Genomic DNA, 507324 nt, shown 5'->3' with positions numbered 1-507324 from the left:
AGATTATGGCCTTGACTTTGGAGAGTGGCCAAATGTTAATTTAGTTTGTGGATCACCTTTGGTGCATTTGGCAGATATAGATCGTTAATTCCCACAGGTGATTTTAATCAACTCTGCTAATCAGGAGGGAATGTCTTTAAGCAGAGAATTAACATGTTCAGGCTTACAGAAATAGATTTGAAATTCATTGGAGAAAGCTAAGTTTATAGAGCAGAGAGCATTACCTGCTTCTTTGTTGGTTGTCTTGGCTGTCTTACAAGAACATAAGCTCCATGAGGTAAGGGATCTTCTCCATTTAGTTCACTTTTGTATCCCATTACCTAGGTCAGTGTAAGCATAAAGTAGGAGCTCAATAAATATTGAATAAGTGAATGAATGAAACTAACAGGATGAATGGGGCAATGTAACGAACGGCTAGGTTTCTTTTTAAACTCTCAAGGAGCCGGCATGTGCTTAAGACTGTGTGTTAAGGGAAAAGGATTACTGACATCTGAACTGAGATTTTCCTGATATCTGCCTCCTCCATAGACTTCAGGATAGTCATGTGCTCCCCATCCATATTATTATTATTATTAATATTTTTTAGACAGAGTCCCACTCTGTCATTCAGGCTGGAGTGAGTGGTGCTATCTCAGCTCACTGAAACCTCCACCTCCCAGGTTCAAGCGATTCGCCTGCCTCAGCCTCCCAAGTAGTGGGGACTACAGCATGTGCCACCACTTCTGGCTAATTTTTGTATTTTTAGCAGAGATGGGTTTCACCATGTTGGCCAGGCTGGTCTCAAACTTCTGACCTCAAGTGATCCGCCTGCCTCAGCCTCCCAAAGTATGGGAATTACAGGTGTGAGCCACTATGCCCAGCCCCCACCCACATTAGAGAGTGGTTCCTAACACCATGGGGAGGCGAGCTTAGGAAGTGGGGGGTGTCTTTGAATCACCTAAAATTGCCTTTTAATATAAGTACAAATTTGCATATTCTGGAGAAAGGGTCTATGCATCTATGCAGGACTGTCTGATAGAACTTTCTGAGATAAAGAAAAAGGTTCTATACCTGTGCTATCAAATACAGAAGCCCACTAACCACGTGTGGCTGCAACTTGAAATCTAGCTATTGTGACTGAAGAACTGAGTCTTAAATTTTATTTAATTTTAATTATTAATTATTTTTGAGATGGGGTCTCACTGTCACTCAGGCTGGAGTGCAGTGGTATGATCTTGGCTTACTGCAACCTCTGCCTCCTTAGCTCAAGTAATCCTCCCACCTCAGCCTCCTGAGTAGCTGGGACCACAGGTGCATGCCACCACACCCAGCTAATTCCTTGTATTTTTGGTAGTGACAGGATTTTGCCATGTTGCCCAGGCTGGTCTCGACCTCCTGAGCTCAAATGATCCTTCTGCCTCAGCCTTTAATTTAATTTTAAACTTGAATAGCTATAAGTAGCTAGCGCTACCATAGGGGACAGCACAGCTCTGTAGCCTTTGTGAAGATCTCAACGAGGCCAATGATCCTAAGAGGTGAAAAATAAGAATGAGGGTTGTTAGAGAAGTTTTTCCAAAATGTTGGCAGAACACAGTGGCCAATTGTTAGGCCACAGCGCCACAGTGCACTGTTAGGAAAGGAGACAAATTTTAGAGCCTTGGACAAAGAAAACCATTTGGAAAAGGCATATACAAAGTCTTAAATGGGATGTGAACTCAGCCCAAGTTGAAGGAGTGAGACATCCTTCCATTGTCAAGACATCACATTCCATGTTGAATTGGTGGGAGAGTACATGGTGAGGAGGTAGGTTTCTCCCTAAGGGTGGCTAAAGACAGACAAATCCTGGGGACATAGAACCAGCTCCTATGTATGCAATGTCCAGGGTCTGCTGTCTGTTCAAGGCTCAGGGAACAGGAGGCCCCTCTATTTACATAGATACATATAAATTTGGATTTTTTTTTCTTTATTCCTTTTTTTTTTTTGAGATGGAGTTTTACTCTTGTTGCCTAGGCAATGGCATGATGTCGGCTCACTGCAACCTCCACCTCCCGGGTTCAAGTGATTCTCCTGCCTCAGCCTCCCAAGTAGCTAGGATTACAGGCATGCGCCACCATGCCCAGCTAATTTTGTATTTTTAGTAGAGACAGAGTTTCTCCATGTTGGTTAGACTGGTCTCAAATTCCCAACCTCAGGTGATCCGCCCACCTCAGCCTCCCAAAGTGCTGGGATTATAGGCGTGAGCCGCTGCGCCTGGCCATACATTTGGATTTTAGAGACAATCTAAGTCTGGGCTTGACAGAGATAATAAGCTGCTTAGATGAGAGGGAAGGTCAGGGTGGAGAGCAGATCAAACCAGGAATGGCTCAGAACCAGACATCAAACAATGCCTAGTCCTGGCAACTGGCAAGAACACGGGTGGTAAACAGCATTCAGGGAACCGGCCCCTACCAGAGTGGCTGGTAGAAGACTCCAGTTTCCAAAACCTTGAGGGAGGGGGCAAGGAAAGGCTGAGCCTGTAGGAACTGAAGGATGGTGCAGAGAGTCAAGACAGGGACTCAGTTATTGGGACTGTGGGTTTCCAGGCGGGGTTTGGACACAAGGTTTTCAGAGCCAGGTCAGGAGTAGCAGGCAGCGAAATCGAATCCTTAATCTCTGAAGCACTTACCGGTTTGGGATTCCTTAACTTACTGGTTTGGGAACTCCTTAACTATTTGCTGACAAGTGCCAGGCTTGTCTGAGAATCTGGGATGAAGTGGGGCTTCCATAGCTCCTCCTGCAAGGGTTGGAAAGTCACTAAGCAGGGAGCCCAGAGATGATTTCAAAAGCATTGCTTGCTACATCGCGGCATTATGAAAACCATCTGGGTTGTTCTTGGGACACTTAACATAATATGCCTGAGAACAGGTGATAATTTAAATGAGTGGTTTTCAAATTGCTGAGTTGAGAAATCCCTTTTTCCAGTCTTACACAGGCCCTGATATGAAATACAAAGAAACAGAAAGCTTGATTTGGGGTGTGGGTGGAAGGGTCTAGAGCCAATTCATGAATTTTCAGGCAGCTTCTGAGGAACTCGGTGGAAGCCCAAAGCTTTGCAGAGCTACTGGAAAACCACTGACTAAAGCCGTTGTCAGTTCTTTGACTCACTATGCAGGTTGGTACATCTGGGGGAGAAATGAGTCAAACGCAAGGAAGAAAATACTGTGGAAGGCAAAGAAAGCTGAGAAACGTGGTAGATAAACAGGCGTGCTATGGTTAGCAGAGCTGCTTTGAAGTTGGTCAAACAGAACACTCAGTTATTGAAAAAGAAACTAATGGTGTGGAAACTGTAAAGCGTCCTTCCATCCTGTGCAACCTAGATTAGCCCATTCCTGACACAGGTATTGGTTCTGAATCTCAGGACTAAAGAAAAACACAGACGATTCAAAACAAAGCCCCCAAAATGGTTACAAAGAAGAAGAAAAAAATACTTCCCCAAAGTATGTTCTGCAGGATGGTTAGTCTCATGAGATGGTCTACCAAAAAAAAAAAAAAAAAAAAAAAAAAAAAAAAAAAAAATTGAATTTTGTGGTTAACTTTGGGAAATTTTGCATTCTGTTTCTCCCTCTACTATATTCATGACCTACAATATTTAAGGGTCTGTTTGTATTTCTTTTAACCCATGCTATCCTGGGCTTAACTGTGCAGAGAGCTTTTTTTTTTTTTTTTTTTTTAAATCCCACAATGCTATTTAAAGTAACTGGGACTTTTTATTTAACTTCAAGAAGAAAAGACAATGACCATCTTATGTGTCTTATGAAGACAATGACACATCTTATGTGTTTGCTCAAGTAGTTGTAATAGGGCAGGACCTTGGACCAAATCCAGATAGATCTTAGGACAGGTCAGTTTCAACAATCGACCACTGCACAAAGCTGGAATTCGGTTCTTTTGGACACAATGCGATCTCAAAGGTAGTTCCAAACCTAGGACATTGCTTCACAAGAGAAAATCGGGGTAAGTGCAGCCCAGGTATTGGGTTGGTGCAAAAGTAATTGCCAATTTTGCCATTGAAAGTAATAACAAAACCGCAATTACTTTTGCATCAACCTAATAAAACAGTTCGCAAAGCAAACAAGATAGGTCGTGGGAGGGCTTTCCAACAGGATCTCTGCCTATTAGGCACTTGGCGTTACAAATGTGTTATCTAGTATCAGAGGAAGCCATTGGCAGCCTGAGTTTTTTTTGTTTTTGTTTTTGTTTTTGTTTTTTTTGAGACGGAGTCTCGCTCTGTCGTGTCGCTCAGGCTGGAGTGTAGTGGCACGATCTTGGCTCACTGCAACCTCCACCTCCCAGGTTCAAGCAAGTCTCCTGCTTCAGCCTCCCAAGTAGCTGGGACTACAGGCGCATGCCACCACGCTCTGCTAATTTTTGTATTTTTAGGAGTGATGGGGCTTCACCATGTTGGCCAGGCTGGTCTTGAACTCCTGACCTCAGGTGATCCACCCCGCCTTGGCCTCCCAAAGTACTGGGATTACAGGCGTGAACCATGGTGCCCAGCGCGGGAGCCTGGGGTTTAATGACAAGAATTTTAGGGAAGGGGCTGGGACTTAAGACTACAAAGCTGAATTATGGGACAGAGAACCCAGGGACAACCTGATTGTGATAATATTGCCAGATCCTCAGACCTAGATGTTTCATATTCTAGTTATCAATTATCTGCTTAAAAAAAAAAGTGTGCTCTTCTACCCTGGTATAGAGAATCTATTTCAGCTTTTAAATATTCATCTGATGGTCTTATACAAATCTCAAGCCCCAGGCACCTTTCTTGGAAATACGAATTCAGTAAGCCTGTAATGGGATCCAGAGTAAAAATATTTTAAACAAGCATTCTGGCTGGGCACAGTGGCTCATGCCTGTAATCCCAGCACTTTGGGAGGCCAAGGCCAGAGGGTCACTTGAGCCCAGGAGTTCAAAACCAGCTTGTCAATATAGCAAGCCTCCATCTCTACAAAAGAAAAATACGAAAATCAGGAGGGCGTGGTGTTGGGTGCTTTTGGTCCCAGCTACTTGGTAGGCTTAGGTGGGAGGATCGATTGAGCCCAGGAATTCAAGGCTGCAGTAAGCTACGATTGCATCACTACACTCCAGGGTGGGACAGAATGAGACGCTGTCTCAAACAAACAAAGAAACAAACAAAAATTCCCGGGTGATTCTTAGGCAAGTTTGGGAACTAAGACATTTGTTTCTTAAACCTCAAGGCACCCCAAAACTGTTTTAAAATGCAAATTCTGTAGCCCTAGAGTCCGTGAGTCCTAATTTTTAACCAGAGTGTCTCAGTTTGATTCAAATGCTTTGGGTCCAGCAAACTTGCAATTCAATATGCAAGTCCAGGAATTTCAGGTGTTCCCGGCAGGTGGCGCTCTCATTCATTTAGCTATGAACTTGCACCTAAGAAGCCATTTTTTAAAAACTCATGAACAGGATTTAAAGTGAAAAAAAGAAAAAAAAAAAAAAGAAAAAAAACCTTTTAAATCTCCCAAGAGGATAGATCTGGGACCACATAACTATTCCTAATGATAAATTCTTTTAAAAATCTGAAAATGTCTCTTGTCTGCCCTTAAGTAAGGGTGCTTAACATTAGGAATGACTGTACACAGCCCCAGCACAGGGATGGACGGCTGAATTGCAGATGGGACCGGAGGAAGTGGTCTTCAGAGTTCAGACAGTAGCCTTTAAAAAAAATTATTTCCAGCTGGGCGCGCTGGCTCACGCCTGTAATCTCAGCACTTTGGGAGGCCGAGGTGGGTGGATTACCTGAGGTCAGGAGTTCGAGACCAGCCTGGCCAACATGGTGAAACCATGTCTCTACTAAAAACACAAAAATTTGCTGGGCATGGTGGTGTGCACCTGTAATTTCAGCTATTCGGGAGGCTAAGGCAGCAGAATCACTTGAACCTGGGAGGTGGAGGTTGCAGTGAGCTGAGATCACACCACTGCACTCCAACCTGGGCAACAGAATGAGACTCTGTCTCAAAAAACAAAACAAAACAAAACATATTTTTAGTAGAGACGGGGTTTCACCATTTTAGCTAGGATGGTTTCAATCTCCTGACCTTGTACTCTGCCTGCCTGGGCCTCCAAAAGTGCTGGGATTCAGGCATGAGCCACTGTGCCTGGCCATTATTAACATCTTTAAGAAGGATTAGTATTCATTCTTCTTGTTTTAAATTTATTATTATTTTTTTTATTATACATTTAAGTTCTGAGATACACGTGCAGAACGTGCAGTTTTGTTACATAGGTTTACAGGTGCCATGGAGGTTTGCTGTGCCCATCAACCCATCATCTACATTAGTCACTTCTAATGCTATCCCTCCCCTAATCCCCCACCCCCGACAGACCCTGGTGTGATATTCCCCTCCCTATGTCTATGTGTTCTCATTGTTCAACTCCCACTTATGAGTGAGAACATGCATGTTTGGTTTTCTGTTCCTGTGTTAGTTTGCTGAGAATGATGGTTTCCAGCTTCAACCATGTTCCTACAAAAGACATGAACTCATCATTTTTTATGGCTGCATGGTATTCCATGGTGTATATATAAGAAAATGTGGCACATATATACCATTCTTCTTTGAACGTTTAGTATAATTCACTGTGAAGTCATCTGGTTGTAGACTTTTCTTTGTTGGAAGATTTTTTATTACTGATTCAATCTCCTTATTTGTTATTTGTTTGTTCAGCCTGTGTATTTCTTCTTGGTTCAGTTTTTGTAGGTTGCATGTTACTAATAATTTATTGATTTATCGTAGGTTATTCAATTTGTTGGCATATAATTGTTCATAACAGTCTTTTACAATCCTTTTTATTTTTGAGGCACTCTTTGTAACATCTCTTTGATTTCTGGGTTTATCTGAGTCTCTCTCTCTCCCTCTCTCTCCTCTCTTTCTCTTTCTTTGTTAGTCTAAGTAAGGGTTTGTCAATTTTAACTTTTCAAAAACCTGACTCTCAGTGTGTTGATTTTTTCCTATTGTTTTTCTACTCTATTTATTTCTGCTGTAATCTTTACTGTTTCCTTCTGCTCACTTTAGGCTTAGCGTTGCTCTTTTTTTAGTTCCTCAAAGTTTAAAGTTAGGTTAGTTATTCAAGATTTTCTTCATTAACATAGACATTACTCACTATTAACTTCCCTTAAGTTCTGCTATTGCTGCATCTCCTAAGTTTTGGTATGTTGTGTTTTCATTTTCATTTGTCTTGAGATATTTTAAAAATTACCTTTGATTTCCTCTTTGACCTGATGGTTGTTCATGAGTGTATTGTTTAGTTTCCACATATTTGTGAATGTTCCCACTTTCTTTCTGTTACTGATTTCTAGTTTCATTCCATTGTGGTCCAAAAAAAATGCCTGGAATGATTTCAATCTTCTTAAATTTGCTAAGTCTTGTTTTGTAACTCATATGTAATCTATCATGGAGAATGAGCTGTGTATGCCTGAGAAGAATGTATATTCTGCTGTTGGATAGTTCTGTATATATTTCTGTTAGGTCCATTCGGTCTATGGTGTTGTTCAAGTTAGTTTTCTTTTCAAGTTTCTTTATTGATTTTCAGTCTGGATGTTCTATTATTGAACGAAGGATATTAAAGTTTTACTATTATTGTATTGCTGTTAATTTCTCCTTTTGGGTCTGTCAATATGTGCATATATATTTAGGTACTCTGATGTAGAGTATGTACAGTATTTATAATCATTACATCTTGCTGTTAACTGTGCTTTTGTCATCATATAATGACCTCATTTATCTCTAAAAACAGTTTTATCTATCTATCTATCTACCTATCTATCTATCATCTATCTATATCAGTCTATTTTGTCTGATATAAATATAGCCAACCCTCTTCTCTTTTGGTTGCAATTTGCATGGAATATATTTTTCCATCCCTTCACTTTCAGCCCATGTGTGTCCTTAAATCTAAAGTGAGTCTCTTATAGTCCTTTTACATTTAAAGTAAATTAGTAGGTGAGGACTTACTATTGCCATCTTGTTATTTCTGTTTGCTTGTTTTCCAGTTATTTTGTTCTTTTCTTCCTTTCTTTCTACCTTCTTTTGTTATATGGTGATTTTTTTTGTTTTGTTTTGGTAGTGATTTACTTGGATTCTTTTCTTTTTATCTTTTCTGCATCTATTTTTTTTTTTTTTTTGTGGTTACCTCAAAGCTGGAATCAACTATCTTGTAGCTATATCTGCATATTTTATGTTTGTAACAATTTAATTACATACAAAAACTATACACTTTTGCCCCTGCCACATACATACATATTTTTGTTCTTATAGCCGGAGTTTATTTCTTTTTATATTATGTATCCATTAACAGGTATTTGTGGTTATAGTTATTACTTTTTTTTTTTTTTTGAGACAGAATTTTGTTCTGTCACCCAGGCTGGAGTGCAGTGACATGATCTTGGCTCACTGCAACCTTTGCCTCCCAGGTTAAGTGATTCTGTGCCCCAGCCACTTGAGTAGCTGGGATTACAGACATGTGCCACCATATCCGGCTAATTTTTGTAGTTTTAGTAGAGATGGTGTTTCACCATGTTGGCCAGGCTTGTCTTGAACTCCTGGCCTCAAGTGATCTACCCACCTCAGCCTCCTAAAATGCTGGGATTTTAGGCATGAGCCACCATATCTGACCCTGGTTTTATTTATTCTAAATATTTTTGTCTTTTAACTTTGATATTAGGGTTAAAAGTAATTTATGCAATGCCATTACATTGATACATTATTCTGTATTTGTCTATATATTTACCTGAAGTCAATGCCTGGCTTCAAAGCTTCAAAGAACAGGCTGACTCTCTTGTTAGGGGGCTAATACAGCTCATGACTTTAAGGTGAAGCTCATTTACCATTCTGAAAATCCCAGGGCCCTTAAGAGTTATGCTAAATCCACTCTGCCTGTGCTCTATAAATGGAACAATAAATCCTGGATGACAGTACATCTGTTTACAGCATGGTTTACTGAATATATAGACAGTGAGATATGTAGTTTCATATGCTTTAATGTGGCTGTTTAGCATGTTTTCATTTCAATTTTAAATAACTCCCTTAAGCATTTCTTGCAAGACAGATCTAGTGGTGACAAACTCTCTCAATTGTTGTTTGTCTGAAAAAATTTTTATCTCTCTTTCGTTTTTAAGGATAGTTTTGCTAGGTGTAATATTCTTGGTTGACAATTTTTCTCTCGCAGTACTTTAAATATATTATCTCACTCTTTCCTGGCCTGCAAGGTTTCTGCTGAGAAATCCTCAGCATGTGATTCTCCTGCCTCAGCCTCCCGAGTAGCTGGGACTACAGACATGCACCACCATGCCCAGCTAATTTTTGTATTTTTAGTAGAGACGAGGGTTTGCCACGTTGGCCAGGCTTATCTTGAACTTCTGACCTCGGATGATCTGCCCTCCTCAGCCTCCCAAAGTGGAAGGTTACAGGCATGAGCCACAGCAATGTTGTGTATGTTCTGATTGCTCTACCAATCAGCCACTCGCTCATCTCTCTTTCTTCCCTTGGGCTTTCCTATTCCCTGAGACATAGCAATATAGAAATTAGGTCAGTTAATAACCTTACGATGGACTCTCTGTGTTCAAGTGAAGGAAAAATTGCATGTCTCTCACTTTAAATCAAAACCTAGAAGTGATTAAGCCTAGTGAGGAAAGCATGTTAAAAGTCAAGACAGGCCAAAAGCTAGACCTGTAGTGCCAAACAGCAAGCTGTGAATAGAAAGGAAAAGGTTTTTTTTTTTTTTTTAATTTTAGATGGAGTCTCGCTCTGTCACCCAGGCTGGAGTGCAGTGGCACAGTCTTGGCTCACTGAAACCTCTGCCTCCTATGTTCAGGCAATTATCCTGCAATTCATCAGGCAATTCATCCTCCTGAGTAGCTGAAATTACAACATGTACCACCATGCCCAGCTAATTTTGTATTTTTAGTGGAAACGGTGTTCACCATGTTGGTCAGGCTGGTCTCAAACTCCTGACCTCAGGTGATCTGCCTGCCTTGACCTCCCAAACTGCTGGGATTACAGGTGTGAGCCACCATGCCTTGTCCAGAAGAGTTCTTGAGGAAAAGTAAAAGTACTACTCCAGTGAACACACAAAAGATATTTTTAAAAAAGTGAAACAGCCTTTCTGCTGATATGGAGAAAGTTTTAGTGGTCTGGATGGAAGATCAAACCAGGCACAATATTCCCTTATGCCAAAGCATAATCTAGAGCAGTGACTTAACTCTTCTCAATCCTGTGAAGGCAGCGAGAGGTAAGGAAGCTGCAGAAGAAAAGTCTGAAGCTAGCAGAGGATGGCTCATGAGGTTTAAGGAAATAGGCCATCTGTATAACATAAATGTATAAGGTGAAGCAGCAAATGATGATGTCGAAGCTGTAGCAAGTTATCCAGAAGATCTAATTAAGATCACTGATGAAGGTAGCTACAGTAAACAATATATTTTCAGTGTAAATGAAACAGTCTTCTATCAGATGATGTAATCTGGGACTTTCATAGCTAGAGAGGAGACATCAATGCCTGGCTTCAAAGCTTCAAAGAACAGGCTGACTCTCTCGTTAGGGGCTAATGCAGCTTATGACTTTAAGGTGAAGCCAGTGCTCATTTACCATTCTGAAAATCCCAAGACCCTTAAGAGTTATGCTAACTCTGCTCTGCCTGTGCTCTAAAAATGGAAAAACAAAACCTGAATGATAGTACATCTGTTTACCGCCTGATTTACTGAATATTTTAATCCTACTGTTGAGACCTACTTCTCACAATAAAATATTTCTTTCAAAATATTACTGCTCATTGACAATGTGCTTAGTCACCCAAGATCTCTGATGGAGATAGATAAGAAGATTAAAGCTTTTTTTTTTTTTTTTTTTGAGACGGAGTCTCGCTCTGTCGCCGGGGCTGGAGCGCAGTGGCCAGATCTCAGCTCACTGCAAGCTCCACCTCCCGGGTTTATGCCATTCTCCTGCCTCAGCCTCCTGTGTAGCTGGGACTACAGGCGCCCGCCACCTCGCCCGGCTAGTTTTTTGTATTTTTTTAGTAGAGACGGGGTTTCACCGTGTTCGCCAGGATGGTCTCGATCTCCTGACCTCGTGATCCGCCCGTCTCGGCCTCCCAAAGTGCTGGGATTACAGGCTTGAGCCACTGTGCCCGGCCTTTTTTTTTTTTTTTTTAAGATCAAGTTTTGCTCTTGTTGCCCAGGCCAGAGTGCAATGGCGTGATGTCAGCTCACTGCAACCTCTGCCTCCTGGGTTCAAGCGATTCTCCTGCTTCAGCATCCGGAGTAGCTGGGATTACAGTCATGTACCACCATGCCTCACTAATTTTGTATTTTTACTAGAGATGGGGTTTCTCCACGTTGATCAGGCTGGTCTCAAACTCCTGACCTCCGGTGATCCACCCACCTTGACCTCCCAAACTGCTGGGATTATAGGCATAAGCCACCATGCCCAGCCTTAAAGTTGATTTTTGCCTGCTAACACAACATCTATTTTGCAGCCCGTGGATCAAGGAGATGATCATTAGCCTTTTTTTTAGCAATGAGGTATTTTTAAATTAAGGTATGTACACTGTTTTTTGGAAATAATGCTATTGCACACTTTATAGGCTACATTATAATGTCAACATATTTTATATGCACTGGGAAGCCAACAAATTTGTGTGGCTCATTTTATTGCATATTCACTTTATTGCAGTGGTCTGAAACCCAAATCGCAATATCTTTAAGATATGACTCTATTGGTGTCTGTGCATTTGAAGAAGCAGTAACATCTTTCAAACTTTACAGATTGTCTTTGGTAGGGAAAGACCTTTATCTGTGGCTGGCATGAGGCAGTCACTTGATAGGCTCTGGGTGACTCTGGCAGCTGGGGTAACTCTTGGCAAAGATTGCAGGGCCTTAGCACAATGACTGCTGGGGTCCTTGATGATGAAGCCTGCTGAGTCCTTTTGCTCTGTTTTTTTTTTTTTTTTTCCCAACTAGGGGACTCACAGCAGAAGAAATTCTTCACTGTGCTCTGCTGGTCTGGGGAATGAGGTGAATGCAGGCAAAATGCTTCCTACCCTATTCTATGTGGGTGTTCTCAGTTCTTTTAGATTGCTGCATCTTCTTAATTGTACTCCAGAGCTTTCCCAGGGCTATATTTGTCTAGGGATCTTATTAAATTTTTTTTTTTTTTTTTGTGGCAGGACAAGGGCTACAACCTCCTAGAATACCACATTGCTAATGTCACTTAGTACATGCACCTTTGATTAAGTTTAATCTTTAGCAGGTACGACTGAAACCCAAAGCCATGAAAAGCAACTGAGCTGGGAGATATCTATTACAGCCATTGTCTCTAAATCTGACTATGAGAAAAGCATTTCAAATATCACATGACTTCACTTATTGGAATTTGTGGTAAAGAAATAAGAATGAGCGCAAATATTTAGCAACACAAAATCAATTGCAGTATTGTTAGTAATTATAAAAAGATATAAACATCTGTCTAACAATAGCAGATTGTTAAAAATAAGTAATTAAATATCCATATAGAGGAATAATTTGGAGCCATTTAAAGTGATGGAGAAATGTATCTTTTGTCTTAAAATAGGTTTATGATAATTAAATGAAAAAAACAAATCACAGAAATGTTTTTTGTTTGTTTGTTTTTGAGACAGAGTCTCTCTCTGTCGCCCAGGCTCACTGCAACCTCCACCTGCCAAATTCAAGCTATTCTCTTGGCTCAGCCTCCCGAGTAGCTGAGATTACAGGCATGTACCACCACATCCAGCTAATTTTTGTATTTTTAGTAGAGATGGGGTTTCACCATGTTGGTTGACTGGTCTCGAACTCCTGACCTCAAGTGATCTGCCTGCCTCGGCCTCTCAAAGTGCTGGGATTACAGGCGTGAGTCACTGCTCTCAGCCAACCTGTGTGTTTTGATCTAACTTTTGTTTTAAAAAAGTAGAAAACAACTTAATATATGAAAGTGCTAATGGTGACAAGACAGATGGGATTACAGTTTAAAAGTAGCATTCTTTTCTTGTTTGTCTACATTTTCTGATCTTTCTGAAATGAGCATGTATTGCTTTGTTATAAAAAAATAATAAATTTTGAAAATAAAAGTATAGAACTTGGACCTGTTATGTATTATGGAAATAAATGAATGAACCACATAGCAATTTCTGCTATCATGACATGGGATAAAAATGTTTTAATAGCATATTTCCCATTACATTGTGATTTATCTTTTAACCTATCTGCCTCCCTTTAGCTGAATATCCTCTAGGTCAGAGATTATTATTATTCATCTTTGCTTCCCTAGCATGTAGGTCACAAATTCAGTTGGTGATGAGTAAATGTTGAGTAATTGAGCAAGCAGCACATAAAAGTGTGTCAGAAGACTTAGATTTTAGTCAGGGTATGTGTTGACAATCACATCGTCCATCTGATGTGTTGACAATCACAGCATCCATCTTGCTCTAACGCAGGAAAGTAGTCAAGGTATTTCCTTATATCAAAACAAACTTTGATTTGAAAAAAGCATTGGTTCTCAAACCTAACTGATGATCAAAAACTACTCCAAAATAACCAAATCAGAATCTGATACAAAGAATCTCCAGCCATAAAATACATCATGGTAAAAATCCAGATCTCTAGACCATCCTGGCTAACACGGTGAAATCCCATCTCTACTAAAAAATACAAAAAAAATTAGCTGGGCATGGTGGCGGGTGCCTGTAGTCCCAGCTACTTGGGAGGTTGAGGCAGGAGAATGGCGTGAACCAGGGAGGCAGAGCTTGCAGTGAGCCGAGATCATGCCATTGCACTCCAGCCTGGGCGACAGAGCGAGACTCCGTCTCAAAAAAAAAAAAAAAAAAAAAAGGCATGATTTTTGGCCTAGCAATTTTATTTCTGAGAATTTATGCTATGGAAATATTATGAACATGCACTAGAAATTAGCTCTAAAGATGTTCATCACAGTGCTATCTGTAATAACAAAAACAAGCAAACAAAAAGCAACCAAATGAAAACAGAAATAATACCAACGTTCAACAGCAGAAAATTGGCAAGGTAAAGTATGAAATAGTCATTTAATAGAATACTTTGTGATAACCAAAAAGATGTTGTAGAAGTATATTTCTAGATGTGGAAAGATGTCCATAATATATTGCTAAATTTAAAAAAGATATGTTACAGAACACTATTGCTAAAATAAAAATATATAGTTGGGTGAAATATGATAGGTTAGTAGTGGTTTTCCCTCGAGGAAAGAGATTGTGGATTTTTTGCTGTTGTTAAAAATGTTTCTTTTGCTTCCCTGTCTTTTCTGAGTTCTTTGTAGTGAAACTATGTTGTTCTTATATAAGAAAAAGAAGAAAAGGAAGATTTTACCAAAAACATATAAATATGAAAGCATAATACTAATGGGATCACAGGAGAAAGGCCTTATTTTTTGCAGCCAGCTCTTATATAGCACCTACTATACACCATGCATATTTATTTATTTACGTTTATTAACTTGTTTTTCTCATCACAACCCTATGATCTTTTCCACTGATGAGGAAACCAAAGCACAGTGGTGGTCAGTAACTTGATAAGGTCATAGAGCTAGTAGAGCCAGGATTTGGAGCCCAAGAGTCTAGCTAATTCTAGACTCTGCTCTTAACAAGCACTGTACTATGAGGAAAGAAATCTAGGTATGTGCCTTCTGTCATCACATCTCCATGATGCCATTTTTCATGCCTGCTTGATTCCAGGCTGAAAAATGAGTAGTGGGCCAGTTTTGATGGCACATATTAGATAACAATCTGCTATGCCCTTCAGGAGCTGGCTTTGAGGCTGATCCTAGATATAATGCAGTGGGTGAAATGTATTTTAGTGTTTCTTGCCCTGCCTACTTGCTAAATATAATGCCTTCAACTGCTTATTGAAACTAATAAGGTTCACTGATGGTGTCTGGAATTTTCCTGGCATATTTTTACTATGTTGAAGCCTAGTTATCTTATCCTCTTAACACTTGGCTTGGTACTAGGCAAATACTAGCAAATCTTCAGAAATAAATTAATGCTAAAATGATAATGGGCACCAGTGTGTTGTTACATCATTCTTCCAAGAAACATGTACATGTAAATAGATGCTTTCTAAACGTTATTTTTAATGCCAAATAATTCATTTTCATGGTAGATATTTTGGACGTTGCAGGGGAAATATTTGAGGCATTAAAGCTTAGCTGGCTTCGCTAATAGCTGTTTCCAGTTTTCTTATCTCTTGCCAACTTCCCTATAAAGGCTGAAAAAACTAAATATTCACTTTCCCAGCCTCCTTGCAGCTAGGGTAAAATGTTGATAAAAGCAAAATGTTGACACACGTACCTTGCAACGCCTCCTCCTACGTGCCTCTGGTGCCTTAACCTTTATACTTGGAGATGTCTTGGTCATTTGTGATTGGGAGGAAGAGACCAGAAGAACTGCAGAGATGCCAGACCAGAAATTATGGGGTCACTGAATCAATGCCAGCAGTTGCCTACATCACTTTTTCAACAGGTAGAAAAATAATCCCTATGTGTTAAACCAGAGTTAGCCAAAGTGTCTTTCACTTTCAGCCAAAGCATTCCTAATTGATGTGCACATTTTAAAAAACAAACCATAGTTCATTTTCCTGGCTCTAGTTTTATCCAGAATATTGAAGTACAGTTCCAACACTAAAGGAAGGCAAACAAAATCAAAGACCCACCCAACTGTGGGTACCTGTTCGTAGCATTTCTGATCATGTTATATGTCTTTACTTAATTTCTGGTGACTTTAAAAAGAAAGATAATAGGACTAAAAAATGGAGACTGTCATCTAAGATTCATTATAGGTTAAGAAATGCAATATATAGCATTAAAAATGCTATATTATTTTACTGACTTGACAAAAACATTTGATGACATCCATTTATTCAGACTTTTGGTTACTATTTTTCAGTTGATAAATCCATCAGATTCTTACCAGTACATAATGCAGGAACTAATTGGTCGTGTTTATTTTCTTTCCTTTCTATTTGCCTTCTTTTTTAGTTTTCCTCTTTTAGTTCCTTCCTTCCTTCCTTCTTTCCCTCCCTTCTCCCTCCTTCCTTGCTTTTTTCCTTCCTTCCTTCCTTCCTTCTTTCCTTCCTTCCTTCCCTTCTCTCCTTTCTTTTCCTTCTTTCCTTTCTTCCTTCCCTTCTCTCCTTTCTTTTCCTTCTTTCCTTTCTTCCTTCTCTTCCCCCTTTTCTTTTGTATACTATAATCTCTTACAGTAAAAAATGTGTAGTGTAATAATAATGCAGCAAGCATCTCAGTCAAGATCCACGTGCTGGGTATCTTTTATTTGTCCCCTAAATCCATCCACCACCTGCTATTGATCTGGGAGACTGACTTGTGTGGATCTGTGAGCAGTTTTCCCCTCTGACTCCCTCTTGGGCCTGGCTGATGAGGAGACGCAGCAGGAGATTGTAGGGAGGAAAAGAGAGCGGTGTTAAGGCTTATATTCCCTTGGCTCCTAATGTGATATTGCCTCTGGCTGACTGGGTTTCTCCACTAAAGGTCACTGCTCCTCTTAACATGGCAGAATCTACTTCATTTTCTGTCCTTCTAGGAATCACACCTTTTCCTTGTCTCTTCAGGTCTAGGGATGGTTACATTAATGGTTGGCTACCATTAGCCTTAGGTTGCAAAACCATCTCTTGTGTTTCCCCTATACCTGTACCTTTGTGATTAGCTGTCTCATAAATGAAACCTCCTTAAATGACTCTATTTTCTTTTGTTTCTTTTTTCTCTCTGAAACCATTTTAAAAACCATTACTCTATTTTGAGTGAGCCCTCTGTTTCCCTTTGGAACTTTGATTGATACACACTAGATGCTGCATTGTCCAAAACAGCAGCCATTGGGCTATTTATACTTAAATTTCAAAGAACTAAAATGAAATAATATTAATTTTTTTTTCTTGAGACGGAGTCTCACTCTGTCGCCCAGGCTGGAGTGCAATGGCGCGATCTCAGCTCACTGCAGCCTCTGCCTGCTGGGTTCAAGTGATTCTCCTGTCTCAGCCTCCCAAGTAGCTGGCATTACAGGTGCCTGCCACCATACCCAGCTAATTTTTGTATTTTTAGTAGAGATGGGGTTTCACCATGTTGGCCAGGCTGATCTTGAACTCCTGACCTCAGGTGATCCGCCCACCTCAGCCTCCCAAAGTGCTGGGATTACAGGCCTGAGCCACCAATAATATTACAGGCCTGGCCGAAATAATATTAAAATTTATCTCCTCAGTCACACTAGCCACATTTCCAGTTCTCAGTAGCCACATATGACAAGAAGCTGTAGTATTGGACATCTCAGATCTAGACCAGTTTCCTCATTACGGAAAGTCCTGATGAATAGCACTACTGGAAATTGGCAGTCCCTAGATCTCCCTTTGTGTTACTCTTTATGTGATTTCTCCATCATGCTATTTCTTCCTGCCTGCATCCCCTTTTTTTTTCTTCCTTACATTTATAGTAATCACATCCTTGCTTTTCTTTATAATTTTTCCACCTTTGTAAGCATCCTAAACAATGCATTTTGTTTTGCCCATTTTCAATTTTAAGATGTAATTTTGCAGTGTTTTTGTTGTCTTGTTTCTTGACTGTTTTTAACATCCTCTTATGTGGTATGTAGCTATTGTTTGTTCATTTGCATTGCTATATAGCATTCCATTGTATGAAAATATCACACAAAAGTTGCATTCTCCTGTTGCTGGATGTTTGGATTATTTCCAGTTTTTGGTTATTACAAACCATGTACATGTCTCTAAGTATACTCTTGTATACATAGACATACCTATGTTCCTATATGTTATGTATCTGGAGTGAAATTTAATCGCTAGGTCACAGGATATGCATTTCTTCCCCTTTAATAAATAATGCAATCTGTTTCCAAAGTGTTTGAACCCATTTACACTCCCATCAATAGTACAAGAGGACACCCATTGTTTTACACCCTCACCAACACTTGGTATTTCAGATGGTTCACATTTGAACCATTCTGACGAGTGTGTAGTGGTGTCTCACTGTGATTTTTAAATTGCATTTTCCTTCTTACCAATGAGGTCAGCATCTTTTCAAGTCCAATTTTATTTCTTCCTACATATATAATAGTCTCAGCGTTAGTTTTAAAAATACTGTCACTTTCCTCATCCACTGTATTGCCACTCTGTCTAAATCAAGGTCCACGTAAGTGTGAGTCTGTTTTTAGTTTCTCTTTTATGTTAACTCTTGGTTTGTCTATCATTGTATCAATTCTACATTGTTTTAACTACTGTAGCTTTGATATCTATATATCTCGATATCTCTTAGAGCAAATCCTCTGACATTTTTCTACTTATTCAAGATTGTCTTGGATACTTTTGGCCTTTTACATTATTATATATGTTTTAAAACCAGCGTATCAAGTTTTAAAACAAAACATAATCCCAAACCCTGTTGAGTCTTTCAGTCAATGAATATGGTATGCCTTTTCATTTAATTATGTCTCCTTTAATATACTTCAACATAGTTATAAAATTTATAATTACATTTTATAATAATTTTTTTAAAACTTAATTTATAATTAAATTTTATTAAAATTAATTTTTTTTGGAGATGGAGTCTCACTCTGTTGCCCAGGCTGGAGTACAGTGGCACAATCTCAGCTCACTGCAACCTCTGCCTCCTGGGTTCAAGCAATTCTCCTGCCTCAGCCTCCTGAGTAGCTAGAAATACAAGTGCATGCCACCACACCTGACTAATTTTTTGCCTGGCTAATTTTTTGTATTTTAGTAGAGATGGGGTTTCACTGTGTTGCCCAGGCTGGTCTTAAACTCCTGAGCTCAGGCAATCTGCCTGCTTCAGGCTCCCAAAGTGCTGAGATTACAGGTGTGAGCCACTGCGCCTGGCCAAAAAATTTTTTTAAAGGCACAAGACCCCAAAAGAGGTCTTGAACCTTTTAAACATGATTTGTTTCTACATACTTACAATTACTGATTTTATTGTTTATACTATAATTTTAAAAATTTAATTTTCTAATTGTTTATTTTTAGTCTAGAAATGCTGTTGATTTTTGTATATTGTCTTTGTATCCAGCAACCATGCTAAAATTTCTTGTTACTCTAATTTTTGTGTCAGTAGATTCTTTTGGATTTCCTACGTACATAATTATACAATCTAAAAATGATGTTTGGTTACTTCTTTTCAAATTTTTTTTCTCTTTCTTTCTTTCTTTGTTTTATTGCACCATCTACAGCCTTCGGTATAACCAACAATGTTAAGTAAATGTTGTGATCAGAGTAATCTTTGTCCTGTTTTCAGTCTGGAAGGGAAAGCTTTTCAATGATTCACCACTAAGTCAATTATTTGCTGTGGTTTTATTTTTCCAGATACCACCTGTTAGATTAAGAAAGATTCCTTATTTTTCCTACTTTGTTGTTTTTAAAAAATTATTAATGGATATCAAAATTTGAGTTTCTTTTTTGCACCTATTGAAATGGTCATATGCACTTTTTCTCCTTAATCTAATTACATACTACCTTTAGAAGTGAGCTGAATATTTTCTAGGGCTATTTTCTAACATAAATATTTTTTAAAAATGCATCTGAGTATATCAATTCCAGTTCTCTTGACTAATAGTATAAGCCCACAATGGAACTTACTGTCTTGTTTAACCATAGCTTCAGCACAAGTGAATTTAGTCATCAAATTATGTCACCAGGACTATTTCTTTTCATCATTATTTTTCTGTGTTGGCTTTTTCCTTGCTTTTTTTCATGTAAGGCAAAGTAACTGCCAAAAGCTACAGGGCACCCTACTCAAGTTTTGAGTACAACAGAATGAAGTTAGGCTTCTTTCTCTCAGCTTTTTAAGCAAAACTGTCATTGTATCTTATTGGCTGCCATTGGGTCACATTCCCACCTCTAAAGTAATCACCATGCTAGTGGAATACAATAAACTGATCAATGATCAAGTTTTACTTACATCTTTGCTATGGAACCTGGGTTGGTGTCAACTCATCCTGGATCTCATGAATTGAGGACCGGGGAGGGTGTAGGTAGCTTCTCAGAGGAAAACTGAAGTTCAGTTAGCAGCACTAAGATAAAAGGATATCTCCCTACGTTAACCTAGATCTTTACTACTACCAGTACTTCCACTATATCTCTCGCAGGCCAATCCTACATTGCCATTGCCAATTTAATTTAGTTAATTTGGTTTATTAAATTTAGTTTGTTTTATTAAGTGCTAAGCATTGTGCTAAGTGCTTTAGATTAATAACTCCCATAGTTCTCACAAAAACACTAAGAAGTAGGTACAAATACTACTCACACTTATAAATTAAGGCCCAACTGCTATAGTTGAAGGGAAAGAACAGGGACTGGAACCCAAATCTATTTATCACCAGGGTATGGATTTTTTATATTACCCAAAACTGTTTTCCTAAACATCTTTTTATTTTTTATTTTTTGTAGTTTGGAAATGTGTCTTTTTTTTCATAAGTTATTGAGGTACAGGTTGTATTTGGTTACATGAGTAAGTTCTTTAGTGGTGATTTGTGAGATTTTGGTGCACTTATCACCTGAGCAGTATACACTGTGCCATGTTTGTATCACTGCACCACATTTTATCCCTTGCCCCCTCACACTGTTCCCCCGAAGTCCCCAAAGTCTATTGTATCATTCTTATGCCTTTGCATCCTTACAGTTTAGCTACCACATATCAGTGAGACCATACAATGTTTGTTTTTCCATTCATGAGTTACTTCACTTAGAATAATAGTCTCTAATCTCATTCAGGTCACTGCAAATGCTGTTAATTCATTCCTTTTTATGGCTCAGTAGTATTCCATCATATATATACTTACACCACAGTTTCTTTATCCACTTGTTGATTGATGGGAATTTGGATTGATTCCACCATTTTGCAATTGTGAATTGTGCTGCTATAAACCTTCATGTGCAAGTATCTTTTTTGTGTAATGACTTCTTTTTCACTGGGTAGACACCCAGTAGTGGGATTGCTGGATCAAACTACAGTTCTCCTTTTAGTTCTTTAAGGAATCTCCACACTGTTTTCCATAGTGGCCGTACTAGTTTACATTCCCACCAGCAGTGTAGAAGTGTTCCCTGATCACCACATCCACACCAACATCTACTGTTTTTTGATATTTTGATTATGGCCATTCTTGCAGGAGAGGTAGTATCGCATTGTGGTTTTGATTTGCATTTCCCTGATCATTAGTTATGTTGAACATTTTTTCATGTTCGTCGGCCATTTGTGTTTTCTTTTGATAATTGTCTATTCATATCCTTAGCCCACTTTTTGATGGGATTGTTTTTTTTTTTCTTATTGATTTGTTTGAGTTTTTTGTAGATTCTGGATATTAGTCCTTTGTCAGATGTATAGATTGTGAAGATTTTCTCCCACTCTGTGGGTTGTCTGTTTACTCTGCTGGCTGTTCCTTTTGCAGTGCAAAAGTTTTTAGTCTAATTAAGTCCCAACTATTTATCTTTGTTTTTATTGCATTTGTTTTTGGGTTCTTGGTCATGAAATCCTTGCCTAAGCCTATGTCTAGAAGAGTTTTTCCAATGTTATCTTCTAGGATGTTTGTAGTTTTAGGCCTTAAGTTTAAGTCCTTAATCCATCTTGAGTTGATTTTTGTATAAGATGAGGGATGAGGATCCAGTTTCATTCCACTACATGTGGCTAGCCAATTATCCCATCACCATTTGTTGAAAAGGGTGTCCTTTCCCCACTTTATGTTTTTGTTTGCTTTGTCAAAAATCAGTTGGCTGTAAGTATTTGGTTTTATTTCTGGGTTCTCTATTCTGTTCCTATTCTGTGTAGGTCTATGTGCCTATTTTTATACCAGTACCACATTGTTCTTGTGACTATGGCCTTACAGTAGAGTTTGAAATCAGGTAGTGTGATGCCTCCAGATTTGTTCTTTTTGCTTAGTCTTGCTTTGGCTATGCTCGCTCTTTTTTGGTTCCATATACATTTCAGAATTGTTTTTCTAATTCTGTGAAGAATGATGGTAGTATTTTGATGGCAATTGCAGTGAATTTGTAGATTGCTTTCGGCAGTGTGGTCATTTTCACAATATTGATTCTACCTATCCATGAGCATGGGATGTGTTTCCATTTGTTTGTGTCATCTATGATTTCTTTCAGCAGTGTTTTGTAGTTTCTCTTGTAGAGGTCTTTTGACTCGTTGGTTAGGTATATTTTTAAGTATTTTATTTCATTTTTTCAGCTATTGTAAAAGAGTTGAGTTCTTGATTTGATTCTCCACTTGGTCACTATTGGTGTATAGAGCTACTGATTTGTGTACATGAATCTTGTATTCAGAAACTTTGTTGAATTCTTTTATCCATTCTAGGAGCTTTCTGGAGAAGTCTTTAGGGTTTTCAAGGTAAACAATCATATCATCAGCAAACAGTGACAGTCTGACTTCCTCTTTACTGATTTGGATGCCTTTTATCTCTTTCTCTTGTCTGATTGCTTTGGCTAGGACTTCCAGTACTGTGTTGAAGAAGAGTTGTGAGGGTGGGCATCCTTGTCTTACTGCAGTTCTCAGAGGGAATACTTTCAACTTTTCCCCATTTGGTATTATGTTGACTGTGGGTTTGTCATAGATGTCTTTTATTACATTTTTATACATACAAGGTGTGTCCCTTGTATGCTGATTTTGCTGAGAGTTTTAATCATAAAGGGATGCTGGATTTTGTTGAATCCTTTTTCTGCATCTATTGAGATGATCATGTGATTTTTTGTTTTTAATTCTGCTTATGTGGTGTATCACATTTATTCACTTGTGTATTTTAAACTATCCCTCCATCCCTGGTATGAAACCCACTTGATCATGGTGGATTATCTTTTTGATATGTGGTTGGATACAGTTAGGTAGTATTTTGTTAAGGATTTCAGTATCTATATTCATCAAGGATATCGGTCTATAGTTTTCTTTTTTGGTTATGCCCTTTCCTGGTTTTGGTATTAGGGTGATGCTGGCTTCATAGAATGAATTATGGAGGGTTCCTTCTTTCTTTATCTTGTGGAATAGTGTCAAAAGGATTGGTACCAATTCTTCTTTGAATGTCTGGTAGAATTCTGCTGTGAATTCATTTGGTCTTGGACTTTCTTTTGTTGGTAATTTTTAAATTGCCATTTCAATCTCGGTGCTTGTTATTGGTCTGTTCAGGGTATCTAATTCTTTCTGATTCAAGTTAGGAGGGTTGTATTTTTCCAGGAATTTATCCATCTCTTCTAGTTTTCTAGTTTATATGTGTAAAGGTGTTCATAGTAGCCTTGAATGATCTTTTATATTTCAGTGGTGTCAGTTGTAATATCGCCTGTTTCATTTCTTAGTGAGGTTATTTGGATTTTCTCTCTTCTTTTGTTCGTTAATCTTGCTAACAGTCTAGCAATCTTATTTATCTTTTCAAAGAACCAGATTTTTGTTTCATTTATCTTTTGTATTTTTTTGTTTGTTTCAATTTCATTTACTTCTGCTCTGATCTTGGTTATTTCCTTTCTTCTGCTGGGTTTAGGTTTGGTTTGTTCTTGTTTCTCTAGTTCCTTGAGGTGCAACCTTAGATTGTCTGTGTTCTTCCAGACTTTTTGATGTAGGTGTTTAGGGCTATAAACTTTCTTTTAGCACTACCGTTGCTGTATCCCAGAGGTTTTGGGAGGGTGTATCATTATTGTTATTCAGTTCGAATAATATTTTAATTTCCATCTTGATTTCATTTTTGACCCAGTGCTCATTCAGGAGCAGGTTATTTATTTTCCATGTATTTGCATGGTTTTGAAGGTTCCTTTTGAGTTGATTTCTAGTTTTATTCCACTGTGTCTGAGAGAGTGCTTATATAATCTCAATTTGCTTAAATTTATTGAGGTTTGTTTTATGGCCTATCATATGGTCTATCTTGGAGAAGTTTCTATGCACTGTTAAATGGAATGCGTATTCTGCATTTGTTGGATGAAGTGTTCTGTATATATCTGTTAAGTCCATTTGTTCCAAAGTATAGTTTAAATCTATTGTTTCTTTGTTGGCTTTCTGTCTTGATGACCTGTCTAGTGCTGTCAGTGGTGTATTGAAGTCCCCCACTATTATTGTGTTGCTGTCTATCTCATTGCTTCAGTCTATTAGTAATTGTTTTATGAATTTGGGAGCTCCAGTGTTCGGTGCATATATGTTTAGGATTGTGATATTTTCCTGTTGGACAAGGCCTTTTACCATTATATAACATCCCTCTTTGTCTCTCTTAACTGCTGTTAATTTAAAGTTTGTTTTGTCTGACATAAGAGTAACTACTCCTGCACACTTTTGGTGTCCATTTGCATGAAATGCCTTTTTCCACCCCTTTACTTTAAGTTTCTGTGAGTCCTTATATGTTAGATGAGTCCTGAAGACAGTGGATTATTGGTTGATGAGTTCTTATGCATTCTACAGTTCTGTATCTTTTAAGTGGAGCATTTAGGCCATTTACATTAAATGTTAGTATTGAAATGTGAGGTACTGTTGCATTTATTGTGCTATTTGTTTCCTGTGTACTTTGTGGTTTTTGTTTTTGCTTTTAACCTGTATTTTTGTTTTATAGGTCCTGTGTGATTTATGCTTTAAAGAGGTTCTGTATTGATGTGTTTCCAAGATTTGTTTCAAGATTTAGAGTTCCTTTTTAGCAGTTCTTGTAGTGCTGGTTTGGTAGTGGCGAATTCTCTTAACTTGTGTTTGTCTGAAAAAGACTGTATCTTTCCTTCATATGTGATGCTTAGTTTTGCTGGATACAAAATTCTTGGCTGATAATTGTTTTGTTTGAGGAGGCTGAAGATAGGGCCCCAGTCCCTTCCAGCTTGTAAGGTTTCTGCTGAGAAATCTGCTGTTAATCTGAAAGGTTTTTCTTTATAGGTTGCCTGGTGCTTCTGTCTCACAGCTCTTAAGATTATTTCCTTTGTCTTAACTTTGGATAACCTGATGATAATGTGCCTAGGTTATGATCTTTTTGTGATGAATTTCCCAGGCGTTCTTTTTGCTTCTTGTATTTGGATGTCTAGGTCTCTAGCAAGGCTGCGGAATTTTCCTTGATTATTTCCCCAAATATGTTTTCCAAGCTTTTAGAATTCTCTTCTTCCTCAGGAACACCAACTATTCTTAGGTTTGGTCATTTAACATAATCTCAGACCTCTTGGAGGCTTTTTTCATATTTTCTTATTCTTTTCCCCTTGTGTGTGTTGGATTGGGTTAATTCGAAGACCTTGTCTTTGAGCTCTGAATTTCTTTCTTCTACTTGTTCAGTTCTATTGCTGAAACTTTCCAGAGCATTTTGCATTTCTGTAAGTATGTCCAATGTTTCCTGAATTTTTGATTGTTTTTTTCTTTAAGCTATTTATTTCCTTGAATATTTCTCCCTTTACTTCTTGTATCTCTTTTTTTAGATTTCCTTGCACTGGGCTTTGCCTTTCTCTGGTGCCTCCCTGATTAGCTTAATAACTAACCTCCTGAATTCTTTTTCAGGTAAATCAGGGATTTCTTCTTGATTTGAATCCAGTTCTGGTGACCTAGTGTGATTTTGGGGGGATGTTAATGAGCCTTGTTTTGTCATATTATCAGGGTTGGTTTTCTGGTTCCTTTTCTTTTGCTTAGGCTCTGTCAGAGGGAAGGTCTTGAGCTGAAGGCTGTTGTTCAGATTCTTTTGTCCCATGGGGTGTTCCCTTGATGTAGACTCTCCCCCTTTTCCTATGGATGTGGCTTTCTGTGAGCTGAACTGCAGTGATTATTGTTTCTCTTCTGGGTCTAGCCACCTAGCAAGTCTACCTGGCTTTGGGCTGGTACTGGGGGTTGTTTGCAGAGTCCTGTGATATGAACTGTCTCAGCTGTGATGTGGTCTCTCAGCTGTGGCTGCCAGTGCCTGTTCTGGTGGAGGTGGCGGGGTGGTGTAATGGGCTTCATGAAGGTTCTTAGCTTTGGTGGTTTAATGCTCTATTTTGTGCTGGTTGGCTTCCTGCTGGGAGGTGGCGCTTTCCAGAGAGCATCAGCTATGGTAGTATGGAGAGGTACTGGTGGTGGGTGGGGCTCTAGAACTCCCAAGATTATATGTCCTTTGTCTTCTACTTCCAGGGTGGGTAGGGAAGGACCATTAGCTGGGGGCAGGGCTAGACATGTCTGAGCTCAGACTCTCCTCGGGTGGGTCTTGCTGTGACTGCTGTGGCGGATGGGGGTGAGATTCCCAGGTCACTGGAATTGTATACTTAAGAAAAATTACGGCTGCCTCTTACTGAGTCAGGCAGGTTGTCAGGCTAGTTGGGGAAAGCCGGCAGTCACAGGCCTCACCCGGCTCCTACGCAAACCAAAGGGCTGGTCTCACTCCCACTGTGCCCCTACCCCAACCCCAACCCCAAAAGCCCTAAGTCTGTTTCCAGGTGGAGGGCAAGACAGGCTTGAAAACCTGCCCCAGGCTACCCGCTTCCTAGCTGTGAAAGGAAAGGGCTTGGTTCTTCCCCCAGCTGTGAAGTCTGCACACTGGATTTGTACCCTCCCCCAAGTTCTGGCCAGGAGGCTTCTCGCCCCATTCAAATCGTTCCATAGTTCAGCTAGAGATTTCCTTCTCCCTGTGGAGTTTTACCCCCACAACCCCACTCCTCTGGCTGCCCTGCCGATGGATCCCCATGGTGCCAGGCAGGAATGGCTGGCCTGGGGACCCAGTGAGCTACTAGGGCCTTTCTGCTGCTTCCTCTACCCCTATATTTTACTCGGCTCTCTAAATTGACTCAGCTCCAGGTAAAGTTGGAAACTTCTCCTGCAAACAGACCTTCAGCTTCTCCAGTGGGGGTGTGTGTTTGGGAGAGGAGGCTCTCCCTTTCCCACTTCCACAGTTGGGGCACCCACAGTATTTGGGGTGTCTCCCATGTCCTGCAGGAGCAGTCCGCTTTCTTCAGAGAGTCTGTGGGTCCTCTTGGGATTCCTGGTTTGTTCTTACAGTTAATTTGGAGCTAAAATTCACAACGCGCATCTCTGCAAGCTTCTCTGTCTGGAGCTGCAATCTAGTCTGGCCTCCCATCCCAATCTAGTCTGGCCTCCCATGATCCTATTGCCCACTAGACACCGAATTCTAAAATACAAGGATATTAAAATCAGTAAATGTGGCCAGGCACGGTGGCTAACGCCTGTAATCCCAGCACTTTGGGAGGCCGAGGTGGGCAGATCACCTAAGGTCAGGAGCTCGAGATCAGCCCGGCCAATGTGGTGAAACCCCGTCTCTACTAAAAATACAAAAATTAACTAAGCATGGTGTCTCACGCCTATAGTCCTAGCTACTCAGGAGGTTGAGATACAAGAATCGCTTGAGCCCTGAAGGTAGAGTTTGCAATGAGTGAGATCATGCCACTGGACTCCAGTCTGGGTGACAGAGCCAGACCCTGTCTTAAAAAAAAGGAGAAGTTATACACTGATAATTGGATGATAGTAGAGTTTCGTTCTCCAATAATAGTTCTCTGAGGGGATCATTTCTACCAGACACAATCAGAGAAAAGAGAAGGTGGATCACAATGAGACATATAGGGATCTAATTTATGGGGGTCCACAAGACACTAGATGCTGCAAAATCTAGCACTTCAAGCAGCATCATTGAAGTAGTGAAGGCATATATATTTTACATTGCCCATGAGGCCTTTTACCCTCACTATGCCACTGTTGCCAACCAGATAATGCACCAACTTCCTTAATGTGAGGTTCTGGAATTAGGTGGCTATTTACAGGGAAACTAAATTCAGAAATGGCCTCGTGCCACTGTTGAAGGCTGAGCAACCGGGCAAGTTGGTACTAATCCTTGTTTTATTTAGCTTTCTTGCTGACTCACATTCTATGTGACACATTGTACATTCTTCTACTTTTATGTGCCTCTGGGGCATGTTCAATTATAAATCATTACTCAGGGATAACACTTCCAAAGTTCTGCTGGCATTAGATAAAGGAGCTTAAATTTAGGAAATTACATTTACCAATTTCTTTTTTTTTCTTTTTGAGACCAAGCCTCACTCTATCCCCCAGACTGGAGTGCAGTGGCACGATCTCAGCTCACTACAACCTCTGCCTCCTGGGTTCAAGCAATTCTCCTGCCTCAGCCTCCCGAGTAACTAAGATTACAGGTGCCTGCCACCACGCCCAGCTAATTTTTGTATTTTAATAGAGATGGGGGTTTCACCATGTTGGTCAGGCTGATCTCGAGCTCTAGACCTCAGGTGATCCACCCGCCTCGGCTTCCCAAAGTACTGGGATTACAGGCGTGAGCCACCGAGCCTGGCTGCATATTCACATTTGCAATCACTCATCAAATCCAATACCTTACTCCTTTTTTTTTTTTTTTTTAGATGGAGTCTTGCTCTGTCGCCCAGGCTGGAGTGCAGTGGCCGGATCTCAGCTCACTGCAAGCTCCGCCTCCCGGGTTTAGGCCATTCTCCTGCCTCAGCCTCCCGAGTAGCTGGGACTACAGGCGCCCGCCACTGCGCCCGGCTAGTTTTTTGTATTTTTCAGTAGAGACGGGGTTTCACCATGTTAGCCGGGATGGTCTAGATCTCCTGACCTCGTGATTCGCCCGTCTCGGCCTCCCAAAGTGCCGGGATTACAGGCTTGAGCCACCGCGCCCGGCCTCCAATACCTTATTCTATATGTAAAAGAAGGGAAGTAATTTACCCAAAGTCACATAGCGTATTTGTTCATTGTCTACCAAGTGATCATTCCCTCTTCCTCCTTTCTAATCATACCTAGGCTTTTGTTTGAGCACATAAGCCATCCATTGAAGCCAGTGTCCTTTGGAGGAAGCTGAGCAACACCCAACTCAACTTCCAGGGTGTCCCCTGGAGGGCATATTCAATTCCCCAGGAAACAGTAATTGGTTCAGACTCAAATTAATTCAATCAGGGTAAATGTTAGAATTCTCACATGGAATGCTGACATTCAAACACGCTCTCTTTGTAAATGACCTGGGATGGTTTTAAAGCCTGGAACAGTTACAGCCATGTTGCGTACATGAGGGAAGCTGGGTGTAGGATGAAACTCACAGGGCAAAGCAGATAAGACAGGCCATGATGATGCAATTGGGCTGTGGAATGAAGCCAACCTTGAGTTAGACCCTCTTTTTGGACCTGTCTGTTAGTTATGTTGTTGATAATTTACCTTCTTTATTTAAGCCAGTTAATTTGGATTTTCTGTTTTTTGCAACTGAATATGTCCTAACAGATATATTAAGGTGTTCAAAGCCAAAAATTAAAAAAAACTCAGCTCTCTGTGTTTTAGTTGTATCACCAGTAAAATTAATGGATTGGAATATTATACCAGTGGTTTTAAAATCTAGTTTTAGCAGCAAAATACATTTTTCTAGGAGTCTTACCCAGATCATGCAATACATAAAATATGTTTTTAAAAATCAGTAAGTATGCTCCTCATTAATTTTTATAATTAGTGACAAATATTTCATTGTTTGTAGATCCCATGAAAGCCTTTGTTTCTTTGGAGCACAATTTGAAAGCCACTAGTGCAGATAATAAAACATATGTAATATATTATGCATAATAAAAATGAGATATGCATAATATACAGATACAAATATATATGTATGAATATATGTAAAATAGCTAACATTTATTGCTTTTATTATGTACCAGGGATTGTACTGACTACTTTTTTATGCATGGTTTTATTTTAAATTCACAACTTCATGAAGTAGGTGCTTATATTTAATAAAGGAGAATAATAATACTTACCTCATGGGGGCTCTTGGGAAATTAAAACAAGATCCTAGACTTCAGAACAAATAACTGAGAAGGGCAAGTGTCCTCTTTTCTTGAAATTAAACCTAGGAGGAAGTGAACCCCAAAACCTTGCTTATCCATGGACTTTTTAATTCCAACTCAACAAATTATAACTGATACAGATTCCTTCTGAACTCTGGTCTCAATATTATCCCCAGTAGAAATGAGAATTGGTTTATGTGTCCTCTTTTATTCTGTGATATAAATGTCAGTTCTTTTGGTGATAGAAAATAATGCCATTAGCAGCTGTACTGAAAGAGAGAAAATAATAACATACTCATATATCCCACAGAATGTTTATGCCTAAGGCTTCATAATCACATTAATTTAAAGACAAAGGGCTGGGCACAGTGGCTCATGCCTGTAATCCCAACTTTTTGGGAGGCCAAGGCCAGAAGATTGATTGAGGCCAGGAGTTCGAGACCAGCCTGGGCAGCAGATCCAGACCCCCTCCCCACCTCTGCAAAAAAAAAAAAAAAAAAAAAAAAGGTAGTAGCCAGGTATGGGCATGCATGGCTGTAATCTAGTTACTGGGGAGTCTGAGGCGGGAGGATGGCTTGAGCCCAGGAGTTCAAGGCTGCAGTGAACTATGATTGTGCCATTGCATTCCAGCCTGGGCAACAAAGTGAGATCTTGTCTCAAAAAAAATTAAAATAAAATAAACATGAGCCACAGAGAGGTTTAATGGCCTCCCAAGGTCATACAGCTTGTTAGAGTTCAGAGTTGAGACTAACATTCAGGGAGTTTGGCTTCTGTACCAACGCTCTGTACATTGCATGCTTCCCCTAATTAACCTGGCCAAACTTGGTCTCCAATTGCCAGTGAAGTTGACCAATAAGAAAGAAAATCTGATGAGCACTGAAAGCAAGTATGATCTAAATTTGATTGGTCAGGACTTCCTATGACCTTGTGAAGAAAACCTATGGCACTGTGGTTTTCTGTGTACACGGAGGTGTGACTGGTTTCATAATCTCATCTCATCTTAACCCTTTGGGTTGAAAATTCAGGCACAGACCACTGAAATAATATCTGGCAATTCTCTGGTTTTTCCCACTTCTCCATTAGCTGGAAAACTAACACAAGATGTAATACTCTGGATGTTTTAGGTGTTATGTAATTTGCTTGTGTATCAATAGTCCCTCTCATCCTTTAAAATATAAAATAAATTGTTGCTAATGTAGTTTTTGACTTTGTTTCCATGTTCTTTAATTTGATTTTAAGTTTTCTGGGCATGAGGCCATCTTTTTATGGAGTACAGTGTTATCATATTTTGCCTTATCTTATTTTGATATTTTCCAAATATTTAAATGTAACCCAGATGTCAGCTCAAACCACACATTACACAGCCTTGCCAGAATTTCTGCACATTCCTGGTGAGATTTCATTCTGTCCAGTTCCAGCTCCCACAGGACCCTTGATCTCACTTAAGGTTTGTCTTCCTTGTACAGACCTGCCCCTAACATTTGTGGGGCAAGGGTCAGGGCAGTAATATAGAGGCTCACATATCCATTGTCTAAACAGATAATAAACTATTAAATAAAATATGTACTGTTCTTCTGCATTGCAAAATTTGCCTTCATAATAACCTAGAAGGCCAAGTTGAAATTTAGAATTTTGAGACTTCTAGTTTTCCTCCAGAATTTGGCAGTATGGGGAGAGCTGAACTCCCACCTCCAGCCTCTACCCATAGTCCACCCCTTATTTTTTTCCATGCCCCCTCCTCTGTTGTTTCACAATATGAAGGGCGTCACATGCGTCAGTGGACATTGGGCATGTCTAAGTTTTACCCATTTGCTTTCAAGCAGCCATCCCTTAGGCAAACCTTAGTCCTAGTGATATGCCTACCGGCACTGTAGGCTGCAATTAGGAGGATGGACCCAGGGACAAAGCTGGTGTAGCCCTGCACAAGTGCCATTCCTCAAGTCCTAGGGCCCTTAAGAATGATGCTAAAGCTACTCAGCCTGTGCTCTATAAATGGAACAGTCAAGCCTGCATGACAGCACATCTGTTTACAGCATGATTTACTGAATATTTTAGGCCCACCGTTAAGACCTACTGCTCAGAAAAAAGTATTTCTTTTTCAATATACCTAGTCACCCAAGAGCTCTGATGGAGATCCACAAAGATATTGATGTTGTCTTTATGCCTGTTAACACATCTCTTCTGCAGCCCATGGATGAAGAAGTAAATTCAAATTTCAAGTCTTATTATTTAAGAAATACATTTTGTAAGCCTATAATTGCCATAGATAGTGATTCCTCTGCTGAATCTGGGCACAGTAAAATTGGAAACCTTCTGGAAATAATTCACAATTTTAGATGCTGTTAAGAACATTCATGATAGCCTGGGCACAGTGGCTCACAACTGTAATTCCAGCACTTTAGGAGGCCAAGGTGGGTGGATCACCTAAGGTCAGGAGTTTGAGACCACCCTGGCCAACACAGTGGAACCCCATCTCTACTAAAAACACAAAAATTAGTCAGGTGTGGTGGTGCACACCTGTAGTCCCAGCTACTAGGGAGGCTGAGGCAGGAGGATTGCATGAACCTGGGAGGTAGAGGTTGCAGTGAGCTGAGATCATGCTACTGAACTCCAGCCAGGGTGTCAGAGAGAGATCCTGTCTCAAAAAAAAAAAAAAAAAAAAAGAACATTCATGATTCATGGGAGGTGGTCAAAATATCAACATCAGCCAGGGATGGTAGTTCTAGCTACCTGGGAGGCCGAAGCAGGAGGGTCTAAGCCACTGTGCCCGGCCCATAGTCTTTATTTTTTAAACTTTATTTATTTATTTATTTTTGAAACAGAGTCTTGCTCTGTTGCCTAGGCTGGAGTGCAATGGTGTGGTCTCAGCCCACCGCAACCTCTGCCTTCAAGTGATTCTCATGCCTCAGCCTCCCAAGTAACCTGGGATTACAGACGTGTGCCACCATGCCGGGCTTATTTTTGTATTTTTAGTAGAGACAGGATTTCACCATGTTGGCCAGGCTGGTCTCGAACTCCTGGCCTCAGGTGATCTGCCCATCTTGGCCTCCCAAAGTGTTGGTATTACAGGCATGAGCCACCACACCTGGCCTTTATTTTTAATTGCATTTCTAAATACGCTATTTTAAATTGCCATTGGTATAAATGACTTCTTTGCACACATCAGAACCACTTGATTCTCTACCTTCAATATGTGTTTGAAAGACACAGAAAGGACTTATAAAAAAGCACTGATACCTGTTTTCTTATGGAATGAATGTCATTGGCCAATATTGTTTCTTGGCCCTACGGGAGAGACTTCTAAGGACAAAACTTTCGAGGCGTGCTTTATTCTTTATACAATTTTTCCTTGCTATCCAAATGAATTCAGTTCTTGTGTATGGATAGAGTTTGGAGAATGAGTTTAGGTAACCAGGGAATTTGAGTTGTTATAGTTCTAAAGTCAAAAGCTCTATGATAGAAAACTATGACTTTAAGAGTTAAAATCTATACCATTCCTAATCTATTTGGCAGTTCAAAGTCAAGCTGATTTAACTCCTGGAATCAAAGTTCCCTAATTAAGTATCTTTATAGTTTTCAATATTTAAGTTGGGCAATCAGGAAAGGCACAAAGTAACTAGAGCTGAAGAATTGTAAAATGTTCTAGGAGAAAGCTATTTTATTTTAAACAAGTCTTCAAGAAGGACAGAGATTAAATAGTAATTGAGTAATGATCATTTTATTAAAAGTGTTAAAAGCTTATATTGGAAATAGCCATGCTCTGTACAGGACTCCATTTATTTGTAGAAAATTACTCCCTTCCTGTGACTTAAAATGATTAATAATCATAATAATGAGGGAGACCAGGCATGGTGGCTCATGCCTGTAATCCCAGCACTTTGGGAGGCCAAGGCAGGCGGATCACCTGAGGTCGGGTGTTCAAGACCAACCTGGCCAACATGGCAAAATCCCATCTCTATTAAAAATACAAAAAATTAGCTGGGTGTGGTGGTACCTGTAATCCCAGTCATTCAGGAGGCTGAGGTGGGAGAATTGCTTGAACCCAGGAGGCAGAGGTTGCAGTGAGCCCAGATCCTACCACTGCACTTCAGTCTGGATGACAGGGCAAGACTCTGTCTCAAAAATAAATAAGTAAGTAAATAAATAAATAATGAGGGGTTTTTTAAAGAAGTGCTTTGAAGTTTATAAAATATGTTAATAAATATTACATAATCTCAGTTGAGGTCTTGATCATTGGTATCCAACAGAACTTTCTGCAATGATGGGAATGTTCTAATATGCTGTCCAATACAGTATCTGCTAGCCACATGGGCTGCATAAAGGAGGGGTGGATACTCAAATAAACATTAGGGTATTTCTACCTGTAGGTAAAAAGGATACTTGGGCAAAAATACCAAAGTCTAGTGTGACAGACAAGATACTCTAATACACAATAATAGCTATTTTTGGTCACTGCCCATTGATTTATAAAATTTAATAATTACATGAGAATGAAGCCAATAAGACTTAATGAAGTTATAATTTTATAATTTTTTGTTTTTGAGAGAGTCTCACTCTGTTGCCCAGGCTGGAGTACAGTGGCACGACCATGGCTCACTGCAGCCTCAATCTCCTGGGCTCCAGTGATCCTCCTGCCTTAGCTTCCTGAGGAGCTAAGACTAAAGGCAGGAGCCACTACACTTTCCTGACTTTTTATTTTTTTTGTTTTTTTGGTAGAGACAGGGGTCTCCCTATATTGCCTAGGTTGGTCTCAAACTCCTGGGCTCAAGTGATTCTCCTGCCTTGGCCTTCCAGAATGTTGGGATTACAGGCATGAACCTCTGTGCCCAATCTTTTTAGTCATTTTTTAAAACATTACTTTCAATTATCTTTGTGAATTTTTGTGACTGCTGAGACTTCGTATATTGAGCAATCATGTTATCTAATTTTTAGTGCAATGGTTAACCAGGGTAATAGCTTGAATTCAGCTCCCCTTACGACTTTATGCCATGTGATTGTCTAGCACTTTTCTTTTCCATAAGTGCTAGATAGCTGGCGAACTGGTATCTAGGTGCAATGTACAAAGAAACCTAATAGGTATTAGGTACAAATGTGAGAGCATTGCTGTCATTTTGACATGAGGATGTGCCGACCTAATAGCAATCAAACATGTTTGTCAGCACATTAAAAATGAAACATTGTTACCACTAGTATAAATAAACATGAGTAAAAAGCCCACACTGAAACTTGGTTACATTACTTGGCTATTCAAAATAAGCTTCCATTAATTTTTAAGTATTATCTTTAAAATAAAAATATAAAATGTATAAGTTCTTGAAGAGAATGTTCAGGCTTCTAAGAACAGAACTTTTTAAAAACACTAACTGCTTTTTGTTACTGAGTTTCAGAAACCTTTCACAAGACAGTAAAAAACAAACAAACAAAAAACTTTACAACCACAGCTAATGTCATTTTTTCCATTGTTCCTACTCAGCTCCAAACTCATTGTGTGCAAAACCTATTTGTTTCCATACATCTAAATGATAGATACAGGCTATGAGATTCTTTCTTCTATTTGTAGCAGCTTATTCAGGTGTAGCCAAACACAAAGCTTCAGGATAAATTGTACAAACTTTACAATATGGGATTTGAATTTAAAATACGAGACATAAAATCTGCACAAAACTGATAAAAATCAAGCACAGATACCAGGATCAAAACTTATAATCTACATGTGAAAAGGGTCTTATTTCCTTTCAAGTGCTTTATTCTGCTATGGAACAGTTGAAACGAAGATGTGAAGCTTTGTGGTTAGTTTCAATTATACATGCTGTAGATACTATACCAATTTTAAAAGTTACGCAGAGACCAATGGATGTCCATCAGTTCATCTGGATTGATGGGACACACCAGTGGGATCACTGAGAACAAATTACGCAAGTATGGAAGCAAAGTCCTCCTGTGCAATTCATTTGCAGTGTTTGCGGATGGGCAGGCACACCCCTCCGGGAACACGAGTGCTGCTTTCTTCATCAGAGCTATGATTTAGGCTTCACGCCTCTGACCAACTGCTTAGCCTCAAGTGTTACCATATTCCTGAAGCTCTACCGCCACTGTTTCTCCAATTATGTTAGAAACTTCTGATCTAGATGGCAGTGGACCTTCTAGTTGGGAACGTTTGTCTGGGTTGATCCAGTTGTTTTCAAGACATTTCACATCAAACTTTATGTAAAGATCACCTTTTTCAAAGGGATAAGAATACTGCGGCATTTTCTTCACCTCAAATCCCCAGGATTGTTTGGGAAACACTGAAACAACAAAAAGGGCAGAGCTTTGCCCACACTTATTTGCTAAATGCTCTCTCTTTTTACTGTGGGGCCTTATGCAAAATGACCTAACCTCTTCGAGGCAATTTCATAATTTTGAAATTTAGAGTAACATTCATTTTCTGGGGTTGCTGTGAGAATCAAACACAATATTGGATATGCCATTTCTGACACAACTGAAAGAGTAGCCATGCCTGGGTGATAGAAAGCACGTAACATTTATAATTAGGAGAATATGAGTCAGATCGGGCTTTGCATTTCTGGTCACGTGACCTTCAGCAAGTGACAAACGTCAACTTCAGTTTCCTCATCCATGACATAGGACTGATATCAACATCTTCTCCACTGGATTGAGAGAAAACGTGAAAGTAACTTCCTTTTCCCTTCTCTCCCATCTCCTCACTTCTCTCTCCCTCCACCTTCCTATTTCCCCACTTCTCTTTTCCTTCACCCCTATCTCCTTACTTCTCTCTCCCTCCACCCTCCCATCTCTCCATTTCTTTCTCCCTCCACCCTTTCATCTCTCCACTTCTGTCTCCCTCCACCCTCCCATCTCCACTTCTTTCTCCCTCCACCCTTTCATCTCTCCACTTCTCTCTCCCTCCACCCTTTCATCTCTCCACTTCTCTCTCCCTCCACCCTTTCATCTCTCCACTTCTCTCTCCCTCTACCCTCCCAGCTTTCCACTTCTCTCTCCTTCCACCCTCCCATCTCCTTACTTCTCTCTCCCTCCACTCTTCCATCTCTCCACTTCTCTCTCCCTCCACCCCTTCCATCTCTCCACTTCTGTCTCCCTCTACCCTTTCATCTCTCCATTTCTCTCTCCCTCCACCCTCTCATCTCTCCACTTCTCTCTCCCTCCACCCCTTCCATCTCTCTACTTCTCTCTCCCTCCATCCTCCCATCTTTCCACTTCTCTTTCCCTCCAACCCTCCCATCTCTCTACTTCTCCCCCTTCACCCTTCCCCTCACCCCAAACACACTTTCCTGGTGTTGCCTAAATTCCTTATGAGCATTCAGTGTTTTCTATTGATAGTGTTTTCCTTGGGTCTTCTTTTTTTTAAAAAAGGAATCCTTTTGAGACAACTAGAATATTGACTACTTGACGATTTTCTCATGAATTCAACTGCTCTAACTGGTACATTGACTAAAGGGCATTGAGTTCATTGGATCCCTGAAGGGAGAAGAAGGAAAAAAACAGGGAAGTTCAGCCTGTCTTCCTACTCCTAAATATATTTCACAATGTTGTCTTAGCCTAGCACATTTTTAAAAATCTCTAGTACAAAAGTTCTTTTAGTAATCTGATAAGTCAATTTAAAGGAATATTTCATGCATATGAAAGGTAAAATTTGATGAGGCTTTCTTGACATATATAAAAGAATAGAGATTAAAGCTGTTATTTAATATTTGCCCTTTAAGTCTGTCCATCAAATACAATTTTATGTTAAATACTTTCCATGAGTCCAGCTTTCTGTTGGACTTTGGTTTTAGAAATAGAGAAAGTTTCATGAAAAGCAAATTTATGTCACCACTGTGTTTTAGTAGTTGGTAAATATACTAAAAAACATATTGCTTTTTGCCAGAGTCAATAATCATTGACTCCTGCATGTGTCAGCAGACATTTACCAGTGTAAGGACTCTACATGGGAAATTAGGCTTTTTTTGGGAGTGGGTAGAAAGGAGGGTAGAGTATCAACAAACAGGGAAGGTCTGGGAGTCAGTAGACCTGGGTTCTAGTCCTCTCTTTTAATTAGTTTTGAACGCTATATACACAGATATAATCTTTTCAGAGTTATTTTTAAATTGATAAATGAAGGGGATTGGGCAGTTCCTTCCAGCTCAGTCAATTGAGAATAGTTGATTGAATCTTGATCTGGTGATATTCCTAACAGGAGAGCAACTAGATCACAAGATCCATAGCACAGGAATCATGACTGTCTTATTAACTGTTGAGCCTCTGGTGTTTGCCTGTGTAGATACCCAATAGAAACCTGTTGAATGTGGAACAGCTGAAGGTTGGCTAGCCAGCAGAATTTCATTATTTTCAATTCAGAGCTAGATCCTCCTATAGTTCCTAAGCTACGAATTTAAAAGTTAATAATCAGTGTACATTTGGGGAAACCACACGGGGAACGAAATTCTGCCATGACATTCCACTGATGGTAGGAATGAGGATCCTGATACTCCAACCTACTCTCTGAAGGTCAGGTCCTTTTACGACATGCCCAAAGAGCATGACTTATGCTGACAGCTCCATCAGTTCAACAGAGGTCTTTTTTCTCAATGGAACAAATGTCTATTGTGTTGATGTTGCCTGACCTAACAATAACTGACTTCTCCAGTGGATCTTGATACTTTTTCTTCCCACTTACCCTTGGAATTTATCACCATCAACTCCCCCATGTGCCAGTGGTAGTTTTCTGTGGATCCTGAAAGAAGATCAAGGCCCTGGAAAAATTAAGGAAAATCAGGGATTGTGTTGATGCATCCTGTTCTTAAGTTGAAAAAGTGCAACTGTAGCTCCACCCCCCAGCAATCCAGCTTAACTGGATATTCCAGAACAAGGCTGCCCACTGGGCTGAACACATCCCAAGAAGGGTGGGGAGAGTTACAAAAACCAGGTCCGCCCTTAGCCCAATCCAGCCAGCAAACAGCAGAGGGGCTTGTTTTTCCTAAATTCAGTTCTTAAAATAGATGAACTTCTCTCAGCATTTAATAATATTTTTTTGTCCAAAATTACTTTTCTTGTTTAGAGCTCAACACGTTCGTTTCAAGTATCTTTATGATTGGACACATATTTGCAACTCTTTACATTCTTAGCTAATGGAAAGTTGAGAGTCATCACTGTAATTTTCCCAGGATGCTTTAAGATGCTCCATCATAAACACATCCTGTGTTTGAATGACGTTTGGCAATGTTGAGATTGAGAGCTTCAATATGCACATTAATTTCTCAATAACACAAGTCATAGTTAGATACATTATAATATTTTCCTCCTTTATTTTTCTGATAGCTGCCTTCAGAAGTGAAGTTCAACAGTAGGGGAGCACTTGCCTTCCATTAATATTTAGATGGACCATACGGATATCTCATGAACTAACTTACAAAGTGTCACATGTTATTTGTGACAGCATGGATGAACCTGGAGGACATTATGTTAAGTGAAATAAGCCAGGCACGGATTCTCACTTATATGTAGAATCTGAAACTGTTGAACTCACAGAAGCAGCCAGTAGAATGGTGATTGTTAGGGGCTGCAGGTGAAGAGTGTTGGGGAGATATTGGTCAAAGGACACAAAATTTCAGTTCATCAGGAAGAAAAGTTCAATAAATCTATTGTACGATATGGAGACTATAGTTAATGTATTCTTGAGTATTGCTAAGAGAATAGATTTTAAGTGTTCTCACCACAAAAAAATGGTAAGTATGTGAGGTAACACACAGGTTAATGAGTCAATTTAGCCATCCCACAATGTCCATGTATTTCAAAACACATCATTTTTACACAATAAACATATACAATTATTTGTGTCAATTTAAAAAAAAGACTCACAGAGTACAGATTAGGGTGGAGGAGGATGGAGATTAAATCTGGAGGAGCAAGCAGAAAACGTCCAGTTGTCAAGTGAAATAAGCTAAGTGATGACTGGAGACACACGGTAATTGATCCAGCTCACAGTGGAAGCTGGAAAGGATCAAAGGTCCTGGCAGGGAGCAATAGAGGAATGGAGAAAGAAGGGACTTTAATCTAAGGAGAGGCGCAGCAGTGTGTGCAGGAGATAGGGGTTCACATAAAAGCCACTGGAGAAACCTGGTCTGTTACTGGATCCCTGAAGGTTCTCTATGAGCTCTGTTTTTTTCTTTCTTACTTTCTGTTTCTTCTTTAGGGTTTTCTAACAGGTCTGCTGACTTGGCAAAAATGTCTGGTAGCCCTAGCTAGCTCCTTTCACTTATATTTAAACTTGAAATACACATTCTTGTGAAAATGATGATATAAGCAATAGATTTCCAGATCTACCCCTAAAAATCCCTTTTCATACAAATGTGACTGGAGCCTTAACAGGATATTAACATTTCAAAGCCAGCCTCAAGCGTAAAAAGTGATGTTACCCACGAAATCAAAGGAGAAAAGAGTGACAGCCTGTCTGGAGTTAGGCGATCCCTGGCCCCACAACACGGATGGAAATAACTGAGGAGAAGATGAAAATAATTTGCAGCTGGGCATGGTGGCTCATGCCTGTAATCCCAACCCTTCGGAAGGCCAAGGTGGGGGAATCATTTGAGGCCAGGAGTTTGAGACCAGCTAGGCAACATGGCTAAACTGTGATGTCTTTACAAAATATACAAAAATTAGCTGGGTGTTGTGGCATGCGCTCGGGAAGCTGAGGTGGGAGAATCACTTGAGCCTAGGAGGTCAAGTGATCCTCCCAGTGAGCTGCAGTGAACTGTGATGGTGCCACTGCACTCCAGCATGGGTGACAGAGTGAGACTCTATCTCCAAAAAACAAACAAACAAGAATAAATTTGAGGGATGAAGGCTGTGCTCTACTATCGAGTTCACAGAGTGGAAGGAAGAAAGACCCATGCTATGGCGCTTGTAAGAGAAGTTGTAGGAGCACAAACCTCTGTTGAGCTCGAGGAGGCAGAAGTTAGGAGTGGTGATTGTGGGGATTAGAGATTTCGGAGTGTTTTTATAAATGGCACTACGCTCAGATGAGGGAAAAGCAGTGGCACAATACCCACCCAACTTGACAGCATCAAGGACCATTTGATAATATGAGAACACCCTGAGCCGCCTATTTTGTGATAGTCCTGCACCATCTACAGTAGCTGATACTCCAGGGGCAGAGCAGAACTAGCTGCCTACAAGAATCAAATAATTTTGGGAGATGTATTCAAAGTTTCTTCTCCTGAAATCAAGTCATAGTATATTAAAAACAAACAAACAACAACAACAAAAAACACTGGGCCAAACCTTAAAAGATAAAATGGACTTGGAAAGGACAATGTGATGGTTTAGTCTATTTACATTCATTGTCACCCTGTCACATAACACTAATCAGTGAATCAGGTGTCCTCTGTATATGTGACAAAAGGACAAGGTTTCCACTATAGACATGCTTGTCAATGCTCCAGATGTTGAAAAGATGGATATAATGGGACACTTGGTGAGACTAATGGTTTTAGTTCTTTAGATAGTGAAATGTCACTTTAAAAATGCTACTAATATCTGTTTTTGGAAATGAATTTTTGTTTTTTTTTGTTTGTTTGTTTTGTTTTTGAGATGGAGTCTTGCTCTGTGGCCCCGGCTGGAGTGCAGTGGCACAGTCTCAGCTCACTGCAAGCTCTGCCTCCGGGTTCAAGTGATTCTCCTGCCTCAGCCTCCTGAGTAGCTGGGATTACAGGCGTGCACCACCATTCCTGGTTAATTTTTGTATTTTTAGTAGAGATGGGGTTTCACTCTGTTGGCCATGCTGGTCTCAAACTCCTGACCTCAAGTGATCCATCCACCTCGGCCTCCCAAAGTGCTGGGATTACAGGCGTGAGTGACCACGCCTGGCCTGGAAGTGAAAATTTTAACTTACTTTGGGGCAGATGTTTTGAAAAAACTTTTGAATAGATTCCTTTATTTACACAATGACCTGAATGGCGATACTCTGGATTAAGATATCAAATGGTATTGTGATACTGTGTTATAATAAGAAAGATGTATTTGGTCTCTGTTCTTGGTTCCTGGCACACCACTCCTAAAACCCCTGGAACATCTGTAATAACAAGAGTGTCTTTTGTATGCTAATGAGATGACTGTGGCTAGCAGTCCCTACATAGCTTCAGGATGTGGGCTGGTCACTAGAAAGACCACGGTGTGATTAGATGATTGGGACTACCCCACCAACCTCCAGGAAGGGGACGGGGCAAAGGGCGGAAGGTTGAATTGATTACCAATGGCCAGGGATTATAATCAATCATGCCTACATAATGAGGCTTCTGTAAAAATGCCAAAGAACTGGTTTTAGATTGTTGAATACATGGAGCGCAGCATGCCTGTTGAGGACGTGGACTCTGTCTGCACCGCTTCCCATATGCCTTGCTCTGTGCACCTCTTCCATCTGGCTGTTCTCTGTATCCCTTGTAATATCCTTTATGATAACTGGTAAGTGTTAAGTGTTTCCTTGAGTTCTGTGAGTCATCCAGAAAAATAATCAAACCTGAGGAGGAGATCATGGGAACTCTGATTTACAGACAGTTGGTTAGAAGCACAGGTCACAACCTGGAGTTTGCAATTGGCATTTGAAGTGGGGTAGACTTGTGGGACTGAGCCCTTAACCTGTGGGATCTGATGCTGTCTCCAGGTAGGTAGTGTCAGAATTGACTTAAATTGTAGGACACCCAGCTGGTGTTCTTTGGAGAATTGCTTACTATATGGGGGAAACCGTCCCCATACATCTGGTGTCAGAAGTGATATGAGAATGAGAGTGAAAGTAGGAAAAACACTGGTTTTTCTTATCCCAAATAGGTATTTAGGAATATAATTTGGGTCCATCTTTAAAACCATGCCCTATAGACCTATTTTTTATTTCTTATTCTTGAATTTGAATATTCCATGTCTGACAATTATTTGTTCTTAGAGGATGTTAGTATCTTCATGTCTAAATTGACAGGAGATTAAAACCCAGGTTAAAATCTGAAACGAGGCCACGGAAGGAGGGACTATAGTCTGTTTGTTTCCACTTCACATGGCAGGAGAGACCATGACAAAGCTTTGGCTGTACTTTCAAGTTCAACCTGCATTGAACTAAGAATGTTCTGCATGAAGTGTTAGTTAAGACTAAACAGCTTTGGGAAACTCACTCTGGATTGTCACTCACTCTGGACTCATCATTTTCTTGTCTGAGTCATGGGTCAGATTATGCCCCTGTGGGGAGAAGGAAGTGAATTTTCCTCTTAAAGAAATGTTTTCTTTTCTCACCATTGATCATGCGGGAGTAGAAAAGGGGCATTGGATATGGGAGGGAAAGATTTTCTCCCTTTTTTGGGGAACTGGGACATGAAGGGGAAAAGAGATATTCTGCTTGTGTAGGTTGAGCAGTTTTCTTTGTCACATGAAGGAGTGACGGCAGGCCCTTCGGGCCTATTTTAGATCTGTGGCTGCAACTACTAGCGGTATTTGAAATTACTGTTGAGCCAGGGTGTTATGGTAAAAGCCAAAAGCAACTTCATTTTTGTCTCTCGCTGAACTTTCTCAGTGAGGGTGATCCTTTCCCTATTCCTGGTTGAAAACTTGGGTAGTCAATGGTTACAGATAATAAAATGTTATGGGTCAATCGCTGTGGCTCATGCCTGTGATACCAGCGCTTTGGGAGGCCAAGGCTGGCAGATCCCTTGAGCCCAGGAGTTCGAGACCAGCCTGGGCTACATGGTGAAACCCAGTTTCTAAAAAAAGAAGTAATAATAATAATAAAAAAATAATAAGATTAGCCAGGTGTGATGGAGCATCTCTAGTCCCAGCTACTCTGGAGGCTGAGGTGGGAGGATTGCTTGAGCCCGGGAGGTTGAGACTGCAGTGATTGGCAGTGATTGCACTACTTCACTCCAGCCTGGGTGACAGAGTAATACCCTGTCTCAAACAAACAAACAAAAATGTTATGATTACTTTAAGGTGAAACTTCCATCTTAATGTGATATTTGTGTTTTTGCTCTTCTCCCAGTTAGGGTCTGGTGCAGACAAGAACATGCCATCTGGGAAGGAAACACATCATGAGTTCCTTCTCTCTTTTTCTTCTTCCTTTATCCATCCATTGCTCTTGCCTTCCCCATCTGTGTTAAAGCAAGAGGAGGGAGAAAGGAAATGGGGATTAGAAAATTCTTGACCAGAACTATTAAAAGATTGTTCTGGGCTCTCTGGACCTGGCAGGTATTTAAAGACAAATATTTCTCTCATGAACACTTTTACAGGCTCTTTGGGGACTCCCCTACTAATTCTGTTTGATTTTTGCTTCCTTGATGTAGCTATTCCAGATCCCTGTTTAATCCCTCGGATTCATGCACCCCTGTCCTATGGTTGGAGGTGAGTCCATTGCTTCCCAGACGTAGACTCTGCACTGCTATCCCAGGCTACTTTAGCTTTCTCATATGTGAGTCAGACATCTATGAACTTTCGAAATCAGACATCAAGTTCTCTGCATGGTTTCACTGACATCTCTCTCATAGGCTTTATTTGTTGTTTATGCGTTCCTCTCCAAGAGCTCACTTTCTTTTCCTTGCTAAAGTATGTCTTTGAATAGTTCTTTTATCAAGCATCAGTGGAGTTTTGTAGGTTTTAAATGTCTTTATTTTAGTCGGGTATAAAAATACATTGCACTCCAGCCTGGGCGACAGAGCGAGACTCCGTCTCAAAAAAAAAAATACATTTTATTAGTCATTTCTTTTTAGCCCTTTGAAGACCTTACTTCGTTGTCTTTTGGCATGTATTGCTGGGAAAGGGGAGCCTTCTATAAGTATAATTTTTACCTTCTAAGACTTTCTGTCTTTTCTTTCTGTTAGCTTTTATGATATTTTTTATCCTTTTGTTCCACAACTGTGCTACCTTTGCTTTGTCAAACTAGGTTTTATTTCATTTATCCTTACTATCATTTAATAGGCACTTAAAAAAATCTGACATTTTTCTTCAATTCTTAATCCTTCACCAGTCTTTCAACATTGTTCTATTCTTTTGGAGAGCCTCATATATTATACATTTAGTAAAATCTTTAATCTCTATTTCTCTTCATTTCTCATTCGTATTTTAATGTCTTTATTGGTCTGTATTTATCAGCAAACTTTTGTGCTAGTTTCCTGTATTCACTAATTCATTTTTTGATTTTGCCCAGGCCAGAGTATAGGCCATCCTTGGTTTGCATGATGCTGTGTTAACTGAAACCTATGCATATCAGAATCCTGTCCTCAGTTATCACAGAATCATGCAAAGTGAAGACATGGTTGCATGAGGTTTGGCTAGCACAACACTGTGCAAAGTGAGGACCACCTGTATATCCAACTCATTAAATGTTTGTATTTCCATGACTATATTTTTCATTTACAGAATTTGCAATTGGTTATTTTTCATGTCCATTTGTTCTTAATCTAATCTGCCTTTTCCCTACTTTTTTTGTTGATTGTAAAGCATGTTATTGCTTCACTTATTTTCTTGAAGTTCTTAAATGTACATACTTAAAGTGATTTTTTGAGTGCAGTTTACGATTGTATTTTTTTTTTTTTTTTTTGAGACAGAGCCTTGCTGTGTCACCCAGGCTGGAGTACCATGGTGTGATCTTGGCTTACTGCAACCTCCACCTCCTGGGTTGAAGTAATTCTCCTGAGTAGCTGGGATTACAGGCACACACCACACCCAGCTAATTTTTGTTTTCTTAGTAGAGATGGGATTTCACCATGTTTGCCAGGCTGGTCTTGAATCTTGACCTCATGATCCACACACCTTGGCCTCTCAAAGTGCTGGGATTACAGGCGTGAGCCACCGCCCCGGCCTACAATTGTATTTTGAGAGCCATGAATTAATTTCTCCATAATTAAGTTTGTTGGCTGGCTCTTTCTGTTCATTCTCATTACTTGCTCTGAAATTTTTGTTTACATCTTTATCTTGAGTTTTCTTGTTTTCTTCCCTATGTTAATTCTATCTTGTTTGGCATTTTTGAAGTTATCTTCCACTAATCTCAGGACCTGCAATCTAGAACTAGGTGTACAGTTGGAAATTTAGGGTTCCTGTCCTGCAACAGTAGTAGAGACAACAGATCCAGTCATTCAGCTGGCAGGGAGCTTGTCATCTTCTGTCCACATGGCATTCTCTGTCTCCAGCCACCACATACACACAGTTAACAATGCTCCCTTTCCCTGTGGGCAAGTTCTGCCTAAGCTCCATTTCACAGTGTGACATTGGATATGATTCTCTGCTATGCGTGGGGATGATTTTAGTGCCTGTCATCCAGCTCTCCCCTTCCCCTTAAAGAAGACCACCCAAAGTATTATCAAGTAACTCGATTTAACCTTGACATACAGATTCCTCAGTGGTGTTCAGTTCTCTCAGTTGGATCTGAATGTTGCTTTTGTTGCTGTACATGGTTAGATGAATTACTGCTGAATAATGTTTAATTATCCCCATATAGAATGATAGAAAAGGAAAGAGTAACTACAATAAAAATAATTTAAACTCATTTGGAAAAAGGGAACATAGGAAACATTATAAGTGGCCACCATTTTATAGCACATAATCTTAATGAAGAGGAATAATAAGATTCCCTTTTCTTGCCAGAAATGTGAGCTCTGTGGTTAGCCAATCTAGTTTACTTATGGTGTATTTACAGGAGGGTATACTTTGTTCATTGACAAATGTGGCCATGTCTAAAAAGGGCTTTGGGGAAAAAGCTATCATGGGGGCTGTAACAATTACAAGTCTGCTTCATATTTCCTTGGTTTAGGAGTCTATGGATTGCCTTAATGGACAAGTAATCATGGGTTCTTATAGTTTGCCAAGCATGAGTTTCTCTAGAAATATACATTTCTTAAAACAAAATAAATTTCAACCTATTTCTGTTTACTGAACTCCAATACCAAATAACCAATGACTAGTCAATCACTGACTCTATAATCCAACCTGAACATTTCTCTCTCCTAAAAGTAGGATAGAGCTTTGTCCATTGTCCAGCCCTCAGCTGAACTTGGATTCTGCCTCCATGTTCTATTACATGCTGAAAAGGGTGAGCTTTCTGAGGCAAAGATGTATCTTCTTCAGTCTCTACTTTCACAAGGACCAGTTCCAACTTAAACTTTTCTATTTCTTACTGAAATTTTACCAAACGTTGGATGATCCATTCTAACATCCTGCATGTTTACTATCAAAAATAGTAGTGTTGTAGTTTAGGTGGGTTTAATGTATTCCATATCACCTCAGTTCTGCTAATTCTACATCTTAGAACCTGTCATTTGAAAATGCCCTACTTCTGGGCATTTCTGTATTACCTGAGACTTTTACAGTTGCAAGTGACCAGAAGTCCCAGCTCAAATTAGCTTAAAGAAGAAAATGCAGTGGATAATATAAATAATAAATCCAGGCTGAATACCTAGGTAGATAGGATGAAACTAGACTGAGGACCTTCAAACACATCATCAGCATGTCTTGGTTTCTTCCCAGCTCTTGGCTTTATTTTGCATTTCCCCATGTGTTAGTTTTATTCTCAGATTCTATGTGGCAATAAAATAGCTACAGCTGTTCTGGCCTTGCATCCTCTCAGATTCAAGTCTGCTGAGAAAGAAAGTCTGTTTTCCTTTTTTCTTGTTTTCTTTCTTGCTTGCCTTCCTGTCTTTCTTTCTTTCTTTCTTTCTTTCTTTCTTTCTTTCTTTCTTTCTTTCTTTCTTTCTTTCTTTCTTTCTTTCTTTCTTTCTTTCTTTCTCTCTCTCTCTCTTCTTTCTTTCTTTCCTTTCTTGCTTTCTTTTTCTTTCTGTCTTTCTTTTTCTCCTTCCTTCCTTCCTTCTCTTTTTCTCTCTTTTTTTTTTTTTTGAGATGGAGTCTGTCTCACTCTGTCGCCCTGCCTGGAGTGCAGTGGTGCAATCTTGACTCACTGCAACCTCCACCTCCCCGGTTCAAGCGATTCTCCCACCTCAGCCTCCCAAGTAGCTGGGATTACAGGTGCCCGCCACTATGCCCAGCTAATTTTTGTATTTTTAGTAGAGATGGAGTTTCACCATGTTAGCCATGCTGCTTTCGAACTCCTGATCTCAGGTGATCCGCCTGCCTCAGCCTCCCAAAGTGCTGAGATTACAGGGTTGAGCCACTGCGCCCAGCCAGAAAGTCTATTTTCTCATGAAAAGTTACACAAAAGTCCTGTTAATTGAGCCTCTTCATTTCTGATTGGACTGGGTTAGATCACGTGTCTATCTGTAAATGTATTGCTATGGCAGGAGCAACAGAATGCACCCACTGGCTTAGGTTTCATTCCGACTTGGTGCAGATAGACTTCAAGTGTAAATAAAAGGTAGAGTAGAGGAGGGAATAACTCCTACAAAGCAAAATTAGGATGATATTACAAAATGTAGAGTGCATAGAGTTGCAAAACCAGCAACTGTCTATTGCATCACTGGAAAGAGAGAACCTTAATGCCGGAACCAGTAAAGGGAATACATGTGGACATAAAAAATACCATTCTGTCTCAGATCAATCGTATTACCACTCAGTTTCTCCAAGAGGCACTTATAAGGGGAGGGAGCATATGGTAGTTGTTCTTTTTCTTGTCAGTCTCTGTTTATGTATAATAACCAAGAAATTCTTAATATCTTCCTTATAGTTCCTTGTTGGAGCTATCCTTCTTAAATATGTCTAAATCTTTCTGTATATACTTACATTTTGCCAGTATAAATGTTATGACTTTGTAGACTGTGAATCTGAACTCCTCTTATCTTCTATCCTTTTATCTGTCTATAGAGGGGATCTGAATTCCAACAGAAACAAATAAATGCCAATTCGTCTCTAGGGGGCTCTTTCTATGGCCAGTATGCTGTTTTTCTAGTAATTAGAGAAAACTGGTGCTAGGAATATTAAAAACTTAATCCCTAAATCTAGAGCAAACAACTTCAACATTCTCTTCCATTGTAATTTAAAATCAGCTAATTAGAAAACAAAAATAAAGAAGTCACCAACATTGTATCAGAGCAAATAAAATGTTGGGACAGTTAGCCACATGTGAGCAAGCTGAGGAAGAAAATACCATAGCAATGATGCAAAAATATGGCAACTGATTATTAGAAATAAATGCAAAAAACAGACCAAGAATCCAACTCAGAAATAAAATACCATTCTGTCTTTTGGTTCCTTCCTTATCCCGGGGAGGAGGTGCATTAGTAAAAGATTGTTTGATGACTTACCTGGAGAAAGTGGTCTAGGCTAAGACTATGACACTTTTATCAAACAGTGAAAGAAACATGGGCTTTGGCATCGGGGTGACCTGCTTTAGAATCCTGAGACTCATTCAACAGCAGGCAAGGCACCTAATCATCGCTGAGCCTCAGTTACATCACCTACTCCTTCCCAGGAGTGTTTTGAGGATTAAATGAGGTATGGTGTCTATGGTGAATACCTGGTACCAGTCCATCTGTTTCTCCTGGTGAAAACACCAGGAACAAGTTGCTCAATTTAAAAAATTTATCACTTAGAAAAGATAATCTACCAAAACATCTAGAAATTCCTCCTTCTACCCAGTACTCAGCATTTGAAGCAATGAGGCAAAGAATCAAAACAGAGCTAATGGGGACTATATGAAGCCATTTAGTTTACTTTATGGTCTAAAGCTACCCATTTCATTGTCTATTATTTCTCAGTAGCCTATTTCTCGGATCATTGTTTTGAAAGCTGGTTCTATGTTTATGGCACCAATTCTTGCTTCTTTTTGCTCAGCCAGATCCCCTGCACATAAAACTAGTAGACTGTGAAACAAGCTGCCTCAAGCAGGACCAGCTAGTGGCAGCATGCGGAAGAAAGTAAGAGGTGGAGGGTGAGTGGGGAGAGAACTACTGGATGCCTGACATTTAAGGCTGGGACAATTGACATTTGGCCAGTATGGGATCCTGTGGATTAATCAGAATGGTGTCTTGTTCACAAGGGAGGAGAGTTTTGCAATTCAATTTCTAGGAATTTGTCTTACAGGAAGACTTACAGCAGTATACAAAGTTGTCCCTGCAAAGATGTTCAGGGAAGTATTGTTTGTAAAAGTGAAAACTGGAGAAAACCTAAATGTCTGTTAATAATGGAAAGGTTAAGTAAATAGGATGTGTTCACAGTGTAGTATGTTATGTGGAAACTCAAAAGAACAAGGTGGAGCTATATATATTAATAATAAACAGGCTGGGCATGGTGGCCCACACCTGTAATCTCAGCACTTTTGGGAGGCTGAGGTGGGTGGCTTACAAGGTCAGGATATCGAGACCATCCTGGCCAACATGGTGAAACCCCGTCTCTACTAAAATTACAGAAATTAGCCAGGCATGGTGGTGGGTGCCTGTAGTCCCAGCTACTAGGGAGGCTGAGGAAGGAGAATTGCTTGAACCCGGGAGGTGGAAGTTGCAGCGAGCTGAGATCGTGCCACTGCACTCCAACCTAGGCGACAGAGTGAGACTCTGTCTCAAAAACAAAGGCAAAAACAAAAACAAAAACAAACAAAAAAAAAAAGAGAGAGAAGGAGAGAGAAAGAGAAAGGAGTTTGGGGGTGACAGTGGGTACTAAGAAGGAAGTTTTTGCACATTTATATTTTGTTGTATTCTATTTTACAAGAAGCATATTTACCTATAAAAATAAAAGTAAATAAAAAGACCCTTAAAAGACACATTTATTTATAACTCTTAAAGCTCAAAGAAATTAGAAGAATTCCTTCTCCTCCAGTTTGTTACATAGCGGGTCTTCTCACCACGTCATAATCCTGGGACACAGGTTACAGGGATGCTGCCCAGCCAGTGGGCATCAGCTATTCTGTTAATCTTTGGGAATGGCTTTCCAACAGGAGAGATGTACCCCTTGAATGGTGTAATTATTCAGTTTATTGGAGAGACTCCTTCCTTCATCTCCTTTTGGAATCACTTAATTGAAGAATGATTTATTCAATTGATGTATAAATCCCTTTTCTCTGAACTAGGGAAACTGTCATCTCGAAACAGAGCCAGTGGTCATCTTTCAGGAAGATCTGAGGCTTGCCCTCACTCTCAGCCTATTCACAGGGCCCTAGGTCTAACAGCCAGTATATAAAACAATCTCATAGCCTATAATATCATGAAATCCACAGTTCTTACCCCGAGATGTCTCATAAACGTGTGATTAGGGACCTATTTCAACTCCCACTCCAATCCCCAACACATAGAATCTGGAGAAATGACACTTGAGGTCCGACTTCCCAGATTCTTTAGAACAAGACACCTGTATAGTTTTCAGATTTCTCTTCATATGACCAGTGTAGCAATCTGAAGGTCTGGAAAATGGCATATTTTCACCTCTCTTTTAAGGACATTTTTTTTTCCTTTTAAATAAATAAAAAGAAAAAAAAGTAGGACATATATAAAGAAAGTGTTTCTCTTTTAGGGCTTTCATACTCAAGTTATGACAACACTGAAGAATTTAATAGGTTCAGATTTTCCAGGTGTCATTATGGATTCAATTTCAATTGCATAAAATTGCAGAAAGTTTAATATATATTAGCATGTCACAGCATATCATTATTTGGAAACTTTTTTTTTCATTGTGAATGAAATCAGTTATTTGCTCTTTATTTTTAAAAAATAATTTCAACTTTTATTTAAGATTCAGGGGGTACATGTGTAGGTTTGTTACATGGGTATATTATGTGATTGCAAACATTATTTAGTGATGTGTCTGATGTAATGCCAAGTCCTCATCAATTCTACTTCACAGTTGCTCTTGAATCAATTCCATAGCCACTGCCTTTATTTTGGCTGACCTGGACTCTTTTAGAGGTGGTTGAACTTGTTTTCTGATCTTCATTTGCTCTCTCCATTTTATGATCTTTTTTGATCTTGCTGGAAAATTAATCTTCCTAAAACATAGTTTTGAGCATGCCATTGTATGTTAAAACATTTTCAGCACTTCTCCTTTTCCTATTGAATAAGTCTTAAAAGTCCATACCCCTTAGCCTGGCCTTCCAGGTTGGTTGCATAACACCTTAAAGGAACCTATCTTTCATGCCAATAACTTCTCTAATAACTTCCATAGATCCTAAGTTTCAGGCAAAGTGAATTAGCCCTGTTTTCCCCAAACAGCGCATTACTTTTTCTCTAGGTTACATTCTGACATATTATTGTTGTAACTTGAAATTTCCTCAGACCTCACCAGCCTCAAACCACATTGACATCAATACCCAAATTTCACTTCATCAGACACAGAAGTCCAAACCTCTAGCAAGTCTCCTCCCAGATATTCATGAGAATTCCAGCAAGGAAAGGTATTAAAGTGGTATCTAAACTGGCCAGGACTACTGCTACTTTGTTCTTCTGGGTCCCAGGGAGTCTCCCATTGTTTCTGGTCAGTGCCACTGGGCACCCTGTGCACCCCAGCTCCAACTGGTGCCATCATGGGCAGAGTGTGGAAGAATGGCTCTCTCCCTTTTATGTTGCTATCTGTTATGATGGCGTGTCATAGCAGTGTTGCCTGGGCTGCAGTGTGTTACAGAACATAGGAGAAGTCTTCCATCTTTTATTTTATAGCACCGTCTCTCCCTTGGAATTAAACTTGCACCCAACGGTTGCACAGCACAGAATCACCACTTCTCCTTCCTAACTCAGGCTTTATTCCTGACTCCAGCAATTCATGCTCTTTCTAGAATGAGTCGTTTCATAAAAGGATTCTCAGGGCCCTACAAAGAGATTTGTGTTAAACCTTTCTACCAGTTTACTAGACATGTACAGATACATATATATTCAACTCCCAACAGGGCGCCCAGTTTATGTGGTTAATAGGAGACATCTTAGCCTTCAGGCAAGGGAACTTTCCTTTTGCCTCCCCCACCACTTATGACACATACTCAGACATTCTAAATCTTAAAGATGGACTCTGTTCAGGCAGGTTTCCTGTTTACAAAAGAACACATAACATTTATATACATTTATATAAAGTTTAAAAATAGGTCAACTCCCCCCCCATATATTATCTATAGAACACATTTTTTTAAAATTATACTTTAAGCTCTAGGGTACATGTGCACAACCTGCAGGTTTGTTACATATGTACACATGTGCCATGTTGGTGTGCTGCACCCATTAACTCGTCATTTACATTAGGTATATCTCCTAATGCTATCCCTCCCCCGTCCCCCCTCCCCACAATAGGCCCTGACATGTGATGATCCCCTTCCTATGTCCAAGTGATCTCATTGTTCAATTCCCACCTATGAGTGAGAACATGCGGTGTTTGGTTTTCTGTTTTTGTGATAGTCTGCTCAGAATGATGGTTTCCAGTTGCATCCATGTCCCTACAAAGGACATGAACTCATCCTTTTTTATGGCTGCATAGTATTCCGTGGTGTATATTTGCCACATTTTCTTAATCCAGTCTGTCACTGATGAACATTTGGGTTGATTCTAAGTCTTTGCTATTGTGAATAGTGCCGCAATAAACATATGTGTGCATGTAGAACACGTATGTTTGACTAAACCATAAAGAAAGCAAGGGAGAGGAAGGGGAGTATCAGGGAAGGATATGTAAAAGGTTTTACCCATGTTGTTAAGGTTCTATTTAGGCTGAGTGGTGAATCACAGATGTTTGATTTTATTATTCTCTATAATATGTGTATGTATTGCATATATAAAAATTATATCATATTCACATTTTTAGTATGAAATATTTAACAACTAAAAGCCTTGACCGAAAAAGACATTTAAGTATTAGTCTGCACTCCTGCATTTGTTTCCTATACCTTTGTTTCTCTTTTTTCATGCATCTGCTTTGTATTTTTTTTTTGTTTTTTTGAGATGAAATCTCACTCTGTCACCCAGGCTGGAGTGCAGTGACGTGATCTCGGCTCACTGCAACCTCTGCCTCCCAAGTTCAAATGATTCTCCTGCCTCAGCCTTCTGAGTAGCTGGGATTACAGGCACGTGCCACCATGCCTGGCTAATTTTTGTATTTTTAGTAGAGATGGGTTTTCACCATGTTGCCCAGGCGGGTCTTGAACTCCTGACCTCAGGTAATCTGCCCACCTTGGCCTCCCAAAGTGCTGGGATTACAGGCATGAGTCACTGTGCTGGGCTGTGCTTCTGCTATTATCTACAGTGATTTCCAAGTTCTGAAGAACCCTTCTCATGTTTGCCTCGCTTTTCTTATCTCAAGGGCTGCTCTTCTGCTTTCTCTTGTGGTTTCCCCTGTGCTTCCTTCCTGATTGCTAATTTATTTATTCAGCTCTCGTGCATTTGCTTTTCACCTCTTTGGATTGCACTGCCAGTGTTTGGCAGTTCAGTTACTTTCCCGTCTTTGATTTTGTTTTCTGGAATAGTCTACTTACAAGAATCATGGCTATTAGACCAGAGTGCTTCTGGGTTTTCTATTTCCTCTTTTTGGTGATGTTTGATAAAGATGCTATTTCAGATATCTTATTTTATGGGCTACTCTGTAAACAACTGTGGGAATTGGAGTTATGGCAGGCTTTCAAGAGATGTCAACACTGCAGTGAAGTGGAGGCAGCCCTTAAGAAAAATGCTTTCTTAAAAGCTTCTCCTTGGGGAATTTCTGCTGCTATCTACCCCAACTAAGAAGGCCTAGAATAAACATCCATGGAATACTGTGGAATACATGGGATATCATGTAGCCATTAAAAATGATCACAGAGATTTTTATCAACATGGAAAGATGTTTATGACATATTAAGTGAGAAGCACAAGTTATATAGTATGTATATATGTAATATTTGTAAATAATATATATGATCTCATTTTATTTAAAGCCTTCTATATTTAAGTGCATAAACATTCATAGATAAAACTAGAAGAGTATACATCAAATTGTGAAAAAATATTAACAATGGTTATCTTGGGATGGTAAAATTTGTGAGCGATTTTGGGAGGTTAAATTTATACGGTTTTCTCTATTTTCTAAAGCACCTGAAGTGAATATATATGGCTTTATAAAAAACAGCATATTAATATCATTTCAATTTTTTTAAAAAGAGGGTTTTGGTGAGATTAAGAAATTTCTCTTTTAAAGATTTCATTTCTTTCTTTTGAAAAAAACTATCTGAAAGTATTATTTCTCCATCCTTTAGCATTTAGCATAACACTTGGGCAGATTTTACGGTTAAAAATAGCGAGTATTCTATGGATTGTATTGGTGCACACATATAAACAATTGCAGTAAGTTCTAAGTCCAGTTTGCCTTCCTCAGATTGTGTGGTGAAGGTCCTCCTCAGAGATAAGGGGGAGGGAGAGATGGGCAGATTCAGCCTGTAGCCAACATCACTGGGGTGACAGTGGGATGGACACAGAGCTGTCACCGAGAAATGGCCTGAGGGAAGGCAGTGCAGCCTCCTAGGGTTGCATGATTCCATCCAAGGAAATGGAGATGTGTGAATTTCCCCTGAGGGCCTGGCAGGGCACTCAAGCTGGAAGTAAAAGTTGCCCTAGCACTTTTTCATGGGACAGAAGTATGCTCCACTGTTCCCACCTCGACTTCAAAGACACAGTCAGTGGCAGTGGCAGTTGTGGCAACTATGGTGGTAAGGTGACCAACTATCCTGATTTGCTGGGGACTTTTCCCGTTTTAACACTGAAAGTCCCACATCCTAGGAAACCCCTCTGTCCCAGATAAACCAGGATGGTTGGTCTCCCTGTACTGTGGGCACATCAACAGTGATTGGGAAAGGTACCTCACTGGGGCAGCGAAAGCTTGTGGAGGTGATGGCAAGTAAACAAGAGGAGGCAACAGTTGCCATGGCGACGATGGTGTGGCACTAGGAGAGATGCCAGGATGTGGTGGTGCCCCTGGTAGTAGAAACCTGGACTCCAAGTGAAGAGTCGAGCCAACAGCTCTTGCAAGAGTGACTTTTCAGGCCAACCATGCCTGTAATCCTAGCACTTTGGGAGGCCAAGGTGGGCAGATTACCTGAGGTCAGGAGTTGGAGACCAGCCTGGCTAACATGGTGAAGCCCTGTCTCCACTAAAAATACAAAAATTAGCTGGGCGTGGTGGAGGATGCCTGTAATCCCAGCTACATGGGACGCTGAGGCATGAAAATCGCTTGAATCTGGAGGTGGAGGTTGCAGTGAGCCAAGATGGTGTCACTGTATTCCAGCCTGGGCGACAGAGCAAGACTCCATCTCAAAAAAAAAAAAAAAAGAATGAATTTTCAGTTTTCCCACTGCTATTGTAACCAGGAAATCCAAAGCACTGACGGAGGTGGGGGCCAATAGTGGTGGCTGGGACTCCAGGAGTTACATGCAAAGAGGCTCCATATCTCTTCGTGATCCCTTTCTACTCACATCCCTTCCATTGTCCTTGCCTCATGCCTGGGATGGGGAAGCATTAGCTGGCACTTTCCAAACTCTACCTTTCTTTATACAGCTTTTAGGGGCTAGAGTCACCTTTAGCTTTTTACACACGATATCCTTTATCTTTCTTGTTCACTTTCCTCTTTTTTTAAAAAAGATCTTTGATTAAGATCTTTAAATCTAAGACCTGAAACCATAAAAATTCTAGAAGAAAACCTTGAAAAAACATTGGTCTACATAAACATTGGTCTACCTAAAACATTTATGACTATGACCCCAAAAGCAAATGCAACAAAAATGAAAATGCTTCTGTACAGCAATAATAATAATAACAATAATAGAGTAAACATACAATCCACAGAATGGGAGAAAATAGTTGCAAACTATGCATCCAACAAAGGATTTATATCCAGAATTGACAAGGAATTCAAACCAATCAGCAAGAAAAAAGCAAATAATCCCATCAAAAAGTGGACAAAGGACACGAATAGACATTTCTCAAAAGAAGATATACAAATGGTCAACAAACGTATTTTAAAAAAGCTCAACATTAGTAATCATCAGGGGAATGCAAATTAAAACCACAATGAGATATCACCTACCCCAGCCAAAATGGCTATTATTAAAAAGTCAAAAAACAGTAGATGTTGGTATGGATGTGGTGAAAAGGGAATGCTTAGATGCTACTGGTGGGAATGTAAATTAGTACAACCTCTATGGAAAACAGTATGGAAGTTTCTTGAAGAACTAAAAGTAGATCATTCAATCTGGCAATCCCACTACTGGCTATTTACTCAAAGGAAAAAAAAAGTCATTATATCAAAAAGATACGTGCATGTATATGTTTACCACAGCACAATTCACAATTGCAAAGATACCGAATCAACCTAAATGCTCGTCAATTGATGAATGGATAAAGAAAATGTGGTCTATATACACCATTGGAATGCTACTCAGTCATAAAAAAGAAGAAAAGAAAGTCTTCTGCAGCAAACTGGATGAAACTGGAGGCCATTATTCTAAGTGAAGTAACTCAGGAATGGAAAACTAAACAGCACATGTTCTCATTCATAAGTAGAAGCTAAGCTATGTGTATGCAAGGACATACAGAGTGGTATAATGAACACTTGAGACTTAGAAAGGGGAGGGTGGAAGTGAAGTGAGGGATGAAAAACTGCTTATTGGGTACAAAGAACACTACTTGGGTGATTGGTGCACTAAAAATTCAGACTTCACCACTGTACAATTCATCCATGAAACCACAAACCATTTGTACCCCTAAAGTTATTGAAAAAAAATATATTAAAATATATACATAAATATATATAAATATAAATATAAATATATATATATAAAGACCTTCAGTGCTTAAAAAAATTAAGTGTTTTTTTTAAAGTTGCTAGACAATGGAACATATTTTAGAGAAAAAAGTCGATTGAGTAGTTTTGCTGAGGGAGTACAAATCAGGGGTTGTTAAAGGCTACAAATTAAGGATGGAAAATTAGCACTGTGGATAGGGAGGAAAGAGTCCACAGGCCTGTATGTTGGTTAAAACAAGTCCTGTGGTTCATTGGTCAATAAACAGTTTTCAGTTAGATTCTTTGAGGGTCTGGCATACCTGAATCACTCAAAATGTATGGTCCTAAACAGCCACAGCAGGTTAGAGCCAGTTATGATGAAACACAATGTTCAGTTTTACTGTTTCCTGAGTAAGTGTTGCTCTAAAAATACTTCCTTTTATACTTTACAATCAAAAGCTGAATTTGCCAGTTGAGCATGAAGGTTTCTTGTAGCCAGGACTTCCTCCCTCCACCTCTGGATAAATGTGCTTCTACTGAAGCTGCTATTTTTTGTTTATTTGTTGTTTTTGAGACACAGTCTCACTCTGTCACCCAGGCTGGAGTATAGTGGCACAATCACAGCTCACAGCAGGCTCAGCCTCCCAGGTTCAAGCAATCCTCCCACCTTAGCCTCTGGAGTAACTAGGACTACAGGCCTGTGCAATGATGCCTAGCTAATTTTTAATTTTTTTGTGGAGAAGGGGTCTCACTATGTTGCCCAGGCTGGTCTCAAACTCCTGGGCTCAAGCGATCCTCTGGCTTCAGCCTCCCAAAGCGTTGGGACTATAGGAGCAAGCCACCGTGCCTGGCCTGAAGCTATTTTAATCCATGCCTTATCCACTGTTCTTTGGATTTTGCAAATTCCCTCCTTTCATTCTAGACAAATAGTACTTTCCTCAGAATTTCAGAGCTGAGATCTAGTCTTGATTAATATGAGTTTCCTCTAATACCTTTGTTTCTTCTTTTTTAAACTGATGAAGGCGGACTCTCTATCTCAATGCACCCTTATCTCTTTAGTTTCCTTCTAGGCCTTCCTTCGCAGCCAGGTCCCCACAGTGAGATCTGTCCTTAGCCTGACTGTGCCATTTGGGGCTCTCTCAGGGGGACACTGGTTTTGTGCTCCAGGTCATTGTTTCTTTTAGGTGCATAATAGTATAAAATGATAGCACATCTGCATTTAATTATGATTCCGTCTTCCTGGCTCCACGTTCACAAATTTCTAAGCCTTTGGAGAGAAGGAATATTTGCTACAAACATTGGCTGCAGTGATGATGTTGTCATCTGCTTTCAATTTCCTGGATGTAGCCGTAAACAGATGTAAAGTGTGGCTAAATGGTTGGGAGTGGAGTGTTTGGACCATCTGACAGGGTGTAGATAGGACTCTCCACATGTCTGCAGTCATAATTTTGTCCACTTTTTTTTGTTTTTATCTTTAAAAATATGCCTCCTCACTTCTTTTTCTTCCTACACTGAACTGGCACAGAACATTCACAACGTATGTGGTGGATTTCATAGACTTTTGTGTTTCATAATACATAAATTTTTGACCTTTACAAATGATTTCTTTTCATCTTTAGGTCACAGAGCTTTCGTGTTGATATGTTTGAGACAGGCAGAGAGTAATAACACAGGGGAATATGATGTATGGAGGACAAGTGCCTTTTCTGTTACAAACCACACACCTCCTCTGCCCCCAGCCAATGCAATGCTTTTGACCACAAATTTACGTTGAATCTGTCCATGTAGCCTAGGGTCAGCCACTGCTGAATCATTCTCCCAACTATAATGCTCCTTGGAGGGTTCATTACAGCACTGAAGAGTTTTGATGACTGGCACTTTTGGCGTCTTTTTCTTTTGTCGTGGGCTTCAGCTGCCCCAGCTCCTTTCCAACACCCTACTTTCCCTTGCTCAAAAGTTACTTTAGGGTTGATGATTACTGAGGACACTCAAATAACAGAAGCTCAGATGTTTGAGGAATGCAAGTTGTTATAAGATAGGGTGCTTCCTTGCACTTAATTAACTTCAGACATCAAAACTTGTGTTGTTAGGGTTCTTGCTAACAGAACAATACACAGAATAATCTGTAAACTTAACAGCACAAGAGACGGCGTGTTCCAGACATCACCAAAGGCAGTCATAAATCAGGGCCTATTTTGAAAATTGTGACCGATATTTATTAAACTAATATCAACCAATTATACTGTCATAAAAAAGTCAGAAACGATGTTCATTGTCAAGTAATTCCTTATCTCAGGATAATAAAAGACAAGCTTAGAGTACTTTTTGTCAGATGATCTCAGGGTTTTATAAGTATTAACACATTAAATCTCATAATGTATAAGGGTTAAGAAAATAATTTGGTCATTTCTCTGTGTAGCCTGTCTGGTTAACTGTTTATATATTCCTACTTTTTAACTTATTTATTTATTGAGACAGGATCTTGCTGTCTTGCCCAGGTTGGAGTGCAGTGAGCTATCATTAGTGGACTGATCAACCTCCACCTCCTGGGCTCAACTGATCCTCCCATCTCAGCCTCCCGAGTAGCTGGCACTGTAGGTGTGTGTTGGGGTCCGTGCCGGGGGTGGTGGAGAATGAAAGAACACACAAAAGACAAAGACACACAGAGAACATGGCGGCCGCACTCAGAGCCTCCGCCTCACTTTATTTATACTCCATAAACCCCACGTCAGCAGAAAGAATGCAATGCAAAACAAACTTTCTTTTCCCACATGTAACCTTCTACTCAGTTCCTTGTTTCTATGCTCTTCCTTATCTGCCCGCCTTCTTGGCGCCTATGGGAGTTCATTAAAAGTTCAATTGGAGATACTGTCCTTGAGCCCTATCTATTCTCAGCATACTGTTTTCAAAGGCCCCTGCAGGTGTGCACCACCAGGGCAGCTAATTTTTATTTTTTTTGGTAACGATGAGGTCTCACTATGTTGCCCAGGCTGGTCTTGAACTCCTGGGCTCAAGAGATGCTCCTGCTTCAATCTTCCAGAAGTCTGGACTTACAGGCATGAGTCACCACTCCAAGCTGTCTTTCTTTTCTTTTCTTTTCTTCTCTGTTCTTTTCTTTTTTCTTTCTATTTGTTTTCTTCTTTCTTTCTTTCTTTCTTTCTCCTTCCTTCCTTCCTTCCTTCCTTCCTTCCTTCCTTCCTTCCTTCCTTCCTTCCTTCCTTCCTTCCTTCCTTCTTTCTTTCTTTTTTTTCTTTCTTTCTTTTTCTTTCTCTCTTTCTCTCTTTCTTTCTTTTTTTTGACAGAGTCTTGCTCTGTCACCCAAGCTGGAGTGCAGTGGCATGATCTTGGCTCACTGCAACCTCCGCCTCTCAGGTTCAAGAGATTCTCCTGCCTCAGCCTCCTGAGTAGCTGGGGTTACAGGTATGCACCACCATGCATGGCTAATATTTTGTACTTTTAGTAGAGACGGGTTTCACCATGTTGCCCAGGCTGGTCTCGAACTCCTGAGCTCAGGCAATCCACCTGCCTTGGCCTCCCAAAATGCTAGGATTACACGTGTGAGCCACCGTGCCTGGCCTTAAGCCACATTTCTATCTTTTAATCTGTTTAACTTCTCTGTGTCTCAATTTGTTTCTGTAAAAGTCACTGGGTCCAAGGCAAAACGGTGATGTAGGTGAAGTTTGAATTTAATGTCTTCCACCTCTTCCTTATCTTCATATGGGGGTCCTCAGGTTGGGGTGAAGAAGTAACAAAAGCAAGAGTGCCCAATTCTTGCTCTCAGCTACTGAATAACTTGTAATGAAGGTATTACCTGAGATGCTTATGTATGACTCCTCCTAGGAATCTATGTATATTTATTTGTAAATTTTTATTTTGATATAATACTAATTTGCAGAAAGTTACAAAAATAGTATAATTAACTCCAGTTTACTGTTTACACAGATTCTGCTCTATTTATTTTGTCATGTGCTTGCTATCTTTATTTACATGTGTATATGAATATATATGATGCATATTTTTTCTGGCCCATTTGAGAGTAAGTTGCAGACATCATTCCTCTTTACCACTAAATACTTCAATATGTATTTTCTAAGACACAAAAGAAATCTCTGATGTAAGAGATTACATAACTGTAGTCTAATGATTAAAACAAGGAAGTTTAACATTGATACAATATTCTTATTCATATTAAGTTTATGGCCCATATAAAATTTCGTAAATTGTCTCCGCAATATTTCTCAAGCCTTTTCTGTCTGTTCCAAGACCCAATCCAGGAACACTCTTTTTTTTTTTTGAGACGGAGTCTCGCTGTGTCCCCCAGGCTGGAGTGCAGTGGCGCGATCGCGGCTCACTGCAAGCTCCGCCTCCCGGATTCACGCCATTCTCCTGCCTCAGCCTCCTGAGTAGCTGGGACTACAGGCGCCCACTACCGCGCCCGGCTAATTTTTTGTAGTTTTAGTAGAGACGGTGTTTCACCGTAGTCTCAATCTCCTGACCTTGTGATCCGCCCGCCTCGGCCTCCCAAAGTGCTAGGATTACAGGCGTGGGCCACCGCGCCCGGCCTTGGCATGTCTCCTTAGTCTTCTTTAAACTGGAACAGTTCTTTTGTCCTTAACTTTCATGATCTTGGTATTTTGAAAAGGCCAGTTACAGACTGTTCCTCAGTTGGAGTTTGTCTCATGTTTCCTCAAGATTAGATTCAAGGTGGGAATACCACAGAAGCGACGTTGAGTCCTTCCTGGTGTACCATGTCAGAAGGTTCATAATGGGGTTAATAGATCTGTTTTTTTTTTTTTTTTCTTTTGAGACAGAGTTTCACTTTTGTTGCCCAGGCTGGAATGCAATGGTGCGATCTTGGCTCACTGCAACCACTACCTCCCTGGTTCAAGCGATTCTCCTGCCTCAGTCTCCTGAGTAGCAGGGATTACAGGTGCATGTCACCATGCCTGGCTAATTTCGTACTTTTAGTAGAGACGAGGTTTCACCATGTTGCCCAGGCTGGTCTCGAACTCCTGAGCTCAGGCAATCCACCCGCCTCAGCCTCCCAAAGTGCTGGGGTTACAGGTGTGAACCACGGCATCTGGCAATATATCTATTTTTTAAAAGAGAACTCTTTTTGAGAATATGGGAAAGTACTCAAGTCCTAAAGGAAAATATATTTAAAAATGAAATGGGAGGGTATCTGTATTGGAGCCAGGGATCTGATCAACTTCTCTCTCAAATCCCTCAAGGCAAATCATCACTTACTCTGTTTATTTGTAATATGGTTTATCTTGGTGTTACCTCATCTATTAATTCACTTGCTTGTTCACTCATTTAGTCAAATATTGGTTTAACACCTCCTGGATGCCAGAAAACTGTTGCAGGTGCTAAGAATAAGCAGAAAATACAAAACCAGAAACAAAACCCACCAATCCTCATGGGCTTCTATTCTAGTAGGAGAAATACCTAATAAACAAATTAAATCAGTTATATAGTATGTTAAAAGGGGGAAGGCTCATGGAGAAAACATAAAGCAGGGAAGGCATGACAGGAAGTGCCAGAGGAAGCTATCAGGTTAAAAGAGGTGGTCAAGGAAGGTCTTCCTGGGAAGACAACATGATAAACTACAGGCCCCCAAGCTGAGCCATGTGGCTTCTGGCTTCTTTTGAGGATGCAGTGTTTATTGCCTATTTGTCTATGTCCACCTCCTTTGCTGCTGTACTCCCAGAGCCCAATAGGCAGGGAGCCCAGGACGCAGCAGACATTCAGTGTATTGGATGACTCCCATGGGGTAGTGGTTATGGCTGAACATAACACGAGAGGCCTTCTCCCTCAGAAGAATGTGATGAAATACGCAATTGATGAACATCCAGAATCCAGATATTCACCTACTTGAAAATTGCACTTCCAATCCACACTCTCAGTGCCAGTGAGGGTATAAACTAGCTCGAGCATTGCAGAAAACAATCAACAACATGTCACAAGAACCTTAAAATGTTCAAATGACTTGAACCAAAAATGACCTCTGAAAATAGGTCCTAAGGAAATAAATACAAATGTAGAGGAAGGATGTCACTGTACTGTTATAGAAGAAAACAATTTAAATGTTCTCAGTAAAGGAGTATGTAAATAAATGAATAGTCCTTTGATTGTAAATTGTGTAGCCATAGGAGAAAAATATCATATTTTGGAAGATATAATGACTTGCAAAAAGTTTTGTCTGATAATGTTAGGTGGAAAAAGCAGGATGTAAGATTATGTATTCTGTAGGATCCATTGTAAAACTCTCTTCTCTCTCTCTCACACGCACACACACACACACACACTCCTTTACATACATATAAGAGATAAAATATTGGTAAAAATGTTACCTATTTATCATCATCTTTGAATGATTGTTTTTCTGATATTTTATCCTGCATTTTCCAAGCCTCCATTAGTAAGTATAAAAAAATAAGGTAAAAACAAATTCCCAATTCTTATTTCTATGTTTCCTGTTTTTTGTTTTGTTTTGTTTTGTTTTGTTTTTGAGATAGAGTCTTGCTCTGTCACCCGAGCTGGAGTGTAGTGGCATGACCCCGGCTCACTGCAACCTCTGCCTCCTGGGTCAAGCGATTCTCCTGCCTCAGCCTCATGAGTAGCTGGGACTATAGGCAAGCGTCACCACACCCAGCTAATTTTTGTATTTTTAGTAGAGACAGGGTTTCGCCATGTTGACTAGGCTGGTCTTGAACTCCTGACCTCAAGTGATCCACCCACTTTGGCCTCCCAAAGTGCTGGGATTACAGGCGTGAGCCACCAGGCCTGGCCTATGTTTCCTCTTTTTGTAAACACCAGATCAGTAGCATGGCACGTAAGGCCAAGGCGGAAAAAGTCACATCCATGTTCTTCCCCTCAGGATAGCTCATGCTATGGACATCACCAGACACCAGGGGACATCTGGGTTGCCTCCTCCCAAGTAGGTAATTATTCATATTAAAGCGGGAAAGATACGTGCAGCCAAATAGGCAGAGCAAAAGGTATGTGCTGCTACTGCATATACACCACTGCTACTTTTCAAAGCAAATCCCACCTTCTTCTCTTGCTTGCTCAAGCCTGTTCCACAGTGAATAGGAGTCATGGAGCTGTGGTGATGGTTACTCTCTTCTCTTAAAGCCAATAGCCAATACTGAATTGTAACTGTTTTTTTCTTGTTGTGTTCTTTTTCCTTCCTTTTTGCCTAACTCTGAATTTACCTCATGAGGCCACTGTGAAGAGAATGAAACTGAAATATGTAGAACATTCTCGGCCTCTCTGAGGATGGGTGGAATCAGAACAGAATAATTACCCCTTGTGCTGTTTTGTACGCCTGTCACCCAACAAAACATAATGTTCATTCTCTCCATTCTTTTCTTGCAATACTGATGAAATAAAATTTGTCTATAAAGATTCCTAGCTGAGTACTCAAACATTTTTCTTGAACATTTGTTATATGGTCTACTTTGTAAGCTTGTTTCAAATTTGGTGATATCAGGATTAATAACAGTATGTCTTGTGACAGTACATTTTATTTTCATTGAGTTCTGAAAATCAGAGAACAGCATTTTTTAAACAACATTTTTATTCATACCAATAAAAATACCCATGAATTCAAATGACTGAAATATTAAAACCTAGAACCCAATTTGTTCACCTAACCAATCACTTGCAATTATCTTTAGGAGTCAAACAGGTTTGGTTTCAAGTATTTTTAAACTAGGGCTGATTTTTAGAAGTGTTTTTATTTAAACTGTAATTAAAATATAGTCGATAGAACTTCCACCTAATATGTGACTTTTTTTAATTTTTAATTTTTTTGAGATGGGGTCTCACTCTGTCACCCAGGCTCGAGTGCAGTGACACGATCTTGGCTCACTGCAACACTTGGCTCACTGCAACCTCCGCCTCTCGCGTTCAAGCGATTCTCTCGCCTCAGCCTCCTGAGTAGCTGAGATTCAAGATTTTCTACCTGCGCGATCCGTACTGCCAAGACTAAACTCCATGTGGGTCGGAATCCTCCCATCCATAATTTATTGAGCACTTACTGTATACCAGGGACTATTCTAAGCTGTTTGTGTATTTGCTTAGTTAACCCTTTCAACAACCCTATGAGTTAGATACTAATATTATCTTCATTTTACAGATTAGGAAACAGAAGTATAGAGAGGTTAAATAACTTGCCCAAAGTTACACAGTTATTAAGGGATAGAGTATCTGGGATTACAGGTGCGTGCCACTACGCCCAGCTAATTTTTGTATTTTTAGTACAGGTGGGGTTTTGCCAGGCTGGTCTCAAACTCCTGGCCACAAGTGATCTGCCTGCCTTGGCCTCCCAAAGAGATGGGATTACAGGCATGAGCCACCGCACCCAGCCTCCTATGTAACATTATAAATTTATTGTCATTACTTGTAAGCCTGCCCTTTATTTTAAAAAACAAGATATGACAAGATCAGAAACCAGTCTTGTTTCTCCAATTCTTTCTCTAGAAATACTTCTTTAGCAATCCAAACCCAGAGTAACAAAAACAAAGGGGAAAAAGCCACATATGCTGGATAGTGTTTATATAATGAACAAAGGTTAACATATGACTCCAGGTCTCTTCTTATTTATTTTGTTGATATTTGTGTTGGTTAGTTAAGAAGATGACTTGTCTGATTATCTCAACATTTATTTATTCAACAAACTGTGGACTTTGGAGACTTTGGAGCTGAAGCTAGAATCCTGACTCTATCCCTTAATAACTGTGTAACTTTGGGCAAGTTATTTAACCTCCCTATACTTCTGTTTCCTAATCTGTAGAAAAAGACATCAAATTACACAGCCAACAGCATCTTTACAATTGTTTTTAATACAGGAAAAGTATAGGGTGCTAAAGATCAATTTGTGGCTTTCTTTTCCAATGAACTGCTAAAGTTCCACTTTTATGCCCAAGATTCTTATCATACTTTTGTAAGATCAAGAACAACGTGAAGTTTTCACTATTATATATCCACCCATTACATCTAGTTGTACTGGAAAAAAATCAAAAGCTGATAACTTTTAATTTGAAGAGGATGGTATATACTATTTATATATATTAAGGTGCTTAAAGATAAATCCTAGCACCTGAGGTGTAGAAATCATTCAAACTCTTTGATTACAATGACAAACTAGTCAGTAACTTACTAAATATTGTACTAAATGGGACTATTTTACTGTTCAACATAGCTTTTGAAAGACACAGAGCTTTTCTAAATTTCTGCCTACCTGGGAGTAAAATTTGGGGAAGCAGATTTCTCCAGTGTTTAAAGAAGCCAATTTGGCAATGTACCGGAGTGGAATACATTTTTCCCATCACAAGGGAGTACATTTTTCCCATCTAAGTTAAGTTGTTATTCTCTGGTAAAGGAAGAAATCAACACCCATCTGTGCGGAGATAAACGTTTCAGAGTGTTTTTATATTAAATAATTAGTATACTAGTCTAGTAAGTGATAATCCACGAATAAGTTAAGAAAAGCTAAGAGAGAAAAAGAAAAGCATCCATCCATCCTTTGGTTGCAAATAATACTTACATTAGCGGATGGCAAAATTTAATTTCGTACAGAGTAATTTGACCCAAGATTGCTGACTTTTTAAGAGCAGAAAAAGCACAGTTAGAGTGCAAGGCCCCACTCAGCAGGGTCTAGTATTCCCTCTGCAAAACTGGCAGGCCACCAACGGCCGCGTCCTGGGGCGGCCTGAGGGATGCTGATACCGGCCTGAGGGATGCTGATACCTGGGTTCGGCTATTGCGGGCACCCGGGGCCGGCGGGGCGAGGCTCTCCAATCGCTGGACTAGCGCGGGACCCCTCCTTTCCGCACCCTCCCGGGTATCTCCGGGTTCTGGGGCACCGCCTCCCTCGGGGAGCCCTGCTCCACGCCCATTGGGCTTCCAATCTCGGCCTGCCTAGCGCCGAGCAGCCAATCAGAAGGCAGTCCTCCCGAGGGGGCGGGACGAGGGGGGCGGGACGAGGGGGCGGTGCTGATTGGCTGAGCCTGAAGTCGCCGCGGCCGCGGGGTAACAGGCACTTTTGCCTACTGAGGGTGGAAACCCACAAGCGGAGGCTTCCTGCAGTGTTGCGCACCGCCAACCGAACGCCATGGCTGACAGCCGGGATCCCGCCAGCGACCAGATGAAGCACTGGAAGGAGCAGCGGGCCGCGCAGGTACACCCTGTGCTCCCCGAACGGGCCCGAGGGTCCGTTTAGAAAGTAGGGGCGTCGGCGAGTAACGGCCCGGCTTCCCCTGGGACGGCGCTCGGAGGGACTGTACGGCGGCTCACTGGGCGGGGTGGGGGATCCCCTTCGGTGCAAACGGACTCTTACATTCGCCGGAGCAGAGGAGGGGGGTCTGGGTAGTGGGGCGCGGGCCTGCAGGCTTTGTTGTCCGCGACGGGCTCGGGTGGTTGCTTCAGAATTTTGCACTTTTGCCAACTGGGACAGAGGTCGCAGCTTGAGGACAGAATGAGGGCTCATGGGGAAAGAGGCAGAGAGCTGCAGCTGCAAGGAAGTCAGAGAGGGAAGTGGAACCAGGCTCTAACGCTGCCCTTCTTGAAATAGTGTTTACACGCTTTCATAGTTGTGGGGTCCCAGCGGGGCAGGGATTGTGTTTTATCATCTTGATGTCTCCAGCACCAATCACAGTGACTGGTACGTACTATGCACATTATTAAACGACTAAATAAAAGAATTTTTACATCCATTGTCTCATTTGCACTTCAAAATATCAGGCCTAGCGTTTTAGAGCTGGGGTGGGGGGACATTAGGGATTGGTTAATGCATTTATTCTATTCTTTGAGCGCCTGCAGGTGCTAGACACTGTTCGGGGCAAGGTGTATAAATTCCAATGAGGCAAGAACAACACCCTTGAGAAGCTAAGAGTCTAGTCTGGGAGACAAGACACTTAAACAGATGATTACACTCCAGCGTGGTGAGGGCTCTAATATAGGTATTCTGTAGAATGCAGAGGGAGTGACCAGGTGGGCTGGACAAAGCAGGTGACATTTGAACAGGAATTTTTTTAAATGAGTAGGATTTTAACTTGGTGGTGGGGGAGGCATTCCTGGCCTGTGCCCACGGGTGCAGAGGGCATCTATGAGGAGGTTGGATTAGATGAGACCGCATCTGGTCTGAGTCTTCTGTTGGCAGATTGGCCCAGGGAGTCTAAAGGTCTTGCCCTGTTCCCTGGCTGCTGGTTAATGGTAGAGAGAGGACTGCAGCCCTGTTTTCCCCATTCTGCCTAGTGCTGTTGCTCAAAACTCAGGTTCATGAACTGGGGTATTAATGCTAAGTGCTCATGGATTGCTTTAATGGTTCCCTGTTTGGGACAAGGCTGCCATTTTCCTCCAAGGGCCTGGAAAATCTCCCCTCTTGGCCCTGTTCTTTGTTATATACCATTAGGACGGTTCATGAGCTCTTAAAGTGAACCAGAGACACGTGGAGTCTTAGTAAAGGATGTGCCACTACTTAGTGGCAGAGACAAGGTTAGAATCCAGCTTCTTGGACCCAAGACTCTTTCCTTACCCAGTGGGTGCAAATCCTGGTTCACACTGAAGTTTTCATGAATACTTGGTGAATTGAGAAAAGTGTGGACAAAGTAGTGAGATTTTTACAAAACAAAATATTTTCTTTTCTTTTCTTTCTTTCTTTTTTTTTTTTGAGATGAAGTCTCGCTCTGTTGCCCAGGCTGGAGTGCAGTGGTAAGATCTCCACTGACTGTGAACTCTGCCTCCCGGGTTCGAGCAATTCTCCTGCCTCAGCCTCCCAAGTAGCTGGGATTACAGGTCGCCGCCACTACACCCAGCTAATTTTTGTATTTTTAGTAGAGATGGGGTTTCTCCATGTTGGCCAGGCTGGTCTGGAACTCCTGACCTCAGGTGACCCACCCGCCTTGGCCGCTGAAAGTACTGAGATACAGGTGTGAGCTCCCGGGCATGGCCAATATTTTCATTTTTAAAGGACTCCCCTTTATTCTGAGATTAGCTGCCTTCTTCCTTGTTTGGGAGAATCATGAACTGTTGAAGTCCCTGCTGTTGATTTACCTTAACGTAGTTGCCCACGTGAGAAATGGCTGACTCAAAAAGCTCATCCATAGTTGGGAGGCTCTTAATTGAAATACGGCAGTCCCCTTTGTCCATGGCATCTTAGTGCACTGTGTACATCGTCCTGATTAGCAGTCACATTGATGTCTTATTGTTCGTCGATTTTAGCTGCTCTGAGTAAAAACCGCTTACTTCTTTGAGGCACTTCTCCCTCCCCCCAGAGCCCTCCAAAAGGAATTATGCATATGTCTTATAGCCTATATAATTTTCAAACACTTCTTTAAATGAAAAATTTCAAACATTCAGAAAAGTTGAAAAAAATTTGCAGTGTATACCTATATATCTGCCATCTAGATTCTACAAGGAACATTTTGCCTTGTGTCTTTTATTACGTTACTCTGTCTGTCCATCCTTTCATTCATTCAAGTTGTTTCATGTATTAGCAGTTTATTCTTTTCATTGCTGAGTAAGATTCCATTATATGAATGTAGCACCGTTTGAATATCCTGTTGCTGGACACCTGGGCTATTTAATTTTTTTTCTATTGTAAGTAAAGCTGCTGTGGCTGGGCATAAAGGCTCATGCCTGTAATCCTACCACTTTTGGAGGCTAAGGTGGGAGGATTGTTTGAGCTCAGGAGTTTGAGACCAGCCTGGGCAACATGGTGAAACCCCATCTCTACAACAAAAGAAGTAGCCAGACATGGTGACACATGCCTGTAGTCCCAGCTATTGGGGAAGTTGAGGTGGGAGGATTGCTTGAGCTTGGGGTGTGGAGGCTGCAGTGAGCCATGATTAACACCACTGCACTCTAGCCTGGGCGACAGAGGGAGACTCTGTCTTAAAAATGAAAAATAAATAAAGCTGCTATAAAAATTCTTATATAAGTCTTTTTGTGCACAGATGCTTTTATTTCTCTTAGGAAATACCTAAGAGTAGGTCTAGGAGTAGGTTTATTGGGTCATAAGGTAAGTGAATGTGTTATGAGAAACTGCTGAACCTTTTTCCAAAATGGTTGTACCATTTTATACTTCATCAGCAGTGTATGGGAGTTCCAGTTGCTCCACATCCTATCAACTTTTGGTGCTGTCAGTCTTTTGCTTTTAGCTGTTGGACATGCAGTGGTATCTCACTATGGTTTTAATTTGCATTACTCTGATGACTAATGATGAAAAGCATCTTTTTACATGCTTATTGGCCATTGGTATATATTCCTTTGAAGTATATGTTCAAATTTTCTGTCCTTTTAAAAATTGAATTGCTTTAAAATTATTGATTCATAGCCCATATTTTAAGTTAAATCATGTGAAATCATGTATAGGCTAAGAGTTATAAAAATAAATCTCAACATGTATCATGGTATAAACATATTAGAAATTTATGGCCGGGTGCGGTGACTCACGCCTATAATCCAGCACTTTGGGAGGCTGAGGCGGGTGGATTACCTGAGGTCAGGAGTTCGAGACCAGCCTGACCAGTATGGAGAAACCCTGTCTCTACTAAAAATACAAAATTAGCTGGGCGTGGTGGTGCATGCCTGTAATCCCAACTACTGAGGAGGCTGAGGCAGGAGAATCTCTTGAACCTGGGAGGCGGAGGTGACCTGGGAGGCGGAGGTGGCAGTGAGCTGAGATCATGCCATTGCACTACAGCCTGGGCAACAAGAGTGAAACTCCATCTCAAAAAGAAAAAAAAGAAATGTATTCCTTTCCTACATGAATGGCCCAAAGTGGTTTGAAGTTGAAGAAGGCGGGTGGGTGCTCTGCTTCCCACAGTTATTGAGGGTACCAGGCTGAAGGAAGCTCCCCCTTGGTCAACACATGGCTTTTAAGGTTGCCCTGGGCATCACTGTCCAGCACAGAAGGCTCAAGAGCATGGAGAAGGGTATATGAGTGTGGTAAGGTTTGGGGTCCAGGGTTACTGCCACTTACATTCTGTTGGCTAGAACTCTGTTACAGGCCACACCTGGGGTAGTGTACCCGTGTCCAGGAAGCTGACTCTACTACATTATCCAAAGCTTACGTTTCATATTTGGTGAAAATCTGTCCATCCATTTTCTTGTGATGTGGCAATGGACACACAACATAATCTCTTTTTAAAGAATATGTCATTTTTACTTTCTGACATTAAGATATTCTGTTAGAAAATTAAGACAGTAACAGATGGCATTAAAAAAAAAAGTCTCCCTTTGCTTGGTAAATGCCTTTATCTAAGTGGGCAGCTTTGTGCTAATATGCTCTCTTCCACTTCCCAATTAGTTTTGACGCTTTATTCATCTGGGAGAGCTTTACGGTTTGGGACTACTATAGGAGAGCACTCTGTTGCCTCCTCTCTCAAGAATCAGAGTATCCTTTTTTGGAAACACAGTCAACCAATGTGAAAGCAATTTATTGGGCGTATCTTCTGTGGTCAGATTTGGTTTGCTGACAGCTGAATTGGGAGTTTTGTAAACTTTAATAAGTGAGCACTGAGTCAGATGTGTTCATGAGTATGACCTCGATCCACTTAAAAATTCTTATTTCTTTTTCTGTCTTGGCAGGAGGGAGGTGGTTCTGCAGGTATTCCCAGTGACTTTGAAGGGAACTTAAATGGGAACTTTATTGCTGGCTGCTCAGAAAGCCATGGGCTCTTCTTTTGGGATACTTACCTTAACCCATTTCCTGTTTTTTGTTGTTGTTGTTGTTATTGTTTTTCTTTCTTTCTTTTTCTTTTTTAAGTGCAGCTTGCTGCCAGTGCTCTTGGAGGTAAATGGGAAGTATTAATAAGTAACCTCTGATCCCTTTAAAATGGGAGAATTTGAACATTTCAAACCTTACCTTTTTATACAGTTCTCTTATTACCTGGCAGAGGGTTAGGTCTTAGACTGTCCATTTATGTCAGTGAGTTGCCTATGCATTATAGGCTGTGAGGGTCTATGTTTTTTAGGGTAACCCTGGTAATAACTGCATTGCTGTTATACTGCCAACATTTGGGATGGAGAAGGGGTGACTGAGTGACTTAACCCTTGGTTCACATGTGCTTTCATTTCTCCTGAAATATACCTAGGCATGGGATCGCTAAGTCTTAATGTGCAATGGGAGAGACTATGGGAGATGGGATAAAAGTTTTTAAGGTTTCGTTTCTTTTTCTTAGCTTTTCCATGGAGGGTAGGTCTATGCAAACTTACTCCCAAAGTCTGAGGAAGCTGAGAGGCCAAACAAAGAGGCTGACAAATCAAGTTTCTCAGAAAGAAATGTTTAATACACACTTATGACCAGAAGCTATGTCAGTGTCTTGCATGTTGCTGAGACAAGATGGTGGATCCCACACCATTACCCCTCAGACCCAGGGCTTAATAAATACCATAGGGAAGGGTGATTCAGAAGGGAGGTATGGGATGACTGAAGTATGATAATGTCAAGGTTGTTTGACCTCAGGGCAGGATTTATAGTAAATAGGGGCTCTTTCACAAGGAATAATGGATAAACTGGAAATCTTAAAACTGGAGTTAATCAGAAGTCAGCATGGTGGATTAGTGTCTAAGATGGAGTTGCTTTAGCTTCCACAGCCGCCAATATCTAGACCACCCTTATTATTTTCCCACAGAGTAAGAAATTTGAGGATCAGGACAGTCTTTGGTTTCCTGTATTTGGGTATACACGTTGTAGGCACTTGAATCTTTGTTGAATAAATGGAGAATGTTAGGCAGTTACTCGCTAGAAAATGCTAGGCACATTCTTTATCATAGAATGAGAAGACATCATTATGACTCCTCTGGGACTGACAGGGGCAATTTGCATTACCAATCTTTTAATTAAAAGTGGAAGAACATGTTTAGGTTCTTGAGACTTTTGTGAGTGAAGGGAACTAAGTGGAAAGTGTAATATACTGATAAAATATTTCACCAGATGAAGCCAACCTTACTCTTCCCAGGAAAATTTCCTCATTTATGTATTAGCTCTGGCCAAAAGAAGTCTATAAAAGCAGCAAAGTCAAAATGGAATTTTACTTTAAGTCCCTACCTCTAATAATTGTGCCAGTTTTTAGCCAAGCTAATTTCTGCGGCAGTTTTCATAACAAGTTTGTCTAAAGGTATTTGATCAGAATTTATAAATTAAAATATTTCTCTCATTTTTTGGAGGGGAGATGCAGGGAAAGGGATAGGCTGTTGCTGCTTCCTCCTTCTCCTTAGAAAGGCTCTTGGCCATATCATATTGGTCCATGGTTTAGTTTATTTGCATGCTGAATCCACACACATTTGTTTTGTGTTTGTTAGTATATCGAGCAGTGTATTAGGATCAGGGATATAGATGTAAAAGGAGTACACAGTCTAGAGAGGAAAAACAGTGACAGACTGGGCGCGGTGGCTCATGCCTGTAATCCCAGCACTTTGGGAGGCCAAGGCGGGCGGATCGCTTGAGGTCAGGAGTTCGAGACCAGCCTGGCCAAGATGATGGGACTCCGTCTCTACTAAAAATACAAAAATTAGCCGGGCATGGTGGCGGGTGCCTGTAATCCCAACTACTGAGTTGGGAGAATCACTTGAACCCAGGAGGTGGAGGGTACAGTGAGATGAAACCGCGCCACTGTACTCCAGCCTGGGCAACAGAGCGAGACTCTATCTCAGAAAGAAAAACAGTGATGTGAACAGGCAATTACAGTATTTTGTTATAAGGGGCACAAGAAGGTGCTTCCCTTGGCCCTGCTTCATGGGTGGTGTGGGGCAGGATAGAGAGAGCACTTCAGGAGAGAGACATGTGGATGTCATGGGAGCTAGCAGCCAGGAAGATGGAAACATGTTAACAAGAACCAATGCTACTTTCCCAGAGAGAGGTCTTGAAATTGTCCAGCCGTAGAAAAGCTTTTCTGTCTTTAAAAATATTCTGGCTCTAAAGTCATTCATTGAGTTAAAAACAAGAATTGCAAGTTGGAGGAAATCTCTTTGCCTGTCCTTACTTGTTACATGTAACAAGTAAACCTGTGCCACAACACTGACATTTCTGCAAAGTTACTTAAGTTTTCTGAGTTTATAGTTGGGATTAATAACATCCATCTCTGGATTATTGGGAAGCTTAAGTGAGATAACTTGTGTGGTCCATTTTCTAGCCCCACCCTCTCATTTCATCTAGTAAATCTTCATTGCATGAATTATTTTCATCTTAAATACACTGCATCCTACTCCTCACCTTCTAATATTAATAAATGCTCTATCTTTCAGTTTAGATCAGTTCCTCTTACCCAATGTTGCTCTAAACATCCCCTGAAGTTGGGGGATCTTTTCCTTTCTAGTTTTTGCTCCCTGGCTTCCCTTTTCTATTGCTGACTGTTGAAGCTTTCCTGCCCCACTGGCTTTGAAGGTAAATTGTATATACAAGAGCTTGTGCAAGGAAAGCTGTTATATAAATGAGGACAATTGATCTAACTATTAGAGTGGGGAAATGGAAGAGATTCTGAAGCCTCCATTTGTAACTTAAAAACTCAGGTTTCATTTCTTAACAGGATTGATGTTAAGGAGGGGATTCCTTTGTTGGGCAGGAGGGAGGACTGCCATAATTCCAGCATTCTGACTCTTATTAGTCAGTGTCATCAGGAAAGACCACCTCAAGCTTTAGTACTTTATTCGTTTATCCAACTCTGCACCTGCTGCCTTTGGGTGTGATATTTATTCTTGACTATATCACCCTAATTCAGTAACCAGAAGGTAACATGTGATGTGCTCTCATCTCTCCCTTAGGGGCAGCTCCCTCTCCACTTTAAGGATGCTGGCATGTAAATAACACTCTTGCCTGTTTAGCATTCCTTTTACTGAGCTTCTTGGTATCTTTTCTCATACTTTTATCTTTTATTATGGGATGTCCTTTTTTTTTTTTTTTTTTTTTTTTTTTGAGATGGAGTTTCTCTCCTGTTGCCCAGGCTGCAGTGCAATGGCATGATCTCGGCTCACTGCAACCTCCACCTCCTGGGTTCAAGCAATTCTCCTGCCTCAGCCTCCCGAGTAGCTGGGACTACAGGCACCCCCCACTGTACCTGGCTAATTTTGCATTTTTAGTAGAGACAGGGTTGCTCCATGTTGGTCAGGCTGGTCTCAAACTCCCGATCTCAGGTGATCCACTCACTTCAGCCTCCCAAAGTGTTGGGATTACAGGTGTGAGCCACCGCGCCCAGCTTGGATGTCCCTTTATTTTTTAAAGGCTTCCTTAAATACCTTGTTTATATGTTGAAAAGAGCATTTAAAGGACAGATTTGGTTTGCTCTGGCTCTCTAATTATTTTAATTTTGTTATCACTCAGTAGTTCTAGGTCAGTGGTTTTCAATCCTAGCTTCAACAGGAATCATTTAAAAATAGCCCAGGCCTCAGCCAGGGTACTTCTATCAGACATCTCTAGTGGGAATGACCCGCGCATCAGGAGGCTTTAAAAAGCTCCCCAGGTGATTTCAGTGCATTGCCAAGGTTGAAAACCAAGGCTTTAGGTTTAAACTAAAGGTGAAGTTGCTCTTTTTCTGGTTCATTTTCTACTTTAGAAAGTAGAATTTTTTTTTTTTCCTGGTTCATTTTCTACTTTAAAAATAAACCTGCAGAGGGTCACACGTATTAGCAACATACGTATCTTCAAAAGAGTGGTGTGATTGGGTGGTAAGTGTTGATTGGACCCTTAAACTGTGACAGTTTAGAAGGGGCTTTGCTAGATGGGTTTAGGGACAGAGATGGTAGAGTGAGAGAGTGTGGATGGAGGAGTAGGCATCTGTCATGATTACTAGAAAAATAAAACTTCAGATGCTTTGCTTCTTCTGCTGTGAGGTCATGTTCTCACAGTCAGTGAAGTGACAGCATATATGTGCTGAATGTATGGCTTGCATTTTACATTTAACTCTTTTAATTCATGTGTTAACCCTAGGAGGTGGTTATTATTCTGTTTTGCAGATGAAAATGGAGACTCATAAATAAGTAACTTGCCAGCAGCTCCATAGGTGGTAATTGGCAGAACTGGAAGTTGGACCCAGGCTCTAATGCTGGCACTCTTGGTTTCTCCCTGGTGCCGTGTTGGCCTCTTCCCACTTGGATGAAGATAGAACTCTAGTGGCAAGGGCATTTCCTAGTGTGTGAGACAGTCTTGTTTATTAGTTTTGCAAATTGCATGGTCTCCTTTATTCAGTGTCTTTTTTCAGACAGCTCACAGATCTTTTGTGGTTTTTTAAGTGCCTACTCCCCACCCTATTGCCTTCTAGAGAAGAGGCAGGAATTTGTTTTAATATGCAGGACAGACATGCATGGGGAGTAAAACTACATACTCCACTCCAGGTGTGTGGAAATACTAAAAATAGTGCTTTTCTCTGTGTGTGAAGTTGGTCTTTGGGGTTTGTCATAGACACCGTTGAGTTCCTCTCCCAGGTGGGGGTGGCGTAGCTTTGCATCACCTCCATGTCTCTCCTGGTTTCCAGTGACCGGGGGAAGACACTGCAGAGGCACTTATCTGTGGTCAAAAGTATTCTCTGACCATGGAACTAGATGAAGCTGAGAGCTTCCAGGATCACGTGGGGCTAGAAGAAGGCCGCTCTCACTCTAGAGGAGGGACAGCTGAGTGTCTTCTAATGTAACTGAAATTGGAGAATCAGGTGGATTAAAATTAATTCTTTATTACAGTAAAGTAACCTATCCCATTTCAGAGACATTTGCTATCTTTAAAACATTAATACTGTAATCCACCTTACCAGTAACAGTTTACTTTTAGTGACAGTAAAAGCCATTGACTTTTTTTTTTTTAATTGAAAAGAGATGTTGCAAATAGCTGGTGTACATTGTTTGAGATGCACTAAACAGGGTAGCGTACTTGAACATCGTGGCAGTAATAAAGCATCTGTAAGTTCTGAGTAAAGTATTGACCAGCACAGCTTCCCTGGAGACCATCTTCTCATTGTTGGGTGGGACATTTCACTGTTAAATTTGTAGGATGCTTTTAGGCACCTCTCTGGGAGCTTTGCAGAACCCAGTGGCTTTCTCTGGAGCAGGTGCTGGGCACATTTTCAGGCTCCAAAATCATCTTTCTGCTCTTCAGAGCAAGTTTCTTAGCAGATTGGTGTTGAGATTTGTCAAAGGTTTCTGAGGCATGACTGAAAGTTTCAGGCAATGGCCCATCTTGTCGGATTTTAGTACTTTGGACACAGGAAATGTAAAAAGAGGGCAGATGGTATAAACATTGCAAAGCTATGTATCCGTGACAGTGTAAATGAAAGGTTTGCTTGTGCTAACTCTCCTGCACTTTCTTTCTGTGTTCATGTAGAAAGCTGATGTCCTGACCACTGGAGCTGGTAACCCAGTAGGAGACAAACTTAATGTGATTACTGTGGGGCCCCGTGGGCCCCTTCTTGTTCAGGATGTGGTTTTCACTGATGAAATGGCTCACTTTGACCGAGAGAGAATTCCCGAGCGAGTCGTGCATGCTAAAGGAGCAGGTAAGTGCTGTGTTTATTTGCTGTAAAAAGATTGTTTCCCAGCACCTGGGTCAAGTGTTATTTCCCAAAGGATTGGAGGACCTTTAACACAAGTGCCAAATCTCCATTTGTGGGAAAAAGGAGAAATGTCCTGCAGTAGGGAAATTAGTAAATAAATGATGGTTATTTCCTCAGATTAAACATTATGTATAAAATAGTTTCTTTTAAAAATAGCAGTCTTCCATTTTTCCTATCATGCAGTTCATTGAAGGAATAAAAATACAGTAAGTCCTCACTTAATGTCAATAGGTTCTTGGAAACTTTGACTTTAAGCTAAACGACATGTAATGAAACGAATTTTACGATAGGCTAATTGACATAAGCAAGAGTTAAGTTCCTATGGCATATTTCGGACTGATAAAATATCACCAAACTTCTAAATAGAGACTCAAAATACATCTAATATTAAACATTGAAATAAATGTGAGCCATACATACCTTTAAGAAACATTAGTAAAATAAGATCATTATTTACCAGTTTATTCCAGTTCAAGGTGGTGGGAGGCCAGAGCCTGTCCTGACAGGTTGGGGTACAAGGCAAGAGCCAACCGTGGACGGGATGCTGTCCATTGCAGAGTGGACTCACACTGGGACCATTTAGACATGCCAGTTCACCTAATGTGCACATCTGTAGGATGTGGGGGGAAGCTGGAGTACCAGGAGAAAACCTATCTAGACATGGGGAGAACATGCAGACTCCACACAGATAGTGACCTCAGCTAGGAATAGATTTTTTTCTCATCAATGTTATAATGAAACAATGTTGAACCAAACAATGTTACATGAGGACCCGCTGTACAGAAATACAGACACAGACACGACTGCAAATTGCGACTAAGTTTAAATGGTGTACTTATTGGGTAATTACCGGAATGAACTGCAAAATTTGGGATAGTTGTGTTAGGGTGGTGGGTCTGTGATGATTTTTCCTTTCCTTTTTTCCAACAATTTCTGTAAAACTTACTTTATTGGTCTTATGTCAGACACAAAAGATGGGGGTGGTGTTTGAAAGAAAGTGAAATACTCAGTTGGAAAAAGAGCTCCACAGAAAGGGAGTGTTTCTCTTAGCTTGCTGACTGGGACTTCCAGTTAGGACTTCTGCATTTCTTCATCTCTTCTTCCTGGATAAGGTTTCTTCCCATCTTCCCCAGTGGTTTTTGTGTGTTTTTCCATCTTGACTTGTTTAGTGTGTTGCTTGCTTTGTATCTTCCTTGCTAGGTGTTGAAGAGATTCTCTCTTTCTCTGTGGTGTCATCTCCTCTTCTCTCTGTTCTTCTCTTTCTCTCATAGGTCCTACCTGTACTTCAGGCCCCTCTGAGGTCCTGTGTCCTTGAGCCAACCTTGACTACTTCTAGCCCCACTCACCTCCTTCTCTCGGCTCCAGCTATGTGGCATTCAACTTAGCACTGAGTGATAGAATAGGGCTTTGCTTTTCACCCTCTTTATTTTGTGTTTGGACATTTCCCCTTCCCCCATTACACTGGAAGCCCCCAGAAGGCTGGTGCTAACCATCATTTTCTCTTGTTACTCACATGCCTGTTAAGGACCTGAATGTCTGAGTAATGGTCTCATGGTAAGGATTTCTGTGTCTTTCTCGTTAGGGGCCTTTGGCTACTTTGAGGTCACACATGACATTACCAAATATTCCAAGGCAAAGGTATTTGAGCATATTGGAAAGAGGACTCCCATCGCAGTTCGGTTCTCCACTGTTGGTAAGTTGGTTTATTGGCGTGATTGGTGTGGCTTAACTCAACTTCACCTTTTTGGGGACGTTTATAACTTAAAGAAAAAGTTATTAGAAAATAGGAAACAAGCACTTCTCCAAATTATGGCAAGGCTTTACAGTAGAAGACATATTTGGAGACACACAGGAAGTTACTTATATTTCTGTTTGTTGAGGTCTTAGGAAATCACACTTACACAGAGGCTACCTCTGCAATTCTGTGACATTTGGAAAGAGCTTTCCTCAAAGTGGTTGCCTCTAACAGAAGAATAGAGTGGAAATCTTATTTAATAACCATGCCTACAGTGACCTTTATTGAGAATTAACTCTATGCCAACCATGGTTAGGTGCTTTACAGATACAGTCTCTAATTGTAGATCTACTTTGCAGAATGGGATTCTTTTCGTTTTTGAGAGGCTAAGTGATGTTTCTCACGTTACAGAGATAGTATTAGATCTATCATACTATATTTCATCATGCCTACTGCTTGACTAGTTCCATTTCTGTGTCAGTCTCTGCATTTTAAAAATACTGTGGAATGTAAAAATAAATTAAGAACTAAGAACCAGTATTTTAACTCATTTTCTTAATGTTAACCTCATCATTTTGGCAACTCACTCTCTTTGTCACTACTTTAAGCCTCATAATTATTCTCTTCCCTTATTTTAATTAAAAGCTTAATTACCTGTTTGAACAAAGTTATTATGTTAAATGAATAACCTTGTCAGCTGTTATTACATATGTTCTCTTATTGCTCTCAATTAATTCTTTTGTTTGATTTGTGGACTGAATTAGCTGGTGGGTAGAAATAATAACCCGGGCACTTAAATGCCTAATTTAGTTCTTGGAAGTAGATTAGAAAGGATGGATCTAGGTGCTTCTTTATGTCTCCAGGCTTCTTGGATGTCAAGTGCTGTGGCTTATGCTTCCTGTTTCCATTTGAATATTGTAGCTGGAGAATCAGGTTCAGCTGACACAGTTCGGGACCCTCGTGGGTTTGCAGTGAAATTTTACACAGAAGATGGTAACTGGGATCTCGTTGGAAATAACACCCCCATTTTCTTCATCAGGGATCCCATATTGGTAGGTAATAGAGTATTTTGCACTCAACAAATGTTTGTTGATTTAAATTGATTTCAAATAGGTTGGCATTTGAGGAGAAACCATGGGAAAGGCAGAAAGAAAAGAATATGAGTTGTCTGGATTACTTTTTTTCAACACATTTTTCTGTATTTGATAAGATCAAGTAGCAACAGTTACCACTGGCCTTAGATTTGTCATTTTAAGATACATTGACTTAATGGGAAGTGAGTTTAGTTTTCCTTGCAGAACATTGAAGATTAGTAAAAAGAGGGACTTTACTTTGGAAACAAGCAGAGGGTGTCTCTACATGCTCTGAGTCAGCAGGAGGGTGTGTGTGTGTGTGTGTGTGTCCGTGTGTGTGTGTGTGTGTATGCATGCGGGAGGGTGGGTATATTTTTTCCAGGAAGAAATACTATAAATCCCAGCACTTTGAGAGGCCAAGGCAGGCAGATCACTTGAGTCCATGAGTTCAAGACCAGCCTGGGCAACATGGCAAAACCATGTCTCTACAAAAAAATACAAAAATTAGCCAGGTGTGGTGGCTCATGCCTATAGTCCCAGCCACTTGGGAGGCTGAGTTGGGAGGTCTGCTTGAGCCTAGGAGGTCAGTGCTGCAGTGAGCTGTGATCGTGCCACTGCAGTCCAGTCTGTGTGAAAGAGTGAGACCCTGTCTCAAAAAAAAAAAAAAAAAAAAAAAAAAAAGACTAGTTTTGAGTATATTTGAAATACTTTAGGGTATCTTAGATGCCAGTTTTCTATGTTGAGTATATTTCATTTTATGGTTTGGCAGTTTAAAATTCCAGGATTGTATTTAGAGTTATAATCCATAAACCTAGTAATAGGCATGTATAATGCAAGACACCATAATTCCTGTAAACTTAGTTTTTGAATTTTTTTTCTCTCTTTTTTCTATTTAGTTTCCATCTTTTATCCACAGCCAAAAGAGAAATCCTCAGACGCATCTGAAGGATCCGGATATGGTCTGGGACTTCTGGAGCCTACGTCCTGAGTCTCTGCATCAGGTAGGAACCCTTTTTTTCCATTGTCTTCTATCACCTGGGATGCAGTGTTTAATTATGCCTCCTCATAAAGTGTCTCTCCAGTTTTGGCTGTTTTATTGGAATAAGCTTCCTCAGATTTCTTGATCGTGAAGAGTTTTGTAATAACTGGCTTTAATATCCCCCATTCATCAACCTTAAATGGTGATGATAGATAGATAGCAACATTGTCAGTTGATATTTAGCAATAGTAAGGATGAAAGTCTTTAGTACAAGATAAAGCTCTGTATTAGGGAAGTGAGGGGAAAGTAGCACCAAATTTGCTATGAAAATAAATTTTGAATAACAAATTAGGCCAGTTTTCAGGTTGTTTCAGCTTTTTCCTTCATAGAATTTTGAGTCATAGTATTAGTGATTTGCATATCATTTTGGTTTAAAATTTTTCTGTTTGTTATTTTCTACAGGTGAAATAATGGTAACCCTTCCCATGGGAAATAGGCTCGTATGTTTTATGTCATTAAGGGACTTTCTGGAACCTAAGGAGTATCTTAAAAATCTAGGATGTTTTGATTTAAATGAAAACATTTTAGGCTTTATATTTCTGTTCCTTAGGTTTCTTTCTTGTTCAGTGATCGGGGGATTCCAGATGGCCATCGCCACATGAATGGATATGGATCACATACTTTCAAGTTGGTTAACGCAGAAGGAAAGGCGGTTTATTGCAAATTCCATTATAAGGTACGTGTTATACCTTTGGGGCAGAATGTACAAGGCTCCTACCACACACCTCCTTATTTTTCCTGAAGAATTGAGCAAAGATTAAGGCTTCTCCCACTTTTCCCCTCACCTCCCTCCCCAAACATGGGAAGTATTGATCTCACTGATCAGTACTGTGAGTATTTTGTTGGCTTCCACCTGAGGACATAACTTCACACTGTCCTATTAGAACTGTGTGTGGTTCCTCTTTAGTCTCTCTTTTACATGTGGCCAGAGGTGAGGCACATGGCTGCGATCAACAGTTTAAGCTTCCTTTTTCTGGATCCTGTGTCCCTTGTCATAAATATTTAGAAAATGTGCTTCTTTTGTGCTGCTTCTGGTTTAATGTTTCTGGGCTGGCAGCTTCATGTTGAGTACAGCGTTCTCCCTGAAGTGGGAATATCTAAGCTTTTGGTTTGGGCTCAAAGAAGATAGTATAGACCTCTAGGCTAGGCAGAAGGAAATAATTTCCACCTAGTTTAGCCTAGTTTTTTTTTTTTTTTTTTTAAAGATAGGCTCTCGCTCTGTTACTGAGGCTGGAGTGCAGTGGTATGATCGTATCTCACAGTAACTCCTGGGTTGCAGTGAACTCCTGGGCTCAAGGAATCCCCCTGTCTCAGAGTAGCTGAGGCTATAGGCACACACCACCATGCCTGGCTGATTTTAAAATTTTTTTTTTTTTTTTTTTTTTTTGAGACGGAGTCTCGCTCTGTCGCCCGGGCTGGAGTGCAGTGGCCGGATCTCAGCTCACTGCAAGCTCCGCCTCCCGGGTTTACGCCATTCTTCTGCCTCAGCCTCCCAAGTAACTGGGACTACAGGCGCCCGCCATCTCGCCCGGCTAGTTTTTTGTATTTTTTAGTAGAGACGGGGTTTCACCGTGTTCGCCAGGATGGTCTCGATCTCCTGACCTCGTGATCCACCCGTCTCGGCCTCCCAAAGTGCTGGGATTACAGGCTTGAGCCACTGCGCCCGGCCTTAAAATTTCTTTTATAGAGATGGGGTCTTGCTGTGTTGCCCAGGCTGGTCTCAAACTCCTGGCCTCAAGTGCATCCCCAACTTTGGCCTTCCATAGTGTTGGCTTTCCATAGTGTGAGCCACTGTGCCTGGCCCTAGCCTGGCTTTTCTAGAGTTCTTGTTGGAGTTTGGAGTTCAGCTCTAGAAAATAATAAAGTGCCTAGCCCTGAGTCATTATCCTGAGCATAGATACCTTTTAGGGCCCAGAAGAGGGCTAACACCGCTTGGAGCATATCCAAGTCTCACTATCACTTCCAACATCCAATGGCATCTTTCCAGTATCATTTCTTCTAACTTTTTAAGTCATCCATCTATTCACTTAGCATTTATTGAGGTTGTATTATGAACAACGCATATAAGTAAAATCAATTACAAATGTCAGAAAACAAAATTGTACTGTTTTTAAAAATTTGCGTTCATATAGCCAGATCAAATGCGTTACATCTGGGGAGGGTTTTGAGAATGTTTTAATCAACTGAAATATTTTAAAGGGTTCTCTTTTGGTTTAAGCATGGCATTCGTTACAATGAGCAATATTACCAGTGAACCCTGGTGTGTTAGTGATATTCCCAGAGAACTCCCGAGGGCTAGGTAAAAACAAGCCTGAGAACCTCTGTTTCCAAATACTGCTGCTAAGATAAGCAGAAAGAAGTGGGCTCATGACCAGTACTGGACAGTCTCTCTCTTAATGACATCCAAAAGCCCTGTTTTCTTCTATCCTGTTTTCTTCTGTCCTGTTTCCTTCTTTATCTGAACAACTTAATGTAGGCATATCAAACAGGAGAACTATCACCTCTTTTTATCATCATAACTTGAATCTATAATATTTGACAAGGAAACATTTTATGGAACATAAAATTGGCTTGTAATTGCCAAAAGGATCAATGTAGTGTTACTTAGAGTAAGACTAAATGGTTGTCTCTGGGACAGCCAGTCTAGTTGGTAGCTTTGGAGTTATGCCAGCCTGAACTCAGATTTTTACTCTTCTAGATAATTGTGGCCTTGGGCATAGTATTAAAAGTTCTTTGAGCTCCAATTCTTTTCACTGTAAAGTTGGCATAATATTACCAGCTATACAAGTCCTGGAAAGATTGGATTGCTTGTGGGTCTTTTATCCTAGGGCCCTAAGGTAGCCTGAGATCTATGTGGATTCATCAGTCTGGATTATTCTGACCTAAGATGATTATTTTCTAAACCTAAAGGATTCAGTTAAAATCAGAAAAGTATTGCAATATTATTGCACAAGTTAATATATTAGCTCTTTGGGTGATCTGTACATCGTGACCTTCATTTTTTTTAATACTGAAGGTGGCTTTACTTCTGGTTCAGTAGTAAGAGTTCAGACCTTTTCACTGATGAGAGAGTTGGGATTTCTGTGGTAGAAACAGACCAGCGTTCAGAGTTGATTTTTGCTAAGGAAGTCTTTCTGCGGCACTTGGCTTGTTGGGAGGTCTTTCAGAATAAGATCACATGGTCAGTCCATTAAAGAACAGTATGATAGGATGACAGGAGCACTTATGAAGTGACACAGCTTCTCTGGGTTTCAATGGCTTTCTTGGAAAGTCAGAATATTAATTTTGCCTGCTCATAGTCAGAGAACTAGTTCCAGGTAGTTGTACTGAAGTTCTTTTCAGCTCTATGAGCTATGATTCTATAATTTATTTAAAAAAAAAAAAGGAATAGGACAGGGGTGAAGGTATACTAGCCGAGCACAGTCTCAGTAATTGATTTGAGCTATCATGAAGTGGAATTAAAACATTACTTCATGATAAAAGGGAAGTAGTCCTTTAATTTTATTAATCCTTTGCCTACTTTTAAGATATATTTTGATTTTTCTGATTTGGAAAGTAACATGAGTGTAAAAATTCAAATAATAGAATACATAAACAGAAATATAGGACTGATTTTAAATATGAAATGTGTAGCTGGGATTTCCTTGACATTTAAAAGTATTGGGATAATCAAATAGAATTTCTTGTTGATAAATTCATTAGTATCAGATTTGAACAATGGAAGTATTGTTGTAAAGAAAGTTCATTCTTTAGGTGGTGTTACTCATAATCCTTCAATGAATTACTGATTACATTTTGATAACTTTGCCAATAAGTTTCCATTGGAGCTTCTTTCTCTCATTTTGTAGACTGACCAGGGCATCAAAAACCTTTCTGTTGAAGATGCGGCGAGACTTTCCCAGGAAGATCCTGACTATGGCATCCGGGATCTTTTTAACGCCATTGCCACAGGAAACTACCCCTCCTGGACTTTTTACATCCAGGTCATGACATTTAATCAGGCAGAAACTTTTCCATTTAATCCATTTGATCTCACCAAGGTGAGTCAGTAACAGCTATATTGTTTTCTTTTTTAAGTCTCTTCTTACCTAATTAGAAAAAAAATCTAGTCAAACAATTATAATGATGGGGAAGTCATATACAAAATACAGAGGGTACCACTTCAGAGTGTCCTTTACCAGCATCTTGCTTCCACATTCCTGTTCGTCATTTCATTGAGTATGTGTATGTGGCTTCATATATTGTTATTAACAGGGAACAGATTATGAAAAGCTGATGTACTTTTTCCTAGGGAAACTGTCAGTACTTACCACTTCCTACTGTGAAAGATTTAACTAAGGCACTCATCTTAAATTCTTATGTTTTATTGGATTTAAAAATTATTTTCATTGGCTTGATTGTATTTGAAATCTGGTATTTTTGTGGGTAGGTTTAATTTCCTTTGGTTGATTGCCTGTTAATTATGAATATGACATCATTTTCAGGTTTGGCCTCACAAGGACTACCCTCTCATCCCAGTTGGTAAACTGGTCTTAAACCGGAATCCAGTTAATTACTTTGCTGAGGTTGAACAGATAGCCTTCGACCCAAGCAACATGCCCCCTGGCATTGAGAGCAGCCCTGACAAAATGCTTCAGGTGAGCCTGGTGGATTGAGATGTTTGAGGCCGGTGTCCGTGTGAGTGTGCACACACAAAATGTGCAGCTTGGCATGATCCTTATATGAGGAATTAACGAGAACATTACTTAAACTTTAATCTAGGTGCTTGGTTACCTTGTGGGACTCACTGAGGTAAACTATCCTTCAGTGAGCATTCCTTGAAAAAACGAAGTATAAACAAAATTCCATGGTAAAGTCCCTACATATGTGAAGACAAGAATACTTAGTCTCTTAATTAAAAAAAAAGAAAAAGACATAATAGAAATACCTTAAGTATTGATAGAGTGAAACATCATTTTTTCGGCCTGTAACTGAAGTATGGTTAATTAATTATAATACCTTGGTAAGCCTAACTTTATTCATTTTCTTTTTTTTTTTTTTTTTTTTGAGATGGGATCTTGCTCCATTGCCCAGGCTGAAGTGCAGTGGTGTGATCTCGGCTCACTGCAACCTCCGCCTCGCAGGTTCAAGCAATCCTCCTGCCTCAGCCTCTTGATTAGCTGCCATTACAGGCACCCGCCACCATGCCCAGCTAATTTTTGTATTTTTAGTAGAGACGGGGTTTTGCCATGTTGGCCAGGCTGGTCTCAAACTCTTGACCTCAAGTGATCTGCCTGCTTCGGCCTCCCAAAGTGCTGGGATTACAGGCGTGAGCCACTGCTGCCGGCCTCATTTTCTTTTTCACGGTGATGCTTGAATTTTTCCATTTGTAAAAAGAGATCTAGGGATGATTTTTATGAACTACATGTATGCTGCCAGTGATAAAGGCAGTGGATTAACCATTCACCTTGCTAATGTTGTTAAGCTATCAGTATGTTTTACTTTTTAATATGCTCTTTCAAGAGTACCAAGAGTGAAAAATTCTACTTTGGATCAGAATCAGTAGGAAAATAATTGGCTTAATAATTACTGTGTAAATCGATCTCTTGTGGTTTTGGACTGTGACCTTGAAACAAAGGTTAAAGATTGTACCCCAAATCAGACCACAGCGACTGAAGGTTACTTCTTATGTAAAGTATCTGATTCCAGTTCAGGTCTCAGTCTGCATGGAGGACAAGCTTAAGTTTTTTTAAAAGTAATTTTTTTGCTTATGATATTGGGAAGCATCTGAGACTTTTATAGAGAGTAAGTTTTTCATTAGTTTTTAGTTTAGTTCAACTATTATAAATTGAGTACCTGTCTGCTGTGTATGGTGGACTGTCTTGGGTGCCATAACGTAAGTTAGAGTGCCGTGGTGATTCAGGAGGCAAAATTTTGTCTGATAGGAGGTCGGCCACAGAGTTTCATGAATGAGGTAGCATTTGAGATTGTTTTGAAGAATAGATAGGATTTTGATTTTTAGTAGGTAAAATGGGGCAGGAGAAGGACTTGAGTATAGGCACAAAGGTGGAGCATGTTAGGTGTGTTGAAACTATAAACAGTCACTCTTTCCTGAATGAGAAGAATAGAATTTGGATAGGTTCGTTGAGTATATGTCAGAGGGGACCTTAAATGCTTGAGTAGGAGTGAAGAACTTCTTCAGTTTTGAGAAATGTGGTCTGGGATGTATTGAGTAGAATCACTCCTCTTGGTGATAAATAGAAAAAGCGGGAACTAGGGGTTGGGAATAGAAAAAGGAAAGTCAGGCAATTCTCAGAGGAAAAGCAGAAGTTGCATTGAAACCAGGGAGTAGAGGAAGCTAAAACAATGTGACCCTGGGCCCTGAAACTCCCTGCCTGGTGGCTGAACTGTGTGAGGGTGAAGCTAATGGGATTTGCCAAGGCATGAAATTGTCATGGGCAGAGCTAAGGCTGCATAACTCTGGTTAGACAGGGAGGGAATGGGTTGAGGAATACAAGGTTACCTAAACTCTTTTCACAAGAATCCAAGTCACCATGGGTCTTTGGAACCACAGTGGGACCGTGAGGCAGTCAGCAGCACTGAGTTATATAATTTGAAGAACAGTGAAGATTTGAATGGAGAACTAGGCCCCCTAGAAAAGGACTGCAAAGCAAATACATATTCTCTACATCCTAAGAAAGCAAATGTCTAAGGCAGCTATTGAAACAGTGGGGAAGAGAGTCCTGAAAAAGGATGACAAGTAGAAATTAATATAATTTCTGTTAGTATTAATTTCAGTTCGGGCAAATATATCTATTTTAAATTCAGTGTACTCTTTATAGGTTTTTTTTTTTTAAGATGAGTTTTAGAAAGTGTTTGAAAGAGCTTTCGTAAGTTTGTTGAGTTACTGTTTCTAGCCTAGCTTTTCCCCACCCTTCTTAGGTCATTTAGCTATGAGTTCCAATACCATGGAGCCTGTGAGGAGCCATACAGTTGGGGAAGGACTGTTGTACTCATTTAGCCATTTGGTGACCATTAAGGAATGATTTGAGATTTTTTGAGGGGTGAGTAGGGAACATGTAGATTGTCTTGTTGGACCGGAAGTGGAAAGCCAGTTAGGAGGGCTTTGGGGTTATTCTTGCTGAGAGCTCATGAGTATTGTAGCCTAGGCAGTGGCAGTTGGTGTTATTAATGGGCAGTGTTTACAGGTGTCTTTTAACAAGGTCATGTTAATAAGTTTTATAACTTTATCCAAAGTGGTGAGCCACACCATGATGAAATGGACAAATAATATAATACAAGTCATGGAGTGATTGTCCCCGGAATACCTGAGGACACAGGTGCAGCTTTTCTTGCTCTCATTCTCTGTATTTTGCCAAGAGTTGGAGAAGTTGAGCCGGTTGCTTGAGTGGGAAAGGCTTTCCCACTCATGCAGGTCCAGCAAGGGAGTTCAGGCACAGGGCCTTGGGGAAGGCCTAGATTCAAGCTGGTGTCAGGGTATGACCTCACTGTGCCCATTTCCCAACCTTTGCTGGTCTCCACCTATAGGTGGGGTAAGGTTGCCTGATAAACACAGGGTGACACAAAATCAGGATTATGTGATAGAGGCTACATTCAGGAGCTGCCCACGGCAGGATTGTATCTCCTATCCTGTTGATGGAGTCAAGAGCACAACTTTTTGAGCCAGAGGAGACAACCAGCTTCCAACCTATAGCTGAGTTTTGGTTATGACTGCATGGCTGGTCATCTAAATATGACCTTAGGCTATTTGAAATTATGATAAGAGGGAGTCATTCAGCCAAAAGCAAAATATTGACAGAACCCTGGGACTGGATTAAGTCTGTTGGTATCAGTGATTTGGTACAAGGTTATTGCTTAAGTTGCCCTATTCAATTTGGTTTTTATTTTGCCTCATAGAATTAGGGATCTAAAAATACTTTTAAGATTCAAGGCCAGTGATAAATTCAGTGGAAGAAAAATTGCTTATAGAAAAGAAGTATGAATAATGAGAATAGTTCAATCATTAGATGTTAAGATTAATGTGGAATTTATCTTAAAGCTTTTGTTTGAGCATTACCTGGAAGAAATTTCAGAATGCTTGCCATCCTTGCCTTGGTTAATATGGAACATAATTTAATCTTAGATTCATGACTTTTGGCATTGTAGAGCTTTCATTTTGAACCATAGATTTTTTGTTGTTGTTGTTTATATCTAGAAAGTCTCAGAGCTCAAAGTGTATCTGAGATAATTCAGAAGGCAGCATGGGAGGTACTTTTTTTTTCCTGATCTTGCTCTGTTGTCCAGGCTGGAGTACAGTGACACGATTGCAGCTCACTGCTGCCTCAACCCCCTGGGCCAAGCAGTCCTACCACTTCAGCCTCTTGGAGTAGCTGGGACTATAGGCACATGCCACCATGCTTGGCTAATGTTTTAATTTTTTTTTTTTCTTTGTAGAGACAGGTCTCGCTGTGTTGCCCAGGCTGGTCTCAAACAACTGGGCCCAAGTGATCCTCCCACCTTGGCCTCCCAGAGTGCTGAGATTATAATAGGCATGAGCCACTGTGCCCAGTTGAAAGTGCATATTTGAAGAATTTCCCATACTATTGGTTTTGTAGAAATTTGTTGCTTTTTGTTAAGAGCAAATGATTGGTGCCTCCCCTGGAGTGAGGGAATGAGGAGGAATAGAATTAATTCAATATTTCAGTTAGTTAATGTTCTAGCACATTTGTTTTATAATGTGATACTTCCTTGGGAATAGCAAGTAATACAGTATAAGACAAGACACTAACTTGTTATGCAGAAGGGAAAAAAAAAGGTATTATTGCCTAAAACAGACGGGAAGATTTATGGTTGGTCATAGGGCCTGGGGAATTAAGAACTGTTCAGTTAGGGAGAACTCGTAAGAGTAGAGGCTTCACTCTTAAGTAGGGGGAAAGGCAGAATTTTATGGTAACCATGTACAGAGTGCTTTGTACTTCAAATTTCAGAATGAAGTTTACAGCCCATTCCTATGTTATATGTTACTGCCCCTAGTCAGTATCTATTGCATTTATTACTGCAGGGCCGCCTTTTTGCCTATCCTGACACTCACCGCCACCGCCTGGGACCCAATTATCTTCAGATACCTGTGAACTGTCCCTACCGTGCTCGAGTGGCCAACTACCAGCGTGACGGCCCCATGTGCATGCAGGACAATCAGGGTAGGCCTTAAGACATTGGGCTCCCCCTGCGCGGGCAGAGGGCATGTGGAGCAGATGGGCGGGAGGCCAGGCCAGTGGCTCTCAAGGTGGCCCCGCAGGACCTCCTGCTTGGCGAAGGTGCTCTCCAGGTGCTGCTAACTGGGCGTTTTTTTGCCCAGCAGTGAAGATTTAGGCTGCCTGAGGACTCTCCATGCTTTTAATCTATTTTATATATTTTATTGGGAGTTTCCACTTCAGATGTTACTTGTATCCAGTGGTTAAAAGCAGGGAGTAAGATCTTTCACACTGGCTAGAGTATGGTAGCATCCAGCTTGGGAGTTAGGTTTTGAAGACACTTCACCAAAATGGACAGTTCCAGAAATCACTGTGAAATCACCAAGACTTAGACCCTTAGAAGTGCGAAAGCCAAGAGTTGGAGTCTTTTGTTTCTCTCTGCAGTTCTGTTGTGGCCCCAGAGGAGCAGGTCTAGCCGTAGCTAGAATTTGGAAGGGAGCTAGAATTAGCGGGGAAGGCTGGGGAGAAGAGAGTAGGGGAGGCAGAGCAAGTCAAAGGATTCCCCTCCCTTCATTTTTCGCTAAGTGAATAAAGTCATGTGAATCAACTGTACCACTTTTTGTTTTTTTTTGGAACTCATTTATCAAACTTATAATCTTTTTCTTTTAACTACTTTTTTTTTGGTATCGTATACAAACAGCCTCTAGTTCTAATTACTTATTCTAATAAGTCAAGCAGAATGCTTGATTGAAGTTTTTTCCTTTTGCTATTCCACAGTTTAATATAGATCTTAGTTATTTTCTTTTCCCATTTAGGACACGTGTTTTAATAATATGGACTGCATGCCTTGATTGATCTCTTTAGAAATTTTACTGATGATTTATGTTTATAGCCACAGATGTCTATATTTGAAGAAAGTTTATTTTTCTGTAATAAAAATAATACATGTGTCCTAAAGAAAATTTGGGAAACAGGAAAAAGAAGAAAAAAGAAAAATACCCATATAGTCCCAACACCCAAAGGCCACAGCTGTTACATTTTGCTATGTTTATTTATCTATTTATTTATTTTTGAGACAGAGTCTCACTCTGTTGCCCAGGCTGGAGTGCAGTGGCATGATCTTGGCTCACTGCAGCCTCCCCCTCTGGGTTCAAGCGATTCTCATGCCTTAGCCTCCTGAGTAGCTGGAACTATAGGAGTGTGCCACCATGCCAGCTAGTTTTTGTATTTTTAGTAGAGACAGGGTTTCATTGGCCAGGCTGGTCCTGAACTCTTGACCTCAGGTGATCCACCCACTTCGGCCCCCCAAAGTGCTGGGATTACAGGCATGAGCCGCTGCACCTGGCCTGATTTTAAAAGTAGAGCATTTGGGCTATGACCTTGAAGCTCTGTGAAAGAGCTTATTTGTTCTTGTGGTCAGTGCCTTAAAGACAACTCCCACTTTGAGTAAAGGTCAGAGCTCATTTGGAAGCAGGATTTTAAAAATTAACTAGGCACATTTCAAAGAGCTAATTCTTAATGAAGAAGGCACTGTGATGGCTGGTTGTTGGATCATTTTGCTTTTCATGTAGATGTGGCTGATCTGTTGAATTTCTTGAGCTAATAATTGGGCTCCATAATAATATGGTGTTCTTCCTTCCCCTACACACACACTTGGCGTCTTGATGAATGTCATACATAGGCATCTCTTGATTATCTACTGTGGATGATCTGTTATGGCAGTGAGCTGGCTAAAATTCCGATCCCAGATTGGTTTGCTCAAACCACTTAATATGTTTCTGGGCCACTCCTGTTTAGGCAGTGTGTGCTCGGGTAGTGAAAGCTTCTGCTAATGTCAGCCAAAGCAAAGTATAGTTGAGAAAATAAATATGCCAAAATGAAAAAAAAGCCTCATAATTTATTTCAAAAGTCAAAGAAAATATTTTGATTGTATTTGTCACTGTTTCTTATAAGTCCAGATAAGTAAGTGCTGATATACAATTACCACATTTTTTTTAAAATTCTTTTTTTATTGATCTGTGGAGGGTGTGAAAGTGAAGCTACAATGGAACAAAGTCATCATCGTCAGTAAAGGAGAGATACCCTGAGAATCCTAAAAACACTTCAAGGAATAGCAAAGTAGAGTTCTGTAATGGAAATACTGTATATGCTGGGCTGGAGGAGACAAAGAACCCAGAGTTCCAACCCCACATCTACCACTGGCTTCTGTGTGACCTTGCAGCAGTCAGGTCACATCACAGAGCCCCATGCTTGTGTCTGTAGATTCAAGGAGCAGAACCAGAACTTTCAGATTTCCGTCAAGAATTTTGTGATGCAGTGTTTGAATTGAACCCGAGTCCAAATGACACAATTTTTCAAGTCAATTTTGAAATGTGTCTTTGAACCTCATCCCTGTATGGTGGCCAAATCAAGCACACGTGTATAAACTTCTACATGTGCTGTAAGCCTCAGAGGACTTGATAGATGAGACCCTTTGAAGTGTCAAAAGGGACTTTGAGATTCATTCATAAAGTGCGGCAGCCTGTGCAAGCATTTAGCAGATGGCAGCGTTCCCTTAGAATCTTCATACTACCTGTAGCTAAATGCAGGAAATTAAAAATAACATGTGTGTGTTGTGTTTATATCCGTGTATGTGTACATGTGTATTTGATTACCACTTAAATTTATTTCTCATCACAGTGATTATTTGCAGACTTACTTGACTTTTCTTGTTCCTAAGTGCATCTGGGTGGTTTTCTTTTGAAGGTGGTGCTCCAAATTACTACCCTAACAGCTTTGGTGCTCCAGAACAACAGCCTTCTGTCCTGGAGCATAGCACCCAATATTCTGGAGAAGTGCGGAGATTCAACACTGCCAGTGATGATAATGTTACTCAGGTAATGACTTCTTTGTCTGCTATGGAAGTCACCTGCTAATTCTCCTTGTCAATGCCTGCATAATCTGCACCCCCCACCCCCGCAACGACCAAACTGTCTGATGTATCTTAAATTGAATTCAGGGAAGACTCATCTGTGATAGTAAATTGGGCCCCTAACTGGCTGGAGTTGAAGGGTTTTATTCCTCTGGTCTTTTGCCTCAAGGTATGGAGACTCCGTCTCAGTTTCTTCAAACTTTATTGAAGGGATATGGGGAGGGGGACATCGGGGAAACAGTGATTTCGTGGGAATTTAAGAAATGAGCATATACAGCGTATGTGGAGACAAATCTAAGAATCTGGGCAGGACAGCCCAGGGGTTCAAGGACTAGAACTAGAGATCCAAAATAGCTCCAGGAGCCTCGACCACAAGAGTGTGGGCGTTTCCACTGCAGAGCTCGCCCTTCACGTGGCTTATTCTCCATCTGTCTGCTTCTGCTTGCCGGTGCTAATTGATTATTTTTACCACAGCTTCCTGTTTTCTCCTGTCTGCGTCAGAGCTTCTGTTTTATCATTGTTGTGGCTTTTTCACAACGATGGTTTTCCCTTTAAGACATCTTTCTCCACGTATTACTCTTTTTTTTTGGACCACCTTTTACTCCTTCTCTCAACATATCTCAGATTCTAGAGAGATGGAATCCTATTGACTTGGCTAATCTTTTCACCCCAGGTTGCACCATTGGCCTTGGTCAGCCTCTAGTTAACTGCCCCAGGTCAAGTGCTCATCCTCTTTCCAGTCGCTTATAGCTGCCCTAAGGGCTGTTTCAGCACATGCTATGAAGGAGGCCCTCAGACTTGAAAGGGCCTGTGGGTGGGCAGCTGCCTCCTTAATGTGTCCAGTGCAACTTATATCACACACAATAAAATAATAAAGTTAAAAGTATAGTTATTCTAGAGCTCTGTTTGAGCAGTTAGTGTTAAACTTAGTATTTAAATTAGATTAGAACCTATTTCTAGTTTCTCAGTTTGTGAGTGTGGGTTCCAAGTAAAAGATACTTAAATACATGAATTAATTCACTGTGAGGATATCTTTGCTTGAAAAGCATTTACGTATATACATATATATGTATATATAAAAAAGAAATTACATTATCGTAGGATATAAACCATTTTTAGATGAGCTTAAAACATTTCCTGCAAACCTTTTATGTAACTGCATTATTTTTGGTGATGCAGATGACACCAAGTATGTTACAGTACATTCCCTGCCTCTCAAAGAATTTTGCCTATGTAAGGTCAATACAGGTATTAAACCAGCTGATACAACCCTTGCAAAACTTAATTAATGAGGCTATTGCTTACACATGAAAATTTATTATGTGCTCATCCTTATTTATTGAGAGAGTTTCTTATCACTATATAGGATATAGTATGGTTTTTAAGTAATCACAGTACTATTGTTATAGATTCATAGCATAATTCTGTGACGATGTATCACATGGGAAATACATAAGAAGGTCCAGATTTATTCTCTTAAAAATGATTCACTTGGGCTTGCCTCTGTCTATGGCAGACTAGCTTGTATCATACTTACCATTTCATGGAGAACATTGAAAAGGTGGGTAAAATACATAAAGCATTTGTTTGAAGGCTTTGGAGAGCTAACAAAGCAACACAGATTTAAAGGATCAAGATCAAAGATAGAAAAGAAGTGCAGAAAAAAAAGTGCAGAGAAGTAAATTTGACATTTGGTTTCCTTTCCTCTTGAGGTATTTGTTAATTTGTAAGCACTGGTCCAGAAGCTGAGTGGTGTTTACAGCAGTCTTATGAGTCTGAAGGGACAAAAATTGGAATTCAAGGTCTGCAAAGAAGCAGAGCTTCTAGTTACACTCAGGGCTTTCAGTTGAAATCCCTGAAGGGCCATGCCTAGGAATAAGGGCAAACTTGAAATAAACTTGCTCTCACAAAACATGAAACACAACTTTGCCTCTGCTCAGTCTCAGATTGGATTAAGGTGATCTCTCTGTACGCCATCTGTCAGAAGCAAACAAAATTTTCTTTGGTGGAAAATAGAACCTCAAATGATTCTAGACCTTTTTATATGCAAATGTTCAACATTCAACAATAAATGACCAGGCACCTAACACATTAAGACCTTATGACTGAAAATCAAGAGGGAGAGAAAACCCCCTACAAACTGACAGTACAAACAAACCTACTGGAGGCTTAAATAATGGAACTGTCAGATACAGGTTTTAAAATGACTAATTAATAGGTTTAAGAAAATAGATGACAGCATGAAGAATTTAGTAAGAGAACTTTAAGCTATAGAAAAAGAGTTGAATGGACATAACTAGAAAATGTAACAACTGAAATTAGAATTTAGTAGATGGCTTTTAAAGGAGGTTAACATGGCTGAAGAGAAGATTAGTGAATTGGAAGATAGAACAATAGATATTATCAAGGCTACTTCATCCGAGGAGTTCGAGGCCGTAGTGAGCTATGATTGCTCTACTGCATTCCACCCTGGGTGACGGAATATGTACACATACTTTTTTTTTTTTGTTTAATCCTTAAACCTGTAGGCTGGGTATGGTGGCTCACACCTGTAACCCCAGCACTTTGGCAGGCCAAGGCAAGTGGATCGCCTGAGGTCAGGAGTTTGAAACCAGCCTGGCCAACGTGGTGAAACCCCATCTCTACAAAAAATACAAAAAAATTAGCTGGGCATGGTGGCGGGTGCCTGTAATCCCAGCTACTTGGGAGGCTGAGGCAGGAGACTCACTTGAACTTGGGAGGTAGAGGTTGCAGCAAGCTGAGACTGCGCCATTGCACTCCAACCTGGGCAACAAGAACAAAACTGTGTCTCAAAACAACAACAACAACAAAAACCAAAACTAAAACAACAACAACAAAAAATGTTATTTGGTTCTTTTTCAAATCTACCTGTTTTTCTCCTCATATCCTATTGTTTTAATAATACTCCTTTTTTGCATCTCTTTAAATATGTATGTTTATTTAAAAGCCTCTTTCCAATGATCATGTCTATGATTCTTCCATCTATTATTGCATGTGTAATTTCTCATTGGGTTTCCTTGTATGTATTATAATTTTTCACTATGACTCATCTTCAACAGGAGTTATTTTCTGCAAAAGTACCAAATGTATCCTAGTTGTAAAAGTGATTAACTAAATCTCTGAGACAGCAAGGTTTTTTTTTTAAATGGATTTTATTCAGTGGTGTGTTGATAAATATTTAACAGCTGGCTGCCTGGGGAGAAAGCCCTGGTTTGTAGTGTTTATCCATTTTCATGGTGGAAATATTTCATAGGGCTGATTTCAGGCTACTAACGTGATGTCACTAAACCTGTGGCATTGCAAAATGATGTACTATATCACTGTTATGTAGTATTTCCCCCATAGTGATACAGGAGACACAAATGACTTCAAAAATATAGGTAATATTTATTAATTAGGAAATGATGTTTTGAGTATTACTTTTGTTTGTACTATACTTAATTATAAGTTTATGTAATTTAATCTTTATAATGGCTGTGTTTCTACTGTCATAAGCAAGCTGGCTGTAGCATTCCACTGGAATTGCAGGAACAAATTCTTCCACTTCAAGATGTTCAAGATTGTAGATTGAGGTGACAGACTGAGGTGTAGATTGAGGTTCAAGATGGCAAATTGAGCTGACACGGGAGGCCTTTCTTCTACTTCTCACATATAGACATGCTAAATTAAGTTTTTTTATTTGTTTTATTTTTTACTGTCCCAGTTTTCCCATAGAAAGATTAATTTTTTTTTTTAATAATGTAGCTGGGCTAAAAAAACAAGGAAGTTTTAATTTCCAAGTCCCACAAATGAAAAAGGAATCAGAGTAGTGCATGAACATTGAAAGTATATATTGTGTAATGGTAACCAGACCTGATTTGTACCTTATGAAGATTTTATGCCTCTAAGGGGTTAGGAGTTGAGGCCACGGGCTTCACGTTTTTCACAGAACTAGAGCTCAGCTCTTGGCATAATGGTGAGAACCAGGAAAGGGCACCTCAACTACCCATCAGACTGAGGATGCAGCTTGGAAGCATGTGGGCTCTGAATGGAAGCAGTCCACTCCAAGAAATTGGGAGTCCTTCCCCTATGCTGTGCTCAAATGAGGTCCCTGCATTCTTACTCCAGTTGGAACCATGAAAGACCTTAACTGAGAAACAAGTGAATCGGTGAACCCTGTTAGGTCTTTGCAGAGATGAGAAAATCACCACAGGAAGACACTTTTACAACTAGGATACATTTGGTACTTCTGCAGAAGATAACTCCTGTTGAAGATGAGTTATAGTGAAAAATTATAATACATACAAGGAAATCTAATGAGAAATTACACATGCAATAATAGATGGAAGAATCATAGACATGATCATTGGAAAGAGGCTTTAAAATAAACATACATATTTAAAGAGATGCAAAAAGGGAATATTATTAAGACAATAGGATATGAGGAGAAAAACAGGTAAATTTGAAAAAGAACCAAATAATATTTTCTAGAAACAAAAATTACTATCCATGAAATAAAAACTCAACAGATACTTCACGTTTGAAATAGAAACTCAAATGTGACCCAGTTGACGTTTTCACAAAATATGTCAAATACAGCTGAAGAGAGAATTAGTGAATTGGAGATAGGCCTGAGAAAATCCCCAGGATATAGTACTTTGATTAGATTGTGTTATGTCTGATTAACTTCGGTAGCAGGTTTAAACTTTACTCAAAAATTTAAAAACATTATTATAGCCTGATATTTGATGACTTAGGGAAATGATGCATCTCTTAATATGTTATGAAGGTGATACTTTGGATAATTGGATATTATTGGACTTTATAAACATTAATAGAACAGCACATAGAACAGAGTCTGGCACATTATAGATACTCAATATTTGTTGAATGAGTGGAATGAATGAATGAAATGTAAGAATAAAATCATAGCTACAACGTGTTTCAGAATTGGGCAGAGGCTGCTTGGATTCACATACCTGATACTAAGCTCCTATTTTTCATTTTAATTTATGGATATTTATTTTAGAGGCAAACCCAATAATCTAGCAAAATATCACTATTCATATGTTTTGCCTAAGAAATATTGGCTTCTGAATAACTATAGATGCACATGTATAAATGAAGTAGTTTTTAGATATATTATCTCTCTATATATATAATTACATATCTATATATCAAATTATATCTCTAGCTAAATTAGTTTTTATTTTCCTCCATGGTTCTGGGTGAATTGAACAAAGGTTGTATTGTGCTAAGTTTACATTCAAAGGCAGCTTGCACATTTTAGACTTGTCAGTATTAAGCATGTGGTGAGGTTTTAAATTGTAGATCTATTTATAAGAGATTTATAGCAGTTACTATAAAGGATATTATTAGAAAGCAGTTAAGAGCTATTAATAAATGAATTTTACTTATTTTGCTTAAAACGAAAAATGAACACAACCCAAATGACAGTTTTAGTTAGTAATTTAAAATTATTCTTAAATTCTAACTTTTTTTATCATTGATTTCATAAGTGTTGTAGTAGGTGAACTTTGTTGGTGATAAACTGGTGATTCGAGTCTCTGCACTTGCTCTTTTCCCTGAGCAGGTGCGGGCATTCTATGTGAACGTGCTGAATGAGGAACAGAGGAAACGTCTGTGTGAGAACATTGCAGGCCACCTGAAAGATGCACAAATTTTCATCCAAAAGAAAGCGGTGAGTCTTTGTAAGCTGAAGGGTGCCCTCTGCTGGCACGGGAAGACAGTGCAGCTGTGTGGGAGAACCCTAAAAAGAAAGTGCCATTTCTATTGTACTTGACCTAGGAGGACTTAAAAAAAAAAAAAAAAAAAAATACTAGTAATCCCCAACCAACTTCTGATTATTTTCTTTCCGTGTTTTATCTGGTCTGGCATATCCATTGGTCCTTTGCTGTTTGTCCAATGTGTACTAATTTAGTTGTGTTCAGAGTGAATTTTATCCTATGCTGTTTAATTTGGCTGCAGCCAAGTTCTGTGCAAGATAGTAAATGTCCAATATCAAAATTTGAGTCCTGCTGCAATTCTACTTAAACTTTGGATGATAATAAATATATCAGCTGGTGTGATGGCGTGTACCTGTAGTCCTAACTACTTGGGAGCTTGAGGTGGGAGGATCGCTTGAGCCCAGGAGTACAGGGCCAGCCTGGACAACACAGGGAGACCCTGTCTCTAAAATCAGTCAATCAGTCAATCAGTCAATCTGTCTGTCTGTCTTTCTTTTTTGCATTTTTATGGTTTGAAACCTGCCTAAAGGCTTAATGTCATGATACCTCGATCCTCCTTCAGATGCAAACTAGAAATTTGCATGATTTCTGGAATAAGAACTGCAGTGCTTCCAAAAGGCAGGCTGGACTTTCGTGCTAAGGTGCTGGGGTATTTCTGATGGTCGCTCATCGAGCTGCATGAAGCCCTCTCACTTCTGGTTTCCTGGCCTGTCCCAGAGCTAAGCTTTTTGCAAATCTAGAAATCCCCCTTTTTCCTTGGCCCCTAGTTGCTTCTTCTCTGTTCCTAGGGGCAGCTGGGCTAGCAGCTGTCTGGGCTGTGTCCAAGGGCCTGGGTTCAAGTATCAGCAGAGAGCCTGACGGGCTCTCTGTGCAGTAGGCAGGGTGGGATTTATCTTCTTTTACTGGAGAGAATGGATAAGACAGCTTGCAAGTAGCAGAACTGAGCTGGAACCATTGGCATTCTGCTTTCACATATGCTGAAACTGTAAGGCTTTTATGGGTTCCCAGTGCCATGCCTCCTCTTGCTGTCTGCTGGGGAATTCCTGCCTGAAGTATGTGGAATGGCGCTGCCATGTACCAGTGTTCTTGTATCCTTCACATTAACTTTAGGCTGTGTCTGGGCCCGTTTCTCAATATAAATCGCTGTAACTTGTTAAGCGCTTACTCTGAGGTCAGCTGTTTCCATGCAGTAAATGCAGCTCACCTCTCGGCATTTTTCTCACAGCATCCTGTGAGGTAGGTTGTGTGGGTTTTTTGTTTTTTTTTTTTTTTAAGATGAAGTCTTGTTCTGTCACCCAGGCTGGAGTGCAGTGGCATGATCTCAGCTCACTGCAACCTCTGCCTCCTGGGTTCAAGAGATTTTCCTGCCTCAGCCTCCCCAGTAGCTTGGACTACAGGCATGCCCCACCGTGCCCGACTAATTTTTGTGTTTTTAGTAGAGATGGGGTTTTGCCATGTTAGCCAGACTGGTCTTGAACTCCTGACCTCAGGTGATCCGCCCACCTCGGCCTCCCAAAGTGCTGGGATTACAGGTGTGAGCCACTGCGCCTGGCCTAGGTTGTATGCGCATTTTTCTCCAACAATAAGCAATTCTCTAATTCTTTGATAGCAACTGTGTGTCCTATAACTCAATTCAATTCTAACAGTAACTCCTGGAGCTAGAGTCAGAACCCAGAGATTTAGGGGTCAGTTGCCACTTTAGATGACAAATGAGGTACCCTGGCTATACACACTTCTGCAGATTCTGACTGCAAATTAGGGGTTCGCACGCACTTTCCTCAGGTTTGATAATTTGCTGGAAAGACTCATAAAACTCGGGAAAATGATTTACTTATGATTACCGATTTATTTTAAAGAATATAGCCAAATGGAAGGGGGCACGGGGGAAGGCCTCAGAGCTTCTCTGCCTCCCTGGGTGGACCGCCCTTCCAGCTCCTGGAGTGTGCACCAATCCAGACGCTCGCTGACCTTGCCAGTTGCAGGTTTTTCTGGAGGTTTTATGACATAGGCATGATTGATGAAATTATTGGCTATGGGTGATTGAACACAATCTCCAGCCCCTCTCGCCTCCCTGGAGGTTTGGGGGTGGGGCTGGAAGTTCTAACCTTCAGATCGCATGCTTGTTCTTCCTGGTGCCAGCCTCCATCAGGAAGCTATCTAGGCCCCCATGGATCATCTTAGTAGTATATAAAAGACAGTAAATTCGAAGGGTTTTAGATCTGTGTCGGGAATGGGGGACAAAGACCAAATAGTATTTTTTAAATTATACTAGTTAGGTGTCATTTTCTTGCGCATTTCGGCAGAGGGACATAAGCTCAGATAAGTTAAGTGACCTGTCCGAGGTTGCTCAGCCAGTATATGTCAGAGCGTTCACTGGACCTGCGTCTTAACTCTGAGGCTGGCATTGTTAAACACCTGTAGTACTGCCTCCTGCTGAAACATCTTTCCTCCCCTGTAGAGTAAACACTGGGAAACCACAGTCACTGGGGAGTGATATAGTAGGGAGTTAGAGTAATGCTTGCATTTATTTTCTTTTGGCCTTAGGTCAAGAACTTCACTGAGGTCCACCCTGAATACGGGTCCCGCATCCAGACTCTTCTGGACAAGTACAATGCTGAGAAGCCTAAGGTAAGCTGGGAGCAGCCTGGCCACGCAGAGGCCATGTGTGCTAGGTTGGAGTAGGCGCGGCTTAGTTACCACTCAGCATTACAGTCTGCAGGGGCCATTACCTGCCACTGTTAGATTTCTTAAGCAGCTGTGCAGAAATTCATTTGAGAGATGAAAGAAGTCACCAGCAAAACACATACTCTTCATTTTAGCCCTGGGCAATTTAAGACAGTTAAAGTGAATGAATTCTGAATTATTATTTTCATTTGCATACATATTAAAACTAAGTAAATATCACGTTGCTTCATATGACGTGATTAACCTGCCCATCTTGTTCTCTTAAAACAGAATGCGATTCACACCTTTGTGCAGTCTGAGTCTCACTTGGCTGCAAGGGAGAAGGCAAATCTGTGAGGCCGGGGCCCTGCGCCTGTGCAGCGAAGTTTAGCGTTCACCTGTGTAACCCGCTCATCACTGGATGAAGATTCTCCGGTGCTAGATGCGCAAATGCAAGCTAGTGGCTTCAAAATAGAGAATCCCGCTTTCCATAGCCGATCGTGTAACAATTTTAATGCTCTTTCCCCAGGGGAAAATGAAGGTTAGGATTTAACAGTCATTTAAAAAAAATTTTGTTTTGATAGTTGGTTGGATTATTCATTTAAAATGATTAGAAGGAAAGTTTCTAGCTAGAAATATGATTTTATTTGATAAAATTTTTTGAAATTATGTATGTTTACATATCACCTCATGGCCTATTATATTAAAATATGGCTATAATTATATAAAAAGGAAAGATAAAGATGATCCACTCAGAAGTTTTTATTTTTCTAAGGTTCTCATAGGAAAAGCACATTTAATACACCAGTGTTGTCAGAAAATAACTTGAGCACCATCATGGTTTAATGTTTATTCCTGATTATAATTGATCAAATTCATTTTTTTCACTTGAAATTACATTAATGTTAATTTGCACTGATTTCACAACAAATCAATTTGTAATTGCTTACATTTTTACAATAAATAATCCGTATATAAGAATAGAGATGGTATTTGATTTCTTTTGACTCCATGTATAACTGTAAACTGCCACCAGACTCTTAATTTGAACATCATCATTTTCAGATATTTACCCTTAAAAATGGAAATGCCAGTATCTCGAGGACACCATGTTATTTGTTTAAATCGATAGCCTTTGGACAGCCTTCTGAGCCACTGATAAAATAGCAAATGCCGTAACTTTGAAAATTACTTAAATCTCTTGTCCATTCGCTCACTTACCTATGACTGAGTTTTTAAAATATGGGCTCAGAACCACTAGTTACTTTCCTCTTCCTTCTTTTTAAAACCCATATTTGCCTATCATGGTTGAAAATCACATGGAAGACTTTAAAGATGAGTTCTGAATACTAAGTGAAAATTTGTTTTCCTTGAAAATCTTTATTCCATTCATATTCAAAACCAGTTTGTGCCGGGTGTGGTGGCTCATGCCTGTAATCCCAGCACTTTGGGAAGCCAAGACAGAAGGAACACTTGAACTCAGGAGTTTGAGACCAGCCTGGGCAACATGGCAAAGCCCTGTCTGTACAAAAAATAGAAAAATTAGCCGAGTGTGGTAGCTCATGCCTGTAGTCCCAGCTACTAGGGAGGCTGAGGCGGGAGGATCTCTTGAGCCCAGGAGGTTGAGCCTGCAGTGAGCCATGATTGCACCACTGCACTCCAGCCTGGGCAACAGAGTGAGACCTTGTCTCAAAACAACAACAAGAACAACAACTAAAAACAAAACAAAAAACCAAACCAGTTTGTACTTTCAGGAGTTCCTAAGTTACGGGCTTTAGGAAACCATTAGACCACTAACAGACAGATACAAACTCATTCTTGGTCTTTTAGCTCAAATTTCTTTACTCCTCTGTCAAACCCTCCTGCCTGAATTCCCCCTATATTTGAGTATGCTTTGAGACTGTTATATTTGTAGACATAGAAAAATAAATTTATTGGGTTGGGTGCAGCAGCTCATGCCTGTAAACCCAGCACTTTGGGAGGCCAAGGCAGGTGGATCACCTGAGGTCAGGAGTTTGAGATCAGCCTGGCCGACGTGGTGAAACCCCATTTCTACTAAAAATACAAAAATTAGCTGCGTGTGGTGGCGTGCACCTGTAATCCCAGCTACTCGTGAGGCTGAGGCGGGAGAATCGCTTGGACCTGGGAGGCGGTGGTTGCAGTGAGCCGAGATTGCGCCACTGTGCTTTTTATTTGGAAAGGTGAGAACTTCTGGAGATGGTTGGTGGTGATGGTTGCACAACAGTGTGAATGTATTTAATGCTACTGAACTGTACACCTACAAATGGCTAAATGGTAAGTTTTGTGTATATTTTACCACACAAAAAATATCTAGTGGTCCATTCTTAGTCCTTGTCTTACATGGCCTCTCAGCAGTGTTTGACACAGTTGGTCATTCACACTGCCTTCTTCATTATTTATTTATTTTAGAGATGGCGTATCATTATGTTGCCCAGGCTGGCCTCAGCCTCCCGAGTAACTCGGACTACAGGCACACGTCACCATGCCCATACTCCTTCTCCTCCTCCCTTTCTCCTCCTCCCTTTCTCCTCCTCCTCCTCATTCTTCTTCCTCCTCATCCTCTCTCTTCTTCTTGTCCTTCTTGCCCTCATCCTCCTCCTTTTTTTCTTTTCTTTCTTCTTCCTTTTCTCTTCTCTTTTTTAAAATAAGAGCTTTATTGAGATATAATTCACATACCATAAAAACCACCCATTTAAAGTGTACGAGTAAATTTTTTTGTATATTCACAGAATTGTGCAGCTAGCACCACAATCAATTTTAGAGTATTTTCATCACCCCAATTAGCAGCCACTCTACATTTCTTTCTTAACCTTGCCCCCAGCCCTCGGCCATCATGAATCTAAGATTTGCCTGCTCTGCACGTTTCACTTAAATGGAATCATACAGTATGTGGTCTTTTGTGACTGGCTTCTTTCACTTAGCATAATATTTTCAAGATTCTTACACATTGTAGCATCTATGAGTGCTTCATTTTTTAAATTGCCAAATAATATTCTACTGTATGAATTTACTATGTTTTATTTATCCATTTATCATTTGATGGACATTTGGGCTGTTTCTACTTTTTGGCTATTATGAATAGTGCTGGTATGAACATTTATGTACATATTTTTGTGTGGATATAACATTTTCATTTCTTGCATCCTCATCTTAAAAGGTGTTTTTCGGGCCGGCTGTGGTGGCTTCTACCTGTAATCCCAGCACTTTGGGAGGCTGAGGCAGGTGGATCATGAGGTCAGGAGTTCGAGAGCAGCCTGGCCACTATGGTGAAACCCCATCTGTAATAAAAATACAAAAAAAATTAGCTGGGCATGGTGGCGGGTGCCTATAATCCCAGCCACTTGGAGGCTGAGGCAGGAAAATTGCTTGAACCCAGGAGGCGGAGGTTGCAGTGAGCTGAGATTGCGCCACTGCACTCCAGCCTGGGTGACACAGCGAGACTCCGTCTCAAAAAAAAGGGTGTTTTTCACCTATACTCTGCCACACCACTATCTAAAAATGTAAATATTAGACTCCTGATATTTAAAAATCTGTTCTTTTGTTGTGTCAAGCACCCTTGACATAAGTAACTCCATCTTAGAAAGATACTCCATCTTATATTTCACAGGGCACTTTGCCAACAGGGACAAGATGTTTGCTTAATAAATAAAGACTGCATCCAACCAGATGAGGACATCAACAAGCACACTTTTCCACTATCAGTCCTCACCAGAGGACTGTGGCTATAAAAAGAAACAGGACTTGTGCAGCTCTAAGTGACCATCTTAACTAACACCATCTTGCTGTTAATCGTGATAATCACCTGGCATCTGCCACTGAAGGCTCTTGGACTGCCTGGCCCAGTCCAGGAGATTCTTTTTGCCTTAGTCGCTCTCCCTGAACTGATTCATTAACCCTTTTTCCCTATCCTTCTTCTTTCTGTGTTACATGTTACTTTGTTGTGGAATGTTTATAACATTTACATTTTAAGTATACTATTATGTATGGTCTGCCGTATTGACTGACTTGTGGAGCGGCTTGAGCCTGTGTGCCTGCAGCTCTGACTACTGAGTGAATGGGAAGCACTGAGGCAAACTGCCTCCTTGGGAACTCCATGACGCTCCTGGCTTTTGTGATTGAGATTACTTTAATGAAAGTCAGACGTTGTGGAAAGACACAAATGTGCATGGACCTGGTCATCTCTGACCTCATGTTGCTTGTGAGACTTGTTCTTCTAAAAGGAGGACTCGGTCTGGGCTTTTAGAAACACTGTGAAGGATCGCCTAGTTTGTTTCATATTAAATTGTCAGAATTTTGGTTTAAAAACACATTAATTCGACCAGGCATGGTGGTTCATGCCTGTATGCCCAGCACTTTGGGAGGCTGAGGTGGGGAGATCATTTGAAGTCAGGGGTTTGAGACCAGCATGACAAACATGTTGAAACCCCATCTTTAGTAAAAATGCAAAAAATTAGCTAGACGTGGTGGTGCACACCTGTAGTCCCAGCTACTTGGGAGACTGAGGTAGGAGAATTGCTTGAACTTGGGAGGCGGAGGTTGCAGCGAGCCAAGAGTGTGCCACTGCACGCCAGCCTGGGCAACAGAGTGAGACTCAATCACGAAAAACAAAAACAAAACCAATCACATTAATTTTTTCTTTCCTGGATAAAGGGCATCACTCTGATTTGTGATCTGTGCTAAAGAAGTGTTTTAAGAACTTCTTAGCGCTCACTTTTCTGGGAGAAAGCCACAAGCAAGCTACTTGGGCCACTTCTTTGCCTGTTAGTTGATGGCATTACCAAAGCGCAAAGGGCCAGATTCTACTTTAAACTCTCTGGTAAGTCAAGCTGAAGGCCTTAACTTTTTTTTTTTTTTTTTTTTAAATCAGCTCTTTTAAAGATGTGAAGGGTTAGTTAGTGGAAGTCAACTAAAAAAGTTCTGTACAATTTTTTTTTTTTTTTTTTTTTGAGGTGGATTCTCACTTTCCTGCCCAGGTTGGAGTGCAGTGGCACGATCTTGGCTCACTGCAACCTCCGCCTCTGTAATCGCTTGAATCGAGTTCAAGTGATTCTTGTTTCTCAGGCCCCGAGTAGCTGGGATTACAGATACACCCCACCATGTCCAGCTAATTTTTGTATTTTTAGTAGTGACAGAGTTTCCCCATGTTGGCCAGGCTGACCTCGAATTCCTGACCTCAAGTGATCTGCCCGCCTTGGCCTTTCAAAGTACTGGGATTACAGGTGTGAGCCACTGCACCTGGCCAGCTCTGTATAATTTTGAACCTCTGAAAAAGGTAAACAATCACATATTAATATATGGAAAGTTTGCTATGGAAAGCTCTATTGCAGATCCTTTTAACAAAGGAAGTACTTATTCCCTCATTTGACTATTTGATAAGCGAATTTTGCATTATCTATTGCTTTAATTTTTTTTTTTTGTTTTGCTTTGGTATTGTGTGCTCAAAGTGTAGCAGTGTGTTTATTAATTTATTTGAGACAGCATCTCACTCTGTCACTCAGACTTGAGTGCAGTGGCGCAATCACAGCTTACTGCAGCCTCAACCTCCTGGGCTCAAGCTATCCTCCCGCCTCAGCCTCCCTAGTAGCTGGGACTATACGTGCACACCCCATGCCCAGCCAATTTTTGTAATTTTAGTAGATATGGGGTTTCGTCATGTTGGCCAGGCTGGTCTCGAACTCTTAAGCTCAAGTGATCCGCCTGTCTTTGCCTCCCAAAGTTCTGGGATTACAGGTGTGTGCCACAGTGCTAGGCTAAGTGTAGCATTTTAGACAGTCCCTTGTATTTTCTGTCCTTCAATGAATTGTATTATGGAGCTATATGTTTAAGTAAAACTCTTACTTTAAAGAGTGTGGTGAAGTGGACAGTGATCCCCCAAAAGATATATCCATGTTCTAATCCCTGGAACCTGTGAGTGTGACTCATTTGGAAAAAGGATTTTTGCAATGTCATAAGTTACAGATCAAGAGGAGGCTGGGCGTGGTGGCTCATGCTTGTAATCCCAGCACTTTGGGAGGCCTGGGCAGGTGAATCACTTGAGGTCAGGAGTTCGAGATCTGCCTGGCCAACATGGTGAAACCCCATCTCTACTAAAAAATACAAAAAATTAGCTGGGCATGGTGGTGTGTGCCTGGAGCTCCAGGTAGTTGGGAGGCTGAGGCAGGAGAATCGCTTGAACCCGGGAGGCAGAGGATGCAGTGAGCCAAGATTGCACCACTGCACTCCAGCCTGGGTGACAAGAGCGAAACTTTGTCTCAAAAAAAAAATCAAGAGGAAGTTATCCTGATTACTTAGGTGAGGCCTAAATCAAATAATAAGTGTCCTTCTAAGAGACCAAAGGGTAGAAGAAGGAGCAGGTTATGTGAAGACCGAGGCAGAGATTGGAGTTTTGCAGCCACAAGTCACAAAATGGCGTGGAGTCACCAGAAGCAGGAAGAAGAAGGGGAAGGATTCTTTTTTCTTCTTTTTTTCTTTTCTTTTTCTTTTTGGAAGGATTCTTTCTTAGAGCCTATGGCTTCCTTGATTTCAGACTTGTAGCCTCCAGAACGGAGAGAGAAGACATTTCTGTTGTTTTAAGCCACCGATTTTGGTCATTTTTCACAGGCAGCTCTAGAAAGCTAATCCAAAGAGGATGCTAGTTTAATGGTTTCCTAAAATGAAAATTTCTTGAGTAGCAAGGATGAATGTTTTTGTTCTCTGAACTGCTTGGTGTCCGGGGGTGGGAGGGAAAGCGTCCACATCTCCTAGCCAGTGTGTTTCTCTGCAGTCCTGCCCACTTCTGCCTGTTTGCCCCACCCCAGTCCCCGCCATGCCTCTGAGCTGCTTGGCTCTGCTTTATTGTCACTGCCAAGCTCTTGCCTGAAAACTCCCCATTCCCCCCCGCCCCGTTAGCTGATTTCTCTTCTCCTGGACAGTCTTTCCTTTCATCCTGACTGGTCCATTAACATGGTACTTACCTCTTCAGATGGCCAGGACATGGGTCCCACATTCAAAATGTAAAGGCATTCTGCATGCTTTAACAACAACCATCAGTAGTGCAAGAACAAAGCTGAATGACAGTTGACAACCTGTATGTCCAGAAGGCAGTAGAAAGTGACCAAATCCTCTGTGCAAAGGTGCAACTTCAATTTAGCTCCAGGAAATTAACACCGCAAGAGACTGAGAAACTAGTGTTGCCAGATATGATTTTAAAAGAGAAGCTAGAAATCTGGATTTTTAGGTGAATCTTTCGATTTCTAAATAAGGCAATGAAGTCACAGTAAGAAATAAAAGAAAAGCTCAAAAAAACAGACAATGCTGTGTGCACCAAACAAAAACGCATCTGTAGGCTATGCGCGCCAATGAACTCCATTTTGTGATGGGAACCTCTGTCTTACGATATTAAAGGTGGAGGGTAAGATTACCCCATATATTTCTTGCATCTTTTTGGGCTTTTAAAAAATCTCCAGCCTGCTGGGTGTGGTGTGGATGTAGCAAAGGTTCATAGTAATCCAGGTACTTGGGAGGTTGAGATGGGAGGATCACCTGAGCCCAGGAGTTCAAGGCCAGCTTGGGCAACAAGCAAAAACCCATCTCCAAAAATAAAAGATAAATCTCCAACCACAACTGCTAGGAAATGGAAGAGTCACCAAAGGTTTTACAGGTTGTCAGTGTTTTGCTGAGCCTACCATGCTGAATTGAACGATACATAGACAGTTGAACACGTTAAATACTTTATTCACATTGTTTACAAACTATATCCACCTGGAAAACACATGAATCCAAAAACAGATTATTTTACAGTAATTCACATTTTTTAAAACAGGTTACTTTGAAGTTCAACTTTAAGTACGGAGGTCTTCAGCCTGTACAGCGGTTCAGTGCCTCACCAATTGATTCCTGCTCTGGTGAAATAGAAGTCCTAGGGGCAGTCCACCTAGCTGTAAGCCACTAATAACTTACATTCCAGTGATTGATGAGAAAATGTCAGTGCAGACTTTAACCCATGAACATTTATTGGTGTAAATTCACTGTCACTATTTTTGTCAAGGGAGTATGTGTTTCAGCATTTGAATACACATCAGGTAGGAAGACAAAACAAAGACTCGCAATTTAATTGACCATTACAGAGTTGTTAGGACATTTCCGGTTTTATAAATGTTTAACATCTGGACCAGAGATAGAATCAATGAATTATGATTTTATTGTGTTGACAGCTTGAATCATAGAAACAGCAGTGATTTGGTAATTGATGCCAGTGTCTGTTGACTAACTCTGCATATCAGATGTCAGCCATCAGTTAGAAGGGGTAATAAACTCAGCAACAATTAATAATGTGGTTAATGTTAAGTGTTTAAGTCCAGAAAGATGTCTGTGGAAGTTTTGCTGAGTGGTCAAAAAGATGCTCTGGTTAAGAAACTTACTATGAACTTATGCTAAATCCAATTATGTCCCAGTTCGATGGCTCAGCTCTTTCACTAATTAAGATACTTTTCTGCCAGGTGCCGTGGCTCACACGTGTAATCACAGTACTTTGGGAGGCCGAGGTGGGAGGATCGCTTGAGCCTAGGAGTTCAAGACCAGCCCTGGGCAACATAGCGAGAACCCGTCTCAAAAAAAAAAAAAAAAAAGGATACTTTTCTATGGATTTTTGACTTTAATAATTTAAAATCTGAAGTATGTATGTCTTATATCTCACCGTCTCCTACCATAACCTGCAAACTAATCATGCTTTCCCCCACCTTTGGTGAGCTGCCACAGTTATTTGAACACTTTTGAACCTTTGGGATGGGAGTATCGGATGTGTCTCTAATGGCAGAATTGAATAGTTTTTCTCTGATCAGCACCAATGGCATGGGCTGTTGTCATTCCGCAACTCTAGGAAAACAACGTTTGATCAAGGCACCACAAAAGATCATCCCCTCATCCCCTTACGGAGAAGAAAGGATTTCTTAAGAGTCGCTGCTGTCACCCCCCATAGACAACAACTGTGAATCCAAATGTAAGCTGAGATGTGGAGAAATTTTATCAGCATGTTTGCAGGTTAAAAAGAAGAGAGAGAGAAGAAAATGAAGCCTTTCCAATGTCTATTGCAATCTGATTGTTTTAAAAGACAGAAATCCATAAAATGAGCTTGATGCCTGGAGCAGATCATAGCTTATCTTCTTGCCACCCGTGTGCATTTTTTCCAAATTTGTACACTAACCTTCGGTCGACCCGCTCCAGAATTCCTGTTTTGTAGTAGTATCTGAAAAAGCAAGCAGAAGAGAAATTCTGGGAGAGCTTGCACCCTAGGAAAACAACAGAACACAAATACTGCCTCCTCATTCCTCTCAGGTGACAAGGCTGGTCTTTGGTTACCCTGGTATTTTCACGCCCTGTTATCAACTTACACTTAAACCTTTCACAGACATCTTGAAGACTGAAACTCACCATTCTCGGTTCAAAACGTGTGTTTTTTTGTGTGTGTGTGGGTGTGCGAGATGGCCTGGATTCAGAGTGATCCCTGGGGAATACTGCCAAGAATGCTAAGGACGGCGTGTCAAGTTACAAACCATAATCCTACCTGTAACTAACAACCAAAGTTTTGTCTCATGACCTTTCCATTATCAAGTAAAAAACCTGTGAAACAGTGTAATTTTCTACAGCCAGCGATTTTATATAACTCTTCTTGAAGGCTCATGGTATTTTATGCTATTAACTTACCTCAGGGCTCTGCTCAACTTTTCGTATGTCATTCTGTCATTTTTCTTCCTTTGTCCCCACATCTTTGCCAGGGCTTCTGATTTAACCACCCGAAAAATTCCTTGTTCCCTATCTTCCCATTCCAGAATGCCACAGTTTTCTTCAGGAGATAGAAGCAGGTCTCGTACAAATTCCCATAGATGAGAACTTTGGAGGCCTTTGAAAAGGGGAAAACATTAGCTATTTACAATTTTTTTTAAATTTATTATTATTATTTTTTTGAGACAGAGTCTCACTCTGTCACCCAAGCTGGAAAGCAATGGCGTGATCTCGGCTCACTGCAACCTCTACTTCCTGGGTTCAAGTGATTCTCCTGCTTCAGCCTCCCAAGTAGCTGGAATTACAGGCACCTACCATCACGTCTGGCTAATTTTTTGTATTTTTAGTAGAGATGGGGTTTCGCCATGTTGACCAGGCTGGCCTCGAACTCCTGACCTCAGGGGATGTACCCGCCTCAGCCTCCCAAAGTGCTGGGATTACAGGCGTGAGCCACCGTGCCCAGCTTGTTTTTTTAATTTTAAGAGAAGAGATGTACAATTTCTCACTAGCTCATGAGAATTGCTGCTTTGTGGGAATATTTCCCATTGTTATGACTGATTGCTTTACCTGGAAACTTACTGAGCTGTGACATGTCTGTGTCTCCCATCGAAGCAACTGTGAAACACACATTCAGAGACACCCAATTTACATTGACTGGCAACACTATGACTCAGATGTTCTATGGAACTACAGTTTAATTTTTGTGGAATGAATGAAATGACCATCAGATGATCTTTTCATTCGTTTTTCTGACAGGCAGCATGGTTGTACTGATTCCATAGCCACAACTGTCTGGGTGGACAGATCCTGAAATTTCATTTTTCATGAGAGGCTGGTTTTTCTCTTATTCTATGATTGGTGGTTAAGACCAGCTCTGGAGTCCCACTGCCTGGGTCTGGGTCCTGAATTCACCTTTTCGTACCTTTATAACCATAAACTCTTAGAGTTACTTTATCTATAAAATGGGATAATAAGAGTACCTGTCTCCTAGGATAGGTTAGAGGATTTAATGATTTAATACATACCCAGTGGTTAGAATCACATCCAGCATATAGCAATTGTTTTCTTCACACACGTTTGTGAAAGTACAAGCTTGACACTGCTCTGGGCAGATCCCTTAGTGCTGGGGAAGCTAATAGGATTGCCAATTCCCAGTGTTTTCTTTGTTATCCTCCTCTGAGAAGAAGCCACAGTGGACCCAGGATTGGACCTGGCTCCAGATGGTGGAGCCAGAACTTGAACCCAGAGAGTTTGCATTCCAAAGCTAATGTTTACAACTATGATCATGTCTTTCATAGTAGGTGTTCAATAGACATTTAATGGATAATTATTAGCTATGATTTGTTTGCCATTTGCTATTGTCAGATGCTCAATCTCACCCACTCTTATGAGAAGAAATCAATCTGACTTCGATAATACATATAAAAGCAATCATTGATTTCTTTACTACCTTCCTTGGGGAGTAACTGGTCCAACTCAAATGTTTAGTTTCAAAGCTTATTAAAGTAGATGACTTTGTCTTAGGAATGGTTTTAAGAAATTAGAAATGAAAACCGGCATCCTTCACTTACTTGTTCTACTATGACTGTGACCGTCTTGACTTTTGATGCCACTTGTTTTCAAGCAGTTGGAATCAGCATCTGAAATAGAATAATTTAGAGCAGTGGAAAGGGATACAGAGGCCATATTCAGACCTCAAGTCATACCCAAATGAGCAAACACTAATTGAATGCCTTTGTAGTAGAAGACACTACATTAGGCACTTTGGGGGGATTAGTAGGTGGCAGATGTCAAGATGCTTTAAGATGTGGCTTTGAGGAGCACTTGTATTCAATCTCACCCACCCTGATGAGAATAAATAAATCTGATTTTGATCGAGGCCCATGCAGGGCCTTCCTAGGAGACCATGGTAAGGACTTGGGAATTTATATCAAAGTGTAGAGCAAAGATCCTCAATTTAAGAAGATCTCTCTTGCTCCCGTGTGGAGAACAGACTGGAAGAGACACAAGTAGAAGCAAAGAGACTAGAGCTCATGAAGGGTAGAAAGCAAAACGTTAACTCCGTGCTGACTTAAATGATAACTCAGGTTGTCAGTCACAACCTGAGACACCTGGACAAGCATTGTCCCAGAGTAGTATATGAGTTTTTAAAATGGTGGCACCAGATCTGCCCCTCCAGCTCACACTCAGTCTCCACCGCTTCTCTTAGTCCCCTGCTTGCTTTGCCCCAGCCACCCTGGCTTCAGGCTCTCCGGAAATGTGCAGGCACATTCCATATCAGTGGCTTCGCAGTCGCTCTTCCACTTGTCCAGCACGCTCTTCCCTTGGATGCTTGTGCACGCCCTCATCTCAATCCTGGTTCAAAATCACCTTCCAGTGAGGCCTCCTCTGACCGTCAAGTTGGGTCTGCACATTCTCCCCACTGCTCCGCATTTTACATGGAATATTCAAGCATATTCTATGGTGTATTTATTCATGAAGCTCACGGTCTGTGTACACGAGGGGGCAGGGATTTGTGTTTCCAGACGTAACCGTGCAGTATCTAGCACACTGCTGGGCATATAGTAGGTGCTCAGTATCACTGAGCAGCCACTGTGCTATTCTATAGTAACTGTACTGCACCATACTATACTGAGTATACTGTTCTATACCACATCATACTGTATTATACTAACTATACTGTTCTATATCACACTATACTGTACTATACTAACTATACTGTTCTATACCACACTATACTGTACTATACTAACTATACTGTACTATATACCACATCATACTGTACTATACTAACTATACTGTTCTATAACACACTATACTGTACTATACTAACTATACTGTACTATATACCACATCATACTGTACTATACTAACTATACTGTTCTATGCCACACCATACTGTACTATACTAACTATACTGTTCTATGCCACACCATACTGTACTATACTAACTATACTGTTCTATGCCACACCATACTGTACTATACTAACTATACTGTTCTATGCCACACCATACTGTGCTAACTATACTGTACCATACTATAGCAACTATACTGTACTGTACCACACTATATTAACTATGCTATACTGTACTATGCTATACTACACTAACTACATTATACTGTACTATACCAGACCAGCTATACTGACTATACTGTAGTATACCATGCCAACTTACTATATCATACTGCACTGTACTGTACTGCACTATACGAACTATACTATTACTGTACTGTACTAACTACACTATCCTATACTGTACTATACCAACTGTACTGTACTGTACCAACTATACTATATTGCATGACACTATATTATATTTACTACACCACAGTATACTGTACTATACTGTACTATACTATACTAACTGTACTGTACTAACTATACTATATTATATTATACTATAGTATAATATACTAACTATACTGTACTATGCTATACTATACTCTTCTGTATTATATTAACTATACTGTACTGTACCAAGTGTACTATATTGTATTATACTGCAGCATACTATACTAATCATACCATACTGTACTGTACTAACTATACTATGCTGTACTATACTAACTATACTGCACCATATATTACATTCTACTGTACATACTGTACTACACTGTACTGTACTGACTACATTATACTGTACTATGCTAACTATACTGTACCATATATTACATTCTACTATACATACTGTACTATACAAACTAGACTGTACTAACTATGCTATACTCTACTGTACTAACTATACTGCACTATACTATACTAACTATACTGTACTGTGCTATACTATACTGTACTGTATTATACTAACTATACTGTACTGTACCAACTATAATATATTGTATTATACTGCAGCATACTATACCAATCATACCATACTGTACTGTACTAACTATACTGTACATACTATACTATGCTGTACCATATATTACATTCTACTCTACATACTGTACTATACAAACTAGACTGTACTATGCTATACTGTACTATACTAACTATACTGCACTGTACTGTAGTATACTAACTATACTGTACTGTGCTACACTATACCAACTATACTGTACTGTGTTACACTATACTATACTATACTATACTATGCTATGCTATGCTATGCTATGCTATGCTACGCTATGCTATGCTATGCTACATTATACTGTACAACTATCCCTGCTGCATCATCTAGTATGTACATTGCCACTGCTGAATGAAGGAAGGGCAGGAATGACATCCTGTGCCCCACACTGCTGCTTAGGGTGACTTCTCTCAGTGCCACTGGGTCATGCCTGCTCGGCAGCTGAACTTCCTGCAGTGGCTCCCCATTTCTTCCAGGATGAAGGCTGCACAGTAAGTAGGCCTTTCACAGACTGACCCCCACCTAGATCTCCGGCCTTATCTCTTTCTGCTTCCCAACTTTTTCCCTTCCCTTGGGTCAAATGGTTCCATTGGGGGCGTGGCTTCCTCCTGCTTCAGGACCTTTGCACAGACTCCCCACTCTCCACTTCTACACAGCGGACTTCTCACAAGACCTCTTCAGGAAGGCTTCTCTGAACTGACCCTCTGGGTTAGACCCCTTAGGAGCCTTATAGAGAGCACCTGTGTGTTCCTTGGTGTCACAACACTGGGCCCACCTTACTGGAAAGATTCATCTCTTTTTCTCCTCCACTATTAGCTGATACTTATGGAGCACTTATTAAATGCCAAGTGCTTGTTAAAGGCTTCACATAGAGTATCTCATTTCATCCTTATAACAACCCTGTGTGATACTACCATGATTTTCATTTTATTGAGGAGGAATTGGAAGCCCAGAGAGCTTAAGAATTTTATCCAGATGGTGGAACCAGAGAGTTCTCGTTCCAAAGCTAATGTTCATAACTACTACTTTATCATGTCTTTCACAGCAGGTGTTCAATAGACATTTAATGAACCATTATTAGCTAAGATTTGTTAAGCATTTGCTATTGTCAGATGCTCACTTAACCTTCCCCACCCTTTTGAGATGTGTCTATTACTATCCCCAGATCGATCTGTTGTTTTGATTTAATCTTTTAGGAAAAGAGAAAACAAATGGAGTCATAAACAAAGGTGAATTATTAAGTGTGAATAGACAACGAGCTTTCGTTGAAATGCCAAAATGGCAAGAGGTGGGAGGAAAAACATTGCCCTTTTGATTTTGATGATTTCCCCCGTGTTTTGGAGGAAGGGGATCTGGCTTGGTAGGAGGAACACAGTACAGGTCAGCATGAGAGGAGTTTATGAGGCTGGTGGGAGTTTCTTCTGTGGGTCTTGCCGAGATAGCCCTGTTCTCTCTGTTCCTAGTTCTGCAGTGATGGCTTTGAAGGTACTCGTTGGTTGACTAGTCAAGGCCTCGCTTGGCTGGTGGTGGCAGGGGCAGGGGCAGAGGGCTGAAGTCATTACTGCCATGTTAATATTGAGGCAGGTTCCCAAATCAATCTCCACCAGCACTGGGTGGTGGATCTGTAGCACCACCATGGACCCATTATATTTCTCTGTAAATGCCAGTTGTGTTTCAGGGTGCACCTCTCCCTGGCTCACAACTTTCGTCACCTTGACTATGTCCCTGCAGCTGGTGGGGATTGAGGGGAGACATGGCCCAGGCTCTCTGCAGTCTGTGGGATTTGGAGAGGCTTGGTTGGCCTTGAGCCTGGACACTTTTAAAATGTGGCCAAAGGATATATCCTCAATTGTTGATTGCAAGCACTCCAGAAGCTGGGGTGGGGGCCTGAGTTGCAGGGTTTCCAAAACAAGTTTATCATATCCCCATGACATTTGCAGTCCAGCCATGGAGCCCACACCCCATGCCAGGCTGGTGCAGAGAAGCTCTGAGGCTCAGGAGCAGGGAGGTGCCTGGCAGCGAACCCAGGACTGTAGGCTTGGTTCCTGGGCCCAGCATACCCTCTACTGGCATTTCTGCAGTGGAGGTGGGTGGGGAGTGGGGCAGGTGGAGAGAAGAGACCAAGCAGAGAGGGAAGGGGTTGTTTTGCTTTGGCCAGCTCTGACAGTTTTGTAGCTTGTGTGTCCGGGCACCTTCAGTGGGCACTAAGTTAAAAATAGTCCTGTTGTTTGAACTATTGTCAAGCTGGGCCCAGACCTTGAGGAGTTCCTGGGCCTTGGACCTCAACTGAGTGGGCAGCAGAGTGAACAGAAGGGTCTGGGAACATGTGTGCATATGTGCGTGTGTGTGTGTGTGCGTGCATGTGTGAGTGTGCATAGCACAATGTAAAAAGCACAGACTTTGAGGAAATGTGTTGAAATCTCAGCCCTGCACTTACTTGCAAGTTATTACACCTCCAGTTTCCTCAGATGCGAATGGAGAAACTTCTCCCCACCTCTTTCCCATCGCTGGGTCTGGGCTACCATCATCCTCACTCCTCCGGGCAGGAGCCTCCTGGCTAGACTGCTTTCCGACCCAGACAATAGCAGCCTAAGAGATCTTAAAACATAATGTGATCTGACCACTTTCATGCTTATGACCTTTCAGTGGCTTCCCAGCTTGCTCAGAATGAAATCCTAACTCTGTTGCCCACAAAGTGGTGTGTGATCTGGCCCTACCCTGCTCTCAGCCTCAGCTCCCATCCCTCCTTCTGCTAATGCTGCTGAGACTACTGATGCCCTGAGTGTTATGCAAGTTATTATGCCTCCACCATCACAGAATTGAACGGCTCAATAGGATCTGAGCAGTTCAAGATGGCAGCCATCTGTGGCTACTGAGCACTTGAAATTTGGCTATGCAGCTGAGGAGCTGAATTTTAATATAACTTACGTAATTAAACTGGCCCCATGTGGCTAGTGGCTACTGTACTGGCCAAGCTAATGCTGGACTCACTGGCCTTCTTTGGTTCTTTCTCTAAGACACCAAGATTGTTCCTGCCTCTGGGCCTCCGCATTGGCCATTCACTGCTTGGAACCTCTTCTTCTCTCTCTTTTCCTGGCTAACTTCTGCGCATGCTTTAATTCAAATATCTCTCCCTCTAAAGAGCTGTCCTTGGACCCAGTTTAAATGCAATCTTTCCCCATTACACACAAAGCACCCTGATCTTTTGCTTTATAATATCATCATGATGAGCAGTAATGTATTTATAATTTGGGTTATTTGTTTAATATCTCTACCCCGACCTTGCCTCAATGACAGCAAGACTCAAATAGTGCTCATCACCGCAGCTACAGTGCCTAGCTCTGGGTCTGGCATATAGTAAGTGTTCAATAAATGTTTGTTCAAAGAATAAAGGAAACAGGAGAGAAATAAATGGGTAAGGGGAGCAAAGGCACGAAGGGCTTCAGATTTAGACACACCTGGGTCATCTGTTGCCTTCTAAGCATGTCACCTTTAACCTCTAAGCTTCAGTTTCTACCCCTATAAAAAGGTTATAGTACTAGGACTTGTCTCATATTGGGAAGATTACCTGACACAATGTCTATAAAGATTTTAGCACGGGCCTGGTTCACAGGAAGCACTCAATAAACGCTAGCTATCATCTTCATCCTCATCCTTGTCATCATAATCATCACCACACTGAATCTAACTGTGGCTAGTTATATATTCAGGTAACACCTACTTCAAAAGCACTTACTGGGCACACCTTCTCTTTCTATTGCATTAGCTTCCTTTTGTTGTGCGGAAGGCAGGCTGGTAAGTGATTCCCATTTGTAGGTGAAGACACTGACCCCTGGAGAAAGGGTTGGTCAGGTCTGGGTCACTACTACTTAGAGAGTAAAGCAAATGCCTGCCTGTGGCTCAAGCCTTTGGCCATAGTAATGTCTCCCAGGCTTCACAGGCTCATTTCTTCCAGGGGCTTTGCCTGCGTTAAGTGGGGTGGTAAAAGCTGGGATTTATATCCCCCAGGCTGCTGCAGATGGATCACAAGGGATTCTACCAGCACCAGGAAACCGTGTGCGCTTTGTTCACAGGTGGGTGAGATGCTACACCTGAGGGCCCCGAGTGATAAAACCTGGCAGAATGCAGAGCTGCTCGTGCGAGGGCAGCTGCGGTCTGTGGAGCAGGGCGCACCTGCTTAAGCCTGTAGCATGTGATCCACAAACTGGCTATTCCTGTGCTAAAGCACCAAACACAAAACAAAACACAAAATTCCAAAAACTTTTGTTAACTAGGATCCAAGTAACGTGAGTCCTCAGCTGATTGTTTGGGACTTTAAGGAGGAAAAAGTCATAAACCATAAGAATACTCCCTCTGTGTCTGCCCCTCCAGTTTGCACCCTTCAGAGGCCTTGGAAATCACCATGTGCTCTGCTCCCTCTCTGCAGATGACTGAGCTGAAGCCCATGGGGGAATGGGGTTTGCCCAGGACCACATCTCTTCCTGGCTTCTGGACCAGGGACTCAGTAACTAATAAAAATCATCACTGTCATCTTTAAAAAATGAAAGCACCAAAGATCCCTTTCCCAAGCCTTCTTCATGGGCCAAAGTGAAACAGGGAAGGTCAATCATTAGCATCAACAAGGTTATTTGAGATCCTCCATCGTCTTATAATTATAAACTCTACCTACTTAGTGAGCTCAGAGTCTTCTTAAGCATGATGAACCACAAGGCTTCTAATAGTATTAGAAGTAATACATAGACAAACGGATACTGGTTTTGGGAGCATCTACACTGGTGGTGCATCCTGGGCTCTTTGTGTGCATCGTTTCTCAAACTCACCACGACCCACAAGGGTCACACTATTTTACAGATAGGGGAATGGAGTTTCAGAGGATCAGCAATACACAGACCCAAGCTATGGTCCTATAGACACATGCCCACGCTCTTTCTGTCATACTCTTTCCACCACGCTTTTCCCCACTGCCTTCTCCAGGTCTGGGATTGTTTCAGTTCATCAACTTTTCAGCACGATCCTAGAAGAATGGTCAAGCCCATGTGCCAATGACAGTCTTGACAGAGCCTTGGGTGGTTTGCGCTTGGCTACTTACAGTCTTTGATGGTGGCCTTGCTTTCTTCAGCGTCATTAAAAAAGGAGTAACCTGAGAAAGAAAAAAAAAATCCACAAAGCATACCATGCAATCCTGGTTTCCACTGACCAGGCCAGGAGAGGGGGTATTGGAGGGAAGTGGAGTGACTGTCCCTCTTGAGGTTGGTTACATTTTAGAGGGAACCTTGGAGACCATCTGGCCTTAGAGTGCCACCCTGAAGCCATCCCCGAGAGTTGATAATTTCCTCATTTTTAAAGGTCATTTGGAGGAAGCACCCAGAACCAGGCTTCCCAGCAGCCTCTGCAGATTTTCTGAGCAGGCACTTGGGAGTAAGCTCTAGTCTGGGGTCCAGGACTGGGCTCTGAGCTGGGCTGGGCTACTGACTCCTGTGCAGGCTTGCCAAGTCACTCAGTCTCTGGGCTTGTTGGTTTTTCTCACTGACACCACACGATAAAATACCCACTAAGCCCCCCTTTGGCTAAGAGTCTATAGTCTCTGACAAGACCTCTAATCCCTTGGGATTGGAATGCCTGTTATGTGCTGGTCAGTGGGGAGGACGGACATAAGAGGTTGCAAGAAGTGCAAAGGTCTATGTGAATGCCGAGTTTAATGAGGATGTGGAAGATGACGTCAGGGCCTTGGTTCCCTCCTCTGTGGAATGGGGTGGGCTGGGGTTGAAAGGAGTGTCAGATTGTGTTTTCACGTACCAGTGTAGGCTGAAGGATACCAATGTCCTAGCTTGGTCTAACATGAGGACTAATTTCTATTTGCTAAGCAGAGTGGAGCAGGGCACAGTTGTGATTGTTTATTCCTAGTGTCATGTTCTCGTTGGTTTTGGTCAGCCAGGCGCCTCAGTTGACTCTGTCCAAAGGGCCGACTGAGAACAGGATGGGAGACGGAAGAGGGGCTCCTTCCTCTCCTAGGCTGCAGAAGCCACCCTCTGTCCTTGCCCCTCAGCAACCAGTGTCCCCAGGTGTCTGGGCCCTTAAATCCTACTGTAATACCTACAGTGCTAGATGATGCCCAGGCCTTACAGCCCCCTTCCAGCTACTCTCCTCGACAAAACTGCTTTGTTCTGTGTCCTGTTCTGCCAGAGTCCAAACCTATGGGGAGGTATAAGGCATACATGAGGTAATAACCCCCAGTTCACTGCAGAATTTATGATCCAAATGGAGACACTTCTGAGAATGAAAGGTAGTGCTATGGTAACAATAATTACTCCAGGATCACAGGTAGAAATGATGTTTCCTGGGCAAATGGGGACAGCGTGAACTTTGATCACAATATACATATCTCCACAATCTACAATCCACGTATCTGCTTGAGAAATATTAAAAGAGGAATTTCAGAATGGAGTAGATTGGTGGAGTAGACAGTTTTACTGCTCAACATGGAACCCTCCTGGCCTAGAGAGTGCTTGAAATCCTACCATTAAAGGTGGCATTGTGACTGCAGGAATTCCTTAGAATAAGAAGAGATAATGTATGGCCTATTAAAAAGCAGTTGGTTTAGCCTATTAGTTTTGCACAGAGCCCTGGGGTAATAAAACCACGGACAGGTTTTTTGTTTGTTTGTTTTTTTTTTTTTTTTTTTTTTTTTCTGACGGAATTTTGCTCTTTTTGCCCAGGTTGGGGTGCAATGGTGCAATCTCGGCTCACTGCAACCTCCACCTCCTGGGTTCAAGTGATTCTCATGCCTCAGCCTCCTGAGTAACTGGGATTATAGGCACGCACCACTATGCCTGGCTAATTTTGTATTTTTAGTAGAGATGGGTTTCACCATGTTGGCCAGGCTTGTCTGGAATTCCTGACCTTAGGTGATCTGCCTGCCTCAGCCTCCCAAAGTATTGGGATTACAGGCCTGAGCCACTGTGCCCAGCCAACATTTTTTTTTTGTTTTGTTTTGTTTTTTTTTTTGATGCGACCATTGCCAGGGAAGAGAGGTACTTGAGGTGGGAGATGCCAGCACAGGGGCTGCACAATGGCGTGGAGATGAATGAGGTTGACTTGACATTTGACCAAGCTGGCATTGCCAAGCTGCATATTTTTCCAGAATAAAATACACCCCTCTCCGAGGCCCTAGGATTTTTGTGTAAGCCTGTTCCCTTGGGAGGATCCTAAATGGAGTCCCAAGCTCCTTCTTCTGGAGCTGTTGTGACTTGGTCAAACTTGTCCTCTTTCAGGGAGTGCCCTCTCTGAGCACAGGACACAGATCGCTGCTCTTGGCAGGTCATTGTCACTGGAGTTTTGGCTCCCAGAGCCCAAGCCATGTAGTGTCCAAGGGCCACCATTCTTAGCTTTTGTGCCCTCAAGCGCTCATGATGGATGAGGATCAAGAGGAGGGCAAAGAATCACAGAGCAGGAGGGTCCTCTGTGGGTTTTCTGTCCAAACAAGAGTCGCTGTCATAGCCTCCTCTTCAAGCAGGGGGCTATTAGACTACTTGACTATCCACAGTGGTGGGATCGTCCTATCTCCTGTATCTTCTGAATTACCTTTTCAAAAGAAAGTGCTAACTTTAAAAAAGGTCCTTCTTAAAATTGAGCTGAGATATGTTTCCTTTAACATCCTATAATACACCTCTTGGTTATATTAATGATGATGGAAACAGCTGCCATTTACTGCATGCATTTCTATCTTCATATGCTGTGCTAGGTAATATTTCCCTGAATCCTCTCAAAAAGCCCATGGAGGTGTCATTATTCCATTGGACAGGTGAGGCAGTGGGGATTCCGGCAGGTTAAGCCACTCACCAGAGGTTCCATAGCTCGGGAGTATTGGAGCCAGGGTTGGAACACAAGTCTTTCAGATCTCCAAGTCCTCGCTTTGTACTGACTTTCTGTGAATCAGCCCTGTTTGCTGTGTGACCTTGAGGAAGTTACTCAATGTCTCAGGATATCAGTTCCTTTATCTATGTGTGATTTGGAAACATTAGAGCTCAATGTTCTCAAAGAACCTTTCTGGATTGAAAAAATGTCCATCGACATTCTGCATGTGAAAGGCCAGTTGAAGGTTAAATAATGCTATTGGCGCCACCTTCTGGCCACTTGATCCTTGACCATTAGGAATGTGATAATAATTAGCTGGACTCCCATGGAAATGGGGAGTCTATTTATATTCCTCTTCCGCTTAATGAGAGATGAAGCACAAACCTCTTCTTTGTCCATCCTGTGTGGTTTCAAATCATTATGAAGATACTGTATTATTATCAGCCTGGTGCCTGGGCAGTCCCTGAACGTGGTGTTAGTTTTTTTTTTTTTTTTTTAAATGCACTCAACTTGAATTTTTGTAACTTGCTCCCTTTCCCCTAAAATCCCCAATTCTGGCATACTAGCTTCCAGTTATTGAAGGTTTGGGTTAATGAGAACTCCAGTTAGTAAAATTTTGCTGTGCAAGTCACACGATGGGAAAGGACTTCTCAAAGTGGTTTGGTCCTAATCCTGGTCCCTCCCCTGGAGGCCCGGCCCTCTGAACACTGACCTTGTGTGCGGATGTTCTGGAGGATGAAGTACAGGTACTCGCCGCAGAGGCCAGCTGCCTCGACGAACTCCTCCTGCGTCATGCTGCACAGCTGCAGGCCACTGATGTTGAAGTGGCAGAAGGAGATGCAATTGATGTCCAACTTGTACTGATCACAGCAGAACTGGAGCCACTCCCACACGTGACGCTTAGTCCAGTATTCAGGGTGGACTGATGTCCAGTATGAGTCACAGGCTGCACCAAAGGAGAAAGAAGTGAGGGACAACAGTCCCAAGACAGCCTTCGAGAGGGCCCCTGAAGGATCCATCAGTTAAGTGACAACCTCATCCCTCAGCCAATGAGTTGAAAGGGCCTCCAGTCCTGGGTGTTCTGCAGTGCCCAGGTCACCTTCTATTCTGCAGAGAAAACCAGAGGGACTGGATCCTACAAAGATGAACTTTGGCATCGGAGAGGGAATGACAGGGACAAGAAATAACCAGACTTAGCGCTGATGCTTAAAACAAGGCATTTAGTGGAGAAAGAAAGAAAACAGCCCTTCAGTTATTTGATTCCAGATAACATGATATCAAAAAAACAAACTCAGCAGTTTGACAAGCTGGGTTGAAATTCTGATTCTACTACTTTCCACTTGGGCAAGGTCTGTGGGCATTGAAGTCTCAGTTTCCTCATCTGTAAAATGGGGACAATATACTCAACGCCCAGGACTGTTATGGAGTTTGGGGTTAATGTATGTAGAATGGTGCACAGAAACTTACCAACCAATTCGATAGTTACTAAATGCCTACTGTGTGTCAGACACCATTTGAAGCTCGTTTGATCCCCTGTGCTTTAAAGGGCAGCTACCCAATGCTGGCTATTTGTTTCTGCACCGTTACTGGCCATCTTGTGCCAAGAACTTTGGGTTATTAGACATTGCCCAGAGTCTGACCGTCCTTGGGTCACCATGGTAGGCACCTCCAGAGGAAGGTGGTCACAGGACAGTTGGTTGTATTGTTGCTTTTGTGTTTTTGGTGGTGTTCGGAGTAATTTCTATCCTGAGATCAGAGCCCCTCCCTCCTTTAGAGGAGTTGTGTCCATGCCTAGACAGTTGTGAGTGCCATGTGTCTGGGAGGCTGGGATGTGGCTCTGCCTGGCCCAGGGGCAGAGATCTGGTGTTCGACAGTTCTGTCCTACTGTTCTTAGGAGAAATGGAAAGTGGGGTGGACATAAGGTATGGAACAGGTGAGGTATTAGGTACTTGGTCAGGCTCCTTGACATAAACAATTATTGTATCTGCCATGGAATACATTCATTCATTTATTCATTTCCTTCAATAAATAAAAGCTTTAGTGTCCTTACTGGTAAATTTGGAATAATTATAGCACCTATATCATAGTGTTGTTCTGCAGATTAAATGACTTAATATACATAAAAGTACTTGGAACAGAGCCTGGAGGATTTAAATGCTATTACGAACATTATTATTGAATATCTACTATGTGTGCAGGCACACATTGTGTGTTAAAGATTTATGGCGGACAGGTTTGGTCCCTGTCCCCCAGGAGATCACAGAAGAGGAACTTGAAAGTCATGGAGGACTTTCCCAAGAACCCGCGCCAGTGTGTGGCAGAGCTGGATTTGAACCCTCGCCTGAACTGGAAAGCCATTGCTCTCCCCACGCCGCCCTACCGGTCCTCAGAGGGTCAGCACAGAGCAGAGATGGAACATGAAGAGTGGCTGAGGCACGGAGAGAGCTGGAGAGAACACAACACGAGGGCCTGAGAAGAAAGGCAGAGAGCAGAGAGAGGCTAAGGTGACGATGACAGAAAGGGTCCCTCACATGTTAGACTCCACAGCAAATGGCAGTGGTGCCATTTGCAGCATTTAAAGGTGAGTAGAACTCGCACCATTGTCAGTTGCTGATGATTCCAGGCAGGAGGTGGGTCCTGTGCCAGTCAGGTGCTACTACTCACTCAGCACCCTCTGCATGCCAGCCGAGGCGTTACGTGTTTTTGTCATCTCAAGTTTCTCAGGTCCTCTCAACAATCCTATCCAGTAGGTGTAACTGTGCTACACCACAAAAGAGGAGATAGAGGCTCCCCTTAAAACTCAAAGGTCTTCCAGAGATCTCTTTTACCACCGAAGGGGGGTGGAGGGGCAGTTGATTTATTTTAATTTATTTACAAATTTTCAGAATTTTATACGCATTCACATCAAAGCGTCAATATCGTGCCAGGGTGCTTGAGGCTGATGTCGTAGCCTCTACCTGGCAGATAGGAAGAGCCAGGGAGCCGGTGAGACCGATGACTCAGGTCTTGCTCACTGGCCACTGGCTGAAGCCGGCCTACCAGGCCTGTGGGGGCTCTTCAGGGCAGGCAGGGGCTCCTGGTAGAACAAGGGGCCACTCCTGAGTTCGGCCTGAGCTTTCATCTACTGATTTCTGGCTTTAGTAAACCTGAGGGGCCTTTGGACTTCCCTGGCGTCCCGTGAGAGATGTTTATGAGCCTTGACATTTTTCAGCTGCGGGTTCTGCCCGGGCCCTGCCCTAGATGACTATCAGTGTGCGGCCGTGGAAGGCACAGTCGATTTCTTTTCATGGAAAGGTTTCGCCAAGGCTCTGTTCCCCTGTTTCCCTCCCCTCCCCTCTCTGCTTCCACCCCCTTGTTATTTTCTTTGGCACTTGAAGAGGGCCATATTGTTTGCGGAAGCCAAGGGGGCCTCAAGGATTCGGAGAAACGCCCGGGCAGGGAGTCGGCCCCACGCCGGGAAGGTGTTGCTGGCGCTGGCTCCCTGCTCCTCGGCGCTCCGCTTTGAAGCTCACTCACAGAGCGGCTTTGTGTGCGGCCCTGGCCCCTGGAGGGGAGCCAGAGCCTTGCGGAGGCTCCCTCTCCTCATCCACAAACTCCTTCCACAGCCCCAGAGTTGGGAGAAAAATGGCTGCTCTGGGTGCTATGGCAGGCCTCCAGGGGGCGCTTTTCCGGGGGTCCCATCCTCAGGACCGGAGGAGGGCGGCAGAGCAGAGGCTGCCCAGACGAGGGAGGCCGCCGTCAGCCCCTCCTCACCCGCCCCTCTCCTGCTCTCCTCTCTCAGCAGGCTCCATGGCCCAGAGTCTTCTCACAGGGGCTTCTCTTTGGATGGAACGTGGTCCCCATCTGCCTTCTCCCGAGGAATGTCTGCTCATCCTCACTCCCCCTCGCAGAGGGTCTCCCCCTCTCCAGTCAGTGCCCCTCAGGCGTCCTCCTCATCCCTCCCCTCCGGACCTAGAGCTTTTACTCACCCTGAACCAGGAGTGCTTGGAGCCTGGCCTAGCCCACCACAGGCCTACCTCAGTGAGTGTAACTGACCAGGTGACTGACACTCTCTCCACTTTACACACGAGGAGACTGCCGTTCCAGGGACTGACGGGACCCCTGTAAGGTCACATGGCCGGTCAGTAAAGGAGTTAGGCCCCGCCAACTCTTCTTGATTGTGGGCATTTTCCCTCCTACCATGCCCCACTCTTCTTGGTTGAGGAGGACCAAATTGGGCACACATCTCAAGACTGACTAAAGTTAGATTTGGATGAAGGCACATATGTATAATTGTAATTATAAATAATGGATAAGCAGAGCCTGACTAGAAAAAATAAAAAATACAATCTAGGTTTGAAGAATCAGAAAGAGGATGGAGAGACTGAAGATGATAGTGTTTAGAACCTTAATGAAGACATGATGAAGACCCTTTTGCTACTTGGAAGACATGAACTCAGGGGAATAAAATAAGGGGTAATGTACTGGCAGACTATATTATTTTTAATGGGTTGTGTTGTCTGGAAATGTAAAGCGATTTTCTCAATGCTTCTATCATTTATAAAATAATCTCAACATTTTGGGGAAGTTGAGCCATGAGGCCCTTCTCTCTCTGTCGACCGGTAGAGACCCATGCTGGGCCTGGTAGGCTTACTCTGAATGCCCATAGGTCACTATTATTAAGCAGCAGGCTCTGCCAGCTCCTTTGAAGTCTGAAGTGGGTCAGGACACGTGTTTCAGGGCCAGCTGCATTGGATGGAAGAATTGAGCTAGAGGGAGTTTTCAGAAATTCTGGGGGTATTTTCACAAATGATGCTATAACCTGAGATGCATTTAAATTCAGAAGGAGGACTTTAGCTTTCAGCGCTGGGTAGGTGCACCAGATGCCCACAGGCTCAGCAGATAATGTCTATGCCTGAAGTGGCCCCATGTGGAGACAGTGGGGATTGGAAAGTTCACACCAAAGTGGACAATGGTTATCTGATCTCTTGCCTTGTGGAAAGGTGGGCCTTGTGTTGCCAGGACCAGATTACTAACTGAAATCTCCTGATTTCTATTTTCAAGTGTGGCAACTGACTTGATTTTTACAAAACACCACGGGAAGCCCAGTCAAAATGTTTTCATGCGCTGGATCACTCCTGGCCATCACTTTGTGATGAAGAATCTCACAGGCTTTTGGACACTTGTCTCCTTCAAGATTATTGTTTAGAGCGGGCATGCTAAGACTTTGAAGGATTCTTTTATAGTTGAATAATACTTTCTTCAAGTTAAAACGTATCTGGAAAAAAGCAACCCTGTTTTGCTGGGAGTGGAGGTGAAGGTACTAGCTCCAGGAGGCTCCTTGAAAATCACTGTTCTCAAACTTGAAACCAGGATTCCTATATTTTGAATTCCCCTTCAAAGTTGAAAGGGCACATGGTCTCTCACACTTAGTAGTCCTGCCTCCTTGGACTCATCTGCAAAATAAAAATAATAGGACCTACTTATTTGGTCTATTAAAAGGATTATGTAAATTAATACATGGAACGTATTTAGAACAGGGCCAGGCTTATGGCAAGTGCTCATTAAATATCATCCACTTACACTTGTCAATATTAGGGTTACCTCCTGGGCTTCCCATGCCACCACTTTAATTACATTCCTTCAAACACTTCTAATTTTTCTTAAAATGTGTAAGCCAGCAGCTTTGTCCCTTTCTAGACCTTCGGTTTATTTTCTTCATAAAAAAAATAGAAATTATATTAGAAACCAAACTTAGAAACCAAACCTAGCTAATTTGTCTCTGCATTGCCAGCCTGAGTTAGGTGCCTTAATGCTGCCATCTTTGGTTTAAAAGCTGGGGACACAGGCGAGTCTGCGTTTGACTTTGTAAAATGCTTAATCATCAGGACACACACAAGACTCAGACTTCTGAAACTGAGCAGAGGAGAGCGTGGTGATGGTGGTGCTGTATCCCTAGGGTGCGCAGAGCAGTTAATTGAAAGTCACGTAATATTCATTGTGCATCTTCAATAGATAGGCCAGAGGGTGGGTCCGATAATCCCCCGCCTCCATGCTTTGTTATAGATAATTGATGTCTTCTCAACCGTATTAAGCAGTGTTCTTGAAAAATCATTTCCAGGTTGGGTGCAGGGGCTCACGCCTGTAATCCCAGAACTTTGGGAGGCTGAGGCAGGTGTATCACCTGAGATCAGGGGTTTGAGACCAGCCTGGCCAACAAGGTGAAACCCCGTCTCTACTAACAATACAAAAATTATCCGGGCGTGGTGGTGCACGCCTGTAATCCCAGCTACTTGAGAGCCTGAGGCAGGAGAATTGCTTGAACCTGGGAGGTGGGGGTTGCAGCGAGCCAAGATGGCGCCATTGCACTCCAGCCTGGGTGACAGGAGAGAAGAAACTCCATCTCCAAAAAAAAAAAAAAAAAAAAAAAAAAAAAATCCAGACAAGTCCTTTGGCCATCTCTTCCAAATGGATTGTTGTCCCTAAGCCCTTCCTATATAAAGATCCTGGAACCCACACTGTCATTTTCTTGGAGCCTCACTCAAAGCAAAAATTTTGAGGGAAAATTTTAATTTTTTGTTTGTTTTTTTTGAGTCAGGGTCTCACTCTGTCATCCGGGTTGGAGTGCAGTTGCTTGAACATGGCTCACTGCAGGCTCACCCTCCTGGGTTCAAGCAATCCTCCTGCCTCAGTCTCTTGAGTAGCTGGGACCACAGGTGTGCAGCATCATGCACGGCTAATTTTTTAATTTTGTAGAAACGGGGTCTCACCATGTTGCCCAGGCTGGTTGGTCTTGAACTCCTGGGCTCAGGCAATCCTCCTGCTTTAGCCTCCCAAATTGTTGGGATTTCAGGCATGAGCCACTGTGCCTGGTGTGATTTTTATATTACAACAAAATAGATATGAAGCAGAATGCAAACTCTGCAGGTTGTAAAAGAAGTTTGAGCTTAGAGCTTTCAGTTATGTCCCTCTGGAGCAGATCTTGATCTTTCTCCTCTGCTGACTGGGGAGCAGTGATAAGAAAGTTTATGAAGTTAGATGAACCTGCCAGCTACAGGAATTCTGTACAAGAATCCAATTCTTGTTCCCAGCCTCCATTCTAGGATTCTGCCAATGAGCCTCTTGGAGTGGAAGGGAGCTTCCCATAGAAGTCACAGGATTGGGTGTGGCAGCTGAGCCTGGGCTGTGGAGATGGACCTTCCCGATTTGAAATCTTGGCTCTTCGATGGATTAGCTGTGCAACTCTAACAAACTGTCCTAACCTCTCTGGACCTCAACTTCCTTCATTGGTAAAAATAAAAATAACAATAGTACCTATATCTTAGGAGGTTTGTTGTGAAAAGGAAATAATGCATGTAAAGAACTTAGCCCAGTATCTGAACGACAGTAAGTATAAGTCACCTGTTATTGGTTATTATTTGAGGACTACATTTGTTCTCAGGGGAACGGGGCCTTCCTCAATCTCGCTGAGGAACAACTAGAGTAAAGCAAGTTCAGGGCTTGGCTGGGACAAGACAGACAGTCTGGGTCAGAGGAGGCCCGAGTTAGACAACCTTGGACTGTAATTAGCATGATTTACTAGCACAGGGAGTGGGGAAAGGGTTTTGCCCGGGGCAGCACTGAAGAGAGGTGGTGAATGAACTGGGCAGCAGAGGCACCATCAATTGCTGCTTTGTCACTGAAAGGAAGGACTTTACGAGGGAAAACCTGAAGTGATAAATGGCTTTTAAGTTTCCTCCCAGAGCCAGTCCAGCTCCATCCCATACCTCTTCCTGGCTTTCCAGCATAGCCTGTGGAAAGATTTAGACCACGAGATGGAAAAGTGAAGTCCAGTGCAGCGTAGGAAACTGGATAGAGAAAAGAGGAGAAGGGCTGGCTGCAAAGTAGCCATGGCCTTGGGAGCCATGGAGTTAGGAAGGGGCCAAGAGAGCCAAGCCCTGAGCAGTCCTGGGGCCATAGTCACCCAGAAGGCTCAGGTGCATGTCGACTGGGCTAGAGGTGAGTCCTCCTGAGGTGTGGGCGCTGCCACAGGGCTCACCTCAGACTTTCAGATGATTTTGTATTTGTTGATCTGGTTTTGATTTAGAAGTTCTTAGATTCTTTCCTTTGTATCTGCTTTCAAACTTCTGTACATAAAACATGAAGCTTGCTTAGGAAAGCCCATGTGGGGATCCAAATGCCTCTTTCTCTGACCAGTGGGTTTTGCACCTTTCTTCCCTTACAAAAAGTGCTTTCTTCAAATAAAATCTCACATTGTGCAATAATATTATAGCTAACATATTTATCGAGCACTTAGGATGTGCCTGTCATCACGCTAAATGCTTTGTGCTTTCTCATGTTGTCCTCAACGCAATGCGGTGAAGTCCTATATCATGTCACCCATTTTACAAAGGGAGAAAGTAAGGTTCACAGGTGTGACCCTTTCCAAGCTCACATAACCCGTAAGTGGCAGAGCTAGGAATGGGTTATCTGGGTGTATTTGGGCTCCTGCAGCCCAGCCTCACTGTGCTCTACTGTCTTCAGAATTCAAGTGGAGGAGCACGCTTAGGGATGGAGGTGGAGACAGAAGGACCGAAGCCCCATCTTCTCAAATGTCCCTTCCACTGCCTTCTCTGGTGGTCCCTGAGGAACATCTGGGAAACCCCCAAAGCCTCTTGGGAACCTCAGGTTAGAAACGTCTGCAGCTGACAAAGTATAAGCAAGATTCCAAAGCAAACGAGGCGCTGCAATGTGTGCGTGGCACATTGGCTGTCAGGGGAGGGATGTGGGTCCGTGGAGGTTAAGGAAAGAACTCCAGAAAGAAAGTAGCGGCAAGACCAGGGTACTCAATGACTACCGGAGGGTTGGCTATTGGAACTCGACTGGAGAAACCATCTTTTAAAAATATCATATGCATGTGAACTACATGCAGCCTCCCCCCCCCAACCAACCCTCCCGCCCACTTGGATACATTTTCCAGTAGTCATCATTCTTTACTTTGAAAAAGCCACAGGCAAGGCAGGGTGAGTTCATGAAGTTCTAGAGTATTTTGCAATCTGTGACTGTCCACCCTCCAGCCTGCAGTGCAGCCAAGCAGAAGTACTGCTTCAAAGAACAGGTCAGAATCCTTTGTGGTTACCACACCAGGGCACGGATTCCGCGGCACTCTGCTCAAGCCATTTGAAGGGTTTTTGAGAACAGCTGGTTTTCCTAAATAGGCTGAGTGTTCCACCCTTCCTTCTCCCAGACATCATTTGTCTAGAAGGCACATCATTTTTTTTTTTTTCTCCTTTTACTTCCCTACCCTCAGGTCTCAAATATCTAAGCTGCTAAAAATTCTGAACTGGGAAGCTTGAGATGGAGATCTGTTGTTATTTTTGTTCAATATGGACAATGAAGAGAGGAGAGGGAAGGCTGTTTTTCTACCCAACAGGGAGTGGTGAGGAGTACTTGGCTAGGGAGAGCACTTCCCAAGTGCCAGGCATGTGACTAAACACTTTGTACACAAAATCTCATTCAATCTCCCCAGCTCTAGGAGGCAGAGGAAAGCATATCTCAAAAAACTGGCTGCAGGTCACATGGCTGGTAAGCGGCAGTGCCTGCCCATGAACCTGGGTGAACAGGAGGCTGCCATTGGGACAATCTTTAGGGGGGCCCAGAATTCCAGATAGTATTTCCCAGGAGGTGGGTAAGGACCTCAGGGGAGGTGTCTCAGAGCCTGCTGGCCACGGAGCAGGGAAAGTTGGCTGAGCAGTGCCCAGAGGCAAAGCTGGCTGTCTCCTGACCCAGCCCTGGCAGAGGGGGCTTTTGCAGAAACTCCAGACAGATGCAACCTCTCTGGTGGCAACATCCTTGTTGAAAACAGACAGAAGGCTCCTCCTGCTATTCCTCCCACCTGTGGGATGCGGAGGAGAGCAGGGGCTATGAGGCTCACCTGGTGCCCAGGCAGCTCCAAGAGAGGTGTTCACTCCAGGTGAACATTTCGCACTTAACTTTGACCTTTTGGAGGTCAGAGATACTCAGCTTCCCCTGAAATCCCGAGGGCTGGTGGCTACTTGAAAGCCTGGGGGCTCCATCCCTCAGGGAGCCTTAGGAACCTGGGCCAGTCTTGAAGGATATTTTATTTTCACTGGCCGCATGCCTTAATGGGAATTTCTGTTCTCTCAATGGGTCGTGGGAAGAGAAGGCTGTGTCTTCGATATTGCCTGATGCAGGAATCACAGAAGCTTCTGGAAGGAATCCTAGCAATGACCTGGTCTAACCTTTCATGACGCTGATGGAAATACAGAAGCCTCTGGCCGGAGAGCCGTGTCTGAGTATCTAAGACTTGGATGGATTTAAGGAACTCTGGCAACGCCACTGGCGATCACTTCTGTTAACTTCATTCTTTAAAATTGTGGTAAAATATACACAATGTAACACTTAACCATTTTAACTCTTCTTAGGGGTCCAGTTCAGTGGCATTAAGTACATTCACATTGTTGTGCAGTCATCGGTGCTATTCACTTCCAGAACTTATTCATTATCCCAAACTGAAACTAATCCTTGTTGTTGTTGTTTTTTTTTTTTTGACATGGAGTCTCCCCCGTTGCTCAGGCTGGAGTGCAGTGGCACACTCACAGCTCACTGCAGCTTCAACCTTCTGAGCTCAAGGGATCCTCCTGCCTCAGCCTCCCGAGTAGCTGGGACTACAGGTGCGTGCCACCATGCCCAGCTAATTTTTGTATTTTTTCATAGAGACGGGGTTTCTCCATGTTGCCCAGGCTGGTCTCAAATTCCTGACCTCAAGTGATCTGCCTGCCTTGGCCTCCCAAAGTGCTGGGATTGCAGGCAGGAGCCACTGTGCCTGCTCCCTGACCCTTTTTTTTCCTTCTCTGTGACTCAGGCTGGCGTGCAGTGGCATGATTGCAGCTCACTGCAGCCTCGGTCTTCCGGGCTCAAGGGATCCTCCTGCCTCAGCCTTCCAAGTAGCTAGGACTACAGGCATGTGCCACCATGCCCAGCTAATTTTTAAACAATTTTTTATAGATACGAGGTCTCACTATGTTGCCCAGGCTGGTCTCCAATTCCTACGCTCAAGTGATAATCCTGCCTCGGCCTTCCAAAGTGCTAGGATTACAGGTGTGAGCCACCAAGTCCAGCTAATCCTTCAATTTTTTAAACACTTATGTGTGCTTACCAGGTACCAGACTGTGTCCTAAACACTTCCCTTGTAATAACTCATTTCATTCGCATATGAGTCATTGTGTAGCACTGTGGTCATTCCCATTTTACAGATGAGAAAACTAACTGGGACATGAGAGGTTAAGATGACACAGCCAGTGTCAAAGCCAGACTTCCCATTTGGGACACACCAGGTCTTCACAACACAGAGCTGCTGCTTCACTGTCCAGGCCGTTGCCTGGGGCAGGTGGTTGTGGCCCGCCCCTCCCACTGCCACCCCAACTGCTTCCCAGCAGAATAGGCAGAAAGAATGGGCTCCCACAATGGCAGGTCTGGCTTAAGTGAGGCCTGGCATTATGCATAGGTAGAGAGAGAGCCTGGAGCTGGGCCCCACCACTGTGGGACACATAGGGAGGGCAGGGCGACTTGAAAGTTTTCATTTTCCTCCTTCGGATTTAACCTGTTAACCAAATTTCAAGGGAAGGAGATGGAGTACATTTCTCATATCTTTCTGGGAAATAAGGTGCTTCTTACGCCTAAAGGAGAATTGTACAATGTATCTGTTCGATTCAAGTCCAAATGCAATGATCTAGACCTTACAGATGAGGGTAAGAGATTTCACATATGCGTGTGTGCGCGCGCACGCACGTGTGTGTGTGTGTCCTTGTAGGGTGGGGGCAGGTGTGGGATTCCATTATGTAGGTAAGTGCCTCAAGTCTGTGAGTGTGGCCTGGCCCCTGGCCCCAGAGGCAGGGGCTTCTGGTAGTGGACTTTTTGCAGCCCCTGGAGACATAGCCTCTCTTGCACACTGCCTGCCTCCGGATACTGAGTCTGGACTCCTACATGGGGTTAACACTCAGTGAGGACTGACAGCTTCTTTGGCACTTGCAGGACCGCCAAGCAGTGCGTGCTCCTGTGTGCCAGCAGTCAGCCAGGTGTGCTGTGATGTGCGGTCACCCAAGCACCTCAGTGACAGAGGCCCTCAGAGGGTTTCGTGGGGCAAAGCTCGGCTGGCCTCCCTCCGGCATGGGATTTTCTCAAGGTCCCATGCTGCCTTCTCAGGTAGAGAAATCCCAGCTGACAGAGAGGAGGAAGGGTGGGGAGGGGGGCCTGGGGAACAGCGAGGGGCTCATATTTACTGAGCACTTGTTTTGTGCCAGGCTACATATTTACACCCTTTGGCTCCCTTAGTCCTTATAGTAGCTCTCATCACCCCTGGTTTAGGGAAAAAGAAATAGAAGCTCAGAGAATAATGATATATTAATATCAATAACCACAGTGTGATATCAACTATAAGATGGGTCAACTTGCATGGAGCTTAACTGTGAGGCCCAGGGCAAGTCACTTAGCCTCTCTATATCTCAGTTTCTTCATTTATAAGACGGTGATAATAATTGTTCATCTCATCGGGTTTTGGCAAGGATGAGATGGCGCTTGGCACAAGGTTTGGTACACAGCTTGTGTTTGGTAAATGTTGGCTAAAATCACCATGATCAAGCAACCACAGTATACCAGGTCCTGGGCTAAGGGCTTTCTTTCTACTACATTGTTTAAATATCATAATAACTCTAAGAGACGTATGTTTTACTTGGTAGCAAAATGAGGCTCAGAGAGGTTAGCTGAGCCGCGCACGGCCGCAAGGCCACAGGACTAGGGAGTTTGGGGGTGAGGGTTCCAGCACCTTTTATCTGCAAGAGGTTGCCCTTCCTTCCATCCAGGAGCCCTCCAGCCCTCTGCCCTGAACTCTGGTGTTCCTAGGCCCCAGCACAGCCTTGTCTTCCACCTGAGGCCAGCACCACCTCCTGCCCTAGCCCATCCTGGCTGCGCTCAGATGGGCTCCTTCAAATGTACGTACCTGTCTGATGCTCAAAGGCAGGGTAGTACTCTTCATTGCTGAACAGATCAGTCCACGACATCAAGGGATCGCAGAAGGATGCATTCGGCAGGAAGGTGCTGTGTGTCACCGAGTCCAACATCACCCTGCAACAGCGGGAGAGGTCGTGAGGAGGCTGGGGTGAGGGACTCCTAAAGCTACACTGTGCAGGAGCCCCTAGCAGGGCGATACTTGGTTTTTAAAAATGATAACAAACATGTCACTCACTAGGAGCAGGCACCCCCTAATGTCACCTACAAGTGACGTTGTTCCATCCTTGCCACATCCTGTCTATTCCCATTTTAGATGAGAAAACTGAGGCAAAAGGGTTGAGACAATTGCCCAAGTGATATAACTGGGAAGTGGCAAAGAGGGGGACTTGAGCATGGAGGCTCTGAATATGCAATACTGCCTCTTTATTTATGTTTCCTGTTTGCTCACATCTGACCCCTGAACTCTGACTTATGATGTTCAATAATATGCTTCTAGAAACAGGGTAAGATGCAGCCATAAAAAAGAACAAGATCATGCCCTGTGCAGCAATACGGATGCAGCTGGAGGCCATTATCCTAAGCAAATTAAGTCAGGAACAGAAAACCGTATACCTCATATTCTCACTTAGAAGGGGGCACTAAATGTTGAGTAGTCCTGGACATAAAGATGGGAACAACAGATACTGGGGACTACCAGAGGGAGGAGGCAGGGAAGGGGGCCAAGGCTGAAAAACTAACTACTGGCTACTACCCTTGGTACCTGGGTGATGAGATCAATAGCGCCTGAAACCTCAGCATTATGCAATACGCACAGGTAACAAACCTGCACACATACCCCCTGAATCTAAACTAAAAGTTGAAATGATAAAAATAAAATAAAATTGACTTTTTTTTTAGGATGGAACCCCACTCTGTCGCCCAGGCTGAGTGCAGTGGTGTGATCTCAGCTCACTGCAACCTCTGCCTCCCAGGTTCAAGCGATCCTCCCACCTCAGCCTCCCAAGTAGCTGGGATCACAGGTGCCTGCCACCACGCCCAGCTAATTTTTGTATTTTTAGTAGAGATGGAGTTTCACCATGTTGGCCAGGCTGGTCTCGAACTCCTGACCTCAAGTGATCTCCCCTTCTTGGCCTCCCAAAGTGCTGGGATTACAGGTGTGAGCCACAGAAACTGGCCCCCCCCCCAAAAAAATAATAAAAACAAGGTAAGAATTACTGTGTATGATTAATCCATAATTCTGAAATCTGAAAGCTCTGAAAACTGAAAGGAAGTGTGTGTGTGTGTGTGTGTGTGTGTGTGTGTGTGTTTGCTGCAATCTTATTTTCCAGCACAAAATAGTCCTGAATTGATGTTATATAGTTTTATATACTGTTTTATATATACATACTCATACATACAACATATATATGTTATACAGTTTTATAACTATGGTATCAGTTTTATTTATTGCACTGAGTGAATATTCTTATGATGCAGTGCGGAAATATTAATGTTTTGAGCAACCCTAAACCTGAGGGGTAATCTGTACTCCACTATATATATATACTATCTCGCCTTCCTAATCTGTGAAGAATTCAGAATTCTGTAGCGTGTGTGGCCCAAGGTTTTGGAGACGAGTGTGGACCTGCGCTCACTGCAACAAGCACTTTGGGCTTCATACTAAGTACTTTAGCACTTTAACTTCATTATTCCTGGTCTGCTCAGAACAACCACTCTGAGATAGGTACTGGCAAGCAGTTCCATTTCATAGAAGAGGGATGGAGGCTCTGCGATTCCGGATAACACATACAAAGCCAGCGAGACTGGGTGGCGGCTCAGGTGTGTCTGTTTAAAAAGCCCATGATTCTAATTGCCGTGCTCCAGTCCCCACCCACATTGGCGGCGGCAGGGAGCTCTGGGGAAGGGTGTGTGGTTGAGGCTGGAAGCAAGGCAGAAAAGAACAGGCCTGGGGCCCCCGCTTTAACACATTCTTGCCTGTGCCAGTCTCAACTTCACTGCTTCCCATATTCCCACATGCCACTCTCTGCTGAATCCCATCTCCCCACAATTCCGAAAATATAATAATCTGTGTTTGACAGATGAAAAGAATCTGCTCACCCGAATTCTTTTTTCTGATTCTCGAAATAATGTTGAGATAGAGTAGTTCTTTCCTCATTTCGCGAAGGGAACATAGCAGCTCAAAATCACACCACTGGTAAGTGTCTTGCGATATTAAACACATGGAATTTTAAGATTGGCAGGAACGAATTCTTTATCTAGTCCAGTGTTTCCTAAACTTCAGTCATTTGCCTACGACTCTCATAAATTTCACTCAATCCATATACTATAAGCACTATTATTTACTTAAAATACTTAAAAAAAATCATCAACTCCCTTTTTGTTTTAACATAAATATGGTAATTAAAAAGAAAACTTTATATCAGCACTATAAATTGGAAGTCCGGATTTTTAAAACACACATAAAAATAAATATTTAAGCATTTGAATAAAAATGGTGCATGCGCCACCTAAATCAGGGGTTAGCAAACTACATCCTACAGGCAAAATGCAGTCCCTCACCTATTTTTGTAAAGTCTGCAGTTAAAAATAATTTTACTGCTGGGCACAGTGGTTTACGACTGTAATCCTGGCACTTTGGGAGGCTGAGGCGGGTGGATCACCTGAGGTCAGGAGTTCAAGACCAGTCTTGCCAACATGGTGAAACCCCGTCTCTACTAAAAATACAAACATTAGCTGGGCGTGGTGGCACATGCCTGCAATCCCAGCTACTCAGGAGAGTGAGACAGGAGAATCGCTTGAACCCAGGAGGCAGAGGTTGTAGTGAGCTGAGATTGTGCCACTACACTCCAGCCTGAGCAACAGAGCAAGACTACGTCTCACAAAAAAAATAAAAAATAAAAAAAATTCACATTTTTAAGTGGTTACATTTTAAGTGGTTATATAAATATTTACGTCATATCCTTTATTTTGCCTTTTGGCTTGCTAATCCTAAAATACCTGGCCCTTCAAGAAAAAGTTTGCAACCCCTAACCAGATTCATCTGGCATATTGCCAGTTTATGCGAGTACCACGAGTACCACATGTTGGAAAATACTGAGTCCAATTTCCCTCCTCACCTCCACCATTTTACAGTTGAGGAAGCTGAGACTCAGGGAATTTGTGTAACTAGCTCAAGGTCACATAGCTAATGGATGCCAGAGTTAAGTGGCAGGGAGGTCCTTAGTTTTCTGACTCTCAGCCCATCTGCTTCTCTTTCTGAAAACACAGTTGAGCCCAAGGCACACTTATATAGCAAATCAAACCTCAATACTAAGAGGGGCAGGACTGTGTGATTCTGAAACCAAACGTCAATTCTTTACAGATGCTTGAAAATCTCCAATCAACATCATCATCATCATCATCATCATCAAATGTGCATGAGAGGCCAGGTGCAATGGTTCATGCCTGTAATCCCAGCACTTTGGAAGGCCAAGGTGGGTGGTTCACTTGAGGTCAGGAGTTCGAGACCAGCCTGGCCAACATGGCGAAACCCTATCTCCACTAAAAATACAACAATTAGCTGGGCATGGTGGTGCACACCTGTAATCCCAGTTTCTCAGGAGGCTGAGGCATGTGAATTACTCGCACCTGGGAGGCAGAGGTTGCAGTGAGCTGAGATCGTGCCACTGCACTCCAGCCTGGGTGACAGAGCAAGACTCTGTCTCAAAATAACAACAACAACAACAACAACAACAACAACATGTGCATGAGAACTCTTCTCCAGATGTAAATATATAACCGAGTTTGAATTCTGACAGTTAGGCACCTTTTCTGGGCCATCACCTGGGAGTTTCCAGACCCTGCTGGGAAGTCTCTTCTCTGATGCCTGGAGAGGGTTAATGTGCTCTGCAGATTATCGTGGGCATGGATCTCCTCCTGGGAGCCCAATCAAACAGATGTCAAGCCTGCATGGGTTTGGGCTGTGATTTTCCCACGGATTGGCTGGTTTTATATGCTGAATGTGGGGGGCAGGGAGGGGGTAGGATGCTGAGGGATGGGGTGAGAGGTTATGAGGAAGGGAAGGGCCCCAGGAGCTGAAAGCCACTTCTGCTTTCTGGACTGGACTTCAGAAAATTTCCTCTAAGTGAGGGGCTGAAGACAAATATATCCCTTTTCTTCTGGGCCAGAAGGCTCAGAAAACTAAAGAAGAGGATGGCAGGCCTGTGATATGACCTTCACTGGGCTGGGAGAAAGGAGAGCTGAATTCCGTATGGAAGAAAATAGAAAATAGTCCCTAGGTCTTCAATGTCGAATAAAGAATCCACCAAATACAAAATGTGACAATGGAAATGAGGTCTTCCTCATCTATGCCTGACTAATTGCTCTCAAAAGTCATTTGGTGTTAAAAAAAAAAAAAAAAAAGGTCATTTGGTAAATTGAATGGAATTATATAAAAACTAGAAATATTCTTTGATCAATAGGATTTTTACCTCCTTTAATATTGTTATTCTTTCTCCTCTTTACACCGGCCCACTCACTTGATCTGTAATCTCTCTAGTGCTCTGTGTTACACAACGCTGTATCTGATTCCCTTTGGTAATTCCTTCTAAGGCAAATTATATCCATTAAGTTTTTGTTAAGGGCCTTCTCAGATGTAAAACATGCTATTTTTCTTCTGTAATTATTTCTTGCTTTTGGAAAAATATCTCTCATAAAAGTAGAAAAAGGTGTCTTTTTGTTTGTTTGTTTGTTTTTTTCCTATTACAGTAGGAGCAGGTGTTATTAACTCTGGGCTCTCCACAAAAGACCTTGGTTACTTAGCCAGCATGCAGTAGGTGTGAGAGTTCAGGAATAATGGCTGCTTTGTATTTAGCAGCCTCTCTTCTCTAGGCCCTCTAAGGTCTTTGCAATCATTGAACATTTTAGCTCTCAATGGAGGTAGAGCAGGATGGGTGGGAAAAGGCAGGTGGTCGGAGCCTCTTAGCAGTAACACTGAGGCCCAGGGATATGCGAACACAGGTCTGAGGTTAGGCCAGGCCTGCTCAAGGGGGGTGATATTGCCCCCCTCTTTAGGGGACAAAAATGGGTTCTTGGGGGTCAAAAAACTGAGATATTAATTACAGTGTTTTTTCACACTCCAAAGGTCTACAGTAGATGTATAGTGTATCTCTGATATTCACATTTCTGGTGGGGAGATGATTAAGAAAAAAATGACCTAAAAAGGGTCCTTAGGAGAAGTGATAAAGAAAAAAGGTGGAGAAGCGCTGTGATAGATCAACCTAGCGTCAGCGTCAGGACGGACAGCGATCTCCTGGGAGGTCTCTGGGCCTGCTGTTCTGGACACACTTTTCATTTTGTGAGGGACTAGCTGGCTCCTCATGGAAGAAGCCCTGGGCCTGGAGTTATGATTTTGCCTCTTGCCCCTCTCCAAATCTCAGTTCTTCAACTACTAAATAAGAACACAGATAAGACGGCCCCCGAGGTCTGCCCTAACTCGGTGACTTTCTGCAGACATCCATCTGATTGAGCCAACACTTCCAAACCTGGGCATGCACACGCAAATGCATACACATTGATTATATTGGGATTTTTTTGGTCGAGCAAGTCCACCAAATTGGAGGAAAATCCAACCGCTACACACACAGACTGAACTTCTAGTGCTGAAAAAACCCCCTGATTTCCTCTTCTCCCTTTTCTCCTGTGCCCACTGCCTTCTACCCCAGTAGGATGTAGATACCTCAGGACAGCTGGACATTCTTTGCCCAGGCTAGCTGGGTACCTTACACACTCTGGATCCTCACTCACTGCCCACCACTAGATCAATGGAAGTTGGAATCAGTTTTCCCCAAATGTAGTCATCGTGCTAGCTGCCCAGTAAGTAGGAAAGGCTCAGGAATGATTAACACAAGGTGGAGGAATCAGGTGGGCTCACTTCACACGTGAGAAAGTGGGCTGCAGGTACCTGTGGGAGTGAGGCAGCGATGGCATGGAAGCTGAGGTCCCCGGATGCCTCCAGTGGCTTCTGAACCCTTCTCAGAGCCGGCTCACACACCAAATGCACACAGAGAGCGTCCACCCAGTCGGAGGCACAGGCCTGTGGGCTTCTCAGCGTTACACAAATCAGAGGCAGCAATAACAGGTGTGGCGCCATGGCCTGAACAACCTGGCACCCCTGCTCAGCCTCCCAGAGAGAGGGGAAGGAGCAAACCACTCAGCCTTGGCCAGTTTGCCAGAGGAGGAAAATTCCTTCCTGACTCTGGTGGTGATCATCAACTTCACTCTGGGCATGTGACGAAAAATTGACCCAATTAAGCGTCTACACATTGGCAGTTTACGGGCCAAATCGTCACTGGGCAGAAAAAGGCCATAGGGTGCAAAATATAGAAAAAAAGGGGCCAAGAAAGGGCTTCCTCAATCCCACCCTCTGAGTGGTCTCATCGGGAAGAAAATTGGTTTTCCTTCCCCAAAGCCTCAGTGACACCCAAATATCCACTCTGTCCTAAGCCTTGTGAGCAAGGGAGGGTCGATTTCCCAGCCCTTGGACCTCCCTAAGAAGGGGCCCATTGAGGAGAACCCAGTGGAGTATTTCAACACTTACTGCTAAAAAAGATTGAGGGTTGGGTGCTTGAGTGTTTGTTCTTCTGGGAGGAACCCCAGCAGCTATGAGAACCAATTTGCTGACCTCTTGTTAAGTGATTTCTCATCTTTCTTTAGCTTGCATAGGGAGTTTGCATGTTTGTTTGTTTATAGTTGTTTTTCTGTTTATAGCTGTTTTTCTGAAGGTGCAGTGAAGATCCAAAAAGGTATGCCATGTAGTTTGCTGTGGGCTTCGATGCAAAGCTTATCAGTTTTGGATTAAATACATCAGGGGTTAAATCCTACCTCTGCTGCCGCGAACGTGGGGCACATTTACTACCCAGCCTGCTGAAATTCTTAAGCTTTTTTTTTTTTCATATAGATGTAGTATATAAATATTCATGCCCCTCTTTGACCTCCGGTTTCTTCATCTTTAAAATAGGGATTTTTTTTTTTTTTTTAAATCATGCAATCCAATATATGCAAAGGATGGGGCATAACACATATATTCAATCCTGTTTTAGAGGGAAAAATCAGCCATCAACAATGTATGTAAAAATTTGCCACTCTGGTGACTTCTGAAAGAGGAGAACGACCAAACTGAAAACTCTGGCCCGAGAATACCTTAGATGATCAAAAACAGTGTCACAGAGAACACGAAGACAAAAGAATCAAGCGTTCACTTGGACGGGCAAACCACCCCTTTCCCTGGGTCTCTGAACTAGACTGAAACACAGAGCTGCCTCCCTAAGTCATCTAGCCTTTCTGGCCTCAGTTTCCTCATCTGTAACATGAAGCGATTGCACCTAATGATGTCTGACACACTTTCGGGCGTACAAAAGACTCATCCATCCACACACGGGCCCGGCTTCAGCCTGAGGCGAGAGCTTGTGCTACCTGCGGCTGTCAGCAGGGGGCACCCCCACAGAAATCCCACACACTGCAGAGTCTGACAAGGCCTGAGAACACAGTGGAAAAACCCTAACCATTGCTTTTCTGGAAGCATTCTCTTCTGGGGAGATGTCAGAGGGCAAATGGGTTTCTTTTAAAACTATTTTGTACAAATTCCTGAAAATGCCCCATACTATAATAAGGCAGTTCCCTGTATCGAGGGGTGGGGGACCGTGTGCAGGCCGGTGGGGAAAGGAATTCAGTCAGGGGAGAAGGGTAGGTGGGGGCTTTCCTTGAAGCTGAATATTTTTCTGTGTAAAATCCAGCTTCCCTTCCTAAAGAAGCTTTAGGGTGGATACAGAACTGAGTGCCTGGGCACGTTCTCTTAATTCCCCTTGGTTCAGCTAAGAGATCCTGAGGGAGTGGGGGCTGTGAGGAGGGTGGGTGGCCGCACGGCCTGCGGAGGCAAACAGGTCTCTCTCAGGCAAGCCATCACATCCGTGTCAAACAGCTCCCGGGAGGCCCTGGGACTGCACCCAGCGCAGGTGCCGGCCCTGGAGCTGCAGATGGACTAGCAGACCCAGGCCCCAGGCCGAGCCTCTGAGACCTGACACCCCTTACGATTCATCCAAAAAAGCAAAGAAAAGGCGCTTACGTGAGGGCAGCGGTGGCTAGGTCCAAAGAAGAGGCTTTCAAGGCAAGAGAAGGCAGGCGCTCCCAGCACCAGCGTACAGTGGAAATAAAGCACCTGTAGCCTTGTGATATAAGTGACACCTACAGACAGGTCCGTTTGGTTTTTCAGGTTTATGCACAGCCCCTTTGATGACGGTGACATACAGTGTGACACGGCTCCTTGGAAGGGGGGGAAATGGTTCTCATATGCAGAAAGTTTACCTTTATCCTGCTTTTGTGCCAACTCACCCCTGCCCTGCAACCCCCCACTCCCAGCCTAGGGGACTCAGTAAACAAGCAGAAAATTCTTGTCCCTGGGAGCTGTGCGGGATCGTGCGTTTGCTGAGGAATTTTCCTCTGTGCAAGCTGGAGGGGAAACGCAGTTTCCACCCTGGTGCCGGTCTACACTGCCTCTCTCCCAGGCTGCCTGAGCGCAGTGCTTTTGTAAGATCATGTCTTTCTCCGTTTTTCCCATGTGGTGAGAAGGAAGAGCATTATAGGGCCGGTGTTAAGACCTTAGGTTTTGTAGCTAGTTGCCTTTGGATTCAAATTCTGTGTCCATCATTTCCTAGCTGTGCTACCTAGAAAAATGTAGCTAACATCCCTGGGCTTCATGAGTCTAATGTAAGTGATGGGGCCTGTCCTCATGGCTACTATGAGATTCAGAGGAGGCCAGGCAAGCCCTCCGTTAGCTATGATGACTGCAGCATTTTCCTTGATAGGGCACGTTCACCAGGACTCCCCCTTGCTATTTCTTCCAACCTACACCTTCCAACCAGGTGAAGGGAATAGGCAGCTTGGAGAACTACTTTAGGGCCTTTTCTTCTACTTTTTCTCCCTAAGCCCCATCAGGGCATCAGACACATTAACTTATTAAACTTCTAACACTTGGATGTAATGAGCCGTGCAGCGGCTTCCTCCCTTTCCCCTCCTCTGTTTCACAGACAGAGAAATGAAGAGGCTTAGTGGCCCAGTCAGGTGTCCAAAGCTAATAGGCCAGGGGGCCTGTTGTGGATGCCAGCTCTCAGGTGTCTCGCTGAGAACTGACTGCTTTTTAGTACTTCTCGGTGACAACAGAAACTGCCTAATTTAGGCTGTGAGGCAGTGTCCCAGGTCATCTATGAGACAGGTATTTATAATGCTGTGCCTTTTTGCATTCTGCTTCTAGCCATCTTGGGCAGCTGCGATGTTGTATTCAAATGGCAGACTCCAGGTTTTAAGGCGAAAGCAGGGACTGGTTTGTTAGGTTTTCCTGGGATCACCGGGCATGGGTACAGACACACAAATACAAATACACATAGAGTCTGCAGAAACAAAAGGCAGTTCATGAGAGGCTACGGGGTGTCATCATGGAAAAATTGTTGAAGAAAGATAGGTGACTGCCTAGGCCCCTATCTTGGCTGGATAACCTGAACTTCTCTGGTCTTCATTTTCCCCCAGTGGCAAAAGGAGGAAGTGGGATTAAAATAGTGATTTTTTCAAACTGCGACTTGAGGAACCCTGGGGGTTCCCCGGAGCCCTTACAATGACTTTTGTGGGTGAGAGGATGGGAGTGGAGTAGAGTGGGTTAGGCTGTAGACCACCCTGTTCCTTCCTGACTCAATACGAGCATCTCAGCTTTTATATAAATCTTCTGGGTAAGATTTCATTTGAACAAAAGAATCTGCCCTTAGAAAGGATTTGCAAGTAACTGGATTACATGGTCTTTGGGCTTCTTTTACGCTTTAAAATTCTGTACTTCTCTTCCTCTTTGGTTCCCAGGGGACAGTGGACTGTGATAGTCCTACACACTATGTTTTCCATTGTTGGGCACTGGCCTATCTTGTCACTGGTTTCTGAAATGTTACCAATGTTTCTTTCTGAACATATACATTCTTCTCAGTGGAGAGGTTTTTAGGGAAAATATGTTATTCTGATACTTTTTTTAGAAAAGAGTCTTTTGGGCTGGGTGCAGTGGTTTATGCGTGTAATCCTAGCACTTTGGGAGGCCAAGGTGGGCAGATCATGAGGTCAGGAGTTTGAGACCAGCCTGGCCAACATGGTGAAACCCCATCTCTACTAAAAATGCAACAATTAGCCAGGTGTGGTGGTGCATGCCTGTAATCCCAGCTACTCAGGAGGCTGAGGCAGCAGAATCGCTTGAACCCGGGAGGCGGAGGTTGCAGTGAGCCAAGATCGTGCCATTGCACTCCAACCCGGGCAACAGAATGAGACTCCATCTCAAAAAAATAAAAAATAAAAAATAAAAAAATTAAAATAAAAAAAGTAAAGAGTCTTTTGGAGAAATTATGTATTTTTTTTTCTGTACTCTCTTGGCTCAATTTTTTTTCCCCAGGGGCTGTGGCTGCCCAACTGACTCAATTATTTGAGTGTAAAAGTCTTCTGACAATGGATGTATAAGACCATGAACTCTGTCTCATGGTCCCAAATGTATAATATAGCATTTCTGGGTGCCTGTGTGTGAAATTACAGGCTTCTGGACCAGTGGATAAAAGGGATGATTAAGATAAACCCAAAATAAAAGAGGAATTTGACTCTAATTAAGTTTACCTATCACTTTAAACTTAAATTTGATTGGAGTGGAGATCTTGGATGATATTGAACACGAAGCATCTAAGAACTGCATTATGAGTGTTGAATGACAACAAGAATGGGGATTGGGGATGGAAGAGGAAGGTAAAAAAGGACTAGGGTGTGGGGAGGGGGGCAGAAGAAGGAATGAGACATTTTAGAACTCCCAGCCTATCCTGCTTCTGGTGTCCTGGCCATACAGCAATATTAAGTAACACTAATTGGGCTTATAATTGTAACATAGTGGCTAAGAAAACAGATTCTGGAAGGAGACTTCCTAAGTTTGACTCTCTGATCTGCCATTTGCTGTCTGGGTGGGTCTGGGAAGCCTGTTGAACATCTCTGCATCCCAGTTGCCTCATCTGTAAAATGGGGAAAAGGGATTACATTTCTTTTAGGGTGTGAATTAAATGAGTGAAAACTTGGGGAGTAGAGGGAGCCCTAACTAAGTGTGGCTTATCTACATTTTAACCTGTTACATTCTTTACATTAAATTTTCATACATTTTTGACAAGGAAGTTACTGATCATCTCTAATTTACAGATGAGGAAACTGAGGCACAGAGAGGTTAAGTAGAGAGGTTCATGGTTACACAGCTAAGTGGTAGAGCAAGTATTTTAGTCTAGGCTGCCTGCCTCTGGAGCCCATCCTCTTAACTGCTGTGCTAACCAGTTTCTGGGTGCTCCTGGGGCAGTTCTTTGGGAATAGGGAGGAGAGAATCACACCTAAAGAGCATCTATGATGTACCAAGTATTGTGCTAGGAGGACTCACCTGTATTTCCTTGGTTATTTTTCACAATTATCGTGGAAGGTAGCTATCACTACTTTCTTTTTTAAGACAGAGAAACAGAGGTGCCATGATTGCTGGGGCTCACCCAGTTGGTCAGTGGCCAAATCTGTGTTGAACTCAGGCCTGACCAATGTTAAAGGCAAGCTGTGGAAACAGCAGCTTAAGTTGGCCTCTCTTCTTTAGCTCTGGACTCACACCGGCCTAAAAGGTGGTCCATCCCTCTCTATTGGCTCAAGATTTCTAGGATTCCTGGTTATTGCTGGCACAATCTGTCTGTTAGTATACGGTGGAAATTCTGGTACCTCACTGAATCTGGTGCCTAGTATGGTTCTTGGGATCAAGAATGCACTCAATACTTACATGGATCGTAAAATCATGTGTCTTAAAGGGCATGCCATCTGACAGAGGCTGGAGGCTCCCATGCTATTCTTTTCACTACGTATAACAGGCTTCACATCTCAGCTGCTTTTCCTAGAACCTGCTCTTTAATCAAGGTCAACATTTCTTTGTCATTTATTTTTCCCCTCAACCTGCCATCTTCACTACCGACCCAAGAGGCAGCACAGGCTGAAAACAAAAATGAGTTAGAAAAACAAGTTTAGGTAAATTCATAGATAATGCCATTATAAGGAGAGATTTATAGTGTGATGGTGAAACGCACTGGCTTTGGATTAGACCCCTGTCACTATGATTCTCACTTACTATTTTTAGAAAAGAGTCTGTTGGAGAAAATGCAATTTTCTATGCTATATTGGCTCAAATATTTAAGAACAAAAAGATTTCTGTCAGTGGGTGTATATGACAACAAACTCCTAGCACCTGCCATCTGGGAGACATTAGATGAGCTATCAGCTTTTCAGGGTCACAATTTCCTCACCAGTGAAGTACCTACTATGATTCTTGGTGCATGGTAAGTTTCAATAAACGGCAGTTATTGCAATGGGCTATAGAGAGAGACACAGATATTGGTTGAGAGTCCCAATCTTTGGGCATTACCATAATAAGTAGGATAATGTTGCCCTTCCTCTTCCACAATGAATAGTCATAATAGCTACCATTTGCTGAGCATTTACTGGATGCCAAGAACTGTCTAGGCATGCTACAGGTATTAAGTCATTTAATCTTTATATCATTCCTCGGAGGTAGGTACCATTATTATCACCTAAAATTTACTGATGAGGAAACAGGGATAGAGAGTTGAAGTAACTTGCCCAATATCACATAGCACGTGGAACACAAAGCAGGACTGGAGCCTCGGCAGGATACACCAATACACCATATATGGAACCTATGCACCAGACTCCACAAGCTTTACCATTACTCTACCATTTGGTACCTCTCCAGGAGGCACAATCTAGGTTGAAGAGATACCAATTTTCTTAGACATCCCAAATTGCTGGTCGGATCCTTGAAAGCAAGGACAAGAGTTGTAAATATTTTGTCCCCCAAAATGCCTTGCACAGACTCGTGCAGAAGTAGGTGCTTAAGCAATTTTCATTGGTTGATTGTCAATTGGTTGATTGATTGGTCAGATTTCTTTCTTTGCTTTGTTTCCTCTTTGGGTGTTTTCCCCTCATCCTCCTACATCCAGCTCACTCTTTAGCTGTTCATGCTACCATCCTCCTCACCAGAAGCCACGATTCAATTGAGAGCAACAGTTAGATGGCTCCCTCAATAACCCTTCCTTGGCTATGAGCCTCAGGACAGTAAAAGTCTCTGTTATTTCCAGTACTGAAGGCACCCTGGAGGTTAAACAATGGCAAAGTCAATGGGGAATATTGTAATAGAAAATGACAGAATTTGATTTCATTAAAATCTGTAATAAAAATACGATTCTATAGTTATAGGTTTAATTATGATATGTTTGTGAAATAGTTGATGCAACTGCATGACTGCATTGCTGGTCTTTCTTCCTCCAGTAAAGACACTGGAAGTCAACCTATTAGAGGTTTCTATATTTTGGGTGAGCCCAGTGAATCTGAAGCCATAATGCCTCTACAAAGGCACAGATCTGAGAGGCACAGCCAAGGGGATCCTTCTCATAGGAAGGACTCCTGAAGACAGGATTTTCTTTAGATGTTTTCCTACCACACATAGGAAGTGGCAGCTCTGAGAGAGTTGTTTGGGATGGTAGTCTGAGGAATGGATGACTCCTGTGGCCAGCCTATACTGTTGTTAGAGGGTGGACTGGGCTAATGGTGCTGCCATTGGAATCTTGGGTAGTGAATGGGGCAGTCCCTCCTCATCAGGTTAATTAGCTTGATGAATCTGAGAACCATGCTAATGAACGTTATCAATAGATTATCAATCATACAATTATTAAACACTTACTCTTTCTGCAGGCAAGCAAACACTGGCCTTGCTGAGAGAACGTAACTTTCTGAACCTGTTTCCTCACCTGTCCAGTGTGAATGATCACACATGCAGTTTGATAATGTGTGTGACCACACACATTGGCTTCCATAGCTCTAGGCTAAACACCTCACTCCTGCCGATTGTCACCCATAGGCATGTCCTTGGCCAAAAGATGGGGGTGGAAGGATGTGAAGATGGAGCATTGGAGGTGAGAAGGGATGCTGGATCCAGGCAGATCAGCCGCATCAGTCAACCAAGTCTTAATGCTAAGATGTTGTTGGTTATAAGATACGTCATTGATTTAAACAATTGTCTTAGAGGAAATGCTATGTTAAATATGCAGATAGATAATCAAGCTTGTCTTGATTTCAGAAATGTTAAAATGTGAATTTGATAAATATAACAATAAAAAACCCAATAGGGCAGTATTTAATATCAATAAGAAGGATGTGAAAAAGAGTAAGACCTAGCTGTGGCCTTCAAGGAATAGAGATAACCTAACAGAGAATTCAAGAAGAAATATTTAGAAGCATTAATTAACTTCAAGCTAAATTTTGAGTTAGGGGCTGTAGGACTTCAGAGAAGAGGAGCTAATAGTGCTGGAGCAGCCGGAAAAAAATTTTCTGTAGGATTTGGTATTTGAGTTGGGTGATGAAGGATTGGGATGACCTGCTAGAAATTGATGCTTATTATGTGCCAAGCTCCATAGCTGTAGGAATAGGAGCTGTTATTATACCCATTTTACAGAAGAGAAAACAGGCTCAAAGAGCTTTAGTAATGTGCCCAAGGTCACACACCTAAGTAGCAGAGCTGGGATTCAAACCTAGGATAACCTAACTCAAAGCTCAGGCCCATTGGCCACTGTGTTCTGCAGTGTCTCGGGGGCTCTTTCAATCAAGAGGAAACCTGGCCGTGCATGGAAGGAGAAAATAGGCATGGACAGCCCATGACTGCTACTTCCTACTCATGGGAGAAGGAAGTCTTACATGTGTCACTATGTGGCAGTCCGGAGTAAGTTGTGAATCATGTGTCTGGAATATCAGCACCTATGAACAAGGGGACCTCTGACGGCTAATGGGGACCCCAATATTGAAAAGGCCTCTGATTTTGTCTGCTATTTGGGAACAAACTTGTGTGGGGCAGCAAAATGAGACTTCGTCACCAGCTTTGATTCTGCTCTTACTCTTGCCCATAAAAATGAAATATGACTCCTACATTTTTCTGGGAGTTATACTGTTGTGTCTGCCTGCCTTCCTTCCTTCCTTCCTTCCTTCCTTCCTTCCTTCCTTCCTTCCTTCCTTCCTTCCTTCCATCCTTCTTTCCTTCCTTCCTTCATTCCTTCCTTCCTCTCTCTTTTCTTTCTTTCTCTCTCTCTTTTTCTTTTTCTTTCTTTCTTTCTTTCTTTCTTTCTTTCTTTCTTTCTTTCTTTCTTTCTTTCTTTCTTTCTTTCTCTCTCTCTCTCTTTTCTTTTTTTCTCTTTCCTTTTTCTTTACTTTCCTTCCTTTCCCCTTCCCTTCCCTTCCCTTCCCTTCCCTTCCCTTCCCTTCCCTTCTCTTCCTTTCCCTTCCCTTCCTTCCTTGCCTTTCCTCGCCTTTCCTTGCCTTTTTGACAGAGTCTCACTCAGTCGCCCAGCCTGGAGTACAGTGTTGTGATTTTGGCTCACTGCAGCCTCTGCCTCCTGGGTTCAAGCAATTATCATGCCTCAGCCTCCTGAATAGCTGGGATTATAGGCTCACACCACCACGCCTGGCTAATTTTTGTATTTTTAGTAGAGACATGGTTTCACCATGTTGCCCAGGCTGGCTTCTAATTCCTGGCCTCATGTGGTCTGCCCTTCTCAGCTTCCCAAAGTGCTGGGATTACAGGTGTGAGCCACCGCGCCTGGCCAGTACTGTTGTGTCTTATGGATACTTGCTTGATTTTTTAATTCCATCAACTCTGAAATAATCTTGTTTTTTTTTGTTGTTGTTGTTGTTTTGTTTTTTTGTTTTAACCATGTCTTTGCAATCTTTTGCCATCTCCCACAGTTTCATTTGCCATTAAAAACTTTACATGTCCAAATTACACACTGAAATTTCCCGAGTTTGATTCTGTTTGGGAACTTGCTTAGAGAAACAGTCTCTGTTGCAAACACAGAACAGTATAAGAATTTAGGTATTATGCTTTTACAAAACTATTATGAAGTTTTCTGATGTGTCACTTTATTACAGAGTTTAACATCATATCTCAACAGAAACCCAATGATTCTGGTACTGACAAATCTGAAGGGAGAGGCCTCAAAATTGGGAAGCTGCCAAGACTCACCGACAGGTTCCTGTCAACGTGGACTCACTTGTACCCCAAGCCTGTAGGCCTAAGTGGACTCCCCTTAGAACTTGTCTATCCTTAAGGTGAATGTCTGGGATTGGAAATTTTGGAAATTATTGTGAAGCAATTGGAATTAAAGTGAAGACAGGTGTCTTCAATGTCCTGGACATCACTCCTACCCACATCCCTGTTCATGAAACTATGTTTTAATTCTTTCTCAGCATGTGAAGGGAGATGGGCAGGATTCTGTTTCATGTTGCGTGAACAGTGATAGCTCTCTGGTTCCAAAGAACCAGTGAGATGTGGAACTTGGCTGAATATTTTTGAGTGATGCAATAATTTAAAAAGATATCCATGGTTTTGCAAAGAACATAAGCCATATAAGAAGGCAGTTAAAGAAAAACCAGTAACAGAAAGAACACTGGAATTTGAGTCTAATTGATGTGGGTTCAAATCTCATTTCTATCCTGTGGTAGCCAAGTTACTTATCTCCTTGAGACATGGTTTCATCATCTGAAAATAGTCACTTCATACAGTTTTGGTGACAATTAAATGAGATAACATAATATACGTAATATATGAAGCACTTAGCCCAGTGTCTGGCATATATTAAATACTCAATAAATAATTATTACTGTGATGTCTCCATTTCTAAATTAGCAAAATGGAAATAATATTAACTACTCACTAGATCAATTAAAATAATAAAGGTATATGTATCTGGCACATGGTAGATATTCATCCATCCATTTGTTCATTTTCAGTTTATCTGGAATCCATCAAAAGTTTGCAAACTCTGGGAGTTAGGAGAAGGCCACTATATTTGGCCAACAGTCCTCTTTTATCTTAAATGGAGCAGTAGTTTTATAAAATGTTTATTTCCTTACCTAAACTGTTTTTTCCCCCCCTGGGCCCTAATGTGCCCTTCTGGGAGCAAAGAAGCTCCAGGAATTCCAGCAAATCACTGCAGAGTGGCCAACAGGTGTGACATCAGAAGTCCTAATAGTGGGGCTTTGGTGAGTTGGCCTTTTTGCAGTGCCCAAGGGAGAATGGATGCTATCTACCTCTATGGGAAGGAAGCAGACACTTGGTGTTTCTGGTTTTCAGGCTGTATCCACTCCAGGCTTCAGCTGTCATTTTGGGCCAAGTTAAAGGCAGAGGGCAGATTTTGCACAAGGCCCTTTGAAGTGGGGAATAATTTGGGTCACGTATTCCAGCCAGGGTGAGCAGCAAGTTGCATAGTCAGTCAGCAGAAAAAGGCTGTATGTGGAGAGGGCTGGTCCAGGCACTAATGCTTCAGGTAGATTGCTAGGAAGGGCAGAGGCAACCAGGCTGGCTGTGCCTGTTCTACAGACTCTAGGCAGTTTCTTGGCCTTCAGCTTCACTGTAGGGGGGGAACCTAGCCTCCGAGTGTTACTGGATACCTACGTCCCCACTGATGCCTGATCAAGTTTAAATCAAACCTGCAGTTCTGGGCCTTGCAAGTTCATTTCTCCTACCCAGTGTTGAGTGAATTGACTGCAGGCCAGACAAAACAATATTCAGGAGGAGCCCTACCCGTTCAAGATACTTTGCAACTGACACACATTTTGAAGGTGATGGACGTTTAAGACAAACCACGATAGGTCTGGAGATAAGATTTGAAAATCTGGCTGACAGCCGCCACGGACGGCACCTGCAGGTGGAGTTTGCAACTAGGAACTCTATAGACTCTAGCTAATTATTGTACAGATATGGAAAAGCCTCTTTTTTGGGAAAAGGGTGATGACAAATCCGAGGTATAGTGGATAAAACAGGCACAATTTCAAGTCCAGCTGAATAAACCTGGGCAAACAGACACACACATGCATGTGTGCATGCTGTCAGTGCTACCACACACACTCCCATCCCTCATGTATAGAGCTCACCTAGTACCTAGACATACCCCTATGTCCACCACACTCTCCCCACAGACACCTTGTCCTCTCCATCGTACAGATCAACCACACACAGCACAGACCCCTCCCCCTTCTCCCATGCAAACATTATACACACAGCCATCAGATAAACACAGTCCCCTTAGGAAGCTGATTAATAAAACTATTTTATCTATAATTACACTTGACTGATAATAATGTCCTCAGAGCCTGCATGGTTAGATTGGCTCAGATTGTAACATACAGATTACGGCTGAACTCCCTTTGAACTCTGGCCACATTGCTGGTCTCTCCAGCTCAGAGATTACAAATGGCTTTAGGTGGATTCACCCCACGGAACCAAGAAGGTAAGTAGAATTCCAGCTCTCCTTGCTTTTGTTTTCTCTCCAAGCCTGTACAGATGATGCGATCTCTGAAAATACATGGCCAAATACAGGAGGAAGGCCGAAATCAAATAACCTCCTCCAACCCACCCTTGCGTATCCTGGTGGGTCACCTTGCAAACCAGTGTCAACCTCAGATTCCATAGAGGAATTTGCCCGGAATGCTGTCTTGAAGATTGACACTTGAAAATAATCAGTTTAATTTCTGGGTCTTGGGCTCTTGGGGACGAGCTCCAGTGAGCCATAATTAACTCTTTAAAGTCTTCACCGTGTGCTGCAAATAGTAAAATATCTTATTCTTTATGATGTAATGCTGAATGGAGGCAGCAAGGAGGCTTTTCAGGCTAATTACATGTTGGAACGAGGTTAATGACATGCCGGAGATTCTTTGCATGGCTACCCTGACATTGACAAGTCACTCGGTAACATGCTAGGGCTAAAGACAGCGACTGCTTTTAAAGAAGGCAGGGGGGCTGGAAACTCAGCTAGACAGGCCCCTAATCTAGCCCCTCCCCTATCTGCCGTCCCCCGCCCCGACCCTACTTCCCATTTTTTGGGAATTAAGAAATCTTGGTTTTAAACTGGCATTCAATACCAAGGGCCTGGAGACTTGAATCGGCATCCTCGTGGGTCTCAGCTCTATCTTACGCTTTTTACAGCAGCTGAATTTAGCCAAGGATGCAAACAAAAGCCCACTATCTAAGGGGATGTTTTTGGGCTGAGCAGAAGGCCTGTCTGTACAAACAAGCAAGGTATGCATCAATATGAATGACTGGATCTCAGTAAAATGCCCAAGACACAGGAATGAGTTCTGATTCCAGCCAGCTGAAGAGCTCACATTCTGGTCCCCATTCTGCATGTGGGCACACTGGCACCTCAAAATCATGCAAGGAGATCTGACATCCGTTTCCATTCTTCTACCTGGGGCCAGGTTGTATGTTAGCCACATGCAGAGCTGTCTCCAAGAGACTCCAGCCCAAGCTCCAGTGTGCTGTGCACAGCTTTGTGACTCCCGACTTTCTCTATCTGGATGAAATTGGGTAAAAGTAAAAATGCATCTCACAGGCAGACTAAATAGGACAAAGTAGCTATGAAGGATGGTCCTGCTTCCTAGGGAGGGTTGTCTCACCCCTTAGGAGGGCGTTGGGGGCTGACTTGCAGGCTAAGTGTAAGGAAAAGGGCCTTAGTTTCCTTGGCACTTGCTAGGGCAGCCATCTCTTTTTCCTCCCTGGCAGATGGGCTGGGGCAAGGGCAGCTTTGCCCGCTGGACCCCAGCATTTCCTCTCCCCCCAGGTACCCTTTCGTCTCCCTGCACACTCAGATCCACACAGCACCCACCTCAGCTCATTCGTCCCACCAGGCTGGGCTGGACTCGGGTCCTCCAATGTTGTCATCACCCAGCCCTGCGAGGGCCCCGGCTGGATCGGCCCCTCCTCCTCAGTGAGAAGGACACCGCATGGCTGCCTCCAGGCAGGGGATGCCACCCCTGAGTGTCCTGACCCTGAGCAGCCTCCCAGGCGCAGCAGAGTCCTGGAGTGGCAGCTGACAGGTGGCTCTTCCACCTCCACAATGCCCAGGGGTCAGCAGAAGATTAGGCAAGTCCTTCGTTTTGTCATGAGCTACCACGGAGGGAGACAGCCAGAAAGAGACTCTTGCTCTGCCGTGAGTGGCTGAAGTCTCCGCGTGCCGCTGATGGGTCTGTGGTCTCCAGTGGAGGGAAGGTGTGCAGCGTCTGGAGGAGCCAGAAAGAAATGTGTCAGACAGGGCTTGTCAGCACCTCAGCACCCTGCCAAATAGTAATTATCAGAGCCTCGTGCCACTCGGGAGAGGGAGGGCAATATTTGTATCCCCATTTTATAGAAGGGCAAGTGGAGGCCCAGGGAGGTCAGACAACCACTTTAGCCAGTCAGTCAGAGGCTAAACTTGGCCCTGAGCGGGGCTGACTCAGAAGTTACCACTGGAGCTTGGGTGAAGCCAGGCCTGCGGGGACAGCCACAGGCACCTCTGTCCCATGAAACTGTGGGATCCAACCCCTGCCCTCCTTGGGTCTGTGCAGAAGGCACTGAGGTGGCTCCCTTCTCTCTGCTGGCTGCGTCTCCCCCATATCCCTTCCCTGACTCTATTTTATTTTTTACTTTTTGAGACAGAGTCTCGCTCTGTCACCCAGGCTGGAGTGCAGTGGTGTGATCTCCACTCACTGCAAGCTCCGCCTCCCAGGTTCACGCCATTCTCCTGCCTCAGCCTCCCGAGCAGCTGGGACTACAGGTGCCCACCACCATACCTGGCTAATTTTTTGTATTTTTAGTAGAGATGGGGTTTCACCGTGTTAACCAGGATGGTCTTGATCTCCTGACCTCGTGATCCACCCGCCTCAGCCTCCCAAAGTGCTGGGATTACAGGCGTGAGCCACTGCACCTGGCCTCCTGACTCTATTTTTTATTCTGGCCCACCTGACATTTGTCTAGAGCCCAGTATCCCTCCCTGGGAACATGAGCGTCCTGAAATGCCTTGAAAAGAAAAATTTCCTTGGACAGCTAAGTTAGGAGATGCTGACCTCTATATTCTCAACCTCGGGTTCACAAAGCGTATCAGCTTATTAAAAGCTCTAAGAAGCCTTTCAGTAAAGAAACCTGTTTAATTTTGCTTAGCCCAGCATTTTCCAAACTTATTTAGGCAACTCTTTCTTGTAACACCCATTAGCATACCACCCAGCTAGTGTTCTACCAGACGCACATTGGGAAATCCTCATTGAGATAGTCCACTCCCCAAGAGAAGGGACTGTGCCTGTTTCACCAGCCAGCATGTTCCCTGCACCACCCACTTGTGGCAGGCTCGGTATGTTGGGCAGATCTGAGCAGCGCCTTCATTTCCCTAGTTTCTCAGGCATGATGCTTGAGGTCCTCTTGAACACTCATTCCCCAAGCCCTTGCATGAAACCAGCCACCGTGTCACATTGACTGTGATGTTTCTTTCATATTTATCCCTCTTTTCTTACAGTCAGTGTCAGATTATCTACCACCTCCACAGAGAGGTCTTTCCTCACCACCCTCTCTAAAATAGCACCTCCTGTCAGGGTGGCCATGTTGCTCAACCCCAAGGGTACCATTTCCATAGACCACAATGCAATGGGTGCTTTTTGGAATTGCGCACATTGGATGACTGCCTTCATCGTTCTCAGTGCCCCAATTTCACTTTCGTTTTCTTCACGGTACATTCCACTATTTGACATTGTATTTGCTTATATATTTATTTGCTTATTGATCGTCTTCTGGACATCAACTAGTTGCCATGTAGGCTGTTCACTACATATAGGGATAGGTCAGTTATTGCCTTGTGTCTTTCTGTTTCATTCCTGAATCCACACCTGGATTGCAAATCCCATGCACCTGATAAGGGAACGGAGGCAGAAGTGCACACTGAGCTCTGCCTTCCAGGCTGAGCATTCCATAAAAAGGAATTCACTTGATCCACTTTGCACAAGGGGCATATCTACTTGTCCAACTGCACAGCTGTGAGCTATGTCTGCCCAGAGGAAGACCCTCTGTCTAATTTACACGGAGGCACCAGGTGGGCTAGCTTCATGATCTCTTCTATAGAAGGTAAGCTCTACGAGTTGGGTGACGGTTTATTAACTTCACCAAAACACTTTTGAGAATAAATACGGCACTATTTAATAGTTATGTAGGGCCAACAAACAGAAATTGGGACTGTCCTAGGCAAACTAGAACATGTTTTTGCCCTGTCCGTGTGGAGTGGACTTTGTTTTGGTTTTTACACTATCCTCATTGTCTAGAACAGTACCTGGCACATCATGTTTGCAGCTTACTAATTGAGGGAATGACTCCCATTATATTCCCCAAACTGAGCTCCCTGTTTCAAGCCCCTCCCCTTTGCCAGTCTACACTGTCAGGTTAATCCTAACATATCACTGTGTATGCATAAACCTCCCACTCCGGCATTTTTAAAACTTCCCATTTTCTGCAGCTCTCTTTCCCAGAGTGTTATCAGGGAAGCACTAAATCCAGACTGACATATTAAAAAAAAAAAAAAAAAAAAGGGAAAAGGGACTGGGTATGGTGGCTTACTCCTATAATCCCAGCACTTTGGGAGTCTGAGGGGAGTGGATTGCCTGAACCCAGGAGTTCGAGACCAGCCTTGGCAATGTGAGGAAACCCTGTCTCTACTAAAAACACAAAAATTAGCTTGGCGTGGTGGTGTGTGCCTGTATTCCCAGCTACTTGGGAGGCTGAGGCACTAAAATCCTTTGAAAATCCAGGAGCAGAGGTTGCAGTGAGCTGAGATCATGCCACTGCCCTTCACACTGGATGACAGAGTGAGACTTGGTCTCAAAAAAAAAAAAAAAAAAAAAAAAAAAAGGTGCTATGGATTAATACTTGGGCACACTTGGATATCCACAATGATATGGTAAATGTGTATGAAAGAACTATGGAAAAAAAATTTGTTAAACTTTGTTTAGCCCAGTGTTCCCAAAATGTCCTTAAGATGACATTCCTCTTTTTGACCTAGTACATCCCATGGAGCTGGATGGGAATACTCTTCAGTTGGCCAAAGTCCTTAGTTTGATATTCAAAGGCAGTAGCAGTTGAGCCCACATATTTCTCCATCCTGAGCTCCTGCAAGTGCCCCTGCAAGAGTCCTTGGTCCCTTCACACATTCAATGAGTATCTTCTGAGCAGAAGATGGCCCAGGTGCTGGGAGCACTGTGGGGAATGCAATAGACAAGGTCTCTGTCTTGGTGGAGCTCATAGTCTAGATGACCAGGAAGAAAAGCAAAGTCTCTGTTTTAGCTGGACTTGTTGGGGAAGCTTTCTCTGAAGAGGTGACCTTTGGGCAGGAGCCTGAATGACCTTGGTGTTAGCTAAATTGATTTGCTGTCTATTCCTAGAAGACACCCCATGCATTCCTGTCTGTTTCTGAGCTTTAGGTCACACTCTCCTTGAGGTCTGAATTCTTCTCTCCATTTTCCTCCACTCATCTTATTTTATTCTATTATTTATTTATTTTGAGATGGGGTTTCACTCTTGTTGCCCAGGCTGGAGTGCAATGGCACGATCTTGGCTCACTGCAACCTCTGCCTCCTGGGTTCAAGTGATTCTCCTGCCTTAGCCTCGCGAGTAGCTGGGATAAAGGTGCCTGCCACCATGCTCAGCTAATTTTTTGTATTTTTAGTAGACATGGGGTTTCAGTATGTTGGCCAGGCTGGTCTTGAACTCCTGACCTCAGGTGATCCACCCGCCTCAGCCTCCCAAAGTGCTGGGATTACAGGTGTGAGCCACAATGCCTGGCCCATTTTATTTTATTTTTATTTTTGTATTTCTTTTTTTTTTTTTTTTTTGAGACGGAGTCTCTCTCTGTCGCCCAGGCTGGAGTGCAGCGGCGCGATCTCGGCTCACTGCAAGCTCCGCCTCTTGGGTTCACGCCATTCTCCTGCCTCAGCCTCCCGAGTAGCTGGGACTACAGGCGCCCACAACCGCGCCCGGCTAATTTTTTGTATTTTTAGTAGAGATGGGGTTTCACCGTGGTCTCGATCTCCTGACCTTGTGATCCGCCCGCCTCGGCCTCCCAAAGTGCTGGGATTACAGGTGTGAGCCACCGCGCCCGGCTATTTTTGTATTTCAATAGGGTTTTGGGGAACAGGTGGTGTTTGGTTACATGGATAAGTACTTTAGTGGTGATTTCTGAGACTCTGGTGCACCTGTCACTCCCCTCCACTCATCTAAGTCTTATTCCCACACAGCCCCATGGTCTTCTTTAGTCTAACGTTCCCAGCAGCTTTCCTGGAGCCCTCATGGTCTCCACCGACATCTCAATTACTCCAAAACATTGAGTGCATCACATTTTTGGCTCTTAGCTCAGGCCACCTGGCTTGTCTTGTGTCTCTTTTTTTTCGTACATTCCATGAATCCCATTCCCTGAATCCACATCTGGGTTGCAAAACCCTACAAGCATTAGGAGCCCAATCCATTTCTGTTTGTTAATAATGAAGAGATATTCTTCACCAAGGCTAGATGAGGAACGGCAAATGGCTTTTATCTCACATGTCAAATTGGACCAATGGCCATGGATGCCCAAGGAGCTGTGTTTAGAAGGCTCTTGTTGCTGTGTGTAAAGATTGTCACAACCAGTTCGCAATGTGCGTGTGTGTGCATGTGTGTATGTGGCAGGCGGAGCACAGTTGCGTCAATTCATCATTCTTAAACTAGACCCTGTAGAGATTCAGTGCTATTTGCTTAAATGGGATTAAGGGGTATGTAGCGTAGAAGGGGTTCTCAGGTGGGAGACTAGGTAATAAATCTCACTCTCAGATGCTCAGCCCCTGGCTCTGGTGCTCAGCAATGTTCCCAGTGCCAGAAGGGAGAAGAGCAAAATGACAAGAGATCCTGTCTTAAAACATCAGTATTGCCGGGCATGGTGGCTCAAGCCTGTAATCCTAGCACTTTGGGAGGCCGAGACGGGTGGATCACGAGGTCAGGAGATCGAGACCATCCTGGCTAACATGGTGAAACCCCGTCTCTACTAAAAAATACAAAAAACTAGCCGGGCGAGGTGGCGGGCGCCTGTAGTCCCAGCTACTTGGGAGGCTGAGGCAGGAGAATGGCGTGAACCCGGGAGGCGGAGCTTGCAGTGAGCTGAGATCCGGCCACTGTACTCCAGCCTGGGCGACAGAGCGAGACTCTGTCTCAAAAAAACAAACAAACAAACAAACAAACAAAACATCAGTATCTGGCTTCACGTTGCTGTGAAGTGGCTGCAGAAATGAAACTGGGCAGGAGGGCACCGAGAGTGAGAATTCTTCATGTATTTACCCTCTTTGGATGGAGACAGACCAATAAAACTGAAACCCCCTCCTGTGCTATAATATTGGACTCTAGGAAAGTGTTAGCTTCCTAGCTTTAAAAGGAGAAGAAAGTATCTTTTTTGGCATCTGAAAACAGTAGTAATAAAAAATAACAAAGAACAATTAAACAGGAAAGAAGCCACTTATAATTTCTCACCCTGAACACAGTGCCTACTCTGGGCAGTTTATTCATTCTTTCAACAAATATTTACTTTGTGTCTATCATGAGCCAGGCAGTGGGGATTCCAGCTAAAATCATGTGGGAACTAGTGAGTCCTTAAAAGGAAAACATGAAGTTTCTTTTTGTTGATTATAAGGTGAATTGGGCTGAAAGATGGATCCTCAAAAGATCTGTCCATGTCCTAATCCCCTGGAACCTGTGAATATTACATTATGTGGTCAGGAGTAAGTAAGATGTGTTTAAATTCAGGATCTTGAGAAAAAGAATTTATCCTGGATGATATGGGTGGGTCCTAAACGCAGTCACATGTATCTTTATAAGAGTGAGGCAGAGGGAGTTTAGAGACAGACCCTTGGAAGAAGAGAAGGTGAGGAGAAGCCATATGATGTGGAGGTAGAGATTGGAGTATGTGGACACAAGCCAAGGAATGCTGGCAGCCACCAGAAACGGAAGAGGCAAGGAAGGGGCTCCCAGCTAGAGACTTTGGAGGGATCATGGCCATGTTGATATCTTGTTTTGGGACTTCTGGCCTCCAGAACTGTGAGAAAATAAATTTCTGTTTTTGTAAGCCACTAAATTTGTGATAATTTGTTATGGAAGCCCTGGGAATCTAACACAAAAAATGCAGACAAGGCCAAAGAAGACAAGAAAAGTCACAGTAATTCTGCTTCATATAGTGAAGGTTCACACACATGCACACTCACATTCACACACGCACAATGGGATTATTCTGAATACCTTTCCATGCCTTTTTGCTCTTCACCCTAATTGTAACAGCTTCCAGGCTATTCTGTTGTATCAGTGTGTTTCCATTTATTTAACAAATTTCTTAGTGTTAGATGTTTAGGTTGCTTCGACTTTCCACTATTACAAGCAACACTGCACCATCTTTTCCATGATAGCTCCTGGGGGCAGGGTGGGGTAGGAGTACAGGGTGAACCTCCCAAAGCCCAGCCGGTGAGCCTCCCAAACCCAGCCAGTGAACAGTGATGGATGAGTCTCTGGGGTTGGGGTGGAGGTGGTGGGCAGGCAAGGCCAAGCTCATTAGCATGACAGAGGGGTTTCAAACCCCACAACAATATCTATTTTAAAAAATTAATAGGATCAAGGAAATATTTATGTCCCAAAGGAGCAGAGCAATAGGGTGTTTTCAGCTTTGGATCCAGAGGAAGATAGGTGATGCAGTGAATGTAGATTTGTGGATATGCGATGGTGTTGCTTGGAATAAACATTGGTTAGAAGCTGCCTGTTGCTTCAGCCCTGCCCCACCCTATGGGAAGAAAAACTAACAAAGCCATTCCCTGCAAGAAACACATTCGTCGTCCAAGGGGCCATGGGTGATGATGATGTGGCCTTCAGAGGAATTTAGAACTGTCATCAAATGCTCCATAGGAAAGAATATGCATTACTTTTGTAGTCAGGAAAAAGACAGTTTGTGTTTTGTTTGCACACAGATACTGTCTTGTGTGTTATTATGCCTCCATATTTCCAGTTGGCAGAGGGGTGGCCTGAGTTGGAGGAGGGAACAACAAATGGACTTGAACTTGAAAAGAAATGGTCGGCAAACAAAATTTGGACACATGCTACAACATGCATGAACCTTGAAGACATTACGCTAAGTGAAAAAGGCAGCCACAAAAAGCAAATACTGTATGATTACACCTATATGAGATGCTGAGAAGAGTCGAAATAGAGAATAGAATGGTCGTTGCTGGTGTGGGATAGTGGAGGAGGAATGTGATGGCAGGGGGTGTTGGTGTTGTTTAATAGATACACAGTGTCAGTTTGGGATGATTAAAATGTTCTAGAGAGGGGTGGTGGTGATGGTTGCACAGCATTGTGAATATACGCCATGTTGCTGAAGTGCATACCTAAGAAGGGTTAACATGGAAAATTGTGCATTATATATGTTTTATCACAATTAAAAAAGAAAAAAGGAAATGGTCAGAGCTCATCTAGGAATCCCAGACCAGAAGATGGGAAAAAAACATGAGATAATAGCAAGAGCCACATGGCCATGTAGACAGGAAAAACAGAGCAATGACTCACCTTTATGTGCTAAGTGTTTTATATATTTATTCAATGAATCTCATAACAACTCCATGAGGCAGATCATTGTTTTCCCTACTTTATGAGGGGGGAACTGAGCTTTAGTGAGGTCTAGTAGCTTCCCAAGGTGGCATTGAGCAGAGCTGGAATTCAAACCCAGGTCTGCTATGTCCAAAATCTGCTTTCATGACATTTATAAATGTCCTTTTCTACTACAGGATGTGCTTTGTGTATTTGTTTCACCCAATCCACTGGGTCAATTTGTTATTATTATCCCATTTTACAGATGAAGAAACTAAGACTTAAATAAAGATTAGGAGATTTCCCTAACTGCACATAGTTAATGAGTAGTAGAGTCTGTATCTGAACCGAGGCTTGCCTGGATTTGAAACCCATGTGAGGTTTTTCTATGATTTGCTGGCTTAGACCAAGCTTCAAGATAGTGTCTCAAGCATACTCTTTTCAGTCTGGCTCTCTGCCATACCAGGAGCAGGGAGATTATTTGCTGGAATTCTCTTGTATTATAGTTTGATGTTTTTTTTGGGATGTGGAGTCTCACTCTATTGCCTAGGCTGGAGTGCAGTTGTGTGATTACCGCTCACTGCAGCCTCAACCTCCAGAGCTCAAGCAATCCTCCCACCCCAGCCTCCCAAGTAGCTGGAACCACAGACAGGCACCACCAAGACTAGCTAATTTATTTTTATATTTTGTAGAGATGGAGTCTTGCCATGATGTCCAGGCAGGTCTCAAACTCTTGGGCTCAAATGGCGTCCCCCACTTGGATACCCAAAGTGCTGAGATTACAGTTGTGAACCATCATGCCTGACCTATAGTTTGATGTTTTAAGATGGTCTCTGGCTTATAGGGTCTCTTCTTCAACTTCTTAGAAGTCATTCAAGTCCTTGCCTTAGAAGGCAAGTCCTGCCTTCATTGATTTTCTGAGGACTCCTGACTCCAAAACAATCTTTACTTGAGAAATAAGTGCTCCCTGAGACATTGCATTACAAGGATCTATTGACTCATCTGTCTTGTTTACCAGGTTGTAAGTTCTAAGAGGGTGTAGGTTCTGCCTGATTTATCTCAATGCCTAGCAGTATGCTCGACTCATAGGAAGGAATCATTAAATAGTTGTCGAGAGAATGAATAAGCCAGAGGGACAAATAAAAGCTTCTTTATTAACGCTTCAAGATGAGCCTTCTCTGGTTCAAAAATGAAATGATCCAGGAAGAACACCAGTCAGCTTTTCCTCTGATCTTGGTGTTCACCTCTATTGGTCTGAGAGCTATTGATTGGGCCCCTGCTGGGTGGGCTGGAGAAACAGAAATAATAGGTTCAGGCCAGGAGCAGTGGCTCATGCCTGTAATCCCAGCACTTTGGGAGGCCGAGGCAGGTGGATTGTTTGAGGTCAGGAGTTTGAGACCAGCCTGGCCAACATGGTGAAACCCTGTCTCTATATACAAATACAAAATTAGCCAGGCATGGAGGTTCACGCCTGTAACTCTAGCTACACAGGTGGCGGAGGCAGGAGAATCCCTTGAACCCGGGAGGTGGAGGTTGCAGTGAGTTGAGATCCCACCACTGCACTCTAGCCTGGGTGACAGAGTCAGTGAGACTCCATTTCAAAAAAAGAAAAAAAAGAAAGAAAATAAACAATGGGTTCAACCCCTGTTTTTAAAGAGATTTATGGTCTAGACGGGTGAAGCAAAATTATACACGAATCCTGTAAACAGTGTCCTGTTGAGTCTGTTGAGTGTCCTGAAGAGAGGTGAAATTTCTGGAGAAAAACACGAACAGAGACATAGTGAAGTTGTTAAGACCCCCAGGCCTTAGCATCTAGGGTGCCTACTGGCTTTGTGGCCCTGGAAGATTACCTAAATCCCCTTACTCAGTTTCCTCATGTGGAGAAAAAAAGGGGGGCTTAGTAGATTGAGTCACATGCCTCCCAAAAGATGTTGAAGTTCTAACCGTCAGTACCTGTGAATGTGAAACAGGGTCTTTGCAGATGATCAAGTTAAGGTGGAGTCCTTAAGGTGAGTTCTAATCCAATATCAGTGTTGTCCTTAAAAAAGGGGAAATTTGGAAACAGAGACAGAGAGAAGACGAAGTGAAGACACAGGGAGAAGGTGGTCATCTCCAAGCCAAGGAAGGCCTAGGGCTTGGGGAGTGGCCTGGAACAGACTTTCCCTCACAGCCTTCAGGAGGAACCAGCCAGACTGATACCTTGACTTTGGACTTCTTGCCTCCAGAACAGCAAGAGAATAAATGACTGCTGTTTAAGCTACCTAGTTTTTATGGGTCTTCGTTATGGCAGCCTTAGCCATCAAATGCAGGGGGCAATAACCGTACTTATTTCCTGGAGATGTGAGGATCTGGGAGATGATGTAAGAGTCCAGCACCATCATTGGCCCCTGTATGTCCTTGACAGTGGGGACAGGATGACTACTTTTGATCTTAGGGAATCAGGCAAGGCCTCACAGAAGTGTTTGCATTTGGATTGAGGCATGAAGGCTGGGTAGGGTGTCAGGATTGGGCGGATGCAGAGGAGGGCTTCATCACACTGTCATTTGCAATGCCATCTTGGTCCCAGAGAGGACATAGGCCCAGAGGCAAGTAGCCACTGGGTGATGCAGGGGATCTCAGTAATTTTTACCTGGCCGGTATTCCTTTTCTCTTCTTCTGGCAACAGACACTCATTTTTCCCTTATCAAAGCCACTTCCAATCACTTCTTGGCCCTCCCTAGGCTGGCCAATGAGAGTTCTCCAATTTCCTGGGTCTCATGATGGGCCCAGAAGGGAGCATATGCCCCATCCAGGCCAACCCGAGTTCTCACTAGGGACAGATAGAGGTCCTGAGAAAAGGAGGGTTTCTCTTCCTCTGGGAGAAGAAACAGGGAGGACAATAAACTTGGTGATTCTCAGGGACATTTTCCCTGACTACCTGGAGGAAGCTATCATCAGATGAGGGAAGGAGGCTAATGTGCAAAGAGAAGTAAATCTGAGAGAAGGAGAGTGATGGAGATGTGGAGATGTGGAGATGGATGAATGGAGAGAGGGTGAGAGATTGAGAGGGAGATTGAGAGAGAGAGAGAGAGTTTTCTGGTCTCTACTTATAAGGGCACTAATCCCATCATGAGGGCCCCACCTTCATGACCTCATCTAAATCTAGTTACCTCAAGTCCCATCTCCAAATACCATCACGCTGGAAGTCAGGGTTTCAATATTTGAGTTTTGGGGAACACAATTCAGTCCATAGCAGGGATGTATTAAGCTTACAGAATTCACTGTGACAGTGCCTTTGCAAACTGGTTTTGACTACATGTTCATATAAAATCTATTTATTGATTGAAACCTAGTGATGAATTCTGCCCTTTTTTTGAACACTCAAAATGTATGCCCAGAACAGTGCCTGGCACATAGTAGACATCCAATAAGTAGTTGGCGAATACATGATTGGATTATTTGGAGTGGACTCTATTTTCTGTCTCCTTCAACATTCTGGCTTTGCTGGACTTCTCCTTTTAGTTCCACACTCTGTCTCTCAAATCCTGTGCACATGATAGTCCCCCTTCCAGGAACCCTCTGCGTCCACCTAAAAAATATTAATTGAGTGCTTTTTATGTGCTGGGCACTTGCATAGGTACTGGGGATACCACAGTGACAGAGACAAATTTCCACCCTCATGGAGCTTATATCCTGGTAGGGTTAGAAAGACAATAAAGAAAAATAAATGCATGAACTATATGCTATGTTAGATGAAAAAAAAAAAGAGATATAGAGAAAGCTAAAGCCAGGAAGGGGGATGGGGTATGTGGGTAGGTGGGGGCCAGTTGTGAGAATTTTAATAAGAAGGTGACAGTTGGCCGGGCGCGGTGGCTCACCCCTGTAATCCCAGCACTTTGGGAGGCTGGGGCGGGCGGATCACGAGGTCCGGAGATCCAGACCATCCCGGCCAACATGGTGAAACCCCGTCTCTACTAAAAATACAAAAAATTAGCAAGGCATGTTGGCGGGATTCTGTAGTCCCAGTTGCTTGGGAGGCTGAGGCGGGAGAATGGCGTGAACCCGGGAGGTGGAGCTTGCAGTGAGCCGAGATCGCGCCACTGCACTCCAGCCTGGGAGATAGCGAGACTCCGTCTCAAAAAAAAAAAAAAAAAAAAAAAAAAAAAAAAAAAAGAAGGTGATAGCTGACCAGTAACTCCCATTCATCTTTCAGGTCCTCCTTGAACCCCAAGACAAGGTGAATCCTCCCTGTTTCAGGTTCCATGGTATATTCATTTCCTTTGTCATTACAATCATTATAGCTGCAATTACCCTACAAAAACTGTCTTTCCTGCTGGACTGGAGCTTCACAAGACCAGGGACCATGTCATCTTGTTTATCACTCTATCCTAGCACCTGGGACTGTGCCTTGTCCATGTAAGTGACACTCTACAAATATTTACTGAGTGAACAGATAAGTGAAAAATGGAGATTACTTTAAAAAATATCCTGTTTCCCTACTTACTATGTGTACACAGAGGGGGAATTTGCAATATAAATAATCTCCACTATGTTTCTTTGGTTGTACATATTAGGAAATTTGGAAAGCAGAGTGTCAAATAAACAATGAGCCCAACATTATTGTAGTGCAGGGCTTCTTAAAGTGGAATGTGCACACTAGTCGCTGGCAGATTGTATTTTTCTCTTTCTTTTCTTTTCTTTTCTTTTCTTTTTTTGGAGATGGAGTCTTGCTCTGTAGCCAGGCTGGAGTGCAGTGGTGTGATCTCGGCTCACTGCAACGTCTGCCTCCCGGGTTCAAGCAATTCTCCTACCCCAGCCTCCTGAGTAGCTGGGACTACAGAGACATGCCACCACGCCAGCTAATTTTTGTATTTTTAGTAGAGATGGGGTTTCACCATGTTGGCCAGGATGGTCTCCATCTCTTGAGCTCATGATCCGCCCACCTCGGTCTCCCAAAGTGCTGGGACAGATTGTATTTTTCAAAGATGGCTGCAGCAATATGTCTTTCCCCATGTACTCTTCTTTGACATGCCAACCATTGAAAGCTGGGGTTTACCTCCCTCACCTCCCCTGAGTCTGAATGGGACCATGACTACAGTGGAAGTGACATTTTATAGCTTTTTAGAGATGTTTGCTTTGGAACTCAGCCACCAGGCTGTGCAGAGACTTGATCTTGGGATCTTTCTTGGAGCTATTTAAAATAATTTCTCTTTCTCTTGGATTTGAAGCAGGGAAGGTGAAAGCCTGGAGCTGCTGGGAATGTAAAATGTGGTAGGAGGATGCTCAAGAGTGACACCCACACAGGAAAGCAGAGCTGACACACAGAAAGACCAAATCTTGTTGATTGTTTGAGATCCTTGACCCAGCCATGCCTGAAGTCACCTTAGAATTTTCACTTGGATGAGTCTTCCTTCCTTTCTTTCTTTCCTTCTTTCTTTCTTTCTCTTTCTCTTTCTCTTTTTTCTTTCTTTCTTTCTTTCTTTCTTTCTTTCTTTCTTTCTTTCTTTCTTTCTTTCTTTCGTTCGTTCGTTCTTTCTTTCTTTCTTTCTCTTTCTCTCTTTCTTTCTTTCTTTCTTTCTTTCTTTCTTTCTTTCTTTCTTTCTTTCTTTCTTTCTTCTTATTTTCTTAAAGCTAGCTTGAGTTGGGTCTCTTACCTGTATTATAAGAGTCATGACCAATAGAATGGACAATATTCTTGGCAGCACAAAGTTTACAAACCTAGTCTTTGAAACTGTTCTGTGCTATAAAGAAACAAGGATCTTGTTAATCCTCCTTCCCTAAGAATATCCTTGAGGAGCCTCGTCTGCCAATTACTATTAATGAGCACATCCAAAATGCCAGCCTTTTGATGATCCAGGAGCCCTCATCAATTATTTCCACCCTCTTCCCTCTGTGACCTCTGCAGTTTCTCTGGCTGCCCCGTCTGGAGGATAAACACCTTACACCTGTTCCCAGCATCCCCTGCTGGGGACAGGACTGGCTCAACCCAGAGGAACACCTTGGAGATCTCGAGTGACTCATCTTAAACAGAGCCCCAGGTTTGCCTGGGGACTCAGGGAGTTGTTGGGTGAGAAATTCTAGAATACGCATGAATAGATAAACTGGAACTCACTGCTAGTTTGAAGCAATTAAAGGATCCCGTGAAAGCTGAACCTCCGGGGAGATGTATAAGCTTCTACAGTATAACTTCCTAAATTCAAAAGGGCAGAGGTGTAGCCTCTTCTGACCTGAGTGCCTGTGCATACCCACTCTTGACCCTAGGGTTCCCGGCTTGAGCTAAACTTCTCATCATGGTGGCCGGTCCCAGGCTCTCTCCTGTCACCCTTTAAATGCCTTCATAAAAGTTCCTCCAGAGATTGGGTGCTGGGCTTGTGACGATTACTCTTAGTAGGTTGAGGTCTGGCCCCTGGCTCTTAACAGCAGGAATGAGAAGGCAGAAGAGTGAAATTCTTCCTTCGAGATGGTTCTTCCCGCTCCTTTGTTTTACAATGGCAAAAATTGCAATTACTTTTGCACCAACCTAATAGCCAGGAAGTAGTATGTTGGAGGCTGGGGATTTCAACATGCTGGTCCCTCTGTCTGGAATGTTCTCCTCCACATGGCTCCCCTCACTCCCCAAATCCCATTATCTTCCAGGGCTGTCAGATGCTACCATCTCAGGGAATCCATCCCTGATCCTACTCCCTCTCAGGCCTGTTTAGTTCTTATAGCCGTGGGGTTTCTGGAGCTCTTTATCCATCTTTTGGTTCTTTTTTTTTTTTTTTTTTTTGAGACGGAGTCTTGCTCTGTAGCCCGGGCTGGAGTGCAGTGGCCGGATCTCAGCTCACTGCAAGCTCCGCCTCCCGGGTTTACGCCATTCTCCTGCCTCAGCCTCCGGAGTAGCGGGGACTACAGGCGCCCGCCACCTCGCCCGGCTAGTTTTTTTTTTTTTTTGTATTTTTAGTAGAGACGGGGTTTCACCGTGTTAGCCAGGATGGTCTCGATCTCCTGACCTCGTGATCCGCCCGTCTCGGCCTCCCAAAGTGCTGGGATTACAGGCTTGAGCCACCGCGCCCGGCCCATCTTTTGGTTCTTAATGAGTTTTGGGCACACTGCCTGCCACCGTGCTCCTCAAGTATATGGTAGTGATGCTTCAGGCTTCAGAATTAACTTCTTCAACTCCCATTTCTCTGGGATAGCCTGTAAAAACCATGGAATGAGGCATGTTGAAATCCTATGGGCTTCAGCTAATTGGAAGGCAGTAACTCCCCTTTCTCCCTTCCCAGAGGGCAGAGTGGCTAAATTCTAGAGACGAGCAATCAGGATTGAAAACCTGTTCCATCACTTTCTAGCCATAGGATCTTGGGCATGTAGGTTAACTCCTCATTACCTCCTCATTTTTCTTATCTGTACAGCAGGGATAACAATGAACCCTACTGCTTAATATTGCTGTGAAGATTAAAAATAATGATAGAGAATTAGTACAGCGCTTGGCATGTAAGAAAAACTTAGTAACAGTTAGCTGTGGTTGCTATTATAAATCAATAAAAATCTATTGAATATTTAGTAGGAGATAGGGCAGAGTTTTAGGAATTGACTTCTAGGTGGCTTGAGGCAGCATCCAGACCTCACCTTGACCCAGTGTATGTTGTTTCATCATTTTATTCATTCACTCAACACATATTCATTGCCTGTCTACTATATAGAGGCTACTGCAGCTTTCATAGTCCTGATGTGGGAATCAGGATTAATGCTGGGAAAATAGTCTATAGTTTTGGCTGCCTGATGGATTAGCATTCTAGACTGTTTATTTCTTCACTAGAATTTACTTTGCTAGCTCCCAGCCCTGTGGACAAGAGATCCTTTGCTTCACTTTAGGGGAATGCTAAAGGTGAAAATAATACTTCTGTTTCTGCTATTTCTTAAACAGAGCGACTGTAAAGGAAGCTTAAGAGAGAGGTATATGGGTTCAGACAATACTTTCTGGCTGGTAAGAAAAGAAACCACAAGGATTAGGAGGTACACTGCACTTAGCACGTGCACACACACACACACACACACATACCAAGAACAAGCCAGGAACTTAACACTTTATGTACTGGGCTGAAATTCAGTATTCATGATCCACAGTCTTTGGTTGGTAGTAGCAGAGTGTTCAGTAAACACACATATATTTTTGGATTTGTAGGTATTTTGTTCAGAATATAGCACCTTTTGCCTGACTCCAGGTGGAGAAGCATTGGTTATATGCAACACTTGGTCTGACTGTAAAGTAGGATTCTGTAAATAGAACTTTTCCTCATTAAGTTCTTTTTGCCCCTTTGATTCTTAGAACTTTTTGCCCTGTGGATTCTGCCCAATTTTTGAATGGCGAGCATCCTAAAAACTCTGGCAGGTGGTGGTTCAACATGCAGAACATTTTGTTGAATAGCAGTTTAATGTTGATTGATTCTAATTTTTTCTCTAGTAAACCTGAGTGCTATTAGCATTTTGGGAAGGACAACTTTTCTTTTTGTGAGACTGTCTTTTGCATTTCCAGTGAAAGCCGGTAGCACCCTCTAGTTATTACAACAGCTGAAAATGCCTCCCCCTTTTCTAGAAGCCCTGGAGAGGGACTGTACCAGCCCCAGTTGAGAATCACTAGCTAATATTGTATGTCTCTAGTAGGTTTCCTTGTTTGGCAATGGTGTGGGGTCCAGCCTAGAACTTACCCCACCAGAGGGGAAGTTCCACAAACCCTGCACAGATCCATGTCAGATTTTATTCGCTGTTGTTTTTGGTGCTTGAGGACAGGGCTTGAGCCTTGTAGATTCTCAATAGATAATTTGTACCGGGTTGGTGGAAAGAGTATACATATAGTAATTATAGCACTAATGTCACATAACTTACTCAAACTGAACTGCAGAGTTTTTTGTAAGCAGAGGTGATATTCAAAATATTTGACAAATAGTACTCACACAAGCATGGACCAATCAGAACGTATCCTGGAGATTCTGGAAGCCCCCTGACGGAACAGGCAACCTTTACCTGCTGGCTTGTGGGAGAGTCCAGGGGGTTCCAGGGATAGAAGTCAGGGAAGCAGGGCACAGTGAGAGATGGCATGTCTTTGTTAACAAAATTTTAGCAGCTAGCAAGGCAATCCTAGAACATGCTTCTGAATATTAGAAGACCATTTTGCAGAGTGCAGTAATGTTTTCAGGACACCCTGGTGAAATTTCCTTAGAAAGGGTTCTCTTCTGGTTTCTAGGCTTTCACCACTTATTTTTCTAGAATTCCCTTCCCCTTGCTCAGTCAATGGGAGTCCAGATTATTCAAGAAAAGCTTGAGAAAGAATTGGGATTTATCCGGTACTTCATGGGAGTAATCCACAAATGCCTGTTCCTCATGAGCTCAACCGAGGTTTGACACGCTCACAAAGCCTTCTACCCTCTCTGCTCCTGCCCTTGAAGCCGTGATCTTTGGAAGAGTAGTTCTCCCTGTGAGCATCCTAAACTTCAGTCTCCAGAACTTGGCTGAGCAATTGCTCCTGTGGGAAGGAAGGGCTAGTGACAAACATTCAGATGGCAGGAGATCAGGAGCTCTAGAGTTTCATTCTGCTTCTTCTCTTACCAGTTGAGTAATTTCAGGCAGACAGAGAAAAAAGCACATATTAGTGTTGGGTGTCTGTGGGCAAATCTCATAGCTTCTCTCAGTTTCATCTTCTATAGAATGATGGATCTGCGCTGACTGCTCTTTAGAGCTCATCCAGCCAGGAGTTCTCGAGTCCCATCTCCTTTGACTGTCTCTGGGTCATGGAGGTGGAAGGCTCATTCTTGTTTCAGCCTTATGCCCACCGCTCTGGCTGCTGGTCAGCTCCTCCCTCACTTACATGGTTGGCACCTTCGGGCTCTACATATGGGAATCTGGGGCTTGGTCCCCTCTCCTTTGGTGTTTGCCAAAGGGTCTACTGGGCGGTGGGGTCTCCAGCCCTAGGCCTTAGCTTAGGGGCTCTCCCATGGGAAACTATGGCAATGTCTCTTCTTTCCTCCTTTACATTCACTCCTGCACTTCTCTCTCTATTTCACTGACTCTCACTCATGCTGTTTCTCTTTCTCTCTCTATTCTCTCTCTCCTCCTCTCACCTCCTTTCTTTCTTCACACCCTTAGACCTGGAACCTATCAGCTCACCTACTTCAACTCCAAGGAAACCAAAATGCTAAGGTCCCTGTCTCTGTTGTTAGATTGCTGCCTTCCTTCTCTGGGCCCTCAGGAAAGTTACTTAACCTCTCCTTGCCTCAGTTTCCTCATTTATAGATGTAATATGAATTCCCAGGTCGTTGGGTTAATTAAACGAGATGATCCATGTAAAGCACTTACAGCAGCATGCCCGGCAGATGGGAATTGCTCACTGCTAGTGATTTCTTTTCTCCCCTACAGCAAGTTGATTTGGATCATGAAATACAGATGGGTGTGATAAAGTTAATTATTAATTTGCTCTGGGAAATTTGCATTATTTTTCCTTCAAGGATTTAAAAAACTGATGAGCGATTTGCTAACTTAGTTTTCTTCTTAGATTCAGCTGCCATTCCCATCCTTTCCCACAAGCACACACGTACTTCAGTTTCCCTGAACTCTTTGGGGTTCCCAGACTCATTGAGCTATGTTATGCCTCCTTGTTTTTGCATTTGCCTGGCGTGTCCTTTCAGCAGTCTGTCTTCTTTGTCTTTGGTGGTGGTGGGACAGAGAGACTTCCTGTCAATGGATGTCTCAGGAATTGGCTCACATGCCACCTCCTCTGAGAAGCCTTTCCTGACCACACACCACCTCCTTCAGGAAGCCTTCCCTGACTGCTGCTTCTCTCCACAGCAGAGTTAAATGCCTTTTTTTTTTTTTTGTGCTCTGTAGATATATTGTCACAGGGCTTATACCATGGTGGCATCATTATTTCTACTTACTTGTCTCTCATTCTAAATGCAGTCCTTGAAGGCAGGAACTATATTTTATCTATCTTCTTGTTCTCAGCAGCCAGTCCAGTTTTTTTTTTTTTTTTTTTTTTTGTGGCATAGCAAGTGCTTAGTAAATGTTAAATAAATGAAGAAGATGGGAAAAGACCTCCTAATGCCTCAATAGAGAAGTCGCAAGTCATTGTTCTAAATGGGACATTTATTTTACTAAGATAAAAGCTTCTCTGTCCTATTCTTACCTTAGGCACAATTTTAACAAGTTTTTTTTTTTTTTTTTTAAATTCATAGCTGATTAGAAAGAACAGGTTAGAAGAGGTGGGGAAGAAGCTGTTAGAGGTAAGAATACTGAAAGCAGAAATGACACCTGGCCCTCTGATAGTGATAAGAACAGCAAAATTACAAAACGCACAATTGAGTGCTCAAGTATGGGCTTGTTTCACGTATGGGGAGCAAATTTAGGTGGCATAGGACATTCCTGCATGGCCCAACAACTGATATTCAATGGAATGTCCCGAGTTACAAGAAGGTTAAATTATACTTTGCATACTCTGCTTAAGAAAAAGCAAAAGCGTTGAAACCTATTGGGTTTTTCATGGAAGAAGCCACAGCCATTTGGAAATGACACAGGGCTCTTTAATCATTAAGATGCTTTGACATTTTAACACAGAAACTGTGTTGCTGGATGGGGGAGATTCTGCAGTCTCATCACTACGTTTGGGTATGAAGGCCATCTTGCCAATAAGCAGCAGAATGGCAAATAGAAGATATCTTAGGACATTGCTTCTCATGTTCTCCTCTTTGGAGCCCTGGGGTTTCCTTAGCATTCTCTTGTAGATGGTGCTGGGGGGTGGCGGGTGGCGGGGAGTCGTGTTCTCTCTGTCTACCATGATTAGCCCCCTGTTTTCTGTGCAACTGGTGGAGTGTCAGAGGAAGATTTTGTTTGAAGGAAATAGTCCTCATCTGAAAAACATGGTAACAGTTTTGTTATGACAGGTAATATGCATATTGGATAGATGTTCTTAGTAGGCAGTGGTTAAGAGCATCATGCAAGGGAGTTTGAGTCCCAGCCCCTGGGCTTCACATCTCTGTACTTCAGTTTCCTCATTTGTAAAATGGGGATAATAATAGTACCTGTCTCACTGGGTTGTTAGAATTAAATTAGTTAAATAAAATACGTCAGGTGCTTAGAAAAGTGCCTAAGATATAATAAATGCTATGTTAAGTGTTTGCTGTTTATTATTTAAGAAGCTCCTTGATCAAGCATGCCCTGTAGGGGGAAGACAAAGCTCTGAAAACTGATGCTATCTGAGCTTTGAAAAATAGGCGGGTACAGAGCCATAAAAAAGAACGAGATTCTGGTCTTTGCAGCAACATGGATGGAGCTGAAGACCATTATCCTAAACAAACTAGCACAGGAATGGAAAACCAAATACTGCACGTTCTCACTTATAAGTGGGCATTAAACATTGAGTACACATAGACACAAGGAAGAGAACAAAAGACACAGAGACCTACTTGAGGATGGGGGATGGGAGAGGGTCAAAAAACTACCTATTGATTACTGTGCTTATTACCTGAGTGATGAAACAATCTGTACGTCAAACCCCTGCAGCTCGTCATTTATCCATGTAACAAACCTGCGCATGTACTCCTGAAACTAAAATGAAAATCTAAAAAAAATCCTGGGTGGTAAATACGAATTTTTTATGTTATTATTTGTTTTGTGCTTCATTTTGCAATTCCTCAAAATTAAAAGATCATCAAAGTGAGAGAACAAATAACAAATAAAAATAAACCTTATTTTGCCCAAAATTTTTTAAAAAGGAAAATAGGTAGGTTATTTGCCACATGGAGAGGGGCAGTGCATTTTAGTTGGAAGATCAAGGCAAGGAGAGTGAAAGATTGTATGCCCAGGCACTGTCAGGAGCTAGCACACAGGAGATGTGTACTAAATGGCAGATGGTCCCCAGGTCAGCCACTGGGGTCAGAATGTAAGGGTGGGAGGGAGGTGATGAAGAACAAATAGCGCAGTGCCTGTGTCGTGCTGGGTACGATCTATCTCTCTTGTTTGCCTGGCTAAGGAACCAGAACTTTCTTCCCAGTAACACCTTTATTATTTATTTATTTATTTTGTTGCCTAGGCTGGAGTGCAGTGGCACAATCTCGGCTCACTGCAATCTCCACCTCCCAGGTTCAAGTGATTCTCCTGCCTCAGCCTCCCGAGTAGCAGGGATTACAGATGTGTGCCACCATGGCCAGCTAATTTTTGTATTTTTAGTAGAGACGGGATTTCACCACGTTAGGCAGGCTGGTCTCGAACTCCTAACCTCAAGCGGTCAACCAGTCTTGGCTGCACAAAGTGCTGGGATTACAGGTGTGAGTCCGGCCCCAGTGACATCTTTAAATCTGCATTCTTGAAAGGTGCTCTGATAGTGCTGTGGAGAAGAGATCAGAAAGGGGAGAGATGGATGGAGTCAGTGGCTGTTTTAAAGATAAAACTCATAGGGTGGGGTATGAGACAAAGAGAGGGAGAGGTTGAAAATGATTCTGGAGGTTCCTGGTTCGGGCAGTTGGGTAGATGAGATGCTGCTCATCAAGATAGGGAAGGCAGGAGGAGGAGCAGGTTTGGGTGGGGCAAAGGAATGAGTTCATCTCTGGGACAGGTTGGATTTGAGGTGCCTAAAGGGAAATTGAGGGGGACATACCCGGTAGACAGTTGGATGGCTGAGTCTGGACCTCAGAAGAAAGGGAGCTAGATATACTGATTTGGAAGTTAGGAGCTTATAGATGAGAGTTGAAACTTCAGGAATGCTTGAGTTCACTCAGGGAACGAGCACCAAGTGACAGACGAAGAGGGAGAAGAGTGGAACACGGGGGAACACAGACCACAGAGGGGCAGGCCCAGGAAGGGGTCAGTGGGAGAGACGAGGGAGGGGCAATGTGACAAAGCTCTTGGTTTGGGCAAGGGGGATGCAGAGCAGTGGTCAAACGGGACTCTCCCAGGCCTTGCCCACCCTGATAATTGATCTGAAAAACAATATTGCTCTCAAAGAGTAAGAAGGGATTTGTGGTCTTGGGAACAGTGTGTTTTGGAGATGGAAAGAATCTCAGAGATTTTGTGGTTCACCAGTTTAAAAAAAAGGTTTAAAGGAGACAGCTCTTTATTATTAAAAAAAACCTGAAACTTTGTGCTAAATCCCAACAGATGATTGATAAACATAGAACTGCCACAAATCCCAATAGATGATTGATAAACATAGAGCTGCCACCGCCAGGCACGGTGGCTCACACCTGTAATCCTAACACTTTGGGAGGCTAAGGCGGTAGATTACCTGAGGTCAAGAGTTCAAGACCACACCAGCCAGCATAGTGAAACCCTATCTCTACTAAAAATACAAAAAATTAGCCAGGAGTGGTGGCAGGTGCCTGTAATCCCAGCCACTTGGGAGGCTGAGGCAAGAGAACCACTTGAACCTGGGAGGCAGAAGTTGGAGTGAGTTGAGATCCCGCCATTGCACTTCAGCCTGGGTGATGGAGTGAGACTCTGTCTCAAAAAAAACCAACAAAAATCAGAACAGAAACAAACAAACAAAAAACCTCCCACAGAGCTGCCATCATTGAGGCTGGAGCTGGACAGCTTCTCCCAAATGTCTTGGAGCAGCCCGAGGACCCCATCATTCCACAGGTATTTGTATACCAAGCCCTGCACTTAGCTCTGGTTGTAGCTGTGGATAAAAAGGCAGTTCTTTTCCCTGGGCTCAATGGTTTTCAACCTTGGCTGCACCTTAAAATCACCTTAGAAGCTTAAAAAAGTTCCCAATGCCCAGGCTGTGCCCCATACCATGAAATCAGGGTCACTGGGCAGACACCTCAAGCATCAGTAGTTTAAAAACTCTCCAGGTGACTTCAATGTGCAGTCACATTTGAGAACCAGCTGAGTACTGTGTAGACAATCTGGTGAGCTAAAGTGTTTCTACTGAACCCAAATGGTAGAACCTGGAACCTGTTCACTCTCCTCATTTTATTCATGAGGGTCCAGGAGTTAAGTCGGCCAAGGTGGACAGAGAAGGTATTGGGCCTGGAACCTCTGTACCCTGACTTCTTAGCCCACATTCCCATCTTCCTGCACACTAGTGTGGCCTCAGCTTGCTGGGTGCTATGTGGCCCTTAACCTGGTTGGTCACTGGGCTTGGATGTTAAGTAAAAACCTGGTGAATGATCTGCATTGTTCTCTCTTTTCACCAAGGCTGTCTTCTTTCTCTGTGAAAAGCTAGTTGAATTCTTTCTCTAAATGGGGTATTCTTCTTTCAGAGGCAGCACAATGGGCCTCTTTCACTGACAATTCAGTTTCTAGTAACAGAGACTGTGGGGCCTGCCAGCAATCTCCTTGTGAAACTGGCATGCTCTCAGTTCTGAAAATGAACCATGGGCGCCAACACCTGGAGAAACAGGGAGCCCCTGTTTAAGCTGAGAAGGGTGCCGGAGGTCCCTGTGTGATGTTGGGTCAGTGGAGGAACTTCTCTGAGCATTTGTTTCAGAACGAAACATTGAGGACATAGGATTACTGTGAGGATTAAATGACTTGATATATACAAAAGGTGGGGCACCCATTATGGGCCAAGTGCTAAGCTAAGGCTCTTGTATACACAATATGCAATTTAATCCATAGGATTAAATCAGCAAATTCAACGTTATAGATTGTTATCCCCAGTTTATAAATGAGGACACTGAAGCCCAGAGAAGCCAAGTAACATGTTCAATGCTACACAGTCATTGAAGGAGCTGGTCTTGGGCTTCCCCACAGCAAGAGGTCAGTATGATGTTAGCTATTGCATTTTATGAGACATTGTTTGGAATTCAGATGGGAGGAAAGAAAAGATGGCATGAGAGGTAAGATTTTTCTTATTACTTTGGAGACTGTGCTCAGAACCATGATGTTTAAGCTAGAAGCTGAGGAGTTTCATACTGGGAACACGGAGAAAGAAACTAATTTTTGTTGGGTGCAATTTAAGCACCATTCCATGCCTGTTTTGTGTACATTATTTAATCCATAGGAATAAACCTTCAAGGAAGGTGTTGTGGATTTTTATCCCTATGTTGGAAATGAGGATTCGGAAGTTCAGAGAATGTAAGCAACATGCCCAGTGTCACAGAGCAAGGTCAAAACCAGACTTTGGACCAAAATCTCTCTGGCCTTGGAAGCATCTCCCCTTTGGCCTGGTCTTTGCTCTGTATGTCTTGTTGACCCCAAAGAACAAAGTCATCTACATGTTTCAGTTGACTTTTTAACTTCCTTATGAATGTCATCCCCACTCCCAAGTTCCCACAATAATCAGAAAGGGTGGTTTCCTAGGCTATTTCCTTGGTAGTCAGATTGGGAGGAGAATGGCACTAATACTAATACTAATAACCATAATTATGAGTAACATTGTTTGAACACTATGTTCCAAGTGCTCAATATGTTCTGGACACTGTTGCAAGAACTTGACAGATATTATCTCATTTAATTCTTACAGTGCTCCTATATCGTTAGAATAGTTACTCTCCCCATTTCTGTAGATGGGAAACTGTGGCACAGATCAGTTGACCAACTTGTTTAATATTACACAGCTAGTCACAAAGCAGCTGGGTTTTTTTTTTTTTTTTTGAGACAGTGTCTCTCTCTGTCTCCCAGGAGTGCACTGGTGTGATCTCGGCTCCCTGTAACCTTTACCTTCCCAGTTCGAGAGATCCTCCCACCTAAGCCTTCTGAGTAGCTGAGACTACAGACATGCACCACCACAGTCAGATAATTTTTTGGATTCTTTTGTAGAGACGGAGGTCTTGGTACGTTGCCCAGGCTGGTCTTGAACTCTTGGAATCAAGCGATCCTCCTGCCTCGGCCTCCCAAAGTGCTGGGATTATATGCAGAAGTCACTGTGTCTGGCTGAGCCAGGATTTTAGCCATGTGGTGAAACCCAGAAATCACTTGGTGGAACTTGCCGGAAGCAGATATTGTGGCCCTCATGCCTCTTGACCTGGTTTGCTATTGGCAGCTGCCAGGTGTTTGATGAGGGAGTGCTCCCTGGGGAATGGCTCTCCTTCCTCTTGATTTTGAGGGAACAGGTTCCTGGTGTGTGAGTTTCAGAGTGAGCTGGAGAGCAAGGTGTCTGACTATTTCCTGCCCGTAGATGCCCATGGACTTGGTCTCCATTTAACTTGGCTCCAACCTGCTCCCTCAGCTGAGCTCTCAGGCCTGCCACATACCCCTGCCCGCTGAGAACCCAAGACAGAATTCCCTGCCTCCTTTAAGGAGGGGGGGCTCCCTTGCCAGAGGTGGGTCTCTTGTGCTTTCTTGCCTTGTTCTCATGCCACACTCTCAGCTTCAGGCCACCTTTGTTTCCCCAACTTTGGATCTGGGAGTCAGATCCGCATCCTGTCTTGGATGGCGGGAGATCCCTTGTGTGTCTCTGACCTTGGCTACCGTATTTTTACATTTGAACAAAGTTAAGGTGGGAGATTAACTTGCTCCAAAGCACACAGTAAGAAGGCACAAGTAAAGAAGTAAGCCAAGCTAGGATTTGAGCCCAGGTCTGTCTGACACCAAAGCTCCTAGCCACTATCCCTTGTGGCTTCCCATGTTTTTTTTGCCCTTGTCTCTCTTCATTCTGAAGTCCAAAGTGTCACATGAGTGGGGGAGCACTTGGGTCATTTGGGTGAGGGCAGCGGCTCCTCTACTTTCCATTTGCTCCCTGCCCAAACTGTGTGCCCTGTGAGCTCTCAAATCTGGAACCAGGGGGATCCTGCACAGTTTGTCTGGGGCAGAGTATAAATAAGTCACTTGTCTTTCTCTCTGAGCATGACAGGAACAGCTCTGTCATGTGTGAATGTGTGTGTACATCTGCGTGGTCCACCCTCCGTTACTTGCCCCTCCTGACAGATAGCTGATCCTGTGCCTGAGTTTGACTCGTTTTGCGTCAAAAACAACCCCAATCTGAAGGTAAGAAGTCATCCAAGCAAGATTGGAGGGTGAGATAATGTGGCACTTGCAATGAGTTCATTTTAACTGGTGACTTTTTCCACCTGAGTTCTCATGTGTGAAGAGTGAGTCCTGGTGAGGGGAGGCATGCTGGGGGAAGCTAAAAACACAGCCAGGCTCTCTGGGAAGAGCTGAGGTCTTCCCACTGCAGATGCTTAGGAGCCCAGCCCCTGGAGCAGTTGCAGAGGGTGGGGCTGGGCTGCTGGTGCAGACCTCTGGGTACCATGCATTCTGTAGTGAGCATTTATCAGGCTCATGGCAGCTAGCTTTTTTGAATACCCTTCTTCAGTTTGTTTCTGCTTTCTGAGTCTTGGTTCCCCAACAGAGGAGTCAGACTCATGTCTTCTCAGCCCCCTTTACAGCTGGGTCGGGGAATAGGACTGAGGCTCCTTCAATAAGATACCCCCAAAGCGGAATTTGATTTTGAAGGGGGGTACTATGAAAAAGCCCACTTTTTATATTACCCCTACAAGGGATAATTTGCAGGGATTCCTGCAAGGGATCCATTTTCAGCAGTGGTTGAGGTCCTGGCAGGGTCAGTGTAGAGTCAGTGCCTAGTGCTGCTGGCAGTGTCACCTCTGCAGGAGCAGCTGGGGATTGGGCATTATTCTTGGCGGCAAAGTTTCCAATCTGATCCAGATACTCAATATGCTTTAAATATTTTGAGGCATGTCAAATGGCCTAGGCTATGGTATATCTTGGTATACATTCTACAGATGCTTGAAAAGAATGTGCATTATGCTGCGTCTGAGTGGAGAGTTCTGTAAATGTTGATTAGACCCTTTTGGTTGATGGTGGTGTCAAGTTCTATATTCTCGTTGATAATGTGTCTAGTTTTTCTCTATCAGTTGTTGAGAGACGGGTATTGAAGTCTCTAACTGTAACTGTGTACTTGTCTATTTCTCCCTTCAAGTTTTTGCTCCATATGTTTTGCAGCTCCATTGTTTGGTGCATACCTATTCAGGATTGCTATGTTTTCCTTGTGGATTGACTCTTTATCTTTATTATGTAATGTTCTTTCTACCTCTGGTAATCTTCTTTGCTTTGAAATTTACATGATCAGATATTAGTATAGCCACCTTGCTTTCTTTTGATTAAAGTTTGCGTGACTTTTTCTTCCCGTCCTTTTTTACATTCAACCTACCAATATCGTTATTTGAAGTGAGACAACATTTAGTGAAATAATATTTTATGATCCAGTCTAACAACCTCTGTCTTCTTTGTGTGTTTAATCTCTGTATCTAGACCAACATTTAATGCAATTGTTGGTGTGTTAGGCTTTAAATATGCCATTTTGTTTTATTTTTGTTTCTGTTTTATTTTATCTGCCTTCCTGTGGTTTATTTGAACATTTTTAAAATTAAATTTTGATTTATCTGTTACATTTTTGACTGTACCTCTTTGACAGCTTTTTTAGTGGTTGCTCTAAATATTATGTATGTATGTTTATATATACATATACACACATACATGAAACTTTTATATGTATATTAAAAACTATACATATACTTTTATATATACATAAAACTTGTTACAGTCACCTGGCATGGACATATACCAGTTCAAGTGAAGTGTAGAAACGTATCTCCCTTTAGATCCTTTTACTTCCTTCATTTATATTTTAAATATTTCCTTCAAATACACTTAAAAACATATTAGATAATGTTATGTTTTGCTTCAATTATCAAATATAATTTAGAAAACTCAAGAGAAAAAATGATTCTAGATTTCATTTATATTTTTGCTGTTATCATGTTCTTTTTTCTTCCTAATGAAGACAAATGATTTCTTCTTTTGGTCTAAGATTCCCTTTTTTGTTTTTTTCTGTTTTTTTTTTTTTTCTTCTGTTCAGAGAAATTTCTCCACCCAGGCCTGGTAGTGACAAGTTTTCTTAGTTTCCTTCATCTGAGAATGTCTCAATTTCTTATTCATTCCTGAAGGATATATCTGCTGGATATTGGATTCTGAGTTGACAGTTCTTTTCTTTCAGCATTTGAGTAATTTTTTGTGCCACTCCCTTCTTTCTTCCTTAGTTTCTGATGAGAAGTACAGTGTTATCAAATTGTTTTTCTTTTATAGGTATGGTGTTTCTCTCTAGCTGCTTTTAAGATTTTTGTCTTTGAATTTCAGAAGTTGACTATGATGTGTCTTGGAATGGATTTCTTTGGATTTATCTTGTTTTGGGTTTGTGGCTCAGCTTCTTCAATCTGTAGACTTATGCCTTGCAAATTTGGGAAGTTTTCAGCCATTATCTCTTCAAATACTTCTTCAGGCCTGCCCTCTCTCTCCTTTCATTCTGGAATTGCCATGACATGCATTTAAATCTTTTCTGATAATTCTGTAAGTCCCTGAGGTGCTGGTGATTTTTTTTCATTCCAGTCTATTACCTCCCTGTTATTCAGACTGTGTTATTGTTATACTACTATCAAGTCGACTGTTTCTTTTTTCTGTGCCTTCTATTCTGTTGGTGAGCCCATTCATTAAGTTTTTAAATTTTTTGGTCATTATATTTTCCAGTTTATCTTCTATTTATTTACTGTGACATTTGATTTCTTTGATGAAACCTTCTATTTCTTCACTTGTTTCAAGTATGCTTATAATTTGTACACTGAATCACTTTAGTGATATTTGCTCGAAAATCTTGGCAGATAATTCTAATGTTTCTGTTATTTTGATGTTGACATCTATTGATTGTCTCTTTTACATTCAAATTAAAATTTTCTTGATTCTTGGTGTGGAGAATTATTTTTATGGGAAGTGGACACTTTGGTTATTATGTTATGCTACCCTGGATCTTATTGACACCTTCTGTTTTAGCTGGGCTTTATTTTTTTTGACGCTGCTCTAGTAGAGGAAGTGGAGTGCTGCCTTGCTGGTCTACTGACACCTGAATTGGGGAGGGGTTCCTCATTACAAGAGCAGTATTGGGAGTTTTGGTTCCTCACCAGGCCTTCACTGATACCACCCCGGCTGGGAAGGGTAGGAGTGCCTTGTTACTGCTTGTCACATGTCGTCCACTGACACTGCAGTAAAGGGAAGAGGAGTCATTATGTCTGGGTGATGGTAAAGCCCTGACTTCTCCCTTAGCGCCTCTGACACCATCCTGCACTCTGATATTGCTGGCTGGGGTGGAGGTCCAGGCTCCCCATGAGAGATCCACCTACACTGTGGTAGGTGGGGGCTTGTTACCACTGGGTGGTGATGAAAGTCCCAGCTCTCTACTTGGCCTTCTCTGACACCACGCTGGCAGGGGTGTTAAGGAGTCATAAGGCAGCCTGGCAAGAGTGGAGGTCTAAGTTCCCCACTTGGCCTTTGCTGGCCCCGGTGAGGGTGGGCCCAGGTTTTTCTGTGATATTTGGCTGGACTAGAGCCTAAACGTTTGCCTAAAAGTTTCCTGTCTTGCTACCTTCTCCCTTTCCTGGTCCCTGGCTAAAGAGAGTTGGCTTTTATTGGGGCTTTTATGTCTGTGCTCATTTGCATTTCTGGGTTACAGAATAAATACTTCATGTAAGCCTGGGATATAAGAAACAAAAAGAAAATCCAGAAATCTCACATCTATGACTTTCCCAGGGTCCCAACTACCTAACCTGTCTGCCTTCCTCTATGCACCTTGCAGAATTTCCTTGTGATTGTTCTATAATGTCTATGGTTTTCAGCATACTTAGTGGGAGAAACAGTGTGAAGTACACCTACTCCATTTCCTCAGAAACAGAAGTCTCAATGTCCTTTGAAAGCTTCCTTTTTGCAGAAACTAGCCATACTGTGCTCTGTTGTTTGCAACAAAGAACCCCGGCTGATTCCCTTTCCTTTTGTGAAGGTCAAGGGCAGAGAAGAGCTGTCCCCTGAAGCTGAGAACATTGGTCTCATCAATAAGTTCCCAGAAGTGGTAGCCCTCTGCTTTGCCTATGAGTGACTTTCCTCTGTTTTCTCCAGATCACAACAGGTTATCTTCAGAACATGACCAAAAACATTCTCGTGACTATTTTTCCCCTTTTTCTTTTTTCAGATCTAGACTTGCAGATACTTTCTATTTTTTTAATTTCAAAAGTAATACTTGCTGGTTATAGAACATTTAGAACATATAGACAAGTAAAACAGAGAGCACCCACATCAGAATAGCTACTGCTAATCTATGATATATAAAGATTATGTCTACATATGTACTATATAAATATAATACAGATACTCCTTGAACTTGCAATGAAATTACATTCAGATAAGCTCACTGTGAGTTGAAAATATTCCAAGTCAGAAATGCATTCAATGTGCCTAACCCACCAAATATCATAGCTTCACCTAGCCTATCTTAAATGTGTTCAGAACACTGACATTAGCCTACAGTTGGGCAAAATAACCTAACATAAAGCCAATTTTATAATAAAGTATTGAGCATATCATGTAATTTATTGAGTACTATACTGAAAGTGAAAAAAGGATGCTAATATGGGTACTCAAAGTATGGTTTCTACTGAATGCTTATTTTTTGCACCATTGTAAAGTCAAAAAATCATAAGTCAAACCATTTTAAGTCAGGAACTGTCTATATATTATTGTATCTATGCAATAAAATATACCATATGCTGTACTTTTTGTTTAGCAACTTGCTTTTTCACTTAACCAGATATCTTAACATCTTTTCACTGCAATAAATATAGTTTTAGATAATCATTTTTAATGGTTACATAATATTCCATTGCAAGAACATAGTTATTTACATATCTGTTCTGTATTATAGAATATGGAGATTATTTCCAATTTTTTCCATTGTAAACAATTCTGCATGGAACTTCTTTGTAGATAGTCATTGTACACTTATATGATTATTTTAAAATACTCCCCTAGGAATGGAATTGCTGGGCTGTAGGGAATGCACATTTTTGAAAAGACATCTTTTGATATGTATCTTCACCCAGCTTCCCTATCGTGCTTTTAGTCCTAATCCCATTTCTTGGCTCTCATTTGGTTCCAGAGTGATCTTGTTCACAGAGCACACATGGTGCCTCCTCCAGACTCCCCTCTACTTCTTTCTGTCCACAAACACTAGTTTGCAATAGGATGACATGTGAGAAGTTAATGCACATGCTACTACACCTTCCATCTTCCACTTTATCACATCCTAAGGCCTTTCTTCATTCATGACATGGTGTAACTTCTGAACAAAGGTGGCAAGTGTTTAATTTTAGGTTCAAGTGCTGAAGGATCCAGATGTAAGACAGCAAGATTTGGGAAGTAGATGTGATCAGTCAGTTTCTTGCCTTGCCACTGACCTCTCACCTTCTGGGAATAAAAGAGGTAGAGATTAAGTAAAGGGACTAGGCATGAGTGTGAGTGGCCCTACTTCGTGTCCCCCTCCAAAGAGGAAGGTATAACTTGGCAACAGGGGCATGGTAGTCCTATTTGTTTGAACAAAATGTCCAAGGATGGTCAATATCATGTAAAGCCAGTAAAAGTAAAAACCAGCTGGTGGGGTAGGGACCTCTAAGAGGACCTCTAGGAGGACCTCATGAGGGAACCCCTAGGAGTCAGCAGATCTAGGGCTGCCATGTATGGTTGTATAGTGTGCACACTGCACAAATGTGCTGGCCAAGGGGTCATGGAATTGAAATCCACCTCATCTTTCATTATCAAGAGTTGAACTCTGGTAGAGGGCTGTGCCCATCTAGGTAAAGGGATGCACTTTTCTTTGTACAAAGTACAGTCTGCTTATAAACCATGTACCCACAGAGCAGCATATACCCAGAGGAGGTTTCTTTTCAAATTCTTCTGCCTAAATGGGGCACCGCTTTTATACAGGCCGCATAAAGGCAGATGATGCTTCTGCATGAATATACTTTGCAAACCACAATAAGTATTTACCGGTACATAGAATTTGGCCTTCTATGTTGAGTCCCCAGTTTGCTAGTAAATTTCAAAACAAGTTCAGTACATTTCCTTGTCCCGAACTCAGAACATGACTGGTTGGGTGTGGGCAAGAGGCCAACAGCCTGTTGGAAGAGCAGTGACTGATATCGTCACTAAACTATGGAGAAACGTGCTAGGCAAGACCTTATCTTGGCAGAATCTTCTGTTGTGATATTTTGGGGATCTATAAATCTCAACACAAGAAGACCAAGGGAACCCTTCAGTGAAACATCCTTATTTTGTAATCAGAAAATGACGACACTGAGAAATGGTAGCCTATTCTCAAGGCTACAGGGTGGTGGAGCTGGAACTCAAATCTGAAGCGTCCTGGCTGTGTTCCCAGGATTCTTCAGTTGGCTGTGTGATTATGGGAACCACATTGCTAAATAAATGATGGGGTCTTCCTCACTGATCTCTTTCCCCAAAAGGCAGATACACACTTCCTGGAAATGTTCTAGGCATGGTCGTACCTCCAGGGAGGAGTATGCCTCACACCACATGGGAAGTCTGGGAATGTGACCTCCTGTGGTGTCAATGACAATCTCTATATATCAATGGCTTCTGCAGCATAAAATGCCTCCTCACTCTTGCCCTGATGCTGACTCAGCTGTATCTACTTCCTGGGCTGCAACAGGGCCACTCCAAACAACAAAAACAATAATAATAACAACACTAATGATGGTAAACACCATCATCATGTTGCTTGGTCGAGGCAGAGCACCTTTGATCTGGGGATCTCCAAGCATGTTGCCAATGTGATCCAGTGGCTATGTCATTATCTCCCTTTTACAGACAGAGAAAATGAGACACAAGAAGTTTAAGCCAGAAGCTCAAGGTCATGCGGGGTATTATTAGTTGGGGCATGTGAGGAGCTCAGATTATTAGCTCTGAAATAAAAGCTCAAGGCACTTAACAGGCTTTTGGTTGGCAATGGCCACTCTTTATGAAGACTGTATATTTTTATAAACTATGCCATAAAGGTAAATGCCAATCATTAGATTTTATTTCAAGCATGTCTTCTACAATCTTAAATGCAGTGAGCATGTGGCAGAACTTCCCCAGCTCTGAGTAACCAGTTCCACATATATCTCCTCTCTAACACTCAGGTAGGTCTCCAGTGGTCCAGGGAGGTGAGCCTAATCTTCTCTACCAAGACTCAAAGTGGGCATTCAGTGCCAGAGGAAGCACTGGCCAGAGTCTCGGGGACCTCAGTTTGAAACACAGCTCTCCCTTTATTGGCTGTGCCACCTTAGAGAAGGCACTTTTATTCTCTGGGTTCCCTCCTTCAACTGTCATGTGAAGAATCTGCATGAAATAATTTATGTTAAGCTTTTAAAATGAATTCATGGTTTTGTGAAAATTCACCTACTACGTTTTTTTTTGTTTTCAAGCTTTTTCCCAGAGGCCTCAGAAAACCTGCCTTTTCCTAGGTTTGAGCCTTTGGAATATTCCACATCTTCTTATTTGTTGCTATATTATCATTTTTCAAAGAGTTTCAAATTTTTGAAAGCAACAAAGATTCAGTCATAGTTCAGTGAAAGAAATAGACACCAATCCAGGTATTTCAAGCAGAGAGGGATTCATTTCAGGGAATTAGGAGCTTACAGAACTGTTGTTAAGGACGGGGGGAGTGGAAGTCCGGATAGGTATCATTGCACTATCTCGAAGACATGCCATTGTAGCTGCGATCTAAATGTCACGGAACTGCTGCCCCTGCTGTTTTCACTATGAGTGTCTCTGACACTCATGGCACTGGTGACTGGACACTGGAATAAGGACTCTCTAAGTACTCATGTCTCTATTATATTGTTGCTTCATACAAGGGCATTATTGGGGGAATCTAATTTGCCTCTAGAACTATGCCTTTAGGGGTATTTTAGAAATACTGATTGTTTTTTTCTAGCTCCTGAGTTACAGGGAATGGGAAATTACCGCTGGCAGTCCTATTTAGCACAAACACTGAAAATGTCAATGTGTATTAGTCAGGGTAGGCTCTGCTATGCTGTAGTCATAAACAATCCTAAAATTTCAGTGACTTAATATGACAAATGTTGATTTCTCACTCACCAAATATCTGTTGCAGGCTGGGTGACCTTCCTCCTTGTTATAGGCATATCATCTTCTAGAACAAATGACCTTCAAGACATCAAGGCAGGAGAAGAAAGAGAGATGGAGGAGGCACATGTATCATTAACCACTTCAGCTCAGGAGTGGCACGTGTCACTCATGCCTGTAGTTTGTGGCCAAAGCTAGTCACGTAGCTCACCTAGCTATGAGGCAGGCTGGGAATATTGGGAAGCACATGGAATATTTGGTTAGCACTAGCTGTTTCTATTACTCATGGTAACAAGAGGAGATATTTCGGTTTCAAGTTGGGGTGAGCCTGGTTCTCAATCTCTTTTTCCTTCTCTGAAAGTGCCAGAAGACACAGACTTTAGGGCTTCTCCAATGCCAGTCTGAACACATTGCTTATTAGGGGTTTTGGAATCATAACCTATAGATCTGTGTGGCATCTTTGGAGAATCAGCAAAAATGTTCCTTTTCTACAAATAACTCTCTGACTGATCTAATTTGGCACCTAAAATTTCCACCATTAATATGCTTTTTTTGAGCTACCTTAAGGATATGCATATTTCAGTAGGTTAAGCAATGAGTCATCTTGGATTATACTGGCACACTTTCAGGGAGCAGCATGTGGGATGAATGTGCTGAAGGCATGTATGGAGGGATGAGGAAGGAAAATTGGTGTTAGGGGATCCTCTGGATCAGCAAGAGGGCTCTGGGGACCAGAAGGGAGAGGACTGGATACCCCAAGGAAGAAGAGAAGGAGGCTTCATAAAGATTCTCCACATCCCATCTTTGCCAAGGCCTGGATGTGCTGGGTCCTCCAGGGCACCTACATCTTTACCCAACCTCATCCAATAAGGTCACAGATTCTCTGGACTGAGCCTGCTTTTGGAAGATAAACTCAGAAAGATACATCCAACTAAAGTGTAGCAAAGAGAAGTGAGGTTGAAATGTATTAGTTGATTAATCTCCCCTGGCTTAGAGGGAAGCAGGTCTGCCCGTGGGATTGGAAGATGGATTTTAAATCCTGACCCAGCCACTTACTCACTCACTGGAGCTCCCATGGACTTGTAAAACAGCCATGTGACCTTGGGCAAGGCGCTTATTGTTGCTGCACCTCTATTGGAAGAATTCAGTGAGGAATGCATGATAGGGCCAAAGTAGAGACTCAACGGATCCAAGCTCAGCATCCCTTCCCATATTTATTTCTGTAAAATAAGGTGAGTGAACCCGATCTTTTTCCAGAGTCCTGGATCTCCATGGTTTTCTTAAGGGACAGAGGAGATGGGGAGGAGGCTGAGTTGGGGAACAGCATCTGGACTCTCCAGTCTTGTTTAAACCAGAGAAATCCCAGGTAAGATTTAGTTTGGACAAAATATGTGTTTTGCTGTGAAAATGAACTCTGATATCCTCTGGAGTGGGTGATCACCAGAATTTCTTTTCACTGACATATTTCATCCCAAGAAATAGTAATGTTTATGAAAATGCCTTAAAATGATAACACACTATACAAATGTAAAGCTATATTATTGTCACTATCATTTTTCCTTGTGGTTTTAGCTTGAATTTTGGTTAGAACAGGTCATAGTATCAGTCTTCATAACTCTTCCCAGTAGCTCCACTAAATTATTGCAAAGCCCATTTAAAGTGAGATTGTTCAGAATGAGATGAGAGGCTCCTATCTTTTCTTGGGAAGGAGTGTGTTTTTGCAGTTCAACTCAATGCATTTATTGATATTACCATATCTAATATAGTGATAGGGTATTTCTGTCTATCTCTGTCTCTGTCTCTCTTAAAAACAAGATTATTGGCAGGGCATGGTGGTGCGGACCTGCAGTCCCAGCTACTCGGAAAGTTGAGGAGGCAAGACCGTGGGAGCCCAGGAGTTCAAGACCAGTGTGGGCAACATAGTGAAACCCTGTCTGTAAAAACGAAAACAAAAAGATTATCAAGGCGATGTTTCAAAAGGGTTTATAAATATTTTACCGTTTGTATAAAATTTCAAACCATGCAACTAATGCTAAATATTGCTAATGGATACTTGAATATATGATAAAGTATAAAACAGATGTGGAAATGATGAACCCATGATTCAGGAAAATGCTTAAAACAATTCAACATCTGGAAACCACTCATGGCATGGAGTAGGTACTGAATAAATACTGTTAAATAAACAACTGGCACTTTTTTGGAGAAGGTGGAAGAATAAAAGTAAGGGAGGTGTGCTGAGACTTTGATTTTAATATCTTATTTCTTAGGCTCAGTGTTACACAGGCATTTGTAATCATATATACTTTTGTACACTTGAAATACATATATTTGTGTGTGTAGGTGTGTCAGTGTCTCACTCTGTTGCCAAGGCCGGAGTGCAGTGGTATGATCTCGGCTCACTGCAACCTCTGCCTCTCAGGTTCAAGTGATTTTCGTGCCTCCGTCTCCTGAGTAGCTGAGACTACAGGCAAGCACCACCACACCAGCTAATTTTTGTATTTTCAGTAGAGACACAGTCTCGTCATGTTGCCCAGGCTGGTCTTGAATTCCTGGCCTCAAGTGATCCGCCCACCTCGGCCTCCTAAATGCTGGAATTACAGGCGTGAGCCACCGTGCCTGGTCTGAAATATTTCATAATGTAAAAAACTAAACCCAAATGCATATGTCCACTTTCAAGGCGCTCATAGGCCAGACCTAGGATTATTGCTATTAACTGATATTTATTATCCAGCACCAGCATGTTTGGCTGTGTGTCATGGGTAAGTTACTCACCTTCTCTGAGACAGTGTCATCATTGTAAAATAGGGATAAAAGAGTTTAGACCTTGCAGAGTCCTTCAGATTAAAGGAGATAATCAGTACGTGGCACTGAGTACTTGGAATATATTAAATCGTGTGTGCTCAGAGATATGATTGCATACAGCATCTTGGATCTGCCCAGCAACTCTATGAAGATGAGGAAACAGACTCAGGCAGGTCAGAGCCAGAACATGATGTTTCTGGAATTTGAACCCAAACGTTCCCCTTTCTCTTATCCAGGCTGAGTGCTAAAGGAGTTGTAAGAATGGAATTTGCCTGTTGCCTGCGTCTCCCTCTCTTTTTCTTCCTCTGTGTCCTCTGAATATCTAGCACCAGTGGGACTTTACAGTGTTGGCCTCAATGCTGTTGCGTGCTGTGTGCACAGTTGTCTTCAGCTCCCTGAGTTAGCAGAGCGTTGCCCCAACTCTGCCCTGTGGCCAGCCCATGCGCCTTACAACTTTCTGTTGCCAGAAGAGAGCCTTGCTCATTCTCTAGACTCAACCAACAAAAGCCGCCTGCCATTTTCAGAATGCCCATGAGCAGTGAGAAGTGCAGAGCTGTGTCCTGAGCTTGGCAGCCATTTTGCCTGGTGTTAACAAAGAGTAATTAAGTGATCTCGTAAACCTCGTGGAGGTTGTGGTTCAGAGCAAGCTGGGTCAATGCCAAGGCTACTTTGGCTTCGTCTGGTCCATAGCCCCACATTTCTCTTCTGATGGTTCAGTTCCAGGAATGAGAACCAATCTGAGTGCAAGAAGACTTGGGTTTGAATCTGTCTCCTCGAATCACTAGCTGTACGCTTGGAAAAGTGACTTAACCTCCCGAGCTGCTGTTTCCTCATCTTAAATGGTGATAGTAATCTTTCCTTACCTTAAGGTTGTTGAGCAGCTTAAATAATATAATGAGTTGAAAGTTTTTAGTATGATCTGTTATTAGGAGTCCAAATAGTGTCTTACAAACAAGAGGATAGAAATAAAAAAAACAGGATTCTGAAGGCTGGACTCATTGCATTCCTTGCAAACTACCCACTGAGCCCCAACTCTTCTGTTGGCTCAAAGTCACTTCTCAGAGTAAACCACATTGTCCTGAACCCTGCACTTGCCAACATCTCCTCCTCTTCCCTGATGTCAGCTCTGGGCTGGAGTTGTGGTGGGTGAGGGAAAGGCAGGATAAATCAAAAACTGATGTTTTAAGAAAACCTATGGTATTCTTGGATGCAAAGGCATGAGAATGATACATTGGACTTTGGGGCTTGGGGGAAAGGGTGCGGGGTGGCAAGGGAGAAAAGACTACACATTGGGTATAGTGTACACTGCTTGGGTGATGGGTTCACCAAAATCTCAGAAATCACCCCTAAAGAACTGATTCAGGTAACAAAACACCACCTGTTCCCCAAAAACCTATTGAAATAAAAACAGAAAATTTAAAAAATGAGAAAACCTATGGTATTCTTGGAAGAAGCGCAGTGGTGAAGTGGAGTAGACGCAGACGTGGAAGTGATGTGAACTTCGGTAAGTTGCTGAACATCTGAGGATGATTTCCCTCATCTGTCAGTCAGGGAACAAAATCCCTTACTTGTGCAATGAGTATTGTAAGGATCAATTCAGATGATGCATGTAAACATGCAATGTGGGACTGGCAAGTAGTAAGCATCCCATAAATGGCAGCTATTAATAAGTAATAATCACCAAGTTGTGGGCTGCCTTTCATGAAAACATTCCCAGCAAGCTGCTCCTTGGAGCCATCTCTGTCCAGTTCTTTCTTTCCAAGGCTTTTCTGGATATTCATTTATCCCAGATTTCTCCTGTCTCAGGAGCGAGGACCCCCAGAGTGGAGCTTGCACAAGGATAGACTTGGAGGGCTTTTTCTAAGAGCTATGACTTTGAATGGTCTCTTCATCGATGCTGACATATGAGGGCTGGTGGAAGTGGTCAAGCTTTAAAATGTCTGATGTCCGGAAACACAGAGATGTTTACACAAAACATTCATTCATTCAAGATGGAATTAGTGCCCAAGACACAGAGGCGGGGGCAAGGCTTGATTCCTGCCTTCATAGAGCTTACTGTCTTGTAGGGGAAACATTAGTAAATTCAACAGAGTAAGGGCTCTAATTGGGTAAATGGCGGCTGGGCTGCCCATGTCCTTGGGGTGGTGGGAAGGCTGCTGATCTGGTATGTCAGGAGACCTGAGTTTTGATGCAGGCTCTGTGACTTTGAGCAGGTCGTTTCCAACTTCTGAGCTTCCATTTCCCTAGCTGAAAATGGGGCGCTTGCCATACTTGATGCTGTACTCTGAGTCTTTGAAGCTCTGACATCTTTCTTTCTTTTGGTCACTCAGAGACTCCAGGATTGGGAGAACAACCTGCGTTCTGATTTAAAGTGTGAATCTAATAATTTCAAAAAGAAAGGGACTGAAAGGGACAAATGTGTTTCTGTTTATTTTCCATCCTTCTTTGGGGAAGTGTAACATTTGAAATCAAATTCTCATTGGCTTAGCCAATGTATAGACTTCCAGGGGAAATTCTCACTGCCCAGAGAAGTGACTAAAAATGACCATTGCAGCCGAAAGGAGAACATTTTAAAAAAAATCTGTGCTCTACAGATGGATGAAGTGCTGCTGCACATGGACAGAGTGGATCTGGACATTCAGCATGAGCCCAGGGATCCTGGGAATGGATTGGCTAAGCAAAGACAGGGTGATCTATTGAGGTTCACTGTGGTCCTGATCTATGTGGCCTCTTTCTAAGGGAAGATTTTTCTTAAGGTTGTTTCCTTTTCCAGCAGATATTTGTGAAGAAACTGCATCTGTAGTCTCATTTTGTCCTTACAATGACCCTGATGGATGGGAGGCAGAGGGATGATGATCAGTAAGAGCCGGCAAAGCACCAGGAACTAGCGAGAGCAAGATACCTTTTCCACCGCTAGGTAAATGAACCTAGTGACCGCTGGCACCATGGGTGAGGGGACTGCCTGGCAGGAGCTGTGGCCGTAGCTAGGGGGTTACAGCTATAGCCACAACCCTGGCCCTTTAGGGAGGGAGAGGGAGAAATAAAGAGTTCATATCACCCTCCTCTTTCCCTGGAGTCTCCTGCTGGTACCTGGCATTGGCTGAGTCTAACTGGAAGCCAGAGGGCAAAGGAGGTGCCCTTTCCAGCTCTGCAAATTCTCTTCAGACAGGGTCGGGATTTCTGGAGAGAATCTGCAGAATTGGAAAGCAGAGCAGAATCGATGCCAAGCAAGAGACTCTGCAGACTCTCACAGCCTTGGGACCTGAGAAAGCAGGTCTCCAGTGAGCTGTCACTGAAGTCTGTGGATCTGGCCCTCCCTTACTTTCTCTCCTACAGCAGCAGCAAAGGAGCCATGGGCCAAAGGGACTTGCTGGGTAGAAGTGGACCCACATTCTAAAGAGGAATGAAAGAGAAACCTGATTTCTTTGACTCGCCCTGCTCCTGAAGATGAGGAGCAGGCACAGACCAGCCCTCTCCACAAAGACAGATATATTCTTCCATTCATGGGAGGGGTAGTAGAGACTAACATTTGTTAAGTATCTATTACATGGAGGGTATGGAGGTAGGCCCTTTATGGGTGTAGCCTCTTTTAATCCTTTGGTGATCAACTCATGAAAATAAACAGCTCCAGAGCCAGCTGTCTTTGGAGGGTGTAGGCAGGCCTGGCTCTGGGAAACCTGGTGACACTGACCTAGTTTGACTTCCAAGTCTTCTCTCTTCTTCGATTCTGGTGAGCCCCACTCTAGCCCCATAGTATGGCCAAGCACCCAGATACTGCTTCCATCGGGAGGAAATAAAATACCTGATGAATTTCTTCACTCAAGGTGTTAGGAACTTAATGTGTTCTCCCTCTCCCCCCACCAGGAGAATTTGTGTTTTCTAAGACAGTCAGAGAGTGGGTGGTGCTGAACTCAAAGGAGTGAATCACTAATAGTGGAATCCCAGGCATTCAGGGAGGTCCTATTTCTGGGGTGGGTTCCTTCCTGACACTTCATTTTCTACAAAGGTAGCAGCCACCTGTTGTCTCCAGAAAGGAGGCTGTCCCTGTGGGTGTGGTGATGGTGGGAAAGGAGAGGCACCTGCAGGCTGAAGCCAATGTCATCTGATTTTCAAAACCAAATCTGTCCCTTCAAGGGAGAAGCAGCTTAAAAATCCACGCAGCCTCTTGAGTGGAGGGAAGAATTCCCTCTCTCCTCTCTGAAACAGGGTTCCCTTCACCTAGAACACGGTGCTGTTGTTATGCAATGTCCCTGTTGGCAAAGATATTTGAGCCCCTTGTTTTCAGGTCTGTGTCATTTCCAAGAAAGAGCTGTGGCCTTTGAGTAGGACTGGGCTCCTGAATAGGGGCCCTGGTGCCAAATGAGGGAGCCAAGAAAAGGCAGAGAAGAGGAAAGTCCTGACTTTTACACGAAGATGAGACAGCCAGCCCTGTGGCAGCCATATGGCAGCCCTGTTGCTCTGTAGTGGCCTTGGGGTCAAACTAGGGGCAGAGCTGGGCTGAAGGCAGGAAGGCCAGGACAAGACAGGTGAGAAGGGCAAAGTCTCCTGCAACCTGGTGAGAGGATGTGGGCTAAGCCACTCTCATCTGGAGCTGAAGTCTTGGTGGAGAATGGCCCTCAACATTCAAGTTCACACCCATGGATTGTAAAAGGCAGGGCTGTGGGGAAAGGTTTTTCCCATTATACTTAATAACATCATCAACAACAATAATCACTACTACCATTTATTGAGCATTGACTCAAAAGACAGGCCCTTTATGAAAATTATTTACTTAAATCCTTACAAAGCTTCTATTCATTCACCCAACACATATTTATTGAGTTCCTACGATGAGTCAGGCATTATTCTAGGTGCTTAGTTTAGATCAAGGGACAGGACAGACAAAATCCCTCTTCTGGTGGCAGGGCTACTACATGCAATTAACAGCACACATCTCTAGAGGGAGTCACACACATGGGCCACCTTACGACTGGTGTGCCCTGAGGTTGAGCATCCTGGCAGCCCCTTTCTGTGACATTTGCATTCTAGCGAAGGGAGTCTAATACCAATGAAGTAGATGTCATTATCCCCTGACTACAGTTTAGGAGACAGAGACACATAGAAGTTAAGTAACTTGCTGAGTTTTTCAGCCAAAAATGACCCATGATTTATACTGAAGTCAGTCCTTGCAATTCACCTGTGTCACGTACTTGCTTTTCTCTCCCTGGTGGGCACAGGGAGGAGGGAGTAGAGAGGCTGGCCAGGTGAGCGCTGGGCTGGCTGGCCAAGTAAAGGCACCATGTCCTGACTGGGTGAACAAAGACTGGGTAGGAGGTAACAGAGAATCCCTTGGTGAATCTAACTTAGCTATGGGAAGGCTTGCTGAGAGCAGCTGCCTCCATGCAGAGGGTGGGGTGTCTGGCCTTTAATCCTCCCCAGCTGAGGATTTAGTCAAAGAAGCTTGTCTCTGGGGATAGCCTGTGGTCTTGAAGGACCAGAGTTAGCTATCAGTTCATCCATTTATTTATCATTCGTTCATTATTTTTTAAAAATTTCCTAGTTACGTTTGGAGGCAGAGAAATGGGTCCAGAGACCTAGAGGTTTGCAAGGGTAACTTCTAAACTCCTTTGGTTCAGAAGAGAATAGAAAGTGTCCTCGGGTGACCTTGGGTCTGCTTCCCAAGTAAATTGAGCATACGCAGCAAGAACAAAGACTGCTCACTCTACTCTGGTGAGCTCAGCCTGCTAGGCTTGGGTCTACATTTTATAGCAATGAGCTTGGAGTCTGACCTTTGGGCCAGACAGGGTACTATCCCAGGCATGACATAGGGAGAACCTTGTCTATATTCCTCCACCTTTGTCCAAGCCTGCTGTGTCCTTCCTCTTGACGAAGAATAAAGACGGCCTCTGGGTGTGCATCCTCTTCCTTCTTCCATGCCCAGATGTACCTGTGTGTGTGCAGCGGGCTTCTGAGACCTGGGCAGGGATGCCACAGGCTGCAAGCCAGATGCTTGGGATGCCAATCCTGGGACTTTGAGGAGGAAGAGAGGTTCTGAGGGGCATCTCTCTATGGGACAGAGTCAAATGGAACACATGGAAGTCACTTAGAAGGCTGGTATCTAAGTGTTAGCCACACAATGTCCATTCTTCCTCCGTTGTTTGAATTTCTCCTTCTCTATCCTTCCATCTTTACTGGCACCTTGAGAAAGGATGGTGTAGGTGAATTAGTGGTAAAAAGGGCCATGTGACTTCTTTCTTGGGCCCAGTGTGACGCTTCTAGTTAGGCTAACGTGGGTCCTGGGACTCTTCCCGAGATTTTGTGGAAAAGTCTTTGTATTTGTGCTGGTAACAGAGGAAGGAAACCAGAGTTAGGGCTGGTGGGATGAAGCTGTGGGAACACCGATTTCTCCTTTTGTCAGATTCAGGGATTTCTTTCTGTCAGAGACATCCGTGGCGGAGGGATGGGATTGGGAGTGAGGAGAATCCCTTTCCTCTCCTCTCACCATCTGGTGGTCCCAGTGCCTACACACCAGCTCGTTGGATGGACATTTGATTCCCTTAAGATGTACATTCTTTAAATCATTGTTTGTCATTAGCTCCCTGGAGAAAATGGAGAAACTGAGATATTAGTGAGAAAACATAAAGTTAATTGCGTGATGGAGACTGGGAGAAGGGGAATGTTAGAAGGAAGTGAGCGGGGTCTGCTAAAAGGGAACTTTATCTTCTTCTCAATTTTGCCTAAGACTCACGTTGCCTGGGCAGTCTCTTTTGGAAGAGAAGTTTTCATGACAGTTTGGGCCAGGAATGGCAAATAAATGCCTGACATGGTTGCTGCCAGCCCCTGTCTCCCGACACGTTAGCAAGGGTGCACACCACTTCTCCTCTCTGTGACCATAGACTCAGACCCATTGCAATCCAGCATCCTGCATGGCCCCATTGGTCAGAGTTGACATTTGCAATGAAGCCACTTCCGTATGCCTGGTTAGGCCTCCTGCTATGAATTCTCTGGAGTAAACTATTTCCAAGGGGCTATATCTTATTCTTGTGAATTCCACGGGATTTGGAGCCCCAGAAGACAATCCCGTGTGGATTCACAAAATGCCCTCTAAATTTCATGGCTGTCAGTGTGTACTAAGCCTGACTGACTCACTGGTATCTGTTTGTTTCCTCCACTGACACAGCTGGTTCTTAGGCTCAGCAGGAGTTTGGGCTGAGACCTCTCATTGCTCCACATTCCCTCTGTTACTAATGAGGCGTTGTTCCTTAATTACTAGGTGCTGGATACTAGAATTGCTTTTCTTTGTTTCAGGGGATTTAGCAAAGGGCTTATAAATATTTCTTGTGTCGGGCATGAACTGCCTGATTTTTTCATTCTTCAGGTCACTGAGCAGGCAATCAAGGCAAATCGAATTTGCTGGGAATCAGAATGAAGGGAGACTAGGAAAAGTGATGCCTACAACACCAACAGGTGTGGGATCATCTTCATTGTACCTTTCAGAGCCTTAGATACAAGTCCTCTGGATACGCTCTGCTTGTTTATTTAAAGGAAAAAATTATCAGAATGTGGGAGATATGGGTGCTTTGGGTAATTTCATATTCTAATTGAAGAACATGAATGAAATTATAATATTAAACCACTAGTAGCCCTTGCTGTAAAAAACTCTTCCAAAATAGCTGAGTCTAAGTTTCTTGCCTCAGTGTGTCCCACCTCCTGTGCTCGAGTCCTTAATAATCCAGAGTTTCAAGGTCTCAGTGTCCTAATCTTGAAAAGCAGAAACTTTAGAAGTTTGCTGAAGTTTATTAGTTGGCTATATGATCCATCAGGAAATTGTCTTTTTTGGATTAAATTCAAGATAGATTTAAAAAATCAGTTGTTTATCATGAAAGCTAAAAAATTAATTGAAGGTAGAGGTTAGTTGGAATTCCAGTCAATAGATGGATTTCTTCCTTCTTAAAGAAACCTGTGTCCAAGGGCAAACTGCATCCTGGTGGTCTGTACTGGCCACAGTCAGCAAAAAATGGTCTGAGGTTTTGAAGGTCAATCATTCTCAAGACGGTCCCTGCCAACACATTCTGTGATTCCAGGAGATCACCTGACCTTTATGAGCCTCAGTTTCCTCCTCTGTAAAATCGGCAGGGTAATCACGCTGGGCAAAATATTTAACCTAAGTGAGGAAAATATATGATGAGTGCCCTGAAAAACATGTAGAAAGACATTAGACACATTTTATTCAATATCATGTTGAAATTAGTTTTAAAAAGAAGACCTATTGGATTTTCCAAGAACAACTAAACTGATTCCTTGCAGACAGTTTAGAGAATATAGAAAATTAGAAATAGGAAAAAGTAAAACAAAACAAAAACCATCAAACAAAGTCTACTCAAGCACAGGTACTCTTAACTTTTGGTTTATTTCCTTCTAGTCATTTTTAGGTGCATTTTTAAATTGTGGTAAAATATATGTAACATAGAATTTACCATTGTAGCCATTTTTTAAGTGTAGAGTTCAGTGACATTAAGTACATTTATATCGCTGTGTAACCATCACCACCATCCGTCACCCCAGACTGAAACTCCATATCCATTAAACAATAATTTCCCATCCACCTCTCTTTACCCTGGTGACCACCATTTTACTTTCTGTCTCTATGAATTTGACTTTCTTGGTGCCTCTTATAAGTGGGATCATTTTTAGTCATTTTTATAATAGGTTTCCTTTAAAAATATGAATGAAGCCTAATGAATATTGAATTTAGTGTACTGGTTTCTTTGAACATTTCAGCATCATAAGCATGTTTTTGTATTCTATATTCTTCTTGTATTGCTGTATTCTCTATAGGAATATATATATTCCTATATATAGGAATATATATATATATATAGGAAAAAAAATATATATATGTATGTATTTTTTGTTTTTTAAGACGGAGTCCCACTCTGTAGCCCAGGCTGGAGTGCAGTGGCACAATTTCAGCTCACTGCAACTTCCACCTACTGGGTTCAAGTGATTCTCCTGCCTCAGCCTTCCAAGTAGCTAGGACCACAGGTGCACACCACCATGCTCGGCTAATTTTTTTTTTTTTAATTGAGATGGAGTCTCACTCTGTCGCCCAGGCTGGAGTGCAGCGGCGCAATCTCGGTTTACTGCAAGCTCCGCCTTCTGGGTTCACGCCATTCTCCTGCCTCAGCCTCCCGACGAGCTGGGACTACAGGCACCCACCACCACACCCAGCTAATTTTTTGTATGTTCAGTAGAGACGGGGTTTCACTAGGATGGTTTTTGTATTTTTAGTAGACATGGGGTTTCACCATGTTGGCCAGGCTGGTCTTGAACTCCTAACCTCAGGTGATCCGCCTGCCTTGGCCTCCCAAAGTGCTGGGATTACAGGTGTTAGCCACTGGCCCCTGCGTTGAACATCATTTTTAATGGCTGAAGATTATAGAATCCAGTGGGTGTACCATCCATTATTAGTCTTCTGTTGTTTCCAAATATTTGCTATTTCAAATAGTGTTGTGAAAACGTATTTTTGTGTTGAACTTTTATCATATTGAGAGGCACTTCCTCTGTGCAGAATCAAGAAATTAATTACTGGTTTCTAAGAAATGTGAACCTTTCAGGCTCATAATCTGTATTACCAAATGGTTAGGAAAAAATACTCAGAAGGTGCCATTCACAGATGGAGTGCGCTTCCACCAGGGGCTGTGAAGCTCTAATCTCAAAGAATGTCGACTACTGGTAGGGCTGATTCAAGTATTAGATAGCTAGGAGGGTGGGAAGGGCCGTGAAACTTCCAAAATGCCTATGTAGGAGAGGCATAGGGGTGCTGATCTCTTCATAATGGGTGATGGGAGTTTTCCTTGAAACAGCATGCACAGATCAAGCGCTGTTCTTTCCTTTAGCTTGTGTGTTTATCTGGGGCGACTTGGAGGGTTGCTAATGGAGATTATGGGGAATCTAAAGCCACACCCCAAATTTCCCCTTGGTTCCCCTACCTGGGGGAGAGTTGACACTAGTCAAACTTCTCCCATCTCAGATTTTGTGATTCTAGGACTCTTGCCACTGCACAGACTCCAGCTGGACCCAGGGACTCCAGCTTCTCACATCACCCTGACTCATCCATAACTCTCTTTTGTTTCATCTCAAACATCACTGAGAGATGGCTGCCTCCTCTCCCTTCCTAGGAAAGCCCATGTCACAATAAGCACGCCTGTGCTTCTCGTCAATGCTTTCTTGGTAGCACCATCTGACAAACACTGCTTGCGGCTGCCTTCAGTTGCTCTCCAAGAAGACGTCATAACCATGAGAGAGATCTGAATCAGCCCATATTTTCCCCTGTGGCACTGTGTGCTTTGGCTGCCTGGCCAGAAAGCTGGGACTGTATTTACCTATCATTTTGATACTATCTTGGGGTGTAATTGGAATTGAGCTCTTAGTGTGGAAATTCTTACTCAGAACACAAAGGATTGAAGAGCGCTTGGAGGCTGAACTCTGGAAGGACTCTTCCCTGAGGCCTGTTGGCATCTGGCTCTTGTTTCTTGGAGCAGTGGTATGGCCCATAGGTGGGTGTTTCCTTTGGGAGCAATTTCTTGCTTTTTCAGTAGCTCTGGGCTGCCATTGAGCCCACTGTTCCTTGTCTTCTCTGCATTGTTTAGTGACGATATGGGTGAATTGCTCCACAGTTTAATTCCAGTGGTAGAGCAGTTGCCATTTGTTGGTTTCTGGTTCCTATGGGAACTCTGGTCTGCATCTCACTGTGTTTCCCTTGAACATGTCTGGGGTTACTTCAAACAGCTTCATGTCTCTCTGAGTGTGGAGACTCAGATTCCCACTCAAATTCTAAGTCAATGGTCTCAGCCTTTAGAATCACGGAAGGAGGCCAGGCGCGGTGGCTCACGCCTGTAATCCCAGGACTTTGGGAGGCCTACGCAGGTAGATCACCTAAAGGTCAGGAGCTTGAGACCAGCCTGGCCAACACAGTGAAACCCCGTCTCTACTAAAAATACAAAAATTAGCCAGATGTGGTGGCGTGTGCCTGCAATCCCAGCTACTCAGGAGGCTGAGGCAGAGGCAGGAGAATCGCTTGAACCCAGGAGGTGGAGGTTGCAGTGAGCTGAGATTGTGTGGTTGTACTCTAGCCTGAGCAACAGAGCGAGATTCCATCTCAAAAAAAAAAAAAAAAGAACCACAGGAAGGAGAGATCATATATGGCCCGTATATGTGAAAAGTCCTATTATTGCTACCCACACCAACAATATTAGTGGAAAAATATCTTCAAAGGACATTCGTTTCAATGATACATGAGATTTGTTTCCTTCCTTAATTTTTCCCTGTACAGCTATGTAATGATTTTAAAAATCAGATCCTCTTTTCCCCCCTATTAATTGTATTTATAGGATGGATTAATGCTGACACAATAGCAAATGATGTATACACATTTAACACATTTCATGAAGGCATGAAAGGGCACACAGTAAATTCTGTGAAATCCACGTTAGATCATGCCTCTCCTTTTCAATTGAGAGGTGGGCTCTGACAGTGCTCAAGAGAAAAAAAATCAAGTTGTGACAGTTTTAAAAAATATTTTAAGTATTAAACTATTTATTATGGAACTTAAAACATACACAGAAGTTGGCAGAATAACATCGTGTACCCTAAATATCTATCTCCAAACCTCAACAGTGATCAACCTGTGGTCAGTTCTGCCTCTTCTGGCTCCCATCTGCTCTCTGTCTCCAGTTTATTTGGAAGCATGTTTTAGACATCCTGTCATTTCAGTATTGCACTATGTATGCCCTAAAGGTAAGCATTCCCTTTACAACATATATCTACTTTTTAAATGAAGGACAATTAGTGCATTTTCATAAGGGTTTTAGAAAGGGAAGAGACTATATTTCTTTAATTTAAAAATGTATCATACAACTAATCCATGTTTACTGTTTCTAACACTGATACCGTAATAACAGGATTATTCTATTATATATAGATTAGTGAGATCAATTTGTCAGATAAATTTAGAAGGGCCATTAAGAAAGTTATGTCATAATTGTTAGTCACTTGTTGAAACCAAGACTTTAATTCTGTAGAATATCATACTAGGATTCAGAATTGTACACACTGAATGTGTTTGTCCAGAGGTAATTTCTGATCTGCTATGGGGTTGGACATGTCAGTTTTTTTCAGACCAGGGATCACCTAGCTTTTTTTTTTTTTTTTTTTTTTTTTTTTGAGACAGAGTCTCTGTTGCCTGTGCTGGAGTGTAGTGGTGCAATATCTGCTCATTGCACCCTCTACCTCCCAGGTTCAAGCGATTCTCATGTCCCAGCCTCCTGAGTAGTAGCTGGGACTATAGGCACCTGCCACCATGCCTGGCTATTTTTTTTTTTTTTTGTATCTTTAATAGAGATGGGGTTTTGCCATATTGGCCAGGCTAGTCTTGAACTCCTGATCTTAGGAGATCCGCCTGCCTTGGCCTCCCAAAGCTGGGATTACAGGCATGAGCCACTGCACCTGGCCTCCTAACTGTTTGGCTGCACACTTCTATCAGTAGATAATTAAGCATGTACCCATACTATTTTCCATAATATAAATTATTTACGTATAAATTGCATTATGTACTCAATTATGCTGGTAAATTGAGTATATTATAAAAGAGAAACTAAAAGGATGAAATGAGAAGTAAAAACGAATGTCAATTCTGATATCTTCATCTTCCCCTCAGTGGATCCTCTTGTACATACCCCAATTTGCAGACCACTGGAGGAGGCTGTGGGAGGCAATATTATATCCCAGTGAGATGTGTGGGTTGTAAAGCCAAACAGCCTGGGTCCACATCCCAGCTCCACCACTCCTTAGTTCTGTGATCTTGGAAACATCACTTAACCTCTCTGAATCTGTCTTCTCACCTGTAATATGAGGGCATTAACCCCTTACAGGTTATTGTAAGGTTAAATTCTTAGATAGTGCCTATGGTAAGCATGCAATACATTTTAGCCAATAATAATAGTAATGATAATAACGCATTCCTAGAGGGCTGGGATGGATCTAGATTTTTCTTCCCCTTTTAATGGAGGATGGCAGCGTGATGCGTGAATTTACACTTCCTCAGACATTGATGGTGCTGATGATGGTAATGATGGTGAGGCTGCGATGATGGTTTCAGGAATGGGTGTGTTGGGCATGATGAATAGCATGACATATATTGTCACTCGTTTAGTTTATCTGCATTGATGATGCTGCTGATGATATGATGACTGTTACAGGGATGGTCACATTGTGGGTGATGAATATGACCAGAAAGGGAAGACTTTTACAGTTCCTACCTGAACTACAACATCGATATTTTCATTTGTCTTTCCTAGGAACCCTTACCTTAATCACCTCACCAATATGCTGATGACTAACATGTTGTGCCCTGCCTTTCTTCCAGGCCTCTCTGCCTTGTTGATCTGTTTTGCTGGTGTGCCCCCCACTGTGCTCTTGGGTGTCTGTCTCTTGGTAAAGCCTAGTATTGTGGGTGCTGTACACACACACAAAAAAGGGCCATTCATCTCCCAGCAACTGTTTTATTCTTATGTCAAGAGACTTGCCTCTCAGCCCCTGGGGACCATGCAAAGAGTGCTGGAAACCTACGGAGTATGACCCTTTGTGGCCTTATGCAAGAAGTTAACTGTGTCTTTCCCGTCATGAGAGAGGACAGACATTGTAGAAATCAAACGCTTAACACTTGTGCAAAACCGGAGGTAATGCCCAAAACCTGGTTAGGCAGGGGCGCCTGGAACATGCTTGTCCAGGAAATTTTCCACTCAGTTCTGCTGCCTCCGTGTCCCAGATGATCACAGAAACCTCCTGGGAAGCGTTGAATCCCCCCTCGCCTGGGGATCCCAAGAAAGCTGCAGAGGAAAGACTTTCTTTTCCAAGATCAGAACAAAAGAAGGTTAGCATTGTCCCCAGCAGTGCCAAAACGTAAGGCTGGATTAAAATAAGAATTTGCCTTAAGCTCTTTTTCTGGGGGCTTGTTTTTTTCATTAACCTTGTTGGCTGGACTTTAGGGAAGTATGCACTATCTTCTCCAGAAGTGCTTCAGATTTTATATTTTTAAGAAATTCAAGAGTCTGAGTTAGGCACTTTAATGTAACCTCCCGGAAGCTTTTGTTCTAGGAATTGACTTGGGGATGAATCTTTTCAGCAAATTCTGACACAATAGTATCTCACAACCTTTTTTTTTTCTACAGACCACATGGTATCCACCTGGGATATTCTGAAAATGAACAGTGACACCTAAGAATGTATACTTATCTCTTCATGCCAATTCTCCAAACCAGATGTTGCCCATGTCTTAAAATTACTTGCCTCCAATTTTAGGGCATGAAGTGTGAGATTCTGTAGCATGTGGTTATATGTTCTTAAAATACTAAGTATATATAAATTATCCCTTAACATCTTTAACATGCAATTTTTTTTTCTTTTGTAGAGACAGTATCTCTCTGTGTTGCTCAGGCTGGTCTTGAACTCCTGGACTCAAGAGATCCTCCCATCTCGACTTCCCAAAATGCTAGAATTACAGGGATGAGTCACCACACTTAGCCTAACATGAAATATTCTTTAACAGTATTCTTCAGGATAATATATTATTCTACAGATTTGAAATAATTTATCAGTTCTATACTTAATTATAAACACTCTTGGGAATAAAACATACTCATCCAATAAGCAAACAGTCATGCTATTCCAAATAATTTAGGATTGCCTTTCCAAGCATTTTTTTGGGGTTTCTTCAACTGATTGAGAGACCCCCGGCCAGGAAAGAGAAAGAGAATTTGATTTGTGACACTAATGGAATGGACTACATCCTTTTGGTGGTGACTCTACTGGGGACTTGTCACAGAGCTTATTTTCTAAACAGATGTGAAAAATGAAAGTCAGGCTGCTGTCTGGTTGGTAAGATAAAGCTTGCATTAATACTTGGCAGCATTATTTTGGCTAAAGTGTCAGATCAGACGCCCACATTATCACCTCCCCTTCCCAATTCCAACTGCCAATGATAGAAAAAAAAATAAAAGACTAGGAATAGGTCCATCAACTGGTGAATGGCTAAACAAAATGAGGTATATACATGTAATAGATTGTTATTGAATCATAATAGGGAATGAAGTACTGATACATGCTACAGTATAGATGATCCTCATAAACATCATGCTAAGTGAAAGAGGCCAGATGCAAAAATGTCACATACTGTATGATTCCATTTATTTGAAAAACTCAAAGTAGGCAAATCCATAGAGACAGAAAGTAGATTGGTAGTTTCCCGGTGCTGGGGAGAAGGCAGACTGGGAAGTGACTGCTTAATGAGTATGAAGTTTCCTTTTGGGATGATGAAAATGTCTTGGGACTTAGATAGAAGTGATGGTTGCACAACATTGTGAATGCACTAATTGCCATGGAGTTGTACACCTCAAAATGCCTAAAATGAATTCTATGTTATGTGAATTTTACCTGAATTTAAAGAAGAGTAGAAACAAACACCAAGGAAAAGGGAGGAAAGGAAACATTATTGAACAAGACATTTCAACAAGTTTTGGAATATGGAAAATATATGGAGAAGTGGCAACTGACTTATCAGAGTGGCAGAAGAAATAGTCTACGTGACTGTGGGGAATGGGGTGGATGTGGAACCGGTGAGAAACAAGCCGCTTTACTGGGAAGAACTACAGAAAGATGGAGGCTTGAACACAGCTAGTGCTGCTACAGGTAGCAGTAAACAGGAGGAATTTGTTGAACTTCAGAGTATGGAGAATTTTGATGTAAGAGGCTTTTTAATTTTTTTTATCATCTCAACCCAGGAGACTTTTTTTGTTCTCTAGGTGAGGGAAATCTAGAGACAGCCAAGTACAGGGTGCAATATTATCTAGAAAATAAAGAAGAGGTTTGAGTCTACAGAGGAGCCTCCTACTCTCTTCCTGGAATGCTGGCAGCCAGGCTTAGATCAGCCTCTCCACCCTGCCCCAGGCAGAAGATGGGAAGATCCCTTTCTGGAGAAACTGACTCATCCAAGAGATAACAGCTCAGATTCTTGCTTTTTAGAGCTCCCCAGTAAAATGCAGCTCACCACTTGAACAGTTTCCAGTGGTGACCCCTGATCAGGCCCTTACTACGAACCTCTGGATTTTACTTGGTTGTTTAGTATCTCAATTTTAAAGATCAAAAGAGAAAAAAACAAACAAATCCATCAAAAAGTGGGCATAGAATATGAACAGACAGTTCTCAAAAGAGACATTTATGCAGCCAACAGACACATGAAAAAATGCTCATCATCACTGGCCATCAGAGAAATGCAAACCAAAACCACAATGAGTTACCATCTCACACCAGTTAGAATGACAATCATTAAAAAGTCAGGAAACAACAGGTGCTGGAGAGAATGTGGAGAAATAGGAACACTTTTACACTGTTGGTGGGACTGTAAACTAGTTCAACCATTGTGGAAGACAGTGTGGCAATTCCTCAAGGATCTAGAACTAGAAATATTATTTGACCCAGTCATCCTATTACTGGGTATATACCCAAAGGATTATAAATCATGCTGCTATGAAGACACATGGACACATATGTTTATTGCGGCACTATTCACAACAGCAAAGACTTGGAACCAACCCAAATGTCCATCAATGACAGACTGGATTAAGAAAATGTGACACATGTACACCATGGAATACTATGCAGCTATAAAAAAGGATGAGTTCTTGCACTTTGTAGGGACATGGATGCAGCTGGAAACCATCGTTCTCAGCAAACTATTGCAAGAACAGAAAACCAAACACTGCATGTTCTCACTCATAGGTGGGTATTGAACAATGAGAACACTGGGACACAGGAAGGGGAACATCACACACCGGGGCCTGTTGTGGGGTGGGGGAAGGGGGGAGGGATAGCATTAGGAGATATACTTAATGTAAATGACGAGTTAATGGGTGCAGCACACCAACATGGCACATATATACATATGTAACAAACCTGCACGTTGTGCACATGTACCCTAGAACTTATAGTAAAAAATTAAAAAATAAATAAATAAATAAATAAAAATAAAAAGGTTTAGGCCTGGGGTGGGGGGAATAAAGATCAAAAGGCAGGATCACTTTTGAGGAAACTTCCAACTTTATTGAAAGAATTTAAAAAAAAGAAGGGGAAAAAAACCTGGTAGTGTAAAGAGCAGCGAAATGGCAGGGAAGTGAAAATTAAGTTAAAAAGCAGAAACTTTTATATAATTGTAATCCTTTGCAGAGATAAAGAAAGATATTGCATACCTAAAAGAAGTACAAGTTGCCATGGAAACAGATTCATTAGTGAAGAGGAAAGAGATCTTGGAAATTAAAGACATAAAAGACAAAATAAAAATTGAAAAAAATTAAACAGAATTTAGAACTTAAGGTTGAAATGATAGAACTTTAGATCTCAAAAACAACAACAGAGAATCAACCCAGGAGATTGTGTGTGACTAAAAGAAGTCTCAGAAAGAGAATAGAGGAAAGGAAGGAATATTGTAAGAAAAGTTTCAGGAATAAAATGTCATGGGCCTCCAGATTGATAAAATCCATCTTGTACCCAGAAAAAAATGGACTTTTCAAGAACTACATCAGAACCTATCCCTGTGAAATGTTAGGACAAGTAGATCCTAAAATCTTCCAGAGGGAGTCCATACAAAGGACTTGAATAGCATTAGACTTCTCTATATCAACATTGGATGCTGAAAGAAAAAGAGGAATACCTTAAACTTGCTAAAAGGAAATGATTTTTAACTAGAATTTCATTTCCATCCCAATTAAAAAAACCCACTGTGAAGAAAAAGTTCACATCTTCTCAAGCATATAATAACTGTAAAATTCTACCTCCTGTGCACATAATCTTGGCAAGTATCTCAGGAAGATGCACTTTGCCAGAACAAGGACATAGTTCAAGAAAGTGGAAGAAATGAGATCTGGGAATCAGGAGCACATGATACAGAGGCACAGCCAGAGGGGTCCCAGGGAGAGCATGTTTAGGGTGACAAGGAATGGGCAGCTTCAGAAGGAACAGCATTGGGGAAAAAACAAAATGAATATCTGATTGGCATAAACATTTGGAAAGTAGTATTAAAAATGTGTGTAACAGGTGTGTTGTTACATTTGCCAAAAAAGAATAAAAGGCACAAAAACCCCCAAGCAGATGAAAAGTAAAGAAGGCAATGGTTAACTCCTGGAAAAACAAAAAACAATATTCAAGAAAGGAAATGAAATCATGGTGTACTTCTTGACTAATAGGTGAAAAATGAAGATGTACATAGTTATTAAAATGCAAACATTTCTTATTGAGTTAACCCAAAGTTGTGACATTTGGAAGCAGGGGTAGGCACAGTGGGGTGTAAGAGACCTAAATCCTCACTTACCACAATGTCTAAAATTGCCATACCAAAGAATAGCAGCATAGTATATTATTTAGAAATGTGGATGCAAATGCCAGAAGAAAAATTAAAGGAAGTGAAAAATGCTCTCCTCTAGGAATAGGACAGGGAACGTAACAGGGAACAGATATTCTGCATTATCTCAATTAATTCTCACAACTGTGACCAAAGCTGTTTTGCTCTCCTTGTTTTACAGATGAGCAAACTCACAGAGGGATGCAACTTGCCTAGGGTCCTATAGCCAGCAGCTCATGAGTGTGTAATGGGGATTCAAACAAGGTCTAGGAGACTCCAAAACCCATGTGCTTAACCATGATGTTTTACTACCTCTTCTCTGCTTCTTCATTAAGTATTTTTAGTGCCTAATTGCCCATGGTCTGTGCCAGGTGCAGTAAAGGAGGATTACACAGGTGCAATATGAGCCATGACTCTTGTTGATATCAGCACGTCAAAAATAAAGGCTAATGAGCACATGAAAAGATGCTCAACATCACTAATCATTAGGGAAATGCAAAACTGCATTAAAATATCACCTCACATACATTAGGATGGCTACTATGAAAAAAAACCCAGAAAATAACAAATGTTGGCAAGGATGTGGAATAACTGGAACACTCATGCACTGTTGGTGGGAATGCAAAATGGTGCAGCTGCTGTGGAAAACAGTATGATGGCTCTTCAAAAAATTAAAAAAAATAGATTTCTCATATAATCCCACAATTCCATTCCTGGATATATACTCCAAAGAATGGAGAAAACAGGATCTTGGAGAGATGTTTGTACACCCATGTTCATAGCAGCATTATTCACAATAGCTAACACCTGGCAGAACCCGTGTCTACCAATGAATGAATGGATAAACAAAATGTGTTATATGCACACAATGGGATATTAGTCTTAAAAAGGAAGGAAATTCTGATACATGCCACAACATGGATGTGCCTTGAGGACATTATGCTAGATGAAATAAAGCCAGTCACAAAAGGACACATATTATATGATTCCATTTATATCAGCTACTTAGAGAGGTCAAATTCATAGAGACAGAAAGTAGAATGGTGGTTGCCAGGAATGTAAAGGTGGGCATTTCTCAAAAAACTGAGAAATACAGAAAAAGAAAAATCACTCAAACACTGTTTGCCATACTTCCACCCTGGTTTCTTTTAAATCTATTTTTCTTCTTCTTTTTTTTTACTCAAAGAAATACATGTTTATAGTTTAAACACTCAACTAGTACTACAGGTTTGTAATAAACAAGAGCGGTCTAACTCCCCTCCTCCCAGCCCTGTGTTCTGTCCTTTCAGATGTTGCTTCTGGTCTTTGTATTTCTCAAAAACATGCCTAAATGTATTTCCTGGCTCCTTATATTATTTATTTATTTATTTATTATTTGTTGAGTTTATTGCCATATAGGGATTAGATCACTTACAGGGCCTTCCTCACACCATGCTCACCTTCCCCACCTATATGCACAATTCTGTTTCCCTGTCCTCCTGGAAGTAATATTACTCTTTTAGTTAAGACACAGGTCAGTGTTTATGTTGTGATTATGTAAATATTGTTTATGTAATGTGCTAGGGTTACTTACTTTATTTTTTAAATTCCTTATCCTCCTTCAACCCCCACCCCAACCCCAGTCTCATCCTGGAGTTCACAATTATTTCATTTTTCCTTTGCTTGGTTTTCTAAAATCTATCTCCTGGCTCTTTCTCTAACTCTTCTCTCAGTAAGATCGTTTCTCAGCTCTACCTTTTCCCCTTGTTGACATTGCTCCAGAACACTCCAACCTGCTCCAGTGGCTATTCTGCTTGGTCACTCACTTGTCCTCCTAGGTTTTCTTATCTCCATCATCCTGGGGATTCTGGTCTCTCATTTCTTGTGTTAGACCAACTGTGTCCTGGATCCCATATCTTTCTGTCTCTTGGTTTATTTCTTTGCTTTGATTGAACATACTACCTATGACATTCCTAAGAAAGAATGAAAGAGAAATGATTTTTTTGAGTTGTGTGATGAATATTAAACTCACTACCCTGGAAGGATCATTGTGCCTTTATCTGTATGAGGGATTCCCCTTACACTTCTCAACCGTAGACAGCTCTGTTCTGCCTCTTGAGGTCACGGTGAACCCATCCCCTAGGACAACATTTCTATGTGTCTTGGTCTGGCACGAGGTGACTATCTATTCCCAGCAAATGCCAATCAACACTTGTCTTAATAATACCTTAGCCTCAACACCCAAGGTTTAAGTTGCATTAATCACCTAATAAAGAAACCTTCACAAGTGCTAATTACTAACCTAGTCCTTAAACTAGATTCATTTAAAGAGGTGGCATCTTAGAAGTTACAGTGTTTATAGTCATTCAACAAACATTTATTGTCAGCCATATGGAAGACACCATGCAAGGGCTTTACATGGGTTATCAGATGTAGTCCTCATGAAGGTCCTGTGAAGTGGGCATTATTGCCATTTGTAAATGAGTTTCAGAGAGATAAAACTTCTCATTTGACACATTTACTGAATATCTACTATGTGCTAGAAAATGAGGATACTGCAGGGGGCAGATGCACATGTCCCTGACCTCTTGGAATTTCTAGTCTAACCTAGTCTGTTTCCAAGGGTAACAGATATTAAATAAATAATTTCACAAATAGTCTATTAAATACATTTGAGAGAAGTGTCATGAAAAAGAAGTACAAGATGCTATGGGAACGTATACAGGCCATAAGTTGTCCTAGTCTGGGGACTCAGAGGTGGTTTCTCTAAAGCAGTGCATTAAGTCTGCAGGATAAGGAAGAGTCAGCCAGATGAAATGAAGCCTGTGGTTGGAGAGAGGGAGGGAAGAGCATGAGCAAGGCTCAGGAACAGGGAGGGGCTTTGCATATACGAAGAACTGAAAGGCCAATGTGGCTGGAACAAAGAACGGAATGGTATGGCATAAAGTGCAACAGAGACTGGGTTAGGGAGAAGACCATGAAGCATTTGTGCACTCTGTTAAAGAACCTGTATGCGACCTTGGTGGACGTGGGAGACATCACTGCTGAACTTGAGGGGCATCCCTGGAGATGGGGATAAATGGAAGGATGCAGGAGGTGTGAAGCAAGAGGCGTTTTCATGGTCAGAGCTGGCATCTCAACCCAGCTCTCATGACAAGTCTGCTGCATCTTTTTGGCACACAAAACCTGTTTCTTTCTCTGTGTGAGAATGAACAAGGTGCCTGCACATTTTTCTCTCGCAGTGCAGTGTTCAGGGACGCTAAGTTACACCCCAACAGCTGTGCAAAATCTGTTTCTCTCTTGTGCAGTGATTGAGGTGTTGTGAAAGGTGTTACATTATGTTGTGAAAGGTGTCACTCATTTGGGAAATTAGAACAAAACATAGTCACTGTCTTTAACAGCACACAGCCTAATAGAGGCAATAGGAATGTAAATAGGGTCCCAAGCCAAAACTAAACATGAACAAGTTATAGAATCGTATACAATTCTTAGGGTCATAATTCTAGGGCTACATGTTTTGACTGTTTGACCACACTATATGCAGCAGTATCGTTAATGGTCCTGGAACTAGGCAGCATTTTCCAAAGTAGATTTAAAATAGCATCACTCTTAGACTGGCCTGATTCTCTGTCTTGGCTAGAAATTGTGCTCCTCAAGAATAATAAAACATTTAAAATCATCTTTATTTTTTAAGTTCAGATATTCTGCTAAGTAATTGATCTTCATGAATTCATTGGTCAATGTTTTAAAACTTTCCCACAAACGGGCTTATTGGAAATGGAGGCAGAAAACAAGTGTTCAATAATATGACCACATGGCCGAAATTTCCTACAATATGCTTAGTTTACACGTGCAACACGTTTGTCAGACATACACCCAATTTTGGTTTGAAAATAGCATTGACTTCCCAGGAGTGGTGTGTAGGGACTCAAGGGTCCTAGTATGTATGTCTCTAGTGGAAACTTTGGGGTTCAGTTTGAAAAGGCAGTAGATCTCATGTGGATCCCTGTGATTCTCAGGGATTCTAGACTGGGCAGTCCCTTGTGGATGCTTGGGGAAGTCGGGCTGTCATGCTTACGGACCTTCTCTGAGCTGCCACACAGATGGGGCAGAGGGTGAATGATGGAAAAAGAACAAATGTTGCTGATGGTCCATGATTCGTCCGCAAATATTGTAAAACCCTGTACTACCTGGCTTATGCTTTAACAAAATAGCTTGAGGGACATTAAAAAAGTAGTGTTCCCTGGTGTGCTGGTAAATATTTATTGATACAAAGATTGTGTAATCACAATTTAAAATATACAGTACTCTTGATTGTAAATTCCTTATAACTAATTGATCCCCATAGAATGCTCTTGTTGATTTTTGTTTGAGGCTCTTGTATCTATAGTGTATCCAGTCTATTACCGCAATTGATGAACAAGTGCCATTCTGTTAAGAATGTGGGCTGAGATTTCCCTTTATGTTAATGAGTAAGAAGAAAGGGAAACAACAGAGCTAGACATTGGGCCTTCAATCATGTGTTAACAACACGAGCAACATTTTTGTTGAACTGGATAATAGTTTTTGAATACTGGAAGAATATTGCCTCAGTCTTTTTCTGCTATTCACCATACATTGGCTACAGTCACATTTTAGACTTTAATCTGCATTATTAACATTTCTCCATCACTTTTTATAAGTCTAGACTGGGGATTATTAAACTATGGTCTAGGGGCCATATCTGGTTCCCTGACCTGTTTTTGTACATAAAGTTTGCTGGAACACAACCATGTCCACTAGTTTTATATACTGTGTATGGCTGCTTTTGTATTACAATAGCAGAGGCAGAGTTGAGTATGTTGGACAGAGATTGAATGGATGCAAAGTCAAAATTACTTAATATCTGGCCTTTTGCAAAATAAGTTTTATCAAGCCTTGGTGTAGACAGTCAACAAAACAATAAATCAAGCCTTGATCTGTAGTGTCTGCCAATTTCCATGGTGTAAAGACTCCTACCATGGCCAATTTCTATCTACCAATGTGACACAGAAAAACAGCGTTGGGAAGAGATATGTAAAGTGCGCTATTATAGAGTATTCTCACTCTATAACTACAGTGGCCATGAATAACTTCCAGAGCATAGACAAAAGTAAAATGTAGTCATAATTAAGAACTGCTAAGTTTTAAGTGTTTATTACCTTTGTTTCTAAATACAACTTATTTTATTGTAAGTTTATATTTTAATTTCTGATAATGGCTGGGTTTAACAAGTGGTTTGCAAAATCTCTGAGAACTTAACAATCAGTTATCATGAGTTGGCACTATTGCTTTCGGTCAGTGCCCAGCCGTCTTCTTTTTTCAACCATTTCCCTGTCTCCAGGAGATAATCCCTTTTTTCTTCTCAGCCTGTCTGCTTCCCAAAGTATCCTTTGTTCTTTTCATGGCCCTCTAGTTACGCAGGGACCCCACTTTTTGCCAAACTAATCTTTTAAAGCATTTGTCCTACAGAGTACCATTCCCTTCCATCTGCTTCCCATCAGTACTCTTATTTCCACAGGAGGGTTGATACCAAATGGCCAGCAACAATTTATAATAAGCTGTAAATGATTAATGGCGTGGAAACACTTGCATTTTTAAAAAAGGAGTCTTGTTGATCCAAAGGTTGTAGGGTTTGAAAGTCTGGCAACATTGCAGGTGTGAGAAATGTCTTTGGAATTCCTAGTTCTCCCCAAAAGGTTACTGTCTTCTCCAGTGACACACCACCAATCCAAGCGTGTACCCTGATGTTTCTCATTTCCCCTCAAAATGTTTCCTCTTCAATCTTTTTAGTTTTAGCTCTTTCTTTCCCCGGACTTGGGGAAAGAGTTCAAGAAATCATTCAGTTGTTTGTGCTTATCTGGAACTGTCAGCCCCTGACTTGTGTGGTCTTGGCTGGCATCTGAGCACACCTGGTGCATCATCAGAATCAGTGTACTCTCAGTTCCTGCTTGGCTCTACTCTCTGGCACCATTCGGCTGTTTGTACTTATCTAGAACTGCCAATGGGAAGATCACATGGTCATTGAGAAACCGCACCCCAAAGAGATGGCTAGAAGCCTGGAGGGCATGCCCATCACAGCCTTGCTGGGAGTGGGAAATGTGGTGTGAAGCTCTTGGGGCTCACAGGACTCCCTCAGCATGGGGCACAGTGTAAGAAGGTCCATGGTGAAAATGCAGTGGGAGGCAGTTACATCAGGCTCCCGATTGATGATATTAAGGAACAAACCAGGCTGAGGGAAAAGGCGTCTGTGTTTCAGGAAGGATGTATTGAGCCTCATCCATGTTCCAGACTTTGTTTAGTCCCTGGGTTACAGCATGGAATAGAATGAAATCCCTGCTCTTTAGTTTCTTACATGTTGAATGGGTGAGACAGAAAGCAGCAATATGGTAAAGAGGCGGCAGCAGGGGAAGAGTGGTAGGAGGTCAGGTTAGAGGGGAGTGGGCTAGATCATGGAGCAACCGAGGTAAGATGGCAAGCCCTTGGAAGGTTTTGAGCAATAGGGTGTTATGTTCTGACTTACATCTTAAAAGAACAACTCTAGTCCAGGCGCGGTGGCTCACACCTGTAATCCCAACGCTTTGGGAGGCCGAGGTGGGCAGATCATGAGGTCAGGAGATCGAGACCATCCCGAATAACATGGTGACACCCTGTCTGTACTAAAAATACAAAAAATTAGCTGGGCGTGGTGGCAGGCGCCTGTAGTTCCAGCTACTCGGGAGGCTGAGGCAGGAGAATGGTGTGAACCCAGAAGGAGTTTGCAGTGAGCCGAGATCGTGTCACTGTACTCCAGCCAGGGAGACAGAATGAGACTCTGCCTCGAAAAAAAAAAAAAAAGAAAAAGAAAAGAAAAACTCTAGTTGCTGTACAAGGAGACCAGGTCAGAGGCTATTGCAATTGTCCAGGTGAAGGTGGCTAGGCAGCGATAGAGGATGAGAAGTAGAAAATTCTGTGAAGGCAGAGATGACAGGATTTACAGATAGATTAGCTCATGAGAGGAAAAGAGGGACCCAGGGATGATGCCAAAGTTTTTGACCTGAGAAACTGGAGGAATGGAATTTCCACTTACTATCATGGGAAAGGTTGTAAAAGGAGGACTTAGGGATTGGAGAAAACCAGGAGTTTGGATGTGGGCCTTAGACATCGCCATGCAGATGTTGAGTAGACAACTGCACGTATGAGTTGGGAGTGCAGAGGGATAGGCTGGGGTTCTGGGTATCAGTATATGCATCATCAGTGTCCACATGGCATTTGAAGGCATGAGACAAGATGACCTCCCCTTACAGAAAGAGATTAGATCCAGAAGAGTAGTGGTCTGAGGACTGGGCTTTAGGCCCTGATGCTTAGAGGTGAGGACCCAGGAAAGGAGGCACAGAGAATCCTCTTTGTCAGGGCATTACAAAAGGGCTATTTGGAAATGGTTCAGGTGGTGACTGGGTGAAGAGCCCTTTGAACAGCCTCAAAGACCCAGTCTGGTGGCCTGTTAGGCTGAGTCCTGTCGTGCCTCGGAGGATATTGTAATATTTGGAAAAATTTCTCCAAGGCAAATTTAAATTAACATGAATGTCATATGGCTTTTTAGTATGTTCTACAGTCAAGCAAATAGCAATTGGAGAGGGTAGCTGCAGGGAGACTGGGTGCCTCTACAGTGGTCACGTTGGAAGAACAAGGAATAAGTGATTGATCTCTTGCTACTCTCCAAGGGGAGAAGCCACTGATAGCTTCCTTGGAAGCACCAGAGTAGATTAAATATTAAGTTTCCTCCCTTCTTTCAAGTCCTCGTGCTACCATTGATAGTGCTGTGACTTCAGGAAAGTTGCTTAACTTTTCCAAACCTCTATTTCCTCATTACTAATGAGTAATAATTCCCACCATAGGGTGTTTATAAAGATTAAATAATTTTAAATATGTTGAAGCATGTAGTGAACTGCAAAGGAATATGCAAATACAAGAGGTGGAAATGACTATGCCTATAATTGCATTGCTCAATTTACACAATAATAGATTTTCACACTTTGCATAAATAATGAGGATTTTTACACTCAAGTCACTGAACTTACTATCTTCAGGATCCAAAATCCCCAAACAGAAGGCATCCCCTACTGTTAGGTCAAATATCTCTTGCCAGTTTAGAGAGTTAATGCAAGCCCCACTGTCTCCTGAGCTGGAAACATAAAACAGAAATTTCAGTTACCTAATCAACCCATTCTTTCTTCCTCTGGCTTCTGATAGGCCTCCTCCTTATCTTTGTAAACCCTCTAGCTGGTGGCTAGTTGAAAGTGCCTCTGATCTCCCTCTTCTGCCTCCCATGATGTCGATAAAAAGCACGAGGGAACATGCAGGATGAAAATGATCCTGGTCCTGCCAGCCTGAATTATTAAAGCATGTCAGGCTAAAGCATGAGGTATGTATATGTTGGGGTGCAGAGTTGTGGAGATGGGAGAGAGCTGACTTACTCACATAAAGGTGAGAAGATCTGAGTTCTAGTGTTGAAATTCACAAGCCATCTCTCTACAATATTTCCATTACTCAGTAAAGTAAAGGCATTGGATCTAAGCTTTAAGGACCCTTCTAGTTCTTTCTGATTGGAGTTCTGTGACTTCATCTTTTGTGGATTAGAAACTCATCACTCTGTCCAGTTATTTCTATATTATGCCACCAGATGGCAATGTTTCCTTAACCCCAAAGAAAGTTTTCATTCTGGTAAAAAGTCAAGTTTTGTTGCCAATTTTTCCCCCTCTGAACTTGCAAAAGAATGATTTTCCGAAGCTACGGAGGAAAAGAAGAACTCTCCTTCTGAACATCTCAGGTGGTTTATGCTGGAAACAGACAGGACCCTGTTTAGAGAAGATCTCTCTTTTCCTCGTGGACTGGGAACTCCAGTTGGAAAGATGTCTCCTGTGATTGCATATGGTGGGAGCTGGGAGATGTTGGAATTGGTGGGTCCTTAGGAGACTTGGGGGCAGGGAGATGTGCCCTAGCTGGTGGGCCTGCGTGAGCCCTGCAAAACTCTGACTTATAAAGGGGCATCAGATGCCAAGTTTTTCCAGACTATGCAGAGCTAGGAATTGCCAGATGCGCTCATAGGGCAGCTAAAATGGTCCTGGCAGAATCAGCCTCTTTTGCTCATAAAGGTCAGAGACGCAAGAAAGCGACATAAAGTCCAGCCCTTTTCTTGTACAGATGGGGAAGTTGAGGCCTAGAGCAGATCAGCTCTCCTGATTCTATCTCCTTGCCAAATTACTTTGTATTTAAATATTTCAAGTAGACTTTTCAAATGTCTCATCTTGCTGTGTTCAGCTAGCGCACCTTGTTAAGCCTGTTGGCCTCCGGGCCTGCCAAGCCCCTGCATCTATACGCACCAGGGCATGCTGCATGCACTCAGTGAGACTTTAACAGCTGACTGATTCGTTCAAACCTATCAAACAGCAGACTTAGCCAGCTGGGGAGAAAAGTCATTTAGCAATTGCTTATTAATCTGCAAAACAAATCTCATAGCAGGTTTTTTTTTGCATTTAACAACAATATAATAACAACAAACATGTATTTAGTGTTTCCTGTGAACCAGGCTGTGTGTTAAGCACTTAATATCACTATATCACGCACTTTTCCTAATAAAACTGTGAAATAGTTATTACTGTTTCTGCTTTACAGCTGCAACAGAGACTCAGAGAGGTTAGGTAACTTGCCCCAGGTCACAGAGCTGGAAGGAACAGAGCCAATATTCACACCCTGATTTGCATAATTCCAGATTTGATCTTCTAGCCTGTATGCTGTGCTGCCTCTTCATGACAGTTTTTCTCATGTATAGGATCTGATGCAGAAACTTCTCGGAGTTTCTTATCGGAGCATCAGTCACCTCTCATCATTTTCCTGTTTTGATACAAAGGCTCAGTTATAGCGAGCAGGCTCAGGGTCTACAGAATTGGTGATACCAGCATCACACAGGACATTCAGAATGTGGACTCCAGGGATGTTGAGAGATACTCCTGTACAAATCTGCCAGCACTTGTGTCCAAGAAACACTCAGAATCTAGGTCTCCTTGGACATTTTCCCCACTGCCTACAAAGGTAAAGAGGAACAGGCAGTGCTGGGGACTGAGGGAGTGACACAGTCCTAATGGAGGCTAGTGAATTGAGAATCTCCTCTGTGTCATGCTCTGAGCGAGATATTTTATATGCACGATCTCATCTGGATCTTGTGACAGCGTGTTGTAGCAAGGACCCTATCATCACAGGGGGCAATGTCTGCAGTGCAGAATGTCTAAAGAAATGGATGCCAGATAAAAACAGTCTTCAGAAATCAATGTTCCTGTTTTACCTCAAAAGTGCATAAAATGGAAATGGAAATACGTTGTAAAGATGTAGACAAACGACAGTCAGTGCCCAGAGCAGTAGTTACTGTCAGAAAAAGAGATAAGGACTTCCAGTCAGACAGACAGGATTCCTGGCTCAACACCACCCCCTTCTAATCATATGACCTTGGGCAAATTACCTAACCTTTTCTGAGGCTCAATTTCCTCATCTTCAAAGAGGGGATAAAATCATATATGTCCCAAGATTGCTGTGAGTATTAAATGAGATGATGTGTGTAAAGTACCTGGCCTAGCAGTTTCTGGCACATAGTAAGTGTTCAATAAAGACTAACGGTGAGATGAGTATAGGGGCTACTAATGCCCACCCTTACTCCAGAGCCTTCTTTCTGACCATCGTGGGGCACTTTAGAGTATCTAAACCCATTTAAAGCCCAATTATCTCTAGGGCTGGCCATTTCTGCCTATTGACAGCTAATTTGCCTCATCCTACAGGTCCCCTTCCATGTTTCTCCAGACTCCAGAAATCAGCTATTAAATTCTCAGGGCTTCAGGAGCCATGGTCTATGATGAGTTTATTACCTGTGCCCAATAAATGTTTAAGGAATAAATAAGAGCCAATATAACTATAAAGACCAAGAGCCAAAATAAGTCTCCTTGCTTGTGCTTTAGATCTTAAGAGTCCTTTATATTCAAGCTGTTCAGAGTCAAATGTGTGCCTAATAAACACTCTACAAAGGGCCTGGCATGGTGTGACCAAAGGAAGAGAGAGGGCTCCAGTGTCTGGCACTGGGAGACCAGATGGACAGCCACCTGGGGCAGGGCCAGTGGCGCCACATCTCCAGGTCTGTTAAGCTTCATGAAAGTCAAAATGTATTTCTATTGAAGAAAGGAGACCATAAATGGGAAAGGGAGAGGGGAGGAGATCTCTCAAGGGCATCTTCCTCTAGAAGTAGAGATTGTGAATCTACAACAGAAAAGCTTTAAACAAGGGACAGCAGAATGCCTGGATGGTGTTCTAGTGCCTGAATGGAAAAAGGCCAGAATGACCAACAAATCCCACCTCCATCTGCCTTCCTCACTGCCTGAAACCCCACCGTTAGGATATTTTCCCCTTTGGGTTAGCAACAAAGAAAGAGTAAAGTTCCTTCTTTCTTTTTTGTTTTTAAATTACAAAAGAGATCCATATTCATCACAGAATATTTGGAAATAAGAGATAAACAAAATCAGAAAAATAAATTCAGCCTGTAATCACCCAGAGATAACAACTATTAAAATTTATTCACTTTGTTATTTCGTTTTATAACAAAACTTTTTTTCTTGTGAAATTTAATAGAATACAACTGAACTATTTTTTTCCTTTATGGTTAATGATTCTTGTTTCTTATTTAGGAAATCATTTCCTGAGCCATAAAGAATTCTCTCATATTTTCTTCTAAAGCTTTATACAGTTTTGCCCTTCAAATAAGGTTAATAATCCACCTAGAATTGATTTTTGTGTATGGCATGCAGTAGAGACAAGTTCTACTTTTTTCTCTCAAATGAATATTCAGTTGGACCAAGGCTGTCCTTTCTCCACTACTTTGCAGTTTCACTTTTTGTTGAAAAATCAATTGTTTGCACATGGGTAGATCTCTTTCTGGGCACTCTTGGAGTCTATTGGTCTGTTTGTATGTTGAACAGGATCAGATAGGCTGTGCTTTGTTTCTGGTAACAAAGAATCCCAACATCTCACGGGTGAACATACTAAAGTCATTTTGGTTTTCCATTGGCAGTTCACAGCTGATGCAGGAGATGCATCAGGGCAACCGCCCTTTGCAAGGTGAAGTGCCTGCACCATTAGAAGCACTCTCCTTCCAGGGGAGAGAGACTGGAAATGGTCCATGAGGTTTTCATTGACCCAGAATGAAAGCATCACCCATCATTCCCTTCCTCTTACAGCCTATTTGTCAGAACCAGTCAGAGTTCCACCCACCTGCAAAAGGTTGTGACGTGCTGTTTGCCATTTGCCTGGAAGAGGGGAATACCCAGTTACTGGAAAATGCTAGTAACGTGCACTTCCATCTAACTATCCTTGAATGAAAATGACAGTCTTAATTACTGCAGTAAGGTAGGGAGACTCCATACCTGGCAGAGCAAGTCCTCTTACCCCATTTCTTCTTCAAGACGGTCTTGTCTAGTTTGGAACCTTGGCAATCTCATATAAACTTTAGAAAGTGCTAGTTAAGTTCTTTAAAAATCCTGCTGAGACTTTTATTGAATCCATAACTTCATTTAGAGAGGGCTGACATTTAAAATAGGGAACGCTCCAAACCACTGACATAGAATTTCTCTCTTTTACTCCGGGTCTTCTTTAATTTCTCTCAAGAGTGTTTTGTAATGTTTTGTGCAAACGTCTTGCCCATCTTTTGATAGATTTCCCCCTAGGTTTTGGATATTTTTAAGATGCTAGTGTAAATGTTATTGTTATATATTTTTCATTTTACAAATATGTGTGTTTAGTATAGAAATTTAATTCATGTTTCTGCATCGACTTTATTCAGTACCCTTATGAAACTTTCTTAAATTCTAAAAATTACCCGCAGCTTCCCATAGATTTTCTATGTAGGTAATAACATAATCCACAAATAATGACACTTCTATTTTTTCCTTTCTGGTTCTTATATCTTTATTTCTCTTTCTTGCATTTCCCACGTGGGGTCCCCAGACACTGTTGAATAGATGTCGTGATAGTGAGCATCTCTGTTCTGTTCACAGCCTCGAAGGGAACATTTTCAGAATTTCGTTTTAAACAATCTGGTTGTTATAGGTTTTATTGTAGCAGCTCTTCACCAGATTACCTGCATGTTTTCTTTTTTCTAGTTTCTAAGAGTGATGTTGAGTGGATGTTGAATGTTAGCAAATGCTTGTCTCTGCACATATTGAAATGACTATATGACATTTCCCCCATTGATCTGTTAAGTTGGTAAATTACATTGATATTCTAAAGTTAAAGCAATTTTTACACTAGCACCCTCAAGTAAGCTAAAGTTGGACATGATGTATTTTTAAATATATATTGCTGGTGTTGGCCTGTTAATATTTTCTTTAGAATTGTTGAGCTTATGTTCAAGAATAAAATTGGCTTGTGATTTTCCTTCATATACTGTTCATATTGGGCTTTGGTATCAAGATTACTCAAGCCTCACAAAATAACATAGGGAGTCTCATTTTTTCTGTTTTCTGGAAGAGTTTGCATAAGGGTGGCATTGTATCCTCTTTAAATATCTCATAAAATTTGCTTGAGATATCAAATCTTAACATTTTATGACAGGTTGATTTTTTTATTAAATCAATGATTTTAGTAGTTATAGGATTATTCAGATTTTTTATTTCTTCTTTTGTTAAGTTTGATGAGTAGTGTTTTCCTAGGAATTTGTCTATTTTATCAAAATTAAAAAATTAATTCACATAGAGTTGTTTATAATATCTTCTAATTATCTTGCTAATGTCTGCAACACGTGTAATCATGTTATTTTTGCTTATAAATTGACAGTTTATAATTGCATATACTTATGGGGCACTAAACAATGCTATGGTTTATGAAAGCAATGTGGAATAATTCAATCTAGCAAATTAATATATCCCTCACTTTAAATGCTCATCATTTTTTATGGTGAAAACATTTGAAATTCACTTTTCTCACAATTTAAAAATGCACAGTACACTATTATTACCTACAGGTGGTTCCTGACTTCTTCTGATGGCTTGAATTATGATTTCTCAGCTTTACAATGGTGTGAAAGCAATATGCATTCAGTATGCTCTATGACTTATGATGGGGTTATGTCTGGATAAACCCATAGTAAGTTGAAAATATCAATGGGCTCATCCAGATGTAACTCCATCATAATTTGAGAAGCAGCTGTATATTTACTGTGGTGTACAATACATCTTAAAAAAAAAGACGTATTCCTCCTGTCTGAGATTTTGTACCCTTTGGCCGTCACTCCTTCATTCCCCTCACCCCCAGGCCCTGTAACTACCATTCTACTCTCTGCTTCTATGGATTTGATTGTTTGAGATTCCACATATAAGTGAGAACATGTGGTGTTTGTCTTTCTGTGTCTGGCTTATTTTACGTAGCATGATGTTCTCCAGTTTCAGTGATGTTGTTGCAAATGATAGAATTTCCTTCTGTTTAAAGGTTGAATTATCCCATTGCATGTATATACTACATTTTATTTAGCCATTCATCCATTGATAGACACTTAGGTTGATTCTGTAACGTGGCTAGTGTGAATAGTGCTGCAGTGAACATGGGCATAAGGACATGTCTTAGACAAACTGATTTCAATATTTGGATAAACACCCAGAAGTGGAATTACTTGGTGGTATGTTAGTTCTAGTTTTAGTTTTTTGAGGAACTTTCACATAGTTTTTCACGATGGCAGTACTAACTTACACTCCCAACAGTGTACAAGGGTTCTCTTTTCTCCACAGATGTTCTCTTTTTCATTACTGACATGAGTTATCTGTGCCTTTCCCATTTTTTGTCTTCATTTGTCTCAGCAGAGGCTTATCAATGTTATCATTTAAAAGGTAAAAATTGTTACCTTTTAAATCTTATCTATTTTTTTTCTGTTTCATTAATTTTTGCTCTGATCTTTTGTATTTCCTTTTTTCCACATTTTTAGGAGATGACTTTGCTGTTCTTCTAACTTCTCTTTCTAGGACTCCTAGAAATATGTTAAGTCTGCTCATTGCATTTTTCTCACCTTTACATTTTCCATTGGTTTATCTCTTTCTTATTCATTCTGGGTAGTTTCTTCTAATCTATCTTCCAGGTCATGTATTATCTCTCTACCTGTGTTGAATTTGCTATTAAACCTATCCGAATGACTTTTTCATTTTTTTATTGGGTTTTTAAATGTTAAAATTCTATCACTCCTATTTGGTTCTTCCTCAAATTTGCAATGATTTTGTTTCAGCTGATTGCCAAAACGTTTTTAGTTCAAGTTTATCTCTTTGAGCATAGTGAGCACAGTTGTTTTATAGTCTTTATGTAAATACCTTCTCTTTTATTAATCTTTCCATATTTCTGGTGGAGGGATTGACTATGAGAGACAAAAACTTTCTTTCAGGTGATTTTAGGACTTACCCACATTTCTTTCATGGTGTCTATTATTTTACTATCTTATTATTTAGATACTTTTATCCTCTACTAAACTAATGGTTCAAAGCTTATCAAAGATAAATTCTTTGTCTTGTTCATCTCTGTGTCTCTCATGATATCTAGCAGACTTCCACCTGCAAGATATAAAGACACTATGGCTAAGTGAATGATTTTAGTCTTACCTACCTACCTGTTAACCTACCTACTTGCATCTCACTTACAGTTTGCCTTTGCCTTCTTCCCCAACCTCAACTACCCAATTCTTCCCATGGCTCATTGTGCTCACTGGCCTCCATGCTGTTCCCTAAATAAGGAAACCTGCCCTAGCCTCAGGGCCTTTGCACCTGCTTTGCCCGCTGTCTGGAATGCTCTTCTTCCCATATACCTATCTGTTTTAATCCCTCATCTTTTAATCCTTCATCCCATCTCTTCAAATGCCACTTCTACAGAGGGGTCTTCTCTGACCACCTTATCCAATAACCAGCATTCTGTCTCCCCTCTGCCATTCTCCATCATCTCACCCTGCTTTATAACACATATCACTAAGTGACAGTGTGTTATAAATGTACCCATTTGTTTACTGTCTGCCTCCATGACTCATGTATAAGCTCTCTGAGGGCAGGGACTCTGGTTTATTTGTACACTGCAATTATCTCCAGTGCCTTGAATAGTGTCTGGCATGTAGAAGGAATTCAAGAAATACTTGTCAAGCTACGTGCTGTGATAACTACTTTATATGAAATTAAGTATTTTTCCTCCAGCAGCTCTAAAAGTTTAGTATGTTATTCTTGTCTCTCTTTTACTGATGAGTGAACTGAGGCTCAGAGAGGTTATTTAGCATGCCTAAGGAGACAGAACTAGTGAGTGAACTCAACCTGTGCTGTCTAAAGCTAGCCAGGCAGCCTCATATACATAGCAAATGTCTACTGAGACATGAATACACAATTAAGAGAGGTAGGTTGGGATCCCAAACTGTTGGAAAGCATAAAAGAAAAACACTAAAGATGTGGGGAGCATAGGATTTTTTTTTTTTTTTTTTTTTTTTTAAATAGGCCAGTGGCCCTCTCTGCAAGCCTTTGAATGATCAGCTTGATGAGAGAATCTCCTACCACCACCCCTGCCTCAGCCAATTTCTATCTGGCTGTTTCATCAGCTGGCTGATCCAAACGGCAATGTCAACAAAAGAATGGTGATCAGACACGTCAAGCAATGTATCAGAAAGAAAGAAAAGGCAGCTCAGATGATGCAAGATCATCCAGATGTCAAGCACTGTGTGCTTGCACACTTGCCCATTCATGTTGTTGATTTTTTAAACATTTGTGATAAGAACAAAAACTTAGTTGCTTCTCTCAGGTCCTCCCTGTATGGATTAGTACAGACATCTGCCACTTCAGGCTTTCTGATTGGTTCCCACTGGTTTGGGCAAAACCGGAAGCTTCTGAGCCAAGTGCAGGGGCAGAAGAGCTCCCAAGAGCTCCTGGGAAAACTAGGAAGGACACTCAAGACCACCGGCAGCTCCATTTGCAGGATCTTATCCTGTCAGGGGGTGTTTCAGGAGGGGGAATTGGAATACCATTCACCTGTCCCCTTTGCAGATACACTGATGTCTCGTTCAAGAACAAGCAGAAAGGAAACACCAGATTGCCCAGAGCACAGATTAGGACACACCACACAGAGTCAGCTCAGCATATCATTGTTTGCATGATTGTATGGGGATGAAGTAGGCTCTGTTCTGGAAGGGGCGACCTGAAAAGAGACGAGTCTGACATTGGAGTCAAGTAGAACTTGGTTGGAATTGGGCTCATTGCTGGGTGATCCAGAGACAGTTATTTAATCTGAGAATCAGATTTCTTGTCTGTAAAATGGGAATTATAGTAGCCACTTCACAGGATTGCTGTAAAGAGTACATAAAACCATGTACCTGCAATGTATTGTGCTAAGCCTGACACAGAGCGGTGTCAGTAAGTGGTACCTCTTATTGGGGATGGAAGCCAGAGGAGCTGGACCTTTATTTGACTGGCCAGAAGCCAGCACTCTAGTCACTTTCCTGATCTTTCCTTCTTCTCTGTGTCCATGGACAATGTTTTCCTACATAATGGAACAGTGGCCCTCAAAACTTGTTTTCATAAGAATTATCCAGGTTACTAGTTATTAATACTAGTTATCTGGATTGCTAGTTATTAATACTACTTATCTGGGTTGCTAGCTAAAAATACACTGTCTCAGTTCCCATCCCCAGATTTTCTATTTCAGTAGGTTAGAGTGGGTCCAGGAAATCTGTGTTTTCACCAAAGTATCCCCTGCTATAGAATTGATTTTTGTGTTCCCCCCTCATTCATATGTTGACTTTTAAACCTCCACTGTGATGATATCAGGAGGCTTTGGGAGGTGATTAGATGATAACAATGAAGCCCTCATAAATGGGATTACTGACCTAATAAAAGAGACCCCAGAATGCCCCCTTGTCTCTTCTGCCATGTGAGGTGACAGTGAGAAGATGGCATCTATGAACTATGAAGTGGGCCCTCACCAGATGCTGAATCTGCTGGTGCCTTGCTCTTGGACTTCCCAACCTCCAGAATTCTGAGTAATAAATTTCTGTTGCTTATAGCCTAGTCTATGATATTCTTTTGTAGCAGCGTAAATGGACTAAGACCTGTACCCTCATGCCCTTTAGGGAATTGTGACTTTGAGAAATACTGCCCTAGGATTTACAGAATGCTGACAAAGCCTTGTTGACTCAAATGCAAAATATTCTTATAAAGACCAAAATAGAAATGAATACTCCCTTGAACTCCTTTGGATGTGCACTTTGCATAGTTATAGCACTTTTTCATCATGTGCAAATGAGATGCAAATGAATCCTTATTTTGACCCAGAAAGAATGTCTTTGCTGGTAAGGACTGCGGGAGAGAGAGAAGAGCCTGAATACCGTAGGAAAATTAACATCGGCCACAAGACACCTGGTTGCTAGCTCAGTAGCTGTGCAACATTGGCATGTTACTTGAGCTTCTATAAATCTGTTCTTTCTTCTGTAAAATGAACGTGGTCTGGAAAGTAAAGACCAGTCACCTCTTCTATCAATTGGAGTCTAACCAGGAAGAAACCTGTGTCTTCAACAGAGGGAATTTAATGCAGGGAATGGGCCACACCAGTGTTAGAAAAGCTGCAGTGCCAAAGAGGGGATGAAGAGGTAGCTCAAAGGTTAATAAGAGCAGAAAGTCACTAGTATTCATAGGCTGAAAAGAGAAAGGGAGGAGGTAGTGTTCCTGGAATCCCTGATGGACTTGTCTGGAGGGCGCTGGGGCCATGGAGGAAATGTAGCAGCTGCTGGAGGCATGCTCAGGGCAGAGAGGGAGCAGAGAAATACTTGGTTTCATTTCCTTTCTCCAGTCCTTGCAGGTACCTCACTGGCTGAACTCAGGGGAGCATTTCTCCTCTACAGAACAGAGTCTCGTTGCATACAACAAGAGAGTCAAACAGGATGGCTTAATTTTTCCTTCCATTTCTCACTTCGATGATTCTCTCCCTTCAGGGTAAGTAAGTGAGGGTAAGTAAGCTGTCCAGTTAATGAACAGTTTTCCAAACAAGCCCACAGCACCACCTCTATCTACAGCAACTCTCTGTTTATCAGCACTGCATTAATCAGGACTCTCTATTAACTGGGACTCCCAGTCCCTTAAATTTCTTCGTGGTTCCTGTGTACTCCCAAAGCAACTTCATCAAAGAAACATTAAGTTATGCTTAGAGACCATTTCCCAATTGAATATAGATAAAAGATTCTAAGGCCTTGAAAAAAAAATCAATACATGCGTATTAGATACAGCTATAAAAGCCAGACTATCTGGTTAATTATGTGACTGGTGTTAAACTGTTTGGATCAAGGTTGGCTAAATTCCCTACAAATACTTACTTCCCTACTTCTGTGGATAAGGAAAAATAGACCAAAGGTTCAGATAAAAGCTTGATTCAATGTCATCTCTTTTCTCACGAATCTTGGTCATGTGGGGGAAGTGACCCAGATCTAGAACCTTAGTCTTTGGGACTTAACAAAAAAAGACTGTTGAGTTGAATCATTAAGTGTTACCGACGGACAGGATAGAGGGGGGTAGCTTTCTTAGCTCCAAGCCAAATTCTGTTAACAAAGATCTGTGGGTAGACCTGTGTCTGGGCAAAAGATCAGAAGATGTGCTGTTCTAGGCCTCTTTGCCCTCAGATCCATTCCCTATCATTTCCCCCTCACTGTACCCCCTTATCTCCTCTTCTGTTCTCTTCCTCTGGGTCTCATGCCTGAGGCTCCAGAAGTTTCTCAGGCTCCCATGTTCCACCAATCCAGGCCTCCTTCCCAGTAAGTGATGAGTACAGGGGCCACATGTAGCCCCGCAAGTTTTGTAATGCAGCTTGAAATCGAATGGCAGAGTGAATGATTATATATGGTGTGGCCCAGGACCACATGCAGTTGTATCACATGTACTCACAAAATAACCCCATTTCTTGGACTCATTCCCAGACTCAGTCTTTCTGAGGGTAGGACCAGGAATTCTGCCCTTTTCACAATCTTCCCAGGTGATTCTATACATATTATAATAATACAAACTCATGGAAATGTATTGAATGAAAAATGAATAAAAGAATAAATGAAACAACAAATGGTGATGGCTGGCACAATGTATGTATCCATTCTCCTACTGAGGTGCACTTACTTTGCTTCCAAATGTTCATTTGACAAATAGTGATGCATTGAATATCCTTGAACCTGTGAGCATGCAGTAAAGTTTCCATGGGCTTATATTTGCTGGGCTGTGGGCATGTGCATCTTCCTCTTTTCTAGATATTAACAAATCACTCTCCAAAGTATTTATAACAATCCACACTCCTGAACCAGCAGTGGGTTGGGATTCCAACTTCATCACATCCTGGCCAACAATTATTATCATCAGAATTTTTTTTTTTTGACAGAGTCTCACTCTGTCACCCAGGCTGGAGTGCAGTGGCGTGATCTCGGCTCACAGCAAGCTCCGCCTCCCGGGTTCATGCCATTCTCCTGCCTCAGCCTCCCAAGTAGCTGGGACTACAGGCGCCCGCCACCATGCCTGGCTATTTTTTTGTATTTTTAGTGGAGATGGGGTTTCACCATGTTAGCCAGGATGGTCTCGACCTCCTGACTTTGTGATCCGCCCTCCTAGGCCTCCCAAAGTATCATCAGATTTTTTAATTTTGCCAATTTGAAGGAAATGCAGTGGGTTCTCATGTGTTAGTGTTTCTGATGATCAGTGAGGTTCAGCATCTTTTTTTTTTTTTTTTTTTTGAGATGGAGTTTCACTTTGCTGCCCAGTGTGGAGTGCAATGGCCCTATCTTGGCTCACTGCAACCTCTGCCTCCTGGGTTCAAGTGATTCTTCTGCTTCAGCCTACCGAGTAGATGGGATTACAGGCATGCACCACCACACCTGGCTAAGTTTTGTATTTTTAGTAGAGACGGGGTTGCACCATGTTGGTCAGGCTGGTCTCAAACTCCTGACCTCAAGTCATCTGCCTGCCTTGGCCTCCCAAAGTGCTGGGATTACAGGCGTGAGCCACTGCACCTGGCCGATTGGGCATCTTTTTATGTGTTTAATGATGCTCATTTTTTATTGACTTACTTCTGTGCTTTCCTTTTTTTTAGCAGTGAATTTGAGTTGTAAGAATATATATTTCTTTCACTCTGGGATTCACCTACATGAAGTAATTTTCATTTGAATGAAAAAGAAATCAGTTGTATAAACATTTGTTTTTTTCTGAATTTTGCTGGTGTAAAAATGGCCACTCAGCCCTGGAAGAAACAAAGGCACTTTTCCAACTGAAGTTGCAGATGGGAAATTTTTAGAAAGGTCCTGTTCAACCTCTGGAAGGGACAGATCACATCTGAAAGTCGGGGTAATCCACCCAACCCAAATGTTTCTTCTACTACGGGTTCTGAGGATTTGTCCACCTGTTTCTTCTGTGTTGCTGCCATCTGATTTTCTTTGCTAGGTTCCTCTTGCTACTTGGGCAACAAAGAGGTGCTTCATGGCCCAGAATCTTTGTCTCACCTCAGTCTTGAGGTGGTCCCCTACGAGTTATTGGTAGTTGCCACTGGAAGCCATTCTAATAAACCCGGCGAAGGTACAAAGGGATAGAAAGGCTTTAGCCAATATGGTGCCATCAAAAATAAACAGAGCACACTGCCCAGTCCTCTTCTGGTTGCATTTACTAATGCATCAGTCATACTTCTTTTGCACTTGATCTTAGCCAAGAGGTGGAGAAGCCACAGTCATATTTCTTCTGAAATTAATCTCTTCCTGCTCCACCTTCCTATCATCTGTCTTTGAATTCCCAGGACTAGTACTCATAAGATTATCTCTTTCTTCTCTTTTATGAGGAGACCCATTCTTTTTCACAAACCAGCCACAAAAGCGAGAGTCATTACCCCCTACCGGAAATACCAGACAGAGGGTTCATCTGGCGTGAGTTTCTAATCAAGGCTCCTGCCCAGGTTTTTCTTACTGTGTTGAAGCGACCACAGGGGAAGTGCAGTTTCCAAATATGATCCCTCCTTTCCACTGTCACTTGTCCACCCCTGACCACTATCATTCTTCTATTTGCTTCTCCCCTGGGCCAGCCAAGAGCCTAGGTCAGTGGCAGGGCAGGCAAAAGAGAGAGGGGCTTCTGGGAAGGAGAGGGAGCAATTCACAGAAGATGCAAGACAGGAAAGAGGGCAGGGGCTGAAAATCCAATACATATTTAAGTACATTTTTCTAGGATGGGCTTCTACACTCAACCAAAACATATCTTGTATATTGTTTGTATTCTTAGAGGTTTACAGGTCTCCCTGAAAGTCCCTCTGTGGAATTATAAACCCCTAATAAAAAAATCCCAGGGTTAAAGAAAGGAAAAGATGAAAGAGAGGCCCACACTCTGAAAGGAAATGGTCCAATGACTCCTGGAAGGTTCTGGATGGTGCCTCCTTGACCAAGTCAGCTGCTTCTTCTACCTGGTCTCCTTTGTGGTTCAGCTGGGGTGGGGCTTGCTAGAAAAAGCTGTGGGAGGTAGTTGCGCCAACCTGTGGGGGCTATCTGTAAATGTAGGTGTTATCTGATGAAAGCTACCCAGGGTGAGGGTTTGTACAGAAAGCTCCTGGTGGTGGGGAGATAATGTCAAGCTTCTCTCCCAGATCCTGGTTGTATCCCCTGTCCCTCTCCACCCCCACCCACCCACCCACAGACTTCCAAGGAACCGGCGCCTGCAGACATGCCTCTCTGGTGCCCTCCCAGTAACCCCTGGCAGGCAGCACAGCGCCAAACCTCTTGGCCTTACCCCACTGAGCCCATGACCCAGTGGCTGTGCCTCTGGGTCCTCCCTGTCCTGCAAAGAAAACTGGGCCCTGAGTCAGGTTCTTCTGCTCCAACCCAGTGGCCACCTGTGCTCCTGGGGAGCTTGGGGGAGGCTGGGAAACTTTCAAAGACCAGTTAATCACTAACTAGCTGGAGATAAGAGAGAGAGAATGAAACAATTGAGAAAATGCCCAACCCAGAGCTTAGTGCTTCCCTGCCTGCACACGCCAGAACCTGGCCTGCCCAGAGAAACCCATGATCAAACTGAGTTTGTTCACTCAAGAGAGCTGACATACCAGTCTCTGGGGGGCTGCAGTATCCCAGGCTGAGGGTCCAATGGCAGCCGCTGCCCCTTTCCTTCTAGGGCCCTTTCCTTCAGCCATGCCTCAGCCCTGAAGACAAACAGGAGCAGTTCTCAAGGAGCCCTTCCCTTATCTCTAAGGTCCGGGCCTGGAATTCAGCTTGGCCCATTTACTATGCCAGCTCTGTGCAGGGCGCAGAGATCCAAGATAAATCAGACGGGGTCTCTGCTGTCCATGTGCTCAAGGAAAGAGGCTTTTAGGGGAAACAAATCTAAACGACTGCCAGCTGGAACTTCAACTCTGTAAGGCAGCACCCTGCCACATCTGCCTGCTGGCACATTTTCATCTGCTGGGCTCACGTAGCTGTGCGACAGCTGGGGCTGGAGTCACATTCTGGGCTAATCTGACCATTATCTTGGCTAGGGTGCGTCCATCCTTTTTGGTTTCAGGAGCTGCTCAAGGGTGGTCTGGTGGTTTGGATCAAAAACAGCCAGATCCCAGAGAAGAATAAGTTGACTTTTCTGGGTTGGGTCTAGGACAGAAAGCAAGAAGGCTGCCTTACTTCAAGGAAGGCTCTCCTTCCACCTTCTGCCCTCTGAGTGCCTAGTATGTGCAAGTGACACTAGACAAAGTGCTTAACACATATTACCTGACTTAAATCTCCCAATGGCCCTGTAAACAGCTACTCCATCATCACCACCCTTCTCTTTAGAGGCAGGAAAACCAAGGCACAGTCAGTTTAAATAACTGGCTCAAGGCTGCATGGCTGATAAGTAGCAAATTTGGACTTTGAATCTAGGCGCTCCGGCTTCAAAGTGTGCTGTCCGTTGTTCAGGTTCTGGTCTGGTATTGGCAATGTCAGTATCACCCAGAAGCTTGCTACGACTATAGAATCCCCAGCTGACCCCAAACTCCCCAAATTAGCAAGCGAGATTTTAACAAGATCTCGCTCAGGTGATTGGTGTGCACATTACAGTTTGAGAAGCACTGCCTTTTTCACATTATATGGCTCTATGCTCAATACAGGTTTAGTTTTCTTTTCTTTTCTTTTTTTTTTTTGAGATGGAGTCTCGCTCTGTCGCCCAGGCTGGAGTGCAGTGGCGCGATCTCGGCTCACTGCAAGCTCCGCCTCCCGGGTTCACACCATTCTCCTGCCCCAGCCTCCCCAGCAACTGGGACTACAGGCACCTGCCACCATGCCCAGGTAATTTTTTGTATTTTTAGTAGAGATGGGGTTTCACCGTGTTAGCCAGGATGGTCTCAATCTCCTGACCTTGTGATCCGCCCGCCTTGGCCTCCCAAAGTGCTGGGATTACAGGCGTGAGCCAGGTCTCTCTTTTTTTAAATTATGGTTTAAGTTCTGGGGTACATGTGCAGAACATGCAGGTTTGTTACATAGGTATATATGTGCCATGGTGGTTTGCTGCACCCATCAACCCATGATCTCCATTAGGTATTTCTCCTAATGCTCTCCCTTCCCTAGCCCCCCACCCCCCGACAGGCCCTGGTGTGTGATATTCCCCTCCCTGTGTCCATGTGTTCTCAATTTTCAACTCCCACTTATGAGTGAGAATGCGGTGTTCGGTTTTCTGTTTTTGTGTTAGTTTCACAATCATTCTCAGATTTCGTTTTCAAACTATTCATTCCACCTGCCAACAATTACCGAGCTCCAGACATTGTGCCAGGTGCATGATGGAGGTGAAGAGACAGATTTCCTTATGGAACTTGGCCACGCCCTTCATGCAGGCAGTGTGTGGAGTGCAAGTCAGGACACTTGGATCTAAATCCAGTGCTACCACCTGCCGGCTGCGAGACTGTGGCTGAGTCATTTCACCTTCTTGGATCCCAGGTTCCTAATTAGTAAAACCAGGAGGCAAGCCAGAGATGTCTGGTCCCAGCAGCAGATTTTATGTGCACAGGATGAGGTGCCCAGCAGGCACTCAGTGGGGATTTACTGAATGAGGGAACCAGTAAATGAGTGAGTGAACTGATCATCCACCACAAGGAAAGAGTCCTCCATTTCCAAATGAAGAAAAGAAGTATGCTAGTGGAGGGGAGACGGGAGTACCTGCTGTGTGTCAGGGAAGAGTAGGGCCTTCCCAAGCTCCCTTACTACTAACCTTGCACAGGGGTCCTAGTTTGCTCTTCTCAATGGTCCACTCAGTTGATTTCTCTTGGTGAATGTCTGCCCCACATCTGTGGGTCACTCAGCAACTTTGGCCACCTATCCAGTGTGGGACCTCTAGATCAGAAGGTGAGGAAAGGGGTGAGGAATGACCTAGAATCCTGGCCTCTGGCCTTAGAGCCTCACTTGTTAAAGGGAAAGTGGCAAATAAGATCCGAACATCAAAGATTATTTCAGCTTGCCTTCCCTCTCACTCTACTCTGTCCTCTTCTCCTCTTGTCTTCCCTGCAAACCACTTTGAGCCCCCTTTGATTACCAAGATAAAACCAATCCACATTTACTATGGCTGGTATTTTTTTCGCTTTTACTCCAAGCCAGTGCATAATGCATTTTGCATATATTAGATTATGGAATCCTTCAAACAACCTGATGATGAGTAGGTGCCATTGATACCCCCATTTTATAGCTGGGGCAACTGAGGCACAGGGTTGTTAAGCAGCTAACCTGAGGCCACTTGGTCACTTCCTTGTGGTGGGCCCAGGATTTGAATCCAGGTTTGCTCAACTCCAAAGCCTGTGTACTAAACAACACACTTCCTGCCTTGATAAGATAATTGTGGGTTGTTACTTGGCCAAATAAAGAGCCTATGGAGAAGTTGTTTCCAATGAAGAATATCAGCTTCTAAATCTGGCTGAACATTGGACTCTCCAAAGGGGCACAAAATACAGCTTTCCGGGCACTATCTTGAAGTGACCGATTCAGCAAATCGGTGGTAGGCAGCGAGGCACCTGTATTTTGGTAAAGCTCCCAGGTGATTCTGATACTGAGCTTGTGCAGAACTCATTGACCTAAGGAGAAGCCGGGTTCGAAGGGACTGAATGGCTCTTCCCTATTTAGAGTAAGAGGTTGTTGGCTTCTGAGAATGAGGGGTAATTAACTTTGGGGAGCTTCCTGGAGTGACCTTTGCCTTCAGTGAAGGTGTGGGGATTGAGATAAGAGAGAGAAATCCTTGGCAGCTAGGAGGAAGGGTAGGGTGTTTGCTGTCAGGCTCCAGGCTTAGCCCTCATGGTGTCCCTCCTCGAGATGGTGTGCATTGAGTGCAGTGGCTGCTGGAGAGTGGGTGGAGAGATGAAGGTGACAGGGGTGGGATTAATTAAAATATGAGGTGGTGTGTCTGGGTGCGGTGGTTCACACCTGTAATCCCAGCGCTTTAGGAGGCCAAGGCAGGTGGATCACCTGAGATTGGGAGTTTGAGTTCAGCCTGGCCAACATGATGAAACCCTGTCTCTACTAAAAAAAATACAAAAATTAGCTGGGTGTGGTGGTGCGCTGCAGTCCCAGCTACTCGGGAGGCTGAGGCATGATAATTTCTCAAACCCAGGAGGCAGAGGTTGCAAGTGAGCGGAGATCGCACCACTGCACTTGGGCTGGGGCAGCAGAGAGAAACTCTGTCTCAAAACAAAAACAAGAAGCAGTGAGTGAACCTTTAGATTATCCCGCTCTAAAAGTGAGGCAACCTTAGTTTGTCTGGGTCTTTAGAAGCAGAAGTGCTCTTGGCTATTCCTAAGCTCAGGGCCCCACCTAGTTCAAGTCTTCTAAACATCCAGTGTTTTGCTATATTCATTTACCACTTGTACTATTAGCCTCTTAGGTTTTTTTTTTTTTAAATAAATGACTCACTTATTAAAGAATGTGCATTTATTTACAAAGCAACAATATCACTACCTTTAATGTAAAATTAGCAACCCAGGCTACACCTAGAAGGTAACTGTTAATAAATAGGATGAAGCCCAAGGCTGGAATTAACTTCTCATTGGATCTTGCAGCCTGTGCTCCTTTCATTGAAGGGGGATATCAGCCAACTGAGACCTCCTCTAAAGTCTGTGAAGGATTGAATTAAGAGAATTGGAAAGGGCACACATTTCTCATTATGTGATTCAATATTGATTAATTCCAGGTCCACCTATCATCTAAAACCATGTTACTTAAAGTGGCTTACACCACAGCACCAGAATGTAAGCTCCACGAGGGCAGGGTTTTTGGTTTTGTTTTGTCTTTTAAAAATCTGTTCATTGTTGTATTTCTAGACTCTGGAACAGTACTTGGAATATAGTAGGTGCTCACATATTTATTGACTACGTGGACTCTTTTTAGACTGAGAAGCAGCATATAAAGTGCGGAGGGTCCGACTGGTGATCGAATGTCTTCATTCCTTACTCAAGCCCACTCATCCACTTGGTTTTGAGAACTCTGGTGACCCAACCTACAGCCTGTCCCACCTTTGGCTTCTTGCCATTCCTTGGATGCACGTGTTACTGTGAGGATCAGACGAGGTCATGGATGGACAGGACTCTAAACTGCGTGCCCTCTGCACAGGGAAACAGCTGGGTCGATTGTAAATAGCAAAGGGGATGCCTGATGGTGGTCCCATGACTTTGCATATGCTTTGGGCTGTTGTGAGAGAGAGTGCCCAAAGCCTGATTCTGGAACATTTTCTTTGGTCTCTTCTAAATGAGAACCTGCTTGCTTCAATTCTCCCACTGAGCAATCATGCTGACATGAGGGGGATGGAGTCAGACCTTACATTGCTGAGACCAGATTCTGTGTTCTGTTGAGTATTGGGAAGGGTGATGCAGGCAGGCACCCACCATGTTCCCTGCGAGTGCTTATTTTTAATAAAAACCTTGGTATACTGCTATTAATGAAAATAATAATAATAATAACTCCTGCTAATAATATAAGGAAACACCCACTGGTCTGTGACTGAGCCAGCTTTGCCTGAAGGCAGGGGAATGAATTCAATGACCTCTTGACACTGGTCTCAGCCCTTTGGTTCTATTACCACCTTGTAAACCTGAGGGTGTTCTGTTTTTATCCCTAAGGAGTTGTGGTTAGAACCTGCCAGAAATTTCTCACAATGAATCAACCTTCCCTTGGTCACTGCCCTTTTCAACATGCCTGTCATTGAAGACTTACGATTTCCTAGGCATTGACAGAGAGAAACTGGCCATGTGGACCAAGGCAGTGGGATTTATGTGACACCTGCCAAGCCAGTGAGGCTAAGTTTCATTCTTGAAGTCTGATACCTGTCATCTGCTGTGGGGTGACATCCATACCGTGTCATTCTCCATTCATTCAATACATATTTGTGGATTCCTAGAATGCCCCAGCCGCTGTGATAGTCCAGCTCAAGAGAGAGGAAGTACATGAGGCATTACCACAAAGTACAGTACGTGCTGGAGAGAGGAAGACTCTGGAGCAGAGAAGCAACAACTCAGGTGGGGACTGAATGATGGTGGGGTGGGCTCATCAGGAAAGGCCCCTGGGGAAGCTGTGTTTGGGTTGGGGTCTAAGGATGAGTAGCAGTTAGCCAGGGAAGACAGAGAGTAAAGGTGCCCAGGCATGTGGGGCAGTCTATGCAATAATGTGGGGACTGGGGGAGGAAGGAGATAGAAAGAGAATGGGAGAATGTCTTGCCTGTTTGGGGAAATGAAAGCAGCCAGTATGTACAAAGCCAGGTGAGAGAAAGCTGGAGATGAGGCTGCAGAAACAGGTAGGTGCCTGGTCACAGAGGGCCTTGTGAATAGTGTCATGGAGGCTGGATTTTATTCCAAAGGGCATGGGAGCCATCGAAGGATGTTGAATAAGGAGATGCACATTATAGAAAGGCCAGAAAGGCCTCTGGGATCTCCTCTTCTCCAACCTGTGGCTCTGGGGACAGCTCCCTATGGTGCTCTTGGGCAGCATCACACTGGTGTTTAGGCTCAGCTCACATGCAGCTCACAGCAAGGTGGTGGCAAATGACTCGTCCTCAAATGACAGAGCAGGCACAGGAAGGAGGCCCCGGTTAGGGTCTTGCTTACCTGGTTTGCTGATGGCCTATGCATTTAATTATAGAACAGGATGCCAAGGCACTTGTGCCTTTTCAAATACTTTTTAACCTTTCTTCTATACCATGCCCTGCACCTCCCCTTCTCTCTCTGCTCTTCTCCCTTCCACCCTCAAATTTCTAAGGCATGGCTAGGTCTCGTTTTCACCTGTGCCAGAGAAGATCTATCTGACTTTGGCCATGGAAGAGGTATAGCAGGTATCAGTTGGAGAGAGCTGGAAAAGGTGCCTGGTGCTAGATATGGACGACCTGAGCTTCCAGTCCTGGCTCTCACAGCCACCAGGCATTTGACCTGGGGCAGAAGCACTTTTCCTCACTGAGCCTCTGTTTCCTCATCTGTAAAATGGGAATCATGTCATGGTGATGGTGTGAGATTTGAATGAGTTTTTTTTTTTTTTTTAATTGCTTTGTAAACTGCAAAGCTCTGAATAAGTGTTTATTTGGGATTATTAGGAACTGCTTTGCTGGAATAGTCTACCAGAGGGATGGAAGGAGAGGAACTGAGAAATCTATTCTTTGAAATATTTTTATCATATGAGATACAAATACATATCTATATAAAAATCGATATAAATATGAACAAATATATCTGTCATAAAATTTAAAAAAGGATGAACTTTTCCCCCAATCTCACCCCTAGCAGCAACTATTGTTTGTTGTATATCCTCCCAGACATGTACAAAATATATATATTCAAACAAAAAATACAATCATATTATAAGCTTTGTTTTTTAGCTTGTTTATTCACATTACATGGAACTCTTTCAGCATTGTGGCATATAGATCTGTCTTTTTAATATTACTTCATGGTTTAGGTGAACCATAGTTTATTTAGCATTTTCCTTTTGGTAAACATTAAAGTTAGTTACGATTTTTCATCATATATTTTTTGCGATCTTTTGTACATATATCTATGAGAGAAATCCCTAGAAATAGGGTTGCTGACTCAAAGGATACGAGCATCTTGAATTTTGGTAGGTACTACCAAATTGCTCTTCATAAAGACTGTACAAATATACCCTCCCACAAACAGAGTGCCTGCCTTCCATGCCTGGACCAACCACAGGCGTTACCACCTCTGCTGAAGCTTTTTTATGAGACAAGGTCTTGCTCTGTTGCCCAAGCTGGAGTGCAGTGGTGTGATCTCTACTCACTTCAACCTCTGTCTCTCAGGTTCAAGTGACTGTCATGTCCCAGCCTCCGGAGTAGCTGGGACTATAGGTGTGTGCCACCACACCTGGCTAATTTTTTTTTTTTTTTTTTTGAGAGGGAATCTCACTCTGTGCCCCAGGCTGGAGTGCAGTGGCGCAATCTCGGCTCACTGAAAGCTCCGCCTCCCGGGTTCACGCCATTCTCCTGCCTCAGCCTCCTGAGTAGCTGAGACTACAGGCGTCCGCCACCGCGCCTGGCTAATTTTTTTTGTATTTTTTTTTTAGTAGAGACGGGGTTTCACCGTGGTCTTGATCTCCTGACCTTGTGATCCGCCCACCTCGGCCTCCCAAAGTGCTGGGATTACAGGCGTGAGCCACCGCGCCCGGCCCACCTGGCTAATTTTTTTATTCTTGGTAGAGATGGGGTTTTGCCATGTTGGCCAGGCTGGTCTCAAACTCCTGGCCTTAAGTGATTTGCCTGCTTTGGCTTCCCAAAGTGCTGGGATTACAGGCGTGAGCCACCACACCTGGCCTGCTGAGGCTTTTTTTTTTTCCAGACCAAGTTTCACTCTTGTTGCCCAGGCTGCAGTGCAATGGCATGATCTCAGCTCACTGCAACCTCTGCCTCCCAGGTTCAAGCGATTCTCCTGCCTCAGCCTTCCAAGTAGCTGGGATTACAGGCATGTGCCACCACACCTGGCTAATATTGTATTCTTAGTAGAGATGGGGTTTCTCCATGTTGGTCAGGCTGGTCTCGAACTCCCAACCTCAGGTGATCTGCCAGCCTTGGCCTCTCAAAGTGCTGGGATTACAGGCATGAACCACTGCCCTGGCCTTGCTGAGGCTTTTAAAACCATGAAACTCTCATCCTCCCTCAACTGGTCATGTGGCCACTGCCTGCTTCATCACTCTGCTCCTCTGTCTGACAAGCCTGTTCTTATGTAACACCAGTAGGTAGGGCAATCTGAGACATGGTTACCCAATAAAATGGTAGGAACCAGCCCTAGGGTATTTGGGAAACTGGCTTTGAGGGTTCAATGGAATGAATATTCACATTTCCAAACATAAAATCTAGCAGCAATGGAGAAATGTACTTTAAGCAGATAGTTTTGCACCTCACACAAGAAATTATTATTATTGTTGTTATTGAAAGTTCTGACACACAGATCTCGGTTGTATTTTGAAGGATGATAGAGAGATGAGGAAGGTATGAGGAGGTCAAGGTGTTTTAAAAAGTGTGGCTTTGTCATTGTCAAGCTGTGGCTGGTCCCACAACCTGGTTCTATCAGGCCTTGGTGTTACAAAATGCAAAACACCAGGCAACCAAATAGCGTTTCCATGGAAGTATCCCATGACCTCTGGTGCTGTGTACAGGTGAGACAGTGAGCATTCAGAAAGGGATGGCCTGGGTGGGGAAAAGGGGCCTTTCCAGCCTCTGCAACCTAAAACAAGGGGCCAATGGAAAGTTATGGAACTGGATCACTAAGAAGACAGGCCCCACTGCTGGCATGTGTGCGATGACCAAATAATTAAGAACTTGACATTGGAGTTGGTCTCCAGTTCAACTGGGCCCATTTTAAAATTCTCGTAAGCAGGGACAGAGGATCAAGACAAGAGCACTATGGAGATGGTGATGAATGGAAATTGTGTAAGATAGATGGCTATGTGCTGGGGAAGGAGGAGACAGGATTCAGAATTATAGGAATAATACATGAAATGACTGACAAAAGTAGCCTTTTACGTGTGTTATCTAATTTAATCCTCTTAACTTTATAGAGTTAGCACTGTCAGGATCCACATTAAAAAAAAAAGATGAAGCAGAAGCTTGGAGAAGTCAAATTACTTGGCCAAGGTCAAGGTCACACAACCACATGTGGCAAATCTGGAATACAAACTTAGGTCTATCTGTCTTTAAATCAAAATGCTTCATATACCTTCGATTTCAGCATGGCAGGGTTCAACTTGGAGGTAGAGGGTGGTGTTGTAGATTACCAGATATGATAGTGGTAGGTTTTCTTCTTCTATCTTGATGAAAGATGAGCTATTTTTATCCTGTTACAAGACAATGCAAAGGATCATGACCTCCATTTTTGAACTGACATTGTAGATTTGTGTATATTTGACAGCTCTACCACATTCCCAACCCTATGCCCTCCTCCCACCCTTTTTGAGAATACTGAGCTAGTTGGGGGCAGTGTTGGGGGACTTGGGCCTGGGCGTATGCTGGGAGGAAAGGCGAGGAGATTATACAGTGTGGCAATAGGGACTGGGGGAAGTTTTTTCGGTTTTGGTTTTTGTTTTTAAAATCCTAGTTGGTCCCCAGGGTCCTGGTGGAGCCTCCAGACCTCCTCAAAGTCTTTGAGGTTGTGATTAATTACCGTATAAACTAGACAGCCCTTGGCCTTGGTGTTGCCATTCCAGCCTGTAATTATCTCCATCACAAGTTGCTGTCTGGCTTTGTTCTGTAGGTAGAGGCTCTTTCCTTGGTCCCTGCTTGTCCCTGAGTCACTAGCAGGCTCACTTGTGCTTATCCAAACTGGTGAATCACTCGCTGTCACCCTGGAGAGCAGTGCAGTTTGGTAAGGTGTGGGTGCTCCCACGGAGAGGGTGAGCCCCTCTCTCTTCTTTCCAGGCATGCGTAAGGAGCAGTGGCAGAGAATTACGGAACAGAGGATGCTATCATAGGTGACCTGTGAGCCAGGCACGTTCATACGTGTCATCTCAATAAAAACTTTACAGCACAGGTTATACAAGTAGTAACACAGGGATAAAGAGCAAGGTTCTTAGGTGGGTTTCAGACCTGGCTCTGCCACTTATCTAGAGGTATGACCTTGGCCCAACCTTCCTAACTTGTCTACACCTTGATTTCCTCAACTATAAAATAGAGATAAAAATGGTAACTGCTTCCAAGAGCTTTTGAGAGGAAATGATGCAAAGACGCAAGGATAGTGCCTAGCAAACTGCAAGCATGTGGATGCTAATGCTGATGCTGGGACAAACTTACACCCATTTTACAGATGGGAGAACTGAGCCTCAAGTTGTCCAAAGTGGCATAGCTAGTAGTGGTAGACTTGGGATGAAAACCCCAGTCTGTTTCCAAGTCAGGAACCCTCTTCTCCATCATGCTGTATGCATAAATTAGACTGCTGGGCTGAAAAAAAAAATCCATTCAAACCACAAGGGTACATTGGCCCAGGTTGCTTCTATGTTTTATCCTCAATCTGAAGCAACATAATGAGCAATGTAATGAGATTATGTTAATATTTACTCAGGGTTCTGGGAAACCCAGAAGGGTTTCAGGGTAAACCATCTCCCAGCAAGCAAGGGCTCGCCTGCTAATTCCCCTTTCTTCCAAGACTTATCAGATTGCCCAGTGCCTAGTAAAATGCCAGTTTCCTTCTATGTGAAGGGGAGCAAAGCTGTCAGCTCCTGCCAGGGCACAGGGAGAGGATGTTTTTCTTATGGATGGGTAGGTGGTGCTTAGGGGTAGAAGCTCTGAGATCAGGCAGACCTGGTTTCTATCTGTCCTTTCCAGCAGTGTGACCTTGGGTAAGTTAATGTCTCTCAGCTTCAATGTCCTCATCCTTAAGATGGTGGATTATCATGTGGGGCCTTTGTGAGGATTAAATGAGATCTTAGTATCTGGCACATAGTAAGTGCTTAATAAAAATAATAAGGCAGAGCTGGGTAGATTGAGGGTTTGGTTTACAGCACTTTGGCAGCAAGTCTCTTGTTTCCTGCCATTCAGAGACCCTGGCCAAACTATGTCCATCGTGGCCACATGACCATTGACATGTCAGCCTCCAAAAGAGAGATGGCTGTTTAGCAGGCATTCACCAGATCAGAGGTTCTTTGATTCAGCACAGTGCTCTCTTTTTGCACTGCTCTCAGTCCACCAACAGTATTAATCACAGCAACCATTCATGGTGCAAGGTAATCTCCCTAAACTTACATTATATCTTTAATCTTCACAGCAGCCTTGGGGGATGGTATTATTGCCATCTGTAGATGAGACAATAGGGGCTCAGAGATGGTAGGTAATTGCCTGAGGACACATAGCTGTTGGAGAAAGCAGTATTGGAGCAAAATCTATGTGCATGCGTCTAGATTGACCAACCTTCCTGGTTTGCCTGGAAATATACAGTTTTCTAGGATGTGGGGCATTCAGTGCCAAAGTCAGGAAAATCTAAGATGAGTTGCTTACTCTATATGCAGCCTGCCCGTGGAGGGTTGGTTGGTGGGCCTGGAAAGGGGATGGGGATAAGCGAGAGAAGAGGAGGACGCAGAGGGAATGGCAGAAGCAACTCTGCACTGTTTCTTTCTGCAAAGACGTCTTTTCAATTCAACCTGCTTGTTCAGTTCAACAATCAGGTTTGAATGCCCTCGTCCTTGGAAGGAGTCATGTCAGGACTTTCTGGGTATTTGGCCATGATGAAGAGCCCTGTCTGCCTCAGTTCACCAGGCTGAATGTGGAAAAATAGTGCTCCAAACTAACCCCACATGGCAGAATAGGAAACATGCTGTCATCTTGCTCCATCTGAATCTACATTGCATGAGGGCAGGAATTCTTTTCTTTTTTACTTCTATAACTGAAGCCCCAGTGCCCAGCACAGTGCCCAACACATGGCAGAAACTCCAGAAACATTGGTGGAATGTAGACTATTGAATAGTTCCAAGTGCAAACCAACAGTCCAGGGAGATTTAAATTCTGATGAAGGCAATATGAGGAAGACTGAATGGAGAAATGGCATTGGAAACGGTTTGGGTACCACGTGTTGGGATCAGGAAGCAGAGGAGCACAGAATGCTTGTGTGGAAGTGACATGGGTCCACTGTACCTGGGGTGGACACTGTGAGGTAGAGTTGGAGACCAAGGGCTTGAGGACTGGACATGTCAGTGGAGACCAGGTGGTGGAGGACAGAGAATACCGCACCCTCAGGGAGTTTGGACTGCCTGTCTTTAAGCCATTTTTTTTTTTCCTCCAAATTTCAACCTCTCTCATTCCATTGTCACCATATTTGCATGTCTGTGTACCCACCTATATTACTGATTTAATGCTTTTCCTTCAAGTGACTTGCTTTTTAACTTTACATTTGTTTTCATATCAAACACACATGGCTGTTAAAATAAAACTTATGATTCGAACTTAGAATCATCTTGCCTGCTACCTGAGGTAGGTGTACTTCCCTCTGAGGGCCACAGCTCCAGCAATTGGGGGACCTACAAAGATTTTTGAAAGAAGAAATGATTCGGTTGCTTTTTGAGAAGACTACACATGTGAGGAAGTACTGAGTGGAAGACATGTGCATAAAATTTTGGCAGAATTGTGACTAACATAGTAAGAAATATTATCAATGCAACTTTGTGGGGGGCATTTCAAAGTCTCTCGATGGTCATCAGGATGAAATATGCAAGAACTGCTCTCTCTCTCTCTCTCTCTGTCTTTTCCCTTCTTGGTCTCACTTTGCCCTCTTTCCCAGCAGCTCTGCCTTCTCCCCCATGCTTGCTGCCAACAGCTCTGAGGAATGGGAGGGATTGCAGTTCAAAGAGAGAACAGGTCTACTCTGAGTAAGGCCATGGGCCATGCAGTGACCCCCAGTGGGTCTGGGTGCCTGGCAATGATGCCTGCAGTGGCATGATGCTGTGGCTTTCCAGGCTTGTTTTACCTGGTTGTGCAAAGAATGTTACCCCCAGCCAAGGCTCAAGTTCACAGACCGTTGGCCCATCCCCTAACAAGCATATTATTCCCAGCTGGGCATTGAACTTCCAAGTTAAGGTGACCTGCCAAGCTGGAAAGAAAATGGATTTGCAAAAATCAGATGTTTGCCAAGAGCACCATCCCCCACTACAACCATGCACAATTGTGAGATCTGAAGTTGGACTCCCTGAGGTTTTCTGCCCTGGTGGTTCTGGCAACTCCTGGAGAGCCACAGACTGATGAATTTGAGGATCATAAACCTTAAGCAGACTTTAAAGTATCTTTGGCATTAATCGACAAAGTCCACAGCAAGCCAGGCCTGCCCTTCTCTCCCACTCTCCTTGTCAGAGATGTCTTTTTCCCCTTGCTCTCCTTACCCCATTCTTTCCAGCATAACCAAGCTTAATGGCCTCCATGTTTCCACGGTAAGGAAGTGAGCCGAGTGTGGTTGGTCTGTTTCACAGCAGGGCTATCCTCACACGAAAACTTTTCAGATGCACTGACTATGCAGATTTTTGGCTCAGTTTGCAGAAGACTTCCTTATTTCAGTTTTACTGTACACCCACCTACATAATACTTTTTGGTTCTCAGAATTTCAGAGCTATTAACCTTTAAATATAAATCAAAATTCTCATCAAACTTTCCTAGGGCCTTGTCATAAAAGAAACTAAGTCTCAAAATAGTACTTTTTGGCATACTTTCCTTGTCCAGGAAGACAGATTGACTAATTCTAAACCCTGGACTCACATGTGATTGCTAAGAATAGGGGTCGGGGAGAGAGAGGGGACAAAAGTCATAGACATGCCATGACACATATTGGGAGATTTCATCTGAATTTCCCCCGAGTATGAAATTATTCAGAAATAATTCCAAGGGCTTCTTTCCTGACATTCCACCAGTGTTCAGGTGCATATGTTTTGAATGAACTGAATGGATAATTTATTTATACAAATGAGTCTCTTTGCATAGTTGCAGTGGATGTGCTGCCAGCTCTCTGATATCACTTCCAGGAGGTTTGTAGATGCATCTTTCCATGAGCATGAGCTGGTCTGGATCTCCTGCTTTCTATCTGAAATGCATTATGGGCAGCAGTCTGGTTGATTTTATACTACTTTGATACACTCTCAATTGCATATGAAGAATGAGGATGGAGAAACTGATAGTGACCCTCACCCCAATTAGGTTTCACTACTGCCCTTGACCTTCATATTTAATGCCTTTGTTATCACAGCGACTCTTTGCTTTATTCCTCTCTGCTATTTCTGGATCCAAATGCCTAAGGATCTCCCTGGGGTGTTTAGCTTGCTCAGTGCTATTAAGCCTGGTGGGTGGCAGAGTGACCTTTGTATCACAAGAGCCCCATGACTTCCCAGGCAAGGCCAAGTCACAACTTTGCCAATGGATTTCCCCTCAATTCTTATTCTGAGCATTTAGCTTTTTAAATATTTGGTTCTGAAGGGCAGGGGCTAAACATTGTTCTACAAGATCCAAACCTGTTTGTATATTTTATACTTTTTGTTTTCATTTTAACTTTCTGATATCTCTCTTCTGACAAACATTCACATTTCTAATTGCATTCCAGAGCTGAGCTTGACTTTCCATGTCTAAGATCTTGTAATTCAAATTTCAGCCAGCTGCAAAGCTTCTCTTTTCTGGAGGGGATTGCGGTTAAGAGATCTTGTTTTGCAATGACACTGTCGGGTCTGAGCTCCAGCTACTTGTCTTATTTACTGTGCAACCTTGGCCATGTTAACTTATCAGGCTCGTGAGGCTTGGTTTTCTCATCTGTAAAGTGAGAAAATGAATAGAACCTGTCTGATTGAGTTTTTGTGAGGCTTAAATGAAATAATGCAAATTAAATTCTTAGTCTAGTCACTGGGACAAGATTAAAACTTAACGAATACTAATAATCACTATTCTGTTTCTTTTTTCTATGCCACTCCAGCTTCACCTCCTTCTCTTACTTTTTCCTTTCCTTTCCTTTGCTTGCCTGCCTGCCTGTCTTCCTTCCTTCCTTCCTTCCTTCCTTCCTTCCTTCCTTCCTTCCTTCTTTCTTTCTTTCTTTCTTTCTTTCTTTCTTTCTTTCTTTCTTTCTTTCTTTCTTTCTTTTCTTTCTTTCTTTCTTTCTTTCTTTCTTTCTTTCTTTCTTTCTTTCTTTCTTTCTTTCTTTCTTTCTTTCTTTCTTTCTTTCTTTCTTTCTTCCTTCCTTCCTTCCTTCCTTCCTTCCTTTCTTTCTTTCCTTTCTTTCTTTCTTTCTTTCTTTCTTTCTTTCTTTCTTTCTTTCTTTCTTTCTTTCTTTCTTTCTTTCTTTCTCTCTCTCTCTCTCTCTCTCTCTCTCTCTCTCTTTCTTTCTTTCTTTCTTTCTTTCTTTCTTTCTTTCTTTCTTTCTTTCTTTCTTTCTTTCTTTCTTTCTTTCTTTCTTTCCTTTTCTCTTTCTTTCTTATTTCAGATGGATTTTCCCTCTTGTTGCCCAGATTGGAGTGCAATGGTGTGATCTTGGCTCACTGCAACCTCCATCTACCAGGTTCAAGGGATTCTGCTGCTTCAGCCTCTCAAGTACCTGGGATTACAAGCACCCACCACCATGCCCAGCTAATTTTTGTATGTTTAGTAGAGATGGGGTTTCACTATGTTGGCCAGGCTGGTCTTGAACTCCTGAACTCAGCCTCCCAAAGTGCTGGGATTACAGGCATGCGCCACCGTACCTGGCCTCTTCTACTTTTTCTTAGAAACATGGAGGGTTAGTTCTCTGGCCACTCATATGAAACTTCATTCCTTCCTAAGGTGGAGGTATTGGGGTTCAAGCTCTACACTTAGTGGAGGGAGTAAATAAGCATTTCCAGAGAGCCACCAAGTGCCATGCAATCTCCTAATGCTTTGTACTGTTTCTCATTTAACTCCCCAAACAGCTCACTGAGTATGTTAATATCCCCAATAAACAGATAGGGAAACTGAGACCTAAAGTTTGAACAAATATGACAAAGTTGTCCTAGGCTGTCTGGCTCTAAAAACGATGTCCTTTTCACCACATCAGGCTGCTTCTGAGGGAGCAGAGCCACCTTGCTTTTCTAAGTCTGTTGGAATAGGCTCTGAGAGTCCCTGGTCTTTTGACACCACAGGTTATCCCAAATAATTAGGCATCTGGATGGAGATTTTATACATTTTCTACTTGGGCCTAAGAGTTTGCTGTCTCTCATGGTTCCTGGGTGAAAGAGGCCGGGCCCTGAGACCTTTACACAAGGTTGGCTGTACCAAAATATCCTCTTGAGTGGCATGAATGGAGTTCTCTGGTTGATCATCCATGGAACAATGTGGGAGCCCACTAAATATGAATGGACAATGAAGAATGCAAAACCGATGGTTTTCTCCACTGTCACCTCACCCTTGGAGGTGTTTGCTGATTTGGTAGATGAGTGGAGGAACTCGGGAGTCTGAATTTGTAAAGGTAATTTGGATGCTCCATTAGCTTAGAAAGGACACAGCAGGGAGAACTATATAGCAGAGAAGGCTGGATGCCTACGAGGGTAGGGAAGGGAAAACAAGGGGGCGGGGCTGTAGCTGCCCTACCTCCGGTTCATATATGGCTGCATTTCTTTAATCTTTTTTATATTTTGGGATTCCATGATAGTAGAAAAAGAGTTCTTATGTTAAAACAATTGCTATCTAATTGTACAACATGGTAAATATAGTCAATAACGATGTATCATGTATTTGCAAATTGCTAAGAGAGTAGATTGTGTTTTCACCACACACAAAAATGGCAAGTATGTGAGGTAATGCCCATGCTAATTAGCTCAATTTAGCCATTCTACAATGTGTGTGTGTGTGTATACATACACATATATATGTATACACACACACACATATGACAAGTCAGAATGTCATGTTTTACTCCATAAATATATACAAATTTTATTTGTCAATATAAAAAGAATAATACCTGGAAAAACAAACAAAACATCCTAAGTGCTATACTTACAAAGAACTCTTCCTCGTACAAAAAAGAAGACATTCTGGCCACAGGAATGTTGCCTGAAAATGGCCACCTTTTTCATGATCTTCCCTCCCTTTCTGAGACTGAGAAATGAGCCTTCTTGAAGACCCTGATGGAAATACTGTGAAGAAACTGAAGACAGTTGGATTTAAGAACCAAAATGCTTATCGTAGCAGTGAGGTTGGCTTTAAGTCAGGGAACTGTGTAAAGCTGTTTGCGGGGAAAGATAAGGCCAGAAAGAGATTAATAAAATACAGACAAGGCCAAAGGAATAGGGCAGGGGCAAATTAGTTTAGGCAAGAATGGAGGTGTCTTGAGAATAATTAAGATATGAAAGAGGAGTCCAGAAAATTCATCCTTGGTGCTTGGGTAAGTTTAGCAACATGCTCAGATGCCTGAGTTTTGTGTGTGTTTGTGTGTGGTGTGTATGTGTACGGGCATGCATGTGTGTGTGTACGCAGTGGGTCATTCTTCCCAGGAAGAGTGAGCCACCCTCTCCTCCTCCAGCACCAAAGTGGCCGCACCTTGGCACACCAGTGGCAAATGCCACTGGGCCAGGATTTGCTCAGAATGCAGGCACACAGGCATAATGGCAGGAGGCATGACTGGTGTGTTTCACATCAACCTGTTAGAACAACTGTCAATGTGTGACCTCCCAAACAGAACTCAGGTGCCCCCTTCAGAGACCATGAAGCTTGTCCTTAGAGGATAATGAAGATCCCCAGGAACCTCATCTAATCCAAAACCAAAAGATTTGGGAAATGTGACCTTTAGAGGGGAGTAGCATTAAGAGGCAAAATGATACTTATTAATTCTGTTCCTTCTTTGACTGTAACCAGTGTAATAAATGATCATATTCTGCTCGATTTAATTCCCCCTCCCCATGAGTTTCACAAGATCAGAAAGAGTTTCTTCTTCCCATTGGTCTTACATTAATATTCTTGTATAGCTTTCACTAAATAGATGCCACATTCTGCCCTGGAGGTAACATCATGTCATTAGGAGGAGATGATAGACAGAAATATATACAAACACAGACTTGCTTTCAAAAATAAATATAGGCCCTCTAGTTAAAAGGTATTGTGTAACGTATGTGAGCATCCTCTTTCTTGCAAAGCAAGCACACAGCTCCCATGAATCTTGTAGCCACAGCCTGTGTTGGTGTTAAGACTGAGATTCCTTAAGGCCTGGTACTTGGCTTAAAAAGATTATTTGTCCTGGCCTTGATTTGGGAATTAAGATCCCTAGGGTTTTTTGGTTTTACAATTTGGATCTTCTAGGAGACAACCCAACTGATCTCCCAGTCTCCAGGCCACCACACGCAACCTGGTTTGCTTTGCTCTGTTCCCCTTTTCCTCTGTGGGGACCAGCACAGGACTTGACTCAAAGGCTCTGTGTCTGTGCACAGGTTGGAGACAGTAATCGGGCCTTGATCTGTAGGAAAGACCAGAAAGATTTCTATGCAGAGTAATTGGGTTTCTAGAGTTTGTTTCAGTTGATTTGAGGGCAAGCTGCTTGGCCTCTCACTCTTGATTCTTCCCTTCCACAGAATAAAGACAATCAGCTTTGTTTATCACTCTGTTCACTTTGCTATGTCTTTATCAGCCCCCCAGAGAATCCAGGAGCACAGAACAAGTGTTGGTGTCTCTCTTGCCAGAGTCCTTGAGAACTTACAATGTGTCCATATAAAGGATCTGCTGTGTTTGATGATTTTGTGATCATACTTTAAACTTCGTATCGATAAACAACATACTTGATGTATCTGAGACTTGTAGTAGAAGGCCTTGAGACATCCATCCCATCCCATCATATCTATCTATCTATCTATCTATCTATCTATCTATCTATCTATCCATCCATCCCTGTTGCCAGTGCTGTCTTGTTGAAGTTGGCAGTAGGGTGAAAGACCTCAAACTCCAGAGGACTTTCCCTATGGATGCAATATACCTGCAATTCTAGCTTTTTGTTTTTTTAGGTTGGGGGAGAGGGGTATTGTTTTCATTTTTGTTTTTCTTCTGGAAGTTTCAACTAAGACCCAAGTGAAAAGAAGAATCAATACTTAATAAGTACCCACTAAGTAGCAGGCACACTTTTAGGTACTTTATTTACAAAAAAAACCCTCCACAAATAAAGTGGCTTGTGAGTATGAGGTGACATCTTTCCCTCCCCTCCCACCATTACCACCCCAATATGACTCTTCTCAGGAGTCCTCCAATCTAATGGACTAAATACAAGTGGATAAAGAAATGGAGATTTAACCAGAATTCTTCAGCTAGAAATTAAAGGGCCTATAATTAAAGGTGACTGGGACTGGGTCAGAGAGCCACATCACTTTTGGGGTTGCATTTGAAGTTCACTACCTCTTGACCACACAACCCTACCCCTTCTACTCCCACCCTGCTGTCTCAGGTTAATCTCAGGCAATGGGGTAAAGAAGGCCAAGTTTGTTTCCCTGGAGTCCCTCGGGCTCTAGCACTAATGCTTCCCTTTTCTCACGTGTGCCCCCCACCCACCCCCCTTCACCATCACCACACACAAATGCCCTGCAGTGGGTGGAATGTAGTTACTTCAGGTTGTGCCTGATTTGTCTCTCAAGCAAAACTCCAGCAGGCCATTCCCTTAGGGCCCTGCTCTCAGATCTGGAACTGATAGACTAATTGGGGCTAATGTGATAATGGGCAATAATGACATTTGTTGTTTTTATCAGTGTGTGTGTGTGGGGGGCGGGGTTTACATTTGCATTTTTACAGGGCCCTTGGCAAGTTCACAGGGTTGAACTGTAGGAAAGGGTGGGAATGTCTGGGGCAGGTTAGGGAGGCAGAGGGGCTTGTTAGAACTCCCCTAAACTGCACTGCCCAAAGCCTCAAGACCTTCTTCAAGACCTGCCCAGCTTCCAAGACCTTCCCAAGTCCACCCTTGTCCTCCCACTGAGTCTTTTACACTTTCAGAAACCTCCGAATTCATGTTGAAACTAGAAAAATAAGTAAGAAAAGACTAATACTACTGCTCACTCACTGTTCCCCCTTAATATAATAACCAGTTTTTATTCTATTTGGTCAGCCTTTGCCCATAAGCAGAACTTTTTTCTTTTTTCTTTTTTTTTTTTAACACAAGGGATTTCTTGGTTTTGATCACAAAACCTTCATCTCGTTGCCAAATCTCAACTTCCCTTCCCTCTCCCACAAAGGGGAGCCCCGTTGAGTCAAAGAAATCTGCTTAGACACTTTGCTCATGCCAGGCCAGTGTCCTGGAAGGTTCGATAGAGAAAGTTAATGGTTGGGGGATGTATTTCTCTTTGCTAGGAGCAGTCACTCACCCATATGAAAGAAGGTACATTTGTGACCCAGTGAAGCAGGTACAGGTAACTCCCCAAATGTCCCTTGGCCCAAGGGAATAGAGGTTGCATGGGTATTTAAATCTGTAGATCCTCCCTAATATTCCACCTTCTTCTTGTCCAAACTCTGCTTTTTTATTTCCAGTTTCAGCATTTTGGTCTTCTCATTTCTAACTCCTACAGGGAGTGTCAATAAACCTTTTTAAAAAGATCATGTAAGTGTCAAGAGGAAGTGAAGAACCTAGATAATCCACCAACCGGATAATCAGCTCTTGCATATTTGAGAGTTGACTGCTTGACCTGAACATCTCCTCAGAAGGGACCCTCCCTCCCAGGATCTTCCCTTTCAAACCTCTCAAGGCTCTTACCTGGGGCCAGGGGAGATAGGCTTTTCAAAGTCCACTGAATTGCCAAGAGTCTCTGTCAAGAAGGCAGTCGTGGTGCCTGGAGAGGGAACTTGCTGGGAGCCCCTTCAGAGCCTGGTACTTATACAGCTAGGGCAAAGATCTTGATGCCAAAGCAGGGTGGACTAAATACAGACTAATAAATGAGACAGGTGCTTAAGAGGGCCCCCCTATACCATCATCTCCTCCAGATTTGAACTTCTACTCACTTTGCTTTTACATTCCCCTTTCCTGATGTTGTCTTTGGTGAGCAGGGTGCTTTTCACCTGAAACAGCCTCTGAGCTGAAAAGAACAGTCACCACCAAATCAATTCCTCATCCATTAACAGGTTGTCTCTCTGTTCTTGAGACACAGGCATTACCTGGTTAGACCTGTTTTGTTTGAACACTAACGTGTGAGTTGGCCAAATGCAAATGAGCCAATGTTTGTAATCCTTTATTTTATTTTTTTAAAGGGCTAGGTAGCCAATCAGAAGAGGGGGAAGTGACTTAGGGAATTCCCGGTTGGTAGCTTATTGCTTAACATCCTACAAAATGATTTAAAATTATTGTCATATGCATTTATCTTCACTCTGATGAGGGCTCAGACTTGATAACGCCCGTGGTGCCCCATCCCTGTAGGAGCTGGTGAGATTGCAGCCTGCTGCCTCCCCTCCATCAGCCACAGCTATTGGATTTCCCACCCAGAATCTTTAGGTAAATGAGGTAAGTCCTGATTTTTAAAACTTCTTTTGAGTCTGGAATCCAAACACCTGAGTGGAAAGAGAAGCCTGCTTTAAACCAGACAGATGAAACTAGAAGAGACTCTTGGAGACGGCTGGCAGGAAGTGAAGCTCACCTTACCTGGGCTTACCTCACTGGGTCAAATCAGAATTTTATTTTGGAGGGCAGGCTGGCTACTTTGGATATTATCTGTGAATTTCCTGCATTGTTTGGACTTCTAATCTCTGTGAATTTAAAAGCCCCCTTGCTTCCCTATGCCTATGTGGCAAAACCATTCCCCTGGGTTGAATTCTTCTGAAACAAATAGGCAGCTAGAGATAGGTGGCTCTGATATAGCTCAGTGAAGAACTGGTTGGCTAAGTAGCTGTTAGGGCTCAGAGTACACGGTCTCGCTTTCTAGAGATATCTTCTGCTGGTAATTTTTCTGACTCATGAGCTATAGGGAAAGGCCAATTTGTTTTTAATATGTTCCAGGACTGGAAAATGGCTTGAAATAGGCAAGAATATACACAATCACACTGGAAAAAGTGGCCAGGCAGCCACGGCAGGCAGGGGTATTGGGAGAGCTGAATATCTAAAAAAAACAAAAATCCAGAAAAAACAAAAATCAATTTTGGCACAGGGCTTCACTGTATAACAAGGGGACAAACTAACCCTTTGTTTACTCCATTTTGGGAGACTATGATCAGACAGGCAGTTGTGACTCAGCAGCAACAAATGCCTTCTAAGCCAGGGATTCTTTTGATTTTGCGTGGACAAATTGTGGAGAAGTGTTAGCCCCAGTGTGGACTGATCTGGGAACAGTGGGAAATTAACTTCTTGTTGGTAAATATCAGACTGAGGTGAGAAAGCGACATTTTCACCATCCGTCTTTGCTGATTTACCATGCTCCCAGGATAGTGGCAGCGTGTGTTTTTAAGATGGAGAGTGTATGATTCTGAGTCCAAGTTCACAGGGGGCTCTGCTGGTTATCTGCACTCACCTTGGTAACAGCGAGACAGTGAGCGAATGGATTCCAATAACTTACTGATGGAAGGTCTAATTCAGGAGTTGGTTCTGCAGCCATGGTGGTGAAGATGTGTTCAGATAGTCTTTCAATGTGTAAAAGCGCAATTAGAGATTCTGTGTGGCTGTGTGTTAATTCCACTGGGGTCAAGCGAAAAATTTATTTCTAACAGAAGAGAAGAAGATACGTTATTAGGAAGAGTTTCATGGCTAGGAGATACTATCAGAAAAGGCTCTTAAGAGATTTTAAGAATGACTTTAATAGCTGCATTTGGAGTTTGCAGAGGATCCACTTTTCTTCTTTTTGTGACCTAAAATTCCAGGACGATGAAATAACTCACCAATTCCATCTTCTTGTAATACGGAGTCACATAGACAACACTATTTTCACACCAATGGCTAATGGTATTTAAAAACCATGATGGAATGCAAATTGAGAGTCATTTGGAGGTCTGTAGTTGAACTTGAAAAAATAATAAATGTAATGGAGACAATACTTCACTATGTTTCCAAAATATTTTAGAGAGGCATTTTAAATGAAAGTCACTTTGAGGGAATAGCTGCGCTGTAAGTTCTCTTACATAACCATGCAAGACGGTGGCCTTCATCAAGAACTTTCAAGGTAGTGTGGGTAGGGTGATGTGTTTGATTCAGGCCTCATTTGTTATGGAAAGGCTCAAAATCAATTGTATTTGTTCTTTTTCTTTGGTTAAAAAGCACCTATTTGTTAAATTCAAACAATCCTTTTTGGGCTTTTTTTTTTGAGACGGAGTATCTCTCTGTCGCCCAGCCTGGAGTGCAGTGGCGTGATCTCAGCTCAATGCAACCTCCACGTCCCAGGTTCAAGTGATTCTCCCAACTCAGTCTCCCGAGCAGCTGGGATTGCATGTGCTCACCACTATGCCCGGCTAAGTTTTGTATTTTTAGTAGAGACGGGGTTTCACCATGTTAGCCAGGCTGGTTTTGAACTCCTGACCTCAGGTGATCCGCCCTTCTCAGCCTCCCAAAGTGCTGGGATTATAGGCTTGAGCCACCGTGCCCACCCGTATTGTTTTCATTTTTAATCTATTATGTGATCTCTCAATGGAAGTGTCTTTGACCTTTGTGGACATCAGGAAAGCCTTATTACATTCCCACTTGCGATTCCATGTTTATGGGTACCCTAAATGCTCCCATTAATTGACCAACTTTACCCTGATCTTCTTTCAATATCTTTCTGACTCCTTTAAGGTATGAGACAAAATGGAAACTGAGAGGTTAAAAGGTTTACTAGGTTGAATTCAATTAGCGAATTGGAAACTGTAAGGAACTCCTATTGGGTCTCAGGTCAGAACGTGAGTGCTTTTGGCCAAAGTTCACTTCTAAGGAAGTAGAATTTCACTTTCTGGAATCTTGCGATGTTTTATTTCCTCCATATCTTTCCCATGCCCCCGCCCCACCCAATCTCCACAAATTTGGGGATTTGAGCACTGGGTTGTGATTGTTCGACCATCTTGCTTTTCTGAAAGCCCAGGGCAAGACCCTGCTTCATGTCACAGTATCAAGCACAGACACAGAAGTTTATATAATTGAGAAGTTACTGTCTTTTCTCCCTTCCTCCAGATGGAGTCATCTCTATGCCCTTTCATACAGATGTGATTACAAAGACCTCTGGGTTAGGGGTCGGGTGGCGAGCAAGAATCTCGTGGCAGAATCTGCTAACACACTTGAGAAGCAATGTTGTGGTTTTAAGGAACTCAATCTAAAGCTTGAACCTGATTTTCAGGGATACCGTGTTGCTGCCGTTTCAGCCCATTTCTCTTGTTAAGATCGCTCTCTGGTAGAGTCGACGTGACACTCATTTCTGCTGTGGGTGGGGCCCTGGTTGGGAGGCATTGGCTCCACTGTAGCCTGGGTGTCTAGAGACCACATTCTCACCCTGCCTTTGTTACTGGGAAACCGAACGCGGCGCTGTGGCTTTCAGCTTGGGTAAGCCGGGTCTGTGGCAGGGATCGCCATCTGAAGACAGATGCAGGAGGGCAGCCACACCTTGCCCAGGTTCTCTTAAATCTCTTGCTGTATAACTGAAAGGAGGGCATAGATAATTAACTTTATTTGACACTTTTCAGATCTAAATTTTAGGAATATGATTTTAAAATAATAGATTTGTTCTAATGAGCAAACAATCGTGTTGTTATTAAAAACGTGTTTACTTAAATTGAACAGGTTTCAAAGGGCTAAGCTACTAAGCTGTGCAGGAAACAAACAGTACAGTGAGGAGAATGGTTCCTCACCACAGCTATTCTTAGGGTGGGACATAGTTTCAAGCTAAACGGCATTGATGTCCGGAAGCCAGGATGTGCTGAAGTAAAGATTTCCAGGGATCCCTCAGAGTTATTTGCTACAATGTTTATTATACTTCAGAGGGGGGTGGAAATATTTATTTAAGAATCTTCCCTGAAGAATTTTGAACTCCAGCTTTGGAGTGATGGGAGCACAGTGCAGGGAAGGTGGGATGTGAGGCGGTACCCAGGCAGTAGTCTAGGGAACTGGTCTTCTAGCACTGGCAGAGCGATGTGGCCCAGAGCACACGTTCTCCTTTGCCAAGCTTTAGTTTCCACCTCTGGACAAAAGGGTTTGAGCCTAATCATCTTTAAGATCCATTTTAACCCTCAGATTCTTTGGCTGTGGTGATTGGGAGTGGTGGGAGTGCCTGGGGGTCGGCAGGATAAGCACGAATCTGTGAGAACTGAGAACAGGTGGGAGAAGCCTTCTAAGGATGAGGCAGCAAAGGTTAGCAAGAGCCCTTAAATGGATTCTTTAGGGCCTTCAGAATTTTGGCTAAGGGCTATACCTAGTGGAGGTACTAAGATCTGACACCTGGAGCCTTTATTAGGGATGTTAGAATCCACTCCCATGACAACATCCCAGCTGTGTCAATTTGCCTCATGTGTCTCAAGCTGGTGGGAATGTAGAAGTGGACGAAACAGACTGTTTTGTGATGGCAGGGAACCATGTAAGCACAGGGGCAGGTGCTCTACTGGTATCTTCCATAAAACGCCAAAGCAACCTGCCAGAAAATGGACATTTAGGCACTCATGGTGTCTACTGAGTTTGTATGGTACTGATGAGCTTGCTTGACTGATTATCCATGGCTTATTGAGTAGCTCGAATGTATGTGGACTCACTTCTCCTAGAGGAAGAGCCTGTGGCTGACCTAAACATTGAGCACCCTAACCTGGAGACCCTGATGTACCCAGAAAGCCTCAACCTTATATCTGGAGAAACCAGAACTTGCAACAGGACCAAGCAGGGTGGCCCATTTAAAGAGGCTCCTGGGGTTTTAATTGACCTTGTTTTAAAAGAGACACCCTGTAAAATACTCCTATGAAAACTTATTTCACAAGCACCTAACCACATTCTGTCTTCGGTTTGTTTTACAGGGCTGGGCCCCTTGTTCTGGTCAATTGGTCCACATTATCTCTCCTCCTCCTATCTTGCCGCACACCCTGGCCCTTGGAGCCTTCCTCACTTCTTTACTCAGAAACATCTTAGTTGTTATTAGGGGTACTTGCCTACTTATTTAAAATATGGCCAGTATAAGTGCATACAAGATGTGCTTTCTGATTAAAACAAAGCCAAAAATAAAAAGAAACCAAAATGCCTATTATAATAGTTGGATTTTTAGACTAATAGACCACTTCATTAACCCTGCCATTTTACCATAACAACTTATTTTTACTTTTGTATGACCCTGTCTCAATGTCCTTTTTCTTTGATGTTGTTGTAATTATGAACATAAAATTTCATAGCTGCTTCTCCACCCCACTTTCTATCACAGAAGCACAATAAATAATCTTGGGGGGTGGGCTCTTATTGGCCCAATTGTGGCTTCAAAAAATTTCGGTTGCCTGTCCAGCCCTTTCTCAGCCTGATACAACGTCCCCCAAAAGTCTGTTGAGCTTTTCCTGGAATAAGAAGAGGATCTTCTACTTTTTGAATAGAGTAATGGAGACTGGAAAATATGGTCATCTTGTGGAGGTTATTCCAGGCTTCTTCTCAGGAACCTTAAAAAAAATCTCCTCAGTATGGCCGATGATATATTCTGGACAATAATGTGAGCAGAGTCTGAAAGATGAGAGCAATTTTCAATCTTGTCATGACGCTGACTAATGATAAAACTTGCTTTGTCTTTGCAGTGTACTCTAGATTTGACTCTAAATTCAGCCTCTGTCTCGATCATGCCCACTTAGAAAATTAGAGTGCAGCTAGCTCACCTTTTAGTCATCTTAATTCCAGTAGGCAGAAGGCCATGGGTCAAGGAATGTTGATGGAGTAAAATTTGACTGCATGTGTATCTGAAGGGGTAGAAGGCTAAGAGATTTTATGGCTTGGAAACTGCTGAGATGTGGTGTGAAGAACACTGGACTTAGAGTCCAGATATCTGAGCTCAAGTTGGACTCTACCACTGGATAGTTGAATGACTTTGAGTGAGTTATATAAGCTGTAGCATCTAAATTTTCTCATCTGGCAAATGGAGTTAATAACTTCTACTGCACTGGGCCATTGTAAGGATTAAATTAACAAAGAATGTGAAAGCACCCGAACAAAACCTTGTGAGTAAAAATTAGTAATTTGTGGAATGGACATCAAGGGAAATCTTCAATTTGGGTGTTTTCAGTGAGTTTCTGTTGGGTCAGAGTGAATGTGTATTAAATTCCGGGATTTTGGTTGTGTGTGTGTGTGTGTGTGTGTGTGTGTGTGTGTGTGTGTGTAGAGATCAACGTTGGTTCTTCACTGTGACCTTGGGAAAGAAATGCAATAGGGTTTTTACTGGGAAGGTGGGTAGCAGGGAGATGGATGAACCATATTAAGAGGGGACCTCCAAATTGAACCTTGTTTTGAGTCAGCTGCAAACCATCACCAAGGAGGTCCTGGGAGACCTGGGGTGATTGGGTACACAGCACGTTCCTGTCCTTGTGTCCTGATGCCTGGCACATAGGGACCTGCAGAAAATACTGATTCTCCTCCAGGCAGTTCACATGACTAGCTTTTAGGAGTGAGTATACTATTGCCCACCTCTAAAATTCTTGATCAAGTCTCCAGATGTCTACTGACCACTGATGCTGAGGTCTTGAATCTTGGGCATTCTAGAGGCTTTCGGGAAAAAAATTACTTCTTTTGCCCAGGCACTCTGGGGTCTACCTCTTGGTAAATTATTCAAATGAGGTTTCTGGTCATGCAAATGTGGTTTCTAGAGTCCATTTGAATTGAACAAGTAGTTCTTGTTATTAGTAAAACAGCAAGGATCCCTAACCTGGGGTCCAAGGGTAAATTCAGGTTCTGTGAACTTGGATGTAAAAAAAAATCGTCTTTATTTTCAATACTCTCTAACTAGAATTTAATATTTTCTTTCAATATGAATGTAGGCAAAACTCCATGGTAGTATTAACTGCAACTGTGACTGTCACCAAGAGAAATCACATTTTCATGTCTTATTACACCTATTACATATATCACAAAATGTGGGTATTTGATATCAAGTTAGATTTGCACTAGGTAGATATTCTTATTTAATGTATTAATGAAGAAGCACATATATTGTTATCAGGTTGGTGCAAAATTAATTGTGGTTCTTGCCATTAAAAGTAATTACAAAAATAGTCAGTCTGACCAACATGGCAAAACTCCATCTCTACTAAAAATATGGGTGTGGTGGTGGCACACACCTGTAATCCCAGCTACTTGGGAGGCTGAGGCAGGAGAATCGTTTGGACCCAGGAGGCAGAGGCTGCAGTGAGCTGAGATCACACCACTGCACTCCAGCCTGGGCAACAGAGTGAGACTCTGTCTCAAAAAAATTTAAAAACCCTGCAATTACTTTTGCACCAGCATGTGATATGCATTTATTTTAAAAAGTATTTTGACATTGTCTTTTAAAACAAAGTTTCTTTTTAATCTTATAATATTTTACTCTGTCATGTAAAAATATTATTTTGAGAAGAGGCCTGTAGGCCTCATTAGATGACAAAACAGATCCATCGTACAGTTGAAAGGTTAAGAACACCTCATTTACAGCATTCTCTCACACACGACTAACGAAATGACTTCTGAACAGCACCAGCTGGTAGATGGTCTCTGCCAAAAGGGGAATATGATCTTCCCATATGTTCCTGCCTATGGGTAGCCTTGGAGTTGTGAAGAGACTTTGGCATAATGAAGATGATAATAAGAATGATAATGGTAATTTGTTGAGTGCCTGCTGTAAGCCAGGTGGTTACAGGCCTGTTCAATGTCATGTTTAGTTTAATCCTCCCAACAACCTCAGGAGGTAGTCCATGGAACAAAGACAGAAGAGACCCCTGCCCACCCACAGTAATGAAACATGGGTACGGGTGAAGGCCAATGTGGTTACTGACCCCTTGGAGAAGGTTGATGTCACGAGTGTGCAACTCGTGCAGTTCCACAGGACCCCATGCTTAGAAAGTTTCCGTGTTTGGTTTAAGGCTCTGCTGTTGCCATCTTGAAATTCTTCATAAGTTTTGAACAAAGGGCCCTGCATGTTCCTTTTACACTGAGCTCTGCAAATGACGTAGCTGGTCCTGCCTCTGGTTGTGGTGAAATGGAATGTATGACAGCTCCCGGGGCTGGGAGTCTGGGAAGCTGCTGCAGAGAGCCCCGTCCTCATTTTCATCAGGCTCAGCCATGCAACCTCTGGTAGGAAGCTACGGCCTGTTGAGGAGAGAGGATGTCATTTTTGAGTTAGTGAGTTTTACGGTTTTGTTTGAGCTCCAAAGGTTTCCTCCAAACAACTGGAAGGATAGCTGAATAACTGCCTGGAAGGGATTTAATTCCTTGAAAAACCTTTCTGGTAGGGAGTTGCTGGCAATACTGGTGGGTTTTTCATGATTTTGTTTTCCAGAGGGCTTGCTGCATAAACCAGTGAGCCAGGAGAAGCAGAATAAAGTCTGATCTGGAAGGAAATATGAGACCTGGTATGCCATGAGTCTAGTGTTCTCATAGGAAGGATCTAAAAACAAACTTGGCTTTCTTGCCTGCTGCTATTGAATGATTATCGCTATAAAAGGAAAACTCTACTTCTAAAGAAGAGGTCGTCTAACTTGTAAGAAAATTCAGATGTTATTTGCTTCTTGAGCTGCAAGGATGCTAATGAAATAAGTCTCATGAAGTTCTGGTGGTGTTTTAGGGCTAGGTTTTTATAGATTGTTCCATTGTTCAAAACAGGGTCATGGACGTAGTGATGGTGGAAGAAGTGAAGACTTTTCCTCAATTTCTTTGTCTCAGGGATGGAATTCAGGCTTCCCCAATAACATTTTCATGGTCTTTCTCTGGTCAGTCAGTGATGTTCATAACACAAGCAAGCCTGTCATCAGGACAAATCTGTGATGGCTAAGACATCAGGTGCTCTTCCAAAAGAGCCATAATTCACCCTTCATTTTTCAAGTTTTTTTTTTCTTCCTGTTATTACTGCTCTTTTATCATGGCTAATAAGTCTGAGGTGGTTTCAGGCAGCCAATCCTAACCCCTGAGTCAATCTGGGGCCTCCAATGGGAAGCCAGACTGAAGTTCTGATAGATGGGTTTGAGTGGCTGTGAAGTGGTGTTTCTGTAGCATCCAGACTGATTTTCACTGAAAGGGAGCTTCTGTATTAGGGCACAAGGATGATCAATATGTCTCCTATTTATATTTGGGGGAAAAAGTTGTGGGAACCGTGTTTAAAGGATCTCAATTTTGAAATTGAAAGTATGAGGTCCTAACAGACATCCTCCTTCTCTTTAGAAACACAAGGATCCATTTTCAAGTAATTTCAAAAGAATTATGTTGCTTTCCCCACCCCTTCCCAAGTACACTTATTGTAATATATCCAGTCCATTTGCTAGCTTTATATCTTTAGAAAAGTTGCTTAACCTGTCTCTGTAAAATGGTGCTAATATTAGTACTAACATTCAGGGTTATTTTGAGGATTAAATGAGGTAATTCATGTAATGCCTAGTTCTATTTCTAGCACATTTTAAACCCTCAACAAATATGAACTATTATCACTGTCATAGTTTTTGTTGTTGTTTTGCAATTATGTGGTTTTCAAGATTCTGAGCTGGGGGCTGTTGCTCTTTCCTTGACTTGAACATCTTGGTCTTTTCCTATGAGGAAACTTGACTCTTGAAATGGTCCAATCCATTGTCCTAGTCCATCCTGACCCCTCCCTGGCTCCAATCCCCACCCCTTACCGTCCTCCACCCTTCCCACATTCCTGCACAGTTGGTCTTATTTATTTTTCAGTCAACTAAAGGTGTTGTTAAATCTTTTATTTTTCTGCTGCCCGATTTGGTTCTAAGCACTCCACTCCCTACGCTGCTCATGACAAGAACGCCTGGGAACACTCAGCCAGTCATATCCCTCCCCTGTAGGAACACCCAGTTCTTAATGCTCCTGGAGAGGCAACATTTCTGAGGCCATTCCCCACTGCCATAAGCCCCCCTCCCCCATGAAGCCAGTGGTCTGGTAGTAATGAACCCCCCACGGCCCTCAGAAAACTGGGGCAAGGTATTTGTCTGCGGAAATGTTGCATGTTGCCTTGATTGTGCTTTCTTCTACAAAGCTTAAAAAGGATATTATATTATTTTATTTTATTTTATTTTTTGAGATGGAGTCTCACTTGGTTGCCCAGGCTGGGAATGAGTGGCACAATCTTGGCTCACTGCAACTTCCCCCTCCTGGGTTCAAGTGATTCTCCTGCCTCAGTCTCCCAAGTAGCTGGGACTACAGGCACATGCCACCATGCATGGCTAATTTGTATATTTTTAGTAGAGACGGGGTTTCGTCATATTGACTAGATTGGTCTCGAACTCCTGACCTCAAGTGATATGCCCGCCTCGACCTCCCAAAGTGCTGGGATTACAGACATGAGCCACTGCGCCTGGCCAAAAAGAGATATTCAAAAACTCCCTCTGACTGTGTGTGCTGAAGGCTGAGTGCTGATGCCATTGCTTAATTAATGTTGTTCATGATCTCCATTTAGGCGATTTGTTTAACTCCTTGTGGCCCTTTTTGGACTGAGCTTATCATGTGACATTGACAAATTAATGAGAAGTGAGCATGTGATGATGCTTGGATTAGGACAGAAATCACATCTAGCACATCTCAGGCCCTTTCTACCTGGGACCTGAGACCTCAAATCTCTTGGCAGGAGATGAGTGGGTCTATACAGCCCGCTTCTGAGGTAGGTGTGGCTAGCCTCATTTATGCGATGGGAAAACTGTGGACTGGGAACTAAGGGTTTTCAAATTATGCTCTTTGCCCAGGGCTGGATGTAGGATGTCTGGGGGAGAAGCTAGGCTGAGATCTGGGTACACTGAGCCTCCACTTTAGGAGGTAACCTAGAGACTACACCTACTCCCTAAACTGTATTGACTTTTGGAAGTCAACCATTTGGAAGAGTGTGGTTTTGGTTTCGATCATATCCCAGCAGTCTTTTCTCTGCCCTTGTTAATCTGATTTGTGATCTGAACCTGGGCTGGCTGGAGGCTGGCCATGTCACTCTGCAGACCTTGGACACCCCTGAGTGCCCTCACAGAACCAGCCAATGGAAAAGTACAGTGTCTTCTGGCTTCTCAGCCTTGCCAGCTCCCTCTGGCCTATTTGATACCCTCTTTTATATTAAGGGAGTGGAAATGTAGCATCCAAACTGAAAATGCAGGTTTTTCTTTGGTTTTTTATAGGAAAAACAAATTGGCATGAACACTCAGTCAAACCAGCTCAGGCTGTTTGGGCAGATGCCTTTCTTTGCCTTTTTCTGTTTATTTTCCTACAAATCAATGCTTAACTGCGTTGTTATCGGAGCAGAGCAACAGGTGCAAAAAAATAACTCTGCTGCCAACTCAAATGAAACGGTAGGGCTTATACCCTCTGGGAGGTATTCAGAAGATAACAGAAGCCCCTGCCAGCAACTGAATTAACAGCTCTGTTTACGGTGGGTTTTATGTTAACAACCTGCTTCTGACCCTCCTACACATAAACACACCATTGTCTTGGAGAGAGACATTCAGCCATCCGGACAACCCACTGCTTTATTCTGCCCTGAGTGGAGATTGGTTTTGGCTCAGGCTGCTTTGTGAAACCCAGAAGCATTATCCTGTCTGCCAACTCCACGTCCTAGTCAGAGTTTTCTGTGAAGGCAAGGGCATGGGGTTGCCGGAGAGAAGAGGATTGGTCCTGCTTTTAAGACTAGTTGAAATACTTTTCAAGGTTGGTCATTCTCAAATGCCAGAGAGGGTTGCCTGGCTCTCTCCGCTCTTGCCCCATTCCATTCACAACAGGAGGTGGGGAATGAGCTCAGATGATTTTGGAAGGAGCCACTATTGTTTTGGAAGCTGTGTCCTTGTGAATAGTCCATCAGGGTAGGGCAGCGTCTATGTTTTATTTACTATTGTGTCCCCAGCACCTAGCAAAGTGCCTGGAATCTAGTAGACACTTGGTAAATATATATGAATTACAGAGGGTCTGAGACAATATTGTAATGGCTGGATAAGCATTTCTAGGTGATAGTTTCCTTCTGCTAAAGGCTGAGAGACTGTCTTGGGTATGAGGGCTTAAGTCCAGGGTAATTAAGTAATCTTTTGAAGGACTGAGATGGGGGTGGGATGGGGTAAGGGGTGGCTTGGCCAGCCTTGAGGTCCTCCTGATGGAAGTAACCATCAGAGAGATCCTCTGCAAGCGCTATATTCTGGGACCAGATTTGTCTGTTCGGCCTTCAGAGACTCATACTTTTAAGTATCCAATCATTGCTGAATTTGACCATTTGGTATTAATAGAACTAAGCAATTACCTGCTTTAATTCAAGTTGGCAAATAATGTAACAGTAGGCTATCTGCAGATGGATTAGAGGTTGAATTCTCTACATTGAATCTTTTTTCTCTGACTTTATAAGGACTTGCTTGCATTTATGGACATTTCTTTCAAGGCTGGTGTCTCCTGGAGTTTGTCATCTTGTGGTGGGAAAGGGAAGGGAGCCAAGTGGGTGAGTCTATAGACCAGAAAATCTCAATGGTGAGAGTGTTCAAGACTTCATTAAGGGAGGTTCTTAGAAATGCAGATTTTAGTTTAGAGGTCTGGGGTTTCAGCAATCAAACATTGTTGAATCTAACAATATGGGGGTACTGAGCATTAGGACCTATTTTATTTCAAGTTGGCAAATAATATAGTGATAGGTTGTCCACAGAGGCCCACAGAAAACAAGCAAAACCAGGAAGATGTAAATGTTTGGAAGAAGAGGAGAGGCAAAGCTTCTTTTGAGGCCTCAAAAGCCTCTGTGACCTTTTACAATCCGAAGCTTGCCCTATTCTTACTTTATCATATCTGAATGGGTTTGATAAAGGCCCTGGGGGTCATCTTAGGCAAGCTTGTCTTTTGATCAACTTGGGTGCCTGCCACTGTCAGTGTGTGCCGCCTAGCCTGGGTCTGACACCAAGACTGATAAAGATCAGCGTACTATGTATATTTCCAAATGGCTTACAGTCAATAAATTGTACCTATAATGGATCCAGACTTGGCCTCCCAGTGCTGCATTATTGGTCATGAAAACCCTTGAAACCCCAGCAATAATACTTCAGATGTTGCCCCTGGGAACGTGAAAAATGTCTGTTTCAAAACACATTATAAGGCTATGAAATTATCTGTGATGTAATCCCAAGAGAATCAAATACATTCCCCAAGCTTGATTCATAATTCAATTCATTTGTAAAAACACAAATGATTGTCTGTATTATATTCAGTTGCCTTTCACATGTACATGATTTTTTTTTTTCTCTTATTTGGGAGTGGTCCTTTGAAACGACAGTCATATTGAAACAGGAAGTCAGTAAGCTGTTGCAACATCCTTAGGGCAAATGCTGTGAATTTACCTGCTGGTAACTTTGATTAAGGACTGAGAATGGTGTCGGTATCACTGTCATCACAAAAGTAATTATTTAAAAGGACTAATTGCTCCTTTGGCTTCAGGAGTAAAGATGCCCACATGACAGCCAGTTCTGCGGCAGTTTGGTGATGATGTGGTTGGATGAGTAAGGGAGCTAGGAAGATGGCTGATGGTGGCCCTGACTCTCAGTCCCCTGAGGCTGGGGACAGGGAAAGCAGGTGTGAGCCCTGGTTAAGATCTGCTCTGTGGCCCTGGTGGCTCCCAGTGTTCCTTCACCCTTGCAGCAGGAGCAGACCATGCTCTCTGGCCTGAGGTCTGATTCAGGTAAAGCATAAGTAATTATGGACCAGTCTATTTCCCAAATACAAAATTAAAATAACTTTATTGAGTCATAGGGGGATAATTTACATTATATATGCATGCATGTATATATGCAGGCATATGAATATGTGTATATATATAATATGTATGTAAACTTGATAAAGGTGTAAGGCAGCAGATGGTCCAGGGAGAATGCTATGACCATGTCTAGAATGGGGGTCAAAGTGAGAATGAGTCTTCTCTGGCAAAGTACCCTCTTCTCAGCAGAGAGTGGTCAAGTTCCCAGGTTTTATTGCAAGACAGTCTGAGTTTGAATTCTCTTCCCTTGCTAAACTGTGTGACCTTGAACAAGTCACCTAACTCCTTTGTGCCTCAGAGAAGCCATCTGTTAAATGACATAATGCCTCCTAGAGTTGTTGTGAGAATTAATTGAGATAATATGTTTAAACCAGCAGTGCAGAGCTGGCACACTTTAAGTATTCAGTAAGTCCTAATTACTATAATATAGTTATTATTATTATTATTTTTAAAGTGTTCAATCCTGAGTCTAAATAGTCCCATCACTGAGCAAAAGAAAGACCTCCCTGTAACTGAGCAGGCCCAAGCTGGCCTGCGTTGGTCTCTTCTGGGAGGTTTGCTCTGTATATTTAAGAAGGGAGGCCAGTGGAGCAGTCCTTGGGCTTGTTAGGAATCCCAAGGCTGAGCAGAGCCTCCTGGGCCTTGGGATGTGTGGTTCCAGCTCCCTGCCAGTGGCCCAGGGGTTCTTCTTGCGTATCTGTCCCTATCAACCCCAGTCCCAATCCCAAACCTTATTCTTTTTTTTTTTTTTGAGATGGAGTTTCACTCTTTTTGCTCAGGCTGGAGTGCAATGACGCAATCTCGGCTCACCACAACCTCTGCCTTCCGGGTTCCAGCGATTCTCCTGCCTCAGCCTCCCAAGTAGCAAACCGTATTCTTTGCAGTATTTGAGCATTCTCTGTGCTAAGGGACTCGGAGGATGGAGAAATGGTCAGCCGTTCTCTGCCAGGGGCTCTGTTTTAGACGACATGCTGCTCTTCCTGGTCTTTTTTTTTTGCACCTGCAAACCAGCCATGGTATGTGGTAGTGCATAGCCTTTGACAACACAGAGTTTAGGAGCATATGCCTTACCACTGCTCTTGGCAGCCTTGACAGTGTGTCTGGTGAGAGAAAGGGGGGCAGGAGGGATGGCTTTCATCCTTTGGATAAGAACTGTGCCCAGTCAGAGGGAAACATCATGGCTTCTGCAAGCAGGGTCCAAGCCCCGCTGTTTATAGCTCAGCCCTAATGGTGCGTCTTCACAGCAGCTCTCAGGATAGGGAGTGGGGAGGCATAAGATCTAGTCCTAGGCTCGACTGTGCCAGTCAGCTGGAACTGGAGAAGACAGTACGGATAAGAGAGCGTTGAAGCCTTGCTTGAAATGAACTTGGCTCTAATTTCCTCCTTAAGTGTTCAATAAAATAGAAACTACAAGTATGATTATGATTATTATTTAAAAACCAGCAAACACTTATCAAATATTTACTATGTGTCATGCTTTTCCAAGCATTTTACAGGTATAATTTCATTGTTGTCTTTCAACAACGCTTTTCATATCATCTCTAGTTTATAGACGAGGAAACTCAGGTCCCAAGAAGTTAAATAACTTGTCCAAGCTTGCCCCATTAGGAAATTGGCAAAGCCAAGATTTGAACTGTGGCCATGTAACTCCAGAGCCTGGGGCTCCCAACAATGATCTTGCTTCTGAGGAGTGTACCCCTACCATGAGGATGCCCCCAGTGCCAGCCAACACAGTTTAAACAGAGACTCATGGGCAGAACCTCTAATAAGCATAGACATTGACTAGACACTTGCTACATATGAAATGCTATGCTGGTGACTTTACAAACAATCTCATTTAATCCTCATATCAGCTCCACGTTCCAAAGTGGAATTTTGTTATGTGGGGAAACTGAGGCGGTAGAGAGGATAGAAATTCTCCAAGGTCAACATAGCCCACCAAGCCGTAGCACCAAGATTTCAACCCTGGCCGTTTGAATCATGAGCCCTTATTCGCTTAAGAGTTTCCCTCAAGACATGCGGCACCACTAGGCTGCTTTTCTGCTATGCCCATATTTGCTACTGACCAGCAGCCAAAACGGGAGACTCTTAAACTTTCAGGTTAGACCAAATGCTCTCCCTGCTCCCCTTCATTGGTCAAGGCTGTGCATGGTGGTCAGGGTGGTGCTTTTCTGGAAGCAAGCCCTCGACAAAGCAAGCCAGGAGAAGAAGGCACAGGGGGCTGGGATGTGTCTCTGTGTGTGACTGGTGCAGAAGTGGTCCAAGTCCTTAGCAACTCAGGGCACTGTGGGAGTTTGTGTTTACCTGAAACTGCCCTTAAAAGAAGTGAGAGGCGGAGGCTGGCCTATCTCCTGCCATGTCCCAGGCTGTGGCCATTCAGCACAGAACAGTGCTTTCTTGCTGGAAAAAGAATTTCAGATTGGCCAAACCCCAGTGGCCCATAATATTAGGGGAGCTGATGGCACGTTGTAGGGGACTTGCTGCCTAAGGTTAAATATGTCCTGGCAAGAAGCCTGGCATGATGTACTCGCCAGTTCTTCAGTCTATCGGGTAGCACACAGGGCTCTTCTCTTCAAATAAAGAGTACAGTTCTGCCCCACAGCTGTGGGTCTTACACAAACAGGTGAAGTTTGGGACAAATGTCAACCTCTGGACAATCAGTCGTGACTCAAAATCAAACACAGTTCCCTCCAATTGTTCCTACCTATAAAAAAGGATAGGGGAATATATATGAAAAAAAAATCTCGGGATAATCTACATTTCATTTCACTCCTTTTTTTTTTTTTTTCTTTAGAGACAGAGTCTTGCTCTGTTGCCCAGGCTGGAGTGCAGGGGCATGATCTCGGCTCACTGCAACATCTGCCTCCTGGGTTCAAGCGATTCTCCTGGCTCAGCCCTCCAAGTAGCTGGGATTACAGGCATGCACCACCACACCCAGCTAATTTTTGTATTTTTAGTAGAGACGGGGCTTCACCATGTTGGCCAGGCTGGTCTCGAACTCCTGACCTCAAGTGATCCGCCCGCCTCGGCCTCCCAAAGGGCTGGGATTACAGGCGTGAGCCACCGTACCTGGTCACACTCCACTCTTTGAGTTTGAAATAAAAGGTATAGTTTTTCTTTGCATGTGTGCAGTTTTTAATAGCCCAGGTAATAATTTATACTACCTCTCCAGAATATATACCACCTGGGAACAGACAAAGGTGGCTCTGATACCCAGTGTATTCTCTTAAACCTTCATAGATCAGGCAATTACTCTATAGGTACCAGGCACTCTGCTGTGGCCTTTGAGGTGCCTTGTCTCATTTAACCCTCCAGCAAGTCTATGCCTATTCCCCAGGAGAGGAAATGGAAGTCCAGGAAGGCTAAAGGACAGCCCAAGTTTGTCACATCAGTAAGAGCAAAGCCTGAGCTGTTTGCCTCCACAAGCTTTTAACCAGTATTCTCCACTGGGGGTGGTTTTTGCCTCGGGGACATGGTGTGCGTGGAGGGGGTGTTGCTGGCATCTAGAGGGTAGGGGCCAGGGGTGCTGCTAAACATCCTACAATATACGGGCCAGCCCCCACAGAAAGGACTGTCCACATTTCAGTGGTGGAGAGGTTGAGAAACTCTGCTTTTAACCACAACCTAGGGCGACTGAGGATTCCTCCTCTGCCTCCCAATCCGAGGGTCCTGCCTCCAGCAGAAGATGGGGAGAAGCAAGTTCTTTTCCCAGCTTCCTTTTGATTCCCAGGATAGAGTCATTCTCACTTAGGCTCTGAATTGGGGATTCAATCCTGGAAGAAATAAAATGTGTTAGAGGAACACCTTGAGAATTAATGTTTAAAGAGGGGAAAGGAAACTGATTTTGACAGGGAATATGTTTGCCAGGGGCTAGACAAGACACCTTTAGACCCACTATAATTATTTATCTTTCAAAACAGCCTTTAGGCTCAGGAGACACGAATACTCTCCCACAATCCCCTCCAGCTCTCCCATTTCTAAACCAGTGTGAGAAATGGAGGCTCAGAAAGGTTAATGTGCTCAAGGTCACATGGCTGAAAGATGGGACCTAGAGTCTAACCCAGGATTCTCAGATTCTGAAATCTCTACTTCCACACATTTGATGGTATTTTTTTTTTTTTAAGAAATAATGAAAGCTATGCTGAAGGCAAAGTGGGGAGCTGAAATAAGAGCATTCAATAATTCCCCTACTTTCTAATTAAAAGGATTGCTTTGTATACCCCAGAAAGCAATTACTATATACCATAGAAAATCTACATTAGCATATGGGGGTGTGGGTCAGTTGGTTATAACAAGGCTTTTTCACAACTCTCAAGTCACATTTGTTATTCATGATCTCATTCCATCTCAACAGTCCTGTGAGGCTGTTGGGGGCAAGTGTCTTCACTCTACACCTGAAGAACTGTGCCTCAGAGGAGGGTAGGACTTGGCCAAAGGCCTTCAGCTACACTGGCCATGGACCTCATGTGCCCACCCTGAGGACATCTTGCCTTGCAGCTCCCTGCCTGGTTGGAGATTCTGACCTTCTTTGCTTACAAGCCCAGGTGAGCTCAAGTGAACTCTGACTCACTAAGGGTTAAGCCACACAAACTCTTTTATGAGTGGAAACCACTTAATGTGCCCTGTAAAAAAGGGCCCCTCACCATGCTGGCTGCTTTTCCTTGGAAAGGGAGTGCCAGCAGGGAGCAGGGCTGTGCACAGGCCATCTTTTTGTGGGAGGATAGCGATGGGGCAGCTGCCACCCCATAGTCTTAAAGGCATCTCTGCGGGTTGGGAGAAGTTCTGGATGCTTCCAGAAGGTCAGGGTGGAAAATGACGTCGGCCCTGAGGAGAGGGGCTTGTGGGCATTTGGCCACAGGTGGAGAACTGGCCCATATTGTTCTGCAACATTTATTAAATTCTTTTTTTTTTCACTACTTGCCGAGCTCTCTATGTGCATGACCTCATTTGATTCTTACAGCCCTTTGAGTTTGGTATTGTTCCCATTTATCAGGTACAGAAAGTGAGGAACAGAATGTATTTGGCTAGACAGACTTGGCACTGGCTCAGGGTCACCCACAGGAAGCAGGGGAACTGGAATTTGAGTCTGCATCTCTCCAGCTCCAAAGCCTGCGTGCTCAGCCTCCACGCCACCTTGCTTTCTGTTTGTCAGGAAGCATAGTTGGCCCAGGCAGGTGCTGCCACTGAAATGACCACTTTGAAACAGCCCCGCAGGTAAATCCTTGTGAAAGAATTTTAGAGAAGCCCTCCCCTGCCTGTCCTCCCTGAGCCTGGAAGACCAATCCCTCCTTGCAAATGGGCTGGGCTCTGAGCTTCAGCCCTTTCAGGGTTAAACAGTAACCTTTCCACTGCTTGTGGTTGAGCAAATGCTAGCAAGGAACAAGCCCAGCCTTGAGCAAACAAGAGACTGGGCCCTGGGCCCCCCTCCTTCCCCCAGCCACCCAGTCTGGGGACTTAGAGACTTTCTTTCGCCTTGAAGTTCCCAATCTGATTTCTTAGCTTTAGGGCAATTGCTCTACAAAGCTGGATGGGAAAATGCCCAGTTATTGTGAAAAAGAAAAGAAGGTTTGATATGAGTTTGTTTTCTTTCTCTGAGGGTAAGAATCAAAGAGGTTTTCAGAAAGGGAACTTACGAATCAGTATAGTCACCATCTTTAAATTTTCAAGTGGGGAAACTGAGGCCCAGCGTCATTTCTGGTACAGCCTATCCACAGAGCTAATGACGCTTCTCATCAGAGCACCTGACATGTATTCGTGCCCTACTTTGTGCCAGGTGCTCGAGGTACAGAAACTCATTTAATCTCCAACCAATGTACAGACGAGGTATGATTAGCTGCATTTTGCATATGAGAACACTGGGGTTCTGAGAGGTTAGGTAACATATCTGGGTGAGTACTAACCTAGTAAGTGGGAAGACCTGGAATTGACCCCAGCTCTTCTGGCTTCAAAGCTCCAATACATGGTGGCAGGACATAGAATCCAGCTCTTTTACCTTCCCACGCAGTGGCTCTTTGCTGTTATAATGTCCACCATCCCTACCCTGTCTTTCCTTCTCCACCTTCTGCTTAGACTTCAGTCCTAATTATTTACCAAACAACAGTGATGATGATGCTAATAATCATCATACTTGTTTGTGTGCAGCCTAGTTCAGCCTTTAATTACCGCTCTCTCCCCAGCACCTAGAATAGTGCCCAGCCTATTACTAGGCTGATAAATACTTGTCGAATAAATGAATACATGAATATATTCATATGCCTTCTGCAGACCCCCCTTCCCCCCCGACAGGCCCTACACAGAACCAGAGGAGTGGTAGCTAAATTAGGGGACAGAATGCCAAGGGCTGAAAATCCTCTGGATTGGCTATTTTACTCCTGTTGACATTGATAATACCCTAGGATGCAAAATTTCCCCAAAACAGGCAGAAAATTTTCCATGAATTGTTGCTATAAAGCTGAATTCCTCTCCCTACCCCAACATTTTTATAAAGAGCAAGTGACTTTTACAGCCTCTGGGTATTGCCCAGTAGTGATCTGGAAACAGGCTGCTCTTCGTTTAAATGACTGAACACACAGTTGGGGCTGTGGTCTGAAAGGTGGAGGGTGCCCCGCTTGGGAGTAGGGACATTATAAATACCAGAGAATTGAAGACAGTATTTCTGAAGTGTAAAATGTTTACATTGCTATAAAATAAACCCAAACAGGCCCACAGAAGAAATCTCTTCTCCCAAGTCCTTTACTGAGAAAATGATCCCACAGACTGAGGAAGCCACTTTTACTTAGGTCAGCTTGGAAACCCACTAAATTCTCCAGGTCTCTAACAGGAGAGAAAAAAAATGGTTATAATTGTTACCAGAAAGGAAAATTTTTTTTCTTTATCAGAAATGGGCAGTGTCTGTCAGAGAAACCAACTGATTCCTGATATTATCGCAAAGCCAGATACTTGAAGAGCTCTATTAAAATATGACTGAGGCCGTCTGATGACCAGCCCAGCCTGTGGCAGACACCCACACTGAGAAAACTTGTTACTGGGTGTGCAGGTGCAATTGCCGTCCGAGCTCCCACACAGGTGCTGGGGTTGTGCTGCCACCGGCTTGAATTTTCATTGATTGAAATTGCACTTTAAATACTTTAAATAAAATCTCTTTGGCATTTTCACTTTTATAAAAAAAAAAACCACTTGGATGCCAGCCAGCCTCGCCCTGGGAGCAGGTATTGCATTTTCCTCCTGCTTCATTCCTGATCAGAGATTATTCATTTATGAATGGGTGGCTGTAAAAACTTGCCTCATGCATATGAAAATTGAACCTGGAAATTTTTAATTGCTGTGAGTTTTGCTTTTACAAAAAAGGCTTTGGCAATGGGTGGCAGGCAATGGGTGGAAGGACAAATTCTCTTTATTTTCTTCCTAAATTTACTCTGTGATCTGCACTTTCAAATGACATTTGTCCAAGAGGCAATGACTGAACAGGCTGTTTGATCCCCTAACAGATCATGATTCTGGAAGGAGGTGGTGTAATGAATCTCAACCCCGGCAACAACCTCCTTCACCAGCCGCCAGCCTGGACAGACAGCTACTCCACGTGCAATGGTAAGGGGGCCCGTGGGTGTTGGTGTCACTGCTGTGCTGTGGGGACTCTTTGCTTTACTTCTTCTCCCAGCCTAATGTTTGAAAAATATAGGCTTTTCAGCAGAAAATGTGGGACAAGAAGGAATGGAGAAAACTCAATTTTGGAGTTCCCTACCGGCCCCCAGGGTTCCAGACAAAAGCTCATTTGAGATATTCTGTTGCCTCCTCCCAAAATTGAAGGTTCCAGATTGACAGCCTGGCAGTGAGGCGGGTAGAAGAGATGCCTAAAGGAAAGATTCCCTGTTGAAGCTTTTAATAGTGTTTTGCTGGGATACCAAGATAGGCTAGGAGAAAAAGGGTGTCTGTGTGCATGTGTATGTGTGTGTGCATAGAGGTTAGGAAGGAGAGGGTTATAGCAGTTTAGTCTTTATTTTTCATCTTCCAGTGGCCTCTCTTTGAAAGGGGAGAGGAGATTTGTAAGGAGAACAGGTGTTCTCCCTAGTGCTTTAATCTAGAACACGTCTATTAGAAGAAGAGGGGACCTGGTGGTGGGGCGTATAGGGGGTTTGGTGATCAAGCCTGTGGCTTCCTGAATGAAGCTGAATCCCTAAATCAAGTTGAATCCCTGAATCAAGTTGTTACTGAATCAGGAACCCCACACCCCATTGTGAAGCCGTCCAGTTTAGGCATTCAGCTGTGCATCCAACAACAGTGAGTTTAGGAAGCTCTGGGCCTCTTCTTGATCCACACCCACTGCTAATCTCCCTGCCAGAGGCTCTGCTGTTTGAGTTTGCTTTGAAATATGGAGATAGTTTGTTGGTGACCAGAGCTTGGGAGGAAGCAGGAGTGGGAGGATAATGGGAGAGTGATTCTGCAGGGAGTGCTGATCCATGTGGAGCTCCACCTCTTTTAATTTGGAATCCTAGTCAAACATGGTTGAAAGGGTGAGCAGGTAAGCTTCCCTTACTCAGTCACCTGCTCCCCCCCTAAACTGCTGCACTTTCTGGGCAGTTGCATTTTCTGTTGTGAGCCTCAGATACCCCGTGAGGACCCAGAAAGTGGATTCCAAATAAAACTGGAAGTCTTTGGCATTCCCCGGACCCTGGCCCCTCAATGAAGGCAGCATTTCTCCTGCTTGTTCTGAAGAAAGTTGGGGAAATGTGTTCAGCAGGAAGTAGAACTGGGGTGCCACTTTTATTTCTTAAATTCCAGAGATCTCAAAGAAAGCTCAGCCTTGATCAAGACTGAAGAGGAGAAGGAGATCAGTTGAATGGCAGAGAGGATGTGAACTCATAGGAATTTTTATTGTTTCTCCTGAAACTTCAGGAATTTGGTGGGTTCTCTGTCTGATGTGGAATCTCCCCAGTTAATTTCAGACAAAAATCCCTGATTTTCCCAAGTTTGAACAAGATACACTAGCAGGGACTATCTTTTAATCTAGACCATATTAAGTTTGCAGATGAGATTATTCTAGATGTGCTGTTAGGTTATTAAAAGTTGGTGCCTCTTGTTGCCAAAACCGGAGCTGTACTGTCATAGCATCAGAATTATTTTAGAAAAAGAAAGATGAAAGACTTGGGGAGCCACAAAAATATATTTTCCATCCTTAAACAGCTTTATTTGTGAGGCACCAAAAATTGGGGGAAATAGAAAGATCCAGCCCAAGGTCTGTGTATCTGGGACTATTTCCATATAATCAGATTTTTGGATTAGATTGTTCCATTCCTCCCCCAACCCCTGACTATTGGCTTCCTCTTTAGAGCCCACATTGAGGACTGGGGGCTGCTTTTGTTTGGCCATGAGGTACGAGGAGCTAAGTGCATACTGTGAGTGGTGGGTATTGCTAATGGCGGTCACCTTTGTGCACTAGATAAACCTGACCTCCTGCTCTTAGTGCTTCTGAGGTCTGGAAGCCATGGATGGATTCTGAATGAATGAGGAAGAAGAGGGATTGGGTCAGAAACATTTCCCCTTCAGTCTCTCCTCTGAGGGTGTTGTGGGCTGGACCATGGGCGTTCTGGGAGTCAAACCTTTCTAAGGCCTTTAGCTCCTTGTAATTCAATAGACCAGCAACATCAGCATCACGTGGAAGCTTGCTAGGAATGCAGGAACTCAGGCCTCTCCCCGGACCTGTTGAATCAGAATCTGCATTTGAACAATATTCCCTGGTGATTCATGATCGTACTAAATTTTGAGAAGAACTGATCTGGTGTGACCTTGAAGAAAAAGTTAGAGACAGTTTTCTTGCACTACATTTTCTTCTACTGGTCCACCCTCGAGTTTGCTGGAATATCCATGTGTCATGTTCAGTTGGATTTCCCTTGCTTCAGCTTGGTGGGATGCAATAGTCTTTGCCTCTTGCCCCTCTCACTCACCTTTCCTGAAAGAGAGCTCCTTGCCGACGTCTATTCTCAAGGGAACTGTAAGCTCTCTCAACCCTGTTCCATGCCCTCAGATGCTGGCTCTGTCTTTTCCATTGCCCCAAAACTTCGGGCGGGCTATGGAATGTTTTTTTTTAAGTGAGCATGAGTCACATATTTAGATGGCTAGCACATATTAGGCTCAGCAATATTTATCCAGGTGAATGAACTGCACTTCTTCATCAGTATCTGAATGCACCATCTTGTAAATGCACCTCCCAGCTCCTCAGATGTCTACCTTATTTCTTCTTCAAAAACATATTCCATTAAATAAATATATGGTGAGCATCTACTATGGCAAGGTCTCTGAGGTCATTTTTATAGGTGATACAAAGAGGAGTAAACCAGTCTGTGACCTCAAGTATACAATTTACAAAGGAGAATAAGACGGCACTTAGAGACTTGTAGAGAAAAGCAGAACATGACAAAGCCATTAGGAGAAATACCAAGCATGTCTCCTGGAGAGTAAGAGGACAGTGAGGCAATTTGGGGGGATTGGTGATGACTTTAAGGGGTGGTCAGAGTTTGAAAGATGGGTAGGAATTCAACAGGAGTGAGAGGTAGAACACAAACTGAACTGAAAGAACAGCACAGAAAAAAGACAAGAGTTAGTGAAGAGCCTCAATGCCTAGCTAGGCAGCTTTATACCTAATTTCAGTGGGTGATGAGAACTACTAAAGGTAACTGAGTAGGGAAGTGACATCATGATAGCTATAATGACTAGGCTGGGGCAGTGGGATATCAGTCCAGTTAGCAGATCAATAATCTGGACCACTTTGAGGAAAAGCCAAGGCATCATATAGAAAAGAACCTTAATTTCAGGCCTTATTTTTGGTTGAAAATGGTCTGAGTTTGGGGTGTGTGTGTGTGTGTGTGTGTGTGTGTGGTGTGTGTATAAGAGAGAAAAAAGTGACAGAGAGTGAGTGAGAGAAAAGAGGAGCGGAACTATTTGGGTATGAACAATAAGCTAATAAATTGCTGAAATGATAGCAATGCTCTAGCTCTCATGATATTTTACTGTGGGTGAGGGGGGGAATGAGCTCTGAGCACTTCAGCTCTCTTGTTCTCATCCAGTGCCCAGGGGTAGATAGCATGCTAGGGAGGACATGAATATGCATTTCTGCTGCATCCACCATGCTGGCACATACACTGACTGTGGCTGTGTCTCTGAGATATCTGGCAGCCAATAGTGCATCCCTGTGTCAGATACTATGGCCAGGAACAGCCAGGGGTCACTCACGAGACTGCCTCCTGTTTTGCAGTTTCCAGCGGGTTTTTTGGAGGCCAGTGGCATGAAATTCATCCTCAGTACTGGACCAAGTACCAGGTGTGGGAGTGGCTCCAGCACCTCCTGGACACCAACCAGCTGGATGCCAGTTGTATCCCTTTCCAAGAGTTCGACATCAACGGCGAGCACCTCTGCAGCATGAGTTTGCAGGAGTTCACCCGAGCGGCAGGGACGGCGGGGCAGCTCCTCTACAGCAACTTGCAGCATCTTAAGTGGAACGGTGACGCTCTCTTTCTGTGTCTCTCCCTACCCTGCTAGGAGCCAGCCCGGAAGAACAGAGATTCTGCAGATGACAGGATTCTTTGTCAGGGACAATAAAGAGTGGTCTCACTTCCAAATTACCATGTCCCAAGACAGGGAAGTGGAAGGAAGATGAGAGGACAGGATTGAAGCCTAGGGTACCTGGTGTGTCTAATCCCTTATAAACGCCAGTGTAATTTAATCCTCTCCTTATGGTGATAATTCTCAGGAAGACAAAAGCTGGCTAGGAATTCATAGAGTATTTACTACCCTTGGAAAATGTCTTCTTCTTTCCTTTGCAAACAGGGTTCAATAGTTTAACATCCAGTCACTTGCTTGTTAAAGATCATCATGGTTACAAAACAAACAAAACACACACACACACACACATACACACACACACACACACACACACACAAACAACCTCAAACAACCTTCTAGACCTAGGTTCTTAAGATAGGGTCCTAAGGGTGGTAAGAAGATATATGAAATTAGAACTATGTTTGTATTTTGGGAGGGGAAAAGACTCACAATACTTCAGCAGATTCTTAAAAGGTCTGTAACTTAAAAAAAGGGTTAGAACATATGGTCTAGATACGTGTATGGGGAATATTTCTGTGGTGGTTTCTGGAATTTCTGTTGCCCTAATGTCCCAGATGTCTCTCTGAGGCTTCCCCTAGCACAGGGATGGGCCACCACTCCAGATGTTGTCCTTGAATGGTAGATTATTCACACACGAACACATCCTATAATGACATGTAAGACCTAGTAGGGTGGACAACTGACCTTGCAGAATGGTTTTGACACCGGCATAAGGTTCCCCTGATAGTGGCTGTAAAAATCTAGCTCTTCTGAGAACTATGGGCATCCTGAAAAGTAGCAATATTTAAGAACAGGGAGTTGGCCTGTTCGCACTGGAAAAGGCATTTATGTCTTGGTAGAACCCATGTTTGGGCAAGTAACCGGGAGTTGGGCAGCATGAGCTCCAGGGCTGTGAACCAGAGTCATACCCTGGCAACAGCCATCAACACTGAGAGAACCTGGGGCCTTGCAGCAGAGCTTGTGGCTGCGGAGGCCATTTTAGATGATGTCATTCAACTCCCTGGCCACACCCTGCTTCCCACCCACCTCACATTGGTGGCTGCTTATTTTTCTTTGACTAGAATCAAACCAAACAAGGCTCTATAAATAACCCTCAGGAATCTTCAGAAGGATCAGACTTACACTTGAATAATTAAAAATATTTACCTCCACCCCCAATTAAATCCACTCTTTTAAAGCTTTACCCTAATTGAGGCCTGAGGCAGGGAGGCCTGGGAGGTGCTGTGGCCGTCTTAGACCTTCCCTCTCTGACCTCCCATGGCTTGTTTGGTCTCACCGCATGCCGCTGTAGCCTCTGAATTCCTAACGTCCAGCCAGATTTCTCACTCTTTTGTTGTTTGCCTTTGTGTAGACATTCTATTAACTAACATTTATTGAGTATTTACTTATACTAGGCACTGTAAGTGAGTTAATTCATTTAATAACTTTACAACAAAGTAAATATTGTGCCCATTTTACAGGTGGGAAGACTGAATGTCAGAGAGGTTAAAGGCATGACTTCCGCTCTTGAGATGTTTATAATCTGTCTGGGGAAGAAAAGCATACTAGATTCATTTGTGCATTTACATGTGTGTGTGTGTGTGTGTGTGTGTGTGTATATATATGAGCATGCATATATATGCTTTTATATATGATAATGGGAGAGGAATTGCAAGCAAACAAGGACATGTGATGTGCACTGCTTGTACATGTGCTGAGACATAAATAAGGAAAGAGTCACTGCATTTTGTCCAGACATATCTCACAGATTGGATGTAATCATGATGGCTTTGATTAGATTTTAAATCAAAGAAGAATCAAGCTAGTTAAAATGGTTTTCCCTACATTTTCATTTTCATATCATATCTTAGTATGGGAAAGAACCTTAGAAGTCATCTAGTGACCTTATCTAGTTTAATCTTGTTATAGATGCGGAAACTGAGACCCAGAAAGGTAAAGGGCACACACCTTCCTCATAGCTAGTAGTGGAAAAACAGGGCTTCTGAAGTTCTATTTCCACCATACTGGATGCCTTTACTATACCACATCAAAGAATTGCTTCTAATGTAGTGCCTTAGATTTCTGATTTTCTGGGGTCAGAGACTGCAGGCTTGAGTTTGTAGAGGCTAACAGAGAAACCCCCTCCCATAAACAAACATAGATGACCAGGCAGTAGGATGACAGAAGCTCTGCAAAGAAGTCAGTTCTGTCCTTATTTAAGCACCCAGTTCTGGCTCCATCCTCTCTGACTATCCCAATCTGTCCTTCACAGGCCAGTGCAGTAGTGACCTGTTCCAGTCCACACACAATGTCATAGTCAAGACTGAACAAACTGGTGAGTAGTAATGGGCAAAGGGAGCCAATCTAGTCAGGCAAAGCTCTGGGGAGGATAGTTGGGAGAGGGCAAGAGAGAATGTGGGAGCAAGTTTTTGCAGGAAATGCAGGGAGGCCTTTTCCCTGGCTGTCTCTGATAGGCCACCCCCACCATGAACCTCATTCTTGCCCTTGTGACCAGTGACTGCCACCTATTTCCGATTTATAGACTTCTGGGAAGCCACACTTCTCTACCTCCTACTCCTGGTTGTGGCATCATCCAGACCTCAGGCCAGTAGCCAAGGAAATGCAGAATATAAGGTGGGCCTCCCCACTACAAAAAGTGTCAGGGACTGGACTTGGCCAAGTTTAGAAAGAGAAGAGGAAGGGGCAATGTCTCCTCTTCTCTCCCTCCTCCCTTGAGGGGAGTGTGTTTCACCAAAATGGGGAAGATGTTGACTTGGTGTTGTAGCTAACAAATTTTTAGGGGCCCTGGGGAGCTTCTGCAGAGATGCACAAAGGTACCTGCAACTCAGCTCCTGCCTTCCGTGTGTTTTTATATGAAGGACACAATTCTGGGCTCTGAGCAGAGGCTACAGTTCCATAGCATCTACATTCATTTTCATTTCCTTTCCCCTGTCCTAAATCTGTCTCCTGGAGACTGTCCTCCAAAGTCTATGAGCCATCATAAAACTGTGCAGCGACTCTTGCTCCTAGGTCACTCCCCATGTTCATGCCAGGGAGCCGGTGAGCCACATGGGCCAACCAAGCTTGCCACAGGCCTCTCTGAGGATGTTTCCCAGTCACCAAGGACAGAATTTGACATGCAGGTGATTTGTGAGTCACTTGGGGCCAAAATTGGCCCATGCAGTTATTTACCCTTTTATAAGTGGGCTGGCCTACCATTCATTATTAAAGAAAAAAGCAATAGCTGCTAAGCATGCGAATTAGGCTTTGCTAGCCATGCCCTTCTCTTCAGAGGCCAGGGGATGGGCCATCTGGATGTTCTGTGCTTTACGGGCCTGGCATTGCCCTGGAGATGGATGCAGGACTTGGTCAGGAGGATGGCACCCCCTCCCCTGCTTGACCTGACAGAGAGCCGCACCGAAGGAGCCAGGATAATACTGGAGAGGTCCTAAATAACTTGATAATTCCTTCTTGACCATCCAGACATTCTTGTGTTGCCAGTTCAGAAAAGCTGAGTGGAAGGGTGGAGAAGAAGGTCCACCCTAGGAGGAGGGGAGAAGACACTCATAGAGGGGCCAACACCCCCAAACCTCTTTGGTTCAGTTTGTTTTCAGAGACAACAACAGGTGTACAAGGTGACCCAACAAGGAGAGAGGGTGTAACCCCAAGAGATTGGGCTTGGGGTGTCCAAACATGTAGCTATTAGCTAAAATACCGGCTAAATCCCTATGTCGTAAACAGGAGGACTTAGCCAGTAAGTCAGGTTTTATATCATTTGTGCTATAAAAACAAAATGAAACTCAGTCAGTGGCTTACACCCCGGCCCTAAAACTCAGAACCTAGCAAGGAAGGGAGCTGAGGGTAACCTAGGTCTGCGGTAAGGAGAAAGCAGGAAGTTTCTGGTGAGGACAAGGTGAGAGATCTTACAGCTTTTGGCTAGCCAAGAAACAAAATGCTTCTGTTGGAGACCAGCCCAGATCTGGGGGTTGTGTGGGAGTTGAGCTCCATTTGGGGTAGGTGGAGGGGAGTTCCCTTTGAATCTGAAATCTGAAGAGTCAATCAAAGTGAGATGTGCTTACCGCAGCACACAGAAGAAAGAGAGAGAGAGACGAGTACAAGAGCACTTCTTTTCTGCGATGGGGCAATGGGGCTCCACTCTTAAAAGGTGTTTGTTTGATTTAGTAACAGTCTCCACCCCTTCTCCTTGGTTTTGTTTTGAGAATTTTATGTCATCCTTTAAGCTAATTGGAAAAATCCTAGAGGGAGGGGGCTGTCATCCAACTTGGATGACAAATCTCTGGAGTTCAGCAACAAAGAAACTGTGATAAGATTGACTAGACTCTTCCTGAAAGAAACATCATTAACCCTCCAAGGAAGACATTAATAGAAAAAGATACTCGTTAATTATTTATTATACATTTAAATAAATTTATCCCTCACAAGGCCTTGCCCCCACCACACCCCAGGGTAAAAATATTGTGGTGATTATGCAGTAGAATGCAAAACAATGCCAAGCCAGGTTAGGAAAATTCCCAGGAACCACTGGTCTAGGACAGGTTCCCATTCTTGCAACTTCTCTCACTTCCCTAAAAATGCAATAGGTATGGAACATGTGGATGAGGCCATTTCCCCAAGGATGCTGAAAGGAGAATTAGACAACATTATTATAAAGTAATGCAACTGAAGCAGAATCGTATCCCTTGTCTCTGAGGACCACTCCTCACCCCCCTATACCTTGTTGATAAACAATGAGTTAGAAAATGCAGCCTCTTCTCCCTGGGGAAAATGATCACTGACTATTCTCCTTCTCTATTTTTTGTAGACCCTTCCATCATGAACACCTGGAAAGATGAGAACTATTTATATGACACCAACTATGGTAGCACAGTAGGTAACTAACTCCCTGACACTTAAGGCCCTTTACGTTCTTATTCTGTTTGTCTAAGAGCCGCAGTGTTCTGTTGTGAGGCGGGGGGACTCTAATTGTCCTTTATCTTTTCATGGCCACAGATCTGTTGGACAGCAAAACTTTCTGCCGGGCTCAGATCTCCATGACAACCACCAGTCACCTTCCTATTGGTAAGCTGTCATCACATCTGAGGCTGGGTGTGCCTAATACTTAGGGAGAATTGGTGGGAATTACCAACAATCTACATTTCTGTCTTGCTGGAGTCTTTCTAATTGAAGGGCTAGGGAAGGAATAGAGTTACCATTAGACGAGGTTTGTGTTTGAGGCAATATTTGTACATTGAAGATGACCAGTAGGGATCCTCTAGGCAAAATATTGGTCTCCTGTAAAACTAGTCACTCTGTTGTGACAATAAAAGTTGTTTAGGGTTTTCTTTATTTTCAACGAAAACTTACTCTTGCAATATAGCTGATAAAATTATTCGTATTTGGGCATACTTATGGGAAATAAGGCTATATTTAATTTTCAACAAACTACATTTGGCTTTAGAGGAAGAATACCTCATAGTGAAGTTCAAAGGTCCGTGAACCTGTAGTGATGGTTTCTGGGTGAAAGGGCAGCCATTGGAAATTTCCAGAATCCCCACAGTTACACTATTTTGTCAGTTTTTAAGTCTAATTCTGATGACTTATCAGTGCTCTCTAATCAGTCAGAGCACCTGCATTTTATGAGTTATGTTCACATTAGCTGCATTTGGTTAAGGTTGGATGCAACTGGGGCTATCCATGCTTCTTAACTAAGGTTACACTGGGTGAGAAGGTTGGGATGTTAGGAGTCTGGGAGAGGGGATTTCAGATTACCACCCCCACCTACAAATAGGTGCATTGGCATGTACACCGTGGGAATTGGTTGAAAGAGGATCTTATAATTTCCTGTGATCTGGGTATAAACTTGTGGATCTCTTTGGGTCTATGAAATGGCACTTAGACATCAGTCACAAGTGATAGTGCCTCTCTCCTGGAATTAAATTTGGAGCAACTTCAGAACTGGGATTTAATTGGGTCTTTGTGAAAGAAATTAGTCTGCAACCCTTCCTTCCTTCTTTTTTTTTTTTTCTGTTTTTGTTTTTGCTTTTGAGAACTGAAATAATGAAAGGTTTTAGTTTGAGGTTTTGTTTGGGTCAAGCCCCTTAAATGAGATGGGGCTGGGAGCCAGTGTAAATGCTTCTGGATTTGAGGTTAAAAGCTGAGGCCAGCGTAGCTCTCGACTTCTCCTTCCCCTAGTAGCCCTTAGCATTATGTGTCACTTGAAGTATTTGTTAAAATTAGGAAATAGATCAAATACTGTAAAGGCTTGGCTGTGTATTTGCTATTCTGGGGGAACTGAGCCAACCGAGGTAAAATTTCTGTGGCAATCATTACCACTCAGTCAAGACCACGGGGTTCAGGGCTGAGGAAACCTCTCGAGTCACACTCTGAGTTCCTCTGCGACTTCCTACAGTGTCATCTCCACATCCTTCCATCCTTCCAGTTGGGTCTTTGACTTATGGCAAAAAATTCCAACTAAGAATAAAGCTGAACCAACCACTTCCTGAGGCTCAGGGGCTAGTGTGTCTTGAGGTACCCAGGAAACCAAAACGTCATAGTTACAGCTCTGCTGCCCTGACAGCCGGGCCATCCTCTTTTCTACATCTTGACTTACACCTTCTAGAATCTCAAAATCAACAGGGGCCTTAGAGACCAGTTTCTGCTTTCGCATTTGCAGCAGCAAGGAACTCACTGTCTCCCGAGTCCACCGGTTGTATTTTTCAATAGTCCTTCTTAAGATGAGTTCAGGAATCTGCTCTCCTTATCCTTCTGATCCTTGTTTGCTGCAGCTCCCCATTCCTATCCTGTAATTGTAAACCAGGCTGGAAAATGAGATCAACCACCCAGGCCCTAAAGAATCAATGCAGTCTCTGGGGTTGGTGTATTAGTTGGGGTAATAGCCCTTCAGTAGGATAGTTAATTATAGCCTTATATGGGTCAGTTTCTTTCAGAATAGTTGATAGTCTCTACTGCATGGAACCAGAACCCCAGGGAAAACCTTGGTCATTTGCCTGAGTCTTTATATTTCAAGTTCCCGTGAAATTGAATGCAGTGAAATATCTTTCTATGTTTGAATGCTAGTTATCAGCTGAGCTAAGGCGAGGCTCAGCGTAAACTGATGCCCTCTGTGATAAACGCAGGTGGGGAAACAGGCTTTGTTTTGATTTCTCTGTCATCTGCCCATTTCATAAAATGCCCGCTGCCAGTGTCCTGTTCTGCTCGACAGTCCTCCAGCCTGTCATGCTAGCTTGGGCTTGATGTGTTTATCCACTGACTTGTTGAGCCTAAAGCTAGGGTGGCACGGTCTATTAGAACACTGAAATTTGTATATCCCGTAAAGAAATGGCTCACAGCTGAATCATATGCAAATGCTTCTAATCTTTGCTTCTTGCGAAGCAGCTTAGCTGAAGTCATGCTCTCGCACGGGCATCACAAACCTGTGGCTTGTTGCTGTCCCTGCCTGGACCGGATGGACGTTGGCCTGGAGTGCCTGGGAGCCGAGCAAGAGAAAGCCAGGCTGGACAACTTCTCCGGGGCAAGCCATTATTTTATGAGAATGAATCACTTAACCACATGGCTAACTTCAAAGTCTTGACTTTTATTCTAGGGCAGAAGGAGGACACATATTAAAGCGAGGTTAAAGATCAAAAGAGATCAGTGGTAAGGCAGGCCAGTGATTCCATGGCTTATCCCTGCACACTGCAACAGGAAGAGGCGGCTGGAAGAAGTTAGGTTCTTCTTTTGCCTTTGACTGCTTATTCCCTTTTATGATGATGGAAAGATTTTTATTTGGGGATGAAAAAAAGAACATTCCTAAACTGGATGGAGCCTAGCTTGGGTAAATGGCTGACAACTCAAAGAATATTTCCTCATGGTTTATCTGGCCTAGGGGTTTTGGAGTCCATGGACTGCCACATGGGCCACAGCCCCCTGAAATTGTTGACAAAATTTCATGTGTGCATATATGTGCATTTTTTCTGAGGAGAGGGTTCAAGGTTTTCATCTTATTCACAAAGGAACCTGAACTCTAAAGTAACTGATTCTAGATCAACTAGGAACCCAGAAGCAATAATTGAGGCCAATATACTGAGACGCTTGTATTTTTCTGAATTCAACTCCTGGCTCTGAAAGAATGGCCCTGCATCCCTCCTGGATGTCATTTGAAAACGAGCTTTGCTTGTGGCCTGCTGGGTAAATGCCACTCTTTGTCTGCAGTACAACGTGGCCCTGTCAGAGTGATGTATCACTTGGAAACTGGAGTGGATGCCAGACCTGTCGCAATATTGTTACATCCTGATGGGATGTTGCAACCTCACCCTGCAACCTACAGGGAGGGAGAGTGAAGTCTCTTTGCATTTCCTGTGAATTTGTCCTCTCGGATTTCAGAGAAACCCAAGTCAGGTGCAGGCCCTGCTAGTGACAATGCCAGGAGAGAAATTCTTAACCAGGACGAGAGGTTTCTCGTTTACTGAGGTCTTATTAAATCTCTCTCTCCATCCTGCCATGACGTTTCGAGAAATTGCTGGGAACACTGAGTCTTGATTAGCTCGGTGATAAGATGGGTGAAAGGGTCCATGAACGTTGGGAAATAGAGAATTGTCAGATTGAAATTATCTTTTCCACTAACAAGAGCATTATAGAAGTGAACCTGATTCTTGGCAGGAAAGGCTTGTGTGAAATCTGTTATGCGCAAAGGGAGATTATGTGTAGGCCACCATTTCTGGAAATGACATAGAATTGCGGTTATGAGTAAAGCTTCTGGATTCAAACTGTTTGTGTTCATATCCTGGCACCACATTCCAGCTGTGTGACTCTAGACAAGTCATTTGACCCCTCTGTGTCTCAAGTACCTGCCTCATGGAGTTATTGTGTGAATTAAATAAAGTGATTCATGTAAAGTGCATAGTACAGTGCCTGGTACATAGTAAGTGCTCAATAAACAGTAGCTTTTTTTCTTAACCAATTTAATTAGGAGCTAATGGCTGACAGTTCATAGCTTTTTTGAATAATAGGCCTCTCTTGATAACTGAATGCGTGCTGTGAACCCTCTCCCTTCACATATGGTTTCAGTCAGTCCAGGTGCCCTTGAAGGCCACACTGGGTCAGTGGACCCTAGGTTAGGAAGGGCACATGGAAGAGATCAGTTTTACTGGCCCAATTTCTTAAAATAATTGGATCGTATTTAGGGACTATTTTGTATTAGAATTGGCTGGTTTTTGAGTGTGAGAGTCTTCATAAGATCTGCTTTAGTCCTCCCAATACACACACACACATACACACACACACTCACACTCACACATATGCGGCTAGATCATTTAATTTTCTTTCTGAGAAGAATCTTTATTTCCCAGGTCTGGCTCCATCATCTCCTCTTTGGTAATAGTCCCACAGGTTGCCATAATGAGTCATTTGTTAAACTAATCTGTGTTTCCATAGTCCACTATGGTCCTCTGTACTGAGCTTGGGCCACTCAATGGCCCTTTTGTCAGGCTGATTAAAATGTAACTTTGCATGCCAAAAAAGGGCACTCCTCTGGCTTAAAAGCCATCTTCCTTTGTTATAAATGTTTACATTTTTGTATTATGTAAAAAAAAAAAAAAACAACAAATTTTTCAATGATCTAAATCTTTCAATGGCTTCCATCTTTCTCAGAGTCATGTCCTTAAAAGCCCCATAAGGCATTAATGATCAGAACCTCAGCTCCTCCCTCTCTGCCTCTTACAGCATGCATATACCAAACACGCATCAAACTCAGGGCCTTTGCACTTCTGTCTTACACATGAAGGCTGTTGTACAAGCTCTCTGCATGACCATCTCCCTCATATTCTTTAGGTTGTGGAATCAGAGAGGTCTCCTATGACCACCTTGTATCAAATTGCAAATTATTCCCAAGTCCATACATCTATCTCCATTTCTTACCCTGCATCATTTTTCTCCATAGCATTTATCATCTCTGTTTTGTTTGGTTCACTAGCACATACTCAAAGAGTGCCAGGCATGCAGTAGGTGCTCAGTAAATTTTGCTTAAATGAGTAGATGCAGGAAGTAAAAAGAGAATGATAGAAAATAGGTCAGTTAAATGGCTCTCATTTTTCTCCTCAGCAGAGTCACCTGATACGAAAAAGGAGCAAGACCCCCCTGCCAAGTGCCACACCAAAAAGCACAGTAAGTTGACTGGCTTTCAGATGGCCTTTTGTCCTTCCCATCACATTGGACACACCTGAAGGCCACTAGTTTTTCAGCAACTATTGCCTCTGTCTGCTGCCTTCATGTCTTCATCCCAAACAGGGTAGAGTGAGAAATCAGAGGCATCACTTGCTAGCAAAGTAACCCCCTCTGCAGCTGTTTCTCAAAGTGGAGCCTCACTGGATATTTCCTCCTCGTTCTGTCATATGTGCTCTAAAACTGAGACACCCAGTGCCTAAGAACTGCTTCAGGCATGGGGTTAGCAATTTCCATCTCTCCCAGAAGAAAAGGGTGGGAAGAGGAGCGAGATAAGAAGAACCAGTTGAGATGTATCATCCTTTCTTTTGCTAAATGTTGACCTCCTACCTTTGTGGAGTTCCCATTCCAAGAAATGACTGTTTTTTCTTAAGATTCAACACTGCTCTTTGGGAGTTGGATCTCCTCCAGTAATAAAATCTTATGAACATATATGAAATATCAGAGACATGGAATTGTGGGTGGAACACAGAAAGAAATCAAGATGGTATAATCCAGGCCTGTAATCCCAGCACTTTGGGAGACCGAGGTGGGTGGATCACTTGAGCTCAGGAGTTCAAGACCAGCCTGGGAAACATGGTGAGACCCCATCTCTACAAAAAATACAAGAATTAGCTGGGCATGGTGGCACATGCCTGTAGTCCCAGCTACTTGGGAGGCTGAGGCAGGAGGATCGCTTGAGCTAGAGAAGTCTAGGCTGCAATGAGCTATAATTGCACCACTGCACTCCAGCCTGAGCCACAGAGTGATACCCTGTCTCAAAAAAAAAAAAAAAAAAAAAAAAAAAAAAGGTATAATCCAGAAATTATAAGGAATTAGAATGTTTTTATCTGTTATTCCACATCATCCCACAACATTGAATTAATGCAACCCCTCAAATGGTGGGTGGGGTGAGGGTGGGGCATCACAAATTCAGTGGGAGTGAAGTTGAATTTGGTTGATAATCTTATTGCAGTAGTGGCTTCATTTTCAATTTGGGTCCTCCAGTCCCTGCATGACCACCCCCTTCCCTACCACCCTCATCTATTCTGGGAGTAAACATTCTAGAGCCTTATTGATTTGCATTTGGCTGAAACACAGTTGCTGGGTCAAAGCAATTTAATTGCTTGAGGTACTAGATAAAAGTGGTTGAGAGTTGCTCTTTGGGGAAGTAACAGGTTGAAATGAACCCCAAGCAGTTTGTGAATAATAACTAGAAGAAACTTCCCTGTGGCTTAGGAGACCTAAGGCCTATTCCTTAGTCTTGGCTATGTCACTAGTTAGCTGTGACCCTGATCAACTCACTTAAATTCTCTGTGTCCCAGTTTCCTGATTTGTAAAATAAAATAGTAAAATAAAATATTGTGCTAGTTTATTCTTTTTTTTTTTTTTTTTTTTTTGAGACGGAGTCTCGCTCTGTCACCCAGGCTGGAGTGCAGTGGCGCGATCTTGGCTCACTGCAAGCTCTGCCTCCTGGGTTCATGCCATTCTCCTGCCTCAGCCTCCCGAGTAGGACCGAGTAGGACTGAGCCTGGGACTACAGGCACCCGCCACTATGCCCAGCTAATTTTTTGTACTTTTAGTAGAAACGGGGTTTCACAGCGTTAGCCAGGATGGTCTCGATCTCCTGACCTCGTGATCCGCCCGTCTCAGCCTCCCAAAGTGCTGGGATTACAGGCGTGAGCCACCGCGTCCCGCCTGTGCTAGTTTATTCTTAAATGCCTTTTTAATGTCCAACATCTGGTAATTCTGTGATCCATCTTCCCTGAGAAGTAGGGGAGAAATGAGTATCTCCTACTTGGAGGAAGATGACCCAACTCAATGCTCTCTGCCCTACCTTTGCTGTGACTTGGGCCATTAATAACCTCCCTTTCTGCTTTTCATCAGACCCGAGAGGGACTCACTTATGGGAATTCATCCGCGACATCCTCTTGAACCCAGACAAGAACCCAGGATTAATAAAATGGGAAGACCGATCTGAGGGCGTCTTCAGGTTCTTGAAATCAGAGGCAGTGGCTCAGCTATGGGGTAAAAAGAAGAACAACAGCAGCATGACCTATGAAAAGCTCAGCCGAGCTATGAGGTGAGGAGTTTCATGTCTCTGAAAACGATAAGACTGCACGACCCATTATTTACCTAGCAACCTTCATCTGATCAGTCACCTTATGCGATCTCCTTTGTTACAGATACTACTACAAAAGAGAAATTCTGGAGCGTGTGGATGGACGAAGACTGGTATATAAATTTGGGAAGAATGCCCGAGGATGGAGGGAAAATGAAAACTGAAGCTGCCAATACTTTGGACACAAACCAAAACACACACCAACTAATCACAAACAAAGAACTCCTGGACGTAAATATTTCAAAGACTACTTTTCTCTGATATTTATGTACCATGAGGGGAAAAAGAAACTACTTCTAACGGGAAGAAGAAACACTACAATTGATTAAAAAAATTATTTTGTTACTTTGAAGTATGTCCTATATGGGGAAAAAACGTACACAGTTTTCTGTGAAATATGATGCTGTATGTGGTTGTGATTTGTTTTCACCTCTATTGTGAATTCTTTTTCACTGCAAGAGTGACAGGGTTTGTAGCCTTGTGCTTCTTGCTAAGAGAAAGGAAAAAAAATCAGAGGGCATTAAATGTTTTGTGTGTGACACGATTTAGAAAAAGGTGATGCATCCCACATGTAAGCATCCATATGGCTTCGTCAAGGGAGGTGAACATGGTTGCTGGGTTGAATTCCAGGGTCTCAGATGGTGAGGACAAAGTGGATGGATGCTGGGAAGGTTAACCTGAGCCTTAGGATCCAGAGAGTGGAGAATGGGGACTTCCAAAACTCAAGGTTGGCTATAATCTCTGCATAATCACATGACTTGGAATAATTAAATCAGCAAGAAGAATAATGGTGGGGTCTTTATATTCATTCAGGAATGGTTTATCTGATGCCAGGGCTGTCTTCCTTCCTCTCCCTTGGATGGTTGGTGAAATACTTTAAAAAAATTGCCCTCTCTGCTTACTTCTAGCTATTTAAGACAGAGCCCAGCTTGGTTCTTTTTTGCTCCAAGTGCTTAAAAATAAGTTGGATAAAGGAGACGGTGGTGTGGAAATGACTGAAGAGTTTGCTCTTGTATCCCTATAGTCCAAGGTTTCTCAATCTACACAATTGACATTGTTTGGCTGGAACGTTCTTTGTGGTGAGGGCTTTCCTGTGCATTGTAAGATGTTCAGCAGCATCCACTGATGACCTCTAACCACTTGACACCAGAAAACCCACAGCTGTGATAATCCAAAATGTCTCTAGACATCACCAAATGTTCCCTGGGGGGCAAAACTGCCCTTGATTGAGAACCACCAGTTTAGCTAGTCAATATGAGGATGGTGGTTTATTCTCAGAAGAAAAAGATATGTAAGGTCTTTTAGTTCCTTAGAGTGAAGCAAAAGTAAGACTTCAACCTCAACCTATCTTTATGTTTTAAATGTTAGGGGCAATAAGTTGAAATAGTTAGAGGAACTTCTTTTCAGAACCCCAGATGAGAGCCAATGTCAGATAAGGTAAACATAGTAATGTAGCAGGAACTACAGTAGAAGACATTTTCACTGGAATTACAAAGCAGAATTAAAATTATATTGTAGAAGGAAACACCAAGAAAAGAATTTCTAGGGAAAATCCTCTTTGCAGGTATTAATTCTCATAATTTTTTGTCTTTTGGATTATCTGTTTACTGTGTCATCTGAACTGATTCCAAGTGAATGGTTTATTGCCTAGATTTTTTACTCAGAGGGTTGTTTTGTTTTGTTTTTAAGAAAAGAAAGAAAGGATGAAAAAAATAAACTGAAAACTCAGCTCAGGCACAATTGTCACCAAGGAGTTGGAAGCTGCTTCTTCAATAGAGGAATTGTTCTGGGGGTCCTGGAGACTTATCATTGAGCCGTGCAATCTGGGAAGCACAGGAATCAGTAGACACTTTGAAAATGGATTTGAATGTTCTTATCCCTTTTGCAGCTTTTCTTTTGGGCTGTCTCATGTCCTTGGCTTGCTCCTCCATTCTACCTCTCTTTCTCCAGCAATGATATGCAAATGAAGACATGTATCAGTAAGAGGGAGTGCTCTTCATCAACTAATAGAGCACCTACCACAGTGTCTTACCTGGTAGAGGTAAGCAATTCATATTCAAAGGTTGCAAAGTGTTTGTAATATATTCACAAGGCTAGAAGTAGGAAGAGTCAAAAATTTGTCCTAATTATAATGAGAACCATTCTAGGTCATGATCTTGGAGGACCCATGAATAAGTTTCCAAAGGTGCAACCAAATCCATTTTTATTTCTGCCTGACTTAGTCACCTTTGTAAAGGTTTAACTTGGTGTTGTCAAGTAACAGTTACTGAAAGAGCTGAGAAAAGGAACAATGAACAGCAAAGATCTTGACTGTGCAACTCAGACATTCCTGCAGAAAAGACATATGTTGCTTTACAAGCAAGGCCAAAGAACTATGGGGCCTTCCCAGCATTTGACTGTTCATTACATAGAAGGAATTAAATATCCAGTTACTTGAATGGGTATAATGCATGAATATTTGTGTGTCTGTGTGTGTCTGAGTTGTGTGACTTTATTAGGGGTATCTACCAATGCTCTCACTGTGGTTCCTTCTCTGACTTTGCCTGTTCATCATCTAAGGAGGCTAGATCCTTCTCTGAGTTCACCCTTCCTCAAACCTGTAAGTTTCTCATTTCTTTCAAATTGGCTTTGGCTCTTTCTGCAACCTTTCCATTCAAGAGCAATCTTTGCTAAGGTGTAAGTGAATATGAAGAGTACCAACTACAACAGTTCTACAGATAATTAGTGGATTGGGTTGTTTGTTGAGAGTGAAGGTTTCTTGGCACCTGGTGCCTGATTAAGGCTGGAGTATTAAGTTCTCAGCATATCTTTCTATTGTCTTGACTTGAGTTTGCCGCATTTTCTACGTGCTGTTCGTGACTTGGAGAACGTAAAGTAATCGAGTTATGCCAGCTTGAGGTGGGAACAGAGTACTTCCCACCACAGTGGTGAAAGGGAGAGCAAAGTCCTATGGATAAGCCCTCCTTCCTTTTGGGGATGCATGGCTCTCACTTGAGAAGCTCACCTGTGCTGAACATCCACATGGTCACTAATCATGTTATCCTTAAATCCCCCTTATGCCTGAGTTGAAAGGCCTCTCCCTTATTAGGTTTTCATGGGAACCTGAGGCAGCAAATCTATTGCTAAGACCTTACCAGGCTCAAATCATCTGAGGCTGCTAGATAGTTAACTTGGTAAGACTTAAGCAAGGCTCTGGTTCTCAGGGGCATAAGCAACAGTTTCTTGAATGTGCCATCTGAGAAGGGAGATCCAGGTTATGAGTTTTCCTTTGAACACATTGGTCTTTTCTCAAAGTTCCTGCCTTGCTAGACTGTTAGCTCTTTGAGGATAGGGACTATGTCTTATCAATCACTATTATTTTCCTGTTACCTAGCATGAAACAAGTACACAACATATATTTGTTCAATGAATGAATGAATGTCTCCTAAAAGACTCCTCTGATTGGGAGACCATATCTATAATTGGGATGTGAATCATTTCTTCAATGGAATAAGAGCACAATGGCACAACCTTCAAGGACATATTATCTACTATGAACATTTTACTGTGAGACTCTTTATTTTGCCTTCACTTGCGCTGAAATGAAACCAAAACAGGCCGTTGGGTTCCACAAGTAAACATATGTTGGATGAGAATTCTGTTGCCTTGTTGGGAACTGTGAGACTTATCTGGTATGAGAAGCCAGTAATGAACCTTTGACCTGTTTTAACCAATGAAGATTATGAATGTGTTAATATGATGTAAATTGCTATTTAAGTGTAAAGCAGTTCTAAGTTTTAGTATTTGGGGATTGGTTTTTATTATTTTTTTTCCTTTTTGAAAAATACTGAGGGATCTTTTGATAAAGTTAGTAATGCATATTAGATTTTAGTTTTGCAAGCATGTTGTTTTTTAAATGTATCAAGTATAGAAAAAGGTAAAACAGTTAAGAAGGAAGGCAATTATATTATTATTCTGTAGTTAAGCAAACATTTGTTGAGTGCCTACTATGTGCACGGCATGGGCCCATATGTGTGAGGAGCTTGTCTAATTATGTAGGATGCAATAGATCTTGGTAGTTACGTATTGGGCAGATACTTACTGTATGAATGAAAGAACATCACAGTAATCACAATATCAGAGCTGAATTATCCTCAGTGTTGCTTCTTGGAATTCAGTTTCTGGAACTAGTGATAGAACATTTATATAAAAAAATTCCTGTTGAGACTATGTCTTATGAACCTCTGAAATGTACAAGCCTTCACAAGTTTAACTAAATTGGGATTAATCTTTCTGTAGCTATCTGCATAATTCTTGTTTTTCTTCCCATCTGACTCCTGGGTTGACAATTTGTGGGAAACAACTCTATTGCTACTATTAAAAAAAAATCAGAAATCTTTCCCTTTAAGCTATGTTAAATTCAGACTATTCCTGATTTATGAAAGAATTATATTTTTCAAAATATGTTTATTTGTTTGATGGGTCCCAGGAAACACTAATAAAAACCACAGAGACCAGCCTGGAAATGTGTGTTTCATTCTTCAATAAGCCATTCAACGCTGGGCTTAGAGAAAATGCACTTAATTTCTAACAACAGAACATATACAGCTTCTGTGTTACTTTACTCAAAAAGCATTTATTGAGCATCTACTATGTGCCAGATGTTGTTCTAGGCACCAAATTGTAGCAGAGGATGAAAGAGACAAAAATCTCTGCTCTCATAAAATTTATGTTGTATTGAGTAGAAACAGTCAAGAAAAAACACAAACAAATAAATAATGCATAGCATATCGGATGTGTAGTAAAGAAATATAGAGGAGCAGAGAGTGCTAGAGCACTTAATACGATAGGGGCGTGCTGTAAATTTAGGCAGTGTTAAGAAGGAAACATTTCAGTAAAGAACTGAAGGATCTAAAGGAAAGAGCCACACAGATATACAGATAACTGGGGGAGTGATCCATAGTGAAGGGATATGAGAGGGTCCTAAGGTGGGTGTGTTCCTTATCATGCCCAGGGAACAGTGAGGAGGTCTGTTTGCCAGAGTAGACCAGCAATAGTAAAAAATGGTGAAACAGAGGTACTGGTGGATTAGATCACATACAGCTTGGAGGCCATTATGAAGGCTCTAGTTTTTCCTTTGCATGCGTGTGATGGAGATACTAGAGGAGTGACATGATCCAACTTCTGGTTTAAAATGATTCCTCTGGCTGTTGTTTTGAGAATGGATTGCAGGAAAGCATTCAATGCTGGATATAAAGAAAGGTAGAAAAGATGACCCTCATCTCCAGGTCTCTAATACAATACTTAAAAATGTCTCTAGGCAGTAAGTGAGCTCTAGTAGTTCATAGCACGTTTCTCCCTGGGTCCAGAAAATCTCAGCTATTTAATCACATGATGTCATAAATGATCATGAAAATAATAATGCTAACTATTCTGGGAAGATTCACTTGTCCCAGGAATTATGATAATATTCTTTACATATATTATTATATTCAATCCTCATATAAACTTAGATATATAGATATTATCTCCAGTTTTCAAATGAGGGAAATGAAGATCAGAAAAATTAAATGACTTTCTGAGGGTCACACAGCTAGTAATAAGGGGTAGATCTGACATTGTTTACACAAGTCCCTCTTTCCTCCCTCCCACCCCCAACCCAAGTCCATGTTCTACCAATAATATTTCTCTAGTTTCTCAGGATGCTAATTTTTTTTTACACAGACACACTCACACGCACACGCACACACACAGAGGTTTCTATAGTTAAACAGAGCTACTTACTGTAAGAATTCTCAGAGTTTTTACTATAATAATGTGCATTGTGAATCTACAAGAGAGGGAAAAAGTGTGCCCACTTCCCTAAGCCTATTTGACGATGGACACCTTTCACCAAAGTAGGCCTCGTGAAACCAGCACCCCTTAGGACACTCCTAATCTTTAAAAATTACTTCTCAGAAGAGGTAGTATTTTTCACGTTTGGGCTAAATAAATTTTCTGATAATATTTCTGCAAAATGGAATCTATTCCAAAAAATGGAATCTATTCCATTTTTTTCCTCCTTGAGAAGAAATCCCTTACTTACTGACCTGGGCATTATGTGTTTGCATTGATGCATTTCTCAGTAATCATAAAGATCTTGCAAAGTGACTCTTTGAAAACCATGAACTCTCCTCAATTTTAACTCATTAGAATTACCTACTCAAAACTATAGGTACTAGCCCCAGGTGACAATTTAAGTTTAAATTACTTACAATTATATAAATTAAAATTTAAGTTCCTAGTCACACTATCCACTTTTCAAGTGCTGAATAGTCGCATATGGCTAAATGGTTACTTTACTGGACAGTGAAGACACCAAACATTTCCATCATCAGAGAAAATTCTATAGGCTAATACTGCTCTAAAATCTGACCTGGGAGGGTGGGGTAAGGGTGGAAAGGATAGTGATCAAAACTAACCAACAGTGAAATAGGATTCCCGGGAGCCTTAGAAACCAAAGGTGACCCTGAATTGTAGAGAACAAAAAATAAAGATCCAAAGCAAATAACTGTGTTTGCTGGAGTGATGACAGTATCTGCCAGTATAAACAGGTTTGATGTTGTCAGTGGAGCCTTGGTGTGGGAGGATTTGATTATTCCTATCTCCAAACCCCAAAAATACCCTACAGTCGTTAATATGAATGTTCCAAGGATGTGGCTTTTTGGTTGAGAATATTGGCATTGAGGGGAGATGACCAAAATGGGAAGGGAAATAGAGGGTCCCCAAATAGAAATGGTTGCCACTGCCCATTCTGCTATAAATGGCACTAATACCACTTTATTCCTTCTTTTCAAGAACAGCTTCTTGCGTGAGTCAACTGCCCTTAGGCACTCTTTCCTTATAAATCAGTTCTCCTTCATTATTATCATGATCTGGCCTCTGTTCACATCAAGTCACTGACAATGCCCTACTGGAGGTCATAGTCAAACTCATTCCTGCGTCAGGAACTTTGCTGCAGCTGTTCCCTCTAGCGACAATGCACTTTCGGTCTTCATGTGGCTGGTTCCATCCAGTTGTGCAGGTCTCAGTTCAAAACATTGCTTTCCTGATTGTACTTGCTTCAGCTGCCCACCTACCTCACGTTGCTTCCTATTACATTGTCCACATTTAATCTTCACAGAACTTACAGTATCTGAAATTATTTTAAAAAATTCATTAGTTCACCAAGTCCTTATGATTTTATCTCTGACCAGTCAGCACTCCTGGTTCACTGGCTTCCCTCCACCCACCAAGTTATCCTTAAAAACTGCTCCCCGAATGCTTGAGGAATCTGACTTGAGTAATAATAAAACTCTGGTCTCCCAACCCCCTCAAAAAAAATTCATTACTTTTATAGTATTTCTTATCCCTGCTAGAACATAAGCTCTTGGAGAACGGGAGCCAGAAACTTCCATGTTGACCAATGTGTTCCTAGAGCGAGGATGTGCCTGACACGTCCCCCGACCCCATTAATATTTGTAGAATGAATAAATAAATAAAGGACATGCTTATTTTCAAATTACAAGGTCTTTATGATTTTTGACACTGGTGACACCCTGCCCCCTTTAATTTTGGAAAATAATCTAATCCTTTGTTTTCTGCACCAGTGAAATTCTTGCCCTTCTGCTTTCCTGAGTATTCGTTCTTCAGTTCTTTCTCTTCCCATTCCTCTGTCTGCGTTCCCCAAGATTAAATCCTCAGCCCCCTTCTTTCCTCCCATTCTCTGCCTCAAAGTTTAGCCTCTTGAAAGTTCAGCCTTAAGAAACTTCATAATGATATAAGGGAGGTACAGGCTGTTTCTTCCTGGTCCTGACTTCAACTCTAACTGGCTGGAGGCTATGAACCTGTCACTCCTCCATTCCTTAGTTTCTTCTTCTATGAAATGGAGACATACCTTCTTCCCAGTGTTGTTGTGGGAATCAAGCAGATTCTAGCCCCTGTTCATTTCATAATTTTTTTTTGAGATGGAGTTTCACTCTTGTTGCTCAGGCTGAAGTGCAATGGCACGATCTCGGCTCACCGCAAACTCCGCCCCCCGGGTTCAAGCGATTCTCCTGCCTAAGCCCCCTCCTCCCCGAGTAGCTGAGATTACAGGCGTGCACCACCACGCCCGGCTAATTTTTATTTATTTTTATTTTTAGTAGAGACAGATTTCTCCATGTTGGTCAGGCTGGTCTCAGACTCTCAACCTCAGGTGATCTGCCCGCCTCAGCTTCCCAAAGTGCTGGGATTACAGGTGTGAGCCACCACACCCGGCCCATTCGATAATTTTAAAGGGTTTATATGTGCAGGCATTGTGCAAAACACTTTGATTTTATTTTTTCTTGTAACTCTCACTCTAACCTCACGAGACAAGTTTGGGAAACTGAGGTTCAGAGAGGTGAAGAATTGTACCTGAGTTCATTCTGCTGATGTGGAAGAGCTGATATTTGCACCGCTGTCTGGCTGAAACCAGAATTTAGGTCTTAAACATGATGCTCTATTGTCTTCCTTTGAAAGCATTAAGAAAATAATTAAGCACTAAACAAAATAAGAAACTTATTTTTGAATTTATGATGACCCAAAGAGAGGTATTAATATTTAGAGTGTCTAGCATGGGAATGCAATGATAACTAGTCAACACTGGTGTCATCCAGCCATTTTACCCTGTGTTAAAGGGCATATCTGACCATCTCTGGGTAAGGACTAAGATTCAAGGAGGATTTGATGTCTGATCTGCCTTAAAATCATAGCCCCAGAGCTGGAAGATTATTTGGTACAAACTCTTGTCATAAGAGTTTAGAGAGGTTAAAGAACAAACTCAAGGTCACCCAGGCTCTTGGCTAGAAGGGGAAGCCAGTCTTCCCACTTTCCTCTTCAAAAATCCTTCCACCCAATGTGAATCTTCTTGGCTATGGTCCTCCCATATTCACAGGGCTCTTCCATCCCAAAGCAGAGATATCTTCAGGGAAGCTCCTCTTTCCTCCTGGCCTGCATGGTGATACCATGCAACTTTCTTGTGCTGATTCCTCAAATCCAGCCAACGTCATCTTCCCTCTGGGCCACAGCCAAGTCAGGGAGGAAGAACTGCACATCCTAGACATTGGTGGAAGGGCAGATGTATGGAACCAGAGGGACCATGTCAGCGCTGCTAAGAAATGATGGATGCAAAAGTCCCAGCACTTCTGAGGAAGGGACACAGAGTGTTCCTGGAGTCTGGTAAAAGATCCCATTAATCATCACATCTGTCTTCTCTCCTCTGCTTCACTGTGTGTATGTGTGTGTCGTGTCGTGTGTGTGTGTGCATGTTGTCTGTTTGTATGTCTGCCTGCCCTTCTCTCTCTTACTCTCTGTGTCTCTTTCAGAGTCCCTGTTCCTTTCCCATACCCTTCCTTCCTCTTGCTCACCAATCCCTTTCAGACTCCTTCCCTCTCCAAACCTGTCTTTCCAGGTTGTTGAAAGACAGAGCCAACAAGAGGACAGACCAGGACCAGGAATGGTGCCATCTCTCTGAAAGCCTCAGCGGTGACAATAACAAATGGTATTTACCTAAGAGTTATTAACACATCAACTGTTCTCTCCTTTACTGTTTAGTCATGTCATTCAGCACTAATGGACTTTTCCAATGGCAAACAGAAAGAGAAGAAGGAAAACAAACAGTGTATTCACACTAGCTAGAATTGGTGATCCCTGCTGAAGCTGTGAAAATAGAGGGCATCTCTTAGGTTTGACCTGAGGATATATCTCACCTGGATGTTGCTTGCAAGATTCTGGGCCTATGAGAAAGACAGCAAAAAGAAGTGAAGGACATGGCTTCATGGTGCAAGAAATAAGTGCTTTACTTATTCAACACTTTCAACTATAAATTGATGACAATCAAGATTCACTGCACTAGGTGTTGCCGTATTGCACCAGACAGACTGAAGGCAAGGTTGTGAGTGGTCCAAGTTCACACAGTAGGTCAGCATGAGAGCCCATCTCACTTTCAGTTTTACTCCACCATGCTGCCTCCATTGATGCCCATTCTTCTTTCTCTCTCTCTCTCTTTTTTTTTTTTAAGACAGGATCTCACTTTGTCACCTAGGCTGGAGGGCAGTGGCATAATCAGGGCTTACTGCACCCTCAACCTCCTGGATTCAAGCAGCTCTCCAGCCTCAGCTTCCCAAGTGGTTGCGACTACAGGTACACATCACCACGACTGGATAATTTTTAAATTCTTTTTTAGAGACAGGGGCTTGCTATGTTGCCCAGGCTAGTCTCAAACTCCTGGACTCAAACAACCCTCCCACCTTGGCCTCCAAAGTGCTGGGAATACAGGCATGAGCTGCTGTGCCTAGCGCCATTCTTTCTTTAGTAAGGAAACTGGAATACAGGCTAACAGGGTAAAAAGCATAGACTTTTGAGTTAGAACAACCCTTGTTTTAATTCACATACCTTCACTTACAAGGTGGGTGCCCTTGGACAAGTGGCTTAACCTCTCCAAGCCTCAGCTTCCTCATGAAAAAGCAGAGGTTCTAAGTGGGAACTTATACTTTTGGGGAAGAGAACCAAATAACCAGGGTATTACATTGCAGTATGATCAATAACAGGGAACTGCAGGGAGACAGGATGCCTGGTTTCCAGGCGTGGCTGTAACTCTAAGTAGCCATGGACCTTACACAAATGTTAAAAACTCTATTGTCTTAGTTTATTTGCCTGTAAATCAGTAGATTGGACTAGATCATCTCAGGCCATTCCAAACAGAAAGTTCCAGGAATTTATGAAAATAAGTTTGAATCAAGTCCAACATTTCTTTAAATCTTTATATCTCAGCCACACTATTTAAAAATGGCTTCCCTTATCCCCCTAGAATGGGCTGGGAGCTAAAGTGAATGCTGAGCCATCTCTAGTGGAGTTTTAGGGTTGAGGAGGTGGGAGGGGAGTGGAGAAAAAATCAGCAGAGCCTGGATCCCTGGACATCCTTAGCCAGTTCCAAGGGATGCTGTCCTTTTGGATCTAAGAATTGCATCCCCATCTGCTAACACTGCTTCTTGGGGATCTGTCTCACAGGTAACAGTGAAGGCTGATATTGATTAAGTGTTTACTCTGTGTCAGACAAAGTACTGCACTTTACCTGTATGATTTTACTTAACTCTATGAGCTAGGTGCTGTCATTATTATCATCTTTCCCTTGGAAGGAAGATACTGAGATTCAGAATGATTATGGAAATTTCCCAAGTGGCAGAATTAGGATTTGAACCCAGCTCCCAAGCAATGGCATTTCTTTCAGTGAAACTCCTAAACTGCTAAAGGAAGCACTGCCTGAGGTTTGAACAGCTAAGTGAAGTCCCTTCTTTCTTTGAGTCTGCTTTCTTAGAAACAGGAAGTAGACTTTTGCCAAAAATGTAAAAATAAACAGGTCCCTGGGGCACCACGTGTAAGTTGAAATTCAAAACTCTTGACAGATGTTGCCTTTTCTTGAATCTGGTTGGTCTCAGCAATGCTAATGATGGAATCACAGATTGGACTCTCAGGGAGCTCCTGCAACAGGAATATGCTACATGTCTACTAAGAGTGTTGGTCTCAGGGAATATGTTTGGTGTGTGAGTGATGCAAAGTTAGGATACAGGATGGCAGAAAAAAGAAAGGTGATCTCTGGTCCTGACAGCCAGGAAAGCCTCCCCCAAAGCATGGAATTTAATTTCCATTAAAAGACAGTAATCATTTTCATTTCTAATATTATAACTTTAAAAAACCTGATGTCTGATCATTATTTAAAAAATGAAGAAATATAGAAAATACAAAGGAAGTTAAAAAATGTATACTACAAATCTCACAACTAAAAGAATCCTTATATACATTTGGTAGACACCTTTCCAGGGTTCTAGAATAATAAAAAGATAGATGATTGAGGGATGGAAAGTGAGAGGGTGCAGTGAATCAAGATTTGCAAAACTTTGTATCTGAGTCATATTAATGCATTAGTTATTCATTAAAAAGAATAATTGTACAGACAAATAACTTTATAAAGATATAACCTGACATGCTATTTAAAAATTAAAAATTAGTCAGTTTGACTTGAACTCAACTTGAAGAAAAAGAGATGGAGTCAATTCAAATAAACGTTCTTTTAATATACCGTATCTTCAAAAGATATCTGTAAGTTTACAAAAATAAAATTATGAAAAGATTGACATTGGAGTAATTATGCTTTTACAAAATCCATTCATTTTTAGATGGGTTGGTTGGCTCCTTGCTGTAAAAGATGATAAAGTTAACTCTTGTGTTGTTTCTCACATTTTCCTTTCCCTACTTACTGATTTGGGTTAGTCTATTTTTATTTTTACGTTACTGAGGTTTAAATACTTTTATTCTTTTTGACAAAATCAGAACCAAAACCCCAAAGTTGTTTAATCTTAGATCTAAATCTATGCGTGTCAAATATTTACCACTTGTTTTTTCACATTTATTATTCATCTCGTGCTTCTTTATTTGGATTCACCTCTTGGTTGGCCAGATTTCATAATGTAATGAATTCTTCTTGGTTCCTCTTGAGTTTATATTCTTCTCTTCTCTCTTTCTGGTAGTTCTCAGTTTACACGGGGAACTATGTGACTCTGAGGAAACTAGCTCTTTCTTTAGCTCCAGATATGGAACCCACTACCCAGGTTGAGCAGATCACAGCATTCTCCATCCTTGGTGAGGGTTATCTATGTGACCTCAGATGGTGTGACCGCAGATGGCACAAGCAGAGTGAATCTTAGGACTTTTGGGTGGAAATATTGGAACATAGAACTCTCTTTCTCAAGATTGAACGATATGAGGATGCGAATCCCAGAACTACTGCAACTATCTGTTTGCTTCCATGAGAGAAGTTAGCCTGAGGATAAAGTCAACACATTGGGAAGGGTTAGGACAAACCAAATTTTGGAGGACTTTTGCTGGGTCCCTGATGATATCATGAACTCCTGGACCAGGTTAGACCTGAAGTAACCCCTATTATTAAACTTTTCAGTTACAGCAGCCAATAAGTTCTTATTTTAGATAGTATAAGTTTTCTGTTGATTACAAAATGAAGAGCACTAGTTCATAAAATTGTGAAGGTAGCTGGTGACAGGGGCTTATGGAAAACAGTTCTATAGAGAAAATGACAGCAACAAAGCTTCAGAGGTCAAAAAACAGAGGGCACATGGCCCAATTTTGGGGAGTTTAGCTTTTTCTCATGCTGCTACAAGGGGACTTATTCTTGTTAAGGAGGAATAGAACATAGTAGTGATGGCTTGCCTCTTAGAGCACAAGCTATTTCCTTACATGAACATTTATCTGGAGCTGGAAAAATGTAAGGAATCCAAGAAGGCATTGAGAGCTGCTATGGCAACCAGGATTCAAGGGGACAAAATTCCAAGGAAGAGGGAGAGATGCAGAAATGTGAAGGGACATTGTGACTTTTTATCTCTGGGAATTTTTTAGTTTGGGATTTGGAAAGAGGGCCCAAGCAAGGGGTAGCTACTAAGAGGGCAGAGAAACCCAGTGAGATTTTTAGTCTTGTGAGGCCGAAGAGACAAAAAAATATTTGAAGGGTCAGAATGTCAGTGAGAAGAAAGGGCTGGATAACTGATTCCAACATCATATCAGTTCCCTACCATTAATATTTGTCAATTTGAAACTTCTTGGGGCAGGAGATGAACAAACTTAGACTCTGAAAAACAGAATGAAATTTTGGTAGTCTCAGAATACTGAAGGGATGAGGATTAGAATTCAGGACCAACTGTGCAGAAAAACCTCCAGTTAACACCTCAAACTCTTATTGAGAATTCCAGGAAGAGGAGATAAATCAAAGATGATCCTAGCTGTAATTGAAAATCTACTTCAAATGAGCTTAGTCCTTGATTGGAGAAAGTTGATAGTGCCCAATCTATCTGTCCAGTGAAGGAAAGGGTGAACCATTTCAGGAGGAAGATAACATTATTCAGAGTCTTTCTTATATGCAATTCAATCAAAAATTACTAGGACCAAGTGACCAAAACCAAGAGAAAAGCTAGCTGATAGAAAGACCCATGGGAGATCCAAGTGTTGAACTGATCAGATGTGAACTTTAAAATAGTTAGGATTAACATGTTTGAGAAAAATACAAAAAAAAAATTTAAGAAAATATATGAAAAGATAGAGAATTTTAGCCGTTAGTTAGATTTTAAAAGCAACAGTCAAATTAAAATTCTACAACTAAAAAAATGTAATAACTAAAATGAAAAGTTCAATGGATGGATTTGACAGAAGATTAGATACAAAAGAGAGCAGAAGTAATAATCTGAAAGAGGCCAATAGAAAATATCCATATGAAACAAAAGATTAAAAAAAGAATTTAAAAAAGCACTGAAGAGTATAATAGATACATGAGGCACAGTAAATATTTCTAAAAATGGTATAATTTGAGTTCCAGTATGAGAAGAGAGAATGTGATGCAGCAAAATTTGAAGAGTTAATGGGATATAATTTTCCAAAATGAATAAACCCCGCAGGTTTAATCATTCTTGCAAACTCTGAGAAGAAAACATCAGAAGAAAACTTCACCCAGGCTTTCCTTGTAAAATTGATGAAAAGCAAAGACAAAGAGAATATCTTTAAAATAGGCAGAGGAAAAAAAAGATAATAATATATATTTTCTTATGAAACAACAGAAGCCAGGAAATAATTGAATAACTTCTTTGAACCACTGAAAAAAAGTCCAACTTAAAATTCTATATCCAGAAAAAATATTTCTCAAACATGAAAGCCAAACAGACTATTAAGACAAACAAAAACAGAGTTTGTCAGTAGCACAACTAAAGTAAAATAAATACTAAAATCAGTTCTTTAGGAAGAAGAATATTTATTCTTTTTTGGAAAGAACCCAAAAAGATGATTCACTTCTTTCCTCTGTCTCTGGGTATACATTTCCTCAGCTCTTTCTTGACTACACTGGCCCAGCCATCAAAGACTTTCCTCTTAAATCCCCAAAATAAAAATTTTACAGCATCAAACTACTGTAACCAGGGCTTGGCGTCCTGTTCCATCTAGTCATATTTCTTCACAGCCAAACTGAATCTGTCCTGTTGCTATTAGGACTCGTCTTTTTAAAAACAAAACATGTTTTCCTTCCATACTGTCAAAGTAAATCACATCCAGTTGAAGAACATTTCTAAAATACAAAAGTACAAATACGTAAATAAAAGTTATTTATGTTCTCCTTTTCTTAAGTAATTGTTTTTGTTATTTTACTTACCATTATGTTTTTATTGGACATATAGGTTGTATCATAATATGTTTTAATTTTGAGTAACCTTTATAAATATTCTTTTTCCATAAATCTTTATATTTCTTAATGTTTTGTTTCTTAAGAAATATCTCTTTCTTTTTTTGTGATTGGGTCTTGCTGTGTTGTCCAGGCTGAGTGCAATGGCTATTTACAGGCATGATCATAGTGTGTCACAGTCTCAAACTCCTGGGTTGAAGAAATCCTCCTGCCTCAGTCTCCCAAGTAGCTGGGACTACAGACATGTACTTCCACACTTGGCTCAAAGAGATATTTCTGAAAGTAAAATTTGGGGGTCAAATGTATGGATTATTGCTTTTCTGACTCTTTTTTTTAGAAGTTGCTTCAGTGTCTTTGTTTTTCTTTCTTCCCCAGCATCTACCCAATCCTCCTCCCCACTGGCAACCTCTGTTAAGCATCATTCTACTCTGTTTATATGGGTTTGACTTTGTTAGATTTCACACATGTGAAATCATGGATCATATGGTTGTCCTATTTTTAATTTTTGAGGAAAACCAACACTGCTTTCCATGAGGGCTATACCAACGTACATTTCTAGCAACAGTTCCCTTTTTTCTACAACCTCGTCAACACTTGTTATTTTTTGTCTTTTTGATAATGGCCATTCTAACACATGTGGTATGATATTTCATTGTGCTTTGAGTTTGCATTTCCTTGATCATTAGTGACACTGAGCATTTTTTCATATACTTGTTAGCCATTTGCATATCTTCTTCTGAAAATTTGCTATTCAAGTCTTTTACCTGTTTTTAAATGGGCTTTTTTTTTTTTCTTACTATTGAGTTGTTTGAGTTCCTTATATATTTTGGATATTGACACCTTACCAGATGTATGGTTTGCAAATATTTTTTGCCTTTCTATAGGTTATGTTTTCACTCTGGTGATTTGGCTGTGCAGTGCTTTTTATTTTTTATGTAATTTCATTTGTTTATTTTTGCTTTTGCTGCCTATGCTTTTGGGTCATATTAAAAAAATTATTGCCTAGATGTTATGGAGATTTTTCACTATGTTTCTTTTAATAGTTTTATGGTTCAGGTATTACATTGAAATAAATTATTTATTTCCAGTTGATTTTTTAATATGGTGTGAGATATGGGTTTAATTTCACTCTTCTGCATGTGGATATCCAGTTTCCTAGAACAATTTATTGAAGAAAATGTCCTTTCCTCATCGTGTGTTCTTCATATCTGTGTGGAAAATCGATTAAGTAAAAGTGTGTGAATTTATTTCTGGGCTCTTTATTCTGTTCCATTGGTGTCTCTTTTTATACAAATGCTCCGCTGCTTTGATTATTATATTATAGCTTTGTTGTGGATTTTGAAATGAGGTAGTATGATGCCTGTAGCTTTGTTCTTTTTGCTTAAGATTGCTTTGGCCATTTAGAATCTTTTGTAGTTCCATATAAATTAGGATTTTGTCTCTTTATGTGAAAAATGTCATTGGAATTTTGATGGAGATTGTATTGAATCTGTAGATCACTTTGGTTAGTATGGAGATTTTAAAAGTATCAATCCTTCCAACCCATGAACATATGAAATGGATATCTTTCCATTTACTTGTATCTTCTTCAATTTCCTTAATCAGAGTTGGGACCAGCATAAAACTCAGGGGCTCTGCAGTTTGCTACTTAAATCTATATACTTTTAAGCCTATATACACTTTTTTTTCAAGTACAATGATATCATGATAACTTCACAGTTGGGGATCTGTTAGTATTCTCTAAAGAAGAGAATATTAAACACTACCTATTAGCAGGACATTCTCACCTTCCTTGTGTTCTCTTTTTTCTGACTTCAACGATATCTCTTAGTGTGGTGCTTCCATTGTTGTCTATGAAATTCTTCTTATTGTTAAGTTTCTTATGTGTAATTATTCAATACTATATCCTCTATTATCTAGTCTCGGTGCACTGCCTTGATCAAAGAATACTGTTCAGAAACCAAAAAGTGACTTCAAAACCACTCAAGTTCTTTAGTTATGTTTGTAAAAACCTGTAAAGGATAAACATTCATAGGAATTCTTTTAACATCTTTTTCTTCTCCTATCCACTTTCTCACAACAGCTGCTCTCTTGTGCCTCTCAGAAATCCTCATTTCCTTCTTAAACTTTATTCCTCCAACCCTACCTTGTCCTCCATTATCTCTCCTGCTTCCATTTCTTTTCTGATTCTGATCCCAACATCTGGAAGACTCTTCTGGCAATGGAAGAACTCTTCTCCAAATATGAAGTCTGGGGAGAAATTGAGTAGCCAAAATAAAAGCCATCATTGGCAAGCAGAGGATTAGGGAAAACTTGGAACTGTTACATATTAACAATGTTATCTGTTCACAGATCTTTCAAGCAGAGTGAAAATCTGAATGTGTGTGTGTGTGAGAGAGAGTGTGTGTGTGTTTAGGGATCTATCACCTACCTTTCCTTCCAGGGCAATAGTGCTCATCCTTGGCTACTATATTACCTTAATGACAAGTAACAGGGAATCAACTTTTCAAACTGTAGTAGATTGGAAATAGCTTATTGTAAAGCATCTATGAAGTTGTATACTTCTGATATAACCTCAGCCCCCTTTTGTTTTTATATTTTCATTGGTCAGGATATATAGTAGAAACAAAGGAGATGGTGGCATGTGATGGATAAGAATACAGGCTTTGGAACTACATAGACCTGCATCACAAGCCTGACTCTACCACGTATTTGCTTTATGACTTTGGGTAAGCCACTACAATCTTCTGATTTCTTATTTGTAAAAGAGAGATAACACTTTGCAAGGTTATTTGGAAGGTTTAACTGTATCATTCAGTCAATAAATATTTATTGAGAACTTCTGTGTGCCAGTACTATTGTAGGCACTGGGACTATGATAGTGAACCAGCAAACAAAACTCAATGCTCCCAAGTAGCTGAGAGCCCAGTGATAATCTATGTAAAGTCTGCACACTACCTAGCACACACTGAGCACTCAATAAATGGAAGAAATAATTATACTATTACTAGATGTTATGAAAAATATTTGCCTTTCTGATATTGTTGGGTGAAAGATAGTTTCTTTACTTAGCTAAATAAAGTCTTAGAATTCTAAAATGTCTAAGTTAGAAGGGTTATCGTCTGTTTCGTTGTTTCAGAGAAAGGGGATTGGGGACTGTCTCACTTTGGTGTCACTAGCCTCTAAGATTGCCTCCCAGTGATGCCTGATTTCTGGTATTCTCACCCTTATATAGTCTGCTCCCTCAGTGTGCCAGGTTTGGTTTGTGCTAATATAATACGGCACAGTAATGGTATGAAACTTCTAACATTAGGTTACAGAAGATATTGAGGCTTCCGTGTTGGGCATCCTCTTTCTTTCTCTCTCTCTCAGAGTACTTACTCTGGGGGAAGCCAGCTGCCATGCCATGAACGGCCTCATAACGAGGCCCACATGACAGGGAACTGAGGCCTCTAGCCAATAGCCATATCAGTGATCTTAGGAGTGAATTCTGCAGCCCCCTTGGGACTTCATATGATAGTAGCCCTGGCTAACAGCTTGACTGTGACCTGATGGGAGACACTGAGCCAGATCTATCCAGCTAAGCAGCTCCCAGATGCCTGATCCTTAGAAACTCTGTGAGAAAATAAACGCTTGTTATTTTAAGATGCTAAGTTTTGGGATAATTTGTTGTGCAGTAATAGATGCTATTAATAACATACTCATTATAGGGGCTTGATAAATATTTTTGGAATAATTTAATTCACATGTATTTGGTTTTTCATCCTAAGTTCAAGATATTCAGTAACTTCCCCAAGATCCCACACTTGTCTTTTCCTTGTTAATGAGCCTCGGTCTTTGATATGGTTTGGCTGTGTCCACACCCAAATCTCATCTTGAATTGTAGCTCCCATAATCCCCACATGTCATGGGAGGGACCTAGTGGGAGGTAATTGAATCACGGGGATGGGTCTTTCTCATGCTGACCGATAGCATGATATTAGTCAGCATGGGAAAGATATGATAGGAAATAAGTCTCAATGATAGCAAATGAGTCTCAAGAGATCTGATGGTATTATACAGGGGAGTTCCCCTGCACATGCCCTCTTTGCCTGCTGCCATGTAAGATGTCCCTTTGCTCTTCCTGCATCTTCTGCCATGATTGTGAGGCCTCCCCAGTCATGTGGAACTGTGAGTCCATTAAACATCTTTGCTTTATAAATTACCCAGTCTCGGGTATGTCTTTATCAGTGGCATGAGAACAGACTAATACAGTCTTAATGTTTCATCTGCCTTGATCTTAATGTTTCCCCAGTCTTTTTCCTCCCCATATCCTGCCTTCAGCCATAAGGGGCAAGAGTATTAGCCTCTGGGCTCCCTGACTTGGGTTGGTCCCTCTCCACCAGCAATGACTGGGCCTATTTTCCTTAAGAGACAATAATCCTGGCTTATTATGTATCCAGAAGCTATGGGAACATTTGTTTCCCCTCTGAGCCTATTTTATCTATACATTTCAATATATTAGCTAAGAAAGCTTATATCTGAGCCCCAGAGGGAAGTGCCCTTTTAAAAACTGTTGCATTCTGATCCTCATACTTCTTTCCAGAGACAAGTTTGGGGATGGAAAAGGCACTCATGGTAGAAAAGAAAGGCTTTTCAAGTCATCCTGTTATACCAGGAGTGGGAAAATCAAGGCAGAGGCTGATAAATGAATCTCAGGGTCCAACCAGATCCAGAAAAAACACAGAGTCTAAGTCCTGAGCTGTTGAGACCTGAGACAAAGCCTGCCCCATATGAGAAACTTGTAGTGTTTTTTTCCGGCTGTAATGAGAACCAGCACAGGGACTCCCAAGATTGAGAACACCAAGCTGCTGCAGTGTCCTAATTTACCACACTGAGAAGAGTTTGGAATTTTTCCCTCTGTGTGTGTGTGTGTGTGTGTGTGTGTGTGTGTGTGTGTGTGTGACTATTAGGTACACTCGCCTCCAAGGCAGGTAGTAGGTCATATTGCTTATTCCATCCACACTTCTGGGCATACAGTAAATGTGGAATCAAGGCAAGGATGTGCACGTTTCAGCCTCTGTAATTGTGTATGCTTATCTTAAGGCATTATTTCTTTATCCATTTTAACTCTTAAAAAGTTTCTTCCTCTTTCCACAAAAACAAAACAAACCAGAAAGACAAAACAAAAACGAAAATTGGTGACCTCAGACCTTATAGTTGTTTCCCCTCTTCTGAGCAGCATTTGCTGTCTGAAGATATTTTCATCTATTCGTGCATTTTTTTCTCCTCTTAGATTCAGATCAGAGCTAATTTTTCAATAAGACATGTTCAGAAAAGCTATCTTCCTTTCCCAAATTGCACACTTCATAAAAGACAGAGATGAGACTTGAACCTCTGGCTGTCTGACTTCAAAGCCCCACGCACGTTCCACTACCCAGGCTCTCTCTGTCCACATGCTGAGGCCACAGTCCTTTAGTCTCCAAGTGCGTGGCCACCCCTCTTGAATAAGGAGGTGATGCCTGGCTCCTCAAAAGGGATGAGGCTCTGGGCTTCCCACTCATTTTCAACAGAGTGGTTCCACTTTTGTTGGTTTTACATTTTGAGCTTTCCTATATAATTTTGTTGGAACAAAACATTCCAAACAAAATGACACCAAATCAAACTGGAACAAACAAACAAGTCCACTGACCTTTGGTGATTAGGTGACCTCTAAGCTGCCTATTATAAAAGCTCACTCCAGTGTCTTTCTTTCTGTGCCATTGTCTTGCATCTCAGGCTCCTGGCAATGAAGAGTGAGCATGGAGCCAGACCTCCCTTGGTACAATACAGCATCTGCTTCCCTCCAGCTGGGCTCAGTTCCAGGGCTTGGGCCCATGGGAGATTTTTGGGGAAAGAAAAAACCCAGGCAACATTAAACCTAGAATGTTTGGCATATCACAACTTTCACAAGCAGGACTATGAGCCAGTATATCCTAATGGTTAAAAGCACAGGCTTTGGCCTCAGACACATCTGGGTTATGTATCGACTGCTTTCTAGAGTTTTGACCTGGGCAAGTTCCTTTATCCACCTAAGCATCACCATTGGTAAAACAGAGATAGTAACGCCCATTCCATAAAGTTGTTATGAAGATGAAATGAGCCTATATATGTAAAGCACAGGCAGCTGCCATTTGTTGAGCACTTACTAGAAGCCAGGAGCTCTGCTAGGTGTTTTATATACATTGCCTTAGTGCATCTTCACAACAAACCTACGAGGTGGGCATGTTTGGTCTGTAACTGGATACAAAAGAAACAGTCAGTAAGAGGGAGTTTTCATTATTATAGTTATTGTTACAATGACATGGTGTTGGGTCAGCGGTGAGTGATGACTACAGTGAGCATCTGCACGCAATGATGCTGGGCTGGACCCTCCCACGTGCTGCCTTCACCTGGTTCTCCAGCTGGGGAGGATGACATCACTCCACAGAGCTAAGGGATTTCTCAGCAAGTGTTTTCTGTGGAGATTTCTCCTCTCTTGGCTCTCCTCCTCACCGTCAATCCCAACTGCCTGCTCTACCATCTGGCTTTGGTAGGTGAGAAGGTAAAAAGAATTTTCAGAAAATATATTATATTTCAAATCTGAAAACTAAAGTTCCAGTTTTTTCACTTTCAGAGAGAGAAAGGACGTCTGTCATTTACCATTCACTGATGTGTGATACCTTTGGGGGAATCATAGTGTCTCTCTAAGCCTACATTTCTATACCTGGAAAAATGGAAAGAAAATGAATGAGGAATGAAACATCTATTGAATATCTGCTACATACCAGGAACTCAATATAAGTTGTCTCAATTGTTCATCTCAACATTCTATAATTATTGTCCTTGTTTTAAAAATGATGAAAACTGAGGCTCAGGCAGGTTGAGACTCACCCAAGATCTGATAGCCATTAAATGACAGAAGCGGAACTTGAATGCAAGTTTTCTGAAACATGCTATACATTATTTTCACCACATCAACCAACAATTTGAAAGGCTGTCCTAGAGCTGCCTCCCATCCCTCCTTCTGAGTATGTGGAAGGACACAATCTCCTCTTTGCTTCTGCCTTTTCATAGGTAAACATTTCTTTGTAAACTACCCATTATAGGGGAACAGGTGTCTGCTGCCTTTTAGAGGCGTTTCAAAGGCTCAAATACCTCCACCTGCAACCAACACAGCACCTTTTGCAGGTACTTTGCAGTAATATGAGCCTCTGATTATTTCCTGAGATGGATTCTTTAATCTTCATGCTTAAACACAAATATAGCTTTGGTCCCTGTAAACAAACACAGTGACAAAGCTACATGACTCACCTACCAGTCATTTCCAGTGGCTTTCCAAAGCATGGGCAGGGCATGGTACTGACCACTCATTCTGTCTCCCTGGAAACTGGTTCTTAGAACATGCCTGAGAAAATTAGTTCTCGTGTCAGCCACCTGCACTGTGCCATTCTGTTAAGGTAGATTAAGGAGGTGTGGAATGAGGTCTGCGAGCAAGGGGAATCATGACTTTGCTGGGAAAGAAAGAAGTCTCTTTTGGGCTAGGAGTAATTGATCATTTGACAATCAATTGATTTAGGGTGTGTTGAGAGCCAGATGCCTGGAATATAAAAGGAGATGAGTTCAGGGATCTTGCAGGCAAAACTAAGGTTGGAACATGTTTCCTGACCAGCACAAGTGGTAGAGTATTTAACATTATGACTATTTCAGAAAATCTGGACTTTTACCATAAGCTTAAGACATGGGACACCTTTTGGCAGAGGAAAATGAAGTTGTTGGGATTGAAAAACCTCGCCTTCTAAATCTCCCTTCCCAAATATGGGCCACTTAGAATTCCACCTTGAGCTTTTTGTCTTTTGCGTAAAGTTTTGCTCATTATTAACACGTAAATATCCTGGGAAAAAATAACTCATGTGATCAGGGATAGGCTTCACCCATCATACTATTTCAAAAGAAGGAAAGAGCTAAACTATTGTGGAGAGGGACTCTCAGGTAGGACTCTGTGGGAGAGATCTGTCCTTGGGCTGGAATGAGAAGTGGTGGGATGGGTGTTTTACAGGCACATTTATTTACCGTACAGTGGGATGCATTGGTTTATTCATTCAATAGTGGTATTTGAGTATAAAAGAAGGACCTAGGAGTAACTTATAAAAATACTTATTTCTCATTACAATTAATATTATAGAGAAGTTAGGAAGCTAGAAAAAAATAAATATAAAATAGAAAAATATCCATAGTTTTACATCCCAAATACGTATTTTATGTCTTAACATATGTGTTAACATTTTTGTATATTTCTTTCCAGCCCTTGTTCTATGCATTACTTTTTAAAAATGTAGTTGAGATTAAATTACAGTATAATTTTGTGTCTTGTGTTTTAATTATCATCATACCCTAAGCACTTTGCATATTACTATAAACTTTTCTTTAATATTAAAATAGCTAATATATTTTAAGTATTGATAATCAGTATATGCTAGATACCACGCTAAACACTAAATGAGATCCACTATCCCATCTAATCTCCACATAAATTAGCAAGTACTTTTACTGTTTTTATATTACAAAGACTGACACTGAGGCTTAGAAAGGTTAGTTCACTTGTTCACAGCCATACAGCTAAAAGTGGAAGAGTTGGGATGTAAATCCAGGCTTGCCAGGCTGCTAAACATGTATTACTATTTTTTCAAGGATGGTATTATGTGATAGTTTAATTGAAAGTGTTTTTTTCTTTCTTAATGATACATGAAATATGGAGGATCTTACAATTAATGGCTCCTTAGCATACATGAAACTTAGTTGTATTAATCTAGGATAACTCTTTATACCTCTGCAAATCTCTATGCCCTTACCCAATCAGTTTTGAAAACATATTTTTATTTTCTTTTTTTTCTCCATGCATGACCTGCTATTGTCAACAACCATTCAGAATTCCCAAAGGAACCTGTAGAGGTGTGCAGTTGGGATAAAGCACTAAGGATACCAACCAAATGACTCACCAGAGAAAACTTGAGCTCTGCTCTTAAATCTGTCTGTATTCCTGGCCAACATGCATCATCTCCTCCTTAGTGCTCTCAGTCTTCTTCTACTTTAATGTTATTTTAAATGACCATATAATTTCCTTTCAAGTGGGAAAAGTGATGGGCTTGATTGTTCTCCTATTCATGGCATTTCTTTTATTTCAATATATTTACTATATAAATAGGGTAGGAGCAAGCATTAAAACATGATGGGTGAGAAACTCTAGAGATGTAGGGAAAAAGGACATAGGAATTATTTATTTTCTCTGGGTACTATGCTCTTCTACAGGGTGTTCATAAAGGCTAGAGACATAGAAAAATATACATAATAGATATTTTATTGATATAACAGATAATAGGCGATATTTTCAAAGTGCTATCTCTCATTATCAATGTGTGGTTCAATGCGCTGATGAAAATTGCAAAAAACTAGGTACTCTAAATGCATTTCCATAAATCTGTACAGACACATCTATGATGCCTTGTCTCAGGCAATTTATGCCCAGATTTTTTCATTGTGCAAACTGTGCCACTAATATATACCCAGAGAAGAAGTATAATGAGTTAAGTATTTGCAAAAGTAAATGTTGGTCACTCTGCATTATGTTGTAATACACTCTGTGTTATGGCTTTTTTTTTAATCACAATTTTCCTGGCTTACTACAAACATCTGTATATTGGACATTACCAGACACCGTAATTCCATGTATATATGATATATATGTCATATAGAGATATATAATTTGACATGTGTAGTATATTTTTTCCGTATGAAATAATGAGCACTTACAGGGCAAGAATATTCTCAGCTGCAGAGCTGATCACACTCCACAATTTATGAAACGTAATTATTATTAGGCCCCAAAGCATTTCTTTTTAAATTTTACATGTTTATGTATTGTCTTATTTTCCTACCCACTCCAATTTCCATGCCTCTTACCTTGGGCGACCATTCTGTTTAATATGTTTGTTGTACATGGTCTCCTATGGGGTTGGGTAAAGAATTCATTGGGATGTACACCTGGAATCTTTGGGTCCTAACTCCCACCCACAGTAATGAACTTTCTTGTGGCATCTCATCCTTATCAACACTTCCACTGTCCAGCCTGGGATTATTGTTGGTCCAGAAGGTAGAAAGTGATATCTTCTTGTTTAAAATTACTTTTCTCTAAACATGGTGACTATAGTTAATAGCAATGTATTGTGTACTTGAAAATTGCTAAGAGAATAGATTTTAAGTGTTCTTACCACAAAAAATGGTATGTGGAGCTAATGTATGGTAACTAGCTCAGTTTAGCATTTCCACAAATCTATACATATTTTGGAACATCATTTGGTACACTATAAATATATATTTTTTATTTATCAATTAAAAACATCAAAATTAAAAACAGATTTTCTCTGATTAATTTTGAATGACTTTAATATACTAAGTACTCTTCTGTGTTTCCTCTTTTTCAAATTGTATTTTCATACCCTCTATTTTCTTATTGGGGCTATTGTATTTGGGGAAATTTATTGAATTTGTTTGAATATTTCAGATATTGGTTTTAGAGATTATAAGTATCTTCCTCTGAGGTGCTCTCTCACTTTCCTTTTAAATACTGTCATTCTCCTATTTTTTTTTTTCATGGTGTCCTTCAATGAACACAAATCCACAGTTTTGTTATAGTCAAATCTTTCAAGGGTTTTTTTCTTTGCCATTGGGTTTGTGCTCTGGAAGTTTTATTAATGCTCTCTCTTTCCTTGCCACCAGCCCCTAGGTCACAAAAATATTCTACATTTTCTTCTATTTATTTTAGTTTTATAGCTCACATTTAGGCCTTTAATTAATCTAGACTCTATCCTTGTTCATGGAGTTAAATGGGGATCTAATTTCAGTTTTCTCAATATTTATTAAACGAAGTGTCTCTCAATGAATGTGTAATCTATTATGTCTATTTGTCTGACACTAATTTTTTCTCTTCCATTGGCTAATTTGTTTTTGAAACATTACCACACTGTTTTTATTATCAGTCTCTAATACGTCTTAAAGTTAATGTTGTCTTGGTTATTTGTGAACCAATATAAATTTTAGATGATCAAGTTCCTTGAAAACAATCCAACCGGAATTTTAATTGGTATTGCATTGATTTTACAGGTCCTTACCTGAAGCCCAAGGCGATTTTTGGCTATTGGTGACCTTGTGACCGTTGGCAGTGGGTCAGATGTGGCACTCAGAATTAGGGGAAAGATTGGTGATGCCAGAACATCTGGTGAAGCCTGCACTTCAAGGCACTCCTCAAGCCTGGAAATCCTCACCAATAGGTATGACTCATGGTTTCGTGAAAAGCTGCTGATCTCATTAGTTTCAGAAATGATTGCATGGCTGGGCAGGAACTCTCGGGTAGATGCAGCGCTGACTGGGTGCCCCCGGGAAGAACACCTCGCATTTCTCCTGAGGTGGTGAAATAGGCAGAAACTGGTTCCCATCCAAATCCTGGAAACCACCATGGGTGAGGTCATGTCCACACATGTCAAGGCCTTTACGAGATAGCTATCTGCATAGTCCAGAAAAATCACTTTTCCACTAAATATTCTAAATGATTGATGGAGAAACAAATTTTCCAATTACGTTAACTTTCAATGTTATTACTAAAGGAATATGTGCTACACCACATACACACACACATACACACACACACACACACACACACACTCTCTCTCTCTCTCTCTCACACAATATTCAGATAAAAAGAAGGCCTAATTATTCTATATTCAGAAAAAAAGGAATTGACCTTTCTGAACAAACACAAAGATGAAAAAGGAGAATAAATCTTCCAAAACTTTAATTTTAGTTTTCCTTTTGGATTTTAAAATGATTGTGAAATATTTCAAACACAGAAAATATATAGAGTTTTTCTTTCTTTTTGGGAAACAAAGAGTTACAATGAAAGTTACAATTGGAGACCACAGGGTACCATAGCGCCAGTCCTATTCTGCTTCTCTTCTGAGAGATAACTATGCTTCTGAATACTCATGCTTATTTTATACTTTTACTATCTATGTATGCATCCCTAAACTGTAAATAGCAAAATTTTGCACATTTTAAGATTTTATCTGAATGATCCTATGTCTATATTATTCTGCAATTTGTGTTTTATCAATATTAGTATTTGTTGTCTCTCAACTTCATTTTAAGTTATCCACATTCATTTTAAGTATTCCATTAAACATATTCCATTCCAGAAAATATATTGAAATTTATTCATTTCTATTGATAGATGTTTAAATCATTTCCAAATGTTTGATCCCAGGAAAACAGCTGCGATGGACATTATTACACGTTTCCTCATGCACAAGAGTTAGAGTTTCTCCAAAACACTATTTTGGAGAGAGTGTGAGCATCTTCAGAGTTCCTAGATAATGCCAAATTGTTTTTCAAAGTAATAGTATTAATTTACCCTCCTACCAGCATATCCTTACCAACACTTGGCATTGCCAAACTTTTGAATTTTCATAAATTTAATGGATGTGAAATGGTATCTCATTAGTGTTATAATTTGCATTCTGCAGATATTAATGAGTTTGAGCACATTTGCATGTATTTATTGTCTTCTCAGGTTTTCTTTCCTGTGAATTGCCTGTTTATATACATAGCCCATTTTTTCATTGTATTGATTTTATTTTCTTATTGAATTGTAGGCATTTTTTTTAATTGTAGGCATTTTTAGAAACAGACTCTGGAGATGAATCTTTTCTAGTTATATATTTTGTAAGTATCTGTACCATAGATAGATTACCTGTTATTTTGACTGAGATATCTTTTGTTGTGCAGAAGTTACTAATTTTGATGTATTTAACCTTAAATGTTTCCTCTATGGCCTATACTCATGTTGTGTTTAAGAAATAAATATTTTCTATGCTGAGGTCATACATACATGCTTCTCAATTATAAAGTTTTATAGTTTTTGCTTTTCACATTTAGATTTTTAATTCATCCAGAACTTTTTTGTGTATGGTGCTAATTTTAGTTGTGCAGGGAGTTAATTTTAATTTCTGTCTTCTACATAAATAATCAACTGTCACAAACTTTCACTAAATAATCTATTCATTCTGTTATACTTGATGATACCATATTCATCTAGAGTGTATTTCCCCATATGGCTAGGTCTGTTTCTAGGCTCTCTATTTAGTTCTAATTATTCATTGATCTGTTCCTATGCCAGTTGCATGTTTCATAAATTCCTCCAGCTTTTCATCTTCTATTCTTGGTCCTTTCTTCTCTTGCATGCTTTTTAGGATCAAATTGTGAAACTGAGTGAGAAACCCTACCAGTATTTTCTTTGGAATTGCATTGATTTTAACAATTTAATTTGGGAATAATTAATGTCTTTAAGATTTTCTGTCCTCTCATATATAACTATGGCAAATATCTTCATTTATCTAGATATTCCTTCTTTTCTTTTAATAATGTTTTATAATTTTCATCATGAAAGTTTCACATATTTTTTAGATTTATTCCTAAATGCTTTATATATTTTTGCAGTTTTGTAAATGGGATTTTTTTCTATTCAATTTTTCTAATTGTTATTACTCATTTATGAGTAAACTATTAATTTTGACCTAATGTTCAAAAATCGTGCTATTTTATTAGTTCTCATATATTTTAAAATGACTTTCATGTTTTCTATGTAATCCAATCATATTTTCTGAAAATACGAACAGATTGGACTTCAATTTTTAAATTTATTTATTTTCTTGATTTGTGTGACTAGTTTAGGTATCCAAGACAGAGTTGAATAAAAGGGGTAATAAATAATCATGGTCTTGTTCCTGACCAGACGATACTTGTAAAGTGTTCCATTTTAAGTGTGATGTTTGCTACAGGTGTTTGATAGATACTGCTTATTAATCTGAGGAAGTTTACTTCTACTCCTAGCTTAGTAAGAGGTTTTTATTTAAATCATAAATGAATGGAGAATTATCTTGGGTGCTTTTTCTGTCCATATTGAGATAATATGTTGTTCTATCATTGCATCTAACAGTTTAGATCATAACTGATTTATTTCCTGATGTTGAACTATCCTTGTAGTCTTAATATAAACTATTTTTGGGCACAATCTATTATTGTCATTAAAATATTTTCAGATTTAATATTTATTCTCCTGTGTACTTATATCTAGTTTTTCCAGCACTATTTATTGAATAGGGTGTTCTTCCCCCCATGTTCTTGGTGTCTTTGTCAAAAATTAGTTGGCTGTAATTATGTGGATTTATTTCTGGATTCTCTATATTATTCCGTTGGGCTATGTGTCTGTCTTTATACTCATGACATGCTGTTTTGGTTACTATAGCTTTGTAGTATATTTTGAAGTCAGATAGTATGATACCTCTAGCTTTATTCTTTTAGTTCAGGATTACTTTTTCTACTTGAGCTCTTTTACTTTTCTATAATTTTGGATTTTTTTTCCTATTTTTGTCACTAATTTTATTAGTATTTTAATAGAGATTGCATTGAATCTGTCAATTGCTTTGGGTATTATGGCCATTTTAACAATATTAATTCCTCTGACCCATGAGCATGTTGTATCTCTTCATTTTTTGTGTGTCCTTTTCAATTTCTTTAGACAGAGTTTTGTAGTCTTACTACAAAAAGGATGTTTTACCTCCTTAAAATTATTCCTATGTATTTAAATTTTTTGTAGCTATTATAAATGGAATTGCTGTCTTCATTTCTTTTGCACCTAGTTTGTTACTAGTGTATAGAAACTTCATTGATTTTTGTACGTTAATTTTGCATGCTGCAACTTTACTGAGTTTATCAGTTCTAGGAAGTTTTTGGTAGAGCCTTTAGGTTTTTCTATATCATGTCATCTGCAAAATAGGACAATTTGACTTCATCTTTCTTGATTAAAATGACTTTTATTTCTTTCTCTTGCCTGGTTGCTGTAGTTAGGACTTGTAACACAACGTTGAATAAGAGTGGTAAAAATGGGCATCCTTGTCTTATTCCACTTCTTAGAGAAAAGGCTTTCAGCTTTTCCCCATTCAGTATGATGTTAGCTGTGGGTTTATCATATATGGTCTTTATTATGTTGAAGTCTGTTTCTTCTATGCCTAATTTGTTCAGAATTTTTATCATAAAAAGATGTTGCTTTTATCAAATGCTTTTTCTGCATATATTGAAATGATCAATATAAAAAGTGGTTTTTATCCTTCATTCTGTTGATGTGATGTATCATGTTTATTGATTTGTGTAGGTCAAACAATCCTTTTATTCCTAGATAAATTCTACTTGATCATGGTGTGTTGTCTTTTTGATGTGATTATAGATTCAATTTTCTAGTATTTTGTTGAGGATTTTTGCATTTATGTTCATTAGGAATATTGGCCTGTAGTTTTCCTTTTTTTGTTGTGTCCTTGTCTAGTTTTGGTACCAAGGTAATGCTGACCTCAGAATGAGTGTAGAAGAATTTCCTCCTTTTTAATTTTCTGGAAGAGCCTGAGAAGAATTTGCATTAGTCCTTCTTTATAAATTTGGTAGATTTCAGCAGTAATGCCATCTAGACCAGGGTTTTTATTTGTTGAGAGAGTTTTTATTACTGATTCAATCTTATTCCCCATTATTGGTCTGTTCAGGCTTTCTGTTTCTTCCTGGTTAAATGTGTTGTATGTGTCCACTATTTATCCATTTCCTGTAGGTTTTTCAGTTTTGTTAGTGTAGAGTTATTTATAATAGTCTATGATGATCTTTTGTGTATTTGTGGTATCAGTTGCAATGTCTTCTTTTTCATTTCTGATTTTGTTTATTTGGGTCTTCTATTTTTCTTGGTGCCTTAGCTAGCAGTTTATCTTCTTAAAAAACAACTTCATGTTATTAATCTTTTCTATGTTTTTTAGTCTCTATTTCATTTTTCCTTTTGTCTTAGGTTCGAAGGGGTACATATGCAGGTTTGTTACATGGGTAAATTGCATGTCACAGCGGTTTGATGTGCAGATTATTTTGTCACCCAGGTAATGAGCATAGTACCCAATAGGTAGTTTTTCAACGCTCACGCTCCTCCCACCTTCCACCCTCAAGTAGGCTCTGGTGTCTATTGTTCCCTTCTTTGTGTTCATGTGTGTGCAACGTTTAACTCCCATTTACAAGTGAGAACATGCCATGTTTGGTTTTCTGTTCCTGCATTACTTTGCTTAGCATAATGGCTTCTGGTTCTATGCACATTGCTGCAAAGGCCATGATTTTGTTCTTTTTTATGACTGCATAGGATCCCATTGTATATATGTATCACATTTTATTTAATCAGTTCACTGCTGATGGGCATTTAGGTTGATTCCATGTCTTTGCTATTGTGAATAGTGCTGCAGTGAATATGTGTGTGCATGTGTCTTTTTGGTAGAATGATTTCTATTCCTTTGGGTACATACACACCCAGCAACTTATTCTTTTCATCCTCCTATTTTTCTTGTTTCATTTTCATTTTTGTTGCATAATTTTTTTTCTTCCTTGTAATTTATATTTTTAGTTATTTGAGAGTCTTAAGAAAACTCATTTGAAAGTCTTTGTCAGATTGCTGCATAACATTAATTTTATTTGGAGTGAATCTGTGTCCTGATTGTTGGTTTTGTTTGCTATCTTTGTTAGCATTTGATTTCTTTATGTGTAATGGATTTTGGTATAAAATAACATTGTGTGTGAGAGTTATTTATTTATTTATTTATTTAGTGTTTTATTTTTATTCCTATTACCTCACACACAAACCTCTGTGTTCACACTGTTTTTTGTAGTTTGGTGATTGTTTCTGCCTGGCTTTCCTAAGCCTTACTATTTAGAATAAAGTTCTGTAATGGCATTTTGGAGCTCCTGCTCCTACCACAATGCAGGATATCACAGATAGAACCCCCCACTGTAGCAGATGTTATTGCCATTGGTGTCCCTCCCAGCTGCTCTGGGTGTTGATTGTTAATAGATCACACTTGTATTCTTTTCTAAACGATTATCTTTGACTGACAGAAGCTTTTTTTTGTTTTATTTTCGGAAGGATTCACAACTTCACTTTGGAAGTTGGCATATGGCCAATGACTGACTGAAGCAAGAGTGTAAGAGCTTCTCCCTCCTTCTTTTGGACAGGACAATCTTTGACACACTTTAAATTTCAGAGCTCCTTGCGGGATCATGCTCCTCCTCAAATGATATGCCTATCTGCTGCTTCTACAGTGTTCTGCTTTCCTCACTCCATTATGGGCTTCTCCTGAAAGAACACTTTCAGTAAATTGATCACCTCATCTCAGAATTGCTTCTAGGGAAGTCAACCCAAGACAAAGCTAAGGTGGCTTGGTTTGTCTTTAGGTCACAAGTTCATGTCTGTTCTGTTTTAGACACACAGGTCAGCTTCCTTTCATATGAAAGGGACTGAGAGAGAAGTCTCTTTTCAAGCAATGATGCAGACAATACCGTCTTACATGAAACTTTTCTACTCTCTTTAGCTCACAGTGGTGGACTCTCAGCTGTTATATGGTGCTTCAGGACCCAGAGCTCAGCACATCTTTGGCTTCAACCACTCTTATAACTTTACACTTACGTTCTTGGTAACTCTTGTTTCTTGACCTCAACTATACATTTTTAATTATTTATTTTTACATAAAACATTGTTCTAGGTTTGGATCAGACAGTTGCATCAAACCTGGGGAAGTCACTGAGATTTTTTTCTATTTGTACACGTTTATGAATTTTCTCTTCAAAGAGATTATGTAGCACGCTACACTTTTTGTGGCCCAATATTTTCCTTTTGTTTTATTGTAAGTGTATTTCTGTCCCTTTTTTTTTTTCTTTTTTTTTTTTGAGACGGAGTCTTGCACTGTCTCCCGGGCTGGAGTGCAATGGCGAGATCTCAGCTCACTGCAACCTCTGCCTCCCAGGTTCAAGTGATTCTCCTGCCTCAGCCTCCCAAGTAGGTGGGATTACGGATGCCCACCACCACATCCAGCTAAGTTTTTGTATTTTTAGTACAGATGGGGTTTCACTATGTTGGCCAGGCTGGTCTCGAACTCCTGACATCATGATCCACCTGCCTCGGCCTCCCAAAGTACTGGGATTACAGGCGTGAGCCACCACACCCAGCCTTGGTAAGTGTATTTCTGTGTCAATAGATGTATTTTCTGCAACATTATTTTCTTTTCCTGGGATAAATCACATGTAGTCATAATGTGCTATCTTTTTTATTTACTATTGGATTTAATTTGCTAGAAATTTTTGGAGAATTTTTGAGTCTATGTGCATGAGGTATATTTATATGTTGCATTTTCCTTTCTTTTTGTAATATCTGTTTTTAGAATGAGGGTAATATTGACTTCATATAATGAATCAGGAGATATTTTCTACTCATCTTCTTCTGAAAGAGTGTTTATGATTGACATAATTTTTTTTCTTAAATGTTAGAATTTACCAATGAAACCATCTGGGCTCAGCATTTTCTTTGTGGAAATATATTAAATTATAAATTCAATTTATTAAATGGATAGAGGACTGTGAGGATTTAAAAATTTCTTCCTGAGGCATTTTTGATAATTTATGTTTTTTTCAAGAAACTTGTACTTTTTAATCTAAGCTTAAAAAATGTACTCAGGAATGGAAAACTAAACATCATATATTCTCACTTATAAGTGGGAGCTAAGTTATGAGAGTGCTTAAGAATGATATAATGGACTATGCGGACTTGGGGGAAAGGGTGGGAGGGTAGTGAGGGATAAAAGACTACACATTGGGTGCAGTGTACACTGCTTAGGTGATGGGTGCACCAAAATCTCAGAAATCACACCTAAATAACTTATCCATGTAACCAAACACCACCTGTTCTCCCAAAACTATTGAAATAATAATAAAAATAAAAATATATTAAAAATAGTCTGGGCACAGTGGCTCATGCCTGTAATCCCAGCACTTTGGGAGGCTGAGGTAGGTACATCTCTTGGTCTCAGGAGTTCAAGACCAGCCTGAGCAACACGGTAAAACCTTGTCTCTACAAAAAATATGAAAAGTTAGCCAGGTTTGGTGGCATGCATCAGTGGTCCCAGCTGTTTGGGAGGATGAAGTAGGAGGGTTGCTTGAGCCCGGGAGGCGAAAATTGCAGTGAGCCAAGATTAGGCCACTGCACTCCATCCTGGGTGACAAATTGAGACCCCATCTCAAAAAGAAAAAAAAAAAAAACCAAATATATAGATATAAAATATATATTTATATATAATTTTTAAAAATCTTAAAAGATTAAATAAATCTATTAGTATACATTGGTTACTATATTTACTTGTTATCATTTAATATCTATAGGACTTGCAGTAATGTCTCATTTTGTATTCTTTTTATATACATTTTTGTGGGTACATAGTACGTGTATATATTTACAGGGTACATAAGATACTTTGATACAGGCATGTAATGTGTAATAATCACATTGTGGTAAATGGGGTATTTATCCTAATAAACACTTATCCTTTATGTTACAAACAAATCAATTATAGTCTTTCAGTTATTTTAAAATGTACAATTAAATTATTATTGACTATCGTTCCCCTGATGTACTATCAAATACTAGGTCTTATTCATTCTTTCTAACCACTTTTTTTTGTACCCACTGACCATCCCTACGTCTTTCCCCAGCCCTCATGACCCTTCCCAGACTTTGGTGACCATCCTTCTATTCTCTGCCTCCATGAGTTCAATTACTTTTTAGACCCCACAAATAAATGAGAACACGTAAAGTTTGTCTTACTGTGCTTGGCTTATTTCACTTAATGTAATGACTTCCAGTTCCACCCATGTTGCAAATGATAAGATCACATTTTTTTTTTTTAATGGCTGAATAATACTCCATCGTGTATATGTACCACATTTTCTTTATCCATTCATCTGTTAATGGACACTTAGGTTGCTTCCAAATCTTGGCTACTATGAACAGTGTTTCTACACACATGGTCATGCAGTTATCCCTTCCCTATGCTGATTTCCTTTCTTTGGGGCATATACTTAGCAGTGGGATTGCTGGATCATATGGCAGCTCTATTTTTAGATTTTCGAGGAACCTCCAAAGTGTTCTCCATAGTGGTAGTACTAAGTTCTCACCAACAGTATATAAGTGTTCTCTTTCCTCCACATCCTTGCCAGCATTTGTTATTGCCTGTCTTTTGAATATAAGCCATTTTAACTGAGATGAGATTATATCTCATTGTAGTTTTGGTTTGCATTTCTCTGATGATCAATGTTATTGAGCACCTTTTCCTATGCCTGCTTGCAATTGTATGTCTTCTTTTGAGAAATGTCTATTTATATTTTTTGCCCATTTTAATTATATTATTAGATTTTTCCCTGTAAAGTTGTTTGAGCCCTTTATATATTCTAGTTATTAATCTCTTGTAAGATGGGCAGTTTGCAAATATTTTCTCCCATTCTGTGGATTGTCTTTTCACTTTGTTGATTGTTTACATTGCTGAGCAGAAGCTTTTCAACTTTATGTGATTCCATTTGTTCATTTTTGCTTTGGTTGTCTGTACTTGTGGGTTATTACTCAATAAATTTTTGCCCAGAACAATGTCCTGGAGAGTTTTTCCAATGTTTTCTTGTAATAGTTTCATACTTTTAAGTCTTTGATCCATTTTGATTTGATTTTTGTAGATGGCAAGAGATAGGGGTTGAGTTTCATTCTTCTGCATATGGATATCCAGTTTTCCCAGCACCATTTATTGAAGAGATTGTCTTTTCCCCAATGTATGTTTTTGGCACCTTTGTTGAAAATGAGTTCACTATAGGTGTATAAATTTATTTCTGGGTTCTCTACTCTGTTCCATTGGTCTATGTGTCTGTTTACATGACAGTACCATGCTGTTTTGGTTACCGTAACTCTGTGGTTATAATTTGAAGTCAGGTAATGTGATTCCTCCATTTTTGTTCTTTTTGCTTAGGATAACTTTGGCTGTTTTGGGTATTTTGTGGTTACATATAAATTTTAGTATTTTTTTTTTCTATTTCTGTGAAGAATGTCATTGGTATTTTGGTAAAGACTGCATTGAATCTGTAGATTGCTTTTGGCACTATTGATGGCAGCAGTGGCCCATCTGGAGTGGCTGCTGCAAAAATACTGACTGCAGCAGAGGAGGTCTGGGGAGGGCTGTGTGCTCCGTGGAGCCCATGGGAGCCGGGAACAGGTGGGAACCCCACTCCCTTCCCAGTTGGTGGGGTGGGAGCCCCGTGCTCCCAGGTGCAGCTGCAGCTGCCCAGCTATGGCTGCTGACCCAGGCATCCCTGTGGTCTTGGGGACGCAGAAAGCCCCCCTATACCCACAGTCTCAGAGGTGCCTGCTTCCGCTGCCTGGGCTCTCCCCACTCCTGGTGCCCACTCTGATTTCAGAGTAGAGTTGTGGCTGAACCTGGGCGCTGTCATTACCTGGTTGGGCATGCCCGCACTGAGGCCGGTACTGACACACAAATCCCTGCTGCTGAAGCCTAGGGTAGCTGAGGGTGGTTTGGCTCAGGATTGCAGGTGCCCCTTAGCACGAACAGCTTGGGCATCATAAATGGTGGCAGGAGGTAGACAGGCTCCTGGGTGGAAACGGGCAGGTCCCCAGTGAAACCCCACCTTTAAGCCAGGGATGGCCTGAAGACTGGGGGCCAGGCTACTAGTTCTGTGGACCAGAGTGAGAACTTATGGTGCTTTTCCCAGGCCCACCCATGGCCACCCATGGACCAATCAGCATGCACTTCCTCCCCTCTGAAACCCACAAAAACTCTGGATTCAGCCAGACTCGGGCAGATGACAAGATGACCTGCTTGTGGAGAGGAGCTACCCACTCTGGATCTCTTCTCTGCTGAGGGCTGCACGCTCACTGGGAAGATCTGCCTGCAGATAGCAGCTACTCACTTTGGCTCTCCTGAGATCTGTACTGTCACTCAATAAAGCATTGCTTCACCTTGCTCACCCTCCAGTAGTACACATACCTCGTGTTTCCTGGACATGGGACAAGAACTCAGGACCTGCCAAATGGTGGGGTTGAAGAAGCTGTAACACAAACAGTGCTGAAACACACCTGAACCTCGCTTGCCACATTGCAGGCAACAAGAAGGAGAAAAGAGAGAAGGAGAGAAGCACTGTGGTCCTCTGGGAAGCCCAGACATAGGAGTTCCCTGAGCCAGGGCTGTGAGACCCTCTTTGGGGTTCTGTGGTTCCTGGCATCTCCAAGCTTCTGGGTGCTGCCACATTTTCCAGTGCCCACAGTGGAAGCCACTTGCAGTAGGTCTGGTCCAGTTGCAGCAAGGAGACACTGCTTATGCTGGTGCCTGGAGCTGCCTGCCCCACTGCAGCCAGTGTGCCTGGCTGTGTGCAGTGGCCAGACCCTGTACTCTCTGCTCACGCACCCCTCATCACACCATGTCTTGCTTACCGTTGGCAAGTATGATATCCGGGCTGGTGATGAAAGCCCAGCACAGTCTGCCAGGTCGAATGGGTGTAAGTCCAGTGGGCCCAAGCAAAATTTGGGCAAAGGTGCCACTGGCCAAAGAGGTTTCTACCTGGCAAAGCAACATCCTAAGGATCCTGTGACAGCATGGACATTTTAGTAACGTTCATTCTTCCAATCAAAGAATATGAAATATCGTTCAAGTTTTTGGTGTCCTCTCTAATTTCTTCTCTTAGTGTTTTCTAGTTTTCATTGCAGAGATCTTTCATTTTTTTTTTTTTTTTGGTTAATCCCTACTTATTTAATTTTATTTGTGGCTATTACAAATGGGATTACTTTTTAATTTCTTTTTCAGATTGTACACTGTTGGTATATAAAAATGCTACTGAATTTTGTATATTGATTTTGTATCCTGCAACTTTATTAAGTTCGTTTATAAGTTCTAATGGGTTTTTGGTGGAGTCTTTAGGTTTTCCAAATATAAGATCATATCATTTGCAAACAAGGGTAATTTGACTTATTCCTTCCCAATTTGGATGCCTTTTACTTCTTTCTCTTGTCTGATTCCTCTAGCTAGGATTTCCAGTACTACACTGAATAACAGTGGTGAAAGTGGGCATCCTTCTTTGCTCCAGATCTTAGAGAAAAGACTTTTAGTTTTTATTCCCCATTCACTATGATACTAGCTGATGGTCTGTCATATATGACTTTTATTATGTTGAAATATGATCCTTCTATACCCAGTTTTTTCAGTATTTTTTTAATCATGAAAGGATGTTGAATTTTATGAAATGCTTTCAGCATCAAATAAAAATGATTATATGGCTTTTGTCCTTCATCCTGTTGATATGATGTATCACACTGATTGATTTGCAAATGTTGCACCATCCTTGCATCCATAGAATCAATCCCACTTGGTAATGATGAATGATCTTTGTAATATATTATTGAATTCAGTTTGCTAGTATTTTGTTAAGAATTTTTGCACTAATTTTTATCAGAGATGTTGGCCTGCAGTTTTCTTTTTTTGAATATGTCTTTGTCTGATTTGGGTTTTAAGGTTATACTGGCCTCATAGAATGAGTTTGGAAGTATTCCCTCCTATTTTTCAAAACAATTTGAGTAGGATTGGTATTAGTTCTTCTTTACATGTTTGGTGGAATTCAGCAATTAAGCCATCAGGTCCCAGGTCTCTGCTGGCAGACATTTTATTAATGGCTTTGATATTGTCAATTGTTGTTGGTCTGTTTAGGTTTTGGATTTCTTAATGGCTCAACCTGGGTAGGTTTTATGTGTCTAGGAATGTATCCATTTCCTCTAGGTTTTCCAATTTATTGACTAAGAATTTTAGTAGCCACTAATAATCCTTTGAATTTCTGCATTATCAATAATATGTCACCTTTTTAAATATCTGATTTTATTTAGGTCTTCTCTCTTATTTCCTTTGTTAGTCTGTCTTAAGGTTTATGAATTTTGTTCATCATTTCAAAAAACAAGCTTCATTTTATTGGTCTTTTGTATTGTTTCTTTCATTTCAATTTCATTTGTTTCTGCTCTGATGTTTACTATTTCTTTTCTTCTACTAGTTTGGGGTTTGGTTTTATCTTGCTTTTCTAGTTCTCTAAGATGCATTGTTAGATTGTTTATTTGAAGTTTTTTTTTTTTTATGTAGGCACTTACAGCTGTAAAATTCTTTGCTAGTACTGTTTTGCTGCATTCCATAGATTTTGGTACGTTGTGTTTCCATTATCATTTGTTTTAAGAAAATTTTCAATTTTCTTCTTAGTTTCATCATTGACCCATCAGTCATTCAGGACCTCAGTGTTTAATTTCTATGTGGGTGTATAGTTTCCAAAATTTCTCTTGTTATTGATTTCTATTTTTATTCCATTGTGGTCAGAGAAGATGCTGGGTATTATTCCAATTTTTTGAATGTTTTAAAACTTGCTTGTGACCTAACACATGGTCTTTCTTTGAGAATGAAACATTTTCTGAGGAGATGAATGTGTATTTTGCAGCCAGTGGATGACATCATATGTAAAGATTAATTAGGTTCATTTTTTTTCTATAGTGCAAATTAAGCGATGTTTCTTTGTTGAATTTCTGTCTGAGAGGTCTGTCCAGTGCTGAAGATGGGGTGCTGAAGTCTCCAGCTATTATTATATTGATGTCTTTCTCTCTGTTTAGCTCTAATAATATTTGCTTTATATATCTGGGTGCTACTGCATTGGATGCATATATATTTAAAATTGTTATATTCTCTTGCTGAATTGACCCCTTTATCATGACATTGCCTCTTCTTACAGCTTTTCCTTGAAATTCATTTTGTGTGATATATAAGTATAGCTACTCCTGCTCTTTTCTTGGTTTCCATTGGCATGAAGTATCTTTCCATCCTTTATCTTTAGTCTATGTATAGCTTTATAGGTGAAATGTTTTTCTTGTAGGCAACAGATTATTTGGTCTTGCTTTTTTATTCATCCAGCTATTCCATGGTTTTTATTGAGAGTTTAGTCCATTTACATTCACTGTTGTAATTGAGAAGTAAAGACTTACTCTTGCCATTTTGTTATTTGTTTTCTGGTTGCTTTGTGGTCTTTTCCTTCCTCTCTTCTATCCTGCTTTCTTTTTAGTGAAGGTGATTTTCATTGGTGGTATGTTTTAATTTTTTGCTTCTTATTTTTTGAATATCCATTGTATGTCTTTTTATTTGAGGTTACTATGAGGCTTGCAAATACTATCATATATTTTAAACTGATGACAAATTAACACTGATTGCATAAACAAACAAGCAAAAGGAAATTAATTAAAACTCTACACTTTAACTTTGTCCCCCCACTTTTTAACTTTTTGTCGTTTCTCTTTGTCTTATTGTACCATGTCTTGAAAAGTTGATCTAATTTTTATTTTTGATGGGTTTGTTGTGTAGTCTTTCTACTTAGGATTTAGTTTACACACCACAATTACATTGTCATAATATTCTGTGTTTTTCCATGTGCTTACTATTACCAATAAGATTTGTACTTTCAGATTATTTATTGTTGTTCATTAATGTTCTTTTCTTTCAGATTGAGGAACTCCCTTTAGTATTTCTTGTAGGATAGGTCCAGTGGTGATGAAATCTCTCAGCTTTTGTTTGTCTGGGAAAGTCTTTATTTCTCTTTCATGCTTGAAGGATATTTTTGCTGGATATACTATTCTAGGGTAAAATGTTTTTTGCTTCAGCACTTTAAATATGCCATGCCACTCTCTCCTGGCCTGTAAGGCTTCCACTGAGAAGTCTGCTGCCAGATGTATTAGAGCTCTATTGTATAATTTTTTTTCTTGATGCTTTTAGGAACCTTTCTTTATCCTTGACCTTTGGGAGTTTGATTTTTAAATGCCTTGAGGTAGTCTTCTTTGGGTTAAATCTGCTTGGTGTTCTATAACCTTCTTGTACTTGAATGTTGTTACCTTTCTCGAGGTTTGGAAAGTTCTCTGATAGTATTACTTTGAATAAACTTTCTACCCCTGTATATTTTTGTACCTCCTCTTTAAGACTAATAACTCTTAGATTTTCCCTTTTGAGTCAATTTTCTAGATCTTGTAGGTATACTTCATTCTTTTTTCTTTTGTTTCCTCTGTATATTTTCAAATAGTCTGTCTTCAAGCTCACTCATTCTTCTGTTTGATCAATTCTTCGATTAACAGACTCTGATGCATTCTTCAGGATGTCAATTGCATTTTTCAACTCTAGACTTTCTACTTGATGTCTTTTTCATTATTTCAATTTCGATCTCTTTGTTAAATTTATTCGCTAGATTTTTGAATTTCTTTTCTGTGTTGTCTTGAATTTCTTTGAGTTTCCTCAAAATAGCTATTTTGAATACCCTTTCTGAAAGGTCACATAGTTCTCTTTCTCCAGAATTGCTCCTCGGTGGCTTATTTAGTTCATTTGGTGAGGTCTTATTTTCCCATATAGTCTTGATGCTTGTGGATGTTCATCAGTTTCTGTGCATTGAAGAGTTAGGTATTCACTTTAGTCTTTACAGTCTGGGCTTGTTTGTGCCCATCTTTCTTGGGAAGGCTTTCCAGGTATTCAGAGAGACTTGGTCCCCAAACCTCAAATTGCTGTGGTTCTTGTAGACTTGTACAGGTACCGCCTTGGTGGTTTTGGATAAGAGCAGGAAGAATTCTCTGGATTTTCAGGCAGAGACTTTTGTTCTCTTCCCTTATTTTCTCTCAAACAAATGGAGTCTCTGTCTCTATGTGCTAAGCCAGCTGGGGCTGGGGTGACACAAGAACCTTTGTGACCACCACCACTGGGGTTGTGCTGAGTCAGACCTAAAGCCAGTATAGCACTGAGTCTTGCCCAATGCCTGCTGTAATCACTACCTGGCTATGGCCTACGTTCACTCAAGGCCTTTGGGCCCTACAATCAGCAAGTGAGGAAGCCAGTCATGTTTGTGTCCTTCCCTTCTGTCCAAGATAGGTCCAGAAATGCTGTTTAAGAGTCTAGGCCTGGACTCAGGAACCACAAGAACCTGCTTTGTGCTCTACCCCACTGTGGCTGAGCTGTTATCTGAAGTTCAAGACAAAGGCTCCTTTACTTTCACTCTGTTTTTCTCAAGCAGAAGGCCTTTCACCCTAGCCACCACAGCTGGGAATGTACTGGGTTACACCTGCAGCCAGCATGTCTCAGAGTCTCATCCAAGGCCCATGGTGTACTACTTTGGTATTGCTATTGGTTATTCAGGGCCCAAAGCCTGTTTAGTCAGCAGGTAATTAATTCTGTCAGGATTAATCCTTCCTTTCAAGGCAGTGAGTTTCCTGCTGGCCCAGGGTGTGTCTAGAAATGTTGTCTGTGAACTAGGGCCTGGAATAGGGGCCTGATAACTCTGCCTGGTGCACTATCCTATTGTGGGTGAACTAGTATCCAAGACACAAGACAAATACCTCTCTACTCTTCACTCTCCTCTCCTCGAGCAGAAGGAAGGAGTTACTATCATTGCTACAAGATGCACTGCTTGGGTTTCAGGGAGTGGTGGCACAACTCCCTTAGCTGTCCCAGCTGGTGTCATCCTAGGTCATGTGCTGCCCTAGTCTACTGACTGTAAGTCCAGCCTTAGCACTAGGACTCACCTAGAAATTGCAGTACTGTGATCTAGACTGCATTTCAAGTTTACCTAGAACCCAAGAGCACTTTAGCCTGCAGTGGCAAGTTTTGCTGAAACTCAGGTTCCAACCACTGGGATGGGCAATTTCCCTCTGGCTGGGACTAGTCCACATGCTCCTTCTGTGGGTGGGTGCCAGCTGAACCAAGCAAGGTTTTGCTCCCTGTTGTGACAGGGCAGCCCTGAGTTCAATGCCAAAACCCCCCAGTCACTGTGCTTAACTTTCCTTGTGCACAGATTCTTTCTCTATGCCGTGCAGCCACTGCCAGGGAGTGGAGGAAAAGTGGCATAGACAATTCAAGACTGTCTTTCCTACCCACTTCAATGTCTCTTTCAGCAATATAAAGTTAAAATCAGGTACTGTGATTGCTCACCTGATTTTTGGTTCTTGTGATAGTGCTTTTTTGTGTGTAGTTAGTTGTTAAAATTTGGTGCTCCTTTGGTGGGGGGATAATTGTTGCAGGCTTCTGTTTGGCCATCTTCCTCTGCCCCCTCATTTTCTTGATAATATGTACCTTTTGTCTTTGTTCTTGATCAGTCTAGATATGTCAACTTCAATAATCTTTTCAAAGAACAGCTTTGTTTTAATCAATTTTCTCTATAGTTTGTCTGTTTTCTCTCATTGAATTCTGTCTTATTTTTATTATTTTCTTCTTTCTTGTTATTTTAGGTTTAGTTTGCTTTTATTTCTCTAGATTACTAAGGTAGAAACTTAGATAAATTATCTTGCATTTTTCTTCTTTTAAGGTATACGTTTAATAATATAAAATTTCATATAATTACTACTTTAGCTGCAGCTTAAACGTCTTCAAATTTTGTGTTTTCATTTTTATGCAGTTAAAATATTTTCTAACTGCCTTTATGATTTTTTATTTGACCCATTAATTGCTTAGAAACATAGTGTTTAATTTACATATGCTGTTTAGTTTCCAAAGTTGGCATTGTGCAGATATCTTTGTTACTGATTTCTAATTTCATTCCATCTTGTTGAAAGAAAAACTCCATATGATTTCAATGCTTGTGAATTCATTGAAACAGATTTCTATCTCAAAATATGGTTTGTCCTGGTGAATGTTTTTATGAACAATGGAAAATAATATATATTTTGCTGTTGTGTGTAGTTCTATAAATGTCAGGTCAGTTTTGGTTAATAGCCTTTTAAAAGTCATCTGTATCTTTACGAATTTATCTATTTCTGTTATCAATTATTGTGAGAGTAATGCTAGTGTTTCCAGCTGTATTTGTTGATTTGTCAATTTCTTTTATTTTTAATTTCAAATATGGGTTTTGCATCCTGTGTTTGAAACTTTTATTAGATGCATTCACTAAAATTAAGATTTTTATTCTTGATACATTGACCCTTTTAACACTGAAATGTCTCTTCCTGTTTCTTGTAATATTCCTTATTTTGAAGTCTGCTTTGTTTGATTATAATATAGTCACTCTAGACATCTTTGATTAGTGTTTCCTGATGCATTTTTTTATCCTTTTATTTTAATTTACCTCTCTCTCTTTTTTTTTTTAACGGAGTCTCACTCTTGTCACCCAGGCTGGAGTACAATGGCGTGATCTTAGCTCACTGCAACTTCCGCCTCCTGGGTTCAAGTGATTCTCCTGCCTCAGCCTTCTGAGTAGCTGGGATTACAGGCACACACCATGCCTAGCTAATTTTTGTATTTTTAGTAGACATGCGGTTTCACAATGTTGGCCAGGTTGGTCTCAAACTCCTGACCTCAGGTGATCCACCCGACTTGGTCTCCCAAAGTGCTGGGATTATAGACGTGAGCCACCATGACTGGCCCTGTGTTTTTTTATTTGAACTGGGTTACTTTTAGACATAATATAATTTTGGGTGAAGATAGAAGTAGCCAGGGCAGGGTTCCTGGGAATCTGGTGGCTACAAAGGGCAACCCAGAATATGGTGTCATTGGGTGCATGGCCATCCTTCCACATGATCAAGGACATGCACCTGGGATTCTATTCCAAGACCCCAGAAGAATGGGCCACCGCTGCCAAGAAGTATAATATGTGTGTGGAAGACTATCAGCTTTACTTGGATGATGGCATGGTATATGGTAACTACTCAAAGTTCCTTGACCACTCACAGTAGGAGAGGGATCTATGGTTTGACTGGGACCACCAAGACTTGAGGTTGAACTGGGGTGAATTGACACACTGGCATCTGGACATGTATATCAGGAGCCATGTGGATATGGCCCTCCACCCCTGTTTCTTGGAATATTATGTGCAATAATCTCTTCAGCTTCCTGACCTTCATGAACTTTATGTTCTGTGTAGTGGAGAATTATCCTACCTGTCAGCCTGTGGGGCCAAAGCAGTATCCTTTTAATAATCTGTACCTGGAACAAGGCAGTAATTCCACCAAAGAACCTGAGCTAGTGGTCCACTATGAGATCTAGGGGCTTCATGAGCTTTTGTGCCCTCTAACTTGGACTCCTTAATTCCTAGAAATTTAACTTGAATGAAATCTTTAATAAAACTTAGTGCCATAGAAAAAATATATATACATGTATATGTACGTACATAGTTTTTTCTTACTTTCTTATCCATTCTGAAAATCTCTGCCTTTTAAATGTGGCATTTAGACCACCTACATTTAATGCAATTATCAACTTGATCATTGTTAGGTCATTATCTTATGATTTGTTTTACATTCATGCCATGTATTCATTGTTGCTCTTTTCTTTTTTTTCTGTCCTATCTTCTTTTAATTAAAATTTTTAGTTTAAATTTGTCTTTAGTTTTATCTTACTATTTATTCCTCTGTTTTAAATTTTATTTATACTTTCAGTGCTTATTGTAAAATGTACAAAAATAATCTTCAAATTCTTTCCTACTGTTCTTTGTGTTATTGTCATATAATTTATTTTTGTTTGTGTAAACCCCACAACACATTGATATTACTTTGGCGTTAAACAGACAGCTGTTTTTTAACAAAATAAAAAAATAGAATATAAGTATTTTATTGCCTTACATGTTTACTATTTTTAGTTCTCTTTATTTCTTAATTTATATCCAAATTTATTTCTTGTATTAGTGTTCTTGCTCTTAAAGAACTTCTATATCAATTCTTATAATGAAGATGTAATGGCAGTAAGTCTTACCAGCTGTGCTTTGACTGAAATATATTTATTTTATCTCCATATGTAACAGATGTTTTTGCTGGGTGTAGAATTTTAGATTGTCAGAAGTTTTTCAGAGTTTAAAAATGTTATTTTCTCTTCCCACTTGCCTAGATTCTAATGAAAATGTTACTATCACTCTGATCTTTGTTTCTTTGCATATAATATGTACAATAATTTAAAGATTTTTCAGATCATCTTTAGTGTTCAGCAATTTGAGTATCACATGAATTTATCTTGTATTGTTTGTGCTTGTCTTTCTGGGTTTCATTGAAGTACTTGGATCTGAGATTTATTGCATTTGTAAATATTTTGGCCATATTTCTTTAAAAAAATTTACCCTTTCTTCTCTTTATAGTACTCCAATTACTTAAATATTAGACCACTTAATATTGTCCCACATGTTACTGAGACTTTGTTTATTTCTTTTCAATATTTAGTCTCTGTAAGATTCACTGTGAATAGTTTCTATTGTTCCATCTTCTAGCCCGCTAATCTTTTCTTCCGAAGTGTCTAATCTGCTATTAGTCTTATCCAGTGAATTTTCTATTTCAGATATTGTTTTATTTCTAAACTTTTTATTTGACTTAAAAAATATTTTACATTCCTCTTTCACTATTTTATGTTTTCCTTTAAATATTTGAACATAGCTAAAATAGTGGTTTTAATGTTCTTTTCTGCTAATTGTATCATTTTTGTCATTTATGGGTCTGTTTCTGTTAACTGATTTTTCTCTTGGTTATGGATCACATTTTCCTGCTTGCAATGTCTAAGAAATTTTTATTTGATACTGGATAATATGATTGTCCAACATCTGGATTTTGTTGTTTTTCTTTAATTTAATGAGTAAGCTTTTCTTCTGATAGGGAGTTAGGTTTCTTATGATTCAATGTTATCTTTTTCAGCTTTGTTTTTAAGCTTATTAAGGTGGATCTAGCATAGCCTTTATTTTAAGAATCATTTAATTTCAAATAAGTTGTAGCTTCATTAATAAGTTTTTGGGGATCTTTACTGAATGTAAAAAGTGATCAATGAGAATTCTCTACTCTGTTTGAAAGTGGAATCCTTTCTCTCTATATGTAAGCTCTGGGAACCATTCTTCTCATAGATTCTTAGTTACTCTTTGACCCAACTCATGAAGTTTAACTCTATGCATGTGAATCCTAGTATTCAGGAATAGTCAAGAGGATGTTGATATGATTTGGCTCTGTGTTCTCACCCAAATCTCCTGTCGAATTGTGGTTCTCAGTGTTGAAGGAGGGGCCGAGTGGGAAGTGATTTAATTGTAGGGGTGAACTTACCCCTTGCTGTTCTTGTGATAGAGTTCTCATGAGATCTGGTTATCTGAAAAGTGTGTGGGACTTCCCCCTTTTCTCTGTCTCTCTCTCTCTCCTGCCCACCATGTAAGACATACTTGCTTCCCTTTTACCTTTTGCTATGATTGTAAGTTTCCTAAGGCCTCTCCAACCATGCTTCCTGTACAACTTATGGAACCATGGGTCAATTAAACTTATTTTCTTCATAAATTACCCAGACTCTGGTATGTCTTTATAGCAGTGTGATAATGGACTAATATAGAAAATTGATATTCAGCAGTGGGGCATTGCTATCAAGATACCTGAAAATGTGGAAGTGACTTTGGAACTGGGTAACAGACAGAGATTGGAACAGTTCGGAAGGTTGAGAAGAAGACAGGAAGATGAGGGAAAGTTTGGAACTTCCTAGAGATTTGTTGAATGATTTTGACCAAAATGCTAATAGTGATATGGATATTGAAGTCCAGGCTGACGAGGTCTCAGATGGAAATGAGAAACTTACTGGGAACTAGAATAAAGGTCATTCATGCTATGCTTTAGTAAAGAGACTGGCAGCATTGTACCCCTGCTCTAGGGATCTGTGGAACTTTGAGCTTGAGAGAGATGATTTAAGGTATCTAGTAGAAAAAATTTCTAACCAGCAAAGAGTTCAATAACGTGGCCTGTCTGCTTCTAACAACATATGCTTATATGCATTCACAAAGAGATGCTCTGAAATTGGAGCTTATATTTAAAAGGGAAGCAGAGCATAAAAGTTTGGAAAACATGCAGTCTGGCTATGTGGTAGAAAAGAAAAACCCATTTTTTTGTGGAGAAAGTCAAGCCAGCTGCATAAATTTGCATAAGTAAAGAGGAGGAGCCAAATATTAATAGCCAGGACAATGCGGAAAATGCCTCTAGGGCATTTCAGAGACCTTCACAGCAGCCCCTTCCATCACAATCCTGGAGGTGTAGGAGGGACAAATAGTTTCATGGGCAGTCCTGGGGCCCTGCTGCTCTGTGCAACCTCAGAACATGGCTCCTTGTGTCTCAGCTGCTCCAGCTCCAGTTATGGCTAAAAGGAGCTAAGGTACAGCTCAGACCCTTGCTTCAGAGAGTGTAAACTCCAAGTTTTGGCAGCTTCCACATAGTGTTGGGCCTGTGGGTGCACAGAGGGCAACAGTGGAGACATGAGACCTCTGCCTTAATTTCAGAGGATGTATGTAAATACCTAGATGTCTAGGCAGAATTCTGCTGCAGGGGCAGAGACCTAATGGAGAACCTCTACTAGAACGGGGAGGAGGGCAAATGTGAGGTTGGAGCCCCCACACACAATCCCCACTGGGGCACTTCCTAGTGGAGCTGTGAGAAGAGGTCCACCATCCTCCAGAAACTAGAATGCTAGATCCACTTGCAGACAACTTGCACCATGAGCCTGGAAAAGTTGCAGGCACTCAATGCCAGCCTTTCAGAGCAACCATGGGAGCTGAGCTTTGCAGAACCACAGGAGCAGAGCTGTACATAGCCTTGGGAGCCCACCCCTTGCATCAGTGTGGCCTGGATGTGAGACATGGAGTCAAAGGAAATTATTTTGGAGATTTAAGATTTAACAATTGCCCTGCTGGGTTTTGGACTTGCATGTGCCCTGTAGCCCCTTTGTTTTGGCCAATTTCTTCCTTTTGGAAAGTGAGTATTTACCCAATGTTTGTACCCCCATTGTATCTTGAAAGTAACTAACTTGTTTTTTATTTTATAGGCTCATAGGCAGAAGGGACTTGCCTTGTCTCAGATGAGACTTGGACTTGGACATTTGAGTTAATGGTATAATGAGTTAAGACTTTAGGAGACTGTTGGGAAGGCATGATTATGTTTTGAAATGTGAGAAGGACATGAGATTTGGGAAGAGCCAGGACAGAATGATATAATTTGGCTCTGTGTCCCCACCCAAGTCTCATGTCAATTTGCGGTTCCCAGTGATGGATGAGGGGCCTGGTGGGAGGTAATTGAATTATGGAAGCAGATTTATTCTTTGCTGTGTTTATGATTGATTTATCATGAGATTGGTTGTTTGAAAAGTGTGTGGCATTTCCCACCTACCCCCACCTCCTGCCCACTACATAAGATGCGCTTGCTTCTCCTTTACCTTCTGCTATGATTGTAAGTTTCCTAAGGTCTCCCAGCCATGCTTTCTGTACAGGCTGTGAAATCTTGAGTTGGTTAAACCTCTTTTCTTCATAAATTACACAGTCTCAGGTATGACTTTATGGCAGTGTGAGAATGGACTAATACAGATATCTGTTCATATTTTGTAGCTCTTTTTCTGTAAAGCTTTCTTATGTTCAGAACTCTAACACAGAACTTCCAACCACCTCAGCTTTATTGAACTCCAGTATCAAAAACTCATCAAGACTATTGCATACTTATCATGATCTCCTTCCGTGTCTTGTAGTCTAGAATGTCTTTCAAGAAAGAATCTTTCAAGACAGATTCATAGGAATCATCTTTTTTGTTTCTCTTCTCTCAGATATTACATTTATGCACTGTCTGTTGCCAAAGATCTGAAACCAATGATCTCATATATATGGTACAGTTTTCTAGTTATTTACAGTGAGAGAGTAAATTATCCATGCTCAGAAATGTAAGTCTTGTGTGTCTTATTTTAAAAAGTTTCTTAGCTTATTCAGATGCATGGTCAGGGTTGGGACCACTCAAAAGTTTTCAATTTTATATTAATGGGGACTAAGGTGGGTGGATAGATTGGTGGATGAAATGAATGAATGGATAAGAAGTTAAGTATACATAAGGGTTGGCTATATGGATAAGTAGCAGAGCCGAATGAACAAGCACCTATTTACTACCATGCATTTTCTCTTGATCCTTTTGCAGAGTGTATACTAGTCTCAAGTCAATGGATTTCCCTGGATCCAGGCTTGGAGAAAACAATGTTTTCTTTTCTCTATCTGCAATTCTCCTGAAGCCAATTCTGACAGATAATGTGACTGTGTCAATCACAAAAGAGGAAAAGAATGGGCTTTAAATCCCTCCTTTACAGCTATTCAAGGGAGGTGATACTGGAGAATTAGGGGGATATGATATTTTAAAGTATAGATCCTGTCTCCTTTTACAATACTAAACCCTAGATCATTGTTCTCTGATTGACTTTACCATTTTTTGTTGTTATTGTTGTTGCTGAACTGCATCAGAATGATCTATCTAGGTTAAAATACCATTCTACCTTACAATAGCACCAAAGGACTAACTAAACCCTCTATGAAGTGATTCTCCAAAGGCAACTGATAGCCTGCCCACTCTATCCAGTCTCTAGATATTTATTTTTGCCCTTAGTATATTTTTAAAATTTAAACTAGTCACCAATACTTAAAAATAGAGACATTTAACATGACATTTAAAAAATATAATTTCCAGCTTCTCTTCAAAAATCTTGAGTCCTGGCCACATTCCCACATGGCAACATTTCACAGGAGCAGTGTAGTGATGTCCTTTTCTAGACAAACTCTGTGATCTCCATTTTCCACAGTTTCCACCCGGCTCATTTCATTCATTTAAGTTGTCTTTTAGTCTCTTCAGCATTTGCATTTGAGGTCTTGGCTCTAAAGATTAAGCATGGAAATTCTTGATGAAGGTAGAAAAATTAAGCCATATCACAAGAACATCCTCCCCCAAATACCTCACAAAATAAAGAAAAGGCGTTTTGAAAGGAGCATAAAAATTTATTAGTTATACCAAAAAAAGCATAATATCATTGTAAAAAAATTAAAAGATAGCAACAAGAAAAGAAAGAGAAAATCCTAAGACAACTCAGCGATATCTTCCTTAATCTCACCACTCCCCTGAATAATCAATGCTGGAAACAGAATGCAAGCAGATATATTTCTGAGAATTTTCACTATGATCCTCTAATTTAAATAGAAGCAAAATGAGGCAGTAACAAGGCAGCTCAAGGAAAGTTATGTGAAATACCAAGGAGAGAAAAGCTCCTACATGCCTGAGCAGAATCTCAAGACATTAGCAAGGGCAGGTATACACATAAGAAGTTACCATTTTAAAGATCCCACATAGCACTGAGAGAATGAATTCTACTACCTAGACCACATGTAATGATAATATATGTATTTAAAATGAATAAAAGTCATAAAAAGTAAAAAGGAATAATTAAAACTGTATTTGAGATGAAGCATTTTTTACATAGGAAATCCTAAGAAATCTAAAAAATGACGATTGTAATTAATATGTAAACTTAGCAAAGTCACAAGATGAAAGTTTAATAGTATAGAAAAATCAATTATATTTTATATATCAGAAAGAAATAATTAGAAAACAAAAATTTAGATAAAATTTTATGAACAATTGCATTAACAAACAACATTTTTATAATTAGATAGACTAGAATATGTGTAGGATTTCTACATTGAAAACTATGACACTGCTGAGAGAAACAAAAGAAGAATTAATTAAGTGGAGAAATATACTATGTTCATAGATTGAAAAACTTTAATTATTAAGATTTTATTCTCCCCAAGTGCCTATAGATTCAATGCAATTCCAGTCTCAATCTCAGCAGGCTTTCCTGTAGAAATTGACAAGGTGATTCTAAACTATATATGGAAATGCAAATGACTTAGAATGTCCAAAACAATCATAGAAAAGATCAACCTTGCAGGACATATGCAAAGTTTGAAGACTTATTGTAAAGCCACAGTAATTAAGACAATGATATGTGGATAAGGATTTTACTAATTTTCTAGGAGTAGTACCTAAAACTGGGTGTACCCAGTACACCCAGTACACCAAGTACCACAAACTGGGTGTTTTTTTTTACAACGGAACTTTATTGTCTCACAGTTCTAGAGGCTGGAAGCTGAAATCAAGGTGTCAGCAAGGCCCTGCTCCTTCTGATGGCTCTAAAGGAGAAATTCTTTTCTTCCTCTTCTTAGCTTCTGGTGGTTCTTGGCAGTCTTTGGTGTTCCTTGCCTTGAAGATGCATCACTCTGCTATCTGCCTCTGTCATCACATGGCTGTTTTCTGTGTGTCTCTGTCTTCACATGCCATCTTTTTATAAAGACGCCAGTTATATTAAATGAGGGGCCCACCCTACCCCAGTATGACTTCATCTTAACTTATAAAATCTGCAACAACCCTATTCCCAAATAAGGTCACATTCTGAGGTGTTAGGGAGTTTAGGTTAGGACTTCAACATATGTTTTGGGGTAACACCATTCAACCTTGTTATAGAATCAACAAATAGATCAATGGAACAAAATAGAGAGCTCAGAAACAGACTTCTAATTATGCAGTTATCTTATTTTTCAGCAAAGATACCAAAGCAATCCAATTTCCCATGGGAAATAATTTTATTTTAAATAGATGGTGCTGGAATTACTGAACTTCTATGTGAAGCGCCCCCAAAAATACTTATACAACAATGTTCATAGCAGGTTAATAGCTAAATATTAGAGACAGCCCAGGTGTCTGTCAATAGGAAAATAGATAAAGAAATTGAGCTATAATCATGTTATGAAATACTACACTCATATTACCCTATTATCAAAAGTAGCAACTGCTACATGCAACAACTTAGTTGAACCTCAAAAGGATGCTGTGTGAAAAGAGTACATACGTATGATTTCATTTATATGAACTTCTACAGGGTTCATTTAGGTAAATTAGGTAAATTTAAGCTAAGGTGAAAAAAATCAGAAGCATGGTAAGGGGTTCAGTGGCTGGAGTGAATGGGAAGAGATTGGAGGAACTTTCTGGAGTGAATGTAGCACTTTCTATGTCGATAGGTATTTCAATTAAACATGTGTATGCATCTGCTAAAATGTAGTGAATGTACTTTTAAGATTTGGGCATTTTGTTATATGCCAACTTTTCTTTCAAGAGAAAATACTATAAATAAATACAGAACTATAGTTAATGATAGGCACACTGAATTATTTTGATGAAAGTGAATAGTTGTTAATCTACTTTGACATGTGTCAAAAAAGAGAGACTGATAGATAAATATAAGTATGGATAAATGGATAAATATATGTTAAAACAAATATGGTAAAATGTTTAGGATAGAATCTAAGTGTTGAATGTATGGGGCATACACTGTAAAATTATTTCTACTTTTTGTACACTCAAACTTACCTGATGGTGTATGTTGTCCTACACACCAGTTATTCATTCATTCAATGAATATTTATTGAATGTTTACTATATGCCAAGCACCATTCAGGATAATAGGAATAAAACAGTGAATGAAACAGACAAAGCCCTGTTCTTGTGGAGCTAACACTTTAGTTGGGAGAGACAGATAAGAAACTGATTTTTAAAAAATGAAATATACAACATGTCCAATGGTGGTAAAAGCTACGGAGGAAAAAATAAAGCAAGGAAAAAAGAATGAGAGTTACAGAGAAAGGCGGTGTGTATATCTGTGGAGGCTCCTATTTCATAAAGCCCTTAATGATAGAATGACATCTGAACAACTGTCTGTAGGAATGAAGAAGCAAGCCACAAGGTTATCTGAGGAACGTTTAAGGCAAAGGAATTAGCAGGAGCTCGGGCTCTGAGGCAGGAGCCCCCTTGATTTATTCCACTGAAAGAAGGCCAGTGTGGCTGGAGCAGAACAAGAGAGAGAAAGGGTAAGGAGGGATGAAGGCAGAGAGGTGATAAAGCCCATCACACAGGGCCTGCAGGCCATTGTGAAGGCTGTGGCTTTCACTCTAAATGAGATACAAAGCTCTGTTTTATAAACCCTATTTATAATATAAGGTTTTAAGAAGTTGACTTTGGCAGCTCAGTTGATAAAGATGGGTGGTAGTGGGAGTGAGGAAATGCAGGGTCCAAGGGCAGAAACAAGAAGGTCACCTGGGGGTTATAATAATCTGAGTGAGAAATGATGTTGGCTTGAACCACAAGAGCTAGCAGTGAAGGTGATGATAAGTGATTAGACATGTCACCAGACTCTGGATATATTTTGAAGATATATGTAATTTGTAATGATATATGAAAAAAAGAGGAGACTGGCATGATAAAGATTTTGGCCTGAGAAAATAAAAGGATGAGGTTGCCAGTACCTGAGCTGGGGAAAGTGTGAGTGCAGGTTGGGAAAAAGAAAGGCGCTCAGGTTTGGACACGAATGAGATAGATGCCTATTAGACATTCAAATACAGATGTTAAGTCGGCAGGTGGGTATACAAGGCTGGGATCAGAGGCAAAGTCTGAGCTACCAACACAAATTTAGGAGCTGTTGGCAGAAAGATGACATGAAAGTCATAAAATGGGATGAGATCACTTCAGGAAGGCATGAGTGTAAATAAAGTAGTCTGAGGATAAGGCCCTGGCTGTTCAACCGTTGAAAGCATGCGGTTGATAAGAAAGAACCAGGAAAGGAGTCTGGGAAAGACTGACCAGGCAAATGTGATGTTTTAGAAGAAATTGTTTCGCCTAGGACAGAGTGATCAATCACATCAAACACTGCCGTGGGGCAAGTAAGATAATAAGAATTGCCCACTGGATTTAGTGATATGGAGGTCATTGGTAACCTTGGTATGGGACAAAAGCCTTCAAGACAGAACAGGAAGAAAGACTTAGAGGCAGCTGGAATAGATTATATTGTAAAGGAGAGCATGTGCCAGTGACTTGACTAGATAGGAATGCAGGTCCAGGAGAGAGCTTCAAGGGACTGCAGAGACCTCTTCCCTGGGTCCATCCCCCTGAGGATGAATCTCCTGCATCTCTGGGAGAGGTAGCCAAGGGGCATCAGTTTTTGAGAAGTATGATGCAGCTTGGATGTGTGGGCTGGGATATTTACATATATGTGCCTGCAAGACATTCTTGGTGCAAGACGAAGCCAGGGGTAGGAAGAGAAGAGGGAGCATTCCTGGAGCATGGTAGGGGACGGTTCTTCCTGAGCTTCCATGTTGCAAGATGCTAGAGAATTCCAAATTGTAACCTGCCCTTCTCTGTTGTTTTCAATGTTTATTTGTCAAGGTAGGGGGTAGAACAATTGTATTTAATAGTATGTGAGTTTAATTTACACATTTTAAATACGTGTATTTAGAAATATGGAATGTGGACCTTTATTTTAACTCTTGCTCTGAGCTCACCTGAGTGTCCCCCAACTCTATGCCTTGGCTTGCAACCTAGCATGGTTTGGGGGCAGATATTCCTTGGAATTCATTCCTTATGGAAGGAGCAAGAAAAAGGTTAACCATACCACACTGACTCCCTGCCTGCAGATTTGGACAGTTGGCATTATTTAACATGAATGAATCAAGTTATATGGCTCAGGGCTTTTTATTTCATGCCAAATCGGTGGGTTGACAGTGCAAAAGAAGCTCACAAATGTCCTGGGTCTTGGCTACCTGTCAGAAACCCCATGAATTTGTGGTTTTGCATGGCTGATTTTTCTAAAACTCTTCTTTTGGTAAACCAGTTTGAAGTTTTTTCTGATGTCATTGTAGTTTCCAATCTGTCACAATCTGGTTTTAACTTTGCCACAGAAGTAAACTGTGGCCAAACTGGGATTCACATGGCAGGATCTTATCAAGCTGAACACAGTATATCACTTGCCCTCATGTAGCTCACAACCATTGACAATGATGAGATATGCTAAAATAAAAATATAAAGGGCAGTAAAGTAAATTCCAGACCAAAGGGGCCTCCATGGACAAAACCTTTGGGAAAGAAACAAGTTCTTGACATTTTGACAGATAGAGGTTTTGGGGGATAGGCGAGTGATAAGGAGAAATCAGACAGAGGGAACAGTTGAGCCCAGGCATCACTGTGGCTCTGTTCAGGGGATAATGATTGGTTCAGTGCTGCTGTAGCAGTGTGAGTGGAAGGAGTGGGCGAGTTTCCCGTGCTAGCTCTGGCCTCAGGGGCTTTCCTATAAGCTATTCTATTTGCTGAGATGCTCTTCCCGCCCATGCACCACAAAAGTTTGCCAAGTATCTCACAGAGCTTCTATCTCTCCTTCATGATACTTATCACAATGTAATTAAATAATTAATGATGCAATAACTTGTTAACATTTGCCCCCTTTGCTAATATGTACATTCCATGAAGAGCAAGATTGTATTCACCTTGTTCATGGCGATATTCCAACTACTATGTTGTGGAAATTTGCACAACATAGGCATTCTAAAGAAACCTTGGATCATAAATAAATGTATGAATGAATGAGTTAATAAATAACATATATGTTAATTAACAATGCATTAATTGATTGATAAGGCTGAAAGAGTGGGTTGCAGTTAGAATGTGGAGGTACCTGAATGAGATTCAAAAGAATTTGGACCTCATTTGCAAACAATGCTGTTTTATTTTTTTCTTTTACAAACTCAAATAAATATCCACTTATGTGGTATTTTCTGCCAGGCACTGTGTTAAACACTGAATGTAAAATGATAATTAAAACACTCTGACCGGATCTTGCAGAACAGTAGGAGGTAACAGATAAAGAAATAACTGTAATAAAACAATGTGAGAGATCTTTATTAAAGCTGCATTCCAAGTATGTGAGAACACAGACAATGGACTAATTTATTCTGCTTCAAGAGGGAGTAGGGCAGTGAATGTCTCCTAGAAGAGACAACATCTCATCAAGGAATTTAAAGATAAGTAGGGGTTTTACAAGAAGGAAAAGAGGGGAAAGGACATTATGGGGATTTATATTTTCAGCAATATAGAAGACTAGATAGTGTAAAAAAAAAATCCTCTGGGGAAAAAAAGCAAGAAGAAAAAAGAAAAAAAAAGAGCACCAGATAAAATATAACGTAAAACTCTTCTAAGCAACATAGCTACTATTACAAGAGAAGAAGAGAATCTCTTAGATGTTGTATTAGTCTGTTTTCACACTGCTGATAAAGACCTACCTTAGATCGGAAAGAAAAAGAGGCTTACTTGGACTTACAGTTCTACCTGGCTGGTGAGGCCTCAGAATCATGGCACGAGGAAAAAGGCACTTCTTACAAGGTGGTGGTGGTGGCAAGAGAAAAATGAGGAAGAAGCAAAACTGGAAATCCTCAATAAACCCATCAGATCTTGTAAGACTTAATTCACTATCACGAGAATAGCACAGGAAAGACCAGCCTCCACGACTCAATTACCTCCTCCTGGGTCCCTCCCACAACACGTGGGAATTCTGGGAGATACAATTCAAGTTGAGATTTGGGTAGGAACACAGTAAAACCATATCAGATGCTAAATGCAAAGTTGAAATATAAAGCCATGGAGATAAGTTAGCACTAAGTCTGTCAACTTCTCCAATAATCTATAACCTAGATTTGTTTACTTGTTTGTTTTTGACACCTGCATTTATAAAAAATGAAGACAAGGGATAAGGGATGAAGAATGCTCAAAGTAGAAGTTGGGACAGAGATTCTTACATAAAATTAGGATCCTGAGAGGGGTGCTCCTTCAGTGAAATATCATCTATGAGAAAAAGATATACCCAATAAGAGGGGTAAGGAAGGAGGTGTTTCTCAGCTTTGGCTCTGAATAGAGGGAAAATTGTTTTCCTCAAGGGTTCATATCTACAAGTAGTCTTCCTATGGACTTGGATTCTAATTCATATTCTCTGTTTGGTACAAAACACCTCAAACCAAATATTAGTTGTTCCCGAGTTAGTTCTTTCAAGTACTGGCAGGAGCAAACATTAACCCTCTCTAGTGGATTGCCATTGAAAACCAACCACAAGAATATCCATAGGTAACGTTTTAATGATCATATAAGTAAAATCAAAATATATATGAGAAAATAAACCACTATAAGTGAAAAATAGGCCCACAAAGACTGAAAATACTTGACTGATAGATACAGAATAAAAATTGCACATTGAAAATATGATGAAAAACTGTGACTAGGCAGATTTGGATAATAATTAAATAGAACTTCTAGAAATGAAAAATGCAGTAATGAAAATCAATATTCTTATAAAAATTAATATCTCCTAACTGAAGAGTTAATTATTTAATTTGAAGATAGATCTGAAGAAATTACCCAAATGCAGCATACAGAGATCAAGATGTAGAAAATATAAAAGAAATATTAATAAACATGGAAGGCTGAAAGGGGAAAATGGGGTTTGCGATACACTAAGAGAAGCTAGTATGTGTCTAATTGGTGTTGCAAAAAAAATTTAAAGGAAAGATTAGGAGAAAGCAATATTGAGAAGACATACACTAAGAATCTCCCACATTTTAAGAAATATATCAATTAGATTCAGAAAGTTCAACAAATTGCAAACAGAATAAATATAAAGAAAATCAATAGCTAAAATCATTGCAGTAAAATGCACAGTGCCTAGGAAGAAAAGAAAGTCTTAAAAACAACCAGGAAGATAATCGATAAAGACAGGTAATCTATAAGCAATTAGACTGAGATTAAACTTCTGAAAAGACATAATGAAAGACAGAGCACAGGAATATCTTTCCACATTGACAGGAAGTAAATATCAACATGCACTCAAATACCCAGCAAAACTAAGTTCAGGAACCTGCTTGAGAGATTCTACTTCTGGAGATGCAGTGTGAGGGAATTTGAAGAACTTCTCTCCAGTGAAACTACAACGACTGGAGAAAATTATTGTTAAAACCATCCATTTAAACTCTCAGAAATTGTCTGGAGGTTATACAGCAAATAAAGCAACATTTATTTATGAAAATTTACTAAATCTCAGTAAAAACAGTGAAAGTCTTAGCACCAGAGCTGTGACTTGCTTCTTCCTTGTCCCCAACTCAGCATGATGTCGGTACCATTCTGGGTGGTTTGGCGAAGAAGACAAGGCTTCCTCTTTCCCAAGTCCTCAGTGAAGGGCGACATGTCATAGCCAGAATAATCCCCCTACTGCCAATATCCACATTCTGGTTCCCAGAACCTGTGAATATGTTACCTTACACGGCAAAAGGAACTTTGCAGAAGTGATTAAGTTAAGGATATCAAGAGAAGAGGAGACTAGCTTGGATTACCCAGGTGAATCCAATGTAAACAAAACCTTTTAAAGTTCATTAACTCAATGTGTTAAAATAAAATCTGTTCACCAAAGGGCATTATAGAGTGAAGGACAAGCCACAAAGCAGGATAAAATATATACTATATGTATAACCTACAAAGAATTAGTATCCAGAGTATCTAATACATAACGAACTTCTACAAATCAAGAAAATAAAAAATAAAAAACCTAATAGAAAAGCAGCCAGAGCTATGAATAGGCATTTCATTCAGGAGGTAACACAAATAGCTAATAACCTATAGAAAGGGGCTTGACCTTATCGGTTGTTAGGAGAATGCATATTGAAACCACAAGGAGACACCACTTCACATTGGAAAAAATGTAAAACGTTCACAACGCAAGTGTTGTCTAGGAAGTAGAGTAATACAAACTCTCCTATGCACAGGTAATAGTATAAATCAGTACCGCTTTACCTAGTAAAGTTGAAAATGCTCTTCACTGTAGGAAACAGTAATTCTACTTCTATGCATATAATGTAGAGAAACTCTTTCTCATAGGTCCCAAGAAAACATGAATAAAATTATTTATGAGTAAAGGTGGCTTGAAACAGTTTAACATTCATGGAAAGGAGAATTTATAAATAACTATTAAAAAAAAAAAGACAAAGGCAACACTTGGTAGCTTTTGTGTATTGATGACAATTCTTCTTACCATGAGCTTTAAAGATAGGCAGAACTGGGTTTGAATCCTGGCTCAATTATTTACCAGCTATATGACCTTGGGTAAGCTGTTTATATTCTCTAAGCCTTGGTCTTTGCCTCTGTAGACTGAATATATGAGACCTATTTTACAGATTGCTGTGAGAATTAGGTATAGCATATGCAAAACACCTGGCACATAGTAATGCTCTATGAATGCTAGCTGTTATTACTGCTCTATTGAACATAATGGAGTGACCCACTAAGAAAAGAAGGAAGAAGAAAGGTACCAGCTACCTACTGAGCATCTCAAACATTTCAGTTACTCTCCAAAAGAAAGAAAGATAAAGCCTTGGGGGCTGGGTAACTTCAAATCAGAAAAGACTCTTCCCTTCAAGTAAGATGTGAAGTGTGGATATGAGGGTGTGGTGGAAAGAGCACAGGGTTTAGAGACTCAGGATCTGCATTTGAGTCCTGCCTCCACTACATGTTGAATCTAAGGGCCATATACCATTGGGCAAGTCATTTAAATTCTCCAGATCTCAATCTAGTCTATGTAAAAAGGAAACAATAGTGCACCAGGTTGCTATGAGAATTAGGAGAGAAAATAAGCACAAAAACTCCACTTTGAAAAGAATTGTATGAAAGCCTTAAACTCAATAGCAACACTATGTTTCTTTTTATTTTCACCCTTCTCTTTACAGGATTCTTCCCCCTGCACCTTTTTGGTACCCAACATTCTATTGCTGGTTCTGGAGGCTCCTGTTTCCTTGAGCTCTCCATCCTATCCATCAAAATTACCCATCCCAAATCCTATATCCTCAGCAACTTTCTAGACAACTGGCTGATCTGAAGAACCAGTTCATATTCGTCTATCTCGTTATCGTGTTGGTTAGTATGTAGGCACTTTAAAGACAAACCTGGGTCATCTTCATCTTGTTATTGTGTTGATTATTATGTAGAGACTTTAAAGACGAACCTCCAAGAGGGAAAATTCTTTAATGAAAATGCTGACAAATGCTCAGATTCATAGATGTTGTGGCAGACTGTTGGGTAAGACCCATAGGGTCAAACAAGGCTTCCTTAAGTGACACAGCAGAGGCATCTGGAACAATAGAAATAATATTCAAATAGCAGTTTATGCTGCACAAAGAACTTCCATATCTGTTGTCTCAGTCCATGTTTACATCAATCCTGGGAGGGAAAACTTGAGATAGGGTTTGTGATGCCCAGTTTTGTAGATGAAGAAATTGAGATTAGGAGGTTAAGAAACTATCAACCACAAGGTCACACACCTATCTAGTGGCTGAGTTTAGCCACGCCTTTCTAGTGTTTCTCCTCCCTATCTAGTCTCTAGAACATTTGGACACACCTATCACCTGGACCACCCAAGAAAATGTATGGAGTCATCACAGACCATTTCTTCTCTTTAGTGTTTGATGTTCCCATTTCTTAGGTGGTCATACTAGTGCCAGCTAGCAGCCTAGAAACAAAACATTACAAACTGCTGCTCTTTGTACACCCCAATACATGCCACTAACGCCCCATAGGTTGGTTACTCTGGATGCAGAAAAATCCAGCTTCCCAACACAGGCTGAAAGTAAGTGGTGAGGGGTAGACCTGTGTGCCTTCTACCTTCCCTATCCTTTCTCACCATTCTCCATGTTTTTCCCATCTAGAGCAACAGGTAGTTTTCCCTTTCCATCAGTAACTATATTTTTTTATTTTTTCAACTTTTATTTTAGATATAAAGGATATACGTGCAGATGTGCTAAATGGGAACACTGCATGATGCTGAAGTTTAGAGTGCAGATCCTGTCATCCAGGTAGTGAGCACAGCACCTGATAGTTTCCTTTTTTTCACTCTCCCTCCACCCTGTCATAGTCCACAGTGCCTATTGTTTCCATATATATGTCCATGTGTGATCAATGTGTAGTTCCCACATATAAATGAGAATATGTGGTATTTGGTTTTCTGTTTCTGCATTAATCTGCTTGAGATTATGGCCTCAAGCTCTATCTATGTTGTTGCAAAGAGCATGATTTCATTTTTTATAGCTGCATAGTGTTCCATGGTGTATATGTACCACATTTTCTTTATCCTATCAAACATTGGCGGGCACTTGGGTTGATTCCATGTCTTTAGTATTGTGAATAGTGCAGAGATGAACTTATGAGTGCACGTGTCTTTTGGGAGAATGATTTATTTTATCCAATAATGGGATTTCTAGGTTGACTGGTAGCTCAGATTTAAGTTATTTGAGAAATCTCTAGACTGCTGTTTTCAGTGGCTGGACTGATTTACATTCCCATCAAAAGTGTATAAGTGTTCTCTTTTCTTTGCAATTTTGCCAGCATCTGTTATTTTTTGACTTTTTAATAATCGGCATTCTGACTGGTGTGAGATGGTATCTCATTGTGGTTTTGAATTGCATTTCTCTGATAATTAGTGATAATGAGGATTTTTTCATTTTTTTTGCCACTTGTGTGTCTTCTTTTGAGAAGTGTCTGTTCATGTCCTTTGCCCATTTTTTAATGGGGTAATTTGATTTTTGCTTGCTGATTTGCTTAATTTCCTTACAGATTGTGGATATGAGGCCTTTATTGGATGCAGTTTGTGAACATCTTCTCCCATTCTGTAGGGATTATCTGCTCTGTTGATAGTTTCTTTTGCTCTGCAGAAGCGCTTTAGTTTAATTAGGCCCCACTTGTCTATTTTTGTTTTTGTTGCAATTGCTTTTGGGGACTTAGTCAAAAATTATTTGCCAAGGTTGATGTTGAGAAGAGTATTTACTAGGTTGTCTTCCAGGATTTTCATGGCTTGAGGTCTTACATTACAATTTTTCATCTACTTTGAATTAGTTTTTGTATACGGTGAAAGGTGGGAGTCCAACTTCAATCTTCTGTATATGGCTGGCCAGTTATCCCAGCGCCATTTGTTGAATTGTGTATCCTTTCCCCATTGCTTGTTTTTGTTGACCTTGTAAAAGATCAGATGGTTGTAGATGTGCAGCTTTATTTCTGAGTCTTCCATTCTGTTCCATTGGTCTATGTGTTTTTGTACCAATACAAAACTGTTTTGGTTATTTTGGCTTTATAGCATAGCTTGAAGTCAGGTAGTGTGAGATTTTGTTCCTTTTGCTTAGGATTACTTTGGCTATTTGAGCTATTCTTGGTCCCGTATTAATTTTAGAATAGTTTTTCTAATCCTATAAAGAATGACACTGGTAGTTTGATAGGAATAGCATTGAATCTTTAAGTTGCTTTGTGCAGTATGGACATTTCAAATGACATTGATTCTTTCAATCCATGAGCATGGAATGTTTTTCCGTTCATTTGTGTCATTTCTGACTTCTTTCAGCAGTGTTTTGTAGTTCTCTTTGTACAGGTCTTTCATCTCCTTGGTTAGCTGTATTCCCAGATATTTCGTTTTCTTTGTGGCTATTGTGAGTGGGATTGTGTTTTTTATTCCATGTGCACCCTGGATGCTGTTAGTGTATAGAAATGCTACTGATTTTTGTACATTGATTTTGTATCTTGAAACTATATTAAAGTGGTTTATCAATTCTAGGGGTCTTTTGGCAGAGTCTTTAGGATTTTCTAGACACAGAATCATAATTGTCAGTAAAGAGAGATTGTTTGGCTTCTTGGTTTACTATTTGGAGGCCTTTTATTTCTTTCTCTTGTGTGATTGCTCTGGCTAGGACTTCTAGTACTATGTTGAATAGGAGTGGTGAGAGTGGGTATCCTTGTCTTGTTCCAGTTCTCAAAGGGAATGATTCGAGCTTTTGCCCATTCAGCATGATGTTGGCTGTGAGTTTATCATAGATGGACCCTAGCTATCAAAGAAAAAGAAAGAGAGAAGATCCAAATAAACTCAATCAGAAGCAACAAAGATAATATTACAATTGATCCCACAGAAATACAAAAGATCCTCAGAGGCTATTATGAACAACCCTATGCACAAAAATTAGAGTGTCTAGAAGAAATGGATACATTCTTGAAGCACACAATCTTCCAAGATTGAATCAGGAAGAGATTGAGACCTTGAAAAGACAAAAGACAAGTTCTGAAATTGAATCAGTAATAAAGAACCTACCAACCAAAGCAAAGCCATAGACCAGATGGATTCATAGCCAAATTCTACCAGATATACAAAGAAGAACTGATACTAATCCTACTGAAACTATTCCAAACATCAAGGAGGGGCTCTTCCATAACTTTTTCCATGAGGCCAGCATCAGACTGATACCAAAGGCTGGCAGAGACACAACAGAAAAAGAAAACTTCAGACCAATATCCCTGATGAACATAGATGCAAAAATCCTCAACAAAATACCAGCAAATTGAATCCACAGCACATCAAAAATTAATATACTGCAATCAAGTAGGCTTTATTCCTGGGATGCAAGGCTGATTCAATATACACAAGTCAATAAGTGTGATTCACCATATAAACAGAATCAAAAGCAAAAATCATTTGTCATCTCAATAGAGGCAGAAAAAGCTTTTGATAACCTCCAACATCGCTTCATGATAAAAAACTCCCAACAGACTAAGCATTGAAGGAACATACCTCAAAATAATAAGAGCCACCTATGACAAACTGACAGCAACTTTAGAAATGATAATTAACCAGTCCTCCTAATGACTTAGTAATCATGCCTTGCGTGTCAATGGACCTGGTGTTTTCAGGCTCCCTTGCAGTCATTAATTAACCCTGCACCAGCTGCCTGGAGATGTAGGTCACCTTGATTACCTTCAGGGTGTGGCTGAGTCACTGAGACAGGCCTGGGATCTGCCTAAGTTCACCCAGCAGTAGCTGCAGCCCAGTCACCCCACTGGCCAGTGGTAATCAAGATATAAAGTCAGACATGTCCTCTGCCCCTTCCTTCCCAGGACCCAGTGCTCTCATACTGCCTTGCTTGGCATTCCACCTTCCTTGGATTAAGCCTCTCATCCAAACTTATGTGTCCCGGATCCCTAAGGGCCACGCTAAATAACAAGAAGTGATCTAATACAATAGTTTACATGAATGCATTACTGATTAACATGACTGCACTCATTTCCCCAGAGGTACGTGCATTTTAACAGAGGGTCTTCTGCAACTCCAAAACTTTAATCCATGGGGAGGAATTTCTAATGGCAGAATTCCAGGCCTTTCTCACTATCACTAGACAAGCTATTTTAGCAATTGAGCTTTTCAGGGAGAAGTTCCTCACACCACCCTGGCCATGTAGCTTGAGTGTCTTGCTGGCTCTGTCCCTAAACCCCTTGTCTTGCCCTGGCTTAGTCATTAGTTCCCTCTCTAGGGACAAGAAAGGAGCTGGCTACTTGGATGCAGGTGTAACACATTAATAAAGAGCTGGAAGTTGTTTCTCTCTTAATTAATTCCACCTGAATCCACATTCCCTTGGACAACGAAACCGTGTGCCAAGCCAGCATTTGCCCTGGTGTGATCTGGGCCAGCCCAGCATAGGGTGCCAGATTTGGGGATGCTCAAACTTATGACTCATGGAAGCTCAATGTATGTATGTGTTTGTGTGAGTGTGTGTGTGTGTGTGTGTGTGGTGTGGTGTATGCGTGCACACATGTGCATGTGCTTGTGTGTGAGGCAAAGCAGCAAAGGTGACCACCTGAGGGATGAATCCTGCCTAAGCCACTCTAGCTTAATGGCCTGAGGAACTGAATGAATAAAGACCAATAAAGTGCAGATGCAAGATAATGACAGTTGAGCTTTAAGTTCTCAATTATGTGTTCTCATCAGAGGTTAAGGGGGCACAGGGATGCAATGGCTAATCCCAAAACATTTACAAGGTTTAGCAGTAACCTGGATGACTTCTTATTTGTGCTTGAACTATGATTATTAAAAAGGAATTGATTGGGATTGGAAATCAAGAGGGCCAGGCAGGCCTAGGGGAGCCTAGGATCTTGGAAAACCATCTTGAATAGTGGTTTTCTTGAAGCTCCTTCTCCAAAGGGGAGGTTTGAAGCACTTAACCTTAAGGATGGAACCAATTGGCTACAAATCATTTCAGTTGATGCACTGTGACAATTCTGAAGCAAACTGTCTTATTCTGGACTTTGTCAGTAACTGGAGTTGAAGGACTTGAAGATTCTCAAGGTAACATCTATGAAAAATGGACTTTCTCTTTTCGTTCATCTTTCCACATCCTGAATTCACCCCTTAAAAGTTATGTAGACACATGGCAATTCTCTGTGCCTCAGTCTGTTGTAATTTGGCAAGGTTTTGTGATGATTAAGCAAGGTAAAAATAATTATGATTCTTGTCTATGATAATGATAATTGCTAACATGTATTGAATATTTACCATCTGCTAGCTTACATTTCTGTAGCACTTCAAAGAAGATGGATACTTGCTGGTTAAATCTGGCATATGTGTTTTCCCCTTTTCATATGCTTTTCAGCATAGAATTGCAAATTCTGTAAAAATCAATAATTCTGCAAGGATACTTGCTTTTGCTTTATTTACACACACACACACACACACACATTTGTGCCCTTCCTGCAATTCTCTGGAGATGCGTTCTGAATACTTGGCCCCAGTTCAATTATGTGCAACATACATTTCTGTATTTAGGGCCCAAAATTTGTACATTGAGAAGTGAAGACCCAGAAATAGCAAGCTCACTGCCTTGCGTCATAAAAAAAAAAATGTGTTGGTGAAAGCATCTGGGGAAAGAAGAGGCGCCCAACCCTCTTTCAGGACATGGGAACATGATTTTATCTGAGGACTGGTCTTGGTACTGTCCCTTTGTCACCCATGGTTAAGCACCATTCCTGGCCAAGTTGCTGGTGGATGGAGGGAGAGCTTTTGTACACTAGGTTCTCCCTGCATGGTACCATAAAGGTCTGTGGATGTGGGAAACTCACAAAATCCATGAGGTTGGCATGGGAGGTAAGGAGAGGAGGCTGGCAGAGTTCGCCCGCAACCCACCTGTTTGGTTCTCCCAGATTCTGTCCCCTCAGGGCAGGTGACCCAATCATGGTCCAAGAAGGACTTGGCTGGTAATACCAGTAATAGCACCCTTCATTAAATTTCAAGCACTTTAAATTGTCTCAGTCAAGTCTCCTAACAACCCTAAGATATAGGTGCTATTGTTAGCACCTTCACTTCACAGTGGAGGCAACTGACATTCACAGAGGCTAAGTAAAGTAAGCCCATGGTCACATAGCCAAGTGGCAGAGCTGAGACTCAGACCCAGGTCTGAATTTACAGCGCCCATGCTCCTTCCTCTCTCCAGCAACATGCTGCCTCATCAAACTTGCCCAGTCAAACCTGCCTCTGTTTCCTGTCCTGCCGCTTGTCCCAGGGCTGCACTCCAACCACCGTGGGCACACCTGGCAGGGACTTCCCATCCTCTTTCTGTATGCTCAGCCCTCAGCTGGAGTCCCCTCAACAGCCGATTCCCCCAACTCTGCCTGTTGGAATTTACTCATCCGTCAAGCCCAGCTGACGTCTTCCCTGGTCTTCCCATTTGGAATGACTCTTTCCCTCCTTGGCTCAAACTCAGTGAATTGTGAATAAATAAGTAAAATTTATATACATGTATAATGTATACACACATATATAGTGTGTGTGTATATATATATATATATATATTTTTTTTTTTTAAAAAAAAACAGTGGTAGGAAGAATAATGATGCCCTTCCCCCAAAGATATCCATGCCCTAATCCCTGGAACCTGTGAATATGTTACCTTACATGGTGAAAGGGACTTTGCAGATATTGTTAAGATTAAGGCCCTAGAGATGGGGAGATTATCTTGGGTTATCCAGGTGGTCCCAACTTAATCACCACATCTTTACAAGTGAAAGAAGGCCCGGTGTGGTGGTTCACGCCTGTAATCCCAGCACTTTGAGAGGCTGAGAAGGGTGGATCATGAGGTCGGGAGTTCGAGACAAGCCTGACCAACATGGTGAAACCCCGTCTCTCCTAAAAATACAAAAAATAACTGGGCATGGTGATGTGCACCTGTAATCTCAGCTACTCAGGAGGCTGAGGCAGAAGAATCACTTGAACCTGGGAGGCAGAGGTTGCAGTGAGCTGAGATTGTGCCACTGCACTCCAGCCTGGATGACAGAGGTAGACTCTGTCTCAAAAAAAAAAGAAAAGAAAAAAAGTAAAAGAGAAAGACAGAAGAGTGGGTCGGAGACATGTGACACGAGAAGGACTTGACCTACCATTGGTGGCTTTGAAGATGGAGGAAGGGGGTTATGAGTGAAGGAATGTGGTGGCCTCCAGAAACTAGGAACAGTTCTCAGCTAAATCCAGCAAAAAAATGGGACCTCGGTCACACAACCACAAGGAAGTGAATTCTGCCAACAATCTAATAAGCAGATTATAGAGCCTTCAGAAAGCAATGCGGCATGTCAACAGTTGTGTTTTTATTTTGTTGAGATCTGTGTTAGAATTCTGACCTACAAGACTGTAAAATAATCAGTTTGTGTTGTTTTAAACCACTAAGTTTATGGTGATTGGTTACAGCAGCAATAGAAAAGTAACATACTTTCATTGGGTTTATTTTATAATACTATAACATTGGTGCCAGTCTACTACTGTGATTGCTTGAGTATGCATATATTTCTCTCCCTCACTTCTTATTGGACTTAAGTCTTAGTTATTTTTATATTTTTCTCCAGAGCCTCAAGTAGCACCTGGATTTTATTGCACTGCCTGACATCATTTATGTTACCTGAGTGACCACTATATGCGCAGCATCATCTTGGGTGCAGAGAAACAAAGTCAAGTCAGTGGGGTAGTCTGCTAAGCACTTCACAGAAGTCTGGGGTTTCACTCCTCCCAGACACATGAGAAGAAGATTTTATGTTTCTGCCTTATCAAAGTTCAGTGTGGCCATGTGACTTGCTTTGGCCAAGAGCTGAGAACAAATGCTTTATCCTTCTCTCCTTTCTCTGCAGCGTGCTACCTGGCAGCGTTTTAGATGGTGTGGGGTCTGGCAGCTTGCATCTTTTACTGATTGTGGTATGTAGAATCCATTGGCTGGCTCACAGTGGACATGTATTGAAAGTGAGAAATAATCTTTTTGTTTTGATAGCTCAGATTTTGAGATGGTTACCACTGCATAATGTAGCCCACCCTGACTGATAAAGTCAGTTTCTGCCTTTCAGGTTCTTACAATTTTGGGGAAGAAAAATCAGGCATACATACAAGCAACTACTGTATAGAAGAGAAAGGCTGGCATTGACTATAAGTGTTGATGGTTTAGTATGTGTCCTTTCAAACTTTATCTACAGTCACACACAAACACATCTGTAGGTATGTAAGTCTGAGAAAATAAATGCTTCTTTTTATGAAAATGGGATGATACTCTACACATTATTTTGTAATTTGACTCATTGACCCTCAAAAGAAAAGCCACTTAGCCTACAAAGCAAGTAATAAGGCAGGCAGTATCCCTTTTTAACAGATAAAGAAACTGAGCCTCAGAGAGGTTAAGCAACCTCTTCAAGTTCACTCAGCTGGCAACTGATGGAATTGGGACTCGAACCTGGAACTCTCAGTCTACAAAGTCAGCAAATAACACATCTCCTACCTCCACAGAGAAGGACATGTGCACAAAACACCTTAAACATACAAGATGATGCATGTTGAGTGATCCATCAGCACTGTGGATTACATGTGTGCTAAGCGTTCCAGATGAAGAACACTTAACACATATGGGCTGGAGTGATGGGAGAAAGACTTCACAAAGACATGGGACCGAGCTCAGCCTCAGAGGCAGGGCAGGACTTAACTAGTTGAAGTGGAAGGTCTTTATTCATTCATTCATCATTTGGTAACTTACACAACAGCCATTTATTAAGTGTTTGACACAGAGGAGGCATTGTGAGAATCCAGGCAGGGGACATGATGGGGACAAAGCCTTGGAGTTTGGAGCATTCAAGAATGAGAGGGTGACTGGACTGAAAGACTGGGGTGGGAAAAAATGGGTAAAAAGGCAGGATAGGCAGGTAGGGAAATAACCAGAGGAGATCTTGGGTGCCCTCCACCACTACTGCCTAAAAATAACCCCAAACTTTGGAAGAATTTTGAATGTTACCATGAGAATTTAAGAACTCAACTCCCCATGCAAAGCTAATACAAGATGATGGGGTGGAGTTGGAGGGCAAGGTGGAAGATGGGGAAAAGCTACAATTTTTCCTTAAAATGATTTCACTAGTTGCAAACTTTAGTTTCACTCATCCACACTGGTCCAGTGCATTGCTGGGCACTCAGTGAGATTCAGAGGAAGAGGGACACAGCCCAACACGGCCAAAGACAATAGAGTCCACAAGGCAGTATACAGTTGATATCTAGTTGATGCTAGAATGTAAGCTATAGACAGAAGGACTGGAGGGGTTGAAAGCAGCCCTGTGTACGAGATGAAGCACGAGCTCTGGAGTGATGCAGACCTGGTGCCAATTCCAGCTCTGCTCCTTCACATGAGATGCTGGGCAAATTATTGAGCTCAATTTCCTCTTTTGAAAAATAGAGATAACATCTAGCCTGAAGAGTTACAGGGATTGGGAAATAGCACATATAAAAAGTCTGGATTCCCAGGCAAGATGGCCGAATAGGAACAGCTCCAGTCTGCAGCTCCCAGTGAGACCAATGCAGAAGGCAGGTGATTTTTGCATTTCCAACTGGGGTGCCCAGTTCATCACATTGGGACCAGTTAGACAGTGGGGTGCAGCCCATGGAGGGCAAGCAGACACAGCTGGGAAGCTGAAGGGGTCAGGGAACTCCCTCCCCTAGCCAAGAGAAGCCGTGAGGGACTGTACCAGGAGGAACTGTGCATTCTGGCCCAGATACTATGCTTTTCCCATAGTCTTCACAACCAGCAGACCAGGAGATTCCCTCTGGTACCTACACCACCAGGGCCCTGGGTTTGAAGCACAAAACTGGACAGCTGTTTGGGCAGACACTCAGCTTGCTGCAGGAGTTTATTTTATTTTTTTTATTTTTATGTTTTTCATGTCCCAGTGGCACATGGAATGCCAGCAAGACAGAACCATTCATTCCCCTGGAAAGGGAGCTGAAGCCAGGGAGCTGAGTGGTCTTGCTCAGTGGATCCCACCCCCATGGAGCCCAACAAGCTAAGATCCACTGGCTTGAAATTCCTGCTGCCAGCACAGCAGTCTGAGGTCAACCTGGGATGCCTGAGCTTGGTGGGAGGAGGGGTGTCCACCATTACTGAGGCTTGAGTAGGTGGTTTTCCCCTCACAGTGTAAACAAAGCCATTGAGAAGTTCAGACTGGGTGGAGCCCACTGCAGTGCCACAAAGCTGCTGTAGCCAGACTGTCTCTCTAGATTCCTCCTCTCTGGGCAGGGCATCTCTGAAAGAAAGGCAGCAGCCCTGTGACAGAGCACCTGGGAGAAGGGGCAGCTGTGGGCACGGCTTCAATAGGCTTAAACATTCCTGCCTGCTGGCTCTGAAGAGAGCAGCAGATCTCCTAGCACAGTGCTCGAGCTCTGCTAAGGGACAGACTGCCTCCTAAAGTAAGTGGGTCAACAGACACCTCATATACACTGGCATCTGGTGGATGCCCCTCTGGGATGAAGCTTCCTCTGCTTCCAGAGGAAGGATCAGGCAGCAATATTTGCTATTCTACAGCCTCTGCTGGTGATACCCAGGCAAATAGGGTCTGGAGTGGACCTCTAGCAAACTCCAGCAGACCTGTAGCAGGGGAGCCTGACTGTTAGAAAGAAAACTAACAATCAGAAAGCAATGGCATCAACATCAACAAAAAGGATGACCACGCATAAACCCCATCTGAAAGTCACCAACATCAAAGACCAAAGGTAGATAAATCCATGAAGATGAGGAAAAAACAGCACAAAAAGGCTGAAAATTCTAAAAACCAGAATGTCTCTTCTCCTCCAAAGGATCACAACTCCTTGCCAGCAAGTGAACAAAACTGGATGGATAATGAGTTTGATGAATTGACAGAAGTAGGCTTCAGAAGGTGGGTAAGAACAAACTCCTCCAAGCTAAAGGAGCATGTTCTAACCCAATGCAATGAAGCTAAGAACCTTAATAAAAGGGTACAGGAACTAACTAGATTAACCAGTTTAGAGAAGAACATAAATGACCTGATGGAGCTGAAAAATACAGTATGAGAACTTTGTGAAGCATACACAAGTATCAATAGCTGAATTGATCATGCAGAAGAAAGGATATCAGAGATTGAAGATCAACTTAATGAAATAAAGCACGAAGACAAGATTAGAGAAAAAAGAATGACCAGGAACTAACAAAGCCTCCAAGAAATATGGGACTATATGGAAAGACCAAACCTACAATTGATTGGTGTACCTGAGAGTGATGGGGAGAATGGAACCAAGTTGGAAAACACTCTTCAGGATATTATCCAGGAGAACTTCCCCAACCTGGCAAGACAGGCCAACATTCAAATTCAGGAAATACAGAGAACACCACAAAGATACTCCTCAAGAAGAGCAACCCCAAGACACATAATCATCAGATTTACCAAGATGAAATGAAGGAAAAAATGTTAAGGGCAACCAGAGAGAAAGGGAAGCCCATCAGACTAACAGTGGATCTCTCTGCAGACACCCTACAAGCCAGAAAAGAGTAGGGGCCAATATTCAACATTCTTAAAGTAAGTAATTTTCAACCCAGAATTTCATATCCAGCCAATCTAAACTTCATAAGTGAAGCAGAAATAAAATCCTTTACAGAAAAGCACATTCTGAGGGATTTTGTCACCACCAGGCCCAGGCATGCCTTACAAGAGTTACTGAAGGAGGTACTAAATATGGAAAGGAAAAACCAATACCAGCCACTGCAAAAACACATTAAAATGTAAAGACCATTGACACTGTGAAGAAACTGCATCAACTAATGGGCAAAATAACCAGCTAGCATCATAATGACAGGATCGAATTCACACATAGCAATATTAACCTTAAATGTGAATGGGCTAAATGTCCCTATTAAAAGACACAGACTGGCAAATTGGATAAAGAGTTAAGACCCATCAGTGTGCTATATTCAGGAGTCCCATGTCACATGCAAAGACACACATAGGCTCAAAATAAAGGGATGGAGGGAGATTTACCAAGCAAATGGAAAGCAAAAAATAGCAGGGGTTGCAATCCTAGTCTCTGATAAAACAGACTTTAAACCAACAAAGATCAAAAGAGACAAAGAAGGGCATTACACAATGGTAAAGGGATCGATGCAACGAGAAGACCTAACAATCCTAAATATATATGCACCCAATACAGGAGCACCCAGATTTATAAAGCAAGTTCTTAGAGACCTACAAAGAGACTTAGACTCCCACACAATAATAGTGGGAGACTTTAACACCCTACTGTCAATATTAGACAGATCAATGAGACAGAAAATTAACAAGGATATTCAGGACTTGAACCTCAGCTCTGGACCAAGCAGACCCAATAGACATCTACAGAACTCTCCACCCCAAATCAACAGAGTATACATTCTTCTCAGTACCACATCACATTTATTCTAAAATTGACCACATAATTGGAAGTTAAACACTCCTAAGCAAATGCAAAAGAATGGAAATCATAACAAACAGTCTCTCAGACCACAATGCAATAAAATTAGAACTCAGGATTAAGAAACTTACTCAAAACCAAACAACTACATGGAAACTGAGCAACCTGCTCCTGAATGACTATGGGGTAAATAATGAAATTAAGGCAGATATAAATAAGTTCTTTGAAACCAATGAGAACAAAGACACAACATACCAGAATCTCTGTCACACAGCTAAAGCAGTGTTTAGAAGGAAATTTATAGCACTGAATGCCCACATGAGAAAACAGGAAAGATCTAAGATAGACACCCTAACACTGAAATTAAAAGAAATAAAGAAGCAAGAGCAAACAAATTCAAAAGCTAGCAGAAGACAAGAAATAACTAAGATTAGAGCAAAACTGAAGGAGATAGAAACACGAAAAACCCTTCCAAAAAATCAATGAATCCAGGAGTTGGTTTTTTGAAAAGATTAACAAAATAGATACACTGCTAGCCAGACTAACAAAGAAGAAAAGAGAGAAGAATCAGACACAATAAAAAATGATAAAGGGGATATCACCACTGATCCCACAGAAATACAAACTACCATCAGAGAATACTGTAAACACCTCTATGCAAATAAACTAGAAAATCTAGAAGAAATAGATAAATTCCTAGACACATACACCCTCCCAAGACTAAACCAGGAAGAAGTCAAATCCCTCAATAGACCAATACCAACTTCTGAAATTGAGGTGGTAATTAATGGCCTACCAACCAAAAATAGCCCAGGACCCGACAGATTCACAGCCAAATTCTACCAGAGGTACAAAGAGGAGCTGGTACCATTCCTTCTAAAACTAATCCAAACAATAGAAAAAGAGAGACTCCTCCCTAACTGACTTTATGAGGCCAGCATCGTCCTGATATCAAAACCTGGCAGATACACAACAAAAAAAGAAAATTTCAGGCCAATAACTATGATGAACTTCAAAGCGAAAATCCTCAGTAAAATACTGGCAAACCGAATCTAGCAGTACACTAAAAAGCTTATCCACCACGATCAAGTTGGCTTCACCCCTGGGATGCAAGGCTGGTTCAACACATGCAAATCAATAAATGTAATCCAGCACAGAAACAGAACCAATGACAAAAATCACATGATTATCTCAATAGATGCACAAAAGGCCTCTGATAAAATTCAAGACCACTTAATGCTAGAAACACTCAATAAACTAGGTATTGATGGAACATATCTCAAAATAATAAGAGCTATTTATGACAAACCCATAGCCAATATCATACTGAATGGGCAAACGCTGGAAGCATTCCCTTTGAAAACCGGCATAAGACAAAGGTGCCCTCTCTCACCACTCCTCTTCAACATAGTATTGGAAGTTCTGGCTAGGGAAGTCAGGCAAGAGAAAGAAATAAAGGGTATTCAAATAGAAAGAGAGGAAGTCAAATTATCCCTGTTTCCAGGTGACATGATTGTATATTTAGAAAACCCTATCGTTTCAGCCCCCAAACTCCTTAAACTGATAAGCAACTTCAGCAAAGTCTCAAGATATAAAATCAATATGCAAAATCACAAGCATTCTTATACACTAATAATAGACAAACAGAGAGCCAAATCATGAGTGAACTCCCATTCACAATTGCCACCAAGAAAATAAAGTACCTAGTAATACAACTTGCAAGGGATATGAAGGACCTCTTCAAGGAGAACTACAAACCACTGCTCAAGGAAATAAGAGAGGACACAAACAAATGGGAAAACATTCAATGCTCATGGATAGGAAGAATCAATATCATGAAAATGGCCATACTGCCCAAAGTAATTTATAGATTCAATGCTATTCCCAACAAGCTACCATTGACTTTCTTCACAGAATTAGAAAAACTACTTTAAATTTCATATGAAACCAAAAAAGAGCCTGTGTAGCCAAGACAATCCTAAGCAAAAAGAACAAAGCTGGAGGCATCATGCTACCTGACTTCAAACTGTGTTACAAGTGGAAGGCTAGCACTCTGATAGCACCACGTTGCACAGCCATGAGTATAGTTTCATCTAACCTATGAGCTACCTGGAAGGCAGATGAAATAACAGTTCAGGACTATTGGCAAGGTTTTTATAATCTGCACTAAGAAAGAGTTTCATCTACCAGATCAGCATCTTTGTAAAGGTTGCTGATGGGAGATGACCTTTCTGTTACCTCCAAGTTTGATGCTTGGATGCTTCTTGCAACAGCACAAGGCAAGCTCTGACTCACCAACCTTATGTGGGTGGCCTGGACCCTTAAACGGCTGCAGCCAAAACTTAATCTCTTAGCCACCTGAAGCCAGGTCTGCTCAAGTCCATGCTCCAAAAAGTCAGAAGCCATAGGCCAGGAATCACTGATGAAAAAGATTAAGGAGAATCCCCTTGAACACAAGATCATCAGTCCCTATACCATGGAGGGATACCTCTACATGCGGGAGAAACATCACTTTGGAACTTCTTGGGTGAAGCACTACTGTATGTATATGTCAGTGGGATTCCAAACAAATCACCATGGTACCATTTGACCAAAAGTCAGGAGGAAACGGGGAGAAGGTCAATCACTTACCCTCAAATCTTGCACACAGAGGAAAACAGACTCCATTGAGAAGAGGTTTTGCTTGGATGTGGAAGCAGTAGACAGGGGAAATTTGGACCCAGAGATGGACACGCACATGAGAAGAATACCATGTTAACACGAAGGCAGAAGTTGAGGAGATGCACCTACAAGCCAAGGAACGCTAAAGACTGGCAGCAGAGCACTAGAGCTAGGAGAGAGGCATGGAGCAGATTCATCCTCATACCTCAGAAGGAACACTTGATCTTGAACTTCTAGCTTCTAGGCCCATGAAACTATAAATTTCTGTTGTTTAAGCCAACATTTTATATTTTATATATATATAAATATATAAATATATATATTTATAATTTCTCCATACACCTTGGAGAGCCACCTTCAAGGTTTGTCCTTGGCTTGCTGAAGCCCTTCCTTTCTTCGTTATCCTAGATAGTTAAAATACCTCTTTTTTTCTTACAAAAGTAAAGTCAGATTATCATGGATAATATAGATAAGCAAGAAAAAAGAAAAAAAAAAACTGACGGTTACTCCACCAACCCAGAGATAACCTCTTTTAACTCTTTTGGTGTTTTCCTATCATATCTTTTTTTTTTTTTTTTTGAGACAGAGCCTTGCTCTGTCACCCAGGCTGGAGTGCAATGGCACAATCTCGGCTCACTGCAACCTCTGCCCCCTGGGTTCAAGCAATTCTCCTGCCTCACTCAGCCTCTCTAGTAGCTGAGATTACAGGCATGTGCTACCACACCCAGATAATTTTTGTATTTTTAGTAGAGATGTAGTTTTTACCATGTTGGCCAGACTGGTCTCGAATTCTTGATCTCAAGTGGTCTGCCCGCCTTGGCCTCCCAAAATGCTGGGTTTACTGGCATGATCCATCACGCCCAGCCTCATATCTTTTTCTGAATATATATAGGTGTATGTGTAAAAATAATATGTAATATGTTATGTTGGTATTTTTGCTATCAGATGTTTTTCAGAATATATGTATATATATGTATTTGTACATATATATGTATACATATATGTATTTGCACGTGTACATATACATATATGTATTTGTACATATATGTGTATACATATATGTATTTGTATGTATATGTGTATACATATATGTATTTGTTCATACATATGTACAAAAGTATAATATAAACATCTTTCCACATCAATAAATACATTTCTAGAATATATGCTTAATGACTACATAGTCATTAAAATAGACTGTCTTCTATTGAATGAGGATGCTACCCAAAATTTTAATGAGAAGGATATTTAAACTATTTCATGTTTTAATTTTATAGAAACATTTCAGCAAATATCTTTAAGGCTATATATTTTCTCAGATCTTTCATTACTTCATAATTTCTAACAGTAACATCTCACATCTTTCATTATGTCCTTGGGATAAATTCTAGCAGTAGCGTGGCCAGGGTCAGAAAAGAAATGCATTTTTTACGGCAGTAATCTTTACCTTTTGTTGGATTCCTTCCTTGAAATTTCACTTACTGCTAATGAAAAATATCTGTGCGAACCAAAGCAGAAGTGAGTGTTATGTCTTAATGTTGCTGAGTCCCTAGGACAGTGCTAGTGTTCCAATTAGTCATATTAAAGTGATATTTCTCTGACCAGGCTCACACCTGTAATCTTAGCACTTGGAGAGGCTGAGGCGCGTGGATCGCTTGAGCACGGGAGTTTGAGACCAGACTGGGCAACATGGCAAAACTCTGTCTCTACTAACAATGCGAAAATTAGCCAGGCATGGTGGCACACACCCGTAGTCCCAGCTACTGAAGAGGTCAAAAGATCGTTTGAGCCCAGGAGGCTGAAGCTGCAGTGAGCTATAATCGCCACTGCACTTCAGCTTGGGTGACAGAGCAAGACTCTGTCTCAAAAAATTTTAACGAAAAAATAAATAAATAAAATAAAATGGTGTATCTCTTCTGGCTTCAGTAGCAACAATAAAAACAACTATTATTATTGTCATTGTTGTTGCTATCTTTTGTACTGCTCTCCTGCTCTGAGATCCCCTCCACTTGGGCTCACTTAGGAGGAATGGGCCATTTGCCAGAAACTCCATGGACTTTGCCTGGAGCAGAACACAGAGGTTCTGGCACATTCATTGTCTGAGAAGCTCAGGCTGAGCTTTGCCTGACCCCTCAGAGCCCCTCAACTCTAGACAATAGGTCTTCTGTACTGTGTGCTGAGTGACACCTGCAAGAGGCTGGTGTTCATTGTTATGTTCTTTTCCTGGCAGCCTTATCTATTGAGTTTGGCTTCTGCTGACTGAAGTGAGGGAAACTGACCTAGTTGAGGAGAGCAGCTTGACAGAAAAGTCTTGGTGTTGCCATATGGCCTGAGGGCTCTATGTGAACCTGTCAAAATAAATACATATGAATTAATCATCTCAATCCTAAACAAGTCCCAACATTGAGCACAGTACATGGCACAGAGTACAGGTACTCTGCAAGTGTTTGCTAAGTTAAAACATGATGGCAGATGAGGAGGGTATTAATTATCTCTTGCCTTATCTTGCTGTAGATTGTATGTCACACGCCCAGGGTCAGGTATTTATGTCTCCAGGAGTCCTCTCACAAGTGAGATGGAGGATCCTGCCCTATGTGTAGGGTTAAATACACATCTATTCTTCAACTTTTGGAAAAAGACCAAAAAGCATGGGTCTAACAAGTGCCACTAAGTTGATAATAAAGAAGATAGACCTGCCCACCATAAATCAAGGGTGAACATATAATAAAAAAATTTTCAGACATGCACGGCCTCCACAAATAGTCACTTCCCAATCAGCTCTTCTTGGGAAGATACTAGAGGATGCACTTCCCTAAAAATAGGGGTGGGGTGGGGGCAGGGGGAATAAACTAAACTGTGAAATCCAGGATCCTGGTATTTAACTCAAGAGAAAAGCTCAGAGTATTCTTAGGATGATAGCAAAAGAAAGACCAGAATAATAGCAGCACCGCCGACTTACAGAGCAACCGGTCCAGACTATGGGCGGAAGACCAAGTGTCTCCAAGACGGATATACCGCCCCCCCAAAAAACATGAAACTCTTTAATTACATGGTAGATTTGACTTCTTTAGGAGTTTTATAGCTCTCTGTGAGAATTTGGAATTCATTAATTTTAGGTACACAAAACCAAGCAAAGGAAAAATAGGAAAAAATGTTCGCGAAAGGAAAACTAACCACAGTACATTATGTGGCTCTTTTGTGAACAATATTTTCATAGATATTATCACATAAACAGCAAATACTGAATTAACAAAAAGTTGATATATATGAGTGAATAGGGGAGGGGAAGTGTCATGTTATGGAGAGATATAGGAAGAGCAAAATAGAGGTGATGAAGAGAGAGAAATTTTATCCTCCACTATAGAGTAACAAAAGAGAAATGTCTACAATTAAAAATCCAGAACTAGCAGTATAAGCACATTATTTAAAGAAAGAAAGGTCAGTTCCAAAGAAACAGCTTAAATGGTTGAGAGTTGTTGCCTTTGGGGAGAGCAACCTAAAAGTAGGAAGGAGTAGAGCAGGCATTGCTATTTTTTTGTGAGACGATTTTGACTTTTTAAAACTATGTACATATATTATTTTTTAATTAAGTTAATAGAAGTATTAGAAGGTGTATAACTGGGGGAATTGATGCACACTTCTTCTCTTGGGGTTTTGATAGCTAAGTCAGTGTCTTTTTAAAAATCATGTTCCCCACAGTTGTTTCAGGGACAGTCAGAAAGAGAAAGGGGGTGACTGAGAGACTGGGGCTCTTTGACTCTTCTATCAGTTTTATATGTTGAGGTTCCTGGTGAGAGTTCATTTGAATTAAAGGGTCAATTGCTTAAATTTTTTTTTTGGTTTGAATTTTGAAAGCACAGACCTAGACATAACTTTCTGGGGACTAGATTTCTCTTGGTGGCCCAGTGAGTCAGTGCGCCACGTCCAGAGCCTCCCTTGCACAGCGCCAGGCATTATCCTTCATGCACCACCATGGCCTGGAGCTTTTCTCTTCAGAAGGAAGAATGGATGCATGATGCACAGTGTACATCTTTGTATTTTTTCCCTCTGGGACCAAAGGCCTGTGTCTGTGAGCTTAATGATTTGAAAGTGTGGTGTGATTCTAGGGACTTGAGGCCCTGAGCCCACAGTCTTAGCTCCAGTGCCTCCAGTTCCAACCACCTGAACTGAGCCATTATGAACACAAAGCTAGTACCACATCAACTTTACAACACACCCATAGCAATAAAAGTGAGCAACCTTTGAGTCTTTATGATTTGCCAGGCACTGCTCTAAGCGCTTCTAAAGTATTTACTCCTTTAATCATCACAACACTAAAGGCACTGCTGCTCTCTGCATTTTACAGATGAGGAAACTGAGGCACAGAGATTGTAGTAATCAGCCCAGAGTCACGCAGCTAGCAAGTGGCAGAGCCAAGATTCGAACCCAGACAGATGGAGTCCAGAGTTCATGCTCTTAACAGTATCCCTTTTCTGTCCCCTACTGCACACACTTTCATATCTCTTTTCCTTAGATGAGCCCACAAACCCTTTCACGGAGACTTTCATTGAGGTATTCTATGCCCTTTCATTCTCTCATTTGTCTGGGTGTTTTTAATTAGGCTGGAGTTTCAGTAAACAGCAGACTTACTTAAAACTGAAGCCGGCAGAGAAATCCTTCGTTGACAAAATGTCTGGCACACACAAGCAAATCATCATTTGAAGTCATCAGAGGCAATTGGATACCCATGTTGTAATGGTTTGGAATTAAGGGTTTAAATCTCACACCCAAGGGCTGGCACCCAGAGAAATCACTCACTAATCTCTGTGCTTGATGCTTGGGCAGGGAGGTGAGGGGCTGGGGCGTTCCTGGTTCCTGGGGAGAACCAAGAGGCCTCTCCACACGGTAGAAGCCAGAGGCCCTCCAAACCAGCCCCAGATAGACTTTTAACAGGATCAACCCAGCCACTGAGTAAAGGGACAGGGAATGTGGATTGGCCTGGTGGCCTGAAGGGCAGGAGGAAGGCTGGAGGTGGTCCTTGCCTCCACAACCTCCTTTCACACCCTCCACTCCTCTGATACCCCACTCCAGCCTCAACAAAACTTCTTTGCATTTCTCCAACATGCAAGGCTTGCTCCTGTCTCCAAGGCTTTGCACTTGCCATTCCCTCTGTCTGGAATGCCCTTCCCTGCCTCCTACTCAGGTGAGTCTCACCTGGATGCTCTCTCTTCAAAGAAGCCATCCTGATCACTGTAATTTAGAGTAGCCACATACTCCCCATGCTCATATCTTTTTTATACCCTGTTTTTCTTAAACAAACAAAAAAACCCCAAACCCTGGCATCAGGCTTATCATTAGTGGATTTTATGTATTTATTTATTTTAAATATGTATTCCTTTCTATGAAAGTAGGCACTTTGTTTTGCATAAATTTCATTACTCCCAGAGTAATGAAATCATGTTAATGTGTTCACTAATTGAATATTTCTTGAACAAATGAATAAGTGAATGAATGGTTGGATGGTATACACAAATTAGGCAGGTAGGGGGGTTCAATGTTTAGCCTGTGCTGTAGGAAAGAGAACAAGGACTTTCTCTCTGGGGAATTATTCTTCTTGGTCTTTAGTAAGCCATCTCCTTTTCCAGCCCTCCCTCCTACCTATGTGGCGTTGAAGAACTTGTTTCCATGCTCAAGGACACAGTGCGAAACCTTCCTGTTGGGAGCTCTGCGGCTTTTCTGGGAGTTTAAGGCAAGGATTCTCTCAAGGTAGAGCAAGTTCTGAGTCCCATTTAGCCCTATTGTTTGGGATCACTTGGAAGGAATTGGTGGGGAGAAAAGCCTGTCCTTTATTCTTGCCTTCTGGGGGTCTAATACCATGACAACCTGGCCTGAGCCATGAATCCTGGGCTCTCAAATTAGTGCATTCTCAACTCTCTGCATCCTGACCTTGACTAAGTGCATACTGTTCCTTTCTTTGGAGGTTCCTGGCTAAGGATACCTCTATGCTGATGAGCAGGGCCAGGCCCCTCTTGAACTAGGGGCTGAAATTTGCTCAGTTCTGTAGATGCTCCTGCCTGTGACTCTTGTCCTGATCCCTGCAATAAGAATACAGTCAATGAGGCTTTGCATATATGATGGTGGTCTCATAAGACTATAATACTGCAGTTTTACCGTACTGTTTCTATGTTTAGATATGCTTAGATACACAAATACTTACCATTGTGTTACAATTGCCTACAGTATCATGCTGCCCAGTTTTGCAGCCTAGGAGCAATGGGCTATACCATATAGCCTAGGTGTATAGTAGGCTATACCATCTAGATTTGTGTAAGTACACTTTATGATGTGTGTACAATGACAAAATCACCTACCTACACGTTTCTTAGAACAAATCCTTGTTATTAAGTGACACATGACTGTACTCATCTCTAAGTCGTTCCTACTTTGCCAGGATTATGGAGGCTATGATTGTAGGGGTGTCAAACCCAGCTTCAGTGGGACTTTCCAAGCAGGCCTTTTCCTCCCCTCTCCTCTAGCCTCACCCCACTGTGGTGCAACCCTGTCCTAATGGGTCACCAGACTGGTGAAACCTGAACAGTTGGAAGCCAAAGGAAGCACTTGATGACAAAGGGGGGGCAGTGAGCAAGTGGGAGCTTCAGAAGGGGACCTGGGGAGGGTGGAGAGGGAAGGGAGAGGCACTGGGGCTATTTATTTTCAAATAGAGATGGATTTTAGATGTCAATTTCATTGTTTTTATCATAGTGAAATCTTATGAAGTTGAGGTGAACGAGGCCCTGTATGCATTGTTATGCTATTTGGTTTTGATAAAAAATTGCATTGTACAAGATGTTCCCTGGCTACGTAAAACCTCACTGCACAGCTAATGGTGGCAGTGAGCCACACCACAAGTTGTGCAATGCCATGGCAGGGAAAACAGAGCTACTTCCCAGGGATTAAGGCTGGTATTTCAATTTGAACTTTAAGAAAGAGATTGAAGGACCAAGAAAGAAAAAAAGAGAGGGGAGAAAAGGGAGACTCCAAAGAAGGAATAAAGAAAGATAGAAGAAAGGAATCTAGGAAAGAATGAAAAAGGAAGACAAAATAAAGAGAATGATACCATTTAGTGGGGGAAAATTCTCTTTGCAAAATAGGGAAAGGGAATAGGTTCTGAAAGAGAATAATTTTTTTTGTTCCTTTTGCTACATTCTTTTTTATCTATCTTTGTTCCAAAACCTCATTATATCTGTAAGTGAACTCTTTTCTCTTCATGTTTCCACTTAATACTAGGAGCCAAAGTGTCTGTGGTGCTTTTCCCAACTTTGTAGGTAGCCAAGATAGTTTAGCTATGCTCTTGTATTAGCTCCAAGCCATAGACTTTTCCCTCACATAAATCTAAACTGGAACTCTGGGTGTTTGTTTATCAGCAGCCTCCGTGAGACATTAGGAGAAGGGAAGACCACTTTCTTCCCATCACTTTCCTTTCTTTTTGGCTCCTTGGAAGCAAAACGTTAAGACCTACCTAAGGGTCTTTGGGAAGAGACCTTGGAGGCAAGGTGATATAAGTGGAAGGAGTATGAATTTGTAATCAGAGGGGTAAATATCTAAATTCCACTCTGGGTTGTGAAAAAGTTAAAAAGCATCTGGCACATTTTAGACATTTGATAACTCTTGATTCCCCTGTTGACAACTCATCTCTCTTTACTGAATATTGTGGGTCCTCATCTTATAAACAACAAATTTATTTCTTAATCTTGTGCCTGAGCAATGAATGTGCAGACAGTGAAAAATCTGGTCCTGTTAGGAAGAAAAACTCAATAAAGGTATCAGAATTTAAACAAATGCCTTCCATTTAGTGCTGCCTCTAAGGACTATGATCTGATATAGAAAGAAATCAATCCAAGTGTTGTAGAGTCCCAGGAAAACCCTACAGAACTGTTTCCAGACCCATCGCAGGCAACAGAGCTGTGGCCTGCCAGTGTGAATAGTGGACAATGGAGTTAGGACTTGGTGAGTTCTTCTGTTGCCACCAACAACTGTGCAGCATCTGATGTCCTCGTGTCCTAAGCAGGTCAGCATTTGCTTAAAGAGAACCGTTCTAGGACTCCCAGCTTCTCTCGTGAAGTCCACCACTCTGTACCCTACATTCCCACCACCCCAACCAAAGTGCACTTGCCAGATTATACAAGGCTACTGCATACACTCAGGCCTTTGTGCATCCTGCTCTCTCTGCATGCAGTTCCCTTCTTCAGCACCTTGATTTGATGAACATCTACTCATCTGCCATGACCTGAGTATGGCCTCAACTCTTCTGTGTAGGCTTCCCTGACTCCTCCCTGGAAGAACCCATTATGCCCTTCTTTGGCCCCTAATGTATCCTCAACAGACTTCTATCATATCCCCTGTGCCTCCTTCCATTCACTTGGCAATTTTTGGAACTTAAGGACAATGCCTGATTATTTTATTTTATTTTATTTTATTTTATTTTTGAGATGGAGTCTCACTCTGCTCAGACTGGAGCCCAGTGGTGCGATCTCAGCTCACTGCAACCTCCACCTCCCAGGTTCCAGTGATTCTCCTGCCTCAGCCTCCCAAGTAGCTGGGATTATAGGCACGTGCCACCAAACCCAGCTACTTTTTGTTTTATTAGTAGAGTCGGGGTTTCACCATGTTGGCCAGGCTGGTCTTGAACTCCTGACCTCAGGTGATCCACCCACCTCGGCCTCCCAAAGTGCTGGGATTACAGGCATGAGCCACTGTGCCTGGGCAATGTCTGATTCATTTATGTATCCCTAGTCCTTAGTATTGTGTGAGGCAAATAGAGGGGCTCAAAAATTGCTTGTTGAATGCACAAATGAATGAATAAAGTGAAAACCAGGGGTAAAGAAACTTTTAGAAAATCAACTTAAGTATCTAAAAGAGCAAGAGGTCAGTTTTAGCATTCTGAGCTATTTTACCTTTGTCATAGTTAAAAATGTATTTAAACTCTCTGTTAATGAATAACCAGCATTTTCACCTAGCAATAACACTTCGCATATGACACTATGAATATGCAGGTTCAAGACCAGATGTGCTTTTTCGATAAATGGAACAAAAATATAAGTTTTTAAAATTATGTGGGAGTCCATTATACTCATAGGGAAGAGGAAGGGAGGGAGCAAGGAAGAAAGGAGTAAAAGATGAAAGGAAAGAAAGGTAAAATTTGAGGGCCAGAAACTCTGTTAGGAACTTTCACATACATCATCCATTTGCTCTTCACAGAGAGCCTGTGGAGGTGGGTGTTATTATAATTCCATCTTACATACAAGAAGATCCTGGCCCAGAGAATTATTATTGCTGGTACACATTAAGAGTAGACAGCATGTTTGCCTCGCGATTCCAGAGGTTGCAGAATTCTAGAAGTTGGCTTGTTAAGCAGTTCTAGATCACCTAGGTGTACTCCTGGAATTTGCAGACGAGAAAACTAAAGCACAGAGACATAGGAGTCTTGCTCCACATCATCCAGCAGTTGGTGGCAGAGCTTGGGATTCAACCTCAGGCCCCAGAAGTTCAACCGTATGAGGAGAAGACTGCAGGACAATGGTTTATGCACAGGTGAACGCCTCCAAGGCCATCTCACTGCTATGTCTGGATCATGCCCAGAGTGGCTGGAGTGGCTAATGCCAGAGTTTTGTGATCAAAAGAATTGCAGAGATTTCAAAAATTGTAGAAATCACACAACTTTGGGGGACTGATTCTGGGGAAAGAGTGAGAAAAAGAGTAGCCTGCATTCTTGACTGGCCCAAGTATTTCTTTTGATATTCTTAAGTAAGCAGTTACACGCAGCCAGAGAACAGTATAGACTAAATACCATTTTAATTCATTATCCATCTCTATTTTTCACATTGGTGATAGTTGGTGAATTTTTAATGGTACATTTGAAGATTGTGCATTTATTCTGATGAACTCTCATTGAGTAGTAAATATTATCTTAGGAATTCATGAAAAACAGTTCAGTTTTTTTCATCCTGCCTTCTGAAGATTTCTTGTTGGATTTCAGAGACATGCAAACTTGAATGAACTGACTTGGTAACAGGAGCGAATGCACAGCGAGAGCTCACTCTCTGCTAGGTGCTGTTCCAAGTGCTTTATAGACATTATTTAATTTAGTGGTGGCAAGAACCCGTGAACTACTTGTATTTCTTAAGTCGGTTTTATCAAGACATAATTTAAATGCAATAAAATTCGCACTCTTTAGTTGTACAAGATGATGAGTTTTTACAAATGTATATAGAGTCATATAGCCACACCACAACCAAAATATTAAATATTTCCGTCACTCCACAACGTGCCCTTTGCACCTTTATATATTCAATCCTGTCACTGCCCCCCACCTCACCCCCTCGTCACGAACCTCCAAGTAACTACTTATCTGTTTTATGGCTGTTTCTAGAATGTCATATAAATGGAATCGTATATATGTAGCCTTTGTTCTGGCTTCTTCCACTCAGCCTAATGCTTTTGAGATTCATCCATCTTGTGAATTAGTTACTTTCACAATCCCACTTTATATATAAGGAAACTAAATCCCAGGCTAGGTAAGTGACTCCTTCAAGCTGAAAAGTAATGGAGTCAGAATGCAAACCCAGCCAGACTGATTCTAGTGCCTGTGCTTTTGTTCAACTCCCTACATCTCTGTACTTGCAGCAGGGCTCCTGGCCCAAGCCTGGCCCTTGTCATAACATGCTGAATGGACTGGTCTTGGCTAAATGCTTCATTTGGATGTTTCCCACACTGTGCAATCATAACACTAATTTTACATGTGGATGTGAATCCTTACATGTTGAGTAAAGAATATGAGCTGATTTCTCTCTCTCTCTCTTTTTTTTTTTTTTTCCATTTTCAGGATTGATCTGGAATATGTTCCAGCAAAAACTACAGCAGAGTAACTTTGACAAGAAAAATGTTCACTTGCTACCTAAGGAGAGTCTCTGTCTCCTGACCTCTGAATTTTGAAATCCTCAGCTCTGGCTGCCACACAGTGGCAACTGAATAAGTATTTACTGAATGGCAAATCCTAGTTCAGTCACTTGCTAACTTGGTGACCTTGAGCAAGTAACCTAGCTTCTTGAAGCCTCAGTCTCCTTACCTATAAAATGGAACTCAAAGGCTGAGTTGAGTATTAAATGAAATAATACACGTAAAGCACAGTGCCAAAAATCTGGTAATAACTCCATGAGTATAAGGCCACTTTATTTGCCTTCTTTCACAATTATCACCAGAATTGAATTAAAATTCAGATGTGATCATGTCTTGAAATGTAGAAAGAGTTATGAAAATGTAAGACTTATTAAGTTCACTTATCAAACATTTTTTGACCACCTACTATGTGCTATGCCTTGGACTAGGCTATAGATACAACAGTGAACATACTGACTAATGGAGATTATGCTGCTATCTTGAAATTTTGCCTGTTCCCAAAAGCCCCCAGCATATTAATTTTGTTAAATGTATATACCCTTATTGTATATATTATCCTTATTATATATAACATATATATCCTCATCATATATACATATACACATATGTGTATATATAGGTGTCAACTACTGTGTTGAGAGCTCATTATGTATATGTTTCTTTATTTAACCCTCAAAATAATTCTGGGAGGCTCCAGAATTCCTTTTTCCAAGTGCAAAAAATGAGGCTCAGAGCATTGAGTGAACTTGCAAGTAAATGATTGAGCTGGAATTTGGAACCAAAGCCTAAGCTTTAAACCACTTTATTCAGTGGCCTTTGGTTATCTCATATTCACTAGAAATTGGAAAGATCTGTCAGGAGGCCTGCCATGATGCACAAGTCCTGGATGCCCTGTGGCCTTCACTGTCTATGTGAATGGTATCCCCTGACTGGTGCAGGGTACCTCATGGAGCCCTGACTGCCAAGATGAAGCCAAGGTCTGTCTGTGGCAAATTCGTCATCAAAAAGATGTGCTTGGCACATACTTGGTCCTCAATAAATAGTTGTCAAAATTTTAAAAATGAGCTTGGCTTTTGGCTGATTCAAGCACTCACCTAAGAGTTTATAGTCTGAAACAAAGACATCTACGCTAGAGAGAAGGAACAACACACAATCACTACGAAAGGCAAAATCCTTCATACCACCGAGCTTACCAGCTTATCATTTCTGCCTGTGCAGAGAGCTCGCGATGCTGTGTTTGAGATGAAGGGAAAGGTACAAAAATCATGAGACTTCCTCTTAGTCAAGAGAGGCTTTGTGGAGGAGAGGTGCTTCCCAGAAGGCTGTGGGAGTGGAAACTGCGAGGTGCCAATGAAGCTAGAAAACTCTTCCAATGCAGAAAGTGCAGCAGAAGCTCATGGTTAAATAAACACAGTGGGAACTAATATGGCAATTATAATCTGGCATTTAAAAAAGAAGAATCATGCCCTGGCACAGTGGCATGCGCCTGTAGTCCCAGCTACTTGGGAGGCCAAGGCAGGAAGATTGCTTGAGCCCAGGAGTTCAAGGCCAGCTTGGGCAACGTAGTAAGACCCTATCTCTAAAAAAACAAAGATTTCTTTATAAAGAGGAGGCCTCTCCTTTTTAGGAGGAAGAACAAAGGAGAGTCGCTCTGCTATTCCTCAGATGACCTCTTCATTCCACTCTGTACAAGTAAACCTCCCTTTTATGTTTATTCATTTATTTCTTAAGTCAGGGGTTTCTGAACGCTCTTGGTTAAGGTACACTCTGCGTCTTAGTAAACTTTCCAGTGTCCTAAACCAAAAAAAAAAAAAAAAAAACCCTCACAGTTATATTAAGTAGTTAGTTTCATACAACTTCGTAACATTTATGTGCTAACAAATTAGTAGATACTAAAAATAACACATATACATGGAAAAATATTTAATTCTTAAATAGCTGCAATTACAAATCAGATGTGTGTGCCTTTTGTGCACATGCAACTTCTCAACTCTTGGAATCAGATTGGGTTGCCCTATTCCAAAATGACTCTTACAAAACTGAGAGTATCGTACTACATGAGCTACTTCAAATACAGGGGAACAACAAGGATGGAAAAAATTGTCTTGACTTAACATCAGGAGGCAGGTGGTTGCAGGCATAGGTTCAGCACCTCCATCATGTCAAGATGATTCTCTTGACCTTTTCCTCTCTTTACAAGATAAGTGTCATACTCCCAAAAAGTGCATATATAAGGCAGGAAGGAGTGGGGCAAAGGTAGTGCCAGACTTATGTGATCTCTTTTAATGAGAAAGAAAAAAGCGTTTCAGAGACTGCCTTCCATCCAAGCAGATGTCCAGGTATAGTCATGCACTGTGTAACAACATTTCAGTCAGCAATGAACCACATCTACAACAATGGTCCCATAAGATTATTTGTACTGTATTTGTACTGTACTTTTTCTATGTTTAGAAGCACAAATATTATACTTACCATGGTGTTAGAATTGCCTACGCTACTCAGTACAGTAACATGTTTTCCAAGTTTGTAGCCTAGGAACAATAGGATGTACCATACAGCCTGGGTGTGTAGTGGGTATACCATCTATGTCTGTGTAAGCTCACTTTATGATGTTTGCACAATGATGCATTTCTCAGAATGTATCCCTGTTGTTAAGCGATGCATGAATGTATATCTCATGGGCCAGGAACTGTGTCATATGTCAATTGTTGGCCGCAAGGAAGGCTGAGCTAGCGAACATTTAGCTGGGTAAAAAGTGCTCCAAGTCAGAGTTCAGTAGCAAGGAAGGAGAAGGTGGATACTGGGTAAATAAATAGTGTATGCTATAGAGTCACATTTACTTGCACAAAGATAAATCAGACACTATTAATTCCTTCTCTCAATAACCTCAAGTCTAGCCTGAAGACAAATAAGAACTTCTTGGAAAAGTAATTACTATGTGATAGAATAAACTGGCATATACTGCTGTGGGAAGGTACTTAATTTGCTTGGGGGTAGGGGCGATCAGAGAGAGAGTTCTAAGAAGTAACGGACCACATTGCATTCTGGCAGAGGAACAGCTAGCACAGAGGTTCAGAGATGTGAAGATGTACTGTTCAAACAGTTGAATGGCATGTGAAGCAGTGTCTAGAGCACAGGATGGTAGTAGGAGAATGGGGAGGGCAGGAAATGATACCAAATAGGTCATGGAGTCAGCTAGGGCACTAGGTGCCCACCAGCTCTTTGGGGGAATAGCATAGGAAGGGCAGTGGGCATCAACTACATTTTTTTTCCCTTCGGACCCCCATCTCTTTCTTTGGGGAAATCCTCTTTCACACTCTACAAGACTGCCAGTCACATGGCCCACCTTTCCATTTTCTTTGTGTGGACCCCTGACTCATGCAGAACTAATCAGTCCCGTACAGAAATCGATATGGTTACTGAAAAAGAGACCCTGTCATAAGGAAGACATCAACCTGGAGCTTCCAGTGGCTGCATTTTCCTCCTTCAGAGAGAGCTTGCCTGAAAAAAGGAGGAAAAAAAAAGGTGGGTTGGGGAGGAGAGAGTAGAGAAGAGAGCTAGTGAAATAATTCTAACATCCTGGATCCATCTTACCTAAAATCATCTCTACTCCTTAAGCTAGTAATATTTCTGTTTATAGTTACACTAGTTTAAGTTGGCTGCCTATCAGTCACATTTGGAAGAGTCTTGGCAGAGCGGTTAGAATCTGGAAGCAGGATGATCAATCAGTAGCTCTCACAGCATTCCCTTCTTCTACCTGGCTAGGGGTTAGGCCTGCCCTGGCTTCTGGGGAGAGGAGAGAGACAAGTTTTCCACCGTACCCACCTCAATCTTCATGCACAGTCTCTGAGAGAGGTGCTGATTCTCATCCAGCTGGCTGGATGGCACCCACTTCCTGTCCTGCAATTGTCGGCTGCCTTCCCGGGCTGTTATCTGACTCCACTATCAGCCAGAGACATCCAGGAACACATTGGACTTCTAGGAAAAACGATGTTTTACAAGAGCAAACGCATGTGGCCAGAGCTGATGGTAACCCTAGCTGCACAATGAAGCCCTGGACGTTATTCATGGCCTCTGGTATTCAGGAGTCTGGCATGAGCTCCAGAGGTCAAGATAACCAGCATTTGTGAGGTGGTAACTCAAATCCTTCGAGACTGCAGGGCTGACAGAGTCTTTGCTTTGGAAGAGAATCATCTCCAGGTGTTAGTGCTTCTTACAACTCAGTCCAGCCATTTACTCGCTGTATATGCCTGGGCAAGTTACTTCACCTCTCTGAGATTCCAACTCTCAATTTTAAATAGGCGTGATCACAGTGATCGCTACCATGTATTGAGTGCTTACAATGTACCGGGCATGCTAAGTGCTGTACATGTAGTCATCTTCCTCTCAGGGAATATATCTGCAGGGAGTGTGCCCAGTACAGTGGCTGGCATATTATGAAACTTTAATCTGGGTTTGTTATTGTTATTATTACCCGTGTTATCATGGGGAGCATAAACTTCAATCCAGTCCTTTAATGGGTGAGAAAGCTGATACCGAGAAGCAGTGAATGGCTTGCCTAAAATCATGCAGCATAATCAGTGACAGAGCAAGATCTCTGGATCCCAAGCCTCATCCAAATTCAGGGACATACACAAAGCAGCAAAGATTATAAGGTATCTACAAATTGTTTAACTTGGGATATGCATAACTTCTATGAAAAAACTTTAACATTCTAATGGAAGACATAAAAATGATATGAATAAATGGAAATATTCGATGTTCTTGAATGGGCAACCTTATGTCTTAATGGTAATAGTTATTCCCATGTTAATCTATAAATTAAAGGCTGTTAGATCCCAACTGGGCTTTTTGAAGAATTTGAAACATGTATTCCAAAATGTTGGAGGAAGAGAGGTCCATATTAATTAAGTCAAGTTTAGAAAAGAAGGAGAGAATTAATTGCCTTACCCCTCATTGAGAAGAATTACAAGCTGGCAGTAATGAAAAATAGTTTGATATTGGTACCAAAGCAGAGAAATAGATTCATGAAACAGGGAAGAGAGGCAAAAGTCAGACCCATAGATACATGGAGCCTAATATATGGCATAAGGGGAGAGTGCAATTTTATGAGGAAAAGCCAGATTGTTTAGAGATGGAGTAGGGGAAAGTGATTCACCATGTGGAGAAAATTAGAACAGTATCCCTGTCTAAGGAGACTCCAGACAAATTAAAGATCTAAATATGAGAGATAAAACATCAAGTTATTAGAGAAAAAAATCTTTGCAATCTAGGACCAGGAAGAGAGTTTATGAACAAAAGAATGAACTTTTTTATAACAAAGGGCATTATAGACAAAGTTAATAGGCAACTGATAGGCAAGACAAAGATTCTTTCTATATTTAAAATGGAAAAGGAATAAATGATATCCTTGTGATTCTACCATAAGAAAAGAGAAGTTCCTACAGGAACATAATTTCTTATGAACAATTACACAAGAAATTTAAAAGTTTATAGAGAAGTAAATAAATGCTCAAAATCATTATTAGTCAATAAATGAAAGTTAAAGCAATAAGATATTGCTTTAAACTGAACAGCCTGGAAAAATTAGAAAGCTGTGTAATACAAGTGTTGGTTGGGTAGGAACCTACATGCACAGATACTGATATACACTGATGAGAGTGCAAACTGTTGTAACATTCTAAAGAAAATATGAATTATTTAATGAAATTAAGAACGTGCATTCCCTTATGGCTCAATAATCCCCCCTTTCTCCTTCCTTTCTAGTAAAGAATAGTAATTACCATTCTATTCTCTACTTCTAGGAGCTCAACTTTTTAAGCTTCCACATATGAGTGATAATATGTGATATTTACCTTTCTGTTCCTTGGCTTATTTCACTTAGCATAACATCCTTCAAGCTCATCAATGTTCACTTAGCATAATGTCCTTCAAGCTCACCAAATAGAATTTTGTGTTTTACATGACTAAATAGTATTCCACTGTGTATATAGAGCACATTTTTAAATCCATTCACCTGTTGAACACTTATATTGATTCCATATCTTGGCTATTGTGAATAATGCTGCAATTAAGAAGGGAGTGCAGATATCTCCTGGACATGCTGATTTTCTGTCCTTCGGGTGTATTCTCAATAGTGGGATTGTTCAATCATACAATAGTTTTATTTTTAATTTTTTGAAGAGTCTCTATACTGTTTTCTGTAACAAGTATACTAAATTACATTTCCAGCATTAGTGTAAGAGTTCCCCTTTCTCTATATGCTCACCACTATTTGTTATATTTTTGTCTTTTGGATAACAGCCATGCTAATGGTGGTCAGATGATATTTCATTGTGGTTTTGATTTGCATTTTCCTGATGATTGGTAATGTGGATCATTTTTTCCATATACCTGTTGGCCATTTGTATGTCTTCTTTGAATGATATTTATTTTGCTCATCTGCTCATTTTTAATAGGATTATCTGTTTTTTGCTGTTGAGTTTTTTGAGTTCCTTGTATATTCAGGTTATTAATTCCTTTTCAGATAAACAGTTTGCAATTATTTTCTCCCATTCTGCTGGTTGTCTCTTCAATATTTTGATTGTTTCCTTTGCTGTGCAGAAGCTTTTTAGTTTAATATAATCTGATTGTCTATTTTTGCTTTTTTTATTTGTGTTTTTGAGGTCTTCTTTATATATTTGTCCAACGTCCTGAAGGATATTCCTCACATTTTCTTCTAGTAGTTTCATAGTTTAGGGGGTCCTACATTTAAGTCTTTAATCCACTTTGATTTTATTTTTGTGTATGATGAGTGATAGGGATCTAGTTTCATTGTTCTAAATATAGATATTCAGTTTGCCCAGCAGCATTAATTGAAGAGATTGTTGCTTCTCCAATGAATGTTCTTGGCACTTTTGTCAAAAATTAGTTAGCTATAAATACATTGATTTATTTCTGTTCTCTATTCTGTTTCATTGGTCTGTGTATTTTTTATACTAGTATCATGCTGTTTTGATTACTATAGCTTTGTCGTTTATTTTGAAGTCTGATAGTGTAATGTCTTCAGCTTTGTTATTTTCACCTAGGATTGCTTTGATTGTCTTTTGTGGTTCTATATGAATTTTAGAATTTTAAAAACTTCTATGAAGAATTTCATTGGTATTTTGATAGAAATTACATTGAATATGTAGCTATTGCTTTTGGTAGTATGGTCATTTTCACAATACTAATTTTTCCAATCTATGAACATGGAATGTTTCCCATTTTATTGTATCCTCTTTCATTTCTTTCATAGTGTTTTATAGTTTTCCTTGTACAGATCTTTCACCAACTTAGTTAAATTTATTTCTAGGTATTTTATTTTTCTGTAGCTATTGTAAAGGCAATTGTTTTTTTGATTGCTTTTTCCTCTAGTTTGTTGTTGGTTGTACAGAAACACTACTGATTTTTATATGTTGATTCTGTATTCTACAACTTTACTGATCATTTATGAGTTCTAAGAGTCTTTCATGGAACTTTTAGGGTTTTCTGTATTTAAGATCATATCATCTGTAAACAGGGACAACTGGACTTCATCTTTTCCAATTTGGATGCCCTTTATTTCTTTCTTTTGCCTAATTTCTCTAGCTAGGATTTTCAGTACTATGCTGAATAAAAGTGATAAGAGTGGGCATCCTTGTCTTGTTCCAGATCTCAGAGGGAAAGCTTTCAACTTTTCTCTATTAAGTATGATGTTGTCTATGGGCTTGTCATATACAGCCTTTCTTGTGCTGAGTTATGTTTGTTCTATACTTACCTTGTTGAGAGTTTTTATCATAAAGGATGTTGAATATTGTCAAATGCTTTTTCTGCATCTGTTGAGATTATCATGTTTTTTGTCCTTCATTCTGTTGATGTGATGTATCATGTTCATTGATTTGTGTATGTTGAACCATCCTTGCATCTCTGATATAAATCTCATTTGATCATGGTAAATGATCTTTTTAAAATGCAGGTGATTTTGGTTTGCTAATATCTTGTTGAGGATTTTTTGCATTTAAGTTCATCAGATATTTTGGTCTATAGTTTTCTTTTCTTGTTGTGGTCTTGTCTGCTGTTGGTATTAAGCTAATGCTGCCCTCATAAAAGAGTTTCAGAGAATTTCCTCCTCTTCAATTTTCTGGAAGAGTTTGAGTAGAATTGACATTAGTTCTTTAAATGTTTGGCAGAATTCAAGAGTAAAGTCATCAGGCCCTGGGCTTTTCTTTGATGGAATACTTTTTTTGTTACAGATTTAATCTTATTACTTGTAATTGTTCTATTCAGTTTTATATTTCTTCCTGGTCCAATCTTGGTAGGTTGTGTATGCCCAGGAATTTATCCATTTCTGCTAAGTTTTCTAATTTGTTGGTGTATGGTTATTCATTATAGTCTCCAGTGATCCTTTATATTTCTATATCAGCTGTAATGTCTCCTTTTTCATTTTCAATTTCATTTATTTGGATCTTTTCTCTTTTTTCTTCTGTTAAGCTAATGTTTGTTGGATTTTGTTTATCTTCTCAAAATACCAATGTTTTGTTTAGTTGACCTTTTGTAATTTTTTAGTCTCAATCTCATTTATTTCTGCTCTGATATTATTCCTTTCCTTTTGCTAAATTTGGATTTGGTTTGTTGTTACTTTTCTAGTCCTTGAGATGCATCATTAGTTTGCTTATTTAAAGTCTTTATACTTTTTAAATGTAGGCGTTTATTGCTATAAAATTTCTCTTAATACTGTTTTGCTGTGTCTGATAGGTTTGGGTATGTTGCAGTTCTATTTTAATTTATTTCAATAAATTTTTAAATTTCTTTCTTGACCCATTGATTGTTCAGGAGCATGCTGTTGAATTTCCATGTATTTGTACAATTTCAAAAATTCCTCCTGTTAACGATTTCTAGCTTTATTCTATTGTGGTCAGACAAAAATACTTGATATAATTTCAATTTTAAAAAATTCATTGAGACTTGTTTTGTCGTCTAACATGTGATCTCTCTTAGAGAATGCTCCATGTGCTGATGGAAAAAAATGGGTATTCTACAGCTTTTGGATAAAATGTCCTGTAAATCTCTGTTAGGTTCATTTGGTCTAAACTACAGTTTAAATTCAATATTTCATTATTAATTTTCTGCCCAAATAGTTTGTCGAAAGCTGCAAGTGGGATGTTGAAGTCTCCAACTATTATTGTCTTGGCCTCTGTCTCCTTAGATCTAATAATATTTGCCTTATGTATCTTAGTGCATTGGTATAGGGTAAATATGTACTTACTATTGCTATATCCTCTTGTTGAATTGATCATTTTATGATTATACAATGACTGTCTTTGTTTTTACAATTTTTTACTTAAAGTCTGAATTATCTGATATAAGTATAGCTACTTCTGCCCATTTTTGGTTTCCATTTGCATGGAATATCATTTTCTACCCTTCCACTTTCTGTCTATTTGTGTATTTACACATGAAATGAGTTTCTTGTAGGCAGTATATAGTTGGGTTATATATTTTATCCATTCAGGCATCCTATATATATTTTAGTGCATGCTTTAATCCATTTATTAATATTAATACATTCAAGATTATTATTGATAGTTGAGGATTTATTCCTGTAATTTTGTTAGTGTTTGCTGGTTATTTGTATTCCTTTGCTCCTTCCTACTCTCATTGTTTATTGCTGTAGTTCGGTCTTTTTCCGTCATGATATGTTTTGCTTCTTTTCTTTCTCCTTTGTATATTTGCTCTGTCAGAGTTTTATACTTTTGCATGTTTTCATCATAGTGATTATCATCTTTTCACTTCCAGATGTAGGATTCTCTAGAGCATTTCTTTTAAGGCAGGTCTAGTGTTGATGAATTCCCTCAGTTTTTGCATGTCTAGGAAAGAGTCTTTCTCCTTCAATTCTCAAGGATAGCTTTGCTGGGTATAGTTTTTGGCTGACAAGTTACTTCTTTCAGTACTTGAATGTGTCATGTAATTCTCTCCTTGTCTGTAAGTTTTTTGCAGAGAAATCGGCTCTTAATCTAATGGAGATTCCCTTATATATGAATTGATGCTCTTCTTTTGCTATTTTTAGAATTCTCTGTTTGTCTTTGATTTTTGACAATTTGATTATACTGTGTCTCAAAGAGGACTTTTCAGATTGATCTTATTTGGGAACCTTTGAGTTTTCTTGGATCTAGATGTTCATAAATCTTTCCAGACTTTAGGAAGTTTTCAACTATTATTTTATTAAATAGTTTTCTAAGCCTTTTCCATTCTCCTCTTCTCCTGGGACAGAAATATTATAAAAATTTGTTCATTTAGCGGTGTTCCACATGGCTTGGAGGCATTCTTCACTCTTTTTCATTCTTTTTTCTTTTTCTATGACTGGTAAATTTTAAATGACATATCTTCAAGTTCAGACATTCTTCTGCTTGATCAAGTCTGCTATTTAAGCTCTTTATTGTATTGTATTTTATTCATTCAATTCCTCAGCCACATAACTTCTGTTTGGTTCTTTTTTTATAATTTATATCTCTTCATTGAATTTGTTGTTCATGTCATTAATTGTTTTACTTATTTCATTAAATTGTCTGTTCCCCTCCCCACCTCACCCCCGTATCTCATTTATCTTCCTTGAGATGATGCATTTGAATTCCTTTTCTGTCGGTTTGTTGATTTTCCTTCTATTGAGGTCTGGTACATAGCTATTATCTTCCTTTGGTAGTGTCATATTTCCTTTTTTTCGTGTTTCTTGTGTTCCTATGTTGATGTCTGTGCATCTGGTGGAACAATCACCACTTCTAAACTTCATAGTCTTTCATAGAGAAACAATTCCACTTGCAGATGTGTTGTAGTGTGCTGGTTGGGAAAGGTGTGATGACTTTGTTTCCAGATAAATACAGTGATATGGTCTTTGTGCAACTTCTTCAGCTATGTTCAATGTCAGCCATAACTGTGGACACTTCAGTGGCCTAGGTTGTAAAAGTCTGTGTCAGTAATAGTGGCAGCAGCAGCAGCAGCAGCAGCATAGGTTGTTAATGTCCTCGGTGTCAAGGGTTTTTGGTTTTCTCTTATTCTCATTTTCCCCACAATGGAGAGACTTAGCCAAGGGGATCCCTCTTGGTGTCAGGTCTGACATGGTCTACAGACAGCTTCAATAGTACTGGGTTCCAGGTGCAGGTGCTTGCAGTTGCTGTGGGGCCAGGGTCCCCTGAACCCATTGTGGCACCCTCCACACAGCAGCTTGAGTCTAGGGCGCTGGTTTATAAATGTCCTTTGACCTTTAGAGGGAAGAGCACAACACTGGCCTGACTCGGGGAAGGAAGGTGTCCTCTGGAGGTTTTGGGCCTGGGTATCAGGGTATGACTACTTTGAGAACCTGAGCCAATAGAGCTCAGTGGCAACTTGGGTCTTAAGGGATGTAGCACCATATAGTAGTGACTCTAGACCCTGGGATATTGGGGTTTGGCCACATCCCAGACTCTGTGAAGCCATATGCAGTGCCAGCAAGTACCCTAGAATGGTGGAGTACAGCTATTGTTCAGGCCCTGGGGAGCAGGGAACAGCACAGAGGTGACTCCACTTCCTAGGAAGAGGGATGTCTCAGCAGCTCAGACTCTAGAAGGCTGGTCTAGCTCCAGGGAATCTGTATGGTAGAGTTGTTTGACCTGTAGGGCAGGTGTCTCCTCTCAGCCACTGCTCTGTTCTCCTGTTATGTGGGGGTACTACATCAGCTCAGTCCTAGAATGCACAACTGCTCAGCTCAGCCAGGACACTGATCCCAATGGGGCAGTGGACTGCGTTGACTTAAGTCTGGACAGCCCAGGCACCATTTCCTGGGATGCAGGGCACTACTTCAACTTAGGCATCAGGAAGGCATGACTGCTTTGAGTGACCAAGGTACTGGTTTCTCAGGAGGCAGGGTGCCACTTCAGCTCCAGACCGAAGGGGCAGCCAGAGGGGTAGGTGGAGCGGCTGGACATTTGCTTGGCCTTATGAGGAATGATGTAACAGCTGCTTGCAGCTTAGCTGGGGAATGCCAGCCACCAGGCTGAGTGGTTTGGTGGTGGCTTAGCCTAGGGGTGAAGGAGAGCCATGGCTAATCACCCGCAGAGCAAGACACACTTCAGCCTTAGTTCCAGCTCTAAGATGGAGTAGCACAGTAGCCACATGGGCCGTAAGGGAAAGGGGACAGTGTCAGTTCCTTCTTTAGGGGGAACATAGATATGTAGTCTCCAGACATGCCCCTCAGCTGGGCTTAGGGCTTGTGAGGAATGCAGGGAACCTGGTGGTGGGAACTTGGTGGTAAGGTCTGTAGGTGTCCAAGGTGTTCACTGGGGCTTCTAGGATCCTTTTGGTTACACCTCTGCTATAGGGAAAAGTTCCCCCGGTTTCCAGCTGATCTTGGTTGAGAGACAGCGTGGTGGAGGCCCAGCGTTTCCATATTTTGGTGGGATATAAAATTATTGATTCAAATCTCTTTACTTTAAGAATGCTGAATATAGTCCCCTAATCTCTTCAGGCTTATAGGGTTTCTACTGAAAGGTCTGCTGTTAGCCTGATAGGGTTCCCTTTGTAGGTAACCTGCCCCTTCTGTAGCTGCCTTTAACATTTTTTCTTTCATTTCGATCTTGGAGAATCTAATGACTATGTGTCTTGGGACGGTCATTTTGTATAGTATCTTGCAGGAGTTCTCTACATTTCCTGAATTTAAATGTTGGCCTCTCTAGTGAGATTGGGGAAATTTTCATGAATGATGTTCTCAAACATGTTTTCCAAATTGTTAGCTTTCTCTCCCTCACTTTCAGGGATGCCAATGAGCTATAGCTTTGGTCTCTTTACATAATCCTATATTTCTCAGAGATTTATTTCATTTTTTATTATTTTTTTCCTTCATCTTTTGTCTGACTGAGTTATTTTGGAGAACCAGTCTTTGAACCCTGAGATTCTTTCCTCAGCTTGATCAATTCTGCTGTTAATACTTACAATTACATTATGAAATTCATAAAATGAATTATTCAGCTCTATCAGATCAGTTTGGTTTTTTTCTTTTTTTTTTTTTTTTTTTTTTTTTTTTCTTTTTTTTTTTTTTTAATTAATTTATTATTATTATACTTTAAGTTGTAGGGTACATGTGCATAACGTGCAGGTTTGTTACATATGTATACTTGTGCCATGTTGCTGTACTGCACCCATCAACTCGTCATTTACATCAGGTATAACTCCCAACGCAATCCCTCCCCCCTCCCCCCTCCCCATGATAGGCCCCGGTGTGTTATGTTCCCCTTCCTGAGTCCGAGTGATCTCATTGTTCAGTTCCCACCTATGAGTGAGAACATGCGGTGTTTGGTTTTCTGTTCTTGCGATAGTTTGCTAAGAATGATGGATTCCAGCTGCATCCAAGTCCCTACAAAGGACTCAAACTCATCCTTTTTTATGGCTGCATAGTATTCCATGGTGTATATGTGCCACATTTTCTTAATCCAATCTGTCACTGATGGACATTTGGGTTGATTCCAAGTCTTTGCTATTGTGAATAGTGCTGCAATAAACATACGTGTGCATGTGTCTTTATAGCAGCAAAATTTATAATCCTTTGGGTATATACCCAGTAATGGGATGGCTGGGTCATATGGTACATCTAGTTCTAGATCCTTGAGGAATCGCCATACTGTTTTCCATAATGGTTGAACTAGTTTACAATCCCACCAACAGTGTAAAAGTGTTCCTATTTCTCCACATCCTCTCCAGCACCTGTTGTTTCCTGACTTTTTAATGATTGCCATTCTAACTGGTGTGAGATGGTATCTCATTGTGGTTTTGATTTGCATTTCTCTGATGGCCAGTGATGATGAGCATTTTTTCATGTGTCTGTTGGCTGTATGAATGTCTTCTTTTGAGAAATGTCTGTTCATGTCCTTTGCCCACTTTTTGATGGGGTTGTTTGTTTTTTTCTTGTAAATTTGTTTGAGTTCTTTGTAGGTTCTGGATATTAGCCCTTTGTCAGATGAGTAGATTGCAAAAATTTTTTCCCATTCTGTAGGTTGCCTGTTCACTCTGATGGTAGTGTCTTTTGCTGTGCAGAAGCTCTTTAGTTTAATGAGATCCCATTTGTCAATTTTGGCTTTTGCTGCCGTTGCTTTTGGTGTTTTAGACATGAAATCTTTGCCCATGCCTATGTCCTGAATGGTACTACCTAGGTTTTCCTCTAGGATTTTTATGGTATTAGGTCTAACATTTAAGTCTCTAATCCATCTTGACTTAATTTTCGTATAAGGAGTAAGGAAAGGATCCAGTTTCAGCTTTCTACTTATGGCTAGCCAATTTTCCCAGCACCATTTATTAAATAGGGAATCCTTTCCCCATTTCTTGTTTCTCTCAGGTTTGTCAAAGATCAAATGGCTGTAGATGTGTGGTATTATTTCTGAGGACTCTGTTCTGTTCCATTGGTCTATATCTCTGTTTTGGTACCAGTACCATGCTGTTTTGGTTACTGTAGCCTTGTAGTATAGTTTGAAGTCAGGTAGCGTGATGCCTCCAGCTTTGTTCTTTTGACTTAGGATTGTCTTGGAGATGCGGGCTCTTTTTTGGTTCCATATGAACTTTAAAGCAGTTTTTTCCAATTCTGTGAAGAAAGTCATTGGTACCTTGATGGGGATGGCATTGAATCTATAAATAACCTTGGGCAGTATGGCCATTTTCACGATATTGATTCTTCCTATCCATGAGCATGGTATGTTCTTCCATTTGTTTGTGTCCTCTTTTATTTCACTGAGCAGTGGTTTGTAGTTCTCCTTGAAGAGGTCCTTTACATCCCTTGTAAGTTGGATTCCTAGGTATTTGATTCTCTTTGAAGCAATTGTGAATGGAAGTTCATTCCTGATTTGGCTCTCTGTTTGTCTGTTACTGGTGTATAAGAATGCTTGTGATTTTTGCACATTAATTTTGTATCCTGAGACTTTGCTGAAGTTGCTTATCAGCTTAAGGAGATTTTGGGCTGAGACAATAGGGTTTTCTAAATATACAATCATGTCATCTGCAAACAGGGACAATTTGACTTCTTCTTTTCCTAACTGAATACCCTTTATTTCTTTCTCTTGCCTGATTGCCCTAGCCAGAACTTCCAACACTATGTTGAATAGGAGTGGTGAGAGAGGGCATCCCTGTCTTGTGCCAGTTTTCAAAGGGAATTTTTCCAGTTTTTGCCCATTCAGTATGATATTGGCTGTGGGTTTGTCATAAATAGCTCTTATTATTTTGAGGTACGTTCCATCAATACCGAATTTATTGAGCGTTTTTAGCATGAAAGGCTGTTGAATTTTGTCAAAAGCCTTTTCTGCATCAATTGAGATAATCATGTGGTTCTTGTCTTTGGTTCTGTTTATATGCTGGATTATGTTTATTGATTTGCGAATGTTGAACCAGCCTTGCATCCCAGGGATGAAGCCCACTTGATCATGGTGGATAAGCTTTTTGATGTGTTGCTGAATCCGGTTTGCCAGTATTTTATTGAGGATTTTTGCATCGATGTTCATCAGGGATATTGGTCTAAAATTCTCTTTTTTTGTTGTGTCTCTGCCAGGCTTTGGTATCAGGATGATGTTGGCCTCATAAAATGAGTTAGGGAGGATTCCCTCTTTTTCTATTGCTTGGAATAGTTTCAGAAGGAATGGTACCAACTCCTCCTTGTACCTCTGGTAGAATTCAGCTGTGAATCCATCTGGTCCTGGACTTTTTTTGGTTGGTAGGCTATTAATTGTTGCCTCAATTTCAGAGCCTGCTATTGGTCTATTCAGGGATTCAACTTCTTCCTGGTTTAGTCTTGGAAGAGTGTAAGTGTCCAGGAAATTATCCATTTCTTCTAGATTTTCCAGTTTATTTGCGTAGAGGTGTTTATAGTATTCTCTGATGGTAGTTTGTATTTCTGTGGGGTCGGTGGTGATATCCCCTTGATCATTTTTAATTGCGTCGATTTGATTCTTCTCTCTTTTCTTCTTTATTAGTCTGGCTAGCGGTCTGTCAATTTTGTTGATCTTTTCAAAAAACCAACTCCTGGATTCATTGATTTTTTGGAGGGTTTTTTGTGTCTCTATCTCCTTCAGTTCTGCTCTGATCTTAGTTATTTCTTGCCTTCTGCTAGCTTTCGAATGTGTTTGCTCTTGCTTCTCTAGTTCTTTTAATTGCGATGTTAGAGTGTCAATTTTACATCTTTCCTGCTTTCTCTTGTGGGCATTTAGTGCTATAAATTTCCCTCTACACACTGCTTTAAATGTGTCCCAGAGATTCTGGTATGTTGTATCTTTGTTCTCATTGGTTTCAAAGAACATCTTTATTTCTGCCTTCATTTCGTTATGTACCCAGTAGTCATTCAGGAGCAGGTTGTTCAGTTTCCATGTAGTTGAGCGGTTTTGAGTGAGTTTCTTAGTCCTGAGTTCTAGTTTGATTGCACTGTGGTCTGAGAGACAGTTTGTTATAATTTCTGTTCTTGTACATTTGCTGAGGAGTGCTTTACTTCCAATTACGTGGTCAATTTTGGAGTAAGTATGATGTGGTGCTGAGAAGAATGTATATTCTGTTGATTTGGGGTGGAGAGTTCTATAGATGTCTATTAGGTCTGCTTGCTGCAGAGATGAGTTCAATTCCTGGATATCCTTGTTAACTTTCTGTCTCGTTGATCTGTCTAATGTTGACAGTGGAGTGTTGAAGTCTCCCATTATTATTGTATGGGAGTCTAAGTCTCTTTGTAAGTCTCTAAGGACTTGCTTTATGAATCTGGGTGCTCCTGTATTGGGTGCATATATATTTAGGATAGTTAGCTCTTCCTGTTGAATTGATCCCTTTACCATTATGTAATGGCCTTCTTTGTCTCTTTTGATCTTTGATGGTTTAAAGTCTGTTTTATCAGAGACTAGTATTGCAACCCCTGCTTTTTTTTGTTCTCCATTTGCTTGGTAAATCTTCCTCCATCCCTTTATTTTGAGCCTATGTATGTCTCTGCGTGTGAGATGGGTCTCCTGAATACAGCAGACTGATGGGTCTTGACTCTTTATCCAGTTTGCCAGTCTGTGTCTTTTAATTGGAGCATTTAGTCCATTTACATTTAAGGTTAAGATTGTTATGTGTGAACTTGATCCTGCCATTATGATATTAACTGGTTATTTTGCTCATTAGTTGATGCAGTTTCTTCCTAGCCTCAATGGTCTTTACATTTTGGCATGTTTTTGCAATGGCTGGTACCAGTTGTTCCTTTCCATGTTGAGTGCTTCCTTCAGGGTCTCTTGTAAGGCAGGCCTAGTGGTGACAAAATCTCTAAGCATTTGCTTATCTGTAAAGGATTTTATTTCTCCTTCACTTATGAAACTTAGTTTGGCTGGATATGAAATTCTGGGTTTAAAATTCTTTTCTTTAAGAATGTTGAATATTGGCCCCCACTCTCTTCTGGCTTGTAGAGTTTCTGCTGAGAGATCTGCTGTTAGTCTGATGGGCTTCCCTTTGTGGGTAACCCGACCTTTCTCTCTGGCTGCCCTTAAGATTTTTTCCTTCATTTCAACTTTGGTGAATCTGGCAATTATGTGTCTTGGAGTTGCTCTTCTCGAGGAGTATCTCTGTGGCGTTCTCTGTATTTCCTGGATTTGAATGTTGGCCTGCCCTACTAGGTTGGGGAAGTTCTCCTGGATGATATCCTGAAGAGTGTTTTCCAACTTGGTTCCATTTTCCCCCTCACTTTCAGGCACCCCAATCAGACGTAGATTTGGTCTTTTTACATAATCCCATACTTCTTGCAGGCTTTGTTCATTTCTTTTTCTTCTTTTTTCTTTTGGTTTCTCTTCTCGCTTCATTTCATTCATTTGGTCCTCAATCGCTGATACTCTTTCTTCCAGTTGATCGAGTCGGTTACTGAAGCTTGTGCATTTGTCACGTATTTCTCGTGTCATGGTTTTCATCTCTTTCATTTCGTTTAGAACCTTCTCTGCATTAATTACTCTAGCCATCAATTCTTCCACTTTTTTTTCAAGATTTTTAGTTTCTTTGCGCTGGGTACGTAATTCCTCCTTTAGCTCTGAGAAATTTGATGGACTGAAGCCTTCTTCTTTCATCTCGTCAAAGTCATTCTCCGTCCAGCTTTGATCCGTTGCTGGCGATGAGCTGCGCTCCTTTGCTGGGGGAGATGCGCTCTTATTTTTTGAATTTCCAGCTTTTCTGCCCTGCTTTTTCCCCATCTTTGTGGTTTTATCTGCCTCTGGTCTTTGATGATGGTGATGTACTGATGGGGTTTTGGTGTAGGTGTCCTTCCTGTTTGATAGTTTTCCTTCTAACAGTCAGGACCCTCAGCTGTAGGTCTGTTGGAAATTGCTTGAGGTCCACTCCAGACCCTGTTTGCCTGGGTATCAGCAGCAGAGGCTGCAGAAGATAGAATATTTCTGAACAGCGAGTGTACCTGTCTGATTCTTGCTTTGGAAGCTTCCTCTCAGGGGTGTACTCCTCCCTGTGAGGTGTGGGGTGTCAGACTGCCCCTAGTTGGGGATGTCTCCCAGTTAGGCTACTCAGGGGTCAGGGACCCGCTTGAGCAGGGAGTCTGTCCCTTCTCAGATCTCAACCTCCGTGTTGGGAGATCCAGTGCTCTCTTCAAAGCTGTCAGACAGAGTCGTTTGCGTCTGTGCAGAGGTGTCTGTGTGTCTTAGTTTACTGTGCCCTGTCCCCAGAGGTGGAGTCTACATAGACAGGCAGGTTTCCTTGAGCTGCTGTGAGCTCCACCCAGTTCGAGCTTCCCAGCAGCTTTGTTTACCTACTTAAGCCTCAGCAATGGCGGGCGCCCCTCCCCCAGCCTCGCTGCTGCCTTGCCGGTAGATCACAGACTGCTGCGCTAGCAACCAGGGAGGCTCCGTGGGTGTGGGACCCTCCCGGCCAGGTGTGGGATATGATCTCCTGGTGTGCCTGTTTCCTAAAGCGCAGTATTGGGGTGGGAGTTACCCGATTTTCCTGGTGTTGTGTGTCTCACTTCCCCTGGCTAGGAAAAGGGACTCCCTTCCCCCTTGCGCTTCCCAGGTGAGGCAATGCCTCGCCCTGCTTCAGCTCTCGCTGGTCGGGCTGCAGCAGCTGACCAGCTCCGATCGTCCGGCACTCCCCAGTGAGATGAACCCAGTACCTCAGTTGAAAATGCAGAAATCACCGGTCTTCTGTGTCGCTCGCGCTGGGAGTTGGAGACTGGAGCTGCTCCTATTCGGCCATCTTGCTCCGCCCTCCTGGTTTTTTTCTTAAAATGTCCATTTTATCTTTCATTTCCTATGTTCTTTTATTGTATTTCTTAGATTCCTTGGATTGAGTTTTGACTGTCTCATGAATCTCAATGATCTTAATTCCTACCCATATTGTGACTTCTATTTCTGTCATTTCAGCAATTTAAATCTGGTTACGAATCATTGTTGGGAAACTAGTGTGGTTGTTTAGAGATAAGAAGATACTCTGGCGGCCGGGCATGGGGGCTCACGCCTGTAATCCCAGCACTTTTGGAGGCTGAGGCGGGTGGATCACGAGGTCAGGAGATGGAGACCATCCTGGCTAACACGGTGAAACCCCATCTCTACTAAAAATACAAAAAATTAGCCAGGCATGGTGGCCAGCACCTGTAGTCCCAGCTACTCAGGAGGCTGAGGCAGGAGAATTGCTTGAACCTGGGAGGTAGAGGTTGCAGTGAGCCGAGATCGCGCCACTGCACTCCAGCCTGGGCGACAAAGCAAGACTCCGTCTCAGAAAAAAAAAAAAAAAAAAAAAAGAAGAAGAAGACATTCTGGCTTTTTGAGCTGCCACAGTTCTCATGGTGGTTATTTCTCATCTTTGTGGGCTGATGTTCCTTTAATCTTTGAAGTTGCTGTCCTTTGGATGAGTTTTTGGCTTTTATCTTTTTTGATGCTCTTGAGGGTTTAATTGTAGTATAAGATGGCTTCAGTCAACTGACTTCATTTCTGGAAGATTTTAGGGGCCAAGGCTCAACTCAGCACTCCTGGGTTGTATGTTCTAACTCTGGGGCCAATACTGGGCCCCTGTCTTTGGTCTCTAGTTAAAAACCTGCTGTGCTTGAGAGGCCAAAGTGTTCCCTGTCTGCGGCCACTGCACTCTGATGAGTGGTAATGGCCAAAGTGCTTCACTGGGCCAGTGGCAGTGGGGTCTGTGTTTGCCTGTGTGTTCCAGCAGCTGTGGCAGCATGGCGGGGTACATGTGTGTCAGCTAGGGTGGGGTACCGGCGGGAGCAGAGCTGCGGTGTTCCTGCACGCCCAGAATAACTGTTTAAAACCAGATTTTGCCAACCCCCAGGAGAAATAACAGTAGAAATTGGCCCACTGGGTAATTAGAAAATGAAAATGGGGAATGTGATCTGGTTTCAGAGATGAAAAGCAGTTGAGTTGGGCCCTCAGGAACCTGGGTTGGAGCTGTCATTAGCAGCAGAATAAAGTTGCTGCCAGGTTTTGGCTCCATTCCAAGGGAAAAGATGAGGAACCTGGAGACGTGCGCTCTTTCTCCTGATCTGGGGCTAAATTGGTTTATTGACGGAAATGATTCTTCTCTAACACAGCCCACTTCACCCCTGTAAAATGAAACAATTTATATTAATTGCCACCCAACCACCTCAAAAAGAATTAATAATTATATAGTAGTAGCTATGTTAAACTGATGCTTACAAAGTGATAATACTCACTTACTGCCTTATGTCCATGATCTTATGTATTCCTAATAGCAACCCTATGAAGCAAGTATTATCATACGCATTTTACAGATGAGAAAGCTGAGGCTATAAGATGTTCAGTTGCTTTCTGAAAGTTTCACATTTTGTAATAAATCCAGATCTATTTGCCTTAGAGTTCATGTTCTGGGATACATATTAGCTTCCTATGTGAATTCAGGTTAGCAATTTTCCCCTATTATACAGAATAATGTCTGGCAGGCAAATCGAGATCGGCATTCCTCACTGTGACCCACGTCTGGACAAGGAGTAGTGGTAGTTCCTAAAGACTCCAAAGATCAGTTTCATTTCTCTTCATGTCTTGGGAAATCTATTCACTCTGATGCTTGAAAGAAATATGTGTTGATTGGAGTGAAACACATGTCAAAAGAACCTCTTGCACACTTTTTAATAGTGAAAGAATTGGGGATGAATAAAATTACAGGAAAGAAAAGTCTTCAAGTGGAAGAAAATAAGGTGCTTGAATGTAGGGAACTGAGTCACCATAACTGGCATAACATCAATGCCTAATGCTGGTGAGAAAAATCTGTTTATATCCCCAACCCTTGTGTCTATTGATGCTGGCAGCCCAGAGTCTCTTGGGCATGTTCCTCAAATTACTGAAATTACAAACAACTTTTTATTGCCAAGTCTATGGAATCTCAACTCCAATCTGACCCCTGGAGCTTAACAATCTTTATTAACCTGCTTTAGCTTTTGAAGGTGGATAAAAATTAAAGGTCTTGGTGTTTGTGTTTAAAGCACCTTAGGGATAACTTTTTCCCATGTCTGGGAGTGATGGTCCCCAGCCTTATCCAGGTTGCATCTATTCTGTGCTAGTCCAAAGGGAATTCACATTCCCTCACCTGTAAATGACATATTGCAGAATCATAAAATCACTTTTACTCTGAGTTTCAACTGAAATAGACTCTCAATTCTTCATTTACCTCACTATTTTTTTAAACTTAAATTCAAATCTTAACATCTCAGAGATGGTGAGGATTATGGTGGATTCCAGTTCTGTCCTCATCACCTACTATTATGGAGTAACTTAAACTTTTTGGAAATTTGTTTCCTTATCTCACTTCAACAAGAGACACAAAAGTGAGATTTTTTTTAAGAATAAAAAAATTCAGTGAAAACCACTTTGAGAATCCTTTAGTTGCTTTGGGGTAAATAAGATTAGCTTCCTAATAGCAGTTTCTGGCACAGTTCCTCAGCCAACTGAACTAAACTGAATAAATAGCTCAGTGATGCTGTAATGTGGGGTTAAAGTCATGGTGGCTAGAAAAACTATTAGGTAGCTGCCAAGAAAAACCACACGAATTTATAAAGCTAGCAGTGACCCTAAGTCTTACAGGTAGAACAAAATTATTATTCCTTTTCATGCAGCTTAACATTCATAATACTCTTCAATGTTGGAAGATTAACTTGGTAAGTATCCAAGAAAACACAAGAACGGGGCTAGCTTTTAAGGATTAGAATTCCAAAAAGAGCAGATAAAAGGTTAGAAATCAGGGGTCTGAAATATTCTAGCAAAAATACTGTCTCACTGAAGCATTTTTACTAAGACCAAGAAAATTTTTTCATTTTGAGTGACCTACTTATTGCCATGGTTTCTATAGAAGAGATCATTGGAAAGTACACTTCATTCTAATTTGGGGTTCCACTGATTAGGCCCCTATTGATTAGGAGAGTTTCTCTCAGGGCACAAGCTTTCCGTCTTCTATTTTTTTTCCATTTGCATATTAGTATGTCCAAAGCACATGTGGCAAGAGGACTTTGTAAAAACCAAGTCTCAGCTTCTAAAGATGTAGCAAGATGATATTTTAAAACATGCATATTGTGATTTCTTATTTCTACTTCCTCAAGCAAGAATCATCCATTGCCTGAAGAGGATTGGAAAAAAATAGCAGAAACAACATCAACCTATTTTTTATTGAGTCTTTCCTAAGTGCCTGGCATTGTTCTGACCACTTTATACCTATTATTTAATATTCCCAGCAATCTTATGAGATGAGTGCTATTATTATCTCCATTTTACTGATGAAAAAACTGGGGCATAGGAAGTTTAAGTGACTTATCTAAGATCAAAATCTGGGAAAGATGAAGCCCTGAGATTCAATGTTCAGCTTTAACCTTCTAAACTAGGCTTAATTCAGAGAAGATGGTTATGAAAACAAAAGCTTTTGACTTGTAAGTTCTTGACTTTTTAAAAAACCATTTGTTGGATTTTAACATTCATACATACCAAAAAGTACACAAATCAGCTGCATAGATCAATGAAGTCACACAAAGTGAAGAGTTTCATGTAACCCAGATCAAGCAACAATATTACCAGCACTCAGAACTTCTCCTTAAGTTCCCCTTTTATTTTTGCACTTTTTCAAACGTTTTATTATTGGAGTTATATGCGATGTATTTTTTGTGTGTCTGGCTTCAGTCAACATAAAAAATACAGAGAGATGAATCTCTAAGTAGGAAAGGTTTTGTTTGGGAGTAAGCTACAAGAAGTAGCATTGTAATCCGGGTTGTATATACGGAATAGGGTGGCCTCTGGTATGTCCAGAGAACAAAAACAACAAAAAAAAAGGTTAGGGTTTTGTCAGGGAAAGAGATTTACCTGTTGTTTTAAAAGACACTTCATTTACATTAGGTATATCTCCTAATGCCATCCCTCCCCCCTCCTCCCACCCCACAACAGGCCCCGGTGTGTGATGTTCCGCTTCCTGTGTCCAAGTGTTCTCATTGTTCTCACTCACCTATGAGTGAGAACATGCTGTGTTTGGTTTTCTGTTCTTGCGATAGTTTGCTGAGAATGATGGTTTCCAGGTGCATGTTGTGCACATGTACCCTAGAAGTTAAAGTATAATAAAAAAAATTAAAAAAAAATAAAATCTCATATAACTCTATAGATTTTACTAAATAAACTTTAAGTTTAAATAACAACAACAACAAAAAGACACTTCATTGCACTGGCAGTGCCCTGTGAGAGCTGAGTTCTGATTGGCGAATGCCAACAGTTGCTAGGTAGGACTTGTAATCTTGGAGTTACAGTTAGACCTTTGGCAGTTTTGGATTGGGCTTGTGAAACAATTTGTCAAGCAAGTGTTTCTGTGTACGTGGCTAGCTGTCCTTGTGCTGCTTGCTGTCCTTGCACGACTCACATAGTTGCTGCAGTGTGGAAAAAATTTCTTGTGATAGTTGTTGTTGTTAGGTAAATTGTGCATGAGAACCTTCCCTTCATGGCCTTCTCTGGCTCCATTTTGTCAGGTTTGACTTGAGTGACTCCATTTTGAATCTGACAATTTTCATTCTTCTTTCACTCAAATTTATGTGGTGAGATCCATTCATATGGGGCTTTCTTTTTAATTTCATATGGAATTCTATGTCAAATGCCAAATGCATTTATCCATTTTACTATTGATTGACATTTGGGTTGTTTCTGGTTTGGGGCTATAGTGAATAGTATTACAAAGGCTATTCTTATACATATCTTTTGATGCACATAAAAACATATTTTTTGGATATACACATAGGAATGGAAGTGATGGGTCATATGTTATACTTATGATCACTTTATAGATATGGCTCAACAGTTTTCTGTAGTAAACTACTTTATTAATTTTAACATGTTAATTTATAAATTATTTCTTTTGTAAATAGCTGATTTCATATCAAATTTAAGAAATCTTTGCTTACCTGAAAGTCATGAAGATTTATCATCTGATTTCTTTCAAAAGCTTTATTGTTCTACCTTTTCACATTTAGATGTACACATTTAAAAAATTTATTTGATAAATTAGCATTTTTATTTGACAAATAAAAACTGTTGTCACCATGTTATACAACAGAACTCTTAAACTTATGATTCTTGTCTAGCTGCAATTTTTTGTCTTTTGACTACCATCTCCTAAATCTCGCCACCTCCACCTATGGTAACTACCAGTTTACCCTATTTCTGTGAGTTCAACTTTTTAAGATTCTCTATATAAGTGATATGGTGTGGTATTTGTCTTTCTGTGCCTGGCTTATTTTACTTAACATAATGACCTCCAGCTCCTCAGTGTTGCTGTAAACAACAAGATTTCTTCCTTTTTATGGCTGAATAATATTCCATTGTGTGTATATGCCACGTTTTCTTTCTCCATTCATCTGTTGATGGACACTTAAGTTTATTCCATGTCTTAGCTATTGTGACTGGTGCTGCCATAAACATGGGAGTGCAAATATCTCTTTGACATACTGGTTTTCTTTCCTTTGGATATATATCCAGTAGTGGTATAGCTGGATCGCAGGTTAGTTCTATTTTTAGTTTTCTGAGAAACCTCCATACTGTTTTCCATAATGGCTGTACTAAATTACATTCCCACCAACAATGTTTAAGTGTTGCCTTTTCTCCACATCCTTATGTATACTTGTTATCCTTCATCTTTTTGATAATAGCTATTCTAATAGGCATGAGATGATATCTCATTGTGGTTTCAATTTGCTTTTCCCTGATGATTAGTGATGTTAGCCATTTTTTCATATATCTGTTGGCTACTTGTATATCTGCTTTTGAGAAATGTTTATCCAGGTCATAGGTCCGTTTTTAAATTGGGTTACTTGTTTTCTTGCTTTGAGTTTCTTATGTATTTTGGATATTAATCCCTTATCAGATGTATGGTTTGCATATACAGATGCTCCTTGACTTACAATGGGCTTACTTTCCAATAAACCTGTTGTAAGTTGAAAATATTGTGAAGTCAAAAATGCATTTCATACACCTAGTGTATCAAACATCATAGCTTAACATAGCCTATTTTAAACATGCTCACAACACTTAATGTTAGCCTACTGTTGAGCAAAAGCATCTAACACATGGTCCATTTTATGATAAAGTGTCTGATATCTCATGCAATTTATTGAATACTGTACTGAAATACACTTTCTGCTGAATGCATATTGCTTTTGCACCATCATAAAGTCAAACCATTGTTAAGTTGGGATCATCTGTGTATTTTTCTGTTCCTTAGGTTGTCTCCTTACTCTGTTGATTGTTTCCTTTACTGTACAGAAGGTTTTTAGTTTGATGTAATTCCGTTTGTCAATTTTTGCTTTTGTTGCCTGTGTTTTGAGGGTCAAAACCATAAAATCCCATTGCCTAGACCAATATCTAGGAAATTTTCCCTTGTTTTCTTCTAGTAGTTTTATCGTTTCCGTTCTTACATTTAAATCCTCAATCCATTTTGATTTAATGTTTGTATATGGTATGAGATAGGGTCTAATTTCATTCTTCTGCTTGTGGATATCCAGTTTTTCTAGCACCATTTTTTGGAAAGACTGTATTTTCCCTATTGTGTGTTCTTGACATCTTTGTGGAAAAATCAATTGATTGTAAATACATGGATTTATTCTGAGGCTCTCTATTCAGTTTCATTGTTCTACATATCTATTTTTATGCCAGTACTATGCTGCTTTGATTACTGTAACTTTGCAGTAGATTTTGAAATGAGTTGATGTGATGCCTTCAATATTCTTTTTGTTCAAGATTGCTTTGGCTATTTGGGGTCCTTTGTGGTTCTAGATGAATTTTATGATTTTTTCTATTTCTGTGAAAAAATGTCATTAGAAATTTTATAGGGATTGCATTGGATCCGTAGATTGCTTTGGGTAGTATGGAGATTTTTTAACAATGTTAATTCTTCCAAACCATGAACATGGAATATATTTCTATTTATTTGTGTCTTCTTCAATTTCTTTTATCATATTTCATTGTTTTTAGTGTACAGGTTTTTGCCCCCTTCATTAAATTTATTCCTAAGCATTGTATTTCTTACTGTAGGTACAGTAAGTAGAATTATTTTCTTGATTTCTTTTTCAGATAGTTCATTGTTAGTGTATAGACATAATACTGATTTGGCCGGGTGTGATGGCTCACACCTGTAATCCCAGCACTTTGAAAGACCGAGGCAGGTGGATCACGAGGTCAGGAGTTCGAGACCAGCCTGGCCAAGATGGTGAAACCCCACCTCTACTAAAAACACAAAAATCAGCCGGGTGTGGTGGTGGGCACCTGTAATCCCAGCTACTCGGGAGGCTGAGGCAGGAGAATCACTTGAACCCAGGAGGCAGAGGTTGCCATGAGCCAAGATCATGCCACTGCATTTTAGCCTGGGTGACAGAGCAAGACTCTGTCTTAATAATAATAATAATAATAATATTCAAGTGTTGATTTTGTATACTGCAACTTTACTGAATTTGCTTGTTAGTATACAGTTTTGCGATGGAGTCTTTAGAGTTTTATGTACATAAGATTATATCATCTACTAAAAGAGAAGATTTAACTTCCTTTCTGATTCGGATCCTTCTATTTCATTCTCTTGCCTAAATACTCTGGCTAGGACTTCCAGTACTATGTTGACTGTAAGTAGTGAGAGTAGGCATGATCGTTTTGTTCCTAATCTTAGAGGAAAAGCTTTTTGCCATTGAGTATGATATCTACATGTTTGTTAAATATAGCCTTTATTTTATCTGGCACATTCCTTCTGTACCTAATTTTGAGAGTTTTTATCAAGAAAGGATGCTGAATTTTATCAAATATTTTTTATGCATCTATTGAAATTATCATTTGGATTTTGTTTTTCATTCTGTTGATGCCATGTATTCCATTTATTGATTTGCATTTGTTGAACGATCTTTGAATCCCAGGAATAAGTCCCACTTGATGATGGTGAATTATCCTTTTAATGTGCTGCTGAATTCAGTGTGCTAGCATTTTGTTGAGCATTTTTGCGTCTGTGTTCATCAGGGATATTGGCCTGTCTTTTCTTGTAGTGCCCTTGTCTGGCCTTGGTAACAGGGTAATACTTGCTTCATAAGATGAGTTTGGAAGTATTTCCTTTACTTCAGTTTTTTGAAAAAGTTCAAGAATTAATATTAGTTCTTTAAATGTGTGGTAGAATTTGGCAGTGAAGCCCTCAGGTCCTGGGCTTTTCTCTGATGGGGAACTTTTTATTATTGATTCAATCTCCTTGCTTGTTAGTGTTTTTGTTTTTGTTTTTCCAGATTTTCTGTTTCTTCATGAGTTAGTCTTGGTAGGTAGTTTGTGTTGAGGAATTTATTCATTTCTTCTAAGTTATTCCATTTTTGGGATATAATTGTTCACAGTGGTCTCATGATTCCTTGTATTTCTGAGGTATCAGTTGTAATGTCTCCTCTTTCATTTCTTTATTTGAGTCTTCTCTTTTTTTCTTAGTTTAACTAAAGTTTTGCTAATTTTGTTTATATTTTCTGAAAACCAACTCTTAATTTTGTTGATCTTTTCTATTGTTTTTCTAGTCTATTTTATTTATTTTTGCCATCATCTTTATTATTTCATTTCTTTTACTATATTTGGCTTAGTTTGTTTTTTCTTTTCCTGGTTCCTACAGGTCTAACATTAGATTGTTTACTTGAGATTATTCTTGTGTTCATATAGGCATTTATTGCTGTAAATTTCCCTTTTAGAACTGCTTTAGCTGCATCTCATAAATTTTACTATGTGTGTTTCCACTTTCATTTGTCTTGAGATATTTTTATATTTCCCTTTTAATTTCTTCTTTGACCCATTGGTTTTGGGGGATCATGCTATTAAATTTTCACATATTTCTGAATTTTCTAAAATTCCTTTCATTGCTAATTTTTAATTTCATACTATTATGGTTGGAAAAGATATTGGACATAATTTCCATCTTCTTAGATTTGTTAAGACTTGTTTTGTGGCCTAACATATGATCTATCCTAGAGAATGTTCTGTGGGTGCTTGAGAGGAGTGTGTATTCTGCTGCTGTTGGATGGAATGTTCTGTTTATGTCTGTTAGGTCCATTTGATCTAAAATGTAGCTCAAGTCTTACATCTGAAAATTTATCTGGAACTAATGTTTGTATGTGGTTTGAGAAAAGGAGTTCAAGATTCATTTTTATCCATGCATCTAGTCTTATAATAGACCCAGCAGAATTTTTTGAAACCACTTCCTTTTCTCTTTCTGTGCTGTAGTATCACCTTTGTCACATTTGGGAAATTAACAGTGAGTCTAATTCTAAATTCTCTATTGTCTTCCTGGCCTCTTTGTCTATCCTCATACCAATATCAATCTACCTATAACTGGTCTTAATATTTGATAGAGCACATCTTCCATCTTTCTTCTTCTTCTTTCAAATTGCCTAGTCTGTTCTTGGTCCATTGAATTTTCACATAAATTTCATAATTCATTTGGTGTTTGGATTGGAATTATATTCAATGTATACATCAATTTGAGAACTGACATCTCTATGATATTGGGTCTTTCAATTCATAAAAAAGTTATATTCCTTCATTTTTTATGTCTTATATGTTTCTTCATTTTTATGTCTTATATGATTCCTCACAACCATAGTTTTAGAGTTTTAGCACACAAGTCATGTACCTCTGTCATTAGATTTATTTATAGATACTTTATTTTTTATACTATCATAAATGGTATTTTTAAAAACTCATTTCAACTTTCATTATAAATTACGGGGTACATGCACAGGTTTGTTACATGGGTATCTTTTGTAATGCTGACGTTTGGAATACAAATAATTCCAACATTCAGGTAGTGAGCATAGCACCCAGTAGGTGATTTTTCAGTCCATTTCCCCCTCTCTTCTTCCCCTATCTAGTAGTCCCTAGGGTCTATTGCTCCCACCTTTATGTCTATGTGTATTCAGCATTTATTTGGTTTTCTTGTGCTAATTTGCTTAGGATAATGGTCTCCAGTCCCATCCATGGTGCTGCAAAGAACATGACTTAATTCTTTTTTATGGGTGTGTACGTGGTGTATATGTATGTACATTTTAAAAATCCAGTCCACTGTTATGAGCTCCTAGGTTGATTACATGTCTTTGTTATTGTGCATAGTGCCATGATGAACATAAAACTGCATGTGTCTTTAAATAAAATGAATTATTTTCCTTTGGGTAAATGTCCCAGTAGTAGGACTGCTGGATAAAATGGTAGTTCTGTTTTAAGTTACTTGAGAAATCTCCAAACTGCTTTCTACAGTGACTGAACTACTTTGCTTTCCCACCAACAGTGTATAAGTGTTCTCTTTTCTCTGCAGCCTTGCCAGCATCTGTTATTTTTTTACTTTTAATAATTGCCATTCTGACTGGTGTGAGATGGCATCTCATTATGGTTTTGATTTGTATTTCTTTGATGATAAGTGATGCTGAGCCTTTTTTCCTGTGTTCGTTGTACACTTGTATGTCTTCTTTTGAGAAGTGTTTGTTCATGTCCTTTGCCCATTTTAACACTGGGTTATTTATTTTTTTGCTTTTTTATTTGTTTAAGCTCTTTGTAGATTCTGGATATTAGGCCTTTGTCAAATGCATAGTTTGCAAATATTTTCTCCCATTCTGTAGGCTGTTTACTCTGTTGGTAATTTCTTTTGCTGTGCAGAAGCTGTTTAGTTTAGCTAGGTCCTACAGCTAAAGTGATTCATCAGTTGCAGGAGTGTTTTGGCAAATTCTTTAGGGTTCCCCATGTATAGAATCATATTGCCAGCAAAGGGAGATAGTTTAACTTCTTTTTCTATTTGGATGTCTTTTTTTTTTTTTTTTTTTTTTCTTGCCTGGTTGCTCTGGCTAGGACTTACAGTACTATGTTGAGTAGGAATGGTGAGAGTGATCATCCTTGTCTTATTTCAATTCTCAAGGGCAATGCTTCCAGCTTTGTCTGTGTAGTATGATGTAGGCTGTGGGTTTGTTATAGACGGCTCTTATTATTTTGAGACGTCTTTCTTCAATGACTAGATTGTTTAACGTTTTTATCATGAAGGGATGTTGCATTTTATTGAAAACTTTTTCCATATCTATTGAGATGATTGTATGGTTTTTGTTTTTAGTTTTGTTCATGTAGTGAATCACATTTATTGATTTTTGCATGTTGAACCTTGCATCTCAGAAACAAAGCCTACTTGATCATGGTGAATTAACTTTTTGATATGCTGCTGGATTCAATTGGCTAGTATTTTGTTGAGGATTTTTGCATCTATGTTCATCAGAAATATTGGCCTGAAGTTATTCTTTTTTTCATTGTGTCTCTGCCAGATTTGGGTATCAGGATGATTCTGGCTTCATAGAATGAGCTAGGGAGAAGCCACTCCTCCTCAGCTTTTTGGAATAATTTCTGTCGAAACCACAAAAGCACACTCTCGCACGTACCCACAGAAAATAGAACTAGTATCAGTTTCTCTTTGCATGTCTGATAGAATTAGGCTGTGAATCCACCTGGTCCAGGTCTCTTTTTGGTTGGCAGGCTTTTTATTACTTATTCAATTTCAGAACTTGTTATTGGTTTGTTCTGATTTTTACTTTCTTCCTGGTTCAATCTAGGCAGGTTGTGTATTTCCAGGAATTTATCCATTTCCTCCAGATTTTCTAATTTGTGTATACAAAGGTGTTCATAATAGTCTCCGAGGATCATTCATATTTCTATGGGATTAGTTGTAATGTCATTTTTGTCATTTCTGATTTTGCTTCTTCAGATCTTTTCTCTGTTAATCTAGCTAATGGTCTATCAAAGTTGTTAATTCTCTGGAATAACCAACTGTTGGTTTTACTGATCTTTTGTGTGGACTTGTGGGTCTCAATTTTGTTCAGTTCTTCTCTGATTTTATTTTATTCTATTTTTCTTTTTTTTTTTTTTTTTTTTTGAGATAGAGTCTCACTCTTTCACCTAGGCTGGAGTGCAGTGGGATCTCGGCTCACCACAGCCTCTGCTTCCTGGGTTCAAGTGATTCTCCTGCCTCAGCCTCCTGAGTAACTGGGATTACAGGCATGTGCCATGACGCCCAGCTAATTTTTTTTTTTTTTTTTTTTTAGTATGTTTAGTCGAGATGGGGTTTTGCTATGTTAGCCAGGCTGATCTCAAACTCCTGACCTCAAGTATTCTGCCCACCTCAGCCTCCCAAAGTGCTGGGATTACAGGCATGAGCCTCCACACCTGGCCTGTTCTGATTTTAGTTATTTCTTTTCTTCTGCTAGCTGTGTAGTTCAATTATTCTTTCTTTCTAGTTCCTCTAGGTGTGAGGTTAGATCATTAATTTGAGATCTTTCTAACCTTTTGATGAAGACATTTAGTACTATAAGCTTTCCTCTTAACACTTCTTTAGTTGCATCCCAAATATTTGGTAAGTCATGTTTCTATACTAATTTCAAATAATTTTTAAATTTCTGCCTTAATTTCATTGTTCACTCAGGAGGAGAAAGTTTAATTTCCATATTTTTATGTAGTTTTGAGAGATCTTCTTGGTATTGATTTCTATTTTTATGGCACTTTGGTCTGAGAGTGTGCTTGGCATGATTTTGAATTTTTTGAATTTATTGAGACTTGCTTTATGACAAAATATGTGGTTAATTTTAGATTATGTTCCATGTGTAGATGAGAAGGATGCATAATCTGTGGTTGTTGAGTGAAGTATTCCGTAGGTGTCTATTAGGTCCAATTAGTCTTGGAATTGTCAAGTTTAATTCCAGAATTTCTTCGTCAGTTTTCTGTTTTGATATCTGTCTAATGCTGTTAAGCATAGCGTCGACGTTCTTCACTAAACCTGCTACCACAAAAACACACTCAAGCACATAGCCCATGGAAAATATAAAGCAAATACACAATCGAGTCTACAAAACAAATAGCTAACAACATGATAACAAGATCAAAATCTCACATATCAATACTAACTCTGATTGTAAATTATCTAAATACCCCAGTTAAAAGACATAGAATGGCAAGATGGATAAAAAGATAAAACCCAACTATCTGGTGTCTTCAAGAGATGCAACTCACATGTAAACGACACCCACAGGCTCAAAGTAAAGGAACAGAGAAAGATCTACCATGCAAATGGAAAACAAAAAGAGCAGGAGTTGCTATTCTCATATCAGATAGACAGGCCTCAAACCAACAACAAGCAGGAAGAACGAAGAACGCAATGCCTTACATCATGATAAAGGGCTCAACAAGAAGACTTAACTATCCTAAATACATATGCACCCAACACTTGAGCCCCCAGGTTCATGAAACAAATTATTCTTGGCCTACGATAAGTCATAATTTGTAAGCTTTATTTTGTATTAGTTTGTTGCTAGCATATGGAAATTCAACTGCACCGGCTAACACCTCCTGTACATTGTTGAATAGATATTGTGTAATGAGTATCTTTGTCTCATTTCTGATCTCATGGAGGAAAGCTTTCAATGTTTTACCATTAATTCAGTTGTTTGCTCTTAGCTTTTTGGTGTTCTTTACAAATTAAGGAAGTTCCTTTTTATTCCTACTCTGCTGAAGGTTTTTTTTTAATCATGAATTTGTATTATATTTTATAAAAGCCTTTTCTTTGTCTTTAAGATGAGCATTTAATTTTTCCCTGTTTTTGTAGTTAATATAGAAAATTACAAGGATTGATATTCAAATGTTTAAACTCATTTTGGGATAAACCTCATTTTGTGACAATATGTTATCCTTCTTGTATAATATTGGATTCAAAAAGATAATACTTTGTTCAAAAATGTTTCAGTCATGTTCAAGAGAGAAAGTGGCTTGTAATTTTTCCATTCTAATAAATTCCCTGTCAGATTTTGGTTTTGAGGTGGTTCTGAACTCTTACAAAGAGGTGGTAACTGTTTCTTCTTTTTTTATTCTCTGAAGAACTTAAAGATTATTTTATTTGCTGAATGTTTAGGAGAATAAACTGTAGCCCTTTCTCCTATCCTCAGAGGATAGATTCCAAGACCCCTAGTGGATGCCTGAAACCACAGATAGTGCAAAACCTGATTGCCATTAATAGGAACACATTTCTGTTCATGTCTTTCACCCACAAATTTAATGCCTTTTTCATCTTAACTAAGCACTTATGTGTGGTAACCATCAGTTTTTCAATTTGAGGTATGACACCAAAACTATCACAGATTTCTTTTTCCTTCCTCACAATTTCATGAATAGAAGGTTCATTCTTACTGTAACTCTTGGCAACCTCAGCATATAATTTTTTTCTCTTATCACTTAAAGAAAGCACTTTATGGATTCTTTTTGGCATATCGAATTGCCAGCATCACTATATTTTGATTTGGGGCCATTATGAAGTAAAATAAGGGTGACTTGAAGAGAAGGGCTGCAATACCGCCACAATTAATCTGATAACTGAAACGGCTACTGAGTAATGGGTTGTTCTGAGTAGAATGATGAAATCGTGCCTGCTACATGAATCATTCCTTTGTCCAGAGTATCCATGCTGCATAAACTACCCACCTGTTAGTCATTTAGTAGCCATCTTGGTTATCGGATTGACTGTCATAGTATCACGGTGTTTGTGTTCAAGTCATCCTTATTTTACTTCCTAATGGCCACAAAGTGATTAGGAATGCTGGCCATATTTTTCTTATAAGCATCAGATAATTGATTTTTTTAAGTGTTATCTGATAATATTTTAATTGAATGTATAATCTATTTATATTTAATGTAATTATGGACATATTTGGGGTTCTGTCTAGAATTATTTTACTTCTGCCTAAAAACCTCCCATCAGCATTTTTTTTTAGTTCAGGTCTGGTGGCCCAAAATTCTCTCGTTTTGCTTGCATTAAAATGTCTTTGCTCCATCTTCATTTTTGAGAGATATTTTACTGATTATAAAATCCTAGGTTAGCAGTTATATTCCATCAGCACTTTGAAGAAGTCATTACATGTTTTTCAGCCTCCCTCATTTCTGTTGAGAAGCAATTGCCAGTCTTAACATTGTTCCTTTAGAGATAGTGTGTCATTTCTCTTGCTACTTTTAAAGATTTTTATCTTTGTCCTTGGCATTTAGTAGTTTGACTATATGCCTGGATGTCATTTTCTTTTTATTTATCCTACCCAGTATTCATAGAGCTCCTTGCATCTGTTAGTTGATGGCTTCCATACATTTGTAAAATTCTCAGTCATCATCTTTTCAGGAAATGGATTTGGGAAATTCTTTCCCTTATTTCTCTCTTTGACTTCTATTGCATATGTATTAGAGTTTTTCACTCTGTTCAGCATGCCTTTTAAACTCTGTTCTGTATTTTTCACCTTTGTATCTGTGCTTCAATTTGTGACTCTTTCTTACTGACCTGTTTTCAATTCTCTAATTCTATATTGCTTGGTTTCAAACTATAATTAACCTATCTATGGAGTACTTTTTTTAGGTTTTTAAAATTTTACTTCTATAATTTGATTCTTTTAAAACAGATTTTAAATCTATAATGAAATTTCCATCTTCCATCTTCTCAACTATTTTCTGTATTTTTTCCTCTCCTTTTTTTTTTTTTTTTTTTTTGAGATAAGGTCTCACTCTGTCACCCAGGGTTGAGTGGATCTCGGGTCACTGCAACCTCTGCCTCCCAGGCTCAAACGATCATCCCACCTCAGCCTTCTGAGTAGCTGGGACCACAGGTACATGCCACAGCATCCGGCTTATTTATTTATTTATTTATTTATTTATTTATTTATTTGTATTTTTGATAGAGATGGGGCTTCACCATGCTGCCCAGGCTGGTCTCAAACTCCTGAGCTCAAGTGATCAGCACACCTCAACCTCCCAAAGTGCTGGGATTACAGGCATAAGCCACCATGCCCAGCCTGCTCTACTTTCTTGAACACATAAAGCATAGTTACTTTATGCTTATATGCTAACTCCAATATCTGGATCATTTGCCGTTTTATTTCTGTTGCTTTGTCCATGTTTGTTTTTGACTTTTGGTCCCATGGTCCTACTCCTTAACATGCTGCACTGTACACATATATGGTAGACGCTCCAGAAATGGATTTTCTTTTCTTCTTTGAGCAGACAGAGTGGAACTGTTTACCTGAATCTAGTCAGGGTCTGAGATGAGTCATCCTGGTTGCAGCTTTGGAGAGACTCAGTATGTTTCTAGTTCTCTCCTCTTTCTAGAAAGCAGCTCTGAAGGAGCATCAACTAAGAGACACTTTTGTTCACTGGACCTCTTCCTTTTGGATGGTCTGGAATTTGAATCTTGTTTTCTAAGCACTGAGATACTACAGAAGACTCCACTGTGCTTTTCAGAGTTATTCTTTTGTATTTTAAATTTCCTGCCCACACAGCTTAAGAATTCAACAAATGTCTTTAGGGAAAACTGGACATGTATTTGAGGATTCTCATTCTCAAATTTGTCACTCCAACCCTTTAAAGTGTTGACTCTCGGAAATACAGTTTGACCTGGCAATCCCATTACTGGGTATATATACCCAAAATAATGTAAATCATTCTATTATAAAGACGCATGCACACGTATGTTCATTGCAGCACTATTCACAACAGCAAAGACGTGGAATCAACCCCAATTCCCATCAATGATAGACTGGATGAATAAAATGTGGTCCATATATACCATGGAATGCTGTGCAGCCATAAAAAATGAGATCATGTCCTTTGCAGGGACATAGATGGAGCTGGAGGCCATTATCTTTAGCAAACTAACACAGGAGCAGAAAACCAAATACCACATGTTCTCACTTGTAAGTGGGAGCTAAATGATGAGAACACGTGGACACATAGAGGAGAACAACACACACTGGGGCCTTTTGGTGGGTGGAGGGTGGGAGTAGCAAGAGAATCAGGAAAAGTAACTAATGATACTAGGTTTAATACCTGGGTGATGAAATAATCTGTACAACAAACTCCCATGACACACGTTCACTTATGTAACAAACCTGCACATGTACTCTTGAGCTTAAAATAAACCTTAAAAAAATTCTTCTGGTTTCTCTGTTCCTCAGCAGAAAACCTCTCTTTGGGCAAAGCCTAGATTCTCAGCCTCTGGTTCTGCCTAATATCAGCATATGGCCCCAAGGAAAAAGCAATTGCAGATAGTCTGCATACCTTTCCACTTTTCTCCACTTTCTTTTACCTTAGTCTTTGAATGTTCAGTGCCTCAGCAGCTCTCTTATGGAGTTAAACAGATATTACTTTGCATTTTATCCAACTCTTTAGTTCTTCTCAGTGGGAGAGTTGATCTGTTGGAAATCATTTCATTGTATACCAAGATACAGTCTTTTTGAAAGAAATCATGGAAGAAAAAATCTGGAAAAGACAGCTATCAATTTATCTGTAGAAATAGATGGAAAAGAGCCTGGGAGAGATAGACAGCCATCCTGTAAGGAGAGTACCAGAGTAGCTCTGGAGAGCAGATAGACAGAGGCAGTAGGAGGAAGGGGCTGGTGAGACTTACAGATTCAGGGAAGAGGTCAAGGTCCTGCATAGCTTCTTCCTGAGTAACCCCCTCCATGGCTGGCCCCAGAGGAAATATAGGGAATACAAAGGGAACATAAAGTCCACATCAAGCTGTGTCTATAAATGACTCCGTTCAATAAAACTTGTTGAATGGGTACAGATGCAGATACCAGCAAAGGGAAAAGTTTGAGGGATACGGGAGAGGCTTGACAGCATCCATTACACCAGATGTGTGATTTGGAATTGTGTTAATAAGATAAAAATGACAGTAACCTCTAAAAGAGACTTCTCAGGGAAGCTTTAGCTGACTACTTCTCCTCAATATTTGTTGAGCTCTTCCCCTTTAAACCATGTTCCTTGAGTGCTTTTCTCCACCCACACTAATGTTCTGCCAGTCCATGCCACTTTCATCTCACAGGCTAAGTCTGACATACCCTTGAGTTCTCTCCCTTCTCTCCCCAGGACCCTTCACCACACTATGCACACTTTATATTCATTGCTCAATACTATGCATTCGCTATTAGACTCTCAGCTTCTCATGGGAAAGGGTGGTATCTTTCTTTTGCTTCTTAATGTAATCCCCACTCTTAGCAGTGCTCAGAGTACAGCAGATGTCTATCTAATAAGTATTTGTGGGATTAATAAATGATTTTTTGCATCATAAATTCTATCTTTGGAAAGTTTGCTCTTTGTCCCTCTACTACTACTAACAGCAGTTACTCAGTCCCAGTCACCATTCCAGGAATTTTAAATGATGGATCTAAGGTCCTTATAATAACCTTGCAAGGTAGGTATGATTACATCCCTTTAAAGAGAAAATTGATGCACAGAGGAGTTAATTGGCTTGTCCAAGGTGATCATCCAGTGGCCGATCTGGGAGTTGAAGCCATGCTTATTTGCCTTCAGTGCCCAATCTCTTTCCATGACACTGCACTGCTTCCTCTTACTTAAGGCTCTGATGAACTCTGTATACTTGGGTGTTATGCAAGCATCTCTTCTTTTTGAATTTCTCCACATAATCTAACACCATAATTCTGTTCAGTCCAACTCACATGTGAAGGATCAAGGCACTTGGGGTCTTCCTACGTATTATGACAGGGAAACCATCCCATCATACACATGAGAGAAGACAAGCTGCCCGTGGAATCTACCACATGGAAAGACTTTCAAAGCTTCCCCAGGGCCATCTGCCCCAAATACTTTTCCCACTTGCTCACTGGCTTCTTGATGCTTGAAATTTCTCCGACAAAGTTTGATATAAGGCTTAAAATACAATTAGTTCTAAGGGAGAGGGGACCCTTAGATTGAAAATCAAACTAAAGTATGCATAACTGATGATATCACATCTTTCAGAGTTGGTTTGTCTTGGGGTAGAGCAGTGAGGTAGTGCTGGAGGAGAGACAGCTGAGAGACCTGGGGAAGGGGTCTGGAAGAACTTGGAATACAACAATGTAAGCATAAGCCAGACAAAGTAGCAGAAAAAAAGTCATAAACAGTTTACAGTTTCCAAAACTGGGATGCCCTTCACCCCAACATCCTTAAAAGATACAGTCCCTTCATTCTTCTCTCATAGAAGGAAGCTCTGAGTATTAGCATCCTGATCAGTTCTATTGGCAAGAAATTCCAATTCTAAGGAATAAGGCAATTACAAGAAGGAGAGAAACATACCCCAACATTCCATCTGCGGAAGAAGAGTCTACAGAAAACCCTTCCAAATGCCCACGATACCAATGTCTCCCACTAGAGGCACATCTCTGCTTCTTCTGAGTAGCATGGACGTCAAAAGCTCTTTTATCTTTAGATAAAAGTCAGGGCCAGTGACTACACTGTGGGAGACTTCAGGCTGGGTTCACTTGGTACCTGGTCCTGGCTCAATCGTTTTATAAAATGTGGAGGTTCATATAGATTTACTAAGAGTTTAGGGTATCAGCCCAAGGGTCAGTATAAAAACCAACAGCAACCTTATGTGGCTTTGGTCTTATTCCTTGTGAGAATTCCTTCAAGCCTGCCATCAGATTGCAATTTCTCAGTTAAGGGTTCACTGAATAGTTGATTAAAAAGTATACCCCCGAACCCCCACACACCCAACTCTCTCTCCCACTCTGCCCAGGTTTATTTTTCTCAATAGCAATGACTTCTGCCTTCGAACATAGTATCTAATTTATTTGTTTTATTGTTTGTTTGTTTGTTTTTGAGACAGAGTCTTGCTCTGTCGCCCAAGCTGGAGTGCAGTGACGCAATCTTGGCTCTCTGCAACCTCTGCCTCCCGGATTCAATGGATTCTGCTACCTCAGCTTCCCAAGTTGCCGGGATTACAGGCATGCACCACCATGTCTGGCTAATTTTTGTATTTTTAGTAGAGATGAGATTTCACCATGTTGGCCAGGCTGGTCTCGAACTCCTGACCTCAAGTGATCTGCCCACCTCAGCCTCCCAAAGTGGTGGGATTACATGAGTGTGTCACTGCGCCTGGCCCTTTATTTGTTTACTGACTTCCCCAAGGGTATATAGGGAATAAAAAGTCCCTGAAGGATCTCTGAGGGTTTTGTTCACTTCTATATCCCCAGAATATAGCAGTGCCTACCTCCTAATACATGGCCAAAAAAATAGTTGTGAAATGAATGAATAAAATTAGTTTATACATGTATTTAGAAAAGTGTCCAGCACATACCCAGAATTCAAATAGTTATTATTATTTTCATTATTATGAAATAAAATGAACTATTATGAATAAAACCTAAATAAAATTAATTATTCTGAATAAAATTAATTTATACATGTATTTAGAAAAGTGTCCAGCACAAAGTCAGCATTCTGTAGGTATAATTATTTTTATATTAGAATTCAACAAAGTAGAAATGTTGGTTCTAAGTCTCTAATGCTAATAGAAAATGGAATATCCTTTTCATGATTTTTTAAAAATAAAGAAAACGCTCTATCCCCAATGCTTTCTGCTGCACATACCTTTATTACTTTAGATTCAGGTCACTTTGTCCTTGCTTAGTCTTGATCTCTGCTGTATCCTATCACTAGAAAAGGCAAGCTTCTAGGTAAACATACAGAGAAATTAAGTGTATAGGCAAAAATGGCTTCTTTTGGTTATGAGGGTTGAGGACATCAATCAAAGACCTATAAATAAATGTTGATAAAAAGGAAGTCTCCATATTTTGTTTACCAACCTCAGGGCACAGTAGGAACCAGATAGTAAAATGGAGTCATGTGCCCTGTGTTAAATGAACTGAATGAACCCTTCTCTCTTCTCAACTTCAACTTTTGCTCTGTGTCTTCCTGGTTGCTTAGATTCTCTGGCACCTGCTTTATACACCAAGGGGCTCTGTTAGGGCTGGAGGTGTCCTTTCTTTCACTATGAACTCCTCCGTCAAAAGCAAACATAGTAAGATATCAAGTTGGCAAAGCTTCACCTTCACCCACCACTTAAAAGTTAGCAAATTGATTCACAGATGTGATCTTTGCCAAGTCACTCAGAAGTAGATGGGAACAGAGATGAGGTACTTAGGGAGGGACCCAAAGGCCTTTACTATTGATCAAAAGGGTTGCCCAACAGGCAGAGACTCCCAGTGTGAAGTGCCCAAGACTCAGGAATGGGGTGGAGAGTGTCGTGACAGGCTTTGTGGCCATTAAGAAGAAAGAACTGCTTCTCCAAATCAAAACAAAGGGAGTTGGCTCAGAGTGATGCTGGGTGCACAGATCATGGTACTCCTTGGGGCATGACCTCAGTGCCTCCTGTGTGACTATCTCATATCAGGAGTCCCAAGGGTGAAACTGAGGTCAATCCATGTTTGCCTTGCACTTATTTGTCCTGTTTGGGCTCCTGTCCATCTCCCACAGCCATAGATGGCCTCGTCTGTGGAAAGTAAGGACTGGGAGTAGAAAGGGACAGGTTTTATCTCAGTCAGGATTACTCTGTATAGCCTGTGTGTGCTGTGGAGGTAAGGAAGGTGAGAGAAGATGACTCAATTACTTATTTGCTTATATGTACATATTTGCAAGGCACTGGGCTAGGTACTGGATATAACAATAACAATAATAAAATAATGACTATATGTGTCAGGACTATATCAAATGCCTTCCTTGATGAGCTTATTTAAATTTCACAACAATCTTATAAGGTAGGTGCATTATTCACATTATACAACTGAGAAATTTGAGGTTTGGAGAGGTCAAGTAACCAGCCCAAAGTCACACACCTGGCGAGCACAGAAATAGAATTGAAATCCAACTTGGTCTCTGTGCTTTTAACCACCATAAATATTTGGGTGAATTTCAACATTCAAGAGTTCCACAGTCTAGTGGGAAAAACAAACATGTGAGAGGTGTGGTAATTGCTAAAGGGTTGATCAGTTTTAGCCACAGTACAGTAATTGGCATAGCATGAAAATTATCCTCTGAAGCTTTGAATTATAATTAAGTCCCTTTTATATCCTCTAAAGCAAGGTTTTTAAACCTTGGGACTATTGACATTTTAGGACAGATAATTATTGTGGGGGGCTAGCCTGTGCATTGCAGAATGTTTAGCAGAATCTGCTTATTAGATGCAAGTGGCACTGGACCCCAGTAGTTAGTGATAACCAAAAACGTCTCCAGACATTGCCAAATGTCAGCTGGGGGCCAAAATAGCCCTGAGTTGAAAACCACCACTTTACAAGAATTAAACAATTTTAAAAGGCAAGAATTATGTCTTCATTATCATTTCATTCCTTCACCTTGCACCCCAACATACACATAGGTATAGAACACTCCACCCAACAGAAGTACACATTCTTTATAAACACCCACAGAACATTCTCCAGGACAGACCATTTTCCATACCATTTAAAAGTCTCAACAAATGTAAAAAAATCAAAATTACTAGATGCATGCTCTCTGACCATAATGAAACTAAACTAAAACCCAACAATGGAAAGAAATATTGGAAATCTCCAACTATTCGGAAGTTAACACATTTCAAAATACCCTATGGGTATAAAGAGAAGTTACAAATGAAATTTAAAAGTATCTTGAGCTAAAAGAAAATGAAAACACAGTGTAACAAAATTTATGGCTTGCAGCTAAAACAATGCTTAAGGTATGTTTTTAACTTTAAATATATATAGTCTAAATAAAAAGTTCAAATATCATTAGTCTAAGATTGTATCCCCATACACAAAAGAAAGGAAATAAAACCAAGTATGTTGAAGAAAGAAAAAATAAAAATTAGAGTACAAATCAATGAACTAGAAAAAAATGGAAAAAAAATTGGTCACACCAAAAGTTGATTCTTTGTAAAAATCAGCAAAATTAACAAACATTAACCAGATTTGCAAAGAAAAAAAGAGAGAAGACACAAATTATTAAGATCTGGTATAAAATCATTATACTACAATCACTACAGAATCTACAGAAATTAAGAAATTATGAGAAATATTATGAAGAGCTTCATGGCATTAAATTGGGCAACACTGAAGAAACGAACACGTTTCTAGAAAGACATAAATTATCAAAACTGACTCAAGAAGAAATACAAAATCTAAGTAGATAATATAAGGTAATGAAATTTAAAATATTTCTTCCACACACAAAAACACTCAGTACCAGAGTGATGACTTTACTGGTGAATTTGATCAAATATTTAAGGTCAAGATAATACCAATCTTACTCAAACTATCAGAAAATAGAGGAATAAAAAGCATTTAACAGCTTATTTTATTGGGCCATTATTACTCTGATACTGAAGTCAGACAAATAAATTTTAAGGAAAAAAATCTGCACACCAATATCTTTCACAAATATAATTATTATGTAAACAAAATATTGGCAAATTTTATCTACAACACATTAAAAGAATTATCATGACAAGGTGGATTTTATCCCAGAATGTAAAGTCTATTTAAAATCCAAAGTCAATGAATATAGTACACCATATTAATAGAATAAAGGATAAAAATTATATGATCATTTCAATAGACTCAGAAAAGCATTTGACAAAATCCAACACTTATTCATAATAAAAATCTCAGCAAACTGGAAATAGGTTACAAAATCCTGCAGCTAACATAATGTTTAATGCTGAAAGACTGAATTCATTTCTCCTAAAATTGGGATCAAGGAAAGGATGTTCACCCTTACCACTTCTTTTCAGCATTGTACTGAAGTTTCTATCCAGTGCAGTAAGTCAAGAAAAAGAAATTAGAGTCATACAGATCAGACAGGAAGAAGTAAGATGGCCTTTATTTGAAGACAGGTGGACTTTGTATTAGAAAAAAACTATTAAAACAAGTAAACAAATTAAGCAAGGTCACAGGACACAAAATCAATATACACAACCAATTGTCTTTTTACATATAAGCAATGAACAATCCAAAAATAAGATTAAGAAAATAATTTAATAAATAATGGTATCAAAAAAGAATAAAATACTTAGGAATAAATTAACACAGATAGTGCAACATAATACTCAAGCCAACAAAATATTCCTGAGAGAAATTAGAGATCCAAATAAATTGAAAGCCATACCCTCTTCATACATAGCTTGAAGGACTCAGTATTTTAAAAATAGTAATTCCCTTTAAATTGATTTGTAAACTCAACACAAATTTTATAAAATTCCATTGGTCTATTTGTATAAATTAACAAGCTAATCCAAAAGTAATATGAAAATGCAAAGGACATAGAAGAGAATAAACAATTTTGAAAGAGAAGACTAAGTTGGGGAATTTATACTACTTAACTTCTAAATTTACTATAAACCTTCAAGAACCAAAGCAGTGTAGTGCTGACATAAGTATAGACACACAGCTCAGAAGAACAGAGTAGGGTATCCAGAAGCAAACCCGTGTATTTATGATCCATTGATTTTCAACAAAGATGCCAAGGTAATTCAATGGGTGAGGAAACAGTCTTTTTCTAAAAATGAAGCTGGAATAATTAGATATCCATATGTAGCGAAATGAACTTAGATGCCACCTTACTCTGCACATAAAATATTAATTAAAAATGAATCACAGACCTAAATGTAAGTGCTAAACATATAACATTTCTAGAAGAAAACATAGGGAAAAAAATTTTTGTGACTTTGGGTTAGGCAAAGGAGTTCTTAGAGCATGAAAACCACAATCTATAAAAAGGAAAAACATTTATAAATTGAACTTCATCAGAATTTTTAAATGTTCACATTCTGAAAATACCATTAAAAATGTGAAAAGACAAGCCACAGACTGGGAGAAAATGTAATAAATCATATACCTTATAATGAGCATCTATTTGAAGTAGGTAAAGAACTTTTTCACTCTGTAAGAAGACAACCTAATTGAAAACTTCCAATAAATTTGAAACAGCAACCTCACCAAGGATACATAGAATACAAAAAGTGCAAGAAAAGACGCCGAACATCATTAGTTATTACAGAAACACAACTTAAGACCACACTGAGATACCATTATATACTGACTGCATGGGATTTTTAAAAAAAGATATTTGTTGCATTTCTGTAGAAAAAACTTGACTCAAAAATCCGTTGATAAGGTACAGTTTCCTGTCTTTAAATCTGTCAATAAAAGACAGATTCCTGAGCCTCAGTCCAGAACTCATGAATCAGATATTTCACTGATTCATAATCTCTGGTGGAGGCTTAGGAGTAATACCAGAATCTACATTTCAAATGAGTCCCTTGGCATTTTAAATAAACATTACATTCAACAACTATTGATGTAGGTCTTACTTTCGCCATTATGATATGAGAAAATCAAATTAGAATTATTTGTAATGTTTTTATCTCTATAATTTTATGCCTTTTTCATCCTATATTTTTCCCGGTCTCTTTCAAAGCTCCTAATTTTCCCTGATCAGATTTTTAAAATTTTATGCATTTTCTAATAAAAGGATAGGGCCTCCTTGCAATGCATTCCTCCCTCCCACTGAAAGGCCTACATTCTAATTATTGACAATACGTGAGTTCATCCAGATGTGCTTTCAGCCTTTCTAGATGTCTCCTTTCATCCACCATCAGTGCAGGAGGGTGAGCTTTGTGCTTGGCAGCCAAAGCTGATGAGAGTGAGATGCTAAGGAACCAGACCAAGGATTCAGATCCCGCTGCTACACTGCTCCCAATGGATTTTATACTCTGGCTCCATGAATCCTGCCTTGACTACAGTTTGAAGGGGCTTAGTGTAGGGGTCGAGAGTGTGGCCTCTGGAGTCCAGTACCTGGGTTCAAATCCTGGCTCTTCCACTTAGTGCCTCAGACACAGTCTGACTTCTGTATTCCTATTCCTCACCTGTAAAATGCAGATAAGAGTATTCCTGACCCACAGGTCCTTACAAGGACCAGATGGTTAATGTTTGTAAAGTGCTTGAAAGAGTACCTGGCATATAGTAGAGACTGTGTAACTGGTTTGTTAAATAAATTGATCTGTTTGGGTTGGTTTCAGGTATCGATTTCCCATGGCACAGTTCTGAGACATCTAAGCAGTGCTTGGGAACATGTGTGAGGTACAGATGTTTGCTTTTGGGTGTCAGCATTTTGGGGTCACAACACAGCCAGGTGGGCATCTTGGAAACTATGTTCAAGTGCTATCATGAACTCAGACAGGGGTATTATGAAATAAATAAAATAGGGTGATATGATAGCAAGACACTGTGGTCTTGTTAAAGATGTTCCCCCTGTGGCTGCCTCTGTCTCTTCCCTCCCCAATCACACCCAACCCTGGCCTACTCCCTGCCCAAGATGGGGCAGCCAGGGCCAAACAGTCGTACATGTGTAGCCCACATCACCACACTTGATTTGCTCCACTCCCAAGGGTCAAATAGGCCAATTTCCCACATCCTGTGCTTCCCTCTGTTTAAAAGCCCCAAATGACTATTCCAGTGACACTCCTTTGAAAAATTTTCCATGAACTTCAGGCTAAAACCTTCCTTTATTTAATTTCACCTTAATTGCATCAATTAGGCTCCTTTCATGTTTGCTCAACAAACTCTTTTGTTTCTTTCACTCAGCTCTGAGCAACAGCTGCAAAGTGGAGTCTTTGTTCTGAGGCCTTTTTTTAATGGCCTTCACACCAATCCTGTTTGTTTTCCTCAGTGGCAGCTCCGAACAAACCTGAAGAAGTGTTGCCATTAAACCACAGAGGGCAAGCTTGGTTGCCAGCTGCCATTTACCCCTCATCCAGTTCCCGGAATGGAAAATGAGGCCTTTCTTCTCTCATTTTGAAGGGAGCATGTTTGGTTTGGTTGTGTTGGGAGAGGTGTCAGAGCCCTCAGATAACTTGAATGCTCCTCAGAGTCTCACTTATGACACCCCTTCTCCCATCCCCAGTCTTCAGTCCCTCAAGTCACTTCTGCTCTTTCAAGCTATAGAGCTTTCATGGCTACCTCCCTGCCTGTAGTCTTCTCCCACTTCCTCCATTCTCACAGCTGGCAGAGAAGGATCATTCTAAAATGGATCCCATCAGACCACTCACATGCTAAACTCCTCCATGGTTTCTCACAGAATTCAGGGTACCTTGCTCACTCTTTAGCTTGCTGCTCCAAGTTCTTCAGGCTTGACTCTTTAGTTTCAAGTTCCTCAACCCCTGCAACCCACATGAGGAAGCTTTTCTCCAAGATGGTTTCCATCAAATTTCTTCCCTCCTTCTGTAGGCAAGCCATTCCTCTATTAAGGTAAAGGGCTCTTACTCCCCTCCCCTTGGATCTAGGTTGGCTGTAGTGATTTGCTTGATCATAAGAATGCAGGGGTATGTTCTGGAACTTCCAAAGCTAGATCACAAAAACCTTTGTAGGTTTTTGTTTGTTTGTTTGTTTTTGTTTTTTTTGTTTTTTGTTTTTTTTTTGAGACCGAGTGTCACTCTGTCACCCAGGCTGGAGTGCAATGGCATAATCTCGGCTCACTGCAACCTCCACCTCCTGGGTTCAAATGATTCTTTCGTCTTAGCCTCCATAGTAGCTGAGACTACAGGCAGGTGCCACCACACCCAGCTAATTTTTGTATTTTTAGTAGAGATGGGGTTTCAGTATGTTGGCCAGGCTGGTCTTGAACTCCTGACCTCGTGATCTACCCACCTTAGCCTCCCAAAGTGCTGGGATTACAGGCATGAGCCACTGTGCCCAACTGGCTTTGTAGCTTTTACCTGGGCTTCTTGAAATACTCACTCTAAGATTATTTACTCTGGGGGAAACTAGCTACCCTGAGACTGCCATGTCATGAGAAGCCACATGGGGAGCCCTGGATAATGAGGTAATGAGATATGTAGAGAGGAAGGGAAGCCAAGAAACACTAAGGCGCCAGAAATGTCAGTGAAAAATCATCTTGAAAGTGAATCTTTAGCCCCAGCGGCCATAGGTAATGCCAAGTAAATGAGAGATGAACCATCCAGCTGAGCCTTTCTGCATTTCTGCATTATTTACCCACAAAATTACAACCAAAACAAAATGGTTGTTTTGGGGTAGTTTGTTATACAGCAATAGACAACCAGGAACTCACTTCCTCAGACAATTCATTCAGACCTTGAAGTCCACTGTAAGCTGTCATGCATATTCTCATGCCACTGTCCTTGCACTTGCTACTGTCTCTATCTGAAATAACCTTTCCATTCTCTGCATGGCCAATTCTTGCTTTTTCTTTGGAAACCTAAGTAGTACTTTCTTTGGCAAGACTTTTTTTTTTAACCTTTTCAGTTTATGTAGGACAGGTCCCCTCTAAAATTCTTTCAATAAATATATATTAAGCTTCTATTATGTGCCAGACACTGGAGCTTCAACAGTGAAGCATATTTCCATGTTGCTCTAGGGTTCTCTGTTGCATCAAAGACTCTGCATTCTGTTTGAAATGGCTTCTACCTTTATCTCACAATGAGCCTCCAAAGACTGAGGCTGTATTCTTCTCTATGTATATCCTGGCCATCTGGCATAGTGCTAGTACATGGTAGGTGCTCAATAGATTCCAACCAAATGAGCAAATGAATTGTGATCTTCAGTTGGTGTTTATTTGAGCACTTGAGTTTAGGTTTGGCTGATTTCTGCCAAGTCCAGCATCCTGAAGTGTAAGCATTGTCAAAACCCTGAAATGATAGTGGTGGGAATGAAGTCTAACAGCAAACTTCCTGGTTTGGGTACCCTTCAAATGCAAATGCACCAACACTAAGAACCCAGAGCTGGAAACCCTTTAGAATGAGCACTGGGACACACTTGTCCTGAAATGCACAAGGAAGTCTACTTTGATGGTGAGAGGGAAGATTAGCAGATGCATTATTCACATCACTCTGTACTACATAGGTATTTGAACCTCTGAACTTAGTCCCTCTGTCTCTTCTGCCCTGAGAGTAGCAAAAAAATAGGCAGATGGGAGGAGGCCAAACTCCAAAGGCTTTTTGTTTTGTTTTGAATACACCAAGCAATCTGAGAAAGAGAACTTGCACTTAAAATCAAAGTAATGTGTGCTTGCTTGGGGCTGAATACAAAAGAAAGATTTATCAATATTGAAAAACTACATCTGTTTTTAGGAAGCTGCCTTGTGGTTACCGCTTCTTGTACCTGTTATCTCATGCTAAGGAGCCATGCAGACAGTGTGGCAGTTGTTTGTCATTATGGCACAGAGAGAGCAAAAGCCCAGAGCCCAGAGAAACAATAAGCAGTTTGTCTATTATCTCAACCAGGGCTGAATTTACTTCACTCCAGGACCTCTGGCAATGACCAGAGACATTTTCAGGTATCATGTTGGGGTGGGGGTGGCGGACTACTGCTTCCAGTGGATAAAAGTCGGGGATACTGCTAAACTTCCTACAATGCACAGGACTGCCCCCATTACAAAGAATCATCCAGCTCAACATATTAGTAGTGCCAAGATTGAGAAACCCTGGCTTAAGGCACTGGTTTACATCAGAATCACTCAGAAGGCTTTTTAAGACACAGGTTACTGGTTTGGGAGCCATGGAGTAGGGCACCGGAATTTGCAGTTTTAACAAATTCTCGGGTGATTCTGATGCCGCTCCTGGGACCAACCTTTGAGAATCAATTGTCTAGAGCTTCCCTTCCCTAAGTAGTAGAAGCTGAGTGTGGGTACCACTTGCCAGGGCATGAAACGAAGGTCTAGGAAGGGGGTCTCCATATAGGCCTTTTCGGGGACCTCTCTGGTCTCTCAACAGGAATCTTTCCTTTGGGTCAGTGAACTTCATACTAATTCAGTCTAAACATCTACTCTGGTTTGGAACTGAAAAAGCAAAACAAAAACATTCTTGAAAGAAAAAGAGCAACCTGAACCAGGAAGGGAAATCAGCTACAACTGGGGTCAATTTTTTGGCACATTCCATGGGACTCACAGAGCAGGTAACAATAGCTCCAATTCTCCAGAGGGGCAGCCAGATCAACAAAAGTTCAATTAGTAAGTCTTGGCAAATAAAGGCAACAAACAGTTTGGCAGTAATAAATTAAGGCCATGCTTGGCTTTCACCCAGGCTCGTTACTGTCTCCCTGCCAGGCTTTGTGAAAGAGTGGCTTTGAAGGCTCCTAAAAAGCGTTCATTTCTTGAACAATTCTTGCTTTTGTTTGCTGCCATTCTCTTCTTTTCTTTGCTCCTTTCTTCACTTATCATGAAGGGCACTCACAGGAGCATTCGGCTTCTGTCCTCCCAAGAGTATGACGTTCACTCCTCTTCTTCCCAAGAAGGTATAAGGAGCCCACTGTCAATTCTGCTGTCACCCATAGAGGCCATCCAAGGATGATAACTAAGGGATTGCAGATTCAAAGAGACGAGCTTTCTAGTTTAAAAATTCAATTTCCAAGAAAACAGAGAACAAAGGCTACTCACACTTAGAGACACTGCTTCCATTTTGAACATGTTTCTAAGGATAAGGAAATGAAATCATTTGGTGAACATGCCAAGCACCTTGAAACCTTGCAAAATATAGTGTGGAGTCCACATCCTCCAAGTCGTCTGTGTCCCCTAAGATGTGGATATTAGCATTCATGATAATGATAATTATCTAATATTTGCTGAGTTTTCCTGTGTGTCAGATATACGTCTAAGCATTCTACATCTGTTCTTTTATCAATTTTTTTTAGGAAAGCCTGCAAGATTGATATCTTATTAGTCCCATTTTATAGTTGAGTAAATAGAGGCAAAGAAAAATTAAGTGTCTGAAATGGGGCTATTTTATTTTCTTTATGGAACAGTGCAGCCTGATTCTTGCCAATGGTGTAATCATTGTGTGCTATGTGGATATTCTACAACTTGTAGAGTGTCCTGTAGCAGTGGCATACTCTCAAGCAGATGTGTCTACTTTAGGCAAACATGTTGTGAGATACCAACTCTTACCACCATTGAGTGAGGTCCTGCTGGCAGTTAGTGTTTCAACTATGCTTTGGCTGCTACCACTGATGGTTTGGGGACAAGGAGTAATGCTTGGGTTGTACTTAGGTAGCACTGAATTCACAGAGAAAACATAAAAGGGAAAAGGGACCTGTCAACAACAGCAAAAAGAAATGTCAGATCTAGTTTAATATGTTGGGAAATCCAGTCCCATCGGGTGATTTTAGGTTTGATTTTACTGATCATCAAGGTCACCCCTTACTTGCATTCCCAGTTTCCCAAAGGAGGCAGTGGAGGCTAAGGGGATGAACCTATCCAAGGATACACAGTAAATGGTAGAAGCAAGACTAGAACTTGGGACCACCGACTTTCGTTCCTGTGTTCTTTTTATTATTCCACGCAGACTCTCTTCCATTGGTATATCAGCGGTATGAACCAGGTGTAATTTCTGGACACAGAGGATTTAGTAAAATTCACAGAATCACAGAATCTTACCATCCAGAGAGATCTTACCTGGTTTAATTGCCTACCTTCTCGAAAGGTGCAGTGAGAGCCATAGGGACATTACAGGCATTTCTCTGTTTCTGCATTGAGACATGTGAGCTCCACACTCCTGGGGCTGAGCTAGCATTGACTGGCCCAGTCAGCAGATGTTGTGGGTCCTCTTGTGAGCTAGGCACTGCCATGTCTTACAGGGTCAAGTAAAATGGTGCCTTTTAGACAATGGTCCTATAAAAGCCTAGGATCAGAGACCATGTCCCCAATTCCCACAGAATATCAAGAGAGAAGCAGGAAATCAATATGAGGAAAGAAAGATGAAGTTGGGTTGCAGGGGTTATGAATGCCAGGCCAGACAGTCTTAACTTTACTCTGAAGACAAGGGGGGACGAGTAGAACTTCTTAAGTCGATCTTTGATATGGATAGAGTTTTGCTTTGGGAAAAGGAAGATGGTGTGATGCCCAGACTTGTGGGCTGATATCAGAAGGCAGAAATGGCAGCTAGATTACTGTAGCCATCCAGACAAAAACTAATGTGGTGATTCAGCAATTTTGCATGTAGGATTTATCAAATAGAAATGAAAACCTAAGTCCATGAAAAGGCTGTACATAAATGTTCATTATAGTTTTACTCATGATAGTCAAAACAGAAACAACTCAAATAAATGTCCATCAATTGGAGAATGGATGAACAAATTATGATTTATTTCTACAGTAGAATACTACTCAGCAGTATTTAAAAAAAAGAACTACAGATGCAAGAAACCACATGGAGGAATCTCACAGACATTATACTGAGTGAAAGATACTGAACAGAAAAGAGTGCATGCTGTATTATTCCATTTAGATGAACTTCTGGAACAGCCAGTCTAATCTAAGATGAAAAATCAGAACAGCAGTTGCCCTGGGGGACAGGAGTGATTGGCTGGGCAGGGACACAAAGAAACTGGGAGATAAAAATGTTTTAGATCATGATAGAAGCATGATTAAATAGATGCCTCCATTTGTCAAATTTGTACACAAAGATTTGTGCTGTGTAAATTCTGTGTAAATTTTATCTTACCTAGAAAATAACTGTAGAATAATAAAAATAATTGAGCCAGGAATACAGAATGGCATAATATTGATAATTATAAAAACTGAGTGATAGGCACATGGAGGTTCATTACACTATCCTGTTTATTTTGTATATGTTTAACATTTTCCATAATAAAGTATTAAAATAAGTATCGGGCCTGAACCAGGGCAGTGGGAAGGGAGAAGCCAGGACAGACAAAAGACACTGTAGGTATGTACTTGAAGTATCTTGACAACTACTTTGATGTAGGGGGCGGTTTTCAAAGGCAAATGTAAAAAATACATAGAGTTTCAGTGGCGAAGCCTTTCAGAGGTTTTAGAGGGGATGGAATAGCTTGAGTGTGAGGATATACTGATTCTGAAATGCTGGTGGAATGAAAGGAAGGAAGTGCTCAGCAGGAAGATAGAAAGGAAGGAGGATGACATCCTACCTTGAGTGTCATCCTTCTTCCTGTCATCCTGAGTGCAGGATCAAAGGGGAAACTTCAATGATAGCAATAAATTGTTGCACAGGCTTGTACATCACTAAGCTAACCACAAGTCCCCAGAGTTATCTACACTGGATACTTACAATGTGCTGAGCCTTGCTTCCCACTGGGACTACATCCTATTGGGAAAGACAGGAACATCAATACAACTGCAACGTAATGTGGTTAGTGTGAAGATAAATGTATGCAAATCAGCCTACCAGGGCCCAGAAAGAAAGCTCTTGGCCCAACCTAGCTGAGAGAGAAAGGAGAAACTCAAACCAAGCTATCCTTGAAGAAGACCCCTGAGCTTAGATGGAAACCATGGCCAACTGGTGTTTGTGGAGTTTAGGGACTTCCTGGATGCCTGGGAAAACCCCATGCTGTGATCCTTATACTTACCCGTTGAGGTAGAATTCCCATAATTATAGACTTCTGGAGATGAAATGAACCCTGAATTAGATTCACAGAACATTTATTGGGCACCTACTATGTCAAAGATATTGTGCTAGCGATATGGTTTGACTGTGTCCCCACCCAAATCTCATTTTGAATTGTAGTTCCCATAATCCCCACCTGTCATGGGAGGTACTCAGAGGGAGGTAATTTAATCATGAGAGTAAATTACATGAAGGTAATTTACTCTCATGCTGTTCTCATAATAGTAAGTTCTCACAAGATCCAATGATTTGTTGTTGTTGTTGTTGTTGTTGTTGTTTTGAAATGGAGTCTTGCTCTGTCTCCCAGGCTGGAGTGCAGTGGTGCAATCTCAGCTCACTGCAAGCTCTGCCTCCCAGGTTCACACCATTCTCCTGCCTCAGCCTCCCGAGTAGCTGGGACTACAGGCACCTGCCACCATGCCCAGCTAATTTTTTGTACTTTTAGTAGAGACAGGGTTTCACTGTGTTACCCAGGATGGTCTCAATCTCCTGACCTCGTGATCTGCCTGCCTCAGCCTCCCAAAGTGCTGGGATTACAGGCGTGAGCCTCCTCACCTGGTTGATCCAATGGTTTTATAAAGGGCTTTTCCCCATTTGCTCAACACTTCTCCTTTCTGCCACCATGGGGGAAAGTTTGGAACTTCCTAGAGACCTGTTGAATAGCATTGTCCAAAAAGCTGATGGTGATATGGACAATAAAGTCCAGGCTGATGTGGTCTCAGATGGAGATGAGAAACTTGTTGGGAATAGGAGCAAAGGTGACTCTTGTTATGTTTTAGCAAAGAGACTGGAAGCATTTTGCCCCTGCCCTGGAGATCTGTGGAATTTTGGACTTGAAGGAGATGATTTAGGGTATCTGGCAGAAGAAATTCTAAGCAGCAAAGCATTCAAGAGGTGACAGAGCATAAAAGTTTGGAAAATTTGCAGCCTGATGATGCAATAGAAAAGAAAACCCCATTTTCTGGAGAGAAATTCAAGTTGGTTGCAGAAATTTGCAAAAGTAACTGCAGAAATTTGTATAAGCATAAATTTGCAAATGTTAATCACCAAGACAATGGGGAAAATGTCTTCAGGGCATGTCAGAAGTCTTCCTGGTGGTAGCCCCTCCCATCACAGGCCCAGAGGCCTAGTAGGAAAAAATGGTTTCCTGGGCCAGGTCCAGCGCCCACCTGCTGTCTGCTTTCTAGGGACTTGGTGCCCTGCATCCGAGCCACTCCAGCCATGGCTAAAAGGGGCCAAGGTACAGCTCAGGCCATGGCTTCAGAAGATGCAAGCCCCATGCCTTGGCAGCTTCCATGTGGTGTTGGTCCTGCAGGTGCATAGAAGACAGTAATTGAGGTTTGGGAACCTCTATCTAGATTTTAGAGGATGTATGGAAATGCCTGGATGTCCAGGCAGAGGTTTGCTGCAGAGGCAGAGCCCTCATGGACAACATCTCCTAGGGCAATGAAGAAGGGAATTGTGGGGTTGGAGCCCTTACACAGACTCTCTACTGGGACACTGCCTAGTGGAGCTGTGAGAAGAGGGCCACCATCCTCCGGACCCCAGAATGGTAGCTCCACTGACGGCTTGCGCTGTGTGCCTGGAAAAAGCTGCAGACACTCAACACAAGCCCATGAAAGAAGCTGGCTGGGGAGTTGTACACTGCAAGGCCACAGGAGCAGAGCTACCCAAGGCCATGTGAGTCCACCTCTTGCATCAGCAAGCCCTGGATATGAGACATGGAATCAAAGGAGATCATTTTGGAACTTTAAGGTTTAATGACTGCCTTACTGGACTTGCATGGGACCTGTAGTCCCTTTGTTTTGGCCAATTTCTCCCATTTGGAATGGTGCATTTACCCAGTTCTTGTACCCTCATTGTATCTAGGTAGTAACTAACTTGCTTTTGATTTTACAGGCTCATAGGTGAAAGGGACTTACCTTGTCTCAGATGAAACTTTGGCCTTGGACTTTTCAGTTAATACTGGAATGAGTTACGAATTGGGGGAACTGTTGGAAGAGTATGCTGGTATTTTGAAATGGGAGGACATGAGATTTGGGAGGTGCCAAGGGTGAAATAAATGATATGCAGCCTGATTCAAGATAAGATTTGGGTGGGGACACAGCCAAACCTCATCTTGAATTGTAGTTCTCATAATCCCCATGTGTTGTGGGAGGGACCTGGTGGGAGGTAATTTAATCATGGGGATGGTTACCCTCATTGTGTTCTCATGATAGTGAGTGCATTCTCATGAGATCTGATGGTTTTATAAGGAGCTTTTCCCCCTTTGCCTGGCACTTCTCCTTGCTGCTGCCATGTGAACAAGGATGTGTTTGCTTCCCCTTCCACCATAATTGTAAGTTTCCTGAGGCCTCCCCAGCCATGCTGAACTATGAATCAATTAAATCTCTTTCCTTGATAAATTGCTCAGTTATGAGTATGTCTTTATTAGCAGTTGAGAATGGACTAATACAGCTAGGTACTGTTGAGTGATTCAAAAGTGAGAAAAAAAATACATTCCCTGACTTTAAAGAGCTTCTACCTAGTAGTGGAGACAGAGGCAGCTACACAACTCTATATCAAAGAAGTTGATACATGAAAAAAGCAGTAACTTACTAAACACATAAAAAATATAACACAAAGAAGGGACAGATAATGTACAACTAGGAGATCATAGGACATCTCATTCGTTTTACACATAAGGAAAGTAAATTTCAGAGAATTCATGTCACCTGTTCAAGATTGCATAGCTATTCAATAATTTTGATTGATTTCTGAGAATACTGAGCTATTTGATCCTAACTCTGGCTTCCTGACCTGGGCTTCATCTCCATTTATGTGGCAGCATTCCAACTCTTATATATTTACTGTAGTTAACAATCACTCACTCACTGCACCTGCTTTTCTACTCCCTTTTGATATAATGAACACTGGCTACAAAGTACTCAGAGTGGATAGAAATCATTGCTTCCCTGAGTATGAGCTTAGTGCAATATGTTATACAATTCAATCCTGGACAAATGGCACTACTGATTTGCTCCCTTTGGAAGCCAATCTTAACATCAATTAAGCCCTTTACACAATCTCTAATTTGTGATTAAATACATTTTAAAAATACAATTAGTTTTGGGCCGGAGCTACAGAGGCCTTTGATTCACAATTGGCTGATTGTTTCTAGAAAATTAACCAAGGGAGCAGTCATACCCAGTTGGCTCTGCAAGACCCATTGCAAATGCACACCCTAGTTCCTGCATCTTCCCAGGGTTAAAGAAACGTCTTCACAAGTGGGACCCTACCTACCTATCTGACTTCAGTTTTCTAAAATATAAATGTGATTATGTCACTCCCTGGCTCAAAATCTCTAGGGCTCCCCATTATCTTCTGGACAATGTCCCAACTCCTTGAATCCCTTTGAAGCTTTTCATGTACTGGCCTCTGCCTCCCATCCAGCCTCATGGAGCCTTGCTCATTGTGTCCTAGTGGTCTTTCAGACCACCAAATCTCAGTAGCAAGTCCCATTAGCAGCTTCACTAACAAACCTGTATTCATTAATCTGTTCTTTCACTAATTCATTCCATAAAAATTTCATGAAACTTTATTAGGTGTTGGCCCCAGTGCTAGGCCCTTGGGATTAAGTAACGAGCTAGGGAGTCAAGAAGCTTTAATTCTCAGAGGTAGACATTAATCAAATAATCACACATCTACATGGTTACAAATGTGCACATACAAAGAGCTGGCAAAAGGGAACAGCAAGAACAAAGATCCTAGGAAGGAGAAGAGCCTGGCACAGTTGAGCAACTGACACAGACAGCATAGTAAAAGGGGAAATGGAATGAGTTGAGTTTGGAGAAGTAGCAAAGGACTAAATCATGTAGTACCTTGTAATCCATGGTAAAGAGTTAGATTTCTTTTAGAAAGCAGGATTTTAAGAACAGGGAATGACACAATAATCTATGCAGTTAAAAGATTGCACTGTGGGTTAGTGGGTGGAGATAGAATTAAAGGCAAGCAAACCTGGGAACTGAAAGACCTATTTGGAGATTACTGTAAAAGACCAGGTCAGTGAAGTGACAAACCATCCTGCATTGCCTTCAATTGAGGGGTTCCCTGAAGGTGGAACTTGCAGTACTAAAACCTGGAAAGTCCCAGGCATATAGGGATGTTAGTTGTCCTCCAGGCATGACATCATGATGTCCTGAATTTTCAGATGACACTAAATGGAAAGATGTGAGTGGTCTAGAGGTCAATGGCTTATTGATGGACTCGACAAAAGGGGCAGAGAAAAAGGAGAGCTCTTAGCTTCTGGCTTTTGCAGCCAGTTAGTAGGTCCTTCTATTGAGATAGATGATTTTCCATTTCTCTGTCTACCTCTGGGCTTTTTGAGCAGAAAGTAAGTCAACACAGAAGATGAGAGTGAAAGAAGACTGCTTCCTACTGTGTTATCACTTCTAGGACTTCAAGCAAATAATTGATGTCACACTAGGGCCAAAGCCATGGTCAGCCAGGAAAACCTTGTGTGTTGTTTGCAAGCAGATCAAAGCAATTTATGAATTTTATGACGATGTTCATAAAATCCCCATGTGGCACCAACTAAGAGATGGATACAGAGATGAACAAAGGGAACCCAGATTATCATCAATATTGCTGGAAGAGTCAAGCCCTTGCTGTGCTCACTGGATAACTAGAAGCAGATGAGAATGCATCTTCTTGCAAAGGGCTGCTTCCCCACAAAGAAAGGGCTGTGTGCTGCAAGGAGCACAGACCTTGTGTTCCAGTCCTGCCTCAGCCACTTACCTGTTGTGTGATCTTAGGCAAGATCCTGAGAGCCTTCATTTCCTAACCTGTAAAACGAGAGTAATAATTACCTACCTTACAGGGTTCTGATGAAAACCAGAGAGAAGATGTGTGCTTGCTACATGATAGGCTTTCAATCATGCTACCTCACATTATCTTAACTTACATTGTTCTCAGTATGGTATTTAAGCTTTTTTAATACACTGCAGGGGAAACAGTCAAATCAACGTGTTTCTTCTGACCCACTTTTAGGGAGACCTTCCCCAGGTTGCTTCCCAAATAAGCAGAAGTCTTATAGAGTGGATGAAAGCTCAGTTCAGAGGACATACATACCACCTGTGTCTGAATACCAGCTCTGTCACTTGGTGGTGTGATCTAGAACAGTACCACACTCCTCCATGCCTCGCTATTCTCACTTATAAAAGAAGGATGATTTTCACTATATCTACCTTATAGGACTTTTGTGAATGTTAAATGAGATTATCCATGCTCAGTGCTTAATGTGGTTCCTGGCACAAAGAGAGCACTAAATAAATATTTCGACTATTTGCTGTTATTAGTAGTGGGAAAAGGTTGCCATGGACTCTTCTCACTCTCCCATTCCCTTCCACTCATGACTAATATTATACATGTGTGTATCACGGGGACTCTCAATATACTTTATACTGAGATTGGGTTCCTAAGGTAGTGTATATGGTGAACATTACAGGTATTCAAAATTTCCCTGGAAAATATCTTCCAATCCCCCCATATCTATTCATGTCCTTATCCCACTTTTTGATGGGATTATTTATTTATTATTGCTAATTTGTTTGAGTTCCTTGTAAATTCTGGATATTAGTCCTTTGTCAGATGTATGTATTATAAACATTTTCTCCCATTCTGCATGTTGTCTGTTTTATCTCCTACTTCTTTTCCTGTGCAGAAGCATTTTAGTTTAAATAAGTCCCATCTATTTATCTTTGTTTTTGTTGTGTTTGCTTTTGGGTTCTTGATCATGAAGTCTTTGCCTAAGCCAATGTCTAGAAGAGATTTTTCCAATGTTATCTTCTAGAAGTGTTATTGTTTCAGGTCTTAGATTTAAGTCTGATCCATATTGAGTTGATTTTTGTATAAGGTAAGAGATGAGGATCCAGTTTTATTCTTCTACATGTGGCTTGCCAATTATCCCAGCACCATTTGTTGAATAGGTTGTCCTTTTCCCACTTCATGTTTTTGTTTGCTTTGTAAAAGATCAGTTGACTTTAAGTATGTGGCTTCATGTGTGAGTTCTCTAGTGTGTTCCATTGGTCTATATGGCTATTTTATACCAGTACCATGCTGTTTTGTTGACTATGGCCTTATAGTACAGCTTGAAGTTGGGTAATGTAAGGCCTCCAGATTTGTTCTTTCCAAAAACTCCTAGAACTGGTAAATGAATTTAGCAAAGTTTCAAGATATGAAATTAATGTACATAAATCAGTAGCCCTGCTATACACTAATAGTGACCAATCTGATAATCAAATCAAGAACTGCACCCTTTTTACAATAACTGCAAAAAATTAAATACTTAGGAATATACTTAACCAAGGAGATGAAAGACCTCTACAAGGAAAACTACAAAACACTGCTGAAAAAAATCATGGATGACATGAACAAATGGAAACATATCCCGTGCTCATGGATGGGTAGAATCAATATTGTGAAAATGACCATACTGCCAAAATCAATCTACAAATTTAATGCAATTTCCATCAAAATACCACCATCATTCTTCACGGAACTAGAAAAAAAAAATCCTAAAATTCATATGGAACCAAAAAAGAGCCTGCATAGCCACAGCCATTCTGACTGGTGTGAGCTGTTATCTTACTGTGTTTTTAATTTGCATTTCTTTAATGATTAGTAATGAACACTTTTTCATATGTTTGTTGGCCACTTGTATGTCTTCTTTTGAGAAATGTTCATGTCCTTTGCCCACTTTTTAATGGGGTTATTTATTTTTTCTTGTTGAGTTCCTTATAGATTCTGAATATTAGTCCTTTGCAGATGCATAGCTTGCAAATATTTTATCTCATTCTGTAGGTTGTTTACTGATTACTCCCTTTGCTGTGCAGAAGTTTTTCACTTAAGTCCCATTTGTCTATTTTTGTTTTGGTTGCATTTGCTCTTAATCATAATGTATTTGCTTAGGCCAATGTCCTGAAAAATTTTTCCTAAGCTTTCTTCTAGGATTTTTATAGCTTGACATCTTGCATTTAAGTCTTTAATCCATCTTGAGTTAACTTTTGTAGATGGTGTGAGACAGGAGTCTGATTTTATCCTTCTGCATATGGCTAGCCAGTTATCCCAGAGCTATTTATTGAATAGGGTGTCCTTTCTCCATTGTTTATTTTTGTTGACTTTATCAAAAATCAGTTAATTATAGGTATGTAGCTTTATTTCTGGGCTGTCTTTTCTGTTCCATAGATCTATATGTCTACATTCGTATGAGTATTGTGCTATTTCGGTTACTCTAGCCTAGTACTATAATTTAAACTCAGGAAATATGATGCCTCCAGCTTTGCTCTTTCTGCTTAGGATTGCTTTGGCTATCTGGGCTCTTTTTTGGTTCCATATGAATTTTAGCATTGTTTTTCCTAATTGCGTGAAAATTGCATTGGTAATTTGATAGGTATTGCATTGAATCTGTAGATTTTCTTGGGAAGTATGGTCATTTTAACACTAATTCTTCCAGTCCATGCTTATGAGATGCTTTTCTACTTGTTCATATCATGTGTGATTTCTTTCATCAGTGCTTTATAGTTCTCCTTGTAGGTATCTTTTACCTCTTTGGTTAAACATATTCCTAGGTATTTTTATGGCTATTGAAATGGCATTGAGTTCTTGATTTGATTCTCAACTTGAACGTTATTGATTCATAGAAATGCTACTGCTTTTTGCATATTCATATCCTGTGACTTTACTGAAGTCATTTATCAAGTCTAGGATTCTTCTGGCAGCATCTTTAGGGTTTTCTAGAATAAAGAACATGTCATTAGTGAACAGGAATAATTTTACTTACTCTTTTCCAATTTGAATGACTTTTATTTCTTTCTTTTGCCTGATAGCTTTGGCTAAGACTTCCAGTAATATGTTGAATAGAAGTGATGAAAGTAAGCATCCTTGTCTTATTGTAGCTCTTAGGGAGAATGTTCTCAACTTTTCTCCATTCAGTGTGGCATTGGCTGTGCATTAGTCATAGATGGTTCTTATTATTTTGAAGTACGTTCCTTCAATGCCTAGTTTATTGGGGGTTTTGAACATGAAGGGCTATTGAACTTTATTGAATGCCTTTTCTGCATCAATTGAAATGATTATGTGGTTTTTGTTTTTAGTTCTGTTTATATAATGAATCACATTTATTGATTTACCTATGTTGAACCAACCGTGTGTCCCAGAGATAAAAAGTTATTTGATCATGGAGGTTTAATTTTTTAATGTGCTGCTGGATTCAGTTTGCTAGTATTTTGTTAAGAAGTTTTGCAACTATGTTCATCAGGGATATTGGTCTGTAGTCTTCCTTTTGTTTTTGTGCTCTTGCCTAATTTTGGAATAGAGGGTAATAGTGGTTTCATAGAATGAGTTAGAGAGGAATCTTTATCCTTGATTTTTCGGAACAATTTTAGTAAGATTGCTGCCAGCTCTTTTTTACATGTCTAGTAAAATTTGGCTATGAATCCGTCTGGTCCTGAGCTTGTTGTTGTTGTTATTAGGAGATTTTAAATTATTGATTTAATGTGATTACTCACTATTGATCTGTTCAGCATTTCTATTTATTCCTGGTTCATTCTTGGGTCATTGTATGTTTCTAGGATTTATCACTTCCTGTAGGTTTTTGTAGTTTGTGTGCATAGAAATGCTCAGAGTAGTCACTGATGATCTTTTGAATTTCTGTGGTATTAGTTGTAATGTTACCTTAATCATTTCTGGTTGTGCTTGTTAATAGCGTCTTTCTTTTTTCCTTGGTTAATTTTGCTAGTGGTCTATCAATCTTTTTTTATCCTTTCAAATAACCAACTTTTCATTTCATTGATCCTTTGTGTCTTTTTTTGTTTCAACTCTTTGAGTTCTGCTCTGATCTTTGTCATTCTGTTCTTCTGCTAGTTTTGAGTTTGATTTGTTCTTGTTCTTCTGATTCCTTGAGGCACAACATTAGGTTGTTAATTTGAGATCTTTCTATCTTTTTGATGCAGGCATTTAACACTATAAACTTGCCTATAAGCACTGCTTTTGCTGTATGCCATTACAGTCACAATTAAAAATATAAATAAACAAAAAATCTATTCAACCATATAAACACAAACAAAAAGCCATATCCATCATCATGTATTGGATAATATGCATTAATTATAATTGATTATAATAAATTAGCATATAATATATTCCAGACACAATGTTAAGTGCTTTACTTACATTTTACAGAAAAGGGTGTCAGGGCAGAAAGTTTATATAATAATGTTTAGTTAGTGTTTACCACAAACCTGAGACATTCCTGGTGCTTCACCTATGTTCCCTCACTTAATCCTTACAGCAAACTCATGAGGGAAATATTATATCAATTACATTTTCAAATGAAGACAACAAGGCTCAGAGGGAATCATCTGAATTAAGTCTGAAGAACTAGTTTGAAGAGAAGCCCACTTGAATCTCTAAACAAGGGGCCAGAACTAATGATATTCTTAAAGAACACTTCTCAGCTTATCTCTATTCTGGGTCACAAGAGATGATCTTTCTTTAAATTTGTTCTTTCCCCTTAACTCTGTTGCCCTTTGCTTGGCTACTATATGTAAAGAATGTAGTAAAGTCAGTGGTTTATTCACTTCCACAGCTAGTGTTTACTGAGGACCTACTCTGCTAGCTGCTGGGGATTCTGTGATTGAAGATCTGCTCCCTGTCCTAGAGTTAGAATAGTACATTAGGAGGCTAAAAGAGAACAGCAATTTCCCATATAGCATTTGTCCATATGTATAATCTCTTCAGCTGCATCCTGAGAGGGGTTTCCCTGGTATCATATCTCAGCCCCAAGACACTGACCACGGGAGCAGTGGAGTCTTGGATCGTTTAATTTTTCTCTACTTCTACAGAAAGTTTTTTTTTTTGTTTTGTTTTGTTTGTTTTTTTTGTTTTTGTTTTTTTTTTTGAGACGGAGTCTCGCTCTGTCACCCAGGCTGGAGTGCTGTGGCCGGATCTCAGCTCACTGCAAGCTCCGCCTCCCGGGTTCCCGCCATTCTCTTGCCTCAGCCTCCCGAGTTGCTGGGACTACAGGCGCCCGCCACCTCGCCCCGCTAGATTTTTGTATTTTTTTAGTGAGACGGGGTTTCACCGTGTTAGCCAGGATGGTCTCGATCTCCTGACCTTGTGATCCGCCCGTCTCGGCCTCCCTGTTTTTTTTGTTTTGTTTTGTTTTTTAACATTTCCAGGTTAAAGTGGTTCACCTGAGTGCCCTGATTCATATACATACATTCACATACAAGTCAGGGGAGCAGGGCAAGATTCCAGGCAACATGGAAATGTTGAAAAACATCAGATTTTACACAAAAGATAAGTGTATTTTCTCCAAATCTACATGTGGTCATTCAAACATCAAACCGGAAGCTCCGGGAGTCTCACTGAATTCTTGGTTTGCCTTGAAAAGTCATGTGACCTTGACAGCGCCATTCATCAGCACTAGCTTCAGTTTGGCCTTTTTTTCCATTAGAGTCTATTAGCCATCAGTTTTTTTCTTTCAAGACTAATATTCTGTGACTCTTATATTTGATTTCTAAAAATATTCTAGTCTCCTGGAAACTCCCACCTATGGGGTTTGACTTTGTATGTTACTGATGGACTAGAGTGCTGTACTCTCACAGAAATTAAATACTAACAGAAAGAGAAATATGGAGACTACGCAAGCTAAGAAAACTACACATACACTTGTTTTTTGGTAAGCAAGCAGATTTTTTGTCCTACACTGGGTTACAATAAAGGCTATATTTATTTCCCTCATCTTAATGTGTTCTAGGATTACCTTTGAGTCCAGACAAATAGAAAGGTGGAGACTTTTTTTTTTAACATAGGCAACCCAGCATACCACTTGGTCCCAAAGAAGACGTGCACTTTCATGTGATTGAGAGGTGTGAGACTAGCCAGGCAGCAAAGGCTATTACCATCAGGTTCCACTTCCTCACTTCCTTCCACTCTTCCAAATCTAATCAGTAACCACAGGAGAAGGGCAAAGGCATTCAGTAAGTATTTTGACACCCAGGATTCTAAGAAGCGTACCAAGCTTTTACCAGGACTCTTCAGGTTTTCAGAGCCAAACCAATAGGAACTGACTTTTTCTATTCCCAGCCCATCAAAAGAATGAAAGAAAAATTGCCAAACTTGACTTGGTATGTGACCACGGTGCTGCCAAAGAGAAGGGACATGACTGAAAGGAGAAGTCAATAAATCTGAAGTCACTGTCCACATCCAACTCACCCCACTACCCCCAACCCCACAAATATACACACACTGCTGCCTTCACCTCTTTTCCCGGTTTGACCAATGGGTAGTTATATGAGTATTAATCTCAGCAAGAGTCAAACTAAAAACACTGAGAACCCTTAAAATTTTTCTCAGATGAGACCCTAAAGCATGGGAGATAATTCAATATGTTGTCATCAAACTATGGAAAAAGACACTGTCTCTTAATTTCTGCCAAAGACAACAACAAATCTCTCCTCAACTCTCTTAATCTCATGCCAAATAAAACAGCAACTCTATTCCCCCAAACTCTAAACTCGTGTCAAACCTGTTCGTGATGACGAAGTTAACAATTTGTAAATTTGAACTTCAAGTGGGTTATTCATCAATTGGTGGAGACGAAACTTAATGAATTGGATGTGCTCCTGGTAATCTCATGGATTTCATTGCAGCAGCTAATAGGATTATAGTCACCACACATCATAATCTTCCATGCTTCCAGGACAGACATGATGTTACCTAGATCTCTTCAAAGATGTTCCTGAACACAGACTACATTCATATTTGCTTAATCCAACAACCCCTTTTGCAAGTGCTTTCAAGTATTTTCTGAGATAGGTTCATGACAATTTTGTAGTCACAATGGCATTAGAGGATCTCATGTTTAGCTAGTCAAAAGGATTTTTCCGACCCTTCGACCTAATGTGTTTTCCAAATTATATGGGAATGTACACCACATGAATTAGCAATTAACCCTAACTGTGATACAGAAGAGGTAGGGAAAGTCTATGTCTTCACTGAATTTCATATTTCTTTATTACAAACTGCTAGAGGACATATTCTTTGGTTGGTGGTGGCATCCTTATTAGCACTGAGCACTATAGCTCAAAAAGCATGGCTGAATTGATGTATATTGGTGATGTATATCACCAGGAAAAGAACTGCTGAGTTTTGTCACTAAATATCCCTCAGCCACTTTTTGGACCCATCTAGAGAACCAGACTCAAGACAGGTCAAAGTAACAATATGACATGAGGTGGATGAAGCCTTGGAGACAAAATGAATTGTCCTAGGGTCACAATAGGAGACAAAGGTTAGAACTTAGAATGTGGGAGTCAGTAATTTAAGTCCTCTGGTCCCCATGTCCCTTACTCCTTTTAACCCTTTGAAACTAACCTAAGGAGTTCTGCTTCCCTCTCTCTTTTGTTTATGCAACTTTTGAACTGGGTTATTTCATTAATTTCAGAAACATTTATTGAGGACCTAATATAGACACAGCCTATAGAAGGTAGTTTATATAATATATAGGTTTGAGCATATATAGTATAGAAGTCAGGCAGAACTGAATTCAAACCTCAGTTCTACTTCTTACTAATTCATTACTTTAAGCAAGAGAATTGGTTTCTCTGTGCCTCAGTTTTATAATTTCCTCATCTATAAAATGAGAATAGTAATAATGTATATCCCACAGGGTTGTTATAAGAGTAAACTGTTGTTACTATCATTATTCTTATCACCGTAACATGTGCTAGACACCACAAATGGTACAAAAGTATAACCATCAATCCCAGGAGAAGAGACACCCTATGAACTGAAAGAAATTAAATACCAAATGAGGTGGTATGTGCTGTATAAATTCAGAAGGAAAAGTCAGTGAAGGTTAGGGTGATCAATAAGGTTTCATAGAGAAAAAAGGGCTTCAGCTGTATTATAAAAAATAATACACCATGAGAACAGGCAATACACCACGAGTATTTGGTCAAGAAAAGTGTGCTTGGAGAACGTAAGAGTGGATGTAGTGAGGAATACATTTGAAGCCAGTCTGGGAGGGCATTGATGTCCAAATAATGATTTTTGACTTCCATTCACTCATTCATTCAACAAGCATTTATTGAGTGAATATTATGGTCCCATGCATTGTTCAGCCTTGATGATACAATCATAAGCAAGGCATGGTCCATTCTTGTGGAAATAAACTAATACCAATCAAATGAGAAAAGCAAAGGCTATTTATTCTGAGCTTGAGAAATAATTTATTCTGAACAAGAGGATCAGCCACTGTCACTCGTATTTTGGCAGAAATGCAAAGGCAAGTAGAGGAGGGGGGGTGGGAAAGTCTTGTAGTGGAAATAATGGAAGGCTTCAGGTGTGCCCTGATTGTAGCCTTTTGGCATGGGAAGCTGGATAGCTGGATAGGCAGGATAACTAGAACTGGGTTTCCTGTGCTATTGGTTAGGGGAGCATATTTGGTTTTCTCTGGTGGGTGGTAAGTTGGAAGTAGAAATAAAACTTAGGCAAGCTTTCAGTTTTTAGTCAAGTCCTGGCCATTTTGGGCCAATTATTACATGAGTTATTTTTTCAGCTTCCTGAATTGTCATTAAAGATAGCAATCTGGCTTCCTGCAAGTCTGACTTATAGCAGCCTGGCTTCCTGAACTGTTTATTGCAGATAAGGAGGCTGGTTTCCTGGGCAGGTTGCTGCAGGTTCTGAGTCAGAATTCTACTTTTATATATGGTCTGGTCATTGTCTGCATATTCAGCTTCTCAGTCCAGTGAAGAAAAAGACTAAAAAAGGTTGTGGGGGACAGGAGCAAAACAAATACGTTAGAGTGTTATAGGGACAACGAAGTTGGGCTTGGAAAACCTACTTTGGATAAAGTAGTCATAAAAGGCATTTCTGAGGAGGTGACAACTATGCAGACCTTGAAAATGAGAAGAGGCCAGCCATTTTAGAAGCATAGGAAAGAACATTTCAGGTCAAGGGACAGAGAAAATACTTTGAGCTAGAAAAAGTATGGTGGGTTTAAATAAATGACAGATCAGTGCAGTTAGACAGGAATAAGCAAGGAGAAACAGCAAGATAGGAGGTTTGAGAAGTAATTAAGATTCAGGTCAGACAGAATCTGTGTGTCAAAGTGGAGAATAGATTCTATGAGAGCAGGGAGCTTAGGCAGAAAGCCTATTACAGATGCTTTTAACAGCTCAGGTGGAAAGATGATGGTAGTGGTCTGGCTTAAGTTATGGGAAGTAGAGATGAAGAGAACAGTTCACTCATTCCTTGAGACACCTTGAAGAAAGAAGAAAGAGCACCTCCTGATAGCCTGACTATGGAGGAAATAGGGAATGGCGATAAAGGAAGGAAATCAAATAACCCCAAACCTACGGGCTTGAGCAACTGAGTAAATGATTGTAGCACTTACTGAGATGGGGATACAAAACACAGAGAAAAGTAAGTTATGGGGGTGAAAAATCAAGTTTATCTTAGGTATTGAGAAGGTCATTAATATAATAACAGCCATCTGGAGATAAGAGGCTGGACAGATACAAAAGTTAGAGAACTCTTGGACTTAGCCCACATTGACAGTTCACACCTTTTTAGTTGAGAAATAGACATTCAAATAAAGAACAAGCAAGAAAGACAAAAGCTGCAGGAAAAAAAAAAAAAAACTGCAGATATTTAGCTAGGAATACCTGGCCCCAAAGTTACTGGTCAGCTTAGCTTTTAAAAAATTGACAACAGTGGCTCATGCCTGTAATCCTAGCATTTTGGGAGGACAAGGTGGGTGGATTGCCTGAGCTCAGGAGTTTGAGACCAGCCTGAGCAACATGGTGAAACCCCGTCTCTACTAAAATATAAATAAATAAATTAGCCGGGCATGGTGGCATGCACCTGTAATCCCAGCTACTTGGGAGGCTGAGGCAGGAGAATTGCTTGAACCTGAGAGGTGGAAGTTGCAGTGAGCCAAGATTGTGCCACTGCACTCCAGCCTGGGTGATAGAGTGAGACTCCATCAAAAGAAGGAGAAGGAGAAGGAGAAGGAGAAGGAGAAGGAGAAGGAGAAGGAGAAGGAGGAGGAGGAGGAAGAAGAAGAAGAAGAAGAAGAAGAAGAAGAAGAAGAAGAAGAAGAAGAAGAAGAAGAAGAAGAAGAAGAAGAAGAAGAAGCAGCAGCAGCAGCAGCAGCAGAAGGAGGGGGAGGAGGAGGAGGAGGAGGAGGAGGAGAGGAAGAAGAAGAATTGACAACAAGAAATGGAATTGCTTAGCATTGTATGGCCCAATTACCTAGTATATTAGTTGCACTTGAAGTATCCATTGGTGATACAATCATTCAAGAAATGTTCCATGCTTGCTTATAGTCTAGAGAGGCAGAGAGAAGTGTCAGGTTCAAGTCAGCCACTAGTCATTTAAAAGAGGAAAGCCTCTTAGCTGTTGACCTTGCTTTTTACTTCATGGGGAAAATGAAAGCAATAAGAAGAGAACTTCTAGATTCCCACAACGTCTATCAACCGCTAGCACCTAGACCCTCATGTTGTGCCCTCTTTCCTCTTACAATTGGAAAATTGTTCATGCTTAATTACGAAGCCAATACCTTCACTCTAGATTCCATTCTTTCTCACCAATTCAGGGACATCTTTCCAGCAATTCTCTTCTCTCCTTTTTGTATAATTTCCATCAACCAATGAATTCACTGCTCGTACTTCCATCATCAAAAAAATAATAATAATTACAAAACAAATTTTAAAACCTTTACTTCACTCTGACTTGACTTCCCCCACCAGCAAATGTCTCATTTCATGGCACTCATTTTCAGGAAACTCCTTGAGAGAGCTGTCTCTTTTTGGTGACTACAATTCCTTTCCTACCATTTTATTTTTCCTTTGCTCAGGTATATTGCAGTGTAATTAGCATGCAATAAAGTTCACCCTTTTAAAGAGTACATTTTCATAAGTTTGGAAAAATATATTGGTCATGTAGCCATCACTATAATCAAAATACATAACATATGTATCACCTCAAAAAGTTCCCTTGGACTCTGGTTCCAAAATGATGGCATAGAAGCAAGCTGGCTTCGCTCCTCCCCAACTCCTCAAAGAAAACCTAAAACAAATATAGAATGCAAAGATTATCACCAGCAATACACCAGAACTTAAATGTAAGAATGAGACAGTTCCTGTAGCCACAGAAGAGTGAAAACAAAAATCCAAGCAGATGGTAAAAAAATCAGACTTCCATGTCCATGATGCCCCTTTTTCTCAATCTGCTCAGCACCAACCATGCAGGAAATTTTTTCTAGAGTTATGGTTTCTACACTAGAAAAAAATTGAGATTGAGGTGGACAGCCAGCTTCTCCACTATCTTGGGTTTGTTGGCAGTGGACCTGCCCCTGCCTCAACCTATAGGAAGCATTGCAAGTACCTGAAGGAAAAATCAGCCTTGAAATAGCCAAAGGAAAAGGAGAGGGACTATGATTCCCAGGCTTAGAAACACTGCTCTGTAACTCAGCCAAAGGAAACACCAAATCAGAATTGTCATTCAGCAGCACCATACTGTAGGAAATTTGTTCCACAGGACCACTGGGCATGAGCTCCTAGCCTACCGTTCCATACTACTGGAATATAACCTTTGGAACCTCCTTCATTCAACACGGGCAGCACTCTGACTGTTTACTAGAACCAAGACAAAGCAGGGCTTAAGAAACCACTAGTATCTAAAAGGAGACAGCAACCTAGTTGGGAGAAATAAATCAACAGGTAAATTACAAAGAATTTCTGAACAAGTGAATCCAATAAAAATCACAACAAGTAAGACAAATAAGACTAGAATAAATAATCTTTTAATGCAAGACGTAGACATACATCAACAAGAAACAGCAAAAAACAGAGAATCATGATCTCCCAAATGAAAAAAGCAAAGATCAGTGACTGACCCTAACTAGATGCTGATATATGAACTCTCTAAGAATTCAAAATGCAGTTTTATGGAAACTCAGTGCTCTCCAAGACAACACAGAAAGGCAATTCAGAAATTTTTCAGATAAATTTAACAAAGAGATTTTTAAAAACGAAAAGAAATCAAACAGAAATCTTGGAACTGAGAAATACATTTACTGGACAGAAATTAGAGGATCTCAACAGCAGAATTGATCAAGCAGAGGAAAGAATCAGTGAGCTCTAAGACAGGCTATATGAAAATACACAGAGGATAAAAAATAATAAGGAAAACCTACAAGATTTAGAAAATTACGTTAAAAGACCCAATTTAAGAATTATCATTACTCAAGAGGGAGTTAAGCAAGAGCAAGGGGTAGAAAGCTTATTCAAAGAAATAATTGAAAACTTTCCAAAACTGTAGAAAGAGATAAATGTTCAGGTAGAGGAAGATCAAAGAACACCAAACAGATTTGACCCAAACAGGACTACCCCAAGGCACATAATAATCAAACTCTTAAAGGTCAAGCACAAAGAGAGGATCCTAAAAGCAGCAAGAGAAAAGAAACAAATACCATATAAGGAACTTTGAATTCATCTGGCAAAAAACTTCTCAATGAAAACCATACAGGCCAGAAGTGAGGAGAATGACACTTTCAAAGGGATTTTAAAAAACTGTCATCCAAGAACACTATATCCAGCAAAAGTATCTTTCAAATATGAAGGAGAGACAGGGTCTTTCCCCAGACAAACAAAAGCTGAGAGAATTCACCACTACCAGCCCTGTCTTATAAGAAATGCTAAAGACAGTTGTTTAGTCTAAAATAAAAATTAAAAAAACCCCACTAACATGCAAAAAGAAAACATTGAAGTTATAAAACCCAATGGTAAAAAGCACATGGACAAACCCAGAATGCTAATACTGTAATCATGGTGTGCAATCCACTTTTAAGTCTAGTATATAGCCCAAAAGACAAATCTATCAAAAACAGTAATAGCCAAAGCAACCTGTTAAGAGATAGGGTATATAAAAATATGTAAACTGAGACAATAAAAAATCAAAATGTGGGGAGGATGAAGTTAAACGATCGTGTTTTTTTCTTCATTTCTTGGGTTATTTCTATTATTTTCTTTGTTATATAATACAAGCTGTCTTCTTATTAAATCACTTGTAATATCTATAAGATGTTTTTATAAGCCTCATGGTAGCCACAGTGTAAAAATCTATTGTATATTAGCTGAAAGTAAAAAGCAGTGAATCAACATATACCAGCAGGAAAAAAATCACTTAATCACAGAGGAAGTCAGCAAGGGAAGAAAGGATGAGAGAAGTTACAAAACAATCAGAAAACAAGCAACAAAATGGCAATAAGTCCTACTTATCAATAACACTGAATGTAAATTTGACTCAGTTCTTCAGTTAAAAGGCATAGAGTGGCGAAAAGGACAGAGGACCAAGATCTGATTATATGCTGCCTTCAAGAAATGCTCTTCACTTATAAAGACACACGTAGACTGAACGTGAAGGCATGAGAAAAGATATTTTCTGCTATTGGAAACAAACCAAAGTTGAAGTAGCTACACTAAGAGCATATAAAACAGACTACAAATCAAAGACTATATAAAAGGACAAAGAAGGTCACTACATAATAATAAAGGGGTCAATTCAGAAAAAGGATATAACAATTATAAATATCTGTGCACCCAAAACCGAAGCCCCCAAGTATGTAAAGCAAAGATTAACAGATGTAAAGGGAGAGATAGGCTGCAATACAATAATAGTAGGAGACTTCAACACCTTCAACACCCACTGTCAGTAATGGATGGGTCATCCAGGCAGAAAACAAAGAAGCATCAAAGTTAACTACATATTGCACCAACAGGTTTAGCTGACATTTATAGAACATTTGACATAACTGTTGCCAAAAAACTGCATTCTTTTCATCCCCAAATGGAACAGTCTCCAAAACAGGCCATATCTTAGGACACGAAACAACTCTCAGCAAATTCAGAAAAGTAGAAATCATACCAAGTATCTTTTCTAACCACAATGTAATAAAACTGAAAATCAATAACAAGAGGAACCTCTGAAAATACGCAAACACATGGACATTAAATAACATGTTATTGAATGATCAACAGATCAATGAAAAATTAAGAAGGAAATTTTAAAATTTCTTGAAACAAATGAAAATGTAAATAAAACATACTAAAACTCTATGAGATACAGCAAAAGCAGTTTTGAGAGGGAAGTGTACAGCAATAAATGCTCATATCAAAAAAGTAGAAAGCCTTCCCTTCCTTACACCTTATACAAAAATTAATTCAAGATGGATTAAAGACTTAAATGTTAGATCTAAAACCATAAAAACCCCAGAAAAAAATCTAGGCAATGCCATTCAGAACATAGGCATGGGCAAGGACTTCATGACTAAAACACCAAAAGCGATGGCGACAAAAGCCAAAATTGACAAATGGGATCTAAACTAAAGAGCTTCTGCACAGCAAAAGAAACTACTGTCAGAGTGAACAGGCAACCTACAGAATGGGAGAAAATGTTTGTAATCTACTCTCTGACAAAGGGCTAATATCCAGAATCTACAAAGAACTCAAACAAACTTAGAAGAAAAAAACAACCCCATCAAAAAGTGGGTGAAGGATATGAACAGACACTTCTCAAAAGAAGACATTTATGCAGCCAACAGACACATGAAAAAATGCTCATCATCACTGGCCATCAGAGAAATGCAAATCAAAACCACAATGAGATACCATCTCACACCAGATAGAATGGCAATCATTAAAAAGTCAGGAAACAACAGGTGCTGGAGAGGATGTGGAGAAACAGGAACACTTTTACACTGTTGGTGGGACTGTAAACTAGTTCAACCACTGTGAAAGACAGTGTGACGATTCCTCAAGGATCTAGAACTAGAAATACCATTTGACCCAGCCATCCCATTACTGGGTATATACCCAAAGGATTATAAATCATGCTGCTATAAAGACACAGGCACATGTATGTTTATTGTGACACTATTCACAATAGCAAAGACTTGGAACCAATCCAAATGTCCATCAATGATAGACTGGATTAAGAAAATGTGGCACATATACACCATGGAATACTATGCAGTCATAAAAAAGGATGAGTTCATGTCCTTTGTAGGGGCATGGATGAAGCTGGAAACCATCATTCTCAGTAAATTATTGCATGGACAAAAAACCAAACACTGCATGTTCTTACTCATAGGTGGGAATTGAACAATAAGAACACTAGGACACAGGAAGGGGAACATCACACACCAGGGCCTGTTGTGGGGTGGGGGGATGGGGGAGGGATAGCATTAGGAGATGAGTAACAAAAAAAGAACCCAAAATTAGTAGAAGGAAAGAAATAAATAGTACAGAGACTAAAAAAATTACAGAATATCAATGAAATGAAAACTTGGTTTTTTGAAAATGATAAAACTGACAAACCTTTTGCAAGATTAAGAAAAAGAGATGACTCAAATAAAATCAGAAATGAAAATGGAGACATTACAACTGAAACCAGGGAAATAGACTCACTAGACTATTCTGAACAACTATATGCCAACAATTAGAAAACCTGGAAGTGGATGAATTCTTGAACACATACAACCTGCCAAGATTGAACCATGAAGAAATAGAAAAGCTTAGCAAACTAATAGTGAGTAATGAGATCAGAGATGTAATAAAGAGTCCCAGGACCTGATGTCTACACTGCTGAATTCTAACAAACATTTAAAGAAGAACTAATACCAATTATAAAAATTAAAGAGGAGGGAATACTTCCAAACTCATTCTACAAGGCCAGCATTACCCTGATAACAAAACCAGAGGACACACACAGAAAAGACAACTGCAGGCCAATAGTGCTGATGAAGATAGATGCAAAAGCCTTCAACAAACTACTAGCAGACCAAATCCAACAAAACATTAAAAAGATTATTCACCATGATCAAGTGGGATTCATCCCAGGGATACAAGAATGGTTCAACATATGCAAATCAACAAACATGATATATCGCATTAACAGATCTAAGTATAAAAACCATATGATTATTTCAATAAATGCTGAAAAAGCATTTGATAAAACTCAACAACCTTTTATGATACAAACCCTCAATAAACTGAGTATAGGAGGAACATACCTCAAGATATATATTCTAATATCAAATGGCAAATTTCAACAATGCAAAAACTGCAATTACATTTGCACCAATCTAATATATACTTTTAGTTCCAAGAGTACATGTGCAGGTTGGTTCTATACATATATATGTTGTGTGTGTGTGTGTATGTATGTGTGTGTGTGTGTATATATATATATATATATATATCTCCTAAATCTAACTACTTGTTGTATCTTCCACCTCTACCACTCTGGTCTAAGCCACATCATCATCTCTGAATTTCTGCAGTACCCATTAAGTAATCTCTTTGCACCCTTCTTGCCCTTCAATCTCAACACAATAGGCACCATGACTCTTTCCAACTCTACATCAGATCATATCACTCCTCTGCTTTAGACCATATAATGATTAACAAAATCAAACATGAGAAAAACTATAGGTCAAATTGACTGAGTAATTCAACAGATAAATGCTAGGGAAAAGAAAGGAATAGAGAAATACCCATGGGTTAAAAGAGACTTAAAATACATGTCAAGATTAAACTATAGTGACTAGAGATGAGCTGCAAACTTGGGTGATGAAACATAGAGAAACCAGGGAAATGGTTAGTATAAAAGTTAGAATAGTGGTCACATTTGGGCAGAGGCAGTGAACTCTGTTTGGGACACAGCCCATGGAAGTGCTTCTGGGGAGAATAGCAAATTTAATTCTTGATCTGGGGAGTGGTTTGAAGAGCACAGCCACATCATAACTCACTAAGCTATCCATTTGTTTTGTGTGGTTTTCTGTATTTGTATCTTTTATTTTTCAATAAAAACGTTAAAAGCAATCTCTGCAATGGCTTCCCACATCTCCTCAATTGAAAGCCAAAGTCCTTAAAACTATTCACAAAGTCTTGAGGGATCTGGTCCATTGTTACCTCTTGGATCAGTTCCTTTCCTTGCTCACTTGCTCATACTATGCCTGCCTTTCCTCACTCTGTTTCAGCCATAGTTTACTGTCTGCTTTTTTTTGCACATTCCAGCACATCTGCTCTAGTTCTTTCCTCTGCCCAAACATCTCCTTTTCTAAACCCCTCAACTCTTCCAAATCTTCTCTTAGATTTTGTGTCCTCAATGAGACGGATATTGTTGACTACTTAATACAGCCATCTGCCTCCTACCTTAAGTTGCAGACCCCCTTACCCGTCTCTACTTCTGTTTCCCATATAACCTTCTATCATATAGACCTCATTTATTTATTGTGCCTTTTTTTTTTGTGGTTTGTGACCCCACTAGAATGCAAGCTTCATGAGAACAGAGATTTTATGTTTTATTCACTGATGCATCCCACAGGAAAAGGTAAAGCCAAGGCTAAGGCCTGAGTGACTTGACAGGTAAAGGTACAATGAACCACTTTTGGATTTAGACAGTTTATTACCTACCTAGACAGTGAAGAGAAGAATGAACCAAAGGCACCAGCCCCCCGTGATCTTTGTCCCACATGCCAAAGAGGATAACATTGGAACCAAAGGGGTCTGATGACTACATGAGTTGTGGGATACCTTATAGTTGAGGGGTATTTTAGTCTGTTTTCATGCTGCTGATAAAGATATACCTGAGGCTGGGCAATTAACAAAAGAAAGTGGTTTAACGAACTTACAGTTCCACATGGATGGGGAAGCCTAACAATCATGATGGAAGGCAAGGAGGAGCAAGTCATGTCTTACATGAATGGGAGCAGGCAAAGAGAGAGAGCTTGTGCAGGGAAACTCCCATTTTTAAAACTATCAGATCTTGTGAGACTTATTCACTATCATGAGAATAGCACGGGAAAGACCTATCCCCACAATTCAGTTATCTCCTAGCGGGTCCCTCCCACAACACATGGGAATTATGGGAGCTACAAGATGAGATCTGGGTGAGGACACAGCCATATCATTCCACCCCTGCCCCTCCCAAATCTCATGTCTTCACATTTCAAAACCAATCATGCCTTCCCAACAGTCCCCCAAAGTCTTAACTCATTTCAGCATTAACTCAAAAGTCCACAGTCCAAAGTCTCATCTGAGACAAGGCAAGTCCCTTCTGTCTATGAGCCTGGAAAATCAAAAGCAAGTTAGTTCTTCCTAGATACAATGTGGGTACAGGCATTGGGTAAATACAGCTGTTCCAAATGAGAAAAATTAGCCAAAACAAAGGGACTACAGGCCCCCACACAAGTCTGAAATCCAGAAAGGCAGTCAAATTTTAAAGCTCCAAAATGATCTCTTTCTACTCCATGTCTCGCATCCAGGTCACACTGATGCAAGAGGTGGGTTCCCATGGTCTTGGGCAGCTCCCCCTCTATGGTTTTGCAAGGTACAGGCTCCCTCCCAGCTGCTTTCATGGGCTGGCCTTGAGTGTCTGGTTTTTCCAGGCACACAGTGCAAGCTATTGGTGGATCTACCACTCTGGGGTCTGGAGGACAGTGGCCCTCTTCTTACAGCTCCACTAGGTGGTGCCCCAGTAGGGACTACGTGTGGGAGCTCTAACCCCACACTTCCCTTCTGCCCTGCCCTAGCAGATGTTCTCCATGAAGACCCCACCCCTGCAGCAAACTTCTGCCTGGATATCCAGGCATTTCCATACATCCTCTGAAATCCAGGGAGAGGTTCCTAAACCCCAATTTTGACTTCTAGGCACTCACAGGCTCAATACTATGTGGAAGCTGCCAAGGCTTGGGGCTTGCACCCTCTGAAGTCATGGTCTGAGCTCTATATTGGCCCCTTTTAGCCATGGCTGGAGCAGCTGGGACACAGGGCATGAAGTCCCTAGGCTGCACACAGCATGGGGACTCTGGGCCTGGCCCATGAAACCATTTTTTCCTCCTAGGACTCCAGGCTTGTGATGGGAGGGGCTGCCATGAAGACCTCTGATGTACCCTGGAGACATTTTCCTCATTGTCTCTGGGCTTAACATTCAACTCCTTGTTACTTATGCAAATTTCTGCAGCCAGCCTGAGTTTCTCCTCAGAAAATGATTTTCTTTTCTATAGCTTTGTCAGGCTGCAAATTTTCTGAACTTTTATGCTCTGCTTCCCTTATGAAGCTGAATGCCTTTAACTGCATCCAAGTCACGTCTTGAATGCTTTGCTGCTTAGAAATTTCTTCTGCCAGATACTCTAAATAATCTCTCTCAAGTTCAATGCTCCATACATCTCTAGGGCAGGGGCAAAATGCTGCCAGTCTCTTTGCTAAAACATAACAAGGGTCACCTTTGCTCCAATTCCTAACAAGTTCCTCATTTCCATCTGAGACCACCTCCACCTGGAATTTATTGTCCATATCACTATCAGCATTTTGGGCTAAGCCATTCAGCAAGTCTCTAGGATGTTCCAAACTTTCCCACATTTTCCTGTCTTCTTCTGAGCCCTCCAAACTGTTCCAACCTCTGCCTATTACTCAGTTCCAAAGTCACTTCCACTTTTTCGGGTATCTTTTCAGCAGTACCCAACTCCTGGTACCAATTTACTGTATTAGTCTGTTTTCACACTGCTGATAAAGACATACCCCAGGCTGGGCAATTTACAAAAGAAAGAAGTTTAGTGGACTTCAGTTTCACATGGCTGGAGAAGCCTCATGATCATGGTGGAAGGCAAGGAGGAGCGAGTCACGTCTTACATGGATGGCAGCAAGCCAAGAGAGAGAAAGCTGAGCTTATGCAGGGAAACTCCCATTTTTAAAACCATCAGATCTCATAAGACTTATTCACTATCATGAGAACAGCATGGGAAAGACATACTCTCATAATACAATTATCTCACTGGGTTCCTCCCACAACATGTGGGAATTATGGGAGCTACAAGATAAGATTTGGGTGGGGACACAGAGCCAAACTATATCAAGGAGCTACGTGGTTTTAGACTGCAGCTAAGTAGTTTTATATTCCACAGCTCTATTTTGAGAAGAATGTGGCAGAAAGCCCCATACCTCATCAGTACCCAGGAAGTGAAGAGATAGGTTTTGAGATAGCCTCCCTGGGAAGCTAGAAAGGTGAAAGGCAGATGACCTCAGAGCAGCTCTTCACAAGCCTCACATACTCTGGCATTCCAAGAGGACCACAAGACGTTTACCCAAGACTCAGATAAGCTGCAGTTTAAGAATCTGCCCATGTGGCATGTGTGGATATGTGTGAAGTAGCAGGGTGCCAGGGCAGAGCTGTTACCCTGCAAGTAAGCATTCAATGAGTAAATTAATACATGAATAGCTAAAAGCCCTCCAATTGTATTGACCTGTGAGGAAAGAGAAGAGGAGATGTAAATTCATTTTTTGGATAAACAATATGGTTCAGAGCAAGGAGCATATGGTCTAGAATCAGACTGCTCTAGGTTGTAAATGCAGCTTGGCTACTTAGTGGCTGGATCAACTTAGGCAAATAGGTGCTGTAAAAGTAGTTGCTATAACCTTTATTAACTTCATATTTTATATTTTAATATGAAATTTTATATTTGCAAAGAGTCTTTGGAGCATTTGTCTTATTCTGTCCCCACTCCCCATTCCAATGCTGGAGACTTGATTGTCATTATACTTAATATATTATGGAGATAATAGAACCACCTCTTGGAGACTGGAGAAAAGAAAAGAAAAATTACTCCTATCCAACAATCTTAGTATTATTGCTAAGCCTTTTAATATAACTCCTTCTAGCCTCATCCCCCTCATATATAATAATAACGCCTAATGTTTCTAGAGGGCCTCACATGTCACATACATTAACTCAGTTAATCCTTACAATACCACTTTCAGCCAGATGCTATAATTATCCCCATTTTCAAGGTGAGAAAACAGAAGTGCGGAGAGGTTTAGTGGCTTGCCTAAGGTCACATACTTGTCAGAGCTAGAATTTCAATCCATGTAGTCAGCTCCCAGTACATGTTGTGCATTTAACCATTATCATAACCAACAAACCATTCTACATTCCAGCATAAAGTCAGAAACCCTACTTTTCCATACAGAAACATATTCATAAGCATTCATTTTAATGTCCATCAAACCACGATATCATGCATGGTTTCCTTAATCACTTCTCCTCTTTTGGGGCTTTTTTTTTTTTAATTTTTACTTCTATAAACAAAGTGAGATAAATATCTTTGTACACAAAGTCTTTTCTGTGGTTAAGATTATTCCCCAGAAGTGCAGATACCAATTCAAAGGCAGGAACATGTACTTGGCGTCAGATCCTATCACTTAGTGACTTTCCAACTGGCCCACTCTCTGTCAGCAACTTCATGACCCAGCCCTGGATGTTCTGATCCAGTAGGTGCTGAGGGGTTCTCAGGAAGCTCTATTTTTTACCAACTCTTCCAGTGATTCTGATGCTGACCAGTTTGGGGAATAGCTGACCTACTCAAGTGCCCTCCCTGCCCAAGCATATATTCTAGGGTTTTATATGCATTTGCTTTTTGTCATCACCTTCAGGAAAAAATCAATTGTAGTGTCTCCAATTATATAGATGTCATTACACACTCTAATTTGTTCAACTAGTTCCATAAATACATATGCAGTGCTGGTTTGGGTGCTGGTCACACAACAGTGTACAAGACAAAGCCCCCAAAATCTTGGCAGTCACATTAGGGTATGATTTGACGGATATTATACAAGAAAACAAGTAAAGAAGATGATTTCAGAGAGTGTTATATGCTTTGGAGTCACCAAAATGGAAAAATGTGACAGAGAGTAGTGTGGGGGCACGGGAGAGCTACTTTATACAGGATGGTCAGTGGAGGTGACATTGTGTGAAACGGACGTGCAGATCTGCCAGAAAGTGTTCCAGGCAGAAGAAACTGCAAACTTAAAATGTTTGAGCAACAGAAGAAAAAAAGGTCAGCATGGGTGGAGTGTAGCTAGTAAATGCAAGAGTGTAGAGAAATTTGGAGAAGGAGACAAGGTTCAGATGACATAAAGCGTGTGGCCTTTGTAAGGAGTGACTGATTACATTAGGGACACCAATGATGGGCCTTAAGATGGAGAATGGCCCAATATGCTGCATGTTTTTAAAAGTTCACTCCAATCTTCATGTCTAGAAGACGGGAAAGACAGGGCAGGGGAGCATTTGAAAAACTTAGGAAACTCTTGAATTCCAGCCAAGAGATGATAGTGGTTTATGGAAATGGGAATGCAGAAAAGTGAATCGATTCCAACTCTATCTAGAGGCAGAAGGATGGGGAGACTCTGCAGAAGAACTAATATCTCATATAGTTTGAGCCAAGAGCAGAAACTAAAGGTAATTCCTTTGATGAATGACTTGAACCTGAGGCTCTTACATGCTAGTCCTAGATGTCTTCTTGCCCAGCCATGTAACCTCGGACAAGACAGTTTATCACTCCTGGAAATGTCTAGTTCCAACATTTTCTCATCCATTGGTGAATATAATAGTCTCTACATCCCCTCCTTCTTTATTTCACAAATATTTCTTGAATGGCTACTAAGGACTATACTAGATCCTGATGAATCAGTCAGACACTAAACCTCCTCTGTACAGCTGACAGCTTGGGACAGGTGACTGATATTAAACCAATAATTGGGCAAATAATTATTTAAGTGACTATTGGGATTAGGACTGCCAGGGAGAACCACAGGAATAAAATCACAGGGGACCTCATCTTGACGGGGGGTTATGGGAAGGCTTCCCTGTAAAAGAGGCATTTTAGCAGCGGCACTTGGTGAGGGCACAATCTGTTTAAGACAAATCAAAAACCTGATAGACCGTTTCATGAGCTTTGGATCCACAAGCACCAGTGACTTTAAGTTAGAGTCAGTTGCTTGTGAAACTGAAGGCACTCTACCTCAGGCCTGCCACAGGGGGCCACGTGATTCTGGGTACATTCTCTCCTGAGGTTAGCTAGTTCTCTTTGACAAAGCCAGGCATTTTTCCTAGAATTGAATGTCACAGGAGGCACATTAGATGACCTGATGTCATGATACCCAGAGTGAGGGAGGCACTTGGCAACACATAAGGCAACTTGGCTTCTTTCTCTGCCTCCACCCCAGGGTTTTGGGACAGAATGCCAATTACTAAGTCTCCTAGGGCCGGATTTGGCCTATCCATTTGGAAAATAGGCACAGTCCCCAATTATCAATTCTGAGGATTATCTCAGGAATTAATCTCTTCCATACAAGATAGCAAACAGTGCTTGAAGTGTAGGTAACAATTGAACCTACATGAGAATCACCAAGCACTAATCACTCCAGCATTTCCATCTTCCCCCGTCCCCTCAACACCAATTTTCACACAAAGACACTGAAACAGGATCTCCTTTAGGCAAGAGTTTCCAGGATCTTGGGGCTGCTGTCTTATCTGCCTTAGCAGCTGGAGCCCAAGAGTGATTACAATTTTTTTTTTTTTTTTTTCCTCTTTGGAGGCTTCTAGACAAACTCTCACTGTGAGGGAGGTCACCCACGGCGAGATCCGAGATCCGGGTATAGCCTGCCTATAAACACTGTGGAAGGAGGAGAAACCCTTTCTCAGAAGCTGGAGGGCATAGAGGAGAACTGGGTTTTGTCTCCAGGACCCTTTCCCAGTGTACCAAGGACAGCCACAGCTCCCTAGAAGGGTGCCCTATTGGCCAACTGGTTTTCTAATCAGGAATGCTGAGATTATTTAAAAAAAAAAAAAAAAAAAAAAAAGGAAAGAAAGAAAGAAAAAGAAAAAGCAACTATCTTTATGGAATATTTCTATAATTCTGAGTCAGAGTCCATGGCCCCCACATACTCCTCCCTAGCAAGGCAGTATGGTGCAATGGTTAGGTGAATAGATTCTGCACCTTGGGTTCAGCTATATGTGAAGGCATATAGATGGGGGAGGCTGTAGAAGAACTAATGTCTCACATAGTTTGAGCCAAGAGCAGAAACTAGAGGTAATCCCCCTTGATGAATGACTTGAACCTAAGGGTCTTTGATGCTAGCTCTAGATGTCAAATTTTAAACCTGTGACTTCAGGCAAACCATGCTCTCAGCTCTACTTCCCACGTATTTATATTGAACCTAGGAAAACACACCTGTCATAGGCTTTGAATTTAAAAATTACTGAGCTGATGTAGGTAATGTGCATAGCACAGAGGGGGCTCAATCATCCATATCACAGCATTCATTACTAGATGTCCACAGGAATCTGTATTTGCTATGCTGCTACCAATTGAGAGCTGGTCTAGTCATCAGCTACTGAATACAAGTGGCCATGTGAGTAGTGGAAAGAGCTACAGATAGGAGGCAGATCTGCCATCAGTTCTTCCTGTGGCCATGGGCAAGTCACTCGGGTCTGAAAATCCAGGTTCTGAAAAAGAAAAGCGTTAAATAAAACAAACTCCAAGATCCTGATTAGCACTTAACCATTTTTCAGAAGGGCTCTCATTAGGCACTGGGAAGAAGGTAAAAGCCCCAAATTAGTGGGGTGCTTTTCGAGTGCTTCCTTTTCCTTTCTGGCATCTTCACCCCCACCCCACCCTTCCCATGATGCATTCTCAGCAGCTTCTGGTCGGAGATATCCTGCTGTCACTGGAATGCTGTCTACAGAATGTGAGTGCTGTGGCTGACCCTGGCGATCATCTTTTCTGGCTTTCTCTTCAGGGAGATAAGAAAACTGAGGTTCAAAGACATGAAAGATTCTACCTGCCATCACACAGTTAGAGGTCGCTGGGCTTAGACTAGGACCCACCTTCTCCTATTCCAAGTTTGCCATAGCCACTGCTTCTCCTCCTCCATCCAAGTAACTGTTAGGCGCACAAGGAAGGAACAACAATGCCTAGACTCCTAGTGTAAGGAAGGAGCCTTGCTTGGAACCAAACTTCCCAAGCAAAGGTAATTCCTCCTTGGGCCTCCAAAGAGGCCAAAATACAAGAATCAGGAGAACTGTCTTGCTTCCAGTCCCAGGGTACAGTGGCTGTGCGCTTTTGAGTAAACTACCTAATTCCTCGTGCCTTTTCCGTCACCTCAACCCCAGCTACTCTTAAAGCCTGACTTGTCGCTGACTAACCAAGCCATTATGCAGAAAGGCCCTCAGATGAGAAACCTTGTTTTAGTTATAAAGTCACCAAAGGTATTACTCAGCCCCTGACTCCCATTGAGGGAATCCGTTGGAAGTTTTAAGCTCAGTTTCTGGGTTTTGTGCTCAGCTTTGGAGTTTTCTCTTCCAGTGAGTGAACAAAGCCCATTTAGAAACCCAAACCTACCCACCAGTCCCTGGCATCTAGGCCCAACTCCTCTATCTGCACAGCCCAGAGAGGAAAGTGCCTGCTGCCTGATTCAATGGGCCCATTATGTATGGCTAATTCCACAGTAGAACACTGTGTCTTTGAGGACCTGGCAGCAACTGGTCGTACCTGTTTTAGAGTCAGTACATTGTGTTTGCTGGAGGGATGAAGGAGAGCAGCACACAGCACCATCTCATCATCGTAAATGCCATTTCAGGTTAATGATTACCATGTACAGTATTACTGTAGTCAAACTGCGCACACCAAGGGCCCTTCCCATGCAGCCTGGCAGGCAGCATATAAAGGAGGTCATTGTGTGTGCCGGATAAAGGAGTGAGAGGTGCCCTACAGGCGCCAAGTGTGGTCTCATTGCTCATATGCTCAGGAGGGCAGAGGTTCACCAGAGGGGCGATACTGTGCACATATTTTCTCACTTTATAAGGCAATCTATTTACATTCACATTGACACTGAGGTACTGTTACTGAAGCTGGAATTTGTGTCATTCAATAAAATACCCTATCAGCCTAACCTGACATTACAGAGCATCAACTAAATCCCACAAGAAACTTGCTTATCTCCAGCCAGAACTGGTTCTTTTGTAGCCAGAGACATCCTACTCCCGCTGGGGCGTTGTGTAGGCCTGCCTACAGGCCTACAGTCGGGGGGTGTTCCTAACCACCTGAATGACTGAAGTTGATGGCTATCAGGCCCCAGCCAACCTTTTCTGTCTGCCAGAAACAAAGCGAGAATGTTCCCCTCCTGAGGTCTCAATTTACAGGCTTTTCACGTTGATAATTAAGCAAGGTTTGCCACCTGCACTTCTATTTAGAGGTTCCTCCCGAGACAGTCTTGACATTGCCTTTAATCAGCCCAGCTGTGACTACACCTGTTTTTATTGCCACCTTCAGCCAGGGATTGCTCTAGGGCTACAAGGCTATGACCTTGGTCATGTTCCTGGGTCAGTGAAACCAGTTGCATGATTTGGCAGAACCACAGAGACCCTCTTCTCCAAACAAAACAAAACAAAACAAAACACCCTAATACTGGAAATTCCATCTTTAGTTTCACAATTGCTTTGTGTCAAGCGTTGTCCTCTGTTGCAATTCTCACTTAAAGTCCAAAAAACACTGGGATGGGTAGTAATATATGTCTCCAGCATTGAAATGCAAATACATTTATCTGATTGGGACAGGTGGCATGAAAATCTTGGGTGTTGGAGGTGAGCGAGCTGCACTGAAAATGGGAGAAGAAAAATAAGTTGAGTGCTAAGAAAGAATTGTGGCATCAAAGGCACAAGGAGAGTGTTTCCTGGTGGCCTGAGTTACCTCTTGTTTCCCCTTTCCTCTTAATAAATAAATAAGAATAGCAACAAAGACATAGCCTTTCATACACATAAAATCATAATGGCTGTAGTGGACTCTGTTGTTTGCCCACTAAGCAAACAGCATTCCCCGTTCTTTCGAGAAATTTTTCTTCCATACTTTAAGTGCATGCAGTTCAGGTGAAGCTGACTTTACCCCCAGGATCCAGGCATCATCTAGGCCTAGACCATCAAATCACTGCATCCCACAGTCCCACTGGCTGAAGTCATTGTTACATGAATAGCCATTTGGCCTGAGCTAAGTCAATGAAACTCAAATGTAGGGATTTTGTAGAAACTATTGTGGGGGGGTGGGGGGGAAGAGCTTTCTGTTAATGGTGCTAAGCTGGTGGAATGCAGGCTTAGACCACTGAATGGACTTTTTACCCTGGCATGTCAAGAGTCTGCCTGGAAGTGAAACCAATTCAGAGAAGCACGAACTAAAACTTTCAGAGAGCCATATTCCTAATGATATCATCTGAACACCTAGAACTGACTATACCTGACATTAACGTGAACTCAGACTTTCTAGTTACAGCCAAAAACTTCCTTTGCCCTTTCCCTTGTTTCTGATGCAACAGAAGTTCTTAATGTTATGATGACGTTACCATACAGTTCACAGTGGTGCTAGTCCCCAGCTGCTGGTAGTATTCTTCTCTACCTGATTCTGCTAGGTTCAGTGAACTTGGCTCAAACCTGGGCTCAGTGTACCTCTCAGTGACTTGGATAATAGTAGGATAGACAGTAGGGAGGAAAAGAGAATTACTGATATGGAAGAACTTTGCTCTTCTTGGAAGAAACACGTTGTAAAACTCCCAGGTCTTATGTCGACAAAAGCAGACTTCCTCCTGTGGCTTTGAAAGTACTCTGGGGCTTTGCCACTCAAAGTGAGGTCCCTGGACCAGCAGTAGGCATCACCTAGAACTTGATAATTTGTTAAAACTGCAGAACCTCAGCCTTATCCCAGACCTATGAATCAAACCTTCACAAGGTCTTCAGATGATTTATATAATATGAAAGGTAGGGAACCACAGTTCAAGAGATTGCAGGAGGTCAGGACCCCAGGTACACTTACGTTTGTTTTATATCCTGCGGTACCATGTATGATCTTGGTTAAAAGTAGGTTCTTTGCTTTCAAAAAATTTGAAAAACACTGATCTACTTCAATCTTCACATTTCACAGAGGGGTAAACTAAGGCTGAGAAAGGATAAATTACTTGTCTAGCAGCAGAATCAGTCCCTGAGTCAGGATGAAAAGCAGATGTTCTGAAAATCTTTGTCGCCTTGGGTTAGGCAAATATTTTTTAAAATATGGCAACAAAAGCATTATCCATCAAAGAAAAGAAATCGATAAATGACTACATCAACATTTAAAACATCAGCTTTTCAAAAGATACTGTTGGGAAAATAGAAAGATAAGACATGGATTGGTAGAAAGTATTTACCAAATATACATTTGATAAAGGATGTTTATCCTGTCTAAACCGAATAATAAGAAAACAACCCAATTAGAAATAAGGAAAAGGTTTAAATCGATACCTCACAAGAGAAGTTATATGGATGCCGAATAACTATATGAAAAGATGTTCGACATCTTTAGTTATTAAGAAAATGCAAATTAAAAACAAAATGAAATACCTGTGTATACCTAGCAGGTTGACAAAACCAAAAAGCAAATAATATGAAGTACAATGAGGATGCGAAGCACTTAAATTTTCACATACTGTTGATGGGAATGCAAAAATGGAACAACCACTTGGAAATGATTTGGTAGTTTCTTACCAATTTAAACCTGCTTATCATATGAACCAGGAAATCCCCTAAATATTTATGCAAGAGAAGTGAAAACTTACATTCGCACACAAAAAAGTTGATATGTGAACAGCTATAGATGCTTTAGTCACAGCAACCAAATCCTGGAAATAATACAAGTGTCCTTCAACTAGTGGGTAGATAAACTGTACATCCATACAGTGGAATACTGCTTAGCAATTTTAAAAAGGGATGAAAAAGAAAAAAAATGGATCAATCTCAAAAGCTTTGTGCTGAATGAAGGAGCTAGATTCAAAAGGCTGCACACAGTATGTGTGTGATTCCATTTATATAACGTTCTGGGAAAAGCAAAACTATAGGGGCAAAAATCTGATCAGTGGCTGCCAGGGGCAGGGTCCAGGGAGGTGACTGACTACAAAGATATTGTATTCATTTCCTAGGACCACCATCACAAAATACCCCAAACTGTGACTTAAACAACAGAAATGTATTGCCCAGAGTCCTGAAGCCAGGAAGTCTAAAGTCAAGATGTTGGCAGAGTTGGCTCCTTCTGAGAGCTGCAAGGGGAGGATCTGTCCAGGCTCCTATCCTTGACGTCTCTTCGAATTATCTCCAGCCATGAAGATGGCTGCCTCCATGTTCAATCCTGTTCCCCTTGTGTGTGTCTGTGTCCAAATGTCCCTTTTTGTAAGAGCATCAGTCATTTTGGGTTAGGGCTTACCTTGATGACCTCATTTGAACTTGATAATTACCTCTGTAAAAACCCTATTTCCAAACAAGGAGACATTCTGAGGTAGTAGAGGTTCAGACTTCAACATAGGAGTTTTGGGGGACGTAATTCTACCCATGACAGGAGCACAAGAGAACTTTTTGGAGCCAGAACCATACTACTCTATCTTAATTGTGATGATGGTCCCGTGTATGCGTGTATTTGTGAAAAGTCATGAAACTACACTTCTTAGTGTGAATTTAGGGTGAATTTTGCCACTCGTAACATGACTGATTTTTTAAAATAAAAAATAAAGCAGGTCCCCCAAATTTTTCCTCAAAAGATTATTACTCATTCTGATCTACTGCACTTTCCTGTCTATACTGTATGTTCTCAGCATTCATGAAGGTAAGAGATTGTTTTCCAGAACCCTGAAGTAGGTCACAGTTTCATCCAAAAAAGGCTGTTTTGCTGCTCTATGAATGTCTCTGCAAGCAACATTCCACCAAAGCATAAAGATTTCACGAGCTGCCTTTCTTGCGAGGCATGAAGTAAGACAAAGTGAGGAGCAGCTGGGAAAATCTGGTTCAGGACCTGCGAAGGTGAGCTGGAGCTGCTCTCCACCCACTGCAGGTAGAAGCTGCACACTCTGCCCACAAGCCTCTGTAGTGTCAGCCCCCAACCTGAGGCCATTCAGAGGTCACCTGCAGGAGAGGGAGACAAGCTATCAAATGACCTGCCAGCTATACTCAGATACACAGAAAAGAGCACAGCAGGTGACCTCATATTTTCACGGGAGGGGAATGTAAAGCAGAAGCTGGGGCGGGAGGGGATGTACTACATGTGGGTTAGACATAGACGTCTTCACAAGGCAGGAAAAGCATTGGAAGGGGCCAAAAATAACAACCCTTGGGGCTCCCCTGTCTCCCCATCCCTCGCAGCTTCTCCTGCCTGTGCATTCCCCTCTGTCTTTTTCCTCCCACCATCTGACATGGAGCCATTCCCCAGGGTTACTGACTATGTACCAGCTCAGGCCAAACAGAACCACCTGGCCAGCAATGGAAGCAGAAAGACAGACCAAGGTTTGTGACAGCTTACCTAAAGCTGGCCCTCCGCTTTCAGGAAAGGCATTCTCGTTGTAGACAGCTCCTTCTTGGTCAGTCTGCACAGGGGTGGGGTGGTTGAGACTGGGGACTGAATGGGGAGTCAGTTGGAAAGAAAGGGGCACACAGCTTATCTCCCTCAAGGGGCTGGATCGGAATTCCCCAGAAGTGGGTGAGCTGGGTTTGAAGGCACGTGGAGATACATGACTGCGCGCTAGGCCAGGCTGCTGTTGGCACTGGGCAGGCTGCCGGGAGGCCTCCGAGACACTTGACAGCACCACCTCCATTCTTTCCGGTTATCTGTCAGAAATGACATCACTGTTTTGTTAACCTTCTCAGCCTCCGCATGTTTGTGGATCCTCCATCTAGCTTCTATTCCATCTGGCGTTGCTGTTCTCTTTGTGTTTTTATTTCAGGTGCTTAAAACACACACACACACACACACACACACACACACAACTCCTCCCCCTAATTTAGTTTCCTAAACTGAAACAAAAAACCTTCCATATTCTAAGGCTTAGTTTTCTCCTCTGTGAAAGGGGTAAAAGATGGGTATTTCTTTTAGTTCTGTATTCAAAGAGTAGATTAGACTCAGAGGGTCTGAATTTCTAAGTTTTTTTTTTTTTCTCACACGCTTATAAAGACTACTGGTAACTACTGTGTGTCACACACAACACACACACTCACACGCATTCATTTCATCTCCACAATAACCCTGTGGGGTACTATTATTATCCCCTTGTGTGATATTCATTCCCTAGGGCTGCCATAACAAAGTACCACAAACTAGGTACAGTCACACATGAGGCAACCGAGACACAGACCTTAACAGGTGTCTCTCCCGTCACATAGCTGGTCCAAGGTGGCAGGCAGGCAGGGATGGATTCCAGGCTTCTTGACACCAGCATTAGTGCTCCTAACTACGCCACTCCGGTATTTCAAGGTCAGCTCGCATCTTTGCTGTGTGGTTGCTGGCGCATCATTTGGGCTCTCTGAGTTTAACTTTCCTCATTAGGCAGATGGAGACAGTCCCACGGTTCTTGTCAGAAGTAGCAAGGTGTTCTGTGTGAAAACTGCTGAGCCCACATAGATGTCCCCCACTCCACAAGAACGCTCCTTTTCATTCTCACTTGTTCTCTTCCCTTGCTTTTATGTTGGCTGCTATTTAGGAAATGATCGTGCTGCCTTTCCCTGGATATTCTAAATAACGAGAGCTAAACTTGCGGGGAACTCATTACACGCCAGGTATTGCGCCTAGCTCTTGGTATGCTTTACCTCGTCTGCCTTTTATTTAACCTCACAGGAACCCCAGGAGGCAGGTGCAACAATTATCCCCATTTTGCAGGTGAAGGTGAGGCGCCAAGAGGCTGGGTAACTTGCCCCAGATCACACTGCCAGTTAGCGGTGGAGCCAGTACTCAAAATGATGTCGCTGACCCATTCTATCACCTAACTGCTATTGCACCAAGAAAGGAACTAGGGTGAGGGCAGGGAGAAATTATGTGGCTCACGTTGGAGGCAGCTTGTAAGTTTCACTCATAAGCAATAGCAAGAATCTAAGTTAGGGGAACATTCACATTTTTAAAAAATCGGCCCTCTCATCTTTTTCTCATCATTCATACTATTGGTCAATAGTGGACTTCTTCACATATTCAGATATAAGAGAAGCCACTCTGACATGTAGTTCTAGAGGTACAAACCCAGATATGTAAAGATATGGAGAAGAAAATAAACTTCGATGGCTCATAGCTTATTGATCTAAGTCAAACACAAGATTGAAAAGACCCCTGCTGCTGTCATTTAGATATCAGGTCTTCACCTCCAAATCCCTGCTAAGCACTTTGCATTGTCCTGGGCAGAGAGAAAGTCCTTAATAAATTGTTTAGGGCTGGGTTTTTTTTCTAGCCTTTTTTTCCCATTCACCACCAAAAATTTGAGTTTCCCATGTTCCAGGAAGTGGGGAGGCAGTGACTGGGAATGGTCCATGACCAACAGCACGGTGGGACCATTTTGTTCACGGACCCATGGAACCAGGGAGCAATTTTGGGTATGGGGTCACAGAGCTGAGCGGGATGAGTCAAGGCCTATCTCAAGCAGGGCCCGCTCCAAAACGTGAGATAGATAAGTCTAGCATCAATGCCTGGCAGCCTTCCTTAGCAAGCATCTCTCCATCCCCCTGTTAACTTCTCACCTCCAGGCACTTCTTCACCAGCTACTCCTGTGAGACCTTCTTCACCATCAACAATTTGCTACTAAGATACGTAGCTGTGGATTTGCTTACATGGACTAGCTACCTGAGAGTGTTTGAATTTTAATAAAGGATTTTTGGAGACTCAGAATCATCAAATTACAGTCTCTCAGAGGGAAAGCATTGAGCCATCAGCTAATCCAGGGATTACAGATTCACAGGTCTCCAGGGGCAGGCAGGTAACTGTAGACATGTGAAACAGCCTCACAGCAAGGGGGGATGGCAAAAGATTGTGGCAGAATAGAGAACCATGCCACATCGGAGGGCCTTCAAAGTCCGGCTTCTAAAACCACTCTTCAGGAAAATAACAAACACAAACAGGAAGAAAAACAAGCAAAAAAAAAAAAAAAGAAAGAAAAAGAAAAAAGCTACCCCCTATGTGCAATGTGGTTTGGATCCTGGAACAGAAAAATAACAGTGAAACAACCAATGAAGTGTGAATAAAACCTATAGTTTAGATAATAGTAACTGTTCCAATGTTAATTTCTTAGTTTTGACAAATGCACCACACTTGTATAAGATACTAATATTAGACGAAGTCGAGTTAAAGGTATATGGGAACTTATTGTACTATTTTTGCAATTTTTAATAAATCAAAATTATTCCAAAATAATATGTTTATTTAAAAAAATAAAAACAACTACATAGCGGGTGAGATCTATGATAATAGCAGCTATCACTTAAACAGATGTGGTGCTTACTATTTCTAAGAGCTTTATATATATTAATCCATTTACTCCTCACAACAATTTTATCAGGTAAATAAAATTATTCTCCATTTGTGGGTAAGGAAACTTAAACACAGGCAGGTTAAATATTTGGCCCAGACTCACACAGCTAGTAAGTGGTAGAGCCAAGCTTGTAATCCAAATGCACAGTATTTTTTCCTATATCAGCCCAAGTGAGGGATGTAAAAACTTGTCTGTCAGGATCAGAGGCTCAGCTGGGTGATGACTTATACCTAAGGGGCAGAGCTGGAACTGCAGTGAGTCAAGTGAGACCCTCCCTCCTTGGCTATAAAATGTAAGGGGGCACTACCATCTCACACCTATTAAGATGGCTACTATTTTTTAAATTTAATTTTATTTTAAGTTTTTTTTTTTTTTTTTAATTCCCCAGCCCCTGCCAAAGAAAAGACTTGCTTTAATATGTTTTGGGGCAAACTGAGATCCAAAGAGGTTAACTTTTACTTACTGGAGGTCACGACTGTTTAGCAATATATATGCAGGACGTGCAGGTTTATTACGTAGGGAAAGGTGTGTCGTAGTGGTTTGCTGCACCTATCAACCCATCACCTAGGTATTAAGCCCCGCATGAATTAGCTGTATATCCTGATGCTCTCCTTCCCCTCTGTCACCCTAAGAGGCCCCAGTGTGTGTTGTTCCCCTCCCTGTATCCATGTGTTCTCATTGTTCAGCTCCCATTTATAAGTGAGAACATGTGGTGTTTTGTTTTCTGTTCCTGTGTTAGTTTGTTGAGGATAATGGCTTCCAGCTCCATCCATGTCCCTGCAAAGGACCTGATCTCATTCCTTTTCATGGCTGTATAGTATTTCATGGTGTATATGTACCACGTTTTCTTTATCCAGTCTATCATTGATGGGCATTTGGGCTGATGGGTACTATTTTTTAAAAAACAAAATAGAAGATAACAGCATTTGAGATGCATAGAAACTGGAACTCCTTCACAACTGTTGATAGGAATGTACAATGGTTCAGCCACTATGAAACACAGTATAGCTATTCCTCAAAAAATTAAGAATACACTAACCATATAATTTAGCAATTCCATATCTGTATATATACCAAAAAGAATTTAAAGTAAGATCTCAGATATTTTTACACCAATGTTCATGGTAGCATCATTCATAGGAATCAGAAGATGTAAGCAACTCAAGTGTTTCTTAGCACATAAATGGATAAATAAAATGTAAATACATATATGGAATATTTAAATGTACATACATACATAGCTACCATATATGTATACACATACATTCCATATATGGATATACATGTTATTTATCAATTTATTCAGCCTTTAAAAGGAAATTCTGACACATGCTACAACATGGATGAAGCTTGAAGATACTACGCTAAGTGAAACAAGCCCATCACAAAAAGACAAATACTGTATGATTTCACTTAAATAAGGCACCTAAAGTTATCAAATTCATAGAGACAGAAAGTAGAATGGTGGTTTCCGGGGACTTAAGAGGGGGGGAAATGGAGAGTTATTGTTTAATGGGCACAGAGTTTCAGTTTGGGAAGATAAAGAGTTCTAGAGATGGATGGTGGTGATGTGTGCACAACAGTGCGGACATACTTACTGCCAAAAGCTGTACTTTTGTGTTTTTTTCTTTTGAGACAGAGTCTTGCTCTTTTGCCCAGGCTGGATGCAATGGTGTGATCTCTGCTCACCACAACCTCCGCCTCTTGGGTTCAAGTGATTCTCCTGCCTCAGCCTCCCAAGTAGCTGGGATTACAGGCATCTGCCACCACGCCCAGCTAATTTTTTGTATTTCTAGTAGAGAAGGGGTTTCACCATGTTGGCCAGGCTGGTCTTGAACTCCTGACCTCGTGATCTACCCGCCTTGGCCTCCCAAAGTGCTGGGATTACAGGCATGAGCCACCACGCCTAGCCCAAGAACTGTACATTTAAAAGTGATTAGGATGGCAAATTTTATATTAGGAATATTTTACAACAATTTAAAATAAAATAATTTAAGGTGCACTGAAAAGCTCAGTCATCAAGATAAATAATATTTTAATGCAATATCTTATGAGATCAAAACTAATGCACCAGCCTGGGCAATAAAATGAGACCCTGTCCCTACAAAAAATAGAAAAAAAAAAATAGCTGAGTGCAGTGGCATGCTCCTGTAGTCCCAGCTGCTGAAGAGGCTAAGGCAGGAGTATCACTTGAGCCCAGGAGTTTGAGGCTATGATAAGCTATGATTGCACCACTGTGCTGAAGCCTAGGCAACAGAGTGAGACCCCATGTCAAACAAGAAAAACAGCAACAAAACAAATGCAAAACATATCATGAGGACAAAAATACCAAAATTTTTAATAAAGGCAAGTGTAGGGACAGTGTCCTTTCAAACTATATTGGACTTGAGACAAGAGGAAAAATCAGCAACATTGATCCTGAAGAACACAGCCCTTCCCATGTGCTTCAAGAGCATGTGGGAAATTTAGCAGTGGATGGGGCTTGGGGTGTACAATAAAAAAACTCCCTAGATGATTCTGTTATTCAGTATTCCCTACTTCCTGCCAAAGAAAAGACTTACTTTAACATGTTTTGGAGCAAACCGAGATCCAAAGAGGGTAACAGTTACTGGAAGTTACCACCGTTTGGCAAAGAATTCATGATGGAATGTCAGGGAGCTCAATGGCCAGCGGGGAGACCCTATTGTCCCATTCCAGGACAATTCTGCCTTAGGGACCCTGTGACTCAGGCTGTGAGGTGCTCATTAGGACAGCAAGCCTACACAACACCTGCCAGATCTTTTGCACATTTTACCCAACTTCCAGTTCCAGGCTGATTCTAAAATGTATTTCAGGCCAGGCACAGTGGCTCACACTTGCAATCCCAGCACTTTCGGAGGTTGAAATAGGAGGATCGCTTGAGCCCAGGAGTTTGAGACCAGTCCTAGCAACATAGCAAGACCCCATCTCTAAAGAAAATTTAAAAATTAGCCAGGCAAGTGGTGCACACTTGTAGTCCTAGCTACTACGCAGGCTGAGATGGGAGGATTGCTTGAGTCTGAAAGGTCAAGGCTGCAGTGAGCTGTGGTCCCACTACTGCACTTCAGCCTGGGCAACAGAATGAGACCCTGTCTCAAAAAATAAAATGTGTTTCAGACCTAATCACTCAACACCCTGCTGCCCTTAGCCCACTCACTTGGGATGTTTCAGATGGAAGGCAGCAGCGGGACAAGTCTCTGCAGCAACACCGGGTTTAGGTCCTGCCATTAACAATGCAAATTCAGGGGAGTGTCAGCTGATTTATTCAACAGCACCTTTGGCATGTCCTTGCACCCCACTCAGGTTCATCTATCATCCCCTGTCAGCCCTGGGAGTGGGCTGGATGGGCTACATGTGCTAACTAAGTTCCACTAATATTATCTCAGGGTTCTGGATTTATGGAGGCTTATTTCTTAATTTTTGGATTCCAACGATTAGAGTTATGAGATCCTGTCATAGTCCTGTAGGTTCCCACCCTCTTTCCAAATGTTTCTGTTTTCTTTACCAAGGAGCAGACAATTCATTTCCTTCTTTCTCAGCCTGCAGGGTCTGGCCCTGTCTGCCTCTCAGAGTGCACTGCCAGTCCCTACTCTGGCCCTCTCCAGCCTCCAGTAGTGCAGCTGACCCCGTGACCTTTGCAATGCTTCTCCTTTCTCCTTGTACACCTCTCCCCTTCCCACCCTTCTCCATTTCCCAGCCTTTTCTCCCAGTTCAGTGAGTCTCCACTGGGGGTGATGTTGCCCTGCAGGGACATCTGGCAATGTCTGCAGGCATTTTGACTGTCACAACTGGGGCTTGTGGGTGGTGCTACTGGCATCTAGTGGGTGGAGGTCAAGGCTGCTACTCAAGATTCTACAATGCACATGACAGCCTCCCCTGCCTTCAAAGAATGATCCAGCCCAAAGCATTAATTAGGGGTGAGGTTGAGAAATCCTGCTCCAGCTAAGCAAATCCACCAGCTGAAACTCAAGGATCACTTTCTCTCCGGGGGAAGCTGGCTCAGAGGGCATTCTCCTGCCATCCTCACCCCAACACCACCACCATCACCACCCAAATGCACACCAGACTATGCCATTTTCAGGGCATACCCCTTCTTCCCTTTAGGGTACTTATCTTAGTTTGTCCCCCATTGTATTTCTGTGCTCTGTGTGATGAGTAGCTACCCCCACATTCAAAGCTGCACAAGATTGGGGACTCCTGCCGATCCTGTATCTGTGTCTGTGATAAAGTGTCTGTGTCTGTGATCAGCATTGGATCCCCAGAGCAGAGCAGGTTGCTTGATGCACAGTAGGTTCTCAACAAACAATTGAAACAATCGATGAATCTTCCTTCTATGTCCTCTTTGGAGGGCCCACCAGATTCAGGGCAACCTCTATGACCTGCTGGACTGAAATAGTGGGGAAAGGGTCAGCCTGTGTGTACCACTGGAAGCTGAGAGTGAGGGGTGAACACATCTGGATAAACTTCCTCTCCCCTCTGTCAGCAAATATTTATTGAGGCACTTATTTTATGCCAGGAACTGTTGGATATTAATTGCACAGTCATGCACAAGATGGACATAAGTCTTGACCTCATTGAGCTTCGATCTTTTGGAAAGACAGTCATCAAATGAGTGATGAATGCTTCAAAGGGAAAGGAAATGGGGCTGTGGACACCCATGCTTGGAGAATGTAAACTTGTCTAGGTGGGAAGGATAAAAGGGCTCTCTTTTCTTCTTCCTCTTTTGTGTGGTCCTCCTCTTTGACCTCTACCTCCCACCTCAGGGCTGGGATTAATGTGACCTATGTTCAAAATTATCTTTGGGAATCAGCTCCAAAGCAGGTAGGCACAACCCAAAGGTGTACAAGACAACTACTGGGATATAAATACAAAATATTAGATCTTGTTATATTTATTTTAATGTCATCCTTGTTTGAATTTTTATTTGGGAGTGTTTTATAATCTCCAAATTGGGTCGGTAGAAGCAGACTCTGAAACATAGAGTTGCACGCAGGTTTGTTGGGGAGTAGTCCCAGTTGGTACGCTTGGGACTGTATCAACTTTCCACTCTATGGAAGTGAGGAGGGCAGGACTGGGCATAGGGGAAAGCTGACCTAAAATGCACATGCAACAGAGGTCTCAACCAACCCTACAGGGAGCTCCGGGGCTGTGATAGCCCTTGAGAATGGTCTTGCATTGAGGCAATGGAGTGGGGTCTTTTTATCTCCATCAGACAGTCACTGGCTAGAAGCCACCATCTGGGAGGACATGGCCTTGGGTGAGCTGTTTGTTATAGCCAAGGGCAGTTTCCAATCAGGAATGTAGTTGTGAGGCTTTGGCAACAAATATTTCCAGCTGTTGGGAGGTGGTGGCATTAACTCTAAAGGGAGGGTCTAGACAGAGCACCACAGTGTCCACCACAAGAGTCTGTTTCTACAGCAATACATGTGAATTTCACACGTGTGCACACGCACGTGCAGGCACACACACACACTTCAAAAATTGTGTGTGTGTGCCCCAAAATGTTATGCTGGCAGGGGCATGCCATATAGATAATTTGGTGACCACCAATTTAGAGTATGTGTACCCAATTGATAAAAGGACTTCTTTTTATCAGTCTGCCCCCACTGTCCCATTATCATTATGGGCATCATTTCAAAAACGTTTCTCCCAAGCTGTTATAATAAATAATGCATTTATTCCCTCATTTTGAAAATAATAAAAGACAAAACAACTGTGGGTGATATAAAACAAGACAGAGAACAACCAAAACTAATTTGATCTGGAATTCTGATATGATTGTATTTTTGTTAGTGCAGTGGTTAGGAGTCTGGGTTTAAAACCTGGTGATCTGGGTTTAGATACCAGTTCTACTACGTACTATGTGAACTTGAGCAAGCTAGTTAATATGCCTCCTGCCTGTTTCTTCATCTATAAAACAAGGATTATAAAGCACCTATTTCATGGGATTATAATGAGGATTAAATGAATTAATACATTAAAGTGCTTAGGACAATGACTGAGACAGAGTAAGCACTCAATAGTTGTTTCTCAACATCATTAGTCTACATGGCTTTCTTCCAGAAAAATGGAGGTTTGGGGCTCTTGAAACTATTATGGAGCTCTTTGTATCAGTTAAGAATAGGCTTGCCTGTGAGTGACAGAAAATTCAAAGCAAGAGGTAGAAGTTTATTTCCCTTTCATGGTAGGTTTTGCCAGCTGAGATGACAACCCTACAGTCTTGAAATACCATGAATCCGTCTAACTCTTAATGATCCTACCTCACAGTTCTATATAGCTGCTCCAGCCCCTGACATCACATCTGCATTCCAAGCCAGCTGGAAGGAGGAAGGCATGCTTCCTACCTTTAAGAACATTTCCTGGAAGTTGCACACCTGTTTCTGCATTCATCTTATGGACCAGAACTTAATCTTACAGCCAAGCTTAGCTGTAACTGAGTTTGGAAAACACAGTCTTTGTTCTGGGCAGCCACACATTTAGCTGAAATATGACAGCAGCCTATAGCTCAGAAAGAAGGACAGAGGAGGTATCAGAGAACAGTTAGCAGTCTCTGCCAAATGTCTTGACTTTGCTTTTAACATCAGAAGCGCAGGAAGGCACAGCCCATTACTGACGATGCTTCACTGATAACTAACATTGAATCCATAACATCTGATCAATTCTTTCCTTTGGTCTGGAGCTGAATTCAGTGATCCCTTGGAGCTCACCTTTGGCACGGCACCTGGAACAGATTCTAACTAAACCGCCAGTTGAAGGACTTCTCCTCACTTGCTCCCTCAAGGGACCTCTTTCTTCTGCAGGGACTTTCTAATCACACAACCCCTACAGGCCCCTGAATCCTCTAAATTCTTCTACTTGTTCTCCCTCACCTGACCATTTCCCTTCTTTGGCCTTTAAGCTGGTTTCAGCCATTCCTTTTCATCCAGTTTTCAGTGTTGTGGTCATTTTTCCTGTTTCAAGATGGAGAGGCCTTAGAATGGCTGTGTTTCAGGAGAGGAGGGAACAGACAGATGGCTGTGTTTCAGGAGAGGAGGGAACAGACAGACGTGTTCACGGCATAGGGGTCATCTCCTATATCCTGTTATGCAAGGCCATCTCAGTGTCTTGCCGCTTTGAGGTTCTTTTTACCAAAAGCTGCCTCTCTAGCCCAGCTGAGTGTGATGCCAGCCCCAGAAGGAGGTAGTTGTGTAGGGGTGGGTTGTGTCCTAGGACAGATTCCCCACTTCCCCTTCATGGACCGGTAAGGACTCCTCCTGGGAGCAGAGCACACGATGCCAGCGAGGCCCAGGTTACTCATGCAGCCCCTAGAGGGCAGTAGACTTTATTCCTCATCAAGGCCAGGCAATTAATTGCCTAGCCCTGCCAACACTCGCCTGATCTTTTACAACTTATCACTAAAGGGAATGGCAACTAAGAGTTACTGGGCATCCACTATGTGCCAGGAACTGTGTCAGGGATTAAACTGGTTCATCAAATCCTAACAACAGCCCTGCAAGGTGGGGGAGTTTAGCCCATTTTACAAATGAGGAAACCAAAGACCAGAGAAGTTGGGTAACTTACCCAAGGCTATAGATCTAGAAAGGGGTAGGACCAGGGCTGGAACTCAGGTCTGATGCCCAGACTATGTTCTTTATCCTATGTGAGTTGTCTCTCATTAAATGCCTGTGATTAGTCAGTGGTATGGAGAGTGGGGTATGGAGAATCAACACAATGATTGCAACGAATATTTACTAAGCTTCTACTAAGTGTCAGGTACCAGGGATACAAAGACGGATAAGACATGGTCCTCAAGAAATGTCAGTTTAGCCAGGAATACAGTCATGGACATGGATTACTTCAGGTCAGTGTATTAAAGGCAAAGATCTTATACTCAGCAGTATAATCCATACTTGGGTAGGAATTTAAGAGAGGGAACAGGAGGAATCACAGGAAGCTTCCTGGAAAGGACCATCTCTGAGCTGAGTCTTAAAGAGTGAATTTGAGTAGACAGGTAAAGAATGTAAAAGGCATTTCAGGCAGAGGACACAAAACATGCAAAGGTCAGGAGGTAGGGCCAGTGTAACATACTAGCCATAAACTCTGTATGTATAAGCTCTAGTGTAGCATTTGAGTATACACCTAGTAAGCATTTTTCACCAAATAAATGCATTCTTTTCCTGCAATGGGTAGAAACACACACACACACGCACACACACACACACACACACCCCAAAAACCTTTCTGGTCACTCCGTTAATTTGTCAGTCGCATTCTTCTTGTCTTTTCTCCTGCCTCAACCTGGCTCCCACTTCTGCCTCCTCCCCTGTTCTCAGATTCTCTATGTAGAATGTTCTCTTTTTCACCAGCAGACTTTTTTTGCCATAGTCCTGAAACTCTATTTTGCTTGCATTCATTGGAAGCCAAATGAATGTTACACTTCTTGGAGTTCTGCTGAGATGTTGGGGGACCGAAAGCCAGCATCTTGAGTGAGTGAGGTCTTCATAGAGCCTTCAGGTTTAAGGAAGACTGAGCCCATCTGCTTCCTCCATCTTTCCCAAACCTGATTCCCAAGCAGCACTGGTGTCAGCACAGCCTATTGAGGAGCTTTGCCTCCCATTGGCTCCCAGATTTTAGTTGCCAGGGCACCTGAAGGAGAAGAAGGGTGTTGGTCCTCAATTCCCTCCAGCCTCATGTTGCTGTGGTCTTTATCCAGGCCTCCGTGCTGGGTCCCAGCCTCTTGATTTCCCTTTCTCCACTTACTCCAGGCCTGCCTCCCCCATCCCCAGAAACAGTGTAACCTATACTTAGAAAATTAAGTTTTACAGGTTTCAGTCAGGGGCAGGAATTTCTAAGGGTGGGATTTTAATATCAGCGTTCTAGTTGTTCTCCCAGCATTTCTTGGATTGGGGGCCTCCCCTAGCACCCCTGAAATAATACAAGCCTGTTAAGGCAGTGGAGCTATATAGACTTGGGTAAATAACTCTATCCTCACACAAACCTGAGTTCAAATATGGGCTCTGCTGCTTCCTGGCTCGGGGACTTCAGCCAAGGAGCTGAAACTCTCTGAGCCTCTGTATTCTTGTCTATAAAGCAGGGATAATAGCACCATGATGTAAAGCGCTTGGAGTGGATACTATTATTATAACACCCCTTGCTCGTTTGTAGGCACTGCTTGTTTGTTTGTTTGTTTGTTTGTTTATTGAGACCGAGTCTTGCTCTGTCGCCCAGGCTGGAGTGCAGTGGCGCAATCGCGCAATCTCGGTTCACTGCAAGCTCCGCCTCCCGGGTTCACGCCATTCTCCTGCCTCAGCCTCCCGAATGGCTGGGATTACAGGCGCCCGCCACCTCACCCGGCTAATTTTTTGTGTTTTTTAGGAGACGGAGTTTCACCGTGTTAGCCGGGATGGTCTCCGTCTCCTGACCTTGTGATCTGCCCACCTCGGTCTCCCAAAGTGCTGGGATTACAGGCGTGAGCCACCGCGCCCGGCCACATTGATTCATCTGACACAATTTTGTTAAGAGCAAAGTCTTTTAATAATTTAAAGCATATCACAGAGTAATCAAATTTCCTCCTTAAAATAAAATTTTAAAATGTTCAACCATTTCTATTCTCTTTGGAAGTAACACCTTAATACATTGTACATGCACAGCAGAGAGTAAGCTTCATTTCAATACATCTGCCTACTCTACTTCAATTTAAGGCAATATGTTATGGGATGAATTGCTTTGGCTGGAAAGTTTCACCCAGTAACCTCCTTTCCTCGAACAAATTATAGTTCGTCTCCTCTGGGTCAATTTTAGTTAAGTGCTACAACCGCTAATGATTTCCAGAGAGAGCTATTGTAATTACTTTAAATCATATTGTTTTTGCCATGGTTGTACATACTAATTTCCTGTAGTCCCCAGACACACATCTGAAATTCATAACTACATGGATTTTTTTCCATCTTTTTCTATTTATCAATTAAAACTAGTTTACAAAGGGGACAAGCACAAGTTATTATTAAGAGGGAAACCACTGCATTTTAAAGAATCACTATTATTTAAGTCAGTAGCATTTTTCCAGGGCCAGCAATGCAGCCTCCTCTCTATTGTAATGTAGCTGTTGTGTTCCCCCTCTCATTAAACTTCAGCTAAGGAGAGGCATGGCTTTATTGTTAAGGCACCTAGTTCAACGTTTTCTTCTACGTGGTAGGAATTGTCACATCAAAATATAAAGAAAAGAAAACACCCTCAGTTGTAACAAAATCTGTTTTCTTGGAAACAGTTTTTACAATTTTGCAAACAGATGACTTTGTTGCTTTATAAAACAACTTTCCAATACAAAAGCTATTAGCCCAAACAAACCAATGTTTCTACTGCTAAAATGGTTACAATTAAAAATGAGCAAAAATCCAGCACAAGTCCTGATATTCTGAGGCTCTGAGACAATTCAAGGGAATGTCCAACAATGACAATAAAAATCAAGACATCTTGGACAGTGGAGTGAAGCAGAGATGATGTACCATGAAGTGATGAGGCCATCATAAGTCGATGTCTCCACAAACATGTCTGAGGCAGGAGAGCTCAGTGATATATATACTCCCTTGGTTCTCTCCTCTTATTCCCTTACTTGGACTCATAAACCTCTTTAAGACATCATCTACCTCCTCTAGAAGTAACTGAGACTTTGGGAGATAAGTGGGGCATAAGTTCAGAGATAGTGGCTTCAAGCAAATATCCCAGGCAGGAGTCAGGGGGACCCCCTCAATCTTGCTGGTGATCTCTGCAGTGACCACCACAAAGTCCTGCTTTGCCATCAAATTTAGGCAATGGGGGAGCTCCAGACTGACTGGCCCAAGCCAGAGCCTAGGTTGGGGCAGTGGCTATGCAGGGTGGAATCCTTGGGAGATACCCTCAAGAGCTGAGCCCATTTGACAAATATTGACTGGCTACTGTGTGTCAGATGCTTTACAGACCCTAAGTGTGACCAAAGATTATCTGGAGGTCCCTGGAACTCTTTCAAGGGGTCCACACAGTCAGAATTCTTTTCATGACAGCAAGCCACTATCTGTTTTGTTCACTCTTATTCTGTCATGAGTATACAGTGAAGTCTTCTAGAAGCTATGTGATATGTGATGACATCATTGGTCTAACAGCATGTGTGCTTGTGCATTCCTGTTTTAAATTTCCTTATTTTAATTTTGAATACAGTAAATATTGGTAGATACAACTCACACCAACAAAAATGCTTTGAGATCCTCAGTAATTTTCAAGAGCATAAAGGGATCCTAAGAGCAAGATGTCTGAGAACAGACCAAACAGACATTGGTTTAATGCTATGGTTTGGTTATAGTTTGTTTCCACCAAATCTCTTGTGGCAGTATTGGGAAACGGAGCCTAGTGGGAGATGTTTAGGTCATAGGGGATGACCCCTCATGAATAGATTAATGTCCTCTCTTGGGGGTAAGTGAGTTCTCACGCTATTAGTTCCCAGGACGACTGGTTGTTATAAAGAGCCTGGCACCTCTCACTTCTCTCTCTCTTGCTTCTTCTCTCACCAGGTGATCTCTGAACAGGCTGGCTCCTCTTCACCTTCCACTATGAATGGAAGCATCCTCTGGCCTTCACCAGATGCAGATACGCAATCTTGAATTTTTCAACCGTCAGAATCATGACCGAACAAACCCTTTTTCTTTATTAATTACCCAGCCTCAGGCATTCCTTTATAGCAACACAAAACAGACTAAGATATTTAGTGTACAGTAAATTTTGTTTTCCAGTCAATCTTTGGCATATGACTATGTTTAATCATAAAAATTTGAGATCATATTGTAGGTATACTTTGTATTTGTATAAACAACTGTGATAACATTTCTATGAGCCAGACACTGCTCCAAGTACTTTCTCATAGCAACCCCTTGAGATAGAAATTATTGTAATCTCCGTTTTAAAAAATTAATTAATGTTAATTGCCTTGTTCAGGGTTACACAACTAGGGAAAGACGGAGTTGGAATTTAAGCCAAGGCCACTTCAAGGCATAGTATTTCAACATCCGGACCGCATGTTCCAGAATTTATGTACTCATTTTATAATTTTTGAGCATTTAAGTTTTTAATTTTTCACCAATGTAAAATAACACTATCTGAATGTCCTTGAATATACAGCTTTGTTGGGATCATAGATTATTTCTTTGTAATCAGTTCTTAGGAATGAAATTATTGGGTTGAGGACATATCAATTATTTTCTGAATTTTGAGACACATCACCAAATGATCTTCCAAAATGTATACTCTCATGCATACTTCCACCCCAAATGCTTGATTCTTGTGTAATTAATCCTCAGAGGTATTTTTACAAACATGAAGAAAATAGAAAAATATCTCCTATGCATTTTGAAAATCTCTAGGGAAGTCAAATACCATTTAAAAAATACTTTTCAAACATTTACATTTCTCTTAGTGTAAATTGTTTATTCCTTTTTATGATTTTTTTATTTGACGAGAATGATCTGATTTGTATGCACACATTCATGAGCTTATGCCTAAAAGTGAGTTTTGCCCACATCAGATTGATCAGTTAGACACTTAATCTAATGATAGTAACATCTGATAAAAGTATGTGGAACTCTTTTATGGGACTTACATGCAAAGTAGTTTATAAACCACATAAGAAAAGAGGAAAGTCTTTGTATAAAGCTTTGTTATCACCTTTAAAAAATGTTATTTGTATTTAAGAAAAACACACAACAGTGCTATATTGCTCATTAATCTTATTTGCCAGGTTGGATCCAAATAACTTTTTGGCTGTCTGCTAGTATCGAGTCTACTCTTAAGGGACTAGGAGTTATCATTACAGAATTTATCTGTAGTGGACACTGTGGCTGTCCTGGCTTGTTCACTCATCCCCCAGGGGCCATGAGTAAAGGCTACTAATGACCTACAGCTGTCCTTCTTCATAGACTTCTCTGCTGAACAAGGGTGCCTGCCCACCAGGTTCTTATCCCCGGACAGCAGCCAGTAGCCAATGACTGACACAGGGATACAAAAGGCTGACATCTTTCCCTCAAGGATGCCCAACTATGTGCTGCAATTTGTGCTCCAGAGCTTTCTACTGGACCAGACTGATGCGGGTCTTCAGCTGAGACCACATCCTTACTTAGCTTTTCTTCCCTTGCTCTATTCTGCTTCCTTTACTTCCAATGTGTTGAGAACACTTTTCCAGTAAATTTTACGAGAATCTCCACCTCAAACTCTGCTTTTAGGGAAACCTACCTAAGAGTTGGTGTCAATAGTGGTCATAGGAAATGGACTCTAAGGTATGGGATCCTGGGGGTGGATCACTCTGGCTGGATGACAATGAGGACCCCTCCTGGCTGTAGATAGAGTATTGATACTCTCTGGTATGCTGTACCTTGGCTAAGAACTTCACTGTGGTAATCTGAGGAAGGATGCAGGTAGAACGGAATGTACTGCTTAGTACAATGTCTCTGGCATTTGAGAGGTATGGATCAAATAGAAAATTTAGAACTGTGGAACTGGGAGACTGGTGTTAAGTGCCATTGATTCATTGAAAAGAGAAAATGCAAAGCTAAAATGTATTAATCAGCAATTTTAAACAGAGAGCCCCTTCGATGGCACTTAGAGACACTCATCTCCTACAGCCAGACAGTGGACAGAGCTGAAGGGTAAGCAGATTGCTTTTCTAATGGTAAGGAAAGCAGAACTTCAAAACAGGTTGAATTCTTAGCTTAGGCAAATATCTTATACGAATGTCAAGAACCTGATAGGAAAAGAGTGGGGCCCTAAGACAGGATACAGATATTGGGGTGGTACACTTGAGAACCTTAGAACCCCCAGATTTCAGATTTCTCTGAACCTTCTTGGCATGCATAAATGGCCCACGCCCCCTGTTGGAAGATAGAGCCCCCCTCCATTTTCTAGATAATACTGAGACCTCAAATAAGGCAGATGCTTTATAAAGTCTTATCTTCTTAGGATCAGTCATCACATTCTCTTCTGGACACAAAACTTTTTAAATTAGGGTCAAATCTCACCAAGTACTAGAGAGGTACCAGGGCTGCAAGGGGAGGAGAGAAATTATATTCCAAAGGAGGTGCAGAAACGGGTTCATGTATACCAGCAGGAACTGGATGAGTATGCCTAGAAGTGGATCACGAGGATTCTGGATGAGGGTGGGAAGATAAGGGAACGTTTGTCAAGGTAGGGTTAAGGGCCTCAGGAAATATGCCTAATATACTGATGGGGTGGGTGTTAGTAGCTTAGAAAAAGTGATTGGTTGCAATAAATGAGATACAGATGCTAGATTGCCTGGAAGACCGAGAAGGAAGGGATTAAAGGTCTCAGAGAACTGAGCATACTAGAATGGGTCAACTATATAATACTGGAAAACTCACCAGCTATGTTCCACTATTTACCAGGGTGAAAAGGAATGCACTGGGAGTGGCTGAGAGTGGATACCAGGACTACTGAGAAGTGCTATAGAGGCTTTATCTTTAGGCTGGGGCTGACAGTAGAAGATGCTATTCCAGAACCAGGCTCCCTGAAGTCAATGAGAATAATTGGGCCTTGGCATAGCAGAGGCCAGGTGGGAACCCTTAACCATCAGAAGTAAGGTGGATATAATTACTGTAACAGGCAGCAATATTGAAATGACATCCAAGGAGGCCTGACCTACAGGTATCAATGGAAGTGGTTAATGGGTCATATTGTTCCTAGGGGCAAGGTAGATTGTAGCTAATAATATTCACTTAAAGTATAAAATCAAATGAGATTAAGAGTAGACGAACAGAAGGCTGAGGTCAGCTATCCCAATAGAAAACAGGATCTCTTGCCCAGTTTCTAGACCTAAGTCAGTTCTCAGATCCAAAACCCACTGACTGCAGAAAGGTTGGGTCCCCATGATATGGTTCAGCTGTGTCACCATCCAAATCTCATCTTGAATTTGTAGCGCCCATAATTCCCACGTGTTGTGGGAGGCACCCAGTGGGAGATAATTGAATAATGGGCGCGGTTTCTTCCATTCTGTTCTCGTGGTAGTGAGTAAGTCTCATGAGATCTGATGGTTTTATAAGGGGAAACCCCTTTCACTTGGCTCTCACTTCTCTCTTGCCTGCCGCCACATAAGATGTGCCTTTGCTCCTCTTTTGCCTTCTGCCGTGGTTGTGAGGTCTCCCGAGCTACGTGGAAATGTGAGTCCATTAAACCCCTTTTTCTTTATAAATTACCTAGTCTGGGGCATGTCCTTATTAGCAGTGAGAATGGACTAATACAGTTTCCATGTGAAAAGACAGTGCAGCATCATAACAAGTATATACCAGAGTGATTCAGCAGGTCCTTCCCCAAAGGGACCCATGGCTATACACTAAGGAAAAGGAATACCCAGTTCTTTCAGATCCTGTAAGAACAGGTCAGAGATGATCCTGATACATGAGAACCCGAAGTGCTTTCATGACCACTTTTATGCAAGTCAGGTAACAAGTGGAATTCTGACCCAGGTTTGTCTCACAGTTGATAAACTGAGGCCATGGATCCACCCAGTGATCATGACCCCAGCTCCCGAATGTGTAAGTGAAATGAACATTCTTAGCAGTTGGTAGAACACTAACATTGGTTCTTTGACCTGTAAAGTAAAAGCAATTTTAATACAAAAGGCCATGTGAAAATCCCCAAAACTTCACCCTTTGGCCAAGATAGGATATGAAACTGCTCGGCATCCTAGAGGGGATGGCATATTGGTGCTACTCTTGAAGACATAAAGGACGTAGGAGTGGTGGGTCCCGCAATATCCTCATTTAATATATCAGTCTGGTCCCTAAAAAAACTGGATCATAGGGGAAAATAATGTACTGCTACAAACATGACCAAGTAATTCCCCCAACTGTAGCTGTTTTTCACTAGAGCAGATTAACATATCCTCCTATCCATAATATTAAGCTATTACCTGGCAAATATTTTAAATGCCCATCAGAAATAAGGATCAGAAGCAGTTGAAGTCATATGCAATGAACAACAATGTACATTCAGAGTTTTGCTTCAGGGCTATGTTTGTTTCCTGCCTTCTCTATCACAAAATAGTCCAAAGAGACCTAGACCATCGGATGATTATGCAGAACTTTACATTGGCCCACTATATTTGATGTCATCATGTTAACCAAGCCAGATGAGAAGTGGCAAATTATCTGAATGCCTTGGCAGGATACATATGCTTCAAGGGATAGCATTTGTACAGAAAAAACACTGAAAAGATTCAGGGGTTCACTACATTGGTAAAGTTTTTAGGGGTTTAGTGATCTGAGCATGCTGGGTTATGGGTTATCCTGCACATGCTGGGTTATCCTATCTAAAAAGTTTTTGTGCTTTACACCTTACACAAGTAAGAAAAAAGCACAATGCTTGATAGGCATTTCTGGGATTAGGAGGTAGCATACCCCATACTGGAATACTGATCTTTGTATGGGGTGACCCAGAAGAATCCTAAATTGAGTGGGGTCTGGAACACTTCTCCAGTAAATCTCTTAAACTGGGATTCCCATCTCAGGCTGTGCTTCTAGGGAACCTGATCTGAGACAGGTGCTTCAGAAGAGACCAGGTTGTTTAGAGCCAGGAGACAGGACACCTGGGTCTTAGTTCTATTGTGTTTTTTCTGTCTGAATGACCGAGGCATGTTATTTTGCTCTCCAGGCTTCCATGTTCTTATTTGTAAAATGTAGAGTTTGTGTTGGTTCAGCATTTCTTAACTTTCTTCCATCAGATAACAGACATGACAGCTAAGATTTATATGCATGACACACTCCCAAGGGTGTGTCCCTCTGCACCCATAAGAGCAGCTGCAGGTTACGTGCAGTTCCCAGCAGGCTGGCTATAACTCCACCCCTCTTTTCTTTCCCACTCAGGAAAGGATATGGGAGTGCAGAGTGATAAAAGTGAAATCATAGGGTATGGACAACCTTGAATATGTTCTAGTTTGCTTTTTAAAACATCATTCACAATCTATCATACTTTAATGTGTTTTTAAAAATCATTTTAACAAACCTCACTATGGGTGTGTCTTGACAACATAGTTCAAAACAAGTGGTTAAAAATACTCATTAAGGTTACTTTCTGTCTCCAAAGTTGAGATTCTGAAAACTAGTCCCCACGAAAGGACTTCTGAAATCTTTGCATGCCAGTGCCCCTGTGATACCTGGAAGCAAGAGCACTCCTTTTTATACAGAAGTTTGATAAGCTGAATATGTATCCGATAAGAGCTTCATTCAGTCAATTACCTCCTGTTTACTGATTGCCTACTTTTGCACTATTTGTAAGATTCCAGAATTCCAAAATTTGCTTACTTGATTCAAATTTAGTGTCTTTATAGAGGCTTTTCAAGAAGTTCAGATTAATGAGTGTCAAAAGAGAAAAGGATTCTGTCGTCAAAGGAGTTTGGATAAATTAAGGTTAATCAAATGTCTTTGCTGCAGAACTTAAGTCCTTTAATCCGTTAAGATGCTTTGGGAATCTCCAGGAGACATATTTAGTCTGTGATGTTTTCCCAAGGTTTTGAACATGAAACCCCATAGAATAAATGCTCAAGGAACATACTTTAGGGAAAAAAAAAAGGGGGGGGGGCTTTACAGCAATATTAGGTTTCAATGGTTCCCAAGTAGTTTGAGATAATTCTGCAGTGATACTATCCATGCTGGCTTACCAACCACCAAGAGACGTATGCTCCTGAGTGACATACAGTGTTGCCTACTCACTATGTCTTATTCCTTTTCCCATCCACTGTCCAGATTCCCCAAAAGCAAATAGTAGCTGCACTCTAGAAAGTATATTGCTACCCTTCACAGGTACTGACAGGCTTTTTGTGAGAAAGTGAACCAGAGGTCATAAGATCCAGTTCTGCCCCAAAATAAGACCACACGTCTACAACTATCTGATCTTTGACAAACCTGACAAAAACAAGGAGTGGGGAAAAGATTCCCTATTCAATAAATGGTGCTGGGATACCTGACTAGCCACACGCAGAAACTGGACCCCTTCCTTATACAATATATAAAATCAACTCAGACAGATTAAAGACTTAAATATAAAACCCAAAACTATAAAACCCAGAAGACAACCTAGGCAATACAGGACATAGACACAGGCAAAGATTACATAATGAATACACCAAAGACAATTGCAACAAAAGCAAAAATTGACAAATGGGATTTAAACTAAAGAGCTTCTGCACAGCAAAAAGCAAAAATAAAAAAACTATCAACAGAGTATGTAGACAAGCTACAGAATGGGGAAAAAAATTTGCAAACTATGCATGTGACAAACATCTAATATCCAGCATCTATAAGGAACTTAAATTTCCAAGAAAAAAAAACTTCATTAAAAAGTGGGCAAAAGACATGAACAGACACTTTTCAAAAGAAGACATACATGTGGCTAACAGTCAAATGAAAAAAAGTACAACTGATCATTAGAGAAATGCAAATCAAAACCACAAGGAGATACCATCTCACACCTGTCAGAATGGCTATTATTAAAAAAGTCAAAAAATATTAATACCAGATGCTGGTGAGGGTGTGGAGAAAAAGGAACACTTGAACACTGTTGGTGGGAGTGTAAATTAGTTCCACCATTGTGGAAGACGGTGTGGCAATTCCTCAAAAACCTAAAGACAGAAATTCCATTCAACCCAGCAATCCCATTACTGGGTATATGCCAAAAGGAAAATAAATTGTTCTATTATAAAGACACATGCACACGTATGTTTATTGCAGCCTTATTCACAATAACAAAGACATGGAGTCAATGTAAATGCCCAACAATGGCAGACTGCGTAAAGAAAATATGGTGTGTATATACTAGGTAACACTATACAGTCATAAAAAACAGTGAAATCATGTCCTTTGCAGGGATATAGATGGAGCTGGGGCCATTATCCTTAGCAAACTAACACAGGAACAGAAAACCAAATACCACAGGTTCTTATAAGTGGAAACTAAATGATAAGAACACATGGACACATAGTGGGGAACAACACACACTGGGGCTCTTGGAGGATGGAGAATGGGAGGAGGGAGAGCATCAGGAAAAACAACTAATGGGTGTCAGGCTTAATACCTAGGCGATAAAATAATCTGTACAACAAATTCCCATGACACAAATTTACCTGTGTTACAAACCTGCACATATACCCCTGAACTTGAAATAAAAGTTAAACAAAACAACCCGAAACATCTAGTTCTGGACCTTGCTCTGGCACTAAGTAGCAAGGTGACCAGGGATGGGAGACTAAGAATTATATTAATGAAATGCAATATTTAAAATAAAAATAGTTGTGTTTGTGAAATGTGATGATGTTTTTTGTTCAGAGGTGTTTTTTCTTTTTTTTTTTTTTTCAGAGACAGGCTGATCTCAAACTCCTGGCCTCAAGCGATCCTCCCACTTCAGCCTCCCAAAGTGTTGGAATTACAAGCATGAGCCACCATGCCTGACCTAGGGATGTGTTTTTTAAAAGAAAGTCAAGCAACTACCACATTTCCAGGTACGTAGTCTGTGAGCATCTTAAAGATGAGAACCTGGAAAGTAATATTAATTGTCCCGTTTTTAAACATTCTATGCCTTAAATACACTAAGTATTTTTCTTTTTTCTTTCTTTCTTTCTTTCTTTTCTTTCTTTCTTTTTTTTTTCCTGAGATGGAATCTCGTTCTGTCACCCAGGCTGGAGTGCAATGGCGTGATCTCAGCTCACTGCTACCTCCACCTCCTGGGTTCAAGCAATTCTTCTGCCTCAGTCTACTGAGTAGCTGGGATTACAGGTGCACACCACCACGCCTGGCTAATTTTTGTATTTTTAGTAGAGATGGCGTTTCACCATGTTGGTCAGGCTGGTCTTGAACTCCTGACCTCGTGATCCACCCACCTCAACCTCCCAAAGTGCTGAAGTGTTTTTCATTCGGATCTTTGCTCATATGCTACCTCATCAAAGAGGGCTTTCGTAACTATCTTACTATATTTTATCAAATACTTTCCCTGCCATCCGTCTCTGTCCCCAATCAGATTTATGCTTTATAGACTGTATCACTGCCCAACATTTTATTCTATTATATTCCTGCTTATTGTCTATCTCCCCAACTGGAACTTAAGCTCCATGAAGACAGATATTTTGTATGTTTTGTTCTATGTTGTATCCCTAACACCTAGAATAATGCTTGGAACATTATGGATCCTCAATAAGGTATTTATACAAGGAAGTAATCAATGAATGATCTTGTAGAATTCTAACCACAACCCTATGAGCTAAGTCTGTTACTGTCTTCATTTGGTAATCAAGGAGACCAGGCCACAAAGAGGTTATGTCACTTGCTCAAGGAGATAGTATGAAGGAGTAGGGCCTGTATTCAGATCCAGGTCTGACTTCACAGCTTCAGCTACCAGGCAATACAGCCTTGTAATGAATACATCGTTGCTTCTCAGAGGTTGGATCTGTGCTTCCCCCAGGAAGGGGGCTCATTAAAGTGTAGATTATTGGTGTTTACCTGATATAGTGAAACAGAATGGGTAGAGGGAGAGTAAACGGTAAGGAAAGGGATGAGGTGAAAAGAAAAGAACCATCTGTCACAGATACCAATTCCCAAATGGATGAGTCTGGCTCCTTGACTCCTGTCTAAACCCTCCCAGGGAGAAAGAGATGCAGAAGCAGCTGTTTTCACAGCAGACTCCATGAGATCTGGGATGCTTTGATGCCCAGGTAGGAAGATAAACACCAATTTGGGTCATTTTGAGTTACTGGCTCTGAGACTACCAAGAGACACAGCTCTGGCTGATACCAGAATTATTATGAAGGGCATAGAGGGACTGTCAGGCATCACTTCAACACAGAGGCTGGAGTGGAAAACAATACGGCTTTGTGCAAATGCCTATAAAACATCACCTAGGACTCCCAGAAAGCCTTGGAAAGTGGGCAGAATTTGCCAGAATGTGAGTTTCCATGTTTAAATAATTTGGGCAAGTGCTAGCTACTGACATTAGAATTATTATGGTGATTGTGATTTCATTAATAGCTACAAATATTATTTTTCCTCTTTCAAGGTCTTTTTTTCTTTGTGTGGTTGGATCTGGGGTGGTTCTGCTCCCTCGAGCCATGCTGGTCTACTGGGCTTTCCCCCTCATGTGAGCCAGAAGGGCAAGACCAAGGTGCAATATTAATCTTTTGTTCTCAGGGACTATCTGTATTTCCCTGGTGGTTTTAAACAGAAAACACACACACACAGACACACACACACACACGCCTTGAATTACAAGTACACAGGAAGATTCAGAATCAACTCTGAAGTCCCACCTCCTGGTTTTCTCTCTCTTTGGACATGGGTGAACTGCAGAGAGAGAAAGGAACCTTTTGTCCTTCCATTGGTCCAGGCCCAAGCATCTTGCTGTGCCTAAATTCCATGCAGTGTCACAGGATTTGAGTGAAGTTGCCCTTCATTTCTAGTAGCCAAGTTTTCTTGAGAGGCCGATTCTGCGTATTGGGCTGTTAACCTGCCACTCCTTTATTTACATATCAGTTAGATGAAGTTCACCCACTCAGATTGTGAAACACCTCTCATTGTTTTTGGCGAGTCACTGTTCAGGTGCAGTTAAGAAGTCTTCATTCTGGGGGGTTCAAAAGTGTTTCATACTAATGTCAACCCCATTGTTATGGCCCTAAATAAAAACCGTGACCTGAGAGATGAGAAAAAGTCCCAATAGGTGAGGTAAGTAATTAAACAAGTGACTGCATTTTATTGTGTAAATTACACTACATTTACTGTAAAGCTAAACTGCCAATAACCCTTATAAAGTCTCAAAGGCAATGACTTAACCATGAATAGTGAGTTCCAAAGATGCAGAACAGAACACGTTTGTCCTTTAAGTGCTATTGGGCAAGAGAAACTAGATTTGAAAAAGGCAGCTTTCCCAGTCTCCAGTCACTGAAGATTTGGCTTGGCTTCAGAGGTGGAATTCTGGTTTCCCCCAAAACCTCCCCAGTACTAAGTTATGCAAATCTTAGGTGTAGCAAGAGTTAGGCATGAAATCAACTGCAACTGTGGACTGTTAGTAGGTTACGTGCGACATGGTAGAATGTTCTTTCTCTTCTTCTGGGCCATTTTGTTCCTTATTTCCCTGGATATGATAGGCATGTGATGATCACTCTCAGACTTATGTGTTTACAGAACTGCAGGGAGCACCACAACCATAGAATACAATTCAATGTTGCCCCCTAGAGTTCGACAATACACCAACCCTGATGCCTTTATAATGGGGCCATTCATTTGTCTGCCAAAAATAATGTCTATAGCCGGTTGGATATTCCATTCTAGCATGCTTTTCTTACCATCTGGTTCAGGTTAAGTGATTCTCTTAGCCTCAGTTTTTTGTTTATCTTTTCCTGTTCTTCATTCAGATTGGGAGCGTTCATCCAGTACCAAGGGTTGTGATATGCATCATATGTCACAATGAAGACTGGTGGGGAGTGAAAGAAAGACTATTTTCTAAGCTTTTCTAAAGAGGCTGGAACATTTGATCTGAAAAAGGTGTGAGATCTGGCTTTGTGATAGAAAGTAGTGTTTTGGATCCCAGATCTTGTATCTTGCACTGAGATGAAATAAGGGCATGGTGTTCCTTGCAGGTGATGGGAAAAGGCAATCTGTGCCCCCATATTCTCCAACCTAAATAGGCTGGTTTCTTTCAGCAGGACTTTACTTACAAGAACAGCTGGTTTCTTTTGGAAGCATGCATCCAACTAATCCTCCACACAGATACTTGGCTTCAACAGGGAAAATAAGTTTGCCATGTTTGGCATTAAACTTGATTGTACTTGCCTCTAGACCTTTAAACAAGCAGGGTTGCTTTATCCATTAGGTTCTCTAGGCATAGTGCCTAGGCTGGGGCCCAAGAAAACTTCAAGAGGTGGTTAAAATACTTGAGACCTGGAGAAGAAAAATAAAGAAATATTTCGATTCCATTGAACAATGTGATATCAAAATTTTTAAATGTGTAGTGACATAGCCACAAATTATGACATAGGCCAGTTTCATCAATTGTTAAATTCAGTATTAATAAACATCTCATTATCGTTGTAAGCAATTTGTGGATTAGTTTTTCTCACTTGAAACGCCTTATAGGTACCCAGTGATTGCTAAGAAATCATAACCAATTGTGAATCAAAGGAATTACTAATACAAAAATAATTTGAAAACCAAATTAGAAAAAAAAATTTTCTAATTTGCCCACAAATTATATTGACCCCAAATTATATTGGATGTGTGTGCATTTGAATATGTCTCATAAGATTTGGGAGGAGCTGCCTAGGACTTAGGGACCCCCAAGTGTTCTCAGTAAGGGTCATTTCCCTTCCCTGGGATACTCTCTGTAATTCTCTCCATAGCTCATATTCTTTCTCTATTTTAAACTTTTAAAGGAAATTCCATTTTCTTTATTCTAATCCACTGGGCTCCTTGACTATTTCTTTAGCAACCAAATGTAGAGAGACTTCACATTTGCTTGTGCTGTGGACAACTTACATTCCTATATTTTTATTTTTGGGGCCTTTCTTGAATCTATTATATGTATTTATGCTATATTTCAACTAAAGTGAGATACTTGGATGGAAAATCATTTATTTATTCATTCATTCATTCAATGAAACTACCATGTGTTGGGTGCTAAAGTTGAGTAAAGCAAAATACTTGGCTTCTTCTTTCAATACATTCATAGTCTAGGAAAGAAGGTAGGCAGGAAAGCAGATAAATTGCTGCACAATTGCCTCCTGGCTGTTGACTATCTGTTGCTCAGACTGCTTCTGCATTCAACAAGTTTTTATTTATTTAATAAGCATTTTCTGTGTGTCAGCACTAATCTCAATGCAGATGCTGTTTGACACTCTTATGAATTTATTTCTCAAAGCAGTCCTATGAGGCATTACCATTATCCCCATTTTGCAGATGAGGACATTGAGGCATAGAGAAGTTGAGTAATTTGCTCAGGGTCCTTTACACAACAAATAAGTAGCAGAGGTGAAATTTGAACGCAGCCAGCCTGGCCCCAGAGCCCATACTGCTGGCTTGTAGGTTATGAACTAAACCATGTGATCAGTACTAGTGGGGTTCAGAAAATGTTTCATAACAAATTAGGCACAGTTCAGATGAAATAGGCAGGGAAGTCTCCACTAAGGAAGTGATATTTCGATTGCTTTGTATGAACAGAAATTTGTCCAACAGGTACATTTAGAGTACAGGATTAAGGAAAGGCACTCCAAGTAGAAAGAAAAGCCTATGCCATAGTCTGTATAGCTAAAACAAACAGATGACAGTATTTGTTTTGAGAAATGCAAATAGTGTATATGGCTGGAACTTACTCTGCTTAGAGGGGATTGATAAAATCCTTTTTCTGCATAGTTAAACTGATCAATATTTTCTTTCATTGAAGGGATAGAAGTGGGAGGAGGCAATCAACATTTAACAGACCCAAATCAAAACTGAGCAAAAGCCAAACTCCTCACAATGATCAACAAGATTAGGTTTTCCTTGGTTTCCTTTCATGTCGCATCTCTATCAATCAGTTTCATAGATTTAACTTTCCATAACACTACAAACTAGGATTCGGGGAAGAGGGAGGAGAGTGAAGAACTTGACCACGATACGCTGGAGCTGCAGGTCAAAGATGGCTCGGGAGGTTACTGCTTCTTCCCTGCTGGTGTGGAGCCAAGGCACTAGCCTCCCTGCAGGACAGGCAGGTGGTAGAGAATACGGGTCTAGGGAAAGATGTGTGGTGGAGCTCCTTGGAAGACTTGTGTTTACACACCTTTCCCAATGCTGCCTTTTTGTTTAATTAAACCCAGAGATAAAGGTTGTGAAACTCCTGTCTGGCCTCAGTTTGCTTACAACCCTGAGTATGTGTCCCCTGACACATTCCAGCATGTAAGGAATCTTCACTGACCCTAATTGGAGCAAAGCTTTGCTGAAAGGGATGAATTATGTACCTATTTTTAGAGAAGTATCTGGTATCCGTCTGCTTTGGTTTAATATGCTTATGTAACCTCGCTGAAGGACTGATTTCATCAGTTAATAAGGATGAGTGCAAAAGACCAGAGTGCCCACTTAAGAGAGACTATGTTTAGACCGCTCAAGGAATAATTAATAAAGGGAATCAAGGGTCAAAGATTATTTCAACTGACAAGTCCAGGCCCTTCTCATTAGTAAAAACTGCCCGGTTGCCTTGCAATATTTTCTTTGCCAAGAGACAACTCCTATCCTAAATGTTTAAGTGACTTCTTGTTGAGCTGGTTTCAGAGGATTAAGCTCAGTGTAATTTCATCCTTCCCAGGTGTGAGACACTTGTGTGTGCAGTAATATGATTCTGTACTGTCAGGGAAAAGAGTGCGTCTTTGTCAGCAGTGTTTGACAGTCAAACCCCTGAATCATGACCTCACTTCCAGATAATCACTCTTTGCAGGCTTAAAACTCCTGGTGTTACCACTTGCCCTTACGCTGAGAGACTCAAAGGTTTGGTTGCTGGCACATGGTCCTGCTGGTCAGCAGAATGGAGATGATCTGTGCTGGCAGCCCAGCTGGACTTCAGAAAGCATTCCCTTCCCAGCTGTTTGGAGTCAGTTTCTAAGTGCTGAGCAATACAATCTCTATGTTCAAGAAGGGCAAAAACCAAAATGAGTAGTAATTATTTGGATTCGCTTTAGCCAGTAGTTAGATCAACTCTTCTTCTGATGCTTTGGGTAATGTCCTCAAAAATGATTTCCTACTGAATGTTTACAATTTTGACATGTAATATATACTCTGGATAAAGCACTAGCTCACAAATCATCTGATCAACAAGGTGAATCCTATCTCTATCTTGGTCCACACGGAGACTAGCACATGTGATTGACAGGCAGATATGGGCCATATTGTCATTGGCTGCACCTGTCCATATGGTGAGGGATCAGAAATGAGAAATGGTTGTATTCTGAGCTGGGGATTATAGAGCTGTATTACTCTAAGTCTTTCTTACAGTAGCAAGGAGCAAGAAGAGTCTTCAAAGAATGGCCTTAAATATCATAGGTCAAGCCCCATAGTTTCACCGATAAAGAACTATTGCCTCAGAGACAGAAAGCCATTACACAAAATCAGAGAAAATGTGAGTGGCCTTGCTGGGGTTAAAGTTTCCTGACACCCTTCTAGTGTCTGCTACACCTTTTTGTTTCCACAGAGTTTTACTGGCCCCCGTATTAAAGAAAAAAAAAAAAGATAAAGGGAGGAAATAAAAGCCTGTTTTGGCATGGCCCCTTGTTCTATGGTTTAAGGTCAGTCTTGTTCTTCAGCATCAGCACTTTAAGGTTTTTTTGATCAGAAGTCTCCATATGGTTAGCCTGAACCAGATGAAATTGCTGCTTATATGAATCAAAAAGTTAAATATGGTAAATTTCAGATAGTTCTACCTGAGAGTTTTTCATTTAGAAAGTGGCAGTTAACATAGATAGTTGTCCTTGAATTAGTAAATCAGCAAATCATGTTCTCTTATTGGATTACTTATTTAACCAAACCCTGCCCCCTAAACCTACTTTTCCCTTTCCATCCAGAGGGAAACATGAAGCAATGTAAGAAGAATAGAGGAGGCTCACCATAGCTAAGAGTTTCGCAAGGCTGCCAAATATAGGGTATTGCGAATGTCTTCTGTGTTCTCGGCCATTAAACTTTAAGATATCCCTTCCTTAACTCCACTATTTATACCACCAAGACCAGGTCCAACTTCCTGATAGCACATTCTCATAGCACCTCATAGTTCTCTCTTGTAGCACTTCTACTTTTTCACTTACTTCTAAGGTTATTTTACTACCTTCTTCCAGATCCATGAGGGCAGGAACCTGACTGGTTTGCTTATGCTGCACTTGGAGCACTTAGCACAGTGTCCAGCATAAGGTAGGTACTCAGCAAGTATGTGCTGAATGAATGAACAAAAGTCAAATGGTCTGATTTATTTCGATCCACTCCACTGAGTGAACCTTATGTCAGAACATTTTTGTTTATTTATTTATTCCTTTGTTTGTTTATAGACAGAGTCTTGCTCTGTCACCCATGTTGGAGTGCAAAGGTTCAATCATAGCTCACTGTGACTTTGAACTCCTAGGTTCCAGTGATCCTCCTGCCTTAGCCTTCAAAGTAGCTAGGACTACAGACACACACCATCATGCCTGGCCCAGAATATTTTGTTTAAATTTAAATCCAATAATGGAAATTTGTGAGAAAACCCAATCATGTCACTTGGAGAGGCTTACCTGTCACAGGCCAGCTAGTGACCTATACCAGGTGCCAATGCACTCAGGAGGCAGGGCTCCCCTTGACATTTCTTTGTCTATCAATGAGACTAATATGTAGAGTAACCTAAATTTGAATCTTAAGCTTTCAGGGACTTTAAAATCCATCAGCAAGACATCCTCATAAACATTTGGTCATCATGCTTTCCAACTATTGGGAAGAGCATTCTGGAAGTCCCCATAACCCCACTGGCTGGTACATATGAACACACAACGGGCCAAAGGAAAGTCCAGCTACGTGGACATCAGCTGGTAGAGCCACTTCAGCAAACAGAGGCAGGAGTTGGAAGTGAGAGGGGCAGAAATGGAAAGTCTGGTCTCCCCCAGTTCATGAGGGTCAGAGAAGTTTGTGTATATTGGGTGAGAGTTAGAACCAATTGGGGTATAGTAGAAGGTGCTCTATAACAGATCTGGGCTGGGGGGAGGTTCTTAGATTTTTGAGCCAAACCAGAGTCTTCACCCCTTGTCACTGACTGGTCCTTTTTGGAGAAAATTACCTGACCGTAAGACTAATCTATAGACTGTCAATGACCTAGGAAGGCCAAATACACACAGACTAACCTAGATGCTGCCCTACCTACATTCCAGAGTGGGACCTGATATCATACCTGATGTTCTTGGAGAGAATGAGACTTCTAGTGTTTGCTTGGTTTGCCTAATCCCAGGCACAGAGAAAGTGATCTTTCCCCAGCCAGAATAAGTACAGTGTGACCTGGTGCCTTAACTGCTCTTAACTACCTTACACTTTTCTAGTCAAGATCATTATCTGCAGGCTGGGCATGCTAGAAAGTGGAGTCTTCCTTACTGACATCTCAGCAGGGTTTATGATCCTCTCTGCTTATGGAACATGAGAAATCCAGGCCTTGGGGTACAGCTGAGACAAAGTGCTTGCTTGAGAAATCAGCTCATCAAACAGGACTTATTTGAAATGATTGATCTAGGCTTCAGTTGAAATTGATGGTGGTATGGACAGAATTTCCTGTGTCTGTCTTTTCACTTCCAAACTTCTTCAAGGAGTGGTCTATGTGGCTCCTCAAGGTCTTCTCCTTAACCCTCTAACATCTGGCTTCCATTTTTCAGTTGTCCTCCCCAGGGTGGGTACTCTATGCTGTTGGATCTAGTTTGGTTGGAACTTTCTAAGGTTGCTACTGTCCTTGTCTTCAAAGTCCATCTAAAGGCAAGAGCAAATATTTTGCAGACGCCTGACTTGGGTTGAATCTGATGCTTGATTTATTTGAATGTTACACTGACTATGGGGGAGACAGATTCCAACTTCTGAGTTAGGTTGAATCTGATGCTTGATTTATCTGACTGCCACACTATGGGAGAGACAAAGTCCAACTCAACCCCACATTCTGAATTGTGAGAACCAGGATATATACTTCGTTTAAATTTCCACCTGTGTGACCACATTCTCTAAATTAATAGGTAGAGGCATCTGAACACCAAATTGTAGCCCTGATTTGTTAAAACTAAAGTCCCCTTTGATTGTGCCCTTTCTACATGTTATCAGAGGGACACATAGTGGAAGATTGTTAGTCTGAGATTAATAAATACTGAAAGGTTGATCAACAGACACTGGAAGCACGTGTTGGAGTTTAAAATTTAAGAACTTTAGGCAAATTTCCTAGAGTGCACCAATTCTCCTTTTTGCCAAATTCAAGAGTGAAATAGAAAACAAAATTTAAAAAACAAACTACTGTTTATTAAACAGTATACTTGACACTTTGCATATATTATTTTATTTAAACAACCCTTAAAGGAAGCATTTTTTATCCCCACTAAAGGAGATTTGACCAAGATCACATCACCAATAAGTGGTGGAGGTAAGACTCAAAGTTAGGTTTTTCTGAAACTAGAGTCCATGTACTTAACACTACTATACTACACTTTTTTCCTGTTAGTCTTACTCTCGGTTTTTAGCAGCAGATGGTATTTTACATTCTCTCTTATTTTTGAAACTCTCACAAGTTAAACTAAACGTTATGCTCCTCTGGTTTTCCACATACTTCCTCTTTCTCCACTTCCTTTGTTAGTTCCTATTCTCTCTCTTGAACTCCAGAATGTGCCCTAAAGCTTAGTGTTTCTTCATACCTTTGGAAAGATGACCTGTACACATGGCTTCAATTTACACTTCCACATCCCACCAGACTCTGAATTTCAGGACAATGGAGACCCGGTCTATCTTATTCACTGGCAAATTCCTAGCATCTTGCAGAGTGCCTGATACATAGTAGATGTTTAATAAATGGTCAACTGAATGGATGCGTGAACCACAGATCTGCTGATAATTCTCAGATACTCTCCCAAAGTCCAGATACATATTCCTAGGTAACTACTAGATCTTTCCTCCTTAGTATCTTGCTATTGCTGTGAAATGGTAGTAAGAATTTGGTGAAGCCATTGAGAGTTTCAACAATTTGCTGGGGCTTCCACATCAGCTGGACTCTCTCATCTTTTTCCAATGGAGGTGGCTTTATTACTGAGCTGGGATATAGACCTTCTACAGAGGAAAATGGCAGCCTGACTCCTTCCAATGATATGGGTTTGAGCTTCTTTGAGAGGGTCCCAGTGCAGCCTCTGGTTGGAGTCCTTGCTAAGTAGACACGGATAAAAGATGGCTGGATCCGAAGCAACTAGTAGCTCATCTCGGCGTGACAATACCACCACATTCATTTGGGTTAATACATGCTACTGTTAGGTGCCCGGGGAAGAGTTAATTCCAGGTGAAGGGTAGGCATGGAAGAAGAATGAGCACCTAGCTGTGAAGAGTCACAATCCTAGCAGGGCCTCCAGATCTGTCTCCTGGCTGCCTCCTCCTGCTTTGAGTCCTCAGATTTTCCAGGAAACTTGGCTATGAATGCCAAAGTTGGTGGCTGTCCTTAATTACTAGGGGTGTGGTTCACTGAACATTTGCTTAGTCTGAAATAATCAAACGACTTCTTGTGGGAAAGATGATCAGAGAGGTCCTTAGAGGCTGGATGACCTCTACCTGCTGAGTCACCCTGCCCACCTAATTGCTTCATACTATTTCTGTACTATGGGCTCCCTGGTGGGCATTAACATGTGATCAAAGATCTTCTTATTTCACCGTTGCTATCATATCTATTCTCACTTTTTGTACACTAAGACAATTTGATTCCAATTTTCCAATCTTTCTTCTTCCAGGCCCCTGATGAGCCATCCAGGCCATTTGCCACTGCCAATGAATCTGTAACTTTGGGCCATTTCTTTTGTCCGTACAAAGTGGGTAACCAGATTCATCTCTTGAAACTCTTTCTATTGGAAGAATTTTTCCCTGACCACTATCTTTCAAGGCCACCCCTGAGGGGATATGCAGAGCAGCTGCTGACCATTTTTGGCTTGCACTACATACTGAGTGGGCCCATCTATAAATCAAGTCCAGGCTTTTTCCTCCTGGGTCAGCTGGTTGTAAGGAATCCCCCAAGTGACCACAGGGAGTTAAGGGTGGAGCATTGGTGCAATAATAATGATTGACATGAAAGCCTGGATAACTTGCTATTGCAACTTGCTCATGACCTCTGGCCCAGCTAAGGCCTGACCCCAGCTGTACCACTTCCATTCGTGATTAACTGTGGCTGGGCCTGTCTAAACTATGACTTGTTGGGGTGGACCAGCGGCCTCCCACCACTGGGCCATAGGCTGATACTGATCCATGACCTGTTAGGAACTGGACAGCACAGCAGGAGGAGCAAGCAAGCACAACTTTATCTGTATTTATAGCTGCTCCCTATCACTTGCATTACCTCCTGAGCTCCACCTCCTGGCAGATCAGCAGCGGCATTAGGTTCTCATAGGAGTGTGAACCCTATTGTGAACTGTGCACGCAAGGGATCTAGGTTGCATGTTCCTTATGAGAATCTAATGCCTGATGATCTGTCACTGTCTCCCATCACCCCAGATGGGACCATCTAGTTGCCTCTAGTAACTCAGGGCTCCCGCCAATTCTACATTATGGTGAGTTGTGCTATTATTTTGTAATATATTACAATGGAATAATAATAGAAATAAAGTGCACAATAAATGTAATGCACTTGTGTCATCCTGAAACCACCCTCCTCACCCTGTCTGTGGGAAAACTGGCTTCCATGAAACTGGCGCATGGTGCCAAAAAAATTGGGGACCACTGGGTTTGACAAAACCCAGTTCATGATGATGGGTGTTCTGGATGCAGGGTCACATGGTGCATTAGTCAGGGTTCTCCAGAGACACAGATTCATAGATGGACACACACACACACAGAGTGCGGAAGTAGGTTTATTGTAAGGAATTGGCTCATGTGACTGTGCGAGCAGGCACCACCAGAATTTACAGAGCAGGCCAGCAGGCTCTCAGAAACACACGGAAAAGCTGATGTTGCAATCTTGTGCAACCTTAACTCCAAAGGCAGTGTCGATGCAGAATTTCTTGAATGAAGCCCACCCTTATTATGGGGGGTAATCTGCTTTACTCAAAGTCTACTGATTTAAGTGCCCATCATATCTAAAAAATAGCTTCAAAGCAACATCTAGACTGATGTTTGCCCAAATATCTGGACACTGAAGCCTGGCCAAGTTGGCATATAAAATTAACCATCACCCTTGGTATCTCAGAGGCAAGTTCCATATTTATTAGGACCCAGCAGCACACTAGAGTTTTTCAAAAGGCAAATAATTCTTCCTTGCAGATGGCATGGCTTTGTTCCAGAAATCTGGGATCTGTATCATGATTGTTCCACTGGGACTTATCATAAACTAACAGGACATCTTTTCCCACCACAGGTACTCAAACATCATAGGGTCTTCTGGGTCACTGGCTCAAATGCTCAGGAGTTACTGTAGAGCCCTTTTCTGCTCTGGGTTCCCTCAATTATGGTAACTTTCAAGACACCCAGAACCTGGACTGGAGCCGCATTCCCAAGTGTGAAATGTGCTGACTTTAGAACCTAAAGAGGTCTACAAGGCATTGTGTTTCCTTCTTCCTAATGGGGAGTACAAGATGTACTATCTGTCTTTCACTTTGGGTGGGATGAGCTAGCATGCCCCTGATCATTGGATCTTTAAAAAATTTCCCTGATGTTGAGCTCCTGAATCTTCTAGGACTTACCTGCCACTGCTGGAGCAGATGCTAGCTGTTTCTTGATTATTCAGCCATTTAGTGCCATGTCATCAATGTAGTGGATCAATATGAGGTCCTGTGAGATACTCAGAAAGCCCAAATTTCTTCAGATTGTATTACAAGAGTGAGATCTAACACAGCCCTGGAGAAAACTATAGCTCTGTTGCCTATTTCACATGAAAATAAACTGTTTCTGGTCTTTTCTTTTTTTTTAGAGACAAGGTCTAGATCTATAGCACAGGCTGGAATTCAGTGGTATAATCATAGCTCACTGTGGCTTCTAACTCCTGGGCTCATGTGATCCTCCTGCCTCAGCCTCCTGAGCAGTGGGGACTATAAGTGTGAGCCACTACACCTGGCTTCTGATCTTTTTACTGATAGAAATGGCTGGCTCCATGCTGTGTCCCCAAAGCCACGTTCACCTGCTATAGCACAGTTGTCACATCTGGCAGAGCAGCTGCAGCTGTGTTTCTGTAGTCTACTCTTATGCTCCAGGAGATCCGTCTAATTTCTGGAGGGATCCAGACTGGTGAATTAAGTGGAGATAAAATGAGGATCTCTACTTTGGCCTCCTTTAGATGCTTAAGGGTAGCTAGCATTAATTTCTGTCATCCCTCCCAGGATATGAATTTGTTTTGTATTTAGTATCTTGGCTGGGGGCAAGGTGGGAGTAGATGGAAATTTCAAAGGCTGCTACTTGGCCTTCTCTGTTATGATAGGCTGCTTTTATCCGACAGGCCAAGGATTCAATGTGGGAGCTGCACCATCTAGCAACTATGTCTACTCCAATTATATATTTGGATGTAATCAGTAGGTAGGCCCACTGTGAGCTAGACCTCAGTCAATAGTCCACTTGTAAACTGGTCTCATATGAGTCTCTTATAATAGCGGGGATCAAGATGACATTTCAGGTCTCCAGCTATCAATATCACCTCATATTCTATGTCTGACAGTAATCATATACTTGGGTATTTCCTCTGCTCTCACTATAGAGTTATCCATAGGCCTCTTGGGGAGAGGACTGAATCAATATCTCTTGTGTTGCCATGGTGTTACAAAGTCATTTTATCTGGAGACTATCCTCTCTTTTCATCAGTGGGTTCTGGGTCCAGATAACAACTGAGGTCATGAAACTGGATAAGACATTGTGTTTTTGCTGGGGTGACTGCACTCAGCCTCCTGATCATCCAGTCTTGATTTCTTCTGAAGGTACAAGTTGAGTGCCAGGCCTCTGAATATTTGTAGGGTTTATTTTGGGGTGACTTTGTTGACTATCTCTCTGTCTTGTTCCTATGGATGCTGGGTTTTTTTGTTGTTTGGGTTTTTCCTTTTCTTTTTTTTTTTTCTTTTTGAGACAGAGTCTCACTCTGTCACTCAGGCTGGAGTGTAGTGGCACTATCTTTGCTCACTGCAACCACTGCCTCCTAGGTTCAAGCAATTCTTCTGCCTCAGCCTCCTGAGTAGCTGGAATTACTGGCATGCACCACCATGCTTGGCTAATTTTTGTATTTTTAGTAGAGACAGGGGTTTTACCATGTTTGCCAGGCTGGTCTCGAACTCCTGACCTCAAGTGATCCACCCGCTTCAGCCTCCCAAAGTGCTGGGATTATAGGCGTGAGCCACCACACCTAACCTGAAGCTGTGTTGTTTTAATCATCTGTATAATTCTGCGGATGAGGCCCCCTTGGCTGTGATTTTGATCTTACCACTCATTATGAAATAATTGTATCACTTGGTTTTTGACGGTGAAAAGCTGCTGGCAGGTGTCTATTGATTTCTATTGTTTTGGGGTCTTATCACCATTGGTACCTGTGAGCTGAATGCTGTAATGATCTCTCCTACTTTCACCCTGGGATAGTTAGTAATGCTGGGATCCCTTTCGCTAGTGCTTTCTGTAGCCTTGATAAATAGCATGTCCAGGCTTTCCCATGAACTGTAGTAATCTAGTGTGCTATCTGGCCTTACACTGTACATCCACTCCAGCCTGCCCACGTCCCTACATCTTTCAATCTATTCTTCCACCATGTGCTATGGAAATTCTTACATCTTAGTTTCACTCAGCATGGGTGCTTGCTTTTGCCACACTTCTAGGAGCCATCCATGTAGCAGGTTGACCCCATCTGCTGGGATCCTAGCCAAAGTGTTAAATCTTGTATTTTAGGAAAATAAATGAACTCTTTCATAACCAGCCTTATGTCCCAGCTTTCTTGATTGAGCACTCCTGGGGTTCATTTCCATGGACCTCCCGTGGCGCCTGCTGGTACCTGCTAGTTAGGTGTTGCAGTTTCTTTGGGGACTCTTTCCTTTCTTGTTAGACCTAGGACAATCCTGGCTGGGTTATTCTGTGACTTAACCCTCGTTATGCACCTAGTGGCCAGAAGGGGAAGTGGAACAGATGCTGGGGACATTATATGTTGCCCTGAGTTGGAGAGGCAAGGAAGGAGTGCTAACTCTTAACAGGGAGGGAATTCACTTTTGCAGGTTTGGAAAGTGCAAGAATCTGAGCATTAAAGATTTTCAGAGCCATCAATGCTGGTTTCCCTGTCCCATGTGTCAGAGTCCTATTTTTTCCCAACAAGGTCCTTGGCCTTTTCATGGTAGACCTGCCTTAGTTGGGAGTATAACATTCTGAATTTCAGGTATTCTGATGATTAAAACCTGAGACTGTTCTTCAGCTTTCTCTGCTTTCCTACTGCAGAAGAGTCTCTTGGCTACCAAGGAAGACCTCTGGCTTCCACTCTTCGCTTTTAATTACCCATTAATCACTCTCAGCCTTTTGTTATCTTTAACAAAGCAACAATCACAGTAATCATCCGCTCCCACTGTCATTGTTGTGACTATTTCCTCCATAATTTTCAAATGCCTGGTATATGGTGTGTACTGGTGTTTTTCCCTTCCTTAGTATGCTATCCCACTTCACCATTGGTGAAAGTTTCAATAATTGGACCATCACCTTATGCCAGGAGCTATCTACCCCACCCACCTCTAGATGCGGTCCTCAATGTCAACTTGGTGGTAAGATATTCAGCTCCAAAGCTATCTTACCACCTACTTTCTTAGACCACTCTTGCCATTCACTGTCATAGGCTGAGTTCCCTAGGAAGCAGCCTCTGAGAGAAAGTTTAGTATGCAGGATGTCATTATTAGGTGGTGTCCTTGATATCAACGCATGTGGATAGGATGACTCATTTGTCCCAGTTTTCCTCAAACAGCCTTAGTTTTAGCACTGAAAATCCAGCATCCTGGAAACCCCCTCAGTCCTAGGAAAACCAGGGCTGTTGGTGGCCCTGCCTGTGAAAGGGAGGAAGCAGAAGCAGGATTGAATTGAGGGAGAAGTCAAGCTGCAATACAGGCCTGAGATCCTCAGCTGCCCCAGGCAGAGTGCTGGAACTAAATTTGGCACATCAGACATGTCCAGCATCAGGGCAAAATGGCTGAGCCCTCATACCCCTGCTCCCTCAGTCACTGGATATGGGCTTCCCTGGGAAGGACATGGCCTTGGGTAAGCAAATCTGCAGCTGAGATCTCTGAATGGGGCTGACAGTACTCCTAAGAGTTGAAGCAATAAGTCCTCCCATGAAAAGGGATCTGGCTGGTGAATCCTTGTGTCCAATGCACATATGTGTAGATATATTTTTATATTTGCATAGACCATCTGTGAAGGGATGTGCAAGAAATTGATACTGAGGTTGCCTCCAAAGAGAAGAAGTGGGTAACCAGAACAGGGTGGGAGAAAAAATTACTGTAA

The 507324-nt window shown here is 41.3% G+C and overlaps 3 protein-coding genes and 2 long non-coding RNA genes across 22 annotated transcripts; 2 read left to right on the top strand and 3 right to left on the bottom strand.

Moving 5' to 3' along the window:
• Positions 1-35336: 35336 nt before the first annotated feature.
• LOC106993297 (uncharacterized) lies at positions 35337-39788 on the bottom strand. Its single transcript, XR_001439502.3, has 3 exons — positions 39659-39788; positions 38478-38553; positions 35337-36450 (listed from the first exon to the last, which is right to left on the bottom strand). It is a non-coding gene; the product is annotated as an uncharacterized LOC106993297 (long non-coding RNA).
• A 13228-nt stretch (positions 39789-53016) lies between these two features.
• Positions 53017-468557, bottom strand: LOC144334270 (uncharacterized). 4 transcript variants are annotated; one of them, XR_013403954.1, is made up of 5 exons: positions 468151-468557; positions 448930-449015; positions 448200-448274; positions 403632-403723; positions 53017-53036 (listed from the first exon to the last, which is right to left on the bottom strand). It is a non-coding gene; the product is annotated as an uncharacterized LOC144334270 (long non-coding RNA). The 4 variants fall into 4 exon arrangements; XR_013403953.1 differs by lacking the exon at positions 448200-448274 and having other exon boundaries at positions 468151-468555; XR_013403952.1 differs by lacking the exon at positions 53017-53036 and having other exon boundaries at positions 403221-403723; positions 468151-468555.
• Positions 67473-103293, top strand: CAT (catalase). Its single transcript, XM_001115625.5, has 13 exons — positions 67473-67610; positions 77742-77913; positions 79553-79663; positions 80627-80757; positions 81675-81779; positions 82368-82493; positions 85666-85857; positions 86302-86454; positions 90858-90996; positions 93736-93866; positions 99495-99602; positions 102193-102276; positions 102604-103293. The coding sequence occupies exons 1-13, from the start codon at positions 67545-67547 to the stop codon at positions 102667-102669; spliced, it is 1584 nt and encodes a 527-aa protein (XP_001115625.2). The 5' UTR covers positions 67473-67544; the 3' UTR covers positions 102670-103293.
• ELF5 (E74 like ETS transcription factor 5) lies at positions 110026-145004 on the bottom strand. Of its 2 annotated transcripts, none has more exons than XM_001115537.5 (7): positions 142728-143395; positions 136776-136900; positions 124512-124745; positions 121035-121085; positions 113664-113732; positions 112015-112210; positions 110026-111556 (listed from the first exon to the last, which is right to left on the bottom strand). In XM_001115537.5, exons 1-7 carry the CDS (start codon positions 142751-142753, stop codon positions 111460-111462), a joined length of 798 nt encoding a protein of 265 aa, XP_001115537.2. In that variant the 5' UTR covers positions 142754-143395; the 3' UTR covers positions 110026-111459.
• On the top strand, positions 255640-297619 carry EHF (ETS homologous factor). 14 transcript variants are annotated; one of them, XM_077964815.1, is made up of 10 exons: positions 255708-255864; positions 276079-276236; positions 276688-276787; positions 280449-280694; positions 283068-283130; positions 285618-285686; positions 285806-285874; positions 290897-290956; positions 292880-293075; positions 293179-297619. In XM_077964815.1, exons 3-10 carry the CDS (start codon positions 276691-276693, stop codon positions 293276-293278), a joined length of 900 nt encoding a protein of 299 aa, XP_077820941.1. In that variant the 5' UTR covers positions 255708-255864; positions 276079-276236; positions 276688-276690; the 3' UTR covers positions 293279-297619. The 14 variants fall into 14 exon arrangements, with proteins under 14 accessions (XP_014970032.1, XP_077820940.1, XP_077820941.1 ...); XM_077964810.1 differs by having other exon boundaries at positions 255709-255864; positions 290894-290956; XM_077964808.1 differs by having other exon boundaries at positions 255709-255864; positions 276079-276265; positions 290894-290956.
• Positions 468558-507324: the final 38767 nt, after the last annotated feature.

The sequence above is a fragment of the Macaca mulatta genome, chromosome 14, assembly GCF_049350105.2.
Source record: "Macaca mulatta isolate MMU2019108-1 chromosome 14, T2T-MMU8v2.0, whole genome shotgun sequence".
NCBI lineage: Eukaryota > Metazoa > Chordata > Mammalia > Primates > Cercopithecidae > Macaca > Macaca mulatta.
This window is presented reverse-complemented; position numbering and strand designations above follow the sequence as displayed.

What these genes read in the sequence shown, in the direction of transcription:
- CAT (XM_001115625.5), top strand. Translation starts at nt 67,545, where the DNA reads ATGGCTGACAGCCGGGATCCCGCCAGCGACCAGATGAAGCACTGGAAG. An exon ending in TCATCAGGGATCCCATATTG is followed by an intron (nt 80,758 to 81,674) that starts GTAGGTAATAGA and finishes TTTTCTATTTAG; the next exon opens with TTTCCATCTTTTATCCACAG. An exon ending in GTGCATGCAGGACAATCAGG is followed by an intron (nt 90,997 to 93,735) that starts GTAGGCCTTAAG and finishes TTTCTTTTGAAG; the next exon opens with GTGGTGCTCCAAATTACTAC.
- ELF5 (XM_001115537.5), bottom strand. Translation starts at nt 142,753, where the DNA reads ATGCCATCGCTGCCTCACTCCCACAG. An exon ending in TCGCTGCCTCACTCCCACAG is followed by an intron (nt 136,901 to 142,727) that starts GTACCTGCAGCC and finishes CCGCTGTTGCAG; the next exon opens with GGTGATGTTGGACTCGGTGA. An exon ending in CAAGGCCACCATCAAAGACT is followed by an intron (nt 113,733 to 121,034) that starts GTAAGTAGCCAA and finishes ATTCTATTTCAG; the next exon opens with ATGCTGATTCCAACTGCTTG.
- EHF (XM_001115455.5), top strand. Translation starts at nt 267,070, where the DNA reads ATGGGGTTGCCGGAGAGAAGAGGATTGGTCCTGCTTTTAAGACTAGTT. An exon ending in AGTCAAGACTGAACAAACTG is followed by an intron (nt 283,131 to 285,617) that starts GTGAGTAGTAAT and finishes TATTTTTTGTAG; the next exon opens with ACCCTTCCATCATGAACACC. An exon ending in CACCAGTCACCTTCCTATTG is followed by an intron (nt 285,875 to 290,893) that starts GTAAGCTGTCAT and finishes TTTTCTCCTCAG; the next exon opens with CAGAGTCACCTGATACGAAA.